We start from the raw sequence: 532,702 nt of genomic DNA, 5'->3' as shown, positions 1-532,702 counted from the left end.
CACTCCATCCCATAGCTCAGCGCTCTCTTCCTCTACACTTGCTTTTCTGTTTTTTCAAAGAACTAACAGTGGTTGGCACAGGGTGGGGAGGGCCTATTATCTTTCCCAGGTTGTTTATTTTTTCAATGCATGTGTTAAAGGCTTCTCCCCTACTTCTTTTTTAAAAAAATACTCAAATGGGATTGCTCACTATGTCTCCCCACATGTCAGCTCTCTACTTTGTTCTGTCTTTGTGCCTTGACCATGGATTACCATCTTCAGATATATTCAATAAAGCAAACCAGGAGATATGAAGTACTTGGATTGGAAGTCTGGAAAGTGGGGTGCTAGACTAGACTCTGACTCTAATTAGCTGTTTATCCTCATCCATAAAACAAGGGGATTAGACTAGATGGCTTCTAAGGTGCCTCCTGCCTCTAATGTTCTATAATTTTGCGTTAATAAACCTTTATTAAATTATCCCCAAACACTTTCCATTCCATTAATGAACATTTCCATCTTTACAAGCATTGTCCTAGGGGAGTTTTCAAATTGACCTGAAGCATATTGTGTTAGTTTCCACATATACAATGAGACTGTCATCCATGAAGAATATAAATAGGACTAGGAGACAGAGTTGATAGTTTAATGCAAAAAAAAAATGCAGTAAGAATGAAGGGAATACCCTATCCATATAAACAGAAGAGAAATGTTTTAAACCACTCGGGTCAGGTCAATTCAAAATTAAACTCTAGGGACAGCTAGGTGGCGCAGTAGATAAAAGCACCGGCCCTGGATTCTGGAGGACCAGAGTTCAAATTTGACTTCAGACACTTGACACTTACTGGCTGTGTGACCCTCGGCAAGTCACTTAACCCTCATTGCCCCACAAAAAAAAAAATCAACCTCTAATCATCTACCTTTGGTTTTGCTAACAAATTTCTAGCTCTCATTTGGCACTGTGGTATAATGTACAAAGAGTCTGCCTCACATCTAGGGAAACCTGTGTTCAATTTCTGCCTTTGACACAAAGGGTCTGTATGACCCAAGAAAAATCACTTAAACTCTCAGTGTCCTTGACAACTCAGGCTATAAATTGCAAAGGTGCGACTCTACATTGGAATAGGGTTCCCTAGAGAGGCCACCAGGTGGTGCTATAGTGCACAGAGTGTTGGGTCTGGGCTTAGCAAAGGGCCTGTTGCATAACTAGCATTATTATTATTATAGAAGGTGGGTGATAATTACATTTACCTCCCAGGGTTGTTGGGAGGCTCAAATGACAAATTTGTAAAGTGCTTGGTACATAGTAGGTACTAAATAAATCCTTCCCTGGCCAACAAAATCACAGGTCCCTTCCCCATTTAGCTTTCACATTTGACAGCATTTAACTCTTCTAAAATATTGATTCTGACATTCAGCAAGCTCACCTACTTAATTACATCTCGGTTGGCATCTCAGCTCCCTCTTATTTGCTTTGTATACAGAAAAGCCATAGAAATCCAAACAGGTAATGACACTTCCTGTTCCAAGAAAGGTCTAAGAGAGGGCAAAACTGAAATCAACTAGAGATTGACTACACAACTGTCCCAACTCCCAACATTGTTCTGTGGTGTTTTAAGACTAACAAAACAGGGCAGCTAGGTGGCACGGTGGATAGAGCTCTGGCCCTAGATTCAGGAGGACCTGAGTTCAAATCCGACCTCAGACACCTAACAATTATTAGCTGTGTGACCCTGGGCAAGTCACTTAACCTCATTGCTCTGAAATTTTTTTTTTTTTTAAAGATGATTGAAATTTCCCAAACATCAGAAATGCCCATGTTTATACTGAAGTTCTCTGATGGGAGGCACATTCCAAATAAGAGATATTGTGGTACGGCACTGAATTTGTAATCAGAACAACTATTTGAATCCTGGTCTTCCATTTATTTAACCTGTGTGCCTCTGTTGTTTTTGTTTGGTATTGTAATCATGTCTGACTCTTTGTGACCCCATTTGGGGTTTTCTTGGCAAAGGTACTCCAGTATCTTTTTGTTTGCAATTTCCTTTCACAGCTCATTTTGCAGATAAGCAAACTGAGGCAAAAGGGTTAAGTGATTTGTCCATGATGACACACAGCTAGTAAGTTTCTGAGGCTGGATTTGAACTCAGGAAGATGAGTCTTCTTCACTCCAAGCCTGGCAGTCTATCCGCTGCATCACCTGGCAGTCCCTTGTGTGACTTTAGACAAGTCCTTTTTCCTCTCTGTTTCTCTCTGTTTCTGTCTCTCTCTCTCTCTCTCTGTCTCTTTCTACTCTCTGTCTCTGTCTCTCTGTCTCTGTCTCTCTCTCTTTATTATTTCAGGAGGAAAAGGTAAGGAGACAGTATGAGGGAGCAAGTCCTGGTCATGAGACCCTAGTGGCCTTTGGCCATCCCAGGCAAGGAGAGCTACCTCATTCTAGCTGTTTTGCCCTTCATGTCATGAATCCCAGTGGAAGGGGCCAAGGACATCAGAAGCCTAGATCCAGTTCCCCCACAAGGCGAAATCTCAGGATGGGACTTAAATTCTGATTGAGCTCAACCTAATCTCATTATTTTAAGGATAGGAATGTTACTGATATGCTGACATTGCTAGGGTCATTTAGGGAGTGGCAGGTAACATTACATTCGGTATTAATAAGTACTGTCTTCATATTGTGGTAAAAAGTTTTAACAGTCGGTTAGATAACGGAGAGACGCCAGGTTTTTTTTAGGACCATCCTTTTGGGGAGGAGACCAACAGCATGAGCTATGCACACCAGTCCGCCTGCGACGCAGGCCAGATTGCCTGCTGAGCACTCAACTTCTGGGGTTCGAGCTTAAAAGGCAAGGAGAGAACGGAAGTGGGGCCTTTTTCCTGCTTCGCTGGTCTCCTGGCTGCGCTGCACAGACAGACGCGGACTGGAGTTTGACTCGGCCCGGCTCTCGGTTAACAGCACGCACTTGACTTGGTCTCTCACCCCAAAGGTGGCCTTCCGCTTTTGGTGAGTTTTATACAGAATATAGACTAAGCCTAGACTTAAGACGATTTGTATTGTATTTCTACTTTCCTATCCTTCTAATCAACATCACCTTGTGACTACCATACAATAAAAGCTCTATCTAGAAAACCAGAAGCTTCTTCCATTTACTAGTCTGGGAGATAAATTAAGGGAAAGGTTAAAGAGGAGAGATTTATGATCTAATATCCAATTTTAATCTCACAATATTAACAATTATATTAACAATTTTGTCCTTATATTAATGATTTCTGTCCTTTTAACAATTATATGAACAAGTTTCTGTCAGGGGATTATCCTCTTGGAGGTGAGATTTGCAGCCAAGGAAGTGGGTGAGATTGCTTAAGGAGAAAGTATAGATTGAAAAGACAGCTACAGACAAAACTATGGAGGCAGATACTGACATTTAAGTCATACATGGAGTTGTAAAAAGAGGAAGAAGGGAGGCCACAAAGGGAGGAGAAGTAGGAGGATACAGTAGCTTCCGTGGCCAAGAGGGGACAGAAGACCAAGAAGTTAGGGATGGCCAACAACGTCAGATGTTGAAGAGGGGCCAAGGAATGGTCAAATGGGAAGCATTGCCACCCATCTCTTCTAAAGAACATTCTAGGGGAGAAATCTAGTGAGGACCCCAAGGACCAAAGAATAATTTTAGAGGTGGAAGGGACCCATCAAGTCCACCCCTTCGTTTTATAAACAAGGAACCCCAGAGCTGAAGTGATTTTGCCTAAGGTCACACAGCTTGTCAATAAGCAGAACTGGGATTTGAACCCAGGACCCCTGGCTCTTTATCGATGAATCAAGGCTTTATTCATCTCCTGTTTAGGGCCAGGCACTGTCCTAGGCACTGGAGATAAAGGCAAAAACCAAGCACAGTGAGCCACAGAGATGAGCAGCCTCTATACCACAAAGCAGAGGGGAAACTACTATTGACCACACTTTCCCCTGTCCCCTAGACTCACCTTGTCCAACCCCCATCCTTTACTCAGGACCTGCTTACCCAGACTTCTCTCCTGTCTGACTCCTGGCTCTCAGCCTTGTGACTTGGGCCGTTGCCCTGTTCTAACAGTTTCATTCCGACCCCTCCCCCACACACGATACACTTCTCAGGAACGAACAGGGCCGGACTCTTGCAGATGCTTCTCTGCCTGCCCACACCTGCAGCAACACCTGGCAGTCTCTGCTCCTCTCCCAGGAAGGTGCTACATGAAGACTGAATTTACCGATGGGGGACCTGGCGGCTACTCACTTCAGCCTCCACCTGGCCCCTTTTCTATGAACCCTCCCCTCCCCCACCAACGCCTGACAAACTTTTTCATCTTGGGCTCAATTTGGGGGAATGGGACTATGGGGGTTTGGGGGGCATAACAGAGCTACAGGCTGTGAATGTAGGCTACTCTTCTTAAAGGATTATTGGATTTAGAGATGGAAGAAAGATTCTCAGGCTCGGCCCCCTCATTTTACAAGGAATAACAAGCATTTCTATAGCTCTGAGGCTAGCAAAACACTTTACAAATAGGATCTCATTTGATTCTCATAACTACCCTAGGAGGTGAGTGCTCTTATCGTTCCCATTCTACAAATGGGGAAACTGAGGCAGAGGCAAAGCAACTTGCCTAGGGTCACACAATGTCTGAGGTTAGATTTGAATTGAGGTCTTCCTGACACCAGGTCCAGAGCTCTATTCAATCAATCAATCAGCATCATCATTTTATAGATTAGGAAACAAAGACCCAAAGTTAAGTGCTTTATCCAAGGTCACACAGTGAATAAATTAGTAAGTCTGGATGCAGGTCTAATGATTCCAAACCCAGCACTCTTTTTTACAGGTTCAACAAGTATGGGAGTTAAAAAGAGGAGAGCGATAAAGTGGGGATTAATTTTATAGGCTATGAGTATACTTTCCAGGGATGTACCCATAGATGATGACTTTTTGTTTGCAGATGATAGTGCACTCAATGAAGCCTCTGAGGCTGAGATGCAACAGAGTACGAATCAGTTCTCCGCTGCTGGTGCTAATTTTAGCCGAACAAGTAACACTAAGAAAACAGAGGTTCTCCACCAGCCAGCACCACATCATCCACACATGGAACCATCAGTTACAGCAAATGGAGAATATTTTATTCCTGCAGATAAGTTCACTTACCTTGGCAGTATACTTTGCAGGGATGTACACAGTGATAATGAGGTTGTTGCACACATTGCCAAAGCTAGCTCAGTGTTTGGGAGGCTCAGAAGGAAAGTGTGGGAGAGGAGAGGTATTAGACTAACCACCAGACTGAAGGTCTACAGAGCCATTGTGCTGACCATTGTGTTGCTGTCTGTCTGTGAAACCATGCCAGGAAACCGAATGAGTTTCATTTGCATTGTTTTAGGAAGATTCTGAAGATCACCTGGTAAGATAAGGTACCAGACATTGAGGTCCTTCCTCTCTAAAGCTAAGCCACCAAGCTTTCAAACTACTGCAGAGAGCACAGCTCTGATGGGCTGGCCATGTTGTTCAAATGCCAAATGTACACTTTCCTAAAAGACTATTTTATGGGGGGCAGCTAGGTAGCGCAGTGGATAGAACACTGGCCCTGGATTCAGGAGGACCTGAGTTCAAATCTGGCCTCAGACACTTAACACTTACTAGCTGTGTAACCCTGGGCAAGTCACTTAACCCCAATTGCCTCGCCAAAAAAAGAAGAAAGAAAGAAAAAGAAAAGACTATTTTATGGAGAATTCACAGAAGGCAAGTGCTCACATGGTGGTCAGAAAAAGTGATATAAGGACACTCTCAAGGTCTCTCTTAAGAACTTTGGAATTGATTGGGAGACACTGGCCGAGGACCACCCAGCATGGTATGCCCTCATCAGAGAAGGTGCTGTGCTCTATGAGCAAAGTAGAATTGAAGTAGCTCAAAAGAAACGCAATATGCACAAATTTAGAAAATCCAACCCAAATGTTCACAGGGATTATTTATACCCAATCCGTGGTAGAGCATTCCGGGCTGTATTCGTCTGATCAGCCATAGTCAGACACACTGTAACTTGACCCCAACATAGTGATGTCATTTTGGTCCTCTTTGAAAACAAAGGACAATAATCAAATCCAATCAGTTGCTAATTTGAGGTGTTTTTTTTCCTGTTTTTTATATTATTTCCACATTATTTCTTGCCTCCCTCTCCTTTTCTATTCACACAGCCACCATCCTAGTTCGGGCTCTTTATCCCCTCTCTCCTGCATTATCACAATAGCCATACAAGTGCAACAAAACAACACACACACAGAGAAATTGAACTATATACATGTTAGGACCAGATCATCTTGAAAGTATTCTTTTCAGTAGGAACTCTTTAATTCTTGGTATATTTGGAATTTAATATTTGCCACAATTCCTTTTTTTTTTTTTTTTTTTGGTGAGGCAATTGGGGTTAAGTGACTTGCCCAGGGTCACACAGCTAGTAAGTGTTAAGTGTCTGAGGCTGGATCTGAACTCAGGTTCTCCTGAATCCAGGGCCGGTGCTCTATCCACTGTGCCACCTAGCTACCTCCCACAATTCCTTTAAAAATTCTTTTGAGTTCTTGCAGCTATTAAAACATTTTTCAATGAAGTTTATGTTTCCATCCTGTTCAAAGTACCAATATCATTTCTAAAAGGAAATTATTCTAGATCTTCCTGGAGCAGGATTATAGTTCTTTTCCTTTTTTTTTTTTCCTTTTTTTCCTCGGGGCAATGGGGGTTAAGTGACTTGCCCAAGGTCACACAGCTAGTAAGTGTCAAGTGTCTGAGGCCAGATTTGAACTCAGGAACTCCTGAATCCAGGGCCGGTGCTTTATCCACTGCACCAGCTAGCCACCCCACTTTTCCTTTTTTTTAATCTCCCTACTTCTAGTCTCTCCACACTCCAATTCACTCTGCACACCACCAACAAAGAGATTTTCTTCCCCTCTAGAGTATAGGTGTGACCACTTTGTCCCTGTCATCAAAAAAATCAAATGTTTAGCATTCAAAGCTCTTACTGACCTGACTGTTCTGATGATTTTATACATTACTCTCCACCATGTGCTGTTACCCATCCATAGTGCTCTATTTGCTACTCTGCACAAATCTCACACCATCTCCTACCTCCATACATTTATACCCGCTGTCCTCTACCTCTTCAAATCCCTGGCTTACTTCCTCCTCCACTTTAGATTATAAAATCCTTGAGGGCAGGGATTGTCTTTTACCTCTTCTTGTATCTCTAGAACTTTAGCACAATACCTGGCACAAAGTAGGCGCTTAAATTTATTAATTGATTTATTGATTCAGTCAACTTAGCTTAAATACCACCTTCTATATAAAGCCTTTCCTGATGCTCACAGCTGCTAGTGAATCCCTTCTCAAAACTATCTGGTATTCATTTTCACTATGTGTATAAAATAGTAATGATAGTATTATATAATGCTTTAAGGTTACAAAACACTTTCTATGTCTTTTATTTAAGAATTGCTCGTTCATTGTGATATCATCTATGTAGGTCTACCTGTATCTATTATCTCCCCCGATAGAATGTAAGCTCTTTGAGGAGAGGGACATTTTATTTTCGGTTTTGTGTCTCCAGCACTTAGCATAGTGCCCAGCACAGAGCAGGTGCTTAATACAAGTTTTTGATTGATTCAAAATATTTCATTTATGGAAAATTTATTCATATACAACAGTTTAGAACAGTTAATTTCATTAACTGAGTCAACCAGGGGTTTGAGCGAGGTAGTATGTGATAGTGGGAAGAACACCAAATCTTAAGTCAGGGTATCTGTGTTAGAATCCTGCCTCTCACCAACATTTCATTTCTCCAGGCCTCAGTTTCTTCATCTGTAAAATGAAACTGTTCAATTTGTTGGTCTCTAATGACTCATCTAACTATAAATTCATTGTGCTAAACTTCACACAGGAAACATATATTTAAATTGGTTGACTGGGCTGCATGGGCCAAGCTCTGAATTTTAGAATTGGAAGGCACCTCTCATTTGCTCATTTTCCCTAACCTACACCCTAGAACATCCCTGTCCCCCACCCCAGTTCAAAGGATCTATATGATCAGATTTGTACTGGTGGGCTTCCCTATTAAGATGTTAACTCTTATAAGTGCCAACCCAAGGCCAAAGAGTGACTCGAGTTCTCAACCAGAGGATGCCAATCCTTCACATATCATCTTTAGGTACCAGGGAGGATCCAGACCATCTGAGTCTCCTAGAATTGTAGTTAATAGATTTGAACTTCATAGGGTAGCTCTGGAACTGACCAAAAGTCCAGGGAGTCAGACACATGTAAGGAAATGCATACAAGAGTTGTTCAGTTGTGAACTATTTATGCCCTTTATCTCGCTGCATTACTTCTTTTTTTTTTTTTTAAGTGAGGCAATTGGGGTTAAGTGACTTGCCCAGGGTCACACAGCTAGTAAGTGTTAAGCGTCTGAGGCCGGATTTGAACTCAGGTACTCCTGATTCCAGGGCCGGTGCTCTATCCACTGCGCCACCTAGCTGCCCCCCTGCATTACTTCTTACATGCTCCTGATTCTACCTCTCATCATGGCATGGAAGTGACCCTTGGTTCCTGCTCATACAATGACAGCAGCAAAGCAATAGAAAAGGGGGGTGGCAGCTATTTAGCACCATGCAGTTTTTATGTGGTCTAAAAATCCTCATACTTTAAAAATGGGATCCTAATCCAGTGTCAATCAGTGGGCATACCACTAGAGAAACTGAATCACAGCAATTTGACAGTATCCCTATAAATGAAATCAAGCAAGGGGAAAAAATGCAGTTAAATTGAAGAATGGTAAACATGTCCCCAGTGGAGAGAAAAATAAAAGAGTTGGCAAAGTTGATTTTATTATTTATACTAAGGCAAAGAGGAACATCATTTCATGACATATGAGTCACCTCATAATGTTGTGCTCGCCATAAACAGAAAAGTGACAGTACTGAAATCAGGAGGACCTGAATTAAAATCTGGCCTCAGACCTTACTGACTAAATGACCTTGGGCAAGTCATTGCATTTCTATTTGCCTCAGTTTCCCCATCTACAAAATGAGTATAATAAAAGTACCACCTTCCCAGGGTTGGTGTGAGGATCAAATGAGAATCACTTAGCACAGTGCCAGGCACATAGTAAGCCTTATATAAATGCTAGCTACCATTAAACATTTACCAATAACAATATACATTTATCATAAAAATAGATTATATTTATAAAATGTATTATATAAATATAATATATTTCTCTGTGGCAGAGAAACAAAACTGGATAGTATGAAGAACCTGATTCAATTAACATTTTTGAACACCTACTAGGTATGTATCAATAAGAATATAAAGATGAAAAATTAACATGTAGGCAAATGAGTAAATATAAAATCTATTTATTCAAATATTTTCCATCTTGTATTTTGGTACTTAGTCAATTCAGTGCAAACATGGGCATGGAGAAAAAAATTATGAAAAAGATGTTAGAAATTTCATTTAAGAATAAAAAACAGGGGGCAGCTAGGTGGCGCAGTGGATAAAGCACTGGCCTTGGATTCAGGAGGACCTGAGTTTAAATCCAGCCTCAGACACTTGACACTTAACTAGCTGTGTGACCCTGGGCAAGTCACTTAACTCTTATTGCCCTGCAAAAAAAAAAAAAAAAAGAATAAGAAACAAAAGAGGCCAAAAGCTTGAAGTTATAAAGAAACCTCACACCTGTATATCATGTATATATTAATCACCTACAATGAGACCAAAGGAGACTAGGAAACATTTTAACACTTTATCTCCTTGCCAAATAAAGTTTATATGTGTATGTATTTATGTGTATATGTGTGTAAATACATATATATATATATATATATATATATATATATATATATACACATACATATATATATATATATATATATGGTATAAAGGTTACCAGTGGTTTAAAATATAAACATCTTTGTAAAAACTTACAAAGGAAGATGATAAAAGATATGAAAAATACCATCAAGAAAGAAGAGAGTCTGGAGAGACCTCATGGCTGAGATAATATAAAGGTCAGCATGACCTCTGGTCAAATCCCACTTCGGGCAAATAGATAGATGCATATGCTCTATGTGACATTAAATCTGTGAATTAAAATGGCTCTATGAGCTATTAAATCACTTAACCTCTCAATGCTCCCAAACAACTCTGTAAACTGAGGAACAACTAGCTCCTTGCATTAGAAAAGGGAGTTTGAAGACATTGATTGGGATGGCAAGCACCAAATCATACAAATCACACACAAAAATGTAAATTGACTTATGAACAGGAAATGATTAGTTACCAATGTGGGAATTCCTTCTTAATGAACCACCAGAATTTTTAGAGTAGAGAAAATCAAAAGTAATGGCAAGTTAGAAGTAAGAATAAAAACAGGTAAGTATGTCATTCATTTATGATATCTTCAACCTGCCTAATTTCAATGGATAAAAGAACATACAACAGCTCAAACTGTTGTCATTTCTTGAAGAAATCTAACAAATACAAATTAATCACTACAATGAGATCAAAAGAGACTAGAAACCATTTTAGCATTTTGTCTTCTTGCCAAGTAAAGTTATATGAGATGGGGGGGCAATATTGGCATAGAATATAAATTTATTTATTTCTTTTGAAAAGTAGTTTATTATTTTCCAGTTACATATAAGGATAGTTTTTAATGCTTGTTTTCACAGGATTTTTAGTTCCAAAATTTTTTTTCTCCCACCCTCCCTTCCCTCCCTCCTCCCCAAGATGGAAAGCGGTCTGATATGTGTTATATATGTACTAAAATATAAATTTACTTGTAAAAATTTACAGAGGGAAATAACAAGTGAAAATATGCATAGGATAGTCTTACATTATGTGTATTGGTATACACATATATATATACATATATACACATATCTATCATCTATCTATCTACCTACCTATCTGAGTGCACAGCAGAGAACAAAAGAAAACCTATAAGGAAGCAAAGAAAAGCTGGGTAGCTTTGAAAACAATGTGTAGTATTTATTGTATAGATTTTCTTGAAATGGAAATTTACTGTATTATATTGAATCCTCTCATGTTCTGTTGTGTACATGAAACGTTCTTTTTTTCCCCTTTTCTTGTATTTAAGTTTAAAATGAATTTTAAAATTACCAAAAAAAATTAACCATATCATCAAGGCACTGTGATAGATGATAGCTGTCTAAAAATATGTAATTATATTTAAATTATAAATAAATGAATAGATGAATAGATAGATAAATAAATATATCGATCGATAGATTGATAGATAAGAAAGAAGTTGTTGATTAAATGATTCTGAAAAAGAGAAACTTAGAGGTGTGAACAGTTGCTTCTCTCCAAGATTTACTCATTGGGCACTCTACAGCTGAGGAAGCATACAAAAGGGTCTCCAGTATCCATGTTAAAGTTAAAAGGCAACAGGTTTAGGATCAGTTGAATATAACTTCATTATACATCTAAGATTTTGTTTTTTATTTATTTTGGAAGCAAACATTAATGCAAGTACTGAGGGGTTAGAAATGACAATATCCCTAAGAGACCTTTAACAAGTTAAAACATCTGTCAAATTATTATTTTCTAAATTTAAATAGACAATGAGCAGAATAAGTAAGGCTGTTGCTTTTAGTGTTACCTCTTTAATGTTTGGGTTCTTTCTCTGCAGAAGAAATATTATCCTGGCAGTTGGCAAACCTAGCTTCACTATGTAATTATTTCTAAAAATCATCAGGTTTTTGTTTTGTTTTTTGTTTTTAGTTAGAATTGTAACTAGGATAGGGCAACCATGATTTTGATCCAAGGCACCAAAATTTAGAGGGCACAATTTTTCCCCTTACAAAATCCATTTAACAATTAGTTATCTTTATTATGGTAGAATTTTGCCAGGAATTGAAAGAGAAATCTTATTAGCTCATAGTTTGTAAACTCCATTCCCTTACTTCCTGCCTGTCTTTTATTTTTTATGAAAATTAAGCCACCATTTCCCCTTCTTCAGTCCTGTTGTATTGCTCTCATTCTCCATGGTTTCCCTAGAAAAGACTTGGTATTAACACCTACCATTTCATTCAGGACCCTAGGATATATATAGTTCATCTGAACTTGGGGGATGCTGAACTGCAACAAGATGCTTTCTTGCTTCATTTCTATTTCTCTTGGATTCCAACTCTTTCTATTGGACGTTTTTGTTCTCTCCTTTCAAATTCCATTCTCATTCTCCTTGGCAGACAAAAATAAAATAAGAGTTGAATAGTTATACTGTCATCTCTTATTGTCATTCCATATACCTTGAGCACTAGCCCTTTGGGGAGACTTCTTCCTTTTCCAAACAGAGCTTTTAAAAATAAAATAAAAGCTATAAAAACTTAGCACATGTATTCCTTCAGCAGTGCAGAAAAACTGAGCTCAGCACCTAGTTAGCAAGAATAATTGGTTGAAGTAGGAAGCTACCATTTCCTGAATATTATTAAAATCCATTCTGTGAACCACTTTACCAGGGGTTCTAAACTTGGGGCCCATGATCTATCAGGGGGTCTATGGATATACTTCAAAGGGTCTAAGTTTAGATAGAAAATATTATATCTTTATTTCAATATAATTTCTTTGTAATCTTATGTATTTTATTTTATGCATTAAAAATATTATTCTGAGAAAAGGTCTACAGTCTTCACCAGACTTTCAAAAAAGATTAAAACCCTGTACTGTGGTAAGGAATTCTCTTCCTGCTCAACTGAATTTACTTTAATTAATATTTCCTTTGGTTTCACATAACTAATTACAAAGTTAATTTGAGGCCATAGTATGTGCTGCTTGCCCTGGCTGTCAAAATGACTACTTAACAGTTCTTCTTGTAGTGCCTGTACATTTAGCTAAGAGGCTCCTCCTGGATGCTTCATCAATCAATCAATTGATTGATTAATCAATACACATTTGTTAAGAGATTATTATGTGGGGTGGCTAGGTGGTGCAGTGGATAGAGCACCAGCCTTGGAGTCAGTACCTGAGTTCAAATCCGGACTCAGACACTTAATACTTACTAGCTGTGTGACCCTGGGCAAGTCACTTAACCCCAATTGCCTCACTTTAAAAAAGAGAGAGAGAGAGATTATTATGTTCCAGGCGCTATACTAAAAGGAGGAGGCACAAGGAAAGGCAAAATCAGTCTTTGCCTTCAAGGAACTTAGTCTAGTGGGGTGAAAGAAGACTGTGTGTGTGGTGGGGGAAGGGGGAAGGGTGGAGAGAACAATTTATAAATAATTAGATACAGATAAAGTAAATGGAAGGTAACCTTGGAAAGGTTCTAACAGTTTCTATTGGTTATTTTTAAATGAAATCAGTCAAAATCAAGAAGAATTTATTTTATTCTGCTATAAGCAAGGACAAATAAGTTCTAAATAAGTCACCTGCTCTTAATATGTATGTTGATTCATTAGGGCCTGGAAATTCTTGATGAGATACAGGTTGAATTTACATGACCCAGATCTGAGGTTCCTTCCAACTTTGAGATTCTGTGAGAATACTAAATTAATGAGAATGTGGGTTTTTTTAAATCATATCTGGCTCTTATCAGAAAGAGAAAAGATGATCCCAAAACAGATGATGATTAGAGATTTATTCAAAAAAACTTTGAAAGTATATACTAAAGACAGTAATGTATAATGATTACAAGTGTTCCCATTGATGATCCCAGTTTACTGCAAGAACTTCAATCATCAAATAAATCTTCTATTACATTCATTGCATTGTATGTAACGAGGACAGAAAAAAAAACATTTTAGAAAGCTTTTCATAAATAAGAACTGAAATAAAACTTTTCAAAAGACTTTGTTTACTCCACCAGTTAGCCAGAAGATATAATTAATCACTGCATCCCATTCTGTAAATTGAAAGAATGGATCGAAGTTTTCCTATAATGAATTGCCTTATAGAGGCCTGTAGGTATAACTGTAGGAAAGCTAGATTAGGTAGTGTTAAGGGCTAAAATTCTAGCTAAACTGTCTAAAATATCTAATGAGTGGTCGCCAATAAATTATAAGCTTTAGCAAGAGTTAGACTTTTAAGCATTTATTAAGGAGAATAAGAATTTGGTAAAGAGAGAGAAAGGCCTAGATTCCTATCTATTAAAGGGAGAGCACATTTCTAGCTCCGCTCTCCACCAGAGTCCAAAGGCCAGAACCTGAGACTGAGCGAGCGCCAGTCTCTTCCTTCCTCCTCCCACTAGTCCGCGTCACTTCCTGATGCCAAAGAAAAGACTCCTGGTCTTGCCCTCAAAGACCTTCGCTTCATGGGCAGAACTCTTCTACAGTAAGTCTCCAGCAGGTGGCGTTATTCCAATCGTTACAGTAGCTAGAGTGAAGCTGTTATCTTTTTTTTTCAGGTACCTTTATGCTTTATAGATTTTTATCTATTGATATAAAAGGAATTTTTCAAGTGGCTCTGGAAGACACAGTTGGTAGATAGCATAATGACACGATCGACCCAAGCACTTTCGAATACACAGACGGCAGAGTTGGGCAAGTGAAGAAGGACCTAAAGGAGGAGGGGGAAAAAACCAGTGAGGATGGAAATACATACGAAGCAGAAGAAAAGTCAGAGAGCATTAACAAGGGGAAGAGTTAGTATGGCTTTAAGTTACTCTTTTCAAAAGGGTCTTTTGTGCTGGAGAACACATAATGGAACATTGCTCCCTTCTCAGCACAGAGAGGTGGGGAACTGCTGGGACAGACTGTTATAAACACCATCAGATGTGGTTGACATATTGGATGCTTTTGCTTAATTGTTTTTCTTCGACAAGGGAAAGACTTGGTCTGATGGGGGGAAGAGTTGAAATAACTAGAATGTAAAAATAAAAAGGTATCAAGAAAATGTTTAAAAAGAAAAAAGGGGGGCAGCTAGGTGGCACAGTGGATAAAGCACATGGCATGGATTCAGGAGGACCTGAGTTCAAATCCAGCCTCAGACACTTGACACTTATTACCTGTGGGCAAGTCACTTAACCCTCATTGCCCTGAGGGGGGAACAAAAAGAAAAAGAAAAAGAAAAAAAAAGCTCTTTTCAGAATAAGAATTGTAGAATAGCATAGAAAAAAAAAAACATAAATGGGAAGGATAGCCCGTGTTTATTCTTTTGGAAAGGAAGTATTTGTTTTAATGGATTTTTAAAATAACCAGAGCATGGCCAGGGATGAGGTTTACCAGAGGCAAGTTAGAAATGTAGATATATGCTATTAACACAGTGTAGGTAAAAACACCTTATTGTCAAAGGGATTTAAGATGTCCTATTCTCTCTATTTTTTTTTTTAATTTTCGGTGAGACAATTGGGGTTAAGTGACTTGCCCAAGGTCACACAGCCAGTAAGTGTTAAGTGTCTGAGGCCGGACCTGAACTCAGGTACTCCTGAATCCAGGGCCGGCGCTCTATCCACTGCACCATCTAGCTGCCCCGTCCTATTCTCTCTAATTGAGATTGTTCCTATAAGACATTCTTGTATCACATGTGAACAATAAAGCCTATCCTAGGAGTAAAAGTTTGTGAGTAGGAAAGTGTATGTGAAATTATTTGTCCCGTGGAGATCTGAAAAAAGAGTTATGCAACTGGAAAACAGCTGTGCATAGGAGTTTAGCAAGAAATACTACCCATCCTGACACAGAGAATTGGGAGATGGAGGTAGCCCTGTATCTACAGGAACATTGAACTTGGAATTGATGGAGAGATCTCTTGTGATTTAAATCTTTTTAGCTGACCATTAGGTGGTATTGGTTGAATCCCAAGTAATAACCAGAGGAATCATTGAGTCTTCCAACAAGGAAGATGGATGGTATATGCTACAGTCAAGATACTTCATAGAGGAAGCCTGGACCTGGAAGCTTTTTTGTTTTTGTTTTTGTTTTTGTTTTTGTTTTTGTTTTTGTTTTTGTTTTTGGTGAGGCAATTGGGGTTAAGTCACTTGCCCAGGGTCACACAGCTAGTAAGTGTCAAGTGTCTGAGGCCGGATTTGAACTCAGGTACTCCTGAATCCAGGGCCAGTGCTCTATCCACTGCGCCACCTAGCTGCCCCCCCTGGAAGCTTTTTTGATGGAAGCAAGAAATATAAGAACACTGACAACAGAAAAAGTTATTATGATATCGAGCTGTCCTTTAAAAAAAGAAAAAGAAAAAGGCTCTTTTGTTCTGGAGAACATATCTTCATCCTTACCAAACAAAGGTGGAAGACTACAAGGAGAGAATATTGTGCATATTTTCTGATGCTATTGCTAAGAGGACTAAGCAGGAAATATGTGGGAAGAACTTCAAATTCTCCCCCTTTCCAATATATTCTACCCCACTGTCATGTCTCCCTGTGTGGTCATCTTGTCTGAGGATTCATGAACCAGGAAGCTGCTTCTCCATGGAAGTCTCCCAGAATAATAAGCAAGGAGGACTCAGAAATACAGGGAAATCAAGAGAGGATGAGCTGTAGATGGAACTCAGAAGTGCAGAGGGTGGCAATTTTTATACTCTTTCACTTCTTAATATAACTATCTTGTATGTTTCCTATGCTTAGCTATAGAATTTGTCAACTATGAGAAATTTCTCTTAGAAGAGAAGACTATTGGGGACAGCTTGGTGGAGCAGTGGATAGAGTACCAGCCCTGGAGTCAGAAGGACCTGAGTTCGAATCCGGCCTCAGACACTTGACACTTACTAGCTATGTGACCCTGGGCAGGTCACTTAACCCCAATTGCCTCACCAAAAAAAAAAGGAAGAAGAAGAAGAGAAGCCTATTGTATAAGCTAAAATCCCTTTAGAAATCTTGGGAAGCCATGGACATGTTCAAAATAGTCAAGGAAGGTTTAGGTTGCTGTGGCCCACAAGAACTCCATGTGATTGGGAACTTACCTTGAGAACTTATCAATTGATTTTATTTAAAATCTTGAGGCCCAAGACAAGGGAGCCTTCTTGAGCAGTTGTTAAAATTAAACTTCTTTGGGAGATGGTAATACAGACAGATATTCCAGGTTGCCTAGAAAATTTCAGACACTATGAGTGAACTCTGATATACCTAGTGTTCTTCCTTCTACAACAAACTGTGACATTTAAAGAAGAGATAGAGGAGAGAATAATTTGTTTATAAGAGATTCCTATTCAGGCAAAGGTTACACTAGATGACCTTTTCTGACTCTGAAATCCTATAATCCTAATATGAAAAATTCTGGACCTAGGAGCATTTTTGATAGAACTAAGCAAGAAATGTGTCTTCTCCTAATACTCAGTCAATATGGTGTAGTGAGAAAAGCATGCTGGATTTAGGAGTAGAATCTTAGCTATGCTGGGGTTGGGAAGGATAGCCTTGGTTAGGCCACTTCAATTTTCTGGGGTTCAATTTCTTCATCTGTCCAATGAGAGGAATGGCCAAAATGATCTCCAAGGTTCCTCCCACCTCTAATCAATGATCCTATTATTTTATGATTCTAGTTCTTTGAAAGATACTTAGTGATTCTAAACTGAGATGTAGTGAAGATGATCAAAATTCTTTCTGTGGAGACTCATAGAAAATAATTACTTAAGTCATTAGAGAATATCTAGTTCAGTAGTTGTTTAAATTATAGGAATGACAGATTCCTAGCCAGAGATGGCATACACTTAATAAAGCCTGTTAAGAATACATTTGTCTGGGGGCAGCTAGGTGGCGCAATAGATAAAGCACCAGCTCTGGATTTAGGAGGACCTGAGTTCAAATCTGGCCTCAGATACTTGATACTTATTAGCTGTGTGACCCTGGGCAAGTCACTTAACCCTAATTTCCCTGCAAAAAAAAAGAAAGAAAGAAAGAAAGAAAGAAAGAAAGAAAGAAAGAAAGAAAGAAAGAAAGAAAGAAAGAAAGAAAAGGAAAGAAAAGAGAAGAAAAGAAAAGAAAAGAAAAGAAAAGAAAAGAAAAGAAAAGAAAAGAAAAGAAAAGAAAAGAAAAGAAAAGAAAAGAAAAGAAAAGAAAAGAAAAGAAGGACCTGAGTTCAAATTCAGCCTCAGCTCAGACACTTTACACCTACTAGCTGTGTGTCCCTGGGCAAGTCACTTAACCCCAATTGCCTCACCCCCCCCCAAAAAAAATACATTTGTCTGGTGTCTGTAAAATCAAATCAAAGGGGCTTTAAATTGAAAAGGAATAGATGTAAAATAATCCTAAAGTGGAGGAAAAAGGGGTGCTATAGATGTACAGAGAACTAACTAACCAACTTGGATTTTTAAAATATATGTACAGAAGATGGAATAAAGGACAGGTAATAGAGGATAAATACACAGAATTGTCATAATTCTGTTACAATAATGTCAGGAGTATAAAAGCTTAGAATTAATTGAGCCCAGTGAGGAAAGTCAACAACAAAACAAATATTTTTAGTGCATTATTGGGAGAAGGAAGAATCTCAAAGAAATTCCATGACTGCTACTGGGGGTTGATGGGACAATGATGAATGCCTAACGATTTTTATTTGCTTCTCTTTTCTTGGCCAAGGAGAATGATATTGGGAGTACAAAGAATAAAACAAAAATTGCTTATAGGAGATGCTGTTCAAGGAGGTAGGAAGGGATCACCTCTGTATCCTGGATGAATTTGAGTCATTTGGTGCAGATGAATATCCTCATATACTGAAAGAACTGGACACTGGAATTACAGAGCCATCAGTCAGTGATATTTTAATGACTATGGAAAATAAGAGAAGTACTATAGGAGTAGCGATGGGTGTGTGTTTTCCTAGTTTTCAAAGAAGGCAAGCAAAGTGGATCTGTAACCTGTATGTCAATGGCTCAACTTCATTTCCTGGCAATATTAAAGAGATGGTTATTGAAGTTCTTAAAAAGGATGTGGCAATCACTAAGTCATCATAGCTTCAGCAAGGATAGGTCATAACTAAATAAACTTGTTCCCTTTTTTGATAAGGTTACGAAACTAGGACACCAGGGGAATGGTGTATATAAAATCTGCCTAAAACTTTTCAAAGTGCTTGAGAAAATATCTCAATCTATTCTATTAGAAAATGATGGTACAGCGAGATGTAGACACAACTATCTGAATGGCTGGACTCAAAGAGCAGTCATTAATGGCTCAATGTCAGTTTCCAGTGGAGTCACCCAGAAATTTGTATTTAGCCCTATGCTATTTACTGAATATTTTCATCAATGACTTGGATAAAGGTATAGTCATTTTTTTTTCAAACTCAGATGACAAAAAACTGGCAAGGATAGCTAATACACTGGATGTCAGGTTTCCAAAAGATCATGATGAGATCATTGCTCCAAAGCTAATAAATAAGACATGTAATAGGGATAAATGTAAAGTCTTCCATTTGAGTTCAAAAATTTAATTTCAAAAGTATCAAACAGGGGGTGGAGCCAAGATGGCGGAGGAAAGGCAGTAACCACTCAGACTTCCTGATACAAGTACCCCCCCAAAACCTCCAAACACAGCCAGAAAACAACTCCTGGAGCAGCAGAACCCACAAAAAGATAGCTGAGATTATTTTCCAGCTAAGGACACCTTGGAAGTTTGGCAGAAGGGGGAGCCAGGCTGAAAGTGGAGTCCAGCCCCACAATTGCACTAACACAAATATAGCCCCAGGGAGGCTGCACCAGAGAAACTTACCCCTGAACCTCCAAATCAGCTGCAAGTGCCAGCATCTTCTGGAACTAAGCTCACGGTCTGATGAAAGGGCTGAACAGCTAGCTGGGGGGGAGTCTACGGGGGTGTATGCAGGATTTGGATGTCCTACTGCAACAGGGAACCAGGAAGAAACCTTGAGCATTGGCAGCCCTGGTGGGGGAGAGGGGTGCAGGCTCATCGGAGCTAGCAACCACTGCACATAAAGTTTTGCTGTCTGGTTGATTGGCAAGTTGGTCTGGGGTTATCTACAGACCAGAGAAAGGACCAGGTGAGTGAAGCAACTACCCCTCATTAAATCATAACACCTGGGACTCCCTGAAGCTTGGGACCGTATATCCTGGAAGCAGAACCCCACACTAAGAAGGAGTTAAAAGTCAAGTGAAAGATGGGCTGGATGAGCAGGCAGAGAAAATTTCAAACTGTAGAAAGCTTCTTTAGTGATAAGGAAGATTGAGATGCACCCTCAGAAGAGGATAGCAACATCAGGGCCCCTACATCTAAAGCTTCCAAGAAAAATATGAATTGGTCTCAGGCCATGGAGGCACTCAAAAAGGACTTTGAAGATAAAGACAGAGAGGTAGAGGAAAAATGGAAAGCGAAATGCAGGAAAGACATGAGAAAAAAGTCAACAGCTTGAAAAGCCAAATGGAAAAGCTCTCTGATGAAAATAATTGCCTAAGAATTAGGATTGAACAAATGGAAGCCAGTGACTTTATGAGAAACCAAGACACAATAAAGCAAATCCAAATGAATAAAAAAAATAGAGGGCAATGTGAAATATCTTCTTCAAAAAACTGCCGACCTGGAAAATAGATCCAGGAAAGATAATCTGGAAATTATTGTACTATCTGAAAACCACGATCAAGGAAAGAACTTAGATATCATCTTCCAGGAAATTATCAAGGAAAATTGCCCTGATATTCTAGAAGCAAAAGTTAAAATAGAAATTGAAAGAATCCACTGATCACTTCTTGAAAGAGATCCCAAAAGGAAAACTCCCAGGAATATTATAGCCAAATTCCAGAGCTCCCAGGTCAAAAAGCTGCCAAAAAAGAAAGAATTCAAGTACTGTGGAGCCACAATCAGGATAGCACAAGATCCAGCAGCTTCTACATGAAAGGATCAGAGGGAATGGAATATGATATTCCAGAAGTCAAAGGAATTGGGATTACAACCAAAAATCACCTATCCAGCAAAACTGAGTATAATCTTTCAGAGGAAAAATAGGACTTTGATGAAAAAGAGGACTTTCAAATATTTGTGATGAAAAGACCTGAAATGAATGGAAAATTTGACTTTCAAATAGAAGACCCTAGAGAACCGTAAAAAGGTAAATAGGAAAAAGAAATTAAGAGGGATGTTAAAAGGTTAAACTTCTTATGTTCCTACATGGGAAGATGATATGTCTAACTCATAAAACCTTTCTCAGTATTAGGGCAGATGATAGAAATAAATTTAGGCAGAGGGTACAGGTGAGAATTGATTATGAAGGGATGATATCAGCAAAGTATTTATTTTTTGTTTATCTCTTTTTGTGGGGTGGTTGGAGTTGGGTGACATGCCTGGGGTCATGCAGTAGGTGAGTGCCTTGGGTCTGAGGATGGATTTGGGCTTGGGTCCTCTGGGGTCTACGGTGAGTGCTTTGTCCACTGTGTCACCTAGCTGCCTCATGATGACATCTTTAGGATAAAATTGAGGGGTGAGAGGAATGTACTGGGGAAGGAGGAAAGGGAGGAAAGAGCTTATGGAGTAGGGGGAGAGATAGGGAGGAGCAGGGCAGTAAATGCACTTTACACTCATCAGAATAGGCTCAAAGACCTTAATCTCATCAGAATTGGCTCAAGGAGGGAATAACATACATACTCAAGTGGGTGGAATAATCTATCTAACCCTTCAGGAAAATATGAGGGGAAGGAGATAAGGAGGGAGGGACAAAAGAAGGGAGGGCAGATTGGGGGATGGGGCAGTCAGAAGCAAATCCCTTTTGAAGAGGGATAGGGTAAAAGAAGATATATAATAGAGTAAATATCATGGGTAAGGGAATAGGATAGAAGGAAACAGTTAACAATAGGAATTGTGAAAAAGAGAAAAGGGAAAAAAGTGCCAAATAAATCTTTTAAAAATCTCATGGTTTCAGTAAACTGCAAGCTCAATATGAGTCAATAATATGAAATGGCAACTAATGATGACATCTTAAGGAGCATTAAAAGAGGTAGTGTGTTGGATCAGAAATGTAACAATGCTTTTGTATTCTTCTTTGTTCTGAACATATGTAGAATATTGTGTTGAGTTCTGAGTGTCAAAGTATATGATAGGTCCATGGGAGGACAATTTGGATAATAAAGAGCCTTGAGTTCATATAAGGATAAGTTATAAATAAATAAACTGAGTTTGTTTAGCCTGGAAGATGAAAGACAGAAATCTGAAGAAAGATATTGGAACATCATTAAAAACAAAAAAGTCCATGAACTGACACTTTTTGACCCTGAGTTCACTTGACACCCTTCTGGCAATAAGACTGTACTAACAGACCCAAGAACACAACAGAAGCTTAAAACAAGATCCACATACTTTTCCCTGGTCCCTTATCTCCCTTTCCAGTGCCATCCAGACCCCAACTTCAAGCTGTGGAAATTTGCTCTGGATGGGACAGACAGTTGGGTGACCACAGCCCATTAGGAACAAAAGCCTACTGGGGGGCCACAGCACATAGAATCAACATTGCAAAGCTCTGAACTGCCAGTACTAGGGCAAAAAAACCTAATGCATAATTTGGGGGCTATGCAACATTCTACCAAGCCTGAGAGAAAGAACATAGCATCTAGCTGGGGCCAGTTCTGACCATCCAAAAGTCCATTGGGGCAGAAACCTAAGTAGGTGAACCATTGTGAGAGAAGGCTAAGGTGCTTTGAGACACAGTCCCCAAGGAAACCACAATTAAAGGGGAGGGAGTCAGAAAGTGAGTGATAGGGAAAATAAGAGTGGAAAAAAAGACCAAAATTACCAGGATTTCAGGAAGAAGAAAACTCAAAGATCTTGAACATAAACAGAAAAATCAACAAGAAAAACAGTAACAACAGAAGGAAATGTGGCATTTAGGTATCTATAAATATTTACTGTAAAACAAAGAAAAATGATTCAACACTTGATAAGACAGAGGACCCTGTGGTGTTTGAGGAGAATATGGAACAATACAATGTTCATGAGTGATTCAAAAGAGAAATGATAAATAGCAGAACAGAATTGATGGTCTAAAAGCAAAAATAATGGGCAGAATGGCAGACTAGAAAAACTGGAATCTGCAATAGCAAGCCTCACCAAAAAGAGAATAATAGATTAGGTATGAAAGTACACAGAAGTGAAAGACAATCTAGAAGAATAAAGCAAAACTCAATACTATTAAAAGAAATTAGGGGGCAGCTCGGTGGCACAGTGGATAAAGCACCAGTCCTGGATTCAGGAGGACCTGAGTTCAAATCTGGCCTCAGACACTTGACACTTACTAGTTGTGTGATCCTGGACAAGTCACTTAACCTTCATTGCCCCACCCCCCCCAAAAAAATATATATGCTCATTATGCAAGCAAAACATACTAATCTTGAAAACAGGTTGCATAGAGACAGCCAAAGGATCATAGCTCTCCCAGAAGAACACAACAGGACAAAAAAACCTTAACACCATAATGAAGGAAATGATAGAAGAGAAATAACCAGATCTTCTGAACAGAAAATGAAATTTCAATTGAAAGAATCCACAGAGCACCTTGAGGGGGAAAAAATACCACAACCTAAGGCTGTAAACACATAGTGGTTAAGTTTAATAATTTAAATCAGAAACAAGAAGTTCTTCAAGTGATCAGGAGAAAGACTTTCAAGTACAAAGGACATTTGAATAATGCAAAACTATTCTGTACCCATTAGAAAATGTAGGAGTGAATGGCATAATGTATTTCAAAGAGCAGTGGAAATCAGGATGTAGCCCAGGGTGACCTACCCTGCAAATCAAAATTTAACTATACAGGAAGAAAGATGGGGGTTCAGTAATAAGGCAGAATTGGAACTATTTTTAGAATTCATTTAGTGGATTAAAATTTTTTCTTTTTCTGTCTAGGAAATTATATTTGCTTCTTCAAGCAAATAGTGAAAATGTGAGTGAAACAATTGGGAATAAAATACCATCAATTAGTTCCTGATCTGGATAAAAGGTCATCACCGCAACTGGCACATTGTACTCATTGAACATATGCTTGTTGATTGACTGATGAATTGGTCATTCAGAGTTTTCAGAGTAAGTACTTTCTGTTCTCACCATTCCTAGATTAGTTATTTCAAATTTGCCTCTGGATTTCCTCTAAATATAACAGCCATATTTGGTTCAAATTAGGCTTATATCCTGGTCAAGGTAGAGTATTTCTGTACTCTTAGAGTAAGGCCACTTTTTTCCGGTATTATTTTTTCCATGCTAGAGGAAAATAGCAATAGCAGTTCAGCACTATAGATCTAGTCCTTAGTTATTATGTAATAATTATGAGATACCAGAGGATATAAAGGAAGGAAAAAAGCTCAGTGAGTAAGAAAACTCAGTCGTGATAGGATTTTTGTACTTTCCTTCCATCACCAAGACTCCCTGCACCCAGTTCTTAGCTTCTACCACAATGCCAGCCACATAGTAGTCATTTAATAAAATGATTGTTGAATGAACGAATCAATTAGCCCATTAGACAGTCAAAAAGTGTTTATTAAGTATTTACTAGTGCCAGGCACTGTGTTGAGAAAAGAAAAAAAAAGTCCCTACCCTCTAGGAGGATACATTCTAAACATGGAGACAACATGTAAATAATTAGTTATATACAAGACAGACAATAGATAGGAGGTAATCTCAGAGGGGAAGGCACTAGCAACATGGAAGAAAGACAGAGACAAAGCCAGAGGGGAGGGGGGAGCACTTATTACCTTCCCAAAGAAGGAGTGCCTGTTCCACACTGCTCTGGGGAGCTGCCAGATCAAGAGCACACTTCCCTTGGTGGTTTAAACGTCTCAGGCTCGCACCATAGTCTGCTAATAGATTGATGACTTCTGCACTGGATTGCCTGGCCGCTGCATGCAGTGGGGTATCCAACCATTTGCCTTGGTTGACACTGGCTCCTTAAAAAAACAGACATATCACAAGATATTATTGAGTACTTAGAAATATTTCAAAATATATGATAGAGAAGCATGATAAACCTAAAGTCTGGAGTTACATTTAGGAACACTCTAATTGCCAGTAAGGATTGGATGCATTTCTCAGAAAATGGTCAATTTTCCATAGTAGCATTCATTATTAAGTGTTTATAATAGTACAAAGCATTATGATAATCGCTGGGAAACAAATAGAAAAGACAGTCCCAGTCCAAAGGGACTCTCCTTATAATGATGGAAACAATACATATGGTAGGTTTTAGTTAAAGTCAGATGGAAAGATGCTCTGGTCCTTAGGGTACAATAACAAAACACGTTAATGCTTTTTTCTGTAATAACATTTCCACTGTTAAAAATCATACCAGTTTCTGAATGTTGAACTATTTATGGTACGAAGGACTTTGTTGGCAAGAACTCTCTTCGCTGGGTCTTCAGTAGCTGATTCTGTAACATGAGCAGGAATATTTGTCGGGCTCCATCTGAGCAGGGGTTACTTTTGTTAAGGGCTAAAATTCTAGCTAGTCTGTCTAAAATATATAATGAGTGGTCACCAATAAATTATAAGCTTTAGCAAGAGTTAGACTTTTAAGCATTTATTAAGGAGAATAAGAATTTGGTAAAGAGAGAGAAAGGCATAGATTCCTATCTATTAAAGAGAGAGCACATTTCTAGCTCCGCTCTCCACCAGAGTCCAAAGGAAAAGAGAGAGAGTCAGAGCACCCAGCTCTTCCTTCTTCCTCCCACTAGCAAATGTCACTTCCTGACGCCAAAGAAAAGACTCCTGGTCTTGCCCTCAAAGACCTTCACTTCATGGGTGGAACTCTTCTACAGTAAGTCTCCAGCAGGTGGCGTCATTCCAATCGTTACACTTTCTAGGATTGTAGTGGAAGGCATGGAGCTGGAAGCACCGCTATTCCCAAGACTCTTGGCTTCCAAATCTTGGGTCATCCTTCTCAGGGTCTGAGGTGAGATGATGGTCATTGTGGTGGTTGTGGTTTCACTAGCTTGGCACATGCTTCCACTTTACTCTCTTACAGTGACTTGCTGCTTTAAATAGGCTATCTTGCCTGCTGTGTGTGAATGTAAGCTCCTTAACTACATAGCCTGTTTTTTCATTTTGTTTTTATAACCTCGGTATCTAGCATAGAGCCTTGCATAGAGTAGGTGCTTAATTTAATAAATGCTTGTTTTATTACATTATGTTGGATTGGACTCAATGGCTTATTAAGGCTTAGATTATCTGGAAAACTGTCTAGAATAGAGATTATTTCAAAGTATTTTGATGAAAGGATATAAAAAGTTAAAGATTTTTCCCCTTGAATATTGGTTACTTCAAAAAAACTTTTTTGCCTATGAGAAGTGTGTAACAAAAGTATGAGCTTTCAGATTAAGTTCTTTAGAAAAGGTTATAGCTTAATTCCAAAATTCTCAGGATACAATTTACCAAGAGGTTGTTTTTATTTTTTTATAAACATTAAGGCAATAAGGAAATAAGGAAATCTAAAATCTAGTATTTTTTTCTTGAAAATTAAATTTCTCACTTAAACAACCTTTATTTCAATGACCAGACCTTGTGAATTCACAAATTAATGTGCCCACACAAATTTACTTACCTGTTCCTCTTGTCATTGGGTTCTTTTATTAGTATAAAATCACTAAAGTAATGATTAGAAATGATGTGAAGGAGATCTGCTGAGTGTTGCCCTAGAGTCAACGTAATTACCATCAGTTGAACTTGTTAAACCCCAGGGCAAAACAAATCAGTTCCCAGTCTCTGAAAAGCTCTGATTATTAGGTCTCTAGCAGAAAAACAACAGAAAATCTAGCTTAGTCAGAATTGCCTCATGTTAGAAAAAAATAGGTCAGATTATTTCAAGGTTGATCCAAAGATGATGACTTAGTTCAACTTTAGGCCAAGACTGAGCTAGTCATCTAGAGCTTTTGTGAACTGAACTGGGCTCTTAAGTCAGCCTCTACAAGTATGGTAGCCTTCTCTCCATCTTGCAGCTCTCCCTGTATCTAACTTAACATTGGAATAGTTTCAATGCCAATCACAGCGTGAATTGGCTTTTCTGCCTACTTCTGACAGAACACTTAAGAATTTAAACTGGTTCATTGTGTGAAAAGATTAATTCAAGTCTTGTGGCTAACTAAAAACCAAAGTAATGAATTAAAAGAACTTGAGTATCTCTAGAATGAGGGGTATTTGCCTTTGTTGACAGTAGGAAATTTTCTTTTGGTAAGACCATCATCTTAGAAACCATGAAGGGTGATTATTAACCTTGCATTCATGTCATGGACATGAAAAGATTGCTTAAGGTTACCTAGCTCCAGGAGCTTCTTGACACAATCTGTCCGTTGAAAGTTGCAGGCCACATACAGTGGAGTTCCATGCTGGGGAGCTTCTTGGTCAATATTAACATTGTTTGCGAGCAGGATTTCCATACACTCCCTGTGACCTAATTAACAGAGAAGATAACTTCATATAAAAGAAGGAAGCTGTTGAATGTTCAAAGAATCAGAGAATTTTGGAGTTGAAAGGGATGTTCTGGTCATTTAAAACATGCTTTCATTTTGCAGATGAGGAAATTGAAGGACAATGAGGTAAAAGTAAGGCACTTCCCCAACACCACATAACTTGTCAGTGACAAGAATCAGGGTAAAAACCTAGGCCTCTACTCTCAGTCAATTGGACATTCTATTAAATTCCACCTGTTTTATTTTTCACACATCCAGATATGACTGTGTTTCTGAGAAATCTAAACATACTAGTGAAAGTAAAAAACCCACATGTATACATTGTAATAGTATTGTAAGATAAACTATAAAGTCATCTGAAAAGTACTTCAGGTACTATACCTGATTCATGATTTTTTAAAAAAACACACACTATTCATTCTTTTTGGGTTTTTTGTTTTGTTTTGGTTTGGTTTGGTTTAGGTTTTTTGCGGGGCAATGAGGGTTAAGTGATTTGCCCAGGGTCACACAGCTAGTAAATGTCAAGTGTCTGAGGCTGGATTTGAACTCGGGTACTCCTGAATCCAGGGCCAGTGCTTTATCCACTGCACTGCCACCTAGCTGCCCCCCACACTATTCATTCTTAAACTGAACATCTCCTCATCTCAAGCATTTCTTTGTAGATAAGCCAGTCACTTTTAAGAACTCATTTATGAAGTGATTGAAAACAATTTTACAAGTTGGCGTGGCTATGATCATGAAACTGTCTGTGGACTTTTATGTTCCCAAATTCCTTTTGAAATAAGTAAAATAAAGTGTTTTTTTTTATTTTCAAAGGGTGGGTAGGATTCAGGAGAGAAGCACTGAAAGGCAATGACAGTCATATATAGGTCATATTCAGTGTGTGTGTGTATACTTGAGTGTGTATGTAAAACATCAGTTCATAGATTCAGAGCTGGAAGGGACTTTAGAAGCCATCAAATTAGTTGGAAATCTATTAAGAATGGGTTTAGGGGCAGCTAGGTGGTGCAGTGAATGGAGCACTGGCCCTGGAGTCAGGAGTACCTGAGTTCAAATCCGGACTCAGACAAGTAACACTTACTAGCTGTGTGACCCTGGGCAAGTCACTTAACCCCAATTGCCTCACTTTATTAAAAAAAAAAAAAGGAGGAAAAAAAAAAAAAGAATGGGTTTGGGGGCAGCTAAGTGGTACAGTGGATAGAGCACGACCTTGGAGTCAGGAGGACCTGTGTTCAAATCCGGCCTCAGACACTTGACACTTATTAGCTGTGTGACCCTAGGCAAGTCACTTAGCCGCAATTGCCTCACCAAAAAAAAAAAAAAAAGAAAAAGAAAGAAAAACAGAAGAATGGGCTTTGAGTCTAACTTCTAACATAATGACAAATTAGCTTTTATTAATTTCAAGTACATATAATATGTGGAACTAGGCCAACTAAGTATTGATCAGTAAAGGTCCTTAGAATGCTTATCTAATGAAATGACAAAAGTGACTTATAATTATAGTGATTACTTTATGTCAACGAGTGTTTCTGAAGTTCTCAAGGTTTTCTGTAAGCATTTATTGCCTTTGGTAGCTTATTCCCCTTTAAAATCTTGTTTATTTCTTTAATTTATTTAACAACCTCTTTCTTTACAGATAACACAAAGGCAAACTTCTTTCCAGTCCTCTCAGAATTATCACAACTTAAAAATTAATGGAGTGAATTTGTTTGGGTATGTGTGCACAGAGTTATGTCTGCATAGGCATACAAAGTCAGGAATTAGGATTCTACTTGTATTTTCTGAAGGAAAATGGGTTAATTTAAGTAAAACACTACTCCTTGTTTACAAATACTAGTAAAGAAAAGTATTGCCTGAGACTGAGACTCAGTTAGAAATATGAAAATTTAGAAGAATTTCTGAACATAATTGTGAAATTCGAAACATATCCAGTTATTTGTGCATATAAATGGTTTAAATGAAGGCAGAATGTCTCTCTCCAAAAATAATGATTAATTTTGAAAAAAGAACCATGAATAGATTCTAATTAATGAATTTACTAATGGTTCTTTAATTCTGGATAATAAATACTGTTCAGTCTTTAGCTATAATATGTATTTTATACACATATGTATGAGGATAGCCTAGCATATGTTTGCGTTTGTTTTATGGTCCAGGTGTGAGTAGATGGACCCTGCTCAATGTTCAAAGAAACTATTTAGGTCATTCAAGACCAACTCTCATTTGTCAGCCCTTAAAAGAGAAAGAGATATTTCTGGCTAAAGAAAAAAAAAAGACTTTCTAAAGCACTTTATAAGATTACCATCAAAGTATACAACCTCAATATCTGGAGTTCTATCCCAAACTATAGTGTATCTTCAGGCAATCAAATAATCTTTGCTGAATGCCACCAAATGTCTAGTATATCATGAAATGAGAACAGGGAGAAATAAAATGTTTGTGTCTTATAACATCATTCAAAGAGCCTCAATAACTGACCTGTTTGACTGGGACAAATTACTACTTACTCCCTGCCTCAGTTTATTTATCTCTAAAATAAAGCAATATTCATCCTTTAATATATGACCAAAGATTATGTGTTTAAAGTATCTTAGACTTCTTTTATTTATTTGTTTGTTTGTTTGTTTATTTATTTAGCGTGGCAATGGGGGTTAAGTGACTTGCCCAGGGTCACATAGCTAGTAAGTGTCAAGTGTCTGAGGCTGGATTTGAACTCAGGTACTCCTGAATCCAGGGCCGATGCTTTATCCACTGTACCACCTAGCTGCCCCAGACTTCTTTAAAAAAAAAAAAAAAGATGCTTTAAAAAAAAACATTCAAAGTCTTTATGTCTTTAAGATGGACAGAAATACTCTGAATAACTTAGAGGCAACAGTTGCTCTTTGAATATGACCTATGACCAATTGTCCTTTCCCTTCAGTGCTTATCTTACAGAATCATACCCATTCTTTGGAAATAAAATACTTGACTTTATTTTCCTTATTTCAAAAGGAATTGAGAACATAAGGTTCCACGGAAAGTTTCATGATCATAGCCAAGTCAACTTGTGAACTCATTTTCAATCACTTCATAATTGGGTTCTTAAAGTAACTGGCTCATCTACAAAGAAATACTTGAGGTGAATAGTTGTTTTTATTCTAAATCACATCTTGTATCTGAAGTAGTTTTCAGATCATTTTATCATTTATCTTACAATATCAGTACAGTGTGTAATCTTAATGCAGCACTTAGGATGGCTGCAACTTTGCTTTTGTAGACTTGCTAGCAAGCAAACTAGCAAAAAGTCCGCCTAGGGACTGAGCATCATTCTTGTGAACATGCTATAGAAGCAGCCCACAGGAGACAGGAGGGCAGGAGAGGATCTCAGACCCAAGGAGATTGTGAGAAGAGTTGCTTCACCTCTGAAAATTTAAAGTTAAAGTATTCAAATTAATACAATAGTCTATTACCTCCCACACCTCCATCCCCATTCCCCCAGGAACATAAGGTATAGACAGTCAAGAAGTAGAGAGATTAGAATATTTCTTTTAAGGTTAATGCCTAATTAATTTTCTATCTAATGTGTCCCCCCACCTCAATTTTCTCCCAATTCCAGGCCATCTTCCACTCAGCTGCCAAAGTGATTTCCTAAATTTCTGTTTTGACTGCGTTCATCCCTTTTCCCCACCTCAATAAATTCCAATGGCTCCCCATTATCTCTAGGATAGACTAAAAACTTCTCCATCAGGCATTTAAAGCTCATCAGAATGTGATCACTCCCTGACTTTCCACTCTCCTTACACTCTTATATTCCTCTCAACAAGATCCACCTCTGTTGTTCCATGCCCAGTTTGAAAAGCATGGCATAGTGGAAAATAGAGCTGGCTTGGAAGCCGGAAAGACCTAGGTTCAAGTCTTACTTCTGATATGTCCTGGCTGTGGAATCCTGGGCAAGTTATTTCAACTCTTAGTGTTCTCTAGGCCAAAGCTACTTAAACCGTGGGTCACAACCCCATATGGGATTGCATAACTGAATATGAAGGGTCATGAAAAATTTGGCAACAGAAAAAGATCATGTATACCTTATTTTATATATCTATATACCTGGTGTCACATAAAAATTTCTCTGGCAAAAAGGGGTCATGAGTGGAAAAAGTTTAAAAAGCCCTACACTCTAGGCAATTCTCTAGGACTATTAAGTATTCCAAAGAAGGTGCTGACCTGCATTGGTGGAGGGAATTTTCCCACTTGGGAGTCTTCTATGCCAATAAAAACACACATCCAACCCCTATCCCTATGTATACACTTATATATGTGCAGTGGACATAATCTTCCCCATTTGTGGTAAAAAATATGAAAGTTTTTAACAGTCGGTTAGGATAACTGAAAGATGCCAGTTTTTGAAGGACCACCCTTTTGGGGAGGAGACGAACAGTCCGCCTGCTGCGCACGTCAGACTGCCTGCGGCGCACTCGACTTCCGGGGTGGAGAGAACGGAAGTGGGGCTTTTCCTGCTTGGCTGGGCTCCTGATGGCGCAGCACAGACGGTCTCTCTCTAAAGGTGGCCTTTTCGGTTTGGTGAGTTTTTATAAGGAATATAGACTAAGCTTAGATTTAAGACGATTTGTATTGTGTTTCTACTTTCCTATCCTTTTAATCAACATCACCTTGTGACTACCATAACAATAAATAAAAGGTCTATCTAGAAAACCAAAAGCTTCTTCCATTTACTAGTCTGGGAGATAAATTAAGGGAAAGGTTAAGTAGAGGAGATTTATGATCTAATATCCAATTTTAAATCTCACACCATTAGAATGTAACCTTCTTGAAGTCAGGAACTATTCCACTTTCTTCTTAGGCCCATAGTTCCTGGCACAAAGAGCACTTAATAAATGCTTGTCGATTGATTATGTAAAGTCCCTCAAATACACAGTCGAGGGACATTGAAGCCTATGCTGGGGCCTTGGGGTGCCCAGGTTGGAAGCCTGTCTCCTCACCTTACCTCTCTTTACGGCTTCATGGATGGGTGAAGCCAGGTGATCATCCAGTTGTGGCTTGGCCCCAAATGCAAGGAGCAGGTTGACACAGGCAGGACTGCCACTACAACAGGCATTAAAGAGAGGTGTGACTCCATGCACGGTGGTTCCATTTACCTGGTGACAGGAATAACACTTTTTAAAAAATCACATTTTAGAGTTTCCGAAGACTTTTTAAGTATTCTATCCTCACAACTGTGAGCTAAGAAGGGAATCCGTCATGTCTGTTTTATAGAAGAATTTTTCCCCAAAAAAAGAAAATAACATTTGTGCTTATTTTATAAAAGTCTATAAGTTGCCTGACTTCATAGAGTCAATAAGTGGCAGAGGTAGAATCACAACCCAGGTACTTGGCCTCAATTCAGTGTGTTCAATACTACACAATGCCACACTGTGCTACCTCTGATGTTTACCACTGATGTGTCCTTGGGTAAATTGTTTAACTTCTTTGGGCCTCGGTTTCCTTATCTCTAAAGTAAAGGAGTTGGATTAATTGGTCTCTAAGGTCCCCTTCACTTTAGATTTATGGTCTGAGGATCCCATCAACCTAACAGCCTCTCTGCAAAGAACTAGTGAGAGGAAAAGTGAATACCTCTTGAAGATTGTGTTTTTCAAATAATTCTTGCTCAAGATATTAAAGAAAGAGGGAAAAGACCCAAATGCAAAAATATATTTATAGCAAAAATGTTTGTTATAGCAAAGAACTGGAAACAAAGGGAGTGCCCATCAATGGGGCATGACTGAACAAGTTATGATAAATTAATATAATGGAATATTATGAAGTCATAAGATATATAAAAGAGATGGTTCAGAAAAACGGGGAATAGAGTGTAAAACTGAACTCATTATCTTCCCACCTAAAGCCTCCCCTCTTCCTAACTTCCTTATTACTGTCAAGGGTACTAGCATATTCCCAAGTACCCTAACCCACAACCTAGGTTGTTATCCTGGAAATTTGTCACTATCTCTCAATAGCCCCCAACCCTCAGTACCATAGCCAATCTGTTGCCAAAGGCCTGTAGATTTTACTTCAAAACATCTCTCAAATATGCTCCCTTCTCTCCTCTGACATTTCTTCTAACTTGGTGCTAACCCTCATCACCTCATGCCTAGACTAGTGCAAAAACCTTCTGGTTGTCTCCCTGTCAGAAGCCTTTCTCTACTCCATTTTATCTCCCACTCAGCTAAGTGATCTTCCTTAAAATCTGAATCTGACCATGTTACCCCCTACTCAATAAATTCATATGGCTCCCTATGGCCTCCAGGATCAAACATAAAATATTCAGTTTAGTTTTTAAATTTCTTCATAAGTCCTTTCAAAAGTCCCCTTCCCCACCTCCAGTGTTCTTACACTTTGTAGCATACCTCTCTGACATACTCAATGTTTGATCATGAAGGTTATAGGGAGCCACTAGCATTTACTGAGTAGGGGGTAGCATGGTCAGATCCACATTTAAGGAAGATCACTTAGATGAGTGGGGGATGAAATGGAGTTGGGGGTGCTATTCCTTGAACAAGAACGTCTACCTCCCAACTCCAGTCATTTTCACCAGTCAGCTTTCATGCCCAGAATTCCTCTCATCTCTGCTTTCTGGCTTTCTTGGCTTCTGTTAAGTTCCAGGTAAAAATCCATCTTCTATAGGAAGCTTTTCCCAATCTCCATGGGATTCTCTTACACACAACTACCAACAGAAATCAAGAAGAGAAACTGGGCAACACTTTTAAAAATCCCCATGGGAAAAGCTTCCTGTAGAAGATGGAATTTTAGCTGGGACTTAACAGAAGCTAGGCAAGCCTAAAAGAGGAAATGAGAAGCATTCTGTTCATTGTTTCCAATTTTTCCAGTACAGAGTTTTTCACACATAGTTGTTTGCACGATGTTTTGCCAATTAAACTTTAAGTTCCTTGAGATGAGGGGTTTTCTTTTACTAGACACATAGCAGATGCTTAATAAAATATTTATTTATTTATTTACTAACTTATTGACTGATGAGGGAACCTATCTCTTGACAGAAGAGTGATGGACTACTACTACATATACAGAATTAGACATCCAGTTTGGGACATGGCAAATGTATGGATTTGTTTTGTTTAACTCTGCTTATTTGTTATAAGGATCATAGGGTTTGGTTTGATTTTCCTGTTGTTGTTTTACTCTGGAGGAACATCCCAGAGGAAAGAAAGGATAGGATTGGCAGAAGAAAAAGAAGAAGAAGAAGAAGAAGAAGAAGAAGAAGAAGAAGAAGAAGAAGAAGAAGAAGAGACTATTTTTGAAGCATATTTTAATATTCACAGAAGAAACATAAAGGAAGTTCAGAAGGAAATTCAGACAAGAAAGCTGTGAAAGAAACATGTGTTATTTGCTTTTTTCTGTAAAGCAAGCCATATATATCATAGTCTCACATTTAATCCTATTTTTCTTTTCTACTTTCTATATAGAGATGTTCCTTTTTAATTTTTTTTGGTGTTCATCAAATTCAGAATAAAGAATTATTTTCAAAAACTAAATGTTGTAAAATTATAAAAAAATAAGCTTAGCCCCACAAAACAGGTGTAAGAATGTGCATCACTCCCTTCTTTGCAGATGTGTTGGGGCCGAGGGGAGAGGCAGCAGAGTGAGTAATTAGCAAAAATTGTCTATGAGGGTGGAACCCTACATATCATATCCAATTTGATTGATGTGTTGGTTAGTTTTCTGAACTATTAACAGTTTGTTTTCTTTTTCTTCATTCTTTATCATAAAGGATGACTCTCTAGAAGGAGGTGGAATATGTTGGAAAATATACAAATAAAAGATAACAATTTTTTAAAAATTAAGGGAAAAAATTATACCTCCCATGACAGCTGCAAGATACCACGATGTGATGTAGAAGGAAAATTTCAAAAGCTTACCATGTTTTGGAGATTATTTTACACACAAGTACTATCAGAAATCATGAGGCGACACTGGGCAACACTTTTAAAGATGTATTTATCAGAGACTGAGCCAATATGACAGAGAAGAGGAAGCAACCTGGCTGAACTCTCTCAATATTCCTCTCTAAACAACTTTAAAATAACACCTCAAATAAAATTTTGGAGAGTCAGAGCAAACAAATGGCTGGAGTGAGACCACTTGCCAGCCCAAGACAATTTAGGAGGTTGGCTGGAGAAGTCTGTGACATGGGGGTGGTGACTGGCCCAGAGCACAGCACGTACCCCAGCAACAGCAGCAGCAGCATCCTCAGGAGTTCTTAGCCCATGGTTGGTAAGGGGGTAGTACAGCTGGTCAGAAAGAGCTTACAGGAGTCCTCTGCTGGGGCAGGGTTCAGGACCCTGTTGTATTTCCGATTTGTAGTTCTGTGTCACAGTTCCAGGACAAAAAGAGCATAAGCACTTACAGCCACAGGGGTACTAGGGCTCTGGTCACAGTTCCAAGGCAGAGAGGAGCAGAAGCTTTGCTGCCACAGAAGAGGAGAGGCCCAAGTCATGGTTTGGGGGCCAAAAGAGCCATAATACTTGTGGGCACAGGGGACCTGGCCTCTGTTCCAAGGCAGAAAGGAACACTAGGGGCAGCTACGTGGAACAGTGGATAAAGCACCAACCTTGAATTCAGGAATACCTGAGTTCAAATCTGGCTTCAGACACTTGAAAATTACTAGCTGTGTGACCCTGGGCAAGTCACTTAACCCCCATTGCCCTGCAAAAAAAAAGAAAGGAGCACTAGTTCCTATAACTAGTACAAGGGACCTGGTTACAGTTCTAGAGCTGAGTGGAACATTAGCACTTACAGCTTTAGGAGAACAAGGGCCCCTCCTCGGTAAAAACCAGAGCACAGGTCAGGAGAGCAGTGACCACACCTTTCTTTGGATCATATCACCTCAGAAGTACTGAAAACTTAGAGAATCCCAGAACTAGTTTGGAAAACAGAAGCATTAAAAACCTGAAGCTTGGAACAGTGCCCCCCTTCACCTCAGGAGCAGAGCTCAATTTTAACATAAAGTTAAAAATTAAGAAGCAGGCTAGGTCTAAATCTCTAATGATTAGAGAGATGCAAATTAAAACAACTCTGAGGTACCACCTGACACCTATCAGATTGGCTAAGATTACAAAAAAGGAAAATAATAAATGTTGGAGAAGCTGTGGAAAAATTGGAACACTAGTGCATTGTTGGTGGAGGTGTGAACTGATCCAACCATTCTGGAGAGCAATTTGGAATTATGCCCAAAGGGCGATAAAGCTGTGCATACCCTTTGACCCAGCAATACCATTTTTGGGTCTTTTGCCCAAAGAAATCATGGAAAGGGAAAAGGGACCCACATGTACAATAATATTTATAGCTGCTCTTTATGTGGTGGCAAGGAATTGGAAGTTGAGGGGATGCCCATCAATTGGGGAATGGCTGGAAAAGTTGTGGTATATGAATACAATGGAATACTATTGTGCTATAAGAAACAATGAGCAGGAGGAGTTCAGAGAAACCTGGAGGGTCTTGTGTGGGCTGATGATGAGTGAGATGAGCAGAACCAGAACACTGTACACAGTATTATCAACATTGAGTGTTGATCTACTGTGATGGACTATATTCTTCTCACCAATGCAATGGTACAGAAGAGTTCCAGGGAACTCATGATAGAAGAGGATATCCAAATCCAGGGAAAAAAAAAAAGAACTATGGAGTAGATGCTGAATGAACCATACTATTTCTTTTGGTTTTGGTGCTGATGTTTTTCTATTTTGAGGTTTTTCGTCATTGCTCTGATTTTTCTCTTATAACATGACTAATGCAGAAATATGTTTAATATTATCATGTATATATATATATATATAACCTATATCAGATTACCCGCTGTCTAGGGGAGGGGAAAAGGAGGGGAGGGAGAGAGAAAAATCTGAAATTGGAAAGCTTGTATAAACAAAAGTTGAGAACTATCTTTACATGTAATGGGAAAAAAATAAAATACTTTATTAATTTAAAAAAAAAACAGAAAAAAGGAGCAGCCTAGGAAAATGAACAAATAACAAAAGAGCCTGACCATAAAAAGCTAATATGGTGACAGGAAGATCAAGAAACAATCAGAAGACAACAATGTCAAAACAGCTAAAAGTAAAGCCTCAAAGACAAATAGGAATTAGACATAAGTTCAACAAGAATTCCTGGAAGATCTCAAAGAGGATTTAAAAAATCAAATAGGAGAGGTAGAGGAAAAATTGGAAGGGGGGAGGGAATGAAAGTGATGCAAAAAAAAAATTCTGAAAAGAGAGTCACAGCCTGGTAAAAGAAGCATAAAAATACTGAAAAAAATAACACCTTAAAAAGCAGAATTAGTCAAAAGCTCACTTCTTCAGTAATGAATAAATTCCTTAAAATTTATTAATAATAATAAAATAATTCCTTAAAATTTATTTTAATAAAAACATATTTTTATTTTAAAATATAATGAAAAATAATTCCTTAAAAAATAGAATTGGGCAAATGGGAGCTAATGACTCCATGAGACATCAAGAAACAATCAAAGAAAATCAAAGGAAGAAAAAAAATAGAAGAAAATGTGAAATATCTCATTGGAAAAACAACTGACCTGGAAAATAGATCAAGGAGATACAATTTAAGAATTACTGGACTATTTGAAAGCCATCACCAAAAAAAGAGTTTAGACATCATCTTTCAAGAAATTATTAAGGAAAACTGGGTGATATCCCAGAACCAGAGTATAAAATGGAAACTCTTAAGAATATTATAGCCAAATTCCAGAGCTCAGAAATCAAAGAGAAAATATTGCAAGCAGCCAGAAAGTAACAATTCAAATATCATGGAGTCACAAAAAGGATAATGCATGTTTTAGCAACTTTCACATTAAAGAGGAAGAGGGCTTGGAATATGATATTTTGGAAGGCAAATGAGCTAGGAATACAACCAAGAATAACCTACCCAGTAAAACTAAGTGTAAACCTTCAGGGGAAAAAAATAGATATTTAATGAAATAGATGACTTTCAAGGTCTCTTGATGAAAAGACCAGAGCTAAATAGAAAATTTGGCTTTCAAGAACAAAACTTGAGGAGCATAAAAAGGTAAACATGAAAGAGAAATTGTAAAGGACTCAGTAAGGTTAAAATGTTTATATTTCTATAGGGGAAGATTATACTTGTAATTCGTAAGAATTTTACCATTGTTAGGGGAGTTGGAAGGACTATACATAGACAGAGGCTATGGATATGCATTGACTATGATGGGATTTCTAAAAGAAAAAAGGAAGAAGGTGGAGGAGGAGGAGAAGAAGAAGAAGAAGGAGAAGAAGGAGAAGGAGAAGGAGAAGGAGAAGGAGAAGGAGAAGGAGAAGGAGAAGGAGAAGGAGAAGGAGAAGGAGAAGAAGAAGGAGAAGAACAAGAACAAGAAGGATGGATGGATGAGAGAGGCATGCACTGGGAGAAGAAGAACAAGGAAAATTAACTCACATAAAAGAGATAAACGAGGAAGAGCTTTTACAGTGGAGAGATGGCAGGCAATGTTTGAACCTTCTCATTGAAATTGGGCTCAAAATGGGAGTAAAATACACATGGTGGGGTACAGAAATCTATCTCAACCAACAGGGAAGTAGGAGGAGAAGGGGATAAGAGAAGAGAAGACACTGATAGAAGGGGGGGAGAATTAAGGGAGGCAGTGATCAGAAACAAAACTGACTTCTAAGGAGGGACAGAGTAAAAAGAGAGAGGATAAATGGTGTGGGGGGGGGACAGGAAGGGTGGAAATACAGTTATTGGATCTGTAAATGTAAATGGAATGAACTCACCCATCTGGATAGCAGATTGTATTAGAAACCCTAATCCAGCAAGATGTTGTTTACAAGAAACACACTTGAAACACACACACACACACACACACACACACACACACACACACACACATACACAATAAGGGGCTGGAGCAGAATCTAGTATGCTATAGCTGATGGAAAAAAAGGCAGGGGGAACAATCGTGATATCAGACAAAGCAAAAGCAAAAACAGACCTAATTAAAATAAATAAGCAATGAAAATACATTTTGCTAAAAGGTACCATAGAAAATAAAGTGATATCAACACTAATCATATATGCACCAAGTGGTACAGCATCCAAATTCTTAAAGGAAAAGTTAATGAGTTACCAAAGGAAATAGTAAAACTGTACTAGAGGGGCATCTCAACTTTCCCCTCTCTGGACTAGATAAATATAACCATAAAATAAATGAGAAAGAAATTAAGGAGATGAATAGAATTTTAGAAAAGTTAGATGTGATAGAAATTTGGAAAAAACTGAATGGGAATAGAAAGGAATATGCCTTTTTTCTTAGCAGTACATGACACCTTCACAAAAACTGACCATGTTTTAGGGCATAAAAACCTAACAAATAAATGCAGAAAAGCAAAAATATTAAATGCATCCTTTTCAGACCATAATGCGATAAAAAATTATATTCAATAAAGGGGCATGGAAACATGGATAAAAATAATCTAAATCTAAAAAAAATAATAATCTAAGCCTAAAGAATGAATATGGAGAGCTAGGTGATACAGTGGATAGAGTGCTGGAGTAAGGAAAACTCATCTTCCCAAGTTCAAATCTGGCCTCATACTTACTAGCTGTGTGAACCCAGGTAAGTCAATTAACCTTGTTTGCCTCAGTTTCCTTATCTGCAAGATGAGTTGCAGTCCAGTACTTTTGCCAAGAAAACCCCAGTCATAGTCAGACATGACTGAAAACAACTGAACAAAAACAACAAAAGAAGCCCATTATTATATTGGATGTCAGAGGGAAACATTACCTTTCTTAGCCACTATGTGGCACAGTAGATAGAATCCTGGGCCTGGAGCTAAGAAGACTCATCTTCCTGAGTTCAAATGTGGCCTCAGACAATCATTAGCTTTGTAACCCTGGACAAGTCACTTAACCCTTTTTGCCTCAGTTCCTCATCTGTAAAATGATCTAGAGAAGAAAATGGCAAACCACTCCAGTATCTCTGCCAAAAAAAAAACCCCAAAGGGGATTGTGAAGAGTAAGAAATGACTGAAACAACTGAACAACAACAAAAAGAATGAATAGATGAAAGAACAAAACATAGAAACAATAAATCATTTCATCAATGAGAATGACAATAACAAAACAACATGCCAAAATTTATGGGATGTAGCCAAAGAAATACTTAAGGGAAATTTTATATTTCTAAATGCTTATATCAATAAAATAGAGAAAAAGCAGATTGATAAATAGGTCATGCACCTAAAAAAACTAGAAAAACAAATTTAAAATGCCCAAGTAAGCATCAAATTTAAAATCCTGAAAATCAAAGAGAAATTAATAAAATTGAAAATAGGAAAACTATTAAACAAATAAAAACCAGGAGTTGGCTGTATGAAAAAAAAATAAAATAGATAAATCATTGGTTAATTGCAAAATAAAGAAAACTAAATTACCAATATAAAAAATGAAATGGGTGAATGTATAACCAATGAAGAGTAGATTAAAAGCAATTTAGAGCTATTTTGCCCAATCATAAGCCAATAAATTTGAAAATCTAAGTGAGATGGACAAATATTTAGAAAAAATATAAGTTTCCAAGATTAACAGAAGAGGAAATAGAATACTTAAACAACTGTTTTAGAAAAAGAAATTAAGCACATCATCAATGAGCTCCCTAAGAAAAAAATCCCTAGGACCAAATGGATTCACAAGTGAATTCTATCAAACACTTAAAGAACAATTCATTCCAATATTAAATAAACTATTTGGGAAAAATAGACAAAAAAGGAGCCCAACGAAATTCCATTTAGGACACAAATATAGTACTGATATCTAAAACAGGAAAGATGAGTGTTTCTGACTCCAGGCCTGGCATTCTATCCACTGTGCCACCTACTCAACCCTCCATTTAAAATAACTGCAGGCAACATAAAATACTTGGGATTCTACCTGCCAAAACAAAACCAGGAACTATATGAACACAATTACAAAATACTTTTCACACAAATAAAGATAAATGTGAACAATTGGAAAAATATTGTTCATGGATAGACAGAGCCAGTATAATAAAAATGACAATTCTACTTAAATTAATTTACTTATTCAGTGTCATACCAATCAAACTACCAAAAAAAACCTATTTCATAGAGCTAGAAAAAATAATTTAAAAATTCGTCTGGAAGAATAAAGGATCAAGAATATAAAGGGATGTCCATGGCTGAATAAGTTATGGTATATACCTGTGATGGAATAGTATTGTCTTATAAGAAATAATGAACAGGATACTTTAGGAAAATCCTGGGAACTGATATAAAGTGAAATCCGCAGAACCAGGAGAACATTATACACAGTAACAGCAATACTGTATGATGATCAGCTGTGAATGACTTAACTTTTCTGATCAATACAATGATCCAAGACAGTTCTGAAGGACTCATGATGAAAAGTGCTATCTACCTCTAGAGAAAGAACTGATGGGGTTTGAATGCTGGTTGAAGTATAATTTTTTCATTTTATTTTTCTTGCCTTTATTTTTTGCAACATGGCTAATATGGAAATATGTTTTGCATGATTTCACATGTATAACTAATAACACATTTCTTGCCTTTCCAATGTGTTAGGGGGGAGTTGAAAGGAAGGACAAAATTCAGAACTCAATTTTTTTTAAATGAATGTCAAAAATAAATAAATAATAGATCTAAAAAATAAACATATACTTATGATTGCTATAGCAGCTCCCAGGTCCTTAATCATCATTCCCCCAACTCATATAATTTAACATTCTTTCCCCTCCTTTACCCAAAATGCTAATTGTTTCCATTCTTAACCCACATCTTCCTTGCCAGGCATGACTAAAGATAGCATCGTCTAATGATGGTTAAGAAACCAGAAAATGGGGCAGCTAGGTGACGCGGTGGATAGAGCCCTGGAGTCAGGAGGACCTGAGTTCAAATCCAGCCTCAGACACTTAACACTTACTAGCTGTGTGACCCTGGGCAAGTCACTTAACCCCAACTGCCTCACTGAAAAAAAAAAAAGAAAGAAAGAAAGAAACCAGAAAATAATGTTTCCGAATGACCCCAAATATTTCCTCTGAGATCTACTGTCTGATCCTGCTTACTAAGAATCCCCTCCCCACTTAGCATTATTCCCTAAAATTTCACATAGGATTTAGAGCTAGAAGAAAACTTAGAAATCATCTGGTACAAATGCCTCATTTTACAGCTGAGGAAACTGAGGCTCAATTTATTCAAGAAGTGACTTGTTTAAAATCACAAAGATAGTATGAAACTGACTCCAAATCCAGAGCTCTTTTTATTTTTTTATTATTTATTATTATTATTTTTTGCAGTGCAATCAGGATTAAGTGACTTGCCTAGGGTCACACAGATAGTAAGTGTCAAGTGTCTGAGGCTGGATTTGAACTGAGGTCTTCCTTAATCCAGAGTCCATGCTTTATCTGCTGTACCACCTAGCTGCCCCCTCCAGAGCTCTTTTTAATGTACTATTTGGCCTCCCTGCCTTGTCCCCAGAAAGGATCATCATCAAAAAAGGAAGATGTGAAAGAGTCATAGTCATGGAATCTTCACTCGCTTCCAGTACCTTCTTCGGTGAGGTGCAATACTGAGTAAGAACAGTTCTAGAATTTCAGTGATTGATGGAGATCACCAAAATTCTAAGAACATTCTTATGGGGAAGTCATTAGCAGAGGTTACAAATACCAAAAGAAAGAGCCACAACTAGAGAGGGATAAGCTGTGTTTCCCCAGGGCAGTATTGTAAAAGCTGAACTCAGCAAGAGCCATTTGTTAAAATAGGGTTCTAACAAAGGAGATGCTTCCTTTTCCCCTTCTCCCCCATGGTGGTCATGGTGAGCTGTCCCTCTCCAGTCTTGCCCTGCTCTGCCCTCCACTCCCCATGAGGCATCCTTCTCAGCAATCATTTCACCCTTGGTCCCAGTTACATTTTGTGCCCTGTCATGAAGAAATGCCATGCCTTTGGTCTCAATAAAATGCATGGCAGATGGGGCAGCTAGGTGGCGCAGTGAATAGAGCACCAGCCCTAGAGTCAGGAGGACCTGGGTTCAAATACAGCCTCAGACATTTAGCACTTACTAGCTGTGTGACCCTGGGCAGGTCACTTAACCCCAATTGCTTGACAATAAATAAATAAATAAATAATGAGCTAAAAAAAAAAAGAAAGAAAGAAATGCACAGTAGCCAAAGTGAATATAAATTGTTCTGTGCTACTCACGTGAGCACCATGCTCCAGTAAGACTTTTGCACAAGCAACATGTCCCCCAAGACAGGCTTCGTGAAGAGAGGAGACGCGGTTTATTGTCACAAGATTCACATTGATTCCCTGAATTGGAAGAAAAGAGGACTGAATACTGTGTTTGAGAGAATAATGACAATATTTTCCCTCCTTGGTTTTAGATGTTCTAGAAATGGACAAGATCTGTTGATATTAAGTAGGGAGGGAGGAGGGATGCTCAAGAGAGGGCTAGGAGAGAGTGGGCTAGGGAGAGATGGAGGAGAGCAGAACTATGGCTGCTAGAAAGGGAAGATGTGGAACTCATAGGATTAACTAGTGCTCAAAGGATGAAAATGGCTGCCCAGAGCTTTAAATTCCAATCTCCATTCCAACTTACAACTACTCATTGGGGAAAGGCTGTTTTGAAACGATCCAACTTATTCTTCAATTCCACACACATATAATAAAATAAAGAAGAAATACCTTAGGCTACCGGGCTCCTGAGATCTTAAAGGAGAAATAAATTTAAACATCTAAAGGAGGTCAGGGAAAGTCTTAGCTTAGAAAACATTAACTAGAGAGAATAAATAATTCATTAGCTTCGTAGCTCTCTTATAGAGTTGCATTAGATTCTTCCAGGGTCCTAAAAGAATAATGACCAAAAAACTGCAATCACCATTTGGAAATGGACAAATGCTTCAACATTAAATCTTAATCGTTGGTTTTTGAATGACTTGGATCTTTGGTGATAGTGCTGTACTCAATTTATTCATATAACTAGGGTGTAAAAAAGTGGGTTTTGGGGCATCTAGGTGGCGCAGTGGATAGGAGCACTGGCCCTGGAGTCAGGAGGACCTGAGTTCAAGTCAGGCCTCAGACACTTAACACTTACTAGCTGTGTGATCCTGGGCAAGTCACTTAACCCCAATTGCCTCACCAAAAAAAAAAAAAAAAGTGGGTTTTGTTCTTGCTGTTTAAGTTTGGTTTTTACTGTTTATACAGAGGTGGTACAATAAATAATAGCCTACATGATTAGCGGCAACTAGATCCCCAAAACATTAGCATCTGGGGTCAAAATTCTAACTTGTCCAATCAACCTTAGCCCACACTCAAAGTAGACCTTGATTCCCTTAGTGCCAATTCTTCATCCTGTTGAAATTAATTTGCATATATTTTGATTTTACTTATCTGTGTACTCTTCATTAGAATGGAAATGGTAGAATGGTTCAGTTTTATCTTTGCATTCTAGTGCTTAGTGTAGTGCCTGGCATGCATTAGTTGCTATATAAATTCTTGTTGAATTGAATAGAAAGGAATGGAATGGAATAGAACTAAGGAGAAATATGAGGGACCTTAGGCAAGAAGCTCTACTCCAGGCCAGTCCTAGTCCTGGTTGAATTCTTGCCTTATTTCCCTGTTCTAAATTATCTCTTTTTACCCTAGTATGTGGGGCCTTGTCTTATTGTCCTATGCTTTTTTGTCTCTGCCTTAGCTTCCTAACCTTTTCCTTAATTTGTTGATTTGTTTGTTGACCTATTCCCCAAATCCTCTGGTAACAGGGTCCTACCTTGCTTAACCAATCAATCAATGAGTATTTATGCACCACCTACTCTGTTATAGGCTCTGTGCTAGGACAAGTTCAAAGAATGAAACAATCCTTGATTACCATGAGTTTAGTTCATAATAAGGGAAATAGTGAGTGCATATAAAAATATATACAGAAATAAAGAAAAGGATAATAAAGACACATGCATATATATATGTATATATATATATGTTTGTTTTTATGTGTATATATAAAGTAGTGAAATACAAAGAAGTTTGGAAAGAAGGATGCTAGCAGTTGCAAGGATCAGGAGAAGTTTTGAGTAGGAGATGGTGCTTTAGCTGCATCTTAAAATAACAAGAGATAAGGTATAAAGAGAAAGTACATTCCAGGCATGAGGGATGGTCAGAGATAGAGTGCTATAAGAGAAAAAAAGAGAGACCAGTTTGCTTGGAGTGGTTGTGGGGCAGGAGTATTGTCCAATGAGCCTGGAAAGATACGTTGCATAGGGTTTTAAAAATTAAACAGGGTGGAGGCAGCTAGGTAGCACAGTGGATAAAGCACTGGCCCTGGATTCAGGAAGACCTGAGTTCAAATCCTGCCTCAGACACTTGAAACTTACTAGCTGTGTGACCTTGGGCAAGTCACTTAACCCCCATTGCCCTGCAAAAAAAAAAAATTAAACAGAGGAATTAATTTTTCTCCAAGGGGCAGTAAGAAACCACGAGTTGACTGAGGAGAGCCATATGGTCAAATCTATCCTTAAGGAAAATTACTCTGTCAGCGGTGTGGAGGATGGACTCTAAAACATGGGAAATACTTGAGCAAGGAAGATTCATAACCTGTATCAATATTCTGTTGTAATAACCTAGGTGAGAAGTGATGAGGCACTGGACTTAGGTAATAGCCATTTGAGCAGAGATAAGGGGTCAGATGAGAGAGAGAGAGATGTTGTGATGGTATAAACTGGAAGATCTGTAACCAATTGGATATGTGGAGTGAAAGAGAATGAGGAGTCCAGAATAATGCCAAGATTATGGACCTGTGACACTAGAAGGATGGTGGTGCCTTCTACAGAAATAGGGAAGTCTGGAAGGGATGGGGGTTAGTGAGAAAGATAATGAGTTCAGTTTTTGAGATGCTGAGTTTAAGATGTCTCCTAGGCAGCCAGTTTGTTATGTCCAATAGGCAATAGGTGATGTGAGCCTGAAGCTTGGGAGAGAAATTGGAGCTAAATATATAGATGTGGGAATGTCATCTGTGTAGAGATGATAGTTAAACCCATGGGAGCAGTAGCTGGAAGCAGTACAGCAAACTTGCTCACACACACACACACACACACACAATCTCCCCCAAACAGATCTAGAAAAATGTACCAGACTGAATCTTGATAGGGAAATTCAAGAAAAAGTAACAGGAAATCACTTTTCCACCCAGTCAGCAGAAGGTGACAGAGAGGTCTGTGGACACAGGGGATGGGATCTGGCCAGGAACAGCCACAGAGCACTCCAGTGCAGGGAGAGGCTGTACACCAGGGCAAGAGAAGGTCCAGACCCAGACCTGAATGGGTGCTATCTGACAGTTTTATCATATGCTATCTAGTTCCAGGTCACGGATCTAAGGCAGATTGAAGAGAGCATCTGCGTCCATGTCCACTTTCTGGAATAAGGAGGAATAGTCACAAGCCCCAGATAGTCTACCAAGAGAGAATCAAGTCTGGAAGCATGGAGCATTAGTGTGGTTTAGACACTCTACCCACCACCCCTCCCAGGAGCAAAGCTTCTAATTCAATCTAAAACTTTCAGAGGAATAACTAGGGTAGGAATCACAGACCAAAGGGGAATTTGCAGTTCTGTACTTCTGAACCAGGTCTTTCCCAGGTGACTGATAACTGCTAAGTCTAACAGGACTCTACTGTTGATCAGACCCAAACCCAGGTCAGGAACTTCCAGAGGTCAGGCCACTAACTAGGGCAGTGCTCAGAAACTTACTTCCCTGAATCAGACCACACTGGGAACACTGAAGCTTTCAGGCTTCCAGCCATAATTGTCCCTAAGAGACTGGTATTACACAATACTCAAAACCCCAAGAAATTATGAACAGGACCAGCCCAGACCTTCCTCCCAAGTAGTATTCTAGCCTGACCTAGTATCGAGTCCAGATTCAGAGAGTAGACTGAAAGAATAAGCAAATTTTAAAAAAAGAAAAGAATACCACGATAAGAAAAAAGCAAACAGATTATGGTGACAGGGATACAAGACACAAATAGAGAAGAAAAAATTACTCCAAAGCAAGAAAGAAGGAAGAGGGAAGGAAATAATTTATCAAGCACCTTCAGGGCCTGTGGTAAGTGCTTTCCAAATATCTCATTTGCTCCTCACAATAATCCTCTAATGTAGGTGCTGTTATTATTTCCATTTTACAGTTGAAGAAACTGAGGTAGACAGAGATGAAATGACTTTCAAAGTTCACGTAGCTAGTCAGTGTCTGAGGCTAGATTTTAGTCCAGATCTTCTTGACTCCAGGCTCAGCACTCTACCCGCTGTCCCACCTAGGTATCTCCAAGCATAGCTTGGGTACAAATTTAACTAGATTTCCTGAAAATAGATGAAGCAAAGGTTTTTTTTAAAAAGGTTAAAATGCCTTTATAAGGGAAGTGACATCTCTAGAGGAAATACTTGGAAAGGGTCCAGGAACCTTTGGAAACACCACATATAATGGGTATAATGTAGATGAAGATGCAACAAAAATAAACTGAGGGGCAGCAAGGTGGCACAGTGGATAGAGCACAGACCCTGGATTCAGGAGGACCTGAGTTCAAATCTGACCTCAGACACTTGACACTTACTAGCTGTGTGACCCTGGGCAAGTCACTTAACCCCTATTGCCTCACCAAAAAACAATAAATAAATAGATAGATAGACGAATGAATGAATGAATGAATGAATGAACTGAGAAGCAGTGGTCAGACAGGTGTACCAGGAGTGAGGGGTATAATGAAAACCAAGAGAAGAGAGGATATCCTGGAGTAGAAGTTAGAGAGTGATGCCAAATGCAGCAGACAGATTGAGAAGGATAGGACTGAGAAGAGACCATCAGATTTGGTAATTAAGAGAGCACTGGTGCCTGGAGGTTTGAGACACGTAGGGTAGAGGAAAAAGCTTAATGTGAGGAAGACTCAAATCCTGTTTCAGACACTTACTAGCTTTGAGACCATGGTCAAGTCACTGCACCACTAAGCCTCAGTTTCTTCATCTATAAATGGGGATAATAATACAGTATCTACTTCATAAGGTTTGTGGGAGAGCTGTTATCTTTGTTAACTTAAAAATGCTAGGGAAATGTGAGTTGTTATTCCAAATATATCTAAGGCTTCATGGGACAGTAGTTCTACCTTTGCAGCTCAGGGCCCATGAGTTGATACTAAATAATATTTGTGCCATACCTCCTTGCCGGTACCCCTACTTTTTGCTTAATGCTAGACATCTGGATGCCAAATACCTACATATGTAGAGCTCTTCCTACTTCTTGTTGCTGGGCCCCTTAGTCCTTATCTTATCCTGCTTCCATTGGTCTATCTAATCTTCAGATCAACCAAGTTTAGAACAAATTCAAATTAAACATTTTATGTAATTTAGAAAAGCATTTTTACTTTTCTTAGATATGACTTTCCATTTTTTGAAAGCTAAAGGCTCAAAACCCAACCTCATCACTAGGTGGCAGCAGCGCATTATGGAAAATCTTGGAATTGGTGAAGTCTTAGAATCCTGCAATCAGAGAATTTTGAAATTGGAAGAAACCTTAGATTCCATCTGGTCAAATCTCCTCATATATCTTAAGAAACTGAGAACCAGAAAGGATGTGTTTTGTATCATGTCACACAAATATCCCAGGATTCATTGTGACACAAGGCAAAACACAGGCTCTTTAGGCCTTAGTTTCTTCATCTATAAAAGACTAGACTAGTATCTTTCAATTCCAAATATTTGTGATCCCACTCTAGTGCTCTTTCCACAGCATTGTGGCTTCTAAATATTAAATAGGACAAAAATTAATGATGGAAGTTGCTGATAATATATCCAATCTGATCATCTTCTGATTTCATAAGGAGAAAATCAGAAAGGGAAAAGAGGGGAGACTTGGGACAAAGGAAACAATGTTGTGGATACATTGAATTTGACTTTCAGCAGCTTCCCTAGGTCATTTATCAAACGAATAAAGGATTGAGTAAGTGCAATAAGAGGAGAGAATCATTGAAAAAAATATGTATTTAATGAAGGCTTTATTGAAAATATGCTTTATTAATCCCTTTTAGGGACAAAACAGTTCACATATAAGAGGAAGAAATGAAAGCAACATAAACACCAAAAATTTAATACATAGTGTGTAGTACAGTACTTGGCACATGGTAAGTATTTAATAAGTATTTGTTCCTTGTTTTATTGATTAAATTGATGCCACCATTAGTGGGACAGGAGAGATCTAAGATAATAAAAGGGTATATATAATGAATCATCACCTAAGTACATATTTAAATTATAAATCAAGTACAATTTCCTTTGGCTACAATTATTCATGTATCAAACCTTTTGCAAAGAGTAAAGACTACGTAAATGTCAACTTGCCTTTCTATCACAACTGGGCCTTAGGTTGTAAATCTTGAGCTTTCAAGTAGCAAGCAAAATGTAATACTCCACAGTAAATGTTGACAAGGCTCGTGAAAGGTCTTAATTTTGGCAAAATGACATGTTTAATTTTTGTTGTTGAGTATTTCAGTCATGTCTGACTCTTCCTGACCCCATTTGGGGTTTTCTTGGCAAAGATACTAGAGTAGTTTCCCATTTCCTTCTCCAGCTCATTTTACAGAGGAGGAAATGGGGGCAAACAGGCTTAAATGATTTGCCCAGGGTCACACAGCTAGTGATTTGAACTCAGGAAGATGAGTCTTTCTGACTTCAAGGCCAGACCTCTATCCACTGTGCCACCTAGTGGCCATTATGCTTAATTTTACTGTATTATAAATGTCAAAGGGGTAATGAGACAAGGATTGTTTTGTTTAAATGTAGTACTGCATCCTGCTATATATGATGGAAACTGGAGCTATTCAGGGGCAGAAGGTAAGTAAACAGCATTTTCCAGTTTTAAATACCAACATACTCTAGAAAACACTTGGAGCTTACCCAAAGGAAGTTAACCTTCTGTTCATCTTTTCATGCTAAACCAACCTTCATTCTAACCCGACTGGGAAGATTTATTATTTACTACACTGTAAAGATTTATTACATGCTAAACTACATTTGGAAGACAAGTGGTTGAGTGAAGTCAATGAGAATTTATTAAGCACCTACTGTGTACCAGACATAATTATGCTAAGGTTTTTCATTTTTTCAATCCATTTCAATTCAATAGGCATTTATTAATGTTACAGGCAACAGTACCTGCCTTTAAGAAGTCTATATTCTATACATCTTGTTTATTTTTCTTTGTATCACGCACAATGCCTCATGCATAATAGGTACTCAATAAATATTGTTGAAATAAATTGACTTCTTTTTTCTTAGCAGAGCATATTGAAAAGATAGGATGAAATAAGATTTGAAAAATCCCACCTTATAGTTAGTTCCTAGAGAGCAAAGACTTTATTGGGTGTATACATTGTACCATGTTTAGCACATTGTAAATCCTCAGTGAGAATTCAATAGTAATAATGATCTAGTTGCTGTTTCTTTAAAGGTTCCATATTAATTTTTCCTTAATATTTTTTACTTTGCTACCATTTTGGCAAACTAGGATATTTTATTATAATCAGTGCTTGCTAGGTTATGTGAGCAAATGGCTAGATGTTCATCTCTGCTTAGATACCAGATATCTCTGGTTACTAGGAATAAATTTAAATACTTGGATCAAAGTATCTTCTTTCCATAGAAGGGCAGGCATCCAAGGTAGGAAAATGCTGAAGGATGGTGAGAGGAAAGTATATAGTTAATGGATGCCTAAGGCCTCTCCATCATTATTTGCTGGAAAGAATTTTGTAGATAGGATGGAATGTGAAAACAGCAGTAGAGGAAAAGAGAAAAGTTTCATGGTAAAGGATGATCTCAAAAGCCCCCAAAAAGAGAAAGTCAGTTAACCAGAAAACAAGTTGGAGGAACACAGGGAGATCTGAGGAGAGCCATCATGCATTGATCATATTCTAGCTTGGAGACTTAAAAAAAAATTTATAAGTGTGCATATCTATCACCACAGATAGATTATAAACCTATGGAGGGAAGGGATCACATTTGCATGGTCCACCACCAATACACACATGCACATACACATATATACACACACACATATACTTAGCACAGTTCAATGCATGAAATAGGAATATGATAAATTTAAGGTAAGTATCTAATGAAGGAATAGAGGAAGGAAGGAAGGAGGCAGAAAAGGAGGGAAAAGCAGAAGAATTATATAGTATTTTGATATTAGTAGAAGAGAATAAATTATCTAAAGTAGTATTTTCCAATCTAATCTAGTCACAGGTTTGGGTCTTTAAATATAACAATTTAGGTTAATATGGTGTTCTCCAAAAGATTACTCTCACTATAATCCATTCTCATTTTGTGACATGAGAGAGTCTCTCTTATTCTTAAAAAAATCCCTTACTGGGGCAGCTAGGTGGCACAGTGGATAAAGCACCGGCCCTGGAGTCAGGAGTACTTGAGTTCAAATCCGGCCTCAGACACTTGACACTTACTAGCTGTGTGACCCTGGGCAAGTCACTTAACCCCCATTGCCCTGCAAAAAAAAAAAAAAATCCCTTACTGGATCTTAATATTCCCAATACCCATAGCTCTATATCTTTCCTCCCTTTCTCAGTCAAATCCTTGAAAAAGATTGTACTTGTTTCCTCTTTTTTTTTCTCCTCTCCCTCTCTTCCAAATGCTCTATGGTATGGCTTCCAACCTCATAACTCAACTAGAATTCTCTCTCTAAAGTTACCAATGATTTCTTAATTGCCAAATCTAATAGTCTTTTCTCAGTCTTCATCCTTGACTTCTCAGTAGTACTTGATACTGACATCCTTTCTTCCTGGATACTCTCCCTCTCTGATCTTCCCCTCTATAGTGACACTGATGTCTCATTTCTCTTACCCATCTGATTATTCCTTCTAGGTCTCTTTTGCTAATCATCATCCATGTAATTTCCCCTAACTGTATGTATACTCTAATGGTTCTTTCCTTGGCCTTCAACTCTTTTTTTCTCTACCTTCTCTCATTTGGCTGCCTAATAATTAGTTCTTATGGGTTCAGTTATCATCTCTATATCAATGCCTCCGAAGATATAGATAGATAAATAGATAGATAGATATAGATATAGATATAGATATCGATATATAGATTTTGGGGGGATGAGGGGGGTTAAGTGACTTGCCCAGGGTGACACAGCTAGTAAGTATTAAGTGTCTGAGGCTGGATTTGAACTCAGGTCCTTCTGAATCCAGGGCCGGTGCTCTATCCACTGAACCACCTAGCTGCCCCAGATCTATATGTTTAGCTCCAGATTCTCTCCTACATCATCAACTGCTTATTTTACTTTTAACTGGAAGTCCCAGAAATATATCAAATTCATTATTTTCAAAACAAAACTCATAACATTCTTCTCACCCCCTTCTCACCTACCCCTTTTAAAATTCTCTGTTTCTATTGAGGGCACCACCATCACTAATGACACATGTTCTCAATCATGGTGTCATTTTCTATTCCTCATTCTCATGCACTCTATATAGCCAATCAAATACAAAATCTTACTATTTCTATATCCCAATCTCCCACATTTGTCTCCTTCATAGGACCACCGCCCTAGTTCAGGCCCTCGTGATGTCTCACCTGGACAATAGCAATACCACCTAATTTGTCTTACTACTTCAAGATTTTTCCCACTCTGATTTATTGTATCTATCCATCATAGCTAATGAAGTGATTTTCCCTAAGCACAGATCTGACCATATCACCTCCCTACTGAATAAATTCTACTGGCTACATATTGCTTCTAGGATCAAATATAAGTCCCTCTATTGGCATTTAAAACTGTTCACAACCTAAGCCCAACCTATCTTTCCAGTCTTATTACACATTACTTCTTTCCATGCACTCTATGTTCCAACTCTATTTCTTTTCATTTATCACATACAACACTCCATCCCCATCTCTGGGCCTCTACATTGGCTATATTCCATGCCTGGAATGCTCTCCCTGCTCATCTCTACCTATTAGAATCCCTGATTTCCCTCAAGACTCAGCTCAATCACTATCTTCTACATGAGGCCTCTCTGGGTCTCCCCCAACCTCACAGCCAAAGCTGTACTATCTCTCCTTTGTGGATTTTTTGTTTGTTTGTTTGCTTGTTTGTTATACTTACATATGTGCATGTACTCTTGCTAGTTAGAATGTTAGTTCTCTGAGATCAGAAATTACCTCACTTTTGTGATAAAGATTCCCAGCACCTAATTTTGGTATCTGGTACATAGTAGGCCTTTAATAATGATTCATTGTCTAAGTATATTAAAATATACGTGGGATGAAGGGGAGGAAGGTCAGGGAAATTATGTTAGAAAATAGAGGAAATTATGTCTATTTTTATTTTAAAAATCAGTACATGTAATATGTACTTTGTAAATATATAATTTCATATTTAGTATTTAAAGTGGAAAGTAACCATCATTGGCATACATATGTTTACCTGGGAACTTCAGAACATAATTTGGGAAATGCTGGTCTATATGACATTACCAAAGATCACAAAGGGCAAGGTTCCATTTCAATATAAGCACTAAAAATGTTTTTGAGACAATCCTCCAATTACTTACTTGTGCAATTAAAGTTTTGAGAGCAAGGAGACGCCCTTGAGATGCAGCTTCATGAAGTGGGGATTGATCAGCCCAGGATTCTGAAATACAAAATTAAAACCAAATAAAATGGTGCTCATATGAATTATTTGCCCTGCCAATTTGATAGGAGAGGGTATTTGGGAGGACAGAATTCAAAGGCATCCAGCTCATTCAAGGTAGGGAAACTACTGCATAGGGAGTCAGTTGGTCCCTTTCAAAGTTTCAATTTATCATCCTCATCACATTTTGGGGGTAGACTTTGGTGTGGGAAAGGGTAAACTTTGATTATATCATAATTACATGATGTCTAGTACTTGAACACAGCTCCAGATATGGCTTACATAGGGAACAATTCACATCAACAACATATTCTATACTTATCTTTATTGTCCCCACCCCACCCTGCTTTCTTCTACCTATCAAAAAATTCAACCAGCAAACTTATTTTGGTTCCTATTGCCTAATGTAACCATCTGTTTCACTTAAGTTAAAGAGATTTGGCTGGGAGATGTGGGCTCAGTCACTTGGGAGACTATAACCACACTCAAATATAGAAGGGAAATCTTCACTATTTTTACAATGTTTAGGAAGGAAAATAGCTTGAATTGTTTTAATTCAGTCTTTTCCCTATGTGACTTCATTGTACTTAGCTTTACCTAGGTACAAAATGGAGATAAGTAAGATTCCCAGTAGAAATTTTGCAAAAATATACTGTTACCTCTCACACATAGCTCCAATCAGTGAGTAAACAAGTATTTGAGTACCTACCATATCATATAAAGGGGCACGGTAGCTAGAGTACTAGGTGGAAAGTCAAAAAAATCATGGGGCCAAATCATGCCTCAGACATTTACCGATTGTATGACCCTGGACAAGTCCTTGAACATCTTTCAGCCTCATTTCCTTGTATGTGAAATAAGTAAACTGGCATGTAATTTACAGGCCTGTGGTGAGGTTCAAATGAGAACAGTATGTTAAGTGCTTGGCAAATGTTCTATGGTATATACATACATATATATACATGCACACATGCACATATATCAGCTATTATACATACATACCATCTTACTTATTGTCTAACATTTATCATCTGATAAATGTTAGATGATAAGCTAATATTTGCCAAAGCATGATATAGTAGAATGTGTTAGATTTTTGAGTCTACAGAGTCTGGGATTCAAATACCTCCTCAGACACTTGCCAACTATGTTGCATTTAGTAAAATCCAGAACCCGTTTCCTCATTCATTCATTTATTTAATTAATTATTGTGGGGAACTGAGGGTGTCTGAGGCCAGATTTGAACTCAGGTCCTCCTGAATCCAGGGCCAGTGCTTTATCTACTGGGCCACCTAGCTGCCCCCTGTTTCCTCATTTATAAAGGGGCGATAGTAATATAGAAAGTACTTAATTCCACAAAGTTGTTGTAAGGCTCAAATGAGATTGTATACATAAAATTACAGTTATTGTTCTTCAGAAAAAAAGGCACTAGAAAGAACAAATCTGTATACCTATGACAGTGTATTTTCTATATTTCTGAAAGGCAAGAACACTGTAAAATTCACATTAGAAGCATCCTAATCCTCTCTTTAATCTCATTCTAATAAAAGATGTCTCCAACATACAAAGAAACTGCTTGTTCTCATTAATGGTGTCCAGCCTTTGCATTATTTGATCTTTATTTTCCTATTTTCTCTTGGGTCTAATCTTACCAGATTTTAGTAATGTCACTGAGACATAGCAGATGCTTCTGTTACTGTGGAAAGCCAGTGTACCAGCCCTACATGTGTAATTGCTTTAAGAAGCAAGCTCACTGATGTCTGCCTTGCCTAAGTCTCTCTCCGAAAACAAGCTGGCCTGTTTAAATAGACAGATGAGAAGCCAACATCTCTGTTTCACTTAGCAATTAATGAATGCCACACAGGAAAATGTAGTTCAGTTTGTAAAATGATTATTAGGTTCAAATCCCATTTCTACAACTTGCTACTCATGTCATGTTGACAAAGTTATTTAGCTTTTCTGAGACTAAGTTTTGTCACCTGTAAAATGATAGGGTTATACAAAATAATAGGTTCCTTCCATATAAATCCATGATCCAAGGTCTTGATTTTGAAATAAATACTGTTAGAATTTACAGAGGCAGCTCAGTATAGAGAACAGAGAAATGGCCCCGGCTTTGGAAAGACCAAACTTCATATCCTCCCTCCATGTCTTGTGTGACCCTGGGAAAGTCACTTAAAATTCTGAGAGCTCCAATTAAATAATTTAAAACTCAGAGCTGGGGCAGCTAGGTGGCACAATGGATAAAGCACTGGTCCTGGATTCGGGAGGACCTGAGTTCAAATCTGGCCTCAGACACTTGACACTTACTAGCTGTGTGACCCTGGGCAAGTCACTTAAACCTCAGTGACCTAAAAAAAAACTGGAGAAAAAAAAACAACAACTCAGAGAGTCACAGGCAAATCTCTAAGAGTATAAATTGCAGAGAAGATGCCAATCTGCCTTGGTAAGTTAATTCTTCAACTAGAATGTGAGCTCTTTTGAGGAAGGAGTGGGGTTTTTTGTCTTTTTATTGTATCCCCAGAGCTTAGTACTAAGCCTGGCACATAGAGTTTTGTAAATTGTTATTGACAAGTTGACTATTAGAAATTCTTCACTAGAGGTTCTGGACTTCTGTGTCATGTGAACAAGATGAAAAACTAGATATTTTCTCTGGTACTTACAACCTCTAGAATGTCTCAAAAGTAGAAATTATGTACCAATTATAAAGTGATTTCAGCTGTCTTCTTGGTCTAGGACACCAACAACCCAAACAAGGTAAAAACTCAAGGAATTAACACCAGAGAAAGCCAATAATGCCTAACCTCTGTCATACTCACTCAGCACCCCCTTTCTCCACCGTACTCCCAACAGCAGGACTGCACAAGACAACCCACTCTCTTGCAGCAGAACTCTACATCCCAACCCCAACCTCCCCTTCTCTCCCAGTACTTCAGATATCCAAATGGTGGAAATTTGATTAGGTTGTAATAGCAAGAAGTAGTATAACAGCAAGCAGTAGTGCTATGTGTTATCACAGAGTTTAGACAGAGAAGTACAGAGGTAATGGGGACAAGACACACAGGGATGTGAGCCAGTGTAACACTCCACGAAACCTGAGGAAGGAGTTTAGCATCCACTCAGGACCAGGTCTGTTCTCCCAAAATGTAACTTTGAGCAGAGATTTATGCTGGTGAATAGTGAATGGCCCAAAGTAGGAGATAGACAGATTTAAGATCTAGTCCCAAGGGAAACTGCCATCAAAGAGGAGGGAGTCAGAAAGTGAGCAATAGGGTAAAACAAGGGGAAAAAGATGGAAATCACCAAAGATCTCAGAAGGAAGAAAACTGAATTAAAGACTGTGAGTGTAAGCAGATAAACCAACAGGGAATGTACTAATAGCAAAAGAAAATGTGGTCTCCAGATCAGGTACAAGAATATAGACATCTATGTATAAGTACTGCAAGACAAAAGAAAATAAAACAACATCTGATAAAGCAGATGATTCTGAGAATTCTGAAGAGAGTATGGAACCACTGTAGGATGCTTCTTTATGGTTTAACAGAGAAATAAAGATTTTGAAAGCAGAATTAACTGGCAGGATAGAAAAACTAGAATCCAGGGTGATGAATCTCACCAGCAAAACAAAAGAAAGAAAAACTGATTCTGGGTGTAAATATGTGGAAGTGAAGAACAATCTTGAAGAAGGGAAACAAAAAGCAATAATATATATGTTTTAAAAGCATGATCTTGGGGGCAGCTAGGTGGCACAGCAGATAGAGCACTAGCTCTAGGTTCAGAAGGACCTGAGTTCAAATCCAGCCTCAGACACTTGACACTAGTTGTGTGACCCTGGGCAAGTCATTTAACCCCCAACGCCCTAAAAAAAAGAAAGAAAGAAAGAAAAAGAAAAAAAAAAGAGAGAGCTTGGGACCTTATAATGGTTGTTATCGGCAAAACTTTGAGACTCTGCGAGACCACTAAACCTACCTAACAAGTTATCTCCTGGAGATAACTGACATCCCAAAGACTGGGAAAGCATGGACTGAGGAAAGAGATTTCAAGGCAAATGGGAACAGAAACATTAATAAGGGGAGAGCAATGGTCAATAATGAACTGAACAATAGGAGACATAATAAAATTCCTACCATGAGGCAATATCCTATCACCTACAGGAATTGGTATTTCTAAGAATGAGGCATAACTGAAAAAATGTAACCACAAGATTTAAAAGACAAAAGTATAGCAACTATTTAAAAGGAACCCAAAATGGGTATCTTAGAAGCTTTGATTCCACAAGATATACAATGACTAAAGAAAGGTTAAGTAAGTATACGTGTCTTGACTCAAAAAAATAAAATTCTAGCATAAGTAGAAAGATAAATAATGAAGAGAATGAGGGGGGAAGTTCTTTATTTTTCTATAAAAATAAAATTTCTATAAAATAAAATTTAAAAATGAATGAACAAAACAAACTGAAGGGGAGGAGAGGAAAGGTTTTCCTTGATGTGAGGGAAAACAATTCTATTCTCAATAATTCTCAGGAACTCAGCAGCAATGTGACTTTCCTTCTTGTGAGAAGGAGGCACCCTACTGTACAGCTAGTGGGTACAAAGAAAGGGGACTCGAAGGCCCTGTTTTATACCCTAGTCCCTAATGTGAATGGACCCTCCCCTTTTTCATCATTGGTCCAATTACTCAAGGGTTACAATCTATGAACAAAAAGTAGCTAATCAGAACACAGTATTCCAATCTCTCTTCCTTATAAGGGCATAACTCAGGAGTGGACCTTATTGAGAACAGGGCTCCTTGAACCATGTGATTTTGTTAGCCAGAGGGGGAGGAGGAGATCTGAGACCTTTGTCCTAAAAACAGGTCAGGAGGAGTATGATTGACTATTATATCCTCATTGAGAGGAGACAACTACCCATTTTCTCACACTTGACTACTTAACTGAAGGAGAAAATAGAAGGGGAAGAATTAACTAACTAGATAAAAGCAAGCAAAAAAAGGGAACTGATAGCAAAACTCTAAACCTAGGGAAAGGGATAACAAAAGGTAGCAGGGAGGGAGTTGATATTTGAGGGGAAAAGAGTTCTGGTAGGAACAGAGTTGCCTTAAAATAAAATAAGCTAAAATACCTGAAGAGACTTTTTACAAAAAAAAGGGGGGAGGGGGTCCCAATTTAGAAAAAAAAAAAGGAATTGGAGGTCCAATAAAAAAAAGATAAAATTCAATGGAATCTAACTTTTAAAGCAGCTGCTCCTTTTATAAAGCTCTAGATAGTTTTGATCTTGATCACATAAAGAACACATGATTCCTACTGGAAGAAGCCTGGGAATTTAAAAACCACTCAGAGATTAAATTTATATGAAGGGTGAACTTTGTTTTTCCATTAGAAGATAAACAGATATTTGTACTTAGTAGACTCTTTTCCATAGTCAAAATGTGGTATTTTAATGGTCTAGCCTTCTCCATAACTAAAACTCTGCAAGAGCCAAAGATGACACTAAGTAATGACCATTCTATCAAAAATCAGAGAAGTTTAGAGCTAGAAGGAACAGATTCCTCACTAGAAATTAGGAAAGCAAAATCAAATAGGTTTTTAGGCTAGTGATGAAAGTATTCCCAAAGAAAAATGTTAATTCTTGACTTAGATAAGATCACTTTGATCCATAATTTAACAGGGAAAAAAATCCTCTTCTCAATAATTCTCAGGAGCTCAGCAGCGATGTGACAAAGGCTCTTTTATTTCCTTCTCGTGAGGAGGCACCCTAGTGTGCAGCTAGTGGGTGCAAAGAAAGGGGGCTAAGTAACCACAAGGGAAAAACCAAGTGGATAAAGACTGTTATAGACCTGGGATACCTCAGAAGGTTTATGGGGGAAATCAAGGAACCTTCTCCTTGAGAAACTAAACCAAAGGACAGACACACCTAAAGAGATGAGTGGCACTGGATCTGAACTGAGATAACTCCAGGACCACCACCCTTCATTCCAGTCTCCCCCACCCCTCCAGGAGATAAAATTAGGTGTGGCTGCTACCTTTGTGGGGACAGAGATGGCTTGAGAGATCAGAACCACCTCTCACCAAACTTCCCCCAGCTAACCACCAGTGGGGGATGGTCCTCCCCTAATAAGGGAACTTTCCACAGTCATCCTATGATCCTCTATAAAAGGATTCGCCTGGGGGGCAGCTAGATGGCGCAGTGGATAGAGCACCGGCCCTGGATTCAGGAGTACCTGAGTTCAAATCTGGCCTCAGACACTTAAACACTTACTAGCTGTGTGACCCTGGGCAAGTCGCTTAACCCCAATTGCCACACTAAAAAAAAAAAAAAAAAAAAAAAAAAAAAAAAAAAGGATTTGCCTGTCTCCTGATCGAGAAGAAAGGTTTCTCAGAGAGCCACGCTTCTGTGCCATGCCTTCTCCCCATGAGAAGTCCTTGGACTTCTCTCTTGGTTTCCTTTCCCTAGTGCCTAAATAAACTATTATTTTATTCTAATTGGATTTGTATGCAAGAGGGTGTAATTCTTTTTTTTTTAGTGAGGCAATTGGGCTTAAGTGACTTGCCAGGGTCACACAGCTAGTAAGTGTTAAGTGTCTGAGGCTGGATTTAAACTCAGGTACTCCTGACTACAGGGCCCATGCTCTATCCACTGTGCCACCTAGCTGCACTGAGGGTGTAATTCTTTAAAGAGGAATTCCTAAGGACCCCTACCCCAAACTCCCATAAATTTTCCCCATAACAAGGACCATTCGAAGTCGTTGGACTGACAACTGATAGAATTTGTCTACCAATACAAACATCTGGGACAGGCATTGCAAACAGGCAATGAGTTAAAACTGAACAATAGGTGAGTAGAATGACTTGCCATTGGTAAATCACAGTTCTTTAACGACCTCAAGCTTCTCTCTGATACAAAGACCTATCTTTTTAATTCCAATATTATTCAGTGATATCATATGGCTGCAAGTTATAAAATACTACAGTTCAACAGTCTTCAAAGGATTGAAGTTGAGGATCCATTTCCTTTTGAAACAATGGAGAGGTTTATGGTTGGCACAAGCAGGCTCAACCCACATTACAAATAAGAAATTCTACGAGGCAAGAGATGGAAAGAATATCATCAGATAAACATGTTACCAGAGGGGGGGAAAAAACCCAAAAGATGAGCCTGTTAAGACAATGGACAGGTCACATGTTCCATTAGTATTCATGTGATATCAGAAGAATTAAGAGGAAGACCCTAGCACATTGAGTGGGCCTCTTGTGGAATATTTATGAGAGAACATTAACAAGGACAGGTAGACATAGATGGAGTTGTGATCTTCATGGTTGGAAGAAGCACTCACATTGATGAAATGACAGGGCCATTGGCATGTTAGTACATTTGTCTTACCACAGTTCTTCCAGTACTAAGGTGAAGAGATAAAGCTAATAGAATAGTATTTTATTTCTTTCAACAAATGCTAAACAAGTACTCACTAATGGCAAAGAAATCACTATGCAAGTAAGTGGGAGACAAACAAAAAACATAAACATATGGTTCCTGAATATATGTAGGATACAGCCCCTTTGTTTACAATCTAGTTTGTCTGGGGGAATGTGTTTATATAAGTGAATAGGGGGATATAAACCTGGAAAAAGTAGACAGGGGCCAGGTAATTGAAGCTGACCCCTTTTAAGTGCCAATTTTTAAAAATTAAGATTTTTAGTAAATATTTTGAAGTTGTATTACATATGGTTCTGGGTCATATAAGCAAAAGAATAGGAAGCTAGACATTTTCCCCAGGCCTTACTCTCCAAAAGAGGAATTCTATGCAAGAAATACAACAATAAAAGTTGTCTTCTGTGGTAGGTGAAATCTGAAATAACTAAGGAAGTAAAAGTTCAAGCTTCTGAGCATGTAGATTTAATAAGCAATGAATGCCAACTGCATAAAAAATCAGGACCAGGCCTCCTCAGCTTGGCACTAGATCCCAAATACAGGGAAGGACAGATTTTATGGATAAAAAAAAATGAGCAGGATATAAACCAGGATATAAGATTAGATAATCTGATTTCTAATTGGAGTAAAGATTAGTGGCTTTCCAAGCTGGGAGGGGAATGAGCACGTTTGGGAGTTAGGAGGAAGGAGAGAGAGCAGGTAGACTTTGCCGGATGTGAAACAGGATAACACTCAATCCTTACAATTAGCAAGAGGTGGACTTTACAGGAAAATGAAACTTAAGTCTCAAAATGGAATCAATTTTACAAGATGGAGTCATTTTGGTTTATGCAATTCCCACAATTCTTTCACTCCATAGGTCAAAACACCAAGAAGTCTAACAAGGCAATAGCCTCATAAATTAATAGCAGAAAATGTTAGTCCCTAATATTTATTCAGCACCACTCCTCCCACTCTAGCCCCCTTGTTCTGGTAGGCATACAACCTGACCCACCATCTTGTGCTCTTGGATCTACTAAGTAATTTTCCCTACTACTGCTGCCCTCTTTGCCAGCACATCCTGCCTGTGCCCTAATTCTACCATTCTGTAGAGTTATGAAGCAGACCTCAATTCTGCCCGCTGCTTTGCAGAGTAAGAAGACATAAAAGAATGTGGAATCATGCTATGCCTGGGAGAAAGGGTGGCTTCCAGACAAATAAAAAGCAGAAAATAGTTTAGAAGAGTGGAAACTTCAGAAAAGTTAGCTGTACTAGATTTCTAGTGATGACTGAATGGGAATAGAAGAGAATGTACGTGTTTCTCAGCTGCATTTGTCACCTTTACAAAAATTAACCTTGTGCTAAGGCATAAAAACCTCATAAACAAATGAAGAAAAGTAAAATTATTAAACACATCTCTTATGGACTAAAACATAACAAATATTACAACCAATAAAGTGCCTCTGAAAAAAAGTTTAAAAATTAAATGGAGACTAAATAATTTAATCCTAAAGTGGTGGGCCACAAAATAAGTCAATTAAAAAGAAAAGTGTGTTAAAGAAAATAGCAGCAAATGAGACAATATATCAAAAATGTCAATATACAATTAAAGCAGTCCTTAGGAGAAAGTTTATATCTCTAAAAACTTATCACAAAGTGAAAGAATACAATAGATGGCATGCATAACTAAAAAAAACACAAACTAGAAAAATAATTTTAAAAATTAAACACAAAAAGAGAAATCCTGAAAATCAAAGAAGAGACTAAAAATACTAAAAGCAAAAAAGCCAAACTCTGAATTAACAAATAAAAACAGGAATTCTTTTTTAAACCACTTAAATAAATTGAAATTTTTAAAATTACAGACCACAAAGATTTACAAGTGAATTCTGTCAAACATTTAAAGAATTAATTCCAATATTACATAAACTATTTGAAAAAAGAAAAAGAAATTATTCTATCAAAGTCCTTCTATAATACAAATTTTGTCCGGATACCTAAAGCTGGGAGGGGAAAAAGAAATAAAGCTACAAACAAATATTGATAATAAACATGAAATAAAATAATAGCAAGGACACTACAGCAACATAATAAAAAAATTATACATTATGACCAGGTTGGGTTTATACCAGAAATTTTTAAATGGTTCAATCTTAGGAAAACCATAAACAAAATAGACCATATTAATAACAAAAACAATAAAAAGAACATGATTATATCAATAGATGCAGAAAATCCATTTGATAAAATAAAAAAGCTCTCTTTAAAATTTTTTTTTTAAATCATAAGAATAAAGTGACCTTGGGGCAGCTAGGTGGTGCAGTGGGATAAAGCACCAGCCCTGGATTTAGGAGTACCTGAGTTCAAATCTGGCCTCTGACACTTGACACATACTAGCTGCGTGACCCTGAGCAAGTCACTTAACCCCCATTGCCCCACAAAAAATCCCGAAAAAACAAAAAAAAACAACCATTGTTGTTTATATGATTTGCAAAAGACTAGCTATAGCAATAAAATAAAATAAAAAGAAATTGACGGTCAAGAAGAAAGAAAAATTATCACTTTCTGCAGTTGAGGGTCTACTTAGAGAAACATAGAGAATCAACTAAAATTTGATTGAGACAACTTCAATAAAGTAATAATATTAAAAATAAACCCGGACTTGGGGGGAGAGGGCCAAGATGGCAGAGAGAAGCCAGTGAGTTGCTTGAGCTCTCCTTCGGTTCCCTCAAAAAGAACATTAAATGAAGCCTCTGGACAGATTCTGAAACTACAGAACCTGCAAAGAGACAGAGAGACAGTCTTCCAGTCAAAGATAATTTAGAAGACTTCAGGGAAGGTCGGTCTCACTGGGGCAAAAGGGAGGTGCAATGCATGGCAGCACACGGCAGTGCAATGCTAAAGGGATCCAGGCAAGTCAGCAGGAAGCTGTGGGTCATAGCCGAGCAATTGAGGCCCCTGGATCCTGGCTCAACAAGCTGGTGGCACAGCAGGACAGTGGCAAAACCCACCTGCACCAGCTGAGAGGGCAGGTTGCCAGCTGGAGGGCCAACCACAGGACAAGCACAACTAGGTCTACCGATCTCAGCACACAGCCAGCAAGCCCAGGGCAGTGAGAAATCCACAAGCCATAAAGGCCTCAGTGTAGAAAGCCAGTGACACAGCCCCTTTACCCCAGAACAAGAAGCTTGAAACAGGGACCCTGGTGCCCCCAGAGCAGACCTCAACTTAAAAAAAAAAAAAGCTGCTGCAGTATGAGTAAGAAACAAAAAAGAACTCTCACCATTGAGAGCTTCTGTATCAACAGGGAAGAGGCAAACACAAACTCAGATGAGGACAATACTCCCAAATTGTCTACATGTGAAGCCTCAAGAGGGAAGGTGAATTGGTCTTAAGAACAAAAAGCCTTCTTGGAAGAGCTCAAAAAGGATTTTAAAAATCAATTGAGAGAAATGGGGAGAGAATTGAAAACAACTCAAGAAAATTATGAAAAAAAGAATCAGCAGCTTGGAGATTGACTGAAGAAAACACTTCCTTGAAAAATTCATTTGGCCAAATGGAAAAAAAAAGTGCATAATCTCACTGAAGAAAACAATGCCTTAAGAATTAAAATTGGACAGTTCGAAGATAATGACTCAATGAGACACCAGGAATCATTCAAGCAGAATAAAAAGAATGAAAAAATAGAAGAAAATGTGAAATACCTCATTGGAAAGACAACTGACCTGGAAAACAGATCCAGGAGAGACAATTTGAGAATCATTGGACTGCCTGAAAGCCATGATCAGAAAAAGAGTCTAGACACCATATTCCAGGAAATCATTAAGGAGAACTGCCCTGATATTATAGAATCAGAGGACAAAATTGTCATTGAAAGAATCCACTGATCACCTCCTGAAAGAGACCCCAAAAGGAAAACTCCAAGGAATATTGTAGCCAAATTCCAGAATTATCAGGTGAAGGAGAAAATACTCCAAGCAGCCAGAAAGAAGCAATTTAAAAATAAACACAAAGGGGGCAGCTAGGTGGCACAATGGATAAAGCACCAGTCCTGGATTCAGGAGGACCTGAGTTCAAATCTGGCCTCAGACATTTGATATTTACTAGCTGTGCCCCACAAAAATAAAAATAAAAAAATAAATCCAAACAAATCATCCTTCTTGTTTATTACCAGCAAAACTCAACAGGAAAAAATAGAGACATTCCATTCAAAATAACTACAGAATTTCAAAAAATATGTAGAATTCTATGTACCAAGGTACTCACTGGAACTATATGAATACAACTTTAAAGCACCTTTTATACAAATAAAGACACATCTAAATAATTGGAGAGATGTTAATTATTCAAGGTCAACTTGGGCCAATATGATAAAATGATAATACTAAATAAATTTGCTCATTCAGTGACCTACTAACAAAACTTCTGAATTTTTACTTTATAAATCTAGAAAAAAATAATATACTGTATCAAGAGGAACAAAAGATCAAGAATCTCATAGGAAATAATGAAAAAAGGGAGAAAGAAGAGGGTAGTAATACCAGATCTTATAGTATATTCTACAAAGTAGTAATCATCCAACTATTTGGTTCTGTTTAAAAAAAATAATTCATAATTGATCAGTAGAACAAATTAAGAACACAAGATCTGGATGCAGTATAGAATTCCAAATGCAAATATCACTACTACTGTCGCTATTTGGCAAAAACTGCTATGAACAATGGAAAATAGACTAGCAGAAATTAGTTTTATAACAACATTTCATACTATATGCCACAATAATTTCCAAATGGATATAGAAATAAAAGGTAAAATCATATATAAATTAGGGAAGCAGGGCAAGAGATAAATTTCATAGTTATGGAGAGGGATATGGATATGGGTAGTCCATGACTAAATAAGGGGGAAAAGAGGATGACAGGGGATTAAATGGATAGTTTTCATTATATAACAATGTAAAGTTTTTGCACACAATCAATGAAGTTGAAATGCTTGTTTAGTTGATTTGAGTTTACTCCTCAGGTTGGGATTTTGGATTTTACATTTTGAATTCTCTTAATAAATCAAAAGACATCAAAGATGGCAGTTTTATTAAAGAAAAAAAAACAACAATAAGATTTTCACCTCCTTATTCCTGGACAACATATTCTTAATGTAGTCTAAGATTTTTTTTTTTAGTTTTCTTGCCTACCATACCACACTATTATATGTATTGCACTTAGAATCCAAATTAAATGCTTCAAATCTTTTGAAGATGTCCTCTATAGCCATTTTTGTTTTGGTAACCAGATATACTTTACTGCTTTCCTACAAGGAAGGATTCAATATAGGTGTGGGTGAGGGGAGAGAGAAGGAGATATAGAAATAACTGTGGTGTTAAAACGAAAGACATCAATAACCTTTAAAAAAAATTTCCAATTACATGTAAAGACAATTTTTTAACATTGTTTTTAAAAATTTCACATTCCAAATTCTCTCCCTCCCTTCCCTCAACCTTCACTGAGAAGGCAGATAGTCTTTTTAAAGAAAAGAAAGGTATCCATATTTAATTGTCCATGGTATCATGTAGGTACACAGTCTATATTCACTTTCAGAAGAAAGAAAATAAGGAACAAGAACAAAGTTCCAGGGTCAGCTATGGAGTCAGTATGGAGCCGATATAGTATCACACATCTGTTTTATGGTACAGCACAATAATTGATGATCACAATGAAAATCATCAAGGAAAGGAACGAAACATTGTACAGTGGATAGAGGGCTATTCTTGGAGTGAAAAAAAAGTTCAGATCCTGTCGGTTTACAATAATAGTTGTGTAGCCCTGGGTGAGTCACTTAATATGGGCTCCTTCCACATCTAGATCGGTACTCAGGCAACTAAGACTATTAGTTAAAGCTGATGGGCCAATCTGCATTGCTAGAAGGAGCTGCTACAGTAGGAGCCCAATGTGAAACAAAAGCTTCTGTTCACTAAGGTAGGGAAGTTAGATAGTATACCTATTTTAGAAAGATTTCCATCACAGAGGGCTGACATGGTCAAAATATTTAATAGACTGACTTTTAGTTATCCAAAAGGCAATTATTCAGAATACTTCATTCCTTAACAATACCCTATAATTGAATTGTTCTAATAATATTTTTAGAATCCATAAAATTACCATCCTTTTGTGATGAAATAATGGGATTTAGCAGATACTCAAATACCCACCTGGAGATTAATCGAGACTGATTGAATCAAGTGAGAGTGATTGACTACTGATTAAGCCTTCTTCAAGTTAATTGGATTGTAATCACACCTGGCTACCCCTTAAGAAGGTATTGTTCTCAGAAACTAGACTGTGAACTCAACTTGAGAACACCTTCAAAGCCAATGGATTTGGATGACGCCAACCAATCACCTTGAGGCAGTGTGTAAGGACCGCCTCTGTTCCATAACTATAAAAAAGATTCCACAGTCAGCTTGAGAAGGAGTTCCTGATTAAAGTAGGCTTGTGGAGGAGGACTTCAGGAAGAACCCAACCAAGCTGGAAGTCTAGGCTAGGTAGGAGTTCTTTTTCATAACCTTCTGAACTCTTTGTAAATATCTGTATGCTCTAATAAATGTTTAATGCCCAAAGACTGGTACTGAAGCCTTTTAATTTGGGGCGACCAAAATTAAGATTTTAAACATCACACTTTTTATCTCACTGGGACATTTTTACCTAAAAATGCCACTTGATTAAGAATAAATTAAGGGGGGCAGAGCCAAGATGGCAGAGGAAAGACATTAAATGCACAGGGCTCCTGATAAATCACCCCAAAAATAGCAATAAAAGAACCCTTGGGGCAGAAAAACACACAAAAAATTTGGGCTGAGAGTTTTCTACAGCTATAGATAGATTTCAGGGGGCCATGCTGGGCCACGAATAAAACCTAACCCCACAATTGGCCAACACACCAGACACCTGCTGGAGGAATTTGCCCTAGTGCCTCTGAATAGGCTACAGCACCAGAGTCTTCTGGAACCAAGCGCACGTGATCGGGCTGAACAGCTGGCGGGGCGGGGCTACCAGTGGACTGGGGGGAAGGATTCGACTGTCCCACCCCAGCGGGCAACCAGGAACAAATCCTGAGCAACTGAAGGCCCGGGTGGGGGAAGGGAGCAGGCAGGCTCATCGGAAGCTAAGAACCACACAAGAGAAAGCTTTGTAGGTTGGTTGTTTAGTAAGTAGGCCTGAGGTTATCTCCGGACCTGAGAACAGGCCAGGTGAGATTAAAACCTGCCCCGTGCCCCCAAACCAAAACACCTAGGACCCTCTGAAGCTGGGAACAGGAGCGGAGTTGAGACACCCCCCCCCCCAGTGTGTCCTGGAAGCAGCACCACACTTTAAGAAGGAGTTAAAAGCCAAGAAATAATAAGCCAGGATGAATAGGCAGAGAAACAAGAAGACCATCAAAAACTCCTTTGGGGGTAAGAAGAGGATAATAACAGGGTCAAAGCTCCAACATCCGGGGCAGGTGGTACAGTGGATAGAGCACTGGCCCTAGAGTCAGGAGTACCTGACTCCAGCCTCAGACACTTAACACTTACTAGCTGTGTGATCCTGGGCAAGTCACTTAACCCTAATTGCCTCAGTAAAAAAATTTAAAAATTTAAAAAATTAAAATTAAAAAAAAAAGCTCCAACATCCAAAGCTTCCAAGAAAAATATGAACTGGTCTCAGGCCATGGAAGCTCTCAAAAGGGACTTTGAAGAGAAAGTAGGAGAAATAGAAAGAAGATGTAGAGAAAAGGAGGAAAGAATGGAAAGGTAAATGAGAGCGATGCAGGAGAGTCATGAGAAAAAAGTCAACAGTTTGAAAAGCTAAATGGAAAAGGAGATTTAAAAACTGTCTGATGAAAATAACTGCCTAAGAATTAGGATTGAACAAATGGAAGCTAGTGACCTTATGAGAAACCAAGACACAGTAAAGCAAATCCAATAGAATGAAAAAATAGAGGGCAATGTGAAATATCTCCTTGGAAAAACAACTGACCTGGAAAATAAATCTAGGAGAGATAATTTGAAAATCATTGGACTACCTGAAAACCATGACCAAAACAAAAGCTTAGACACCATCCTCCAAGAGATTGTGAGGGAAAATTGCCCTGATATTCTAGAAGCAGAAGCTAAAATAGAAATTGAAAGAATTCACCGATCACCTTCTGAAAGAGATCCCAAAAGGAAAACCTCCAGGAATATTATAGCCAAATTCCATAACTCCTAGGTGAAGAAGAAAATACTGCAAGCAGCTAGAAAAAAGGAATTCAAATACTATGGAGCTCCAATAAGAATAAAGCAAGACCTAGCAGCTTCTACATTAAAGGACTGAAGAGCATGGAATATGATATTTCAGAGGCCAAAGGAACTGGGACTACAGCCAAAAATCACGTACCCAGCAAAACTGAGTATAATCTTTCAAAGGCAAAAATGGGATTTCAATGAGAAAGAGGTCTTTCAAGCATTTGTGATGAAAAGACCTGAACTGAATAGAAAATTTGACTTTCAAATACAAGACCCTGGAGAAGCATGAAAAGGTAAACAGGAAAAAGACTTCATGAGGGATATTAAAAGATCAAACCATTTACATTCCTACATGGGAAGATAATACTTCAAAATCATAAGAACTATCTCAGTAAGAAACTCACAGAAGACACAAGTCTGAACTGAATATGAAGGGATATCTATAAAGCATTTATGTTTTGTTCTTTGTGGGGCAGACAGGGTGGGGTGTCTTATGTCTGGGGCTGTATTTGGGCTTGGGATCTCCTGGGTCCAAGGCTAGTACTTTGTCCACTGTGCCACCTAACTAATTCATGATGACATCATTAAAATAAGGTTGAGGTATAGGAGGAATAAACTGGGGGAGAAAGAAGGGGAGATATGGTCTGGGGAGAGGTAGTTCATATGAAGGAAACAAGAAAAAAGCTTATGGAGGAGAGTAGAAGAGGGGGAAGGAATTGGGGAGTGAGTGAACCTTAATATCATCAGAATTGGCTCAAAGAAGGACTAACATACATACTCAAGTAGGTATAGTAATATATTTTTGCCCTGAGGGAGGGGAGGGGGGAAGAAGGGAAGGAGGAAAGGGCAGATTGGGGGAGAGAGCAGTAAAAAGCAAAACACTTTCAAGGAAAATGAAGACATTCTGCATTACTGCACCAGTATGACATATTGAATTGCTTGATCTTATAGGCAGGGTTGAGGAGGGAGGGAAGAAGAAAAATTTAGAACACAGAACACTCATTGGAGTGGCCTCATGGAGGGAATAGATTTCATATCCAATTAAGAGGAGTAATCTATTTAACCCTGCAGGAAAATAGGAGGGGAAGAGGATAAGGAAGAAAGGGTGAAAAAAAGGGAGTACAGAGCGAGGGAGAGGATAGTCAGAAGTAAAACACCTCTGAAGAGGAATAGGTAAAAAGAAGATAGAGTAAATGTCATGGGAAGGGAGTGGGATGGAGGGAAATAGTTATGATGATTGATTATAATGGCAAAAATGTATGGTACCTACTTTGCTGGGCTTTTATGAAGAAAATTCTGTCAGGCTTAAGGTACTATATACAGGTTATAATGAACAGGATACTATCAGAAAAACCTGGAAACACCTACATGAACTGAAGCAGAGTGAAATGTACTGTATACAAAATAACAGCAATAGTGGGGGATGATCTGCTGGGAAGTATGTGGTTATCATCAGCCAGGCAATGATCCAATATAACCCTGAAGGACTTATGAAGATTGCAGCCCCATCTGCAGAGAAAGAACTGATAGTATTTGAAAACAGATGGAAACACATTTTTTAAAAAAATTTTTTTCTTTTCCTCTTTGACAATTCCTTAATCTGAAGTTTGGGGTTTTTTGACTGTTTTCTCTCACAACTAGTTAATATGGTAATTTTTCCATGACTACTTATATATAACTTATTTTGAATTGCTTGAGTTCTTGTGGGTGGGGGTTGGGAATGGAGGGGGGAAGAGAAATTGGAACACAAAGTTTTAAAAAAATTGATGTTAAAATTTTGTTTTTACATATATTTAAAAAAATAAAACTCTATTCAAGAAATAAAAAAAGAATAAATTAATAGTCTTTACATAAACACAAACTAGAAGTTTTGAAAACAGGAATCTGAAAGTAAACATATTGCTTCCTTTGGGGTAAACTTTCTTAAAATATTAAAGAAAATGATGGAAACATTAAGGAAGCAAGAAGGAATAAAAGCCCTACAACCTCACCAGTAAGCAAAATACTACTTGAAGACAGAGCAAAAAAAAAAAACAAAACAAAACAAAATTTAAAAAAAACCTTCTTAGAGATAATTTAATTCAATTACATCACTGGTCTGAGGAAACATGAAGTTCAAAACACAAGGTACAAACTCAAAACAATCAAACAATCGACAAATATTAATCAAGGGCCTATGGTTATAATGTTTCTTACAGAAGCAAAGAGCAAAATTCTGTCATCCTTTAGCCTTGTATTACTCTGAAAAAGCAAATTAGTAACCAGTACTTAAGATTATAGACTTTTAAAACAAAAGTATTTTCTCAATTTAGGGTTTAGGAATTCTTTAAACTCAAAATCAGATGCCTCTGGAGGTGTTATTAGTCTGTGGATTAATAAGGGTTCACTAGCCAGGGTCTGAATAAATTTAACACTACACAAATATGTTCTATGCTGTCTAATATGCCTAATATTCATTGGATCATATATTTAAATCTAGAAGGAACATTAGAGGTCACCCTGAATTCTACACACAAGGTAACTGAGGCAGAGAAAGATTAAGTTATTTGTCTAGTCACACAAGTAGAAAGTGGCAAAACTGATATGTAAAGCCAGCTCTTTATCTCTTTAAGTATGTATAGCTTGGTGATAGGTAAGCAAGAAAAATTTTGGAAACAGAAATTACTCCCAAACCTCCTAGGAAATAAAGCTACCCACATAAATGAACTTCTCTGACTCACTAAAATTTTTATTCTCCTAGAATGAGCTTACAAGAAAATGTAGCTTTGCTTCTTGAATTTTTTCAGAATGGAGCTATTCCTTCATTTTAGACATGATCACTGGGGTATGTGTATGGTGGTATGAATTCTGATTATACATACTCATATGCACACTCATGTGTACACACACACAAGCTCATAGATACAGAACTGGTAAGGGCCTAAGAGGCTTTTGAATCTAACCCCACATTTTATAAAGGAAGAAACTGAGAATGAGAGCAGCTAAGCAGGATTTGAACTCCAGACTTCCAGACAGTATCCTGTGTGAAAAACAGATTTCCCATTAAAAATAGATGACTCTTGATTATAAGAGCCACTTATATTTGCATCCTGTATCTATTAATTTATCTATATTTATTAATTTGCTTGACTCAGAAACTGATAAAGTTTTTCTCTATGAATGGAACAAAATCAACCAATGAGCATATATTAAATACCATGCTACTGGCTATGGATGCAAAGACAAAAATAAAAGTCTCTCCCTGTCCTCATAAGAAGAAGCTTACATTCCTTTGGGGAAAACAAACATACAAACATAAGTGAATACAAAACATATGCTGTACAAGGGAAAATCAAAGTGATTTAGGAAAGGGGTGCACCAGTAGCAGAAAATATGAAGAAAGGTGACTTGTAGGAGATGAACTCAAAAGTTCTTTGAAGAAAAGTAGGGATTTCAAGAGACAGAAGTAAAAAAGGGGTAAATTAATTCAAGGCAGGGTTAACAGTGCAAAGAAAAAGGCACTGAGATTACAGGTGTAATGAATGGTATGCAAGAGGAACAGCAAGTAGTACGGTTTTTTTAAATCTCCTTGGAAATACAATTCACTTTTGTTTCCAAACTGGCAAAACATGCTTCAGTTATCTTCATATAAAATAATAACCCAACTACTCTCAAGGAAATAAACATTCTTGTATACTATTTTCTAGTTTATGAGAAAATGAAGCTTACAAAAACACTTAGCAGCAATGGTGGATGGCAAAATAGGACAGAGGGTTGTTGTTGTTGTTGTTTTTTAATTTGTTTGTGTTAACCTCTGACTCAACAGAAGGAGAGGGGAGGGGAAGGAAAACCCCTCATCTGTTTTGCTTTGCAATTAAGGAGGAGAATTCATCTATCTTTCTTCCACCTTTCCCTACAAGATCTCAACCCTCTTGACCAGCAGGATTCCCTGCCCCAAACACACACACACATTCACATACACACACAGAGTTAGATCTCGACACTAGCTATGTGATCCTGGGCATGTCACTTAACCCCAATTGCCTTAAACTTGCCATTTCCAGTCATCCTGACATATATCTTGCCAATGGATCCAGATGGTTGTGGAGGAGAGTGAGGTTTGTGACCTTGCACAGCCCTCCCCCATTTAAATCCAATTCAGTGCAAGTCATGACGTCACCTCAATGTCATGGTTCTATTTGAGAATGAAGGACAAACAACCACCACCACCTCTCCTTCAAGAGGCTATTTTATTGGTCCACTCAAGTGTGTAGGAGGGTCTACAGTAGTATCTAGTTCTCTCTAAAGTGTTTTACTAGAGTTGCACCCACCCCTCAACTTCCTCAGCCTAGGCCCTATGAAAGTTGTGACTTTTATGATCTGCAATACCTATTATCAAAACCTGATCTCGGGGCAGCTAGGTAGTGCAGTGGATAGAACACCCACCCTTGATTCAGGAGAACATGAGTTCAAATGCGACTTCAGACACTTAACACTTACTAGCTGTGTGACCCTGGGCAAGTCACTTAACCCCAATTGCCTCACTAAAAAACAACAACAACAACAACAACAACAAACAAACAAACCTAACCTCTCACTTTTGAGAAATTATTCTTTTAAAAACTAAAATTAATTTGTAGATCATTAAGGAAAAATGTATTTTGGCAGTCAATATCTTTTTCCATCTCTCTAAGGCAAAATCTAACTAAATTTTCCAAATTGCAAAATTAATTCTTAAGCAGTAATCACAATTAATTTTCTTCTGGGGTCAATTATTTTTAGGAATTTAGCAGATGGTCTATGTTACAGTTACAAACATATTTCAAAAAGAGAAAGCTTATTCTACAAACATATTTACTTGCTCTTGATGAGGTGTGTAGAAGACGACTCAAAATAATTTGTTTAATTCACACCACATTTTTCTGAGAGTACAATTTATGTCTCCAGTGCTTGGTCAACTAAAATTAAAATTTTGTATGGCAGTTTCTATACCAGTAGATTTATTTCAGTAACACAACTCATTCGGTTGGGATAATATTTATGTTGAAGTTCCAGATATTTAAGAAGTAAAACAGCTGTTGACTATTAATTTGAAAGCCCACCCTAAATAGTTGTTCCAGTGTCCATGAAATATTTCAAAAAATTTTAACGTTTTAATGCTTTTAAATTTTTTTCATATATGTGTGTACATATATATACACATATATACACACAGACATACATATATACATATATACAATACATATACAGAATGACTACACCAATGTAAATAGCAAGAATGACCACCCAACAGCCTAAAATGAATGTTGCCAACAAAAAAAGAACAAGTTTTACACCAAACAAGAAACATAAGATGACAAATCCTCTGCAGGGCTGGGGAACATGGTGGCAGGGGTTTATGGATGTATAAGGTCCTATTTTTTTAATACTGAAGAAATTATTTCTCTTTTTACACTTTTTCAAAAGTAGTATTTATTATAAGGCATGACTCTCTGAGAGGAGCAAGAGGAGGTATACAGGGAACTCCAGGCCAAAGTTTCTTAAACTGTGGGTCACAATCCCATATAGGGGTATGCAACTGAATGTGGGGGGTATGAAAAATGTGGCAACAATAAAAGGGTATGTATACCTATTTTATATACCTATATACCCGGAGTAGCGTAAAAATTTCTCAGGCAAAAAGGGGTCATGAGTGGAAAAAGTTTAAGAAGTCCTGCTCCAGGCCATGTAAAAACAAGTCAATCAATGAAATCTATTTTTTAAAGGAAGTCATTGGTAGCCTTGGAGAGGATATTTTCAGATGAATAATGATGTCAGAAAGAAGAAGAAAAAATAAAAGGAAATAAGTATAGCTTTTTCTAGCATTTGTTTATGAAAGAGTAAAGAAATAGAAAAAGAATAGTTTAAAGAAATGAAAGGATCATGAAAAGATTTTTTTTTAAGAAGGTGAATCTGTGCATGTTGGATAAAATTCTATTATAAAGAACCCCACATAATGTCTTGATGACTTTCTTGTTATAGAACTTGTAAAAATAAATAAACTAGTAGAAATCACATTTCCATTCCATAGGAGATGAGTGTAAGCCACAGCTAACATCATATTTTAAGTTACTAAACAATGGATGGCACAGAGGATAGAGTCCTGGCCCCAGAGTCAGGAGGACCTGGGTTCAAATGTGACCTCAGACACTTAGTAGCTGTGTGACCCTAGGCAAGTCACTTAATCCTGTTTGCTTCAGTTTCTCATCTGTAAAATAAACTGGAGAAGAAAATGGCAAACCACTCCAGTATCTTTGCCAAGAAACCCCCAAATGGTATCATGGAAAGTTGGATACAACTGAAACAACTACCACCACACACATCTGTATATGCATGTGTGCATACATGTGTGCATTGGCATATACACCTGTATGCAACTGTATATACCTATATACACATACATGTGTAATATATCTAAACATGTATGCATGCATTTATACATACACATACACACATGCATATCTATACATATATACCTATAAACACCTGAGGTTGGGTTCTGTGCACGTGCAGGATAGCATCCCTTAGGGTAACACAGTTTTGGGAATAGCACCCCCTAAGGCAACACTGTTTAGTGAAGCCCTCCAATCCCTGGAGGCTTCCTGGTTAAGGGGAAATTCCTGAGACCTGAGCATAAGCCCTGCTTACTTAGGGATAGTAACCTTTTCCTATCAGCATGAAATTAATGTCTAATTTGGGTTGTTATCCCCACAACCCCATGGGCAAACTCCATGCATCCTGGGATGGAGCATGCTCAGAGAGGATGTGCTTTAGCTCCACCAAGAGGAGAGGAGATAGGAAGGAGGAAGGATCCAAGTGGGAAGGAGGCAGGACCAGAGGGGCCATAAGAATCAGGACCCTACCCCTGCTTGGGGCTAGGGGCTATTCCATCACCCTGCCCACCTAGTCATTTTTCTTTCCTGGCCACTCTACTGCTCTGGCCCCTGCCATACTTTAATGTACAACTACCTTAATAAAACTTGTGTCTTATTATATGTATACACATGCATATATACATTTACAGATATGTATGTGTGCCTATATTCCATTTGAAAGGGTCTTTTTTACACATTATTTAGAATTTATAACAATTTTATTGTTATAAGAGCTAAATTTGAGTGAAATTTCTCCTATAAAGGATAAGAATTTCCTTATATTCCAGTTTTCAACAACATAGAGAAATAGGCCACATGTGGTCAAAAGGAACTATTATCATAGGATCAATGTTAGCTCTGTTGTACTATCTTCTCCATTCTGTGTGAATGGAAAAAGTTAGAAACCACAAATCAATTCTCTCTGGGAAAAGAAGAAATTACCTTTCAACTCTGATGAAATCCCAATTGGGCTGAGCCTCAGATATCTTCCCTTTCCTACACACTCACTTCATTAGGTCAGTTTGCAGACTTGCTATGCATGGTACTCTACATTCTAGCTAACCTGGTCTACTTATCATGTCCCTAAGTACAACCCAAGCTTTCCTACTTTAACTCTTAGCTGTTAAAAAGCAGAACTGTGAGTCGTGACTGGTAATAGTAAATTAGTTAGAGTATTTACATCCATCCTACACATTACTACAAAATTAATCTTTTTAATCCTTACATGGCTTGTTTTAGAAGTCATGTAGTCCAACATTCTCATTTTGTAGAGAGAAGTAAGGCTCAGAGACATTAACTGGTTTGCTCAAGATCAAATAGCCAATAAGCATCAGAAGGTTAAATACATATATTCTTAGGAGCTTGCAGTATAAAAATGGATACATGAACAGTTTTGAAATGAACTCAAAGATGGTGGAAAGAAGCCAGGAAGTTGTCTGAGCTCTCCCGAGTTTCCCTCAAAAACAATATCAAATCAAGCCTCTAAAAGGAATCTGGAACTACAGAACCTACAAAAAGACAGAGGGACATAATCTTCCAATTTGAGATAATTTACAAGACTTCAGGAAAGACCTGTCTCACTTGGGTGAAAGGGGAGCACAGTGAAGCTCAACGCACTGTGAAGGGTGTCTGGGAAAATCAGCAGGAGGCTCTTGGTCACAGCACAGATCGGCAGGTGAGGCCCCTTGGGCCTGGCTCAACAAGCTGGTGGTGCAGCAGACCAGTTGTGAGACCTGACAGCCCTGGCTGAAAAGACAAACTGCCAGCTATAGGACCACCCACAGGAGAGGTGTGACTAGGCCAAGTCATCCTAGCTCACAGAGCAAGCCTGGGATTGTGAGGAATCCACAAGCCACAAAGGCTTCAGAGGAGAAAGCCAGTGACAAGGCCCCTATTCCCCAACCCAAGAAGTTGCAACAGTGGCCCCTGTGTTCCAGGGGTAGACCTCAACTTTTAAAGTAAAACAATAGGCTACAATATGAATAAGAAACAGAAAAGGGCCCATACCATTGAGAGCTTCTATGGTGACAGGAAAAACCAAAACAAAAACTCAGATAAGGACAAAACTGTCAAAATGCCTACATGTGAAGCCTCAAGGGTGAAGATTAATTGGTCTCAAGACCAAAAAGCCTTCTTGGAAGAACTCAAAAAGGATTTAAAAAATCAAATAAGAGAGGGAGAAGAAAAAATGGGAAACAAAATGAGAGTTACACAAAAAAATTATGAAAAAAGAATCAACAACTTGGAAAATGAAGAACAAAAATTGACTGAAGAAAACAATTCCTTAAAAAATACAATTGGCCAAATTGGTGGGGGACGGAATGGCCAAATGGAAAAGGAGGTACAAAAGCTTACTGAAGAAAATAATGCTTTAAAAATCAGAATTGGGCAGATGGAAGCTAATGACTCTGTGAGACACCAAGAATCAGTTAAACAGAATCAAAAGAATGAAAAAATAAAAGAAAATGTGAAATACCTCATCAGAAAAACAACTGACCTGGAAAATAGATCCAGGAGAGATAATTTAAGAATTATTGGACTACTTGAAAGCCATGATCAAAAAAAGAGTCTAGACACCATATTCCAGGAAATTATCAAGGAGAACTGCCCTGATATTGTTAAATCAGAGGATAAAATCATCATTGAAAAAGAATCCACCGATCACCTCCTAAAAGAGATCCCAAAAGGAAAACTCCAAGGAATATTGTAGCCAAATTTCAGAATTATCAGGTGAAGGAGAAAATACTGCAAGCAGCCAGAAAGAAACAATTTAAATATTATGGAGCCACAGTCAGGATTGCACAGGACCTGGCAGTTTCAACATTAAAGGATCGGGAGGCTTGGAATATGATATTCTAGAAGGCAAAGGAGCTTGGATTGAAACCAAGAATCATCTACCCAGAAAAACTGAGCATTATCTTTCAGGGGAAGAGATGGACATTCAATGAAATAAGGGACTTTCAAGGTTTCCTGATGAAAAGACAAAAACTGAACAGAAAATCTGATCTTCAAATACAAGACTCAAGAGAAATATAAAAAGGTAAACAGGAAAAAAAATATTTGATTAGGTTAAACTGTTTACATCCCTACAGAGGAAGATAATACTTATAACTGTTAAGGACTGTATCTCTTTTTTGGGCAGATAGAAGGAGTATACAAAGAGGGTATAGGTATAAATTGACTTTGATGTGATGATATAAAGAAAATTAAGGGGTGAAAAAGGAGTATATGGGAAGAAGAAAGGGGAGGTGGAATGGGGTTAATTACATCATATGAAGAGGAGCAAAAAAACCTCTTACAATAGAGGGAAAGAAGGGAGGGGTGAGCATCATTCAACCTTACTCTTGTCAAATTTGGTTCAAAGAGGGAATAACATATATACCCATTTGGAAAAGAAATTTAGCTTACCCTTTATGGAAGAAAAAGAGTAAGGGTAAAAGAGGGAGCACTGATTTTAGAAGGGAGGGCAAAAGCAGGAGAGGAAAGGGAAAGGGAGGGGAATGATAAAAGGGAGGCCAGATTGAGGGAGGTGGTGGTCAGAAGCAAAAGGCTAGTGAGGAAGAATAAGGTGAAAGAAGAAAAAAAGTACAAACGAAGAGGGAAATAGGATGGAGGAAAATAGACATTTAGTAATCATAACTAGGAATGTGAATGGGATGAACTCTCCAGTAAAATGGAAACAAACAGCAGAGTGGATTAAAAACCAGAATCCTACAATATGCTGTTTACAAGAAACACATTTGAAGCAGAGATACACACAGAATAAAGGTAAAAATTGGAGTAGGATATATTATGCTTTAGCTGAAGTCAAAAAAGCAGGGGTAGCAATCTTTATCTCAGACAAAGCAAAGGCAAAAATAGAACTAATTAAAAGAGATAAAGAAGGAAACAACATCTTGCTAAAAGGTAACATAGACAATGAAGTAATAGCGATACGAAACATATATGCACCAAGTGGTACAGCATCAAAGAAATGAGCTCCACAGATGCATCATTCGCATTAAGGTTATAAACTTAAGTTCTAAAAATAGTAATGCTTACATAATTCATGTCCATGATAAGCATCTATTAAAATAAGTTAACTTCATTTGGAAATCAGATTAATAGTAATGAATATACATAAAAATATTGCTAGTTCTGAATTTTTGATAAACTATTTAAGTATGAATGTGACCTATATATCTAGCAGTTTTTATATTGTTGTTATCTACACATAACTTAAACAACAATGATGCTACAAAGAAAACCCAGAATTAGATATACTGCCTACCCAGCAGATTTAAAGTGAACAATAGGCTTGACCAGCTTGACTTGAAAGTAAATAGTGACCATGAACAATAGGCTTGACCAGCATGACTTGAAAACCAAAAAAGCACAAATGTCTAAGCTGGCCAAAGTAACATACCTCCCTGAAAGGTATGGCAGATATAATCCCCAAAGGAAATCACCTTCCACATTCTAGGTACTGCTTCTGGAACTCTGTGTTTCTATTTAATTTCTTCAGTTAATTTAAGCATTTCTACAGCTGCATCCTTAGATGTTTTATATCTTTGTATGGGACCAATATAGTCTCTAGTGTTTGTCCAGTGCATTGCCAACTATGGATCACATGCTTGTTTTGAAAGAGTATCCTAGTTGCACATTTGAAAATGGATACTGGCAGATAAAATATGATGTAATATTGGAACCTCTGCAAGAATTGAAATAAAAGTGTCTAGAGGATCATTAATGGAATGTTGAACTCTTTAATTGCCAGATGTTTTTTGCAAGTCAAAACCAAAAGGAAGAATGTCTAATTGAAGAGCTATTTTGTAGCTTCCCACAAGTAAGAAACTGAAGTGAATAATTAACCAAAAGAAATAAGAAGCACTCTGTTTTCAATTTTAAAATATTTTGCTCAAGTTTCAGCCTTCCATTTTATGTACATTATTATAATTTTGCACAATGCCTAACACAATGTCATATACTTATGGGGTGGCCTTCATGACAGCTTTTGCTGACACTGATGACATGACAATTAATCTATTTTAAATCCAAATCAGTAGCACTCAAATAGATGTAATGTACTCTGGGGAAAAAACAGAAAAAAAAAAAAACCCAAGGAAGATAAATGGCTTTGATCAAGTTCTGATGCCAAGTCTTTTTTGAATCACATAACACATTGCCATAACTTATCACATAAATAATGGAAAATCCCCACAGAATTTGTTCTTTGGGTCTGTAAAAACAGGGTTTCCTAAAGCTGTGGGGCCTAATTGCTCCCATTTGCATAGAGTATGGCTGAGAAGGCTTCACACAACCAATTTGATCATCAATACCATTTTGCTAAATTAAATGTTACATGTTCTTTAAATACCACAGAATTCCAAGGCCAAATTATAACTAAAAATCTAAATTCTAGAGGAACTGAAACTCATACAGTGTAAGTGGTTTTTTTTTTTTTTTTTGGCAGGGCAATGGGGGTTAAGTGACTTGCCCAGAGTCACACAGCTAGTAAGTGTTAAGTGTCTGAGGCCGGATTTGAACTCGGGTACTCCTGACTCCAGGGCCAGCGTTTTAACCACTGCGCCATCTAGCTGCCCCCGGTTTTTTTTTTTTTTTAATAATAGATGGATAATGGGGCAGCTAGGTGGCGCAGTGGATAAAGCACCGGCCCTGGATTCAGGAGTACCTGAGTTCAAATCCGGCCTCAGACACTTGACACTTACTAGCTGTGTGACCCTGGGCAAGTCACTTAACCCCCATTGCCCCACAAAAAAACAAAAACAAAAACAAAAACAAAAAACAAAAAACAATAATAGATGGATAAATTTTACCTGACACTCCTCCATAGATTTCTTCTGATATCCTAGCAGCCTCTTTTCTGTTCCCTTTGACGATATAGAAATGGGTTAAGAGAGCCAAAAAGACTTTGATTAAGAGCTTAAAGAAAAAAAAGAGAGCAAAAATAGTAACATAAATGTTTTTAAAACCATAGAACATTGAACTCTCCTCCATTTTGGCTCACACTTGGTACAACTTCCTAGGTCTGTAACATTTCACTGGGTTATTATTGGTATTGTATGACATCTATTTTAAACCTTTTAGCTGCTAGTGCTCCAATTACCAAGAGCTCATTTCATCAGTCTGACAGTGATGCAGCTACTAAATGACAATGCAGGTGATTAAAAAGCCTTCTATGTTCAATGTTACAGATACCAAAGAACCTTTTAACAAGTTAACAACCCCATCCAAGAACACCTTGAAAAACAAACCACCAAGAAATTCCTACATAAAACCCATTTTAATTAACTTTCTAATAATCTATTAGATACTGATAGTTATTTGAATCTAAAGAGAAAATTTTAGGGGGCCACAAAGTGGTGCAGCAGATAAAGCACTGGCCCTGGATTCAGGAGGACCTGAGTTCAAATCTGGCCTCATACACTTGACACTTACTTAGCTGTGTGACCCTGGGCAAGTCACTTAACCCTCATTGCCCCCCCCACACACAAAAAGAGAACATTTTTCATGAGCTCTGACATAGTTTGCCCTTCTCATTCCTCCCCCATTATTTTTGTTTTTTGTTTTTTTTGGTAAGGCAATTGGGGTTAAGTGACTTGCCCAGGGTCACACAGCTAGTAAGTGTTAAGTGTCTGAGGCCGGATTTCAACTCAGGCACTCCTGAATCCAGGGCCGGTGCTTTATCCACTGCGCCACCTAGCTGCCCCCATTATTTTTTTTTTAATGGTGATCACAGGATGAAGAGAACTCTTACATTCTCTCAATGAAACTATGGAATTGCTTAAAGTTGAAAATACCATTATCTTTTTTGCTTTGTTTTGTTTTTTTTACTTTGCCATCAAAGTGTTACATAAGGACCTTTCATGCCATTTTTTGGTCTAGAATGGTATTTTCTAAATGAATGCATAATAAGTTCAGTACATATTCACACATAAAACCTGGCTTTCTGGTTTCCTGGGATAGGAGATAAAGAACCATCTTTGGAAGCAGGAAGGCCTAGGTTGAAGTATTACCTCTGACTCAAGGTTTTATAAGACTCGTAAATTGTAAACAATGGCAGATTGGTGTTACTTGGACCTTCCTCATCCAAGCTTCCCCTATCCCCCAGTGAAGTAATAGCTCTCTTCAAAACTAAAAATAGCTTACAGGAGATGAAGAATAACAGGGTGATTGTGGCTTGCTCTACCCCTGACACAAACCAGCTAAATCACTCAGTGCCTCTGGTAACTCTCCAAGATAAACTGATCTGTACTGATGAAGTTTTCAAATTGGGAGTTCCCTAGGCCAAAGAAATCATCAGTCCAGAACCACCCTAACCCTTCCCAGTACCTAACAAGAGTAGTTCTCACAGAAAAGTGGTTCGGAATCTAGATATTTAAGTTTTACTCTGCCAATGAAATTATCATTTAATACCTAGGTCCAATACAAATTACAAAAGCAGTTTTTGAAGCTATTCACCTGGAGGCTTTCAAAAATAAGTACCCAAAAAGGCAGGTTTGACTAGAATGTCAACTTGGGCCCATATTCACATGAAATCAAAGCAAGTCACGCAACTGCATGCCAAAAAAGGGTGAAGATGTTTGAGTATACACGCCCCTTACATACTAACGCAAAGTATTGTAACCAGGGCTTGTCTGGGCAAGCTGACGTAGGATGATCGTGAGTCGTCCCAAAAGAATTACAAGACTCAGTGACTCAGTTTCCCAAGTTTTATTGCAATACTGTAAGTGACCACAGGGAAAGCATCATGAAGTGTCTCTCGAATAGTCAAAGAAAAGATAGTTATATTTATAGGATGGATAAATTGATTATCAATCTCATTATAATAATCTCTACCATAGGGAGGTACAGGGGAGGGCCTATCCTAATTTGGAGTTCCTGGGGTCCTAAGCCAACCCCCAAGGAGCTACCTTTTACCATGGAGGTGTGTTTTGGGGGTTTACATGTCATAAGGTGAATCTGGGGACAAATTTGGCCTTTTCTGCATGTCACGTTTTAGTTTCAAAATATCTTCATTTATCAGTAGAATTTCTATACCCTGTTAGTGTATCATTGTTATAGTTAACGTCTCTATGACCTGCCTCTATATGTTCTTGTTATGGGTGCTGATTAATGTGGGGTTAGCAAGAACCTAGGCCTTGACTTGTATTAATGAAGACTCAAGTCTTAAATTATCCATTAACTAGGGTCTGAATTCCTTTCAGAACTGGGGCCTGTAAATTATAGCCCCTCTTGGAGCTCAAATATAAATTAGAGCTTGGGTCTTTGATTTTCCTGTTAATCCTTTTTTTGCCTCCTACATCAAAGCCAAGTTTTCCTAATATGGAGGTGACCTGAGGAGCCTATGGAGCAAGTCCAGATCACTAAGGCCTCTGTGTCCCCTACAACATGGGTGGGGATAGCATCCTTTGATTGGCTGTCAATCTTTAAAACAGGCAAGACCCAGCTGGCCACTCTTTCTGTTGTGTTTTTTTTTCAGCCACTCACTGTTGAATTCACTCATAGCACAGACACCATGAACTGGACTGGTGAAAGGAGAAAGACTTTCCTTCTGCTCCCTCTCTCATACTTCAGTTCTGAGAAATGGGGCCTGGAGATGTTTATTTCTATTTCACGTTGTTTGTCCTTCTCAGTTTCAGGGCCCAGACATGACCCTTGGGGGAACAAGAGAGTCCTAGCCAGGATTATAGGTGGGGTGGTGCAGCCAGCTAGCTTAGTGTGGAAACCCTGAGAAACCAGGGTACCTAGGACTCAAGCCTGAGTGGGAGGCTGTACTTGGAACAGGGAGTGTGCTCTAGGGGAACCCTTCTCCCCCGAGACCAGAATGGTGCAGTGGAATGTGTGTTGGGAGAAGAGTTCAGAGAGGGGCAGAAAGGGGAGGATTATGCCTTTCAAATTCTGGGAGAATATGTTTGTATATTTGTGATTTTTATCTTGAAGTAAATATTTCAGTGTAAAAGCTAATCTGACAGTGACTAATAGAACTGGGCTGCAGGGGACCACCCCCTACATGAAGGGAACAACATTGACCGTGGCTAAAGCCATAGGCAGAGAAGCTAGACCTCCCCTTCCAAGTATCCTAGAGTACCCTGGGCTTCAGGCAGTGGAAACAAGGGTGTAGTCTGTTACGATTTATTATGCAATATTTAAATTTATAATCATTCTAACAGGTTTAATGAATATAAAGCAGATATCTTCAGTGCAACATTAAACTAAAAACAAAGTCATTTGTGATTTAAGTAAGCAAAGGACTTTACTGTATTTTCAGCTTTAATAGGAAACTACAACCTTGAGAAAGGTGACAGTGAGGTTCATGGGCATTTCCTTTAAGCTTCCTTATGTTGGTCCATCTTTCTAGCTTTTTCTTAAGTGATTGTTTATTTTAATTTAGAACTCTACAGATGACATCAGAAAACAGGAAGTAAAACACCCTCACTCAACTTGCTTAAGGCAAAATTCCATTATCTAGGTGTGGTTTAATCCCATCAGACCACTGAGCTAGACAAAAGCATTTATCTCTATTTCTTTTGTTCCCTTGGGTTTGTCCCAGATAAAGGAGAACAGGACTTTCTGGAGTGGTGGGGAGAAAGGACTGAGAAACTTATCTCTCGGTCCCCCAAATAAATCCGTTATTAATAATTATTTTCTCACACTGTATAAGCTAGTCAAATACTTTCTATAAAACCGGGATAATAGCACCTACATTCCAGGGTCATTGTGGGGATCAAAATAAGATAACATTTATAAAGTGCTTTACAAACCTTAAAATGCTAGCTATTATTATTAGCTCAATATCACCTATAACTTTTAATATCTTTTTTTTTTTTACAAAGAGATATTTACTGAGAACTTTTTTTTTACACAAACTTTTGAAACTGCTCTGCCACTGTGGTCCTTGTGATGTAGGCGGCAAAAAAGGGTTAATGGAAAAATCCAAGACCCAAGCTTTAATTCAGATATGAAACTGAGTCAATGAGTCTTGTAATTCTTTTGGGACAACTCACAATCAATTTGACCCCAAATTCTAGCCCACATCACTTGGAAGTGTGGTTCAAATTTAAAGTGCTTACAATAAACACTCCTTCCAGCAGTACAGGTGATGGACAGGTCACTCTACTTGTTTATAGGACATGGTGTCTTGGCTGCTGTGTCAGCTGACTGATGAGCCAGGTCACTCTTCAGGGATAGCTCCTTACCAGGCTTGGCCAAAGCAACAGATTCTGCCACAGATTCTAGGTGCTAGACTTCTCGTGGTTCTACTGACCTTTGGAGTACCCAAGGCCACGACCTGACACTTTCTATAGTCAATACTCATTCACCCAAGATCAGAAAAGAACAAACACAGACAAAAGAAACAGCAGCACTTGGGTGTTCATGACCACATGGTGACGCAGGTAGGAGAAGAGGGAGCAGCTAAAGCTGCCATCCTTCCCCAGATACAGAGACTTAAAGAAATTCTTCCTCACTCAAAAGCCTCTGGGGAATAATAGACCATGTGCTTTTTGTATGAACACTCAGTTCTGGACTAGCAGTCTACTAAAAAGTTTTATGCCCCCACTTAGTGAGTTCAGAGAAAACAAGTCATTATCCCCACATGATTTGAATCAAGGAGCCTCCCCAAAAAGCAGAGAATCCTGCAAATGTTTCAAAGGCTGAAGTCCATTAGCCAGACTATCCCCATTAAATAACATAGAACACCTCCTCTTTCATATAGTTGTCACCTCTGTGGGAATTTTGATTAGTCAGAAAAGTTTGGAGGTTCCATACTAATGCATTGAAAAAAAAATCTTTAAGTATCATGATCCTCTATATAGATATCAAATAGGCACAAATGATCCTGTATCTAAGTTTAAATGCATTAATATGTATCCTCTGGGGCACAGGCTTTTTAGATGAATTTCATTTTAAAATGTTTTATTTATACTCAAGGAGGCTTTTTTTTTACATCATTAGAAGGTAACAAACGTGGTACAGTGGAAAACATGCTGGATTTTAAATTGGAGAACCAAATTCTAATTTCCAGCTCTTTTGCTTTACTACTTGTGTCACTTGGACTGTACATTAGAGGCTTTCTCTTCATTTATAAAACGAGGGCCTGGACTAGATATTAGGTAGCATTTGAATAGTGCTTTAAAGTTTACAAAGCACTTTACAAATATTATCTCATTTTAACCTCACAACAGCCTCCACTGTCTCCATTCTATAGATAAGGAAATTGAGGTAGACAGAGGTTAAATGACTTGACAGTCACACCTCTGGTGTCTGAGACAGGATTTGATCTCAAGTACTTGTGATTCCAGGTTCAGTGCTGTCTACTGTACCACCTAGCTGCCTAAATGACGTCTAAGGCTAGTTCCAGGTCTAAACCTATGATTCTATGAACATTTCCCAACATCATCACAAATGCATGCAAAAGTCCCTCTAGGGACCAACCTTAACAACAAAGTGTCAATATAGTCACTCGGAAAAGGAAAACTGCTGTTTTCTGGATGATATACTAGCAGCATATGAAACTTCTCCAAATGAATATGGAAGGGAAATGAGGAACTCAACTCCTGACTGGGAAGAAAAAATAGTGGGCATTAGGTCTTATTCTTTCACTTCTAGCCTGTCAGCAGACAGGAAGCTGAAGAATTTTAAAATACAAATTGGTAGCCCTTTTAAAATCGTATGTCATTTGACCAATGTCATTTTGTAAAGCTGAATGAAGGAAAAGAAAAATAAAGATTGTTCAGACAGTGATGAAGAGTGGGATTTGTCTAGGAAGAAGAAACTGTGTGGTAATTACTAACTGGGGCTTTAATTTAAATGTTATAGAATGAGGTACAACTAGTATTGTAGGAGTAGGAAGAAAACAGCAATATGGCAGGATTCCATGATAGACCCTGCCTTTTGCTCTAAGTGAATGCCATTTTTTTTCTTGGTCTTTAGGCTTATGGGACATATATATTTTTTTCTATCACAGGTATTAGATTATTCCTTGAAAGACCTGAAACTTTTCTGTAAGATCTATGACCTCTGGCTTTAAGGTCTTCCAATTCCTTCTCAAACAGTAGATACTTAAGGCATAACTGCCCTATGGACAGCTATACTTGGTGTCTGGGGTGGTGACAGATTGCTACCCTGAAAGTACTGCATCTGGGGTTTAGTGTACTCTGACCTTTAACTTGACACATGAGTAGTTCCCAAGATCATAGATTTAGGGCTAGAAGTGGCTCTTAGCATGTAGTCAGGCCCCTTCTTTTTATAGACAAGGAAATCAACTAAAGAAGTGACTAAATCACAGGATTGCGTCTAGATCTCAGAGGCTGTCTAGTCCACAGCTTTCATTTTCATGCGAAAAATGAAAATGACTTGACAAAGTCACACAGGAAGCAAGTGGCCAGCCAGGATTTGGTTCGTGGTTTTCTGATTCCAAATTCAGTGTTTTCCACTGTGCTGTGCTACCTCTTCAAATTCTGCACACTTGTCATTATACTTAATTATACTCTGGGGGAGGGAGGGAACAACCTGTATACCTGCCCACTGAGTCATTGTTCATATTGGCTTTCCCTCCTAGACTACATCTAGCCTTCCAGCCACTAGGTTCCCTTTAGCATTGATGAAAATTTCTGTTTTCACCCAACTTAAGGAGTAGGCAAACTCTAGTAAATTGGCTAAATATATTCACTGAATAAAGTTAACTTTTTGCTCAAGTTGGAGTCTTTGCTACTGGGCTGATAAGCAACTCCTTGGGCAGTATTATTAGATATATTCTAAAGATAGAATCAAAACCAATTTGATTCATGGTAGAAAGGCCGATACCTGTGAATATTTACCACAATGCATTAAATAACATACTAAATATTTAAAAATTGATTTTACTAGTAAATGCTGAAATATTTACAAGTAATAACAATAGCAATTTACTATATGTCTTTAGTTCATAAGTCACTTTCCTCATAATTCTATGAGGTTTCAAAAGTATCCAATTTCGTTGATGAAGCCTGGACCACATAATTGGAATCCAAACTACCAATTACCAACTAAAACTAAATTTGTGGAAAAGCATAGGACTATATGAACATTGTTATAATTTTTCTTTTCATGTACACCTTACCTTTCTTAAAATCTTTTAAAAATATTGCTGTGCAGTTGACAATGCAATTCATGGTCAGAAAACTAAAATCTTTCATGTTAAAAATGAACGACAGTTTTGCTTTTTGTTTTTATCCTTATGTGCATTAAAACATGGTCATAACTTTCTACGTTTCACATACCAAGAAAGTGGTACAAAGAGTTCATGATCTTGTCCTTTTATAAGGTTGAAAGGATGAAATATCTGGGATTAAAGAGTCCCTGGCTCCCTATAATAATACTTGAAAGGGATTTTCTTATAATGGAATGACTGCAGTTTAAAAAGTACGCCATCTTTGCAGGAAAGTATCACATAATCTATGACCATAATGAAAATAGGTAATATAGTATAAAGTAAATGAATGCTAAAATAAATAAAATGCTTAAAACATAGAAAGACTGAAGAAAAATAAACACCAACACATTCTTTATAAAAACTTTAATGTTCATAATTTCATTTGAAAACCCTAGTCACAATATAGTTTAATATTAACACATCTAAATTTTCTTGAGAACGGATAAAGAAATAAATGAATACTGAGGAGGCTTTTTAAAAATACTTCATAAAAGTACAGATCTGTACAATGGCAAACAAATGTTTTGGTGGAAATAAGAGTGCATACATGTGTATGGTATGGTGTTTTCATGACTAAACTGGCTCTGTTATTTTTTTTTTTTAATTTTAATCTTTGCTCCAAAGCATCCTTTCTGTGTTTAGAAAAATTTTACAAATCTAAATCTAATTCATTTGTAACAAGTCAGGTTCTCACTCAGTTTTATCTATAGCATCTTCAGGGGAAAAAAAAAAGTATAAAAAAGCTCAACTTATGTTAACAGCCTAAATATAAATTCCTCTTAAAATCTCTCACATGGTACAGCAACAATATAGTTCAAAAACACAAATAAAATATCTTTCATCCTGCGAAATAAATTTGTTACAAAGGAAAATTAGAACTTGTTTGAGGCAGGGAATGCAGGCACAAGTTAGAACCTGCTACTCCACATCACTAGAAGAAAAAATGTGCTGCATAACTAATTTAAGGGGCTTTCTTAACCAACCACCAAATGATCATCTGACAATGCTAAAAAAGATATTTCTCATCTTGAACTACTACTTTTTTGGCTAAAAAAGCAATTGTTTTTAATTATTAGACTTAAATATAGTATATTTTTTCATTGAGCAAATTTTAGGTTAACTTCTCCAAAATGCAAATTAGCACTGGATTTCTTCTAAATCCTTTACCAAAGTAAATTCATTTTTTACAATGCTAGAGTAAATAGAGGAACAATATGGTATGTTTCTAGATGCTGAGCAGTGCAACTGTAATACAGTTTAAAGTTCAAGATATATGGTTTCAACAAGAGAAGGCAAGTTTCACTTCTTTCATGATTCTTTAAAAGAAGAAACTCAAGAAGAAATTATTTTAATGTCCAATGTTTAACATACTAATGAATTGTGAATTGAAGTTTTTCCTACATTAATTTAAGGCATGAATGTTTAACAATTTTAAAGAGTGATTCAAAAGGAATGTTAAATGTTAGGTATAGATAGTAGTATGCTTTTTAAAAAATTGATTAATGGCATCAATAAAACCAAAACTCAGTATTTTCTCAACAATTTTGTACCCGATATACTGATACGTTTTATATTCATGTCAAGCAGCATTGATTAATAAAAGGAATTTTCAATGTCAAGATTTTTAGATAATTTTGGGGGTTTTTTTGGTGGGGCAATGAAGGTTAAGTGACTTGCCCAGGGTCACACAGCTAGTAAGTGTCAAGTGTCTGAGGCTGGATTTGAACTCAGGTCCTCCTGAATCCAGGGTCGGTGCTTTGTCCACTGAGCTACCTAGCTTCCCCCTAGATAGTTTTTTTAATACCAATAATCAATACTTTTCTTCAACAAAAGAAAAAAACTAATTTTAAGATTTTATAGTGTTCTTTTCATCAAACCCATTTCAGTAAAAACAAGATGCATTGTTCTTTTTATATCACAATGGAATAAAAGTTAAAATATTCACAATATAGAATACTTATACAAAAACTATCTGACCTTCTGAGTTTTGTCATTAAAAAAAGTTCTGAAAAAATCTGGTACAGATAGCCAGAATGCTGAAGTCTGCACAAGTCATCGTCTTTCTAATGTCAAACAGTGCTTTATGAGAAAAATTTCCCAAATTTTCAAAGGAATGTTCACTAAATTAAAGATATAGATTATAAGGATAGTTTGGGGTTAGGAAACCCATGGCTCTGAGGCAAAAACTATTATAATGGGCCACATCCATCAACACAGTGACTATCTCCTGATAATTTTCAGTTTGTATTTGTTGAGAACCCAAAATTTCTGAGGAAAAAACTATTGAACTACTGTCATTCAAAGTATTTATTCAAATGTAAACAAGATCACAAAGGAAGAGAAGTATAAATGACTACAATTAAATGTATAGCACTGCAGATGGTCATAATTATCACCATCTTTGGAAACCCACTACTTTCTGCTGAAGACAGCCTAAAATTGAGTCATCTGCAGAAAAAGGACTAAGTTATGTATGAAAGCTAGTGGAGTGTGCCTCTGCCCTATGCTAAACAGTGATATCGGTCCCTAATAAATATTTATTTAATATTTGCTGTCAAATATTAAATAAATATTTTAAATATTTAAAAATATTTAAAAGCAAAGGATATCTTACTCTTAATTTTTAAATTAGCATTTCCATAAGGACAAAAATCCATGAGCTTTTCAAATGTCATTTGAAACCCACGGCCAACTTTAAATAAAATGTATAAAAACACAAAAACAAAAGACATAGGCACTGCCTAGATGAGTATCTCCAACAGTACAAAGCCAGCCCTTGCCAGAAATTTACTGAGATTAAGATGGTTATTTTGGGACACATTCAAAACATCTGGCAGCATGCTATTTTTCATTAATAAATTGCTACTACACTATTAAGTGGTCCCAGTATTCTATAGGAAGCATCTAATACAGTGCTCAGCACACAACAGGTCCTCAACAAATATTGCTTCACTGGTCAAGGTGCCTATCTTACTCGATGGTTGAAGAGTTAACACTTACTGAATATACCCAGCACATATGCTACAAGTACTATACTTAAAATACATCAAGCATATCCTATAAATGCTTTATGAATTTCAAATTCATATTAAAAAGAACAATACTAAATATTGGCAAAGAAACTCCAGACAATAATGAACTTGGCCCATCAGTGCCCACAAGCCCCCAAAGTATAATCTTAAAACACCACTGTTACAGTGAATTCAGTAGTCTTGAAAGTTTTACACCTGAGTAGCTCAAAATTTTCCCTTCTGAATTTTAAACAAGTGCAAAGAGTGTTTCGTCCCAGGAAATTGCATAAGTTCAGGATCTTGACTCAAAAATCAAACATAGTATGAACTGGAGGTAGCATAAATTTCTAAACTAATATAAAAAAGTAAAGTTATTTCAAACTATTTTGGAAGAATTATTGAATATTTAAAATCTTGAAAAGTAGGCTTCTTTCTACCGTGATTCTGAAATCTCTTTATTTTCTTTCCCCTTTTCACTAAAAGAATACTGCTGGGTCCAGGCCCCCTTTGGTCCTGTGGCATCAACTGCAATATCAATGATAGAATCAGGAGTCAGCCACCTCAGGAAAACAAGGAAGAGGAAGTTCAACACAGCCAACAAAGCAAAGGTGCAACCAGTCACTGGGCCACAGTGAGAGATCAGCCTGTTCAGTCGCTTGTCCATAGGTAACACAGCTTCCCTAGACACTCTGTCATACACCTAGAAAGAGTAAAAAGAGCAAATCATGGTCCGGAAGCCTCCAAGTTAGCAGCTGCTTATCTTCCCATGAACTCTCTGTACATGGAGATTCAAAGATGCTTAATGTTTGTTTGATTTGATGGGACCTATTGCTCTGACTTAAGGAGACTGGGTCACTAGCTGCAGTGTTCTCAGGTGCTAGCAGCTAGTGACCTATCTCCTCAAGTTTGCTGCCAAACTGATAATTCTAAGAGAGATGTAACTATGTCACAACTTATCCCACCCCAAAAATCCAACATTCAATTTTACTTCTAGGCTAAAATACAAAATGTTCAGCCTGACATTTAAAATTGTCCACAATCCGCTTCCCATCTACATTTCTAGTCTTATTTCATATAATTTTTCTTCATAAAACTCTCCACTCCAGTCAAAGGGGCCTGCCATTTGTTCCCCATAAGCCATCTTCAGCCACAGAACTTTGTCCAGATGGTTCTCCACACCTGGAAGACTCTCTGTCTTAACCTCTCTCTCATAAGATGTCCTAGGGGCAGCTAGATGATGCAGTGGATAAAGCACCAGCCCTGGATTCAGGAGGACCTGAGTTCAAATCCGACCTCAGACACTTTGACACTCACTAGCTGTGTGACCCTGGGCAAGTCACATAATGCAAAAAAAAAAAAAATGTGTGTGTGGGTGTGTAATATAAGACTTCCTAGCTTCTTTCAAGGCACAGCTGGCGCCAAGGCGGCCACATACTACTACAAGAAGCCTTTCCTAATACTCCCAATTGTTATCATTTTTTCCCCATTTAAAATTATTTTATAAGCACTTCATATTTACTTATATATATTTATATTCTATCTCTACTCTCTCCACAAGCTCAGGAGAATGGAAACTCCATGAAAGCAGGGACTACTGTGTTTTTTTTAATCTCTAGTATTACATCAGCCACTCCCCAACTGATGGGCATCTCTCCAATTTCCAATTCTTTGCCACCACTAAAAGAGCCACCATAAACATTTTTGTACATAAAAAGTTCTTTTGCTTTTTCTTTGAGCTCTATGGGATACAGACCTAGTAGTGATATTGCTGGATGAAAGGGTATGCATAGTTTGACTGCTCTTTAGGTATAGTTACAAACTGCTCTCCAGAGTTGGATCAGTTCACAACTCCAAAACAGTGCATTGGTGTCCTAATTTTCCCACATACCCTCCAACATTTGTCATTTTCCTTTTCTCTCATATTAGCCAATCTGATAGGTATGACATGGTGGTACCTCAGAGTTATTTTGATTTGCATTTCTCTAATCAATACTGATTTAGAGCACTTTTTCCATATGATCACAGATACTTTTAATTTCTTCTTCTGAAAACTGCCTGTTCATATGCTTTGTTTTTGATTTTGGGGGTTTTTTTGGTGAGGCAATTGGGGTTACCTGACTTGCCTAGGGTCACACAACTAGTAAGTGTTAAGTGTCTGAATCCTAATTTGAACTCAGGACCTCCTGACACCAGGGCCGGTGCTCTATCCACTGCGCCATCTAGCAGCCCCTGTTCATATGCTTTGATCATTTATCAACTGGAGAATTCTTGTAAATTTGACTCAAGTCCCTCTATATTTGAAAAATGAGGCCTTTTTGGGAAAAACTTGCTGGAAAAATTTTCCCCCCATTTCACACTTTCCTTCTAGTTGTGACTCCACTGGTTTTGTTTATGCAACCCTTTTTAATTTAGTTTAGTCAAAATATCCATTTTACATCCTATAATGCTCTCTATCTCTTGTTTGGTCACTAATCCTTCCCTTATCCACAGATCTGATGGGTAAAATTTTCCATACTCCCCTAATTTGCCTATGATATTACCTTTTATATCTAAAGCATGTGCCAGTTTGACCTTATTTTGGTATACTGTAGAAGATGTTTGTCTATGCTTAATTTCTGCCAAATTGCCTTCTAGTTTTCTCAGCAATTTTTGCCAAATGTTGAGTTCTTACCCCAAAAGTTTGTATCTTTGGGTTTCTCAAATACTGGATTACTATGGTCATTTGCTACTATGTATTATTGTGTACCTATTGATCTACCACTCTATATCTTAGCCAGTACCACACTGTTTTGATGATAACTGCTTTGTAATACAGTTTGAGATCTGGTACTGCTAGGCCAACCTTCACATATTTTTTAAATTTTTCTTGATATTCTTGACTTTTTGTTCTTCCTGATGTATTCTATTATTATTTTTTCTAGCTCTATGAAATAATTTATTGGTAGTTTCATTTGTATGGCATTGAATAAATTAAGTAGAAATGTCATTTTTAAAATTATATTGGCTCAGATTACCCACAAGCAATTAAAATTTCTCTGTTTAGATCTGACTGAATTTGTGTGAAAAGTGTTTTGTAATTGTTTTCAAATACTTGTCTTAGCAAGTCGACAACCAAGTATTTTACACAGTTTGCAGTTATTAAAAATGGAATTTCTCTTTCAGTCTCTTTCTTCTGGACTTTCTTGGTTATATGATGAAATGCTAATGATTTATATGCACTTATTTTATATCCTGCAAATATGCTGAAGTTGTTAATTATTTCAACTTCCTTTTCAGTTGATTCTCTAAGTAAATCATCATATCATCTATAAAGAGTGATAGTTTTGTTTCTTTATTGTCCAATTACTTCAATTTCTTTTTCTTCTTTTATTGCTATAGCTAGCATTTCTAGTACAATATTGAATAATAGGGGTGACAATGGGCATCCTTGCTTCACGCCTGACCTTTTTTGGGATGGCTTCTGGCATATCCCCATTACAAATAATGCTTGCTGATTATTTTAGACAGATACTATATATCGCTTTCCAGTGTTTTTAATCAGAATGGGTGTTGTATTCTGCCAAAAGCCTTTTCTCTATTAGATAATCATATGTTTTTTTGCTTTTTTGTTATTGATATAGTCAATTATGCTGATAATTTTCCTCATATTTAGCCAGACCTGCATTCCTGGTATAAATCACCTGGTCATAACATATGATTTTTGTGAGATATTGGTATAAAGCTAGTATTGTACTAAAAATGTTTTGCATCTATGTTCATTAGGGAAATTGGTCAACAGATTCCTTTCTCTGTTTTCTCACTTCCTGACTTAGGTATCAGCACCATATTTGTCTTGTAAAAAGAATTTGCTAGGATTCCTTATTTGCCTATTTTTCTAACCAGTTTATATAGTACTAGAGTTAATTGTTTCTTAAATTAATTAATTAATTGTTTTTTAAATGTTTGATAGGATTCATCTGTGAATTCTTCTGGTCCTAGAGATTTCTCTTGAGGGAGTTCATTTATGGCTTGTTCAATTTCTTTTTCTAAGATAGGATTTTTAAGTATTCTGTCTCTTCTATTAATCTGGACAATTCATATTCATGTAAATATTAATCCTTTTCACTTAAACTGTCATATTTATTGACATATAAATGGGCAATATAGCCTCTAATAACTGCTTTTAATTTCCTAAGTGATAAATTCACTCTTTCCATTTTTTCTTTTTAAATCAAACTAACCAATGGATTATCTATTTTACTGATTTTTTTCATAAAAGCAGTTCCTAGTTTTATTTAATGTTCAATGGTTTTCTTACTTTCAATGTTATTAATTTCTCTTTGATTTTTCAGGATTTTATATTTGGTACTTAATTGGGCATTTTTAATTTGTTCTTTTTCTAGTTTTTTCTTTCCAACTACATGCCCAATCTTTCTCTATTTTTGATGTAAGTATTTAGAGTTTTCCCCCCAAATTATTTCCAAATTTCCCCCCAAATATTGTTCTGGTTCTATCTCATAGGTTTTGGCATGCTATCTCATTGTTGTCATTCTCTTTAAAGAAATTTTTTTTTATTGTTTCTTTGATTTGCTTTTTGACCCACTAATTCTTTAGGATTAGTTTCTAATGATTTTTAAATTTATGCTTCCACAGCCCTTTACTGAAGTAAATTTTATTGCTTTATGTTCTGAAAAGGATGCATTTAATATTTCTCTCTTATGCCTTTGGTTGTAAGGACTCAATTTCACCTTAGCAGCATCTCTTCAATATGCCCCCTTCTCTCCTGACACTGTTACCACTCTAGTGCCCTCATCACCTCATGCCTGGATTATTGCAACAACCTGATGATGGATCTGCCTGCCTCAAGTCTCTCCCCACGCCAATCCATTCTCATTCAGCCAGTAAATTGATTCTACTAAAGTAGAGGTGTGATCATGTCACCATCCCCTGCACCATCCACACACTCCAGTGGCTCCCTATGCCTCCAAAAGCAATACAAAATGCTGTGACATTCAGAGCCCTTCATAATCTAGCCCCCTCCTGTCTCCCCAGTCTTCTTATACCTTACTCCCCTCCACCTACGCTTTGATCCAGTGACATGGGCCATCTGACTGTTTCAGCAACAAAACACTCCATCTCTCAGTTCTTGGCGAGTTTTCTGGCTGTTCCTCATGCCTGGAATGTTCTCCCTCCTCCACTCTGACTACTGTATTCCTGGCTTCCTTTAAGTACCAACAAAACCCCATCTTTTACTGGAAGTCTTCCCCGACCCTTCTTAATTTTAGTGCTTTCCCTCCATTATTTCCTGTTTATCCTGTATATAGCTTGCTTTCTATACATTTGTTTGCATGTCCTATCCCCCATTTGATCATAAGCTCCTTAAGGGCAGGGATTGTCTTTTGTCTCTTTTTGTACACCCAGCACTTAGTGCAGAGCTGGGTACAAAGTGGGAAGTGACTGGTTTATTCCTAAGGCACAGGTAAGAATATGAATACTCTCTTGCTCAAAATCCATCAATAGACCCTTATTTCCTTTAGGACAAAATGTCTAGCTTTTAAGAGAATCTACAACCTGGTTCCAGCCTTATTTCATATATATCCTTCACACATTCTATATTCCAACCAAACCAGAATTTCTCACCAAAGTTGAGATTCCTTCTCTTGCCTCCATAAATGTATACATTTCTCATGTCTGAAATATATTTCCTTCTTATCCCTTTCAGAATCCTTATTTTCCCTCAAAGTTCACACCTCCTCTGCAGTCTTTCCTTATCCCCAGTGCTGTCCTCTACCTTAAATTATATTGTAGTATATTTTTTGTACATTCCAAGCAGAATATCAACTTTTTAAGGAGAGCTATTTGCTTTTGTCTTTGTAACCATAGTGCCTAGCTTAAAAATGTGCAGTTTTTTACTTACGTTACATAAATGCAAGATATTTTCTACACGGAAAAAACAAATTATAATACCAGATTAAATTGCATCATAAATCTGTTGACAGATATAAGCATAACATTATGCCTATTTGGGGGAGGGGCAGGACAGGGCAATGAGGGTTACATGACTTGCCCAGGGTCACAGAGCTAATAAGTGTCAAGTATCTGAGGCTGGATTTGAACTCAGGTTGTCCTAAATCCAGGGCTGGTGCTTTATCCACTGTGCTACTTAGCTGCTCCCACATTATGCCTATTTGAATGAGATTTTAAAATATGGCATTCGAGTAATAGTAATCAGTGGAAAAGTCAGTCTGGGTCTCCTCAATTCATTAGTAGGAGTACCAGACTTGGATTCTAGAGACATGGGGACATATGCTGACTCCAACAGTTACTAGCTCTATGACCACAGCAAAGTCACTAGTCAGCCTCTGAGACTCAGTATTCTCATCTGTAAAATGAGAATAATTACATTTATACTACCTACCTCACAAGGTTTCTGTGAAGAGTATTTTGTAATCTTTAACTTACATTTAAAATACAGCATTTTATTGTGCTCTTGATGGCCAGATGATCTCTACAATCTTCCAATTCTAAAATTCTGTTATTGACCTGCAAGTTTTTCTCAATAAATAGTCCAATAACCTAAGAGGTCTTTATTTCATATGGATTACATTTTATGAAATATGGAACAACCATTACTAGAAGTCACATAAGCAGCTAGAGATTTTAAATGTCTGTGCTACGTTAGAGCAAGTGAAGACCCATTACAACCCAAGTTTATCATTCAATGATGTCTCAGACAATGCTTAGGCATTTTAGGCATTGTACATACCTTTTCAGTTCTCTCTGCAACATTCCTCCAGGTATAGAATGTCTTTACTCTGTTATGGATTTTCTCTGGATCTGGCAATGTTCCTGACTTCAGCTGAGAAATAGCTTTTTCTAAGCCATTACACAAAGATTTTACTGATGGTTCACATAAAATGATAAGACTATCTGGCAATACCTCAGGAATTCCACCAACCCTGGTACTCACAACCTTTGAAAGGCAAGAAAACGACATGAGTTACTATAATACAACATCTACTAGAAAGAGATACATGGTTGGAAAAGAAAGCACTGAACACAGCAAATTCTTACAAAAAAGGGTAAAACAAAATACAAAAAAGGGTAAAACAAAACAAGTTGTCCAAACTTTTTTTTTTTTACCTGTAGACCACAACTTGCTGCTTCCACAATTGCCATGCAGAAAGCCTCAGTAAGAGAAGTATTTAGGAAGATGTGACCCTGAACCAAGACATCTCTAACATCCTGGTGTTCCAAGGCTCCCAAAAGACGTACCCTAAATTTAAAGAAAAGTGTAGGAAAGATAACAATTTGCAATAATAAGGAGTATAACTTATAACTTTTAAAGATGTCCACAAGTTATACTTAAATTCTTACTCATTTTGATTTTTTAATATTGAAAAATTACAAAAATCTTGCCTAAAAGAAACATCTTTGCAAAACTTACCCTGCTTATTATGCTAACAATACATTTTCTATCCTTGAAAAATAAAAGGGAAAATACAAATAATGTTTTTAACTGCTAAGTTCCTTAACCTTGTTTTTTTTTTCCTAATTAAAATATTATGGCTAGCTTGGCAATGAGATTCTAAAATGTAAATGCAAACTATTCTAATCAATTATTGTATTCCTACTATTCCCCAAATTAAAAATTATATTGGAAGGAGGAAAAGAAACGATTCAAGTGGTAATCCTTTAAACATTTTTTTCTTATAGATTAATTCACGATAAATGCAATTCCAAGGATGTCTTAAAACTACCAGTGGAAAAGGCAGTAAAACTAATCTATTGCTCTCTAGCTAAAACTCTCTCTATAAAACTCTAGTACTCTTACACAAGAGAATAAAGAATTACTCAATACCTGTCATGTAGTTGGTATCTTTCCCGCACTTCTTCCAAAATGATTCTCTTTGGTCCCTCTCCTCCAACTATGAAATTTAAATCTGGATATTTCTGACAGAGTTCAGGTATTATCCCACTAAGCAAATCAATCCCTAAGAATGTGAGATTAAAAAAAAGTTAGAAAGATTCATTTTAGGACAGGAAAACTCTTTTATGCACCTTATACAAAATGAGTATTCAATCCTTCACACACAGAGTGCTGTCCTCTGGGAGTAAAAGAAAAAACACACTTCTTCTCCACCTCCTAGAAAGGCAACACTGCTCAGCAGTTACCAAATGATAATAAGTCTTTTAATTTTGAAAACTATTTATAAAGATGCTTGAATATGTTGGTATTGTTAGAAGGTAGCATAGTGAAGCAGATAAAAAGCTATTCAGAACCAGAAAGACCTCTGATACATACCTGTTGTTACTTACTGGTCACTTACTGGTAGTCTTAGTGCTCTAGGCAAGAGGTGTCAAACAGTGTGGAATGAAACAGAATAAAATGTAATTGGGAAACATTTAACAAAATAAATTAAAAAACAAAATCAAAATAATTTTAGTATATGGGTTTCTAAGTCAACACGTGACCAAGCAGGGTTCTTTTGCATAGCTCAGTGGCCCCCATTTCTACTGGAGTTTGACACCACAGATCTAGGCAACTGTCAAAGATTCTAAGTTGTAGAGAATATGCCAACCTTCAGCACTGGTGGAAGGAATTTCTTCTTTAAGAGCTCTCTGCACCAATGAAATCACCAATGAATTCTACCCTATCCTTATCCTATTGTTTATTTATCTTTGCAAGCCCAAATGAACTTTCTCCTGCTACATGTGAAGTTACTACTAAGGGCCTAAAATTCTAGCTAGTCTGTCTAAACTATCTAATGAGTGGTCACCAATAAATTATAAGCTTTAGCAAGAGTTAGACTTTTAAGCATTTATTAAGGAGAATAAGAATTTGGTGAAGAAAAAGAGAAAGAGGCCTAGATTCAGCTATCTATCTCGGGGAGCTACAGTTCTGCTCTGCTCTCCATGAGAGTCCTGGCGAAAGACAGCGAGAGAACCAGCCTCTCCCCTTCCTCCCACCAGCAAATGTCACTTCCTGACGCCAAAGAAAAGCCACATGTCTTGCCCTCAGGCACCTTCTACTCATGGCAGAGCTTTCCTACAGTGTGTCCAGCAGATGGCGTCATTCCAATCATTACACTACTCACTTGGTCAGATTTTTCCTCAAGCATAAGGTTATACTCCATCAAATGAATATACTGACATGTCATGAGAAAAAGCAATGCAACCAAAAATAATTCTGGTTGCTACTACTTAAGAATAGACATATGGTGGTTTGGAACATAAAGTAATTTAAGCACATCCTATAAAGCAGCCCTGATCAAGTTCATTTAACAGTAAGATTAAAACATTATTTAAGGGGAAAAAAAAGATTAAAGCATTATAACCAAGTCCCCACTCTAAATTCAGGATTACTATAATGCCCTTCAGGAAACTGTGGACTAGCCCAAATCAGTCTTGGTTCCCTTTCTGAGTCTTTGCTCTTCACTTAGATTTAGAGCATATAATAATAATTCTATTTGTTTTAAACCTAACAGCAAAAGTTTGTTTATTGAAGTAAAACATAGGTTGAGATTAAACTAACCTTAACCTCTGTCATTTTTTGCCTTAATGTAGCATTTTTTATTTCTATTTCCAACATAAATGTTATGAGAAGCTATTTTAAAGCAAACATTCATAGCCAAAGAACAAGAACTAGTATCTGCAAGTTCCCCAAAGGCAAAGATTATTTCATTTTTGCCTTAGTTACCCTCACCCCTAGCACAATGCATGGTACAAAGCAGGCACTTAATAAATGCTTACTGATTTGATAGGACATTATCTATTAAGACTATTATGCTAGAAAAAATTTTCAGGGCAATCAAGTTAGCAGGTGACCCAAATGTCAGGAGAAAAACCACGTGCTGGATTTAAGTAGGTTGTAACATGCTACCAATGACAATCAATGTTGATTTGCCTGCATGAAGCAGAATTCAAAAACCCATGATATAAAAATACGCATGAATAGGAAAGCAGATCAGCCACCCATGTAGCAAGAACGAAGAACTAAAGATGAAGAGCCTAAACACTACACTAGTATTCATGAAATATTCAAAGAAACATATGAAAGTCTCCACCAATTTAGACAAGATTCTCTATACAGAAAAATATGCACAAGAACTGTACAGTATGAAGATTTACATGATTTGTGAGATGTACCAGAGAAGGGAATAAAATAGTCTATCAATGAAAACAGATTTTGTCTTATTCATAAAAACATATTCGGCAATCTGACTAAAGACCAAATACACCTTTTAAAAAATTGGATTTCCTCTAAGTTTACCAGATTTCCAATAGTCAAGTTTATACAAAATGGAAGAAAAATGTAGAGATTCAAATTCATTTTAAAGTTCATGACTCAGTTTTCCCCTTTCAATTCACAAATCTACAACCAGATCAAGTGGATTCCCTACGTAAGTGGATGTGAATCCAAAGATCTGTGGCTTCACACCTGTTAAAAGTGCCATGAGGTTCTGATTAACATGAAGGCAGATTGAAGAGATGTGAAGGTCAGATAATACAGCTTTGACCCGGCCTACCTAGTTTTATAGGCTACAGAAAGTTTGTCTCTCAGGACTGCTCCCTTTGTCATTCGCTGGGGCGATATAATTTTTCCCAAATAGTCAATAGGGAAAAAACGATTGGCCCCACTTACCTTCCCCTTAACTTTCAGATCCAAAGTGTTGTTCCTGGGCCACCATGCCTGTTATCTCCCTCATTAGAATGTACACTCCTAGAGGACAGGGAATATCTTGGCTATTGGTACTACTTTACTACCTACTTAGGGCTAAATTCCATTAAATCCAATAAATCCATTTTCATTCATTCATAACATTGTACAGATAATCTCTGGTGGAGATATGGATATTAATTCTCAGCAGGTTGCTTATATCGAAAAGGACAGTTATTTTAACTGAAGCATGGACTTTCGCCTCCACTCAGCTGTCAGTCTGATGATGGTCCTAAAGCATAGGTCCAGGCATGTCTTGTGTCTCTTCAGTTTAGTGTGGCTTCCTATCACCCCCAGGATCAAATATAAAGTCCTCTGTTTGACATTCAAAGACCTTCATAGACTGTCCCCCTCCTACTTTCCCAATCTTCTTATATCTAATTCCTTTCCACCAACTCTACAATCTTGACACCTGCTGTTTCAGGCAGGAGACATTCCATCTCCAGATAAGGAGCATTTTCACTGGCTGTCCTCCACTTTCTACAAGAAGCCATTCCTAATCTCCATTAATGCTAATGCACCTGTTATCTCCAATTTATCCACTCTATTTTCATTTGTACATAGTTGTCTGCAAGTTGTCTTCCCAGTTAGAATGTGAGCTCCTTGAGAGCCGGGACCAATCTTTTGCCTTTCTTTGTATTCCCAGCATTGGCCCTGTCTAGCATAGAGTAAGCACTAATAAATACCTGCTGACTTGAAAAACTTCACCTCTGGTTAGCTAGCTCACATTTGGTTAAAATACCTTAATGATGATCAGGGCCTGTGAGCTATGACCCACATAGGCCTGTTAGCTATTCTCTGTTCTTTGATCATAAGCTCACTGCAATTCTAATTCTATCTAGTCATCTCACACAAGCATAACATTGTTCCAAAAGAGTACTCCAAAAGAGTATAAATGAATCAGAACAAAGCTAATGCTACTATGGGGGGGAAAACAAGAACTAAAAGCACACCATACACTTAGGGTATGTCAATATTATCAAAATTATGTTAAGAATGAAAAAGCATAAACCTGTGAGATGTTGTCAAGTAGAGAACATCACTCACTGACAATACCCTGATCACCTTACCTGATCTTTTAACCTTGCTGTAAGAGTTTCAAAACCCCAGATCAAACCCAGCTGTTTGTATGTCACTCTTGCTACTTAGCTTCTAAGGGATATTCTAGGGCTCTTGCTTTATTTCAACATATAAAAAAGTTAGATTTTCCAGAGCTTTACTAAATAACTAGGAGAAATAACATTATACAATTGATAAGTTTACAGTATCTAGAAATCTTCATTCCTACTCTTCATCTCATACCTAGTATTTCACATTTGAAAAAAACCTTAAAAAAAAAAAATCTAGTGGAGGAAAAGCCTTTACCACCCAGCCCCAAATATTCCTTGGATTTTCAGATAATCCTGTACTGAACTTGCAGATGTATCCTTTTCTTGATCTCTACAGCTGCTCTCACAGGTCTGTTTTCACCCATGTCCTATTTCTATACCCTTCAATTGTCTTTAATGTTCTACACTACATGCAACTGAACTTCACCTTGTTAGGGTATCAACCAATGTCCATGAAGAGGCCTTGGACCTCAGCAGAAACAAATGGCTTCCTTTTCCTATACCCTGACCCAGTTTTTCTTCTCAAAACGTTGGCAGATTAAAAACTAGAAAGAATCTGAGGCTAAAGAATACTGATGCATTTCCCTACATAGATTCATTTCTTTTTTTTTTTAGTGAGGCAATTGGGGTTAAGTGACTTGCCCAGGGTCACACAGCTAGTAAGTGTTAAGTGTCTGAGGCCAGATTTGAACTCAGGTACTCCTGACTCCAAGGCCGGTGCTCTATCCACACTGCGCCACCTAGCTGCCCCTCATAGATTCATTTCTAATGACTCATATCAAGGTCTCTCAAAATCCAACCTTGCAATTTTACAACATACATAACTTGAACATACAGCAATAATACCAATAATTTTCACTAATGGCAAGGGTTGGTTCTCATATTTTTCATACTTTAACCTCACAAAATACACACTGCGATGACAATGGCATCTTAAATGTTATGCAAATAGTATTGGCACAGTTATAATTATCAAATTCAGAGTTAACTTATGTAAATGGTAGTTTTGCAAAAAATCTTTTCAAAACATGTTTTTAATAAACATTCACCATCAATTTCAAATAAATATGTAACTTTACCTATTGCATTTAATAAATTATTAAGTTCTCCCATTACTATTTAATCAACTACAAGTTCTATGGAGGATTTATGGAGAGATGTGGACAAGAACTGAACAGCACAATAAGACATGGAGGGGTTATGATCTGTCCCAATTAAAAAGATGTTCAATTTATGAGATCATGGATATGCCCAAGTATGAAAATATATAAGCATATTTGAAAGCAATTAAAAAGAAAAATAATAAACTGACATTAAATAGCCTACAACAGAAACTTTTCCATGAATTGCAGTTTTTAGTTTAAGATTTCATGCATTACCTTTTCTGTAAACAAGCCTGCTGATAACAACAATAGTTATTATACTATCATCCCTTTTAAATGGGTCTGGAGTGAAGTCAGTAGGATCTACAGCATTGGGGATGACGGATACTATCTCAGGATTCAATGCTGCTCTTAGAACAGTATTTTCCTTGCTAGTGTAAGAGACACAAATTATATGATTTGTATCACAAAGTGATACAGTTAGAAGTTTGTTTGTAAGCACCGAGCTGACATCAGCAAATCCAAAAAGAGAATGGTCTGTGAAGACTGTCTGTAGGCCCATTGTCTTGGCGTGGAAGAGTGCATCATGGGCCATGGCAGAAAAAGAACTATGTGAATGGATTATGGTGACTCTCTCCCGAACAAATATGTACCTGAGCAGAGGCAGACTGTGAAAGAGGGTTGTTGCTGTAGATTGATTATACATGACTTTTAGCGGTAAGTAATATACTTTGAGGCCACTGGTAAGGTATCGAATACCTTTTCTATTTCCGTAAGCATGGGTGACAATTATAACTTTGTGTCCTCTTTCAATCAGACACTGAGATAGCTGGTATATGTGGCTTTCCACTCCTCCCATATTTGGATAAAAAAAATCAGACACCATGCAGATATTATGCGTTCCAGTTCTATGTAGCTGAAGGATCCCACAGTCATTATGAGGGAGTTTGGATGTGACAGACTGTCCGTGCCCATTTACTCTTCTATATGCCATATTAAGATGAGGTTTAGTCATCAGTCCTCACAGCAGTCGACTGAGACAGATGCCATTTGTTCCCTGGTAGAGGAAATTAAAGAAAAAGATATGTGAGCCAAATGCACTCCAATTGCCACTCCTAGATATATGTATATACCTTAAATGATGCTATATTTATTATTTACCCTTTTCCTAACAATGAAAAAGCATACATACTAAATAAGCCTAAGTGGTTCATACAGCTCAGCATAAAGTCATTAAACATAAAAGTTAAGCGCCTAGAAGTAAAAACCTGAAAAGTTATGAACTGCTAGGATATAGTACAATACAAGCCAATACTCCACAGAGCAGCCAGGTGAAGCAGTGGATTAAGAGTCCCTTGCCGGGGCAGCTAGGTGGCGCAGTGGATAGAGCACCGGCCCTGGAGTCAGGAGTACCTGAGTTCAAATCCAGCCTCAGACACTTAACACTTACTAGCTGTGTGACCCTGGGCAAGTCACTTAACCCCAATTGCCTCACTAAAAAAAAAAAAAAAAAAAAAAGAGTCCCTTGCCTAGAGTTAAGAAAACTCATCTTGGGGGCAGCTAGGTGGCGCTGTGGAGAAAGCACTGGCCCTGGATTCAGGAAGACCTAAATTCAAATACGGAATCAGATTATGCTGCTGTGTGACTTTGGATAAGTCACTTAACCCTCATTGCCTTGCCCCTCCCAAATCATTCAAAAAAGAAAACTCATCTTTCTGAATTCAAATCTGGCCTCAGTTATTTCCTAGCTGTGACCCCGAACAAGTCACTTAGCCCTGTTTGCCTCAGTTTATCATGTGTAAAATGAGCTGGAGAAGGAAATGACAAACTACTCCAGTATCTTTTTGCCAAGAAATATCCAAATGGGGTCACCAAGAGTCAGACATGACTGAACATAGCCAATTCTTGAGAACTCAAGGTTTGTTAGTAGAAATAGTAATTTTAAAAATGCATTTTATTTATATTTTTCCTACATCTCTATACTTAACTTTTAAAAATTTATTTTAATTTATTATCTATTATAATATATAATATAATATATAATAATATAATATATTATCTATCTTTTCTTTTTAAATTTTGAGTTCCAAATTTTCACTCTCCCTCACTCCTTCCCACACCAAGAAAGTAAGCAATATATTAATTAAACATGTGAAATCATGCAAAGCACATTTCCATGAGCCATCTTTCAAAAAAAAACATGAAAACTAAAGTGAGAAAATTATACTTCAATTTGCACTCAATCCGTCAGTTCTCTCTCTGAAGGTGGATAGCATTTTTTCACCACAAGTCCTCTGGAACAGTCTTAAATCACTGTATTGATCACAATAGCCAAGTCCTTCAGAGCTGATCATCATTACGTTACTCTTAAGGTGCACAATTTCCTGATTCTTCTCACTTGACTTTGCATCATTTCAAAAAGTTCTTGCCATGTTTTTCTTAAACTGCCAACCCCCTCCACTGGATCATTTCCCACACTATAATGGTACTCCATCACAATCATATGCCACAATTTGTTCTGCCATTCCCCAATTGATGAGTATCTCCTTGATTTCCAATTCTTTGCAACCACAAAGAGTGGCTATAAATATTTTCATACATATAGTTCCTTTTCTTTTTTCTTTGATCTCTTTGGGATACTGACCTACTATAGTGGTTTTGCTGAATATCCACAAAGGATACACATGGTTTTATAGCTCTTCAGACATAGTTCCAAAACTCCAGAATGGTTGGGCCAGTTCACTAGTCCACCAATAGTTCATTGGTGTACCTATTTTCCCCTCGCCCCTTCCAGCATTTACTATTTCTAATAGGTGTAAGGTGGTACCTCTCCATATCCAACTTTAACTGCCATCCATGGCTTCCTACAAGGGCTTCTTTCTACAGTCACTACACTCAGGCACCTTAACTTGCCTCTGCATGACTATAAACTGTTGCTGTTTGTTCTTTGTTCTCTAAGAGGACCATGACAAATGTCATAACCTGCAATAAATTGGATTTAAGTGAGGAAGGGCTGCACAAAGTCACCAGCTTCACTCTCCTCCAAAGCCATCTGGATTCAGTGGCAAAGTATATTATGAGGACAACTGGAGATGGCCCCAGATGCAATGGAGACCTTGGCCTTTAAAGTTAAGGCCTTTCACAGGTCTCAGTTTGCAACTGGAGCAATGCCAGTTCAGTGATTTAGGCTAAGTAAGAAAAGAGGCAAAAAAAAAAAAGGCCTCTTTTACCTAGTCAAAAAAAAAAAAGAAAAGAAAAGAAAAAGAAAAAAGAAAAAAGATAGATTAAAGGGGAAGGGGGAGAAGACCCTCAGGGTTTCTGACCAAAAGAGATACAATTGATATTTAGGCCCACCCATGTCAACAAGAGGCCAAAGAATAGGAAAATAAGGTCTGGGCCAATCAATGAGAGCCTCTTTAGCCTACGTTATTTAGGTTTAAGGAGTGGTCCTTAGAAAACTTGGAACAAATAAGTCTAGATTATTAGAGGGTTAGAAGGAGAGATCCAGCGACCCACGGATGGAGAATGGAACGAATGTCAGTTCATCAATATCTCATGATCCTTTTTTTCCCTCAAATGTTGTAGCCCATTTATCTGCTATGTGACTCGGAAGAGATAGAAAGTTTTCAAAAGACACGCTTCCTCGTCATCCAATAGCTTCTAATTTTCATAATCACACCACTCCTCTCAGAGTCCCCAGTTTCAGATAACAAGTCTATATAGCACTCTTAATAGTTTGCAAAGCACTTTCCTCTTAGACCTCTAAGGCAGGCACGACCAACATCCTTATTGTCACTGCACAGATGAAGAAACTGAAGATCTTAAGTTAGATAACTTCCTCAGAATTCCCTGGGTCCTACGTGTTTGGAGTAGGCTCTCCTAACTCCAAAGCGCCCCTCCAAGTGGCACATGTAATTATATATTTTCATTCCTCTCTCAGTACACCTTGGTTCCCCCACCCCTCGACCCCGCTTAATAAAGAAACCAAGAACAAAAAAAAAGAACGCCTGAGCCGGGAGGTTCTCCACTATTCTGCAATGAGCAATGCCCCGCCTAACCAATTTCAGCGGAGCAAGAGGGGATCTACCGTGACCTTAAATCCCTTCACAACTTTCTCAAGAGGACCCAGTAGAAGTGCTTTGTAAGCACGGATCGGGGCACGGGGCTGAGAGCAGGGGGAAAGTTACTTCCACCGAGTACGGGGTCAAGCTGAGCCTCTGCTGCTGGGGGTGAGGAAGGGGAAGGAATCGAGAGTCTTCCCACAGGCTCAGAAATCCCCGACCACAGAGTCCCGACTCCAATCTTCCCTTTAAAAGCACCCCAACAGTGCGCGGAAGTGCTGCCGCTAAGCCCCCGTGGCGGCCGCCTGCCCGGGCTCCGAGAAGGCACTCTCGCCCCCGGGGAGAAGCTCGAGACCCTCCCGGCGCCCACTTCCGGGCCGCACGCGGGTGCGGACTGGACGGTCCCCCCGGTGCCGCCCTCTCTCCCTCCCCCCAATTCCCGATTCTGAGGCAAAGGCGAAGCCCGGCCGGAAGCTGCCAAGTACCTCAAGGCAGAGGGGTAGGAGGGAGAGGACGGCGGCCGACAGACACTTACTCTGCGAGTCCCACCGCAGAGAGACGTCCGGCCCTCCCACAGCCACAGCCATGGCTCCGCCCACCTCCTTGAAAGGCGGGTAAGCGGGGCTTCCGAGACTCCAGCGCCGGCGCCCCGCCCCGTCAGAAACCAATCGTCCCGCGGCCTTTGGGTCACGCGCCTCCCGGGCCGCTGCGGGGCACCCACTCGGAGCGCACTACGCGTCCCCGGGAAGGGTAAAGTGCAGGGCGGTGACGTCACGCCGTGCTTCCGCCGCGGCTACTCCTGCTTTTTTGTAACTACCACAGCCACGAGAGGTGAATTAATCCTTCTTATACCATAGCCGCGTTGTCCGTGGCTTGAAAATCTCTCGAGCTTCCGGGCGACCGCCCCTGATTTCTCCTAACACTTATTCTAGGGCTCCTGCCAAGAGCAAGACTACAATCCCAGAGTGCCATGCAGGTACCCTATGTGTCCTCTGGGAACTGTAGTTCAGGAATCCGCCCAGCTCTGCAGCTGCTAGTTTAGGCCGGTAAAAAACTACCACTCCCAGTGTGCCCCGCAGCCAAGTACCTCCCCTCAGGGCGTAACTCATTCTTGGGCCTAAGGCAGCTTCCCTGGAGCGTTGCCTAGTTACAGAGGGTTGGGTTTTTTTTTTGTTGTTTTTTGGTTGTTGAGTTCTAAACGCCCGCCTCTTTTTTTAGGACGAGCTTGGGAAGTTCCAGCTAATAAGAGGCATATAGAAGATGAGTAAACCCAGAGAGTCTTCGAGAATCACAAAATCGCTCCACATCCAACTCTACATAAATGATGCAATAATGACATTTAGCCATTTAGCCACAAAGAATAAGCTGCAATTCCTAGAAGAGAATTCAGGGCTGGGAACTTAGAATCAGGCCCCTAGAAAATGACTTTTTAATGAGTACCAGGGTGATGATGGACCCACGCAGTACAAGTTGTTTCACTCAGTAATAACAGGTTTGGCGTCTTATCTGCATTTCCTATTATTAATGGCCTCCACAATGCCTTCATTAAGAGTGGGTGGTCATGAGGCCAGTGGAATAATTGATGCCATGAGAAACCAATCTGAAGCAACATCCTTGGAACAGCTCCTGTCGGGGGCTCTTTAATTGCCATAAACGTTCCCTCAGTATACAAAACCACTTAGAATATTTATGGAGTAGTAGTGGGTCACTACTGCCTAATACCACAAAGCTCAAAAGAGAATGGTGGGGGGTTTTCCCCCAAATAATTTTTACTTCTTTTGTTACATGCTAAATTTTACTTGACAAACACCAATTAAAAGCATATCTGTATACAAAATAGAAAAAAAGAGGATTCTATTTAAAGCCAATAATTTCTATCATATACACCTTGCTATTTTTTTGTTGATGATAGTCGTATTGTCCCCTAAGGACCGAATTCCAAAAGTTTTGGTATATGATCTCATTATTGTCACTTTCTTTGATGAAATTTTCAATTGTTTCTCTTATTTGTTCTTTGAGCTCTCCTTTCTCCTATTCTTTAGGTTTAAATTATTTAACCTCCAGTTAAGTTTTTTTTGGTTTTTTTAGTGAGGCAATTGGAGTTAAGTGACTTGCCCAGGGTCACACAGCTAGTAAGTGTTAAGAATCTGAGGCTGGGGGGGGGGGGTCAGGGGCGGCTGGATGGCACAGTGGATAGAGCATCGGCCCTGGATTCAGGAGTACCTGAGTTCAAATCTGGCCTTGGACACGACACTTACTAGCTGTGTGACCTTGGACAAGTCACTTAACCCCCATTGCCCCGCAAAAAAAAACAAAAACAAAAAAGAGAATCTGAGGCCGGATTTGAACTCAGGTACTCCTGACTCCAGGGCCGGTGCTCTATCCACTGCACCACCTAGCTGCCCCCTCCAATTAAGTTTTAATCCTTTTTTAAAGAGTTTAATTATAATTTTTATTGCATTGCAGACAGTAAAGGATGTGTCCAATATTTCTACTTCTCTGCACTTGTTTATGTAGTTTCTAGGTCGTACTGTTGGACCGGTAGGTAGTACAGTGAATAGCTTCCAGAACCTAAAGTTAAGAAGACTCATCCTTCTGAGTTCAAATCTGGCCTCAGACTCTTAAAAGCTGTGTAATCCTGTGCAAATCATATAACCTGTTTGTCTCAGTTCTTCATTTGTAAAATGAGCTGGAGAAGGAAATGGCAAACCACTCCAGTACCTTTGCCAAGAAATCCCCAAATGGGATCATGAAGTCAGACTGGACTGAAACAATTGAACAAGTGGCCTAATATATGGTAAATTTTTATAAAGTTGCTAAGTTCAGTTAAGGAAAATGTAAATTTCTTTTTAATCCTAGAGGTCTATTATACTTTATTCTTACAAAACTCTATCAAGTCCTAAATTTTTTTTTAAAACAATTATCTCTTTGCTTGATTTTTTTTTTCTTTTTGGTTCAGGTCTGAAAGTGGTTCATTGCGATCTTCAACTATTATAATTTTACTGTCTTTTTCTCCCTATAATTTATTAACTTTTTGTCATTGGAGAAAAGTTGGGGGTCCTTAATAAAGAATTATATTCTCTCACACAGTCCAGTTAGAACTGAAGTGGTCTTTTATTTGGCCCTAGAGAAAGTGACCAAGGGGTAAGTCAGGGACTTCAGCCCTTAAGAGAAGGTAGCTTAGAAATATCTCCTCCCAGAACAGAAGTAAGGCAAAAGCTTTTATAGAGGAATGATGGAGTATCCACCTGAAAATGGAAAGTTCCTTTTTGGGGAAAATCTAGATGATTGACATATTCCTGAGAGTCCAGGGGGATTTTTTTTTTTTAATGATGGTCCTAACCTTTGGGGTTATCTCTGTCTCCTAGCTCAGGTCAGGTGGTAGCCTTGCCTAATTGACTTTTCTGCCATAGAATTTTATCTCTTCTTACTGCTTAGGTGTGTCTGTCCTGATATCTAATTGGTCAATCTAAACTCCAATTGTCCCTTGATTCCTCAATATATCTGTCCTGTTATATGGTCATCTTTGGTTTTGCTTCTCAGGAGAATTTTTTTTTTTTATTTATCCTAAACTCCATGCCATTTTTCTTTTAAATACTTAGATGCTGTCATTTGGTGTATATATATGATATGGTGGGAAATGGGGTAGGGGTTTGTTAGGGGTTGGGGTTCTTAGGAATTCCTCTTTAAAGAATTATACCCTCTTGCACACAAAAGTAGTTAGAATAAGGTGATAGTTTATTTAGGAGCAAGGGAAGGGAAGGGTTGGGGGAGGGAAACCATGAAAGAAATCCTTGGACTTTTCATGGGGAGACAGGCACAAAGCACATGGCTCAGAGGTACCAAATGTCCTCGAACAGGAGACTGGAAGGTACTTTTATAGAGGACTGATGGGGGTGGACCATCTGCCCGTGAAAAGTTCCTTTAGTGAGAGAGGATCATCCCCCACTGGTGGTAGCTGGGGGAATTGGGTGAGGAGTGGAGGACCATCCCCCACTGGTAGTGACTAGAGGAATTGGGTGAGGGGTGGCTACAGATCCCTCTTCAGAACGAAAAGGCCGAAGCCACACCCAAATTTATCTCCCCAGGGTAAGGGAGACCAGAATGAAGGGTAGGAATCCCAAGCTAGCTCAGTTCAGTCTCTAAAAGATCTATATAGTTTTCATTCATTACTTCTTGGTATCCATGCTCTTGGCAGGGTGGGGTGGGGGGGATTGACTGAACAACAACAGGAGTGAAAGACCATGACTTTTAGGAAGTTTGATTATTCTTAAAATATCTCTGTTTGACCAGTTTTGAACTAAGCTGTTTTGATCTTATTTACCTTTGTATAATTCTCTCCTATCTTTTCAATTGTTAAATTTATTCTAGCACTTCTTGATTTCTCATAGCCATTGATTTCAGCTTGGTTCATTTAAATTTCATGGCGTCTCTTATTTGGTGGATGGGAGAAGTGTCCTGTTCAAGGTGTGTGTGGGTGCCTCCTCTACACATGTAAGCTAGTTTTTCCTTAATACTTACTGAAATCATCTTGAAGGCTTAGTTTAGGGACTAAAGTCCTGGGCTTGGTGTACCTTCCTGGTGGCCTAAGTAAAAAAAAAAAAAAATCAGCAGGATTTGAACTACAGTGCCTCAAGGACAAAAAAGAGGCAAGGAAACTATACATAATTGAATCAGTGCTTTCTATTGGCTGAATAGCATTCTCTGCTTTTTATATCCTCTGCTGCTATAACTAAGTAAACTTCCTTTTATTACCTGTCAGAATTCTACAAAGCTTTCGTTTTGTTCCAGTCTTCATCCTGAGTTGCCAACCTGAAATAAATGAAGCCTGGCCTATTATACTTGGATTGGGTTTACCACCTCCTTTTCTATGCCATTTATTCTCTTGCTATGTCTTTCCTCCAGATAGTTTATTCCTTTTACGATGTAATCTTTTAATGTTTGCTTCATTTCTTCTAGGTACTCCTGTGGACCCTGTGGCCAAGCAATTTTTCCTCCAGAGTCTCTACTTGTAGTTGTAGAGTTTCTTTCTTCTTCTGGAGTAGACATTTGAATATTTCTGGGAAAATAATAGTTCTCTATCATGGTTAATGTTTTCTTCTGTTTAGTCATATCTCTCAGTTTTTGAATGAGGACTCTGTGGCAGGGCCGGGTTCTGTCTTCCCCACTTTTGGATAGAGTGGTTGACCATGTTTAATCCTCATGTCAGTTGCCTGGGCTCCTGCCACTGATTTCCACCTCTGGTTGTTTATGCATTTCTGATGTTTGTGCAATTTGGGTGCTCCAAGATCATATTGGTTTAAGAGGCCTGTATCTTCGGGGAATTTTGGTGTGTCTTAGGTCAGAGTTCTATGGATTTCAAAAGCCCATGGAATGTCCTGTCTGAGAACTTCCATCCCAGTCTGAATGCTGCCAGCTTTTGACCCACATTAATGAGCCAAGGCTTCTGATTTCCTTGTCGTTTCCTCATCCAAACCTTCCAGGCTTCCTCTTTCCAGGTACAGATTGCTGCTGGTTTCAAGGTGTTCCTAGAACATCTCGGACTTCTATCTTTTTTTTTTTTAATCCAAGGGCTTCTTTCCTTTTGTCTATAGGCTTCTCACTATCCTTTTGTACAGTCTTGGGGCGGATGAAGTCACTTATTATAACTTCTCGTATTTCTTGACCATTATTTGGTCTAGTTACATTTTTAGGTATTTGCTGAAATACATGTGTGAAAATTAGTCTTCTCTTAGACTGTTCAGGCAACCATCATAACTAGCAGCCTCCATTTATTTATTTATTTTTAAAGAATAAACATTTTTGTTTAAAGTTTTGAGTTCCAATTTTTATCCCTCCTTCCCTTCCTCCCGTTCCCCCCTCCCTTAGGTGGTAAACAATCAAATATAGGTTATACATGTAAAACATGACCATATTAGTCATTTTGTGTAAGAAAACTTGAATAAAGGAAAAAATGAAAGAAAGTAAAAAATAGAATGCTTCAGTCTTCAATATCAGTTCTTTTTTTGGAGGTAGATAGTATGTTTCATCAATAGTCCTTTGGGATTGTCTTAGATCATTGTATTGCTGAGTATAGCTAAATCATTCACAGTTCTTCATCAAACAATATTGCTTTCTTTGCGCACAAAGTTCTCTTGGTTCTGCTCACTTCACTATACATCAGTTCATACAAGTCTTTCCAGGCCTTTCTGAAATCATCCTGCTTGTCATTTCTCATAGCACAATAATATTCCATCACCATCATGTACCACAAATTGTTTAGCCATTCCCCAATTGATGGGCATTCCTTTGATTTCCAATTCTTATTCACTACAAAAAGAGCTGCTAGAAATATTTTATTCAAATAGGTCTTTTTCACTTTTGGGGGATGTTTTTGGAAGATAAACCTGACAGTGTTGTTGCTAGATCAAAGGGTATGCGCAGTTCTATCGTCCTTTAGGCATAGTTCCAAATTGCTCTGCAGAATGGTTGGGTTTTTTCATAACTCCAACAACAGTAGATTAGCGTCCCAGTTTTCCTACATCCTTCCAACATCCAATATTTTCCTTTTTTGTTATATTTGTCACTCTGATAGGTGTGAGGTGAAACCCCAGAGTTGTTTTAATTTGCATTTCTCTGCTCAATGGTGATCTAGAGCATTTTTTCCATATATAACTTTGATTTCTTTGTCTGAAAACTGCCTGTTCAGATCCTTTGATCATTTATAAATTGGGGAATGAGTTGTAGTTTTATAAACTTGACTTAGTTCTCTACACATGGCCTCCATTTAGTAATAAGATTTAGTACTACAAGCAAACATGATATCAACATATAACTACCAACATTATTGACTGGATTGATGCAAAATAGCTGGGTTGGCACCTTTCTCCTACAACTCAACTGTACAGATTTTAAATACCTGGTAAGGAGACAATGGCACCCAAATATATGGTGCTTTCATATGTCCAAATAACCACTTACACTAACATCAAGGGCAATTTGAGAGATTATGTATTAGAGCATCATAATAGTAGATAAGAAGATCAAAGAGAATGTTAGAACCATCATTGCAGAGAATTTTCTATATGTTGATGTCATCCTTTACTCTATTTAGCCCCAAACAAATTCCCACATTTAAACACAGAAGCAGACTTCTGGAATTAGGGAAATATTTCAATTTATAGACAATGAATCTAAGTATACTCAGATCCAAAATAACAGTTCCATGACTGGCAGGACCTTAAGTAGAAGGATCAAAAGGGGGACAACAAAAGTAGGTACAGTGAAAGATGTTTACCTGTTCTTAGGAAAAAGTTAGGTATCTTAGAATAGACAGAAGTCAAGGTGGCAGATGACATCTTTTGACTTAGAGCTAGAAGTGACCTTAAAGATCTAAGCAAACCCATTTTACAGATGAAGAAACTGAAGCCCAGTGAGGTCATGAAATAAGTTTCCAAAGGCATGTGAAGAGGGCATGATAAGCCTTCAGTTTCCTGGGTGGTGGGGGAATCATCCTCTTGTTAATCTGGCTAGGTAGGAAGCGAGTACACATATCCTGCAATGCATGTTCAGCAGGTTTGGGGGACTTCTCTAACTTTTTTTTTTTTTTAGTGAGGCAATTGGGGTTAAGTGACTTGCCCAGGGTCACACAGCTAGTAAGTGTTAAGTGTTTGAGGCCGGATTTGAACTCAGGTACTCTTGACTCCAGGGCCGGTGCTCTATCCACTGCACCACCTAGCTGCCCCCTCTCTAACTTTTTTTAAGTCCCTAAAGAATAAACAAAGCCATTTACTGGTAGTATCCAATTGCTATCTATACCTAAATTCTATGTAATGAATCCCAACTAGGGATTTCACAAAAGGTAATGTAGTATTGGGTATCAAATTCAAATAGAAACAGACCCCTAAAGTCTAAATATCGACTTAGAATACCTCAAATTAATATTATCTACATGGTGTTGTGTGGCTATAAGTTATGGAACACTAAAGCCACCAAAGATTTTTTAAAATCAGCATCATTTGGAGGGCTGTGTAGTTCTCTACTGTAAATGAGAGCAGGCTGCAACATAGAGCAAGTAAGGGTCTACAAAAAAACAGCGTAAAGGATGTCTTAAGAGAAATGTGTACTTGAAAAAAGAAAATGGGTTGATCATATAGCAAGAACTAGAGATAACAAGTGAATATCTTGAATGCTTCACTGTTATGCTTGTGAAGTCAGGAGGAAGTGAGGAAGGACCCCTGCAAGTTGGGTAAGTCTCTTGTGATGAGCTTGTGGGATAAGATAAACACAAGAATGCTTAGGCATGAATTAGTTGCTTTCTTCATCTTTGCAGGGAACATCCACTTTGATGAGGTCACAGAATATTGAATATTGAGTATTTAAGTTTCTCCCAAGGACATAGTGTAGTAGTGCACACAACAGACACTTAATAAATCTTTATTGAAATGAAATGACCAGTGGTTAAAGCACACAGAAACCATGAAATTCCATCTCCTTCACCATTGTAAGGCAAGAAACCCATTACCAGAAGGGTTCAGGTAATGGTAACTCATTCCTTCTATCTGTATGCTTATTGGTTTCATAGTTAGCAATGCCTGTGTTGTTTTCATCTTTAATGAAAATAGGTGATTAGATAATGGAGGACAGTATTTTGTTTTGTTTGGGGAGGAGGGCAAATGTGTAAAGGATAGACGACAGATGGATAAAGAAAAGTATGAGAGAATTTATCACTCATTCCAAAAGAATATTAAGGAGAATGTTGAATTTATCATATTGTGTTATAAAATCTGCATATTCCCAAGTATTCATGAAATAAGTCAAGCTGAACCCATAAGTAATAAGAAGCTTGCAAATGTTCTTACAGATTCCCTATTGGAGATTTTTTTATTGAATGAATCACTTATTCATAAATAATGAGATAAGTGACATCATAATATAGAGTCCCATCAACCTCATGTGCCTTACACAAAGATTTAATATCTTTTTTTTAATTCTAAAAAGCCTTGAGATGGGTCATTCTCATTATCTCCTCTATTAGGTAATGAAAAAGGTATTTTATTCTTCATCCAATTCTAACCATCATGACTGCCAGATCTGTTTGTATTTCCATCTGTTGAGAGGCTCCTGGCTCAGAGCTTTAGTCATTGTTTTTCCACTTAAAAGATTTATAGTTTGTGCTGTCATATAAATAAAATATCTGGCCTTTTGTTTAGAAAAAACAAAAACATCACGAGTGCTGGCATTTGAGGTGTTAGTATTAAGCTCCAGGGCTTTTCCACAAATTCACTTTTGTAACTCAGAAATTCCTTTCAGCATAGATTTCAGGGCTTTGTTTTTTGGCATATTTTTCTCCTGGAGGGTGACAACAAAGAGAACATTTCTGATTTTCTTAACTTTTGCCCCTGAAGGTTTATCCATTTTTATCTTATTTGGCCTCAAGGGTTAAGATCCAGTCTGGATATGCTAGACTACATTATCTTTGGTCCAAAAACAACCCCCCTGGCTTCTCCCTGGGGTAGGGGTAGATTATTCCCCTTCTGAATGACCTCAGGAACTCATGTTCATTTATAGGCCAAATTATGTTTGACTATTGTAGAGCAGGGCCAGAGTTTTGATATGGACCCCAAAACTACTGGAAATGACCCAGCTTTTGGCTTTATGTCACATTTGTTGTTGTTCAGTCCTTTCTGACTCTTTGTGATCCCATTTTGGGGTTTTGTGACCCCATTTGGGGTTTTCTTGGCAAAGGTACTGGAGTGGTTTGCCATTTTCTTCTCCAGCTCATTTTACAGCTGAGGAAACTGAAGCAGACAAAGGGTCACACAATTAAGTGTCTGAGGCCCCATTTGAACTCAGAAGGATGGAGTCCTCCTGATTCCAGGCCCAGCACTCTATCCACTGTGCCACTTAGCTGTCCTTATGTCACAGACAATCTTCATAATGTACAGTGATGCTGTTAAAGACTTGCCTTCCTGGGTTGCCCAAGGATGGACAGAACCTTCAAAGAGAAGAAGAACCTTTAGCTTAGTTTTTGCTTGTGTTTCAGGGCCAGACATGCCTATTGCTTTCCCACTATTATTTCTCTTTTGTTCTTATAGGCTAGTAATGTTAAATAGAGCCAATCTTAACCAGTGTGTAAGTTTGTTCTCGAGTTATTTTGTTGTTATTTCCTAGTTCATCCTCGAGCCTTTATAGTTTTTTTTCTTTTCCCCAATTCTTTTCATTGCCGCAGTCCTATTTTTATACACTGACTAAAGAAGGACAAGAAAAAAAAATCAAAGAAGTTTTTATGTTTGGGAGTTAAGAAATTTTTAAAAGTTATTTTCTCTCTGAAGTCAGTGGCTATGCCCATAGACCCCAAACTGTGCTGCACTGTATTCCAAGGCACATCACAGGGGTACCATGGGACATTTTAAATTTTCAAGAGAAACACAGTAATACTTGAACATATTAGATAATGCTCTACTAGCTTGAGGTAGTTAACAGTTTAAACTTTAGATCGTGCTTCATTCCTTTTGATAACAATCTCAAATGTTTGAGATAGATTTTTGGTTATTTGTACTCTCAGGTATGCCAGTAACTTTTTGAACTTTCTTATTTTTTTGAAGCTTTTTTTTTGGTGGTTGCTGTGATTAAAAAAAAAAAAAGGCAAACAGAAAATAAGGGTGGTGGTATCCAATCTGATGTCAAGAAGTTGTGCAGTGCCTAAAAAATACACACATCCCATTATAAATTGTGGTTATCAAAAATGAAATAAAATATTATTTTTTCTTTAAATTTATGGGTATTTTTTCAAACAGCTACTAAGATGTTAGTACATGAATACTTATTAAGTTGTTTAGACCTAACAACATAATAAATAGATCTGTTAGGTATTTCTCTTGGCCTATGGGTACTGTAAAAAAAATTACTGAGACACTAAGGGCAACATGAACTAAGAAAGTTTGGGAATTTCCATATTACATTTTACAGTGAAGTCCTTCAGGGCTATATTGCAAAAGGCTAGGAAATATTTCATATGACTGTCTTTCCATTTTGCTTTCTTAGTTTAATACTGTTTCCTGTAAATTAAAAATGTTTCCTGTAACAGAAGTTACATGATCTGTGATTCTGAAAGAGAGATAAATAGGGAAAACTATTAGGAATTAGCTAAGGCTGGATAGTTATTATTAGTCCTTAGTTCTCAAAGAGGACCATGACATCAGGGAGGTGATGTCATGACTTGCAATGAATTGGATTTAAGTGAGGAAGGACAGTGCAAAGTTACCAGCTTCACTTTCTCCTCCAGAGCCATCTGCATCCAGTGTCATGACAACTGAAGATGGTGCCTCTTGAGGCAGGATAGATGGATGGATGGATGGATGGATGGATGGATAGATAGATAGATATGTACATATATTTTGTTTAATTTTTGAGGTAGATATGTACATATATACATATACACAGAGAGTTTTGTTTAATTTTTGACACTGTATTTCCCTATCTTTCCTTCAGTGACCACCAATTCACCTGATCCCAATACTGTTTGGCTTACAAGCTTTATTTAACCTGCCTTTCCCCCCCCCCCCCCTGTGCTGGTTTGCAGCTTTGTGCTTAGGGAGCCTCCACTCCCTCTACTTCCAGGGGCTCACAATATTGGCATCAAACTTAATGCAGCCACTAATCATCTTTAGCCTTACTACAAGTCAGGACTCCTAAATTCAAGTGACCTTGTCAACCTCCCCCAGTAGTCAGGATTACAGATGTGTACCACCATACCCTGCCAGCTGATATGATTTTGAGAAATTCAAACATTAACCTTTATGACTCTATCAATCATACCCTTTATAAATCTCTCTATGTCTTATTTAATGGGATAAATTACCTATATTAACATTTATTGAGTTACCTTTGGTAGAAAGAGGCAGTGTAGGGAGTTAAAAAAAAAGTGGGGGAAAAACTCACAGACTTATCCCTCAAAGAACTATCTCAGAATTACATTAAATTCTATATGTAACCCCATCTCTCTGGTGGAAGAATCAGTATTACCTTTCTCTTACTTGTTGCCCAGGTTTGTCCCAGACTAAGTCTAGCTAGGAAAAGAACCAGCCTATACTTTAGGTCCTGGATATCCTCATGTTGGGTCAATACCCTCTAGGTTGTTAGAAGAGAAACATTTCACAAATCCTCAGATACATACCTTCTTGTGGGATTTCACCACTTTTATCTCTGATTCAATGACTTCACTATTTGATCTATTTCTTCCCTCATCTCACAGTTGGTATAGGAAAGCTTCAAATGCTTGCCACAGCTCAGGGAAGAAGTAGGGGAGCAAAAAATTGTTGTCAGGCCCAGCAGAAAATTAAGTACCAAGACTAAGACTGAATGCTTAGAACAGAATATTTGCTCATCTTTGTAGTCCTTAGAGGTAATCTAATCCAGGAGTTCTTAACCTAGGGTCTGTGAATTTTTTTAAAAAATGTATAACTATTTCAGTATAACTGGTTTCTTTTATAATACTATGTCTACTATTTTATGCATTTACAAACCATTCTGAGAAGGAGTCCATAGGCTTCACCAGATTGCCAAAGGGATCCATGACATGGAAAAGATTAAGAACATAAGATCTAGTTCAGCTGCCTCATTTTAGAACTGGGAAAACTACTGTGATACATGAGAAAACGTAGCTTGAATAACTGAAGCATTTATTTCCTTAAATATATTTAAATATGATACATCAGGCAGTAGTTCAACAAACTCAATAGTCAAAAGCTGAACAGTAGATCAAAAAGTCAGTGCTGAACATATTACAAATCATTCTGTACAAGAGAGACTCAGAGGATTTCACAAGAGCTGCAGTTAGCAAAGGATTAGTCCATTCTCCTTAGTAGATAGTAACCGTCACTCCGTTGCCAATTATCCTTTTGGTTCCTTGTAGAAAAGCTGCATGTAATATGGTCCCTTGTCCAGTCCTTCACCCCTATAAGCATCGTCTGGCAGTGGGCAATGACTGGTTTCCCAGTGAATCCATTCGTGGCAGCTTATTTAATGGAATAAATAAATGGGGGCTAGTCTCATTCTTGCTGAGTGAAGTGGATGTTGACTCATTTTTACTAACACTTGGAAAGTGACAGCAACTTGGCAAAGCAGCACGCTGTTTACAAAAGCCCCGAAAGGTAGGGTTGGCAAAGGGATAAAAATAATATCATGGATTTTCTCTGCTGTGGAGCCCATGGAGGCCCTTTTTGTCCCTCAGAAATCGGCAGTGCCTCGCGCACATTGGTCTTCCATTTATACATGTCCTGGTAGGAAAAGGGCATCTGTCCTCACAGCTGTTAATAAAAAAGAAAATAAGAACCATGATAATTCAGGATCAAAGTCTACATTCAAAGGAATCAAATCCCAACTAGTTGAAGCTTTTTTGCCACATAATTAAAAAAAAAAAATTTGACTGGCTTTTTCTAACTTCCATTTTTCATTATGTGTTTGCCAAGTATTGTCAAAAATGTTAATATCTAAATTCTGAAGTTAGACCTATATACTTCAGAAGCACTACATGCTAGTAACTAATGTAACGATTAGAATAACGCCACCTGCTGGAGACTTACTGTAGAAGAGTTCCACCCATGAAGCGAAGGTCTTTGAGGGCAAGACTAGGAGTCTTTTCTTTGGCGTCAGGAAGTGACGCGGACTAGTGGGAGGAGGAAGGAAGAGACTGGCGCTCACTCTCGCTCTCTTTCCTGAGGACGCTGGTGGAGAGGAGAGCTAGAAGTGTGCTCTCCCTTTAATAGATAGGAATCTAGGCCTTTCTCTCTCTTTATCAAATTCTTATTCTCCTTAATAAATGCTTAAAAGTCTAACTCTTGCTAAAGCTTATAATTTATTGGCGACCACTCATTAGATATTTTAGACAGTTTAGCTAGAATTTTAGCCCTTAACACTAACAATCTGGCCTACTCATTTTTTATCATTTATTGCTTCATAATATGAATTAATTAGTTCTCTTTCCCTTAAAAACATCCTGAAGAGCCAAGGTACTTGGATACCTGGAAAGAAGCCAATTTTTTTTCAAGTTTTACAAACCTAGTCTATGCGGCAGATTCAGAATTAAAAATACACTAGGTAAGCTTCCTTGGTTTCTCCATTCAACGCAATGATATAAGGGCCTGATGCTGAGGGCTAAGACCCTGAGTAATGTATGCAATAAGTGATGCTCTAGTAACCTACACAAATCTCTACATAATGACATAGGGACTGAGAAAAATTTGACTCAATTGGTATGACTCAATCAAAAGATCTGTTACTTAAAAACTATTTTAAAATAGCACATTATATAATGCACCTTCTCTGCAACTAGTAGTTTTAGAGAATTGCCTAATACCCCTCAAGGTCAAATGATTTGCTCAGGGTTGCCAGGATATGAAGCCAATATATGCAGGATTTGAACTTGTGTCTTTCTGGCTCCAAGGCTAGTCTTTTATCCGCTTTGCATTGGCTAATGCTCCGTTACTAAGAAAAAGCTGAGTCAAGAAGTACCATCCAACCAAAAGAACAGTTGCTTTAAAAACTACTTAGTAAAAGCATGGAAAGTACTCACCTGCAGGTTTCTGGATGGAATATTTTTTGCTTCTGACAACAACTCTCCAGACTTTCTCGGCATTCAAAGCAACTGCAGTTCTCTGGGTTCTGAATGAGATCATCAGGACAAGGCATTTTACAGACACATTCACAGTGGTCTGCATCAAACTTCCTATGGGGCCCACAAATAGCCAGTTCTTGAAGATGGGAGTGCTCTAAAAAGGAAGTGAAAGATGTGGATAGAGTATTTGCAGTATGAATTCCTTGTTGTTGTTTTTTTCCCCATGAGCTCTTAAAAAGTAAACACTACCACTTTAGATGAACTAAAAGAAAGAATTCTAGTCTTGAAATCAAAAGAACTGAATTCAAGTTCTTCAACAGATCCTTATTCTTTACTGGTATATATTCTCTACTCCAGTAACCCTCTACTCAGCTGCCAAAGTGATTTTCCAAAAGTGAAGATCTGACTGTGTCATCCTACTACCCAATAATAATATAAACTCTTCTATCTGGTATTAAAAGCAATTCATAATCATATGTCCCTTCCTACCTTTCCAGTTATCTTTTGTGTGTGTGGGGGGGGGGCAATGAGGATTAAGTGACTTGCCTAGGGTCACACAGCTAGTAAATGTCAAGTGTCTGAGACCAAATTTGAACTCAGGTCCACCTGAATCCAGGGCCGTTGCTTTATCCACTGCACGACCTAGCTGCCCCCTCTTCCCAGTTATCTTAATCTTTACTCCCCTTTGAGCACTCTATGAGCCAGTGACACAAGGCTTCTTACTGTTCTTTGCATGTATCATCTCCCATCACTTTGCCTTTGCACGGGTGGAGCATTCCTACAATGCTCCCCCTCCTCCAAGACTCAGCTTAAGTTTTATGCTCTTCAGGAGACCTTTTCTAGTCTCTTTTTTCCCCCAGCCTCTTCAGCTACTAAGATTAGGTTCTATCTGTTCTGTATATATCTTGTATGAACCTAGTGATTTATGTCTTCTCCCCCATTAGAATGTGAATTACTGGAGGACAAGGACTATTTTTACCTTTCTTTATTGTAGTTCTGGGCACATAAGTAATTAACACAATATTAATCATCTGATTATTAGCTATATGTTCAACAAACATGAAAAAAGAACTGGAATATAAAAATCTTTTCTTCTTCATAGTAAGTGAGCTACCACAGTTACATTTGGACTATTCCATCATAGATATGGATGCAGGCCTGGGAACAGGGGAAATAGCCCTGAAAAAAGAAACCTAGCAAAAATGAAAAGATTAGCTGCACTATATGCCTTCCTCCCGCCCCGCCCCTCCCCCCCCCCCCCCCCCCCCCCCCCGCCCCGCAGAAGGAAGAAACTGTTTCATTTGTGGTTTTGTATCTCTAGCACCTTGAATAGTACCGGATCCATGGTGTTTAATACATACATGTTGATTGATCAGACCAACTATAGAGAAAGGGAGGTCTCTGTTAAAGGTGAATCAATTGTGAGGGCATTAAGGAATATTTTCTCCAGAGAGGCGAAAGATTCCAAAGAGAAGATCTCAAAGAAATGAGGAAACCTCAGACATTATTATCTTTTTTTAAAAAAGTGACTGGGAGAATGTAAAAATTACTTAACCCGATTTTCCATCCCTATAATATTATTAAGAGAAGTCTAGGGGCAGCTAGGTGGTGCAGTGGATAGAGCACTGGCTCTGGAGTCAGGAGTACCTGAGTTCAAATCCAGCCTCAGACACTTAACACGTACTAGCTGTGTGACCCTGGGCAAGTCACTTAACCCCAATTGCCTCACTAAAAAAAAAAAAAAAAAAAAAAAAAAAGAGAAGTCTATAGACACATATTAATGGCATCCATCATAGATATCTAAGATGAGAACAAGAAGGCTTTTGCAGAGCACATCCTATAGAAGTCTACATCTTTACAATAACACAGTTGACTGGGAGGTATAGAGAAAATATTAGCTCCCATAGTGTTTGGGGGAGGGTGGTAGTTAAAATCTTTGAGTTGTTTTTAGGATCATATGTAAAACAATGACTATGAGAAAAGATCTAACAAGCATTTATAAAGTATTGCTTTTGTGCAAGGGACTGTGTGGTAGGTACTGAGGATACAGTAATAAACAAAAAACAGTTGATATCCTCAAGGGGCTTACATGTACTGAGGGACTACAACTTGCAACAGATAAATATATGCAGTAGATACATATATACATATATTTACTTATAGATTTGCCTAGGGTCACACAGCTAGTAATTGTTAAGTGTCTGAGGCCGGATTTGAACTCAGGTCCTCCTGAATCCAGGGCCTGTGCTCTATCCACTGCGCCACCTAGCTGCCCCACCTTTTCTATTCTTATGGAAGTTTTTGATACAATACAATGCTCCAATTGTATGATCATTTTTTTCTTCCTTCTAAGACACATCAAGTTTCCATGGTAATTTACACCCCAAACACATGAATTTGGTACTAATTAATCAACAAATATTTATGAAGCACCAACTGTGTATAGAGCACAGTACCAAACCTAAAAGACATGAATTTTACAGCCAAATGTTTTAGGCCAAAAAACCGTAGAATCATGGTTTATGAGCTGTGAGGTTGGCTTATATCATATAATTCCCAATTCCCCTTAATGTAGTATCAATGTTTTACATTTAATTTAAATTTCCACATAATTACTGCCATTTTCTATTGTTTTCGGTTTTTACAAGTTATTGGTAAGTTTCAGCATGATGTAGTTGAGAGAAACCTAGAAGCCAAGAATGCTTTATATGCTTCTTGAGATGGGTATAGCTGTCTCAGTGAACTGTGGCCTATAGTATTTGGTTTTGAAGTGTTCTTCAGAAAATACTTTCCAATATCAGAGATTATTTTTAGGGCCCTCTGTAAGTTGAAGAAACAAAGAGAAAGAAGTTTGTATGGTTACTGATGTCATCATTACCTTCCATCCCATTGAGAGGATTCTCTTCCTGTGTGACACACTTACATTTATTGCTGTCCCATGTCAATTCACTCGGACAAACTTTCTTGCTGTAGGGACAGCTGTGAAAAAACCAACAATGAATGAGTTTTAAATGTTTACAGTAATAATCATTCAAGCAGACAGAAAACATTTTACACATTTAAATAATCTGCCTTTAGCCAATATTTTATCATTAGAGAAAAGGAATCTCTGTTGTACTGTAGGAACTATAGAAAATACACTACTTGAGCATAGGAACTGGTGTGTGTGTGTGTGTGTGTGTGTGTGTGTGTGTGTGTGTGTGTGTGTGTATAACTCCCTTCGTATTCCAACATCTAGTATAGATTCTGGAATTTCATGGGTGCATAATAAAAGCTTATTGAATGAATGAATGAACTGCATACAGTTCACAAATATTTTACATTGGGTCTCCTTATCTCACCTGGGATTGAAGTACAGAGGCCACCTAAGGTCCAATTTCATTGCAGATGAGCATGGAGGCTTTGACATGCTCCATTTTCAGCCAGGGCTGGCTTGCTCCTCCTTAGGCAGACTGTGGCTTTCCCACTACCAGAGGCTTATCATAGTGCCAGACTTGAAGTAAGGCTTTAGCCCTACTGTAGCTCAGAACTCCTGAGCTCAAGCTATCTATTAGCTTCAGCCTCCTCAGCAGAAGGGATTATAGAAATGCACCACCACATTTTACTAAAGAACAATTTTGTATTTAGAAGTGATTCACATAGGAAAAGAGAATAGCCTATACATTAGAGGAATCATTTTTTTAAATTGTAAGTCCAGAAATTGCTACAAGGAATCCCTATCAAGTAGAAGACTATTATGATCTTTGATATTACATAAACAATTTGGAAAAAAAAGTAATTGAGTTTTTTCCATTGTGAATACAAAGAGAAGTCAACAAAACCAATGCATTCCTTTATATTTACCCTTTTTAAAACAAATAATGACACAAATACTATTAGATATTTTAAAGGAAAATATTGAAATATTCTAAATTTTAAAAAAATTACAAATATGCAAAAATAAGTAAAATGGAGATTTTGCTTTTGATTCTGAACTAAAAATGCTCTACTTGTTTTTCCCTTCAGTTGGTCTTCCATTGACGTGTCTACAATTTGTGATCACGGGCACATTTTGATTTGGGTTGTATGTAAAAATGCTGGGTCATATCATCACAAGATTAATTTTAAACAGTGGAATATATTTGGCAAATTTTAGGTATTTGCATTACCACTGTTGTGGGGAAGGTGGTAAAGAAGAGAAATGTTTGTCAAATAGAAATACAAGGAACAAGAGATGTCACAAATTGGTGTCAAAAAAGGTGGCATGTGGGCCCTGAATTACACTGTTAGAGATTAATTTTCTTAAATCTATTGGTTTACATTCTAAATCCATCATCATTACAGTTCTCAATAGAGTTCATATACAGGAAGTAAAATAAAGGAAATGATGACAATGACAATAAAACCCCCTACTATTAATGCTAAATTTGCTTTGCTATGAAGTTTCCCTTTACCAAATGAAAGAAGTGATTTCTACTTTTTTACACCCATATATATTTGGTAAAAATATTAAGTAAGTGGATATATTATAGGAATAAATGTACATGTCCTTATATTTTTAAGTATCTATATGAAGCCAAGAGCAAGCTTATCTGCAATATAAAATGTGAGAATTCTTTCTAGTAAGATGAGGGATAAAGCAAAGATGTCCATTGTCAAGTCTATACTTCTAGAAATACTAGCTATAACCCTAAGATAAGAAAAAACAGTTGAGGAAATAATCCTAGGCAAAGAATGTCCTCTAAAATCCCTTCTAGCTCTAAATCTATGATTATATAATCCTATGACTATAGTAGCATGGTTGTTTTTCATACTTCATTCTCAAAGAAGACCAGTGACATCAGGAAGATGATGTCTTGACTTACAAGTGAATTGGATTTAAGCAAGGCAGAGCTGTGCAAAGTCATCAGCCTCACTGTCTCCTACATTGAAATCCAAGACATGTGCCAAGATGACTGATGATGGCCCCAGATTCAGTGGGAGATATTGACCTTTTTGAGGGGGGGGGGAAATGAGGGTTAAGTGACTTGCCCAGAGTCACACAGCTATTAAGTGTCAAGTGTCTGAGGCTGGATTTGAACTCAGGTCCTCCTGACTCCAGGACTGGTGCTTTATCTACTTTGCTACCTAGCTGCCCCTGACCTTGGCCTTTTTTAAGCTAAAGTCTTTCCCAGGTCTTGGTTTGCGCTCAATAAACCCAAGGATGTCACTATAAGGACTCACTATTCAACAAAAAGTGATGGAAAAATTAATAAACAGTCAAGTAGAAATTAAGCTTAGACCAACATATCTCAGAATATTCTATAATAAGATCCAAATGGCTGCTTGGCCTAGATATAAAAGCTCGTATCATCAACAAATTATAAGAGAATGGAAGAAGAGGCCTATGGTAACTATAAATAGAAGCATTTTTGACCAAACTAAGGATAGAGATTATTACAAGAGATAAAGTTGATAGTTTTGATTACATAAAATTGCAAGTTTTTGCAAAAACAAAATCAATGTAATTATAATCAGAATGGAAACACTTAACTGATAAAATTATTTACTTAAATTTCTCTGATAATGATCTGATAACCAAGTTTATGTGGAACTGATACTGATATACAAGAACTAATCTCCAATGCATAACTGGTCAAATATGTGAAAAGACAGTTCTCAAAGAAAGAAATTCAAGCTATTAACAATCATAAAAGAATATTCCAAATCACTCAGATTAAAGGAAACTGATGTTTCATCTCACACTCATCAGATTGTTTTTTTTTATTTAATATTTTCCTTACAATTACATGTAAAAATGATCTTAACATTATTTTTTCAAATTTTGAATTCCAAATTCTCTCCCCCCTTCCCTCTTCTCTGCCCCATTGATAAGGCAAGCAATTTGACATAAATTATAACATATCATGCAAAACAATTTCCATATATATCATACTGTAAAAGAAAATACAGACATAAAAAACCAAGAAAATAAGGAAAGTAGAAAAAAATATCTTCAATCTGCATTTAGACTCTACCAGTTCTTTCTCTGGAGATGGACAGTACTTCTCATCATAAGTCCTTCAGTCTTGGATCATTGTATTGCTGAAAATAGCTATTCATAGTAGATTATCATACAATATTACTGTTACTGTATGCAATGTTTTCCCACTCATCAGATTGTTGAAGATGACCTGGAAAATGCCAATTTTTGGTTTTTGGTTTTTTTTAGTGAGGCAATTGGGGTTGAGTGACTTGCCCAGGGTCACACTGCTAGTAAGTGTTAAGTGTCCAAGGCTGGATTTGAACTCAGGTACTCCTGACTCCAGGGCTGGTGCTCTATGCACTGCACCACCTAGCTGCCCCCAAAATGCCAATTTTTGAATAAATTGTGGGAAGACATATACATGCATTGCTGGTAAAGCTGTGAATTGTTCTAACCATTCTGAAAAGCATTTTTTTATGTCTAAAAAGTCACTAAACCAGACTATTAATAATACTACTAATGAGGCCAAAGAAATCAAAGACAGAGGGAAATGATACATATGTACAAAAATATTTATAGTAGCACTTTTTCTTTTAGCAAAGATCTAGAAACAAAGAGGATACCCATCCATTGGAAATGGTTGAACAAATTATAATATATGAATGTATTGGGCTATTATTATTGCATTGTAAGAAATAAGAAAAGGAATGGATTTAGAGAAACCTTGGATAACTAGTATGAATTGATGCAGATTAAAGTAAACAACTAGGACAGCTATTTATGAAATGAATACAACCACGAAAAGGAAAAAAAAAACTTTTAAAGAACTCTGATCAATGCAATAATCTATCACAACTCCAGAAGACTGATGAAGAAGCATGCCTCCTACTTCTTGGTGTAGAGCTCATAGACTGTAGATGAAGAATGAGACATACATTTTCAGACATGATCAATACGACATGATTTGCTTTGCTTTACTATACTTCTTACAAGGGAGGGCTTTTATTTGAGGAAAGAGAGGAGGGGAAGCGATAGTGACACAAAAAAAGAAAAGAAAATCATCAATGAATATTTTTAAAATACTCAGAAGAGAATAGAAAGAAGTTCAGAAGGGGACACAGTCAAGAAGGACAATATTATTTCTACCACATACATACATACATACATACATACATACATACATACATACAAACAAGCACATACAAACATATATATCTCTAAATGAATTCACAATTTCATATCCAATTCTCTTTTTCTCTCCTTATGAATCATGCGCATATTTTTATGATTTAGTTCATATTTTTAAGACAGTTCATAATTAGTTCAAAATACTTTTTTTTTCAAGAAAGTCAGACAGTATATGTCAAATCTCCTCCAGAAATTGTTAACCTGTGTCTAAAGATAAGGTATTATGTCTAACAATCGGTATAGTCTTTGGTACACACATACACACACACACACCTACCTACACACCCATACCCACCCCCCACCCCCCAGGCTATATATATATATATCATGTTGTTGTTCAGTCATTTTTCAGTCATATCCAACTCTTCATGATGCTCTTTGGAATTTTCTTGGCAAAGATATTGGAGTGGTTTGCCATTTTCTTCTCCAGATCGTTTTATAGATGACAATGATGGTAAATTATCTACATATAGCCAGACTCCTAGAAAGACTATTCATTCCTTGCTTCTTTTTCCTCACCTAACACTCTCTTCTCTTGCAATCTGGCATCTGATGCCACCACTTGAATGAAACTGCTCTCCAAGACTATAAATCATCTTTTGTTGTTGTTGTTGTTGTTGTTTTTTGCAGGGCAATGAGGGTTAAGTGACTTGCCCAAGGTCACACAGCTAGTAAGTGTTAAGTGTCTGAGGCCAGATTTGAACTCAGGTCCTCCTGAATCCAAGGCCAGTGCTTTATCCACTGTGCTACCTAGCTGCCCCTATAAATCATCTTTTAAAGTTGTTAAAGTTAGAGTTATGGAGGTAGAGCCAAGATGGTGGAATGAAACCAGGAAGCTGCCTGAGCTCTCCCAAATTTCCCTCAGAAAGAATGTTAAATTAAGCCTCTCAACAGATTCTGGAGCTATAAAACATGCACACACACACAAAAAAAACCAGAGCAAAACAATCTTCCAATTTAAGATAACCTCAATCTTCAGGAAAGGTCTGTTTCATCTGGGTAAAAGGGGAGCACAGCTCAGCACAGAGGGTATCTGGACAAGCCAGTAAAAGGCTCTTAGTCACAGCACAGATCAGCAGCTGAGGACCCAAGGTCCTAGCCCAGCAAGCTAATGGCACAGCAGGCCAGTTGTGAGGCCTCCAGCCCTAACGCAGAAGGCAATCTGCCAGTTACCCAACAAGCCCAACTAGGCTGGACCACCCCAGTGCAGTGAGCAAGCTGTAAGGTGCTGATGCTTCAGAGCAGAAAGCTGGTGACTTGGCCCCTGGCCCAAAACAACAGAAGCTCCAAACAGTACATGCTGTACCCCAGGAGCAGAAATCAACCTTAAAAGGCACAAAAGAAGCTAAAATAAAAATAAAAATATGAATAAGAAACAAAAAAGAACCCTCCCAATTGACAATTACTATGGTGACAGGGAGGATCAAAACATAAACTCAGAGGAGGACGATGATGAAAAAACACCTATATGTGAAGCCTTAAAAGGGGAAGAAAAATTGGTCTTGAGACCAAAGTTGCTAAATCCAATGGCCTATTTTTCCTGTCCTCTATTTACCTGACATCTTAGCATTTTTAGACATTACCACCTCCTCCTAGACACTTTCTTCTCCCTTAGCTTTTGTGAAGTAGCTCCCTTTATTCTTCTTTTATGTATCTGTTCCATGCATCGTATAAATAGCTTTTTAGACCCTGAATATAAGACTTTACATATGTCTCTATTGAGTTTCATCTTAATCGATTCATTCTAATGATCTTTCCTGTCAAGATCTTTTGAAATCCTCATTCTCTTGTTTCTTCTCCATCTTCTCTCACTTTAGATGCCTACTAAGTGACACAATGGATAGAGTGCTGGACCTGAAGTCAGGAAGATTCACCTTCCTGAGTTCAAATCTAGCCTCAGACACTTACTAGCTGTGTGACCTGGGGCAAGCCCCTAAACCTTGTTTGCCTCAGTTTCCTCATCAGTAAAATGAGCTGGAGAAGGAAACGTCAAACCACTCCAGTCAGTATTTTTGATAAGAAAATTCCAAATGGGGTCATGAAGAATCAGACACAACTCAAAAATGACTGAACAACAACAGTACGTGTTGGCACATCCCAAAGTTCTGTCCTTATGGGCTCTTTTTTGTGCACTTTTTGCATAGGTGAACTCAATAGCTCCCTCTCATCCACTATCCATTATCCTCAGCTCTATTATCATTTCTGCAGATGACTCCCAAATTTTTGTATCCTATTCTAATCTCTTTTCTGAATTCAAGTCTCGGATATTTGTTAGACAGTTTCACATAGATGTCCATGGTGATGTCAAGCTCTCCATGTCTAAAATGGAGTTCATCTCCCTCTCCTGTTCCCCCTCTCCAATCTGTTCTTTCTCTCAACTTCCCCTATTAAGTCCCACTTCCTACCTCTGCCACCTGTGTGAGCTTGGGCAAAACACTTCAGCTCTTGAGATTTCAGTTTCCTCATCTGTAAAATGAGACAGGAGCTGAATGATCTCTAAAGTCCCTTTTGACTTTCGTTCTATTTGATTATGATTCATCCAGTCGCCCGAATTCTCATTTTGGTCTCTCATTTTTTTGCACTCCCTTTTTTCTCCTTCACATATTCTACAGTCTAATCAATTTTAACTTTAGACCATCTAGTGCATCTGTCCCATTCTTTCCACTCACAAAGCCTCTACCCTAGTTTAGGCGCTCATCACCTCTCTGCTGAACTATTTCAGTAGCCTCAAATCAGTCTTTCTGCTTCCTATTGTTCCCCTCTCCAATACATCCTCCACAAAGCTGCCAAATCGGTATTCTTAAGACCTACATATGATCATAGAAATACCTTGTTCACAGATTTTAGTTGTTATTTGTTATCTCAAGAATAAAATACAAAATCCTCAGCCTGGTATTATATGGCCTGTTAAACTATGCTTGCCATGATCATGACTCGTGGTCTTTATGGCTCTTCTTATTATATGTATATAGATATGTGTGCCTCTAAGAATTATGTAACTGCAAGTGCATTCCTTTTGGGGAACATAAATGAGCTATGGAATCGCGGAATTCAAGAGCCGGAAAGGCCTTCAGTGGCTGTCTAGTCCAGCTAATAACAAGAGGAGTCCCCACTGTAAAACAGATGGTAAGTGGTCATCCAACCTCTGTTTGCAGACCTTTGACGGGGGAAAAACTCCAGCCTCTATAGTCAATCCATTCTGCTTTGGGACAGCTCTCGGTTTTTAGGAAGTTTTTTCTTGACAAAAAAGCCCAGGGGCAGCCAGGTGGCTCAGTGGATAAAGAGCCAGCCCTGGATTCAGAAGGACCTGGGTTTAAATCCTGCTTCAGATACTTGACACTTACTAGCTGTGTGACCTTGGGCAAGTCACTTAACCCTCATTGCTTTGCCAAAAAAAAACGAAAACAAAACAAAAAAGCCTAAATTTGTCTCTTTGCAACTTTCACACATTTCTTTGTGGGTTTTTTTCTGTCAGAAGCCAAGAATAATACCTCCTCTATACGAAATCCCTTCAAATATTTGAGGACAGATTTGTGTTCTCCTTGGGTCTACTCTGGATTAAACATGCCCTTTGACTTGCCCTCATGGGACATTGATTCAATGTCTTTCACTATAATTACTCTTCTCAGGACCCTTTCCAGCTTATCAATGTCCTTCTTAAATCATGGCATCCTGATTGAACTCATATTCCATATGAGGTCTGATGAGGGACAGTACAATGGACTATCGCTTTCCTTTTCCTAGATAGTTAGGTGGTACAGTGGAGAAAGCCCTGGCTTAGAATCAGTAAGACTCACCTTCATGAATTCAAATCCAACCTCACATACTTGCTAGCTGTGTGACCCTGGGCAAGTTACTTAAGCCTGTTTCCCTCAGTTTCCTCATCTGTAAAGTGAGCTGAAGAAATGGCAAACCATTCCAGTATCTTTACCAAGAAAACCTCAAAAAATGGTATGGTGTGTATAGTGAAGAGAGCAGAACCAAGAGAACATCATGCACAGAGACAGCAATATTATTTGATGAAGAACTGTGAAAGATTTCACTGTTCTAAACAATACAATGATCCAAGACAATCCCAAAGGACTATCGATGAAACGTGCTATCCACCTCCAAAGAAAGAACTGATATTGATGGAACACAGACTGAAACATGCTATTTTTCACTTTCTTTCATTTTTTCCTTTTATTAAAGTTTTCTTATACAAAATTACTATTATGGTAACATTTTACATAATTGTATACACATAATCTATATCTGGTTGCTTACCACCTCAGGGAGGGAGAAAGGGAGGGAGGGAGGAAAGGAGGGATAAAAATTGGAACCCCAGAGTAAAAGTGTGTATTACTTTTTAAAAAATGGGATCATGAAGAGTCAGACATGGCTGAAACAACTGAACAACAACATACTTCTTAACGTAATCCAATATTGCATAAGCCTTTTTTTTTCTATCATGTAGCACCCATTGCCCAGGGCTTTCATGAGGATCAAATGAAATCATACTTTGGGGTGGGGGGGCAATGAGGGTTAAGTGACTTGCCCAGGGTCACTCAGCTAGTAAGTGTCAAGTGTTTGAGGCTGGATTTGAACTCAGGTCCTCCTGAATCCAGGGCCAGTGCTGTATCCACTGTGCTACCTAGCTGCCCCAAAATAATACTTTAAAATGCTTAGCACAGTATCTGGCACATAGTAAGTGCTTAATAAATGATTGTTTCCTTCCTTCCTGACTCATATTGGGTATTAGAGTCCACTAAAACTACCAGATCTTTTACAGAGCAACTGTTGTCTAATCACACCTCTCCTCTCTTGTGCTTGTGAAGTTGATTTTTTTTATGTTAATTATAAGACTTTACATTTATTCCTATTGAATTTTTATCTTAGTAGATCCAGCCCAGTGCTCTAGTCTGGTGATGTCAAACTCAATTGGAAATGAGACCTCTAAACCTAAAATAAGCACCCCAGTCAGCCACATAATGACTTAGACAACTACATATTAACATTATCTATATTCTGTTGCATTTTTCTAAGCCAATGTTAATGTTAAGCATTATGGGGGCAGCTAGGTGGCAGGGGCAGCTAGGTGGCACAGTGGATAGAGCACCGGCCCTGGAGTCAGGAGTACCTGAGTTCAAATCCAGCCTCAGACACTTAATACTTATTAGCTGTGTGACCCTGGGCAAGTCACTTAACCCCAATTGCCTCACTTAAAATAAAATGTTAAGCATTATGGCTTAAAATTGCTAACAATGTTAAGCAGCAGCATGTTTAGTGTCTCCCAATTACATTTTAATCTGCTTCTGCCTGTACTGAGGAGTGTTGCACACAGGCATTTGACCTCTGGCTGCATGTTTTGACAGCTCTGATCTAGTTTGTCAAGCTCTTTTTGGATCCTGATTATGTTGTTTAGTGTGTTAGCTTTTCTTCTCGAGATTCTTGTAAGTTGTTTCTTTCTTTCTTTTGCTTTCACTCTTAAAACAAGTTTAGAACCTTGCCTTTACCTCCTTTTATAACTGGGTCTTTACAATCCAATAGTCCCTGGCGTCATAGAAGAGACCCTTCACATCTTCCTTATCAGCTGTCCTTGAGTAAATTGGGAAACATTCCAGCTTCATGCTTTTATTCCTCTTAACCAAATACTCATCTCCAAGATGCCAAAAGAAAGAAAGGAAGCAGAGGGTACAGATGATAACTTGCTCCCCTCCCATTGGTGTCTTAGAACCCACCCTCCAAAAAGAAGGAGTATCTGTAACATGTGTTAGGGACAGGAATTTTCCCATATGAAAAGGAAAATCTCTTAAGTTAATTTTCCATTTGCTCTATTACCAACTCTATCTAAATGTAGATTTGAAGAATCAGCATCTTCCTATTCCTGTCTCCAGCCAACTATAAAAGATATTCTTTGAAAAATCACTTTTGGATCCATGTATTATGTGTGAGTTTCTTCATTTTTCCAACACTTCCCTACCATAGACTTTGGGTTACCACATAACCACTAATTGGGAGAAGAATTTGCTGCCAAGGCAGGAAAATCTAATCGTCTTCTCCATTTTTAAAAATTAAATAAAAGTATTTTATTATTTTCCAGTCACATGTAGAGATAGTTTCAGCATTTGTTTATGTAAGATTTCAAATTTTTCTCCCTCCCTCCCCTCCCTCCCCCCTTCCCCTAGACAGCAGGCAATCCAATATAGGTTATATATATACATACACATATATACATGTATATGTATATATGTTATATATGTATACATAACAACATTAAACATATTTCTGCATCAGTCATGCTATAAGAGAAGAATAAGAGCAATAATGAAAAACCTCAAAATAGAAAAACAACAGAACCAAAAACATAAGAAATAGTATAGTTCAATCAGCATCTGTATTCCACAGTTCTTTTTTGAGGGGGGTGGGATTTAGAGAGCCTTTTCCATCATGAGTCCCCTGGAACTTTCTTGTACCATTGTATTGGTGAGAAGAATCCAGTTTATCACAGTTGATCAACACATAATGTTGATGATAACTGTGTATAATGTTCTTCTGGTTCTGCTCATCTCACTCACCATCAGTTCATGCAAGTCCTTCCAGGTTTCTCTGAACTCCTCTTGCTCATTATTTCTTACAGCACAATAGAATTCCATTACATTCATATATCACAACTTGTTCAGCCATTCCCCAACTGATGGGCAACCCCTCAATTTCCAATTCCTTGCCACCACAAAAAGAGCAGCTATAAATATTTTTGAACACGTGGGTCCTTTTCCCCTTTCTATGATCTCCTTGGGAAAAAAGACCCAAAAGTGGTATTACTGGGTCGAAGGATATGCACAGCTTTATAGCCCTTTGGGCATAATTCCAAACTGCTCTCCAAAATGGTTGGATCAGTTCGCAGCTCCACCAACAATGCATTAGTGTTCCAATTTTCCACAACTTCTCCAACATTTATTATTTCCTTTTTTGTCGTATTAGCCAATATGATAGGTTGAGGTGGTACCTCAGAGGTGTTTTAATTTGCATTTCTCTAATCAATAGTGATTTAGAGCATTTTTTCTTATGGCAATAGATAGCTTTGATTTCTTCATCAGAAAACTGCCTGTTCATATCCTTTGATCATTTCTCAATTGGGGAATGACTTGGATTCTTATAAATTTGATTTAGTTCCCTATATATTTTAGAAATGAGGCCTTTATCAGAAGTACTGGCCATAAAAATTGTTTCCCAGCTTTCTGCATCCCTTCTAATTTTGGATGCATTGCTTCTATTTGTACAAAACCTTTTTAATTTAATGTAATCAAAATCATCCATTTTGCATTTCATAATATTCTCTATCTCTTCTTTGGTCATAAATTGTTCTCCTTTCCAAAGATCGGAAAGGTAGACTATTCCTTTCTCTCATAATTTACCTATGGCATCACCTCTTATGTCTAAATCATGTACCAATTTTGACCTTATTTTAGTATAAGGTGTAAGATGTTGGTCTATGCCTAATTTATTCCATACTATCTTCCAGTTTTCCCAGCAGTTTTTGTCAAATACTGAGTTCCTATCCTAGAAGCTGGAGTCTTCGGGTTTATCAAACACTACATTACTAATGTTATTTACTACTGTGTCTCCTGTGCATCTTCTCCTTTTTTAAAATTCCTCAGACTCAAGATTCCTCATTTCAATTATTCTCTTGAGTGCTACAAATTTACCTGGTATTTAAAACCTTCCACAAAATGGCTCCCACATACCTTTTCAGTCTTATTTCATATTACTGTCTTCTGTGCACTCTCTGTGATCATCAAATCAACTTACTGGGTGTTCCCTTGTACGTAACAGTTCATTTCTCTGCATCTTTGAACAGGTGGTCTTCAATATGTGGAATATTTGTCCATCTTAACTCTTCTGAGAATCGCTAGCTTTCCCCTAAAGCATGAAACTCCCTCCCCACAAAATTTTTAGTGTCCTCTCCTTCTTGAAGCTTCTTTGCATAATTGTATTTACTCATATATGTAAAATATAAACTCCCTGGAAGGAGGGATTTAAAAAAAATTCTTAATCCCTTGTTCAGACATATTATACACAGTATTTAATATTTGTTTAACTAGATTGTTGAATTAGCTAATATTTGGAAAGATATAATTTTTCTGAAATGCTAGTCTATTCCATAGATTAGTGGTAGCAATATCTTCTAATGTTTATAAAATGTTCTATTCCTTCATATTTGCAAAAATTAAACAAAAATGGCACGACTATATTTTAGTGATTTTTAAAGAAACTGTTACATTTCTTTTTTTCCCTTTTTTTAAATTGCAATTTTATTACTTTTTTTTTCTTTTCTTTTTTTCTTTTGCAGGGCAATGAGGGTTAAGTGACTTGCCCAGGTTCACACAGCTAATTTAGTGCCAAGTGTCTGAGGCCAGATTTGAACTCAGAACTCCTGAATCCAGGGCTGGTGCTTTATCCACTGTGCCACCTAGCTGCCCCACATTTCTTTACTTACATTTAGCAAAATTTAAAAATTAATTGGCAAACGACTTAAATGGAATTTTTTGCTTCTCTTTTGTGTGAACTAAGAACTTGGTGTTTAGTTCCAAGACTGCTGGCTTCAGCTCCAGTTGCCCTTCCTTTGGAGTGTCTGTCATCTGTGATCATAGGCATGTTTTAATTTGAATCTCATAAAAACCCTGATTTGTAGCAGGCTGCTCATTTCTTTATAGTTTTATCATTTATAAATAATGTTTTTTTATTTGTGCATTATCTCATTGGATCCCTTTTATCTTCTTTTACCATCTGTAACTAGAACCCAATACTTTCTTCATTCTGTATAGTTTGATTAGAACAGAAGTCATTGGTGTTTGTGTTTAATAGGAATGGCTACATATCAGCTGTGTCTCTTGAGGAAGGATTGTACTATACAAGAAAGAGTAGGGCTCAAGAAATTTGGTTTCTATCCTTGACTTTCTACTGAACCTGTTGTTTGTCTTTATACCAATGACATCAGGAGGAGGATGTCTTGACTTGCAAGTGAATTGAATTTAAGTGAGGCAGAGTTATGCAAAATCACCAGCTTCACTTTCTCCTCCACACTCAAAATCACTGAAGCCAAGGAGGTGGAGTTGCATAGTATGACACAGTGGCTTAGAATCAGTTAACTACTGGGTTCAAATCCTAGCTCCAAGGCCATAAGCAAATTTTTTTTTAAGTGAGGCAATTGGGGTTAAGTGACTTGCCCAGGGTCACACAGCTAGTAAGTGTTAAGTGTCTGAGGCCAGCTTTGAACTCAGGTCCTCCTGACTCCAGGGCTGGTGCTCTATCCACTGCGCCACCTAGCTGCCCCAGCAAATTTTTTAATATCTATGAGTCTCAGTTTTCCAATCTTTAAAATATAGATATTGATACTTATATTGCCTACCTGACCATGTTATTTTGGCAAAACGCTTTGTAAACTGTGTAATGCTACATAAATGTGAGTTCTTCATAACTTCTGTGTCTTAGCTTCCTGGTCTGTAAAATAAATTATCTGACTAAAATGGTCTCTAAGGTCCAAAGCTAGGTTATTCTCTGACTTGTCATTTGATTTAGAAATGGGACCCTATGTGGATCATCTGAAATCAATTTGGAGAGTACTGTAAGCATGAAATCTAAATTGAGAATAGAGAAAGAGGTACAGCATTTTTACTCAGGAGAGAATCTCTTGTTCCTAAAATGCTGGTCAGGATTAGAACCAAGCCATTCTAACCTATAAGAGCATTAGGAAGATATATGGGTAAGTAGGAAGAAACTTGCATATCTAATCATTCTCCTAGGAACATGGCAGCCAACCAATCACTGTCGTATCCCTGCTCAGCAAGAGAAACAGAATAAAACAAAACCAAACCCTTGCCATATGAACTATTCTTACTGCATTTTGTGATCAGAATGTGAATAGTATAACAGGAGAAGATGCTATCTGAAGTCTCCTTTTGAAACCTCCTTTTGATTCAAGAAATTACATGTGGACTCTTCATGCCCCAAAATATTTCGAGCAGAACTTTTTGTGGTAAGAAATAATTGGGAAATTAAGTAAATGTCCATCAATTAAGGAACAGCTAAGTGAATTGTGATATATGAATGTAAGAGAATTTTACTGTGCTGTAAGAAATGATCAACATGATGAATGTAGACAAGTATGAAAAGATGCACATGAACTGATGAAAAGTAAAGTAGGCAGAGCCAAGAAAACAGTATGTGTACAGGCTACATCAATGTAAATGGAAAGAACAACCACCACAAAACAATTGAAAAGGAAGTTGCAAAGTAATAAAGAACAAGGAAGAGTTATGAAAAGACACCTCCCCTCACTACTCAGGCATAGGTGAAGAGGGGAGAGATTCACAGATGTGGAACATTGCAGAGAAAGTCAGATTTTTAAAAATGTATTCATTAGTTTTGCTGTTTTTTTCCTTTCTATTTTCTTTTTGTTTAAAAATCCTTTGTGGTAAGGATTGGCTTTTGGAGAAGGCATTAGGAGAGATATAAGGGGAAATCTAGGAAATGTAGGAATGAAAGATATCAATAAAATATATTTTTTTCTTTTTCTTTTTTCTTTTTGGTGAGGCAATTGGGGTTAAGTGACTTGCCTAGGGTCACACAGCTGGTAAGTGTTAAGTGTCTGAGGCTGGATTTGAACTCAGGTCCTCCTGACTCCAGGGCTGGTGCTCTATCCACTGTGCCACCTAGCTGCCCCAATAAAATATTTTTAAAAAGAAATTACACATGAAAAGCAATGCAAATGAAAAAAATAAAAGCATTCTGACTAAGTCGTATCTTTTGTCTTTCTTAACTGAAATAATCAGAAAATGGACACATATAGTCTTATTTTTTTTCTGGTTCACATATCCACTTGTTGAGGCCCACTCAATTTTTTATCACTAAGTTAAAAAGGGAGAAAGGAGCAACATATTCAAAGCTGATAGATACACTGACTTCTGAACTTGTAGTCAAACTTGCAATGGTGAATAGGCGACAGTGAAAATAGGACATGGATTACCCTAACCAATGTAAGAAATGAGAGACACTAATCAGAAAAATTCAGTCCAAACAACAACTTTCACCCCAAAGTTGTAAGCTATTTGATGAATGAATAAAATTAGAGAAGTAACATGAATAGAATAAATAAATCAAAGTGTTTTCCTCATAATCACTCTGTGAAGTAGGTAGTACAAGTATTATTCACCTCATCATGAGATGAGAAATAAGAAAAGTACCATTATGTCTTAAATTTTGAGGCATCCTGCAACAATAGGCATCCTTTTCTTGGCACTTTTGGACTCCTAAAATACAAAAACTTAGTTTTATTTAATCTATTTATTGTAGGACTCAAGGAATGTTTGCCAAATGGGAGGCTGGTTTGGTGTTTTACAACTCACAAAACTATGCATATACAAAAAGGAATGCTTAGTGTTAGAAGTTAGAAGTCTCTCTTCCTCACAAGGTTTTTGAGACTGGCTGCAGTTTGCATCTAATACCTAATAAAAAAGGAGATAATGAACAGCAACACAGTAAGTTTAAAGAGTACTCAGTGCAAATGGAAATGGGCTAGAAAGTAGGTGATGAAAGAACAATACCAGAGCTTGAAGAGAAAAGGACTATCATCCACGCATGTCTGTTGAGTGTCGACAGAATCATGCTATACACATAAGGCTTTGGAAAAAGAAAAACCTAGCAAAATAAAGTAGAGTAATTGTCTTACCGATCCTCTTCAGGGATTTGGATGGATCTTCTTATGATGGAATATGGGTGGTGTTGAGTAGTTGATAAGCACTTACACCCTGTATGGTTAGCAACCTTAACTGGTACTAATTCGGGTATAGTTGTTAAAGGCACTGTTATCTCAAAAAGCTGTTGGAGAAGAGAGATAATTGGAATGCATGCTTAATTACATATAAATACTCTTAATGACTACCACATTGGGTATTTCCCCTTTCATTCTTTTATTCTCGATGGTAATAACCATAGGAAAATTGCCAACTGTATACAAAACTATAATTGAGGCAAGGTAGACACAAGAATAGGTTGTTGAAAAGAGTATGAAACATGGAGTTCTTTTTCCAGCTCTGTCATGGTGGGAGTTTTGTCAAATTGGTTAGATGCTTAATGCCTGTTTTCCCTGATAAAACTGCATTGAAGGTACCTAATGCTGCTTCACTGAGAGGATCTACAAAAGATAAAATGAGATACTGGATATCATTATGCTTTAAGTCCATTAAGGAAGAAAGTTGAAATATAACTGTCTTTTTTTTTTTTTTTGTGAGGCAATTGGGGTTAAGTGACTTGCCTAGGGTCACACAGTGTCTGAGGCCAGATTTGAACTCAGGTCCTCCTGACTCCAGGGCTGGTGCTCTATCCACTGCGCCACCTAGCTGCCCCAACTGTGATCTTCTTAATGTGGTTTAGAGGAAAAGGCTCAGAATTTTGGCAAATGAGTCTGTCAAAGAATGGGCAGTGAGTACTTCTAGAGCAGGCCTAGGAAATGCACAAAGAAGTTTGAACTTCCATCTTATGTGTTTTTAGTTTATATTTCATATGTTTCTTGGTTTGGAGTATTTACTTCTGACATTACTTGCCATTTGCAACAACCCTTCCCCTCAGGGAGCTTCTGTTTTCTCTTCTCTACAATGAGGTGAATAACACTTGTACTATCTACCTCATAGGATGATTGTGATGAAAGCACTCTGTATTTATGTTACTTCTATAATTTTATTAATTCATCAAATAGTCTACAATTTTAGGGTGAAAGTTGTTGTTTAGACTGAATTAAGACTCAATTATGCATACTATATGGAGCAAAGTTAAAGACTTTGTATACTTGCATTACTTTTAAAAATATTTTATGAGTATGACTTTATTAAGTATCCAGCTATTTACTAAGGAATGGGACAACTGGGCCTGCAGTGAGGAAGACTCATCTTTGTGAATTAAAATCTGGCCTAATACATTTATTAGTTGTATGATTGTGGGCAAGTCACTTAATCCTCTCTGTCTCAGTTTTCTTCATTTGTAAAATGAGCTGGAGAAGGAAATGGAAAACTACTCCAGTATCTTTGCCAAGAAAACCACAAATGGGGTCATGAAGAGTCATATACGACTGAAATGACTGAATAACAACAACACTCACTAAGGAAAATCAGTCCTGGACCAGTGGCTGGGACATATTTATGATTGCTCATAAAACACTTTCTTTTACTTATTTCATTCTGTTTTTAGTTCTAGCCATCTTGTGCAAATTTTCATGTGTGCTACAAAAATATCTATTCTAAGTCACACAAACTAATTACTGTCATGTTATGCAAGCTTTGTTTCTCACTGACAGTTGCTGTTGAGAATACTGAGGGCATTCTTCTAACTCTCGAACAGTAGAGGTCAGAATGTTCACAAATATCTCACATCACAACACTGTCGTAATGTTCCATTGTCATTTAGTTACAGAAATCCCCCCATTCTGACTAAAAAAAAATGATGAGTAATTTGACCCATTAGTATCATATAAAGCCAGAATTCTACTTATTCCATTTTGGCACATGTGCTCAGATAAACAAATATATTTAGTTTATATAGAATTTTATCAGAATATCGGCTTTCACAAAGGAGTTAAGAAAACAGATTAAGAAAAAGGATTCTATAAGAGTTTGACAACAAACATCATCATCATCATAAAAGTTCTAATTTGATTTATGAGCCTTTCAGCATCATGTCTCTTAACTAAACCACAGGGTTGTTAACATTCAAATTATTATTTTTTTTTCTCATCACTCCCATTGGCAACATTTGCCCCATTGGGCAACCTCACAGGGTAGCCTTTGAATGAGCCTTTTTTCTTGGGCTGACAAATATCTTTTATTTATTGATTGGACAATGATGGCCATTGTTTACCATGAATCCTTTCTCTGTCACATTTTTGGGTCATTAGCATCCTTCTCTGATTCGGGGCGCTAATGCTAGCATCTCTTTATCTGGATCATAAAAATCTGACCTACCTGTTTTGAAACATATGATGTGCTTGTGTTTATACAAAGGAGGCTCTCTTCATTGCAGCAGCCTCCACACCGGAATACATTCACACAGGGCGGCTTAAAGAAAGTGTTAGTGCTTTTCCCCAGCTCTTTGGCCACTTCCACACAGGTCTCTCTTGGAGTACATTGAGTTCTCTGCCATTCTTCATCTATGACTGAAGAAGGAAAATTAATTGAAAATGGTAAATTAAGCAACATTTTTGGTATTACAATATGTGAACAGTAGCCATAATAATGATATGGTTTTCATATTTCTAATGTTCATTTCTTTCATTTTCATTTTAATCAGTTTATATGATCAAATGCCAATTCTTTTAAGGGGGAAAGGGAAGACTTTTCTCCCTAGCTCCATCCATGGTGGGGGAGTGGGAGTTGATATAGGTATTGGTAATTATTTTATTTTCCTTTGGTGAAAATTATCCAATTCACTTTATAACCACACAGTGTTTATCTGGAAAATCTGATTGATGAGAAGATAAATAAATGCACATTGAGTTGAATGGTATTTATTAAGAACTTTCTAGGATCCCAGCCAGAGCCATTTGCTTCCATTTGAAGCCACTCATGGAACGTGTTCATATGCCTATGCAGAAATACATTCTAATGATAATATATCACAAAAGGATCATATTTTGGACAATAACAATGAATGGAAAATTGGCTGACTAATTTCTTCATAAATCTGTGTATGCTGCCTCATAATGAAATGTCCTAGAATCACGGTTCTAAATGATGATGAAATTAAGACTACAGACTATGCTAACCAGAATCAAGAGGAAGGGAAAGGAGAAGGAAAAAAAAACTGCTAGGAACAAAAAGGAAATTACTTTCCTGTAAACTAGAAGCCACTTAGCTAGCCTCTGTTAGATTTTTGATACTTCAATATTTAAATACTGTATAAACTTTGCTTTTGGATCTGTATATCTTCTCAGAAAATATTTTATTTTTATGATCAGTTTAGTTTCAGGGTGTTGATTTTTTGAACCTATTCTATTTTAATTTTTATATCTCTGTTAGTTTATATCACTTTATTGCTGGAATATTGTGGTTAGAGTACTGGGCCTTGAGTCAGGAAGACCTGAGTACAAATGCAGCCTCGGCCAACACTTACTTGTTCTGTCTACTAGTTGCTTAACCTTTTTTTGCCTCAGTTTCCTCAATAGTAAAATGGTGATAATAATAGCATCTACCTTGCAGGGTTGTTGTGAAGATCAAATGAGATAATATATCTAAAGTGCTTAGCCATGTGTCAGGGGCATAGTAAGCACTAAATAAATGTTAGTTGTCAGTATTATTAGTATTATTGATGTTATTATAACTATTATCCCCATATGAAAAAAATACATGTTCAACAAACTTTTACTTACTGCCCATGTTCTGGGTGCTAAGATAAGTGATCTCTTCCCTTGGGATTTTATAATCAGAGAACAATTCCAAAAAATCTAAGATTTCTGGTTCAAATATATATAGTTTTGGTAGAGTTCTCTAAAATGACTGACACTAAAATGACTATTTCTAAGCCCTCTTTTTTCAGCTTCTTTTTTTTTTTTCATTATGACCTAATTTCTTCCATTCTGTGCTTCCTCAATCCCCTAAAACAAACTATCAGATATTTGGAAAACTGTTAAATATCAGATATGCTTTAGAGTTTACTTTGCTGTATTTTTTTCAGTTATTGTGGCAAGGAAGTATTTAAATATTTAAGAATTCTACTTACTCAGTTCTTTAAAAGTACATATATTCACTCAAAGAAGTCATTAATGAAGTAATAATTTAATTCTACTTTATTAATCATAAGGTTTTCATGTAAATTGACTACTTAAGTTGACATAGCATTTTTGTAAAAAAATTTTACCTTAATGTTTTATATAATTGTACATGTATAACCCATATCTGATGTCTTACCTCCTCAGGGAGGGCAGAGGGAAGGGAGGGAAGGAGAGATAAAAATTGGAACTCAAAACTATAAATAAAAACGTTTATTGCTTTAAAAAATTACCTTTATGGGGGCAGCTAGGTGGCGCAGTGGATAAAGCACCGGCGCTGGATTCAGGAGTGCCTGAGTTCAAATCTGGCCTCAGACACTTGACACTTACTAGCTGTGTGACCCTGGGCAAGTCACTTAACCCCCATTGTCCCGCAAAAAACAAAAAAACAAACAAAAAAAACCCTTACAATAATTTTCTATTCTATTCATATTCTATTTATTTTTCTATTTTCTATTCTTTTAGAGCTTTATTAGGCCATTTATGTTTATCATTGGGTAATACCTACATTAATTAGATTTTAATGGGAAGCATAATTATGATGAAAGTATGATGATGAAATCTGAGGACTAATATCTATGGATGGAAAGGAAAAGGTCAGGTTGCAACTAGGCTAGAGCTTATCAACCTTTTTTTTTTTTTTAATATCATGTACCCCTTTGACAATTTACTGAAGTCTATGGACCTTTACCTATCAGTACCTATATTCATAATGGAAGGAAATGCTATATTTTAGTCAGAGGTTAGTGAAACTAAAGGTATATTTTTCCCCTATCCAAGTACATAGACCCCCCTGAAATCTATCCATGAACCTATTGGTGGTCTATGGACCTCAAGTTAAGAGACTTGGTCTAGAATAACCTCTTGTATTCATTCATATCCTTTCCTCCTACCAGAAAGAAAAAAAAAGAACCAAAGACTAGTCAGTATAATAATAGTTTTGGAGGCTGATCATTAGTTTAAATCATAAGATAGTGACTCTGACTGTAACAATCAACTACTTATATGATAGAAACTTGCTTAGAAACATTTGGGTATGTCTCCAAAGAATGGAGAAAGTGCTTGACTAGAGCACATAAATTTCCCTAGTAGACAATTCTGTTTTTTTTTGCCAAATTACCAGTGATAATTCTGGTCGAAAGGATTCCTATCTCTTATCATGGAAATACGAAATTATCATTTCTATGGAGGCAGTAATATTAGGAAGAGAGATTCTTCTCTACTATTCACTAGCTGTAAGAGGATGAACCAGTCTCTTACCCTTTCTGAGTAAGAGTTTCTACATAAATGGGAATAATAAATTCTCACAAATTTGGTGTGAATAATTTCAAATGAGATTACATACAGAATGTCCCAAAAGACAGTGCAGTTTTAAACTATTAATACCTAAGATTTTTGGGACACAGTGTATGTGTATATACACACATATGTATTTATTATATATGTGAATAAATAATTTTGCAAAGTATTATATACAACACATATATAGCAAATATATATATATATTTATCTACACATTGTATGTGCTATAAAGTTGAGCTTGATATTCAAATGATTTTACTAGTCTGGAGTTTTTGTTCTTTTGCTGTCATGAGTTCATGTTTGCCATAATTTACCATGAAATAGCAATATCCATTATAATGTTTCTTTCCATATCTCCTTGTTTTTCTCAGTGGATGTCACAGACTGAAGGAAAATCAGAAGACTATATCTAATTGATTGGCTCCCATACAGACATGACATTATAATACTCCTCACTAATAAGCATAGGTATTTCAGTTCTTCTTTTCTACCATTTATTCTTTTTGGCCTTACATTTCCTAGATATCATAGGATTAAAGTATTTTTCTACATTTGGCCATCTTATTCTTTTGTTGTTGAATTATCAAAAGCATTTTTCACATATTCCCATTTGGAATAAATGGGGAATCATGATTCAATACCAATACTCAAGCAAAGAATGACAAAAGACCCCTATTTGAAAAATTATTCTTATACACGTCTGTCTGTTTTACTTAAACATAACAAAACAGTATAGATGATCAGTGCCAAAAATTTGACAATAGAGTTAGAAGCACAACCACATATCTACCTTTAAGTGTTTCAATGTCATAAAATGTTGCCGCGAATCTGGTGGAGCGATGGGATGCTGAACGGGAATCCATAGTAGCTAAGCTTTTGAGTTTCACTCGACATTTCCACAGCTTCCAGTCTTCAGAGTGAGTGATCCTGAGGAGTTCCTCCAGACTGGATGCAGCCCGGATCTGCTGCTCCGAACGCTCTAACAATGACTGAGATGCCTGCTACATTAAGAGTGGATTAAAAAAAAAGTGTTACTCAATTTTCAGTTTTCCTTGATAACTTCAAATACCTGTTATTATTTTAGGAATCAAAGGAATCCTAAAAGTATCCAGGAAAGAACAAATGAGTACCAGAAACCTGTGAAGTTTTATTTCTGGTAATTCTGATGTTAAATATATTTGCTCATCAGTTAGTAACATGATCCTGTACTTTCAACTTTTCATTTGAACTACTTAAAACATTTAAAAGTGTTATCCCTTTCTGCAGAATCCATTGACTTATTTGGCTGATGCAACTTCCGTTATATGTCATCATGAATATTCTATTTCCAAACTTTTCCACAATGGGAAGTTGCATCAGTTGAATAAGCTGTTGAGTCTGCAAATATGTCATGTTGATATTTTTGTTGTTGTTGATCACGTATGACTTCATGAGCCCATTTTGGGATTTCTTGGTAAAGATACTGAAGTGGTTAGCAGCAATATTGCCCAACTGAAACTTGCCAGTTCTACCACAACTCACAGATTGTTGTTCATCCTTTGTTCTCAAAGAGGACCAATTACATCTGGAGGGTGATGTCTTGACTTGCATGTGAATTATATTTAAGTGAGCCAGAACTGTCCAAAGTCCTCAGCCTTACTTTCTTCTCCAGAGTTATCATAGTCCAGTAGCTTTTAATCACTGAATGGGTGTTGCTTCAGACCAACTGAGATTGGGAAAAACCTCAGCTTAAAGAGGCCAGGGTCTCCCACTGCAGCTGGGAACATTGCCAGTCATGCTGACCTATTTCCAATCACTCTGAAGAAGAGCATGAGGCTGATGACTTTGCACAGCCTTACCTCACTTAAATCCAATTCACTTGCAAGTCAAGATATCACCATCCTGACGACATTGGTCCTCTTTGAGAATGAAGGATGAACAACAACAACTAGAGTGGGTTGCCATTTCCCTCTCTGGTTCATTTTATAGATGAAGAAACTGAGACAAAAAGGGTTAAGTGACTTGCCCAGGGTCACATAGCTGGTAAGTGTCTGAGGCCAGATTTGAACTCAGAAAGATGTATTCCTGACTTTAGGCCCAGCACTGCACCTCCTAGCTGCCCTTGACCCTATTTAGCTTTTTGAAAACATTATCTTGTTCTGTTAAAGTCAATTTTCAGGGATTTTATTAATATATACCACACTGTCTAGGAGTCAGTGAATAGAGCACTGGGCTTAAAATCAAGAAGAACTGAGGGGGCAGCTAGGTGGTGCAGTGGATAAAGCACCGGTCCTGAATTCAGGAGTACCTGAGTTCAAATCCAGCCTCAGACACTTGACACTTACTAGCTGTGTGACCCTGGGCAAGTCACTTAACCCCCATTGCCCTGCAAAAAAAAAAAAAAAAGAAGAAGAAGAACTGAGTTCAAATCTAACCTCAGACATTTACCAGCTGTCAACTTTATTTACCCGGGCAAGTCACTTAACCTGTTTGCCTCAGTTTCCTTATCTGTAAAATATGAGAGACCACATAGACCTGGGAATCATAACAGTGACATAAAAACTCTTGGTCAACTCATGCCTTAGGTTCTGGGCAGGGCCAGGCTTCTATTATCAAAAGAAAGATGGGAAGGAAGGAAAGAAAGAAGGAAGGAAGGAAGGAAGGAATGAACAAAGGAAGGAATGAAGGAACAAAGAAAGGAAGGAAAGATCCTTTATATCTTACTGCCACCTTAGGCCATCATTCTATCCTCTCTTCCTCTTTCATGGCCAAACTTCTAGATTGTCTGCCTGTGAGGCCCCTACTACTTCACAACACAATCTTCAGCCCTATGCAATCTGGCTTCCCATCTGAATACTATACTGAAAGAAGTCTCTAAAAGTTACCCCCTAATGTCCAAAATTAATTCCCTTTTCTTAATTTTCATCCTCTTTGACTTTCTGAATCACACAATACTGTTGAGTACTTCTTGGCCATTGGTTTCCATAATAATGCCTTTTTCTGATTTTCTTCTTGTCTCTCTCATTCATCCTTTTCCTTCTTCTCTGGTTCTTCTTCCTCTTCTCCGTACCCTACATGTCAATATCCCTTAAGGATCTGTCCTTAATCCTATTTTCCCTTTATGTTACATTGATAATTTCATTCAAATTTATGGTTTTTAATAATCACTACTTTGGAGATGAATCTCAAATCTATCTTCAGGCCAACCTCTTGACTGAATTCTAGGATTGAATTTCAAGCAATTGGTTAAATGCCTTCACCAAGATGTTCTACCAGCTCCTCAAGCTGTTCAAAGCTGGTCTTATATTTTGTTATGACAAAATTGCAACCAGATGGCATAGAAAATAGAGCTCTGAACTTGGAATGAGGAAGACTTGAGTTCAAATTCTGCTGCAGTACTTCTTTAGCTAAGTGACCCTGGGCAAATCATCTAATCTCTCTCACTATGAGTTTTCCCATCTACAAAACAAACAGATTAGTTCTGATGAACTCTAAAGTCCTTTCCAGCTCTAAATCTATTTCCTATCATCTCTGGTCCTATGGCTCCATAATTTGGAATTATAATCTGCAACCAGAATTTGGTCTAGAATTTGGACCTTTTCATTACTGAAGGGACAAGAAAAAAAAGTCTGTAAAGAGTCAGGGGCGTGGATAAAGCACCGGCCCTGGATTCAGGAGGACCTGAGTTCAAATCCGGATTCAGACACTTAACACTAGCTGTGTGACCCTGGGCAAGTCACTTAACCCCCATTGCCCCCCCCCCCGACACACAAAAAAAGAGTCAGGGGCAAAGGGTGCATGTAAGAAAGAAAAACAATACCAGACTTTCAAAGCTAAGTCTTCGATGAGCCAGAGGCAAATGACTATGATCATATAAGTAAAGGAAGCTTGACAGTGGGCAAGGAGAGGCATCTGAGGTGGAGAGAGAACAATTCTGGATCAATTTCTCAGTCATGGCCCACTATAGAGAGTGCTTAAACCCCATTCCTGAATGGCATTGGCATACAAGTACCCAATAGAAAGGTAGAGATTGATAATGAAAGAGAAAGGGAAGATGACTCCTGGATCAAGGTCCCCATTCAGGTTAAATAGTATCAATTTGTAGTGATCTCCTTTCCTCATTCATCTTTCTCATCCCACATCCTAAATATGGTTCTCCCCACCAAGTCTCTCTATCTTCAGTGTGCTTGATGTCATCTCTCTTTATAGTCATTCCTTGGATAATCTCCTCCATTTCCTTGGCTTTAATTATCACCTCTCTATTCAAGTAATTTCCAAATCTTTATATTCTACTACAATATATTCTACCACAATTGCCTCCTTGAACTTCCATCTAGAAGTTGGTGAACATTGTTGGGTATCTCCAAGGTGCAGCAGATTCAAGGCATTCAGCATGAAATCAGCATACAGAGGATTAGACTTGGAGTCAAGAAATCTGGATTCTAATCTTGTTTGGGTATGGCATGGAATCTCTCAAGGCCTCAGTTTCCTCACTTGAAAGGGTTGGACTTGATGGTCCTTTTGTGATAAAATAATGGGATTTGGCAGATGCCCAAGGGCCCCACCTGAAGATTTATTTAGAATTGATTGAATTGGGTAAGACTGAGAAACTGACTGAGAACCTACTTAAGAATGATTAAATCGAGACCACACTGACCGACCCTGAGTGGGGTGTTGTTCTCAGAGTCTGTGGACTACACTATCAACAGGAGACCACTCTCAACCAATCAACTTGAAGGACCTCCCCTTTTGGGGAGGGAGAAAGGAAGTAGGAAACTGAGGCTGACTCACTGAATCTCCTTCTTTTGGTCCAGGATTTTGGCATGGTGGCGCCAGGGGCAGAACAGGGTAGAAAGATCTACTCCATGTGTTCTCTATAGAAGCGTGGATAGCTAAATAAAGGTGGCTTTCTCAACTTCTCTCTCTTCACTAACTTCTAATATACTTTAATAAATCCTTAGAAGCCTAAACTCTTGCTGAATTTATCAGTAATCTTAGTCAGTTTCCCTACCAAAACTGGGGGGGGGCAAGTTAGGACCCACATTAGATTTTAAACATCACAGTTTCCAACTTAAAATCTATGATCCTCTAAGACAAAATTTATCAGCTTCCCCCCAAAACCTTCCTTTTTTCTCAATTTCTCTGTTTTGGTTGATGGCACCACTGTCTTCACAGAAATCCAGATTAGTCAGTCTGGTTACACAATTTAATGAGCAATAAATTCACTTAAAAAGGAATAGCATAGTGGGGTAGCCAGGTGGCTGTGTGACCCTGAGCAATTCACTTAACCTCTGTCTGTCTCAGTTTTCCCAAGTGTAAAATAGGGGTTATAATAATACCTAGCTTCCAAGGTTATTGGGAGGATCAAATGAGATAGTAATTGTAAAGTGCTTAGCGTGGTACCTGGCATGTGGTTAGGTTTTTTAAAAAAAAGAAGAGAAAAGAAAAAGAAAAAGAACATTAACTCTTAATGTGCAACCTAAAGCCTCCTAGTGGCCCATTGTCTTTTGGAAATAGCTGCTTACTGTGCATTAAATCCTGAATCTGTAAGCACAACATCATAGATATTGGAAGAAAATGCCACAAAGAAAATAAACAGTAGGTAGGTTAGATCAATTTAGGGGACTAGGAAGTTGGCTCTCTCCCCATGTCTTGACAAATGAGTAAGAAAACAAACAACTTAATGAATAAGCAATAAAATCAGGGTTATATGGTGATATTGAACTATATTTAAATGAAAAAAAACAATAAAAGGAAAGCAAGCCACAATGGGAAAAGGAATCAGTAAAAGAAGTGAGCTTGCTTAAGTGTCTCATAGTTATGACTTGCCTTCACCTGAATTACTATGATGGTTCAATGGACTCCTCAGCTTTCATTCCTTACAGATTAAAAAGCATAGGACAAGTACTCTCAAATGGAAGGGGAAAATGTAGTTTAAATCAGTTATTTGAGAGTGTTGTGACATTCTAATGAGGCTTCATACATGTAAGTGATGAAAAACATCTGATGAGTCACTTACACAGAGGATACTGATGCTTTTCAAGGTTCCTGCTTATAGCAGAGTTTTAGGAAAACAGCTGATTTATCGCCAATAATCCTGTCTGTTTTCAAAGCCTTTTGGACACCTCCTTGGAAAAGCGAGAGATCCTGGAATAAACAGTGTCTTCTAGATCATTGGTTTCCACTTTGGCTACCAGAAGGTGAAAGAAAATTCATGTAAAGCAGCCTCACAGATGCTGACCAGCTGTGTGACCCTGGATGAGTTACTACATCTTTCTCAACCTCCTTTTTCTCAGCTATGAAATGAAGATAACAATGGCACAGGGTTGTCGTGAGGATCAAATGAGGAAAAAAATATATAAAGCATCTTGCAAACCTTTTTATTGTTGTTGAGTCATTTCAGTCGTGTCTGACTCTTGTTGACTCCATTTGGGTTTGTGTTTTTTCTGACAAAGATACTGGAGTAGTTTGCCATTTCCTTCTCCAGCTCATTGTAAAAATGAGGAAACCAAGGCAAATAGGATGAATTGACTTGCCCAGGGTCACACAGCTAGTAAGTATCTGAGGGCAGATTTGAACTCAGGTCTTCCTGACTCTGGGTCTACCACTTTATCCACTGTGCCACCTAGCTGCCCAAGGTGCAAACCTTAAAGCATCATAAAAATGCTAGTTGTTATTAGTATCACCATTATCATCTCCAAAGTCTGTATTCATCAGTTTACTCACAAATTTGTTAACCTCCTCCATTAATTTGAAATCAAAGCAGAAGGGACTGACAGATAATAAGCTCTCCACAGCAGACCCAAGTTGTATAGTTCTGAGCACACATTAAAAAAATAAATGCATGCTAGGTATATTGAAGATAAGTTGGCTTTGCGTGGTTTAAGTAATAGCTCGTATTTACATAGTGCTTTCTAGCTAACAAAGCTCTTTCTACCCAACTCAATGAGGTGGGTAATGAAATTATTATTAATTTTCGAATGAGGAAACTGGAGTTCACTGAATAAAGTGGATTTTTTGAGGTCACAAAAAAGTAAGCAGTAAAGCTGGACCTTCAACTCAGATTTTCAGACTCCAAATTTATTGCTCTTTCCAATTTGCCATGTTGTTTAGGATGAAACTCTGAACATTCAGGAAATTATCATTTAGATTCTTTGGGTATTAGGAATCTGCTCTTTCACATTCCAGAAAGATTCAATTTCAGTCTACCTATGTCATCTTTTCTCTGTTCTCATCAAGATTGACCCGTTTATCCATAGTGTCAAAAATGTTGCTTCTTAAATGAAGAGATCCCCTATTCTCCATATCAATATAACAAAACTTCCAAGTGAATTCAGGGACACTGAAAACTGAGGGAAGATACTCCCCCTTATTCCAAAAGAAAAATTCTAAGGCTAAGACCTAAGTTCAGATCCCTTTCCCTAATGCTATGATATGATCTACCTGTAGTCTACAGACCACATAATTAGATAATTAGAGAATAGTTGAGACCCTTCTTATTTCTAATCTGGACTATTATAAAAATTTCTAAGATGGATTTCTCTGACCCACAGAAGATAGGATCAAGTGATAATATATTTGGAGAGGGAGAGGCCTCTGAAGGTCACCTAATCTAATCTGTTCATTTTAAAAATTAGAAAACTAAAGCCTAGTGACGTTCCCAAAGTCACACAAGTCATTAATATCACAGCTGGAATTTAAATCCAGATCCTCTGACTCCAAATCTATATTCCTGATGCTTAAAATATGACTATTTCAGGCATGTATTATATTCCATTCTGTATTATTCATGTCTTATATCCTATTCCCAAAGTAGTTAATAAGCTCTATGGAGCTGCACCCAGACTTGTGATTTTATTGCTGAATATTGCATTGCTAGGAAATTCCTCCTAAGAGTGCTTAACATCAATTGGTCTGCACTATAAAGACTTAGAGAATTGCCTAGGAAACTCTGCTGTTACGTGATTTCTCTAATCCATCCCCTTTGTATATATAACCAGTACATATTAGTCAGAGGGGGCAGCTAAGTGGTATAGTATATAGAGTGCCAGGCCTGGAGTTAGGAAGACCTGAGTTCAAATTCAGTCTGAGACACTTAACAGCTGTGTGGTCCTGGGTAAGTCACGTAACCCTGTTTCCCTCAGTTTCCTCATCTGTAAAATGAGCTGGAGAAGGAAATGGAAAACCACTCCAGGATCTTTGCCAAGGAAATGGGGGCCAGACATGACTTGAAAAATGACTGAACAACATTAGTCAGAGGAGGAACTTGAACCCAGGTCATCCAAACAATATCACTATCCACTAAGTTATAAATAAAATCAACTTTATTTATTTCCCTACATCGCAGGTGTTTAATACATTTTTGTTGAATAAATGAAAAAAAAACTGAAACATACTAGCTCATCATAAATGCTGAGTGATAGTATCCTCATCTTTTTCATCTTCCAATATCTTCTGAATGCCTACAAAATGCATGACATTTTTTTTTTCAGGGCAATGGGAGTCACACAGCTGGTAAGTGTCAAGTGTCTGAGGCCAGATTTGAACTCAGGTACTCCTGAATCCAGGGCCAGCGCTTTATCCACTGTGCTACCTAGCTGCCCCCCCACAATTCCTTCCAATGCATGACATCTTACTGACCACTAAGAGCAATCAGCTGAGCAGAGAGACTGTGTGAAATAAGAAATGTAATCCTTTCATACAGAGGAAAGAGAATGTGAATGTGAAAAGTCTTGAAGAGACCCAGCATTCCCCAAGATCACTCCATTGAGACAGAGAAACAACAGGCCAGAATTCACAAAAGATGGAGGGAATGGAATAGTCATGGAACCATCTAAAATGCAGTGGTTTAGACTGCTTAAAGAGCTGGGCAAGATTTCTGAGGGAGACACCACAAGCTGTGCTAATGAAAACAAGAAGAGCTAAAATGTTGATTTTTCGTTTTACTTTTCTTTTCTTTTCTTTTTTTTTTTTTTGTGAGGCAATTGGGGTTAAGTGACTTGCCCAGGGTCACACAGCTAGTAGGTGTCAAGTGTCTGAGGCCGGATTTCAACTCAGGTCGTCCTAACTCCAGGGCTGGTGCTTTATCCACTGTATCACCTAGCTACCGGGGATATGTTGATTTTTGAAAACTTTCTTCTAAACAACTTAGTGATCCTGTACTTTCCAAGTATGTTCTAGTATAAAATAAATTTCTCCAACTTTCCAGAGCCTCAGTGTTTTTGGTGTGACTGTTCATCCTTCGAGAGCCTATAAAAATAGAGAAAGCTTTTAAGATGGAAAGGTTGTGAAATTGAAAACAAATCTAACAATTAAATTCACAGCTTATACCAAAATCTCCCTCTCCATCTGTGTCTGGGTCTTGTCTCAGTGTACACTGAGTAACTTGGTTTCCGTAATACATTTTCTTTGAAGACATGATTAGAAGGAGAAACTCTTTGTAACAGAAAACAGATTGTGGTAAGACCACCCACCCCTCAACCCCCACCCAGGTGCATGTTAGGACTGCCATGCTTTTAGGAAGGGAGTGTGGGTTTTGTCTGTCATCTGTTGAATCAGGACTAACAGCTGGCAATGTGGTAATGTGGGAAAAGAACCAGATCTGGAGTGAAAAAACCTGGATTTGAATTTTAACTTTGCCACTTACTGGCTATATGCTTCAGGAAGCCATGTAACTGCTCTGTCTTAGCTTCCTTATCTATGAAAGGAGGAGGTTCGGATTGATAACTTCTACGGCTACTTCCGCTTTTATATCTACTAACCTAATGGATAAGCATGATAGACAGCAATGATTTGGGGACCACACAAAATACAAACTATCTCCTCCACAAGTCTGAAGTTCTCACCACTGGAGCTATTATTTTGGAATTAGGGCATTGTCTTCAGAAGGCTCCTTTTAAAGAGCACATGTTACTAAGTGGTGAAGGAAGGGTCTACTGACACCTGTTGATCTACACCATTAACATTCACACAGATTTGTCACACTCCTTGGGTGACATCTTGGAAAGCAGAGAAGGGAGAGGGCATAAGGAAGTTCAGTGTTTGAAATGTAGGAAGAAAAATATTCAGAGGATAGAGAGAGGTTGGGTTAACACACAGAGTTGTGAAGGGAAAGATTGTCAATAGTCAGTCGGCAAATATTTATTAAACACCTACTATGTGCAAAGCACTGGAGAAAGGAAAGAAGAGAAGGAGTTCACTATCTAATGGGGAATACAATGCATAAACAACTATGTACAAGCAAGCTATAGACAGAATAGAAGGGGCAGTTAGGTGGTGGATTGGAGAGAACACCCATGCCTAGATTCAGGAAGACTCATTCTTCCTGAATTTAAATCTGGCCTCAGACACTTACTAGCTGTGTGACTCTGGACTTAACCCTGTTTGCCTCAGTTTCCCCATTTGTAAAATGAGCTGGAGAAGGAAATGGCAAATCACTCCAGTATTTCTGTCAAGAAAACCCCAAATGCAGAAAGACCTGGAAAGACATGTATGAAATGATGTATAGTGAAGTGAGCAGAACCAAGAGAACATTGTGCACAGAGACAGCAATATTATTTGATGGAGAACTGTGAATGACTTGACTATTCTCAATAACACAATGATCCAAGACAATCCCAAAGGACTATTGATGAAACATACTATCCACCTCCAAAGAAAGAACTGATATTGATGGAGCAGACTGAAGCATGCTATTTTTCATTTTTTTCTTTTAATCAAGTTTTCTTGCACAAAATGACAAATATGGTAATGTTTTACATAATCATTCACGTATAACCCATATCTGATTTCTTGCTGCCTCAGGAAGGGTGGAGGGGAAGGAGGGATAAAAATTGGAACCCAAAACTATAAATAAAAATGTTTATTACATTAAAAAAAAAAAAGAAAACCCCAAATGGGGTCACAATGAGTCGGACGTGATGGAAATGACTGAACAACAACAGGATAGATAAGAAATAACTAATCAGATGGAAGGCACCAGAATTGAAGAGGTATTGGAAAAGTCTTTGAGTAGAAGGTAGTTTTTTATCTGGGACTTGAAGGAAGCTCAGTAGACTGAACAGAGGAGGAATAGCATTCCAGGCCTGGGGGACAGTCAATGAAAATGCCCAGAATTGGGAGATAGAGTGTCTTATTCAAAGATTAAGGCAAGAGATAGAATGAGAGCAGTGGGGACCTGAGGAGGAAGTATAAGATGGAAAGAAAGGTAAGGAATGGCTGTTGGAATGTACACCAAATAAAAACTACTCTCATTAAGATTATTGTTGTTGTTGATTATTAATAATTTGGTTTAGAGACACCCCTTATAATTCTCCTGTCTTCCCTTTGTTATTTCCTATTTATCCTAAATATAATCTGATTGTACATACTTGTTTGCATGTTGTCTCCTCTATTAGATGAGGATTACTTGATGACAAAAGTATTCTTTTTGCCTTTTTTTTTAATTCCCCAGCACTTAGCACACAGTACTTGGCATATAGTAGGTCCTTAACAAATGCTTATTGACTGATTGACTGGAATTTCAGGCATCATTGATGGGAAGAAGAGATTGTTAAACAGGAACTTTTCTCTGACCCCACAAATCATAGTTGCTTTGTCTGTCAGAGAGAAAACACACTCTCTGAGTCACTATATGATCCAGTACGAGTCATTTAATTTCTCTTTCCTTCAGCAACTTGTTCCATAAAGTACCTTTCCACATTTAAAAGATTGCTATAAAGATCAATGACTCGTGATCCATGAAGCGTTTTATGTTCCTTAGAAGTAAGGCATGGTGTAAAATCAGGATCATCATATTACTTTGTGATATTTTAAGATTTCTTTCTGAGACTTTGGTCAATGGGCAAATAAGAGTGAAGTGTAAGCTGATAAAAAAAGGTCACACATTAAAATCTTTAATTAATTTGTTTTGATGAAAAGATAGCAATCATTCTGTTTTATGAAAAGGTAACCACCAAAAAGGACATGTTATTTAAGTCATCTTTTAAAGTACTCACAAGAAGGGGGGCGGGGGGATTGGAGGGAAGGTTAGAATAGAGGAATGCAACTCTTCAATCTAATATGTCCCCTCCCCCAAATGTTCTGAGCTCCTGTAGCATCGAGGGAGACCATGAGATAATAGTTCACTCCACAGATATGGAGAGAGAGCAGCTAGGTGGCACAATGGATAGAGCACCAGCCCTGGAGTCAGGAGGACCTGAGTTCAAACTGGGCCTCAGACACTTGACAACTTACTAGCTGTGTGACCCTGGGCAAGTCACTTAACCCCAATTGCCTGATCATCACAAAAATCAGCACAAAAAGACTTTATCTCATTCTGAGACTTTGTGTGAAACAGTCAACTCCCAAAGCCTTTTGCTATTTCTACCACAGTGATACCCAACCTTTTCCAAGCTGACTCTTCCCTTCCCTTCCTCTCTTCTCTCTTCCTCTCCCCTCCCTTTCCCTCCTATCCCCATCCCCCACCCCACAAACATAGACAGAGCTTAGAGCAACACTGTCTCAACCTTCATTTCACACTCCAGGCTTAGCCCTGGTGACTCCTTTGACTTGAACTTATTGTTCTCATTGTCTTTTCAAATTATAGCATAGGTCATGTTTTCATTCCATCAAGGAATGCTCTTTCTCCGCAATGCTTTTAGTTACCCTTGTCAAAACTGAAGTAAGGAAGATCCCAGTTCAAGCCAGGCCTCAGACACTAGCAGTGTCACCCTGGGCAAGTAATTTAACCTTGGTTTGCTTCAGTTTACTCACCTGAAAAATGGAGATAATAATTGTACCTACTTCTCAGCGCTGTTAGGATAAAATTTATAAAGCACAATGCCTGCTATGTAGTAGGCGTTATGTAAATGTTAGCTTTTGTTGTTATTATTATTATTATTATTATCATTATAATAAAAAGGGAGGTCAGACAAGGAACTGCGCATATGCCCTTTAGTAACAGCAGTTGCACTGGGAAATACAATAATCTCAGTATCAGATTGAGAAAAATTCAATTCCTTCCTCACATCCAGTGGAATTTAAACTGCCTGAGGGAAGGAACTTTTTCTTTCATCTGTAGAAGTGAGCAAAGTGCTTTGTATATGATAGACACAATAAATCTTTCTTGCAGTAGATTCCATGTCATCCTTTCATCCCGAGTTATCACAGGGCAATGTGGAATATTGACCCCAGTATTGATTTACCAGAGTACAGGGAATTAATGATTTTTCTATTACCAATAGGTCTTGATTATCCTAACTTTTCCCTGGTGAAGTCTGGCTTTCTCTGCAGACATATGCCTTCAGAAGGTAAGAATAGACCAATTTCTCTCTCTCAGTCTCTCTCTGTCTCTCTCTCTGTGTCTCTCTGTCTCTCTGTCTCTGTTTCTCTCTCTCTCCCTCTCCTTCTCTCTCCCCCTCCCTGTACTCCTCCACCCTCTTTCCATCTCCCTTTCCCCTCCCTCTTCTCTCCCTCCCCCATTTAAAGATTGAAGATATAAACCCCTTAGAATTATGTCCTAAACTACATTTCATTATTTTCAAAAGATCCTAGATTTAGAGCTGGAAGGGATTATAGAAATCTTCAATAGATAATCTACAACCAGTGTGCCTGAGACCTTTTCCTAGGTCAGCTTTTTGTCATGGACAGCTTTGGAGAGCTTTGTGAAGCCTATGAAGACCTTTTCATAATAATGCTTTTATTAATTAATCAATCAATTAACTAACTAACTAATTCACTCACTCATTCTTTCATTCATTTGTTCATTTGTTTATTTGTTCATTCCTTTTTCATTTGTTTATTTATTCATTTATCTATTTAATCTATTCATTCATTTGTTTATTTGTTTATCTATTTGTGGGGCAATGAGGGTGTAAAAAAATTATTCGCTAGCTAATCTAATCTTGAAAAATTATATAATTGGACTTAGGAAAAATTATGATTCTATGAAAAATGATAAGTTTAGAGAAATTATAATTGGGCCATAAATCCATAAGTCCTGCCACGGTCGCCATTCAAATGTAGAAATATTTTAAACTAACTAGCTGGGCCTAATTTGGGGGCTAAACTGACTGGAGGACTAATCTGGGGACTTTTGACTAACTGGCTATCTGACTGCTATTAACTTAATGTGGGCTGTTTATAAAGTTCCACCACACTGCTCCACTCCCAAATTGATAAGCAAAATATTAAGAAGCCTCTTAACTAAATAATCAAAGCAGAGTTTATTTATGAGATACTATTTAAAATTAAGAATACAGGGAAATAAAATGTACAACCTGACTGCATTGCGGTGTGTCTCTTTCCACTGCGTCTCTTTCCCACCTGCTGTGCCTAGAACTTCTAATCTTGTCCACTCAGTCTCTCTATCTTGTCCTTTGGCCTCCAGTCCTCCTGTCTGCCTAGTCCTTTAGCCTTCTCCTTCGTCCTTGCAGCCCCACTGTGTACCAATGGACCTTCTTCTAACTGGAAAGCCCTTTCTCACTTTCTCTAGCATCCTTGTAGCAGCCTCCCTGTCTGTCTTTTCCAACCTTTGCCACCCCTCTAATCTTGTCAGCCGGCCTCCAGAACTCCTGTCAGCCCCTCTCCCCCTGTCTAAGTCCCAGGTTTATATATATTTTCCTTTTCTCCACTCAAATCTCTGAGCTTTTTGCACCAACACACCAAGCTAACCCACCAGTCAGGGCTGCGGCTGGTGGGGGGGGGCGGGGTGTGCTCGAGCCTCATGTGCCTCAGCACAGGCTATGCCAGAGCCCAGCCTGGATAAGCCCAGGATCTCTCAGATACCTCTGCTCAGGGCAGAGGGAGCTGGGGGCTTTTTTTCCCCAGCTGTCTGACCTGGGGTCTTGTACAGCCCAAGGGGCTTTTTGGCTCAGCCGAAGCAGAAGGGGAGGGGCACCAGCACCTCCCACACAGAAGAAACTCTGAGGGCCTAAGGCTTTCTAATCTCAGCCTAAAGGTAGGGTCCCCAAATCAAAATAAATTTCCGCAAGGGTTAAGTGACTTGCCCAGGGTCACAAAGCTAGTAAGTGTCAAGTGTCTGAGGCCAGATTTGAACTCAGGTCCTCCTGAATCCAGGGCCAGTGCTTTATCCACTGTGCCACCCAGCTGCCCCAGTAATAATGCTTTTAAATGTATAAAATAAAATATGTATTACTAAAAAAGACTCTAATTCCATTGAAATAGTTATCAAAATAATAATCAAATTCACAGACCCAGGTTAAGAACTCCTTTTCTACATATTTTAATATTTTATGGATATGAAACACTCTGGCCCTAACTACCATTCACTGATCTTGTTATAGATTTATCGTTTGAAGAAACCTTACTGGTCATCTGATCCAAGCCCTTCACCCAGAGAAGTTAAGTGGCTAGGAACTGGAAAAAAAAATGGGTTCTGACTGCAGATCCTCTGACCTGAAATGAGGGACACTTTCCACTGCATATTACATGAATAATCTATGCTCTTTTCTGGTCATAAATGTCCTTGAGAGCAAAGCCTATTTTATCTTCATGTTTCTTCTTGCTCATATGTTATTCCTGGTGGTCTGTGCAGCCTACTTAAACCACCTATACATTTCTCTATTGCCATTTAAGCCATCTGTCATTTAGATTCCCTTTTAGATCATGGCATTCCATGATTCATGATCATGAACATCAAAATCCTGTAGTCTTCTAGGATTCATCTTTGATAATAAGTCGTCCACAAACAAGAGTACCAAAGAAAGCTGACCGTTTATCTATCTCTCTTCTGGGAAGCTAGGTGGTACTGTGGATAGAGCATCAAGCCTGGAGTCCGGAAGACTCGTCTTCATAAGTTCACATCCAGCTTCAAATACTTACTAGCTGGGTGACCCTCCCTTGGCAAGTCACTTCTCCCTGTTTGCCTCAGTTTCTTCATCTGTGAAATGAACCAGAGAAGGAAATGGCAAAACTACTCCGGTATCTTTGCCAAGAAAACCCCAAATGGGGTCATGAAACGTCTGAAACAAATGAATAACAACAAAACTTCCATTTGGACTTTTTGCAGGATATCTTCCCCTGCCAGGATGTGTCAGAGGCAGGTCTTCCTGACTCCCGCTACCTTTTATCCAGTGTACATAAACATGTGACAATGCAGAACTCAAGAGCCCTTAAGGGTTGTAACTGAATCCTAAAATTCTTATTAAATAAGCTATTCATGGGAATGCAACATAAGCTGTTAGGCAGCATTTTCTCTTTTCTTTCCTCTCTTCCTTCTTTCCTTCTTGTCTTCCTTTCTTCCTTTCCTCCTTCCTCCTTTTTCCCTTTCCTCACTTCCTCTGTTTTTTCCTTCCCTCCCTATTTTCCTTCCTTCCTCCCTTCTTCCCTCCTTTTCCTTCCCTCTTTTCTTCCTTCCCTTCTCTCTCCCTCCTTCCCTCCCTTTCTCCTTCCTTCTTTCTTTCCTTTTTTCCTTCTTTCCCTTCTTCCCTCCCTCCTCCCCTCCTTTCTTTTTTCTTTCTCCTTCCTTCCTGCCTCCCTGTCCTTCCTTCTTTTCTTTCTTACTTTTTAATTAGGAAAGTATTTTCAAAGCTCTACATTGAATTAAATCCTGATTAATGACAATTCATTATAGTACATTTTAAAAAGTGATGTAGAAACTGAACTACTCAAGAAGTCATTTTAAAGCCTACTTTATAACTTATAACTTGGAAACTGGTTTTCAATAGTTTAGACATCACAGACAAAGATTTGTTACTTAGGAGTAGATGTACTTAAAAATTTGAATTTTAATGGAACCTGGGCACGGCACCAGCTTCAACTCCCTCCATGTTCTCCCTATGTCTAGGGAAGGTATGGTTCATTCACCCTACATGCACCCACTCTGTTATGTTTTGATTGTTCCCTGAGGGGTGACAGTGTGACTACAACTTATTTTTATGGTCCTATAAACCTGTCATGTTCTTCCACCAATATACAAATTGTCTATGTGTTTATAATATATTCAAAAGAAATGAGGACTTTGATGATGAAGGAGAGTGGGCACACACAGAATCCTAGCAATGAGGGACACAAGTAGAAAAACCCAAGATTCTGAATTATTGGTCTGGATGTTAGTAGTGGTCTCTTTTAGGGAATGGTTTGCGTTATGTATGATGTAGGTGGCACAGAAAATATAGCCCCTGGCCTGGAGTGAGAAAAAAGATTCATCTTCCTGAGTTCAAATTCAGCCTCAGACATTTAGTAGCTGTGTGACCCTAGGCAAGTCACTTAACCCTGCTTGTCTCAGTTTCCTCATCTGTAAAATGAGCTGGAGAAGGAACTGGCAAACCACCCCAGTATCTTTGCCAAGAAAACCCCAAATGGGGTCACAAAGAATAAAACAAAACTGAAAAATGACTGAAAAACAAACCATATGTACTATGTGTTTCTGCTTCCTTTTTTGTCTTTGCATTCTACTTTATTTATTTATATCTGTCTGTTTATCTATCTATCTATCTATCCATCCATCCATTTATTCATTCATTTATTTACTTATTCATTCATTCATTTCTTCCTTCATTTATTTATTTGTTTATTTTTAAAGCTGCTCCTCAAACTGCTGAAGCAGTATTAAACTCTTTTCATAAGGCAGGATCCCCTTTCATGAAAATAGTAGCCTTGCACTTGGGGTTGGCAGCTTCCTTAGGCAAGATAACAGAAGCAACATATTCTGCTTTTTCAGACAAGCATTTCCCTTCAAATCTATTCTGAGTTCTCAGATGTTCTTTCCTCATCCCCCAGAGAGGACGGTAGAGGGCAACAGAGTCAAAGCCCTGAGGGGTTTCTCTTCTCTCAGGCTGTAGATGATGATAAAGGGCAATCAACCAAATCAACTCTTAATAACTCAGTTGGAAGGTTCTGTTTCCTTCCATGATTTCCCAGCAGCTCTGGTGTCTGCGGGGCTCCCCACAGCTCTCTCAGTGACTCAGTCCTAAACAGCTGCCCCTTTTGTCCTGCAGACCGCACAGAACAGTCTCTCTCCCTCCTCAGCTTTTTTTCTCCAGGTGGCTGCCGGGCTTTGCCATTCTTTTGAGCACTAGCTTCTCAGCTTCCTTCCTTTTCTCTCTTATATCCTCTAACCACTTCACCTCAGGACCCCTCATGACTAGTGCCCCATATCTAACTCAGGTTGAAAGATCCAAAGACTTCCACTCTATCAGGTATAATACAAACAAACAATAGATGATTTTCCCACAGACCCTAAAAATAGTTCTCTTACAATAGTTTCTTGGCAATATCCTTTAAAACTCTGAAAATAGGCATATGTAAATGAAGTAATGGATCACAATGCCTTGCATCTATTCCCATATCCTATCAGTTGTCATTGATATTCAGTTGTGCCCAACACTGCATGACTCTGTATGGGGTTTTCTCTGCAAGGATACTAGAATGGTGTGCCAATTTTTTTCTCCCATGGATTAAGGTTAAGTGACTTGCCCAGGGTCACACAGCTAGTGAATATCTGAGGCTGCATTTGAACTCAGGTCTTCCTGACTTGAAATCCAGCACTCTATCCATTGATCCACCTAGCTGTATCAGTACTTCTACATTTTAGCTGATTTCAAATAAATTTTCTTTTCATATTTATCTGAGGTTCTCAGAACAGTATTAAGCTATTTTTCTTAGAAAAATTTCCTTTCTTTTCTTCTGTCAGCTACTGAAATATTCAGGTGCAAAAGGGGTGGTATCTTAAATAATGAGCAAATAAAGCTGGTTGCGTTTAAATATGATCAAGAAAAGTAACATAGGTGTGCCCGTGTGGCTTTTCAGTAACTGCTGGTTTGCTGCTAGTTTGTTACTAGATGACAATCGTTCATATCCAGTCAGTGAAAGATTGCTTGTACTTATGGAGCCAGCTAGGTGGCACAATGGATAGAGCACTGGGCTTGGAGTCAGGAGGACCTGAGTTCAAATCCATCTTCAGAGGCTTCCTGGCTATATGACCCTAGGCAAGTCATTTAACTCTGTTTGCCTTGGTTCCTCATTTGAAAAATGAGTTAGAGACAAAAATGGCAAACGAGTATCTTTGACAAGAAAACCCCAAATATGGTCACTAAGAGTTGGACACAACTGAAATTACTGAACAATAGGAAATATGAGATAATAATGAATTTATAGAATGCATGGACAGTCCTAGATCCTCATTTTACCCATTAACTGAGGAAATTTCTCCCATGATCCTATTAGCAAAACAGTTAACAAGGAGTTAACTGAATGGATTTGTCTTTCATTTCCTTTACTTTTTCCTTCCTATTTACTAGTGGGGAGATGTTAATAAATATTGAAATTAGTGGGCAGCTAGATGGTGCAGTGGATAGAGCACCGGCCCTGTATTCAGGAGTACCTGAGTTCAAATCCAGCCTCAGACACTTAACACTTACTAGCTGTGTGACCCTGGGCAAGTCACTTAACCCCAATTGCCTTACTATAAATAAATAAATAAATAAATAAATAAATAAATAAATAAATAAATAAACAAACAAATAAATAAACAAATAAATAAATAAATAAATAAATATTGAAATGGCCAAAAGTCAGGCAGCAGAAAGGAGGGAGATAAGGTGGGAGTTAAGCTCCATATAAAAAAATCACGATACTTTCATTAACCCATAGGTTATTTGTTAGGTAGCCCACTCATAAATAACCAATTGCTTTCTGGTGCCTGAGCTCTGAGAAATCTGTCCAAGTTATTGCATATTGTCACAGTATCGTAGAGCTAGAGATGGAAGGAACCTATGAGATCACTGTGCCCAACCCCTTCATTTTATGGATGAGAAAACTGTGTGCAAGAGATTTACAATGACTCGTCCAAGGTCACAAAAAGAGAAATAGTCATTATTTGAACCCAAGTCCTCTGACTCTCAAATTTTTTATACAACCACCTTAACTTTTTGTTGATTGACTTTTAAGTTATTACTTCAATTATTTATTATCTGATATTCCCTTTTCTATAGTAAAGCCATGGTAGCTGTTATTATAGACTGAAATATTCTTTTTCATAAAAGAACATGATTATCTAAGTTGGTCATAACACTCACATCTATAGAAGGGGAAGGCATGGTTAGCTCCAAAGGCAAGAACTAGAGAAACTGGAACCCCTAACAGACTTATGGATAGGTTAACAATTTATGAATACACAAAATAAGAGAGCAAAATTAGGTATAAAATGGATAATTTCAATTATGTTAAATTAAAAAGGGTTTGTACAAATAAAATTAATATATCCAGGATTAGAAGGAAAGCCAAAAATTGGGGAAACGTTTTTATGAATATCTTGTTAGATAAAGGTTTCATATCTAAAATATATAAAGAACATTGGCAAATATATAAGAATACAAGTCATCCCCCAATTGATAAATGATCAAAGGATAGGAACAAGAGGTTTTTCAATGAAGAAATCAAAACAATTTATACTCATATAAGATGTTCTAAATAATTATTAATTAGAGAAATGCAGATTAAAACAACCTTGAGGTATCATTTTATACCTATCAGACTGACTAAAATGTTAGAAGGGGAAAGTGACAAATGGTAGACAGGATGTGGAAAAATTGGTACATTAATTCATTGTTGGTGGAATTATGAAATGATCCAACCATTTTGGAGAGCAATCTGAGAATTATGCCCAAAGAATTATTAATTATATCCTTTGATCCATCAATTCCACTACTTGTTCTATTTATAAAGATGATAAGGGTAAAAGGAAAAGAACCTGTATGTTCTAGAATGTTTATAGCAGCTCTCAAAGAGAGCTGGTGGCAAAGAACTGGAAATTGCAGGGATGCCCATCAATTAGAGAATGGCTAAACAAATTGTGGTATATGATTGTGATGGAATACTACTGTGCTATAAGAAATGATGAGCTCAATGATTTTAGAAAACCAAGGAAAGATTTGTATGAAATAATGAAGAGCAAAATGAGCAGAACCAAGAGAACACTGTATAAAGTAACAGAAATATTGTTTTAAGAATGACTTAGAGAGGGGGCAGCTAAGTAGCAAAGTGGATAAAGCACCAGCCCTGGATTCAGGAGGACCTGAGTTCAAATCCAACCTCAGACGCTTGACACTTACTAGCTGTGTGACCCTGCCCCACCAAAAAAAAAAAGAATGACTTTGAGTAATTAACTTATTTTTATCTATTATAATCCAAATTAAGTATAAAGTTCACATGAAGAAAGAGCCTATGTGCATCCAGAAAAAGAACTGATAAATAGAAGTAAATATAAAATAATTTACATATATATGCATATACATACATATATACACATACATACATACACACACCTATTTGTGTCTAATGGTAGCACTCTCTAGGGTGGGGGTGGGGGTGGGAGGAGGGAAAGAAAAAAAGAAATTTACATGATAATTTTGTTCTATATTTGAAGTATATTTTTTTTTAAGTAGGGCAATGAGGGTTAAGTGACTTGCCCAGGGTCACACAGCTCGTAAGTGTCAAGTGTCTGAAGTCATATTTGAACTCAGGTCCTCCTGAATCCAGGGCCAGTGCTTTATCAACTGCACCACCTAGCTGCCCTGTTCTATATTTGAAAGGAATAGCAAGTTGTGCATAGTAGATTTGCAGTTACGTGTACAATCATCTTTTTATTATACTGTTATAAAAATGATTTTGTTACATAAATTAAAAATAAAATTTTAAAAAGAATGCAAATATGAATACATATCACACTTAGCATGTGTAATTAAGATAATACATAGTCATATGTATTACATAATGCAATATATAATGATCATTAAACTTAATATCTGTTCCCTTTTAAAGGCCCTGATGGTGAACAACAAAAAGTTGAACCTCATCACTCTGCAGTGTTGGGAGAGTGTGACAGTGTCCAGGTAGAAAACAAGGTAACTTTCCATGATAATCATTTTTATTTTTCAAAATATTCCTTTCAGCTACTTTCTTTTTTTTTCTTTTTGGTGGAGCAATTGGGGTTAAGTGACTTGTCCAGGGTCACACAGCTAGTAAGTATTAAGTGTCTGAGGCCAGATTTGAACTCAGGTCCTCCTGAATCCAGGGCCGGTGCTCTATCCACTGCGCCACTTAGCTGCCCCCAGCTACTTTCTTAGACATTGGCCAATGTTCTTAACCGAATCTCTTCAATTTGAGTTTTAAGCTCTTTACTAGAGGAAAAGAAGAGTCCATTACAATCAAATTTATCAATCCTCATTCATTTTTGAAATTTCCGGTGGTTCTTTTCTGCCTCTTATCAGTAAGGACCTTAATTCTCAAGCTTTTTTCCTAAAATAAGTCAATTACTACTCTTTCCCCAGGAAATTTTAAACCATAGCACTACTCTAGTCCCATTTTCCACAATGTAAAATGTTTGTCTTCAATGTACATGGAGTGATGCTTTCATTTTATTATTTTTCTGCTATTACAGTGAGAGCTAAAAGCAGAAAGACTTTTAGAAGAAGACGTTTCCATGCTGTTGTTGTTTATTACTTCTGATTCTCACAGGTAATATTCTAAAGGTACTGTGAATTCAAAATTTGAAGAAGCTATGCAATATAAATAATGTGAGTCTATTTTGTGATTAATGATACTAGGAAAATACATCTTCTAGATCTGCCTCTTCCTGGGGTAGAGTGGGAGAGTTCTCTTCTTGTAGTTCCTTTACCAGGGAGCTAGGTGGCACAGTGGATAGAGTGCTGGGCCTGGAGTGAGGAAGACTCCTCTTCTGAGTTCAAAACTGGCCTCAGGCTCTTACTAGCTGTGCAACCCTGGTCAATTCACTTAAATGCTGTTTGCCTCAGTTTCTTCATTTGAAAAATGAGCTGGAGAAGGAAATGACAAACCATTCTAGTATCTTTGCCTAGAAAACCCCAAAATGGAGTCAAGAAGAGTTGTACAAGACTAAATAACAACAAAAGTTCCTTTCACATGCTTATTTTAAATACATTCTTCCCTTGCATTTTTTTTTTTTAGTGAGGCAATTGGGGTTAAGTGACTTGCCCAGGGTCACACAGCTAGTAAGTGTTAAGTGTCTGAGGCCGGACCTGAACCCAGGTACTCCTGACTCCAGCGCCGGCGCTCCATCCACTGCGCCACCTAGCTGCCCCTTCCCTTGCACTTTTAAGTCATTGCCAATTTAGCTTACTAGGTAGCACTATGAGAAAGTTATGTACTCAAATAAAATGGCTTGCAAGACTAAAATTTCAGATCTCTTGGTAAGATTAATGTAAGGAAAGGATGGCAAAAACCTTATAAGAGATTCTAATAACTTAAACAAACAAACAAAAATCTAAAATCTGTTGCTTAGAATCTTGGAATATAAATCTCAAGCTAAACAGTGGCGGGGGGGGGGGGGGGGGGTTCGTGCTCATTTATCTAAGCCATGATTAATATTTTAGCTATAATAATACCTTAGTGTAGGTCCTAACTTCAGCCATCCAGAATATTGCCACAAGTGTGGAAGTCATTGAAAAAGCCTCTGCATGGCAAAAGAAAATAATTTCCCTAAAGCCCATACACTTTACTCTGTGAGAGAGGTAGGGATGACATTGATCTCAAATTTTATATAAAATGAAGATTAGTGGATGAATGAGCTTGATTAGTTTTTTCTGGAAACTTTCCACTGTTTTCAAGTCTTCCTGACTCCAAATCCAATGTTCTATCCACTGTATAACCAAGACAATAGAGTAGAAGATAGTATGAAGCACATGTTTGGGGCTGCCCATCAAAATTAACTTAACAGTTGATAATCTAAATATGCTATTTCTGTCCAATGACCAAGTAGATATTCTACTAGAGCAATTGTACTACATATATAATATTTTATAACATAGGATAAATAATAATAATAAATACTTTTTCATTATAGTCATATTATATAAGAGTATAAATAAATGTATATTTCACTCTTGAAGTTCTCACTATAAATGAAACTAGAAGTAAAAAGGAAGTTACAGCTAAATGGAAGGGTTGTTCTTGAGGTTTTTGTTTTTTTTTTTCTTAGAGACAAATAATGTAATGGAGTTGGAAGAGGTAGATTTATAATGCATCCAAAGTGGCAAGAAACATTTCACAGGATTCTAAATCATCTTATAATGCTGTTCTCCTGTCAAGTATTTGAAGCAAGATCATAAAAAACAATTTTATTTATTCATCACCATTGATTATTAAGGAAAAAAATCATCGAATAAAATAATAAATCATCAAACTCAACCAAAGAATACTTTAAAACTTAGTGACTTCAGTGCAAATATGGGTATAGGCATAGGGAAGGTCAGAGAGATACATGTTGAGAATGTAATCAAGAAATACAAAATGAGAGGCCAGCATTCATAGAATGTACAGGAATCTCATGCCTTTATTTTTTAAGTAGAGAGTTAGGGAGAAGTTTTACTTCTCCCAGTGCTTGCTTAGCAAGCACCAGATAACAACATGAGTGAGACTGATTAGATTCTGCTGGGAAATGACTGGTTACTCTTGTGGGAGGTCATTTCCAAATCAGCCACTTACTGTTAGGGCAAAATTCAAAATCAATACCAAATTAAAATAATAAAAGGAGAAAATGTGGCATATAGTTAAGGCAACATCAAAATGACCTTCTTAAACAAGTTGTTAACACTAAAAATGGGAAATGGAGAAAACAATGATCATTGACTCATCACTTCACTATTTCTTTTTCTTTTTTTTTAATTTTTGTGGGGCAATGGGGGTTAAGTGACTTGCCCAGGGTCACAAAGCTAGTAAGTGTCAAGTGTCTAAGGCCAGATTTGACTCAGGTCCTCCTGAATCCAGGGTCAGTGCTTTATCCACTGCACCACCTAGCTGCCCCCACTTCACTGTTTCTTAAAGAAATTTAACTGATATACATTAATTATCACAGGAAGGAGACCCCCCCAAAAAAAGCCTAGAAACTTCTTTTTCCAGGAATCTCTCCCTTTGCAAGTGGAGAGATATTGTGGTGGTACTGGTGGTTTTCAGAGGTGTCCAACTCTTCATGACCCTATTTGGGGTTTTCTTAGCAAAGATATTGGATTGGCTTGCCATTTCCTTCTCTGGCTCATTTTACAGATGAGGAAACTGAGGCAAACAGGGTTAAAGTGACTTGCCCAGAGTCACAAAGCTGTCAGTGTCTGAGGTCAAATTTGAATTCAGGAAGATGAGTCTTCCTGACTCCAGGCCTTGTACTCTATCAACTGTGCCACCTAGCTGGCCTGTTGATAAGTATACAAATAAATATACATAAAATAATTTATCTCTTTATTATGGGCCCAGAGCACCCCAGAACTTCTCTGGGGTACATCAAGGAACCTTCTCCTTGAGAAGCTAAACCAAAGGACAGACACACCTAAAGAGATAAGTGGAACCAGATGGGACTGAGCTAGCTTTGGGACCTCCACTCTTCATTCTAGTCTCCCTCAACCCTGGGGAGATAAGATTAGGTGTGGCTGCTGCCTTTGTGTCCTGAGGAGAGAGATGGCTTGAGAGATCTGCAGCCACCCCATACCCAACTCCTCCAGCCATCATCCGTGAGGGATAGTCCTCCCTCACTAAGGGAACTTTACACAGTCAGATGGTCACCCCCATCAGTCCTCTATAAAAGTACCTGCCTGTCTCCTGCTCGAAGAGATTGGTATCTCAGAGCCATGCTCTGTGCCATGCCTTTCTCCCCATGAGAAGTCCAAGGATTTCTTTCATGGTTTCCCTTCCCTTCCCTTCCCCTGCCCTAAATAAATTACTATCTTATTCTAACTGCTTTTGTGTGCAAGAGGGTGTAATTCTTTAAAGAGGAATTCCTAAGGACCCCAAACCCCTACCTCTTTCCCAAACCCCTATCCCCTATCCCTAACCCCCTACCCTATTTTCCCCATGACATCTTCAAGGCATTATTTTCTAAAACTACTATTCAGAAAGGCTCTTTAAAAAAAAAAAGCCTTATCAAAATTTGGACCAGTTTGCCTTATCCCTTTGGGATAGTTCATGATCACAGAAATTTCTCTTTCATCTCCAACCATTTGATATCAGATCATAGAGGGTTCATTATTGCACTTTTTTTTTTTTTTTAAGAGTCGGTCATTTTTATTTAGACTTCATCACTAACACCATTTGATAACATGATAATATGGTGAGCACAAATATGTACCAAGTAGCACAAAAAATCTTTAAATGCATGGTTTTCATATGTAATTTGTCAAGTACAGTATCATTATTTGGTACTAGATTTAAAGATGACACTCATATTCTTCAGTTTTTATGTGTTTTTTAGCACCATAATTTTTGTTTAGTCATGCAATGGTAAGAAATTCAAAAAGCGGTCTCTTTTTCTTCTGTTAATTCCTTTGCAGTGAGAAACCATCTTTTCACAGGAGAAATCATTGATAGGGAGGCCTTCCACAAATTTCTAGGACTTATTCTTGATGACAACAGAGAATGAGTAGAGCAGATCATCAGGGACTCCATAGGAATTACCATCAGAGATGACTCCCATGGAAACGAACTCTCCCTCTGGAGTTCCAAACCAGATATCTCTGACATGGTCGCAGATTGCTTTGGCAGCTGACATTGCACTAGACAACTTTTGAGCCTTAATGACAGCTGCACCACGCTGCTGAAGAGTCGTGATAAAATCCCCCTTGAGCCAGCTGTCATCCTTTACAGCTTCATAAACACCAACTTCTTTCCCTTGTTACTTAACCTTGGCATGGTTAACATCTGGGTACTGAGTTGAGGAGTGGTTTCACCAGATAACGACGTTCTTGACATCATGGGCAGTCAAACCAAGTTGGTTTTTCTTTTTAATTAATAAAGTATTTTATTTTTTTCCTGTTACATGTAAAGATAGTTCTCAACTTTTGTTTATACAAGCTTTACAATTTCAGATTTTTCTCCCTCCCTCCCCTCCCCTTCCCCCTCCCCTAGACAGCAGGTAATCTGATATAGGTTTATATATATATATATATATATATGTGTGTGTATGTGTATGTATATGTATATGTATATGTATATGTATATGTATATGTATATGTATATGTATATATATATATAATAACATTAATCCTATTTCTGCATTAGTCATTTTATAGGAGAAAAATCAGAGCAATGATGAAAAACCTCAAAATAGAAAAAACAGCAGCACCAAAAACAAAAGAAATAGTATGGTTCATTCAGCATCTATACTCCACAGTTCTTTTTTTTTTTCTCTTGGATTTGGAGATCCTCTTCTGTACCATTGCATTGGTGAGAAGAATATAGTCCATCACAGTAGATCAACACTCAGTGTTGATGATACTGTGTACAATGTTCTTCTGGTTCTGCTCATCTCACTCATCCTCAGCCCACACAAGACCCTCCAGGTTTCTCTGAACTCCTCCTGCTCATTGTTTTTTACAGCACAATAGTATTCCATTGTATTCATATACCACAACTTGTCCAGCCATTCCCCAATTGATGGGCATCCCCTCAACTTCCAATTCCTTGCCACCACATAAAGAGCAGCTATAAATATTTTTGTACATGTGGGTCCCTTTCCCCTTTCCATGATTTCTTTGGGGAAAAGACCTAAAAGTAGTATTTCTGGGTCAAAGGGTATGCACAGACTTATCGCCCTTTGGGCATAATTCCAAATTGCTCTCCAGAATGGTTGGATCAGTTCACAGCTCCACCAACAATGCATTAGTGTTCCAATTTTCCGACAGTTTCTCCAGCATTTATCATTTTCCTTTTTTGTCATTTTAGCCAATCTGATAGGTGTCAGGTGGTACCTCAGAGTTGTTTTAATTTGCATCTCTCTAATCATTAGAGATTTAGAGCATTTTTTCATATGGGAATAGATAGCTTTGGTTTCTTCATCAGAAAACTGCCTGTTCATATCCTTTGACCATTTCTCTATTGGGGAATGACTTGGATTCTTATAAATTTGATTTAGTTCCCTATATATTTTAGAGATGAGGCCTTTATCAGAAGTACTGGTCACAAAAATTCAAACCAAGTTTAAGAGCAATCTGAGACTTAGCTCGGTTGTGATCCAGGTGAGTCAAACAGCTGAAATTCTCCTTGGGAATTGATGGAGCCATCTTGGAAGCTGTCAGACAATTGGTATTGGCTGAATTACTAGCAACTACAACCTTAACAGACTTTTTGGAATATTTTTCCAAAGCCTGTCTTTGGGATTTGAAAATCTTCACATTTGCCTTTAGCAAGTCCTTCCTCTCCATACCTTCCTTCCTTGGCATGGAGCCAACCAGAATTGTGACATCCAGGTCCTTGAAGGCAATCTCTTCTTTATCTGTTGCAATGACCTCTTTTAGGAGGGGAAGAGCACAGTCTTGCAGTTCCATTACCACTCCCTCCAGCACACCCATCATAGGGGTGATATCCAACAAGACAAGAACGAGAGCCTGGTCCTTCCCAAAGACATCTCCCTTAGCAATACTGTAAAGAAGAGAATAGGCAATTTGGCCAGCTGCTCCAGTTACTAGGACTCTGACAGGATCACTCATGGTTGAAGCTGGACAACTTCGGCGACCGACAACTAGACTCACCTATGGTCACACAGGAGGGTCACCTCTAACTCTGGTGGGCTAGTTCTTGAAGTCCTCGGATCTTCAATCTTGACTTAGTTCATAAAGTGCAGTTAAGTCTTAAATTGATCATAGTAGCATTCCCCTAAAGTGATAAATTACTTCTGCTTTTATAGGATTTTAGGAGCAGCTAGGTGGTGCATTGGGAGTGTATGATATGATTATGGATTTGAGTCAGATTAAACTCTGACCATGGGGTCTGGAAGGTACCCAGACCTGCCCCAGTATAGTTTGTTAGAAGTTTATTGCTTGTCAAATTCTCACTGTCTCCTTTAAGTTTAATTGCCAATTATTTCTTTGACTTCCCAACATAGCCGAAGATAAATTTTAACCCTGTCATCCTTATCTTTAGAGACAGGGGCCTGGAGAGGGGAGTCAGTGGGAACTGTGAGATTTGAAACATCTGACTCTCACTCCCCTGTTTCCTTTTCCTTTGGTTTGACCTTGTTCCCCCTCCCCTTTTCCCCCTTGCTCCTGGAACACGTATGCATGTCTCCATACATTGATCACGAGCTGAACATGCACCTTGGATGAGACAGGATTGGATGTTAGATTGTGAGCTCATCCACCCTAGGTGTACGTGGGGACAGTCCTTTTCAAGATTACTATAAAAACCTAGAGGATTGGGCATATCTTTGCAAGACTTCAATGTGTAATTGGGTTTTGCCTGTCCTCATGAGGATGTAATAAATCTGTCTCTGCTTGACTTGGTGGTCTCCTCGAGTTATTTGGGTAAACTGAGGCAGTTTGCTCCATACAGATGGGGGCTCGTCCGGGATCTTTTTGGGGATCTTTGGAGACTCCCAGGAGCCTGTCCTTCTGAACAAGGATGTCCCTGCTGAGTTCAGCAGGTTCAGGGGTCTGGCTCTTGGTGAGGCTTCTCAGCATCCATGCCCGGAAAGAGAGAGAGACTTAAAGGCCAACCAGACACAGGGATGCCGGCTAAAGTAATGAAGAGGATCCGGATTGGTTCGGTCACAACGTGTGCACAGACCCAGACTGGTGAGTAACTGGGTGACCATTCAGGGGGATTTCTAGGAAGAAATCGGGGAACCCCTAGTTATCATCCTAAGGTCTGTTGAAGTTTTGCAGGGTTGAACAGGTCACTAGGACTGAATAGACACCCTGATACGAGATACAGAATTAACCTTAGGGTGCCCTCTAGGTCCTATTGAGTTTGCGGGGTTGAAAAGGTCTGGGGACGCCCAACCAACAATAGACACCCCGAACAAAATATAGGAACGCCCCTAGGGGGGGTTTAGTACCTGTTGTTTGCGGGATTGAAAAACCGGCTAGATGGTAGAGACCTTTTAAAGGTGGAGGTCCATGCTGAGCCAGGGTTGAATAGACATCCCGAGCAAAAACAGGAGCCCGGTGAGTTCAGGGTTAAAAAGTCCAGACCAGGCTAGGATCTTGAACAAAATACGGGTAGAACATCTAGAGTAGGGCAAGTTTAAAGAGCCAGAGGAGGCTGGAAAAAAATCCTGGGTTAGATAATTGGGAGGAGACCTTTTCAATTGAAATTAAAAGTAGAGGTCCAGGAGTAAAAATTCCATCAAAATAACTGTATTGACAAAAGAAGAAGAAAGGGAAATTGATCCCTGCAGTCTGGGTTAGAGAAGGGACTGAGAAGGGGATTGTAGAATTGTAAATTACTCAGAATTTGAATTGAGCCATTGGAATGTGATCCATCTGCAACCTTAGGTAAAAGGCTGCTGACCACAAAGGAGAAAGAGTGAGTGTGAAGTTTGTTCTTAGGGAACACCTAAAGTTTGTAATAGGCAGATTAAAGAAGAGAATCCCCTGGGTCTATCTTAAAATAGATAAATGGGGTTATTTGGTGAGATATTGGCTAAGCTGCCACTTTGCTAGTTTCAGATGGTTTAAGTATGTTGAGAAGGTACGAGGAAGTTTGATTAAGTGAGAAGGAGGAATGAATGGTTAGGAAGTTGTTTGCTAGCCTACATGGTCTGCCCTGTCTGCATTGACTGCGACCAAGGGTATGAGAGTGAATAGTTGGGATTTTTGAGAGAGAGAAAGAAGGAAAGTAGAAGGAAGGAAGGAAAAAGAGAGGAAAGTAGAAGGAAAGAGAGAGAGAGAGAAAGAAGAAAGAAAAGAAAGCCACCCCTTCCCCTTTTTCTGCTGTGGAGGAGGAGAGAGCAAAAGTCTGTGCTTGGAATCTAGAAGGAAAAGTTTTGTTTAATTGAAGAAGCTACCCTTAAAAAGAAAAAAAACAACTGGCTAGGTTAAGGAAGTGGGGGAGGAGCAGGGGGAATCTTGCTGCTCTGGCATTGTCTTTCAGACTAATTTGGAGGACTAAATGTGGCATTAAAATATTCCTTTAAACTAGCAAAAGAAAAGTTTGTGTTATTAGGGAATCAAGAAGGGTAATTGAATTTGATTGGGATATCTATTTAAGAAACTTTGGGAATCATACAAACTATATACTGCCACTTTAAATTTTCTTTTGTAATGGAACAATTTAAGGAGAAACAAAAACAGGAAAATAGGAAGTGTTTAGATTAAGTGATTATGGGATGAATTAATACTAATATGAAATTATCAATGAGGTTCTATATGATACCATTCAGAAAACAAATTGAGGTTTAATTGAATTAATTCTGATTTAATTCTAAGTGAAATATATACTGTTCTATTTGTGTAACTTTAAGCTGACTACATCAAGGTGATTCGTAATATGTAAAGGAAAAGTGCCCAATAGTTTAATAGTTTATTGTATTAGAGATATGGTCAGATTCAGATTCTCTAAATTACTTTGGGTTATGAATTTAATTGAATGTGATAATGGTTTTTTGTGAAGTGGGCATAGTAAGAATATTCTTAGCTGTATATTAAGGCTTTAAGATCTAACAGATCCTCAGTAAAGTAGAGTCATTTGCTTTTTTCTAAAAGTTAGAAGCTTGATAGGATCTCTTTGTGAAATGTAATTTGGTATTAGAGGGGGATGGGACTTGAAATCCTTAGTGCAGTCTCTCATCTTGAAGGAAAGAAAGAAATGAAATCTAGAGATAAAGAAAAAAAAACTGGCAAAAGAAACCGCTGGGTTACTTTAAGTTGTATTGTGATCTGGGATACTGTAGTTTGAAACAACAACTACAACTACAACAAGAGATAATGAGAGGATTTAAAAAGGGGCCTAGTAAAATTTGTTATTATAATTGGAATGGGTTATTTGAATATTTCCTTTTTGGTTTGGAAGAAGCTGAAATTCCTCCCCACTGCAAACACTTTAGATGAGAGAGAAGGGGAGCAGAGATAAAGTTAAGCTAATTTGTTGCAATGGCGATTTGATATTGATAACAATCATGTTCAAACCTACTGTGATTTGTGAAATTGTGTTAATTAATGGAAAAAGCTTTTCTGGAATCCTGAATATCTGAATATTTGAGTTTTATTCTTAAGGTTTGGTGTATATTTCTATTATGAGAATGGACAAAGTGGAAGTTTGTTATTGTAACATTGAATTAATTGGTTATTGAATTAATACTAGAACATCTAAATAATTTGTAAACTATGAGAAAGATCTTGCTGTTTTGATCTGGATTTATTGGTGCTAAGTAATAGTTAAATTGGTGCCTGAACTTGTCATGTATGACATGTTAGTGAACAATAAGTAACTTATGAGCTATCTTGTATCATCTTAATAGGGAATCTGAAGTTTACTTATGTTTTTAATTAATTGGAATTAGAACATGTGTGCAGAAACACATGCAAACTAGTTGTCACTTTAAAGATGTTCCCATTGTTTAGGGGAATTCTGAGGACAGTATCTTATGTTTAACATCTAAACCCATTTTACCATGTGCTATTGTGTGGGGCATTTTCTAGTTTGTTCCCAGTATGCAATTTGGGATTGCTTACACTTATTTCAACCATTGCTTGTTATTGAGCATCTCAAAGCAGATTCGTTTGTGTAGTGCTAATCTGGGGATGAAAAACCTATTTAAGCACAAGAATAGTTAATACTTGCTGTCTAGGATATGTGATCCTTGAGAAGTGAATTCACTTTTAGTGCTGATTGTTGGGACTTGCTATTTAAGATGTTATGGGACTATTAATTATTATTGCTCTGAGTTTGACTCCAGTTATTACTATTAAGGAATTGTGAGCCATATGATCCATGATACCAGCAACCCTATAGGGTTTTACATGTGTACACTGCAGGTGGAGTTCTCTTGGGAAAAGATGGGAGACCGACTGTTTGGCAAAGGCTGAGGTAGGTGTCTCCTGACTCGGTTTCCCCAAATATTACATATGGAATGTAAATTCTCCCACCTGGCTGATGTTAAGTCTGGCATATTGCACTGGCTGTCTATAAAACTTCTACTGGGAGTTGGGAAGTACCTTTCCTCGGAGCTTTGTTCTTTTTCTTTTATGGCAAGTTCCTATAATCATGTCACTTGATAAGCATGAACACAATATTGTCTCTTCATCCCTAGATTAATACTGTAATATCTGGGTGAGATGCAGGTTTAAGATTCAAGCTATTTGGCTTAGAAATCCTAGTCCCTTTCAGAATCTGAACAACTAGAATGTATAAGCATTTAGCCTTGTCATCTGTCTGTTATTAGTTATGTATGTTAAAACTGAACCAGAGACATCTCAAGCCTGTTTCAAGAAAACAGAGAAGAGTAAAATATAGAATGTTTTGTTATATAAGTTTATTGTGTAATGAAGAAATAATATCTGTCTATAGAGCATGTTCTGTAATACAAACATGGTTTATTCTGGACAACTTATTTGACATGCACTGTTTTGAAATTAATTGGTTAAATGTCATCCTAAGTCTTTTATTAGAATTGAAGTTAACTTGGTAACTCTTATGTAAGTTCATTTGTGGTCATCTTCTTGCAATGGATATATATGTAATTTGGAAAGATTTAAGGGTTCTGCCTTCAGTGGCATTTTGAAACATTTAGATTGTATGGCTTGCATGGAGCAAGATAGTGGTAACCCTTTGATTTGTTGTTAATAATGTCTGTCAGATACAGAACTAGGTAAAGCTTTGAACAGCATGGGGCATTCATGACACCTTTCACTGGATGAAGGACATTTGTGAACAGCTTTTTGCTCCTGATGCAGGATCTGGGGGTTCCTGGATTCACTCTTTTGGTTTGCCCCTTTTCCCTATTGTTGTCTTTTAAAATTTTTGTCTTTGTCTCTCTAACCTCTTGATAGTCTGTTTTATCTAGGCTCAAGACTTTCAATTTTATGTTAGCAATTCCAGCCTATATACCCCCTTCACCATCTGGACCAGACCTGCAAGGATTTCTGCACCTTCGACTGTCAGCTCTACACACATATTCAGCTGGAAGCAGTTACAGAAGAAGAGATCTTCGCCCTCTTTTCCCTTAGCTATTGGAAGGAGGGGTGGGGAAATGTAGTGGTAGCATGGTGGGCTCGAGTCTAGTTGAGGATACTCAGGCCTAGAAGGGGCCAATTAGAAATTACTCTTTCCTTGGATAAAATTGGGAAAACAGTTGTATTTGCTATTTAAATTTGTTTTGTAAAAGGTTCTAATGGGACATCTGAGATCAAAGATGAAAATTGCTAAGTGAATGGACACTGGGAGCACATCACTGAAATTATAAAGAGGTTTTTAAATCATATTTGTTGTTATAATATTGGTAGTTATTGACATGTATATGGTATATTGGGATAATTAATTAGACCCCAATTTACCTCCTGAAAGATGCCTATGGGACAGGATTAGGTATTCATTTGTAATTTTGGAGTTCTCCTTATATTTGTCCCTGTTTAGTCCCTTGCTTTATAGGTTTGATACAACGTGCAGTTCAACAGATGCAGCTGATGGTGACTCAGCAGTTCACTGAGAAAAGATTAAAGACCCTGATTCTGAAACTTCACGAAGGAGAGACTGGTGATGAGTTGGACTTGGACTGATGGGCTGAAATCCTGCATGGCTGAAGGGCTCAATGACAGTGACTCAAATCCAGAATATGCTCTCTGAGCATAAAAGAAAAACGGAGGATTGTATGATATGATTATGGATTTGAGTCAGATTAAACTCTGAGGATGGGGTCTGGAAGGTACCCAGACCTGCCCCAGTATAGTTTGTTAGAAGTTTATTGCTTGTCAAATTCTCACTGTCTCCTTTAAGTTTAATTGCCAATTATTTCTTTGACTTCCCAACATAGCCGAAGATAAATTTTAACCCTGTCATCCTTATCTTTAGAGACAGGGGCCTGGAGAGGGGAGTCAGTGGGAACTGTGAGATTTGAAACATCTGACTCTCACTCCCCTGTTTCCTTTTCCTTTGGTTTGACCTTGTTCCCCCTCCCCTTTTCCCCCTTGCTCCTGGAACACGTATGCATGTCTCCATACATTGATCACGAGCTGAACATGCACCTTGGATGAGACAGGATTGGATGTTAGATTGTGAGCTCATCCACCCTAGGTGTACGTGGGGACAGTCCTTTTCAAGATTACTATAAAAACCTAGAGGATTGGGCATATCTTTGCAAGACTTCAATGTGTAATTGGGTTTTGCCTGTCCTCATGAGGATGTAATAAATCTGTCTCTGCTTGACTTGGTGGTCTCCTCGAGTTATTTGGGTAAACTGAGGCAGTTTGCTCCATACAGGAGGAACATAAGGTTAAATTTTTTTAGAGCTGAAAAGACTGTCAGGGGCTATCTGATCCAAATTCTTTCTTTTAAATCTGAACCAAGTGAGGGCTAGAGATCAAGTAACTTGACTCACAGCTGTTGTCATTGTTTGTCCTTTGCTTTCAAAGAGGACCAGTGACATCATGAATAATGTCTTGACTTGTGCATGAATTGGACTAAAGTGAAGCAAGGTTGTACAAAGTCATCAGAATCACTTTCTTTTCCAGAGTCATCAAAGTCCAGCGGGCAGGACAAAAGTCAGGACAAATTGGCCATGGTCCAGGATGTGGTGGATGAGCTTGGGGTCTTCAATGAATGGCCAAGCTCCAGGCACTTCATGGTAATTAGAACAAATTGTTCTCTTCCACCCATTCTGACAGGAGAAGTCTTCACATGTTTGGGGTAAATATCTCCCTAACTCACTAACAGGTTCGAGGTCTGTCGATTTCCCTCAACTTGGTCTAAGTCCATCTTTCAAACTGGTTTTACCAGGGTATGGACACTGTGCATGCTAAAACTTCTTGGAGCCAGAGGTCACACTCATAGCAATTACTCATCAGAATCAGGATTTAACAACTAGGATAGCAAAGGACCTGTACCTAAACATTTAGGTATATTCTAATATAGGAGAATCAATTGAAGAAACTGAGTCAGAATGTAGTCTTCTGGCTTGCTGAAAGTGTGACCTTCCTATCTCTCTCTCACAGAGATTCATTATCATACACATACACACACACACACAGAGTGTGTTTATTTGTATATGTATATATGATATGCCTATTGCATATATGCATTGTTTCCTCTTTTTAAAGCTTGACACAGGAAAGAATTTTTAGTATTTATTCATTATTGTACATTGAATTAAAGTTGGGAGGCACTTGAAATGCTATTTAGTCTAATCCCCTCACTTTACATATGAGGAAACTGAGGCCCACAAAACTTTTTTTTTTTAAAGTGAGGCAATTGGGGTTAAGTGACTTGCCCAAGGTCACACAGCTAGTAAGGGTTAAGTGTCTGAGGCCGGATTTGAACTCAGGTACTCCTGATTCCAGGGCCGGTGCTCTATCCACTGCGCCACCTAGCTGCCCCTAGGCCCACAAAACTTAAGTGACCTGGCCCAGATTACACAGGCAAAGCCAGAATTTAAACAGGTCTTTTGACTTCTAACCCAGCATTCTTTAAACTACAGTACCAAGCATCCTCTTCTAATTTTCTATTGAAATAAATTATATTTTCTTATAGAAAAATTTGGTTCTGAGCTAAAAATTCAATAATGTAATCAATTTTTTATTTCAGTCCTTTAATTAAATACTTAGACCTGCCAGTTATCTAATCAATTTATACTATGCTTAGATCCTTGGATCTATCAGTTACCTCATCAATTCCCTTCACCAGTGCAGATCACCAATCCACTCCTTAGCGTGAGTAATTCTTGCACATGCATTTCTATAAATCTTCCCTAGGGAATCCCTGCAATGCAGTGAAGACCTTTTTCTGGTTCTTTTCATATCTCAGCAAAGTGTTTATGAGGTCTAAGACCATTTACCCCTTAATCTTCATTCTTGTAACATGGCCAATTCATCTCCCTTTCTGGTTATACCTTGCCTTGATATCTTTTTCATGACTTGTGTATCCCATCATTGTGATTATATTGCAGCCTACCCTCCAACAAGAATCTTTTCATTAATGATACTAATAATGGACTCATGTACCACCTTATGGTATATAAAGCAGATTGTATAGAGTTTTAAATGTCATCTCAAGTAGTCTATACTTTTCTTAGTTGACTAATGAAGTACTTTCTTGGCTCTTTCTGTCTCATTGTGGTAATTGTTTGCATCAGGTAAACTCCTCTAAGAAATATTGATAACTGGAGTCAATTTCTTTATTTCCTTCCCCTTTTCCCACCATTTTCCAGGACTAATATATACTTCTGTTTAAAGAGGAAACCTTGCTGCATGAGTCATTAATACATAACTTATTAAGATGGTCTATAGTAAAAAGTAATTTATTCTATTAACAGCTACTATATTCAAGGCACAGCATTATCCAAGATCTTTGAGATCCCAGAATTTAGAATTTGGAGAAATGTAAGGAGGGTGGGGGGGCAATGGCTCGTGAGGCATGAGAATTTAAAGGATGATTAAAGGGGGCAGTAATAGTGTCAGGGCATTCTTAGTCTGTGCTCATGCTCAGCTGATTTTCCAAAGCAAAAAGTATAATTACTCATCCCATGGATCTCTCCTTGCAAGTAACAGGCCTGAGCTGAAGAAAGGATCAAAGTGTACATCAACTTTTTGTCCAGGCAGGAAAAGTTAACACATTGACATATTTTGTGGTGTTGGTTTTGAAGATCCATTTCAAGAAGTGCTTGGAAAATTGAGGTTCCTTGATAAACCAACCCAGGCAATTAAAGAAAAGCAAAGACAGTCCTATATTAGCTTAGTATTTTAAGAATCTATCTTCTTGAGGCAGCTAGGTGGTGCAGTGGATACAGCACCAGCCCTGGAGTCAGGAGTACCTGAGTTCAAATCCGACCTCAGACACTTAACACTTACTAGCTGTGTGACCCTGGGCAAGTCACTTAACCCCAATTGCCTCACAAAAAAAAAAAAAAAAAAGAATCTATCTTCTTGGGGCAGCTAGGTGGCGCAGTGGATAGAGCACCAGCCCTGGAGTCAGGACTACCTGAGTTCAAATCTGGCCTCAGACACTTAACACTTACTAGCTCTGTGACCCTGGGCAAGTCACTTAACCCCAATTGCCTCACAAAAAAAAAAAAAAAAAAAAAAAAGAATCTATCTTCTTTCAGAAACATGGACAATACTGGACAACCTCACATGTGATTACATCGTGCCTTCTTTTGTTCCTTAATTAATTCTTGTGTCTACGTCAATTCTTGTGTCTCCTAAGCACAAGATGTTCTGCCCCTTGACTGGAAAATTCTTCACTCTTCCAACCACTTACCAAACCCTACCTATCATTTAGGGCCCAATAAACCGTTATTTTCTCCCTGAATCCTTTTTTTTCAGCCACTTATGCCCACATTCTCCTTCTCTGAATTTCTACATCACCCTTAATTTGACATAATTATATGGCATATTAAACTATTGCTTGTTGGTTCCTGGGTGTTTAATTTATTTTTTCCAAGTAGATTGTAAATTCCTTGAAGGAAAAGACTGTATCTCCTATATCTTTTTATACATAGCACAGTAGCTCAATCATAGGAGGGTTTGTTTGTATTTTTTCGCTTTTGTGTCTGTGTGTAGGTTTTTGGTTTTGTTTTGTTTTGGTTTTTTTGGTAAATTTTTTATTCATTTAAAACAAATAGAAAAAGAGAAAAGAAAAAAAGAACATTTCCATGTACACAGCAGAACATGAGAGGATTTAATATAAAACAATACATTTCCATTTCAAGAAAAACTAGGTAATAAATACCACCCATTGTTTTCAAAGCTTTCCAGCTTGATCTAGAGTTCAAGGGGGCATTAGAGGAAATCTAATCCAACCCCCTCATTTTTCAGATGAAGAAACTGTATCCCAGAGAGGTCAAGTGAGGTCACACAAATAGAAAATAACAGATAGTAGACAGTGTGCTGGACTCTATCAGGTTAGAAAGACCCAATTTCAAATCCATCTTTATAAAGTGATGTGACCCTAGATAAGTCATGTAAACTCACTCAGCCTCAGTTTCCTCATCTGTGAAATGGGGATGATGATAATAGCACCTATCTCACAGAATTATTACAAGGCTCAAATAAAATAACACATGGAAAAATTGTTTGCAAATCTTAAAGTACTACATAAATGTTAATTACTGTTAATGCTTTTGCCACATGCTTCTTCACATGTCATGAATGACAAAGAATAAATATTTGAGTGATTAACTAATGCATGATCATTTAGGTACAGGATTTCAATGGACTTGTGGGTGAGGTTTTTTCCCCCCCCATATTCTTGAAAGAATTCCCTCTTTGGACACTTTTCTCTAATAGCTGTTTACACTGGAACTCCACAGCTCTTCATTGGCAATGAAGAGGCAATGGAAATGTTCTGGGCGAAAAATGATGGAGGGGTTAAAGGCCAAGTTATCTCACCCCTCTGAGAAAATTAGTTTATGTAACCCAACTGTCTAAATATTAAAGGGTGACTTTTCTGTTACGTTTTTCCACCTGGCTAATAAAAACAGGGACATCTGCTAACAAGTTTTCTTCCTTAAACACTTTCCCGGGTGGGAGATATAAGAGGCCTCAGCTAGAGGTATGGGTGTCCTCATGTGGCACCTTTTGTCATCTGAAACCCTTTATTTCCACGGCCCTTTGGAAGATATCATGCAAGGGAGGAATTCACCTTTGGCCTTACACCATTAAAAAAAAAATAAACCTTTCCCTGGTGTACAAAGGGAAAACCAGGGGAGCTGGAATCCTCCCAGGAACTGCTAGAAGATTTATTAAGATTAGAAGCTTCTTATTCAGAGACTGTGTTACTCAATTGTTTGATAACCTGTTAATGCTTTGCATACTAGACCCTTTCTCAAAGATGTGGACAAAACAGAATACTATGGGTAACTTTTTTATCACTTACTTATTAAGATGGGGGGAGGCAGTGGTCGGGGGCGGCGGGGGGGTGGGGTGGGATAATTTATGATAATCCATTGCTGGCCAATTTCTGACTACCTGGATGAGTCATGCCAGTCACATCTCTTTTCCATTTCCCTGGATTTGTGTAAGGGTCTTGCAAAGGTGTCCTGGGGTCATAAGGCTCTTCTTGTGGGTGTTGTTCAGTTGCACAAAAGACAGCCATTTCCTTCTGCAGTGGGCTTGGGGAAATAGACCAAATTTCAATATAAATAGTTTCATCTTCCCTCCAATCCATAGTGTTCTCTGCCAACTTTATCATCATAACATCTTTATTTCACTTTCCTCGTAGGGTTTCTTTCACACTCAGTGGAAAACACCAAGTTTTTCCTGTTTGGGGCAAAAGCCACTTAAGCCTCATTGAAATGCTCCCCGTGACCACCCACAGACAGGGCTGCCTTCAATCTCTCCCAACACTTAGAAAGACAGAATCAATTTGATCTAAATCAAGCTAGGCTCACCAAAGAAGTTCATGTAATTTTGTGATTTGTTCACAACTCCTGATGGAAAACAGAAAAATGAGAGACAATTTGCTTGACTTTGCAAGCCATTCTCAGACTTGTGTAGAATGTTAGTCTTTGAGTGGAAAAGACTGAGTTTAAATCTAACCTTAAATATTATTAGTTATAGGACCCTGGGCAAGTCAGTGTCTTCATCCCAACATATTCATCTGTTAAAAAGGAATAATGATAACAATAATAATAATAGCATCTACGTAATAGGTCTTTTTTTTTGTCTTTTTTGTGGGGCAATGGAGGTTAAGTGACTTGCCCAGGCTCACACAGCTAGTACGTGTTAAGTGTCTGAGACTGGAGTTGAACTCAGGACCTCCTGAATCCAGGGCCGGTGCTCTATCCACTGCGCCATCTAGCTGCCCCAGTGTTCACCTATTCTAACCTATAGCTGGAAAAGAATCTTATCCGAAGCCTATTTGACAAGGGTTAGTCTAGCCTTTGCTTGAAGATTCACAATAAGAGGTCACCCATGCTATGTTGAGGTAGCACATTTTTTTTTTGGTAGTTGAGGAGGCTTTTCCTAATATGGAGCATAAATGTTCAACTTCCACTCGCTGCTCTTAGGTCTGCCTTCTGGAGTCACACAGACAAGTCTCATCCTTCTCATTTCTTCCAGTGAGATGGAAGACCACCGGGTCTTTTGATCTGCCTTGTCACTGCGGCCTAAGGTCTTCCAGGCTTTACCATCTGCCCTGTTTCTGCCCCCTTTAGATCTTAGGTGTTGTCATTTTACCTACCTCTAGGTTCCCTGAGACATGCAAAGAACTTTCTTTTATATGTTACCTCTCCTGATTAGGAAGAAAACTTCTTGAGAGCAGGGAATGTCTCACTTTTTAAATGTGTATTCTTAGTATTGAGCACAGTGCTTGGCACATGGTAAGTGTAATGGAGCTCTGTGCATGCTGAGATCACCTAAGATGGAGGCATTCACCCGGGGCATGGCAGGGACCTGATTCTGATATTTCTTATCCATGGGCAAAATGGGTGGGAGCAGCTTCTTCCCATTGGCTGTGTAGCTGCAGCCATCTTTAAAACTATCAAAAAGGTGTCTGTCTGTCTGTCTCTCTCCTCTTTCTCTCTCTTCCCCACTTTTTTTTCCTCTCTCTCCCTCCTCTTACTGATGGCGTTTTAGGTGAAAGAAAACATCGGCACCATGCACTAAGTGATATGAAAGTGTCTCCTTCCCCTTCCCCTTAGTCCTTGTGGTCCCAAGAAACAGACTTGAGGTTTTGGTCTATTCTGTTTGTCCTTTGCAGTTCTAGATGCATCAAGTGGAGTACTTGGACCTGAGAGCTCAAGCGATGATATCATCAGAGTCAGGATTCTAGGCTGGCTGGTGCTGAATCTCTGAGAAGCTAGGATGCAGGGAAGCAAGCTCAGGCATACTTTAGAACTGATGCTACAGAGAAACTGAGCTAGACTGTAAACCGAATCCCCTTACTCTCCCCAGAGACTGAGGTGGGGGGGGGGGAGGGATTATACCTTCCAGATGTTGGGAGGGAGGGAACATTTGTAGGTTGATTCATACTATGCCTTTAAAGTCAATATTCCTTTGTAAAAGCTAATCTGTTAAGTGGTTAAATGGAATTGAATAAAAGGGACCCTTTTAGAATTAGGGGAACACAACTGGTTGGGGCTTGAGCCAATAAGAGACACTCCAACCTTCTTAAAACTAAAGAATCCTGGGGAAGGGGTGGAATGAGACACATCTCATCTTTAGTTAATGGAGGCCAGTATAGTCACTGTTATATAAATATCAAATGTTTTTCCATCCATCCATCCATCCATCCATCTATCCATCCATCCATCCATTCATCTAACAGTCCTAATACTTGAAGACAGCTACAATTTGCCCTCTAAGCCTTTCCATTTTCAGACTTGACATCACTATGTTTTTCTGTTGTTTTTTCAAGTGATCCTAATATGGAGAGACCTTTCACCAGCCTGGTTCCCCTCGTCTGGATTTTCTCCAGCTTATCACTTCCTTTCCTAAAACATGGTGCTTGTAGCTGAACCTAGTACACCACATGTAATCTAACCAACCATAGTGGGATTGTCACTTCCATTTTCCTAGGCCATATGCCTACTTTAATTCAGCCTAGGATTGCAGTCACTTTCCTGGCTGCTATATCACACCGATGATTCATATTGCCCTTGTAGTTCACCAACACTCCCAGATAGCTTCTCATATGAACTGCTATCTAGCAGTGTCTTTCCCATTTTGTATTTGTCCAGTAGATTTTTTTAAACCTCAGTGCAAGTCTTTACATTTATCTCTCTTGACATCTGTAGTGATCTTTTTGGAGTCTGATTCTATCAACTAGTGAGTTAGCTTTATGTCCTAGCTTTGTGTTCTAACCTGAGTGAGTCAATACAGTTCAAGAAAAAAAATTATTAAAAGTGCCCATTAGGGGTAGCTAGGTGGCACAGTGTATAAAGCACCAGCCCTGGATTCAGGAGTACCTGAGTTCAAATCCAGCCTCAGACACTTAACACTTACTAGCTGTGTGACCCTGGGCAAGTCACTTAACCCCCATTGCCCCACAAAATAAAAAACAAAAAAGTGCCCATTATATGTAAAGTGGTACAAAGACATAAAAATGAATCACATCTTCCATTAAAGAGCTTACCTGCTGCTGTGGATTTTAATGTGGAAGATACAATATGTAGGCCATTAAGAAAATATCAAGTATATACAAAAGTTATGGGAAGTTATTTTCCTTAAGTGCAGTTCTGACCACATCAGTCTCCTGCTCAATAAACTTCACTGGCTCCCTATTGCCTCTAGAGTAAAAAAAAATAAATTCTTCATTTAACTTTTAAAGCCCTTCACAACTGGGCATTAACCTATCTTTCAACCCTCATTCTATATTATTTCCCTTCCTGTACTCTATGATTCAGCCAAAACTATCCTTCATATTTTTCACACATCTTTTGTACTTTTGCAATGGACATACCCCTTGCCTAGAATTCACTCCCTCTTCATTTCTGTCTCATAGAGTCCCTCTCTCTCTCTCTCTCTCTCTGTTTCTCTCTGTCTCTGTCTCTCTGTTTCTCTTTCCCTCCCTCCTTACCTTCCTTCCTTCTTTAATAATATTTTTATTTTTCCCAGTTGCATTTAAAAACAATTTTTAGCCTTCTTTTTAAAAAATTTTGAGTTCCAAATTCCCTTCCTCCCTCCCCTCCCTGAGATGGTAAGCAATTTGATATAGGTTATACATGTACAATCATACAAAATTTATTTCCATATTTATCATATTGTTTGCCTTATTTGTTTTCAGAAGCAGCTGAAGTACCACCTACACAAAGGCTCCACTGATATATCCGTCCCTCTTTCTGGTATTTGTAAACAGACCTTTGATTATGACCAATATATGCCACAGGTAAACACAATGAAATTTTTCATTTTCACTGATTTTATACTCACTTTTCTCACTGACATTGACCTATACCATCTCTAATGATGAACTTTTCTCCAAATGTCTTCTAGTATTAGTCTAAATAAATGAAATGATGGTAAAGTAAAGGGCTCTTCTGGGTTTTTTGTTTTCTTGGTATGTTGCAGTAGAAAGAGTATTGGTCCTGGAGTCAAAGGATTTGTGTTCAAATTCACCTCTAATATTTACTGCTCATGTGACCTTGGGTGAGTCACTTACTTTCCTTGGGCCTCAAATTCCCTTTCTCTAAAATAAGAGGATTAATCTCAGGGACTTATGAAGTTCCTCGAAGTTCTAGGTCTATCTTCCCATGGTGCTATTAGGGATTAATGAGGGAGGTCAGGGAGAATGAGAATTTTATATTCTTATTCTTCTTATAGAAAAATTCACTATTGCCTAACTTCACCACAGGATGGAGCAAGGGCAACAACAAAGCCTTTAAAAGTACACAATGGCCTTTCCCCCCTCCCTCGACAGAAAATCAGAGCTAAACAGTGATTTAAAAAGCAATTTCTGATGTAGAGTTTTCAATGTGATAGTGATTTTTCTCTGAGATGTAATGCAGTTATTAAGGCCCCAATCAGCCAGTGGAGAAAAGAGAATCCTTTCTAAAAGCCCAAATGAGTGCCTAAAGTGTTAGCCATTAAGATAAAAATCATTCTTATAAGCCTAATTGAACTGTTTGGACAATGTCAGAACAACATGAATACCCCCAAAGTCAATTTCCTTTTCTTTATAAAAATAGCATTTCCAATAAAGTGCCATTTTAATGAAATGTTTCTCTTTTACTATTTACTGATGAAAAGGAGTCTAAAGTTTCACATGCTGAACAAATAAATCTGATGTTCTTATCTCCTAAGGCCTACTATTCCAGTTTTCTGAGATGGTCAATAAGGAAGAATGGTTATTTCACTGTGTGACCTTGGGGAAATCATTTAACATCTCTGAGCTCAAGTTTCCTAGTCTGGAAAATAAGGTTATCAGCCTCAAAGGTTGTTGTCAATGTTTTATAAACCTTAAAACCTCACATAAACATGAGCTATTATTATTGTTGGTGTTATTTCAGTTTTCTTTTTTGAAGGGATTCAGATAGAAAGAATTCTGGGAAATGGTTTAGGGACAAGTTGCTACCTTGCTATTATTCCTTTATATTTAGTGTTACTGGTAGCTGATTGCTGTTTTTATAACAAACACTTCAAAAAGCAGGACATGCTTTTGTTGTTGTTTGTCCTTCATTCTCAAAGAGGACCATGACATTGGGGTGATGTCATGACTTGCAGTGGATTGGATTTAAGTGAGGGAGGACTGTGCAAAGTCACCAAATTCACTCTCCTCCAGAGCCATCTGGGTTCAGTAGCAAAATATAAATCAGGATGACTGGAGATTGCTCCGGATGTTTAAGGCAATTGAGGTTGTGACTTGCCCTGGGTCACACAACTAGTTAAGTGTCCAAGTTCAGATTTGAACTTAGGTCTTCCCAACTTCAAGGTCAGTGCACCATCTACCATGCCACCCAGCTGCCCCAACATGCTTTTAAGTTTAATCTGCATTTATAACATTTTTTCTATTCCTTTCCTAAGTCAAGAAAATCAATAAAACAAGTCCTGATTTGTAGTGTTTGCAAATATCCAAGCTATAAATGGCAAATATTCAATGAAAATCTGACAATTAACAAGCCTGTATGAGCTGACTCTAGCAAGCACATCCCTAGAACATATTGCCCATGCTTTAGGGTGTGGTAAAATAATGGAATTTGGCAGATGCCCAGGGGTCAGACTTGATTGATTTAGTAGTGTTTGAATTGGGTATGAATGAGAAACTACTAAGTACCCACTTAAGATGATTAGATTTTGAGCCACACCTGGCCAGCCCTGTTAAACCTAGTTTAACTTGGCCAACCCTGAGGAGTGTCCTCAGAGGCTGTGGACTACATCATCAACAGAGGACCAGTCTCAGCCACACAACTTGAAGGACCTTCCCTTTGGGGGAGAGAGAAAAAAGTAGAAAAAGGGACCCCAACAGGAAGTAGCTTTCTCTGGCCTTAGAGGAGCTTTCAGAGCGGATGGGAGACTGGCTGCTATAGAAATTATGGACCCCTGGTGGTGAGTTAATAAAATCCAGCTCTTTGAATTAGCTGAGCTGAAAGCGAGTTTGGGTTTTGAGACAGCCTTTGTTAGAACCAGTGAGATTATCCATTTTCCTTTTTCTCTATTCCCTTGTCCTTGACTTTATTAATTTCACCTTTGCTGTGTATTTTGTTCCCATCATTAAAACCTGATTTGTTTGTGGAAAAGAGGCTGTTAAGCTCCTTTCTTATTGGCCTGGGAGAAATAACTAAAAAGGGCAGTTTGGAGGGGAGAAAGCTTTGGACCTAGAGGTCCCTCATTATTTTTATTTATTTATTTATTTTTGCGGGGCAATGGGGGTTAAGTGACTTGCCCAGGGTCACACAGCTAGTAAGTGTCAAGTGTCTGAGGCCAAATTTGAACTCAGGTACTCCTGAATCCAGGGCCGGTGCTTTATCCACTGCGCCACCTAGCTGCCCCCCTCATTATTTTTTAAACCCCAATATTACGGCAAACCACCCAATGAACTCTCCTCATATTAAATTTGGCCCCTACAAGGGTAACATAGTGCACTGCATAGTCTCAAAGGCCAGAACTTGGACAGGTAGTGGTTTTGTGAACCCAAGTAAGACATTTATTCTCTAAGATTACATGCTCTGGAGAAGGTAAAACTGCATTGGGCGCAGTAGTTTCCTCATCTGAAGTCCTCCATATGAATGGAACCAGTCCCTATTTGATATTATTGTTATTATTAATAATGATGGTGATAATTTCCATCACATAATTGTTCTAGATGGGGAGACCCTGTTTCCTGATATCTTGTTGTATATATAGCCATTGAGGTGAGAAAGAAGATAGAGGATCAGATCCCCTTCTTTTTTTGTTTTTATTTTTGTTTTTGTTTTTTATCCTTCACATCTCCCAATTCCCCTTCTCAATCCAAGGAGAATAATTTCTTTTCCTATCAATGGGAAATTCCTGATCTATTCTGAAGCGACCAAGAGCATCCTAGCCAGGGTTATTGCTTTGGTACAGTAGTAGTTTTCCTTCTTTGTACCTCTTCCTGAACCAGGGAAGAAGGAGGAAGCCCTTGTATCTTTAAAATTTACATTCATAGGGGGCAGCTAGATGGCACAGTGGTTAAAGCACCGGCCCTGGATTCAGGAGGACCTGAGTTCAAATCCGGCCTCAGACACTTGACACTTACTAGCTGTGTGAACCTGGGTAAGTCACTTAACCCTCATTGCCCTGCAAAAAAAAAAAAAAATTACATTCATGGCCCCAAGGTACTGCCAGTTTTCACTGGAATTTGCTTTGTCTGTCTTCCCAAGATCTTTGTATGGACTGCAAAATTGGGGAATATCTAGATCACAGACTGAGAGTTGGAAGAGGTCATTTAATACTAATACCTCATTTTAAAGATAAGGAAACTGAGGCCCACAGAACTTGACTTGCCCAAGATTACACAGATAGTAAATGGGATAGACAAGATTTGAACACAGTTCCTTTGATGCCAATCCAGCATTTTCTCATCTGTCACATCATACCTCAAAAATGAAGAATACAGCTCCCATTAGATTGTAAGCTTGAGGGCAGGGGCTATTCCGTCTCTTTTTGTGTCCTCAGTGTATAGCACAGTGCCTGGTACATAGTAGGCTCTTAACAAATATTGATTGATTGATTGATTGATTGATTTGTATTGGTTGGAGCCCTACAGAAGAAAATATCTTGAGCATTTTAGAGACTTCTTATATCTTTGCATGTACTTTGTACTTTGTTCCCTTCCTCCCTCAGTGAGTACAATCTGGTACAAAAAGCAACGAGGGGCAGCTAGGTGGCGCAGTGGATAGAGCACCAGCCCTGGAGTCAGGAGTACCTGAGTTCAAATCTGGCCTCAGACACTTAACACTTACTAGCTGTGTGACCCTGGGCAAGTCACTTAACCCCAATTGCCTCACTAAATTAAAAAAAAAAAGCAATAGTTAAATAGGATGGTTGAATTTAGAGCAGGAAGCAACTTTGAAAATCACCTATGGCAACAATACCCCATCCTTCATTTTAAGGATGAGGATTCCAAGGCCCAGAGTGGTAAAATTAAAATTTCTTCATTTCTTAAAAGTCACTGACTCCCATTAAATCACTGTGGGGTGTAGCATATTTTAATTGATGTAAATAAAAGGTTATGATTAACCTTTCCTTTAATGCTTACTTATCTGGGTGACCTTAGGCAAATCACAACCTTGTTTGGCCTCAGTTGTCTCATTTATAAAATGAGGGGGGCTAAGATGGCCAATTACAAATAGAAATATCCATTTCCTAACTCCTTCTGTTGTTGTAAGATTGTCGATCATAGATGCATAGCTTCTAGATCTAGAGGTGATTGAAGAGACCATCTCTTTCAGTGGCTCTTAACCTTTGTTTCTGTTTCAGTCCCTGGGATAGTTAAGCAGATGTAGTTTTAGCTTTGAAGTAGGGGTAAGGAAAGGAGATGCTCAATGCAGAAAACCTATCAGGGGAGGTGCTTGGGGCCACTCTGTTCTCCAAATATATAAGGCTTATTCATAGAATCCCAGAGTTGTATGAGACTTCAGAGATCATCCTACTCCAACCAGTACCTACAAGTGGTCATTTAGACCTCCACTGAGGGGAAAACCGCTACTTCCCAAGGCAACTCATTCTCATTTTGGATATATAATTGTTAGGCAAGTTTTCTTTATATGAAGCTTTGATTTACCTCTTTTCATGGATCCCTCAGGCAGTCTGATAAAATCTACAAATCCCTTCTTGGACTAATTTTTTGAAATCTATAAAATACATAGGATTATGAAGGAAGAAAAATAGATTGAACTGTTTATCAATATGTTTCTTTAAAAAAAACAAAAAGAAAACCAAGCTTATGGCCCTTGCTTGAAAACCCCTGAGTCTGAACTATGGTTTTTCCTTCAATTGAATGGCAGAGTCACTGTCAAGGTCATTTGTGAATAGGGAAAAGTGGTAGCTATGTCTCTGATTTTCATCAGTCAGAGCCATTGCCTGAATGTATACTAACCTCTTTTTTTTTTTTTTTTTTTTGGCAGGGCAATGAAGGTTAAGTGACTTGCCCAAAGTAACACAGCTAGTAAGTGTCAAGTGTTTGAGGCCAGATTTGAACTCAGGTTCTCCTGAATCCAGGGTCCATGCTTTATCCACTGAGCCACCCAGCTGTCCCCCTAACTAACCTCTTTCACAGTCACCTTCCTAGAATTGTGATTTCTCTTGCATAATATTTCCTTTAGCTTGTTCTGAATGCAACATCAGAGGAAAAGTCTCAGCAATCATACTTCAGCTTTAAAATGAATCTTTGAGTCAGATGTGGGTGTTTTTCATTGCTCCCCATCTGCCCCAATGAGAAATGATTTGAAGACGGCAAAGCCTTCCACATCTCAGCTGGCTATACTGCATGCTAAATCCGAAATGGCAAAACATGGTCTTCTTAAGAATACCGTAAGTGGTCATGAATACCCCAATATGGTATGTGGATACAGTTTAATGAACATTTACATCTAGTCAACCATGATGGGGAATTAGGAGACTTAGTTCTGTTCTCCTAACCTGTAATGAAATATCCTCACTATGAGTTTAAGGAAAAACCGGCGGATAAATCATGGAAATATAGCTGAAAACCACTAGGAATAAATCTAGAATGATGCCTATGTGTATTTTGCCTTTATTGCCTCAAACCATCATGACTATTTGATATTTTTTTTACAAGGGTGCAGGGTGAAGTAAGCAGAACCAAGAAAGCAATATACACAGTGGACAACAATGTAAACAGAAAAGACAATCATGACAAAAAAACAAAACAAAACAAAAGTGAATTTGCAAAATTATAAAAAATAGCAACTGCTAGAAAAAAAAGATATATGAGAGATGCTCCCACCATCCATCCATTTTTAAAGGTAGGAACTCCACAAGTGTTGTTTATTAAAAATATTTTCAGACTTTTTCAATGTCTTGATCAGTTATGGCAATTTTTCTCCTTTTTTCTGTTTTTTGTTTCTTTAAAAATACTATTTGGTATATGGAATAACTCTGAGAGAGTTAGGGGAGGGATATTGGGGGATACTTTGGTGATATTAAAAATAGATCAATAAAAGCTTTAAATAAAACAAGAAAAATAATGGAATATTGAACTAGCAACTGTGAAGATAGAACTATCGGCACTGGTCAAATATTTATTCAAACATAAGGCAGTATTTTAGTAGTTAAAATGTATTGGACTGTGAGCTAATATTAAATTATTGTTAAATTAACTTTTGGCTTCTTTTCAAACAAGTGACTGTTGGATGACCTTGGCTGTCCCTCATGTTTGGTGTAAAAGGGCAAACTTGCTTAGATAGCACTTTTGTAATCAGACATTACATTCCTACTAAGATTATGAGGTCCATATGTATAGGATGCCAGTGAGAGGCTCATTCTGCTTTTGTTATAAGAATTCAGTCTAGTGACAGGTGAGGTCATTGAATTTGACTAAGTTTGTCTTTTGACCATTTACTAAAGGATTAAGGACGGGTGCATCATGATCTAAAAAGAACCAAGACATTTTCCAATTTGAAAAATGTCAGCGAGTGTCAAGTGAGATTTAGGAAGCATGGCAGTGTCTTTGTTTTATGATGGTCAATTATTTTGTTAAGTACCCTTAAAGTGGGACTTAAAGAGAAAAAAGAGGCCATGCTGCTAGGAAAGGGAAGACAGGACTGTGAGTTAATTTAGGAGCCAGACCTATGATTTCGCTGGTATAGGGAAATTGTTGTTCAGGTGTGTCTGACTTTGTGACCATGTGAACCATACCATCCATGGGGTTTTCTTGGCAAAGATACTGGAGTGATTTGCCATTTCCTTCTCCAGTGGGTTAAGGCAAACAGAGGTTAAGTGACTGACCCAGGGTCACACAGCTAGTAAGTATCTGAGGCTAGATTTGAATTTAGGTCTTCGTGATTCCAGGTTCAGCACTGTATCCACTGAGTAGTTGTCTGCAACTACCAGGATGGAAACTTCCTCAACCAAAAGAAAATTGTACTTGCTTTCCAAACTAAGGTCCTAATTAGATGGTTGTCTGGGGACACTGAGAGGTAAAAAGACTTGTTCTAGATTATATAGCCAGTATGCGTTAGAAGTAGAACTGGAACCCAGGTCTTCCTGACTTTGAGATCAGCTCTCTACGTGCTACATACTACATACTACATGCTACATACTACACCAGCTGTCTCTCTGTTCATACATATTCCCTAGAAAGTGTTCCAATTCTCCTTACTTATTAGAGTTAGCCCTTTTGAGATCCCCTTCTATTTATTCTCTATATCTTGTATATACCTTGTTAGTTAGGGGCTGCCTTCTCCAAAAGCAGCTGTAGCATAGTGGCTATAGAGATAGTCTTGAAACCAGGAAGACACATTCTGGCCATGTAACCCTATGCAAGGGACTCTTACCTCCATTGGTAAAAGGTAGTTCCTTATAACAATGAAATTACAGGCTCAGTCCCTATTCTTCTCCCTCCATTAGAATATGAGTTCCTTGAAGGCAGGGAATAGCTTAACCTTTTATTTGTATGCCTCGTGATTAGAACCTCACCTGATGCTTAGTTTTGTCATTGTTGTTTGTCCTTAATTCTTTCTTTCTTTTTTTTTTTTGCAGGGCAATGAGGGTTAAGTGACTTGCCCAGGGTCATACAGCTAGTGTCAAGTGTCTGGGGTTGGATTTGAACTCAGGTCCTCCTGAATCCAGGGCCAGTACTTTATCCACTGTGCCACCTAGCTGCCCCGTTTGTTCTTAATTCTTGAAGAGGACCATAATATCAGGGTGATGTCATGACTTGCAGTGAATTGGATTTAAGTGAGGCAGGGCTGACCCAATGTAGTTTATAAATGTTTATTGGCAACTAAACTCAATTTTTCTTTTTAAGTTGTGTAGAACTTTGCTGTTAAGAAGAAAAAGAGGAGAGCTCTGGACATACATTGGTATAACCTACCAATTAGTTGTCTAGTTATTTGTTTGACTACCCTGTCCTCCAGTGGCACATGGGATGCTTTTAGAAAGCATCAAATATCTCTAGCATTATGTCTTTTCAGACTACTCCAAATTTCAGAATTCTTCATCTGTCCCATGTGGCATACCATAACTCCAGTTTCCATGCTAAGAATTGTTTGTTGTTGTTGTTGTCTTGTTTTGTTTGGTACTATCAAGAATTTGAAAAAAGTTAGTGCAAGGTTCTTTCATGTTACCAACCAATGGGGATCTTAATTGATGAAGTACATCAAATAAGGAGGTATATCATTCAATATGCAAGGCATTTTATGAACTGCCCTTTGATATTAGCAATGTAATACCATGCCATGTAACTTATAGATCATCATTTTTTAAATAATCTGAAGACATTAGCAGAAGGAACTGTGTATAGCAATGCAAGACTCAACACACAAAGCTGTAAGGTCAATTACTGAGAAGAAATAAATGGCATAGATATGATCTGTGAATTATTCTGAAAAACTGCCCACTCAATTTTATCTTGGGTGTCTGTCTAATAGGAAGACAAATACATGCTTATATAGTAACTCTAGTGAAACAAAAGCCAACCATATTTTAAAACACGTGCCTTAGAAAGTTTTTTCCTGCTTCCAAGAACCAAATAAGTGCATTTCAGGTTTTTTAATGCACTTTAATGACTGTGTCCAGAATAGGCAAGTGGCATCCAGTTGGAAATTATGTGGTGCTTTCAGGAGAAAGGGTCCTATTTGTTAGGGTTCTGCTAGATCTTGGAATTAGTCCTTCCTCCTCTAGCATCTAAATAATTTAAACTCCCTACAATATTCTATCGCTTTTTCAGAGCACAACCTTAAGCATGAATTCCCTCTTCACTCAACATTTAAGTCTTGCATGGTTGGGTAAAGAGAAAGGAGAGAGAAGGTAACAAAGGAGTCCAAAAGAAGATGGGAGGGAAGAGAAGATAAACTCAGCCAGAAATAGTGGTTGGGGGAATACACAGAATTTGGTGCTAAGGGATCTGGAAATAATGCTCTCCTTCACCCAACTGACTTTATAGCTGTCAGTCATTTTGTAAACCTTCATTAATACTGATAGTGTGCCCAACATTACACCATTCAGAAATTTTGAGGCTAAATACAATACTAATAAAAAGAAGCCAAATATCTGGGTAGTGGTGTTTGGATTACAGTAGTCAAATAAGTTAAAAGGTTAAGTTTGAGAGGCATGTTCTCTATATCTTCATCCAAGCTATTGATAAAAATCTTGAAAGGAACAGAGCTAAGGATGAAGCCTTGGGGCATTCTGCTAGCAAACTACTCTCCAAGCTGACCATAGTCCATTATTTAATATTCTTTTGGGGGCCCAATCAGACAATGAATTCTAAAACCACTTAAATATACTATCATCCAGTCCATTTTACTCCATCTTGTTCATGTTTTTTGGTGATACACACTTTCTTGTCTTTCTAGAAACCACTGTTTCTAGAAAGCCAAGTTTAGCAGCTCCTCTGCTGGAGAAACTTGCATACATGTTCTCCAGTACTATAGGGCCCTAATATCTTCTCTCTTCCTGTGGTACACTCATGTTGCTGCCTTGGTTAGATCTCCCGGGCCTGCTCCTCTCCTTAGGTTATGCTTTCTACATTTTTGCATTTCTACAAAACTCTGCTGCTGATAGGGACTGGGGCAAGAGGATCGCTTTTCCCCTCCCCATCCCCACTTTGTGAACTGATACTTTTTTGGGGAAAAAATCCCAATCTGCTTTACCAAATATCATTTTTAACCCTTTTACATACTTAGAGTTATTGAGGGTTTTTTTTTCCCATTTAAAACACAATGTTTTTCTCTTCTAGGAGCTGGTAGGGATAGCATCTAGGAACAGGACCCAACATTTTGGCCCAGGTTGTCCAGTCTTCATTCCTTCCCAGATCTTTCTGGACTTTGTCACCATGTCTCAGATGCTGTCTCACCCTGGGGCCTGGAGCCTGGAGCCTCCTCACTCTGGAACATCCATCCTTCTCTGTGGCCTTCTCACTGGGAACAATCCTCTGCCCTTTTCTTTCATTGGTGAGTTCCTCCTTGGGCTTCTGTTTGAGGGAGAGTCCTAGGCTGGCAAAACTTCATTTTCTTCCCAGATCTGCTACTGACTATCCAGACTTCAGTGTGGGTGCCCCTCTTGCCTTTTCCCATCCCACACCCACCTTTTCAAATTTTTTTTTTTTTGGTATAATGTCTTCCTCCACTACAGTGTAATCTCTTTAAAAGCAAGGGACCAGATAGGTGGTGCAGTGGATAGACTGCGGGGCCTCCAGTTCAAATCTGACCTCAGATACTTACTAGCTGTGTGTTCCTGGGCAAGACACTTAATTAACACTGTTTGCCTCAGTTTTCTTATTCATAAAATGAGCTGGAGGAAGAAATGATAAATGACTTTACTATCTCTGCCAAGAAAACTCCAAACCTGGTCACAAAGAATCAGACATGATTGAAAAATGACTGAACAACAAAGCACTGTCTTTTTACTGCCTTGCTTGTATTTGTATTCTAGGTAATTGGTCCTTTTCAAGAACGAAGGATCAACAACAACACGAACAATTTAACACAATGCCCTTATTAAATGCTTGTTGCCTTGCCTCATCCTTTGGCATCACTCAACATCAGCCAAGAATTGTTTACTAAGAGCCAATCCACCGTAGCGGGCAGCTAGGGGGCACAGTGGATAAAGCACCGGCCCTGGATTCAGGAGTACCTGAGTTCAAATCCGGCCTCAGACACTTGACACTTACTAGCTGTGTGACCCTGGGCAAGTCATATAAACCCAATTGCCCTGCCAAGAAAAAAAAAAAGAACCTATCCGCCAAGCTTGGTGTTAAACCCCATGGATACAAAGAAAGCAAAAACAATTCCTACTCTCAAGGAACTCACACAACTGTCTAATCCTTGGCAATGAGGCTGGTAATGTTTTGTATGGAAGCATATAAAGTAGCAAGTAAAATTCTTCACAGCTTTGGAAGATGAAGCTGATGAAGGTGACCACCTTAAAAGAAAATGAACTTTGAACCAGATGCCCCATAGATATATATGAAGGGATTTAGAACTGGAAGGGATTGTAGAGGTTAGCTAGTCTAGCCCCTTTCACTTTAGGAATAAGGAAAGCAACCAGGATAAGCCAAAGTCATAGGATTAATCATGGGATTAGAAATAGAAGGAACCAAAGAAGCCACCAGTCTGGCCCCCTCATTTTACAGATAGTAAATAGTAGAGCCAGGATTTGAACCCACATTTTCTGATTCCAAATATAGGCCCCTTTCTACTACGCCACACAGCTAAGGTACTCCCATCATTACCTGTAATAGAATACTACTACTACTGATAGTAAATAGCACTTATGGGCCAGGCACTGTGCTAAGCATTTAACAATCATTATCTCATTTGATCCTCACAACAACTTTGGGAAGTAGGTGCCTTTATTATCCCCATTTTACAGTTAAGGAAACTGAGGCAAAAGGAGTCTTGCTCAGGGTGACACAGCTAGTATCTGAGTCTGAATTTGAACTCAGGTCTTCCCAGCCCAGCACTCTATTCACTAGGTCACCTACCTGATGGAAGAAGACTGAGAGGTTGTTTTTATGAATCTACTATTAATGAGCATTTTAGAAGTTGTTGTTGTATTAAATAATGTTCCACTTTGATTAGCAAAATCAAACCAAAATCACAACGCATAAATCATGCAGACACTATTTCAAATCACTAAATTTTTTTGTGTGCATTTCCATTCCTTAAAGCTTCATTTTTCTTTCAGAAAAACATGAATAAAAATAAGGCATGTTCCTCATATCCCCCCCCCCCAAAAAAGGTGGAGAAATGGAAGTATGTAAGCCCTGTGTTCTTTCAGGAATGTGAGGGATAATTTCTGACTCTATTGAAACAACATTTCATCCATTCATTAAAAAGCATTTATTTAGTGCCTACTGTGTGCCAGATACAATGTTAGGTGCTAGGAACATATTCCATGATAAGACCAGGTTGGATTCAGTTCTTAACTTTACGTCATCGTTTCCTTAATAGTTGAAAGATGTCATTTAAACATTGGACACTTATATTCTATTTTTGGCATAGCCATTCAGTTCCCCTGCCCCCTTCAAAAATTTTACATGCTTTGATGAAATTGAATGCATGCCCTTTGGGTCTGGAACTCCCACTACTTCAAATATTCTTCCCTGAAGTTAAAAAATCTTGCCACCCCACAAACTGACATTCTAAAAAGTGAAGGAAAACAAGGACTGAATTAAGACCCTTTCGGGAATATCCAAGCAATTTCTGGGATTTTATTTCATTGGAGACAAAAGTGATCTATATGGTTTATTCCCCACTCTTTAGAGTCTCTCTAATGTTTCTAATATTCCAAAAGCCTTTATCTAGACTCTGCCCTACACATTACCCAACACTCACATCAGATACTGAAGCTGATAAGGAAGCAATTTGAATGATGACAAAACAATTACAATGGGACTTTTTATTTGTGTATTTGGTATTCAATACACTAACTTCTTTTTTTTTTTTGAAGTGAGGCAATTGGGGTTAAGTGACTTGCCCAGGGTCACACAGCTAGTAAGTGTCAAGTGTCTGAGGCCGGATTTGAACTCAGGTACTCCTGAATCCAGGGCCGGTGCTTTATCCACTGCGCCACCTAGCCGCCCCAATACACTAACTTCTAAACATTTGAGAAAACAGCACATATTTATATCAAATTAGTGGTGTGTTATTGTTATTCAGTCTTGACTCTTTGTGACCCCATTTGGGGTTTTCTTGGCAAAGATACTGGAGTGGTTTGCCATTTCCTTCTCCAACTCATTTTACACATGAGGAAAACTGAGGCAAACAGGGTTAAGTGACTTGCCTAGTGTCACAAGTAAGTGTCTGAAGTTAGATTTGAACTCAGTTCAATTTTTAAAATCAAGAAAAGTCTAATAATGTTACTATGAGATGGTAATGACATCAAATTGCTGCAATAAAAAAGGATATATTCAGAAATGGAGGAGACAAAAGATATGACTACAAATGAAAAAAGAATAAATCATCAAATAACCGGAATGTCACTAGAAGAGCACAGTGGCATGATATAATAGAAAGAGCATTGTCTTTGGAGTCAGAGAATCCATGTTTTAATTTCTGAAGCAAACTATTTTTCGTTTGTAGTCATATCTTTTGTCTCCTCCATTTCTGAATATATCCTTTTTTTCCCCTACTCATTGAACCATCCCTTGTAACAAAGGTTAAAGAAAAAAAAGGAGCAAAAGCATTTCACCAAAACCAACATGTGAACCATGTCTTACAGTGTATTCAGCATTTTACATCCATAGCCCACCCCCACCAACACTGCCACATCTGCAAAGAGTAGGAAGGAAGAGGAGGCAAGTTACATTTTTCTCAGCTCCTCTTTAGCTTGGTCATCATAATTAATAACATATTTCCAAATCCAGGGTCTACTCTTGATTTTTGCTGGATTTGTTTTGTCCCTTATTTCTAACATGAAACAATAAAAGTATCATCAAGAAAAATGTCTGAGAATATGATGCTTCTTTGGCAATTGCTATAACAAAAATAAACATGTTGAGTTTTTAAACCAACATTAACCACATGCTTTTGTTTTAAACAACATAATCTTGAAAAAACAAACAATAATAACAGGAGCAAAGAAGCATTTTTTTTTCTGTTTAGAAAGTACCAGAATATTAAGCCAGTAAAGTTTATGTAGTATAAAAGTAAACAAGTGTTTCATGTAGAACACTCTACTGTCCCCAGAAGTATACTCCACAAATGAATGGAAGCAAATTCCCTGGAGAAGAGTTTTAAAATCTGGTATTTGGTCACAGCACCCCTAGATAAATCTTTTCATAAATTTATTCCCTCTTTTGATTTGAGATTAATATTTTGTTTTTAAGAAAATAACCTCAAACAGGTTGTTTTTTTTTTAATAAAAAAGTAGAAATTGTAATAAACACATACAAGCATTACTCTAAATGTAGGTATTTTGAGTAACAAGTTAACACAAGGTAAATGCTCTGGGTGGGGATGGGGGGAGAGCCATAGGACATAATCCCATTAAAATGAGCCAAGAAAGCACATTTTTCCCCTTGAAAATTATTTTTTCCACTTATCCAATTCACAAATATAGCTCACCTACCTTCACAGGTCCATGCTGATAATTAGATCCCCGCAGGAGATGTAGATAGGAGACCATGAAAATATTCACAATTGTCCACTGTGTGTACATTCTGATTTTTTTAATGTTCACAGATTATTAAGAAGTTGGTGTCTCACAGCCAGTGGAATCTGTTTCAAAATGCATTTCTCTTGCAGAAAGAAAGTTTTCAAAATGCTGTTTTCTCTAGACCCTCAAATTTCCCAATTGCAAAAGCAAACACTCGGTGGTGAGCAAATCCAATATAACTGCCTCAACGTATTTGATGAAGTGATCTTGTGGGGGGGGGGATTGGGAGAAAAAAAATTTTTTTTAATGTTCTAATGCTCTCAAAATGAACTGTGAAGTTCCTGAAGTTAAAAAATCTTCCCACCTGAAAATACAAAGTCCCCCCAATCCATTTCATGTCCAGAAGATTTTAAAATCAGGCATGTCCCATGCTCCACATTATAGCTCCTTCTAAAGAACTTATTCCAACAGCCAATATTTTGACTTGCCGAGTGCAGCGGTCCAACTTGGTGTTAAAACTTTTTTCACAACCTTCATGAAAGCCTGCAGAAGAGGCATGTGTCTTCAATCTGATACAGACTTTGGCAGAAAATGCAGCAAAGTCTTGGCTCTAATCCTATTATACTCCTACCAATAGCGTGGCAGTTTTAAAATTCACTGAAACAATCTGGATGACTCTTATTTTAAAGCAGATAACGTGTAACATGAAACTTCAGCCAAGGCTTGGATGAGTTCCGGAGCAAAATAGTTAACATTGCTCCAAAAGGTACCCAGGACACCCATTTACTGCCTGGAACACAGGATTTACTTAATAGTGCTTCAAAAGAAAGAAACTGAATCCTCTTGTTCCCTGTCATTTACCGCCCCCCTCCTCCTGCCCTCCCTCATTCCCTTCCCTCCAACAGAAGTCAAGGGTTCTTGGGTTAAAATAAGACACTTTTTTTTAAAAATAGAAGCATCATTTATTTGTATATATCAGAAATCTCTTTCCACATGTTTCTATATAAAACTAAGTACATTTATCATACTTCGGTGTGTAATCTTGAAACAGTACTGGTACATACTTGGGTTTTTTAATGTGCTTTGAGAGTGTAACACAAATGGAAACAATCTGGTAAGTAGCTAGACCTACTCTTGTTACTTTTTCACTGGTTTCCTATCTTGGATTTCCAAGTTCTGGCTCTTTCAAATCCATTCTTGCCACTTCTGAAATCAATAATAGCTTGAGAAATCTCTGCTTCTGTATTCATCACAAACGGACCTATAACAAAAATGTCAGGTAGTCATAGAAGGATGACAAAAAACAGCGCTGAGTTCTGTGAACAGTGAGCAGAGCTTCTGTCTTCTTTTTTAAATAACAGAAAAGTAGGTTAGCTCCAACTTAGTGCATTTAAGAGCAACTTAAGTCAAAACATAGGGTACAGGGGACAGCTAGGTAGTGCAGCAGATAAAGCACCGATCCTGGATTCAGGAGGACCTGAGTTCAAATCTGGCCTCAGACACTTGACACTTACTAGCTGTGTGACCCTGGGCAAGTCACTTAACCCCCATTGCCCCACAAAAACAAAACAAAACAAAAAAACCCCCAAGAAACAAAAAAAACCCATAGGGTACAATAATATCAATAATAATAATAATAATTGATATTCATGTAGTGCTTAATATACATTAATAAGAGATTGATATTATTAATAGATTGATTTTTTTTCAGGTTAAACATTTTTATTTATATTTTTCTGTTCCAATCTCTATCCTTCCTTCCCTCCCTCACCTCTCCCTTTCCCGAGGTGGCAAACAAAAATTTTTAAAAATGTTATCATGATTGTGTGCAAATTATTATTAATCTATTATTCTAGTCTATTCTGTTATTATTATTTTAATATTATTAACAAATAGAATGATAGAATAGACTAGAATAATAGATTAATAATAATTTACACACAATCATGATAACATTTAGTTTTTTATTTTATTTTAAAAATTTTTATTATTATTCTTTTTTTGCGGGGCAATGAGGGTTAAGTGACTTGCCCAGGGTCACACAGCTAGTAACTGTCAAGTGTCTGAGGCCCCATTTGAACTCTGGTCTTCCTGAATCTGGGGCTGAAGCTTTATCTACTGTGCCACCCAGCTGCCCCAATGATAACATTTATATGTTTGAGGTTCATATATTTTTGGGATGTTTAAGGTTTACAAATCACTTTTCATGTTATCTAATTTAATCTTTATTTTTTGTTTGTTTTGTTTTGTTTTTGCGGGGCAATGGGGATTAAGTGACTTGCCTAGGGTCACATAGCTAGTAAGTGTCAAGTGTCTGAAGCCGAATTTGAATTCAGGTTCTCCTGAATCCAGGGCTGGTGCTCTATCCACTGTGCCACCTAGCTGCCCTATCTCATTTAATCTTGACAGCAACCCTATGAGGTAGATGGTATTATTATATCATCTGAGGCTAGATTTGAACTCAAGTCTTCCTGACTCCATATAAAGCTCTGTTTAAGCTTTACGGCAATCCTGTGAGATTGATGCTTCAGGTAGAATGGAAAAGAATAAGTAGATATTAAGCACCTACTAAATGCCCTGACACTGTGTTTAGCACTTTACACATATCTTTATTTTATTGCTGAGGAAACAAAGACTCAGAGATGATACATGACTTGCCCATGGTCGCGTAGTTAGTTAAGTTTTAGTTTTTCCTAACTCCAAGTCCAACATTCCATCCGTTCATTACTCATAATGCCAACCAAGCAGAAGAGCTAATCATCTGGTCTTCTTGTCTTAACGTTTCTTGGCTTTAGTTTTGCAAAGAAACATTTTTGTAAATTGGTCAGTATTATGAAAATAACCAGGAAAAAGTCTCAGGTTCCGCATCTACAAAATGGCCACAGTAATACCTGAGCTATTTCTCCCAGGGTTCTTGTAAGGCTTAAATTATACAATGATAGAAAATTTGCTACATTAAAATTGGTTTTCGAGTCACAGTGTTAGCACCTATTAGGTAATAACTCACTCCTTCTCAGTGATAGGTTTTCTTTCTTAGAACAACAATACTTCAATGCATATTTCAAGAAGTTCTAATTAACCTGTGCAAACTAATAGTGTTTCACTGATAATAAATACTTCTGGGATAATCCTTTAAAAAAAGTTTCCACTGGTTTTTTAATTCATGGAAGAAATCAAGTTTATCTGAATCTACAGAAAGAAGTCTTTCATAACTCTTGTAGGGAAATGGGATATTTGTCTCCTTCCCTCCTTCACCACAATCCATTTATTAGTGAAATGCCACTATGAGAGGGGAACCTAGATGGCACAGTGGATAGAACTCCAGGCTTAGAGTTAAAACAACTCATCTTCCTGAGTACAAATCTGGCCTCAGAAACTTCCTAACTGAGTGACCCTGGGCAAGTCACTTAACCCTGTTTGCTTCCATTTCCTCATCAGTAAAATGAGCTGAAGAAGGAAATGGCAAATCATCCCAGTCACTTTGTCAAGAAAACCCAAATTGGGGTCACAAAGAGTAGGAGATGACTTAAACAAGCAGCTTCCAAATAATTGTAAGTTTGTGACTTTCAAGTTAAGTGAAGGATTAAGATAGTTGAAGGAATAACTTTTTTTTTTTAACAGGGCAATGAGGGTTAAGTGACTTGCCCAGGGTCACACAGCTAGTGTCAAGTGTCTGAGGCCGAATTTGAACTCAGGTACTCCTGAATCCAAGGCCAGTGCTTTATCCACTGAGCTACCTAGCTGCCCCAGGAATAACTCTTAAAAGAGAATACTCCACGCCAAAAAAAAAAGGGGGGGCAGCTAGGTGGCTCAGTGGATAAAGCACTGGCCCTGGATTCTGGAGTACCTGAGTTCAAATCCGACCTCAGATACTTGACACTTACTAGCTGTGTGACCCTGGGCAAGTCACTTAACCCCCATTGTCCCGCAAAAAAAAAAAAGAGAGAGAATAATTCTTTGTTTCACTTTTCTGGAAGTTTGAAACAAAATGTCTATCTAATTGTCTCAATATTCTAACTTTATACCCAGAGTTACCATTTTACAACAGAGGTTTTTAATCTAAAGTCTGTGAATTTCATTTAATTGCTAAAAAAAAAAGTAGAATTGTATTTCAATATAATTGGTTTCCTTTGTAAACCTATGTATTTTATTTTATATATTTAAATATTATTCTGAGAATTTGTGCATAGGCTTCACAAGTCTGCTGAAGGGGTAAGTTAAAAAAGAATCCTTTTACAGGCTTCTCTAGGCCAAAAGAATGTGTCACAGAAGGGAGCTCATGACTTTTGGGGGATGCTTGTCACTTAAAACAGTCATTTGTTCATGACTGGAGCAGATGTGATTGATCTACTTGAGAAGTTTTAATTCCAAATGCCTTCCCACTCCCTTTTGGTTATCTCTCCAAAATTATCCTGTCTCTTACTAATGATAATTCTATAGCCCCACACACAAGCCATTCCATATAACGATACTGATATCGGACAACTGAGAATATAAATATAGGATGATAAAAAGCTAAAAATATATGGAAAAAATGAAAAAGATAAAAAACCCGAATTTGGCATTTGTACATGGATTTCTATTTTATTAATCATAATAAAACTTTATCTAAAAGATCAAAGTGCTTCAGTGTTTTTTATTCAGCAAATAGAACTAAGCGGTTCTTGCCTCCAAAGGCAAATGGACAAAATGTTACAGAATAAAAAGTATAGTTAAATGCTCTTCCTCAAGTTAGTTATGGAGTCAGAGGAAGTGGAAGTGACTCTGACTTGGAAACTCTTTAGGAAACATTATCACTCACAACATCGATTTTTCACTGGGAAATGTAATACTCTACAAGGATACTACTAAAATTACTTTTTAAATTTTAAGTTACAAGAAGAAAGAAATGGTATTTAAATATATGCTAGCTTGTAAGCTCCTCATAGGAAACATGTCTTCCTCTTTATATTCTATCACAATGCCCTACACGTAGTAGATAATCAATAAATACTTGCTGAGTGAATAATGAATGAACAGCAGGAGCCAACACATAATCTTTCCTTTCTATGGTAAGCAGTGAAATGAGGTCCTCAGAACTCATGGGGGGGATAGGATGTAATCCTGTCATTCTCTGCAGTAATAACATATGCTCACTATTGTCAAAAGAAAAAAATAAAGAAAACCAATCAAGAAAAAGACCATCACTGTTGGCTTACCATGTTGGACAATTGGTTCCTTAATTGGTTCCCCAGCTATTAAGACAAAGTGGCTTCTTTCAGCATCCTAATGCAATAACAGAAGGATTAAATTATAATCAGGTTTATGTCTGGAATTTTTTGGCTACCAAATAGAGAACAACTAAAATGTGTAATGCTTTGATAAAACTGTTCCAAGTTCATAATTTAATTCTGAAGACCTTTCTACACAACACTGGTGGTGGAAAAAGTCAACCCCTTGCATTATATAGTGGGAAGCAAAGTGCAAAGACTGAGCCAGAACAATGTCTTAGCATTTCCAAATTACAAAAAAAGAAAAAAAATGGAAATTAAGTTAATCTTGGTCAGGAACCCTGTATAAAAACATTGGAAAAATAATATTACACTACCATCATCATTTTCTAAAAGGTTAATCATTTTTGCAAACTTGGTATTGACCACCGCTTGACAATGGTCCAGAGGGAGAGGAATTAATTGAAGTTTAATGAAAACAGGTTAACTTGCATAGCAAGGGCTCAGGCAAATTAACTTACATTTTTATACTATAATTCAAAATGAGTTCTATTTGTCATTGTGCCTTCAAAAACACTGTATCATTTACAAGTGTGGAATTTGTTATTTAGTAAAGGGCATTTCTTATTCATCAATCATTAGATCCCCATTTAATTATCTGAAAACTATTTGTCAAAATATTTTCTTTACCGGGAATATGACAGTTATACTATTCATCTAGAACTAGACAGATAAGCTTATAAAATATGTATTTCTTAAAAAATTAAATATCATCACTAGCTTTTATTACAAATATTGCCTAAATTTCTCTCTATGTTCCTCCCCAACCTCCCTGACAGTCAACCAACATAACAGAATATTTTTAAAAAATAAAATGAAAAAATCAGCAAACTAATCAATACATCAAAAAAGATTGAAAACATATGCAATTTTGTACACCCATGGACCTACACCTTTTCCAAAGGAGTAGGTGGAGATATCTTTTCATATCTGTTCTTTAGGAGCCATAATATTTATTTATAATTTAACATTAAGCTTTTAAATTAAAGTATTTCATAAGAAACAAACATTTTATACAATAACTGTTCTATTTCCATTTAATGAATGCCTGGGTCCATAATGAAGATAACAGATTACAAGTAGATTAGGCAACAGAATGAATTAAGAAAACATCTTTTTGGTTAATCTTCATTCATATGTTTATTTGGGGGCTTCTCTCAGGTTTATATAATTTGGTTTAAATAAAACAATTCCAGACTTTTCATGAGTAAAAACAATAAAAATAAATATATAACATTTATTTTTGCCATGCAATCTATCCTCTACATAGCTATCAAATTGAATTTCCTTTATTACAGGTCTAATCATGGGACTATCTTAATCTACTCCAGTGGTTGACTCTAAGATCAAATGTTATATTGTCTTTATTTTATCCTTTTTTAGCTTCTATTTTTGTGTGAATATTATGATTCATAGAATCAGTAGCACAGTAAATATGTATATATATATATTTTTTTAGTGAGACAATTGGGGTTAAGTGACTTGCCCAGGGTCACACAGCTAGTAAGTGTTAAGTGTCTGAAGCCGGATTTGAACTCAGGTACTCTTGACTCCAGGGCCGGTGCTCTATCCACTGCGCCACCTAGCTGCCCCTATAATTTATTAATAAGTAAGTATGCCTATATATGAGTGTATACTCTTTTATGCTAATGGGGTCCACAGTCAAAAGAGCCTGAAGACCACTGTTATAACCCATGTATTTTGTAGTAACTGGTCAAAAGTTTACATATACAATCGTTGGCTCCTTTCGACATTTGCATGATTTCTTTTTCCTCCCATTTTCATTTCAAACAACATATAACCAAAAAAAAAGTTTAAATTGAGAAATGAGTGAACTGTCTGGAGATCTGTGTTTGGATTTCCATCCTCTTGCACATTTAGCAAATTGACTAAATTTTACATCTTCATAATCTTAACTTTAAATTATCAATCTCTTCATGCAACTAAATTAGTTCGCCCCTTAGATTGAACAAAGAACAAGGCATTGAGCTAGATTCTAGATACTGAAGCAAAACAGAGGCTATGAGGGAGGAGTTTGTATTTTATTAGGCTAAGGCTTCTGGTTTTTTTTTCCTTTCTCCTTAAATCCATCATTTCCTTCTTTAGTTTTCTCTGGTGGAAGTTTAAAATGAGGCCTTAGCTTCATGATCAGCCAGGGTAACGTCTAAAATTCAAGCATCTGGGAACTGAAACTACTTAATCAAACAGTGAAAATGAGTAGGTAGATGGTGTAAAATTGGTTTAAGTCATAAATATTTATCTGGAACTAAACAAACACGTATTTTGTATTTGCTGAAAAGGCGATGAAGGAAGAAGATAAGCTTCATTTATTATTTCATATACTTATAGTGTGTGCTTCATTCCCCTTCCTACAGCTGCATCATGAGCTTCCCGGAGGTAGAATCATTTTATGTGTTTTTCAAAGTACCCAGACACAGTGCTAAGTATCTCCTATAATTGCTGATTGATTAATTCCAAACAACTTAAGATCTCTCTGCTCCACAAGCCCTAAACTCTCTTAAGTATCAGAAACCACCACAATATGATGCTTTAAAATAGGGTGGAAGGACCATAATTCATTTAAAAAGCTCTACTGGCAACACAATTTTCAGTGAAACTTGGGTGTTTTTCTTTCAGTTATTGTTGTTGTTGTTGAGTCATTTTAGTTGTGTCTTACTCTCCACAACCCTACTTGGGGTTTTCTTGGCAAAGATACTGGAGTGGTTTGCCATTTCCTTCTCCAGCTCATTTTATAGATGAGGAAACTGAGGCAAACAGGGTTAAGTGACTTGTCTAGGGTCACTCAGCTAGTGAATGTATAAGGTCGAATTTGAACGTAGGTCCCCCTGACTGCAGACTCAGAACTGTGTACTATCCAAAAAGGATGAAGTAACTAGTTCAAGTTTTGATAACTTTTTAAAGCAAAAGAGCCATTCTGGATAATAATCTTAGAACATATTGTCTTGAAGAGCTAAATTATTTTATGTGTATTCATTTGTATACTTATTGACAGTGCAGGTAAGTGGCACAGTGTCTAAAACACCAGGCCTGGAAGCAAGAAGACTTATCTTCATGAGTTCAAATCTGGCTTCAGATACTGACTAACTCTGTGATTCTAGGCAAGTCACTTAACCCTGTTTGCTTCAGTTTCCTCATTTATAAAATGAGCTGGAGAAGGAAATGGCAAGCCACTTTCTTTGCCAGGAAAGCCCCAAATGGGGGTCACAAAGAGTTGGATACCTCTGAAAATGACATAACACCACCACCACCACCACAATATCTCTCCACTTGCAAAGGGAGTGATATCTGGAAAAAAAGTTTCTAGGCTTTTTTGGGCTCCTTGCTATGGTAATTAATGTATATCAGTTAAATTTCTTTAAGAAATGATGAAGTGATGAGTCAATGATCATTGTTTTCTCCATTTCCCATTTTTTAGTGTTAACAACTTGTTTAAGAAGGTCATTTGATGTTGCCTTAACTACATGCCACATTTTCTCCTTTTATTCTTTCTTTAATTTGGTATCGATTTTGAATTTTGCTCTAATAGTAGGTGGCCTGACAATACACAGATTGCTGATTTGGAAATGACTTCCCACAACAGTAACCAGTCATTTCCTGGCAGAATGTAATCAGTTTCACTTGTGTTGTTATTTGGTGCTTGCTATGTCCAACTTCTTCCTGACTGTCTACTTAAAAAATAAAGGCATGAAACTTCTGTACACTTCATGACTGTTAGCCTCTCATTTTGTATTTCTTGATTACATTCTCAACATCTATCTCTCTGTCCTTCCCTATGCTGGTACCCATATTTGCACTGAAGTCACTAAATGTTCAACAGGACAAGTGCTGACATGGTGGTCAGAAAAAGTGATACAAGAACACTCTCAAGGTCTCTCTTAAGAACTTTGGAACTGATTGCATGACAAAAGAGACACTGGCACAGGTCCATCCACCATGCCCTCAGCAGGGAAGATGCTCTACTCTATGAGCAAATCAGAATTGAAGTAGCTCAAAAGAAATGCAAGATATGCAAATTTAGAGAATTCATCCCAAATATTCACATAATTTGTGCCTGCCCTCTAGTAGAGCATTCTGAGTTCATATTGCTCTGATCAGCCACAATTGGACACACTATAACTTGACCCTAACTTGGTTCTCTGTGAGTACAAAGGACAACCAACCAACCAACCAACCATCCTATATTTGCACTGAAGTCACTGTGTCAAAGTATTCTTTGATTGAATTTGACATCTTAATGATTTATTCATAGAATATTTTTAATAAACAATAGCAATGAATAAACAAAATTATCTTTATGATCATGCTGCAAATATTTGACATTGAGAACAGCATTATGAGACCATCTAGTGTCCTGTGAAATGTTTTTTGCCACTTTGGATGCATTATAAATCTACCTCTTCCAACTCCATCACAATATTTGTCTCTTTAAGAAAAAAACAATTCAAGAGACTTTTATTTATCTGTAACTTCCTTTTTTTTTTTTTTTTTGCAGGCAATGGGGGTTAAGTGACTTGCCCAGGATCACACAGCTAGTAAGCGTCAAGTGTCTGAGGCAGGATTTGAACTCAGGTACTCCTGAATTCAGGGCCGGTGCTTTAACCACTGTACCATCTAGCTGCCCCTCTGTAACTTCCTTTTAACTTTTAATTTCATTTAGAGTGAGAATTTAAGAGTGAGATATATACATATACTTATATAAATATATAATATATGAATAGAATATGTGTAAATATATTATTATATAATATATTCTATGTTATAAATATACACACACATATATATGTAGTGCTATTGCTCTAGTAGAATATCTACTTGGTCACTGAACAGAAATCACATATTTAGATTATCAATAGTTTACTTAATTTTGATGGGCAGCCCAAAACCTGTGCTTCATACTATCTTCTACTCTCTTGTCTTGGTTATATAGTAGATAGAACACTGGACTTGGAGTAAGGAAGACTTGAAAACAATGGAAGGTTTCCAGAAAAACTAGTCAAGCTCATTTATCCATTAATCATAATTTTATATAAAATTTGAGATCAATATTGTCCCTGCCTCTCTCACAGAGTAAAGTATAGGCTTTAGGGAAATCATTTGCATTGCTCTTCAGAGGCTTTTTTGTTAACTTCTAGGCTTGTGGCAATATTCTGGATGGATGAAATTAGAGCCTACACTAAGATATTATCATAGCTCAGATGTTAATCATAGCTTAAATAAATGACCACAAAAAGGCTACTGTTTAGCTTGAGATTTATATTCCAAGATTCTAAGTAACAGATTTAAGCCAGGTCTACTCCTTACTAATTGTCTATTTTTTGTTTAAGTTATAATAATTTGTTCATCCTTTTCTTACAACATTAATCTTACCAAGAGATCTGAAATTTTAGTCTTGCAAGCCATTTTATCCGAGTGGATAACTCTCTCATAGTCAGTGCTACTTAGTTGGCTAGAATGGCAGTAACTTAAAAGTTCAAGGGAAGAATGTATTTAAAACAAGTATCTGAAAGGAACTTTTGTTGTTGTTTAATTGTGTCTAACTTTTCTGGACTCCATTTGCGGTTTTCTTGGCACAGATACTAGAGTGATTTGCTATTTCCTTCTCCAGCTCATTTTAAAGATAAGGAACTGAGGCAAACAGGATTAAGTGGCTTACCCAGGGTCACACAGCTAATAAGTATCCAAGACCAGATTTGCATTCAGGGAGATGAGTCTTCCTGACTTCAGGCCCAGCACTCTATCCATTGTGCCACCTAGCTTCCTGGTAAAGGAACTACAAGAAGAGAATTCCCCTACTCCACCCCAAGAGACAACTCTAGAAGATTTGTCTTTCTACATAGTATCATTAATCAAAAAACAGACTTGTTATATATTGCATACCTCCTTCAATTTTTGAATTCACAGTACCTTCAAAGTATTGTCCATGAGATTCAGAAGTAATAAACAACACCAGCATGGAGATATCTACTTCTAAAAGTCTGCTTTTAGCTCTTAATGCAATAGCAGAAAAATAATAAAATAAAAGCATCATTCCATTTAAGTTAAAGACAAACATTTTACATTGTGGAAAATGGGACTGGAGTAATGCTGTGGTTAGAAATTTCCTGGGGATAGAGTAGTAATTGACTTATTTTAGGAAAAAAAATCCTTGAGAATTAAGGTTCTTACTGATAAGAGGCAGAAGTGAACCACTGAAAATTTCAAAAATGAATGAGATTTGATAAATTTGATAATAATGGATTCTTTTTTTCCTCCAGGATAGAGCTTAAAACTTAGATTGAGAACTCAGTTAAGAACATTGGCCAATTTCTAAGAAAGTAGCTAAAAGGAATATTTCAAAAAACAATAATGATTATTATGGAGAGTTACCTTGTTTTCTACCTGGACACTGTCACCATCCCCCAACACTGCAGAGTGATGAGGTTCAATTTTTTCTTGTTCACCATCAGGGCCTTTAAAAGGGAACAGATATTTAGTTTAATGATCATTATGTATTATATTATGTAGTATATATGACTACATATTATCTTCAATATACATACTAAGTGTGATGTGTATTCATCTTTACTTTCAACATAGAAGAAAGATATTTTCCAATTTATTTACTTGAGCATCTTTGTATAACTTTTAATTTTTGGCTCTCTGATAGCCAAAGCAGTAAAGAACAAATGGTAATGTCATGTATTATATTTGTTTGCATTTTTCCCCCCATGGCTTGGTAATCCCCCCCCCTTTTTTTAAGAAACAGTATAGCTCAATATGCATTCAGAATCCACAGTTCTTTTTTTCTGGATGTGGAGAACATTTTCTATCATGAGTTCTTTGGAACTGTCTTAGATCATTGCACTGCTGAGAAGAGCCAAGTCTATCACAGTTGATCATCAAACAATGTTGCTGTTACTATGTACAATGTTCTCCTGGTGCTGCTCATTTCACTCATCATCAGTCCACTTAACTCTTTCCAGGTTTTTCTGAAATCTCCCTGCTTACCATTTTTTTTTAAGTGAGGCAATTGGGGTTAAGTGACTTGCCCAGGGTCACACAGCTAGTAAGTGTTAAGTGTCTGAGGCTGGATTTGAACTCAGGTCTTTCTGAATCCAGGGCCGGTGCTCTATCCACTGTGCCACCTAGCTACCCCTTGCTTATCATTTCTTATAGCACAATAGTATTCCATTATATTCGTATACCACAACTTGTTCAGGCATTCCCCAATTAATGGGCATTTCTTTGATTTCCAATTCTTTGCCACCACAAAGAGAGCTGCTATAAATATTTTTGTACATGTGGGTCCTTTTCCTTTTTCTATGATCTCTTTGAGATGCAGACCTAGTAGTGGTATTACTGGGTCAAAGGGTATGCACAGTCCCATAGCTCTTTGGGCATAGTTCCAAATTGCTCTCCAGAATGAGTGGATCAGTTCACAACTCCACCAATAATGTATTAGTGTTCAATTTTTCCACAGCTTCTCCAACATTTATTATTTTCCTTTCTTGTGATATTAGCCAATCTGATAGGTGTGAGGTGGTATCTCAGGGTTGTTTTAATTTGCATTTCTCTAATCAACAGTGACTTAGAGCATTTTTTTTCATATGGCGATAGCTTTGATTTCTTCATCTGGAAACTCTCTGTTCATATCCTTTGACCATTTCTCAGTTGGGGGCTAATTCTTATATTTTGGTAATGACTTTTCCTTGAAAAGCCTGTATAAATTCATGTGAATTGTAATGTGTAAAAGCCAAGTACACTTAGGGAAATGCAAAGATATCTTGATAGCCATAGGCAATGGAATTCAACAAGTATTTATCAAGCATTTTACTAGGTGTCTCACATTGGAGAATATACAAAAGAAGTATTAATCAAGTTCCTCCCCTCATGGGATTTAGAGCCTTATTGGGAAGAGAAGCCTTGTATTAAACCAGATAAACTACAGTATCATCTACACTTGTGATCATTTGTTTCTTCCTTGCCTGGGCTTATTACCCAATTTCTTTTCTTTTTCTTTTTCTTTTTTTATTGCTTTAGCTAATCTTCCCAGAACCAAACAAATAATAGTGGTGACATACCTGGGTTATATTTGAATTACCCAGATCTAATTGAAAAGGCCTCTAGAGTCTCTTTACTTCAGATTATGCCAACTCTTACCTTTATATAGATACTTTTAAAAAATCAAATTAAAGAAAGGTCCACTTATTCCTATACATTCTAGGGTTTTGAGTTAAAAAAAAACATCGATATTGTATTTTGTCAGAAGACAGTTTTTCAGGGCAAGTTATTTCTTTTTCCTTTTGAAGAATAACATACCAAGAATTTCTCTTACTTAAAGGCATTGAGGCAGGTAGGTGGCACAGTGATAGAGCACTGTCCCTGGATTCAGGAGGACCTGAGTTCAAATCCAACCTCAGACACTTGACACTTACTAGCTGTGTGACCCTGGGCAAGTCACTTTACCCCAACTGCCTCACCAAAATAAAATAAAATAAAATAAAATAAAATAAAATAAAATAAAATAAAATAAAATAAAATAAAGGCATTGCATCATGGTTTTGAGTGATTCTGACTGTGGTCCCCTGGTATATGACTTTTTTCTTTCTAGCTACTTGGAGAATTTTTCCTGTTACTTGAAAACTATAGATTTTGGCTGTTACAATCATATTTGTTTTTAATTTAAGGTTTCTTTCAAATGGTGAACATTATAATGTTCATACATTCAGTTTGTCCTTTGATTCTACTTGATCTGGGAAGCTTTCATTATGATTTCTTGAAATATAATATTTGGATTTTTTCTATTTATTTATGTTTTTCTGGGATTCTGATGATTCTTAAATTATCCCTCCCTACCCTGTTTATTTGGGTTTTTTTTTTAGTCTATTATCTTACTTAGTAAAAACTTTCAATTTTCTTCTATTTTTTCAATCATTTTACTTAGTTCTAATTTTTTTGGTCTGATGGAATCACTGAGTGCTATTTGTCCCATCCTGTTTTTCAGGGAATCTACTATGTAGGAAAATGAATTGTACTTTCTATTCTAAGCTATTTATTTTTTCCATTTTTTTCCTTCAAAAGCTCGTTTCACTTGCAACTTAACTTTCACTTTTTCCCCTTGCTTCATGGCTTCTAGCAACTCTTGGGGTCCTTTAGCAAGGCATTATTTTTTTCTACTTACTATGGAATGACTTTCTTTTTTGTTTATCTAATAGGCTTCTCTTGAACCTTATGATTTCTTCTTATTTCCTTCTTATTTCTTATTCTTTTATTTAGTATGTTGTTCTATTTCCTCATTTTCCCTGCTTAGTTTTTTAATTGAGATTTTACTTAATTGACTACATCCAGATGCCCTTCCCCTTCACATTCTTGAATGCCTTGAGAAGGCATTGCTTGGTACTCTTCCCACTACAATCTGGATGCTACAGATTCTTCTTCTGGATTAGGTGACTAGGACTAGACTCCACCCTCTGCCAGAATCTTGGGCATCTGAGTTAGTTTCTTGGGGGCCCAACATGGGTTTGGCCTCTTCTTTGCACAAACCCCAACCTGACCCCAACTGAAGCCTTCATCTCCTGGATTGTTCTATTAAGTCACTGGTCCTGGAGCTGCCTGGTTGCTAAACTGGCCCTCTCTTTCCTACTGGCTCTGACAAGAATATGGGTTTCAGGTCTCTTGTAAGGTTCCTTGATGCTTGTGCTACCTGGGGAATAAACTGGCCCTCTTTCCTAATGTGGCTCAGTAATGGGCTTCCTGGGAAGTGTGCTGTCACTCGCTCTTTCTAAGACTTGCCAATGGCTTCCTCAGTGCTGGGGTTCTTAGTGCTAGCTCTGGGCATCTTGATGGGTCTTAGGTACTCTGGCTAACTTGGTGCTGTGGTGGATGCTGTTGTTCTAGCTTGGTCTGCACAGTGTGCTAGCTTTGTCTCCTGTTCTGGTTACTGAGGCACTGGCTTCAGGCATCTCCAAAGTCTCTGGGCCAGTGTACACCAAACAGACTCATCTCCCAGTGGTCCAAGTTATAACAGTTGGCTTGGTCTTCTGTTGTTCTGACAAGGAAGAACCAAGATCCTGCTAGCTTTAGATCCTAGCCTATAGCATTGGCTCCCTTATTTATTATCTTGTGTCCACTCAAAGGTTTCAGGTGGTCTTCCTGGATAAAGGTTTATTACTGAGGGCAGCTAGGTGGCACAGTAGATAAAGCATGGCCCTGAATTCAGGAGAACCTGAGTTCAAATCTGACCTCAGACACTTGACATTTACTAGCTGTGTGACCCTGAGCAAGTCACTTAACCCTCATTGCCCTGCCCCTCCGAAAAGAAATTTATTACTATTTGTCTTCTATTTTCGCTATCATTATCACTTCTTCTTGTGTGTTTTCTTAGAACTTTACTAGAATCTTTTTGGCAGAGCTTGGCTTCTTTTTAATGCTTCTGGTTGCTATTTTAGCCTGAAGTTGACTTAGGTTGAATCTCAAAGACTGGATAGGAACTAGACAGAGGTACAGAAAAGGTGGGAGAAAGTTCCAAGAATGATTAAAAAAAAAGAATAAATGCACAGAGAGAAGACCAAGCACGGAGTGGTGGAGTAAAGATATCTACCTGACTGAGTTAGAATATTTATGTCAAGTGAGGGTGTTGAATTACATGGTGTCTAAAGCCCCTTCCGCCTCTAAATTTTATTACTATATGATGATTTTCTACTATATGTAAGGTATTGTGGATAAACTGTGGAATGGCTTGTGGTCCCTGAATTATTTCTATTGCATGCACGCACACATGTGGGTATGCATATGTACATACATGTACATACATATACACAGTACACTACATAGGTGTACGTGCTTATATACATGTGTATATTATGCATGCCATATTGTATATTTCAATAGATGTAAATATTTTTAATAAATATATTTGTAACAATTCTACATGGGATAAATCTATATATTTATATATTCTATATATAATAATAATAATAATTCGCATTTATGTAGAACTTTTTTTTTTGGTAAGGCAATTGGGTTTAAGTGACTTGCCTAGGGTCCCACAGCTAGTAAGTGTCAAGTTAGATTTGAACTCAGGTCCTTCTGAATCCAGGGCTGGTGCTCTACTACACAACCTACTTTTAAGTTTGCAAAGTACCTTATGTCATCTCATTTGATCCTCACAACAATCTTGTAACATTATTGTCGTCATCATCATCCTCACAATGAGAAGTGTATGTAGTATTTACTATGTGCCAGGCCCTGTGCTAAGTGCTTTACAGTTATTATCTCATTGGAGGTAGATACTATTATTATCTCTCTTTTACAAATGAGGAAACTGAGGCTAAGAAAAATTAAGTGACTTGCTAATGGTCACACAACTAGTTAGTATTTGAGGCAGAATTTGAATTCATGTCCTCCTGATTCCAAGTCAAGCACAGCTATAGACCAGGGCACTTAGTAGATAGACTGAGATCAAACCAGTTCATAAAAAGTTTTTATTACTTTTAGGATGAAGTGACTGCTGAGAGGGCAGGTCTAATAAACAAACAAACAAATAAATAAATAATAAGGCTAAGTGTGAAACCTATGCTTCCAATCAGGCTACCTGGCTTGTTTTTATTGCTTTTAGAGGCATTCAAATTGACCAAATAACTCTAACCTAGAGGCTATATGGAGTAGTTTCTTTCATTTCCCTTCTTTGCTTCATCTGTTAGTAGAAAGGTCATATGAAATGACACACTCATGTAAATCTTTACTTAGAAACTGTGAGAATCCAAGTCATTCTGGCCCCTACCTTACTTTTAAGGATTCTTTTAGTCTCCATATTGTAAAATGAAATGTTTAAGGAAAGTCATACTCTAGCAGCAAGCCTTATAAAAATCTTTGTTCACAGGTCACTTAATTTTTCATCAATCTAGTAATCTAAGTCTAAAATAAGTTAGAAAATAGAATATTTTATTTTTTCTGACAACTTTCATTTACAAACAGAGCCAGATCAGATAATAAATAGTTTCCATTGCTAACCTTTGCCAAAAATGCTCAATTTTACTGTAGAGTTAAGGGGAAAAATCCAACTGAAAACAATTTAATTGCAAATATTTTTGGATTTGACTGTCTAAGCATTTGTAAAAGGGCAAAGCAACCTTAAATCCTGTTTCTAATTGAATACTGTACTTGCGGAGTGTAACTCACTATTGTACATCTCTTTCCCAAAGTTAAATTTCCAATTTCTTTTCTTTCCTTCCTTCCTTCCTCTTTCTTTATTCTTTTTCTTTCTTTGTTTCTTTCCTTTTCTCTCTCTCTCTTTCTTTCCTTCTTTCTTCTTTTCTCCCTTTCCTTTTCTTTCTTTTTCCTTATCTTCTTGGCACTCATTTAGTATTTTACATAACACATTTTAGTACATACGGTCAAATGTTATCAACTTCCTATATGTATATTTTCCTCCCAAAATGGATTGCAAACTTCTAGAAGGTAGAGGCCTCTTTTGCTTCATTCCGTGAAATAGCACTGAACACATAGATGCTCAATATATACTATTTTAAATTGATGAAATATATTTTTGGTACTACTTGGGTACTACAATTAGCTTTTTGTTAAACAATGACTGAAAAGTAGTTGAGATTTTTAAGTATTTCTTTTAATGTTTTCTATGAACCAAACAATAAACTTGATGCTATGAAACTCAAATGAGGAAATCTGGGTTCTTTTGGTGGGTGAATTATAAAGTAGTAAAATTTTTCAGGGTTGCTTAACGTCCCTCTACAATCTGGCCCCAACTTCCCTTATACCAGTATTCTCTTTCATGAACCTCTATATTATCCCAGACAAACTCAAGTATTCTCTCCCCTTCAATATATGCTATACTGTTCTGTCTACGTGCCTTTTCTTATGTTATACCCTTTTCCTGTAACCTGCTTCCTCTCACCCTGGCATCTCTACTTACTGAAATACTACTTATCAGGGTAGAAACCAGCCCAAGTAGGAAACAGAACATGTCCAAAACCCCCTGTTGATCAGAATAGAGCTGGGTCAAGGATACCAGACCTGCATTTCCAGCCCAGACAAGAGAAAGAGACTTGGTCTTTAAAAAAAATTCTAATTGTCCTTTGAGGTACAAATAACTCAAATTTCAATTTCATTTGTTTCACTAACTTCATTTAAGTTTTTTGAATTTTCATTCCTCTTAACAGCCCTGGGAAGCAGGCAATATAAGCTTTAGATTAATACATTAAAGATTCCTGGTTCATTCAGTGTAATAATTTCAACACCAAGTAGGTTTGTTTTTTTGCGGGGCAGTGAGGGTTAAGTGACTTGCCCAGGGTCACATGGCTAGGTTAGTGTCAAGTGTCTGAGGCTGGATTTGAACTCAGGTCCTCCTGATTCCAGGGCCAATGCCTCCCTATGTCACCTAGCTGTTCCCACCAAGTAGGTTTTGATAATTCTCTATGACTTAGTAGATAAGACAAGATGTCCTCAAGTCCATTTAAGCTCTTAATTTATGATTCTATGCTCTTAGACAGTGGAAGTTCAGAGAATTAAGTGAATTGCCCAAAGTTATAAAGCAACTATGTGTCAGAGATGGAATCTGAACACAAGCCTTCTTAACTCCAAAACCTATATTCTCTACAACACATTGATTCATGATACCATTACCTCTATGGAGTTTTCCCTGATCTTCCCTGCCAAAATGATCCTTTCCTTCTCTAAATTCTCTTACTGTTTTCTTCATATTTCTCTTATGACAATTCTTTCATTTTTTAGTGTCATAATTCTTGTCTCTCATTTATCTTGTATATATTTTGTTGTTTCATGTCGTCTCCCCCATTAGACTGTGAGCTCCTTGAGGGCAGGTACTGACTTTTGTCTTTCTTTGCAACACAAATACTGAGCTTAGCACCTGGCATTTTCATTGTTAGGTATATTAGAAAGTTTAGAAGAGAAAGATAATTTTAATAAACATTTTTTTTCTCAACCTCAACTTTGTCAGACAAGAGGGTTGTCTTTGTGCTTCTCATTTCCTCTCCAGTTGTCTGCTTGCCATTTTCCTGCTTGTTGGGCCCTCCAAGAGCAAATGAGCAAACAAAGAGAAAAGAACTAGAATCCTAGCTTTCTTCATTGACTGGGCAGCTCAAGAAGCTACAAAATGGTACTTATGAGGCTGAGCTTGTGAGTTTGATCTCCCAGCTGACTTTGCAGAGAAGAAAGTGATATGACCAATAAGATTATACATATTGGAACAGATAGATTAAAACCTGGGGTAAGGAAATAGTCTGGGCAGAGAAAATGACCAAAACGTGTCAGTTTTTTACACATATATACCCTTGATCATAGCGGAGGGAAGACAAAAGAGTCAGGATGACTCAAGGGAATCCTATATTCCTGGAAAAATAACTCAAAGTACATGTCACTCTTATTTATTGGATAGCATTTTATTGTTATCATTATTGTTATTGTTATTTTTGTTGTTGTTGTTGTTAATATGCTCTTTTTTTTTTAAAGTATGGCAGGAAACAAGGCTGAAACAATTGAGTACAATGAGTTTAGATTTCACTTATTGATTTCACCTTCCATCTCCCTTCACCTTATTAATCCTAAATTGCCTGTATTCTCACTTGCTTTTTTCACATTCTCTATGAGAGTTTGTATCCTTATTACTAAAATTCATGAGTTGTTTTTCTTATTCCCTGCCATTTGAGGAGATTAGTTGTTTCTGTTGAAGTGATGAGTCAGTGGAAACAGCTCCATAAAATGTTTTTTTTTCCCTTTCCCTCTCTAAGAAGTATTTGTTCTGGGGATCAGAAATACTTTGGGGAAATGCTTTTTATTTTCTCTCTCTCATATAGAGGTATCCTACACTTTAGTGTGTGTGCACATGATAATAAAATTACAAAACTTGCCTGTTTTTCAGATTGCTGAAACAAATTAACTTTGTTGCTGATACCTAATAACGAAGTTGTTCCATAAAGCCATTTCCAGTTGCACTCAGAACAAACTCTAAACTCCTGGGTTTCAGCTTGTCTTATTTTCTAAACAAGCAATTTCAGGAAATTGAATCCATCTTTTGAATACAGTAGTTTAGCTGAAACTGAGAACTGAACAAAAACATACTCACCAACATACACATTGCCAGACATTGTGTAAATGAAGGCTGTCCATCCTGGAACCAATAGCAATGAAAGGTTAGTTATATAATTTTGAAGGAAATAAGCTAAGAATGAAGAAAAAAACATTCAGATAAGATGTTTCATTTCCTCTTAGAGATACAGGTCAGAGGGCAACAGATGCTCCAAGTTCAAAATAAATTTTTTTAAAAAACATTAAAAACTTAATTTTGAGCAAAATGAGAAAACAAGCACACAACCTAGTCATGTTACAATTGTTACATGGCCCATATATTTGTATATCAAAATATGAAGTGCAAACGGTAATGACCTTTCTTCTAAAATACAGTAGTTTCATTGTATTGACTGCACTCTCTCATAATAACTTTAGTCTTCCTTTTTAAGCCTTTTGAAACAGTTAATGCTTAGACTCCTAAAGTTAGTGACACCAGAACAAAGAGAAGTATTTTTTCTCTGTGTTAAACTATTTTAAGTTTTCAAGTTTTCATGATGGAATCATGAATTACTTCTCATTCACTCTTTTTAAAAAAATCATAGAGGTATTTTATTATTTTCCAGTTATGTGTAGAGATAGTTTTCAACATTTGTTTTCAAAAGATTTTTACTTCCAAATTTTTCTCCCTCCTTCCCTCCCTTCCATCCCCTCTCCTTAAGACAGAAAGCAATCTGATATAGGTTATATATCTCATTCACTCTTTTTTTTTGTTTTGTTTTGGTTTTTTAGGGCAATGAGGGTTAAGTAACTTGCCCAGGGTCGCACAGCTAGTAAGTGTTAAGTGTCTGAGGCTGGATTTGAACTCAGGTACTCCTGAATCCAGGGCCAGTGCTTTATCTACTACGCCATCTAGCTGCCCCTATCTCATTCACTCTTAAGGTCATCTGCTGCTGCCTTGTACCTCCTTTCCACCCTCCAAGATCTTGTATTTAGATTGTTGATATTTATAAAAGTACTTGTGGTATTTCCAGAGAGTAAGGACCGAGTTGTTTTAGGGGGAGAGTTGTTTGTAGCCTTAGAACCCATATCAATGTCTAGCACATGGTAGGAACTTAGATGTTCATTCATTTTTCAGTCATGTCTGACTCTTTGTGACCTCATTTGGGGTTTCTCCGGCAGAGATACTGGAGTGGTTTGCCATTTCCTTTTCCAGCTCATTTTACAGATGAGGAAAGTGAGGTAAACAGGGTTTAGTGACTTTTCCAGGATCACACAACTATTAAGTGTCTGAAGCCAGATTTGAACTCAGAAAGATGAGTCTTCCTGACTCCAGGCCTGGCATTCTATCCACTGTGCCATCTACCTACCCCAGGCACTTAGATATTTGAATGATTAATTCATAGGATCACAAAGTTAAAGATGGAAAAGGCCTTAGAAGTTACCAAATCCAACTTTCTCATTTTACAAATAAGAAAACTGAGGTATAGACATTAAATAACTTAGAGTTACAAAGCTAGCCCACGTCTGAGACAAGATTTGAACCCAGGTCTTCCTGATTCAAAAATAACACTCTGAATGGGCACACTTATTCTTGTAATAATATGATAGGATGGGAAAGTCAAGTCATGTCAAGTCAAGTCAAGTCAAGTCAAGTCAAATCAGGTCAGGTCAAGTCAGGTCAAGTCAAGTCAAGTCAAGTCAAGTCAAGTCAAGTCAAGTCAAGAAGTATTTACTAAATGCTTACACTGAAGCCACAAAGAAAGTGAAGACCCATATGCCATAGAACCCAATTCTAGAGTATCCCTTGGGTAGTTTTGTTATGTTGTAGTTATTGTTTTCTAAGAGCATATCAAACTCTCCCTATTACTCTGATTTATAACCAAGTTATATGTTGAAATTCCTTTCTTGTCCTTTGTTCAAAATGTGCCTATCTTGTTTTTTAGGCAGCTAGGTGGTGCAGTGCATAAAGCACCAGCCCTGGATTCAGGAGGACTCGAGTTCAAATCCAGCCTCAGACACTTACTAGCTGTGTGATTCTGGCCAAGTCACTTAACCCCAATTGCCTTTAAACATCTGGGGCCATCTCCATTCATCCTGATGTCTATCTTGCCACTGAACCCAGATGGCTCTGGAGGAGATAGTGAAGTTGGTGATCTTGCATACCTCCCTCCCTCACTTAAATCCAGTTCAGTGCAAGTCATGACATCACCCTGATGTCACAGTCCTCTTCAAGAACGAAGGACAGGAGGCAGCTAGGTGACAACTAGGTAGCATAATGGATAAAGCACTGACCCTGGATTCAGGAGTACCTGAGTTCAAATCTGGCCTCAGACACTTAATACTTAACTAGCTGTGTGACTCTGGGCAAGTCACTTAACCCTCATTGACCCACAAAAACAAAACAAAACAAAAAAATGAAGGACAAACAACAGCCTATCTTGTTTGCAATGCACAAAACCCTGTTTTGTAAATCCCCTTCTGTTTTCTCATCTGCTCCTGAATCATACATAGTCTGTCCTTTTACTTCCCTCCTTCCAGGCATATTGTAATAGAGACAGTTCTTGCTTTATTTAAATACATGTTACACACATTTGCCTTTATGTCAAGACTTTGGAAAGAAATCTGCATTCCCCCAAACACCTACATTAACTTTCTCGTAAAGCACCCTGCCTTCTCTCTGCTCCTACCCCTCTGTTTGTTGTTCTAAGGCCTCCCACCGAACCAAAACAAAATAAAAAACAAAACCAAAAACCCTCCAAGTGAAAGCAGAAAACTGACACTTGGAGAGACTTCCCCCCCCCCATCCCCATCTAGGGGCTTGGTTTGCTACCTCCAGGGCAGAAGAGGAGCCCTTTTCCCCACACTGCCCACCTACAGACATGTCCAATTCTCCCTCTCCATTCAGGCCCCAGCCTGCTCTTGCTTCTCCATTTCTGGCCCCCACATGTCCTTGAACTGTATGCCAGCCCCATCCCTCCTTCCCTTCCCCAAGTCTGGCAAATTCACATTAGATAAAAATGGCTTGACATAGAAGTCTGCAGAAGGGTTCACTTACATAAAGAAAGGACTGTCTTTACTTCAAAAGATCATTTAGGGGTGGCTAGGTGGTGCAGTGGATAAAAGCACAGGCCCTGGATTCAGGACTATCTGAGTTCAAATACAGCCTCAGACACCTGACACCTACTAGCTGTGTGACCCTGGGCAAGTCACTTAACCCCCATTGCCCAGCAAAAAAAAAAAATTAAAAAAGATCATTTAGACATATGTGTACTCCTGTCAATAAAGGAAAACAGAGCCCAATCAATCCTTCCCCACTTTGACAGACCAAAACAGCTGGTAGCCAGCCTTCTAGTGATGAACCTCTTCTACTCTGCTAGGGTGGTCCTTACAAAAGCAGATTCATCATCTTTCATTGGCTCCACACTTGGAGTTTTTCTACTTTGGTGGGACAAAGCCCTTGGACAACTCAGGATCACCTCCATCCTATGGTTAAGCATTGCTTCAACAGAGTTCAGCTATTCACTGTTCTGTTCCTTCTGGTCTATTTTGGCCTCCCCACCTCCCTTCTCTGTCTTACAGCTTGCTCCTTATCTCTATAACTTATCTGAACTCTAACCACCATTACTTTCTCTTTCCCTTTTTGATTTTCTATGAAGTACAGATGAAAGATATTGAGGCATAGGGTATAAAAATCCAACTTCAGAGCTAAAAAACGCTGGGTTTATTCCCTGCACCTCATATATTCTGATTATGTGACTTTGGGCAAATTGTTAGTGCTCTAAGCAAGGTGCCAATTATATTGGTAGAGGGAGTTTCTTTATCTGAGAGTTCCCTATAATAATGAAATCACAGGTCCAGCCCCTATGCTGTAGAATGTCATTGTGTTTCCTTCTATGAGCAGTCAAATAACTGCCCAGTGTCTCATTAATGAAAAGTATTAGGCTTAGAATTAGGAGACTTAGGTTTTTGTCCTGGCTGTATTGTTTACTGGGCAAAACAACCTCTCCCGGCTTCAGTTTCTTTATTTGTAAAATGGAGAGTTTGAACGTCTAAGGTTCTTTCAAACTCTGAAATTCTATGATCCTACAGCAAATGGATTATTATTAACTTAAAATTGAAAAAAAATCTACCAAACATAACAAAAAAATAAACATCTCAGACTGGGTATATCCATCTGGCAGCTATACAAGTCAGTAATGCAATTAACACAACCTCTTGGACACAGGTATCAGACTCCAACAGAAACAGATCCCTGTGTGCTACATATTAACTCAGAAAACCACAAATTAACATTATCTATGTTGTATTGTATTTTTCATTTATGTTGTTCAACATTTCCCAATTATGTTTTGTTTTGTTCTTGTTTTTCTTTTGGTGAGGCAATTGGGGTTAAGTGACTTGTCGAGGGTCTCACAGCTAGTAAGTGTCAAGTATCTGAGGCCAGATTTGAACTCAGGTCCTCCTGAATCCAGGGCTGGTGATCTATCCACTGCGCCACCTAGCTGCCCCTCCCAATTATGTTTTAATCTCATTCAGGGAGTATTGGAATTTTGCAGCTGAGTTTTACACTTGTATTGGAAAGAATGGAAAGTTAGCCTTGGAGTCAGAAAGACTTGGGTTCAAGTCCTGACTGACACATATACTGTCTATATGATCTTGGGCCAGTCTCTTAACATCTCAGTGTTAGAGGCCAGTCTCTAAGACTAAGCTGCAAAAGAGTTACTACTTTACATTGGTTGAGGGAAGTTTCTCCCCTGCAGTTCTCAACACTAATGGAATCACTGATCTAGCCAGGAAAAATTTTTAAAAAGTGCGGAGAATGAAAGAGGACAGGCAGAGGGGAGTGATAAGTACATGTTAGGTATACTTGTATAATTGTAGACTTGTGTCTACAATTACTTGCCACTATTAAAAATGGTAAGCTTTTTTTTTTTGATGGGGCAATGAGGGCTAAGAGACTTGCCCAGGGTCACACAGCTAGTAAGTGTCAAGTGTCGCCGCCTAGCTGCCCCCCAAAATGGTAAGCTTTTTAAAGCTACATAAGACCAAAGATTTTTTGCCCCTAATATGCTGTTGTTCAGTTGTTTCAGTCTTGTCTGACTCTTCTTGAGTCCATTTGGGGTTTTCTTGGCAAAGATACTGGAGTGGTTTGTCTTTCTTTCTCCAGCTCATTTTACAGATGAGGAAACTGAGGCGAACAGGGTTAAGTGACTTGCCATGGGTCAAACAGCTAGTAGTCCAGCGTCAGACACTTACTAGCTATGTGACTCTGGGCAAGTCACTTAACCCTTTCTGCTTCAATTTCCTTATCTGTAAAATGAGCTTGAGCAGGAAATGGCAAATCTTTGCCAAGAAAACCTCAAATGAGGTTTTCCCACAAAAAGGGAGTCTCTCTCTGACACCAGGCCAGGTTCTCTATCCACTGCACCACCCTCCATCCTTCATAGGGAAAAAAAGATAATACCCAACAGTGCAGTTGCAAGACAGATGTCAATATTCTGTGCATCTTTAGGACTTTTGAAAGAGATAAACCTATCTCTTAAATGATTCTAACTGGGAGAGTTAACATTTTACAAAATTTGGTCAGACATTGATAATAAAATGGCAAATTAGAATTGTGTAGAATGATTCAGTAAGCACTCAAAGGACTCCCTTTAAAACTAAGTTCTATAGAACAAAAATGCTCAAAGTGAATTCAGTTCATTGAGAAGCTCACATAATATAGTCCATCTATAAACCATGGGCATGCAAGCATAGAATGCTATCTCTAGAATCCATGTTTTAAACAACTACAACAAAAATTTGCAATCTGTGTTAAGTACCATCAACTGTAGTCAGTCTAGGTAATACTAAACTCACATTTCACTAAAGGTTAACAGAAAACCCCTGAAGTATATAAACTGTGGTTCTAACTAACGATGTTAGCTGCTTGGAATGTTGGCTTGTAGAGAGATATTTTACATGACTGTTGTGTTTTGTCCTTTGTTATCAAAGAGGACCATGACACAGGGGTAATGTCATGACTTGCAGTGGATTGGATTTAAGTGAGGAGGGCTGTGCAAAATCACCATCCTCACTCTTTCCTCCTAAAGAGCTATCTGGGTCCAGTGGCAAGACATATATTAGGACTACTGGAGAATGGCCCTGGATGTTTAAGACAATTGGGGTTAAGTGGGGTCAAGTGCCCAGTGCTTGAGGAGCTATTTGAACTTGGATCCTCCCAACTTCAGGGCCAGTGCTCTATCCATTGTGCCATCTAGTTGCCCTTATTACATGATTATGAAAAGGAAGAGGAGGAGAAACAGAAGTCTAGGAAAAAAACATAGGAGAAAGAAGGAATAGATGATTGGAATTAGAAATATTGTATTTTTAGAGACCCTATGGGAAATAAAACATCCTCTTTAAAAACCAACATTGAAGCTTTGTCACTAATCAGATAACTTCATGATATAAACTCCCTGAAAGCAGAAACATTTTCACTTTTGTCTTTGTAGCTCCAGAACATACCATGATGCCTTACCTATAGTGGGCTCTTGGTAAACACTCAACTTATTGAATTCGATCTTTCTGTCATACTGTTTCCTCTCTGGGCTACCTTCTTGACTTTCAAGACTTTCTCTTCCCCCACCCCTTCCTCCCTCCCCCTCCTCGTTTTTTTTCTCCCCTCTCCCACTTCCTCCTTCCCCATCTACTCACTCCCCACCACAACTCTCCCTTCCCAACCCAACCCCTTGCAGCCTTCTCACCCTGGAAGTTCACTTAGCCCCAGAAGCCCCTTCCTTGATTTATCTGTTGCTCCCATAACCTTATCTTCCCGTAGGGCTTAACTCAGGTGAAACCTCCACAAGGTCGCTTTCTGTGATTCCCCCACAAGCTGTTAATGTTCTCCCTTCTTCATGTATTCCTAGAGCACTGATACCTCCCTTGCCTCTTTTCCCTTTCAACCTTGTGTTATTATCTGTAAACAGGTCACATCTGTCAACAGAATGTAAGCTTACAGAGAGCAGTTTCTGTGACTATTATATTTTTGTCTTACCTCATATCTGGGGCAGGGGGAGAGGGGGATGCTTTATACATTATAAGATGTAGCGCATGTCATAGATGTTTCAGCTTAATTGTATTTCTTTGGTACAATCAAGGGTGTGTTAGAACCATCTTGAACTGACTCAAAAACTAATTGTTAAGATTTCAGTGTGAGCATTTAAACCTCAGGAATTACAGATTGGGGCTTGATTTATTTTTTAGTTGATTGTCTAGACTTAAATGGATGGAGAAAAAGTTAATGATACAGATAAAACTTAAAAGTGAGTCTTTCATTTTTAGAGAGCCAGTTGTTAAACATTTATCAGCACATCCCTGAGTCAAAGGAAGTTCAATTTGGAGGGCTTTTGGTTGTACCCCCCCCCCGCCCCCAGAAACAACTGCTTTAAGGATAATAGCAAAAGGCATTGCTAAAACACACTAAACATACAGGTGTATATACACAATACACATACATATACACATACATGTGTTTATACAAATGTATGTATAGGTATGTAATGATTGGAATGACGCCACCTGCTGGAGACTTACTGTAGAAGAGTTCCGCCCATGAAGCGAAGGTCTTTGAGGGCAAGACCAGGAGTCTTTTCTTTGGTGTCAGGAAGTGACGTTGGCTAGTGGGAAGAAGAGGGAAGAGACTAGTGTTCTGTCTCGTGCTTTTTCCTTTGGACTCTGGTGGAGAGTGGAGCTAGAAATGTGCTCTCCTTTTAATAGATAGGAATCTAGGCCTTTTCTCTCTCTCTTTACCAAATTCTTATTCTCCTTAATAAATGCTAAAAAGCCTAACTCTTGCCAAAGCTTATAATTTATTGGCGACCACTCATTAGATATTTAGACAGAATAGCTAGAATTTTAGCCCTTAACAGGTATGTGTATATATGTGTGTATTTGTTTCAACTTGCAACTCTAGTTGATAATAGGGGATATGGTGCAACTGGTGGGATGAAGACTGTGCTTTGTGCTGAACCCCCCCATCCCCCACTATGTGACAGTTCTGATATTGGCAACCCATGTTCTATAAAGATTGGTTTTAAAGGAAATTTTTTGTGATCTTACTGAATAATGCTACATCATCCTAATCTGCCATTTTATTATCAGTGTTTGACCAACCCAGTCAGATTTCTGTATAGCACAACATGCATAGATTTCAAATTCCTGAGCTCCCTATATTCTCTAAGAATTCAGGACCTAAGGTAACCATAAATGAAATATGTTACTGTCTGCATATAAAACTCAAAAGCATAAAGATAATTTTGGCAATGGTATGAAGGGTGAATTGAAGGCAAGAGAGAGTGAAGACAGGAAGATCTATTAGGAGGCTATTGTAATAATCCAAGTAATTGTTTTGGTAATCAGGGCTGGTGTCAAGATGGTAGCAGTAGGAGAGAAGGAAAGGATATTTTTGAGAGATGCAGCAGAGGTGTAATCAACATGAACCTGGTAACTAATTGGATATGAGAAGGAAGGGAATGGAAAATCAGAAATATACATTAATATCCGTATATGTTACATTTTAATATATTTAAAATTTAGAAAATACTGTTTCATTAAACATTTTAACTTTTGAATATTAACTGAAAAAATGTGGTTTAATATGTGACAGATTTTTACCAAATATATCCTCCTTAATTAAAAAAACTCTCTGCTTATTATGAAGATTTAATCTAGGTTTCTGATTCATTAATTTTCTAAATCAGCAAAAGCTTACTTAGGCATTTTAAAAGCCACGTCACCTCTAAACTATTTTCAGTAGTCTTGTGGGCTTTTTGTACTGCAATTAGGGAGTTGGTCTTTATTTTGTTTTTCCTATCAAGCAATAGAATGTGAAATCCCTAAGGTTTAAGTTCAAGTCACAGATGAAATTCATGCGTTCTGATTATGTGCTGTTTGAAAACAATTATGTTCTGGCATGCTAAGGAAAGACTTAATGGTCCTAGCATGAATCCACAGTCTCCAAACTAAAACCAGGAATGTTTATATTTATGATACAGAATTGCTCCCTGGATTATGTCACATCTCAGGTTGGGTCTGGCCACCATTCTGGAGACAAATTGATACATACACACACATGCATACATGCATGCATACATGCACACATATTTAAGTCATTTGACTAAAATTGAAAAATAACTAAATATTAAATCACTAGTCCTTTCTTGAACAGGACACACACACACACACACACACACATAATATTCAAAGTTTTTTAAAATTTTAGTCAAATGAGTTGAATTTGACTTAAAGTTACTAATTAAATACATAAAACTTTGTTCTCCCTCTCTCCCTCCCTTTCTCTCCCCACCACACGTACACACCCTTCCTCATCATCTTGTACAAAACCATTTCACAATTTAGTCTGCAACGCTTGTATTTAAGAATTTTAATTAAAGGTGGAGACTGGAGAATCCCCAAAGAAATACAAGTCACAATTGAAGTGCTCTAGGAGAGCTTTGAGAAAAATTTGTTTATGCATTGTAAACAGCAGACTCATGAAGCGGCTGGTGGCACAGTGGATTAGAGCAGATCTTCTTAAACTTTTCCCACTGACCCTGGGGATATAGGTATATAAAATAGGTATACATAACCTTTTAACTGTTGCCAATTTTTTTGTGATCCCCACATTCAGTTATGTGACCACAGATGGGGTCACAACCCACAGTTCAAGAAGCTAGGGATTAAAGCACGGGGTCTGGAGTCAGGAAGACCTGAGTTCAAATCTAGCCTCAGATACTTACTAGCTGTGTGACCCTGGGCAAGTCACTTAACCCTGTTTGCCTCAGCTTCCTCATCTGTAAATGAGCTACAAAAGGAAATAACAAACCACTCCAGTGTTTGCGAGGTCACGAAGAGTCAGACACAACTGAACAATAACAAAAACGGGTTCGTTCATATTGTCTTCTTATTTTACTAGAGTTGCAAATATTCATATAAATAATCTTTCCCCCCAAACCTCAGAGTTTTTGAGTATTTGTTAAACATGCATACAGAAAAATACAAAGGTGGAATCAATCACCTGAACACATTGCCATCTTTTGTGACTGGCTTATGTTAGAAACCTTTTCCAAAGTCTGAAGAAAATGATGCACCCTCTAAGATTTTTTGGAGAAAATGTAGACAAATATACACAGACAAGCCCATGAGAACATATAAATTGCTAGATCCAGAGAGCTACTGAAGGAAAGCCAGGGCAAGCTGAGGACCAGCCAGTGGTGCAGACAAACTCTGAGCTGGTCACACAGTGGATGAAGTGGTACTTGAGGAGAAGTCTTAGGATTAGAAGGAATGTGTATTTCTAGGAAAAGTCCAATTTGGGAAATGATACTTTGCTAGAAACAGAGATAATTTCCTTCACAATGAATGGTAATTAGCAAATTTATCAGTTCTCAGTAAGGAAAATTAGATTGTTATACAAATAATAAAAAAAATGTCAAAGCTAAAGCCAGCTACAATTTTTTTCCCTTTTTTTTTTTTTTTTTTTTTTTTTTTTTAGCTCACAGCTAACAAATAAAAACTGTGGCAAATGTAAAGGAAACTATCTGGTAATGTCAGAAACGGTACAAATGGGATTCTTCATAAGTGATACACAGTCGGATTCAATGCCTAAAACCTACCGCCTTCCAGAAATCACCATACGAAACATCTGTTTTCTGCAAGATTAGCACAACTGAATACAAATGTATCTCGCCTGAAGGAAATGGGGAGATGGGAAAGACTGATTCTAATACTATTTATAGGAAAGAATTTAGATAAAATTTAAGCTGAATCATGAAGACCATTTCCTGACACAAAAGAGTAAAGAATTTGTAGGAAAATCTCCCAGGGGTCAATGTTTCATCTTTTGGGTTTATAAAAGAATATATTTTCATCAGTGGCACGGAATGGATTGGAAGTATTCTATTCTATTATTTAGATATCTACATAACTCTGCCTCATGTTAAATAAGCTCAACCTCAAGGCTGACATACAAAGTTAGACATAGCTCAGAGATGCATGAACAGGAATATCACCACAAACAAATTTCTTTTTTAACAGAATACTTTCCAAGAGTTAGGGACCACTTGTCCCAAGAATCATTTGAAACAACAGAAATCTTGAAAGAACTAAATCTGCAAAGTCCTTGGTGTCTGTCGTCATGCGATTTGTTTGTTCAAAACCCTTTTCATTGAACATAAGCAAAACTATCCATTTCACTTCCTATAATGCTCTCTATCGTTTTTGTCATAAATCCTTTTCCTTATTCATAATGTAATGGAATTTGATTACTTTTTTTCCTTATTTTTTTTGAATATGTAATAATAGAAAGTCAGAGGGTTGATTCTAGCTTTCAAAACTCCATTTGAACATCTATAAACTGTAATTTTATGAACAAGTTGTGCATGAATTATCTAAAGAAAATCTGGATGCTTGCTTAATGCAGAGGTCTCTTTGTGTCAATGAAAAGGAAACATACAACCTTTGGTTTTGAGCATGTATTGAGTTTACCGAGAGAGATGCAACTGAAAGAAAAGAGGATGTAGACAGTATCTGACATTTGAAATGTGGGTAACATAAGAATCTCAAGAATTGGATAAAAAAGAGAATGACATTTTCCAAATTGCTGTGTCCACATAACAGTTGTTTCCCTACATCTTCCTACCAACTGGTCTTTCCCTATCTCTTAAGACTTTTAGAACAGAGGCTTTGAATCTTTTTTTGTCACAGACCCCTCTGGCAGTCTGGTAGATGGATAAGTCTATCTCACAATAATGCTTTTATGTGCATCAAATAAATTCATAGGATTGCAAAGGAAACCAATTACATTAAAATGTAGTTAAGTACTAAAATAAAAATTTATGGAGTCCAGGTTAAGAATGCCAGCTCAAGAATAAAGCTAAGAATAATTAAATCTTTATTCCAAACCCCTTTGTGGCCTTGACCTTGGGGGTGGTGGGGACACACATCTATCTATCTTTAGGAACCACTTAAGATGATTGCTGCTTCTCATCTGAAAGTGAAGAGACGTCAATCATCCAGGAGTGGAAGTGTCCTTGTGATTTCCTCTGGGCTTTTAAACAACAGCTGCCAAGTGTTTAGCTAAAATCCCACCTTCTACAGGAAACCTTACCCAAGCTCCCTTCTTTCTAGTGCATTTTCTCTATAGATTATTTCCAGTTCATCCTGTATATAGCTCATCTGTAGACAGTCGCTTCCTTGTTGTGTCCCCACATTAGGCCGTGAGATCCTTCACAGCAGGGACTCTCTTCCACCTTTCACTGTATCCCCAGATATTAGCACAGAATCTAGCGCAAGAGTGGGAACATAATAAATGTTTATTTATTGACTGACTGAGAGTATTTTAAAATATACCTAAGTCACCCAGGTAAAAGGAAATAATTTTCCTTAGGTTGACTTCTTCAGATGTCTTATTGCTACTACTTTTTTTTTTTTTTGGTGAGGCAATTGGGGTTAAGTGACTTGCCCAGGGTCACACAGCTAGTAAGTGTCAAGTGTTTGAGACCAGATTTGAACTCAGGTCTTCCTGACTCCAGGACTGGTGCTCTCTCCACTGCACCACCTAGTTGCCCCATGCTACTACTTTTTTTTTCTTTTTTTTTTTTTAGGCAATGGGGGTTAAGTGACTTGCCCATGGTCACACAGCTAGTAAGTGTCAAGTGTCTGAGGCCGGATTTGAACTCAGGTACTCCTGAATCCAGGGCTGGTGCTTTAACCACTGCACCATCTAGCTGCCCCCTTGCTACTACTTTTTAATAACAGTTTTACTTGGTGACAGAGAAACAAAAGAAGGTGAAAGACTCTATTCATTCTTTAGAATCAGAAAACCATATCTTCCCTGAATTCTCTGAATGGGATTTCCAGTCACATGAACAACATTTATGAAGAAGGACAGAGGCTAGTTCCAGAGCAGGCTTACAGATCCCATGATATTTTTTCCCTTAATTTCTAAGGTGTGTTCATACACAGAGAACCAAAATACTTGATGAACTTTTCTAGTCTTGGAACCAGCCAATTTTGGAGGAAAGGTGCAATGGAGAACATGCTGAACTTGGAGTCAAAAGACCTGAGTTCAGATCCTAGTTCTGCCATTTGCTACCTGTGTGACCTTACACAAATTACTTAACCTCTCTGAGTTTTGGGTTCCTCATCTGTAAAATAAGGGGTCTGGACTAGAAAATTGCTGAAGTTCCTTCCATTTTTACACCTATGGTCCTAAGATCTGGTTTTGAAATGACAATGACAGTGCTGCCTACCTTCAGGAACAGGCTGGGAATGCTTGGCTCCTTGGTCCAATTTGAATTCCAAATATAAGGTAGGTGTGCGAGTAAAAATCCTGGACTGGAGAAATGAATAAGAGTCAGAATTTTTCTGATGGTATAGTTCTCATAAAAAAATCAATTAACTAAGAGATACATAAAACTGAATATAGTTGTGATATATTTCAGATAATTTAGACTTTGGTTCTATAGGCAGCTACGTGGCACAATAGATAGAGGGCAGAGCCTGGAGTCAGGAGGACCTGAGTACATAATCCAGCCTCAGACACTTACTAGTTGTGTGACCTTGGTCAAGTCACAATCCTGTTTGCTTCAGTTCCCCATCTATAAAATGAGTTGGAGAAGGAAATAGCAAACCACTTTAGTATCTTTGCCAAGAAAACCTCAAGTGGAGTTATGAAGAGTCAGACATGACTGAAACAACTCAACAACAACAAAGTCTATGAGCAGACATTCTCTACCATCCTAGGAATATTGTCTAAATTCATCAAATTAGTAGCCATAGTAATTCTGTAATATCAGATTTTTAAAATAAGCTAAGAAATCGTTTAATTTCATTGCTTTTCCATCTCATTAAAGCTATTTCATTTTTATTTTTTTTTATATCCTCAGAACTCAGAACAGTGCCTTCAACAGAGTAGGCATTTAATAAATATGTTTTTTAACAGACTTACTACTGTGTTATCTTGGGTGAGTTACTTAGGTAAGTCTCTGGGTCTCTATTTCCACATCTCTAGACTAGATGACCCCCAAAGTACCTTCTGGTTCTAAATTTAGAATCCTACAAATTTCTTGAATTTAATTTATTATAGATAATAAAATATTATTATAAATGATAAAATATGAACTTTTCACCCCCTGAGAGGAGGGAAATATTTAATACTCAGCATTAAATTTATTATTTTAAAAACTGATTACACATTTCAAAAAAACTTTGATTAAAATAATCATGATGCATCCTCTTAAAAATGCAAGTCAACAGAGCAATGCAATAAGAATGTGTGTGGGGGGGAAGGGGTGGGGTGGAGGATGGTGTTAGGTCTACTAAGACTCAAAAAGCTTGAGATATTTGTACAATGTGTTGTTTTTTTTAAATTTCAAAATTTTGAATGAATTCCAATTGCAAAATATTTAAAAACAAAAATCCCAAAGCAGCTCTTCTTAATTACTGCACTTTTTTTTACAAGCTGTCCAGAACAACCCTGTAGATAAAATATGTGTATGTTTTTCTTTTGGCATTTCTCAATTTGTTATCAGGCTCATAGTTTGTGTTTTTTCAAACCTTTTTCAAAGGATGGAATGCATGAATGTATGTATGTATAGATCAAAAACTGACTTTAGGGCAATTACATTTACAGTATATTCTTTGTCTTAAATGATTCTTTTCCTGACTTCATATGCTATGGAAAAGAAATTAAAAAAAAACATTTTCTCAAATATGCTTGAATTTTACAAGTATACATGTTTGTTTGGTGGTTTTGTTTTTGTTTTTGTTTTTTAGTGAGGCAATTGGGGTTAAGTGACTTGCCCAGGGTCACACAGCTAGTAAGCATTAAATGCCTGAGGCCGGATTTGAACTCAGGTACTCCTGACTGAAGGGCCGGTGCTCTATCCATTGCGCCACCTAGCTGCCCCTATAGATGTTGATCAACAGTTTAATACAATGCACCTGTTGTTAAGGTATAGGAACTTAGTTAAACTACCAAAAGAACATTAGTTATAAGACACATCATATCTCAGTAATAATGGACACATCAAAAATCTCAGTTTACAAATTTAATCATTATTCTTCCATTTCAAATATTTGCTTCCTTGGTCTTTATGCCATAAAGAATATTTAATTTCATGAAACATTTATGGCCATACCAATGATAAAATCCATTTTATAATAATGATAATTAGAAAATCATTGTATTTGTGATGGGTTTGATTTTTTCAAAAAATTATAGTTGTTTGTTTGTTTGTTTGTTTTGTGAGGCAATGAGGGTTAAGTGATTTGCCCAGGGTCACACAGCTAGTAAGTGTCAAGTGTCTGAGGCTGGATTTGAACTCAGGTCCTCCTGAATCCAAGGCCAATTCTCTATCTACTGCACCATCTAGCTGTCCCCCCAAAATTATAGTTTTAATGATTTATTTACAACCATGTTTCTATTTCTATACTCCAGATGACTTTCTCTCCAAAACCGTACACATCTCATCGGAAATCTGTATCTCTGTATACATATATTTTAATAGCATATTTAAAACAAAGTTCTTTTTTCTACTCATACTAGGAATCAAAATGTTTATACATAGCAACGGCAATATCCTGCACCCTTTGACATAAATAAATTTCTTCCTTTATTGGAAAATATTGCTCTTTTCATCATTAATTGCTCCTTTTGAAAAGGGTCTTATAAAGAGAGTATGACTTATATTGAAAGCTAGGCACTACTTGGAGTGGGGGTGGGGTATATGTGTGTGTGCCTGTAAGGGGGAGGGGAGGGAGTTAGGTTCACAATAACCTTAATATACAAAACACAAGTATGTGAGGTGAAATTGAATTATGGAATGAGATCTATACATCTCATTTCACTTTACCTTTTCTTTCCAGAAACTTCCCTTTTCTATACTAGGTATTGCTCTATCAGGATGGTAGAGAAGATTCAAATATAGTTCCTACTTTCCAGGAGTTCATAATTTAGTTGGTGAAATATGACAAGTAAACGAAACACAAGGTAAGATACATTAAATACAACAAAAAGACACAAAACAAAGTTATATATAGTTTACCCAAAGAGGAACTAGATAGATCTACCTAAGTATGAATTGAAGACCTAACCACCTATTCATTTTAACATCTTGAAAGTACCTTTTCCTGCCTCTCTGAGTTTGCTGTAGGTTGCCCTCTTACATCCCCATCCTAGGGCTTAGCTTCCCAATAATTATTTTTCTAAATAGTTCATTTAGTAGGAAAGCATAAGGTATACAGAAAGGGTTTTAGCATTAGAAAGCTAATACAAATATACCAAAAGGTCTGCCAGAACTTGTTCGTGTGACTCTATAATATAAACCTATGAAACTTGTGTGTCAATAGATTACTTTGTTTTTGTTTTGTTTTGTTTTGTTTTGTTTTGTTTTGTTTTGTTTTGTTTTGTTTTGTTTTGTTTTGTTTTGCAGGGCAATGAAGGTAAAGTGACTTGCCAGGGTCACACAGCTAGTAAGTGTCAAGTGTCTGAGGTCAGATTTGAACTCAGGTCCTCCTGAATCCAGGGCTGGTGCTTTTTCTACTGTGCCATCTAGCTGCCCCCTCAATGGATTACTTAGAATTCAGAAAACTAGAACTTTGCCTATCTTAGGGTATGTTTTTATATTATTTTCTTTTGAAAACAGTGTCTTAGATTTAGTTAATAATTTCATAAAATTAATTATCTGATATAATGTTATCTAGAATAATGGGTTGCAGATTAAATATGACATTCACTGATCAGATCTTGACTTGTCTCTCATTTTTTTTCCCACCTGGACTTCTCTCTTGGACTTTATGGTCTCCAGAAACTCATCTTCCTGAAAGATCAGATAAACTGTGAAACTCACACCCCCTCAGTACCCCTTGCCTCTGAGCTGCCTAGCTCTCTCTGCATGTTGAGGGTAGAGGGCGGAGATTGGAGAATTCCCCCCAGGTCCTCCATTGAAGGAGGGAACCTAGAACAGGCACCTCATCATTTCCCACCAGCTTTAGTGCTTCATCATGTCCCCACACTGGAGGATGAGGTAGAAGGAGTGGGTGCATCATGAATCTTATTCATATATGAAGAAAGATTAAATACACACACATGCACAAACACACACACAGCTTGGCATAGAAATATATTAAAACCATCAGATAGGGATAGGGAAAGGAGTTTTAATAAAAGAGAAAGGGACAGGGAGGAAACAGATAAAAGAAAAATAAACTTCAACTTTGGCTAGTGAAATCTTAAATACAAATAATAAAAGGAAAGAAAGTAGGTGTAAGCACCAGTGTCTGGAGTCTAGGCTAGGTAAAGAGTATAAGGTCAGTGGAGTGGGAAAGGACCACTTCTATTATAAATTACTAGTGCTAACCAAATTTCTTTTTTTCTTTTTTTTACTACTTTCTTCTCAGTAAATAAATGGGCAAGTGACACAAAGAACAAAAAGCATAAGAGAATAAAAGAGAAATATATAATTAGCAAACACAAACATGAATGTGAATGAGATGAATTCAAATGACAAACAACAAATTTTGTAAACAACTAGGAGATAGACTTTTAAATATAAAAGAAAGGAAATGTAAATAACACAGAACTATTCTATACTCAGCAGAAACCACAGGAGGGAATAAACTAATCTCTTCTGAAGAGCAAAGGAACTCAAGATTCAACTCAAGTGGCATACTCTGAAAATGTGAATCTAACCATCAATGAAAATATATGGACATTGAATAAAAAGAGTTATTAGAAACATCCTTTCAAATCTCAGTAAATTTGGAAAACACAACAGTGGCCACTAGATCTGAAAAGAGCGGTTTACATCCTAATCCTAAAAAGGGCAATGCCAAGGAATGTTCAAATGAACAACTAGGTTCATTTCACACACCAGCAAAGATATGCTTAAGATTCAGCTAGGCTTCAGCAATATGTGAAGCAAGAATTACCAGAAGAACAGGATAGTTTTTGAAGAGGCAGAAGAACCAGAGATCAAATTACCAAAATTTTCTGGACCATGGAGAAAGCAAGGGAGTTCCAGAAAAAACATCCACCTCCACTTCATTGACTACACTAAAACCTTTGACTGTGTGGATCACAATAAAATGTGGCATGTTTTCAAAGATATGGGAGTACCAGACCATCTTACTTGTCTCCTGAGGAATCTGTATGTGGACCAAGAAGCAATAGTTAGAACTGAACATGAAACGACCAATTGGTTTAAGATTGGAAAAAGAATATGACAAGACTGTATATTTTCACTTTATTTAATGTCTACACTGAGTATATCATGGGAAATGACAGGCTGGATGAATCAAAAGCTAGAATAAAGATTATTGGGAGAAGTATCAACAATCTCAGATATGCAGATGATACTCTGATGGCAAAAATGAAGAGGAATTAAGAATCCCTTTGATGAGGGTGAAAGAGCACAGGGTAAAAGCTGGTTTGAAACAACATTAAAAAAAAACTAAGATCTTGACAATTGGTTCCATCATTTCCTATTAAACAGAGGGAGAAGAAATGGAAGCAGTGTCAGATTTTATATTCTTGGGCTCAAAGATCACTACAGACAGTGACTGCAGCCATGAGATTAAAAGACCCTTCCTCCTTGGAAGGAAAACTATGGATACTAAAAAGCAGAGATGTCACATTCTGTCAAAGATCTGTATAGTCCAAGCTATGGTTCTTCCAGTAGCAATGTATAGCTGTGAGGGCTGGACTATAAGAAAAGCTGAGCACCCCAGAATCATCACTTTTAAATTGTGGCACTAGAGAAGACTTTTGAGAATTCCTTGGACAGCAAGGAGATCAAATCAGTCAATAATTAAAGAAATTAATTAAGACTATTCATTGGAAGGTCAAATGCTGAAGCTGAAACTTAAATACTTTGGGCACATAATGAGAAGATGGAACTCATTGGAAAAGACCCTGATGTTGGGAAAAATTGAAGGCAAAAGGAAAAGGGGATGGCAGAGGATAAGATGGATAGAGTGTCATGGAAACAACAAACATGAACTTGAACAGAGTTCGAGAGACAGTAGAGGATAGAAGGGTCTGGTAGGCTATGGCCCATGGGGTCAGGAAGAATCAGACGTGACTGAACAACAACAAAATTCAAAGAAAACCAGACCTAAACAAATTGTTTGCTTTGCAAATACCCCAGACAGAAATACAGGGAACGTAAAGAAATTCAGCAAGGCATACCACAAATACAATGAATGCATAGATAACAAAATAAATTGTGGGGTGAGGGTAACACTAAAATACATCACTAAAAGAAGAAAGGCACCTCTGATGTGAACAAAAAACCCAGGGGCAGCTAGGTGGTGCAGTGGATAGAGCACCGGCCCTGGATTCAGAAGGACCTGAGTTCAAATCCGGCCTCAGACACTTAACACTTACTAGCTGAGTGACCCTGGGCAAGTCACTTAACCCCAATTGCCTCACAAAAAACAAAACAAAACAAAAAAAAACCCCACAACAATGATAATAAACTCATAAGAGAAACCATTAAGAGATTGGAAAGTATACAAGGCTGCAAGGGTAAAGGAGGAAGCCAAATAGAAGTGATATTGGAGAAACAAGCCTGAAGGATCATGGACTAAACCTATAAGTTTTTAATGGGATAAAGCTGTAGAATGGGAGGGCAGAAAGGAAAAGGTGGAGCAAAAAGACAGAGGAGAATAAATGATGTACTCTAATCAAATAAAAGGTTGAAAGTGAAGGGAAAGGGGCAGCTAGGTGGTGCAGTGGATAAAGCACCAACCCTGGATTCAGGAGGACCTGAGTTCAAATCTGGCCTCAGACACTTGACACTTACTAGCTGTGTGACCCTGGGCAAGTCACTTAACCCCAATTGCCTCACCAAAAAAAAAAAAAAAAGCGAAGGGAAAATAACTCCTATGGTCTCTCAGGAAGAAGGGAAATGGTAAGGAAACAAAGAGGGGGGAAAGAAAAGAGGAAATCTTATTTCATTGGTGGGAACATAAACCCCTGAAGAAAGCATTCATGGGGGAAGAGAAATATTTCATAAATGGAGATAAAAACTTTATCATGGGTATAATGGACTTAGAGAGAACACTAATCCTGTCTCAGGAGGAGGGAAATCACAGCTCCTGGAGTTAACTGACACCCCAAAGAGTAGGAAGGCATGGACCCAGAGAGGAGATTTTTATGGTAAATGGGGCGAATGGAACTATGTTTATGTGTTACAAGGCAGGGTTTTATTGGGGAGTGGAGAGAATTAGGAGTGGAGATAAAGGCTAGTCATAGTGATGTTCAAAAAAGGGGAGGTATCAGTGAAACATCTTAAAATTACTCAGAAAAGAAGAGGTGGAGTTCAGTCAAGTAGAGCAGCTTTGGAACTAATGGTCTAAATTTGTTTTATACTTAAAAAACTTCAACAAGCTGTACATAATAGAGATATATGGCTTCATATGCAATCTTCTAGTTCATTTTTTAATAAATGGAAACATTAATATTTAACAATATTTATAAAATTCATAATAATAAAAAAAGAAAAATTTAAAGTGTGCATGTGTATGAGTGTGCCATGAGTTGTGAGAGTTTGGCATAGAGGGTTACAAATAATTCTGTGTTTCAAATAATTTCCTCTTTTCTTTTGGTACTGGATGTGTAGAAGCAATGGGCTTTGAAATTGCCTGTTAGGTGGTTTTTACATAGTTTACAATCAATTCAAGTTCTCTCCATAAACCTTCAAAGAACAGAGAAGAGTATCCTTGTGTGACTTCCTAAATGAAACCAGAAAGCCCACTGATGGCAAATGCATGTGGAGGCTCACATTAGCAATAAATCTGCAGAATTCCAATCACAAATGACCATCGGGGTAGCACACAGGGAAGGCAAGATGTGATTTTATTTAAATGTCTGCCTAAGCTCCTGATGATCCCTAATCACTGGGAACCCAATGACACTGCTGCGGGATCTTCAGAAAATCAAGGGTATTATTTACAACCTGTCGGATACATACTTTGTGTGACAATCCTTTTCTCCCCTGCCAAAAAATGGGACCCTTGAATTTATACATTATGGCTTCCAGAGTGGTGGTGATGGTGACAGTAATTATGATAACCCATCATATTAACAGTATTTTAAACAAGCTATCTTTATAATAATCTTTCTAGGTAGTGAGCAGCAACTATTATTTATCCCTTGGGAAAGGAGTTCTAGTGATGCTTACATCGTAAATGCTGATCACTGCCTTACAGTCTTTTTTTAGCTTAATTTTTAACACGGTGGTATTTAATTCTCACAGTAAAACATGATAGAAAGAATACTGCGATTTAGCAGCATTATAAACCAAAGAGGTGCCCAACTACTGGGAAATAGCTAAATGAAGATATACAAATATATAAATGTAGTAGAAAGTTATTACATTGTAAGAAAAGATGAAATGGATGGTTCCGAAGAAACCAGAGAAGGCCTATATAAGCTGATACAGAGTGAAGTGAGCAGAATCAGAACAATTTCTACAATATCAACAGTTATAAAGAAAAACAACTTTGAAAGATGATCAATGTAATGACCAACTATAATTCCTGAGCACTGATGATGAAACATGCTACTAACATTATATATATATATATATATATATATATATATATATCCCCTAACAGAGAGGTGGTGGACTCAAGATACACAATAAGATACACATTTGTGGACACACCTAATGTAGGAATTTATTTTGCTTGATTTTGCAAACTTGCTACAAGGACTTTGTTTTCTTTTCTTTTTTTTAATTTTCTACTGAGGGGGTTGGTAGTAAGGTAAAAGGGGATAGGAATAGGGATAGGGAAGAATGAAAGAAGTAAGGGAAGGGGAAGAAGAAAAAGGAAGAAAAGGGAAAGTAGGGAAAGGGAAGGGAAGGGAAGGGAAGGGAAGGGGAAGGGGAAGGGAAGGGACTATACAGATTTACATGCACCTAGTACATAGGTCTTACACTTAGGATCATAATTAAGTTCATCTTTCTAATTTCCTTATTTACATAAGAGGGAACTGAGGTCTAGGGAAATTACATTCACAAAGTCATAATAGTAGGCACATAATAAACAGAACACTGGACATGAAGACAAGAAGATATGTTAAAATCCTGTCTCAGATACTTCCTAACTTTTAGTGTGATACTGGGCAAAACTCTCAAGCCTCAGTTTCCTTATCTATAAAATGGTTATAATAGTGGCACATGCCTTATAAGGTTATTATGAGGATCAAATGAGATAACATATATAAAGCATTTTATTAATGTACTGTGCAAATGTTAGGGTTTTTGTTGTTATTGAAGAAGATAACACGGTGGTATTTAATTCTCACAGTAAAACATGATAGAAAGAATACTGCAATTTAGCAGAATTATAAACCAAAGGGGTGCCCATCTACTGGGAAATAGCTAAATGAAGATATCCAAATATATAAATGTAGTAGAAAGTTATTACATTGTACGAAACGATGAAATGGACAGTTCCAAAGAAACCAGAGAAGGTCTATATAAGCTATATAAGAGAAAAGGCATTCTGGGTAGAAGGTCATAAGGTAGCCATTGATTAACTGGAAAGGCTCAAAAGGCAGGCAACCAGGATGGTGAAAGGCCATGAGATTATGCCATGTAAGAATTAACTAAAGGAACTGGAAACGTTTAACCTGGAGAAAAACAGATGCTGGGAAGCATATGATGGCTATTATCAAATATTTGAAAGATTGTTATGGAGAAGAAGGGTGAAATTGATTTTGTTTGACTACAAAGGACAAAACTATGGGTAACAGAAATTGCAGGGACAGATTTAGGAAAAATGCAAGGGACAACTTCCTAAAAATTACATTTATCCAAGAACTGCAATGGGTTACCTTTGGAGGCATATAGGGGATCTAACTAGAAGTCTTCCCTACCCCCCCAAAAAAAGGCTTGATGACCACTAGATGGATATAGTGGGGTATGGATGGTATAAGGGAAAGGATTAAATTAAATGGTCTCTGCAGTCTCTTCCATTTCTGGGACTGTGCTAATATATAAAGAGGGGATTCTTTTATCTTTGGGAAAAGTTAAGTAATGAGCTCAAGTGAGAGCCCTTCCCTGGCCTACAATTTTAAAAATTCCCTTTTGACCTGTTAGACTAGAATTGTACAGAAGCAATGATATATTTGGGATTACAGTAAAGAATACAGCACAGAAACAGTCTCTTGAACTTATCTTCACCTTTATTCCAACCCCATTTCTCCAAGTCTTCTTTCTGCTTCTTTAACACCTCAGTCATCTTTCCTGACCTTCTCATCTCAGTCCCCTTCCTTTCACTTCTGGATTCTCAGGTTTCATAAGATGGGGTCCTTTGGTAGCAGAGCAATGAATTACTTCACAAAAGGGTTAGAGAGGAAATTCTGTCTACCCTTTAGCCAATGGGTGTGCCTCCAGATGGCCAAAAAATAAAACCTTATCACTACTGCTCTACAAACACTTTAAGAATAAAATTATAATGGCTTTCAGGCCCAGTGGTGTTCTATGACAAAATAAAGAGCACATTCAATGGCGGCTGTAAAATGGATTGGTTCAGAACTGAGAATTACATTCACCTTATTTCCTTCAAAAAATTTCCCACTCATCCAGGCTTTCATTTGATACCCTTAACATGCTTGCTTGCTTCCTTCCTCCAGTTTTATTTGTAAATGTGATCTTAATTAGGAACAGAAATCACTACCACATGGAAACCCTGTGACCTCGAGGCTGACCCCAAGGAATGGAATAGGGAGTTTGGGTATAAGGGCAGCAAAGGAAAATTCCTTCCCTTTGCCATTTTATTTCTTCTTCTCTTTCCGTGGATAAGAACTGCATTCTTAACCTTCAGAATGTTTGTGTTTTTATAAGAATAACTACACATCCTGAACATCAAGTGACTTGAAGTCAGCTTCACATGTTAAAATTGTAATAACTATTTTCAACATCAGAATCCACAGGCTTTTAGAAGTCTTTGTGGGGCTGTTTACAAGGTCAATTCTGATTTAGTGCTTTTTAGAGCCCACCCTCACATTCACAAATGCTGTGATCCCTCATTTGGAGTCATGGTAGGTAACTGTGCTATCAGATGCCAGACCTCAAAGTCCTAGGAGATGTTGGAAATTAATGTTTGAAGGAGTTCCTAGATCCTTGGGGAGTTGGGGAGAGGGGGATTAAGGTATTCATTGGGAATACCACAACAAATATGAAGTTAGTTTGTTTGATTCACTGAGATGTTGAGATGACAGGTTTTATTTCTGTGTCGGTCAGCTAAGGTATAATCCAACAGCTAGGCTGAAAAAGATCAGAAAATTATGTTGCATAACTAAACTTCTGGTTCTCTTTATAAGTTAAAAGTTATACACACACACATACATATATACACACACACATATATAATGTATATCACTGGAAATGCTTAATATATATATATTATACATTATATATGTGTGTGTGGTTCCAAAGGTTGTCATGCCGGCGTGGGAGTGGGGATAAGCTCCTACTCTCTATAAAATGCTCCAATGGCGTGTGTCTCAAATAGCCTCTGACAACCGAAGCCCAACTCCTGGCCTTCTTGTGGCAGAACTGTTTCCACTAACAGGAGAAGGGGCGAAGGCGAGTCACTGGCGCCTTAAAACCAGTCTCTTCAGGCAGATGGGGCTCATTAGCCTTGGCAGGCAACTCGCCTAGGGGAAGGAACCCTCATTTTAAACCTCTGCTGCCTTGTGGCTATACCCATATATGGGAAAGGCTTCGGGAGTTAACCCCAAGGAAAAATCAGGAGTCGGAGTCCCTTAGGCAGTTGGATGTTGGACATCACATCCCTCTGGCAACTCCTGCCATGGCACAGATGCCAAACTATACTGGCTCTGCCTCTCCTTTGGATCCACCAATGTCACAGAGAGGGAATATCTGCTGCATGGGCAACAGCTTATTTTCCATATTGATCCACACAGGCCAGCGCCCTGGAGAGGACACTCCAGCACAGCCACACTGTGGCCTATGGCTCTTCAAGGCTCTGATCCGTGGTCGTCCGCAACTGACGGAGGCCTACTATATATGTGTGTGTATATATATATTCACACACAGTATCTTCTCAATACAACTAAATCCCAGTAAAAAGAAATTACACTCAACTTACAGTATGATATACCTTTTAATTTTTGAGTACATTCCTCAAGGTTCTTTCTTAGTCAATAATGAGCATTTATTTGACATGTGCTGTATGCCAGACATTATGCTAAGTGTTGGGATACAATGAAAGGTAAAAGACCATCCTTGCTCTCCAGAAGCTCACAGTACAATGGGGGAGATGATATACAAACAAGATATACACAGAACAAAGTTAAGATTATCAATACAGGGAAGGCATTAACATCACGGGGGACTGGGAAAAGTCTTCTTGGAGATGGTGGGATCTTAAGGAAGCTAAAGAAGCCAAGAGATGGAGATAAAGAAGAGAATTCATGGCATAGGGGACAAGCCAGTGAAAATGCTTGGAGTCAGGACATGGAGAGTCTTGTGGGTAGAACAGCAAGGAGGCTGGTGTCACTAGATTATTGAGAAGCAGTATGGGAGGAGAAGACCAGGGTATTAAGGACTTTGAAAGTCCACACAGGACTTTATTTTTGATCTTAGGCATCACAAAGAGCCATTGGAGTTTCCTGAATAATTTGCCTGAGACCTAGGAAAGACCCTAGCTTAATAAGGCCAAGGCTTCCCACTGCATCCAGAACCATTGCCAGTCATCCTGACCCATGTCTTGCCACTGGACTCTGATGACTCTGGAGGAGAGAGTGAGGCTGATGACTTTGCACAGCTCTGCCTTATTTAAATCCAATTCACTTGCAAGCCAAGACTTCACCCTCCTGATGTCATTGGTCCTCTTCAAGAACAAAGGATGAGGGGCAGCAAGGTGGCACAGTGAATAAAGCACCGGTCCTGGATTCAGGAGGACCTGAGTTCAAATCCGGCCTCAGACACTTGATACTTACTAGCTGTGTGACCCTGGGCAAGTCACTTAACCCCCACTGCCCCACAAAAAAAAAGAACAAAGGATGAACAACAACAGCAGCTTTAGAAACACAAGTTGAGTGGAGAATGACCTGGAATGGGGAGAGACTTGAGTTGGGAGACCCACTATCCAGAAGTCTATAGCAATAATCCAGGCTTGAGGTGATCTCCCTTACACAGACTTATCATCATAGAATCAGCCTGCCCCAAGAACTGTAATTAGTAATTGGGGGGCCTGGGGCCCTCACATTCATGAAAAGAAAACAATATAAGACATAACCAAGACCAATAGAATTACAGAGAAGGGAAAATTAGCTACTAAAAAGATTCTGGCAACTTAACTAATTATTCTTCCTAGTTTTAACATGGGGATACTAAATTTGGTTGTTTCTACACTGCTAAAGGAGTGCATGTGTTCAATTTTTTGACCCCCTAAATATTGGTTCCATGGGGGCATAGCCCATACTCTTGACAATTCTATTTTTATGTCATCTTCTCAGAGTCAACAGAAACAGGAGCAAATTACAAAAAGGGAATGGCTCAGATAAAATATGAACTATTTTATTCCCTGACTCCAATACCCATAACCTGGATGCATGTCTTTGAAACTTATTGCCTGGAAGGCTCCAACATAGTCTATACACAATTATCTTTTTGAAGGCCTCAGTTAATGAAACTGAAGGCTCTGAAGGGCAGAGACCACACCCAAGGATGACTCACTAGCTCTATAAGGTAAGGAGGCATCATTTAAAAACAAATCATTCTAGCCCCTCAGATTAAAGTCCCCCCTCTCAGACCTCCAAAACAATTCTTGATACCCCCTGCATCTGCACCTTTTCCATAGTTTGCTAGAATTTTTATTAGCAGGCAGGAAAGGAGAAAAGAATCATCTCTTATGTCTCCCTGCTTTACTTAAGGACTTTACCATGAGACTCTTGAATTATACCCCACCTACCCTGCCCATTTTAGTGATCACAAGGTTTGGGGGAAATGAAATAAAAGAGTTTGTTGTTGAGTTGTTTCAGTTGTACCCATGTCCATCTTTCCATGACCTCATCTGGGATTTTCTTGGCGAAAAGACTAGAGTGGTTTGCCATTTCCTTCTCCAGATGAGGAATCTAAGGCAAACAGGGTTATTAAGTGACTGGCCTAGGGTCACACAGCTAGTTAAGTGTCTGAGGCAGGATTTGAACTCGGGTCCTCCTGACTCCAGGGCTGATGCTCTATCCTCTGTACCCCCTAGCTGCCCTGAAGTAAAATAGTCCCTTCCCACAAAGATGACTAGACCCCAGCTCTAGATGTTTCCTTAATCTTTTAAAGCAACTTCAAAATTTCTCTAAGTGGTTATTCCAACCACTGTTTATGAAATTCACAAATATCTTTTACCATAGATTGAAACTGTTTTTTTTCCCTTTCTAATGTACCATGAGTCATTGAAAGCTTGACTATTTAGAATAAATATGATAAGGAGGGGAAGAGATTAGTTTTCATCCTTGGTGCTTAAGACACTACGAGGAAGATACATCCTATATTTGAGTTTCAAATATACATAAGATGTTACAAAAAGAGAAGCCAGGCAACTCTTTGACAGAATGATGGTGATTTAATATGTGAGGAAAGCTAGAAATGACAGGAAACCTTCTTAAATTTCTATTAATCCTGAAAAAGCATGTCCAAAAACTGGATACATCAAACCTTTCAAGCCAACCGGGAATTTTGGGATATTCTAGACTATGTTCATTCCATATGTGTGGTATGCATTTTACATATAGCTGTTTTATTATCATTTATTGCCCCTATAATTAAAGTTTCTTTTGGGGAGGAAGAATTGTAGGAAGGGGGAGGGCAAATGAGAGGCAGTATAGACTAAGGGAAAGAATCTGGCTTTGGTGACAAAAGAAAAATGGGTTCAAATATCATCTGTAATTCACATCTTAGAGGCTATGTGACTATTAGGCAGCTAGGTGGTATAGTGGATAGAGAGCTGGGCTTAGAATCTAGAAGACTTGAATTCAAATTCAGCTTCAGACACTTTCTAGGTCGCCTAGGTACCTTTTCTGCCTCAGTTTCCTCAATTGTAAAATTAGGATAATAATAGCACTTACTTCACAGGGGTTGTGAATATCATATGAGACAATATCTGTAAAGTGCTTAGCACACTGCCTAGCATGAAGAAGGTGTTTAATAAATGATTATTTTCTTTCTTCCTTCCATAACTGTCATTTAATCTCTTTGCAACTCAGTCTCCTCTTCTTTAAAATATCAATTATGATAGCTAGTGTCTACCTCATGGGGCAGCAGAAGGTGGTGCAATGGATAGAACACCTGGCCTGGAGCCAGGAAGACTCATCTTCCTGAGTTCAAATCTGACTTCAGACACTTACTAGCTGTGTGATTCTGGGCATGTGATTTAACCCCCCCTTGCCTCAGTTTCCTCATCTGTAAAATGGGCTGGGGAAGAAAATGGCAAATCAGTCCAGTATCTTTCCCAAGAAAACCCCAAATGGGGTCAAGAAGAGTTAGACATGACTGAAACAACTGAACACAACCACCTCATTGAATTTGGGGGGCAGTCAATTGGAGGGGCTGAATGAGAAAATATAAAAAGTACTTTGTAAACTTTAAAGCATTATATGAATGTTTGTCATTGTTATAGAGGGATTAAGAAACTGCTAGGGAATAGAAAACAAGTGAATATGAACTAATATCCCACAAACAGAACCAGAGAAAAGATATTTGTGAAACTAATTTAATTACTTCACTCACTGAGTCAGTGTCCTTGCCTGAAGATGGACTACACATGTTTTTGGGAGTGTTTCTGCCAAAGAAATGGCAAGTGCCCCTCCTCTATACAAAATAACACATCTACAACTACAGAAAAGGCAGCAATATAATAAATAATGAAGCATCCAAAACATGCAAGGAAGCCTTCTTCCTGTCCATTAACTCACAACTACATAATCAGTCCAAGTCTAGATCAGCTAATTTATTATCCCATTGCCTTAAATGTATCTAATTGGCAACTGGATCGTTTCTAATCTCTATTAGCTCCATCTCATCATATTTATTATGATGTTTAAAGAGATTCTAACAAGAAAACAAATGTAGATGTAGTGTGGGAAAGAATTTAGTAAAGATAAGGTCCCATAGGAAAAATGATCAGCACTCTAGTGGTATTTGACTTAGTACAAATATGAACCTTACATTCGTGATAAAATGAAATTTGGTTTGATACAATACTTTTTTAAAAGTTTTCAAAGTCATACTAACAACACATTTTTTAAAAAATCAGCTCAGAAGATGGTGCCTGAGAATTCTATTTGGATTTATGAACTGCAGTTTAAGATAAAGGTAATCATTATGGGAGTATACTACAGACCTCCCTTATAGGAGGAGAAAATAGTCAATGAATCAAGGGAATTAAAGGTATAAATGCTAAGAATAATCCAAAGAACTTTTATAGCTATGTTGGGGGCAAAGAGGGATCATAGCATCCAATGCAATCACGATCCAGATCAAAGGCTATCAAGGTGTAATGGGAGTTTGATGTGTGCCTAGATCACCTAAGATGGGTCATCACCTTTCTTGACCCCTCTATAGCTTCTGACAATGTCAGCCTCTGTCTCCTCCTGGATGGCTTGTACAACACTGCTTTCTTTTAAACCTCCTCTTATGCATCTGACTGTTCCTTCTTATTCTCCTTTGCAGAGCCTTCTCTTGTCCAGAGTGTCTGCTAAGGCTTTATTGTAGGTTCCCTATTCTCTGTGTCTCTGTCTCTGTCTCTATCTCTATGTCTCTGTCTTTCTGTCTGTCTGTCTTTCTCTGTCTCTCTCTGTCTCTGTTTCTCTTTCTCTGTCTCTCTCTGTGTCTGTCTCTTTGACTCTGTCTCTCTGTGTCTTTCTGTCTCTCTCTGCCTCTGTCTGTCTCTCTGTGTCTTTCTGTCTCTGTCTGTCTGTCTGTCTCTCTCTCCAGCTAGGGGGGACAGTAGATAGACTGTCCTGCCTGGAGTCATGAAGACCTAAGTTCAAATCCAGCCTCAGAAACTTACTAGCTGTGTGACCCTGGGGAAGTGACTTAACCCCATTTGCCACACTTTCCTCATCTGTAAAATAAGCTAGAGAAGGAAAAGGCCAACCACTCCAGTATCTTTGCTAAGAAAATCCCAAATGGGTTCATGAAAAGTGGGACACAACTGAGCATTCTCTGTAACCCTCTCCCTTGGTTATCACATCAGCTCCCTCAGGTTTAATTATCATAACTCCTAAAGCTACATAATCCCATCCCCAACTGTCCCAAAATTTATTGACATTAGCAACTGCCTGTTGGACTTCTCCACTTGGATGTACCATAAGCACATATCTAAATTAGCATATGCAAAATGGAACTCATATTTTCCCCCAAACTCAATCCTTCTCCAAATGTCCCTGTTTCTATTTATGGCATCCATGTAGTCATCCATGTTTGGAACTTTAGAGTGGTCCTTTACTCACTGCTAAATAAATAAAGTGATCCTTGACTCTTCTTTGCTAAATTAATTCTACCTCCACAACATTTCTTGCATCTGTGCCTTTTTTTCCATTCTAGTTTATTATACCTCACCTAGATTATTCCAGAGGTGTCCTAATTAGTAGCATTGCTTCAAGGCTGTCCCTTGTCTAGAACATCACTGATACCTAATTGATATTTCTAGAACATAAATGTCACTGTGTCATCACTCTTCTCAAAAATCTTTAATAGCTTTTGCTATTATTGCCTTTACAATAAAATAAAAATCCCTTAGCCTAATTTTGTATTTGAAGTCCTCTACAATGTGGCTCTTGTTTAGATGTACAGTATTGTTTTGGCCAGTCAACAAGCATTTACTATGTGCCAGGCACTGGGCTATGATTTGGGTATACACAGAGAGAAACAAACATCATCCATTTCCCTAAGATGCTTGCATGAAGGACACAACATGAAAACAACTGCTCATATACAAGATACATTCAGTGTAAATTGGAGGCAATCTTGGAGGGCAGGCATTAGCAATGGTTAGGATCGGGAGGGACCTGTTATAGAAGACAAGAGTTGAAGTGGGTATTGAAGGAAGCCAAGGAAACCGGGTGAAGATAATAAAAGTGACCATTGCAGGGATGGGGGACATTCAGTGAAAGGTCAAGAACTAAGGAGATACAGGGTCATTAGAGAAAAAACAAGGAGGCCCATGTTGCTGGACTTTAGAAGATATGGGCGGGGGGGGGGAGTATAGTGTAAGGAAACTGCAAAAGCAGAAAAGAATAAGGTTGTAAAACACTTTAAAAGACAAACATAGGATTTAATAATTGATCCTGGAAATTGTAAGAGATTAGGGTTAGGGTTAGACCAATGCTTTGGAAAGATTCCTTAGAAAATCAAGTGGAGGATATCCTCAATAGAGTAGGAAGAGATTTGAGGCAAGGAGGACAAACAGAAGGCTATTGTAGAAGAACAGGCACTGAGTGATAATGGCCCGCACCAGGGTAGGAGTTGTGTGAATGGAGAGAAGAGGACATATGAAAGTACAAACAAGATTCAGCAAGAGACTGGATATGTGGGGTGAGTGTGACAGAGGAGCTGAGGTTGCTGTTGAGGTTACCAGCCTGGATGACCTCAGACGATTGTGGTATTCTAATAGAAAAACTGTGAAGAGGGAAATGTTTGGGCGGAAAATGGTGGGTTCTGTTTTGGCTGTTTTGAGTTTGATAGGTCTGCAAGATATCTAGGTTGAGATGTCCAAAAGGAGGTTGGTGATGTGAGACTGGAGATCAGGAGAGAGGTCAGGGCTGGATAAATGGCTCTGAGAATCATCTGCATTGAATCTATGGGAATGATGAGATCACCAAGTGAGATAATGTAGAAGGCAGAGATGAGAGCTCATGACAGGGCCTTGGAAGATAACCATAGCTAGCAGTCTCATTCTGGAGGATGGTTCAGCAGAGGATACTGAGGAATAGTGATCAGACAGATAGGAGAACCAGGAGAGAGCAGCAACATGAAAATCTAGGAGAGGGTATCTAGGAGAAAAGGGAGATCAACTATGTCAAAGGCCAGAGAAATGTCAAAAAAGATGAAGATTCAGGAAATGGCCTGAGATCTGGATTAGCCAGAGACTGAAGGTTGTGAGTACCTATCTAGAGGTCACCTAGAACCAATGGATAAAGGTAATACTTTCAAATATCTTAACTTTCTCCAGGTAAGACACGGGAAGAAGCTATACCTATAGATGTCAAGACACTTACCCACAATCAAAGCTTCTCCCCCTCAGTCCATAGAACTGCTCTCTCCCCCAGTGTGAGAATGCCCAAAGCTTTACATCTACTAAAACCTCCCTCCAGTAGATGATTTGATAGAGGCATTCATTCTTCAGTAAAAATGGTCAATAAGATCCATTACTTTTCCTGAAAGGTATTTTTAGTTTAACAGAAGATAAAGCCTTAAGCCCTTAAAAGCATGGAAATGAATCCTAATGGCAACTTAGCTGAGGCTCCCGATCTTTCTTTCCTATACTGAAAGCAGTTCCAAAATCCTTGCACTGTCTCTTTCTTCCTCTAGCTTTTCAGGAAGCAATCAAATTTGAATGATCCTCTCTGGCTGACAGGGAGCAATTATGGGAATTGTAGTTAGTGCCCTGAGTGAAAATTAGGAAGAGAGTGGCTGTACCCCTGACCCCCATGCTAGTCTTGACCCTTAGAGGGGTTGACATTGATGGGAGGGATGTTGCCCAGACACTAACTGGGGGAGAGAGGGAATAAGCATTTATATAGTGCCTACGATGTGTCAGGTAGGGACAGCTAGTTGGCACAGTGGATAGAATCCTGGGCCTGGAATCAGGAAGACCTGAATTCAAATTCAACCTCAGACACTTACTAGCTGTGTGACCCTGGGGGAGTCATTTAAGCCTGTTTACCTCAGTTTTCCTCACCTGTAAAATGAGCTGGAGAAGGAAATGGCAAAACACTCCAGTATCTTTACCAAGAAAACCCCAAATGGGGTCACGTAGAGTCAGTCATGACTAAAAACAACTGAAACAACAACAAATGTGTCATGCACTGTGCAAAGCACTTTTTCTAATATAACCTCATTTGATCCTCACAACAACTTTTCAAGGTAGGTGCTATTACAGGCCCCATTTTCCAGTTGAGGAAACTGAAGCAAACAGGGATTAAGTGATTTGCCCAAGGTCACACAGTCAGTAGATGCCTGATTCCACATTTGAACTTAGTTCTTCCACATTCCAGGCCCTGTTCACTACACCATCAGCTGCCTAGTGGAAGGGGGCAATGCAAAAGGTGAAATGTCACCAAGAACCAGACATGGAACCATCAAGAGAAACCCACTGGCTTGCACAATGAAAGAGGATGGATATAGTTCCTTGGTAAACCTTTTGTGCAGGAGGCCCAGGCTGGGAATTAAAGTAAAAGAAATGGCTCTGGAAATAAGATTAAATAGAGTCTGGAGATTGAGAGCTAGTTCCCCCCCAGTCAAAAGGAACCACCATCATCACCTGGGATCTATGGAGAAGGACAGGCATTATGGGCTTTAGTTAGAATCCAACAAGACTGCTAATGGAATTATGAGCACCGGTAATAACGTCTGAAAGCCGAATTAGGAGCTGCGAGAGAAGCAATCCTGACCCTCAGAAGAAATATGGGGAGCACCAAAGCTACTAATATGTGGTTTTCTAAGTCAATATGCAGTCTACAGGGATCATTATATGTGGTTTAGTAGTCCCATTTCTTCTTCTTCTTTTTTTAATAAAGTATTTTATTTATTTTTTTTCCATTACATGTAAAGATAGTTCTCAACTTTTGTTTATACAAGCTTTCCAATTTCAGATTTTTCTCCCTCCCTCCCCTCCCTCTCCCCTCCCCTAGACAGCAGGTAATCTGATATAGGTTTTATATATATATATATATATATATATATATATATATAATAACATTAAACATATTTCTGTATTAGTCATGTTATAAAAGATAAATCAGAGCAATGAGGAAAAACCTCAAAATAGAAATACAACAGCATCAAAAACAAAAGAAATAGTATGGTTCATTCAGCATCTATACTCCACAGTTCTTTTTTTTTCCTGGATTTGGGGTCCCATTTCTTTTTTGTGTTTTGTTTTGTTTTGTTTTGTTTTGTTTTTTTAGTGAGGCATTTGGGGTTAAGGGACTTGCCCAGCGTCACACAGCTAGTAAGTGTCAAGTGTCTGAGGCTGGATTTGAACTCAGGTCCTCCTGACTCCAGGGCCAGTGCTCTATCCACTGCGCCACCTAGCCACCCAATCCCATTTCTTTTTGAGTTTGACACTACCACTGTAAGTGACTAGGGCTGTACATGCCTCAGGGATCACTCAAAGGTGGTCACTGTTATTTTCTATGAACTCTGATATGGGAATATTTGTTTCTCTTAATCTTTGAAAAAATCCTGTTCATTTTTTGAGTCATATGAAGCTATGGGCTTATAGGGTAAGCTGGGGAGTGTAGGAAAATTATTGGATATAATAGTAAATTCACATTGATAGATAGATAGATGATAGATAGTATCTATCTCTATCTATCATCTATCTATCAAAATGCTTTTAAGTTTGCAAATCACTTTATTTAAACCACTTTGTAAGACTGATAGAGCAAGTATTATTATTCCATTTTCCAGATAGGGAAACTGAGTTTTTGTAAGATTGAGTGAGGTGTCTGAAATAGGATATGAACCTGATTTCTGACTTTAAGCCCAGAACTCTTTGCATTCACTATACCACAGACTGATGTTCCCAGATTATCTGGGTGGACATAACAAACCAAAGTAACAATGTACCTTCATGTTAAGAGTCTTTGATACAAGGGTTATGGAGGAATTTCAGGCTAATTTCAGGCACTATCCAATTGGTTAATAGGCCATGGGGATATTTTCTGGGTGAGAGGTCCCCCACATATAGCTTATATGTCATGTCCCTGTCAGCCAGAGAGGATCATTCAAATTTGATTGCTTCCTGAAAAGCTAGAGGAAGAAAGAGGCAGTGCAAGGCTTTTGGAACTGCTTTCAGTATAGGAAAGAAAGATCGGGAGCCTCAGCTAAGTCGCCATTAGGATTCATTTCCATGTTTTTAAGGGCTTAAGGCTTTATCTTCTGTTAAGCTAAAAATACCTTTCATGAGGGTTAAGTGACTTGCCCAGGTAGTATTAAGTGTCTGAGGTCAAATTTGAACTCAGGTCCTCCTGAATCCAGGGTTGGTGCTTTATCCACTGCGCCGCCTAGCTGCCCCCATGCCATGTCTCTTAAGAGTTAAGTATGTTGACCCAAATGTAAATATACTCACCATAAACTATTAACTTTATGGACTTCTTCAGTTATTGGGGTGGGAGAACCTTATAAGGAGAGGTATCCAAGGGATGCATAACAAAGGATTCTTTTTTAAGGGGGGGGGGGAGAATCCTTTAATAAATTGTGTTGCCAGTCCCAGAATTCAAACTTTTGTCACTATAACGGTAAGAAAGGCAAATGGAGGGTCTTAAAAGATGACACTGTCCTTGGCAACAAGCTTGTCATACTAAATTGTTGCTGTCCCTTTTCTAACAGTTACAGAATCCCCAACCAACACAGGAGACATCAGGAGAAGTATGTACAGTCCAATAAACCACTGGGATTGCCTATTCCTCTTCCAGCAGAAAACAGATGAACGAGGGAAATGTTTCATTATGTTGTGCTAAAATCTTCATCTATTGGTCTAAATTCTGCCCTCTAGGGCCAAGTAAAACAAGTCTAATTCATTTTCCATATACCTTTAAATATTTGAAAACTACTATAGCATTCTTCTTGGGCAGTGAGGTGGCACAGTGGATAGAGCACTGTGCTTGGAATCAGGAAGACTCATCTTCCTGAGGTCAAATCTGGCTTCAGAAACTTACTAGCTGGGTAACCCTGGGCAAGTCACTTAATCCTGTTTGCCTCAGTTTCCTCAAGTCAAGACATTACTCTTGTGATATCATTGGCCCTCTTTGATAATGAAGGATGAACAAAAACAAAAACAATCTGTAAAATGAACTGGAGAAGCACTGCTCAAGTATCTTTGCCAAGGAAACCCTTAAAAATGGAGTCACAAAGAGTCAAAGATGACTGAAACAACTGAACAACCACAAAATCATGTTTCTTTTAATCTTCTCTTTAAGCTAAATCATGACAGTTGCTTTAAATGATCCTGGTATGTCATTGTTTTGAGTTCTGAAGAAATAAATAAAGCCCATGAGCTACCATCCATTGTTTATTTTTAAAAATTATCTAGGATTTCCCCAAAAGGCATTTAGCCTATTTCTGCTTTGGTTCTTCATGAATAAGGAATACTCATGCACATAAAATCATTAACATCCTTCATTCTAACCAAAATCCTAGGGTCTCAGACCTTGGAAAAGAAATAAGCCCAAGATAGCTCTTCACTGTTATGTTGTTCTTGGAAAAGAAGGAATGGGGGCCAAAACCAAGACACAAGGAAAAGAAAAGATGTAAGATAGAGGATATAAAGTGCTAGGGAAAAGGTTAGAACGGCCAAGATAAATAAGACATGGAGTTTGGTTGCAACAGGTCACCATTACAGTGATAAAAGAATCAAAGCAGTTAATCCATTTGTACCACTTAATTATCATTCCATCCCCTAAGACCTTAATCAGTAAATGTTACATGTGTGGTGCTAGAAGGGAATGTGTATGGTGCTAGGAAAGTAACTTAAAACTTTAGTTGATTTTTCTTCATTTTTTTCCTGATTTTTATTCCCTGGAATTTTTTTTCTTTTTTTTTAAATTTTTTAAAGTTTAATTTAAAATTTTTCTCAATTACATGTAAAGATATTTTTTGAGTTCCACATTTTTCTCCCTTCCCTCCTCCCTCCCAAGGCCAGCAAGCAATTTGATACAGGTCATACAGTATTATCATGTTAAACATATTTCCACATTAAGCAGAACAAAAGGAAAAAAATGCAAGAAAGAATAAACAAGAGCAATAGCAAAAAATCAACAACAAAAGTGAAAATAGTATACTTCAGTCTGCATTCAGACTCCATAGTTCTTTTTCTGAATGTGGAAAGCATTTTCCACCATAAATCTTGGATCATTGTATTGCTGAGAAGAGTTAAGTCTATCACAGTTGATCATCACAAAATGTTGATACTGTGTACCATGTTCTCTTGGTTCTGGAATTTTTTTCTAATATCTATTTCTGACTTCACTAGTTTTTAATAGCCAACAACTTGGATATCACAGGGCAGTGCATTTAAAACCCTAAATTTGACTTCCACCCATTTCCTAACCCCTTTCAATTTGACTGTCTTGGCTTTGTCTGTTACCCAGGGTAAACTTTGAATGGTATTCACAAGAAATCCCAATTGAAATATTCTTTTCAGTGACACACGCATGTGTTATGCATGTGTGTGTACACATGCATGTATATGTGTGTTTACACACACATATGTCCATATTAACAGAGCCTCAAATCACTAACTCTGGGAAAATTCATAAGTCAAAGCCAAATAGTTATCTGCAGGCAGTAAAAATATTTCATGGCAGATACAGTGAGAAATGTCTAGTGGGAATGGGGCTGGGGGGTGGTGCAGGGAGGGTATGGGAAGATAAACAAAGACTGGTTTTGTTGCACTGTAATGGCTGAGTGTAGGAAATTTAGACAAATAATATAATAATGAGGATGTTACTGGTAGGAAGCTTCAAATGAAGTTGATAGAGGAGACATAAATCCATTCAGAAGGTTAAAACAAATAGGGGAAATGGTAAGGTCCTAGAATGATAATGAAGAAAGAATTCTTAGACTTAGAGTCATGAGCAAACTGGATTTAAATATCATCTCTTAAATGTGTTAGTGGTACATATCAGTCAGGAATAATCATTAAGCACCTACTATGTGCTGAGCACTAAGTACCGAGGCACAAGACAGTTCCTATTTTCAAGAAGCTCTAATCTAAGTGGACAAGTAGCTTATACTCTTAACTATCCCTTTCTGCACTTATAAACTGAGGATAATAATACCTGTACTTACAGGGTGGATCTGAGACTCAAATGAGATGATCTATATAAAGTCTTTTGCAAATCTAAGCTACTTGAAGATTAGCTGTAATTATTATTGTCACTGTTATTATATATATTTATATAGACATTATATTATGTTATCCTATATATTATATATAGCATAATATATTATTAGTTATTATTAGTGACTTCTTCCAAAGGTACATCCTTCCATCCTTCCTTCCATCTATCTACAAATGTGTATGTTTTATGTATATGTATATGTATATGTATATGTATATGTATATGTGTATGTGTATGTGTATGTGTATGTGTATGTGTATGTGTATGTGTATGTGTATGTGTATGTGTGTGTATACACACACACACTGACAATAGTTATTCTGTCAAAGCTTAGACTGGCTGCCTTGTATGGTGGACTAAGTCCCTAATGGTCCTGAGAGTTCTTTTTCTTCTCCTTTTAGAAAATGAAGCTATCACAGAATCAGAACAGGAAGGAGAGTTTTCCACTCTAGTAGCAGCTTTTATACCTCTCTTAGAGAGCCTCAGAGAGAAAGAGTTGGAAGCAGTAAATGAGTAAGAGAAGAGATTGTTTTCCTGGTGCTTGACTCTTAGCCTTGCTAGAGTTTTGGTCTTTCCCTGATTTGTCACTAGGTTCATTAAGAGGATCCAGCATTGGACCATGGCTACTTGGAGAAGCTGCTGCCCTAGTGGTGATTGATGTCTCTCTCTGTATCACCACTTTGGGTTTTATTGCTGCCTATAAAGAGTCAGCATTGGTTACCACTAAATGTTTCTTTGATCTTTTGCATTTGCTGATCAGTGGTTTGTATTTTAATTATGATTCTATATAAAGATAATTTTATTAGGGTCAAAATTAATGTCTTTGCTGTAAAAACATAACAACAAAGGGGAGAAAGCAGTCATTGCATCCGATTCAGTTAGCTAGGAGAGCATGCTCTTGGCTTGAAAATCCACAGATTACCTGGGGGCCCGGATCTTTATGAATCTTACTTATAATTTGTACTTTCAAATTTTCCAATTTTTCAGAAGACAAAACTACCTGGAACTAGAAACTTTGCCCTTGTCTAAAACTCTAATGAGTGAGCTTTATTACCTCCAGACAGACTAGTGTGCCCTAGGAGCCTTTGGGTTTTCTTCACATTCCACTTCCAGCTGAGAGAAGGAAAGGGGAGATGAGCTGAAGACCTAAAGGGAAGGTCACACCCTGAGAAGCCCCAGTGGACAGATACACGTGTGGTGAGGGAGAATCAATTCTACCCACTCCCCCAGAGAAGTGTGTGGGAGCAAGAGGAAGTGCTAGTCATGCCAAATGGCCTCCACAGCAAAGATCAATGGATAGCACACACGTGTACACACATGCATGCATATGTATGTATGTAAGAAATGTGTGTCTCATTTTGTATGCCTGTGTATGTATGTGTGTATGCAAATGTCTGCATGCATATCATGAGTAGGCGTATTTGGTATATTCTTGTAGAAGATTTTCTTCACTAGGAACTCTCTTAAACCAAATAAATCAGAGGTCTGGTCAACACACACACACATGCATGCACACACATATACATAGGCATACAAAATGAGATACACATTTTTATAGTGTAGGAGACTCAGACTTTATTCCAATTGTCCATGATGTCTTCATAACTGTAACATTTTATATATTATTATAATTATGCTTCCACTCTAAATTTTCTTTCCCAACAGTCACAGAACTAGGGCCAAGAACCTCGGAGTGACACAGAATGTGACTTTTGCCTTATAGGCATACCTATAAGGTGCAGCTGCCTCCACGTAATTCTTATCCTGTTCGTGGGGCTGGAATAGGCTTCCTGGTTGAACAGGTCAGCGGTTACATCTTGAAGGCATAAAAATATCTGACATACTCTTTTTTGTGTGTGTAAGGAGAATGTCATGCCTGAGATGAGTGGGTTGCCTCAGGCAAAATCAACTTTTTGTATAACTGGGTTCCTCAGGTCTTGCATGACTGTTTATTTGAAAATTCCTCCTTCTAAATGAAGTGTCAGCCAGGCATGCCAATAATAGTGTAGCTCTGAAACAGGTTGTTTGAAGTTACCATATTAATTTCCCTTCTGTGCTCCTAGTTAAAATAAACAAGACTGAGAAAGTGAGTCATGTCCACACGGGCACATTTTTTTCCTCACACTTCTAATTAAGACATGTTTTACAAATTCTGGCCTGCAAATTGACAGTGATTACTATCTCACTTTCAGCAGTCCATGTTGGGCAGGATCCAGAGAATCAGCTGCCTTGTATGAGAGATCAAGATAGTTACTAAGGGGCTGGGGAAGGGACCACAGGTCCTGGACCGCATTACACTGCTTTGTAACACCCAACATACCAGGAGGGCTAGCCTGCCTCATTCTAGAACATTTTTTCCTCACCCTAATATATATATATATATATATATATATATATATATATATATATATATATATATATATATATATATATATATATATATATATATATATATACACACACACACATATACATATATATATATATACACATATACATACACATATGTATATATCTCTAGAACTTATTATTGTTGTTTAATCATGTCTGACTTTTTGTGACCCCATTTGGGGTTTTCTTGGCAAAGATACTGGAGTGATTTGCCATTTCCCTCTCCAGCTCATTTTACAGATTTGAAACTGAGGCAGACAGGGTTAAGTGACTTGCCCAGGGTGACAGGGCTACTAAGTGTCTGAGGTCAAATCTGAACTCAGGTCTCCTTGACTCCAAGAGCAGTACTCTATCCACCATGCCACCTAGCTGCCCATATCTAAAAGTAGCCCTTCAAAAATGTCTTAAGGAGGTCCTTTGTTTCCAGTGACCCTCTTTCCTATTTCTTTGTCCCTCTTCTTCCCTTCAGGGTCCAACACCACTAGATGCTCTGTGCTACCAGTCAGATGTCATACATTCAAAATCCTACCCCACTTCACTCTGAACTATAGTACCTATAACCATCTCATCAACAATGCCATTATATTAATCAGAAGACATAAGATTAAATCTTCCCTCCCCTACGTGTTAACAGCATCGCTCTGGCAAGTCACCTCCTTCTCCAAATGATGAGAATCATAACTCTTATACTACCCTTTTCCCAGGGTTGTTTGGAAGCTCAAATAAGATTTAAATCAGGTGCTTTGAAACCTTGGAGTGCTAGATAAATGCACGTTTGTTGTGTGTTTTTGTTTGTTGATTTGTTGTGACTTAGCATGATGCTCTGGGCTAGGCACCAAGTTTAAAAAATGATAAAACATAATCCCTGCCCTCAAGAGTCTATATCAAAGTATAAGTAACATTATAAAGGAGCATTTGCTATGGCAACAAAGAAGTGATAGAGTGAGTGCTATCAGAACTTAGGAGAAGTGTGTGGGAAAAGGGAAGTGGTGGCCAATGGAGACTTAAACTGGACCTTAAAGAATGAATTAGACACAGATAAGATAAAGAGAGTCAAGATATCAAGTATCATGTGCTCTAGCCCAGTGGGGTCAAACTAGAATAGAGACAGGGGCCACTAAGCTATATATAAGGATCCTCAAACCATATATTAACATTTTTGTTCTTGTTAAGTCATTTTTTCAGTCATATCTGATGCTCTGTGACCCCATTTGGGGTTTTCATGGCAAACATACTGCAGTGTTGCCATTTCCTTCTCCAGCTCATTTTACAGATGAGGAAACTGAGGCAAACAGGGTTAAATGATTTGCCCAGGGTCACAGAGCCGGATTTGAACTCACAAAGATGAGACTTCCTGGTTCCAAGCCCAGTGTTCTCTGTACTGCCCCACCTAGCTGCCTGCTATATTAACATCATCTATGTTCTATTCTATTTCTGGCAGCTAAGTGGCAGGGTAGATTGAGTACGGGCCTGGAGTCAGTGGATTTCCACGGATAAAAACTCCTTTGAACCAGGGTAAACATTCTAGGTAGAAGTACCAGGAGGGTATGCCTCTCCTCTTATTCTTCAAAAACACCTTGCAAAAATGCTGTCCACCCTACATCCGGGACCAGTAAAAAAGTGTTAGCTTTATGTGTTAAATAGTTCTTAAGTCTATACAAAAACTAACAGAAGATAGGAAAGAAAAAGATGACTATCAGAAGGAAACAGAAGATGAACAGAGTCAGTAGTTAAAACACCTTAAGTTCCCTGGAGATGAGATTATTTGCAGTCCACAAAGGTGCCTGCTAAAAAGAAAGACACGGTGTGAAACCATATGCTTCAAAGATCCATTTTTGATAAGGACAGTCAGTGACTTCAGAAGCCACAGCTTTTCTCTAAGAAATGACAAAAATAGAGCTGCCAAAGATAAGATACATTTCTGGAAGGCAAGTGTTGTTTCACATTGACATGTCTACAACCACAGCTGGAGTCAGCTGCATGCAGGTTCCCATGTCAGGACTGTACCAACACTCACATTCATTGCTATCAGGAGAATACTTCCCATTCCTGCTCAAGACAAAGTTATGAACTTGCAGATGAAAATCTCAAAGGCAACAAACAGCTGTTCCTGTTGGGTATATGTGCTACCAATACCATTAGGTGCCTTCCTTAGTAGATCTAGAATCAAAAAGACTTGTGTTAAAATCTGGCCTCAGTCCCTTAGCAGTCATGGGACTCTGAACATGTCACTTAACCTCCACTTGCCTCAGTTTCTTCAACTGTAAAATGGGAGTGATAATAGCAACTACTTTACAAGGTTGCTGTGAGGCTCAAATGATATGATTTATAAAGTCCTTACCACAGTGCTTAGAATACAATAGGCATTTAATAAATGCTCATTCCCTTCTTCTGCCCTTCCCCCTTAATTTAAGAAATTATTCTGAGGCAGCTAGGGGGCACAGTGGATAAAGCACTGGCCCTGAATTCAGGTGGACCTGAGTTCAAATTCAGCCTCAGACACTTGACATGAAAGAAAGAAAGAAAGAAAGAAAGAAAGAAAGAAGGAAGGAAGGAAGGAAGGAAGGAAGGAAGGAAGGAAGGAAGGAAGGAAGGAAGGAAGGAAGGAAGGAAGGAAAGAAGGAAAGAAGGAAAGAAGGAAAGAAGGAAAGAAGGAAAGAAGGAAAGAAAGAAAGAAAGAAAGAAAGAAAGAAAGAAAGAAAGAAAGAAAGAGAGAAAGAAAGAGAGAGAGAAAGAAAGAGAGAAAGAAAGAGAGAAAGAAAGAAAGAAAGAAAGAAAGAAAGAAAGAAAGAAAGAAAGAAAGAAAGAAAGAAAGAAAGAAAGAAAGAAAGAAAGAAGGAAAGAAAGAAAGAAAGAAAGAAAGAAAGAAAGAAAGAAAGAAAGAAAGAAAGAAAGAAAGAAAGAAAGAAAGAAAGAAAAGTTATTCTTAACAAGTCCATTGGAAAGGAATGACTTCACTTGTGGAGACTCACACCCTTCCTGAATCTCACAGTCATACAGCAACAAGATTCAGAACTGTCATGAGGAGAGAAGAGAATTGATATTGAATGGATAAAACTCCATGTTATAAAAGTTAAGAATTTCTTACAAAAAGCTCAGGAGTAATTTAGTCCCACTGCATGAGAGAAGTTGTCTTCATGCACAAATAACCCATCAAATTATCAGGACCCAACCATTCCCCAGTCATCCTGTTCTCATTTCCCAAATGTCTGATAGCTATTTCCATATGGGTGTTTTATTGGCTCTTCAAATGCAACGTGTCCCATCTGACATCATTAAAACTTGTCCTTTTATGTCTGTATGTCTGTAGTTTATATCACCAGCCTCTGAGTGATTCTAAAAAGGGTTTTGGGGAAGATTTCTGGCTACCAGGATTATGGTGGGGCCCTAATCCCCTAATTAACTATAAGTATAGGGGGCAGCTAGATAAAACACCAGCCCTGGATTCAGGAGGACCTGAGTTCAAATATGGCCTCAGACCCTGGGCAAGTCACTTAACCCTCACTGCCCTACAAAATAATAATAATAATAATAATAATAATAATAATAATAATAATAATAATAATAATAATAATAATAATAATAATAATAAACTATAAGTATACTTAGATAATCATATGGATCAGCGAGCTCATCAATTTGTGAGTTTCCCAGTGATAGATCACAGCCAATGCCTGCCCGTCCTCTGCAATTTTCATCCCTGTCCTCCCCAAAGTCTGTCCCTGAGAGAAGGACCCAGGTTCATCATCTTAGAGTAATCTTTGACCTGTTCTATTCTCTTTTTCCTTCTCATATGGAATCAGTTTCCAAGCCCCTGTCAATTCTACCTCTACCACAATTCTTTTCTTTCTTTCTGTGTTTCCTTCCTTCCTTTCTTCATTTCTTTCTGTTTCTTTGTTTCTTTCTTCTTGTTTTTTGAGGCAATCAGGGTTAAGTCACTTGCCCAGGGTCACACAGCTAGTAAGTGTCTAAGCCCAGATTTGAACTCAGGTCTTCCTGTGCCACCTAGTTGCCCCTCTACCACACGTCTTGCATTGATCCCACTTTGCATTGTACTTCTGACTTTCCCAGCCTTTTTCAACCTTACTACAGAAATCTCTTCACTCTGGAAGGTCACTCCACCCCTAGACTTTTCACACTGGAAGTATCCTTTGCCCCTGTGGCCTCTTCCTCTGATTCGCTCATTCCTCCCAGAATCTCCTTTGTAAGGAGGACACTCACGCCAGCCATATATTCATTCCTCTCTAGGATGTACTCCTTACTCCCCAGGTCATGCCTACCATGCCATAGAAACCCCTTCACTCTACCCCTAGATTCTGCAGACATTCTCTACCATGCCCCCCATGTGAGTATCTTCCCCCTTTCCTTTCATGTGGTATTTTCTCCCATTAGAATGTAAGCTTTTTGAGGGCAGGGACTGTCTTTCAGCTTGTATTTCTTTCCCTAGTGCTTAGCTCAGTAAGAGCTTAATAAATACTTATTAATTTGACCCCCCCCCTCAACTCCAGGTTAACTACCCTAATTCAGACTCTCTTCACTTTTCACATGGACCTTTTTTGTTTTTGTTTGTGTGTGTGTGTGTGTGTGTGTGTGTGTGTGTGTGTGTGTGTGTGTGCAGGGCAATGAGGGTTAAGTGACTTGCCCAGGGTCACACAGCTAGTAAGTATCAAGTGTCTAAGGCCGAATTTGAACTCAGGTCCTCCTAAATCCAGGGTCGGTGCTTTATCCACTGTGCCACCTAGCTGCCCTCCACACGGACCATTCTAAAAGTCTCCTAACTTGTCTTCCTGTGTCTGGTACACCCTCTTTCCATTCTATGCTTTTCATTTCTTTAGCTGTAATTTTCCTAATGTACTACCCTGTTGTATTACCATTCAGAAATCTTCCCTGACTCTCCATCGCCCATCAAACAAGGTATAAGTTCCTTATTTTGGAATTTAGGGCCTTTTACACTTTGGGTCCAACCTGCCTGTCCAGTCTTATCTCATACTACTCCCATTCACATACTCTGTATGCAGCCAAAGTGGACTACTCTTTTATTCTCTCCCTGCTCTCTTCCATTTCCATTTATGCTTTTTGCTTCTCCCCCTTCCCTAATCTCCCTGTTGAATTTCCTTCAGGATCAACGAAGCCTTCCCCAATTCCCTCCAAGTAAAAATGATATCTCTCAGTTTTCTCATATTTCTGGTGGGGAGCTCTCCTTTGTAATTGCTGTATTATTGTATTACAGTTAACCTTCAAAGGTATTTTCCCTAAAAGAGTCATAAACCTGTAACATTTGTGAGACTGAAGGTATCAAGGATACTGTTAATATCCTGTTCTATGTGATTAACAAAATGTATTTCCCCATATGTTTCCTGGATGGCAAGGAAGCTGGAAAATATAAGCTTAGCCACTTTGTCCAGTGACTGTGAAGGGAAAAGCTAGTAGTAATGTACTCATGGGTAATCCAAAGACTAAATTTACCTTCAGAATGGCAGGCGAGTATCATTTTGGTGATTATAAAATGGCTTCATAAACCTATACATGTTAGTGGATGGTCTTATAAGATAAATCAGAATGCGGGCTTTTCAGGATACAAAGAGATTTGTACTTGAGCCTATGATTTGGAATCTTTGCTAAACTCTTTTGGAGATGAAGGCTGCCTTTTGGAGGAGGAACACCTCCCTCAAAGTTAGGTCAGAAGGTTCTGCAGACATCCTGCTCCAGTGATTCCTGGTGCCATAGGAGTACCCCTGGGCTTCTCCAAGACTATTGTAGTAGAGTGCAAGCTTTGATGGGTCCTGCTAAGCTTCGAACGTTATTAGAAGATCAACTTCACTAGTTCCCCAGGGCTTGTCACCAGACCAGGGATTCTGAACCCTCTCGCAATTTGGTGGTTTAAGTCCCTTTCTAGGATTCATGTTTTTAAGTGCATAAAACAAAATATGTAGCCTTGTGAAGGAAACCAGGCATGTTGAAAATAGATATGTTTAATATAATATTATGTGCCCTGTAATATTATTTTAATATTAAAATATATATTTTTAAAGTTTATGGACCACAGGTTGAAAGACTCAACAATGGAGAGTTGACTACCAGACAACTGACTTTTTCAGTTGGTGGAAATTATGAAGACTAAGGGACAGCAGGGCTGAGATTTGTTTCAGTAGAGAGAGTACATGGACAAGAACAGATCTCAGAAGTAGGCTTCTGACTCCACTGTAAGGGCTATTTATAAATGCAGATTTGGAGACAATGTCAACCATGACTTCTGTAAAAAGAAATCACAGAAGGGGCAGGTAGGTGGCTCAGTGGATCGAGCACCGGCACTGCATTTACTGCAGTTAGGATGACTTGAATCCAAATTTAGTCTCAGACACTACTAGTTGTGTGACTACTCTGTCTCCAAAAAGAAATCCTAGAAGTATAAAATTCCATGGATAAATAAACAGGTTATTTACAGTCCTGGGGGTGACCTCTCTGAATCATATAGATGCCATGGCTTTTTCTGGCTTTGTTATTATTCAGATGTTTCAGTTGTGTGTGACTCTCAGTGACCCCATTTGGGGTTTTCTTGGCAAAGAGACTGAAATGATCTGTTGTTTACTTCTCCAGATCATTTTAGAGATGAGAAACTGACTGGCTGAGTGACTTGCCCAGGGTTATACAGCTAGAAAGTGTCTGAGGCCAGATTTGAATTTAGGAAGAAGAGTCTTCTTAGTTCCTAGCCTACTACTCTAGCCACTGAGGTCGGATTTGAACTCAGGTAGTCCTGAATCCAGGGCCGGTGCTTTATCCACTGCGCCACCTAGCTGCTCCTGGCTAGGATGCAAATGCATTAACTTTAAAATATTTGATCAGTCACCTAAAGCTGAAAAAAAAATGTTTTAGGGGAAGATCTCTGCTCATCAGAATTATGGCCACAAATATTTTCCCCAAGTAAACTCAGTCAAATAGATGCAAGTTCGGGGCAGCTAGGTGGTGCAGTGGATAAAGCACCGGCCCTGGATTCAGAAGAACCTGAGTTCAAGTCCGGCCTCAGACACTTGACACTTACTAGCTGTGTGACCCTGGGCAAGTCACTTAACCCTCATTGCCCTGCAAAAAAAAAAATAGATGCAAGTTCATCAATTCAGGAATTCCCTTCAGGAATACAGATCCCAATCAACCTATCTATGTTTCACCAGCCTATGTAACTCTCATCCATGTCCTACTCAGGATGTCACCTCAACACACTGGAGCCTATCTTATATTCTCCCCAGTACAAACTACCAACAGAACCCTCTGGCTATCCATTCGGCATCCATTACTCTAGCCATTAGATTAGCCCATCTTCTCTTTCTGTCAGGAAATTCCTTGATGACATCCCTTACTCCAGTTATTCTTCAGAGTTCTTCACTGGTTATATGTTGCATCCTGCTGACACCCACCAGATGCCCCAGTGCTGCTTTCCATGGGGTTCTCATATTTATTTTCTTAGTAACAATGGCATTCCAGATCTCACCACCGTCAACATTTTTTATTCTATTTTTTTTTCATTTCCAAATTCTCTCCCTCCCTTTGAGAAGGAAAGAAAAACAAAGCCCATGACAAATATGTAAAGTCAATCAAAACAAATTACTGCGTTAGCCATGTCCAAAGAAAGAAAGAGAGAGAATTAAAGAAAAGAAAATATGCTTTAATCTGTACTTAGTCCATCTGCAGATGCACAGCATGTTTCATCATGTGAAATTGTGGTTGGTCACTGTATTGATCAGAGTCATGAAGTCTTTCAAAGTTCACTACATATAAAATATCATTGTTATAAAAAATTCTCTTTGTTCTGCTCATTTAACTTTTCATCAATTCATACAAGCCTTCTCAGGTTTTTCTGAAATCATCCTTTCATCATATATCACATTCTATCTGTCACATTCATCTATCATAACTTGTTCAGTCATTCTACAATTGAAGGCCATGCCTTCAGTTTCCAGTTTTTTTTTTTTTTTTGCCACCACAAAAAGAACTGCTGCACATATTTTTGTACACGTGGGCTCTTTTCCTCTTCCTTTAGGGTACAGATCTAGTAGCAGTATCACTGGATCATAGGAATACATAGTTTAATAGCTTTGGGGTGAGGAGGATAGTTCAAAATTGCTTTTCAGAAAGGTTAGACTACTTCATAGCTCCATCAACTGTGCAGCAATGTATTTGTTTTCCCACAGCCCCTCCAGCATGTGTGATATTCCTTTATTTGTCAATTGAGCCAATCTGATGGGGGTGAAGTGGTACTTTTTTTCATGTTTATTTTATTTTATTTTTGTGGGGCAATGGGGGTTAAGTGATTTGCCCAAGGTCACACAGCTAGTGTCAAGCGAACTCAGGTTCTTCTGAATCCAGGGCGGGTGCTTTATCCACTGCGCCACCTAGCTGCCCCCCGAGGTGGTACTTTAGAGACGTTGTAATTTGTATTTCTCTAATTATTAGTGATTTAGGGCATTTTTAATAAAGCTATTGGTAGTTTTTATTTCTTCCTCTGAAAACTACCTATTCATAGCCTATGCGCATTTATGAGTTGGAGAATAGCTCTAATTTTTATTAATTTGACTCATTTTCCTATATACCTTACAAATGAGATCTTTATCACAGAAACTTGCTACAAGGTATATCAGATTTGTTTTTGCACTTAGATGAAGTATAATCAATCACTCTAGAGGTGTGCATACTTCTGTGGATCAAAGGTCTCATCAATATAGGTGCTCTCATCACCAGTGGAGATCTCAACCCATCCGTATTGTATATGACTTTTTCCAGGCCTATTCATAAACCCTTTATGAAGATCTCCTCAACAAACTAGCAGCCTTCTTCTCAGTCTTTAAGCATTTTGTGAATACCAGTGCAAGACACATCCTGTCCTTTATTTATTTATTTATTTATTATCGTCTAGTCAGATAGGTCTCTTATGCCACTTCTTATTCAAGTCATCATTGGCCATATTTTGCAACCTACTCATAGCCAACTACTCTTTAACTTTCCAAAGACTTGACTTTTCCACCTGACTCTTCTGAGATCATAGTGTTTCCTAATTCTTAATCATATGTAAGCCCTGGAGAGGCAGAATGACATAGAGGAAGACCTGGATTCAAGTCCTGCCCCTGATATATAGTAGTTGTATTTTCTTGGGAAGTCAGTTAACTTCAGTTCTCTAAGCAACCCTCTAGTGAGACTAGCTTGTCAGTCAGTCAATAAACATTTATTAAGCACCTACTACGTGTCAGGCACTGTGCTGGGCATGTTACAATTATTCATCATTTGATCATCACAACCACCATGGGTGTTAGGTACTATTATTATTCTCATTTTATAGATTAAGGAAAGTTAACTTTCCTTATTCTCATTTTATAGATTAAGGAAAGTTAACTTGCCCAACATCACAAAGCTTATGTCTGATGCCAAAATTGAACTCATGTCTCCCTGACTACAGGCCCATTGCTCTATCCACTGAGCTACCTGAAAATCCATTTTTAAAAAACTAAGTGGTCCATACAAAGTTAAAATATATTTCTGGCTTATAATCCTTGGTTTTGTTTGCAAGACCATACAGCTGTTTTGTATCTATCTGGTCTTAAAAGTCTTCAGAATGTTACCTGTAATTCTGATTGCAAATGGAATAGGCCCAGGTACATATGGGGCACACACAGGGGCACACACACACACACACACACACACACACACACACACACACACACTCCAACTAAAGTTAACTGGAAATCACAAGGAGATATCTCATCACTAGCTCTGCTTACTCATTAAATAGAGTGAGTTTGTACTTTTAATTAATATCTAATTTCACCCTAAATAGCTGTTAACAGTATCATTGTTGTGTATGCTTGGTGCTTCTACTAGGGAGATCTCAAATTGACTTCTCTTTCTTAGAGAGGATGTTGCTAAAAAAGACAATCATCCTAGAATAAAGCAACAGAAATAGATCCCAGGGGCAGCTAGGTGGAACAGTGGATAGAGCACCGGCCCTGGAATCAAGAGGACCTGAGTTCAAATCCAGTCTCGGACACTTGACACTTACTAGCTGTGTGACCCTAGGCAGGTCACTTAACCCCAACTGCCTAAAAAAAAATGAAATAGATCACAGAGACAAACCAAAAAGGGCAAGGTTCCATATGTGTAGGAATGAGTTCTTACCTGAGTTCTGAAGAAGTCATTTAGGCTAGCTCTCAATAAAACCATTTTTCTACAGCATTTTTCTATGAATTAAAGAATGTTTTTGTTCTCTAGGTCATGGTGATTTTGTGGGAAGGGAAGGGGAAAGAGAATATGCATTTATTTTAAAGCACCTATTGTGCTAAGCATTTTACAAATATTATCTCATTTGATTTGTGGTAATTGGTACAATAAGGATTTGTATATCATAGGGTAGGCAAGTTGTATTTTAGATGGAATGTGGAAGAAAAGCAATAAGGGGATGAGGGTATACCAGTCAGTTAAATATTATCAACCAGCAAACTCTGACACCTGAACTGGTCAACAGTAGGGTTGGGGCTACCATCTTGCCACTTCTACTCCCCATCTCTATGGCTCATTGTCATTTTTTTTTTGTGGGGCAATGGGGGTTAAGTGACTTGCCCAGGGTCACACAGCTAGTAAGTGTCAAGTGTCTGAGGCCTGATTTGAACTCAGGTACTCCTGAATCCAGGGCCAGTGCTTTATCCACTTTGCCACCTAGCCGCCCCCGCTCATTGTCATTTCAAGTGACTTTAAATGCTGGTGGGCCATGGAGAGGGTGAAATATTAGTTCTTCTCTCCTATGGTATATGCTCATGATCTCCATGAAGCCAATACTTTCACTTGTTGCTTTATCACAGTAGAGTAGTACAAGGTGAACAAGGTCAGTGCCTCATAGCCAGGCACTGACCTACTCTCACTATCTGCCATAATCCTCCCTACTCCTAATCTTTGCTCTCATAACCTATTGGCACTCCACTTTCCCCATCCTTCTCTCCCAAAGTATGGTGGTAAATTGAGCACAATGGCTCCTCATTCAAGAAAAAAGCAAGGTTGCAGAGTGCTGATAGAACTGCTATAAGAAAAAAATGCTATAGAAAATGTAGGGAAAATGATAAAAAGAAGAAATGTTATAGAAAAAAATTAATTCAAATTGCCAACTCTTGACATCTCTACATCACCAGAAACTTGGACTCAACCCCTGAGGGTCCCAGCACCAGTCTTATCTTTCCAAGGCTCAAGTCCCCAACATATGCCCCAGCATAAATCTCCCTGGGTGCTCTCTTCCTTCTCTCTCTCCCCCATTAGAATGTAACCTCCTTGAGGGCAGACCCTGTCTTGCTTGCTTCTATTTCTAGCCTCAGTTCTTAGCTCTGGCACATCTCAAGCATTTAATATATGCTCTAGTTATCTATTTATCTGTCTATCTATCTGAATGCCTGGCAACAAAGGGCTCAGGTTAATTGGATTTTATGATTCATCAAAGCTCTCTTTCTGTGAAAAATCTTCCCCAAATATATGAGTTCATTTTTCTTCTTTGCAAAGTTGAGCATAATTTAATCTTTCTTTGATAGTTATTATTATTACAATCTATTTTCATTATATATGAAAAGTGGAGGAAGCTGAACTAAATCTATATTGATTCTGTGTCATACTCTGGAAGGCCTTTTTTTAAAAAATTAAATCCTGCCTTTGAACTTGTGGTCTCTGTTTCATAAAAATGAACTGTTGCAATAACAATTCTGTATATTAGAGGGTTCCAATTAACACTTGTTTGTAAAGCCATCTGAATTCTAAGGGTAATATAATGGTAGGAATTAGGTCAGAGGCAGCAAACTCCCCAAAGCAGCTTAACCTGATTAAAATGTAATTAGGAAGTGTTTAACAAAATAAACAAAAATACAATATAACATAGATAATGTGAATTTGTGGTTTTCTAAATTGACCTGCCAGTCTGGTCTGTAGGGATCAGTTTCTATTTGAGTTTGACACCACAGGCTTAAACTAACTCTCATCTGATTAACACATTATAGACAGGCATAGCCTTGAAAGGTCAAAAATTTATAACACACTCCGAAAGCACACTTTACCTTGACTCCCAGGGCTTCTCCTGAGATAACAGCTATTGTCACACCATTCTTACTGGGTTTGGGGATGTCTTTACTTTTCAGTCCTTGATAGTGGGGCTCCACCATCTTTTCTGAACTCCTCAAATTGACCCAGAGTTGTAGACCATGAACGGTTTCCTCAGAGCAAGGCATTTCTGCATGCAGGATCCCACGGCCAGCAGTCATCCACTATAAACAAAATTTCAGAGGAAACAATGAGGGGGAAAATATCAAACCAACATCCAAATGGCCCAAACACCCAGAACAGTGCTTGATCACACAATGAAAAAAATTAAGGATTTTTAATCTAATTTTAAAAAATCAAATCATTTAATTCATTTTAGTGATAAAAACCTCATCTGTAACATTGATAATATCACAAAGAATCAAGGGATATGAGGTGGTAGAATCATTAACTCACAGACTTCTGGACTGAAAGGGCCTTTAGGAGGTCATCTAATCCAGCCCCTCCCCCTCCCCCCCCCCAATGCCAGGGCTCTATCTACACAGTCGGATATTTATCCACCTTCTACTTGAACATTGGTTCTTCCTTCTGAGACAAGACAAAATCAATTTGATTTTTTTGTGTTCCTCCTGATAGTGCTTGAGATATTTGAAGAAAACACTCATGTCCTCCCTAAGCCTTCTCTTCTCCAGCTCCTCAACTATTCTTGATATAATGGGCTCCCCAGTATAGTAGGAAGAGTGTTGAACCTCAGTGTAGGAGAGACCAGAATACAAATACTGTCTTTGCTACTTTCTAACTGTGTAACCTTAGGCAAGTCACTTAATTTGCTCGGACCTCAGTTTCTTCAGCTGTAGAATGGGATGGGTAATGAACTAGATGGCACCTACGGTTTCTTCCAACTCTCAATCTATGAGTCTGTGGTCCTAGAATTATGTTTTACCATCCTGGCCCTTCTTTGGCACATCCTCTGACACGCCTCCATTAAAATGTAGCGGCCCAAACCAAACACAATATTCCAGGAGTGTATTGATCACTGTAGAATGCACTGAATTTATTATATCCCTTGATCCGGCCATTTTCCTTCTATTTATATTGCCTAAAATCATATTTGGTTTCTTGTCCAGCTTTCAGGATAAATACTGTCTCGTTGGGAGAAATGTTAGCATTTCACCATGATGCCTTCTCTTTGGATATGGGACAGGGAATGGTGGTTGAGAGAAAGGCTACTATCTATCACATTCGTCTTTGAAATTTCATGCCTTAAAAAATTACCAAAATATTCATGTCATTTAAGTAAAATATTAAAATAATCCCTGAAAACACTGCATGGAGATAACACTGTATCAACACTTTGTTGGTAACGTTGATACAGTACATCACAGTGGTTGAGATTTTTAGACGTAACTTTTTCCTAAGCAATACCAAGAAAGGTTTTTTTTCTTATTAAGGGTATAGCACTTAAACCTGCAGATAAATTAGTAGTTCACCATCTAGCTGTCAATAATTCCTTCCCCTTTGCCATACCTGCAAATCACCAGGGTCCATTTTACCAGCATGTCCACAGAAATCCTCATGGGCTGTGCTGCCTCCTTCCAACAAATAAGACACCTTTGGGGAAAAAAAGAATTCTAAGAAGCAAGTAGAGCTAGCCAATAATAAAGACTGTGGCTGACAACTAGAGTAGTGCTCTATCCATTACTGATGGTGTTCAAGCATTTTAAATAGGCAGTTTTAAACTTTCCTCTATTAGAGAAGCCAGTCTTTTATGGGAAATGTGACAGAACTGACAATCAAAGCCACAAAAATGGAGTCAATTAACTTTCAGAAAAGACCTAACTGCCATGCTTCAGAATCCTTTGGCTGTCCAGAATATACTGAAACATACAACAGAAACTAATTCAGCAGCATTGTTTTTCCTTCATTCTATGAGATGGTAAAGTCTGAACCAACTGACAGCCTCTGATAACCTCTACCTAAGAGCTTGTTTAGATATCCAAAAAGGGTTCACCACTAATGCTGTAGAAAATCAAGAATAAGGGATCTTTTGTTCTTTATGGTGTGTTTTTTTCCTATTCTCCCCTTCTTGGTACCTTTTCTTCTTCCATACAAAGGATGAACAATAATGATTACAATAACACACTCCCTATTGCATTGCTCCTTTTCCCTGTTTGTTTTTCCCATTTCACTCTCAATTACTCTGTACAGAATAAAAGTACCAAAAGAATGAGAAACTGATGTAAAATGGAAAAGATTTGTAAAAGCAAAATGCAACCATCATTCTTGGTCCCCAACAATACAGTTCTAGGTATGCTTATAGAAAAGATGGAGATGACCCTAAAGATGGGAGAAACAGCTAAACTGGACCAAGTATTGTAGAGAAAGGTCATTCCAGAAGCAATTTAAAATTATGTGACACAGAATGATTCACATACAGTTTAAGGTATTTGAAGGAAAGGAAATATTAATGGCATGAAAAATGTTAGACCTTTTTCACACCAAAGAAAGTGATCAAGAGAGATTAGTAAGTGCTATCCTATATGTCTGCTTTACCATCTCTATAAAACCATCATGAGAGTCATCTTTATGCAAATTGAGGGTATCTGTGATGAGGTTATTAGTAGAAATAAACAGGCTTTCACAAGCAATATTCAGCAATGGACCCCATCTTTACCATCTCAAAATTAACTAAGAGATATGTTATATTTATATTTTAAGATCCCAACAGGGCTTATTATTTGTGCATTATAAAAATAATTTAATTTGGTAGAGAAAAAGCCACCTTTCAAGTTCTTTTAAAGCAAGATGTGTTCCAGAAGATATAGCAACAGAAAAAAAAGACACCTTTTTCAGTGACTCTCTGATCAGAAACATCCAATGAGGCATAAAACATAATGATACACCAAAAAATAAATAAATAAAAACACTGGGCAACTAGGTGGTGCAGTGGATAGAGCACCAGCCCTGGAGTCAGGCAGACCTGAGTTCAAATCCGGCCTCAGACACTTAACACTTACTAGCTGTGTGACCCTGGGCAAGTCACTTAACCCCAATCGACTCACCAAAAAACAAATACATAAATAAATAAACATAATGATATATTCTAGCCATTGGGTATTTGCCAGTATGATGGAAAAAATGCTGTAGATAATCCATGTCAAGGAGGGATTCCCTATAGATGGTAAAGTGGGGGAACATGAATCAGTAAGAGTGACATGGAATGGGTAGGCATAGCTGGATTTTGATATGCATCATCAGGAAGTTTTCATGAATCAATAAACTCACAGATTTGGATATTCTGAAAGAGAATAATCTGTAGAAATGGATGGCATTGTGTTATGTGACTTGAATCAAGCCCCAGAATACCATGGAACCTACTGGAAGAGATCTATAATAGCTCAAAGGAGCTATTCCTTATGGGAAAGACGAAGTGGATGAAGACTGTCGCTTGTTCAGATATCAACATGCATTTAGATGGTCAGCTTATAGAGCTTGTCATACAGTATATAAATCTGAAACTGATAGTACAGTTAGACAGTGAAGTAGGGCCAGAGTTTGGGGAAACAATAGAGCATTCTTACTGACCTCCAAGCTTCCTATCATAACAAAGACCCAGGTTTTTTGTACTAACATTTTATTGGTGTTGCTATATGGCAGGAAGTTGTGGAACATGACTGTCTCTAAAAAATTAAGGATAAGTTCTTTGGGAATACAAAAGGGCAATGAAGAGGCCAGTGGTATGCATGGACAGGCTAAAACATATAACCAGTAAGAAGCACTAAAGAAGAGCAAGAGGAAATGACATTATTAGGAGCTGTACATCAGAAGGAAAAGATGGGCTAGTCATGTGGCAAGAGTGAGGAATGACAGATTGATAAGCTAAGTGCTCCACAGGTACCCTTCTGATGTTGGGAGAAGCCAAAGAAGGTTCCTAACATGTTGGGTGGACCCCTTCTGGAAAACTTGTGGGAAAACATGAATAAGTAAGAGTGACATGGAGGGGCAACTAGGTGGCACATAGCCAGTAAGTGTCAAGTGTTTGAGGTTCGATTTGAACTCAGGTCCTCCTGAATCCAGGGCCGGTGCTTTATCCACTGCACCACCTAGCTGCCCTCAAACACTTGACACTTACTGGCTATGTGATCTTGAGCAAGTCACTTAACTCTCATTACCCCACCTCTGCCCCCCCCCCCGAAAAAGAGTGACATGGAATAGACAGGCATGGCCGGGTTTTGATATGTATCATCAGGCAGGCTTCATGAATCAATAAGCTCACAGATTTGAATATTTTGAAAAAGAATAGAATGTAGAAAGGCCATTGACCTCAATTAAAATAATTTTATACAGAACATTAAACTATGTAAATCAACTGCCATAAAGAAGAGACAAAAGCATCCTAAAAATGGCTTAGTTAGGAAACATTTGACTTACATGGTTAAGTAGAAAGAGATGGAAGCCAAAGGCAAAATTTATTTAAAATATAAATGCATTTGTATGAAATTCCAGAGAGAGAGAGAGAGAGAGAGAGAGAGAGAGAGAGAAGATGAAAGATTATGAACAATATCACCGCAGAGAGCACAGAGAAAGAGTAGCATCTGAAATGAGCTTTAAAATATTTGGCTTGATTGTTTTTTTGCAAAGGAACTATTTTAAACCAGTTTAGGGTTGTCTTAGAGAAAAAAAATAAAGTAACCAAACTAGACCAAGTATACATAAGCAGATAAAGGTGATTAAGGAAACATTAACAACTGACCTATATACCTACTTTTCCATCAATATAAAATTATTATAAAAACCAGCTACTTATGCACTGAGGATATTTTTATGAGAGTATTTGGAAGGAACAGTTAGGCTTTTGAAAGCAATATTCCAAAGTAGACATTTTTTAATAACTCAATTTCCTGAAATATATATAGAATGCAAGATCTTACTGTCTTTATTGTTTGCTGATTATGTGAAAAGCATTTTATTTAGTAGAGCAAATAACACCTGAAAGGCTCTTCTCCAACACAGTGTCTTCCATCCATCCACCACAACCATTTAAGATTACTTGAACTATATTCCAGAAGTTATCCTGTTCATTGACTCTGATTATGGACATTAGGCAAGTTTTGCACAAAACAAGATATGTGCTCACCAAAGGTGTTTGGTATTGTGATTGATGAGATTCAGTGTAGAGTACAAGCTGAAGCATTCCCTGTGTATAGTGAGATACTTCATATATTTGCATTTGCAGATGACATTATACTGATTGCTTCAAGCTTCAGAACACTGCAGAGTCTCCTGGAAGAGATCCATAAGCACTCAAAAGAATTTGGCTAAACTCTCCATGTGGGAAAATAAAGTGGATGAAGAATGTGCACTGCCCAGATGATTGTTATTTGTTCTTTGTTTCCAAAGAGGACCAATGACATTGGTGATGTGCAGGTTGGATGAATAACCTGTAGAGCAATGATGTCAAATCCACATACTAACAGAGTCTATTAAAGCATACATAAGAATTTTGACCACATACTGACTTAGAAAACCACACATTAACATTATCTATGTTCTACTGTATTTTTATTTATCCTGTTAAACATTTCTCAGTTATATTTTAATCTGGTCAGGCCACACTTGGGAATGCTATGGACCACATTTCAAACCTTTGCTGTAGAGTATTCCCATCAGTTTATACATGTTTAAGACAGACAGTACAAACAGATGAGCTGAATCCAGACTTAGGAGGAGGAAGAGAGGGGGATGATTACCTTGAGAACATTGCAAACCTCACTTAACGATCACAAACTTGTCCTAGAAACAAAAATCCATCTTTGTAATGATGTAGAAAATCACACATAGCCTCTGATCTTGTCTATCTCAAACAGACCCTGTCCTTGCTGTGTTCCAAGCTGCAGCTACATCTTGTAATATCTGCTTTCCGACATTGTCTGTCTCAGACAGTCTCTGTCCTTGAGGTACCCCAGCTGCAACACCAAGCCTCCCTTAACCACTGACCTCATCTTCGTTTGATAAACTTACTACTATACCATGTATATAACCAGGTGGGTTATAAGACTTGGCTGCCCATTGATGGAGGATTGAAACTCCCTTTGGGCCCATGCGTAATAAACTCTCTCTCTCTCTCTCCACCTTGAGTACCTGGCTGAGTATTTTCTGTGTCAATGGTGCTGTAACAGTAACACAAATATTCTAGCATTATTATATGGCTATGTCACGGAACACAACAGTCTACAAACAAGTGAAAATGAGCATCACACAGATGTAAATGGAGAAATGCATGTTGGACATAAGAAGATTGTAACACATAATAAATAAGGAGCTACAAAGAGGAACAGAAGAAAAGGAATCCTATTTCTGATTTTTGTAGTTTAGGGGAGTGGGAAAGAGCTAAAAAGAAGGAACTGAGTTGAATAAAAAGGAGAAAGAAATCATATAGTTAACTTGGGGAGATTGGAGTTGAACTATGGAAGTAGGTCAAAGTTGAATATGCCTAAGAAAAATTTGGAAGAAATTGAGAAAAATTTGAAGGAGTCCAATTGCCAGACTCAGATACTGCTTACAATTCAAGAGGAGCAGGATCAAAGATATTTAACAAGAATTAAAAAGGATTAAGGAAAATCTTGAAAACTCTACAAAGATTAGGGGATAGAATCTAAAGCAAGTAGAGGAGAAGGTAGCTGGCAAAACAAGGCAAGAAAGAGAAAGAAATTAGAACAATGAGAAGGAAGGTAGCTGGGGGCAAAGTGGTGAAATATAGTTTAGGGTGGGTGCAACGTTAAAGGGGAGATGAGTGGGGCTGTCGGGATGTAAATTCTGAGGATAGAAACTAATTTTGCTTTTTCTTTGTATCCCTAGCATTTAGCATAACACCTGGCACATAGTATGCATTTAATAAATGCCTAATGATTGGTTAATTGACTGGAGGAAGTTGAGTGGGTTTGCCAAGTTATTGGGAGATGATATTGGCTGTAAAAGTTTTAAACTCAGTTTAGACGCAAGCAACCAGAAGTAATTAAAACCAAAAAGTCTGAAAGCCTCAACCAGCATGGAGAGCAAGAAAGATTGTGCAGAGACTTACATCACATGTGAGATGTTTTGAATTAATTCTTCTGCAACTCAGTGACTTATCTGTGGGCCAAGTACATAGTGATTTTGTTGTTGGAGGAAAAAGATAAAGAAATTTGAAGAATGCCTTTCCACAATTCAGGATGCTAGAAAGAAATAAGTGTCCATCAGGCAAACAGAAACAAGGCTTTTAACGGAGGGATGAAATGGAGGAGGAGAGACTTGGGTCTTGTCAGAATGTTAGACAGAAGAAAGGTCCATAGTAGACAAAAGGTAAGAAAAGAATAACTATACAACTGGAACTTAATTGGAGGCCTTTTCTGAAGAGGAGGTATCTGTATGCTCAAGAAGGAAGAAACTTCTTATCCTTTAAAGAATGATAGAAGAAAACCACAGAAGACATCAGATAAAAGACCATGTAGATTACATGGTCAAAGGAAAAAGAAAAGAGTATTTGTCACTGGTGATTCCCTGCTTAGGGGTATGGAGACAGACATTTGGTAACCTATTTAGTAAGCAGAAGGAACACTAGAAAGTATTGTGAGTGGGGCAGCTAGGTGGTGCAGTGAATAGAGCACCGGCCCTGGAGTCAGGAGTACCTGAGTTCAAATCCGGCCTCAGACACTTAACACTTACTAGCTGTGTGACCTTGGGCAAGTCACTTAACCCCTACTGCCCTGCAAAAAAATAAATAAGTGGAATAGACTGCCCTGAGAAGGTGGCAGCTTCCCTTTCTTGGAGGTAGATGACCATTGATCAGTGTTACCATAGGGATTCCTTTCATGTAAGAGTTGGACTAAATAGCCCTTCTACTCTGTGATTCTGTGGATGTTCTAATTGCAAAAGCAGACTGATTTATGGACAAGGGCAAGGCTGGGTAGCCAGCCACTTGATCCACTGATATCCTTATAATATCAAGAGAAAGTGAGTAAAGCCCTTACACATGGATGGACCCTCATCCCCCATGACAAACTCATGGGAGGACATGGACCCGAGTCTCACAGAATGGACAAGCAAGATTGGGTCACCATCTGCACTGCTGTAGGAACCCTCAAAGCCATGAAATCACAGACTCCTTTGAGTACATTCTCTCCTGTGCTCCCCTTCCTATTTGGATTCTTCGTTTTCAACTGACCTCAGGGATGGTGGTAAAGTATCTGCCCCCACCCCCCTTAAATCTCTGACTTGAAAGTTTAAAACAGTAAAGGTCTGTTTTGTACAACTGTAATGAGGTTGGGCAAATCCACTTTGTTCTTTTTGCGCTAGTTTGCAAAATTCATCTGCAAGGATGCAAAAAAAATATCCATCAGCCTAAGCAGGTTTGAAAGACTGGGCTAAACGACATCTGTTTTAAAACCACAAGCAGCTCCAAGACACAGTCATAATGGAAACTCGTGCTGAAGTTCAGAATGTGGGGTCAGTTTGTCTCACTGTAGCTTTCCCACTATTTTTTTTAAGCCTAATGTTTCAGCCTTGTTTTTCTCAGTTTTCACGCGAAAATTTTGTTTACCCAATCATAGTCCAGCTAGCTAGATACATGGAAGAATTGGTAGGCGCCAAGCAAACATCATTTAAAGCTTTAAAACAAGACCTGTTTTTCAATGAAAGATCAATTCTGCCAAATGTGGAACGATGAAATAAGTAACAAGAATGAATGAGTATCACAATGATCACAGTTAAGACTGTAGTTTGATAGGTCATAGAGGAGACCAGCTCTTCCACATACATGAGAAAAAAACACTTAGTAGCTTAAATTATATTACCATTGATGGGTGTAATAATAATGAATATCTGAAATGGGCTATGTGGAGGGTGGACCAGAGCAAGGACATCCTGGAAACAAATTAGGAGGTTATTGCAAAAGTTCAAGAAAGGGGTAAGGAGGACCTGTACTAGGCTGCGAGAATGGAAAGGAATAGATGTTGGGGACTCCCTAGAATTCATCTTTCAGGTTTTAACAGAATGTGACAGTGTGTATTACTGACTTTACTTGACATTTAAATAAAAACTGTTGTTTATCAGAGGTTCAGTGATGAAAGGTAGCATTTATATAGCACTTACTATATGCCAGACACTATGCTAAGTTCTTTAAAGATATGATCAACAACCCCGCGAGATAAGTACTATTATCATATGTTTTACAATTGAGCAACTTGAGGCAGACAGAGGCTAAGTGACATGAGTTTTAGTCATACAAACTTCTCCATCAAATGGATATCAAAACTCTGAAAACAATTTTAAGTGATATTTCTCAAATTTCTCAAGAACTTTATCAAATCTATAAGAATATAAATCATTCCTCAATCGATAAATAGTTAAAGAATGTGAACAGGCAGTTTTGCAATGAAGAAATCAAAATTATATAGTTATATGAAAAATGCTCTAAATCACTATTGATTAGAGAAATGCAAATAACTTTGAGATATCCTCTTACACTTATCTGATTGTCTAAAATGATAAAAGGGGAAAACAACAAATGTTGGAAGGCATGCAGAAAAATTAGGACACTAATTCGCTGTTGGTGAAACTGTAAACTGATCCAACTATTTTGGAAAGCAATCTGAAATTATGCCCAAAAAGTTATAAAACTGTATGCCCTCTGACCCAGCAATACCACTATTAGCTTTGTTTCTCAAGGTGATTAGGGGAAAAAGGAAAAGAACATAGATGTTCTAAAAATATTTGTAGCAGCTCTCTTTGTGGTGGCAAAGAACTAGAAATTGAGGGTACGCCCATTAATTGGGGAATGGCTAAACAAATTGTAGTGTATGATTATGATGGAATACTACTGTGCTGAGAGAAATGATGAGCTGGTTGATTTTAGAAAAACATGGAAAGACTTACATGAAATAATGAAAAGTGAAATGAGCAGAACCAAGAGAACATTGTACCCAGTAACAGAAACATTGTCATAAGAACAACTTTAAATGACTAATTCATTTTGAGTATCATATATATTCAAATCAGCTACAAAGGACCTATGAAGTTAGATGCTATTTACAGTCAGAAAAAGAACTGATAAAAAGACATATAGTATAGTTTTATACTCACATATACATATATGTGTTACATATGTGTATATATTACATATTTATATGTGTGTATAGACACAAATGTACATGCATAATATATACATCTTTGTGTATATGCATATTATATATTCATGTGCATGTGTATATATGTGTATATACACACATACATATATATACACACATATTTGTGTCTAATGGTAGCCTTTTCTAGGGCAGGGTAGGGAGGGAGGGAGAAAAGAATGTGTACAGCAAAGAACAAAAGAAAACTTAAAAGGAAGCACAAAAAAAGCAGGGTAATTTTGGAAATTATTACTTATTACATAGTTTTTTAAAAAGTAATGAGTATTGGGGGCAGCTAGGTGGCACAGTGGATAAAGCACTGGCCCTGGATTCAGGAGGACCTGAGTTCAAATCCAGCCTTAGACACTTGACACTTACTACGTGTGTGACCCTGGGCAAGTCACTTAACCCTCATTGCCCTGCACCAAAAAAAAAAAAAGTAATGAGTGTGAAATGGAAATTTATATTTTTATATTTAATCCTCTTTTTATGTTGTGTTGTACATATGGAAATGTTCTTTTCTGTGTGCCTTTTTGTATTTGTTTAAAATGAATTTTTTTTAAAAGTAATATTAAAAATCACTACTGAAATGAAGACAAAAATGTCAGTTAAAAATAATACTTAGGCTATTGATACACTTTAAATTTCAGTTGATAAAAAAATGCAACTGTTGATTGCAAATGTTCAACATGATTCTCTCCTTCCCTCTCTGCCACTGTGGAAGTCTTTGTTGGGACAAAACATCTCACAACCCATATTAATTTACTGAGCATATTCTACTTCAGATAGAGACTCTCCAAGGTAAACCCTCAGATTTAGTAAAATGCACTTTAGGAAGTGGGGGAGGGAGAACTAATCTGAGTTCTTCATGGTGTTCAGATTTGACCAAGGGCCAACCTGGATTTCCTAATTCACTTCAAGAGGAACATAGCCTTGGAAATATTGTTCGCTCACCACACATTTTAAATAGAATGATTATGTTATTCAATATTTGAAATGATAGCAGTTCACGAAGACTGTCTAATAAGGCATTGATGGGATGCAATCTATTTAGTGGAAAGAATCCCCAAGTGAAGAAATCATGAATCTTTTTAAGTACTGAAATATGACATTTAATCTTCAAGAGGAAGATTTAAGTGGGCATAGAAAAGAGTTGTTTTTAAAGTTTGATCTTAGTGAAATTTTTTAAATGACCTGATACTACAAAGTCATTTACTTGTTCTCTTATTTAATGACACTAATGACTGACAAATGAAATTAACAAAAAGGAGAATCCAAGGTGGTTTTCTCTCTTCGTTTTTAAAGACACAAGTGGCCAAGTTGGGAGACCATAATGATGGACTTAAATAGTGAACTAAGAACTTTGTTCCCATTAAGCCCTTAAGAAATGTCTAATTGGTAAATTTACAAAGAGGAAAGGAGACCAAAATAATCTGTCATAGCAACAAAAATTCTAGGTAAAATAACCAGGAATAAAAAGAATCACAGAACTAAAAAAAACAAAAAGTCTGTGAAAGGCTCTCAGTCATTAACTAACCATTCTACCCTCTTACTTAAGGCAAGAACCCCCTCTACAAGATTCTGGACAGATGATAATCAATTCTCTTCTTAAAGAGATTTGGGGGGAAGTGGGGAACCATCTGTGAGAAAACATGGGGGAGGAATATTGGGCATAGCGATGGTTCTCAAAGAGGGTGCTCTAGCACACTTCAGCCAATTGTATAGCACACCATTCATGCCTCTCCTACCACATAAGCACTACCTCAAAGATTCATACAAGACTGAAGTCTGTGTCAAATTGAAATTCAGCACTTTCCTTCATATACTTTGTAGTAAAATTTAATTGAAAATCCCAGGGACTCATGTACCATATGTTTGTTTTTAATTCTCAGTAGGAGTCCTTCAAATAGTGCCATCGAGAGAAAGTGGGGCACATTACCTTTCTAAATCCATCAGTGCCCATCCCCTAACAATAGTTTAAACTGCTTTTGTCAAAGGCTTTACAGAATGGTTTATTCATATCATCTTTCCTTCTACCATTTCCTCCCCTATTATATTTTACTTGTAGCATGTGGAAGAGTAGAGTAGGAACCTCAAGTCAAGTCTAACTCTCCAATTTGCTTTCATAGGTTGGTTCCCTCCAGGGTAGACAATTATCCCCAGGTTCAAGGTAAGTCATAGGTCCACACTCCTAAAACTTTGGCCAGCAATTTCCCACTGTTGCCTTCACCTTGAAAGAAATTGTTATTAATAACCAATGATTTGGGGAGATCAAGAGTTCTCCCCTTTTTCTAAAGTCCTGATTTGAAAAAGTTCAGTGTCTTGAGGGACATTGTTTACAATGAGATTGTACTGTCTTTTTTGTTCAGACTCCACCCAAGTGGGATAGCCATTGTGTTCTGCTCTGTCTTTGAATAGATTGTCCAAGGCTGGGGATGGTCTTGGCATAGAGATAGTCTCTCTGTCCAAGGGTGACATGATGTCACTCTGGACCCCTCTTCTCTCATCAATTATTAACCAATCAGAGTGGATTGCCATCCTTCTTCCAAAAGAACATATAAGTCATGAGCTCAACACCATGATCATCTTTGGTCCAGGAGAGATGGAGAAACCATCCTTTTATTAATAAATGTTCTAGCCTTATTAATAAAATTATTATATTACCAGAACTATGTCTCTCAAATCTTTTTAATCGCTACAACCTTTAATTGCCAGGACATGATTAACTCAAAGCAAAGGCATTTACTGAAATAAGCATAGTAAAAAAGAAAGTTATAAACATCTCTCTCTGTTATCCCAAGGCAAACTCTCCCCAAAATATACTTAGTGTCAGTGGGGAGAGAGGGAATGCATATTGAGAATAAAAAGGAGAGAGGAAGACAAACAGGGAATGCAGATGGCCAAGACAACTCACACCTTCCACACTGGTGGGCACCAATTTCTTTACTCTTCTCTTTGTGTCTTTAAAACACTCCCCACAATCCTCCAGATTGATCCGCGGGTTGTTCTGCTGGTTTGTATCTGCACTGCTCACCACAGTTCCTGATACATAGTAGGCACTTAATAAATGTTTATTGATGGAGTGACTATCTTTGTTGTCACTGAAACTCAACTCAACTCCACAGCTAGACTCTAAGGGCATACTCTTTGCTGGTAGCAGTGTCTCCTACTAGGCAATTTATGCCAGCATAAGACTCTGTTGCTAGCAGGGGAGACAAGAGAAATCCCTCCCCACTTTACTGCACCCTGGAAGACATGGAAGGGAAAAGTCAAAGACAAATTTCCTTTCAAGAGTTGAGTTTTTCATAGCTGGCTCTCTTTTCAATTGTCAGAAATAACTAACTTCTTAGGGGATTGGCCAATATACAACAGAACAATCTTTAGCCACTCTATCATTTCATCAAGTTGACAAGGAATTTTTTCACACCTCCTAAAGGATAAAGAAGTATAAGCACCTCATATTTTTCCTTTGCAGTGGCCAATAAAAATCTGAAAGAGGTAAACCCTTACATCTCATCATCTGTTTTCAATCACTTCCATCCTAATAACAAATATTTACAAAAATCTTTTTTTTTTGATAAGCTTGTATTTTGTTTTCATCTAGTGGTGAAGATACCTGTGTTGAATTATGGGTTTAGGAAGCAGAAGATGTATAGAAGTCCTTCCCAAGATCCAGTGTGTCTGTAACAAGTAGGATATCAGCATAATTCTTTTGTTCTACTGAGTGCCGAAGTAATAAAGGGCTTAGCTTAAAGCTGGGACCACTGGATTTATTATGTTTTGGCTCTACAGTGTAGTCACAGGAAAGTCACACAACCTATAAACCTGTTTGTCAAATGAAAACAAAAATGCATATTTTATTTCCCTCACAAGGTCATAAAGAGCAAAATCTTTTCTAAACTGTAATTTGCTATAGGAATTTGAGCTGCTACTCGGGGAAATGTTCCATAATGTAGTCTAGGAAATTCATACTTTCTTCATCTATTTATTGGACACTGGGAGAAGATAGTCCCAAGTCTTTTCCAACAGTCTATAATATCAGCAGTGATGCTGGTCTAATATTACTCCAAGAAGAAAAAAAAATGTAACACACACAGCTTCAGTTCATGTCAGGGAACAAAAAGCACAAAATCAGAAAGCTTCCAAAATAAAGAAAAAAATATCAGCACATGTGTGCACACATACACACACATACACATACACAAACTGCTTAGTGACAGAAAATAAATGGCCGTGAAATGTATAAATCAATTAACTTTCTTTTTCTAACATGGAAAAAGAAGCGTAGGGGGAAAGTGAGCTTTGATATCAGAGGCAAGTTCTTTCCAAATATTTATAAGTACTATTGATAAAAATAATCTTAGAGAAGTAGAAGTAAAGGATTGAAATGATGAAAATTCCCATGACACCATATAAGATCCATCATTTCCTAGAATGTACCTCCCTAAAAGAGATGGATAATGCCATGATCTTACTATGATCATAGCACTGTCATTATTCTGGGTTTTAATTCTCTTGTTCTTTAAGCCTCAGAAAAGGATTCTTAATTATTTTTCTAGTGAAAAAAAGGTTCAGACCAATTTGTCAACCCAGAATTATCAACCACAAACATTTAAAAGGCCCTAAAATAATGACAATGAGCAGCTAGGTGGTGTAGTGGATAGAGCACTGGGCCTGGAGTTTGGAAGAATCATCTTCCTGAATTCAAATCTCTCCTCAGACACTGAGTAGCTGTGTGACCCTGGACAAGTCACTTAACCCTGTTTGCCTTAGTTTCCTCATCTATACAATGAACTGGAGAAGGAAATGGCAAACCACTCCAGTATCTTTGCCAAGAAAACCCCAAATGAGGTCATGAAGAATTGAACAGGACTGAAGATGGCTGAATAAAAATAATAATGACTTTTGTGATACAATGGAAAGGATGTTATATGGAGTCAGAGGCCCTGGGTTCAAATTCTTGCTCTGGCACCCATGACCCGTGTAACCTTGGGCAAATCACTCAACTTCTTTAGACCTCAGTTTTCTTAACTGTAAAATGAAGGGGTTGAATTAGATGATTTTCCGGTTCCTTCCGGTTATAAATCTGTGATCCTAGGAACTTATATCCATAGTGCTTGGTGGTTATAATGTATATCCATATATTATCTTGTAATGGGGCAGGTAGGTGGTACAGTAAATGAATAGAGTGTTGGATTTAGAGTCTTTTAAAAATATTTATTTGTTTGTTTGTTTGTTTGTTTATTTTTGCAGGGCGATGAGGGTTAAGTGACTTGCCCAGGGTCACACAGCTAGTAAGTGCCAAGTGTCTGAGGCCACATTTGAATTCAGGTCCTCCTGAATCCAAGGCTGGTGCTTTAACCACTGCACCATGTAGCTGCCCCCATGGACTTAGACTCTTAGTAATTTGTTGTTGGTGTTGGTGTTGTTTTAAGTTGTTCCAGTCATGTCAGACTCTTTGTGACTCCTTTTGGAGTTTTCTTGGCAAAGATACTGGATTGGTTTGCCATTTCCTTTTCCAGCTCATTTTACAGATGAGGAAACAGATAAATGTGGTTAAGTAACAGTGTCACACAGCTAGGAAGTCTCTGAGGCTGGATTTGAACTTGCAAAAAACAAGTCCTCCTAGCTGCAGGGCCAGCACTCCATCTACTGAGCCACCTGGCTGCCCATGAATAATAACAGTTAGCATTTATATAGCACTGTACAAATACTATCTCATTTTAACTTCACACAACCCTGCTATTATTATCATTCCCATTTTACAGATAAGGAAACTGAGGCAGGCAGAAGTTAAGTATCTTGCAATGGATTATACAGCCAGCACATATCTGAGGCAGGATGTGAACCAGAGAACTTCTTGACTCCAGGTCTAGTGTTAGATTCACTGCACCATGTAGTTACCTCTTAACCCTGAGCTCAGGAAGATCTGAGCTCAAAACTGGTCTCAGACACTTTCTAGACCTTGGACAAGTCACTTAATCTCTCTCAGAGTAAAGCACTTTGCCAATATCAAAGCACTATGTAAATGCCCCCAGGTAGTACTTTTACCCACCACTTGCTCCTCAAAACAGTTCTCTGGGCAGAAGTACCGTGAAATTCAGGAGAGAAAAAAGAAAAAACATGGAAAGCAATGAACAATATTAACTCATGGCTTCAAATATTGACCCATGAGGCCACAAAGTATGGATAATAAGTAAGATGAAATGAGATTCTACCGAAGAAAGACAAATTGCACTTAGGAACAGAATATGAGTCCATATATACACAGGCAGACTTTATTCAAAAGGAACTTTCCAGATGAATGCAACTCAGATGGAGACAGGGAGCAATAGAATATTTAATACAATACATCAATAAATCAGACTCATAGGAGGAAACACAGGAAATTAGGGCGGAAGAGAAATTGGAGTGGGGAGGATGGGAAGTAGGGTAGAAAACATTTGGATAAAGATCAATGGAGGAAGAAATAGAAGCAATATCACCATCAGGGTACATTGTAGTCCACCTGGACAAAAGAGACCTAGAGATGGCAAACATTGAGAGAGAGATCACAAGCCTGGCATGGCAGGACGCTGCAATGTAATGGGAGGTTTCTACCAACCAGACCTCTGGTAGAATTCCCTTTCTTCTCAAAGCAGAGTGGCCGATAATTCCCCGACTTAACTTACGAAAAAATCCGGGGGGTTTAGTGGATGGCAATCAGAAACATGATATTTTATTCAAATATGTTATTGGAATCTTATACTAAATTAAGAGAGACAAAGTAGCTAGGATGAGGAAGGTGAAAGTCCCACTGTATTTTCCAAGCTGACCCAAATATGGAGAACTGTTCTTAATTAACAACAAAACATAGAGGGCAGCTAGGTGGTGCAGTGGAAAAAGCACTGGCCCTGAATTCAGGAGGCCCTGAGTTCAAATCTGACCTCAGACACGGCATTTACTAGCTGTGTGACCCTGGGCAAGTCACTTAACCCTCATTGGCCTGCCAAAAAAACAAACAAAACAAACTTAAAAATAAATAAATAAAACATAGATAGAGGAAAGTGACTAGGATAGTGAAGGGTCTTGAGACCATTCCATAGGGTTTCAAGTAAAGGAATGAAATATGGAATCAAGTGAAGGAATTTGGGATATTTAGCCTCAAGTAAAGAATGCTTAGAAGGAGCTCTCTTCAGATATTTGAAGCAGCTAGCTAGTACAGTGGGTGGAATACCAGACTTGGCAGTCAGAAAAGACCTGAGTTCAAATCCTGCATCAGACACTTAACTAGCTGTGTGAGCATGAACAAATCACTTAACCTCTGCCTGCCTTAGTTTCCTCAACTGTAAAATGAGCTGGAGAAGGAAATGGCAAACTACTCCAGTATGTTTGCTAGGAAAACCCCAAATAGGGTCACAGAGAGTTGGACACAATTGAAACAACTGAACGACAAACCACAAAAAAAAAAGCTAGAAATTCTTATCAATATTATTATTGGAAAGGCAGTCATTTGTCAGAGGAATTGGACTTACTCTCTTTGTCTCTTTTTTATTTTTCTTTACTTTTTTGGGAGGAGGGGCCGCAGGGCAATGAGGGTTAAGTGACTTGCCCAAGGTCACACAACTAGTAAGTGTGTCAAGTATCTAAGGCTGGATTTGAACTCAGGTCCTCCTGAATCCAGGGCTGGTGCTTTATCTACTGTGCCACCTAGCTGCCCCTAACTTGCTTTATCTCTTAAGGGCAAAATGGTTTGAAGTAGCAAAGAGATGATTTCAGTTTCACGTAAGAAATCATTTCCTAACATTTAGAATTATTGAGAACTGGAATGAACTGCCACTGGAGGTAGCAGGTTTTCCCTCACTGGAGAGAAAAATATAAGCAAACACCAGATAACTATGTCTTGGTTAAGCTTGAGAAGGGATTTTCATTCAGATGCACTGGATGGCCTTCCAAGTCCCTTCCCACTCTGAAATCTTGCTGATCATTTTATTTAAAATGAAAAGATGAATCGAGTCAGCAATGGCTAACTTCTTTTGCTCATCAAAATGAACTTCAAGAGAACAATTGCAGACATGACATTAGTGAAAAATAAATATTGTTAATTAATTAATTGATTAATATTAAAATGATAGAGATTATTAGAGTCATGTGAGGCAACAAACAATGAGAGCATTGATTATTCTTCTCCCTTCCCATTATCTTTCTTTCTATTCAAATTCCTTTTTTATTCTAGGAACAAAGCAGATATCTAAGGGCATCATTAATAAGATATAGGTCAAATCCTGTTATTGTAAGGGACAACCCAAATTCTTTTGTTATACTGTAGGTAGCTAAAATTGGCCTCAAATGGAGTTTCCCTGCCCCCCCCCTTCCCTGGGGCAGCTAGGTGGCAGAGTGGATAAAGCACAGGCCCTGGATTCAGGAGGACCTGAGTTCAAATTCGGCCTCAGACACTTAACACTTACTAGCTATGTGACCCTGGGCAAGTCACTCAACCCCAACTGCCTCACCAAAAAAACAAAACAAAACAAAACAAAAACCGGAGCCACACCTCCCCCTCTGTTTCAGCTGCAGGGGCCTTGGGCATGGCACACAGCAGGGGGCATGGCCCCCTAGAGCCCTGGGGGTGGGACACACCAGCTTCCTCTGCCCAGCCTCAGCTCCCAGCAGGAGCTGAGTGGGGCTCTGCTGACCCTGGGGGCACCAACGAAATACGTGTGGTCAGCCAGCATTTCAGGTGAGAAAGAGAGGCCTGTTATACACCAGGAAACTTAGACAGGCAGGGTGGAAGCTACAGGTATGTTACAGAGACAGAGAAAGGAGTGGAGCAGTGAAAGCAAGAGGATGCTACAGAGACTAAGGGGGCTGACAGTGAAAGTGGAGGAGAGCTAGCAAGAAGTTAGAAGAGGGGGTTGCTAAGGTTGCTAAGGGGACATAAAAGAAGACACAGGGAGGACATCTAAAGAGAAAGGAGACACAGGGCGGCTTTCGGCTAAGAGGAGAGCTAGAGTGAAGGAGAAAAAAAGTGAAAGGGAGAGGACTGAGAAAGTTACAGAGGACTGAAGGCAAACCAGTCCAAGTGAGGTGTGGCTACAGCAGGGGCAGAAGCCAGCATATCCTCAGGTGAGAGACAGCTGGCAGGAGAGAAAGTTTAAAATGCAGTCAGGTCGTATTTCTTGCATTGTTCTTATTTTTAAGTTTCTTCTCATAAATAAACCCTTCGCTCATAAATCGTAAGAGACTCCCTAATCTTTTTCTTATCAATTTGGGAGAAGCAGTTGTGGGAATTTATAAATGGCCCAGACTAAATTAAAAGCAGTCAGATAGGCAGCCAGGAGTTCACAGATTAGGGCCCAGTTAAATTAAAATATTTTTACAATACCAAAATGCTATTATACTGAACACTGCTTAAAATAAATGATCCACTAGTTAGGATTATCGTTGGATTATACAGACACTTTTGTTTTGAAAATATTAGTGAGCTATAATGGTATCAGAGGAAGCTAAGTGGTGCAGTGGATAGAGTATTGCACCTGGAGTCAAGAAGATTCATCTTTCTGACTTCAAATCTGTCCTCAGACACTTATTAGCTATGTGACCCTGGAAAAGTCACTTAACTCTGTTAGCCTCAGTTCCTTATCTACAAAAATGAGCTGGAGAAGGAAATACCACTCCAGTATCTTTGCCAAGAAAACCCAAAATGGGGTAGAAAAGTCATACATGCCTGAAAAATGACTTGACAACATCAGATGATGGTGTCTGACCTATAGTTTAACATTAAAATAAGTTGCAACTTACTACTATATAAACTGGGTTACAGTATAAAACTGTCTATTCCTCCCCACCCCATCCAACCACACACACATACAAAATTTTTTTCTATGGTCTTTGCCCATATAGTTTATGGTCTTGCTTTTTTTTTCTTGGTCTTGCATTTTCTTTCTAAAATGTACAAACCATCGAGGTTACTGTGTGATCCTGAACAAAGTAGAGAAGATATAGCATCTTTGTGAAATTTTCATTTTAAACTCCAGCATGTAGATGGGGTAATATATGTCAGAAAGTCAGAGTGTTAAGAGCCCTGGATTTAGGGCAGCTAGGTGGTACAGTGGATAGAGCACCGGCCCTGGAGTCAGGAGGACCTGAGTTCAAATCCGGCCTCAGACACTTAACACTTACTGGCTGTGTGACCCTGGGCAAGTCACTTAACCCCAATTGCCTCACTTAAAAAAAAATTAAAAAAAAAAAAAGAGCCCTGGATTTAGATTTCAAAGACTTGTACTCTAATCCTAAACCTGTTATTTATTACCCATGTGACCTTGAACTGGTCACTTATACACTCCATTCACATAATGAGTGATAGCTGTACTTCTGCATGAATGGTTTCCTTTCTAATCTAGGAGAACCACTGAAAACTTTGAAGTGAGGAAGTAACATAGCAAGAGCTGTGCTTTCATTAAGTTATAGTAGGAAGTCCCTGGGGCAATCAAAGGGAATCCTAGCTCTACCCAGCTGTGTGATCTTGGGAAAGATATTTGACATTTCTAGGCCTTGGTTTCCTTGCCTGTGAAATGAGGCAGCTGGACTACAAAGTGGCTAAGGCCTGTTTTAACTTTTAAAATTCTACAGCACAAGCAGAGTAAATCTTTTTAACTTCTATTTCAAAGGAAATGAATTACTTTTTTTTTTTTTTTAGGCAATGGGGGTTAAGTGACTTGCCCAAGGTCACACAGCTAGTAAGTGTCAAGTGTCTGAGGCCAGATTTGAACTCAGGTACTCCTGAATCCAGGGCCGGTGCTTTAACCACTGCGCCATCTAGCTGCCCCATGAATTACTTTTTTAAAATAAAAAGTGCTTCATATGCTGACTTTGAACCTGGAAGTATAAATAAAAATCTGAAGGTCTGAACAAGTTGTGTAGTTTTTGAAAAAATTGCTTATAAGTACCTCTGAGGCTTGACAAAATCCAGATAATTCTAGAGAATAATGACAAACATTTGGAGAACTGTTGAATGAAATTTAAAGTGGACTGCCATACTTAAACTCAAGAACTACATATATCTCATCAATTAAGGGCTATTGAATGAGAAACAGGCGTTTTTTGAAAGTACTAGATATAGTTTCTGGCAGCTAGGTACCACAGGAGATAGAGTACTGGGCTTGAGGTAAGAAAGATTTCCTGAGTTCAAATCTGACTTCATACACTTCCTAGCTGTGTGACCCTGGGCAAGTCACTTCACCCTGTTTGCTTCGGTTTCCTCATTTGTAAAATGAACTGGAGAAAGCAGCAGCAAACCACTCCAGTATCTTTGCCAAGAAAATCCCAAATGGGATCATGAAGATTCAGACACAACTGAAACCACTCTACAACAACAACAAAATATCACAATCATCCAAAATGTACCATGAGCATACCTCTCTGTCACTCGGTGCCCTGAGGGAAAGTTGAGTTCACAGGTGGGCATGGGGATAATTATTTTACAAGCTTGCTTGAGTATGACTTGGTATTATGATGGAAAGGGAATTGGATCAGGTATCAGAGGAGCTGGTACCCAATCTTCTCTGTCACTTAGCTAGTGACTGTGTGGTTTGGGGAAAGTCACATCTCTCTAGATCTCAATTTCCTTATCTGTAATGCCAGGAATTGTCTTACAAAAAATTTTCTAAAAACCTTATTGAGTCTAACATTGTATGAATGTTGATGGTCCTGGGGAGCCTATTACTGTTAATTACTGTGGATTAAAATTCTGTCCTGAAATATGTACTGCCCACACCTATTCTGTGAAAAGTCCTGTCTATCTACATGAAGCCTTTTCTGACCTCCCTAAGTGCAAGTTGTCTGCTGCCTAAACTATTTTGTATATGTTTGTATTTATTCTCTTTATAGATCTTCTGCAACAACAGCAATTGTTAGCATTCCTAGAGCTCTTTAAGGTTTGTAAAATGCCTTATAAAAGGGTATCTAATTTTATCCTCAAAAGAATTCTCGGACAGAGGTGCTATTATTTTTCTAATTTTACAGATAAGGAAAGGGAGAGGTTTAGTAACTGGTCTAGGGTCACACAGCAGATCTTTCTGATTCCAGGTCTCACACTTTATTCACTGTCACCATATAAATATATACTTATGGGGGCAGCTAGGTGGCACAGTGGATAAAGCACCGGCCCTGGATTCAGGACTCCCTGAGTTCAAATCTGGCCTCAGACACTTGACACTTACCTAGCTGTGGGACCCTGGGCAAGTCACTTAACCTTCATTGCCTTGCAAAAAAAACAAAAACAAACAAATATATATATGTATACTTATATGTATATTTGTTGTCTCCTCCATTAGAATATAAGTTCCTTGCAAATAGAGATTGTTTCATTCTTTGTACCTGAATCCCCACCTAGCACAAGGCCTGACAGATAGTAGGCTCTTAAAAAATATTTGTTGATTAACCAACAGATTTGGGGTTCCTAGAACTTATGTTCTGGTTCTTTCCATAGGTCACTGCTCAGCTCACTCCTGTGATTTAAGTATTTAAGTACATGCCCCGCCCCGTCAACCTCCCTCTCTGTCTCTCTGTCTCTCCATTTCTGTCTCCTCCCTGCCAGCTTTCCTTCTCTCTCTCCCCCTTATGTCAGATGAGGAATAGCTTTTGACTTTTCTTAGGCTCTGAATAATTTATGTGACTCTGTGACTGGGACCCTCTGGAAGCTAATGTGATCAATTGTTTCACCAATACTTGCAAGGTTGTCAGATTTTTAAAATAACAGAAACTTACAGTTAGAGATGTAAATATCATCTGGTCCAAACCCCTCACTTTACAGACAAAGAAACTGAAGCCCAGGGAGGGTTTGCTCATGGTGATATAAGCAGCAAATGACAAGGCCAGAATTTGAAGAGAAATCTCTGATTCCAAATCCATTATCCTGTCTGTGGCACCATGCTACAAGATTCTTCCATCAAAATGTCTGCTCTTCAATACAATGACCCAAGACAACCCCAAAAGACTCATGATAGAAAATGCTCTTCATATCCAGAGAGAGAAAACTGATGGAGTCTGAATGCAGATCGAAGCAGACTATTTTCACTTTATTTTTTTATAATTTTCTTTCCTTTTGTTCTATTTCTTCTTTCACAACATGACTAATATTGAAATATGTTTTACATGATTGCACATTTATGAACAATATCAAATTGCTTACTGTCTTGGGGGTGGGAGGGGAGGAAGAAAATTTGGAACTCAAAATGTTGTTAAAAATGAATATTAAAATTGTCTACATATAATTGGAAAAAATAAACACTATTTAAAAGAAAAAAATGTCTGCTCTTACACTAGGTTTTCAAAACAAGGTGGGGGGGTTGGAACCCTTTTTTAATTGCATCACCAGATTATACTTCTTTTTTTTAATTATTTTTTTATTTTATTTTATTTTATTTTTTGGAAGATTATACTTCTAATGCCTCTTGGACAACATCCAGAATACTCAGGAGAGAGACAGAGACAGAGACACAGAGACAAAGACACAGAGAGAAATAGAGACAGAGACAGAGACAGACAGAGAGACAGAGACAGACACCACACAGAGAGACACAGAGAGACAGAGACAAAGACAGAGAGAGACAGAGATAGACACCACAGAAAGAGACACAGAGACAGAGACAGACAGAGACAGAAAAACAGAGACAGAGAGACAGACAGAGATAGAAAGGGTCAGAGAGACAGAGATCCCTTCTCTAACTTGCCTTGAATTTATTGAGATCACCATCACTCTTCCCTAAAGTTCAATAACCAGTTATCTCACATGTGTCTTGATAACCTTCCAAACTTCCCACAAAAGGTCTTTCCTAAGGGTTTAAACCCTAACTTGGGTGAAGACTACAGTCTCCTCAGTTACTCCTTAGTTTACCCTCTTTGGGCACAGAATGGGTATAATCAAGTTACCTGACAAAGCCAAGGGCCTGAAGGGGCAACCCTAGTTCCAAATACTTTCCCAGGGATGTATGTATGACTTGAAAATCCTGCTCTCTCACTAACTAGAGTTGCATAACTCTTTTCAGAAAATACGGCTAATCTGTTTCCCAATTTCCTAATTCCATTAAAATTAATTTCCACTGGGTGAATCATTATTTTGCGTAAAGGATTCCTGTCATCAAACAAATGGATGAGCAAAAAAAAAGTAAAAGGGCCTGTCATGACATGAGAGCCAGGGGTAATGGATGGGCAGGACCCATGCTCCTGCGGCATCCTTGCAACATCAAGAGAAAGCGAAGAAGGCTCCCACCCAACACATGGAATGCACCCTATTTGTCAAATTTATAGAAGGACATGGATAAGCAAAAGATGCAGGATGGGCAGATATTGCTGGTATCTGTATCACTGGAGTGACTGTTCATACTGATGATATCACAGATTCATTTTCTTATTTTAGAATAAGCTTTAAGAATCACTGTCTCAGAGAGTGCATCTGTATAGGCATCTAGGATGGTACCTTTTACTTAAGATTCAAAAGATGCTCTTATCATATAATAGTGTATTACTAAGGACTTGATTCAATTTAAGGGAGAAGGTGAGATAGGACACGAACCTGATTCCATTTATATTAGTAGACTCTTCCTCCACCAATGGAAAGCCAACACCATTGCTTCAACTTTTCAGTAAATTAGCCCTAGAGGACTAAGGAATTAAGTGACTTGTCCATCGTCACAAATCCAGTATGTATCAGAAACAGGACTTGAACCCAGGTCTTCCTGGCTATGAGGGCAGCTCTCTATCCACTATACCAAGCTGTCTCTTGTTTTTATCATTTTAGCATGAATTTAAAGTATATTCTCTGGGGTAGCTAAGTGGCAGAGTGAGTAGAACACCAGCCTCAGGAGGAACTGAGTTTAAATCTGGCTTCACACACGTACTAGCTCTGTGACCCTGGGCAAGTTACTTAACCCCAACTACTTTTAAAAAAAAAAAGTCTATTCTTTTATATTCTATGACACCCCCCAATTTTTTAAAGATTGACTTCCATTCTTGGCCCAAGTTGATTTCCCTAGATTTTCCTTTTATAAACATCAACAATATAGTCACTCAGATATTAATCATTTCTGTTTATAATCAAGCTTCATTCCCTGGCAGAGACTGAGGGGTAGTCAATTGTTAGGAATTCATTTGCACTACTGCTACTTCCCTTCATTGGCCCCCAAATAAGCAAAGCATCGTTCTCACCATCTGAAATGCTAAAATACATGACTTTCTTTTGTCTATTCTAGTTTACTCAGATCCTTCTTCACTCAACAGGCTGAGAGTCCAGACCTACCAAAACTGACATCATGTTCCGTGTTTCTGTTTATGTCCAGAATAACAGATCATTGGCTCAGCTAACTGAGTTTCTAGCCTTCTGGTCAACTATTCATGCTGTTGCGGACTCCAATCTCCAAATCTGGAAATCCATATGTTGCCTGTCATCCTTGCTGTGTGACCCATCCTGTGTCACTTGCTTTACATGAAGAATGTCCAGCAGTATATCTACCACCCCTGACCTTCTCAGGGTCTCTATTTGTCACTCAGGGCTGCTCAGCACATCATTGTTTCTTGGTGCTTCACAGCCTCTAAACATAAAATCTCTCCAGATACAAATAGTAAGGCTAGCTAAGTGTTCACAGATGGGGTACAAGTACTGATGATCTTGAGAGTATTGGGGACTGGGGAGCTGAAGTCGGATATGCTTGGGTGTGGTTATATATGGAATCTGAACAAGGAATACAAGGCTGTGCTAGAGTCAGTTTGAACGGGAGTAGATTGTTAAATTTTCAGTCTATTTATACCATGGGAAATCAGCAAAGCTAGAAATCAGGATTTGACTTTTGCTTTTCAGGTTGTCTAGACTTAAGAAAGGGACAGAGAAAATTTTAATAATGCAGATTAAACTTGAAAGTGTATCCTGCATACATTTTCCTCAGAGAGCCAGTTGTTAAACATTTATCAGCACAGCACTGCATTTGTACCCCTTCATCAAAGTCTTAAAGTTGTCACCCCTGCATTTGAAATTTGCTTCTCTGGGGGCAGCTAGGTGGTGCAGTGGATATAGCACCAGCCCTTGATTCAGGAGGACTTGAGTTCAAATCTGACCTCGGACACTTGACACCTACTAGCTGTGTGACCCTGAGCAAGTCACTTAACCCTCATTGCCCCACAAAAAAAAAAAGAAAAAGAAAAAGGGGGAAAAAAAGAAATTTGCTCCTCTGTATGTCACTGTCAACCAGATGTTCTGTGTCTTCACTAAAACACAGGTAAGTGGACTTATTATCAAATAAATGATCAGTGGACTTTTCTGGCAGTACAAATGTACACATTTTTTTCTCATTGGTTTTAAACAGTATTTTTTTTCCAATTACGTGTAAAGATAATTTAACATTTATTTATTTATTTTTAGTGAGGCAATTGGGGTTAAGTGACTTCCCCAGGGTCACACAGCTAGTAAGTGTTAAGTGTCTGAGGCCGGATTTGAACTCAGGTACTCCTGACTCCAGGGCCAGTGCGCTATCCACTGTGCCATCTAGCTGCCCCAACATTTATTTTTTAATTAAAATTCTGAGTTCCAAATTTTCCTCCTTGTTCTCTCCCCTTTCCCCTCCTTAAGATGGTAAGCAAAATGATATAGGTTATATAGAACATGCACATGTATTTAAAAAAGAAATATTAGAACGGTCTCTAATTGTGCTCTACTAAATATTGTTCTCTAAATGGCTGGCTACCTTGCCCACTCCTAGTCACAGTTTTCAAGCTGGGCAGCATCCACAAACATTTACAAATGCTGGCACAACAAATTCTTCAAGATGAAAGCAGTTATAGCTGCAGGTGCTAAATGAATATTAGCTACTCAGATTTACCAAGTGGGAGGCCACAGGGAAACAAAGGAAATAGGTCAAGTGCAATTGACTAAAGGAAAAAATGAGGCAATGAATGGAAAGTGTTTTGCAAACCTTAAAGCACTATTTAAAAGTACCAGCCACTCTTATTGTGAAGACCAGCTGCAACAACGGGATAATGGTAGGTCTCATGTGTGGTAGGTAAGGAAGACAAAGGGATTGATTGATAGGAAGGAACAAAAATGGGAAATGAGAAGAATATCTTCTCTAGGCATAAATATGTTAGCGCTTCAGCAAAACCTAATTTAGATCCTTTCATGGGCACCACCATTATCCTGTTGTTGCAGCTGGTCCTAACAATGAGTTGTCCTTTAGCCATTGAGTATGACCTAGTCCCTCTGTCTCCATTATGGAGCTGTAAGAATAACCAGAAACTGGACGTTTCTTTCTGAAGCATCACTGTTAATGTCACTAAAAGGATCATGAAGGCAATGTGGTGAGATAGAGGGCTGGCTCCCAAATCAGGAAGATGCAGGTTCAAACCCCTTTTCTGACACTTACGATCCATGGGAGCCTGAGCAAATCACATAACTTCCCAGTGCCCAAGGCAACTTTTTAAACAATAAGTTGTATAGAAAGTGCCAACCTACTTTGGTAGAAGAAGTAATGTATGAGGAGCTCTTTACACCAAAGAAATCAAGACAAACAGGTCCAGAGAGACAAACCAAAAGAATTACAGGATTTAGAGTTGGAAGAGTCCCTGGAGATCATCTACTCTAACCTTCTCATTTCACAAAAAGATGATTTGTCCAAGGTCACATGGGTAGTAAGTAATACTGGGTTCAAATCCACATTCTCTGATGCAATACTCAGTGTTCTTGCTGCTTTACCACACTACCTCATTCCCATGCTTGAAGTTGTAAATGTCTCTTACTTTTCTCTCCCTTCAAATTAAAATTCTTGACCATAAGCTATAGGGTGTACAATTTAAACGGCTCATTTGTCCAACTGCCCTCACCTCTTTCTTTCCAACTTGTTTCTTCCTCTTAAATTTTACTATTTCTTCTGATGACTATAATAGCAAAGTCCTGGGGGTTCTGATTTCTTCTTCAGCTTCTCTCCCTATGTAGGGTCTTTCCAAGATTCTTCCATCTGAACCCATTCACTTCAAACTCCCCAATAACCACCAGGATTTTTTCCTTCCCAGTTCCCAAATTACTTTAGTATTATGTATCCAAACAATATAAAGTTTTACAAGCAATTAGCTTTAAACTGGTCGTGTTTAGACATATAAACTATAAATTTTAGGATCACAGATCCAGGCCTAAGAAGCCATTTAGTATCCCAGAATTATAACACAGTTGGAATGGACTTAGGGGAGATCTAGTACAGTCACCTTCATTTTTCAGAAGAGTAAACTGAGACCAGGGAAATGAAGTAAACCACCCACGGTCATATACATAATATAAATAATATAACATAACATAACGTAATGTAATATAATATAATGTAGTATAGTATACTATAGTATCATCTTATATTACATATTGTATTATGTAATGTTATATTGTATCATATCATATTATATTGCATTATTTGTTATATTAATAATTATTATATAATTATATTTATCATATCATATATGGTACATCATGTCATATCACATCACATCATATCATCATACCATATATCATATCATATCATATTATTAGATTGATGTGAAATGGTGGATAGCTTGAGGTAAGGCTGGCTCTACTTCTTTCATTCCACAGAACCCTGAATGCAAAACCTCCTTTTTTTGATGAATAAAATGTTGATTGATTGTTCTCTTGAATTTATTCCTGCTTAAGAGTGCCCTCTGCTGACTCAAATGAAATATAACCCAGACGCCTTTGAAAGTATCTTGATAAGTTTTTTTAATAATAAACCCACTGGTAATTGCCTAAGGTTTGATTGTGAGACAGAATCCACCATACTTTAATCACTTTCTCTAGCTCAGGACAGACAAGTCAGAGGCATATGGCCCCACACAAAGTTGTGAAATAATGCTTGCTTTATGTGAGAGCAAGGCTGAGAAACTCCAGGGGTACCTGTCAGTTGGCTTTCCCTTTGAGAGAGCAAGTATTCCATGGAAACTCCATGTCTTGAATAATCTAATATTAAGATCTTAGTTTATGAAGCTGTTGTGTGTTTTCATCCTTGTGTTAATTTATATTTGTGATCTGAGGCAGAAATGTAATTTTTGAAGCTGAAATTTTTAAGAATACTAAAGTATCAGCCAACAGACCACCATTAACTTACTAATGCAACCCTTAAATCAATTTGCAGCAGCCTGAGGAGTCAGGAGGAGTATCTTTGAATTTTCCAAGCAGTAACTAACTCATTTACCCAACAGAACCTGGCTAATATTTTCATTACATTAGCAAGGTGCAGAGGTGTGCAGTGTGTTATTTCACAGAATTTTTAGAGCTTCAAGAAAATGCAGAAATTCTCTAATTCAGAAATTTTTAACCATGTCGGGGGGGCAAGGGAAGGAGAGGGGGAGGGAGACAGAGACAGAGAGAGAGACAGAAAGACACAGAGAGATAGATAAGGAGGGAGAGAGGGAGGGAGAGAGGGAAAGAAAGAGAGAAGCCTATGGACCCCTTCTCAGAATGTTTTTAAATGCATGAAATAAAATAAATAGGATTGCAAAGAAAACTGACTATACTGAAATACAGTTATCGAAATATTTTAAAACAAAAATAATTTCATGGGTCTCAGATTAGGAATGCCTGCTCTGGTCCAGGCTCACAATCCTGTGGGGTAAATGCTATTATTATCCTTATTTTACAAATGAGGAAACTGAGACAGCAGAGGCTAAGTGACTTGTCTGGGGTTATACAAGTAGTGTCTGAAGCCAGATTTGAACTCAGGTTTTCTTGACTCTAGACCCAACACGGTACATTGCGCCATCTTGCCATCAAACATGACACAGGTTAACAACCCCTGCAATCTAGTTCACTTCCCTCATTTTATGGCTAAGGTCATTGAGATCCAGAAATAATGAAATGAGGTATTCAAGGTCACAAAATCATAAATGGCAGATTTTGGACTTGAACCCAATAGATTATAACCCCAAATCAAGTATGTTTGCCATAAAGTCATGTTGCCTTCTCAGTCCTATGGGACTATCTCTTTCTTCATTCAACTTCTTTTATTTAAAATTATTAAAAATTACTGCCTTACCATCTAGCTCACATTAATATGGACTTGTTGGTGTGCTTAGTTGGGATCTAAATAGGTTGGGGGGTAGGAAATGACTATGCCAAGGGCTCTTGATCTATTTTAGTATAATGGACCCCTTTGGCAGGCTGTTGAAACCTATGGAAGGACCCCTTCTTAAAATAAAGTGTTTGTTTTAATTCATAATTGAAGTAAATACTAAATTTCAGAGACTATTAAAAATTAGGATATTGTTTGTTTGTTTTTTTCTCATTCAAGTTCATGGGCCCCCTGAAATCTGTCCACAAACAGAGGTCAGTGGACCTAAGTTTAAAAACCCCTAGTCTAGAGCAATGGATGGGGGTATGGCCCGATACAACAGGCAGCTAAGTGGCTCGGCAGATAGAGTGCTGGCCCTGGAGTCAGGAAGGCTCAATTTCCTGAGTTCAAATCCGGTCTCAGACACTTACTAAATTTGTGACCCTGTACAAGTCACTTAACCCTGTTTGCCTCAGTTTCCTCATCTATAAAAATGAGCTGGAGAAGGAAATGGCAAACTATTCCACTATCTCTGCCAAGAAAACCCCAAATGGGGTCACACCGAGTTGGACATGATTGAAATGACTGAACAACAACAACAATATGGCCCAATATAGTAGGCCCCTGTAGAGAACATTTGGTGTGGGCGCCAGAGAGGTACAGAGGTCTGTCTGGTAACTCAGGTGAAGGGGATGAAGAAGGAAGGAGCCAACCTGAAACTATGTCTACTTCCTAATAATGCTGTAGGGCAGGGTGAGCAGGCTTTGATCCAGAGCACTGATTTCATTTAGCTAAATGTAAACTGAGTTTCACAGCAAATTAGCAAAAATAATTATTTAAAACAGGAAACTATTTTTCTGTGGGAGAAGGAGAAAGGCAGCAAGGCCTATTTGGGGTTTCTCATCCCTTTAACTCAACTGAATTTGTCTTCAAATGCTGCTGTTTGCTAGTTAGGTATGGCTGTGCTAACAGATTAGGAGAGCCCTAATCAGAAATACAAAGGATAGATAGACAAGAGGCATTCAGCTATTTGAGGGCAGGGGATGAGAGAAAGATGCAAGTAACTCTCCAAAGGGACAGAATGGCAAAAGATAACTAATTTTAAGTGCCCTCATTACTTGGATATTAACTATTGGCTTATGTTGTTTAACTCTTAGATTTGAAAAATAGTGTTTGTTCATATCAATTTCTAAAGAATTGCCTGAGAATAGAGGATACACTAGGGAGGAGGCTAAAGCCTGCTTCTCTGAGGAATTAAGCCATTTCCTAACAGAGCAGCCACAGCTGGGGTTCAGGATGTGCATTCAGCATTTCTGATAATTGGTTGAGTGCTACATCTCAGTAGGATTGTTTGCAAGAAGCAGCAGTGGTAAAGGGGGGGGGGGGGAACAAATACATAGGTACCTATTTCTGGTCATGCCCGATATCTGGATTTCTTTAACAAGACAACAAAAGTTTTAGGAACAAAGAAAGATTTGAAAATCTGACAACACCCTTCCTTTTTAGGCCAAACACTAGCAATGGGCCTGGACATTTTGTGGTGAGAGAGGGAAGCATAGGAAAGGAATATTTCCTTAAGTAGCTATACTCCAAGTGCCAGAAATTAATTAATATTGTTTCTTACATTGTGGGGGGAGCATGCATCTGAAAATCACCCTTTAAAATAGTTGGGTTATTCAAGTCAAAATATTATAGGTAAACAACCATGCATGTGTCTTAAATGCATTTTACTACAGACCTTACTCTTTACCTAGTTGTTTAAGCTAAAACAGTGTTTTTCAGCTTCTTTGTATAAGCTTAAACATGTGTTTTGTTTTGTTTTTTTAAGTTTTGTTCAGAACATAGTCTGTTCCCCAGGGTGTGCCTGATAGGGAAACTATGATCATATTTATTTATTTAATCCCAGCAAATTTTGCATGCAATGCAGACTCCAAAGAGGAAGACACACAATACTACCCTTTCAAGTGTTAAACTTTCAGATAGATGTAAATGTCACGGCTCCTACACAGAGTGGGTACTACAATAATAGGTGGATTACATATTTATAAAGCAAAAGAATACAATTAGAAAAACAGGATTAAACCTAATCTTTTCTGTACCCGTATTTTCAGTTCAAATGGCTTCCTACCCCCTACTCTTATTCCTTTCCATATTACAAATGTAACGAATGCACAGACTGGCACTTAAAATGCTTTTTGACTAATAGATTTTTTTTTTTTGGCAGGGCAATGAGGGTTAAGTGTCTTGCCCAGGATCATATAGTTAGTAAGTGTTAAGTGTCTGAACCTGATTTTGAACTTAGGTCCTCCTGAATCCAGGGCTGGTGGTGTTTTATCCACTGTGCCACCTAGCTGCCCCCTAATAGATTTCTTAATCACAGAGTGTTACAAGGCAAATTTGAGTGAGTTGCGCGAAGTGTTATTCATAACAAATACTCCTTTAAAGAATTATATATTTAGGTACATACATATATATGTGTAGGCATATTCACACATATTTCAGATTTGGGATTTCATTTGGATTTTCAATTTGAAGGACAGAGAGGGCTACTAGCATACACATTTTTTAATTGTTAAAAGTGACCCAAACCAGTGTACTAATTATGAATGCATGGATGGATGGATGGATGGATGGATGGATGGATGGATGGATGGATGGATGGATGGATGGATGGATTGATGGATAGCCAAAAAAACTTAAACACTTTTTATGTTTATGATTAACTGTGCTAAGGGCTGAGCATACCAATACAAAAAATAAAGAGTTTTCTGTCCTCAAGGAATTTACATTTAAATGGGGGAGGCAGCATACATAAAGGAGAGGTGGGTAGAGAGGCATTTTATTCTGGAACTTGATAGGGATGGGGAAGGGCATCTGGCAATAGATTGACACACCCCATCCAGGTGCTATGCAGAGCTGATTTGATCTTGGCTCTCCTGGTTGCAGAACAGGAAAGGAGAGGAAGAAGTGTACACTAGACAAAGGATAATCATTTGTTTAGTAGAATAATTCTAAGGAGGTTAAAGTGATTCAGTGGTTTTCCTAATTTAATTCTTATAGTATTATATGTAGGAAGCTTATTATTATCACAGAATAATATTTATCATATGTACAGCTATGCATAGAATGCTTCAGAAGTTTCTCTATCTTAAAGAAAGTTAATTATTGTTTGAAATTTCAAGTCTAGGCCTGCAAAGTTTTCTCTAGTTCTCTCTTGCCCTTGTAGTAATATAGGGAGTAGGTATATATCTCTAAGTAGTATCATAGAGATAATGATTGGATGAACCCTCAAGGCTATGTCTATATCTATACTCCTGTGATCTGGAAAGAAAGAGTGGCATAATAAAAGAGAGACTGCTAGGCTTAAAATCAGTAGACCTGGGTTCTAATTTTGGCTCTGCCATTTGGTAATTATGATCTTGGGTAAGTCAAGTATTATATAGGTATACCTCAGGTAAGTCTTTGGGCTTCAGTTACTTTGTAAAAGGGAAGATTAGACTAGATTATTTCTAAGATTCCTTTTGACTCTAAAATGCTATGATTTGATGACCCGGGGATTAGATAGTCATCTTGCTATTATCTGTGTAGATATTATCTACACCCACAGAAACCTAAGACCTCATTGCCTCTCCCTATGAAGGAAACAGGCCAGAAAAACATCTGAGAAAGAATCTGAGCTTGTATATTTGTATTTGATTTTGCTATACCTCCACTAGTGGAGATGACAGATAGTTAAATTTTCAATTTTTTATGTGTATGAAAATTCTTATTTACAAATTAACTATTTTAGCTTCATCTAAGTTTCCATATAACCATGATGAGGGGAGATGCTGGGGAGCAGGTGAGGAAGTATATGTTAATTTGCATAGTTCCCCTATGGATTTAAAGATGAATATGAGATATAATTTATAAAGCAGTATCAAGTATTAGAAAGAAAAATGACTGTGTCATTGCTCATTTTACAGATTCACAGGATGTCCAAGTCAAGAGTCTTCAGAAGACATCTGAGCCAATCCCTACAAGAGTCTTAAATAGAAGTCCCCTCTAAAATGTCCTTAGAAGACATTAGGCAGCCCCTACTTGAAGACCTCCAGTGAGAAAATTTTAGTGTCCACGGTATTGCACTAGGCCTTATGGAAGATGCAAAGGATGTGAAGTATAGTTCTCATCCTCAAGAAGTTTATAATCTACTTTGAGAAGAAAAACAAGTAAAAAGTTCATTAACAATCTGATGGCTGTGAGATGGAACTTTAGAAGTTCCTTAATTTAAATTCTCTAATTTGAGATTTGGAGCATTTTTTTTATATGGCTATAAATGGGCTGGGTTTCTTCCCTTGAGAATTCCCTGTTTATATCCTTAGACTACTAATCAGTTAGAGAATGACTTTTACTCTTATGAATTTAATTCAGTTCGTTATCTGAGAAACTTGTATTGATTTTTTTTTCAGTTAAATGTTTACCCTTTAATCTTGGCTCTACTGGATTTGTTTGTACAAGGTCTTTTTAATTTTATCTAATTAAAATGATCTGTTTTATCTTCTGTTGTTCTTTCTGTCCCTTGTTTGGTCATGAACTTTTCTTTTATCCATAGATCTGAAAGGCAAATTCTTCCTTTTTCCACTAATTTGTTTATTATGTGACCCTTTACATCTAGTTTTATAACCATTTAGAATTTATCTTGGTATGAGGTATGAGGTACTGGTCTAAATCTGATTTCTTTCCTATTGCTAATTATTCCAGCAGTTCTTACTAAATATTGAGTCCTTATCTCAATAGCTAGGATCTTTGTATTTATTGAACACTAGGATATTAGGTTCATTTGCTTTTATAATTAACAACAAAAAATTATGAAGCCTGGTTTAAAAAATACAAATTATGGCAGGAGATAATACATGACTAATTACAATTTCTATTTTAACTGTGGGTGCTATTGGAGTTCAGAAGAAGAAGGAAAGAAGCATTTACTGAGTGCCTGCTATACACCCATTTTTTCATTTAATTTTTACTGTTCATTGTTGTTTGTCCTTCATTCTCAAAGAGGACCAATGACATCAGAAAGGTGATGTCTTGACTTGAAAGCGAATTGGATTTAAGTGAGGTGAGCTATTATTATTCTCACTTTATGGTTGAGGAAACTGAAAGAGACAGAAGTTTAATGACTTACCCAGGGTCACATAGATGGTAAGTGTTTAAGGCTGGATTTGAATGCAGATCTCCCTGACTCCAGGGCCAATGAACTAGCCATTCTACTACCTAGTTGAATGGTGTCAGGCTTTAGCAATAGGTCTTCTTCCTCTTCAAAGAACTGTACAGTTATAGAGATAAACTGGTGAAATTCCAAAAGGATATCCAAACAGCAGTGACCATCTAAGCAATTACAGCTCTCAGTTGTAGGTGGTGAAAGAGGAAGGCCAGGTACCAGCCACTCTATTAAGTGGATGGAGGATGCTGACCTCCTGTCCCATAGGGAGCTTTGGGTGAGGCTCCTGAAACAGGGTGCTGATAAAGAAGCGCTTGACCACCAGCTTACAGGAGTGCTAGTAAATTTGTACTGTGGATTGCTCTAGTAAGGATATTTTAGATTTACCTAAACTTGTTTTATTTTATTTATTTATTTGTTTGTTTATTTATTTATTTTTGGTGAGGCAGTTGGGGTTAAATGATTTGCCCAGGGTCACACAGCTAGTAAGTGTCAAGTATCTGAGGCCAGATTTGAACTCAGGTACTCCTGAATCCAGGGCTGGTGCTCTATCCACTGCGCCACCTAACTGTCTCGATTTACCTAAACTTAAAGCAATCCATAAAGCCCCATACCCATCTGGAAGTTCTGAGCCACCCAAGTACCAGCATCTAAACTTGAGAGTGTGAGAAGGAATCTTCCTTAGGATAAGGCTGAGGCTCCCCTGAGACTAAATTCATCACAGTAGGATTGTGGATGGCTTAAAGGCCTTAGGCCCAAGTTATCTAGCTGGGGTCACAGTTATGATAGCTAATAAGGGTAGATGCATTGTGAGAATGGACATTATGAACTCTTTTAAGTTGGTACCTGTAAGGTCTCTTTCTGCACCTTCAATATTAGTTATTGTAGGGGCAGCTAGGTGGTGCAGTGGATAGAGCACCGGCCCTGGAGCCAGGAGTACCTGAGTTCAAATCCGGCCTCAGACACTTAACACTTACTAGCTGCGTGACTCTGGGCAAGTCACTTAACCCCAATTGCCTCACTAAAAGAAAAAAAGAATATTAGTTATTGTGGGTAAAAACAAATAGAAATATAATTTATATATACATACATACATATATGTATAATACACACACACACACACACACACACACACACACACATATATATATATATAATTAATACCAAATAGCATCAGGTCATGGGGTGGAGGTGAAAGATCTTTCCTCTTTAGTGATGAAATTAAGAGTATTTCACTACATCAAATTTCCTTACGACCACCCTGTACAGATTATAAAGAAGGTAGATGGCACCTGGAAGTTTACGGTGGACCAAAGGAAGCTGAAAAGTTGTCCCTCCCATTGTTCCATCCAATCCTCGGCTCTTCAGTGTGGTAAACTAAGTAGGTATCCCACTACCCAGGTGTCCTTCAGACTTGGCAGACGTCACAGTGCCATGTGAGTTACCACCATACCTTGTTCACCAAAAACACTTCTATATGGATATGAGGAGGGCTGTGTCTACCTGAACCATTGCTTTATCTTTTGTGTGCTTTGGGTTCCTCTTCTTAAATATCAGTATCTCATTTTATTCAAATATCAAACCTAAATGACCAAACCTACCTGATTCAGCTTCATCTATAATATGTGTCAGTTATACAACACATGCCAAGAGAAGAGTCTTGGGTTATTCTCTCAAGTGAGGATTCAAAGGCAAGCTTTGGAGAGATGCTTATGAGCTTCCTCTCTTGGATTCCACATGTGAAATGTTAACAAACAATAACAATTCACAAATATCCTAGCAGGATCTTGTTACTAGAGCTATGTATCAATGTGCTCCTAGTTGTTTATAAGCAATATTAATTCATTTACATCTCTCTGGCTGAGGAAGGAGAGCCTTTATAGTTATAAAGATTCTAAGAAGCAAAAGATACACAAAATAAGAAGCAGTCACAGAAACTACAGAGACATTATGAAACTACAGTAGACATTATGAAAAGTGTATAGTATTTAAAGATTAGTTGACTCTGTCATATTTACCAATCATTTTTTCTCATTGTCATAATTTTATTTGTAAATTCTTTGTTGAGCAAAACCTCCAAATTCTGTATCTATATTTTAAAAAATTCATCTGGATGATCGCAATATTTTTTCTCCTTTGCCATGCCTACTGCCCATCCTTTCTGAGAAACATAAGGCTGTATTAGATATGATTGTTTTACTTTAAAAAATTCTTTTAAATATAATAATAAATTTAAATAATTACTTAAGTGCTCCCATGTAAAGTGATTTAAATTACATGTCTTATTTTTATTCCTTTAGTTGATTGATTTTATTCTAGTAGGTTATTTTTGTTGTTTTGTTTGGAAGAAGGCAGTTCACATTTTAAATTAAATAGGCAAACATGGATGCTTCCAGCTATACAAATTCAAAAGTATACCCAACAAATGGTAAATATCTACATTTGAATATTATTTACTTCAAATTGACTTAGTATTTTCAAATTCCACAAACACTTGTCTGTAACCAGCAAGGTGATGGTTAATTTTGAGCTTCTTATTTGTTTTTCTTTTTTTAAAAGGCTTGGGTTGTTTTGTTTTTTTTTTACATGGAAGTGATCATTACACTTTATCTGAACATGAAATGTTTTGAGGCATGCACTCCTACTGTAAAACTATTGTACTTACTGTTTCAAAACCTCGGTGTGGGTGATCAGGAAATCCTGCTGGTTTAGCCACTTTAAATTCATCGAATAGCAAAAATGGATCCAGATTTTTTAACTAAAAAAAAAAAAATTAAGTGGTTAGTGATACCTTCAGAAGGTTTCTTTAATCTTGACCAAATACACAAATACAGTATAACAGGGAAAAAAACAACATTAATTACACTCTTGTACTACAGTTAGATATATTACTGAAAAAGAAAAGATCTGCATATTCCCTGTACCTTGCTATCATCAGGTTATCACAGATCATGGCTTATCCTCATTTTATCAGTGACTCAGTCTTGCACTCCAAATTGCATTTACAAAATGCTTCGCAAGAAGAAATAAGAAGAGTAGAGAAGGAATCATTATCCCTTGCCTGTTGGCAGACTATCAAATAGCTTAATTTGAGCAAAGATATCACACTCACCACAATCAGAAGTTTAAAGGTAGTTAAAGTTTATAGGCAGTGGCTAGAATGTTGGGCCTTGATCCTGAGAGCATTGAGTTTAAATTCCATCTCAGACTAGTTGTGTAACTTTGGGCAAGTCACTTAACCTCTGCTTGCCTCAGTTTCCTCAACTGTAAAATGGAGATAATAATAGCACTTACCTCCCAGGGTTCTTGTTTGTTGAGGATCAAATGAAACATTTGTAAAGCCCACTTAGATTCCCTGGCATATGGTAGTTGCCCCATGGATGCTATTATTAATCATTATTATTATTGTTATTATTACTTAGTGAAGCAGAAAAGGCCAGAAACACTTCCTGCCTCACTCACCCCAAGATCATAGCAAATTTGCTATTTTGAAAAGAACAATTAGTCATGCCTCCATTCCTCCCCCACTGACCACAAATTCAACACATCCTTTCTATTGCCCGTGAAGTCTACCACATCTGCACATGCATGGACAGCAGGCAATATCTTCCAAAGGTAGTCACGTGCAGCAAAAACTCAGTAAGAAGCCAAGGCCCTTCTGTAACTGCTGATAAACTGACTCATTATTTCTCTGGCTGTTCAATAAAGGAAGAGGGGGATGCATGTGTGAGGGGACTCCCCATCCCTATGCTATATCCAAGAGTTCTTTATACTACAGTGTCATTTCCATGGCTTTAAAAAAAATAAATATGGGGCAGCTAGGTGGCACAATGGATAAAGCATGGGCCCTGGATTCAGGAGGACCTGAGTTCAAATCCAGCCTCAGACACTTAACACTTACTAGCTGTGTGACCCTGAGCAAGTCACTTAACCCTCACTGCCCACCCAAATAAACAAATAATAAATAAACAAATAGATACATAGTTAAATAAATATTTGAATGAATGAATAGATAGATAAATGAATGAATGAATGAATGAATGAATGGCATGAATGGTAATTTAACAAATGTTATGGGGCACCTAATTAAGGAAGGAAAAAGTTCCCTAATGTGAAACTTCAGAATTTAACATACTCTTAAGTCACTAGCTTCTTTCTCACTCTCTAAGTATCTTCCTTTATAGTCTTCTAAACTTTTCATCTTTTAAAACTTTTGAGCCACGTGAGAATTCTATCTCTATAGAACAGCTCCTCATTCTCTAACTGCCAAACACAAGTATAGATAGCTAGGGCCAAGTGTCAGATTGATTGGTTCACTCTGTATATTGGCATGATGCCTGGTACATAGTAGGCATTTAATAAATGCTTGTTGATTGGCTGCTCTATTTCTGAGGAGGAAGGTAGGGCCCAATTCCTCAGGACACTGACATTCCATAATGAAGAAATGACAGCCTGGCAGTTTGCTAAAATCAGTGAATAGAAAGCCAAATAGAAAGTCAAAGAGAAAGACAAAATCAATGGAAAGTCATCTCAAAAGATCATGTCATGTGCTTTTATGTGTCCTCCCATTATGCCTAAGATGGGTTGTGCACATAGTAGATGCTCAATAAATAATCTTGGAATGGTATATATCCTTAACTTCCCACACCTGGCAAGTAAAAGGCCTCAAAAGTAATGTTTTGGGAAAAAAGAAACTTGTCTTTCAATAAGAGCAATTCAAACCAATCTCAGAAGCTCATTCCCATTTCTTCCTGGATTTCTCCTATTTCTAGAGATAGACATGTCAAAGAAGAAGTAGGTGCCTACAATTTAATTCTAGACCAAGGAAAGGAAGCAAAGAGCTATAAATAAAGAACTTCAGTCTCTTTCCCCCACCACCTGGGGTTCCCAGTACCCCAGACTTTGAATACTTCATATTAATTTGACCTCAAGATGGTTCACCAGAGAATGAAGGAATGGAAAGCAAGAAGAAATCATAGAGCTTTCTAGTCCAAGATAATCATTGTGGAGATCAGAAATCTGAGGCCCAGGGAGCTGAAATGATTTGCCCAGGGCCAAGTGTGTGGTATGTAACAGAGTTGCAATTCCTATCTAGATCTACTTAGACCAAATGCAGTGTTCTCTCCTGGGTATCCCACTACACTAGAAAGTTAAAACCTAAGAGTCATACTCTGGATACATATCCAAATGAGTATCATACCTCTGTCTTCTTGCTGACAAAATATGTCATGAGTAATAATGTCATATCAATGTGTCTACAAAGTCAATAGGCCTTGGTTAATTGCAATTTGATACGTGGTACAAAGGATAGCACACTGCACCTGGAGTAAGGGAGATCCAAGTCCAAATCTGGCCTCAGACATTTACTAGCTGTGTGACCTTGGGCAAGTCACTTACCCCTGTTTGCCTCAGTTTCCTCATCTGTAAAATGAGCTGGAGAAGGAAATGGCAAACAACTCCAGTATCACTGTCAAGAAAACCCCAAAGGAGGTCATGTCTGAACAACAACTTTTTTGTAGGGGAGGCAATTGGGGTTAAGCAACTTGCCCAGAGTTACACAGCTAGTAAGTATCTGAGGTCAAATTTGAACTCAGGTCCTTCTGACTTCAGGACCAGTGTGCTAACTACCCCTTTTTTCATTTTTAATAAACATTTTATGTTCTGAGCACTTATGTGGCCCTAAGCAAGTCATTTAACCTGTTTGACTCAGTTTCCTCATATGTAAAATGGTGATAATAACAGCACCTGCCTCCCAGGGTTGTTGTGAGACTCAAATGAGATAATAAAGTGATTAGCACATAGAAAGCACTATATGCATGTTAGCTATCATCATCATCACCACCACCATCATCATTATAAAATAATAATTGTACCACCTTGGACCCTCTGAAGCTTGGGACAGTGTGCCCTGGAAGCAGTGCCCCACTTTAAGAAGGAGCTAAAAGTCAAGAAATAGACTAGAAAAATGAGCAGACAGAAAAAAAAATGCAGACACTAGAAAGTTTCTTTGGTGAATAAGAAGATCAAAATAGACCCTCAGAAGTAGATAACAAAGTCAAAGCTCCTAAATCCAAAGCTTCCAAGAAAAATATTAATTGTTCTCAGGCCATGGAAGTGTTCAAAAAGGACTTTGAAGATAAGGTAAGAGAGCTAGAGGAAAAAATGGAAAGAGAAATGAGAGTGATACAGGAGGGTCATGTAAAAAAATCAACAGCTTGAAAAGCCAAATGGAAAAGCTCTCTGAAGAAAATATTTGCTTAAGAATTAGAATTGAACAAAACTAATGATTTTATGAGAAATAAAGACACAATAAAGCAAATCCAAATGAATGAAAAAATAGAGGGCAATGTGAAATATCTCCTTGGAAAAACAGCTGACCTGGAAAATAGATCCAGGAGAGATAATTTGAAAATTATTGGACTACCTGAAAGCCATGATAAAAAAAAAAAGACCTTAGACATCATCTTCCAAGAAATTCTCATGAAAAATTGCCCTGATATTCTAGAAGCAGCAGGTAAAATAGAAATTGAAAGAATCCACTGATCACCTCCTGAAAGAGATCCCAAAATGAAAACCTCCAGGAATATTATAGCCAAGTTCCAGAACTCCCAGGTCAAAGAGAAAATATTGCAAGCAGTCATAAAGAAACAATTCAAGTACTGTGGAGCCACAATCAGGATAATACAACATCTAGCAGCTTCTACATTAAAGGATTAGAGGGCTTGGAATATGATATTCCAGAGGGCAAAAGAACTAGGATTATAACCAAGAATCACCTCCCCGGCAAAATTAAGTATAATCTTTCTTTTTTTTTTTAATTTTTATTTTTAGTGAGGCAATTGGGGTTAAGTGACTTGCCTAGGGTCACACAGCTAGTAAGTGTTAAGTGTTTGAGGCTGGATTTGAACTCAGGTCCTCCTGAATCCAGGGCCAGTGCTCTATCCACTGCGCCACCTAGCTGCCCCTAAGTATAATCTTTCAAGGGAAAAATGGGAATTCAATGAAAGAGAGCACTTTCAGGCATTCATGATGAAAAGACCTGAGCTGAATAGAAAATTTGACTTTCAAATACAAGACCCTAGAGAAGCATACAAAGGTAAACAGGAAAAAGAAATCATAAGGGATATTAAAAGGTTAAACTGTTTACATTCCTACATGAGAAGATGATACTTGTAACTCATAAGAACTTTCTCATTATTAGGGCAGGTGGATGGAGGTTATTTAGAAAAAGAACACAGGTGTGAGTTGAATATGAAGGAATGATATCTTTAAAAAAAATAAAATCAATAGGTAGAGAGGAATGCACTGGAAGAAAGGAAAAGGGAGAGGTGGAATGGGGTAAAGTATCTCACATCCAAGAAGCAAGAAAAAGCTTATGGAGTGGAGGGGAAGATGGGGGAGGTGCAGCGGAGTGAATGAGTCTTGCTCTCATCAGAACTGGCTCAAAGAGGGAATAACATACACACTTAATTGGGTAGAGTAATCTATCTAATCCTGAAGAAAAGTAGGAGGGGAAGGGAATAAGGGGGGAGGGGTGAAAGAAGGGAGAGCAGATTGGGTGAGGAGGCAGTAAGAAGCAAAAAACTTGAGGAGGGATAGGGTAAAAGAAGACAGAAAATAGAGTAAATATCATGGGGAGGGAATAGAATGGAGGGAAACAAAGTTAGCAATATTAACTGAAAAAAAATTTTGAAGCAGAGGCAAGAGCAATGTAAGATGATGATGATAATGATTGATGGATTGATGGATTTATGGATGACTGATGAGGAGAGCTGATTGATGAAGATGAGGATTGATTGATGAGGAGGAGGATTGATTAATGTTGATTGATGATGATGATAAAATGCATGGTACTTACCTTGCTGGGCTATTGTGAAGAAAATTCTTTGACAGGCATAAGGTATTATATAAATGTTATCTATTACTATTGTTGCAATAATCAATCTAAAGGGTTTATTGTAAAGAAATCTCTCTTTAAAGTACTATATAAGTGTAGTTTATTATAAGAAAAAAATGATGAGAAGGATGCTATCAGAAAAACCTGGAAAGACCTACATGAGCTGATGCAAAGTGAAATGTACTGGATACAAAATAACAGCAATATTGTAAGATGATCTGCTGTGAATGACTTGGTTATTTTCGGCAATGCAATGATCCAAGACAACTCTGAAGGTCTTATGAAAAATGCAATCCATCTATAGAGAAAGAACTGATGGTATCTAAACACAGACTGAAGCATAATTTTTTTTGTTAGTTCCTTTATCTGAAGTTTGGTTTTTGTCTGTTTTCTTTCACAACCTGGCAAATGTGGAAATGTTTTGCATGACTACTCATGCATAACTTGTATTGAATTATTTGAGTTCTTGGTGGGGGAGGGAGGGAGAAAGAATTTGGAACACAAAGTTTTAAAAAATTTATGTCAAATTTTTTTGTTTTTGTTTTTGTTTTTTGTTTTGGTGTGAGGCAATTGGGGTTAAGTGATTTGCCCAGGGTCACACAGCTAGTAAGTGTTAAGTGCCTGAGGCCAGATTTGAACTCAGGTCTTCCTGAATCCAGGGCCCATGCTCTATCCACTGCGCCACCTAGCTGCCCCTCAAATTTTGTTTTTACATGTAATTTGGGGGAAAAATAAAATTCTAAATACAAAATAAAATTTAAAAATAAAATGAAATAAAATAAAATAATATGGTGGTCATACAGTATGAGGCAGTTTCTCCCTAATTGATTCACTATCCCACTCACCACCATAGTTCTTTGAAACCTTTTCATCTCTCCATAAGACTCCAAAGATACCACCTGATCCCTCTCTTCACTAAAGACTTTGTCTCATATGTCACTGAAAAAACTGTAGCCAAACAAAATTACAAAAACCTTTTTATAGAAATAAAATCAGATGTAAATAATTGGAGAAATATTCATTGTTCCATTTGTTTGAATGTTATCTCCCTCATTAGACTGTTACTTGACAGTAGGGACTGTCTCTTGCCTTTCTCATCTCTAGCTGTGTGACCCTGGGCAAATCACTTAACCCCAATTGCCTTAAACATCCGGGACCATCTCCAGGTGTCCTGATACTGGATATCTTGATACTGGACCCAGATGGCTCTGGAGGAGAGAGTGAGGTTGGTGACTTTGCACAGCCTTCCCTCACTTAAATTCAATTCAGTGCAACTCATGACATCCCTGATGTCATTGGTCCTCTGAGAACAAAGGACAAAAAACAGCTTAGTATGGTGTAGTAGGTTGCTTAATAAATGTTTATTGCCTGACTGACAGATGTATTTCTTTCTTTCTTTCTTTCTTTTTTGGTGAGGCAATTGGAGTTAAGTGACTTCCCCAGGGTCACACAGCTAGTAAGTGTCAAGTGTCTGAGGCCAGATTTGAACTCAGGTCCTCCTGACTCCAGGGCCGGTGCTCTATCCACTACAGATGTATTTCTTAGCACAGACTCTCTGCTTTTCTGGATGTTTTTTTCTCCTCCCCCCAAGTCCCAACCTTTATTCGTAAACATTATTGTAAACCTGTTTCAAATGAGTAGTGGCCCACTCTATGCTTGTCTTTGCCCCAAATCACACAGTGCACAAGGACACAGCAAGTGCCCCCAGCTTCACTTCATTTTCACATCAATCCATCACCAAGAGCCTAAGGATGAGTAGCAATAAGCACAACCCAGCATACCTCAGGTCTGCCAATGCTTCTCCTGACTCGAGCCCCCACACCTTCAGCCTGCTCCTGGCTGAGAACAGTGAGGGTGACTTTCTTGGAGTTTCCCATTGTTAAGTCTGCAGAGAGAATTCTTACTTCAAGGCTTTTCTTCTTTTTCTTGGGGGGGGGGGGAGGGAGGGAGAAAGAAAAGGGGAAACCAAATCACCAAAGAGGGAATATCTATTCACTGCTAAAACAGCCTAAAAGGTCAGAACCAAAGAAAGGTAGGGCTGGGAAGAACTTAGATGTCCAATTCATTTCCTTCTCAGAGATGAAGAAAACCTGAATCCTAGCACACAGCAGGTGAATATAAATGCTATGAAATCAGATAAGGAAATCTAAGAAAACTTGAACTTGCCCTCCCCAGGAAGCTAGAAAGGTAACCGTAAAGACACTGTGCAGGCAGACAACACCCCTAGATTATCTCTGGCCTGTGCTCCAATTCCAAATTCAAGTGAAGGTAACTAGAAGGTCTTTTACAGACATCACCTCCCCTTTCCCAAGGCAAATCCTCGCACCCATTCTCCCCCACGAACCTCTGTAGACACACTACTCTTTTACCGAGGTTTCTTAAATAAACTGGGCAAAGGATGAAACACCTCTTTTGGCTAAGGAGCAGTTAAAGCCAGTCAAGGCCTTTCGGGAAGTTCAGTGATTTCCCCCACCCCCACCCCCCCCACCCCCTGCTGCTGGCTAGGCAGGGACTGTACTTACACTGGCCCTCTGAGACGGATAGTCTGGAGGGGGTCACTGCAGGAATGTGCCTGGAGGCTCCGTGTCAGAGTGTGCTGCAGTTTCCCCTGCACACCTAAGAAAATCTTGCTGCCAGAGAACTGGAGCTGATCTCGGGACTATATAGCAGGGGAACCCTGATTCACTAGCTCACAGTGACTCAGCAGTTAGGTTGGCTTAGGATGCGTGTGGCAGAGGCACAGCAAACAACCAAGGGGTGGGGTCCTTGCAGATGAAGATGGAAAGCGGCATCTTGCCAGGGGCCCCTCGGTTTTGCCCAAGGGCTCGTGGGCAGGGAGGCTGCGTGTTTTTGTTTTGCACTCTATTCCGGTTATTTTTCTTCCTCCTAGCTTAAGGGGCCCACAGAGACTCCAAGCTGCGACTCCACCCCCGGTACCACTTGGAGCCCGTAGGCCACCACGCCCCACCCAGCACTACCTTTTCCGTCCCCAGGAAAGGAGGGAATCAGGGCACGTCTTTGGGGACCTTAAACTGGAGCTGGAGCTTGTGGGTTGGGATGCAGCCAGAAATGGGCGGAGGCTCCGGGTTCTCCCCCGCCCATCACTGAGCCTCTGCCAGAGCAAAGACGACTGGGTTAGGGAAGCAACTGTTTTCCGTGTCTCCCAGAAGATGCTCCCGGAGTCACATAGAGGGGAATTGCAGCTAGGGGCTCCTCATCATTAAAATAAAAGGACTGTGGGGCGGCTAGGTAGCGCAGTGGATAGAGCACCGGCCCTGGAGTCAGGAGGACCTGAGTTCAAATCCGGCCTCAGACACTTAACACTTACTAGCTGTGTGACCCTGGGCAAGTCACTTAACCCCAATTGCCTTACTAAAATAAATAAATAAATAAATAAATAAATAAATAAATAAATAAATAAATAAATAAATAAATAAATAAATAAATGAATGAATGAATAAATGAATAGATAGATAGATAGATAGATGGATGGATGAATGAATGAATGAATGAATAAATGAATGAATGAATGAATGAATAAATGAATAAATGAATAAATGAATGAATGGGCTGGGCTGGATGCTCTCTAGGTTTCCTTCCAGAGCAAAAGCCTATAGGTGATGTTGCTTAACTTCATTGTGGTCCAGAAATCCTATCTACTTTATAGGACTGAGTCAGGAATATGCATAGGTTGTGGGATCTGATCAGCTAGAGGACTCCCCAAATGGGAACTCCCTCCTGCCCAAGCAAATTGTAACCTATGCTGTCATTTCAGTAGTATCCGATTCTTTGTGACCTCATTTGGGGTCTTCTTGGCAGAGATACTGGAGTGTTTTTGCCATTTTCCTTCTCTTATTACAGATGAGGAAACTGAGGCAAACAGGGTTAAGTGATTTGCCCAAGGTCACACAGATAGTAAGTGTCTGAGGCCAGATTTAAACTCAGGAAGATGAATCTTTCTGACTCCAGGCCCAGCATTCTATCCACTACACCACCTAACTTCTCTGTAGGTTATGACCTAACCCTAAATCAATCCTCAAGACTTGCCTGAGGTTCATAGAATTTTTGTCTCAATTAAAAACCAATCTTCTACAGGAAATCACCCCCGCAATGTATCCAGACTTAGAATAAGGGGAAAAAAATCTGTATGTCAAATTTGTTATGGGCCTAGCACCCCAGAAGTTTTCTGGGGTATATCAAAGAACCTTCTCCTTGAGAACCTAAACCAAAGGACAGACACACCTAAAGAGTTAAGTGGCACTGGATCTGGACTGAGCTAGCTCCAGGACCCCCACCAGTCTCCCCCACCCCTGGGAAGATAAGTTTGGGTGTGGCTGCTGCTTTTATGTCCTGAGGAGAGAGATGGCTTGAGAGATCCACAGCCATCCCTCACCCAACTCCCTCAGCTACCACCAGTGGGGGATGGTCCTCCCTCAATAAGGGAACTTTCCACAGTCAGATGATCACCCCCATCAATCCTCTATAAAAGTACCTGCCTGTCTCCTGCTAGAGGAGCTAGGTATCTCAGAGCCACGCCTCTGTACCATACCTTCTCCCCATGAAAAGAAGTCCAAGGATTTCTCTCTTGGTTTCCTTTCTCCCTAAATAAACTATTATCTTATTCTATTGGATTTGTGTGCAAGAGGGTATAATTCTTTAAAGAGGAATTCCCAAGAATCCCTACCCCAAACCCCAAACCCCTACTCCTATCCCAAACCCCCCACCTATTTCCCCATAACAAATTTCTCAGACAAGAATTTGGAATCCCAAATAACTCATTCTCCAATAGGTAAATGGTTAAAAGATATGAATAAATGGTTCTCAAAAGAACTGCAAACTATTAACAACTACATGAAATAATTAACTTAAGTGCCTTCCTTTTTTCATGTATATAACTCGTTTTTTATATATTTGTTTGCATGTTGTCTTCCCATTAGATTGTAAGCTCCTTGAAGGCAAGAAGTATCTTTTGCCCTTTCTTGTATCCCTAGAGCTTAGCACAGTGCCTGACACATAATAGGCACTTAAAAAATTTTTATTGTTGGGGGCAGCTAGGTGGCGCAGTGTATAAAGCACCAGCCCTTGATTCAGGAGGACCTGAGTTCAAATCTGGCCTCAGGCACTTGACACTTACTAGCTGTGTGACCTTGGGCAACTCACTTAACCCTCATTGTCCCACAAAAAAAAATGTTTTTTGCTCAACTCAGTAGGTCATATAGCTAGTAAGCATAAGGTATACCAGCTTAGAACTTAAGACTCCCTAACTTTAGGCCCAGAACAATATCTATAGTACCAAGTAACATAGATGGATATTATGAGAATGAAATGAGATATTAGGTATTAAATTCCTTTAAACTAGTTAAGATTGCTAAGCAACTGCATTGGTGGATTACTCTTACACTATCATTAGTATTGCAGAATGGTCCCGCGAATTTTAAATGAGGTGATGTTGTACAGTGCAATGTCATTGGTATTCGTTCATTGTATTCGTTCACATTTATATGTCATTCTAGCTGCACCACACCTAAATGGGCAAGGACTGGAAAAGGAACTCACAATGATGTAGTTTCTACTGTGTGCCAGGTGCTTTCCATATATTATCTCCTTCGATCTTCAAAACAACCTTCCCTGCAAGGTTGGGGCTTTTATTATCCCCATTTCACAGATGAGGAAACTGAGGCAGACAGGTTTAAGTGATTTGCCCCCAGGTCACACAGCTAGTAAGTAATTTGAGGATGAATCAGCGCTTTCTGCCACAAACAACACAGGCTGACCGACTAGATTGGTCCTCAAACCCCAGTGTTTCTCTGTTCTCATACTTGAAACTTATTTGTGTATTTGAAATTAAATTGCGAGTGTGCAAGGGGGAGTGAGTGGCCATGGCTGGGATTACGTGTATTGGTGGTGGCTGCAGCAGCTAAGAGTCTTCTGGAAGCGAGGGACACCAGGCTTGACCTCAGCCCTTACCCCGCATACGGCCTGGACATGCATCCCACCAGCTAAGATATCAACCTGGATTCTCCTAACAAAGGTCTGCTATCTGATACCATGACAGATGTGCTTGTGCATACAGGGACTGCCAGACCTCCATTCCTGAGGGCCTGACGGAGGTAGAGGAAGAAGAGCTCACTAAGGTGGAAGAAGAGATTGTGATATTACGCCAGGTCCTGGCAGCCAAAGAAAGAGCTGGAAAGGAAGCTGGGCCTAACTCCCTTGGATGGACTGAAGCAGAATCTTTCAAAGAGCTGGCATGATGTTCAGGTCTCCGATGCTTACAAGAAGACTCAGGAAACTCTCTCCCAGGCAGGACAGAAGACTTCACCTACCTTGTCCAATGTGGGCTCTGCTATCAGCAGGAAACTTGGAGATATGAGGAACTCTGCAACCTTCAAGTCTTTTGAAGATTGATTTGAGACCATAAAGTCCAAAGTTGTTGGTGGCCGGGAGAATGGCAGTGACAACCTTCCTTCACCAACAGGAAGCTGTGATAAACCTCTGCAGGATCATGCTCCTTTCTATACCCCTTTGAAGATTATCTCTGCCACAGAATGAGATGAAGAATCCTCTCAACTCATCATGAACAACTCTGCAGAAAAAAACCAATATAATGATCATTCAAACCAGGACATGGAGAGTCCAGTTTTGAGAATTCATATCCATACATATATATAGACACTTCCTGCTGGATTTGAGTAAAATAGAGAACAAAAAAGTTTTGTGCACGAATATTTCATGCTCAAATTTATAGATGAAATGTATCACTGTGCTATTCTTCCGGGGCGGGGGCGGGGGTGGGGGAGGCATTTAAATGGACAGGACTTTCTCATTGGGGATAGAAGCCCAAGCATGAACTCTCATTTGGATAACACTACAGCTTAACCGAATGCCCAAATAGATTTCTGTTTGGGAATGGAAAGAAGTATAATTATGAAACACACTTTTCAAAAATGTTTCTTTTCTCCCTTCCTTCGGTTTCTGAAAGCTCTTATAAGTAATCTAGAAAACGAACTAGTTCAGTTATTTCCCCCCAATAAAAAAATGATTGTCAAGATGTGAAACTGTCCGTTTTTCTGTGCCTTCCAGAAAGGGGACTCTAGTTAGCAGCTGCCTGGTTGTTACACTAATGCTCAAGCTTTCACAAAACAAAACAAAAAAATCTTTATTTTTTAAATGCAGTGGACTTTTCAAAAATCAAAACAAAGCAAAGCAGCTTTAGCCTCATATTAGGGAAATATCTTGGAACTTGGAAGCCGAAATGCCAGCCTTACATCACCTTATGCTTTAGTTGTTTATAATCTTTTTTCTTTTTTTTTTTTTTTTTGGTGAGGCAGTTGGGGTTAAGTGACTTGCCCAGGGTTGTACAGCAAATAAGTGTCAAGTGTCTGAGGTTGGATTTGAACTCAGGTCCTCCTAAATCCAGGGCTGGTGCTCTATACACTGCACCACCTAGCTGCCACTATAATCTTTTTATATAAAGAAATTGAGGGTTCTAAAGCTGGGTTTTGAGCACTGTGTGGTTTTGCATTTAATCCTCATGGCAGCATGCCTGTGCCAGTTTGTGTGTTTATTTAGCTCATTCCCTAACTTCATTTGAGTGTATGAAACTTCCTTCTCTGTTCTCTGTATTGCTGCAGCAGATCCTAGCAGGTTCCTGCCTTTAGCTAATCAGCTCAGAGGTCTATAGACAGCAAGGAATATCATAACAAGATGAGAAATAAACCTCTATCTTAAGCAACTTTTAAGTGACAACAGCTCATCCCTCTGTCTGGCTCTTCTACTTCTGAATAAGCCCAAATGATTGTACATTATTGCTCAGTAAATCTGAACCTGCTATTGTTTACAGGAGATATAAAAGCAGAAAATAGTCAATGAGAAGTAGGACTGGACCCTCCCCGCAAGACAGGCTGGAGATAGATAGAAAGAGTTGATTCATATTAGCAGGTATCTGTCTTGGGATTTTGTTAAGTTCCTAATATCAATATTTTGTAAGAGCTCTGAGACTTTTCCCCCTGTTTTTATAATGATGCCATTTGGCATATTTCTCATGGTAATGTGGGATGGGTTTAGGGTCAAATTGATCATGAGTCGTCCCAAAAAGAATTACAAGACTCAGTGACTCAGTTTCCCAAGTTTTATTGCAATACTATGAGCGACCACATGGGAGTGTCTTTTGAATAGTCAAAGAAAAGATAGTTATATTTATAGTGTGGATAAATTGATTATCAGTCTCATTACAATAATCTCCACCATAGGGAAGGACAGGGGAAAGCTTATCCTAATTTGGAGTTCCTGGGGTCCTAAGCCAACCCCCAGGCTGCTACCTTTTTCCATGGAAGTGTATTTTGGGGGTTTACACGTCATAAGGTGAATCTGGGGACAAATTTGGCCTTTTCTAGGCATGTCACTTTTTGATTCCCATGCTTAGTTTTAAAATGTCTTCATTTATCAGTTGAATTTCTATGCCTTGTCTGTGTATCATTGTTATAGTTAAGGTCTCTATGACCTGCTTCTTTATGTTCTTGTTATGGGTACTGATTTATGTGGGTAATGAGGAACCTAGGCCCTGACTTGTATTAATGAAGACTCAAGTCTTAAGTTATCCATTAAATGGGGTCTGAATCCCTTTTAGAGCTCATATCTAGATTAGAGCTTGGGTCTTAGGTTTTTCTGTTAACCCCTTTTTTGCCTCCTACATCACTGGCAATTTTCCTACCTAGTATGAGGCATGGTTTTAAGACTTTTTTTTTTGGCAAGGCAATTGAGGTTAAGTGACTTGCCCAGGGTCACACAGCTAGTAAGTGTTAAATGTCTGAGGCAGGATTTGAACTCAGGTCCTCCTGACTCCAGGGCCAGTGGTCTATCCACTGTGCCACCTAGCTGCCCTGTGAGACATGATTTTGAGGGTGAGGTTTTGTGCCTTATTGGCTCTCAGCAGTGGGATTAAAATCTGTTTGCTTGTATACATAATCAATAATATCTTGTTGGCTGAAGGAATATTCCTTCCAGCCCAAAGTGACCCCATTTTGTTCAGCCTTAATGTTCTCCCTACTCTAAAGAAGCAAGTTCTACTATACTAGTATCTGTTTATCAGTCCTCCATGCCATGTTAGGAGGCAGATGTAGTAGGAAACATACTGTGTAGTATCCTTTTATCAGGCGTTATTATTTGTGACTGAAATTGTTGGGGAACAGTAAGAAGAAGGAAGATGAAGAAGTGGGAATTGTTCTTTCATCTCCTTAAACTGGATATTGGGTATTTGTCAATAAATTATTCCCTTCAGGGTAAGTTTTTTTAAAAAAAGAAAGAAAGAAATTAAATTGCAAAGAAAAAGTTCAAAAATATTCCTCACAACTCTGTAAAGGTTGGTTGTGTATGATCATCTTTGTTTTTCAAGTGAGGAAACAGGCTCAGATATTTCTGTAGTCAGTCGACATGCATTTAAAGTGCTGAGTTTACAAAGAACTGAGGTTTTCTGACCCCGGGATTCCAGAACTCCATCTCATTACCTATTTCCAAGGAAATGTAAGACTACTACCTCTCTATGGAGAGGAGGCATAATGAGAGGAAATGGACCAAGCCAGGATCCCCAAACCATCCTGGACTCATTCCTCTCAAGCTTTTCACCCTGTCTAGAAATGAACTGGATATTGACTGGGATATGAACAGTTTGGTGTATCCATAATTTTGGCCTCACAATTCCTTCCACCAATGCACGTTGCAATCCCTCCATATTTTCTCCTTCTGTGCATTTCTCACCAACACTCACTAACCAGGCTTTGTCTTGTCAACATCCCTCTGGAAGGATGGATTAAAGAATTGACCAGGCAGGGCAACATTATCTCTTATATTTTGATTAATTCAACCTAGCGTCATATTTATTTGTTTGTTTGTTTGTTTGCAGGGCAGTGGGGGTTAAGTGACTTGCCCAGGGTCACACATCTAGTAAGTGTCAAGTGTCTGAGGCTGGATTTGAACTCAGGTCCTCCTGAATCCAGGGCCAGTGCTTTATCCACTGCGCCACCTAGCTGCCCGATGTCATATTTATTTTATTGGTTGCCAGAGTATCACATTATCTCTTATTGAACTTGCAGTCCACTAAATGCCCCACCCCCCTCACCTGTATTTTTATGGTTAGCATTATCCCCAATTCAAATAGAGGCTCTCAATCTCCACAAAAGTCTGTCCTAAACTGGGCTTGTACATTCCACCATATTACAAATTCAATTCAAAATGGATACATGTTTTTAATTTTCCAGATCATAGCATTTTTAAAAATTGAAGGAAAAACATATCTCTCTCACAGCTCTAGGTAAGAGATGTATTCTTAACCAAACAAGAGATGGAGGCAATTACAAAAGATAAAGTGGATAACTTTGATTACATAAAACTGAAAAGCTTCTACACAAACACAGCGTGTCCAGGATAATAATGGAATAAGGAGAAAAAAAATCCGTGTATCAAATTCTGCAGACAAGTGTTTGGAATCCAAAACAAGTTGTTCTCCAGTAGATAAGTGGTCAAATGATAGGAACAGATCGTTCTCCAAAGAACTGCAAACTATTAACAACTACATGAAATAATGCTCCATATCACTAGTAATGAAAGAAATGAAAAATGAAAAATTTCACTGGACTCTACAAATTAATAGAAATGACAAAAGATGAGAATGCTCAATGTTGGTAAGATTATGGGGAGATAAGCACACCAGATAGCTATGTGGGCATAGTAAGTAGACGGTTGGACCTGGAATCAAGAAGACCTGAATTCAAATCCAGCTTCAGACACTTCCTAGCTATGTGATCCTGGTCAAGTTATTTTACCTCTGTTTGCAGAGTTTTCTCAGCTTAAAATGGGAATACTAATAGCATCCAGCTTTCTGGTTTATTGTGAGAATCAAATAAGAAAATATTTGTTAAATGCTTAGCATAGTGTCTGACCTAATAAATCCTATTGGTGATGGGCTAGAGGTGCAGAATTAAGCATTCGTTTTCAGATAAGCAAAGGAGTTGGTTTGTTTTGATTAAAACAAATTGTTAAAAGGAGTTCTATTTAGAGAGTGGAGGTCTATCTGGAGAAATCGGTAAATAATGATTTTTATGCCAAAAAGAAAAAAGAGAACAAATGAATATATATAAATAACATTTTAAAAATACAAAGAAGAGAATAGAAGGGAAGTCAGAAGGGGACACTGACAAGCAAGATGGTTTTGTTACTATAATGTTAAATTAATGTATTTATATGTGAATATGTATATATGTACATATACATATATGTGTATATGTAAATGTATAAGACAAATGTGCAGTCTTCAATCCTCTTTTCTGTTCTTATTCACTGAAATACTGGCGTTTATTGCATTCATGATAAAAAAAAAAATAAAACTTAACAGAACAGAAAAATTGTTGGCCTTGGAGAACAATTGAGAAAATCTTCCTACCTTCCTTCTTTGCAGAGGTGAGGGACTATGGGTGTGGAACACCGAATATACTATCAGAATTAGTGTGTTGGTCAGTTTTGCGGTTTCTTAAAAGTGTCTTTCTTTTCTTATTCTTTGGGAATAGACATGGTTTTCTGGGTAGGGTGGAAGAAGCAATATATTCTGAAATAAAGGTGGCACAAAAATAACTGGTATCAATAAAAGCATTTAAAAAATAAAGATCAATATAACACAACACGCAGCTAGGTGGATACAGTGGATACAGTGATAAGTCTGAGAGAACATTGAAGTTAGATGACTCATCCAGGGTCACACAGCTAGTAAGTAAAGATCCAGGGTTCTACCACTGACTCCAAATCTGAGGCTCTTGCCACTATACCCAACATAAGCCATGTATATTTTGTAAATATATATTTATAAAATATCATACATGTATATACACATATGTTACACATAGCAGGAAAATATTCTATCTATACACCAAATATTATGTCATATATATTGGAAAAGGCAAAGTTTCTGCTTACTATTTAAAAGGTAAATATGGAATATATGCATGTATATGTAAATATAAATGTATGACAAATACATACATATATGTATAAATGTATATAAGCACAAGCATGTGAATTTTCTGTCTTGTCCCACCACATATATACATTTAGTTGTGTTATGTATGTATGCATGTATATATTTCTACATTCTATATACATACATGTCATATCTGCCCCCTAGATGTTAAGCAGCAACTTTGCCTTTTCTTTTTTTTTTCTTTTTTTTTTTTAGTGAGGCAATTGAGGTTAAGTGACTTGACCAGGGTCACACAGCTAGTAAGTGTTAAGTATCTGAGGTCGGATTTGAACTCAGGTACTCTTGACTCCAGGGCTGGTGCTTTATCCACTGCACCACCTAGCTGCCCAACTTTGCCTTTTCTAAATTTGTTTTCTCCTCCAGCACCAAGCACTATTTAGAACTTGATACATTTTTGTGTAATCTAATTAAATTATCCCAAGTATGGATTAGAATCCAGAGTTGAGTCAACGATGATATTTGGAGCTCTTGCCTCTCAATGTGGTTCTGAAGCTATACTCTAGATTTGTTGGAATGAAAGGAGTTAAGTGACTAGCCACTTAAAATAGTATTGCAACATATACAAAATGAATGATTTCTTTTCTTGGCTGCTCCTCCCGGGTGCCCCAAAGGTGTTTATGAGTGATGTCGGTTTGGGTGTTTTTACTTTGGTCATCAAAACATTAGATGCTAAGAAAACCGTAGGCAGCATGGTGTCACATTGGTGAGTGAGCTGACTTACAACAACCTGGGTTCAAGACCCACTCCTGACACACTGGTTGTGTGATTTTCAGCAAGTCACTTAGAGCCCCAGACAACTAACTCCCTAACATTGTAAATTACAGTGACGGTGCTTGGCAGAGGAAATCCTTACACTGATGAAATCATAGGTACAGTCAACAAACTTGAAAAGAAGCTATAGGATGAGCAAAGAAAACAACTGTAACAGTGGCAGAATTCTGTGATAACCATGCTTCCATGTTTACCCAACCACTCCTGGATACATCCTATAATGTTGGTATATATCGTCAACTGGAGAAAGGAGATGTCCCCAGTTGTGCCACCCAGTGCTCCAAGCTACAGAAATATATACCTCACATGGGCCACTAGGCAGCACCATAGTGCATGGAGTGCTCAGCCTGGAGTCTTCCTGAGTTCAAATGAGACCATAGACAATTCCCAGCTATGTGACCCTGAGCAAGTCACTTATCTCCATTTGCCTCAATTTTTTCATCTGTAAAATGAGCTGGAGAAGGAAATGGCAAAGCATTCCAGTATTTTGCCAAGAAATGACACCCTAAATGGGGTCATAAAGAGTCAAACCCTGGGGGCAGCTAGGTGGTGCAGTGGATAAAGCACTGGCCCTAGATTCAGGAGGACCTGAGTTCAAATCTGACCTCAGACACTTGACACTTACTAGCTGTGTGACCTTGGACAAGTCACTTAACCCTCATTGCCCAGCACACACACAAAAAAAGTCAAACCCACTGAAAATGAATGAACAACAAAAAACAGACTTATCTCTACTGTATTCACAAGTCTAAATTGGTCCAAGTTTTGGGTTAACACTTATTACTTATTCTCTGAGCTCTTTGGTCTTACCAAACTGTTTCCTGACTTGTATGGGAGCAGTCAATGTCAGAAAGGGAGTTTTTGTCTAGATAGTTTCTTGTTCTTTTCATAGAAGTTCTACATAAACAAAGGCAGGGCAGTTGAAATTTATGCAGAGCTCTTCTACTCCTTCCCCAACAGTCTTAGGACTGTTACCTCTCTAAACTGGAATCTTTATAAAATGTGCTTTTACCTCTATTTTCTTTGAGTTCAATCAAATCAGCAAGCATTGGCCAAGTGCTGAGTGTGGTTTCCTGTAGAATTGTGTAAAGTCCTGCAGAACAATATTCACTTGGGGCGACTGAGTAATGTGGTCATTTGGGGCCTCCAGTCAAAGAAACATGAGGAAGCCGGCTGGGGCATGACAAAGATGATTGCTACTTGTTTTCTTTCACCGGTTATCAGCTTATTCTGATTGGAGTGGATTCCAATAAAATGGAGCAGTCAGAAACGGTATGTAGCAGAGGTTGGTGGCAATGAACTGTTCTTTACACAGGAACTTAGTAGGGTTCAAATTCTGCTTCAGGAGAGAAGCCAGCTGATTGATGTTTATACTGGCCTGAAGAAAGAGGCTAGTGACAGTTATGTTTAAGTAAGCATTTACATTCTCTTTTCTGTTTTGTTCTGCTTATTGCCATGGGTTTTTTTTCCCCCAACATATACCTTCTAACAGCTTCTGAAAGAAAGATGTTTTCATTAAATTTCTCCTTATTTTCCCGTGTTTTTTTTTTTACTAGCTTGTAACTTCTACAAATTGGTGGGTATTTTTTATGCTTACTTTCTGTGCATGTGTGTGGTTTATTATTTGATATGTCTGGGAATGGGATTTTTGTGTGTGTGTATGTGTGAGGCAATTGGGGTTAAGTGACTTGCCCAGGGTCACATAGCTAGTAAGTGTCAAATGTCTAAGGCCAAATTGAACTCAGGTACTCCTGACTCCAGGGCTAGTGCTCTATCCACTGTACCACCTAGCTGCCCCGGGAATGGGATTTTAAAAATATATTTGTTTGGTTTTGGCAAGGAGGGAGAAGGGAAAGAGGACAGTGGTTATTAGAGAGAGAACCAGCTACATGGCACTATTCGTAGGAAATAGAATTGACTCTGAAATCAGAAAAACCGGGTCTGAATCATTCTTCGGAATTCTTTCCCCTGCCAGGCCTCTGTTTAAAATGCAGATATTCCTGGGAAGTACAAGGAGTTAAAGCAGGAAGGAGTTCTTCATATGTTTGTGTGTGTGTGTCATGGACCCCTTTGACAGACTGGTGAAATCTATGAAGCCCTTCTCAGAATATTTTTAGTAGCGTAAAATAATATATAGGACTACAAAAAAACCCAATTACATTGAAATCAGTTAGCAAAAGATATATAATATATATACATACATATATATATACACATGCATATATATAATGTGTACGTGTTTGTGCATGTGCATGTGCTCGTACATGTGTGTTTGTGTGTGTGTGTTATTTTTAAACAAGGTCTCAGATGCCAGGTTAAAAAGCTTTGAAATTAAAGGCTTTCATCCTGAGGTGTTAAGTGGTTCTGCATTTTTTTCTTGACAAGGGAAAACCAAAATAAAACCCTTTGATATTGAGGGAGGAAGAAAAGGGAGCAGCAGAGGACAGTGGTATAAAAAGAGGGGATAATCTCAAAAAGGGGAAGTAAAGGTGCCAAACAGGAACCTCAAGTACATATCAATTTTGCCCAGGCCCACTCTAATTTTAATAGCAGAGGAATTGGATTTTGCCTTTTGTGTAATAAAACAGATCTCCAAAGTAGTTGGTTCTCTAATAAAAATAACTAGTATTTATATACTGCTTTAAAGTTTGCAAAACCCACTATCCGATTTTATCTTTATAGCAATCCTGGAAGGATCATCTTCATTTTACAACTAAGGAAACTGAGGCAAACAGAAGTTAAGTGACTTGCCCAGGGTCACACAGCTATTATGTATCTGAGGTTGAATTCAAACTCAGGGCTTCCTAACTCTAAGTTCAATCCTCTTACCCACTAGACCACCTAACTGCCTCAATAAGTTGATAAGCAGAGAGTTACCTTGGGGCCAGTTGTATCAAAGTAACAAGAGGCTGTGCTAAAAAGTTAGGATTGCTGGCAATGTCTTATTTCCCTACTTCCAGTGCCTTTGTGATCTCATCTATATGGGTTCTTCCCATATCAGAGTCCATCCACACCTGTTCGGAGCTCCCATCCCACTCTTGCACTTGGTCTCCTATGGATTCTGCAGAATATATTCTACCACCAAGCTGGAGGACTTGTGCTATCTAGTGTTTCCTGGATACCAGTTGAATGTTCAGGCTGCCCATCTGTTGCCCTTCCCCAATGCTACAAGACTTATCCAATCTTATGTTTCACAAATGATGATCCTTGGATCATTTCTTGTGTATAAGTTATTATAGGAAATCACTCTTTGACTACTTGTGCTTCCTATGCCCCCAACTCTCCCCACAACAGTCTCCATTCTCTTTTGTGTCACATACACTGATGGAGTGAGGGGTGGGGGCAGGGAAGTACTATACAATTTCCTGAATGCTGTCCAGTCATCCTTCTTTCATTTATTCAATTCTGGGACCAATTTGTCGTCCATCTGCAGGACATTACACATGCACTTATGCATATACTGCTTTAGGATGATGCGACCATTAGGTCATTATCATGCCAAGGACAATTGTGACTTTTTCTCTCTAGTACCTGATAATATCACATAATAGGATGCAGTTGGGGGGAAGGGGGGACATTAAGGATGTTTGTGACAGCTTCTTTGTAAAAATAAATGTTTATTTATACAGTGTTTTAAGGTTTGCAAAGTACTTTCTGATGATTATCTTTTCTGATCCTCACAACAACCCTGAGAGGTAGGTACTATTATTATCCCCATTGACAAAAGAAGAAACAGAGGGGCACAGGTCAAGTGACTTGCTCAGGGCCACTCAGCTAGTAAGTATCTAAGGTTGAATTTGAACTTGGGTCTTCTTTCTAGCCAATGTGCTGTCTTCATTGGATGGTCTGAAAGACTAATGGAGTTTAGTGAAAAGAGCTCTGGATTTAAAACTAAAGTTATGGGGACTGCTAGGTGGCACAGTGGATAAAGCACCAGCCCTGGATTCAGGAGGACCTGAGTTCAAATCTGGCCTCAGACACTTGACACTAGCTCTGTGACCTTGGGCAAGTCACTTAACCCAGCCAAAAAAAAAAAAAAGAAAGAAAACTAAAGCTATAGCTAGGGTGAGATAATCAAGGCTTTACTTCAGGGTGATGGGTTTATTTTTGTATTTTTCTCAGCATAATACCATTATTATGATTATTTCTAATAAGTGATTATTAACAATTATAACAGATTATTAATAATAAATTATAAAGCAAACAACACAATAATGAAAATTAATAATTGATTTGTGATAAGATATTGATTATAATAAATTATTATTGATAATAAATTATATTACGCTCCAAAAATACATAAATAAATTCAACACCATGGACATGAAATCTTATTAATAAGAGACAGGTCAGCATTCATGCCAAAGCCCCCCAGGATGTTGAATTTAAAGGGCCCTGACATTACTTTCAACCCTTCAGAAGCTAAAAAACTAAAGTTAGCACCTAGTGACTAAGAATAGTTAAAATAGGAAACTCCCACGTGGTCTGCTTCCTCCCCTAAACCCCAGGCAATATCCACTGTGGCTCAGGCCCTCCCTGCTCTCCCCATTCTGCTTCCAGTGGCATCCCACAGTATCATCCTGACACAAATGAGCTGGTTTCTCTAGGAACCAAAAATGCTACTTATAGCTCCATTTGGAGCCAGAACACTTGAATTCAAATCCTGGTTCTACTCTATGCAAACCTGCGTTCAAGTCCTAACTCAGCTCTTAAGTAAGGGAATTGGACTTCTAAGGTCCCTTCTTGCTCTAATTGTTATGGGCGCAGAGCACCCCAGTTGTTCTCCGGGGCACATCAAAGAACCTTCTCCTTAAGAAACTAATCCAAAGGACAGACACACCTAAAGAGATAAGTGGAACCAGATCAGACTGAGCTAGCTCCAGGACCCCTACCCTTCATTCCAATCTCCCTCACCCCTGGGGAGATAAATTTGGTTGTGGCTGCTGCCTTTGTGTCCTGAGGAGAGAGATGGCTTGAGAGATCTGCAGCCACCCCTCACCCAACTCCTCCAGCCATTACCAGTGGGGGAGGGTCCTCCCTCACTAAGGGAACTTTCCACAGTCATATGGTCACCCCCATCAGTCCTCTATAAAAGTACCTGCCAGTCTCCTGCTCGAGGAAATTGGTATCTCAGAGCCACACTCTGTGCCATGCCTTTCTCCCTATGAGAAGAAGTCCAAGGATTTCTCTCTTGGTTTCCCTTCCCTTCCCCAGCCCCTAAATAAACTACTATTTTATTCTAATTGCTTTTGTATGCAAGAGGGTGTAATTCTTTAAAGAAGAATCCCTAAGGACCCCCAAACCCCTAACCCCTATCTCTACCCAAACCCCCTACCCCATTTTCACCATAACGTAACCATATGATCCTATGCTCTTGTCTTCAATTTCCTCATCTATAAGTCGAGGGAGTTTGAACAATGGTCCCATCCCATTCAAAATCTTGTTTTTTAATTGTTTTTCTGCTTTGTTTTGTTTTGTTGTAGGTGGCACAGTGGATAAAGCACCAGGCCTGGAATCAGGAAGACCTGAGTTCAAGTCTAACCTTACATATTTACTGGCTGTGTGACCCTGGGCAAGTCACTTTACTTCTGTTTGTTTCAAGTACTTACCCCTCCCCACCCAGGTTAGTTTGGAGGATCAAATGAGATAATAATCTTAAAGTGCTTAGCACAATGCCTGGCACATAGTCAGCATTGTATAAATGTTTATTCTCCTCTCTTTCCTTCCCCTTGTTTGGCTTGCATTTTCTATTTATTTTTTACTCAATTTTTTAGTAGTAACATAGTAAGAAGAAATGGCCCTTGACAAAATTCTGAAGGAGGTAGATATTGTGTTATAGTGACCTCAGCTTCCCATTTCAGTGTTCTTTACCCCACTTATAACATCTTCTACCTTTCCTGATCACAACCATGACCAGTGCCCACCTGGGCCTTTTATCCTTTTTACCTCTGCTCTATTAAAGCCTACTCTTAGCTAGAAGTCCATTTTAAATGTGCAGACAGGCAGTTCATAATTTCAAGAGTTACTCCTGTTACGGACTTTTGCATTTTAATAGTTGAACAATCAAGGACTTTTCAGGCAAGAATGGGGGATACCTGCTAGGAGGAAAGCTTTTGTTCTGCAATGGGACACCCCTAGAGATGAGCTATCTGTAGCTTTTTTCTTTCTTTCTTTGAGAATATGCTCTGCTTTGGGAGTAGAATTGTTATTTGCTTTTAAAATCAGTCCTGGAGCCTTTTGTGATGCTGTTTTTAGGAATCCAGATGTAGGTGAGTAGGTTTTTGGGGAAGGGGGGTAATTCCGGTAGGAAGGAAAGGGGGAATAAGTATTTATAAAGCACCTATCATGTGCAAAGCACTTTACAAACATTATCTACTTTGATCCTCACAACACCACTAGGAAGTAGGTGTTATTTTTATTCCCATTTTACAGATGAGGAAACTAAGGCAGACAGAGGGTAAGTGACTTGTTCAGGAATACAGCCCACTAGTAAGTGTCTGAAAATGTATTTGAACTCAGGTCTTCCTAACCTGAGGCACAGAGATCTATCCATTGAGCCACCTACTTAGGAAAATCCCTCCTTGGACAGAGACTATGATGCAGCCAACATGTATTGAGTCGCTCTTTAGGTGGGTTGCATTACAGAAAGGCTTTAGTGTATTTAACTAACAGAGGATTTCCTTTTTGAATATATTCCACTGCCACTGTTAGATTGTCCCATCCTGCAGAGTTGGATTTGCTTCTACATTGACATAAATTCCCTAATATAGTCATCTGTAAAACATCTTTTCAATTCCTCAAACCCTTCCAAGAAAATACAATTCATCTATGTAGCATGTTCACTCCTGCTATTTGCCTCCCAAACTCCTGAGTATCTCATATTTCACTGACTTTTGAAAACAAACAGCCCTAGATATTTGGTAGGCAAATTTGATATGTCTGTCTTACAGAGGTGGTGATGTGGAGTGCTAATTTTCCTGTTGCCATTTTAGAAGGCAATTTGTAGGTCATAGATTTTTGTTTTGTTTGTTTTGTTTGTTTGTTTGTTTTTTCTCATAGGTCATAGATTTGATTGTGGTTTGAGATAGCAAATTTTCCAGCCTGGATTTCAGGAGGTTAGAGGAGAGATACTTTGTCAATCATTCAGCAAGCATTTATGAAGCAAGCATCATGTGAGGAGTCTCTCTGTTTTGAGGTTAGTAGGGAGAGACCTTGGAAACTACTTTCTCATGAACTGATCCATGTTGCCATCACTTTTTTTTTTTGGTTGGGGCAATGAGGGTTAAGTGACTTGCCCAGGGTCACACAGCTAGTAAGTGTCAAGTGTCTGAAGCCAGATTTGAACTCAGGTCCTCCTGACTGCAGGACCAGTACTCTATCCACTGAGCCACCTAGCTTCCCTCTGCCATCACTTTTGATAGAAGATTAGAGTCCACTAAAAACATCCAGAGATTCCATTATTAAATACATACTTCAAGGGGTCCATGATAAGAAGAAAGTTCCCATAAACACTAAAGTAGTTCTTAAAACAATATTGCTGAAGGAGCCAAGATGGTGGAGGAAAGGCAGTGACTTGCCTGAGCTCTCCCCAAGATTCCTCCAAATACCTTCAAATAATGCCATAATACAATGCCTGGAGCAATAGGACCCACAAAAAGACAGGGTGAAATAATTTTCCAGCTAAAGACAACTTAGAAGGTTGGCATGAAAGGTCTGTTGTACCATGCTGAGAGTGGAGCACAGCACAGTGCAGGCTGTGCCAGTGCAGACTCAGCCCCAGGCACAACAAACCAGGAACAGGCCTTGGGAGGCTCTGAATCAGCAGCAGCAAGAGCTGCTTCTGGAACTCAGCCCATAGGTGGTAAGGGGGTTGAACAATTAGCCAGAAGGACATTTCTGGGGTCTCTTTGCTGTCATTTGGGCTAACTCTGTTGTTTTGCCCATACTCAGATCTAAGTCACAGTCTTGGGTGGCTGTCCCAACCCGGGGAGGAGAAAAAGTACACAAGAGCTTGTAACCACAGTAGAGAAGGACTCTGTTCATAGCTCCAGGACAGAAAAGCAAGCCTCTGATTGCTTGCAGACCTGAGCACAGGCCAGGAGAGTTGTAAACATAACCCTCCTTAAATCATACCACCTTGGAAGAACTAAAAACTTACAAATTCCTAGAAGAATTTCTGAAAATAGCTGCACAACCCCCTGAAGCTTGGGACAGTTCACCCTCCACCCTAGAAGCAGTGCCCCACTTTAACAAAGAGTCAAGAAATAGGCTGGGAAAATGAGGAAACAGAAAAAAATGCTGACCATAGACATTTTCTATGGAGACAAGGAAAATCAAAATACACCCTCAGAAGAAGATAACAAAGTCAAAGCTCTATTAATATGAATATATGGATCACCTGGATTTGATGGAGGTACTTTATTATCCAAAAGTATTTTTATTCTGTATCATGCTATTGAAACTGACAATGCCCTGTAATCAGTGGACAAAAAATCCATATATACCCTCAGAAATGGGGAGTCTAGGAGCCTCACTCTTAGGAGGGAAGTCTCCATGTGATCATGTTGCTATATATTTCTTCTTGGGACAATATATTAAATTAATATTGTGTTTTTTCCTATCCATTATCTGATCTGGTTTCTGTGAAGTACCTACTTCTGGTAAGAGAGGCAGAAATAGCCTTCTCTGATCTGGGTGAGCAAATGGTAGGAGATATTATTGATGTCTCTGACCTGCTTATTATCTTGTAGGAGAATGAGTATAAAAACTATATTTAATATTCAACAGCTCCTACATCCAAAGTTTCCAAGAAAAATATGAATTGGTCTCAGGCCATAGAAGGGCTCAAAAAGGACTTTGAAAATAAAGTAAGAGAGGCAGAGGAAAAAATGGAAAGAGAAATGAGAGTGATGCAAGAAAATTATGAAAAAAAAAAGTCATCAGCTTGGTAAAAAAGGCACAAAAAATACTGAAGAAAAAAATACTTAAAAAACCAGAAGTGGCTAAATGATAAAAGAGGTACAAAAAGCCAATGAGAAAAAGAATGTCTTGAAAAACCAAATTGGCCAAATGGAAAAGGAGGTACAAGAGCTCTCTGAAGAAAATAACTCCTTAAAAATTAGGATTAAGGGGCAGCTAGGTGGCACAGTGGATAGAGCACCAGCCCTGGATTCAGGAGGACCTGAATTCAAATCCGGCCTCAGACACTTGATACTTACTAGCTGTGTGACTCTGGGCAAGTCACTTAACCCCAATTGCCTCACCAAAAAAAAAAAAAAATAGGATTAAGCAAATGAAAGCTAAAGACTTTATGAGAAATCAAGAAACAATGAAGCAAAACCAAAAGAATGAAAAAATAGAAGGCAATGTGAAATATCTCATTGGAAAAACAACTAACTTGGAAAATAGATCCAGGAGAGATCATTTGAAAATTATTGGACTACCTGAAAGCCATGATCAAAAAAAGAGCTTAGACATTATCTTCCAAGAAATTGTCAGGAAAATTGCCCTGACATTCTATAACCAGAAGGTAAAATAGGAATTGAAAGAATACACCAATCACCTCTTTAAAGAGATCCTAAAATGAAAACTCCCAGGAATATTCCAGCCAAATTCCAGAGCTCCCAGATCAAGGAGGAAATATTGCAAGCAGCCAGAAAGAAACAATTCAAATATTGTAAAGCCACAGTCAGGATAACACAAAATCTAGCAGCTTTTACATTAAAAGATCAGAGGACTTGGAATATGATATTCCAGAGGACAAAGGAACTGGGATTACAAGAATCACCTACCCAGCAAAACTGATTATAATCCTTCAGGGGGAAAAATGAGAATTCAATGAAAGAGAGGACTTTCAGGCATTCTTGATGAAAAGACATGAAGCTGAATAGAAAATTTGACTTTCAAATACAAAACTCTAGAGAAGCATAAAAAGGTAAACAAGAAAAAGAAATCATAAGGGATATTAAAGGGTTAAACTATTTATATTCCTACATGGGAAGATAATACTTGTAACTCATAAGAACTTTCTTATTATTAGGGCAGATGGATGGAGGTTATTTTTTTTTCAGTGGCACAATGAGGGTTAAGTGACTTGCCCAAGGTCACACAGCTGGTAAGTGTCAAGTGTATGAGGTTGGATTTGAACTCAGGTCCTCCTGAATTCAGAGCTGGTGCTTTTTTCACTGCACCACCTAGCTACTCCCTGGATGGAGGTTATTTAGAAAGAAGGCACAAGTGTGAATTGAATATGAATGAATGATATCTTTAAGAAAATAAAATTAAGGGGTGACAGAGGAATGGAGTGGGAGAAAGGGAAAGGGAGAGATAGAATAGGGTAAAGCATCTCACATTAAAAAAGCAATAAAAATCTTACACAATGGAGGGAAAGAAGGGGAGATGCTGGGGAGTAAGTGAACCTTACTCTCATCAGAATTGGCTCAAAGAGGGAATAACATATATAGTAATCTATCTTATCCTGCAGGAAAGTAGGAGGGGAAGGGGATAAGGTGTGGGAGGGAGATGATAGAAGGGAGGGTAGATTGGGGGAGGGGCAGTCAGAAGCAATACACCTTTGAAGAGGGAAAGGGTGAAAGGAGAAAGAAGATAGAGTAAATGACATGGGGCAGGGAGTAGGATGGAGGGAAATTCAGTTAGCAATAGTAACCACGAAAAAAAATGTAAGCAATTTTGTCTGATAAAGGCCTCATTTCTCAAACATAGAGAACTGAGTCAAAGTTGTTAAAATAAGAGTCATTCCCTAATTGATAAGATATGAACAGTTGTCAGAGGAAATAAACAAAGCTAGCTATAGCAGTATGAAAAAAATGCTCTAATTCACTATTGATTAGAGAGCTGCAAGTCAAAACAATTCTGGGGTACTACCTCATACCTATTGGATTGAATAACAGGACAGCAGAAGAAAATGACAAATGTTGTAAGGGATATGGGAGAAATGAGACATTGATGCACTGTTGGTGAAGTTATATATAAACTGATTCAAACATTCTGTAGAGCAATTTGGAACTATGACCAAAGGGCCATAAATCCATCCAAAAAGAAATAAAAAACAAAAGTTAAAGGATCTATATGTACAAAATTATTTATGGCACCCCTTTTCTGGTGAAAAGAATTCAAAATTGAGGCGATGCCCATCAACTGGGGAATGACTAAACAAATTGTGGGATGAAATTATGATGGAACACTATCGTGCTATGAGAAATGATGGGCAAGATGCTCTCAGAAAAACCTGGAAAGACTTACATGAACTGATTCAAAGTGAGATGTACTATATACATAGTAACAGCAATATTGTAAGATGAGCAGCTGTGAATTACTTGGATATTCTCAACAATGCAATGATCCAAGGCAACTCTGAAGGATGTATGAAAAATGTGATCCATCTCAGAGAAAGAACTGAAGGTGGCTGAATACAGATTGAAGCATTAAAAAAAACAACAACCCAATATTGCTGTTATTGTATACAACATTCTCTTGGTTCTGCTCATTTCACTTTTCATTATTTCATCTGTCTATCCATGTTTTTTCTAAAATCAACAAGTTCATCATTTCTTATAGTGCAGTAATATTCTATCATGATTTTATATACCACAATTTGTTTGGCCATTCTCCAGTTGGTGGGCATCCCTGCAATTTCCAGTTCTTTGCTGCTACAAACATTTTAGAACATAGAGGTTCTTTTCCTTTTTCTCTAATCATCTTTGGAAAAAGACATAGTAATGGCATTGTTGGGTCAAAGGGTATAAGCCATTTAATAAATCTTTGGGCATAATTCCAGATTGCTCTCCCAAATGGTTGTATTAGTGCACGGTTCCACCAACAAGAAGAATGTTATTTATAGTAACAGTAATATTGTTTTAAGAACAACTTTGGTCGATTAAGTCATTTTGACTATTATAAATACCCAAATTGACTTTGTAGTTAAGGACATATGGAGGAAGATACTATCTGCTTCCAGATTGAGAACTGATAAATAGAAGTATGTATAGGATGATTTTACACACATATATGCACACATATACACATACATATTTATGTATAATAGTAGCCCTCTCTAGTATGAGGGGAGGGAAGAAAAAAATTTTACATGATAACTTTATTATATATTTGAAAGGAATAGCAAGTTGTACATAATAGATTTGTAGTTTCATACACAATCATCTTTTTATTCTGTTATGAAATACTTGTTTTGTTTCATAATTTAAAAATAAAAAACACTAAAGTATGCGTAGAAATTTTCTATTTTATAATAGCAATTTTACTTTATGGTAGCAAAGAACGGGGAAGTAGATGCTCATCGCTTGGCTACACAAATGATGGTACATGAATGTAACAGAGTATTACTCTGCTATATGACATGACAAACATAATGGATACTGAGAAGCATGGAAATACTTATATGAACTGATGCAAAGTGTCAATCAGAGTCAAGAAAACACCAAACACAAAAATTACAACAATGTAAATAAAAGAACAAAAACGACCAAACTATTAAAAATGAAAGTTATAAAATTACAGAGAGTAAGCCAAAACCCGAAGAAGAGATAAAAAATGACCTCTTCTGAGTTCTTTGAAGTGGTGCTGGTCCATTGGGATGGGAACATTGAAGAAATTGTTATTTTTATGTATTGATCAATTTTGCTGATGTTTTCTCTTTTTCTTTTAAAAAATATTTGTGATAAAGCAGGGATTCTTTACTGTGTTTCATGTATCCTTTCAGGGGTCCATGGAGAGATTTCAGAGGGATCATGACATTAGATGAGAAAAAACACATCTTTATTTTCATCAGTTTCTAACTGTAATATAACATTTCTTTCAATTATTTAAAAATATTATTCTGAGAAGGGATGAATTGGCTTCACCAGATTGTCGAAGAAATCTATGACACATGAAAAGAAGGTTAAGAACACCTCTGGAGGTTGGCAGAGGAGGGATATAGGGGGGAAATCATAAAACAAAAGAAATTTATTGGTAAAAATATTTTTAAAGAAGGAGGTTCTAGACATGTCTGTGATTTATTATCTAAGGAATGGAGAGTGGGGAGAAGATGGGTTCAAAAGAATATAAGAGTGGCAGCTAGGTGGCGCAGTAGATAAAACACTGGCCCTGAATTCAGGAGGACGGGAGTTCAAATCCAGCTTCAGACACTTGACACTAGTTGTGTGACCCTGGTCAAGTCACTTAACCCTCATTGCCCCCCCCCCCCGCCCAAAAAACAAAAGAAAGAGAAAAAAGCATATAAGAGGGGCAGGTAGGTGGATAAAGCACCAGCCCTGTAGTCAGGAGGATCTGAGTTCTAATCTGGACTCAGAAACTTGACACTTACTAGCTGTGTGACCCTGGGCAAGTCACTTAATCCTCATTGCCCCACCAAAAAAAGAAAAAGCAAAAGCAAAAACAATTCTAATTGTACATTGTCTACAACTAACTATATCTATAGTATCTATAATTATATCTACTACACTATACTTTTTTCATTTTTAGTATTTATATAAAATTTTAAGGTTTCATGGTGTGTTACACTTGATAATCTCAGTACATACAAGATCCAGGTTCATAATTAACTGGCTCATTTTCCTTCCCTCAGAGGAGATTAAAACTGGGCTTATGAAGCAGCCAGGTGGTGCAGTGGACTGAGGGTGCTGGCTTGGAATCAAGAAGATCTGGGTTCGAATATGATCTCAGACACTTATTAGCTGTGTGACCCTGGGCAAGTCACTTCACTTCTGTTTGCCTCAGTTTCCTCATCTGTATACTGGGGATAATAATATTACTTAGCTCCCAGGGTTGCTGTGAGGATTAAATGAGATAATAATTGTAAAATGCTTAGCACAATGCCTGGCATAAAATAAAGGCTATATAAGTGTTAGCTGTTGTTGTTCTTATGGATAATCAAGTCTTTATCCAGTGTAAGGATCTCATTCAGCTAGGTGGCACAATAGAGTGATAGACCTGGAGTCAGAGAGGCCTGAATTAAAATCTGTCCTCAGACACTTTCTAGCTGTGTGACCGTGGATAAGGTGTTTCTCAGATTGATATATGTAGCCCTTAGTTTTCCTTCTGACTCTTCAGTTCCATATCACCAACCATTTACTGGACATTTTGAGATGGATATACTGTAGACAACTCAAAGTATTTTTCCCTAAACTTATTGGTCTTCTGAATTTATTTATTGCTACTGAAGATGCCACTAACCTTCTAGTCACTAGGGTCTCAACTTCAGAATCATTCTCTATTCCTTATTCTCCCTCACCCCTTAATTCGACCTCTATATCATCTCCTGTATCTATTCTTTCCCTTTACTCAAACAGTCACCACCCTAATTATGACCATCATCACAAATTCTTCCCTCACCAATCCATCCTTTAACAATTGCCAAAGTTATCTTTCCAAAGCACAGGTCTGATTATGTCACTCTCTTGCTCAATAAACACCAGTGGCTCCCTATTACTTTTAGGATTAAATATACACTACTATTTTTGTCATTTAAAGACCTTCACAACCTGCCTCCATTTTGCATTTCTACATATTACTTTTTGCCTATTTGCATAAATATTTACATAAATATTACATATTTTCCCTATATAGTCTATGAACTAGCCAAATTGGTCTTCTTCAGCTACCTCCCATCTCTGTGCCTTTGTCTAATTTATTATTTCTTCACTTCTGTCTCATATTCTCTGGATTCCTTCAAAACTCATCTCAAGTGCCTCTTGATGCACGGAGTCTTTGCTGACCTCCCAGCTGCTAGTCCCTCCCTTCCGTCCCCAGACAAACTACTTCGTATTCATTTCATGCAAACATATATTGGATCCCCTGTACCTGGTCTAATGCCCAGCACATAATACATAGTTCAATGCTTGTTGAACAATTTATTTATGACTTGTTATGTGATTGTAAGCAATCCCTCTCTGAGCCTTGGTTCCCTAATCTGTAAAAGGGAGTTGTTAATATCTATATTTATGGTATGATTTATGTTACAGTATTTTGTGAAATTCAAACATGTTCATGGATGCAAAGTGCTTTGCCATTGGGTAAAATCGTGACTATTTTTATTATCAGTGCAGCTAAAGTGGAAAACTCTGCTTACATATTCTTGAACCCCTGGAAGACTGAATTTCTTAGTCCTCCTCTACTGCCCAGCCCAGGTCACTACTTAACTCTGTTTAAACCAGTAATACGTAAGTAAGCCCTCCATATCTGGGACCTAGCCAGTGACCCATTTGCCCCCTCCTGCTCTTAGCCCTGGGTAGAACAATGTGCCTGCTTCCTGATTTGGATGATAAGCAAAATGCAAATTCGTTCCTTCTAATCCATGTTCCTGACCCACTCAGTAGGAAGAAGAATGACAGGTTACTGACCAGCACTCTTTCTTTAAAGCTTGCAAATTAAGGTAAAGGCCATAGCTTCAAGTCTTCTCCCTCCTAAAAATAACCATGAGCAAGGTAAGAGCTTCCATATCTTCAATAGTCTGGAAAGGTCTTTGTTATCATTGCTTAGAGATGACAAAATAATGTGTAGTTAAGGCAAAGGAAAAAAAATCAGAAAGCCTGTGCCTATCATTCATTGCTTAGTCTTGCTACTTTTCATTGTCAAGACGAAAAATTTGGTGTCAGAATTCTTGAAGTTCTCATCTGTCCTAAATCAGTCTTGATTGATGGGATAGTTTGAGTTATTTAACTTTCCAGCTATAAAATTTGGTCAAGCAAAAGAATAGGAAAATTTACTTTACAGCAACACTTGAAAAATTAATGTTTTATACACCAGTTCAAGGATTCTTAACCTGGTGTCTGTGAATTTGGGTTTTTAAAAAAATATTCTGATAACTGTATTTCAACATACATTGTTTCTTTTGAAATCTTGTATATTTTATTTTATGTATTTAAAGCCATTATTCTAAGGAAAGGTCCACAGGCTTCACCAAACTGCTGGAAGGGACGGCACAAAAAGATTGGTCTAGATTCAAATGTGTTGGAGGGCTGGGGCCCTAGTTTGTAAAAACAAGGAATTTTCTTGAGTTATGACAACTTCCTTATTAATCCCTTGCTTTTGTATGACATTTTGTACTTCTCACAGGTCCTTCATGCAAATTATCTAATTTGGTGCTAGTTTATGCTTTAAATTGGATGTATACATGCTTAATGCTCTCAATTCTTTCCAAGGACTCTAGAAATAATGTAAAATGCAACATTTAACATTAAAAAAAAAAGTTTGTTCCTGTAAGTGAAAATGAGGTCATGTCTGTAAAACCTCAGCATTGTGTTAATTTGGTCAAAACATTCAAATAACTGGTGACAGATTAAATTGTTTATATCAATTTCAACTGGATAATTCAGGTTAAATTATTGATCTGGTACCATATAACTGCCAAAGTCACATTATTTACCAATAAGGATTAATAATTCCAGTCACTCCAAAAAAGAATGAGCTGCCTCAACAGTTAATGGTTTCCTCCTCCCTAGAGGTCTTCAATTATAGGCTACGTTTATCATTATCTATTACAAACGAATTGGGGGGGGGGGGATCCTTTGCAAGTTTGGGCTGGACTAAGTGGCTACCAATTTTATGGGATTTAAGATGTTAATATCCATCAATATATTTGGTTTTTGTTGTTGTTGTTGTTGTTTGTTTTGTTTTGTTTTGTTTTTGTGGGGCAATGGGGATTAAGTGACTTGCCCAGGATCACACAGCTAGTAAGTGTCAAGTGTCTGAGGCCGGATTTGAACTCGGGTCCTTCTGAATCCAGGGCCAGTGCTTTATCCACTGTTCCACCTAGCTGCCCCTTCCATCAATATATTTGTATGATTTAAAAAGCAACTACAACATAAATCAGTTGATGCTTCGCTATCCAACACAAAGAATATTAATCTACATGGAAATTATTCAATACTATGTAGGAGGTACTTATATAGAAATTATATTATGAACATTTATTTTACATAGGTATATAATATGTGTGTATGTATGTGTTTTGTTGTGGAGTTGTGTCTGACTCTCTGTGACTCCATTTGGAGTTTTCTTGACAAAGACACTTTGAGTGGTTTTGCCATTTCCTTCTCCAGCTCATTTTACAGATGAGGAAACTGAGGCAAACAGGGTTAGGTGATTTCTCCAGGGTCACACAACTAGTAAGTGTCTTGAGACCGGATTTGAACTCGGGTCTTCCTAATTCCAGGCCAGGTGCTCTATAAACTGTGCCACCTACCAGCCCATGTATGTGTATACACATATGCAAGCGTAGATATGTATACATATGTATATGTTTATTTCTATCTACATATAATATATGTGTGTATATATACGGAGAGAGAGAGAGAGAGAGAGAGAGAGAGAGAGAGAGAGAGAATAAGCAGTGATCTGCATTGATAGAGGAATTTTTTCTTGACTGGGAGCTCCCTAGACCCATGAAATCACAGGCCTAAGTCACAAAGAATAACACATAAGAAAACTAGAAACTATAATAAATATTAACATATTTAAAAATTTAAATGGTTTTCATAAAAGCACCTTCGAATGAGAAACGTGTTTAGGGAGGTAAAAAACACTATAAAGCTTAAAGTTGAACATGGCTGGATTCTAATAAATGCTGTTTTAAATGATTTCATATTTCTTCAGGATGATGAGATGGACAAAAAAAACCATTTTAGAAGAACTTCTCCTAAAGAGGTCTCAACAAAAGAAGAAAATGTCACCAAACAATTACAAAGAAAGACTTTTTGTTCTAACAAAAACAAACCTCTCTTACTATGATTATGATAAAATGGTAAGCCTGGTTTTTTCTTGCTTTTTTTTTTAATGCTTTCACTTTATTTTTGCTAAATATCATCCTTGGATATGATTGTCAAATTTCTTAATCTACACTGCAAAAATGATCTCAAATTTCCTTATTATATTACTTTTTTCAGGATCAAAATTAATTTAATTCAAGTTAATATTTTAAAAATATGATACAGTGGAAAGAATTCTGGCTCTAGTGTCAGAACTGAGTTTAAATTCCACCTCTAGCACGTGTGATACATTGGGAAAGACATGTAACCTCTCTGGGACTCAGCTTTTTCAAATGTAAACTGTAAAATGAGATGCCTTACAATGCTAGATCTAGCATTCTCTGGTCCTAAAATTCTGTTTAATTTCTTCTTATCAGAACTATATTTAATCAGAACATTGGCTATTCTTTCACGATTTAAAAGGATAAAACCACTAAGATATAATGATGCTAACATGAGATGATTGGAATTCTGATATTTTTGGCACTAACTCAATTTTTGCGAGTAGATTAACTACTGGATTCAAATTTTCTAAATGTATTGAGTGCTGTTTACTTTATTGGTAAATTTAGTTAGAGTTTTCTCTCTGTCAATTATTATCACCAACTTAATTGATTAGCCACTTCATGGATGACTTAATTGATGTTGACATCTCCTAATATATTTTTACTGCTTTTCCCACATCAGGGAAGCCTTTTGAAACCCTCTTGAAACTAGACCTAGAAGAAAATGCTTATTTGATTGAATTGAATTGGTTCAAGGAACTCTTAAGAATGGGCAGTTCTGAGGGGTGGGGAGGTTCAGAAGGCTTAATTCCCAGCATAGAGCAGATGCAAAAGGAAAAGGAAAAGGGAAACTAAACAATTTCCCAGCTTCTCATGAGCCCATTCACTATGTATTATTTGATTTAAATGCCATTCCCAGAATGTCACACACACTCACACACACACACACATACACACACTCAAGTGAAAGTCCAAAATATATTCTTCTTCTTTTTTTTTTTTTTTTTGCGGGGCAATGGAGGTTAAGTGACTTGCCCAGGGTCACACAGCTGGTAAGTGTCAAGTGTCTGAGGCCAGATTTGAACTCAGGTACTCCTGAATCCAGGGCCGGTGCTTTATCCACTGCGCCACCTAGCCGCCCCCCAAAATATATTCTAAAGACAAATATAATGCCTATTTGAATTGTCTACCCCTTTGTTTTCTCCATTACTGTTCATAATAGTGTGAACTACAACTTTTTAAAAAATCATTTTTCCTATTGTTGTAAATTACAGTTTTTCTGTCTTGGGGGGGGTGGTTGGGCGATGAGGGTTAAGTGACTTACCCAAGGTCACACAGCTAGTGTCAAGTGTCTGAGGCCGGATCCAAACTCAGGTCCTCCTGACTCCAGGGCTGGTGCTCTATCCACTGCGCCACCAAGCTGCCCCCAAATTACAGTTTTTCTAAAACAATTCAATATCACCTTCATCAAGTCAGTTCAATCATACCTGCCAATAGCCATCCATTTACCTGTTCTCTTTTAGGTTTTAAGCACATTTTGGTATGTCCTCCTTTCAAAAAGAAGCATAGCGGAGGGGGGGCGGGGAAGGAAATCTATTCTTCTTTTAAGTTTGTTACATAGTTTTACTCGCTTGCATTTATCCTTTCTATATGAAATATGTGTCCAAAGCTAGAATGTCTTTTAGATTGGGAAGAATTTTTTGACTTGTTCGGAAAGGGATCTGTTTAATTAGCAAATTGGGATAATAGTAATAATAGCAATGGTAACCACCACTACCACCATCACCATCATCATTTTCATCATCTCCAAACTCTAGAATGAAAAGCTTTAGAAATACGGAGATCTAGCAAAGACCTCAAGCCATGTGGGAACAGGATACGGTCCATATCATCCCTATCATCCTGTCTATTATTGGGGTTGACCCAAAGATGCTTTCAGGGACCTACAGAAGACAAACTTGTCTCAGTACTTATATTCAATTTTTTAAAAAGAAACTTATTTTATCCCCTAGCACAATAGTCCACATATCACTAAATATAAACATATATTAGAAGACTAGTGATTTGTTCTAGGAATACTTTTGCTTGACATTGAAAAACCTGAGAAGAATAAGGTGATAATGATAACAAAAAATACTTGGTCTTATATTCTTTGCACATAATGATAAATCGTACCAAGGTATTATATATTTTTGTTTTGGAATTTAGAAAAAAGGAGGCAAGAAAGGATCGATCGATATTAAGAAAATCCGATGTGTTGAAAGAGTGAATCTTGAGGAACAAACTCCTGTGGAGCGACAATATCCATTTCAGGTAATGTCAGGTCGAGTGTGAAATCTAATGGAGAGATCATTAATCTCTCTCTGCTCTTCTGAAGTCAAGTTTTCTGAAATAAGGAATGGCTTAGCAAGATGCTTATTGAGCATTATGTTCAAATTTGGGCTGAGAAGGCATTTTCCTGGCTGGGAGGAAGGAGGAGGAATGAGAACTGTCAGGGTTTACCTGTGCTTTTCTACTTAACCAGGAATGGAAAAAAGGGAACAAGAGCCAACCACTCATAGAAGTTCTTTCTTTAAGCCCTGCATTTGTGCAAGTTTCCCTTAGCCTACTTTGTGGAGGCTCTCAATCTCCACATCCGTGTTCACATGCAGACTGGTCTGCAACAACAGGACTCTTGTGCAAGGGGGGCCAGGAGAGCTTGAGCCAGCTTGAAGAAGCTCATGAGAGCTGTTGGTTAAGTTTTCAGTGTGAGCGTTTATAACTTAGAAATCATCAAACACTGCAAATCAAGGCTCGATTGATTGTTTTATTGATTGTCTAGATTTAAGAAAGCAATGGAGAAAATGTTAATAATTCAGACTGAACTTAAAAGTGTGTGGCGGGTACATTTTTCTTCCTCCAGAGAGCCAGTTATTAAATATTTATCAACACATCCCTGAGGGAAGCAAACTTAAACAGTGAGGTAAACAAAACATTTGGAGGATCATCTATGGGGAATCAGCCTTTGATCCTATAACCCTAGGATTCTTGACCCCTTGGGCATCATGGATGCTTTTGGCAGTCTGCTGAAAGCTATGGGCCTTTTCTCAGAATAATGCTTAATTGCCTACATTCATAATTGAAAGAAATGCTAAATTTCAATTACAGGTTAGTAAATATAATGATGTGATTTTCCCCCACCTAAGTTCAAAGACTCCCTGAAATTTATTCATGGACCTCTTGGGGGTCTGTGAACTTTAGGTTAAGAACCCCTGCTTCAGGGGGCAGCTAGGTGGCACAGTGGATAGAGCACCGGACCTGGATTCAGAAGGACCTGAGTTCAAATGTGGCCTCAGACACTTGACACTTACTAGCTGTGTAACCCTGGGCAGGTCACTTAACCCCCACTGCCCCCCCACACACAAAAAAGAACCCCTGCTTTTAGAATCTATGGGAGCAGAGTTGTGGCTGTAATTCTGTTTGAAAAATATGTTTTTGATACTACCTAAGGGCATTGTATGGTGCTAGGAGAAGTATATGTAATAGTTGCAAAGGAAAGGTCCAAAGAAAAGTGCAATGAGGCATTTAAAATGGGAGAAATTGCTTTAGCAGAGGAGCGGCAAGGAAAAAATAAGTAAGAGAAATCAGGGTTGACTACATCTAGAGAAGAACCAGCCTTTTTTTCCTATGATATCCTAAGCTTTAGAGCTAGAAGGGAATGTAGTGATTATCTAGTTCAAATCCTTGTTTTAGAAACAAAGAAACTGATACCCAGTAAAATGAGTATGTGAAACTTTTTAAAGTTCACTTTAATAGTGAGGTGTTTCTGTGATGTCATCCTTGTGAGTACTTGTTTCAACTGTGAAGACCTGAACTCATCCGTACCTTCTAGTCATTCGCTACCCTTGTCCATGCTATTTAATTAAAATCCTCTACAGATACCATATGGGCTATCTGTCAACCAAATCTTGCTCATGCTGCTTGATTGGCCCATTTCCTTTGTCCAATTATATCTTTTTCTAGTATCTTTAATGATGTTTCTTCTGCTTGATTCTTTGATAATGAATTGTTAAAACAACAAAATACAAACAGTTGGAATTTTGAAACCTACTCAAACCCACCCTGTTTCTCTGTTATCTTTTGGATAACCTGAAACATTAATTCTCAGAGCTTGTGGCATTACACTATTTGGAGTCATATAACATCATTGGAATGCTACCAGTGTTAGTAAGGGCTTTTATTTCAAGGAAAAGTTTGTATTAATAAAAACACTACTCAGTTTCCCAAATGCAATTCAGTCTATTTTCCTCCTATTAAATTCTAGGTCCAGTTCATTGTTTATCCATGGTGTCAGTCTAAGATGCATAATTGATCCAACTGGATTTATAGTCTGGATGAAAAACATGCTTCATCCACTTGGTTTTTCATGTGTGGTTTTTTTTGGACTAAACTCTTTTGAGCAATTACTGATCTCATTTACCTCTTTTCATTCTGCCGCATAACTTCCATTGTTTCATTATAAATGAATATTTTATTATTTTATTACATGCACAGGAGACAACTTCAAGGTAGCATTTTGCTCTAGTAAATCCAGTGCTTTTTTTAGTCTACAAATAATAAACATAATAGGATATCGTACTCTATACTTTCCAATTATTTGTGCAGCTGCAAATATGTGTTTTACTCTATATTATCTATGCTTTGTTCTCATACATTCTTCAAGCATATCCTCAATGTGTAAATTATCCTCTAAAAGATTTTGAAGAGGTGGGAAAGTAGGAGTAAAGTGTAATCATTAATAATTCCTGATTGTCTTTTTGGAACTAATAAGGTTTGTGAATTTTCCCAAGCATTTGATAATCTTACTTTAAGATTTGTGGAGGGGGGGGGGCAGCTAGGTGGCACAGTGGACAAAGCACTGGCCCTGGATTCAGGAGTACCTGAGTTCAAATCTGGCCTTAGACACTTGACGCTTACTAGCTGTGTGACCCTGGGCAAGTCACTTAACCCCCATTGCCCCCCCCCAAAAAAGATTTGTGTGTGTAAGTGTGTGTGTGTCTCAATTTAGTTTTATTTCATATGGAACAATGACCAAGATGAGAGGTCTGAGTTTTCCCAAACAAGTTTAGCTTTTTCTGAGGCCAATCTTGGGGCAACTGAAATGTTATCAAATACTGTGGCTCCTGCTACAAGTATCTTGTCTTTTCAGTGTTCTGATACTAGATGTGTTTCCACAGAGAGCAAGGCTGTAGTAACCAGAATGATTCTCTGAGAAAGTATTTCCTGACACAAGTGTCTGATACTTCTGAATGTTCTGAGATTGTTGTTATTCATCCTTCATCTCAAAGAGGACCAATGACATCAATGAGGGTGGTGTCTTGACTTGCAAGTGAATTGGATTTGAGGTGAGGCAGAGCTGTGCAAAGTCATCAGCCTCACTCCTCCAGAGTCAATTGAGTCCCATGTCAAGGAATAGAAGACTAGATGTGTTTCCAAGGAGAGCAACGCTGTAGTAACCAGAATGTTCTCAGAGAGTGTCTCCTGACAGGAGTATCTTGTCTTCCGAGTGTCATGAGACTAGATGTTGTTCCACAAGATCAAGCCTTGTAGTAAAATGGAATGTTTTCAGAGGCATTGTCTCCAGTTACAAATATCTTGTCCTCTGAGTGTTATATAGTTGTGCTGACTTTTTTCCCTTTCCCCTTACTGGAAGTGAGAGGGTTTTCCAAATGCTTGATCAGTTGTGCTACCTTTTTTCCACCTCCTCCACAAACTCCCTTGTATGCACCACAGTATCCTTAGGTCAGGCAAGGGGAGGGTGGTAATAATAGAAGAGGGATGGGGTGGGGAGAAAGGAGGAGAAAGGTCAAATGGGGGGGCAAGCAAAAGGAAGAAGATGAGAGGCAGGAGGACTGGGAGCTACCTCCTTGACTCCAGAGAATCAGGAGCTCACCTCTCCTCCTCCAACAAAAGTAGGGAAATAGGGAGAACTGCTTTAAGATTTCTTAAGAATTGGCCCATCCGTGGCTTGTTCTTGCTTTATTTAATTTGATTGGGGGGGGGGCGGCAATGAGGGTTAAGTGACTTGCCCAGGGTCACACAGCTAGTAAGTGTCAAGTGTCTGAGTCCAGATTAGAACTCAGGTCCTCCTGAATCCAGGGCTGGTGCTTTATCCACTGCACCACCTAGCTGCCCCTGTTCTTGCTTTATGAGGTGATTTTGCTCACAATCTACCACCATCCTCTATTTGCAAGTGAGATCACAGTCTGAAGCAGTGTTATTGTTGCCTGCCTATTTGCCAAGGAGATCAAATGTTTGCTGGCTAAGAAGGTTTCTAGGCTCCTTTGGTCTTCCTGTTGTGGTTGAGTGATTTGCATCAGTCCAACTTCCTTAGGAAATGGTGACCTTCCTAGAAAAAGGATTGCTGAAATATCTACCACCCCTTTTGCCATGTTGAAGTCAGACTCCCCACACAGCCTCAAGCAGCTGTGAAAACTCTTCATCAGAGACTTGAACTCAAGATGAGAGATGGGAGTCCAAGGAGGCCTTCTGGGAATAGGGCCCATTTATGGGCTCATGTGGTAATGAGGGGGTCTAAATACCAAGTGTTCCAGGGGTATTTGTTTTGTTATCTGTACCATAGTGGAAGAGGTAGGTGTAGGTATAAATAAATGAACTCATAAGTTTGATGGCAGAGTTGTCAAATCAAAGAGGACTTTCTCTAGAGAGCATTCTCAAGGACTAGGTGCCCATTTAACTGTGAAAAAGATCTCTGCGAGTAGCATTAAGGAAGTCACTGAATAACACCACCTAAGAGACTACTTTGAATAGTGTGGAAGGAATGAAATGATTAAAAACATGATTTACTAAGGCAGTGACAAAAAAAAAATGTGCTTTTGTGGCTTTTGATTATTTGTGCATATGGTTATCATTCAAAAATATCATACTGTGAATAACCCACCAATGTGAAGTGAGAAAAATTGTATCTAAGCAAAAAATGAATAGTGTTTCTTCCATCGAAGAGGTCAAAGGGTTCTGGGAACCTTAATAGTGGCAGCTTTGGTGGGAATGATAACTTGGTGAAACTTTATGAAGGTTTTGGTGACAGTCATGGTGGTGGGTGGGATATGGAAGAAATGAAGAAGGTTGTAACAGATTTGGCAATAATGGCACCAACTTTGGAGAAGGTAAAAACTACAATGATTTTGGCAACTACAAAATTCATCCTTCAAGCTTTCATCCTGAACTCTGGCCCTTATAGTGGGGGCCAATGTTTTGCTGAACTTTATAAGTAAGGTAGCTATGGTGGTTCCAGTGATAGAAGTGGTTATACACCAATTAAAAATGGTTTTAATTATGATTAGGAAAAAACAAAGATTATCAGTCAAGAAGAGCCAGAAAAGCAATAGGGAAGCTACAAGTTGCAAAAGTTTTGTGAACTCAGCCAAACACAATGGCTTCAGGATCTTACTCCTACAAAATGACATGTTTTAAACAATATTTTTCATGCATGGAAAAAAACATTAGAAGAAATTTATTTGTGACAATGTATAACAGTTTTAGTTCCTTTTTTATTGAAAGCATAAAGCATTTGAACACAGAATTTTACATAGATATTTTTGTACCTACCCCATTGATTGCTAAAAATAATAGTCTGATCATGGCATTGAATAAGTGTTTTTAAAAAGAGGAAATGCTAGGGGCAGCTAGATGGCGCAGTGGATAGAGCACCGGCCCTGGAGTCGGGAGTACTTGAGTTCAAATTCGGCCTCAGACACTTAACACTTACTAGCTCTGTGACCCTGGGCAAGTCACTTAACCCCAATTGCCTCACTAAAAAAAAAAGAGGAAATACTTAAAGGCTGAGGGAATGTCTGTTTTTTTTTTTTAATCTTGTATGTATATCGTCCCTATAATCCATTTCCCATGTTTTGGAATTAATAGTTTATTTACATAGGTCAGCTTGGAATGGCCTCAGTTGCACTCTGCATCTTATCATTTTATTCTTTTTTCTAATTGACATTGATTTATTTTTGCTCTAATAATTCTGCATTCTGACTATACACAGACAGAAATGAGACTGACATCAGTAAGTAGTTGCTTTATGCCTGATCAGATATTCACTTTTTAAAATTTTATTTGTCTAACTCCTCTTAAATCATGTTTATATGAGATCCCTGTATGGTTTCAGTAAAAAAAATCTTTAGCATCATTAAAGAGGTCTAGCTTCCAGGAACAGGGAGGGAATCGACCCACTGTACTCTGCCCTCATCTGGAATCATCTGGTATCATCAGATGTTTAGTTCCAGGTGCCATGATTTAAGGAGGACATTGATAAGTTGGAATAGCCACAAGACAGCTAGAATGGTGAATGGCTTTGAGTCCATGTCTTATCAAGATCAGTTAAAGGAACTAAGCTCATTTAACCTGAAGAAAAAAGATACAGAGGTCATATCATAGCTGACTTCAAGTATTTGAAACGCTAGCACTTGGAAGAAGGGATTAGACACATTTCTGTCTGGCAAGTAGCAAGAGTTGGAATGTTCTGAGAGATCAATTTAGGCTTGATATCAGGTCAAACTTCCTAACAATTCCAGATTTTCAAAAGTGGGTGTCTTGGGGCAGCTAGGTGGTGCAGTGGATAGAGCACCGGCCCTGGAGTCAGGAGGACCTGAGTTCAAATCCGGCCTCAGGCACTTAACACTTACCCTAGGCAAGTCACTTAACCCCAATTGCCTCACTAAAAAAAAATTAAATTAAAAAAAAAAGTGGGTGTCTTCTCCTTGGGAGTCTTCACCCAGAGACTAGATGACCATTATTTGGATATGGCGGAGTGGGGCTTTCTTTAGTGTATGGTTTGGACTAGTATGGCCACTGGGGTCCTTTTCAGCCCTCAAATTCTGTGATCCTGTAATTTTTGCTTTTTTCTTTTGGATCAGTCTCTACCTTTGCATTGAACAAAAGGGTTCAGAAATGCCTGAAAATAATAATGAAATATTAAAACATTTTCACTTCATTGGGAGGGGCTTGACAAAGTATTTGTTGGATTTTTCTCCTACCTTGTTTTCTGCAAAAGATGTTAGCTTCAACTATCTTTACAATTATCTTGAGCAATGTTATATGAGAGGATCAATCAAGTATTTTATGAACTGATGTTTCTCCTTGCTTTTGAATGTACAGAAAACTCCAGCCCTGACAATTCCTTAATTTTATTCTTCATGAAAAACTTCACATCCCTCCAATTTCCTTTTGGTTTCATTTATAGTGAGAACTCTAAGGCTAATATGACTCAGTTCTTTTTTTTTAATTCAATTCTTTTAAAGGGGTTCTTAATGTGTGATACATTAACTTGTTTTGGGGGTTTTTTGTTTGTTTTTTGTGTGGCAATGAGGGTTAAATGACTTGACCAAGGTTTACACAGCTAGTAAGTGTCAAGTGTCTGAGGCCAAATTTGAACTCAGGTCCTCCTGAATCCAGGGCTGGTGCTTTATCCACTGTGCCACCTAGCTGCCCCCATTAACTTGTTTTTTAAAAAATATTTTGATAAACATATTTCAATATAATTAGTTTCCTTTGTTATCTTGTGTATTTTATTTTATGTAGTTAAAAAGTTTTCTGAGGAGGGGTCCATGGGCTTCACCATACTTGTCAAAGGGGTCCTGACATACACAAAAAAGACATTAGGCAAGGATGCCAACCATTCATGTCTAAATAGCCTAAAATATGTGATTGTTACCACCTTCAGACCTCTTTTTCTCTACTGGGCCACCACTATCACTATAGACTCAGGAAAGGGAGTCACAGGACTGGTGACCATTTTGTGTTTTTCTTAGTTCGATAAGTTGTGGTGCCAAAAGAAGTTATCACCTGCTGACTAGAGATGAAGCTCTCTTTAGAAAGGTGGATCCTCAGAAAATAGACACTGTTCTGGGACCATACTCAGAGCTTTCCCAACCAATCCGACTATCAGTCAGTGAGCATTTATAAGTCACCTAAAATATACCAGGCATAATGTTAGGCACTGAGGATTCAAAGATGAAAACAAACAAAAAAGCAATCAAAGGGAAAGATAAATAATGAATCCCTGCTCCCAAGAAGCTTAGATTCTACTCCAGAAAGATGGGATCTGTCAGAGCTTTTGGTTCACTGACATAGCCTTAGAGAACTTATAGTCATCTCTACAGCTTAATGAAGCATTGGCATAGGACTCTGTCGAGGTATCTAGGCCATCAAACTAATGAGAACAGAACATTTAAATCCAAATTCTCAGACTCCAATTTCAGTGTTCCCTGCTGTCAATACCATATTTATGCTTGTTTCATTTTTATATGTATGACTAATCATTACCAGTAACGTAGTTTGTATCTGGTTATCATATTACCTTTATAGAATAAAAATGGGGGGGGCAGCTAGGTGGCACAGTGGATGAAGCATCAGCCCTGAATTCAGGAGGACCTGAGTTCAAATCTGCCCTGAAGATACTTGACACTTACTAGATGTGTGACCCTGAGCAAGTCACTTAACCCTCATTGCCCCGCCCCCAAAAAATAGCTGATAAAATTAAAATGTGAAAAGGTCTGGAAGGTTTTTTTAATGATTTTTTTTGAAGTTTCTAGATTTTTTTTTTTAGTAAAACTCCTTCAAAGCTAGTATGTTTTATAGTACCTAGCTTTCTCAGAGAAATCTCATAGCTAACAAATGCACAGAACCCCACAGGGCAAAATACAGTGTGAGCATATTTGTTAGTACAGCTTTCTCTCTCTCTCTTTTCAGATTGTTTATAAAGATGGCCTTCTCTACGTCTATGCATCAAATGAAGAGAGCCGAAGCCAGTGGTTAAAAGCCCTTCAGAAAGGTACCATTACATTTACCTCCTATGGAGCAGGGTTAGCAAAATTGAGATATGGCATTAATGGAATTGATTCAGTACTAAGAGAATCTCCTAATTTTGCTCATTTCCCTCCCAACGTGTATCAGTCTCAGCCTCATTTTGCATTTTCACCAGAACAGAGGAAGGCTTAACTGACCAGATGCCATCTTTTTTTTTTTCTTATCACTGTTCAGAAGAGTAAGGTTAGTTATGCATTCTACCCACATGCCTAGCTCTCTTTGAGAATTCCAGAGCAAATTCTAGTCATGGAGCTGTGTCAAGCCACACAGCAAACCATATGCCCCAGTCCCTGAGCCTCATATCTCCCTCTGTGTCTTTCTCTCTGTCTCTCTTTGTCTTTCTGTTTCTCTTTCTCTCTCTCTGTCTTTCTGTCTCTGTCTCTCTCTGTCTTTCTTTCTCTGTCTCTCTTTGTGTCTCTCTCTGTTTCTCTGTTTCTCTATCTCTGCCTCTCTGTCTCTCTCTGTGTCTCTTTCTCTCTCTCCTTTGCTTTGTATCCATTATTTCACTTGATCCTTACACCTCTGTTTGGTGAGAGAAAAATAAATGCCCTTCCAACAAGTGTCCAGCTACCAAGTGAATGAGGCAGAACTGGAAACAAAAGAAAAAGGTAGCAATTAGCAGGGAGATGGGCAGAGGACATTTCAGGCATAAAGGAGAGTGGTCACAAAGACCAGAGGTGGGAGAGGCCAGACAAGTTTAGGGAACCACAAATGATTCAGTTGGGTTGGATCACACAGAGCTGAAAGGTGAGGGCCTTGACATTTGCCTGTGAAGACAGACTGGAGGTGGTTTCTAGGGATCCTTGCATGTCAAAGCAATGCACTCAAATACAAATCCATAATCACAGGAGAGTCTTTAAGCTTTTTAAGCCAGAAAGTGAGGTCCTCAGGCTTGTGGCTTAGTAAGATTATCTTGGCAGGGGTTGAAGAATAGCTTAGAGAAGTATGAGACTGGGAGCAGGAAGACCAATTAAAAGGCTAAAACAATAACACCAGGCAAGAAGCGATAAGACCCCCCAACAAGGGGAGTATGGGGGGATTGGGAGTGTAAAAAGAGGGAGTAGAAAGGAAAGGATGCATACTAGAGATAAGACAAATGCCTTGTCCAAGCTCTGTAAGAGAAACCTCATTTTTTTCCAGGCCTAGGCAGCTAAACTTGTAGAGCGGCCCAGAGGGGAAACTTGCTATGTAGCTTCAGATACATCACTTCATAATGCAGTGGAAAAAACATTGAATTTGTAGTCAGATAGACCTGGGTTCAAATCCTGATTTTGCCACTTATGATCTGGTCTTTGGTTGGAAACTGTGTCACTACCCTACTCCATAAACTACAATGGCTCCTTATTATCTCCAAGATCAAATAAAAATTCTTCTGTTCAGCTAATTGCATATGGAATGCTTCACAAATGTGCATATCATCTTTACACAGGAGCCGTGTTAATATTCTCCGCAGCATTCCAATTTTAGCACAAGTACTGCCAAAGCAAGCTTTCTGTTTTGCTTTTAAAACTCTTCATACAGTAGTGGCCTCTTTCTTCCTTTTCAGTCTCTCCACATATTCTGAGCTAGCAGACCTGGTCTTCTTGCAGCTGCGCACATACACTAATCTTATTGACTGGCCTCCCTGCCAGGGGTGCGTTCTCTTTCTCTCATTACCTCTCTCTTTCTCTTTGTCTCTGTCAGTCTCTTTCTCTTTCTCTATCTTCCCTTTTCCTAGCTACCCTGGCTTCTTTCATGACTCAGCCCAAATCTTTCTTCTATCGGTTTTTGCTCGTCCCACCCATTGCTGGTACCTTTCTTCTGAGATCATCTTCCATTTTCACTGTATATGTCTTGTATCTACATAGTTATTTGCATATTGTCTCCCCTATCAGAATGTGAGCTCCCAGAGGATCCTCAGCCCTTAGCACAGTGTTTGGGACATATTAAAGACTTAAGGGACCCACAAAAAGTGCTCCTTGGTAGATCAGGGGCAGGGGCTTTGCCAACAGTAGAGTTGATTACATTTTACATGTGGTAAAATATGAGTTCCTGGAGAGCAGGATTTCTTTTGTTTGCGTGTCTATATCTCTTTCTCACACAGTAGGCATTTAATAAATGTTAAATTGAATTGAATTGCTGCATTACCACTTGGGGGCTGCTTATGGTCATATTCAAACATTCCTCAGTTAGACTTTTGTAGTACTGGACAGTCAGGTAGCATGGTCAAGGTAGTCAGCCTAGTGCAGAACTGTTTCTTTCATCTGGGAGGTGATGGAAGGAAGGAGGAAGAAGACAGAGGGGAACTACTCTTCTAGTCCCATGTAATACCATAACAGAAGTCCAGTAAGCAAGATCAGTCCTACATTTAGGTAGAATGGGTGATCACTTACATGGTATGATTTCGGGGATTCTAGGAAGGCTCCTCTACTAAGAAATATCTCTTCCACTGATGGGTTCTAGTAGCAGATGTTTCATAATTAGAGATGAATTATTTTGAGTTAAACCTGTCTTTGCCCCTTGACCTCTTCTGAAGTGTTAACTCTCTTGAAAGTCGTAAGCTATTAAGTCACGCTATAGTGAGAAGTCGACTACCACTCTTTCAATCAGGGCATTAAGGAACAGGGCCACTATAAGGGAAAGAATGCAAAAAGGATTTTAAAAATCATAGAAAGCACTAATTTAGTCTATTAATATGCACTTATTAAGTACCTACTGTGCGTCAGACACTGTGCTAAGCTCTGGAGAGGTAGAGGATTTGTAGTCAAATTCTTTATTATGTAATTTTGATTACACACTTTCCAGTATTAGATTTCTCTGTTTCCTTGCTCTAGGACTGCCATGGGGCATTTGCATGCCAATAGGCAATGTGTGGGACTATAGGCAAGATGTGAAAATTGTTCTTCCTCTACCTTAGGGACAATAGGAATACAATTTTATTCCTTTGAACATTAGTTTATTACCATTTAGAGATAACAGCAGCACAAGAGACCAGAGGTGACTTTTTTTTTGGTCTGGACCTGTTTTGTAGATGGGAACCTGTCCTGTGATGTATAGTTTTAAAGGGTTGCCTGGGGGCATACACTGAATAGACGACTGGGCCAGAGTCACACAACCAACTCTGTGTCAGAGGCAGGACTCTTCCTGACTCTTAGACCAATTCTGTTGCCACTAAAATGCTCTATGGAATTGTTGTTGTTCAGTCATTTTCAGTCCTGTTCAACTCTTCATGACCTCGTTTGGGGGTTTCTTGGCAAAGATACTGGAGTGGTTTGCCATTTCCTCCTCCACCTCATTTTACAGATGAGGAAATTGAGGCAAGAAGGGTTAGGTGACTTGTCCAGGGTCACACAGCTAGGAAGAGTCTGAGGCTGGATTTCTTTTTTTTTTTACAATGATTTTTCTTTTTTAATTTTTTTTTACTTTGATATTCGTGTTTTTGTTTTTTTTTGGCGGGGCAATGGGGGTTAAGTGACTTGCCCAAGGTCACACAGCCAGTAAGTGTCAAGTGTCTGAGGCTGGATTTGAACTCAGGAACTCCTGAATCCAGGGCCAGTGCTTTATCCACTGCGCCACCTAGCCGCCCCAGGATATTCGTTTTTTAAAAAATGAGTTCCAAATTCTCTCCCTCCAGTTCCATCCCCACCCATTGAGAAGGCAAGCAATTTTATATCAACTATACATGTAAAATCAGGCAAAACATGTTTTCATATTAGCCAAGTTGTAAGAAAAATAAAGAAAGTCTGCACTCAGAGTTCATAGTATCCCTCTCTGAGAATGTATAGCATTTTTCATTATGGGTCCTTTAGCATTGTCTTGGATCATTGTCTTGATCAGAGTAGTTAAGTCTTTAACAGTTGATCATTGTTACAATATTGCTGTTACTATGTACAACATTCTCCTGATTCTGCTTCTTTCACTTTGCATCAATTAATATGTCTTCCCAGGTTTTTCTGAAAACATCCCTCTCATCATTTCTTTCTTTTTTTTTTAACATATAAGGTATTTTATTTTTTCTGTTACATGTAAAGATAGTTCTCAACTTTTGTTTATGCAAGCTTTACAATTTCAGATTTTCCTCCCTTCCTCCCTCCCTTCCCTCCCCCCCTCCCCTAGACAGCAGGTAATCTGATATAGGTTATATCTATATATCTATATATATATACATATATATGTACACATAATAACATTAATCCTATTTCTGCATTAGTCCTGTTATAAGAGAAAAAATCAGAGCAATGATGAAAAAGCTCAAAATAGAAAAAAAAACACAACAGCACCAAAAACAAAAGAAATAGTATGGTTCATTCAGCATCTATACTCCACAGTTCTTTTTTTTTTTCTTTGGATTTGGAGATCCTCTTCTATCATGAGTTCCCTGGAACTCTTCTGTACCATTGCATTGGTGAGAAGAATATAGTCCATCACAGTAGATCAACACTCAATGTTGATGATACTGTGTACAATGTTCTTCTGGTTCTGCTCATCTCACTCATCATCAGCTCATGCAAGACCCTCCAGGTTTCTCTGAACTCCTCCTGCTCATCATTTCTTACAGCACAATAGTATCCATTGTATTCATATACCACAACTTGTCCAGCCATTCCCCAATTGATGGGCACCCCCTCAACTTCCAATTCCTTGCTACCACGTAAAGAGCAGCTATAAATATTTTTGTGCATGTGGGTCCCCTTCCCCCTTCCATGATTTCTTTGGGAAAAAGACCTAAAAGTGGTATTGCTGGGTCAAAGGGTATTGAGGCTGGATTTCAAACCTTCATGACTCCAGGCTCGGCACTCTATCTACTGGGCTACTTAGCTGCTTCTCTGTGTACTTAATATTCACTTATATTGTATTTAAGAATGTAAAATACTTTGAGAGTAGTGATTCTTTCTTTTTTCCTCTTTTCATCTCCAAGGCCTAGCATAGTATCAGACGTGAATGGAGGCTTAATATATATGTTTGTTGATTAATACAATTTGCAGATGCCACAGGGAGCTGAGTTTTCAGATTTTTAAAACAGATGCATTTGTGAAAAGCGACAGGAGCAGGTGAGAGGCAGTGTTGTGTAATTATTAGGGAGCTATCTTTGGAGTTGAAAAGACCATGATTCGGTCCTGTCTGATACAAATTGACCATATGACCCTGGGCAGGGCACTTAAGCTCTCTTTCCCTCAATTTCCTCATCTATAAAATGGAAATAATAATAATAATAATAATACCTACCTGTCTTGAGGCTCAAATGTAATAATACAGTTACTGGTACATAGTAAGCTCTAGATGAATATTTTATTATTATTATTGTTACTACTACTACTACTACTAGTATTACTACTACTACTACTACTACTACTACTACTACTACTACTACTACTACTACTACTACTACTATTACTACTACCACCACCATCACCACCACCACCACCACCTCTACCACTGCTGCTGCTGCTACTAGTACTACCATTACATAGCTACCTAGAATTATATACTGGTGTAAGGATATAAGGTAGGTTTACAGACTACATCGGCTAAGGCTACATGATATTATCCTAGTGGGACTTCAATTGTCATCATTCTGTAAAAATAACACTTGTTGGGTGTGTTCCTCATCCTCAGCCATGCTCCTCTAAATCTGCCCTTTCTGTTGGCCCTCCAGAGATAAGGGGGAACCCTCACCTGCTCATCAAATACCACAGCGGATTCTTCACGGATGGCAAGTTCCTTTGTTGTCAGCAGAGTTGCAAGGCAGCACCTGGATGCACCCTCTGGGAGGAATGTAAGGAAGACCCCTCCATTCTATTTGGTTCTGAAGAGATACCATCTGTGGTTAGAGCCTACTAGGTGCCAAAACAGGGAAGAAAAGAAAAGCAACAGTAACATTGTTCAAAGGACTTGGATTTATTCTCTTTGGTCATCACATGGCAAAGAAGTACAAGATTTGGGAGTCAAAAAGCCCCAAGTTCTGTATTCGACACTTACTAGATACAACCCTAGGCAAAATGTGTAGCCTTTCTCAGCCTCAGTTTCCCATTCTGTAGAATGGAGATAATAATAACATCTACCTCCCAGGGTTGTTCTGTGTTTACCATATATGTAAAGCACTTCGCAAATGCTTAAAGCACTAACTTTATAAGTGCTATACAGATTTATCTGGAGTCTTTTTTGTTATGTGACGTATCAGGGGGCAGCTAGGTGGCACAGTGGATAAAGCACCAGCCCTGGATTCAGGAGGACCTGAGTTCAAATCCGGCCTCAGACACTTGACACTAGCTTTGTGACCCTGGGCAAGTCACTTAACCCTCATTGCCCTGTTCCCCACCCCAAAAATGTGACATATCAGTCTAGCTAATTATGTTGTGATCTTTTGAAAAAACAATATCATATTTGGTGGGGGTTGGTGTGGGAAATATAAATAGAGGCTCCATTCTGGAGAGGACAGCATCCTCTCTCGCTGTGGTAGCAAGACCTTTATGGTCACATTGTAGATTTGGGTTTGTAAGACCAGACCTCAGCAGGGTTTATATCCTCCTGTTTTTTACTTTGCCTTTCATTAGGGGTGCTTGTCATTATGGAGATTGTGACTTCTTGGCTATGCTCCACAATGCCTCCCCTAAGAACTAAGTTTCCCATAGATGTAACTCCTGAAGATAAAAAGATTTGCATATTCAAGTCAAATATCCCTTTTGATAATAATTAAAATAGAATTCCATTTTTAATGAATTAGATAAAGATAAATTATGTATTCTAACATTTTCATTTCTAACAAGTTTGCAACTCAGCTTCAAGCATAAATATAAACTAAAACATCTAGTCATGATATCTGTGTGTATATATTGAGAGGGAGAGAAAAATAGAGATAAAAAAGTGTAGGAGAAAAGAGGAAAAAGAGAGGGGAGAGAGGAGGAGAAAGGAGGCAAGGTAATACAGTAGACAGGAGTGCTAGACTTAGGAAGACTGGAAGAGGTGAGTTCAAATCCCGCCTGAAATACTTTACTAGCTGTGTGACCCTGAGTAAGTCACTTGACCTCTATCACCCTCAGTTTATTCATCTGCAAAAATAGGAATAATAGTAATCCCAATCTCATTGGGTTGTTGTGATCAATGAGATAATGTGTGTAAAGAGCTTTTAAACCTTAAACTGCTATAAACATGTATGTATATATATATACATATATATATGTTTATGTCACTCTGCATACATTTGCATGTTATATGTATGCATAAAATTACATGTATAAAGGTATGTATTTATAGCTACTACTTGTATGTGGTTTGTTTTGCAAAACTCTTTATACTTATTTACGTATTTACATACAGAAAGAGAGAATGTGTTAATTTTAGTCATTTTTAGTCATATCTGAATCTTCATGACCCCATTTAGTGTTTTCTTGGCAAAGATACTGAAGTGGTTTGCCATTTCCTTCTCTAGCTCATTTTACAGATAAGGACACTGAGGCAAACACAGTTAAGTGACTTGTCCAGGGTCACACAGCTAGTAAGTGTCTGAGACCAGATTTGAATTCAGGTCTTCATGACTATAGGCCTGACACTCTATCCACTGTACTACATAGCTGACATACACACACATACACACATAATTACATATTATATATGTGGCACATATATACCACACACATATACATATATACATGTATAAATATGTATAATAAATGGTTTCTTTTTAAACCATATACACATTTGTTGAAATGTGGTTGTGCTTGGATGTCAAGATAAGAAAGTTAAGAATCGAGTTCAAATCATTCAACAAGGGGGCAGCTAGGTGGTAAAGTTGATAAAGCACTGGCCCTGGATTCAGGAGGACCTAAATTCAAATCCAGCCTCACGCACTTGACACTTACTAGCTGTGTGACCTTGGGCAAGTCACTTAACCCTCAAATCATTCAACAAGTATTTGTTAAGTACCTACTATGTGCCAAGCACTGTGCTAAGAGCTGGGGACACAAAATGAACAGAGCTATATAGATCAATGAAAATTAGAGATATCAATATTTTAGAAATCTACATAATAATATCACCTTCCCTACTCTTTGAATTATCAGTTGCTGATAAATAAAAGAGTTAAAATTTATCTTAGCATAGTTTTGGTAGCTCATATTAAATAATGGTCAATCACCTCTTACTCAGACTCACTACTAATTGTTTTAAAGAATTTGGCGTCAGAATTCTAACAACTAATAAGCAGTTATTGCATTGAGTACCAGGTCTCAGCTAGAGCATTTCTTTTCCTTTTCATTGAAGATATCTTCCCCATGATCCTGACTTTTCCACAGAGAAGGTAAGATTCCTGGCAATTCAGAGCCTGGTCTGGGCTTTGTCAGGAGAAAGGGCTCTTTGGCGGGGCGTCAGTGCCCTCCTCAGACCTCTTCATGGGGTATTGGCTGAGTATGCTTGCATAGACAATGGGGGCCCGTGGCCATTTTGCCATCTGTCCCTTGAAAAAGGCTCAGCGTGGCTACAGAGATTCTGCCCTCTGGCAGCCATACCACTCAATGACTTAGTACCAGAATGAAAGCCTGTCCAAGAAGAACTGGCTCACTCATTGTTCTCAGAACACAGCCCGTGTTGCCCTATCCGGCACTTTTGTTCATACTGGTCCTTCTACTTGGAATGCCCTCCCTATTCAACTCACCTGTCAAAATCTTAATCCATCCCAAATTTGAGGCCTTCTTTAGCCATCTAAGATGGAGATGTCTGGACAGCGTTTGTGTGCCAAACCAGAGGAGGAAAACACCTTTTCCACAGTTTCCTGATCCCTACAATCAATTGTGCTTTCTACCTCATCCAGCTTCTGCTGGGTTCTCTTAGGATTTTTATTATGGTAGTCATCACATTTGACCTTGAGCTATCAATATTTGTTTCCAAGAACCCTTATATACAGCCAGTAAATGTCTGAGGCCAGATTTGAACTCAGGTCTTCCTGCCTTCAGGACCAGCACTCCATCTGCTGCACCACCTAGTTGAACTTCATGGGAGAGTGTCAAGGGTAAAAAGACTAGAAAAGGGAGAAGAGGCCTCTTTATGAACAGATTTAAATGCCAAGGAGTTTAATTTTTTTATCATAAAAGTATTTTATTATTTTCCAGTTACATGTAAAGATAGTTTTCAACATTTGTTTTCATAGGATTTTTAGTTCCAATTTTTTCTCCCACCCTCCTTTCCCTTCCCCCACCCCAAGATGGAAAGCAATGATATAGGTTATATATGTACAATCACATTAAAAATATTTCTACATTAGTCATATTGTAAAAGAAGAAAGGAGTTTATTTTTGATCCTAGAGGTCATAGAGAGATACCATAGTTGTTGAAGTTTGGAGAAGAGAGGCCACATGTTCTAACCTATCCTTTAGAAAAATTCCTTTAGCAGCTGGGTGAAGGAGGGGAGCAGAATGGGGAGAGGCTTGAGGCAGGGGAAACTGGCTAAGAGACCCTTCCAATAGCCCAGGTGAAAAATAACAGAGTTCTGAACTAGGGTGTTGGTTTATGAGTGCAGAAAACGTGATGTATGCAAGAGATGTTGCTGAGAAAGAAACAACAGGCTTTGGTAACTGGTTGAACATAGTGTGGCGAGTAAAATTATATGTAGTCACCTTATTTCTGTCCCAAGTTTGGGGAAAATTAGCTGGGGTTTCTAATATGTTGCTACTTATAAATTAGAAGCTTTAGCACCAGTTTGAGGACATTAAGCATTTATTAAAGTATATCAGGTATTAGTAAAGATAGAGCACATTGCCCCAAAAGTTAGGAAAGCCTAGCTAAGATCCAGGGAAGAAGAGAGAAAAAGACGCCTTCACCTACAAGTCTTAGGCCAAAAAGGAAGTCTCTTTCCCTGTGTGACCAGAAGCTTACTGCAGGTCCCAACGAGAGGCGGTCCTTACACTTCAAGCTAATTGGCTAGCATCACCCAAATCCATTGGTTCACTGGACTTGAAGGAGGTTCATGAGCAGAATGTACCTGACGTTAGAGGTCAGAGAACATATCCGCTGAGGGCAAGGCTCTCAGGTAGGTGTGGTTTCAATCAAGCCAACTTCAAGTGAGTCAATCCAATCAATCTTAATATAATCCCCTCGGAACAGGGGTTCCAAAACCCATTATTTTCTCACAATAGGATCTTATGATATTATTATTTTTTTGGAAGGCATTTGGGGTTAGGTGACTTGCCCAGGGTCATACATCCAATAAGTGTCTGAGGCCCTATTTGAGCTCGTCTTCCTGACTCTAGGGCTGGTATTCTGTCCACTACACCACTTGGCTTCCCTAGATCTTATGATCTTGTGAACTGAGAGAAATTCATTCCAATTTTATGTGATTCCAGCTTTCATTTCCTCCTAGTCAGAGCTGCCCTTTAACCCGATTTCCAGTAAGGGAAAAATCTTCATAATAATATTGTGAGTATCCATGATCCTTCCTGATTTTGAGACATCCCTGTCCAAGAGGCATGGCTCAGGAAGCAAAAGATATCATCCCTTATGCACATGGAAAGGGAGGAAGGAGACAAGCATTTATTAAGTGTCTACTATGTGCCAGGCACACTGTATTAAGTACTTTATAAATATTCTCTCATTTGATCTTTGCAGCAATCCCAGGGAGGTAGGTGTTATTATTGCTCCCATTTTGCAGTTTAGGAAACCAGAGCAGGTAGAATAAGTGACTTGCCTAGGGTCACATAGTTAATAAGTGTCTGAGGCTGATTTTAACTCAGGTCTTTTTGACTCCAGAACCAGCGCTCTATCCACTGAGACACCAAGCTACTTCTAAACTGGGGAGTGGGCAATGAAAAGCAGGCTTGATAATAAGCAACAACAATATGTAATGCAAAAAAAAGTATCGCTATTTCAAAAAGCCTCTTCTTTTGTGGTGGCAATTTGAATAACTCACAAATAAGTGTGAGAGATGCAAATCATACCCAGAAATCCAGATAACTGTTCCTCATTCCCAAACAGGTAGTACACCTTTAGGACTAAAATTTATCTGTTACCATACATGATAGCCTGAAAATACAGTGGGCCTCGGTTAGACACCCTAGACAAGTGTTCCGAGTTCTATGACTATCACAGAATTTGGATATAAACAAGGAGAGTGACCTTTTTTTCTTTAGAAAATGGTGTTCTTGAATGTGCAAAACTTCTATTGTTGCCCAAAATCAATGTGACAATAAAGAAAATAGAGATAGTTGCTTGGTGGCATGGCCCCTGCCCCTTTTAGGCATTGCAGTATAGAGTTGTGGGGATTCTTTCAGTACTGAGTCTAATGTCCCCAGGTTTGGAGAGAATTATTTGACAAATTCATTCTTTTGCTTCATGATATCTATTGTCATTTCACCTTTTAGATCCAAATCTGCAGGTGGCAAGTGTCCCTGTGAAACCAATACTCCCCATCATCCCCAATAGACTGGTAAGTCACAATCATTTAAAAATTTTAAAAAATATATAGTATTTTATTTTTCTACAATTACATATTAATACAATTTTAAACATTTGGGGTTTTTTAAAGTTTGGAGATCCAAGTTCTATCCCTCCTTCTTTCCCCTCCCCCTCTCCCTAGAAGGTAAAAAAAATCTGATATCAGTTATACAAGTGCAATCATGTAAAACATTTCTATGTTAGTTATTTTGTACATGAAGACTTGAATAAAAAAAGAATGAATCAAAAAAGGAAAATGAAAAATAGCACACTTCAGGCTGTATTCAAACAATATTAGTTCTTTCTCTGGAGGCAGATAGTACGCTTCATCATGAGTCCTTTGAGATTGTCTTGGATCATTGTATTGCTGAGAATAGATAAGTCATTCATGGTTCTTCATTGTACAATATTGTTGTTACTGTGTACAATGTTATCCTGATTCTGTTTATGTCACTTTTTATCAATTCATGGAACTTTTTACAGGTTTTTCTGAAAGCATCCTGCTTGTTATTTCTTATAGCACAATAATATTCCATCATATTCATATACTACAACTTGTTTAGACATTTCCCCAATTGATGGACATCCCCTCAATTTCCAATTCTTTGCCACCACAAAAATAGCTGCTATAAATATTTTTGTACAAGTGGGTCCTTTTCCTTTTTATTATGATCTCTTTAGGATATAGACCTAGAAGTGGTATTCCTGGGTTAAAGGGTAGGACAGTTTGGTTGCCCTTTGGGCATAGTTCCAAATTTTCTCCAGAATGGATGCATCAGTGCATTAGTGTCCCAGTTTTCCCACATCCCTTCCAACATTTATCACTTTTCTTTTTTGTCATATTAACCAATCTGATAGGTATGAGATGGTACCTCAGAGTTGTTTTAATTTGCATTTCTCTAAGCAAGAGTGATTTAGAGCATTTTTTCGTATGACTATTGAAAATTTTGATTTCTTTATCTGAAACACAATCACTTTTTAAAACAAATTGTTCACAGTCATTATATGGTATACCATATAGCAGTTAACATATACTATCAGATCCATGTAATACACCATAAACTATAGACAGACATAAGACAAAGGTTGCTATATTTTAGTCGGAGAAATATGGAATGCCTTCTAACCAGGAATCAAGGAGATTGGGAGATGTTAATAGTAGCCACTAAAAAGTCTAGATACCAGGCTCAACTATGAATTCTGCTGGAGTTCAAAATGAAAGAAGATACTTGAATGAAATCATGGGTATACTTTCCTCCAATTCCATAAATACTTTAGCAGAGGAGAAGGAAAAAATGATAATAATATGGGAGAGGTGTTATGGGAGGGACAATAAAATGGAGGTTGCATTCCCAAGCACTCAACTGACCACTGTCCCTGGGTTTGGAAGCACAACATTTGAATTTAATTAAGGGGTAGGAGACCTGAGAGAGAGAACTAGACACAGGGACCAGAGAAGATCCAGGAGTGTGCAATGTCATAAAAGCCAACCAAGAAGAAGGAAGTGGTCAGAAATGTCAAATGCCACAGGGAAGTCTGAGAGGATGGGGACTGAAATGAAGCTGTGAATTTGGTAATTGAGAGATCACGGTGACCTTGGAGTGGGGTGAGGACAGAAGGCATATTGCAAAGCGTTGAGTAATGAGTGGTTGGTGAGGAAATAGAAGCAGCAAGAGTAGAATATTCTTTCAATAAATTGTCAGTAAAAAGAAGAACTATAGGGATCCAAGGTTGAGTTTTTTGTTTCTTTGTGTTTAGGAGAGGGAAGGCCTCAGAATATTAATTAGGCAGGGGGGAAGGAGTCTGTGAAGAGAGAAAGATTGAAAATTTATAGTACCAGTTAATCTGTATAAGAAGAATGGCTGTTATTTACATAATGCTTTTTTATTGTTATTCAGTCCTGTCTTACTCTTGGTGACCCCATTTGGGACTATCTTGGCAAAGATACTGTAGTGGTTTGCTATTTCCTTGTCCAGCTCATTTTACAGATGAGGAAACTGAGGCAAACAGGGTTAAGTGACTTGCCCAGGGTCACACAACTAGTACGTGTCAGAGATCAGATTTGAATTCTGGAAGATGAGTCTTCCTGACTCCAGGCCCAGCACCACCTAGCTGCCATCACAACCTAATTAGTCTAATAATGCTTTAAGATTTATTTAGGGGCAGCTAGGTAGTGCTGGGGCAGCTAGGTGGCGCAGTGGATAGAGCACCAGCCCTGGATTCAGGAGGACCTGAGTTCAAATCCAGCCTCAGACACTTAACACTTACTAGCTGTGTGACCCCCGGCAAGTCACTTAACCCCAATTGCCTCACTAAAAAAATAAATAAATAATAAAAAAGAGATTTATTTATAAAGTGATTTACTTTCATTTTCTCATTTGATCCTCACAACAACCCTTTAAGGAAAATGATGTTTCCAGAGACTGACTGTGCCTTGCCTAAGTTTACACAGCTAATAAGTATGAGGTGAGAGATTGGAACTCAGGTCTTCCTAATTCCAAGTCACGCCTTCTATCCACTCCATTGTACCACACTGCCTCTTGGGATGAGAAAGTGAGAAGCATGTCTAGGAAGCTCAGCTCCTACTGTAACAACATGGAACCCTGACAAGTTCAATGGCAGAGTAGGGTCTACTATAAGTTGAATGTTATTAAAGTTACCCTGAAAGAGTAGAGAGTTCCTAATACCCTGAGAAAGTCTGTTGGTGCTGGGGCAGGGAGGGATTAAGAGATAGCGCACCCTACCATCTTGATATAAATTAAGTCAATGGAAACAGTAAAAGGAAGTGCTATAGTCCCTTTCATGGACCATATTCTTTCCAAGTTTCTCACCTTTCTACCCCTACCCAGATTTATGACGGTCATTTGCCTTTGACCTCTGTATAAACTACTCTGTGTATGGTACTGGAAGAGAGATGGGTTATGGTCCAAGGGAACGTGGCCCAGGTGGTCTCATCTTCCTATCACGATCCTCACCTTAACACATACTCATACACTCCAAGTAATTGAAGTCAGGGAAAAAAGGTTGTGAGCCAAGCCAAATGGGGGTTTGGGGGAGATGCCATTTATTAAGAAGCTTTGCCCTTTTGTATATGCTCTGATAATGAAGCTCGAAAAGCCTGCTCTTTTCAAAATGCAAAACCAGATAATATTTCACAGTGCAGAATCCTTTGTCTCTAGTTTCCGCTAAGGGATTATTTGGGGCTTGTATTGAAATTTTTCAGTCATGCAAATCAGCAGCCTAGAAGTTTGAATGCTGTGTGAGGCCATTTTAGTTATTTACTATGTGAATGCACCTGGGAGTTGTTTAGAAGATTTTGGAAAACATTTTCTCCCCAAGTGCATTCTAAATGGAAAGGTGTTTTATTAAAGCCAGGAAATAAAAATCAGGTCTCTGACCTTTTCATTTAGATTCTTCCAGTCAGTGAATTTTTACTGCCATTTCTTCAGAGAAAGGGGATTTTAATTTTTGTGTGTATCATGGACCCTTCTAGCAGTCTGCTGAAGCCTATGGTGTCCTTCCCAAAGTCAAGTCCGCAAGGATTTATTAAATGCATATTTTGTGCCATGCATATCAGGTCAGCTAGGTGGAGTAGTGGATAGAGTCCCAGGCCTGGACTCAGGAAGACTTCTTTTCTTTCTTTCTCTTAATAAACATTTTTTATTTAAAGTTTTGAGTTTCAAATTCCATCCCTCCCTCCTCTCCCCCTTCCCTGAAACAATCAGATATATGCCATACATGTGCAACTATGTAAAATAATTCCATATTAGTCATTAGGAAGATTCATCCTTTTGAGTTCAAATTTGACCTCAGAGACTTACTAGCTGTGTGACTCTAGCAAAGTCACTTCACCCTGTTTGCCTCAGTTTCCTCTTCTGTGAAAATGAGCAGGAGAAGGAAATGGGAAACTACTCCACTATCTTTGCCAAGAAATCCCCAAATGGGGTTACAAAGAGTTGGACACAACTGAAACAACTGGAAAAACAACAACAGTGGGCCATGAAATGAGCAAGGCTCTGGGAATATCAAGAAAGGACCTCTAAAGTTTTTGTATGCATAAAATAAAATACGTAGTATTACTAAAGCAATCAGTTACATTGAAATACAGTTTTAGGTTCATATCCCCAAGAACCCTAACATCTGGGCAGTTAGGTGGTATAGGTGGTACAGTGGATAGAGCTCTAGACCTGGAGTCAGGAAGACCTGAGTTCAAATCTGGCCTCAGACACTTACTAGCTATGTGAACCTGGGCAAGTCAGTTAACCTTGTTTACCTCAGTTTCCTCATCTATAAAATGAGCTGGAGAAGGAAATGACAAACTACCTTACTATCTTTGCCAAGAAAACCCCATTTGGGGTCACAATAAGTCAGACTCTATTGAACAACAATAACAATGGTTCTCTAAATAAATAAATAAATACATTCGCACACCATTCCCTCTCCCCCCAATAAGAACCCCTGCTTTGGAGAGTGCTTGCTTCCTTTTTTTTAATAGCGAATAGTTTTATTCCTAGCTAAATTTTGTATGACATAGCATTTGCATAACATAAATTTTGCATAGCATAGATCTGGATGCCTGAATTCTAAATTCAGCAGATCCCTAAAGGATAGAAATAAAATACAATTGAGGTGGATGGGAGGAGGGGACAGGGAATAAATAGGTTCAGAATTGATCTGCTTTTGTCAGTGACTTATAAGCATGTGACTAAAATGTTTATTGTAATAAGTTAATGTCTTCTGTCTACCAAAGCTGAAGATCCCACGAGCAGTTGCTGTTCTTCATGAGTCATCCCCAAAGTGCATGACAACAGAGATTGATTCAGAGCCCAGGAAAAATAACAGTTCTGAAACGGATGCATATACACGGTAAATTTCAAATGAAGTGTCCTGATTGGTGGCAAATAAGGCATCAGAATAAAAACAAATTAAAACCCAGCTCTATACCTCCTAGAATAACAGGTGATGATGTTCACCATACAGAAAAGGTTTTGATAGATCAATAGAAGCAGTAATAATAATTTTATTTATATGGGGATCTATGTATACTATTTCTTTAGCTCTTCAAAACAACTTTGTGAGATAAGTACTATCTCTATATTTTATAGGTTTAACAAAGGTTGCAATGAGGCATTTTCTATAGAGCTGGGGCACTTCTAGGGAGACATATCCTTTGGCTCTTTGCTTAAGCACTTGCCTGAACATAGGTCTCCAGTTGGTCCCTTGATCCATGAGATGGGGGACCAGGATAGGGTGGATGTCATACAGAGATGATTAGTGAATGACCCAAGAAGATCACTCCCCACTTCTTTTAATAGGTTAAAGGTGTGAGAAGAAAAGCTACTTCTTGTTAAGCTTTATAGATCAGAACTAATATTTTAGGTGGTACAGTGGATAGAGCACTGGCTCTGAAGTTGGGAGGACCTGAGTTCAAGTCTACTAGCTGTGTGACCCTGGGCAAGTCACTTAACCCAAATCACCTTATCTCCAGTCATCCTGATGTATATCTTGCCACTGGACCCCAGTTGTTCTGGGGGAGAGAATGAAGTTGGTGACCCTGCACAGCCCTCTCTAACTTAAATCCAGTTTACTGCAAATCATAGTCCTTTTCAAGAACAAAGGACAAACAACAACAATATAAATCAGAGGTCTCTATAAAAGGAGTATAAAATTTGGCCTAATGGGCAAATCATTGGACAACCCATTAATAATAATAATAATATTTATAACTAACACTGACATACCACTTAAAGATTTACAAAATGATTTATATATATAATTTGATCTTCACAATAACCTCTTGACATACATAGATAATGTTATACCCTTTATAGAGATGTGACAATTGAGGCCCAGAATAGTTTAGCATCTTGCTGGTGATCACAAAGCTAGGAAGTGTTACAGGGAGAACTTCAATCTGTGTCATCCTGTCTTCAGGTCCAGTTTTATGGCCACTGTATTATGTTGTCTTTGGCTGTAGACATCCTAAGCTCATAGTGTCTACATAATCCTTGTTCACATGTGGGATTCATTTTTCCAAATGTCTTACTCGTCATAGCATTCTATACCTGTAGCCTTTTTTTTTCTATCTGGAAGTATTTTGTTTGGGTATTTATAATAGTCAAGATGATTTATTCACTCAAAGTCATTCTTTTTGTTTTTGTTTTGGTTTGGTTTTTTGCAGTGCAATGAGGGTTAAGTGACTTGCCCAGGGTCACACAGCTAGTAAGTGTCAAGTGTCTGAGGACAGATTTGAACTCAGGTCCCCCTGAATCCAGGGCTGGTGCTTTATCCATTGCACCACCTAGCTGCCCTCTCAAAGTCATTCTTAAACAATATTGCTGTTACTGTATACCTCTTATCACCTGTATCTGCTGTCTTCCTCTACCTAGACCCCTCAGCATTACCTCTGAGTGCCAGTATTGATCTTCTTCCTGACTGCTCACCAGTTTCTCTCTTGTAAAGATCACCTCTTGGATTTTTATTGTCTTTCTTCTCAGCCTTATAACCCTAATACTCCATTGTCCTTTCTCATCATTGTGGGGAAGGGGTATCCATACCTTTGTTTCATTGGTATGAGGAATTCTCAATAAACATACTCCCTCTACCAAAGTAGAAGGGTATTTGTTCTGCAAATTATAACCTTAGATATTTGCCTAGGGGGCAACTTAAGTGACTAGTCCTACCTCCTGTTGTCTGTATATGTAAGACCTGATCCCAAGTGTTCCTAACTCTAGGACCAGCTCATGATTCACTACTACAAGCTGCCTTCCTTCTTCTGTTTTACATGAAATAAAATCCCCATACCACCAGTGATCAAACTGTAAGAGTACAAGGAAGTTAATCAAAAGTAAATTGATGATGGGGCAGCTAGGTGGCACAGGGGATAGAGCACCAGCCCTGGATTCAGGAGGACCTGAGTTCAAATCTGGCCTCAGACACTTAACACTTACTAGTGTTGTGACCCTGGGCAAGTTACTTAACCCCAATTGCCTCACACACACCCCCCCCCTAAAAAAATAGTAAATTGATGTATATCATGGGCCCATTCCTTCAGAAGCTGAGTCAGAATCAGAGTTGAGTCACCTGAGTCTTGGGTTCCAAACCCATTCATGGGAATGTTAGTTACCTCATTAGAAGCCTTGAGGCCAAAAGGGAAGGAGGTGCTAATGGTGAAATTCCAGATCTTTGGCTGTCCTCAGGCCATAGCTTTTTTTTTTTTTTTTTTTGGTGGGGCAATGAGGGTTAAGTGACTTCCCCAGGGTCACACAGCCAGTAAGTGTCAAGTGTCTGAGGCTGGATTTGAACTCAGGTCCTCCTGAATCCAGGCCGGTGTTTCTTCCATTGCGCCATCTAGCTGCCCCCCATAGCTTCTTTTTAAAAAAATATTTGAATGGGGGTAGCTAAGCGGCACAGTGGATAAAGCACTGGCCCTGGATTCAGGAGGACCTGAGTTCAAATCCAGCCTCAGACACTTGACACTTACTAGCTGTGTGACCCTGGGCAAGTCACTTAACCCCAATTGCCTCACCAAAAACAAAACAAAACAAAACAAAATTATTTTAAGGGGGGCAGCTAGGTGGCATAGTGGATAAAGCACTGGCCCTGGATTCAGGAGGACCTGAGTTCAAATCCGACCTCAGACACTTGACAGACACTAGCTGTGTGACCCTGGGCAAGTCACTTAACTCTCATTGCCCTGCAAAACAAAAAATATTTGAATGTAGATCAAAGGTCATGGCAGAATTTCTTATAACTCAATTAATTAGGCCAGTTTTTTCTATTGATCTTTCAGTCAGAATTGACTGGTGGAAAGGTTTTGATCTGAACCATAAAGAAAATAGAGACTTTGTCACTAAATAAAAACAAACTTACTTTGGACAAAGCCAGGATTACTACAATGATCTACCTCTTTTGAAATCTTAGTGAATCAGTCCTTCATATAAATATTTATTATTTTTATTTTTATTATTATTATGGCTAGCAATTAAATAGTACTTTAAGATTTAACAGGCTGAGAGAGGTTGTACAGGGTCACACAGCTAGTAAGTGTTTATGGCAGGATTTGTACTCAGGTCCATCCTGACTCTAATTCCCTCACTGTATCCACCTATTGCCCCACTTATTAAGGTGGGCAGCACTGAGTTTGTTAGTGGATCATGGAATTTCTAAAAGGTCTGGTGCCAGCTAGAATTTTTAAAATGAAGCCATGATTTTTGAACTTACCTTCAGGTTGGAAGGTAATCTTGCCTCTAGCAGGCTCCTGAGATATAACTGTTCCAGTCCTGACTCTAAGGACATTCCTCATCCTTAGAAGTTCTTAGAGAACAGGGAGGGTTTACTGGGTATAACACCCAGGGGTATAACAACCCCTCTGCAGACCTTTCAGAAAAGCTGATTGATATGATAATGAATCTGACCAGGTTGACACAGGTACTGTAGGGAAAGGAGGCCAAAGCTCTGGGCCTTCTTGATACAGTCTTTGAAAAGGAGTCGGGTAAACTTATTTTTTTTTATTTCAAGGAATACCACATCAAAAAATGGGAAAAAAGATGCTTGTTTTGAATGCCAAAAGGGAATTTGGTCCCATATGCCAGATAAAATTGCCTTTGTGTTAAGCTGCTCCTGAATGATTTGGTTAACCAAGAAAATTAGATGATCAGGTCTGGTTGTAGGGAAATATAGAAAATCTGGCTGGTCATATAGGCAAAGAAACTTTAAAATTAATATTTTAAAAAACATTGTCCATAATTGCAAGAATATATGTCACAATAAAATTCTTAATGCACTATTCAAATAGCAGGAGAATAGTAAAAATCTACTTGAAAGCATTAAAATGATGGAAAAGAATACCTAAATATCCATAGGGAAATTAGGGGATAGTGGCTTGCCACTTGAGATGGTATATTAATCCAGGTCTCCCATTTTAAAAAAGCAGATGAAACAGAAATGAAAACACAAGCAGGTGCTGAGATGGAATCTGGGGAATTGGATTTTGAAAATATAACAGGAAATGAGTCACTTGTTCAATATAATGAAGGTTTAATTCTATTGAGAAAATGTTCTGGGAGAACACAATTGCTATTTGTCAGGTTCTGTGTAAAAAATAATAATAATCAAACAGGTGAGAATGACTCACTAAATGTATTGTCCAAACTGAGTGAAATGCCTGGGTCAAGGTATTATGTAATATTAAAACATGAGACAATTTGGATTTTTTTTTTGGTCGTCTCACAAAGCAAGTGAGAATTGCATAGAAAATGTATTTCTAGAACATGTCCATTTCATTTGCAGAGGTGAAAATGCTGTGTCCGGGATCCAGCTGAAAAAATATGTAAAAACTCAGACTATTCCAATGATTTCATGGTAAGTTAGATAGTGTTTACTTCCATTTTTCATGAGAAACTGATAGAATCTAAAGTAGATGAGAGATACTCACAGCAAATAATAAGGAATATATTCTATCAGAAGGCAGCTAGGGGATGTATGTAGTAGATAGAAGGCTGGACTTGGGTTCAGAAAGACCTGAGTTCAAATCTGCCTTAGTTTCCTCATTTGTAAGGAATGGGGAAAATAATAGCTCTTAACACCCAGGTTTGTTGTGAGGATCAAATAAATAGTATCTGTAAAGTGTTTTGCAAACCTTAAAGCTATTGTTATTTCACTTTGAAAATGTCTAAAATTCAGAAAACTTATCAATCAATTGGTCACTAAGTATTTATTAAGGACCTGGAAAGTGTCAGGAACTGGGGCCCCAAAGACAAAGTTTAAACAGTCGCTATCCTCAGAGAGCATATAGGCCTATGGGGAGAAATGACATGTACAAAATATAAGTATACACAAAATACAATATTTTTTTGTTGAGTCATTTCAGTCATATCTGCCTCTCTGTGACCCTATTTGGGGTTTTCTGGGCAAAGATACTGGAGTGGTTTGCCATTTCCTTCTCCAGCTCATTTTACAGATGAGGAAACTGAGACAAACAGGGTTAAGTGACTTGTCCAGGGTAACACAGCTACTAAGTGTCTGAGACTGGATTTGAACTCAGATCTGCCTAAAAAAATATTTAGGAAAAGGTGGCATTATCAGCTAATGAGGGGGAAAAGCCTCATTTAGGAGATGATGTTTAAGTTGATTGAGTTTTGAAGGGAAGCATTCAAAGAAACAGAGGTGAGGAAGTGGATTCCAAACATGGGGGCAAGTCTATGTTAAGTAGAGATAAGATTTCATGAGTGAGGCGATCAAATAGGCCAGTATGGACAGACTACAGAATGCATGAAGGGAAATCATGCATAATACTTTAAGTCTGGAAAGCTAGGGTGGACCTATATATTGGGAAGGGATTTAAATGCCAAACAGAGGAGTTTGAATTGATCTCAAAGAAGTTAGGAAAAGAAACATGAGAACATGAAAAACTGAGAATCTAAAGTAGATGAGAGATACTCATCAGTTATTTTTCAGCATTTGGGATTTTCTTGCCAAAGATGCTGTTTCTTTCTCCAACCCATTTTACAGAGGAGGAAACAGGCAAACAGGGTGAAGCAACTTGCTTAGGGTCACACAGGTAGTAAGTGTCTGAGGCCAGATTTGAACTGAAGTAGTTGAATCTTCCTGACTCCAGGACCAGCATTATATCCACTGCACCAACTAGTTGCCTAAAACGAAGGAAGACACTGGCATTTATTAAGCAGGGGAATGACATGGTCATATTTGTACTTTAGGGGCAGCGAGGTGGCGCAGTGGACAGAGCACTGACCCTGAAGTTGGGAGGATCTGAGTTCAAATCTCACTTCAGACACTTACTAGCCATGTGACCCTGGGCAAGTCACTTAACCACAATTGCCTTAAACATCTGGGGCCATCTCCAGTTGTCCTGATACATACATTGCCACTCGACCCAGATGACTTTAGAGGAGAGAGGGAGGTTGGTGACTTTGCACAACCCTCTCTCACTTAAATCCAATTCACTGCAAGTCATGACATCACCCATATTTCATGGCCCTCTTAGAGAACAAAGAACAAACAGCAACAACATATTTGTGCTTTAAAAGAATCCCTTTGACCACTGGATGTAGGATGGATTTGAGATGGAGGAACTTAGAAGAGGAAGACAATTAAGAGACTATTAGGGGCAGCTAGGTGGCACAGTGGATAGAGCACCGGCCCTGGAGTCAGGAGTGCCTGAGTTCAAATCTGGCCTCAGACACTTAACACTTACTAGCTGTGTGACCCTGGGCAAGTCACTTAACCCCAATTGCCTCACTAAAAAAAAAAAAAAGAGAGAGAGACTATTGTAATAATCTTGGTGAAAGGTGAAAGGTGGTGACCATGTGAGGAGAGAAGGAGGCCCATTGAGAGAAGCTTTGAAAGTAGAATTGTAAGGCTTTTCAAGCAGCTGGATACATGGTGAAGGGTGAGATGGAGTAAGGAGTCAAAGATGTTTCTGAGATTGAGAACCTGAATGATTGGAAAGGGAAGACTTTCCATTTGAAAATTTCTTCAAATGGAAGACAAGGAACAGTTCCTATCAATCTTCCCACAGTAACCCTGCAACCTGCATATATAGAAGACCAGACTTGAAGATCTGAGTTCAAATCCTTACTATATCACTGTGTGATCCTAGTCAAGTGACTTAATCACTCTGGGTCTCACTTCCTTCATCTGTAAAATGAAGGGATTGGAGTCCATGGCAGATAAAACCATAGTTAGACCTTCCAGGTCTAAATCTATGATTCTCCGACAAATATTGACATTCTTTCCAGTTATCATGAGGAAAAAATATCCCCAAATCGATTTTAAAATGATCTGCAAGAATGACTCTGAACAAAACCAGAGGCTTTGCTCAAGACATACAATGCCTCAGCAAGTGCTTCCTTTGTTCTACCATTTGGAGGTAGCCAGAAAGAACTGGATTGCAGCCAAGTCCTAACTATGTTACTGGCCATTCACTCAAACGGATCTCAACACACACACACACACACACACACACACACACACACACACACAGAACCACTAGCTCATTCCTACCATTGTTTATAACTTCCTCAGTGTGAAAAGGGAAAATGGACCCAAGGATGGGTGAATAATGTGGGGGAGTAAGCTAATGGCCATCTGCATTGCTTCTTTTTGACTTTTTTTTCTGCATGATTTTCTCACCTCTTCCTCAGGGGGGACCCAGGATTAAGTTCTTCTGAAGAAGAGGAAAGCCTGAACAGCTACGAGTAAGTGGGTAGACTTATTTTATTTTACTTTCTTGGAAGGGAGCTAGAGTTTACTCTTTCTTCCTTATGTAAAATAGGGCTGGGGGAGTGGCCAATGAGGCCCCATTCCTGGGAGCATGCCAGGAGTGTTTCATGAGGCTACTTCTGGGAGTCAGTCAGTCAGTTAACTAGTATTGATTAAACATCTACTATGTGCCAGACACTGTGCTTTCTCTTGGAAGTATAAATGATAAAGTGGAATGAAAGGGTTCACAGTTGGTTCTGTGCCTATCTGTTTCATGACTTCTCATTTTCCTTTATTGGCTCATAATTCTATATCTCACCCTCTAACTGTGGGGTGTACTTCAAGGCCCAGCCCTGGGTCTTTTCTTCACTCTGTAGATTCTCTGACTTGGCGACTTCATCAACTCTAATGAGTTTGATTATCATCTCTGTCATGATTCACCAATCTCTATATCCTCTTTCTAATTTCTCATTTCTTTTCGTGAGTCATGACTCACCAATATATGTACCCATTTCATTTCTCTAATTTCTTTCCTAAACTCCAGTCCCATATCAAAAACTACTGGGCACACAGTAGGTGCTATATAAATGCTAATTCTTTTCCCGTGTTAGACATTTTGAACGGAATGTCTTGTAATCCTCTCACAATCATCACATCCAAAACGGAATTTATTACCTTTCCCCAACGCTTCTCCCTTCCAAATGTTATTGTTACTTTTGAGGATATCATCATTCTTACAATTATCCCAAGTTCTCAACCTTGACATTATCAGGGACTTCTCATTTTCCCTCACCAAAGATATCCACTCAGTTGACAAATTTTCTCATTTTCACCTTTACAACATCTCTTAGATCTGTCCTTTTATCTTTATTCATAAAGTGAACACTTCTCTCTTTATTCATAAAGTTCAGAACCTCACTCACCTAAGATATTGAAATAGTCTCTTAAACAGTCTCCCAGCCTCCCATATCTCATCCAATTCATCCTCTACATTAACTGCCAAGGTGATTTTTCTAAAGGGCAGGTCTGACCATTTTACTTCCCTAATCAATAAACTCCAGTGGCTTCCCTGTTGATCCTTCCTACCATTAAAATTTATCTTATCTGTATAAGTTTTTACAACATAATCAATCATTAGTTTAGCAGTATATACATATTGGGTGGGTGGGTACAAAATTTTTTTACCATTGTGGGGCATGATCAAGAAAGTCTACTCATTACTCATTTGGATTACTGATGTAGACATTCCATCTCCTGACCTGATGTCTTTGGGCTGGATGTCTCCTATGCCTAGAATGTTCTCTCTTCTTACCTCTACCTCTTGGCTTCGCTGGTCTCCTTCAACACTTAGATCAAATCCATGGGTAGACCCACATATGTAGAAGGGGTTCAGAAAAATGATTTCCTCTTTTCCCCCCTCTCCAGTATCTTCCTTATAAGATGTCCTTCCAAATGTATATAGATACACGCCATGTGCATACATAGTTATTTAGACATTGTCTCCTTTATTAGAATATTAGCTCCTTGCGTGAAGGTACCTACTTCCTCCAATTTTTGCTATGCTTTATATCCCTAAAAATATCTGGAGTCATCTCCAGTCATCCTGATGTATATCTTGACACTGGTCCCAGATGGCTCTGTATGAGAGAGTGAGGTTGGTGACCTTGCACAGCCCTTCCTCAGTTAAATCCAATTTTAGTGCAAGTCATGACATCACCCTGAGGTCATGGTCCTCTTCAAGATGAAAAGACAAACAACAACAAAAATTCTTTATATCCCTAGAGCTTGGCACAGTGCCTGGCACAGAGTAAGGGCTTAATCAATGATTGTTGACTGGCCTAACAAGGAGAAAGCTCCATAAAATCTTGGTGAGAAATGTCTTGCAGTGTTTTAAGGGAGAAATGCCTTAAAGTCTTCTTAAGGGATATGATAGGGAGGCTTAGTTGTCTGAATTACCCAGATGGCAGACCCTCTCTGTCCCTCTCTGTCTCCCTCTATATCTGCATTTATAAACACATTATATATGTATGTGTATATATTGAGTTCCTCTTATAATTGTTCATCTCTCTCTCTCTCTACCCAGCCCTTTTCTCTCTTCTTTCTTTTTTGTTTCTGTCCCTCTTCTCTTTCTGTATGTCTTCTCTCTCTTCTCTCTCTCCTCCTCCCTCCCTTTCTTCTCTGCTTCTTTCTCTATCTTCTCTCTTTCTTTTCTTCCACTCTCTTTTTTCTGTCTTCTCTCTTTCTATGTCTTCTCTTTCTTTCTCTCCTCTGTCTCTGTCTGTCTCTGCTTGTCTCTGTCTCTGTCTCTCTCTCATTCTCTCTCTTCCTCCCTCCATCCCTCTCTCCCTCCCTTCCTCTCCCCTTTTGTGTCAAACATTATATATATATATATATATATAATGAAGAGATGACCTCACTTTGGCCAGGGTTTCACTGAGCGACAGTGTAGGTATTTTGCATCCAGAATTAGGTGGTAAATAGTGTCCTTCTGTTCCAGTCATTATGTAGCTCTTAACAAAGACCCTCCCAACCCCATAAAAACCAAAAATAATTACACAAAGAGAGATTCCTGGCTTGGGTTGGGAGTTGCATTTGAAGTGATCTTAGGCAAGTCACTTGAATTCTCTAGCACTCAGTTTCCTCACCTATGAAATGAGAGTTTTGGACCTAGCGGCTGCTAAGTTCCCTCGCAACTCAAGTCTATGATCTTGTAATGAGATAGTCTTGAGAGTCCCTTTTAGCTCTAGACTGAAGACTTTATGAGGCTAGAGCCAGCTGCCCTCTGCAATATCTTCCAATGCTGTCTATTTTCCCCTAGTCCTAAATACTAGATAATGAGAATAGCTAGCATTTATACCTATTATTCTTAAGTCACTGTAAAACATATATCTATATATGCTGTCTCCTTTGATCCTCACAACAACCTTTCGAGGTAGGTACTATAATTATTCCCATTTTATAGATGAGAAAACTGAGTCTGAGAGGTTGAATGACTGAGTTAGGGTCACACAGTTGGGGAGTGTCTTGAGGCAGGATTTGAATTTAGGGCTTCCTGACTTTAAGTCCAATGGTCTGTCCCCTTTAACACTTAGACACTTAGCTAAGTCCTTTTCAACTTCATAGTAAGATTCTGTGATAAATTGAATAAAATCTAATTTGTCTGCCTAATTTAACATATTATAGAGAAACCACAAGCTAATGGGGCACATTCTACCCACAGAGACACAAAGACACAACTTATTTAGACCCTAGGAATCACGTAAGCAACAGAGCTTTAATGGGGGGGGGGGGGAATGGTTTTTTGACCTAAGGAAAAATTTTTTTATCTTGGATTCTTTGCTGAGATATCTGTGAATATTTTTGCATAAGTTTTGAGTGTGTTTCCAGCCTCTCTATTAGGTGTCTTGTCAAGGATAGCTCTAGGCAGAATGAGAAAACAGGCCATTTGCCTCTGACCACCCCTCCTTGGATTCTTCACTCTGAGCCCCTTCCACCTCTAGGGTCTAGCATCTGCCCCATATCAAACAAACAAAAACAAAGGAGAAAAATTACCCTGCTCTGAGGAAAGGATCCATTTCTTTCTTACAAAGGTATAAATAATTGAAGAAGCTCCGTATGAGATGGAAAATTACATTAAAGCAGACGGCAAAGACTTTAACCAAAGAAATAAGTCTCTGTACATTTTCAGATATCAGTCCCCCTGGTGGGAAAGTAATTTTACTGACAAGGGACCTTTCCCAGGGCCTCTGAAAAGAGAGGTCAGTGCGTCTTCTGTTGATCCTTTGGAATGGCTCTGTGAACTGAGGCCTGATCACATATGCAGAGTACTATATCCTGGTTATTTACAGGCTAAGCAGGTGGGTAAGAGAAGAAGGTAGACTGGAGGAGGTGAGGCCTATTCTCTAAAGAAATTATATGTGATTTCCACAGCAAATGGAAAATTGGGGATGAGAGAGAAACAGCTGTGGGAGGCTATTCGATCTCAGATTCATGGCTCCTCACGACACGATTTTACCCTGAATAGGAGGAACATTTTATTGGAGCTGATGTTTTGCTGGCATGCCTCCATTAGCAACTCTGCTCCCACCCTCATGGAGATTCATGCGATACAAGGGCACTCACTGGGTGGTTCCTATCTTGAAAAAATTTGTCCCAAGGCAGCTAGGTAGTGCAACATATAGAGCATCAGTCTGAAGTCAGAAGGACCTGAGTTCAAATCAAGTGTCAGGCACTTATTAACTGCGTAATCCTGGGCAGGTCACTTGCCCACCCCCACGCCACCCCCCCACCTTCCACCAAAAAAAAAGAAAAAGCAACCTGTTCCATTGTAAGTTCTTTGTTTCTTTGGGAGTAGACCACTGAAAGGATGTCAAGAATGGTAAAGGTTGGGTCTCTAAAAATTTATGAAGTGTCCTTTCACATACAGCTTCTTCTCACTCCCACCCCAGCAGGACTCCTATCTACCAGGGCTTTTCCTCCTACTCTATATCCTAAAGGCTCCTATCTGAAACCTGCTTATCAGGAGGGTATCAGTAAGGAGGGGATGTCAGAGGTCCTTCATTTTACCAATGAGGAAACTGAAACATATGATATCCACCCCTATCCCACCACCATTTTACCTACTTTAGAAATTGATTGCTTACCACCGCCTCAGGGAGGAGAAGGAGAAAGAGGAATTTGGAACTCAAAATTTTAAATTAAAATATTTTGTTGTTGTTTTTTTTTAAAGAGAGATTTCTCCACAGTCCTGTAGCTAATATGTTGTTGAGATGAGATTAAAATCCACATTTTTCCTGAAAAAAAGAAAAGTTTTGTCCAGTTGCTTAGAGAAAAAAAGAACAACATTTTTTAACAGATATACCACAAAATATGTCTCAATCAGGTTTGGTTTAGTTTGGTTTTGCTACCAGAGGTAGCTATGAGATAGGATGATTTGGGGATCTGGTTTTTTTCTGGTTATAAGACACTCTTAATTTATACATCTTCCTCATGGGCCTTGTAGAATCACAGAATTATCTCCTGTCCCCAAGTATTACATATAAGGAAACTGAGCAATGTATAAATCAAGATAAAAATAATCCCTAATATCAATGCATCATCTTTTCTTCTGCAGCTGGTTTGCAGGTGATATCTCAAGAGCCCAGTCTGAACAGTTACTGAGACAAAAGGTACTATGAAACAGCCTTACTATCTTTTAAAGTATACATAACATCTTTTTCCACTTCCTGAGGACTACAGGATATGTGTTAATTATATTGGTAAGATAATTGATAAATTGATTGACTGTGGTCAATTCATGTTTGTTAATAGGGCCAATTCAATGAAATATGCATGTTTGGAGCACGTATAGTATGTAAGTCAATGTGTTGGACTTAGGGAAAATCGGACAGTGTACAGAGATAAATATGACATCTCTGCCCTCAAAAGGATTAGTCTGTAATTTCAACAAGTGGAGATTGCAGAAATGCACTTTTCAGGTGGAGGTAACTGAATGAGCCAAGACACGGACAGGGTAAGGTAAGGCATGAAGGAACATCTCTACAATGAATAAAGTCTTGTTTGACTAGATATTAGGTTTATGAAGGTAGATGATAAATATATCATCTGGGAACATAACACTGAGGGTCTCGTGTCCCAGAATAAGGAGGCTATAGCCCAGGTTGTAGGGAAAGGAGCATCACTAAAGGTTTCTGAGCTGGGAAATGACATGATCAGAGTTGTACTTTGGGATGGTTATTTTACCAGCAGTGTATACGATGAATTAGAATAGGGAGAAACTAGAGGTTGGAGAAATGACTTAGTTACAAGAATATCGACTAAAATAAGGTGTCCGGAGTGGGAAAGGAAATAAAGGAAAAGACTCAAGAGATTGTGTGAATGATTAGATGTGGAGGTTGTGAGAGAGGTCAGAGTGACTGGGTGATTAGGAAGGATTGAAACCCATTTATAGAAGTAGGGTCACATAGCTAGCCCATGTCATAAGCAGGACCAGGAGACAGGTCTACTTGAATTCAAGGCCAACCTTACCAAGCTGCCCTTTACACCTGTTATGCAAGCTTAAATGGGTTAATCTTTTAGACATAAAACAAACATGACTTTAGAAGGTTTTACAAAACCAGCAGACCAAAGTAAACCTAAATATCTGGGTAGTGGTGGTGATAGTGGTGATGGTGGTGGTGGTAATAGTAGTAGTAGTAGTAGTTGTTGTTTTAAATGTTTTTCATTCTCCTCGGGTTCATAGAGGCAATATGGGGTAATAGATAATGTGCTGGGTTTTGAGTAGGGACAACCTGACTAGGCAGCTACTTATCCCATTGGAGTCCAGAGGTGGCTCTGAGGGTTTGAGGATTATTTTTCTAAGGCTATAGCTCACAAGCCTCCACTAGTGTGTTTCCCTATTATTATTACTTGAAATCAATTATTTGAACTTCTCAAATGACATTTATTAGCTTGTCTGTCCATAGACAAGTTATTTTATTCATCTGAGTATTGCTACTATGAAATTAAGAGGAAATTCAAAATTCTCTGAATGCTTCAAAACTCACCAGGTTCTTCTCCAGAGAAGGGCAGCTGAGGGAAGAAGATCAACACCAAGCCTGAGTCTGGAGATGAGGCTGGGTACAGGATTCTCCTTCCTCTCTCTGCCCCTCCCCCCACCCACCCAGTAATTTTGTTTTAGGAGATTGTATAGAAATTTTCTACTACCAAGCTGCCAGATATTCAAATGCCTGTGTTGTAAATTGCCTTGCTGTTCTATACAAATCCACCAAGTGACCTCAAACAATACAAAAACACTTCCTGCATGGCATTACTCCATTTTATCGGATTGTTTTCAAAGACTTCTAAGTTGGTCAAGTAGTTCTACATCGAAATTGATCAAGTACTTTCTACATGTAAATTGATCAAAGTCTAAAGCCTTTCTTTGATCCATGTAATGAATATGTCTAGAACTTGTTCACACTTTTAATTGATTAATTCAATTGATGATAAAGGTATCAGGGCTAAAGTAATACGTTAGCTACTTTAAGTGGGATGGGGAGAATTTGTTTGATTGCTTCAATCAACTTTCATTTGCGTTTCCACAGGAATCAAACAAACAAATCATGCCTTTAGTAGGTTGTTTTGTTTTTGTTTTTGGTTTTGTTTTTTAATCAAACTAGCAACAGAAAGTAAATTCCTTGAGGGCAGGGATTGTTTTGTTTTTGTCTTTATATGTCCAAGTGCCTAGCATAATGCCTGGTCCATTGTGGTCTCTTGATAAATGCTCATTGGTTGATTCATTGATTGTTGGCATCTGTTACTTCTCAGTGACCCAGGCAAGACAATAAATGATCCATGAGTTGTTGATTCACCTATTTTCCCACAGTGGTTAAAAAAAGTACAAGTCAAATAGGATTAACAACTAAGCAGACTGGAAAAACCAGAGTGTACCCTATAGGTGTACAAAGAGAGCTCTCCAGGACAGGAGTAACTTTGGAAAATCTTCTGTACAAAATATTCTTAGTGTAACTCTTTGAAATATAACCTTTGGGGCCACCAACAGGAACATTTCAATCAATCCCATTTCATAACCTTCTGAACAGCAGCTGAAAAGTAGTTTTTGAAAGTGACAATTTCCCTACATTTCTCTCTATTATCCTTGAGCATTTTCCTTCCTTTTTAGGGAAAAGAAGGAGCATTTATGGTTCGAAATTCCAGCCAAGTAGGACGGTACACAGTATCCTTATTTAGTATGGCCCTAAAGTAAGTATGAGAGGGATTAATCTATTTTTGTGTGCATGTTCTTTACATATATAGCTCCTTCATAATGTTCTCTTATTAATCATCTGTTGCAACAGATAGGACATTTCACAAATTATTTAAGACTTGGGTCAGAGATTATTTCCTTTCACATGCAAAGCTTTCAGTTCTGCTCTCCCTTGGGTGTGGAAGGAAGACAAGCTGCCATCATGCCCTGGGTCTCTTACCCTCTCCCATGGATGTTTTCTTATGTATTCAATAGTAAGCCTATAAAGACGTCAGTCCCTAGGACCTATACTTTCATAGCTCAGGCCCCTCTGATGGAGAAAGTCTTTAGTTACCTTGAATAATAACAACAATAATATTCACATACACTATTTAAGGTTTGGGACAGCTAGGTCATAGAGTAGATAGAGAATTGCACTGGGAATCATCTTCTTGAGTTCAAATCTGGCCTCAGACACTTACTAGTTGTGTGACTCTGGGCATGTCACTCAACTGTGTCTACTTTACTTTCCTCATCTGTTGAATGAGCTGGAGAAGGAAATGGCAAACCACTCTAGTATCTTTCTCGAGAAAACTCCAAATGGGATCACAGTCAGATAAGACTGAATGAAGCAACTCAACAACAACAAAAACAATATTGATTCACTAGGACATCAGGGTGAGAGTTTGGCCAAACAATAATTAAAACTCTTAGAGAAATTGATTTCCAGTTTAAATGATTGATTTTTCTTTGTTTTTGTCATTTACTATCATTTTCTTTGTTTTTCTCAATGCTTCACCTACCTTTATCCCTCACTCCCAACTCCAATGTGTTGTGTGGCATACGCTTATTTTTGGAATGAAAGTTAATTCAAATTAATTATGTTCTGAGAAATGTTTATAGCATCAAAAATCCTCCTTAAGATAATTACAGATGTCACAAATTCAGAGTTAAAAATTATAGCTCTAAAGAACCAGAAATCAGCGGGGCAGCTAGGTGGCGCAGTGGATAAAGCACCGGCCCTGGATTCATGAGTACCTGAGTTCAAGTTCAGCCTCAGACACTTGATACTTACTAGCTGTGTGACCCTGGGCAAATCACTTAATCCCCATTGCCCTGCAAAAAACAAAAAACAAAACAAAACAAAAGAATCGGAAATCAAAGGAATGTCCATTATTGGGGAATGGCTAAACATGTATGGTATATGATGGTGATGGAATATTATTGTTCTATAAGAAATGACAAGCAGGATGATTTCAGAAAGGCCTGGAAAGACTTGTATGAACTGATGCATAGTGAAGTGAGCAGAACCAAGAGAATGTTGTATACTGGGACAACAATATTTTTTGATAAAGAACTGTGAATGACTTAACTATTTTCAACAACACAATGATCCTAGACAATCCCAAAGGACTAATGATGAAGCATTGTATCTACCTCCAAAGAAAGAACTAATATTGATGGAACACAGACTGAAGCATGCTATTTTTCCACTTTCTTTCATTTTTTCCCTTTATTCAATTTTTCTTATACAAAACAACAATTGTGGTAATTTTTTATATAATTGCACATGTATAACCTATATCTGATTGCCTCAGGGAAGGGGAGGGAGAGAGTGGTAAAAAATGGAACCCAAAACTATAAATAAAATATGTTTGTTATTTAAAAAAAGAAATTATAGCTCTAGACTTCCCTTCAAATGGCAGGTAGAAGCTGAGGCCCTTAGTCTATCTATACATTTGTATATTGTAGTACTTGAGTGTTTAACAATTTACACTTGACATGAAAAGAAAAGATTTTTTTTTTAAAGTTAAGAATCAAAAGCTATATGGCAATTTTCCCACTTACAATTTCTCCATAGCTTAGGAGGTAGTGTAGTGCAGTTGAAAGAACACAAAACTGGCTGGGAGTCACAGGACCTGAGTTCTAATCCTTAGTTGACCTAGTTTCTGTGAGCTTCAGTTTCCTCTTCTGTAAAGTGTGTAGGGGGGTTTTGGTTGGGCCAGATGACCTTTAATGTCCTTCTTGGCTCTGGCTCTGGCTCTATGATCCTCTGATGACAACAGTAAATTAGACAAAACTTCTATTCCCAGAGGTCCACCAGCAGGCCTGAAGTCCCTACAAAGTGGGGTCCATAGTCAAGCTTGTCATTACTGCAAAGAAGGACACTTAAAAATTGTCATTACCACTATGCCAAAAAGGCTATCAAACTGTGCATACCCTTTGATCCAGCAATACCACTGCTAGGTTTCTATCCCAAAAAGAGAGAAAAAGACCTATTTGTACAAAAGTATTTATAGCAGATCTTTTTGTGGTGGCTAAGAATTGGAAATCAAAGGAATGCCCATCAATTGGGGAATGGCTAAACAGGTATGTGATGGTAATGGAATATTATTGTGCTATAAGAAATGACAAGCAGGATGATTTCAGAAAGTCCTGGGAAGACTTCTATGAACTGATATAAGTGAAGTGAGGACAACCAGGAGAACATTGTGCACAGTGACAGAAATATTGTTTGGTGAAGAGCTGTGAGTGACAACTATACTCAACAATACAATTGTCCAAGACAATCCCAAAGGCATAAATGATGAAGCATACTAGCCACCTCTAAAGAAAGAACTGAAATTGATTGAACACATTGAAACATGCTATTTTTTACTTTCATTTTTTTCTTTTATTCAAGTTTTCTTATACAAAATGACTAATATGGTAATTTTTACATGATTGGTTATGCCTCAGCGAAGGGGGGAGGGAAAGGAGGGAAGAAGGGATAAAACTTGGAACTCAAAACTTTAAATAAAAATGTTTCTTATTTTAAAAAATTGTCATTACCATAAACTTTAAAGTACATAGCATAAATACTATCAACTCTTTTTTTTTTATTTTTTAAAAAATACTATCAACTCTTAATCAATAAATTGACCAAACCTTTATCAGACAGGAAAACAATACTCTCAGGCTAACTCAAAGGTAACCAAGATAATACATTGGCGGTGGCATTCTACTTAACTGGGATTCTACTCCAGATTCAAAAATTATGCATATGTATTGGAAAGTAAGTAAAGAAGACATCTATATTGTGTGATTCTGCCTAAGTGACTGGTATTAAAAAAGGCATGAAATTTAGAAAACTCAACTCATCTAAATGGGTTCCTTATCTAATTAAATTTTAATTAGTAAACAAATTCTAACACCTTTTGCTTTCTTTTTCAGTGATAAAAAAGGAACTGTCAAACATTATCATGTGCATACAAATGCTGAAAACAAATTGTACTTAGCAGAAAATTATTGTTTTGATTCGATCCCTAAGCTTATTCATTATCATCAACACAATTCAGCAGGTAATTCCCTTAAGTTTCTTTTCTTTTCTTTGTGACTAGATATTTTCTTGGGTTCTGCTCCATAGATTACTATTTATGAAAGTATGGGAGAAGGAAAAGATTCCTTTGAAGCACTGAGATTTGGCTGCAGTCTTGACTATACATTTCTATAGTGGGTTCTCTAATTGCTCAACAGAGAACACAGCTGAGTTAAAGTAGACTCAGTAGTAATGTTCATTTGGCACCTTTTATACAATATGACAGTTTTAGGTTATGGCTGGGTAATGGTCCAGCTCCAATTTAAATTCAGGTAATAGACCAGGGAAATTCTCTTTCCTCTCATGATGTATGAGTCATCACCAAGTACAAAATGAGAATCAAGATTCCTATGTAGAATATTGAAATAAAACATTTCAGTTTATTATATGAATTATAATTTTCATCATCCAATCTCAGCATTACTGAGAAGTATTATAGGTGAATTTCCTCCCTCCCAGAACCCACACTTCATCTAAACTTGAGTTCTGTTGAGGGCACCACCATCTTTCCGGCAACCCAGGTGCACAACATTGGGATCCTCTTTGTCTCATCCCTCTATCTCACTACTTATATTCTTTTAGGTGCCAAATCTTTTTTATTCTACTTCCAGAACATTGTTTGTGTCTTTCACCTTTTTTCTATTCACACTTTGTCTACCTTAGTTCAAGCTTATCACCTCTTGCCTAGACTTTTTTCATTAGTTTCCTAACTGGTCTCCTTGCTTTTTAGTTTTTATCCTCTCCACTCAATCCTCCACAGAACTGCCAAAGTGACATTCCTAAAATGCTAATATGTCCATTTAACCCACCTCTCCTTAATTACCCCCAGGCAGAAAAAAAAAAGTCTTCAATGGTTCCCTATTGCCTCTAGAATAAAAAAACAAAATCTTTAGCTTGACCTTGAAAGTTTCTCCCAATCTGGCTCTCACCTACCTGCATTTCCAGTCTTTTTTTTCACATTACTTCCCTTCACATATTTTCTGTTTTAGTCAACTTAGTCTTCTGAATCCTCCCAGCATGAAACATTTCCTCTCCAGGCTTTTACCTTTGCATAGGTCATTCCCATGTTTTGAATTACACTTCCTCCTCACCTTCCTGGAATCCCTGGTTTCCTTCAAAACACAACTTAGATGCCACCTCCTACATGATACCTTTTCCTGACCCTCTCAGCTATAAGAATTCTCTTCCATTTGGAATGATTTTGTATAACTTTATATTTACACTGTGTTTACTTATTGGTTTTCTTGTTGTATTTCCCCCAGTAGAATAGAAACTCCTTCAGGGCTCATGGTATCTCAACTCAGAGGATCGTAAATTCTAGAAATATTAAATCTAATTCATGCCTAAGATATGGACAAAACATCAATTTCCTCAAATATAGAATCACCACATTCTATTTATTACTTGCCTGAATTGTTTGACTTTTTTTTCCTTTTACTATTTACTAAGAGATTAAAAGCTGATGTATGTATTTTGATTCCGCTCTTGTTATTATTGCAGGCATGATTACGAGGCTTCGACATCCAGTCTCCACCAAACTCAATAAGGTCCCATCCACAGCATCCTTGGGAAGTGGTATGCCATTCACTTTTAATTTCCTAAACTATTTTGTTCACATTTTTGTAATTGCCTTTTTTTTTGGGCCAATGAGGGCTAAGTGACTTTCCCAGGGTCACACAGCTAGTAAGTGCCAAGTGTCTGAGGTTGGATTTGAACTCAGGTCCCACTGAATCCAGGGACAGTGCTCTATCCACTGCACCACCTAGCTGCCCCTGATTTCCTTTCTTTTTAAAGTAGATAAACATGATTATCCTCATGGAAGGGAATGGATAAATAAGAAGTAACCTCTAGATCAGCAGCAGTGAATCTGTAGTGCTAATATATCTATCTTTTCTTTTCCTTTTTAATGCTTCTGTTACCTCAGCCTCTACCCACATTTTTCCATTGTCATTGTCAGTGAAATTAAGTTTTCCCTCTATCAGTTCTACTCTTCTGTTGAAAGTTGGGGGGGGGCAGCTAGGTGGCGCAGTGGATTAAGCACTGGCCCTGGATTCAGGAGGACCTGGGTTCAAATCCTGCCTCAGACACTTACTAGCTGTGTGACCCTGGGCAAGTCACTTAACCCCAATTGCCTCACTAAAAAAAAAGAAAAAAGAAAAGAAAGAAAGTTGAGCACCTTCTTCCCTTTTCTCTCTTTCCTTTCTGTGCACCCCAGCAAATACCAGAAGACCAGTCTTAAAACACATAAGAAACAAGTGAAATTGTTTCATAGGACTGTCCTAGGGGAGAAAATTAATTTTTCTTACTTTACGATGGTTTAAAACTCTCAAGATACCTGAAATATTTTGTCACAAGCTTTCAGAGGACAGCATCAATGTGTAAGATTTCTTGTTAGTAATTATCTAATAGAAACTTGCCATATTGTGTCCATATTACACTGTACTTTCAGTACATTATAAAACTAATTCTAAGGTTATTAGACTCTTAAGTCTTCATATTCTTACCAGATTACTAAAGACACTTGCTTTACTCTTCTAGAAATTTGGGAGCTGAAGCGAGAAGAGATTACCCTTTTGGAAGAATTGGGATGTGGGCAGTTTGGAGTGGTGCATCTGGGAAAATGGAAGGGGAAGTATGATGTTGCCATTAAGATGATTAAGGAAGGTTCTATGTCAGAAGACGAATTCATACAGGAGGCGCAGACTATGATGTAAGTACAATTGTTTTATCTATTTAAGGGACATTCAGAACACACTGGAAAAGGAAACCATATTAATGCCTTATTGGATACTTTTTTTCCTCGAGGAGATTTTTCCTGTTCTCCTCCCCTTTGAATAAATCATTTACTTACTCTCTATACAGACAAAAAATGAGATAAACTAATCTTAGAGCTAGAAGGAGTCTCTGAGTCATCTTGCAGCTAACCAGGAGTTCCCTGGACATCATTCCTGAGGAGCAGTCACTTTTTGAAGGAAACCATTCTACTTGGGGATAGCTCTAGTTGTTAGAAAGCATACTCTTGCACCAAGCAAAAATCTGTCTCTGTGACTTCTATCTTTTTCTTTCTTTCTTTCTTTCTTTCTTTCTTTCTTTCTTTCTTTCTTTCTTTCTTTCTTTCTTTCTTTCTTTCTTTCTTTCTTTCTTTCTTTCTTTCTTTCTTTCTTTCTTTCTTTTTTTTGTAGGGCAATGAGGGTTAAGTGACTTGCCCAGGGTCACAGAGCCAGTAAGTGTCAAGTGTTTGAGGCCGGATTTGAACTCAAGTCCTCTTGCATCCAGAGCTGGTGCTTTATCCACTGTGCCACCTAGCTGCCCCCAACTTCTGTCTTTTTCTCTGAGTTCTCTGGGGCTAGGAATAACAAGTCAAATGTAATCCCTTTTCTATAGAAATCCTTTCAAGTATTTAATTATAATATACCTCCTCCTTCGTCTTCTCTTTTCCCTGCTATATATCACTTGGTCTTCATTCCTCCACTGGCCTGATATTTGCCAATGTCCCACCTAAAATATGGCCCCCTATAGTCCAGATGTGCTCTGACCAGGGAAGAATACATTAGCATGGTTACCTTGCTTGTTCTGAACACTGGCTAAGATTACTTTAGCTTATATGTCAGCTGTGTCCCACTTTTCATTCTTATTGACTTTTGAAAGAAGTAGTTTTGTTTTGTTTTGTCCCCTTCCCCCCAGCCACGCCTTCCCCATCCTGTACTTGGGTGGTCAATTTTATCAACCCAAGTACAGAATTTTATATTAATACCCATTTAATTGTATCTTATCAGATCCAGCCCAACTTCTGAGTCTGTCAGGATCTTTTCAGATCTTGGCATTATTGTCCAATGTGTTAGCTAGCTGTGTGTTCTGGGTCATCTTCAAATATGCTAAGGATGCTATCTAGACCATTGTCCAAGCCAGTAATAAGTGTTAAACAAAAAGGAGAGTCCTGGGACACTACAGTAGAGAACCACCCCTTTGGACTTTTTGTTTTCTTTCTCCCTTTGTATCCTTAATTAGTAAAAATCCATGTGGATATTTGAAGCATTTCAATGATATATTTTTCTCTTAGACTTTTGGAACTTTGTGACAGGCATAGTAGTTTGGAAAAAAAAAATATTATAGCAATTATTTTGCAAATAGCCCTCAGGGTCATAGATTCAGAAAAGTAATATCATGCCAACATAGTATGGTATGAAACTAAATGCTCCTTGCAAGATCAAAACTACCAGATTCACCCATGTAGAAGGACCTAGTAATAACCCAATCTCTAGCAGAAGTGCTATTAGTAGGTGTAAGTGAATGAGATGTCATAAAATTCAGGAAGTAGTGATGTCCTTAGCATTCTACAAATGAGGTAGAAACTGTTTTCAGTCAGAGGGGAGAGGAAGCTGAAGGAGGTGGCATAAATCAAGGTAACATGGCGTGAATTTAGAAGAGATCACAGTAAGACTCAACTTCTATACCCCAGCCTTGAGTCAACTCACTCTAGCCTGGACTGTCCCCAAACTCCATACATTGTTAGTCTAGGAAACTTCTACCCTGGGACCCTACTCTTTTTCACTGGTGATTTTCTCCATGGGGATACTATTTTTGTGTGTGTGTGTGAGGCCATTGGGATTAAGTGACTTGCCCAGGGTCACACAGCTAGTAATTGTTAAGTGTCTGAGGCCGGATTTGAACTCAGGTCCTCCTGAATCCAGGGCTGGTGCTCTATCCACTGCACCACCTAGCTGCCCCGGGGCTACTATTTTAGGAAGGATTCCAGCTATGGTTCACTTTACTCACAGCTTGACTTTCTCTTGCCTTCACCTCCTTTTCATTGCCTGATGTACAGGAAGATTCCCCTTCTCTCCCTCTCATGCCCTTTCCAGTCCTACTATATGTGTTGCCTCCCCTCACTGGACTATAAGATCCTTGAAGGTGGGGACTCACTTGCTTATATTTGTGTCCCCAGAGCTTAGCTCAGTGCCTGGTACATAGTAAGCATTTAGTGAAAGTTCTATGTTATCTAGATAGCTTTACAAAATATAGTTCATCGGGGGCAGCTACGTGGTGCAGTGGATAAAGCATGGGCCCTGGATTCAGAAGGACCTGAGTTTGGGGGCAGCTAGGTGGCGCAGTGGATAAAGCACCGACCCTGGATTCAGGACTCCCTGAGTTCAAATCCGGCCTCAGACACTTGACACTTACTAGCTGTGTGGCCCTGGGCAAGTCACTTAACCCCCATTGCCCTGCAAAAAAAAAAAAAAAAAAAAAGAAGGACCTGAGTTCAAATCCAGCCTCAGACATTTGACAGTGACTAGCTGTATGACCCTGGGCAAGTCACTTAAACCTCATTTCCCCACCAAAAAAAATGCCACCAACAAAATATAGTTCATCAGTCTGATTATGACATCACTCAGCAGGATGCAAAGGAAAGAATACTGGCAAAGGAGTAAGAGTACCAGCATTCAAAGCCCACCTCTAACATTTACCTCTATGACCTTTAGCAAGTCACTTAACTTCAAGACTCATGTCTCTCATCTGCAAAATGAGCAGATGAGACTATATGGTTTCTGAGGTCTCTTCCAGTTAGATCTGTGATTCTGTCTATCTGTCTGTCTATATCTATCTATCTATCATCTCTCTATCCATCTATTCATTCTTTTATTCATTCAGTTATCTATTTATCTATGTATTCATTCAATTATTTATCTATTTATGCATCCATATTTCTATCTACTCATTAATTTATGTAGTTATCTATCCATCCATCAATTCATCTATCTATCCATTCATACATCTATTTATGTATTCATTCATTTAGCTATTTATTTATCTATTCATCTATCTATCCATATTTCTATCTATTCATAAATTTATCTAGTTATCTTTCTATCTAGTCATTAATTCATCTATCCATTCATTTATTTATCTGTCATCTATACATTCATTAATCTAGTTACATTTGTATCTATTTATTTTATAAAAAGTTGAAACTCTATTTATCCCACCTTTGCCACTTCTTAGCTGGTAACCCTGGACAATTCATTTGACCTTTCTAATCCTCCATTTCTTCATGTCTAAGATAACATAAGATAATAATATCTTTTGTGTTTATCTCTCAAGGTGGTATAAAACTCAGAGTAGAGTAAAGTGCTTTATAAAATTTAAATTGCTATATCATTGTTATATCATTTATCATCACTGCTATTTTTTTAGTCAAAGGATAAATATAAAATCCAGTGGTAAACAAAGCCCAAATAAGTGCTTTTTAATAAAAAATCTAGATGATATATGAGAGGACACTTTAACTTAACCTTTGATAGTAAACTATTGCATATCTAGATGTATGAAAATTACGACCCTGAACTTAAAATTGGGAAAAGAAAAAGAAGGAATCAAATTCTTCCATGTATTTTTTTTTTTTTTGGTGAGGCAATTGGGGTTAAATGACTTGCCCAGGGCCACACAGCTAGTAAGTGTCAAATGTCTGAGGCCGGATTTGAACTCAGGTCCTCCTGAATGCAGGGCCGGTGCTCTATCCACTGTACCACCTAGCTGCCCCCATGTAATTTTTTAAAAGTCCATTTATAATGCCTAGAATAGGTATCTATAGACAATTATAATTCAGGCTGGGCAATCCCTATGCCCCACTGGCCATGAATCAGTTTCCTGTTCCCTAGGAGAGATGGCACAGGTCATCCCACTGGTACATGCCCATTTGTCTCTGAGGTGGCTGTAAAAACAAGTCCTGGAGGCAAAAATGCCATTGGAATAATGGGACAAGTTCTGTTTTCTCTCCAATCAACTCCAGATTATAGGAGGGGAAAAAACATGAGCACTTCTAGATATAATTTTGATGATGATAACAACAATAATAACAGCTAGCCATTACTGGCTTTTAAGTGCTTTACAAATATTATCTCATTGGATCCTCACAACAACCCTGGCAGGTAGGTGCTATTATTACCCCCCATTTTACAGAGAAAGAAACTGAGGCAGACACAGCTTAAGTGATTTGCACATGGTCACATAGCTAGTAAAATCTGAGGCTGGATTTAAACTGAGGTTTTTCCTGATACCAGGTCTAGTACTCTAACCACTGAACCACATAGCTGCCTTTTGATAAGCCTTGAAGACATCTGTAATATAGAAGAAAAAAGAAGCTCAAAACTGAATTTTGAACAATTGGTTTGTTTCAGGAAACTCAGCCACCCCAAGCTGGTCAAATTCTATGGTGTGTGCACTGAGAGGTATCCCATCTACATAGTGACGGAATACATCACTAATGGCTGTTTGCTCAGCTATCTGAAATGTCATGGGAAAGAACTCCAGTCCTTCCAGCTTCTGGAAATGTGCTATAATGTTTGTGAAGCAATGGCCTTCTTAGAGAGCCACCAGTTCATACACCGAGACTTGGTAAGCAAACATTTCTAAGAGGAAACAAAGCTAAGAAACTTAGTTTGGCTGTGCTCTGCTATTAAGAAGTCAAGTCAATGAGCCTTTATTAAGTAATTACTCAGTACCAGGCACTGTGTTAAGTGCAAGGAAGGCAAATACAAGTGAAAAAGAAAGACAGCCCCAACCTTCATACCTCTAATGGGGAAGATGACACATAAAAGTGGAGGGAGGTACTTGGGCATAGGTATAGTAAAGAAAGTCTGGAGAGCTGGGAGTGGAGCTTGGAGAGAATGTAGATACACTAGCCTGGGAGTTTTCCTTAAATTGGAGATTGTAGAAGGAACTGGCCATTCAGAAGAAGGAGACTCAGGGGTGGAGAGAGTACTTCCATTGTGAGAAGTCCAGGGGTGAAGTAAACTTCCAGGGTAAAGAGATTTCTGTGGCATGGTTGAGAAAGTCCAGAGACTTTAAGAACAGATTTGGAGGAAAGAATTGTATTTAATTTAGCGAGAAGAAAGAATTTGGTCAAATTGTACCTCAGACATGAGCTCAGCCTCAGTTTCCTCATCTATAAAATGGGAGTAATAATAGCACCTCCCTCCCAGGGTTGTTGTTGGCACTTAATGAGATCATATGTGTAGAAGGCTTTGCAAACCTCATAGTGCTACATAAATGCTATTTATTGTTATAATTAATTATTATTGGGGCAGCTAGGTGGCACAGTGGATAGAGCACCGGCCCTGGAGTCAGGAGTACCTGAATTCAAATCCGGCCTCAGACACTTAACACTTACTAGCTAGCTGTGTGACCCTGGGCAAGTCACTTAATATATATATATATATCAGGAGAGAACAAAGTTTTGGGGACTTTTTCTCTGTTTTTTAATCAAAATCTATCTTTGGAGAATGTCTAAAGCTAAACAGTTCACATACTACTTGAATCACTATGTCATTTAATCTTGAAATGCTCCTGAGGGTCCCAAGGAAGAGTTCCTCCTTGGAGTAACATGGATACACTTTACAAGGCAGGAACATTCATTGGCAGATTTCTACACAGCTCTACTTTCCATGCCTACTGTGCATGAATGCCTTTCAGTGGCTAAAAGCATTGATATAGCTCTCACAGGTGAGCCATTTGGTCTTTCTATCATCAGATCCTGTCATGAAATAATAATAATAGTCATAGATGTACATAAAGCATGGGCCAGGGAGCATTCTCATTGACTGACCCTTCCCTTGAAGGAAGCAATATTCCCACAGAGACCTTTCCTGTGGATAAAGAGGTGTTAAAGGCTAAAATCCTAGCCTGTCTAAAACTGTCTAAAATATCTGAGTGATCGCCAATAAATTATAAGCTTTAACAAGAGTTAGACTTTAAGCATTTATTAAGGAGAATAAGAATTTGGTAAAGAGAGAAGAAAAGGCCTAGATTCCTATCTATTAAAGGGAGAGAGCATTTCTAGCTCCCTTCTCCACCAGCGTCCCCAGGAAAAGAGGGAGAGGCAGAGCACCCGGCTCCCCCTTCCTCCTCCCACCAGCAGATGTCACTTCCTGATGCCAAAGAAAAGACTCCTGGTCTTGCCTTCAAAGACCTTCACTTCATCACAGAACTTTCCTATTGTAAGTCTCCAGTAGGTGGCGTCATTCCAATCGTTACATGCTGCGATATTAATTTTTTAAAATAATTTTTATCTTTGTTTCATCAATTTTTGCATCACCTGCCTAATTATCCTCATGCCATTATGAGAAATTAAAAAATCTAATATAATTGGTAACAGATGTCAAGGCCAAATTCAACACTTATTTATCATGACACCTGAGATAATTATGGGGGTTACCATAAAAGAACAGAGAAATGAGGGGATATGAGCATTCCCACACTTGAGCTATTGCTCAAGCCATGCAGTATGCCAGGCTTAAAATAGGTGGATGGAATATATGTCCATGCCACCGAACATATTGGAGGAAACTGAGTCAGACTTAATCAGATGCATGGGATTCAGATGTCCATGGCATCAGGCATATAGGAGGGGGCATAGAAACCAGGTGAAGAATGAGATGGGTGGGATCAAAACTTCCAGCCATCTGTACAGTATTGTGGGGAAAAAGAAAATAAACAAGAATTAAACCAAGAGAATCCAGCCTCAACATTTGTCAAAAGCCATTCCCTCGGCCATACCTTGACTTCATGCATGTCTCCCCTCATGTGACAGTTCAATGTCTGCTCTTGCATGTATTCCTTTTGTGATTGGATGGCATCTTGGCCAACTGGCATCTGATAACTCAGAATAAAGGCAATTAATGTCTTAAATGATAAATTCCCATAATCCAAGTCTCATATGGATTTAAAAATTGAGGATAATAAATGATCACAAAAAATGTGAATATATCTTGACTCAGAATATAATATACAATTATGCATTCAAATAATACCTTTTTTTTTTACTTAGGATACAATTACTTTTGTGAAAAATCAGAACATATTTAAATACAAGTTAAAACACAAAACAATCCTAAAGAAAACTTTTTTTGAAAAAAGAAAACTTTTACAAATGTTCCCCTCTTTTTTTTTTTTGGAATATGCTTATCAAAAATAATACTTCTAGAATCAATTTACACTTGCCATGGCAACCAATTTGCCAGGGAAAATGCTTTAAAGAGTTTGATCAAATAATCAGGTGAGAGAAAAAAAAATAACAAAAGCAAAACAACTCAGAATATGGGAGCACAATACTCCTAGAATTAACATTGTATTATGAAATCAAAACCATCTTGCATTGTTTCAAAATAGAGATAGATGAATGAATAGAAGAAAATACACATGGAACAATAAAAGACAATAAAATTCAAACTAGGGAAATCTAAATGAATATGAACTTAATATTAATAAGAGTATTATAAAATATAAACTTGATCACATGACAAAAGCTTTTACAAATATTTTTTTAACTAAGTATAAAACACAATCTCAAAAGCATGAAAATCTCTATGAAAATAAACCCATACCATTAATTCCAAAATGTAGATGTAATAGCATAGAAATCCTATGTAACCTCTGAATTGACATTAATAATCTGAGTGAATTTAGAACACTTTTGATTCCGATATCTAAAATCCCCAATATGCATATCAATACCTTGCTGCTTACTTCTACATTTCTGCAAAATATATACCCTTCCATGGCAAAAGAAGCAGTCTTGAACTATGTTGATGACTGTCATTCTTATTCAGCTTAAGTTTTTCTTCTTTAACCCCTCTATATTGTCTGTCAATCTTTTCACCATACAAATGCTTTATAAGGTTACTAATTAAAGACAAAAGCAGATTAGCAAAATTATGAACAAAATGAGCATATCTGGAATTTATAGGGCTTTCTAAAGTTGAGTCAGAAGCACAGCCAGGCCAGGGAAGGGCTGAGCCTGAAGCTGCAAATGTAGTTAGAGAAAGCTGCGAGTCAGATCTCTGGACTTCCAGGGCAGGGGAAGCAATGGGCTTGGCCATGGGAGGGGTAGAAGCTGGGGTCTGGAGAAGAGGGGAGGGATCAGGACAATTTGAATCAGACTTGATTTTGAACTCAGGCCTGGATTTCTCTTCCCCCACTTTGCCTCCAGGCGCTAGGGGATTAAAAGCTTCTAGAAGGTGGGTGTTTCCTCCAGGCATGCAAAATTAAAGCAGCAATTAGTGTTAGAACTTGGAAAAGCTGCAGGAATCTCTTCAGGTTTCTCTGAAAAAGCATGGTTGGGAGAGGGGGAGATATTTCCTTGTGTGAGTTGTTGGCTCTTCTGACAAAAATAAAAAGAAAAATAGAAAATCCACAAAAACAAAGCATTGACATGATCTTATCTCCCATTTTTCTGGTTAAACAGACTAAAATCAAAAATAGGGTAATTAGGGAGTTTAAAAGGTCCATTTGAAAAAATGTAAAGGAAAAACACCCAGCAATTCAGCAGTACTTTGGATTTAAAGGGACAGGGTAGGGGAAATTTCTTACCCAACCAGAAGATCAGAAGAGTGAGGTTTAGCTTTCCTCTTCGTGGTCAGTCATCTGTAAGGGGCTAAAATTCTAGCTAGTCTGTCTAAAATATCTAATGAATTGTCGCCAATAAATTATAAGCTTTAGCAAGAGTTATACTTTAAGCATTTATTAAGGAGAATAAGAATTTGGTAAAGAGAGAAGAAAAGGCCTAGATTCCTATCTATTAAAGGGAGAGAGCATTTCTAGCTCCCTTCTCCACCAGCGTCCCCAGGAAGAGAGAGAGAGGCAGAGCACCCGGCTCCCCCTTCCTCCTCCCACCAGCAGATGTCACTTCCTGACGCCAAAGAAAAGACTCCTGGTCTTGCCCTCAAAGACCTTCACTTCATCACAGAACTTTTGTTAAGGGCTAAAATTCTAGCTAAACTGTCTAAAATATCTAATGAGTGGTCGCCAATAAATTATAAGCTTTAGCAAGAGTTAGGCTTTTAAACATTTCTTAAGGAAAACAAGAATTTGGTAAAGAGAGAGAGAAAGGCCTAGATTCCTATCTATTAAAGGGAGAGCACATTTCTAGCTCCGCTCTCCACCAGAGTCCAAAGGAAAGAGACTGAGACCGAGCGCCAGTCTCTTCCTTCCTCCTCCCACTAGCCAGCGTCACTTCCTGACACCAAAGAAAAGACTCCTGGTCTTGCCCTCAAAGACCTTCACTTCATGGATGGAACTCTTCTACAGTAAGTCTCCAGCAGGTGGCATCATTCCAATCGTTACACTTTCCTATAGTAAGTCTCCAGTAAGTAGGTGGCGTCATTCCAATCGTTACAGAGGAGAACCAATGGGAATATTCCCCAAGAGTATGACATCACCCCCACTCCACCGCCATGCACATCTGTGATGATAATGATAATCATTATAATTGTCATCGTTGTCGTCATCATCATCATCTCCTCATTTCTAGTATTTGTTAGCTGTGTGACTGAGAAAAATCACTTAATTTCCTTGAAGTCCAGTTTCCTCATCCATTAAAAAAATGGACTACTCATATTGGCTCTGTATATTTCGCAACAGAGTTATTGTCAGGACCAAATGTGATGACAGATGTAAAATGACTTTGAAAGCTATAAAGATCTGGACAATGTGGTCTAGTGGCTAGAGCACTAGAACCCACATTTAGAAATTTAACGAACCTCATGTGACCCTCAAAGTTACACACTCAAAAGATATATTTTAAGCACAAAAATAAACATATATGTATGTATATATGCATAACATATATGTATGTATATACATCTATGCATACATATACATGCATACATACATATATACAGAGAAATAGAAAGAACTGCAAATGTTGAAGTGCTCTGTTGCTGTCAGCTATTATTATCTGAGATTTTTCTTCAGTATTAACTATTACGGAGAAGCAAAAACAAATGACTTGATGTTTCTTTGTTCACTTCTGACCATTTGGTAAATTTCCTATTTTTTTTCCCTCCTCTAAAGGCTGCTAGGAATTGCTTGGTTGACAGTGACCTTTCAGTAAAAGTATCTGACTTTGGAATGACCAGGTAAGGCAGATCCTAAATGAATATGGGTAGATAGGATTTGCATTAATGTTTTCCTAAATAATACACAATCATAAACCACATGGTATAGTTCAAAGACCTTTGGACTGGTAGTCAGGAGGCTTTGTCCTGTGTTGTACACTCTTTGTTCTGTTCCTAACTTTGAATAAATTATGACTTCTTTCAGGTCTCAGTTTCCTCATCTGTAAAATGAGAGAAATGGGGGCAGCTAGGTGGTGCAGTGGATAGAGCACTGGTCCTGAAGTCAGGAGGACCTGAGTTCAAATGTGACCTCAGGCACTTGACACTTAGTAGATGTGTGACCAAGTCACTTTAACCCCAATTGCCTCATTTAAAAAATGAGAGCAATAAACAAGATGATCCCAGAGGTCTGTTCCCATCTGTGCTCCAAAATTCTATGAAAATAATAATAGTTTCATAAAAATTAGCTGATCATTTGAAGAAATTTCATTAAGAATTGGAAGTAGAGGGGTAGCTAGGTGGTGCAGTGGACAAAGCACTGGCTCTGGATTCAGGAGGACCTGAGTTCAAATCCAGCCTCAGACACTTGACACTTAACTAGCTGTGTGACCCTGGGCAAGTCACTTAACCCTCATTGCCCTGCCAAAAAAAAAAAAAAAAGAATTGGAAGTAGAGGGATAGCTAGGGGCACCAGCCCTGGATTCAGAAGGACCTGAGTTCAAATCTGGCCTCAGAAACTTGATACTTATCTAGCTGTGTGACCCTGGGTAAGTCACTTAACCCTCATTGCCCTGCCCCCTCAAAAAAAAAGAATTGGAAGTAGTTCAGTACAAAACAGTTACTTCTTGCTTAAAAGAGAAGATCAAAATAATCATGTCCTGCTACTGTAGCAAAAACGGAATTGATCATCTTTTATTTATATTCTTTCCCTGTGTTGTCTCTAGTAATATGATCACTGTGTGTATCTTTGGCTCCAGTTATTTGAATCCAAGAGCATTAGTTTTTTCATGAGGTTGCTATCCCTTGAGCTAATTTTTAATTTGATAATTAAGAGAGTCACCAACCTCTCCAAACCCCCTGCAATCACTGTGTTACTATATGCTATACGTCCCGGTTTGGATCCTTGCATACTACTAGATATTTCATAATTTTGCCAGCTCTGGCTGCTTTGAAATTCTCAACTTAGATGTCCTGCTTAGCGATGGAAATTCTTTCCGAGGCTGTACCTTATAAAATTCAGTATGGTTAATATTTAATCAGAATAGATATATTAATATTTTATTAGTAGTAGTATTTGTTCAAAGTTGTCAATGCCTTTCATTAATCACCTCGTATTTTTTATATATGTTTTCTATTTGTTTATGTGCATATATGTCATTTCCTTTAACAGAATGTTAGCTCCTGGAGCATAGGACCCATTTACTTTTTGCTTTTGCAACTGGAGCAGCTAGCATAATTCCTGGCACTTAGAAGTCTCATGATAAATGATTGCCTGAAAGAGGAAATTAGGACTGACTAAGCTTTTAGTTTTTATTGCTTATACTATATACATATGTTCCTCATTGGTATGGTATGGTTGTTGTCCTTCATTCTCGAAGAGAACCAAAACAGCCTCATTATGTTGGAGTCACGTACAGTGTATCTGCCAGTGGCTTATCAGATCAATACAAGCTGGAAAGGCTCTACCACAGGGGGGCATAAACAGTCCATGTGAATATTAGGAGGGGGATGTCTCTAAATTTGTGCATCCTGTGCTTTTTTTTTTTTTTTTAGCTGCTACAATTCTGCTTTGCCCCTAGAGCCCTGGATGCAGGCACACAATTGAGGCTGGGAGGTCCTATATCTCCCATGTCTCACAATCAATTACAAAATTCTTCAGAGAGACCTTGAGAGTGTCCTTGTATCACTTCTGCTGATTTTCATGTGAGATCTTGCCTTCTGTGAGTTCTCCATAAAATAGTCTTTTAGGTAAATAGAAGGTTGGCATTTGAACAACATGGCCAGCCCATCAGAGTTGTGCTCTCTCCGCAGTAGAGTTTGAATGCTTGGCAGTTCTGCTTGAGAAAGGACTTTAGTGTCCAGTACCTTGTCTTGCTAGGTGATCTTCACAATCTTCCAAGACAGTTCAAATGGAAGTGATTCATTTTCCTGGCATGGTGCTGGTAGACTGTCCAGGTTTCACAGGCATACATCAATGTGGTCAGCAGGGCTCTGTAGACCCTCAGTTTGGTGAACTGTCTAATATCTCTTTCCTCCCACACTTTCCTTGGGAGCCTCCCAAACACTGAGCTAGCTCTGGCAATGCTTGTGACAACCTCAGCATCTATATACACATACATTCCTTATAGGTAAAATGAGGACGATTGTACTAAATCACAAAGAGTATCTTTACCTCTCTTGTGTCACAAACCCCTCTGGCAACCTGGGGCAACCTGTGGACCCCTTCTCAGAATCACTTAATTTCAATTAGAGGTTAGTGAAAATAAAGATGTAATGCTCCCCCCCATCCAACTTCATGGATCCCTTGGAATCTATACATGGGAGCTTAGCTCCAAGACTAAGAACCTCTTCAGTAGAGATCTCTGAGCCCCACCCCCCCCCAAACTCAGCATACATGTTTTCAAAAGAACAGTGGATTTCGTTCTCACCCTAGATAAGATTTGGGGAAATTTCCTTTTCATTCCATAGACATTTTCATAGGGCGTGAATGGTGCCTTACTAAGTAAGATATCATTGTTCAACATTCCTGCTGCCACATCAGGGTTAATGTTGAATGATTTAGAAACAGCTTTCCTGTCTCTTCCCTTTTAAAATAGCAGTAGATATTATGTTGAGAATGTTTTTCCTAGAGCTAGATTTCCTGTGTTGTCGTTCATCACCCTGGTTCCCAGCCCTAGCACACTGTTTAAACTATAGAGCAAATGTTCACATTCATTTTGCACGAAGGGGAGATATGAGTGTCACATCAGGGAGTTAATGTGTAAAAAAACAATGATTAGTGGGTGTGGGGTTTTAATTTCATTCGACTGTAATCTTCCTAAGTTGGACAAAGTACAGTTGGGTTGAATGCCTACTCTTTGCCTTAAAAAAAAAAAAGATGTGGGACAGCTAGGTGGCACAGTGTATAAAGCACCAGCCCTGGATTCAGGAGGACCTGAGTTCAAATCCGGCCTCAGACACTTAACACTTAACTAGCTGTGTGACCCTAGGCAAGTCACTTAACCCCAGTTGCCTCACCAAAAAAAAAAAAAAAAGATGTGATAAAGAAGGAGGAATACGGAGTTCACATTCACTTCAGAAATGATGGACTCCAACTCCCTATCTTCAAAAAGCAGTCTCCTAAAATGTCTCAGGCAAATGTGAATCTATTTTTAAAAAGCCTTTCATTAAATTCAGCATTTGGAGATATTTGCTTAGTGGCATGAGTTACTTTGATTTTAATTATGCAATAATTCCTCTTTGTTCATAACTTTTAATTTGTTACTTAGGAATATGTAAGTCCTCGGTTTGCATTCATAATTAGTATAGCCTACAATCCTTTTGATATAGTAGCAAGAGTGCTAGATTTAAAGTTAGAAGATTTGGGTTCAAATCCTGACTTGCCTGCTACCGGTTTCACTGTAGGCAAGTCACCTAACTTTTCTGGGCTTCGGTTTCCTTATTTTCAAAATGAAGGTGTTATGGGGCAGCTAGGTGGATAAAGCACTGGCCTTGGATTCAGGCGGACCTGAGTTCAAATCCAGCCTCAGACACTGGACAGTTACTAGCTGTGTGACCCTGGGCAAGTCACATAATCCTCATTGCCCCTCCAAAAACAAACAAAAAAATGAAGGTGTTAGACAAGATAATCTCTAGGGTCCCTTTCAAGTCTACATTTCTTGTTTCTGTGAGTCTATGTGCTAAATACCTGCTTTTATTTCTTCTCTTACTCTCTTCTGAGTTACCTGGAGAGCAAAGAACACCTTGTTCATCCTAAGATAGGGAAGTATCTATGTGGGAGAATTACCCCCATTCTACCCCAAAACACCAATGATACCTAATCTCACATTTGAGGCAGCCAGTTATCCTCTCTGATGGTAACCCACACTAGCCTTCTCTGTACACAGGGCCAGAGGAATAACCAGGGCAGAGCAACTCTAACTTGGCTCCATGGTGCCTGACATATAGACTGTAGTCCTCCTGTACCCATACCTAAAAGTCCTCTCTGATTTCACATCATGGCAACCTGCATTCAATGTGACAATCTTTGTTGCCTCACCTAACTCTGGGGCCATGGCCACACCAAGGATTGTCTTGTCTCTGTTCTAGAACACATTCTTGAACCCATCCTTGAGTTGAAGGATATGATGATCATCATCCCTTTTCCTCCTTCTACTCCTTCCCAAAAGATGATGACAGGGGTCCTAGACCCTTCTAGAAAATGACTCTTTCTTCCCTAATGAAACTATACCCCATCACAAAAGCTTTCTTGAAAAAGGCTAGTGCACACTAGTCAAGATGGGATCTGAAAGCCTTCTTAAACTCCGCCAGTGAGGTTTTTCCCAGCACTGCCTTGCCCCTAAAGGGGACTTTTAAGGTTTTTTTTTTAAGGAGTAAAGTCTTTGATTCCTAAAACTTTAAATCTGGGAGTCATTGCAGAGATGATTTCATTTTACAGATGAGGAAATTGAAACAGAGAGATTAAATGACTTGTTCTATCTGGTTCTGACTCTATCACTCACTGAGTGATAGAGTCAAAATTAGAAACCAAATCTTCTGATTTATAGTCCCAAAACTTGAATAACTCTTTCTGCAATTAAACCAAGTAAGTTCAGGACTGTAACCTGAGGAATGGGGGTAAAATTAAAATCACTTGTCTTATTTTTTTCCAATAAGGGAAAATGCCACCTAGAACTTTGGATTTGCAGAGTTTTAAAATATAGACTTCTTTCCCTTAGATTTGGCCAAATCGGTTGCTTCTAATATTTATAATCATTAGAGTAAAATTCTATGACAACTTCCTGATTCTTGTGTTTTCCCTACATTAGACATTAATGATTTCAGATCCCCTAGTGATTTATTTCTCTCTTTAAACCATTATTTTCCTATGGAAGAACATTATTTTAAGCAATCTATTCATACTATTTTAAGTGGGTTTTGTGCATTTTACCTTTTATTTAACTCAAATTATTATTCACTGAAGCCTTCTACCATGTGAGGTCTGTTATTCTTGGGTCTTAACAATAATTGTTATTCTTGGACATTCTATATGCAAAATTAATTGTCTAGCCTTGGAAAACCAAAGACATCAAAATGTACTTTTGTCAAATTTAAAATCCACAAATAGCCTCTAGCTAAGTTTACATGTGGAAATTCTGCAAGAGGTCAGGAAAGAAAGGGCATTGGACAGAATCTCCAGAGAACTCCATAGGTCTGTACCCTAGCTGTAATTTGTATGTTTAGACATGCTGCCAGAAAGTCTTTAGCGCATATTTAGTGGTTTGAGTTCTTTAGCTGAATTTGAATCAAGAGGCACTAACTAAGGTTCTCCTCTTTGGCTGCTGACCCGAGATTCACAATCTCTCTTGTCTCTTCCAGATATGTTCTCGATGATCAATATGTCAGCTCAGTAGGAACAAAATTCCCAATCAAGTGGTCAGCACCAGAGGTCTTTCATTACTCCAAATATAGCAGCAAGTCGGATGTATGGGCCTTTGGTAAGAACGCTGTCATCCAGGGCAACATTGTTAGCCTAGAAGCTGACTTCCCAAAGGGGCAATCACCAGAGTGAGAGCAGCAGCAACAACGAAGCACTGCAACATTTGCAAAATTAAAATAAGTGCCCTAAATAACAAGCAGTAACAAATAAGAGGTTACCATAGATGGGGAGACATTCTTGGTAGTACATTTAATGTCAACAGCATGGGGGGGAGGGTGGATATCCTATTGGTGGTCTCTTCCTACATGAAAGGGATACAGGACACTATTCTAACAAAAGGGTTTAATTAACTTTTTTTGAAAAATAGAATTATGACATTAAGATTATGACTACCTGAAGCCCAAATTTAATTGGCTCATCTGTTTAGAGACAACAGTTAAATACATTTAAGTGATCTCTTCCCCCCTGCATTGAATTGACCAGTTGTTTTGGTATCTCAAAAATAGATAAGAAGTATGTGGGGGCAGCTAGATGGGGCAGCTAGATGGCGCAGTGGATAAAGCACCGGCCCTGGATTCAGGAGGACCTGAGTTCAAATCCGGCCTCAGACACTTGACACGTACTAGCTGTGTGACCCTGAACAAGTCACTTAACCCTCATTGCCCTGCAAAACCCCAAAAAACAAAAAAAGCATGTGAACAAGATCTTGTTTCAGTCCCATCGTTCAATAAAAATTTACAACTTGATTCATCATCCTAAAGAAGCTTTATAGAACCATTATAGATCTTTAGTGAAGAAGATCAGCTCTAAGATGGTTGGTCTTGGGGACTTACTATTCACAATTTTCCTTATTGTTGTTGTTGGGTTTTTTGGTTTTGGTTTTGGTTTTCTTTTTAGTGAGGCAATTGGGGTTAAGTAACTTGCCCAGGGTCACACAGCTAGTAAGTGTTAAGTGTCTGAGGTCGAATTTGAACTCAGGTCCTCCTGACTCCAGGTTCAGTACTCTATCCACTGCGCCACCTAGCTGCCCCTCCTTATTGTTGTTTTAATCTATTCTTGCAGTTTCGTCCATGCGAGGAGCAGCCTAGGTGTATCTTATAATCTTAGAGAATTTCCTGGGGACATGAAATGGCTATGTGCTCCTATAGCCAGTATGTGTTGGAGACAGTACTTGAACCAACCAAGTTTTTCCAACTCTACCATGGCCCTGATTGACTATATCATACTATATTTCTGCGCGTTAGTCATTTTTACTTGTGTCTGACTCTTCATGACCCCATTTGGGGTTTTATTGGTAAAGATACTGAAGTGGTTTGCCATTTCTTTCTCCAGCTCATTTTACAGATGAGGAAACTGGGGCAAATAGGGTGAAATAATTTGCCCAGGGTCACAAAGCTATTATCTGACATCCCATTTGAACTTAGGTCTTCCTGATTCCAGATCTGGTGCTCTATCTACTGTACCGACTTGTTGGCCATGTTATATTTTTAGTGATTTGCAAGCCATTAAAAGGAAGAAAAAAAGAGGGAAGTTGTCACGAATATGTGTGAAGCCTCCCCAATCCATACCTGCATCCATCTCCACCAATGGAGCGAATTCCATACCAATGGGCTTTGGGACTGAAGCTACATTTATAAATAGAATTTAACTGTGCTTGGAGACAATGTAACAGTGCAAAGAGTATTGGATTTGAAATCAGAGGCATGGCTCTATCATATGCTATGTGACTTTGGGAAAGACTTCTGGGTCTCAGTTTCCTTATTTTTAAGGTTTGAGTATTGGATTCGATGACCTCTAAGTTCCCTTCCAGCCCCAAGTATTAGAAAATACTCTTCCTCTAAATCACTCGCCATGGAGGCAATGCCCAGTGGATAGACAGCATTTGAGGGTTTTGCTGTCACTGGGAGAGAGTGATCTACTCTTTCTCTTATTTTTACTGGAAGTTCATTTGACAAATCCTCTGTTCTCTGACATTTTCTGTTGTTGTTTTTTTAACCATATGTTTTCTCTTGATTCTTTGTAGGAATCCTGATGTGGGAGGTGTTCAGTTTGGGAAAACAGCCTTACGAACTCTACGATAATAGAGAGGTGGTGACAAAGGTTTCCCAAGGTTATCGGCTGTATCGGCCACAATTAGCTTCGGACAACATCTACCAAATAATGTTCAGCTGTTGGCATGAGGCAAGCTATACTGATAATACATAGCATTTATGTAGCACTTCAAGGTTGGCAAAGCATTTTACTTTTTCTTATTTGATCTGGTAATCCTGTGCCTTAGGAGCTATTATATCACCGTTTTACGGATGAAGAAGCTAAGCCTGACAGAAATTAAATGACTTTCCCAGAGTCCTACAGCTAAGGAAACTGTGTGAGAAAGGATTTGAACTAAGGTTTTCTGACTCCAAGTCTAGCATTCGATCCTCTGTATACAGTAGACTCACAATATGACTGGTATAGTAAGCTGCTATCATCATGATGTCCAGGAAGCTTGTCTGCTCATCCATTGGTCATCAAGAGAATGTCAAGAAGGCCCTTGCACCATAAAATCAACCCCCTTAGGGTTTTTTGGGGTTTTTTTGCAAGGCAATGGGGGTTAAGTGACTTGCCCAGGGTCACACAGCTAGCAAGTGTCAAGTGTCTGAGGTCGGATTTGAACTCAGGTACTCCTGAATCCAGGGCCAGTGCTTTATCCACTGCGCCACCTAGCTGCCCCCAAAATCAACCCCCTTATGGAAAACTCATGAGAAGAAATGCCAATAGAGCACATACATAGTTGAATTGCAATCTGCAGTACAGAACAGATTGCCCAATTCAATGAGATCACAGATTGGTTTGACAATTTGAGTTGAGAGAGATGGAGGGATAGGGACTAGATCTGTGATTTTATTGGTGTAGGAAACTCCCTCTACCAATTCAGGTTGGCACCTTCCCTGCAATGTATAGTCTTAGGGAGTTGCCTAAATCAGAGTTATCAAACATGGACACTCTGGAGAGTCCCTACTCAGATTAAAATATAATTGGTAGCACAGGTAGGTAGTGCAGTGGATAAAGGACGGGCCCTGGATTCAGGAGGACCTGAGTTCAAAAATCCAGCCTCAGATACTTGACACTTACTAGTTGTGTGACCCTGGGCAAGTCACTTAACCCCAAGTGCCCCACCCAAAAATGTATTTAGGAAATATTTAGCAAAATAAATAAAAATACAATAAAACATAGATAACATTACATTTTAAAACTAAGTCAATATGCATCCCACAGGGGTCCTTAAGTACAGATTAGTTTCCCCATTTCTAGTTGAGTTTTACTCCATTGTACAGGCCTAGATCACTGAAAGCTTAATTTGACTTGGTCACAGCACCAAGAGGTTCAGTGTTTACTTACCCAATTAAACAACCACTATGTGTCAGAAGTGCAATTTGAGCCCACCTAGTCCTTCCTAGCTTCAAAGCCATCTTTCTATTCACATTCCCTCTCAGGAACTCTGTTCTGACTAACAACAACAAAAAGAGTAATGAAGTGACAATGTTTGGACTGTGCCAACCTGCAAGGGAAGGCAGAACATTGTCATGGTATATTCCCACATGGAATTTATGAAGACAAATAGTATTTAGGAAACAATATCCATACTCCCAGCAAATTTTAAAAAACACTTCAAAGTTTCTAATAATTATAGAAACATACAAGATTAACTAATTGTATGCAAATTAGTGCATTTATGAGGTGGTAAGTGCAATGGAGTGGCATATAAGGCTTCCCATTCATTTATTCATTTTTGTTGTTGTTCAGTCATTTCAGTCGTGTATCACTCTTCATAACCCCATTTGGGGTTTTCTTGGCAGAAATACTGGAGTGGTTTGCCATTTCCTTCTTCAACTCCTTTTATAGATGAGAAAACTGAGGCAAACAGGTTATGTGACTTGCCCAGGGTCACACAGCTAGTAAGTATCTGAGGCCAGATTTGAACTCAGGTTTTACTGACTGCAGATCTAGTGCTGTACCTACTGCACCACCAAACTGGATATTCATAGAGTCATTTATTCACAAACTTGCATCATGGATAGACAGAAGTGAATAGGAAGACATTCCAAAAGAGAGGGTAGTGTTAGCAAAAGTTCAAAGGCTAAAATGAACATAGCATATGCAAGAGCTGCAGGCTGAACCAGTGCTGAAGGAGAGGGTTTTTGCTTGGGAATGCGTGAGAGACAAGGTTGGGAAGCAAGTTTGGACAAGTTTTTGGAGAACTTTAAATCACAAGGTGGGGAATTTGGGGCACAAATTGGAGTGACTGCAGGGTTTTGAGAACGCCCCATGATGCAAGATTAATTTGACATCTGAATGTAGGGTGGATCAGAGCATGGGAGAGGAAATATGCAGGGAGAGCATTTAAGAGTCTGTTGCAATAATCCAGGTCTTAAGGTTTGAGGACATATGGTACAGTGGAAAGAAGGCTGGATATGAAATCAGAAAACCGGAGTTTAGATCCTGTCTGGGTCATACACTGCATATGTAATCTGGAACAAGTCACTGAGGCTCACTGTCCCTGGGCCCTCAGTTTTCTCCTTTGTAAAATGATGATGATGGACAAAAATATTGCCTAAATGTCCTTTTCAGCTCTCTCTAAACCTAGAGTCAGTTGGTCTCAATGGAAATCAAAAGAAATGGTTGCTATGGGAAACTTTATGAAGGGAGAATTGAAAGAGCTTTGTGACTAGAACATGTCCCAAAGTCTTAGTGCAACTTTAAACTTTAGATTAGAAATATTTAGCTAAACACACACACATACATAGTATGTGGGTATATACACATACACACACACACATATATATAATATGTATATATGGTATAAATGGTAGGTATATGTGTGTAGGTATATACACACACATATATTTGTGTATGTATATATATATATGTACATGTACATGTATCAATATAGATGGATGGATAGACAGACGGACAGATGGACAGAGACAGACAGACAGACGGATAAATAGATAGATCTAGCATTTCTGTAGCTCTTTAAGGTTTGCAAAGTACTTTTCATTTATTATCTCATTTGATCCTCACAACAACCCTGTGAGGCATGACTGCTTTTCCCCCTATTTTACAGGTAAAGAAATTGAGACTGTGATAGGTTGTGTCTCTCTACCAGGGACACACAGCTAGCAAATGTCCAAGGCAGGATTTAAGCTGAGGCCTCCCTAACTTCAAATACAGTATTCTGTCCCCTCATGTCACCTGGCTGCCATCATATATAGAAATTATAGATGATAGAGAGTTTATACACACATACATACTTCAAAACATGTATGTGTATATATAGATACATATATTGTGTCTATATATACACACATATGTGTGTACATACAAATACACACACACACACACACACACGTGTGTGTGTGAAAACAGCTTGAACAGTGCCAAATGTTAAATTTTTAACGTGAGCATTTACACTGGAAAATTTGGCAAACACGACAAATCAGGGCTTGATTTATTGTTTTGTTGATTGTCTGGACTTAAGAAAATGTTAATGCTGCAACTCAAATGTAAAAATGTGTTATCCTTCCATTTTCCCTCTAGACACTTGGTTGTTAAACATTTCCCACATATTCCTGCTTGCATTTATTTGCATATATACACATGCACACATAACACATGCATGAATACGTGCATGTATCCATATACTTATAGATATAAACATGTCTAGAAAGTGGTGAATGACTCCAAGGATTTGGGTCTGGATGACTAACTAGATGCAAGATGATGTATTGACAGGAGAAGAGAGGTTAGGTGAGCGGGTTTGTTTAGCAGTGACATGATAAGTTTGATTTGGACATATTGATTATGATGTAACAACAGGACACTCAGGGGCTCAAAAATTAGTTGAAAAAGACATGAAGAAAAGACTAAGACTTGAGAAAGACTAAGGAGGGCTCCCAAGTATTTGCTTAAAGATAAAAATGATGTTAGGAGAAGGTTCCTCCCCCCCCCCCCACAACACATTATGGCAGAGCTGCTGAATGCTTAAGAGATGGTCCAAGAACAAATCCCCTACCAGATTGAAAAGAAAAATCTAGAAATGTGGATCTGTGGTGAAGAAGGTCACAGCCAAAGAAGCTGTGAGAACACAAGGCAGTAGTCAGGCTGCCAAATCAAGGACAGGAAGGGAAATATTCCATTCAGACTCATAGAACAGAGCCATAGAGATAGGTGACAAGCATGCGGGAGAGGGCTTGAGGACCTCCTCCACCTGGAAAGCTTTGTGTTATCATAATAATTTACATTCATATAAAATTTTATAGTTTATAAAGTGCTTTCTTCAAAAACAAGATACATTTGCAGGCATGGCCAACATGTTGTTGCATTTGCTTATTTCTGTGTACTTGTTGATGTAAAGGAGGGCTTTTCTTTGGGTTGGGGGAAGGGGTGAGTTGGTGGGTAGTGACAAAAAGAGGAAAAAAGGAGATAAGATTTTTAGCAAATCATTTTTTAAAAAGAATACAAAGAATACAAAAATTCAGAAGAGAAAAAAAACCAACCACTTCATTAAATTTAAAGTACACTTAAAAAAACAACCAACGTGAGGAGCAGCTGGTGGTACAGTGAATAGAGCACCAGTCCTGGAATCAGGAGGATCTGAGATCAAATTGAGTTCCAGACATTTACAAGCTGTGTGACCCTGGGAAAGTCACTTAACCACAATTGACTCCACATAAACAACAATTTGGGAGAGAGAAGTTCAAGGTTTCAAGTGAAATTCCTGTTTATACTATATTTGTGTTCATTGATGATTGTGGAGTTTATGATTTAAAAAAGAAAAAATAATAATTAAATGTTAAGATAGGTGGTGAAATGAAAGTATTATTTTACCCATTTTTATAAATAAGGAATTGAAGTTTAGCTTATGGTTGGCCCAAGGTCATACAGCTAGTAAATGAAGGATCCAAGTCAAATTCAGGTTTTCTGATTTCAGAGCTTTTTACTAACATACTTCACCTTTCAAAGGTATAGATGAGAAGAGAGTAGTAAGGAAATATGGGAGGAATAGAGAGGGGAGCCTTGGAAAAAGAAGGGCCACCTCTTCATCAGAGAATGAAGCAAAGGGGAAGCGGACAAGATGTAGGGGTGTTTTGGTCAATTGATTGGTTAGTTAGTTGGTTGTTCATTCTTTGTTCTCAAAGGGAACTCACAACATCATAAGGGTGATGTCTTGACTTGAACTTGAATTGTATTTAAGGTATGAAAGAAGGGAATTAAGGGAGCTCAGGATAGATAACCTTCAATCTCTTGCAGTAAAAACAGAGGGATGAAGGGAGGGAGGGAGGGTGGGAAGGACAGAGACAGAGAGACAGAAAGAGACAGAGACAGACAGAGACAGAGAAATAGAGGTGGGTAGGGGTAGAGGTTTGTAACTCTTTAGGAATTATGATAGAGGATCAACCAGTGAGTAATAAAATGATTAATGTGTATTAGTGACGGTGGTCAGTCAGCTGACATTTATTAAGTGTCTGCCATGTGCTAGGCACTATACTGGTTTCTGGGGATATAAAGAAAGGCAAAAACCAGTGCCTGCTCTCAAGGAGCTTACAGTCTAATGGAGGAGACAACAGATTAGAGCTACAACATTCAAACAACTATGTACGCGCAAGATAAACACAGGATAAATTGAGTATAATCAACAGAAGGAAGGCAACAGAATTTTTAAAGCTTTTCTATTTACTTAGAATTTTCCCTAAGTTACATGTAAAAAATAAATTTTTTCACATTGATTTTTTTAAAACTTTGCATTCCAAATTTTCTTCCTTCCTCCTTCCCCACCCCTCCCTATTAAATCAAGCAATCCAATATAAGTTATACATCTGCAGACATGCAAAACATCTCCACATTCGTCATGTTGTGAAAGAAAACAGACAAAATACCTTTAGAAAGAGGAACTAACAAAAAATTTTGCTTCAATCTGTATTCAGATACCATCTGTTCTTTCTCTGTAGATGGACTGCATTTTCACAAGTCCTTCTGATAGCATCCTGCTCATCGTGTCTTTCACAGTTACTATTGCTAACTTTATGCTCTCCACCCTATTCCCTCCCCTTGATATTTACTCTATTTTCTATCTTCTTTCACCCTTTCCCTCCTCAAAAGTGTTTTGCTTTTTACAACCCCCTCCTCCAATCTTCCCTCCCTTCCTTCACCTCTCCCCCCTTATCCCCTTCCCCTCCCACTTTCCTGCAGGGCAAGATACCTTACCCACTTGAGTGTTTATGTTATTCCCTCTTTGAGTCAATTTGGATGAGAGTAAGTCTCACTCACTCCCCAGCTACTTCCCATCTTCACCTCCACTCCATAAGCTTTTTCTTGTTTCTTTTATGTAAACTACTTTACCCCATTCCACCTCTCCCTTTCCCTTTCTTCCAGTGCATTCCTCTTACCCCTTAACTTTATTTTTAAAATGTCATCATGGGGCAGCTAGATGACACAGTGGACAAAGCACAAGCCCTGGACTCAGGAGACCCCGAGCCCAAATCCAACCCCAGACATAAGCCACCCCACCCAGCCTGCCCCACAAAAAAAGGATAAACAAAAAATAAATGCTTTACAGATATCATCCCTTCATATGCAATTCACACCTGTGTCCTCTGTCTAATTATATTCCTTTCATCCGCCCTAATACTGAGAAAGTTCTTTTGAGTTAGAAGTATTATGGGAAGGCAGCCGCATTAAGGGGAACCTTAAGGGGCAGCTAGGTGACACAGTGGATAGAGCACCAGCCCTGGAGTCAGGAGTACCTGAGTTCAAATCCGGCCTCAGACACTTAGCACTTACTAGCTGTGTGACCCTGGGCAAGTCACTTAACCCCAATTACCTCACTCAAAAAAAAAAAAGGAGGGAGGAAACCTTAAGGTTTCTCGTGGGAGGCAGGATTTTTAGTGGAGACTTGAAGGAAGCAGGGGAAGCTAATAGGCAAAGATGAGCGGGGAGAGTTCCAGGCATGGAGTATAGATTATTTCTAGGGGACTCCCTTGGCACAGAGATATTACTTCTTCTAGCAGTATTGGGTAACTCAGGCAGGAACCTGAGGGGACCCAGGAGTAAGGATTGGCAGGAAGAACAAGAAGGTAAGATTTAAGAGTAGAAAAGAAAGCATAGTTAAAGTGGTTACCTATGTAATCAGTACTGAGAAAAGCAGAAAAGCAGGGATAAATGAAGGGATGAGGACAAAGAACACATATTGGAAGAGTGGGGCAGAGGGAGCGACATGACCAGAGAGGGGAGCTTCAGAATTCAGAATCAGAGAGACAGAATTGCTTTGAATAATGATAGAGTCTAAGGGATGACCTTCTCTGAATGGCTGAGGTAGAATGAAGATAGTTTTCACAGGCATTGAGGAAGTTGAACAACTGGAATGACAGTGTGTTTAAAGGGGCATCAATCAGAGTAGATATTAGTCACCAAGAATCATGGCAAGGTCCGGGGTAGAGAGGAAGACTGTGAGGCTATTACTGAATTAAGGAAGGAGAGTGACCTGGTAAATGACAGATGACTTGACAGATGACTTCATCAAGGATCCACGCAGGGATATAGATGGATGGATAAGTTGATGAACAAAAGCAGCAGGAGGAGTGTCTTAGAGTGGTGGTGTGGAATGCCCTCCTTCTGGACCTGTGTTTGGGGTGGAATATAAAAGGGGAGAAATTAGCAGTAGAAAGGGTGGCAAGGAAAAAGTTATCTCCGGGAGAAAATATCTTCCCATAAGCATAAGTAGAGGGAAAAAAATGTGAAAAGAAGAGAGTTTGTTCATCAAAGCACAGGTATTCCAAAGGGCAAGGTGAAAGGAGAGAAGAAAAAGAAAGAAAGAAAGAAAGAAAGAAAGAAAGAAAGAAAGAAAGAAAGAAAGAAAGAAAGAAAGAAAGAAAGAAAGGAGAGAAGAGAGGATAGGAATTTCAGATTGCTAGTGCTAAATTGGATAAGGATGAAAGTAGGCAGAGAGGAAGCAGGGAGAATGGCAGAGAAGAGAGGCAAGAGCTAGGCCCATCTCCTCTAAAAGGGAACAGTAGTAGTCACTGGCCATGTCATAAGATAGGAACATGAATGGAGAGCCCCAAAATTGGTAAGCACAAACTTATTTTCATACCAGATCTATTAAAAAGATGACATGTTTCAGTAAAGCCTCCCAAGAGACTTACCTATAAAATGGGTAGATACTTATTTTTGCTGACAATTTGGCAGATTAATCATCCCCCAAAATAACTTTTCTTTTCATTTAGCTTCCAGAAAAACGTCCCACATTTCATCACCTCCTATCTTCTATTGACACACTTCGGGAAGATGACAAGTCTTGAAAAAAGAAAATGGAAGAAATACAGAGAATGGACACAAATTTTAGCAAATATCATCATTCTTTTTAAGAGATGTAGAGAGGACTGAGCTCTCTATAGTTTAGATGCTTCTACTCGGTGTTATCTCATTTATTGTTTGTCCTTTATAACCTGGAGGGGTGAACAAGACAAGGAAGGAAAGTTTGCAGAGATTTTTTTGTCATCTCACTAACAAGAGGATAATACACCCTCGACTAAAGCAGAAGTACAATTTGTGTCTGTTTCTGTTAAAAAGTGGTTACTCTTTACTATTTTAATAAATTAAACAGGACTTAAAGATGATTAATTTATTGAGGTTTATTTTATCAGACTGGATTCTTTTTTCCCCTTAGATTATCACCATTAGATTTAGAATTGAAAAGGAATTTAGAGAGAGATCAATAACCCAGACTTTTCACGAAGTCCAGAGAGGGGAAGTCACCTTTCTAAGGTCATATTAGTAGTAAGTCTCACTTTCAGGATTTGAACACAAGTCTTCTGGCTAGAAATCCAGTGTGTGCCCCCTGTCATCCTAAGATTATGGTAACTTTGACATGCTATCAAATTATAAATTAGGGAGCAGCTAGGTGGTGCAGTGGATAGAACACCGGCCCTGGATTCAGGAGGACCTGAGTTCAAATCTGGTCTCTGACAATTAACACTTACTAGCTGTGTGACTCTGGGGAAGTCATTAATCCCATTTGCCTCACCAAAAAAAATAATAATAAAAAAAATTATAAGTTAGGCTTGTTAATTCAGACTTCAAAAAGTTCTGTTTTATCCCCATAATGTATTTTTTTTTTTTTTGACTGGGCAATGAGGGTTGTGACCTGCCCAGGGTCATGCAGCTAGTGTCAAATATCTGAGGCTGAATTTGAACTCAGGTCCTCCTGAATCCAGGGCTGGTGCTTTATCCATTACACCACCTAGCTGCCCTCCCCCCATCATGTAGTATTTCCGCAACAAGGGTACCATGTTGCACCAGGTAATGGTGGTCTTTCATTACATATTCCATGATCCAAACCAATAGTCATAACATTTGGCTGAGATCCAGATTAGAGCTACAAAATTTTCTACCCATGGTATAAAAATAAAATGCTATGGATATTGTGGAGATTCTCCTGAGCCACTAGTGTTTCTTCCCCATTAATTTATTTTGGTTTCTACATATATAAAAGTTTATGTACATATGATATCCCCCTAAATAGAATGTAAGCTCCTTGAGGGTAGGAACTGATTCACTTCTGTCTTTATATCCCCAGTGTATAGTAAATAGTAAGTGTTTAATAATAATTCTTGCTGATTGATTGAGGCCATCTTATATCATTGTTGGACATGTCCAATAATAAAGAAATCATTTGTATTAAGTCAAAATTCCCCTATCTGTAACTTCCACCCATTGATCCTAGCTCTGTTCTCTGGAACCACATTTAATAAACCTAATTTCTCTTCTATAGGAAATCGTGGTCATTGATGACATTTTGTTAGTTCGATAAGAATCAAATCTCTGAGATGTAGCATTTGAAGTACAATTTGTATGAAATCAATTCGTAGTAGAATGTCTTCTCAGTATAATCTTTGATGACACTATAGAAAGATTGTGATATTTAAGCAACAGACTTAGTTTTACCATATTTTTCCTTATGCATCCATGGGTCAAATGAAAGATCTGACATTGGATGGAAAAAAGCTCTATATATTCATTACATATTATATGACAATTTGCTTTTCCCTTTACTCCCATCTCTTTGAGACATCGCAGAAGTCCATAAAATCACAGAATTTTGGTGCCTGAAGGGAGCTTAGAGATCATCAAGTTGAACTGAAATTCCCGGAATACTCTGCCTAGTCAATTTTGTTGTAGCTACTTCATGAACTATAGGCCTACATGCTCCTTAGCATCACCTCCATTGTATTTTTTGGGGGGAGTTGTTTTTGTTTTGTTTTGTTTTTTGCAGGGCAATGGGGGTTAAGTGACTTGCCCAGGGTCACACAGCTAGTAAGTGTCAAGTTTCTGAGACCGGATTTGAACTCAGGTACTCCTGAATCCAGGGCCGGTGCTTTATCCACTGCGCCACCTAGCCTCCCCTACCTCCATTGTAAAATGGAATTCATTAAGCCACCTGTCTATGCATAGTGACATACCAGGGAGAAACCAAGTTTCTATCAACTTTACAGAATGTCTGATTTTAAAATTTATAGAAAATTTTAACTTAATACTTTTACAGAAAATTTAAAGATGTAGCACAGTGACCAACACATAGTAAGTGCTTAATAAATGTATGTTGACTTGACTTTAGCTTTTTTAACAACTTTTCTAATCAACCAGTCAACAGATATTTAAATACCAGCATTCAAGGAGCTGGCGGGCCAATTGAAGAAACTCAACTAATGTACATGAAATAACATGCAAATGAACAAGACAGTAGAGAATTTGTTGTTCGATTTGCGTAAGATGGTAGGAATCCATGGTATTGTCGAAAATTAGTGCTGGAAATGAGAGGCAATGGCTGGATTCATGAGAAAGGGACTGGTAGAGAAGGCAGACCTTAGCCTAGAGTATAAATATAAAGCAGAAATGTCAAACAGCCCACAGGCCACAACACTTCTGAGTGCAGTGAAACTGGATTAAAATATAATTGGGAGGGGCAGCTAGGTGGCACAGTGGATAAAGCACTGGCCCTGGATTCAAGAGGACCTGAGTTCAAATGTGACCTCAGACACTTGACACTTACTAGCTGTGTGACCCTGGGCAAGTCACTTAACCCCCATTGTCCCACCTATATGTGTGTGTGTGTGTGTGTATAATTGGGAAATATTTATCAAAAAAATACAATAAAGCATAAATCATATTATATTTTTATGTAAGCCTGTATGCAACCTACATGGATGCTCATGTTCAGTTTAGCGGCCTTGTTTCTATTTGAGTTTGATACAACTTGTACAGGATAAGGGCATGAGAGTATAACAAAAACAAATTTTTATCAAAACCATACACTTTTAAAATAGAAAGTCAGAACTGAACTATAGGATATTGACTTTTTAAAGGTTGGAAGTAAATAAATATTCATTCTTTCTTTAATTCACATTGGATACAGAAAAAAAAGCTTAGCACAAAGAAAAGGTTTTGCTCTCTAGCACACAAATGTTAGACACACATACATACATGTATATGTGCATTGCTCTATGTAATATATACATACGTGTATGTAATATACGTGCATGTATGTTTATGTATGTGCATTTATGTGTATGTAATATATGTGCATGTATGTATATATCATGTGCTATATAATATACTGTTTTATATTATATTAATTATATCCTATACTATACTATTATATATGTGGGTATGTTTTCTTCTGTGTGTGTGTGTGTGTGAAAAACAGATTTTTATCACCTGTGCAGGTCCACTTAAGACTCCCATTGACCTTCTCTTGGACTATCATAATAACTTCCAAAATAAGTATACCCACTTCTAGTCTCTCTTTTCTCTAATCCATCTTCCACATGACTTCCAAATTAGTGGGGTTTTGGGGTTTTTTGTTTTGTTTTTTGTTTTTTTTGCAGGGCAATGGGGGTTAAGTGACTTTGCCCAGGGTCACACAGCTAGTAAGTGTCAAGCGTCTGAGGTCAGATTTGAACTCAGGTACTCCCAAATCCAGAGCCAATGCTTTATTTACTGAGCCACCTAGCTACCCCCAAAATAGTGTTTTGTTTTGTTTTGTTTTGTTTGTTTTGTTTTGGTTTGGTTTTTTGGCTGGGCAATGAGGGTTAAGTGACTTACCCAGGGTCACACAGCTAGTGTCAAGTGTCTGAGTCCGGATTTGAACTCAGGTACTCCTGAATCCAGGGCTGGTGCTTTATCCACTGTGCCACCTAGCTGCCCCAATATTCTATTTTTTTTTGTGTGGGGCAATGAGGATTAAGTGACTTGCCCAGGGTCACACAGCTAGTGTCAAGTGTCTGAAGCTGGATTTGAACTCAGGTCCTCCTGAATCCAGGGCCAGTGCTTTATCCACTGCGCCACCTAGCTTCCCCCAAAATAGTGTTTTTTAAAAAGACATAGATCTGGACAGATAGGTGGCGCAGTGGATAAAGTACCAGCCCTGGATTCAGGAGGACCTGAGTTCAAGTCTGGCTTCAGACACTAGCTGTGTGACCCTGGGCAAGTCACTTAACCCTAATTGCCCTACCCCCCCCCCAAAATTTTTTTTTAAACCCAGAAAAAATAAAATAAAAGACATAGGTCTGATCATGTTAATCCCCTTCTAAAGCATATGCAGTAGCTCCCTATTGTTTCTGGGACCAAAGACAAACTCTTTAGCCTGGCATTTAAAGGTCACAACAATCTGACGTCAATCTGGCTGAAATAGTTTCCAAAGCTATGAACTAAAAACATTACTTAGCATCCGAAGATGCTCTGATGGCAACAGAGAGCTGTAGTACCTCAGTAGGTATGGCCACCAGATGGCAACTCAATAGAAATGTTGGTGGGCAGCAGGATGGCAGAGAGAACACTTTAGCAGAGGACTCCAAGCCAGGGGGGAAAAAATATTCACTCGGGGCAGCTAGGTGGCGCAGTGGATAGAGCACCAGCCCTGAGGTCAGGAGGACCTGAGTTCAAATCCCACCTTAGACACTTAACATTTACTAGCTATGTGACCCTAGGCAAGTCACTTAACCCCAATTGCCTCACCAAAAAAAAAAAAAATTCACTCAATGAAGCCAACAGATAACACTGAGAATTTTCTCTCTCTCTCTCCCTCTCTCTTTCTCTTTCCCTCTCTTTCTCCCTTTCTCTTTCTTTCTTTCTCCCTCTCTCTTTTTCTCTCTTTTTCTTTATCTCTCTCTTAACTTTGTTACCAGGATTTTGGCCCACTGGGCAGGGGAGAAGAAAGAGATATTTTCAGATATGAAACTTTATTTTAGAAGTTATCAATAAAACAAACAAAAACAAGTTATCGACAGGAGTCTGTAACGTGAGTGAATAAGTTAGTTCCCCTACTCCACAAGACTCTGAACTGCTTCCAGTGGGCCACATTTGTTCTGGCTCAGTGCTGAAGGGTTTGGATGCTGTAAACCCTGGGTGGTCCTTTAATCTCCACTCTCCTCATTCCCATGGCAACAGAGAAGACTAGCCATTGAGTCGGGAAGAGCTGACATTCAGTGGATCTTAAAAGAAATGGTTGGGGCAGCTAGGTGGCGCAGTGGAAAAAGCTCTGGCTCTGGATTCAGGAGGACCTAAATTCAAATCCAGCCTCAGACACTTGACACTTACTAGCTGTGTGACCCTGGGCAAGTCACTTAATCCTCATTGCCCTGCCCCCCCCCAAAATAAATAAATTATTTTGCCCTCTTGGGCTCTTGGTTACGTGTGACATAGACCTTTCTCTTTCCGGGAATGATGGAGAGAAGGCTACCTTCTTCCTTTCCTAAAAAAAAATGGTCATTGCAAATATGTGCCAGGTAAAGCAGGCGCTCAGCTTTGTAAATTTGAGCCTGGGCCTTAGAGCTCTGACTGTCTCTGCTGTTTTGTTTCACCTGAACAGTGATCTTGAGTCAGATGTTTCAGGCTCAGAGACAATGTTGTGAGTTTGGGAGGTTGAGCAAGAACTCGGATCCATGCCAGCTGCACTTTGGAAAGCGTCCCCTTTAAGTACTATAGCCAGCCCTGCTTGGAGGAGATGAACACCAAAAAGGTCAACCCAGCCTCTGGCCTGGCTTGTCAGGAGACAGGGACCTTAAGGGAGAGGATGCAGAGCCGAGTCAGAGTTGGAAGGCTGATTCAGCATTCCTACAAAATGTTTCATGTTTTGAATATAATAGAGGTTATAAATTGCTGCTTCTTGTTTAAGGTTTTATCAGTGAGTATTTGTGAGACTTGTGTTTTTAGCAATTATCGCCATTGAAGAAAATATCTGTCATATCACTGATCAGCTTTGTATACAATTAGCATCTTTCTACTTCCCTTTTGGAGATTTTAGACATGAGCAAAACATAAGATTTAAGTGATTTTTCTCCAGGAATCTCGGGGTGAAAGGAAACAAGCACCTCCTGTATATCAGACACTTTTTTTGTTGTCATTTTTCAGTCATGTCAGACTTTTTGTGACCCCATTTGGGTTGTCTTGGCAAAGATAATGGACTGATTTGCCATTTCCTTTTTCAGTTCCTTTTACAGATAAGGAAACTAAGGCAAACAAGGTTAAGTGACTTGCCCAGGGCCACACAGCTAGTAATTGTCTGAGGCTGGATTTGAACTCAGGAAGATGAGTCTTCCTGACTCTAGGCCCACCACTCTATCTACTATGTCACCTGGGTACCCTATGCACTATAATAAGTGTTACAAATATGATCTTATTTAATCCTCATAACAACCCTAAGAAGTAGGTGCTCTTATGATCCTCTTTTTACAGTTAAGGAGATCGAGGCAGAGAGAGGTTAAATGACTTGTCTAGGGTTATACAGCTAGCAAGTGTCAAAAGCCATATTTCAACTCAGGTCTTCCTGACTCCAGATCTAGCAGGGAGCCACCTACCGGCTTCAGAGTGAGGGACTAAAGATCCAGGGAGTTCAAAGAAAAGGATCTGACCCCTCTGTGTGGGGGTCAGGCTCCTCAAGGTTGAACGCTGTCTGTTATGCATAGGTCTAGAGCTAAGGGGCCCCTTTAGAGAGAGAAGATGAGTGCCTTGCTCCCTGGGGCCAGCAGCCATTCTGTTGTCATAAATTAAAAAACAGCAGCAATGACAAAAAGTAATTCCTAATCTGTCAAACCATTGAACAGGATTTTCAAATGTACCAAGCCACTGGTGGCTCCTGTGCAAATGTCTGATTGTCCTTAAAGTCAGTTGGAGCCTTCCCATCACTGGGAAGACTGAATTTCAGGGCAGCTGGGTGGTACAGTAGATAAAGCACCGGCCCTGGATTCAGGAGGACCTGAGTTCAAATCTAGACTCAGACATTTGACACTAGCTGTGTGACCCTAGGCAAGTCACTTAACCCTCATTGCCACACCAAAAAAAAAAAAAGAGAGAGAGAGAGAGAGAGAGAGAGAAGACTGAATTTCATCAACTTATCTACACAAACTTTGGATTAAGGCTTTTCATCACTTTTTACCAGTTATTTTTAAAATATTTTTTTTAAAAACCACAATGGCACAATAACAATAACTCATTTTTATTGTGCTTTAACATTTATAAGCTATTTTCTTCCCAGCCTAAGATAGGTAATGCAAAAATTATTCATCCTATTTTACCTGGGGAAAAAAATGAGGCATGAGGAATTCATTTGTTTAATCAGCATCACAAATCTAGAAAGTATCACAGCTCGGATTCCAACTCGGGCTTCCTAATTCCAGTCTGGAATTGTTTTCTGTTCTGTTGCAATATCTCCCCAGAAAAAAAAGGGGACAGTCTTCAAGTTAGAATGAAAATTCAGTGTCAAAACTTGCCTGGACTACAGGATCCCACTGAAAGTGGGATCACACCATTCTTCCTTTTAATAAGTTTCCTTGGAGGTTATCGATAAGAAAAAAAGTCCATACACGCACCAAAACATCTATATCAACTCTTTTTACAGTAGGGAAGAGCTGGAAATAAGGTAAATGCACTTGGAGAATGGCTAAGCAAATAGTGATTGGTACATGAATGGGGTGGAACATTGTGTTATAAGCAATGAAAAATACAATAAATACAGAAAAGCACAGAAAGACTAAGGTGAACAGATGCAAAGTGAAGTAGACCTAAGATTCAAGAAAATATCATACACTCTTTTTCATTCTTTGCCCACCTTTGATTTGTGAGGTTCATTTTGATCACTGATTGTGGGATCACACATGGAAACACACTATTGAAGACAAAAGTCACCTTTTTCTTAGTTTTAGTCATTGTTTTATTATTATTATTCAACAACATAATTGTACATCTCATTTTTATATTGCAAGTCTACACCATCCAACCCCCCCCCCCCCAGGAAAATTCAATAGTAGGCTCATGGCTTGGTCTTTGAGAATGGGAATCCTGTGATTCCTATAATTGTCAGAGAGAGGGTGTCAAGTCAAATCAAGGATGCTCAGTCTTATGCTGGGGAGATTGGGGAGAGGAGGGATAGAAAACATTGTTCTTGTCAATTGGCTTATGGCCTATTTGAGGAGATCAAATTGATACAATAAAAAAATAATAAAGGATACTATAGAATCAATCCTGCTCACAGAGAAGGTCCTAGAAGCCCCTAAGAATATTTATCATAATACCAATGATCAAACTTAGAAAACCAGAAAAGTTTCATGATAGGAAAGTCACTACCCTGGGAAGATTGTAGGATTTCAAGCAATAAGGAACATTAGAAATAATCTCATACGATCCCCTCATTTCAGTCATGAGAAACTGAGACCAAGCCACACAAGATGTAAACAGAATCAGAACTTAAACTCAGATAATCTGACTTTGGATCCACTGGTTTCTCCCTTCTGCCTCTGAGATTCTCTGGCTTTGTTGGAGACTCACGTCAAATCCCACCTTCTGCAAGAGGCCTTTCCTGCTCTTTCTCCCCTCTCCCCCTGCCTCCTGAGTGCCTTCCCTCTGAGAGTACCATCTATATACAAATGCTTATATCCTATATGTACATAATTATTTTGCATGTGTCTCATCCTTTAGAATGTGAGCTCCGTGAGATCAAGGACTAACATGTGGTTCTCCTTGAATCTTCAGTTCTTGGTATAGGGTCTGGCACATGGTAAGCATTAAAAAAATGCTTGTTGATTGATTAGTTGATAATATCAAGCTGTGGGGCGGCTAGGTGGCTCGGTGGATAAAGCACCAGCCCTGGAGTCAGGAGGACCTGAGTTCAAATCCGGCCTCAGATACTTAACACTTACTAGCTGTGTGACCCTGGGCAAGTCACTTAACCCCCATTGTCCCACCAAAAAAAAAAAATGATAATACCAAGCTGCCTCTCACCCTATTAACCCTAATTCTGATTCCTTCAAGCCTTCTCATCTCCATCCTTTTGGGCTGTGCCCCAATACTTGGATGTCTATCTGAGCCAGAGGCTATAATTCTTAGAATGGTCTAAAGATGCTGTCTTTTGTTCTGTTGCTTTCACTTGTTAGTGGACCATCAGCCTGCTGAGGACACAATCATTTCAAGCAATAGATCAATGTCTCACACTCAAAGGTCACCATTCGCTGCCACAAAATCTCTTTTTCCACCTCAAATTATACAGTAACTTGATATACTCAGATTTTTTCTTTGAATACTCTCATTGCCCCAAAGAAGTCATTGTTTCTTTATTTCTTTGTTCTTGGGGAAAATGAAGAGATGCATAGCTCTGACAAAGCAGTAAGTAATAGAAACACAATAGATTTGGTCCTGTAACTTTTTGTTGGAGTGGAAGCAGTTCCTGACTGGAGTTGTATTTTGAGCATTCAAGGTCATTGACAGGATCCTCATCCGTGTTCACTACATGATGTTAATATTTATAGGAAATGAAATGAGTAAGAAAACACAAAGATTTTTCTAAAATGATGTTTGAGCATCCTCAGTGCTTTGGAAACCTGGGTTATGTTGCCCCCCTTTGGGATGCACTTCAGCATAGGGGTTCTCTGCTTGCTTTGCTTCTTCTCCTTTGCTTTTCCTGTCATATAAAAAGAAGATAGTATTAATATCTAGGAACACTACAGACGAGTAGAGGCAGGCACTGAGCCCAAGATTTCACTGAAATAGATCAGTGGTTCCCAAAGTAAAACCACTCTGGCTTCTGGGGGTCCTCATGACCCTTTCAAGGGGGTCTATGACATCAAAACTATTCTTATAGTAATTTTGTCTTAATACTAATACAGAATACCTAGGTAATTAATACCTAATAGTAATACATACTACTTAATGCATACAACTTAAAACTAAGATATCATTTATTTAGTACAGACCTTCTTTTTGCAGATACATATTAGTGTGAGGCAAAATTTTCTTCATATACTTCAATCAAAATAATATACTGCAACAGACTGAATGCAGAGGTAGATATGAAAATCCAACTATCTTTTATTAAGGTGGATTATTAAAGAGATTTACAAAAAATTAGTAAAAACTCACTATTTTAGTCATTTTTCACAAAAAAACATTAGGTTAACATGAGTTTATTATTTTAATGAATTAATAAATATTTTAAATTTTATCAGTTTTCATGTCTAATTTAATCATCAGTAGATATGACCTATGTAAACAAAAGCTCTTTAGAGTTCTCAATAATTTTTAAGAGTGTAAAAAGTTCCTGAGACCAAAAAGTTTGAGAACTGCTGATAATAGAGAATTCCCAGGTGAAGAAATTCCCTCTAACAATACACACCAGCACCTTTTCTGCAATTTCTAGTTTAAGAGAATTGGCTGGATCACTGAGAGATTAGATAACTTGCCCAAAGACAAAGAGCCAGAGGCAAAATTAATAACCAGGTCTTCCTAGCTTTCCCTAGCTAGCTTTCTATCCACTATACCATAGAAGGTCTCCTGTAGCCCACTAATAAAATAGAAGAACAAACATCCATAAGCCTTTAATCTGTGTAAGTTATATCACAATCTTTCATATATTCACTTAAGTATTGAGGATGCAAGAATGAAAAAATAGCACAGTCTCTGTCCACAAGGGTTTACATTCTACTGCATAACCTAGATCAGTTTCTTAACTTGATGTCCACAAACTTTCAAAAATAGTTTGATAAGTATATTTTAACAGCAAGGTGGAGCAGTGGATAGAGTTCTGGCCCTGGAGTCAGGGGGACTTGAGTCAAAAGCTGGCCTCAGGCACTTAAAGACTGTGTGACCCTGGGCAAGTCACTTAACCCTGTTTGCCTCAGTTTACTCATTTTAAGATGAGGTGGAGAAGGAAATGGCAAGCCACTCCAGTATCTTTGCCAAGAATACCCAAATGGGGTCATAAAGAGTTGGATACAACTGAAAAACAATTAAACAACATCTTAAGGAGCCAGTAGGCTTCACTAGACTGGAGTGACCAATGCATAGAGTGCTGGGCCTGGAGTCAGGAAGACCCAAATTCAAATCCAGCTCCATATATTTACTGCATGATATGAGAAAGTCACTTAATCTACCTGACTGAATTTTCTCATCTATAAAATAGGGATAATGCACCTACCTCCCAGGGTTGTTGTGAGGATCAAATGAAGATAGTATTTGTAAAGCACTATGTAAATGCCAGCTATCGTTATGTATTATTAAGTGGCAGAGTCAGAATTTTAATTCTAGTCTTTTGAGTCCAAGGCCTGCTAGGTGGCACAGTGTATAGAGTATTAGGCCTGGAGTCAGGAAGACCTCATGTCAAATATGGTCTCAGATGCTATCCAGCTGTATACTTAACCCTGTTTGCCTCAGTTTCCTCATGTGTAAAATGATTTGGAGAAGAAAATGCCAAACCACTCCAGTATCTTTATTAAGAAAAACACAACTGGGGGGTCACAAGAGTTGGACACATCTGAAATAAGTAAACAACTTCTGAATCCAAATCAAATGTTTTCCCCCCACTTCATCACAGAGTTGATTGCCAAGGATTTTCAAAGACGTTGCCTTAGTCTGTCTTCACAATAACCCTAAGAGGTAGGTAATATGCATTAAGGATACAACGTAGCCAATGCAAAGAACACTGTATCTGAAATCAAGGGAGCTAGGTTCAAATCCTGCCACTCTCATTTATGACTAGTGTGACTTTGGGAAAGTTACTTTAATTCTCTAGAATTCAGATTTCTCATCTGTAAAAGGAGAGGCCCGGACCTCTAAGATCCTTTCCATCTCTCAATCTATGATCCTGTTTTTCATTTTACAGATGGAGGAACTGAGATCAGAAGAGTTATATGGTTTCTACAAGTGGCCACACAACTAATAAATTACTGTTATCCTCATTTTTCAGTAGCCCAAATCTTCTTATCCCTGGTTGATTTTTCTTTCCTTTACACCAGATGTGTCATACTTAATGCAGCAAAACTCTTGATTAGCCCAAGACACATTAAAATGTAATTGGGAAACATTTAACAAAATAAATAAAAATATAATACAACATAAATAATGTTAATTTGTGGTTTTCTAAGTCAATATGATGCCCCAGAGATCCATTTCTATTTGAGTTAATATCAATGTCAAACTCTACACCCTGTTTTCAGTTTCTCATTCGGCCTACAAACCCTAATGTCACCCATATATGCCAAGAATGAGAGGAAGATCCCTAGTAGGTTGGGCAAATCCTCGTTGGGGAGATTTACAGGGAGATACAGTCAAGATGGGTTGTAATCTACATCTTGGAGGGAGTGCCCCCATCAATGAGATTACACACTATGGAGGGTATAGAAGTTCTTATCCTTACTACAATAAAGTATACAAGCCTCTAGCAAAGGCTACTTACTTCTTTCGGTCTCTTATTCCAGTATAGATTAGGAATAAAATTCCAATCACCACAATTCCCATAACCACTCCAAATGCAATCAGCCATACAGTGACAGGTGGTTTAAAAGGAGGTGCCATCGTGGGAGGGATGCCTACAAACTCCAGGCTGTTATCATTCAGGCGGAAGGCATCATTGATGCGGCTCCTAGAGAGCCTGTAATTAAGAGCACAGCTAATTAAAGAAAGAACCTTGAAAATAAATAAATAAAGATGCCATATAAAGAGAAGACAAAACTCATTGGAAAAGATGTTGTAAAAGATTAAAGGCAAAAGGAAATGGGAGTGGCAGAGGATGAAATGAATACATGGTATCATGGGAGCAATGAACGAGTTTGGAGAGACTTAAAGAGAGAGTGGAGGAAAGAAGGGCCTGACATGCTATGGTCCATGGGATCACAAAGCATCGGATAAGACTAAACAACAACAACACACATAGAAATATGTGTTATGTGTGTATCTATATGTATAGATGTTTATATATATATGCATACATATACATAAAGGTACATGCAGATAGATACTATAGATATATACATATACACATACATATGTGCATGCATATATGTCATATGTATACGCACACCCATATACATCTGGAAATAAGGAATGAGGAAAGGGCACCTTTGGATTCTTTTTCATCAGTCGTACCCCAAGTGAAAACTTAGAGCACACATCACAAATTCACAGTAAATGATAAGTGGTTTCAATGCAGCTCTTTCTGTATCAGACAGGAATGGTCTGTTTCTTAGAACAGCTAAATACTCAGCATTCTGGACTGAATTGGCAGTATTTTCCAAGAACACTTACAATGATTTCAGGCATTTCCATGTGGACTCAATACAGAATACTAGCCTCTACCTCCTCTTCTCCAAATTTACAAACAATAAAAATGACCTCTGCCATTTTTTTCCACTGTAGGGGAAGCCAATAAAGAGGTCTGTTAAATGGAAAAGCCTGAGGTTCATAATGCAATCAAAGTCTGAGAGAGAAAAGATCTTTCCTAGCTAAGGTTCCAAGAACAGATCTTTTCTGATATTTCAGGCCAGTCTATATAGTGTGTCACAAAGGAGAAAGAGACCAAATTTGGAATAGCCCCATTGGTCTTCAAGCCTTTCACAGCCAGGAAACCTGGAAACAGTGGTGTGCTGCTAAATATTTAACAACTGCCTCTCCAAACAAACAAAAATCCTACATAACATGCTTTTAGGTTTAATCTTCATTATTAATATTTTCTCCATTACTTTGAAAAGTCTAGATAATCAATAACACAATAAGTCAAGCCGATCTCTAGCATTTGCCAGTTTCTGATCTATAAATGCTCACAATGAAAATTTAACAATCAGCTTCCAAAAGCCTGTATGAGTTGGATCCAGCACACCTCTTCCTGGAAATCATTTCAAGGCTATGTGGGAATTTCTTTTAGCTAGTGGATCTGAAGGCAGAGAATGTCTGGAAGCCTCTATGAACCCCTCAGCCCTACTTGGGATAGATCCCAGGTCCAATTTCTCAGGTAAAACTTACTCAGAGGGAACTTTGAATGCAGTTTGACATTGGCATATAATGGACTCTTTAATCACAACTGTTCACAAGCCTTTGAAATGGTAATTGAACCAACTGAGGGTTAAGAAACCTCTGCATATAATTCTTACTTTTGTGCCTTTTTGTGAAAGATATCAGGAGAAGTTTTTGATATGGTATTCTTCATTGATAATGGAGACCCCCTCCTCCAACATACACACACACACACACACACACACACACACACATCACTTAATTAGAAAACAAAATGTCACCTGATGGCTTCTTCTACTTCTTCTCGAAGAACATAGGTGCCATTTTGAGGTATAGTGACGAAGAAATAGAAGGAAATTCTGGGTTTCAGATTATACACGATCACATTTCCATCACTAGGGAGAAACATGATATATTATCCATTATGACATATATGCCTTAAGAAATCACATGAAGGCAAGGAATTGAAAGTTGAGGGGATGCCCATCAATTGGGGAATGGCTGGACAAGTTGTGGTATATGAATACAATGGAATACTATTGTGCCAATTAAGATGAGCAGGAAGAGTTAAGAGAAACCTGGAGGGTCTTGCGTGGGCTGATGATGAGTGAGATGAGCAGAACCAGAAGAACATTGTACACAATATCATCAACATTGAGTGTTGATCTACTGTGATGGACTATATTCTTCTCACCAATGCAATGGTACAGAAGAGCTCCAGGGAACTCATGATAGAAGAGGATCTCCAAATCCAAGGAAAAAAAAAAAAGAACTGCGGAGTATAGATGCTGAATGAACCATACTATTTCTTTTGTTTTTGGTGCTGTTGTTTTTTCTATTTTGAGGTTTTTCATCATTGCTCTGATTTTTCTCTTATAATGCAGAAATAGGATTAATGTTATTATGTGTATATATATAACCTATATCAGATTACCTGTTGTCTAGGGGAGGGGGGAGGGAAGGAGAAAAATCTGAAATTGGAAAGCTTGCATAAACAAAAGTTGAGAATTATCTTTACATGTAACAGAAATTAATTAATTAATTAATTAATTTTTTTAAAAAAAGAAATCACATGAAGTCAAAGGACACTAATTGATCATATGCATCCTTCTATTCTAGAAGGAAGAAAAGAAGGAAAAAATCTTTAGAAGAGAATAGTAATATGTCTGGAGCATAGATCCTCATCAGGCCCTAGGAATCATGGTTGGTCATTGTATAGGTCAGTTATTACATCCTTCAAAATTTTCTTATCTTCACAATATTGTTTTCAATGTGTAAGTTATTCTCTTGGTTCTGCTCACTTTACTCTGCAGCAGTTCAAACAAGTATTCCCAGGTTTCTCTGAAACTTTCTTTTTTTTATCATTTCCTATGACACAATAGTATTTATATTTGTTACAAGGGTTTTTCCCCCTTTTTTTCTAATAAGAAGGGGCAGAAAATGTGGAAGGGAGAGAAAATAAATAATTAGGAATTAAAGAATAAAAATAAATTATTTTTTAAAGGAAGAGAAAGTAATAAGAATATAGAAAAGTGAGGTGACATAAGAGATAGAGGCACAATACAGGATGGAGATGGGTGTGACTTTACATTTCCTTTTCTCCATTTATAGACCTGTTCCAGGCAAAATTATGAAGGTTACTTTTGCTGCCTAGTGTCTTTTCTGGATCTGCTTCCTCATGATCTCATGCTCTTAGGTATTCAGTGCCTCATGCTACTCTGTGGTTTTTCAGAGTCCCCAACTGTGGCCCCCAGGCTAACTTTCAAATCAGGCAAGTCACTTAATGTCTGCCTCAGTTTCCTCATTTGTAAGATAGGAATAATAATAGCACTTACTGGGGAGGGGAGGGGAGGGAAGGGAATAAGCATTTATAGAAGAAGAAGAAAAAGAAGAAAGAAGAAAGAAGAAAGAAGAAGAAGAAGAAGAAGAAGAAGAAGAAGAAGAAGAAGAAGAAGAAGAAGAAGAAGAAGAAGAAGAAGAAGAAGAAGAAGGAAGGAAGGAAGGAAGGAAGGAAGGAAGGAAGGAAGGAAGGAAGGAAGGAAGGAAGGAAGGAAGGAAGGAAGGAAGGAAGGAAGGAAGGAAGGAAGGAAGGAAGGAAGAAAGTGTTGGGGGGAGACCTTTATGGCTTTAAGTTTTACTAGCTTAAAACTGCACTAAGACTTTTGGAACACCCTGTGTGTGTTGAGTTAGAAGGCTCATAGACCTAAGATGAAATAAACCTCATTGACCACCTAGTCCAAGGTGAATTAACTTCCTACAAGGTCACAAAAGTAGTATTAGAGGAGAGATTTGAAGTCAGATTCTCTGCTCTGACTTCACTGTATTATATTATCATGCTACCTTTATTTACTTCCACAATATTCTTCCTACAATTTTCACCCCCTTCACATAAATACACACACACACAACTCTCTCTTTTCAAGTTTCCTCCCAACCTGGCCCAGTATTAGTGATAGCAGATGAGGGAAACTGAGCAATTAGTGATAACAATGAGGGAAACATGGAGAGCAGTAAGTTATAATGGAAACTACCGTGGTCCTGGAGTCAGTGGACCTTGGTTCTTCTCTCATCTCTGACACTTCTTATCTATGTGACTACAGGAAAGTGACTTAAGCTCTCTAGGTCTCAGTTTCTTTATCTATAAAATGTTGTTCAGTCATGTCTGTCTCTTTGTGACCCCATTTGGGGTTTTCTTGGCAAAGATACTGGAGTGGTTCGCCATTTCCTTCTCTCACTCATTTTACAAGAGAGGCAACTGAGGCAAACAGGGTTAAGTGAATTCCCCAGGGTCACATAGCTACTAAGTGTCTGAGGACAGTTTCCAACTCACAAAGAGTCTTTCTGACTCTGACCTGTCACTCTATCTACTATACCATCTGTAAAATGAGGGCACTGGAATAGATGATCTACAAGATCCCTTCTAGTTGTCAGACCTATAAACCTCCTTCCTCATCAGGCTCCAAATATATAATATATGTAATATGTTAGTAGATGGGAACTTCAGCATCTGAGTCCTTAGCATCAACAAACTACCATTTACTAAAACACCCACTATGTACCAGGCACTGGGCTAAATGTTGGCATGGGGAAAGAGGTCAAAAGCTAGCATTGCATCCGTTCACAATTCCACCAACAATGAATTAATGTCCCAGTTTTTCCACACCCCCTCCAACATTTGTAACTTTCCCCTTCAATCATTTTAGCCAGCCTGATACACGTCAGATATCATTATGCATACTCTACTAAGTCCCTCTGCCCACTTAGTTCTCTACTATACTAGTCTCCCTCTGACCCTGATGTTAAAGGGAGGTGTCCAGGATTGGGACAGGAGAGTGATGATGAATAAAGGACAAAGCTTATCAATACAAAATAATTTCATTATAGCTTTAGGCTTCCAGTATTGCTGATAAGCTCCATAAAATAAAATGGTCTCTGGGGCAGCTAGGTGGCGCAGTGGATAGAGCACTGACCCTGGAGTCAGGAGGACCTGAGTTCAAATCTGACCTCAGACACTTAACACTTACTAGCTGTATGACTCTGGGCAAGTCACTTAATCCCAATTGCCTCACCAAAAAAACCCAAAAAAACCCAAAAAACCCAAAATGGTCTCTCTAGAGAGTCTTCAAGGGAAGAGAAGGAAGAGCCTGTTTGATTTGGCCATGGGGGATGCTTCAGGCTCAGAATATGGGAAAGGTGGCCATGTCCAAAAAGGCAAAAGTATAGCAAAGAAGGGAATAAAGAATGGCTGGCCAAAATGGAAAGCCCAGGAGGAATTCACAAATAGGAGAAAACAGGAAATGATTGCAGTCATTCAATCTGCCAGACTGAAAAATATACTATTCCCTTTGTATGTTTTTCTCATCCTGGTTCCCGTGCAGGCTGTTACAACCCAGGTCAACATTTTCTAGACCAAAGCTTCTTAAACTGTGGGTCACTACCCCCATATGGGATCATGTAATTGAATGTGGGGATCATGAGAAATTTGGCAATAGTAAAAGGTTATGTATACCTATTTCATATACTTATATACTCAGGGTTGTGTAAAAATTTCTTGGGCAAAAAGGGGTCACAAGTGGAAAAAAGGTAAGAAGTTCACCTCTAGACCACCAATCCCCACTCAACTAGTCAAGGGACAGGAAGGATTCTCATTGTTCAGGTAACATGAAATAACCCAAGAAGAACAGTCATGCTGCACTTACAAGAGCTCCTGAGAAAGAGACGCAAAGTGCTAAGAAGGGGGACGATGCTATACCATGAAGGGAATGTCTAAATAGCCTATATGAAGCTGGTATGAAGAAACAGCGAGACAGAAAAGGAGGGCTTGTCATAGCCATGCAGAGGACCAAGTGCAACGAGAGAAAAATCTACTGCCATTAATAGCCTTCCATCCCAACAGCCTTCTCAGATGTCAAGCAATATCCAATTCACCCAAACTCTCTGACAACAAATACATTGAACAGGTTCCTTACAATTCACTGGAATGGGAACAGACCTGTGGGTTAAACAGGCCATCACCCTCTCCCCCAAAACCCTAACCCCAACCAAACTAAGAGAATGCTACGGAGCTGACCCAAGAACCCAATGCAGTCACTTACCTAAAAAGGACCGTCTGGTTTTTTTCTTGTAAAAAGTACTGTCTCATGGCAAAAGCAATTGAGGACTGGAACAAATACATTTCATTTTGATTCCAGTCATACTGTGGAGGGAGAAAAGGATAGAGTATAAACACCTTGAGGGCAAAGCACCTGGTACATACTCAGTGACTGATTACATAAGTAGGGTAATTTTACAGACAAAAATGGACAATCAGTAACTGCCTCTTCTGAATCTGAGGCTTCTCAAGTTCACTAATTATTTTGGCCTACAAGTATGGGAAAATAACTACCTATGTTCTTGTTCTGCAAGCTATATATTCCATAGAGAGCTTTTCCCAGTCAAATCCTAATTCTGGTATGTATTCTATAATTTTTTTTTTATTACAGTGTCTCAAAATAATTAGTGCATTAATGGCATAATTAATTAATAATTAATAATAATTAATTAATTAATTAATTAAGCATTAATAGTTTAAATAGCCTAAAACTGCTCCGAGACTTTTGGGACATGCTGTGTATTCCATTATTTTTCATTCTCTAGCCTTGTAGATCACTCTAACCTGATTGGCATGCTAGGTCTTTCCAATTTTGCTATTCTACCTATTCTTTATACAAAAAAAAAAATGAGTCCAACAACAAGAGTAGGGAGCAGCTAGGTGGCACAGTGCATAAAGCACCAGCCCTGGATTCAGGAGCACCTGAGTTCAAATCTGGCCTCAGACACTTGACACTAGCTGGGTGACCCTGGGCAAGTCACAACCCTTATTGTCCCGCAAAACCAAACAAACAATAGTAGATGCTTCACAAAGCCTTTATTTTATTTTATTTTTTTTTGGTGAGGCAATTGGAATTAAGTGACTTGCCCAGGGTCACACAGCTAGTAAGTGTTAAGTGTCTGAGGCTGGATTTGAACTCAGGTACTCCTGAATCCAGGGCCAGTGCTTTAACCACTGCACCATCTAGCTGCCCCAACAAAGCCATTTTAATGTCTACTTCAACTTAATCTCTTCAATAGATTTTAGTCTTGAACAAAAAAATGTGAAAAATGAGTAATTATGGATCTTTCTAAACACAGAAGTGATTTTTTTTAAAAAAGGGGGTTTCATTTTCACCACAGGCTTAGCATTATTGTAGATGGGATAGGCAGCTAGAAGCAGTCAGTAACCGTATCTTCCAGATACTTACAACTCTTAGGAAGGATCATAGGTTAGTACCAGAAAGGACTCTGAGACCACCGAGTCCCAAGCCTCTCATTTTACAGAGGAGGAAACCGAGTTGGTAAATGATACAGTCAGGATTCAAACTCAGTTCCTCCACCTCCAAACCCTTTGTACCAGGCTGCCTCCTGTTCGAAGTTTAACGTTTCTCAGGTTTGATATTATGACCCTCGTCAAAATATACAACTGGCGGGGGGCGGCTAGGTGGTGCAGTGGATAGAGCACTGGCCCTGGATTCAGGAGTATCTGAGTTCAAATCCAGCCCCAGACACTTAACACTTACTAGCTGTGTGACCCTGGGCAAGTCACTTAACCTCCATTGCCCCACAAAAAAAAAAAATATACAACTGGCCCCATCCACAATTCTTTGCACTGCTTTCAAATATCTAATTCCTACAATGAATGAGTGTGTCTGTAGCATAGAGAATGAATGATAAATGCTTACTGGGTGAAGAATTTTCGCTACAGTAATAACCAGCATTTATGTGGTACCTACTATGTGCCAGACATCGTACTGTGTTTTTACAAATATGATCTCCTCTGATCCTCACAACGACCCTGGAAGGTAGGTGTTGCTACTACCCCCATTTTACAGTTGAGGAAAACTGAGTCAAACAGAGGTCAAGTGACTTGGCAAAGGATATATAACTAGCAAGTATCTGAGGTCAGATTTTAACTCAGGAAGATGAGTCTTCCTGATGCCAGGCCCGGCTCTCTAGCCACTGCACCACCTAGTTGCCTCTGTAAGAATATGCTTCAATGGAAAATACAGGGATATCAGAGGAAGGAAAAATTGTGACTCCAGATGGGGAAAAAAATTCTTTTCACAGCCCAACTCTTTTTTTAAAAAAATAATTAAATTAAAATGTTTATTACTGGGGCAGCTTGGTGGCACAGTGGATAGAGCACCAGCCCTGGAGTCAGGAGCACCTGGGTTCAAATCCGGCCTCAGACACTTAACACTTACTAGCTGTGTGACCCTGGGCAAGTCACTTAACCCCAATTGCCTCACTAAAAAAAAAAAAAGAAGAAGAAAAAAAAATATTACTTTAAATTAAAATATTTAAGTTTTGAGTTCCAAATTCTATCCCTCCTTCCCTCTCTCCCCTAGTCCCTCCCTCCCTGAGGCAGCAACCAATCAGATATATAGGTTATAAATGTACGATTATGTAAAACATTTCCATATTAGTCCTTTTGCATAAGAAAACTCAAATAAAAGAAAAGAATGAAAGCGACAAAGGGAAAAATAGCATGCTTCAGTCTGTGTTCAATCAATATAAGTTCTTTCTTTGGAGGTGGATGGAATGCTTCATCATTAGTCCTTTGGGATTGTCTTGCACAGTCCAACTCTTAAGATAGTCATATTTTTGAATTATTAGCATAGACAAACCTATGTAGCTATCAGTCTTTCTATGAAGTCTTTGCTCAGTTTGGCAAGAAGCAATATGTGTCCAGTTCTGTTGATCTCATTTATCTAAGGTTGGGGCTACACTAGAGACTATTCAGGGTCCCTACAATACTCCCTAGTGTAGCTCAAAGCAGATTAAAAAGTAATGGGGGGGAGGGGGGGAGAGATAGGTGGCACAGTGGATAAAGCACTGGCTCTGGATTCAGGAAGACCTGAGTTCAAATCCGACCTCAGACACTTGATACTTACTTGCTGTATGACCCTGGGCAAGTCACTTAACCCTCACTGACCACAAAAAAAAAAAAACACTAAACAAAACAAAACACACACACACACACAATGTAATTGGGAAAACTTTAACAAAGGAAATAAATTAATAAAAAAAATATATAAATATATGTGGTGTTTTAAATCAATATACAGACCAATGGGTTCTTTATATATATATATATATATTTTTTTTTTGGGGGGGGGAGCCTGTTTTCATTTGAGTTTGACACCACTCATTTACACATTGTTGTTGTTTGTCCTTTTTTCTCAAAGAGCACCAATGACATCAGGAGTATGATGTCTTGACTTACAAGTGAATTGTATTTAAGTGAGGAAAGGCTGTGCAGAGTCAGCCTCACTGTCTTTTCTGGGGTCACTGGAGCCCAGTGGCAAGACAAGTCAAGATGACTGGTGATGGCCTCACTAGTCTAAACAATACTCAAACCAAAAGATGGAAAGATACATATTTAGTCAATTATTTGTCTATACAAAGTCAAATGTAGTTTGCCTGATTTTAAAAGACTCAGTTAATTGCACTGATTTGTTGACCTGGATATATGGGAAGAATCACATAGGTTGATTTGTTTTTACTAATACCTCAAGAAAGGTGCCAAGAAGATCACAAGGTTTATTAGGGTCCCTTCACCTAGTCCTAACCCCCTTTATTTTACAGATGAGAAATTGATTTCTATAGAGGTGAAGTGACTTGCTGAAGGTCACACAGAGAGTAAGTTACAAAGCTCTTTACTACCTATTCCAACTCAGGTCCTCTGACTCCAAATCCCATACTCTTGAGCCAGCTTGCAGAGGCTACGCCAGTCCTAGACCCCTCTTTTGATCAGTCCCCCAAAAGACCTATTTTAACCATTCTTTTTTTTTTTTTTTTAGGATTTTTGTTGTTCTTTTGGTGGAGCAATGAGGGTTAAGTGACTTGCCCAGGGTCACACAGCCAGTAAGTGTCAAGTGTCTGAGGCCAGATTTGAACTTAGGTCCTCCTGAATCCAGGGCCAGTGCTTTATCCACTGTGCCACCTAGCTGCCCCTATTTTAATCATTCTTTATTGGATTCTTAGAGCTAGAGCCCAATTTTTACCATGTACCTGTATTTGTATTTTTATTTCAAGGTGATCCCAGGGCAGTGAGGTGGTGCAATCTATATAGTGCCCAGCCTGGCATCAGGAAGACTCATCTTTGTAAGTTCAAATGTGGGCTTAGATACCTGCTAGCTGTGTGACCCTGGACAAGTCACTGGACCCTGTTTGCCTCAGTTTTCTCATCTGTAAAATGAGCTGGAGGAAGGAAATGGAAAACTACTCCAGTATCTTTGCCAAGAAAACCTCAAATGGGGTCACAAAGAGTCAGACATGACTGAAACGATTGAACAAGAAGTTGATCCTTATAAAATGTGCCATAACAAATGTCAATCCTAATGCTAGAAAGATTCCAAACTGAAACTAATCTGATACATTTCTTGCTTCTCTACCTGGAAGAATTATCTCAAATATGTATGTCATTGTAAAGGAAGCTGGCTGACTAAGGAAAGATCCATTCTCTCTTCTAGTAAAATGTTTCAAGCAGCACACAAGCCATTTGAAGGGTAGGTCAACAGCATCTTTCTCTGATATGAATAATAGCATCTTCAAGCTCTTATATACATGATTTTCATAATTTAGCACAGAAATCTCATTAATTACCACAACAACTTCAAGAGATTGTAGCAAATAATAATAACAACAATAATTAAAATAACAACTCATAGATGCTAATGTCATACCACTAAACATTTTAGAAAGCTCTTTGCATATATAACATTTAATTTTAACAACTTTGTGAGAGAGTCAGGGAGAATATTATTTCCCTCCCCCTATTTAGAAGATATGGAAACAGGCTCAGAATGCTTACTTGGTGTGTCCAACAAGTTATGGCAGATCTGAGACTTGAAACCATGTCGACTGACTCTAAGTCCAGGGTCCTTTCCAGTTGTTTAATTGTTTTTAGTCATGTCTGACTCTTTGTGACCCTATTGAGGTTTTCATAGCAAAAATATTGGAATGGTTTGCCATTACTTCTCTAGCTCATTTTACAGATGAGGAAACTGAGGCAAACAGGATTGAGCAACTTACCCAAGGTCACATAGCCAGTAAGTGTGTGAAGCTGGATTGGAACTCAGGAGGATGAGTTTTCCCCTTTCCATACCCAGCATGCTATCCACTGTGCCACCTACCTGCCTTTCCAGTACTCATACCCAAAAAGGCATCATCAGAGAAAATGAGATCCCCAAAGAAAAAAGTCAACAGGGTAAAGTTATTAGGAGAGCAATATGGTTTCTACTCTTCTAGCTATACTGTTGCTTTCTTATCACATTGTCTTTTTTGAACACATAACAGGAAAAATAATGGAAGAGCTATCCAAGTACTTACTGCATTATCTCCGAGTGCTGATTTCAGACTTATCCTCACTTTGATGCTGTATGTATTATCTGATTTAAAAGAAATGGCAAGATTGAAAAGTATGAACACTACCAGGTCTGGTTGTACTTTGATTTTTCTTCACTGCTAGGATTTGAAATGGAGAAGGAGGAAAAGACGAAGGCAAGGAAACAGTTATCAGGTTTCTCTTTTGGCAACTTTAATTTTCCCTCTCCTACTTCTAAGACTGTCCACTTTCCAGAACAGCCTTCCCGTGTTTTCTTCCACTTTCTGTTCTCCTCTTTTCTTTTTCTTTCCATTTTCCCTTCTTTTCTTTTCTCTATCCCTCTTTCCTGAGTATACAAAATGAAAGATGAGTGGAGGCAGTGGTTAAGATGAGGAGAACAATTACGTCTTCCTTCCTCTTCCCTCCCTCAGTTTCATACTCTGGACCTTACAATATATTTAGTGCAATATCGATGATTAGATCAGTCAAAGAATCACAGGATATTGGAAGTGGAAAAAAACTTCAGAGATCATATAATGTGAAATCCCATCATTTCACAGATAAAGAATCAATCAGCAAATGTTTAATGGGCACTTACTGTGTACACGGCATAAAAGAGAGGATGCACACCATCAGAGACAATGCAATATACAGCCATTCATTCCCCAAATATTTATTTAGCACTTACTCTGTGGAAGGTATCGTACTATGTACTGGAATACTGAGAGGAGACAGTAGAAGAGAGAAGAGCTTAAGTGCTGAAATGATTATCTGGTACTTACAAGGACTCCAGGCAGTATTCCAACCCACGTATGCATTTTTGTTTTGTTCTTTCAACCATGTTGATAAGGGCTCAAAGTATGTAAGCAATGGTGTGGCATCCATCTTCTTATTTCCTACAACATTTTCTAATGCTACCGTCCACGGTTCTGATTTCCCCAGCTTCAACATATCACTACATGAAAAGAAAGGTGTTCAGAGTCATCTGGGAGATTCTGGATCGATAGCCAAATGAACAATCCAGATTAAGTTTCCTTCTTACTGCCTCATGTAACTGTGCTACTGACAGTTAAATAAACAGGATCCTTTGATTTGGTGGAGGGTGGGGTCTCCTATTCACATCTACTCATGTCTCTCTGTCTTCCTTCTCTGCACTAGTTAATGGTAGCCATGTAGCTGTGATAGACAGAGAATGTCTTCTTCCAGAGAGATCCAGCCATCCAATATTGTTCACTCCTACCTCATTCAAAACTGAACATCCATAACACAAAGTAATTAGAGAAAGAACCCTGAGATAAGGATCTTTTTCCTTTCCTTTTTCAGAAAGGTAATAAAATGAAAATCTGGACATCAAAGTGAGCCATACTAGAGGACAGCAGAATGGGAAAAAGGGAATGCCTTCTTACTACAACTTCGTCCCAGCTGCAGTGGAATTGGTGATGTCGCACTTATGAAGAGCAGCTGAGGGCTGAGCAATCCTACAAAGCGCTTCATGGAACTGGAACTGGTAAATAGTCCTTGTATAATATCTATTTTAAAAAAAAACCAACAATCTGGATGTTAATTTCTTGAGGATGATCATAACTGCACATGTAAGCTTAAATTGCACCTTATATCCCTCCTCCCCACACTACCTACTCTGAAATCCAGTCTTCTTGCTGTTACTCATACAACATACTCCACCTCCTGACTCTGGGAATTTTCACTGACTGCCTGGGATGCTCTCCCTCCGGACCTCTGCTCTTGGCCTTCCTTCAAGGCCCAACTAAAATCCCACCTTCTGTCCCCCGTAATTCTAGTGCCTTCCCTCTGTTCCCCCATTTTTCCTATACAGGCTTGTCAGTACCTAGCTGATTGCATGTTGTCTCTCCCAATAGACTGTAAGTTCTTTGAGAGCAGGAGCTCCCTTTTGACTTTCTTTGTATCCCCAGCACTTAACACAGTGTGTCATACAGTAGGCACTTAATAAATGCTTATTGACTGGCTGATTGACTGAAAGTCTGAAAAGCCCTAGCAAAGGGTGCCCTTTCCAAACCTCAGCTCCTAGAAAATCCTCATTGTGTTTCCTACTGTTATGAACACTCATCCCCAGAAGCATTGAAAGACCTGCTTGGTAACAATCCATCCACGACTTTGGGCCAGTCTCTACAATATCTGACTTCATCAGGAGCTAAGGATTATGACTCATGATTTACTCTCAAGAAGTTGTATGGTCCTGGACAAATCACTTCCCTCTAAGGATCACTTTTCTCCTCTCCAAAATGAGGGGGGCTAAACTAGTTTAGGGGCTCTTAACCTGGAATCCAGTGAACCTGGATGGGAAAAAAATTACATTTTTATTTCAATTTCTTTGTAATGCTATGTATTCTATTGTATACATTTAAAAACCGTCTGAGAAGGGGTCCATCAGTTTCACCTGGACAGCCAAAGGGGGGGTCTACCACACTATAGTCAGTTGTCTACAGAAGTATCACAGACTAAACAATGAGGACAAAGACATTACCTGATGAAGGAATAATCATTAGCAACATGAAACAGAGTAGCAGGGTCACAGTAGGTTTCATCATGGGGCAGGGGCTCCACCACACCAACTATCTCACGCCTTGGGAGAAAAAAAAAAAGAAGAGAATTTTGTAGTGGGAGTAGTTCTTCCCTCAGAAGGCCAAATTAATAGCTATTTTGGACAATGACTATTGCCACATCAACTGATGATGCTGATGTTGGCATACGACAGAGCTTGGCAAACTATAGCCTATGGCTTAAATCCCTTTTTTTACTTCCTGTAAACTAAGAATGTTTTTTACAGTTTTAAATCCAATAAAACTTTATTTTAAAATATAAAAAAAAACATTATCATCTCTTAGGTCATATAACAAACAAGAGGCAGGCTGGATTTGGCTTATTGACCATAAGGGATCAAAGTTTATTGACCATAAGGGATCAAAAAGAGGCAGCAGGACATAGGGGGTAGGAAGCTGGCCTCAAGTGAGGAGAACCTAAGTTCAAGACCTCCTTTTGACACATACTGTCTGTGTCATCTGGGCAAGTCACTTCTCAAAGTCTCAACAATTCTCTCAGATTATAATTTGCCATAGAATTCACAGACATGCATAATATATTTCATTAGACTATGCACTGAGGGGAGGGTGTTCTTTTTATTTGTCTAACTAAACTTTAAAACTTTAAAAAAAAAATTTAACAACTAAAATTTCCTTTAAAAATCCAAACTTTAAAAATGAGACTTAAAACAAGGTTTTGCTTTAGTACCTGGTACTTTGTACATGTACAAAGATTCAATTAATTTTCATGATATTTATCTTTAACCAGATAATGAGCTAATTAACCAAATTGTCTAAAACAGATTAAAGTTCCCTACCTTCATATCCTAGAAGATGAGACACTCACTAGGTGTTCTCGATTTAAATTCCTTGGTCATATCATTTAATTAATTGATAAAGCCAATGGACCAAATCATGAGTAAGTCAAGACACTGTTGGGATATGATCCTGCTTGGCTGGCATTATTTTTACATATGCATTTTGAAAAGACTTTCACATGAACAGTTTGTTACTTTTAAGATTGCAAATGGACTTGTAAAACTCCCAGAAAATAGAAGCCAGAATCCAATCAAGCCAATCCCTGGTGGTTCTCATAGTGTTACCTTTAAGAACACATTCATCATGATCCTGAAGCAAACTTAAGCTTCTGACTTGTCCAATGACACTGAACTTTCATATCATTCCTGCTAATATCTAAGCTCAGTAGTTTTCTCACTGCAACCACAATTTTGCATATTTCTTGTTCAGAATGTGAGTCACTGTCAAGAGTCATTGAGTTTGCTGTTGTTCAGTTGGTTCAGAGGAAACTGAGGCAAACAAAGCTAAGTGATTTGCCCAGGGTCATACAGCTAGTAAGTATCTGAGACCATATTCAAACTCAAATCTTCCTGATTAAGGTTTTTTGGTTGTTGTTTTTTTGTGGGGCAATGAGGGTTAAGTGACTTGCCCAGGGTCACACAGCTAGTAAGTATCTGAGACCATATTCAAACTCAAATCTTCCTGATTAAGGTTTTTTGGTTGTTGTTTTTTTTGTGGGGCAATGAGGGTTAAGTGACTTGCCCAGGGTCACACAGCTAGTAAGTGTCAAGTGTCTGAGGCCAGATTTGAACTCAGGTCCTCCTGAATCCAAGACCGGTGCTTTATTCACTGTGCCACCTAGCTGCCCCATGATTAAGTTTTAATGAAGCAAAACCTATTGATGTGCTGTTGAATGTAGTCAAGGAGCCTTATTTATCTAAATAAGAAGAATGAAAATAGCCCAATACTTTATCCACTGCACTACTCAAAAAAATAGTAGTTGTTGGTACAAGTCTATTATCCCAGCAACCTAAGGAGGCTGAGACTAGTAGATCTCTTGAGTTGAAGAGTTCTGAGCTCAGTGGGCCTATGCCAATTCAGCGTCCCATAAGTCTGGCATCCATAAGGTGAGCTTCCAAGATGTCTAAGGAATGGTAAACCGGCCCAGGTTGGAAAAAGAGTCAGCTAAATCTTCCATGCCAACCAGGAGTGGGATCAGGCCTATCAGTAGCCTCTGAGAGAGATAAGGAAACCCAGTCTTTAAAAAAATAGATTAAAAGGGTAGGATAGGAAGGTTTGAGAAACATCAGCATAGAGATAGTAATTAAATCCATGGCAGCTGATGGCATCACCAAGTGAAATAAATAGTACAGAGGGAGAAGAGGGCCCAAGATAGAACCCCAAAAGACACCTATACTTAGAGGGTCTGATCTGGGTCAGGATCAAGCAAAGGAGACTGAGAAAGAGTAGTCAGATAGGTAAGAGGAAAACCAAGAGAGAGGCATGTACTGAAAACCTAGTGAGAAGAGGGTACCAAGGAGGAGAGAGTGATCAACAATGTCAAAGGCTGGAGAGAGGTCAAGGAGAATGATGATTGAGAAAAGGCATAATTGGTAACAAGTCCATTTAAGAATGGCAAGGATGATATTTAATGATCTAGAGATAGACTGAGCATCAACTGTTTATAGTATCTGAACAAGCAAAATAATCAACTGGACTATGTTTTTCGTTGTCAAAATACGGCCCCAAAGTGGATATCTGATCGCAGTATTTACAGAAATGTCATCATCGATGATTGGGACCTTTTTCTAATTAATCAAGAAACAATTATTTGTTGCACAACATTGAGCAAGACCAAAATTAAATCATTTTAGTGGTGATTACTCAGCATTTTAAGGAGATTGTATACACCTTATCATTATAGAATCATATTTGAGTAAGATGAACAAGATTTAGAAATGAGCCCTTCTCAGAATTGTTAGCTTTTTCACTGTGATCTCTGACTAGATTCTCACCTTAAGCCAAATGGAGCAAAGTCATTAGACTTTGGTTATACTATCATTCTTCTTATTTAGATAAATAAGGCTCCTTGACTATATTCAACAGCCTATGGGGCAGTTAGGTGGCGCAGTGGATAAAGCACCAGCCCTGGATTCAGTAAGACGTGAGTTCAAATCTGGCCTCAGACACTTGACACTTTCTAGCTGTGTGACCCTGGGCAAGTCATTTAATCCTCATTGCCCCACCCAAAATAATAATAATAATAATAATAATAATAGTAACAGCCTATCAATAGGTTTTGCTTCATTAAAACTTAAGCATTAAAATTAACTCAACAGTTTTAGTGGCTTTTTAATAACATTTATTATTCCTCTGCTAGTTTCAGAATCCCTTATCAATACTAGATCAGTGTGATTTTTATTTGGTATGTCATCAGAGGAAAAAAATAGTAGTAAAAATAAAATATTTCATTCTATATCAAAATCACATATATTTTGTTTTTGTTTTGTTTTTTGCGGGGCAATGGGGGTTAAGTGACTTGCCCAGGGTCACACAGCTAGTAAGTGTTAAGTGTCTGAGGCCGGATTTGAACTCAGGTCCTCCTGAATCCAGGGCCGGTGCTCTATCCACTGCACCACCAAACTGCCCCTCTCCCCTCCTCTTGTCAAATTCCTCTATGGGCCAGCTCAAGCCAAATCTCTTCTATGAGGCTTTTTTGGGCTTACATAGTCTACAATGATGTCTGTTTGTCTGTGTTTCTCTTTCTCCTAAATTCCTGTATCATATATTATCTACATCACTCCTGGGCACTACCTTATGTTATTATTATTATCTTGTTATATGTGTATGTCTTACTTTAAGAATGAGATAACAAGGGCTAGCTAGGTGACATAGTGGATAGAGCACCGGCCCTGAATTCAGAAGGACATGAGTTCAAATCCAGCCTCAGACACTTAACACTTACTAGCTGTGTGACCTTGGGCAAGTCACTTAACCCCAATTGCCTCACTAAAAAAAAAAAAAGAGAGAAATAACAGATGGCCAGTAAAAATGGCATATTGATGCCAAAGAGATATGAAAACAACACAACAAACGATTCTCACAAAGTTGGATGGAGACTCTATGCTGGATTTACAGGGAAACATGAACAAGAATGAATGATACTAAACGAGAAGGTCAACTATGCTTTGAGTTCTATCCATGGAGTTAGTACCCATGGATTCACTAAAGAACCAAAAATGTCTACCTCTGCAATTCACAAAAATGTGAACTTTTTGGAAGACATGTGTCTTTTTCTTCTGTTTCCCTAGATGAGTGCCTAGCACAATGTCTGGATCCAAAGCAAATGCTCAATAAACACTTGTTAACTTACTTCATCTCCCACCACTTTTTTATCCATTCCTCTTTGGGAATTTCACCCTTGAAGACCATCCATCTCCACTTCTCTAGCATGTAAGTAAAGGGCATTGTTCCAACAATGGTGAGGGCTTGCTTGAACAGGAAATTTATTTCTGTATCTGAAAGTTAAAATGGCAAAAGATTAGATATTTAGATGAGGGTGTGGGGGCAGCTAGGTGGCGCAGTGGATAAAGCACTGGCCCTGGATTCAAGAGGACCTGAGTTCAAATCCAGCCTCAGACATTTAACACTTACTAGCTGTGTGACCCTGGGCAAGTCACTCAACCCTCATTGCCTTGCAAAAAAAATAAAAGATGAGGGTGCCAACTGATGTCTTGAATGAAAAAGCATGCCTCTTCTTTCACAAATACCAATTATTCCTCAACACATACTTTTGTTTCTATTGGGAGACAATAGGTCATATGCAAAATAATACAATCAATTCTTCATTATCTCTGATGTGGGACTTAGGCCCAGTTTTGTTATGGAATTAATTTTATTTTTTATTAGTTTCTACCTTCTCTCTTACCCCATTTTTCAGCAGAGCTAGTGAATGCTTTCACATTGTGATGCTCAAGAAGACTTTGGAGTGTCCCTTGGACAACAAGGAGGTCAAGTCAGTCAATACTTAAAGAAATGAATTCAGGCTATTCGTTGGAAGGTCAAATACTGAAGCTGAAATTCAAATACTTTGACCACATAATGAGCAGATGGGACTCATTGGAAAAGACCTCAACGTTGGGAAAGATTGAAGGCAAAGGGAAAAGGGGACAGCGGAGGATGAGATGGATGGTGTCACAGAAACAATGAACATGAACTTGGAACCACTGTGTGTCAGGCACTGTGGTAAACATGCTCCAAATATTATCTCATTTGATCCTCATAACACCCCCTGTGAGGTAGCTGCTATTAAGTAACTTGCTGAGAGGCATAGAACTTGTAAGTGTTTAAGCTGGATTTGAATTCAGGTCTTTTTGACTCCAGGTATGGCTCTCTATCCACTGCACCAGATAGATCCTTCTTGTAATAAAATAGTTTAAAAAAAAAATCATAGTCATAGCATTGCCTCATAGGGCTCTTAGAAATCATTTGAATTTTCTTTTTATGTATGAGGAAACACAAGGCCCAGGGAAGAAATAAGAGAGAAGAGAGCAAAAGGCAAGATCTTAGCCTATCTAGATAATTCTGAATGATCAAAGACTGATCTTCATATCTCCTATGCTTCTTTCAGCTAATAGATACAAAGAGCTTTCATCTTTAAATACCTCTGCAAATATAATCCCTATTATCCCTATATTGTCATATGGCTTGCCTAACTCCATGCGACATAGAGCCTCTTCCCTCCCAGGAGAACAATGTGGAGTTTCTGGCTCCCCAATGAATGATTTAGTTACTAGACAATGCTCTCTCCCTATTTTAGTGAACTGTATCATAATCCATAATGTCCTTATCTGCAAGAATGGAAAATTTTAAATATAGTAGAAAAGGGGTAATGTCACATAGGGGAAAATAATCACCTAGAACTAAAGAAAGTCTTTGCTTGAATACTGGATTTTCCTCTCTCCTTTACTAACAGTACACAGTTATAGGGTTTGTACCTGGAAGCAGATTTTGATGCCATCCCAGTCCAACCCCTTTATTTACATTTGAGGAAACTTTCACCATAGAGGTCCATTGTATTGTCTAAAGTCAATCGTTATTATTTGTTCTTCATTCTCGAAGAGGACCATGACATCAGAACAATGTAATGACTTCAACTGAGTAAAGTCAATCAGTAAATCAAAGAAGCAAATTCCCTCTTACTCCAAATCTGATACTTTTTTCATTATTTTATAATGTATGAACAGCACTTGCATACCTTAAAGAGCCAGAAAATGTTAGCTATTATTATTAATAGTAATTATTATTACTACATTATGTGTATTACTACATTATTCTGTTTATTACTAAATCATACATTCTCTTGCTAAACTTTATTTTCCAAATGATCTGAAAAAATAATTATAACAGTATCTCACAGAGCTTCTATGAGGGTCAAATGAGACCATATATGTGAAAATACTTTGTAAGCAAAGAAGCACTATTTAAATGTCAACTAGGATTAAAACAAATTGTTGCATCTGGGGTTGAATCAGATCCTGGAATAACATCAATGAAATGGTAGTAAAAGTAGTTTAAGAGTATGACTACTCTCACTTCCCTTTCTCCACTGACATACTTCATAGAAGAATGTGAAGATGTCACTGCCAGCCCACCACCAAGAGGATATGCGCTCACAATGTTATTGTTCGGTTTGTTTGGTATTTTTTTTTGGGGGGGGTGGAGAAGAGTGAGTTTGTTTTTGTTTTTTTGGTTTTGTTTTTTTGTTTTTGTTTTTGCAGTCACCATGATAGAGTTATCCTGATTAAGCTATTTCTCCATCCCCAGGTGCCCCTTGTGAACTTTCCAAATATTAAGCACTTTTAAAATATTATCTCATTTGATCATCATAACAACCTTGGGAGATAGGTACTATTATTATTATCCCCATTTTAACATTGAGGAGACTAAGACAAAAAGAGACTAAGTGGGACAACTGGCCCAGGTTACAAATGTATTATATGACCCTAGGTGGCATCAAAGGAAAATAATCCATTCCCTACCCCCCAGTGCATGATGCTCACTTCCTTAGTACAACACTCAACAACAGAACTAGAGTTTGTTCCTTTAATAGTTAAAGCCTGGGAGAAAGAGAGGGAAAGAGTTTAGGTAGGGGAAAAGTTTTAGGACGGAAAAGAAGGCTATATCTGTCTGATACAGAGTGGTTTTAATAGCTGTCTTATTCAGTGAAGTACCTTTAAGCTGAATTAGAAGAAGTTGTGATAACTTGATTCAGGAATAAGAGTTTTCTATGTGTTTGGCATATTTCATTAAGAGTGATGAAAGTAGGGCAGCTAGGTGGCTCAGTGGATAAAGCACTTAACTCTCATTGCCCGACCCCCCAAAGAGCAATGAAAGCTTCTTAAATAATAGTAATAACTCCTTAAGAAACCTTTCCTTGTATGTTTTATTGGGGAAAAACAAAACAAAACTAGAATTTCTCCCTGATAACTTTATGTGGCATTTTATCTTGTGATCTTCTAATGTACTTATCATGTATCATAGTTACTTGTATATGTAAATTTTCCCATGATCAATTCATCAATAACTTTAAAAAAAAATTGGGGGGGGGGTGTGAGGCAATTGGGGTTAAGTGACTTGCCCAGGGTCACACAGCTAGTAAGTGCCAAATGTCTGAGGCCAGATTTGAACTCAGGTACTCCTGACTCCAGGACCAGTGCTCTATCCACTGTGCCACCTAGCTGCCCCCATCAGTAACTTTTATTAAGCTTCTATTATGTTCTAGGCCCTAATTAGTCTCTAATATTTTTAAGGAAGTAGTCTGAGTCCTATTTATAATTTTTTTTTATCTCCCCCAGCACTTCTAGTATATTATTTTGCACAAAGCAGCTAGATAGGTAGAGAGAGAGAGAGAGAGAGAGAGAGAGAGAGAGAGAGAGAGAGAGAGAGAGAGAGAGAACATTTATTAAATGGTTACCAGGTGACAGGCCCTGTGCTAAGTGGTCGGTACAAAAATACGAGCAAATAATGTAGTTGCTGCCCTCAAGGAGCTTACAGTCTAATGGGAGGGGGGGACTAGAAAAGAGACAAATGAAGTATATATATATATATATATATAATATATTAATAAATGTTTGTTAAACTGAATTAAGCTTAAAAAGTCTGGCTTCTTGTCCTGATTCTGACATTAAATTATTATGTATTCTGGGGGCAGCTAGGTGGTGCAGTGGATAGAGCACTGGCCCTGGAGTCAGGAGTACCTGAGTTCAAATCTGGCCTCAGACATTTGGCACTTACTAGCTGTGTGACCCTGGGCAAGTCACTTAACCCTCATTTCCCTGCCCCCACCCCAAAATTATTATGTATTCTATAAGACAAATTCACTTAATCATTTGTAAAATGAATGGATCTGGACTTGATGGGCTTTAACTTTCCTTCTAGCTCTAATTTTTTTAGGAAGATACAGAACCATATTATATATAAATTTACAATAAATAATTATATATTTATTATAAACATGTATTTATATTTATACATAATATGTAAGTATATATGTGTGTGTGTGTATATATATATATATATATATATATATATTTATTTATTTGTTTATTCATTTATTTATTTATAACATATATTTAAGTGCCCCAATAGTTTGTGCTGTCTGACAAGGTTTGCAGCTTTAAGATAGAAGGCAAAAAGGAAAAGAAGGAATATCTTTTCCTCCCTCCTCTAGATCCTACCTTTGTAATGTAGTCATGGCCACACTTCCCAAATCACACCTTTCCCTGCACAATTCATAAACCTACTCCCTTATCACTTCCCTCATTCTATTGAGCAAGTCTGAGGAGAAAACTATGTAAAAGACCATTTAATTGACAAGCACTTTTCTCCTCACTAGGTTGCCCAAGCTTTCGGTTCATGGTTTCAGCTTAGGAGAAAATAAAATGGAGCACTCATATCCAAAGAACTTAGTCTTTTCCACTATTAGAAGTTATTAATAAAGAGTTATTAATAAAAAATCAAAACTGAAATCAGACTGAAGCATATTATTTTTTCACTCTCATTCTTTTTTTTGGTCTTCTTGTACAAAATGATTAATATGGAAATGTTTTACATGATTGCACATGTATAACCTATATAAGATTGCTAAGTGTCTCAAGGAGGTGGGGAGGGGAGAAAGGGCGGGAGGAACAGAATTTGGAACTCAAAACTTAAAAAGAAAAACAAATGTTAAAAATTGTTTTAACATGTAATTGGGGAAAAATAAGGTGTTTTTTTTTGTTGTTGTTGTTTTGTGGGGCAATGAGGGTTAAGTGACTTGCTCAGGGTCACACAGCTAATAAGTGTCAAGTGTCTTAGGCAAGATTTGAACTCAGGTACTCCTGAATCCAGGGCCGGTGCTTTATCCACTGCACCACCTAGCTGCCCTAAGGTATTTTTTTAAAAAATCAAAACCCACAAGGATCTTATGGCTCACGCTACTAGCTGAGAAGCCTTTCCTTATTGCCCCAATCATCTGTCACAGAACTTTCTCTTCCTGCCTGCAGTTCAGTATTCTCAAAAGTTGGTTACATTAGCTTAAAAATAATCTGATCTGGGCTCTGCCACTAATTAAATGTATGACCATGGGCAAATCATACTCTCTCTCAAGGTCTAAGTCTCTTCATCTATAAAATGAGGGCTTGGATGAGATGATCTCCAAGGTTGCCTTCCAGGTATAATATTCTTTGACTAGATAATCTCTGAGGTTTCTTGCAGCCATTACATGCTGGGATTCTATCATTTCTTTTGTTATATGGAGACAGGAATGACAATAGCAAGAAAGGAAAGGAAGACATTTTAAAAGCAATGAGCATCTTTCCAAGAAAACTGTCTTTACTCCCATTTTACAACCTCTTTTTTTTTTTAACCCTAGTAGGTCAATGGTTATAGATGTTTTCTATGGCTGTCTTGGATACAAGGCACCTCCCCATTATTGGGGAAAAACAAAAACAAAAACCAATGTGAAAATTTACCAGGATCCTCCTGAAAGGTGGAGGGGAGGAGACCAAGGGCTTGTAAATGTGAAGGGGTAGCTGCTGAGAGGGACATGATCTCTCCAACTGCTTCATGGAACCCTTCATTGGCCCCATTTCTCAGCAGAAAGGGCTGGGAAGCATATGCCATGTCATACTGGATGTGACCCATTTCATGATGGGCAGTCAGAAAATCATCCATCGTCACTTTTGTGCACATCTTAATCCTGTATTTTAATGAAGAATAAAACAAATGATAGTTAGTCACACAATGCCCACACCATCTGGTCCAGAGAGCACACTACTCAGTCATATACTCCAGCAACTTCAAAAACAGTAACTATATACACCAAAATATTTATAGTAGCACTTTTTGTGGTAGCAAAGAAATAGAAACAAAGCAGGTACCTATTTATTGGGGATGGGCTCAATAAATTGGTACATTAATGTAATGGAATATTACTATGTCATAAGATGTCATGAATATGAATACAAAAAAGGGAAGATTTTAAATGGAATAATACAAAGTTAATTAAGCAGAGTCAGGAGAACAATTCAAATGGCTACAACAATGAAAATGGAAAAAAGAAAGAAAGAAAGAAAGAAAGAAAGAAAGAAAGAAAGAAAGAAAGAAGGAAGGAAGGAAGGAAGGAAGGAAGGAAGGAAGGAAGGAAGGAAGGAAGGAAGGAAGGAAGGAAGGAGGGAAGAAAGATAGAAACAAAGAAAGAAACGGGACCCTATCAAATCATAATGACTAGGCTTAGAATCAAAGAAGAGATTGAAAAAACCTTCCCTTCACTGGAAAAATGCTGGACTATGGTGTGGACTACTGAATATATTGTCATACTTAGCTAATGTTTTTGTTCGTTCTGTAGGACTATTTTTTTCCTCTTTTTTCTCTTTCTTTTTTTATTATCTGTTACAAGGGATGGCTCTCTGGTTAGGAGTGTGGAGGATAGGTTTGTAAATGAAGGTGATTTGAAAACAAATGATATAAATAAAAATTAAAATGAGTTACACTTTTTTTTTAATCACAATGCAGTTGCTTGAAGCTTGGGTTTCATGTATGACTATTTTTAAAAAGCCTGACATCAGCCTTTCAAGGTTAGCAAGCCCATAGAAATGCTTGCAAGCCCACCAAACTTTGATCCCATACACATTTACTTACTCTGCCTCCAAACAATGCTACATCTCTCCACCATTCTCTCGACCACTGGGCTGATGGAACTAGGTTCATTCTCCCAACTAAACTGGATTAAACTGAGAAACGTGAACATCAGATACAATACCTGAAATCCCCTTTTCCCAGATCCCAGGCTGTAGGGTGGCAAACCACTTTTCTGCCATCATTAGGCTCTGTGAGCATTGAGTTTGTCCAGAAACCCTCCGTCATGTTAAAGAGGCCAACAGATACAAAAAATTTCTCAGCTTCTTCAAATATCCTTTTTGCATTCCAATTCTGAAAGGTTTAGGAACACTGTTAGTATGTAGAGAGATATTAAACAAGGTTCATAAAGTCAACTGTGGTTTAAAATGGCAATATGGTGGTATTTGGGGCACCAGATCCCATGGCTTGATGAGAAGCTGGACACAACCCAGGTGGCATGTGGGATAACCTCAACTCTGTAACTTTGGGGATGGAATGGAATGGGAGTAAAGGGGGAACCACGGTTGAGCTCTGCCAACCTTTGTAACTCTGCCTATGGATCTGACATCACAATAATGGACTTTGCCTGCTGTAGAGTGATCATCCAACTCTAAGATCCAATTGGATTGATCTGAAGAAACATTCAAGAGTAACTTTTAATCACAAAGAAAAGTTACATCCTCATGGGTTGGTTGTTGTTTTTTCCCCCATTTGCTCTCTCTCTGGGTAAAGATTCTGCTAAGTAAATAACAGCAAAGAGGCACCGTGGAACAGTTGATAGAGAGCTGACCTTAGAGCCACAAAGATCAAGCCCTGCCTCTGATACATATTGGTCGTATGACTTTGGTCAAGTCATTAACCTCTCAGTGCTCTTGGCAACCCTCTGAGACTATATACAAGATGCAGAAGTGCTGACCTCAATTAATAGAGGGAGCTTTCTTTTATCTGGGATTTCCCAATAGAAATGAAATCACAAATCTAGTCACTATTCTTGAATAATGATAGGACCAAAACATGATGACATCTCAAAGGACCTCTGGTCTGACTCTCCTCTTGGATGAACCTACCTCTCCTTGGTTATTGTTGCTTGCTATATAGTGGACCTAAGATGAATGATTGTGTGGATACCTAATGAACACTCACTACGGAAAGGGAGCTATTCACTCTGAGGACAAGTTTCCTGGCTTTAAGTTCATATAAATTAAATATGAATAAGTATCTAAAGCTGTCCAAGTAGTATTCTTGTATTATGAGACAATGATTAACCTCTGGTAATACTGATGTCAAATAATCAATCAAAGCTATCTACTTCTTCGGAAAATATGGGGAAATCTGAAATTGAAGTCACGAAGCAAGGATCAATACTATACCTATTTTTCAAGGACCTCAAGGCCAATGATTCTGAGAACCAAAATATCAATACTATCTCATCCTGAGGGCCAATGATTCTGAGAGCTGAAATATCAATACTTTCTAATTTTCCAAAGGAAAAATGCCACATTGGGGAAAACCTTAAATTGTACTAGAAATCTCTATACATTTTTACAGCTTTGCATATTAATGACTAGAATAAGACAGGCAGGAGAGCATAAAAAATAAGATGAAACTAAAACTCAAATGTAACCCCCCCCCCCAAAAATGTGTTCAAGCTACCTGGTCCTTCATGGTCTGTGTCACATCAATGTTTGGTTTTTCTGAATAGGGCACTGTCAGCGAATAGAGATTTGTCCAAAATCTGCCCCACATGTCACCTGTAATAAAGAAAAGCCCAACAAAGCACATAAGAAAGGCAAGTGAAAAATAATCAGTTTCTAAGTAATGCTTGAAGTGAGAAGGTTTGTGACATTGCAGGCCTCGTTATGACTTTGAAAAAGTCTGTTTTCCTCACTTGCCTACTCACCCCCAAAAGTCCCACCTTTATTACCCCTCGCTCTTCCTTTCTTTATGTTTTCTTCTACCATCCATAAAACCATCAAAGCAAGTAAAATAAAATTTAAAGCATCAAAACTATATGGAAATACTGAAATGAATCTGCTTAGAGGCTTCCAGTAACTATTAGGCCCATCTCAGCCCAATGAAGTCCATGTTGTAGAGAAGAGTGGTTTCTACTCAGAACTTCTACTCTTTATTTTCCACCATCCCTTGTCCAAACAATACTCATTATTTTATTTTTATTTATTTATTTATTTTTTTGCGGGACAGTAAGGATTAAGTGACTTGCCCAGGGTCACACAGCTAGTAAGTGTCAAGTGTCTGGGGCTGAATTTGAACTCAGGTCCTCCTGAATCCAGGGCCGGTGCTTTATCCACTGTGCCACCTAGCTGCCCCCCAAACAATACTCATTAAATGAAGTCCTTTTGAGGAGGGCTGTTTCTTTTCTTTTCTTTTTAACTTTCTATGCAGTGTTTTGCACATAGTAGTGAGGAAATTCTTTTGAACTTTTTTCCTACCTGAAAGGCTGTCTCTGACTTTCCTCTCAGTCTACCTTACCTAGCACCAAATAAAGATCACTTTAATTCTGATTGGATTGTGTTTAAGAGTATAATTCTTTACTGAAGAATACCTAAGAACCACCACAACCCCCACCCACCCACCCAACTCCATGTCAGTAGGCAGTAGTATATAGCCCAGTGATGTGCTGTATGTCTGTTGTTCAAGGACCAGTTCAGCTAAATCCTAAAAAGCTCATGACAAGTTTGACTTCAAGATAATGATTTTTTAAAGCAAAACAAATTTGAATGACCACTTCCCTTGTCACAGAGGGGATGTAATCAGCATCAGTGGAGGGAGATTGATGTACTGAAAAACTATTGATTGATAATTATTAATAATAATATATAATAAGGGGAAGCTAGGTGGCACAGTGGATAAAGCATCAACCCTGGATTCAGGAGGACCTGAGTTCAAATCTTGCCTCAGACACTTGAAACTTACTAGCTGTGTGACCCTGGGCAAGTCACTTAACCCTCATGGACCTGAGTTCAAATCTTGCCTCAGACACTTGAAACTTACTAGCTGTGTGACCCTGGGCAAGTCACTTAACCCTCATGCGCCCCCAAACAAAATAATAATAATAATAATAAATAGATAGATAGATAAATAAAAAATTAATGGATAAATAAATTAATTAATAGATAGATAGATAATAGAGCCCAAGTTTTCATCCAAGCTTGGAGAGAATACTTATAGGATATTGCTTGCTTTTATGAGGGATAGAGTGGGCAAGAGAGTTCTGGAGAGAAGAGGCATTCTTCATTACTTCTTTGAGAGATATACATGGCTTCAGATAGACTTTCTTTACTAGGAAAAGAAAGAGACCTTTGCAGGCATGTAGGGAGAGATAGTGCCTCAATCTGTCACTGATTTCTAGCATGCCTCCCTAGTAAAATCAGGGTCTCTCTCTTAATTAAGCTATCTCATTCCCAGAGGGGAAGTTCATTCACTATGTATATTTTCCATTTTTCTATTATAGTCTAATCTGTGTAACTCCAATTTCTGTTTGCTAGTTTCTTGGATAAATGGATTTATTCACTGTTCACTATTTTAACCGAAGCCTTCCTGGTTTTGAAGTCAACTGTCTACATCCTGCAAACCTCCCTGAGTAGTGGTGGAGGAAGCCAGATTAAAAAGTAATTGGGGTGAGGGTGGGGGGGTCAGCTAGGTGACACAGTGGATAAAGCACTGGCCCTGGATTCAAGAGGAACTGATTTCAAATTTGGCCTCAGACACTTGATATTTGCTAGCTGTGTGACCCTGGGCAAGTCACTGAACCCTCATTGCCCTGCCCCCCCCAAAAAAAAGTAATTGGAAAATGTATAACCAAAAAAAAAAACCAAACAAACAATATGACATAGTTAATGTTATTTTGTAGTTTTCTAAGTCAATATGTGGCCCGCAGGAATCCCTTCCTGAATTTAAAACCACTTCACTACATTTTGCTTAGAGAGTAGTGTGGTTATTATCATCATTTTAAATATAAAGAGATGCTTATAAGGTAAACTGGTTTGTCCATAGTTACAATGTTAGTGTCAGAGCCAAAATTTGAACTCATGTCTCCCGACTCTATGTCCAAAGCTATCTCCACCTCCACTATTCCATGCTCCATTACTCTTTCTGAGATTGCAAACTTCAAGAGGGAAGGGCCAATTCCCTCCCTGCCGAGCACAGGATTACTGAACAAGGAAATTCTCTTGCAGCTCCGAGGTCTGTCGACCTCTGCAAATTCTATCTCCCCACTTCTCCCATGCCTGAAGCCAGTGACAGGAAGGAGGTCAACAGCATCATATGCAGTGAGCTCTGGGACAGAGACTTATCTCCCCTTTGAGCTGATGTAGAACAGTAATGGTCTGTGGGTATTCATGCCTTAGGAACTGCTGGTGAACCACACTTCCTACTCAGGGCAGGGCTAATAACTAGCAGAGAACACTGACAGCCTTAGACATTTTGAATAATTCCCACCCAGGTGCTTAAAATGAGAAAACAGGCAGAACATGTAGTTTCTGGACAAATAAGGAGCATTCTCTTGTCAAAAGCAATAGGATTCTGGTAACCCCACCTGGTAATGAGGACCCTCATGAGACTAACATAAACAGGGGACTATTATGGGTAATATTATAATTGTTCTGAGCAGGGGGATACTGGGAACAAGTTTAATTAAAGAGTTCTCAATGTGGTTGTAACTGCAGCAGACAAGTAGAACTTTTGAAGATTCTAATCTATTCTTTGCATGCAAGAACAGAGAGCTCCTATGGTTATTTGGAGGGTGGGAGGTATGGTGTGGGGATTAGAGGGTTCATCTCTCATTGCAGCTGTATTGAAAGCTAGACAGCACAATCTTTCTGGGAATCTCACTTCAGACACCAACAGAGTTCAATAAGGGGCAGCCAGGTGGCACAGTGGTTAAAGTGCCAGACCTAAGTCAGTTGGACTCATCTTCCTGAATTCAAATCTGGCTTCAAACACTCACTAGCTCTGCGACCCTGGGAAAGTCACTTAATCCTGTTTGCCTCAGTTTCCTCATCTGTAAAATGAGCTGGAAAAGGAAATGGCAAACTACTCCAGTATCTTTGCCAAGAAAATCCCAAATGGGCTCATGCAGAGTCGGACACAACTGAAAAACGACTTAACAAGAATTCAGTAAGCTATCAGAAGAGGGCAGCAGAGAACAATACCTGAAGCCCGAATTGTAAATTAATGGCAGGGAGCCTCCCGCCATTGTTTCAAGCAGATGAATCTTCCCACCTGGGACTTCCATTAAAGAACACAGAGACATCTAGAATCTTTGGAGCACGGCTTCCTAGTTAAGGCTTTTGGGTTTTGTAGCTCTTATGCATTCAATAAAACTTTGTCCTCCAATATAATTAACACTTTCTTTTGCAATGAGTGAACTAAGTGCTTGGTGGTTTTTTGTTTTTTTTTTTTAAGTGAGGCAATTGGGGTTAAGTTACTTGCCCAGGGTCACACAGCTAGTAAGTGTTAAGTGTCTGAGGCCGGATTTGAACTCAGGTACTCCTGACTCCAGGGCCGGTGCTCTATCCACTGTGCCACCTAGCTGCCCCTTGGTGATTTTTTAAGGTGTTTTTTTTTTTTAAGGAGGGGATGGGTGCCAAAAGAAGCAAGAACAATCTCTAGGTTGGCTACCCCCAATGAATATTAGAGTCTTTCTCATTTTGGTATCTCTATTTCCTTGCACAATGCCTGGCATACCATAGGGGCTTAATAAATGCTTGCAAATTGGTTGACTGATGAGAGACTTTGACCCAAGGGTTCCCTCCTCTGAGAAAGGGGCATTTTGTAGCAGATGAATGAATTGTGGCTTTTTTCTGATACTAAATCCTTTTTTGGTCATGGAATTCATCAAAGGTTTTTAATCTGGGCCCTCAGATCTGTAAAACTAGCAACTTTGTGATGTGCCTGAGGCAAGCTTCACAAAACTCAACTTGGGGACAAACCTGCAGAAAGAGTCCTCAAATCAACATTTAAAGGCAAATTAAATGGAGAGAGGAGTTTAATTTGGGAGAAAAGGGGTTAGATGAGACACTGGGAAGTGGGGACGTTGCTCTGGGGGAATGGCTTTCTATTTTAATTAATCATGCCTACTAACTAGATGCTAGTTCAATTATGTCTAGATGCTAGAGGCTTGGGAAATGCAATAAGCCCCTCTAAATTTTAACTCCCTCATTAAGGCTCTGTTTGTCCCTGTGCCCAAAGGCAATGAACACCACATGACCGATTTAAATAAATAGTAGAAAGATGGCAGACTGCTTTTTATTACCAAGCAAATGAGCAGGAAGACCTCCGGTTTCACTGATTAGAGGGCCATAGGTGGCCATCATCCTTCTCCTCACATACGCATGTAGATGTTCATACAGTGGTTTTATCTGAAAAAGAAATCAACAAAATATGAAACCCAGCTAAGGATAAAGTGGTATACAGTGGCTCATCCTCTCCTCCCGTGTCCCCGACTCCAGAGCTTTGTCGTACACTACGTATGTATAAGGAAATTTTTTTCCTCCCACTCTGAAAAATGTGGAGAAACCAGAGATATTTCTTCTATTCCATTTTTTATGGCAATTCATTCTTCCCCAGGCTTAGATTTATGGCTTTATACCCAGAACTCTTCTGAAGAAATACATCATTCTTAGGATGTTGTCTGATTTTATTTTTGATGATCCAACCTGAGCTAGGTAAACTTTAAGCAAGTCAGCAAATGCTTCTGGGGCTCCAATGCGAGCTGCTAGAAGGGGGAAGTTTGGAGGCAAGGTCCAGGAGTCAGTGTAAGGAAAGGAAGCTGTTGCAAATTGTCCATAGGAACTTCCCTGAAGCCTTCTTCAGGCCAAAAAAATAAATAAATAAACGAAGAAGAAAAAGTATAAGGGTTGGAGTTGGGAAGGAAATAAACATTAGAAGAAAAGACCAAAGGACTGTTCCAGTCACTTTCCTATTCCCATTTTTTCAGTCATTGTTTGAAAGCAGAAGAGAAATAGGGAACAGTGAGCAATGGTTGGCATGTCTACACCTTCTCCTCACCTGCAGTAGTTGACAAACTGAGAGGATTAGACTAGATAACCTCAGACCCTCCTAGTGATAAAATGTGATGAGCTTATGAATTGAGGACACCCAGAAAGAACTGGGAAGGATGGAAAGGAAAAAGAATTCCATTGGACATTATTTCTCTGTTCTAATTATTCATTCATCATGTGCATGTGGTCCCTATTTGCAGGTCAGCTGTGAATTAAATGACATCCCTGAACTGTTTGCTACCTGGAGAAAGGTATTTTCCACATCTTCAATAAGTTGAGAACTACTGTAGGCAGATTCACTGGATCCTTCAATTTCATAATCTGCTCTCCAATAATCCCCATAATCTTCATAGCCTTTGAAAACAAAACCAAATATGAATTCAACAAAAACTGAATACAAACCATGTACAAATCGAAAGACAGAGGAATATGGTATTAGAAGACTGATCTTGGAGTAAATTGGACTTCGGTTTAAGTGTTGCTTCGGACACATACTAGTGTATATGACCATGGGCGAATCATATTCACTCAGTGTTCTGGGCAACTTTCTATGACTATAAATTACAGATGAGCTGCGAATTTGTATCACTGGGAGTTTCCACAATGAGAATTCCCTCCAATGATGAAGTTATAAGTCATAAAAAATGTGCCAGCTACTGCACAAGGCACTAGGGCTACAAATAGGAAATGACATAGTCCCTGGTTTTCGGGTATATACAGTTAAATGGAAGGTAATAAGATATTCATTTAATAAGTATGGTCAAGACAGAATGTATTAAGCACAAAGGAGGGTGTAGGCAAAATGCTTTATGATAAGGGAAGATATTTAGCTAGGGAAGCAGAGACATGAGGGAGGTAGTAACCTAATGGAGTAGAAGGAAAAGATTTCAGGGTTAAGGCAAAGACCTTGAGTGAGTACAATAGTAGGAGAGGGGAGGATGAAATCAGAGACCACTTAGAAGTAGTTTGTCATGTAGAATACACGTAAGGGAGTAATAAGAAGGTTGGAACCAGAATGTGGAAGGACTAAAATGCTGGGCTAACTAGTTTGTATTTTATCATATTGGAAATAAAAGAAGCTAAAGGTTTTTAGCAGGGCAATGATATGCTCAGACACATTCATTAGGAAGATCATTTTGGCAAACTGTGAAATATTAATTCTAAAAAGAAAAGACTAGAGGCAGAGAGATCAGTTAAAGGATATTATAACAACTCAGATAAGAGATAATGAGGCCTCAAATTAGGGTGGTTACAGCATTTGTAGAGGAGAAGGGACAGATCCAAGAAATGTCAGAGGGAGATTCCACAAGACTTGGCAAGAGGTTAGATATAGTGAGAAAGGAAGAGAGAAGAGTTAAAAACAGGCAAATTTTGAGCCTGAATATAGAAAAGTTGATGATGATGATGATGACATTTTTTTGCGTGGGGGGCAACGAGGGTTAAATGACTTGCCCAGGGTCACACAGCTAGTAAGTGTCAAATGTTTGAGACCGGATTTGAACTCAGGTCCTCCTGAATTCAGGACCAATGCTTTATCCACTACACCACCTAGGTGCCCCCTGTGATGATGACCTTTATATAGAATTTTAAGCTTGCAAAAAAAAAAAAAGACTTTACAATATTATCTCATTATAGCCTCAAAACAACCATGGGAGGTTGTTGTTATTATCATCCCTATTTTCTATATGAGGAAACTGAGACAAACGGATTAAATAAATAGCCCAGGATCATATGGTTAATTAACTCTGGTCTTCTTGATTTTATGTCCAGCATTCTATCCGCTGATTTACCTCACTGCCTTTAGAAGCTAATGATAACAGGAATAGTGATGTTTGAGGGACAGCTAGGATCTGGGGAAGATGATGAGTTCATTTTTAAGTTGTGTCAGGTTTATCAGTGAGATATGTGGGTAGAGATGTCCAGTAACCATGGGAAAAGTGGGACTGAAACTGAAGGCTAGAGATTAAAGCTCAATATATAGATCTGTGAATAATTAGCATAGAAATGAAAAAATGAAGCCTTGGGAGTAAAAGAATATAAGAGAAGATGAAGATCAAAGACAGAGCTAAGGGAGACTTCTGCACTTTGGAGCAGAAAGAAGGCTGATAAAACAGGGAAGGCTGAAAAGAGAAGAGACAGAAATGCCAAAGAAGGGAGGAGTATTTTTTTTAATCAATGTAAATGTATAAGATTTGTGCACAATTAAAAGAATTGTTGTTTGGTTGTTTTTTGAGTCATGTCCAACTTTTTGTGATCCTTTTTGGGATTTTCTTGGCAAAGATACTGGAGTGGTTTGCAATTTCCTTCTCCAGATCACTTTACATATGAAGAAATTGAGGTAAACAGGATTAAATGACTTGCCCAGGGTCACACTGCTAGAAAGTATCTGAGGCTGGATTTGAACTCAGGTCCTCCTGCTTCCATGGCTAGCACTCTATATACCTCAATAGCTTGTTGTCCCAATTAAGAGAATACAAAAGTTTAAAAACAACCCCATACAAAGCACCTTTTCTGAATTTTCTACCAGTCTTAACCACATCTGCCACATTAACCATGTTGCCAATGTCGGAGAGATGAACCACAGAGGGCAACAGTATACACAGTGTACACCTCTAACCTGGGAGAGGCTTGGAGTCCTGATGTTCATCAGCTACGTTAGGGATCATGCTCCCTCAGAAAAGTCTAGACTGGTTTGTAGCAAGAAAGCTATTATTTAGTCATTGTTTGAAAGCATTTGAAAGCATTATAGCATTTGTGGGCCTTGGCTTCAATTTTTATTTAGAGAGGTAAAGACGAAGGGAAGGTAGATACAAGGATGGCAGAACATACGAAGAGAGTTCTTACAGGAAAATGATGGCTAATTAATTTCCCCATCTCTACCATAGGCAAAAAGAGGTCTAGAGTTCTAAGACTGGAATCAGCAAGACCTGAGTTTAACCTAAGACACTTGCTATCTGTCACCTTGGATAAGTCACTTAACCTCTGTCTGCCTCAGTTTCCTCCACTGTAAAATGATGATAATAGCACCTACTTCCCAATGCTATTGTAAGGCTAAAACAGGATAATATTTGCAAATCTTTTTAGCATAGTGTCTAGCACATATTAGGAACTTAATAAATGCTTGTTTGTTTGTGTCTTTCTTTCTCTTTCCTTCCTTCCCTCCTTTCTCCTTCCTTCCTTCTTTCCTTTTTTCCTTCCTTCCTTCCTTCCATCCTGCCTCCAGAAGTAGACCTTCAGGTCTTTCAAAGGTAAACTACATGACTATTTGTGGGAGTTGTTATAGAAGGGATTTCTGTTTACGTATAGGTTAGACTTAAATGTCCAGAGGACCTGGGTTTGGATCCCAGATTTTCTATTTGCTACTTGTGTAACTGTGAATGAGTCCTTTTCACCTTTCTTGGGTCACAGTTATGGGCATATCTCATTTTATTGCACTTCATATTACTGTGCTTTGCTTTGTTGCAATTGTGTGGATATTGCATCTATTTATTTATTTGCAAATTGAAGATTTGTGGCAACCTTGCATCAAGTCTATGGGCACCATTTTTTCAACAGCACGTGCTCAAATCACTGTCTCTGTGTCACATTTTGGCCATTTTCACAATACTTCAAACTTTTTCATTATCATTATATCTGTCATAGTGATCTCTGATCAGTAATCTTTGATGTTACTATTGTAATTGTTTGTTTTGGGGAGCCATGAACCACCCCCATATAATATGGCAAACTTAACTGATAGATGCTGTCTGTGGTCCATCTTTCTCCCTCTCCTTGGACTTTCCTGTTCCTTGAGACACAGCAATGTTAAAGAACATTACATAAACTTGGTTGATAAAGCAGGAGCAGGGTTTGAGAAAATTGACTCCAGTTTTAGAAGAAGTTCTACTTTAGTGGGTAAAATGCTATCAAACAGTATCACATGTTCTAGCGAAATATATTATGAAAGGAAGAGACAATTGATGCAATAAACTTCATTGTTGTCCTATTTTAAGAAATTGCCACAGCCACCTCAACCTTCCACAACCATCACCCTGATCAGTCAGCTGCCATCAACATTGAGGCAAGAACTTCCACCAGCAAAAAGATTACCACTTGCTGAAAGCTCAGATGGTGGTTAGCATTTTTAGCAATATAGCATTTTTTAATTAAGATATGTACACTGGGTTTTTTTTTAAAGACATAATACTATTACACTCCTAATAGACTACAGTATCATGTAAATATAACTTTTATATGCACTGAGAAACCAAAAAATTCATGTGACTCACTTTATTGCAATATTAGCTTTATTGCAGTAGTCTGGAAATGAAGCTGCAATATCTCTGAGGTATGCCCTATAAGTATCTGTAAAATGAAGGGGTTGTATTAGATAACCTCTAAGATACTTTACAATTTTTATAAACCTATGAATTATGGGATCCCTTCCAACTCTGGGACTCTGTATTCTTTGATCTAGCTGTAGTCTTTGCTCTGATAATAGCTAGCTGGTGGTGAGACCTTAAGCAAATCAGTCAGCTACTCAACAAGAATTTATTAAGCACATACAATATGCCAGGCACTGCGAAAAGTTTCGAGAATACAGACACAAACAAAAAAGAAAGATGGTACTTTACATTCTAATGGGAGTACATAAAAGGAAGTTGAAAAGGGGCTAGGAGATAAGTGTCCAGGTATGAGGACAGGATAGAATCCAGAGTGCAACCTGGTGAGAAATGAAGACATGGCTGGCTTGGGTGTCCCCTTACTTACTTTTTTCAGGGCTGTTTCCTCACCTATAAAATAAGGAGATTAGACTACACCATTGTGTCAAAGTCAAATAGAAAAGGATCCCTAAAGGCTGCAGATTGACTTTGAAAACCACGGATTAACATTATCTATGTTACATTTCATTTATATTTCTTTTGTTAAACATTTCCCAATTGCATTTTAATCTGAGCCAGGGCCAATCATGGAGGTCTGCCAGCCACTGGCCATGAGTTTGATCTCTCTGGAGTAGACTAAGGGGTTTTCCAACTCAAAGAATCTGAACTTCTCTGAGATCCAAATCTATTCCCAATATCTTCTAAGAGTTCTCTTAGGGGCAGCTAGGTGGTGCAGTGGATAGAGCACCAGCCCTGGAGTCAGGAGTACCTGAGTTCAAATCCGGCCTCAGAAACTTAACACTTACTAGCTGTGTGACCCTAGACAAGTCACTTAACCCCGATTGCCTCACTAAAAATTAAAAAAAAAAAAAGAGTTCTCTTGATCTCCAAAGCTACTTAATCAGGTAAGGTCAGGTAAGATGAAAAAAAAATTAACTTCACTTCAGAACTCTTGAAAGGCTGAGAACCCCAAAGATTCAAGAAAGCAAATTTTCTATTATGATGGTCTTTGCCCTATTTAAGATCTTCTTCCCCAAATGTCCTCAGACAGCAGAAAACCCTGAATTCAGTGACCGTCTCGATCCCTGGCTAGGCGTTGGAAATGTCACTGACTTTCATTTATGAGAAACATGGATCCTCTAGAAGATATAGCATAAACTTACCATTTCCTTTTGCAAGTTCGTTTTTGAGTTCCACGTATTCTTCATATAATGGCCTCATTTTTTTGCCAACTTTAGATCTCCAGCCTTCCCAGGCCCATAGCCTTTCATAATAATCTTTGCTCTCTTCCATGATTTTGTCCAAACCTATGACCACAAAACATATGAAAGTGGATATGTATGCATTTCTCAACTTGGTCTAAATGTTAATAACATATTTTAACCATTTAATAGTATTCCTAGGGGCAGCTAGGTGGCACAGTGGATAGAGCACCGGCCCTGGAGTCAGGAGTACCTGAGTTCAAATCCGGCCTCAGACACTTAACACTTACTAGCTGTGTGACCCTAGACAAGTCACTTAACCCTGATTGCCTCACTAAAAAAAAAAAATAGTATTCTTAGGAGTTATTACAGAAGAAATAATATAGAAATGTCAATTATTAAAAAATAAATGAGGGGCAGCTAGGTGGCACAGTGGATAAAGCACTGGCCTTGGATTCAGGAGGAACTGAGTTCAAATTTGACCTCAGACACTTGACACTAGCTGTGTGACTCTGGGCAAGTCACTTAACCCAACAGCCTCACCAAAAGAAAAAAAAGTAAATGAAAATGAATGGGCAAAGAATTTTTACAGAGGCTAACCAAAATGTTTTGAGACTTTAGATATTTAAATTGTCTTAAACATAATCACTAAACAAGTTTAGTTATTTGTACTGATGTTCAATGCTAATTTAATAGAACTTTTAAAGAAACAAATTCTTTTTCTACTAACTGGGTGATTAGACATGGAAAAATCATAAGGTATGTTACTAATCAATCAATTAATATTTATTAAGTACCACTATGTGCCAGAGATTTATGCTGGGCTTTGGAGATGGAAAGACAAAAATTAAATAATCTCTACTCTCAAGAAGCTTGTCTTCTATTAAGGGAAATAACACATTCACATATAAGTATATGCAAAATGAATACAGGGTAATTGGAGGGCATTAACAGTTATGAAGTTGGGGAATTAAGCTTGAAGGGGAACTTGGGGTTCTAAAATGTGGAGATGAGGAGGAAAAGCATTGCAGGTATGGGGGCAATAGCCTGTGAGAAGGCACAGTGGGGAGGCAGGAAGCTGGTTTATCTGGATTGCAGGAAGGGGAGGAAGATGGTGACGGGTTAAATGTGTATCAATCCATAAGACATGCACAAATTTCAAAACCTAAAACCCATTATCACTTGGAAAACCTAGAAAGGAATGGGACATCCCTAGCTTGGAACATAGAGAGTACCTGGCTCAAGCAACAAACACTCCAGAGGATCCTTTGGGTTACAGACCGTTGCAGTGCTGTAGAGAGCACTCATGTTATTCATGATTGTGTTCAGCTATAATCAAAAGATTACATTGTTAGAAAAACCATGACAGAAAATAAATCCAGGATAATTGAGGCTAATGTTCTGGCCCCTGTCCAACAATTGAATGACTACTACATATATTTTATACAGCTAGGGGGAACGGTGTATAGAACTCAAGGACTGGAGTTAGGGACACCTGAATTCAAATCCAGTCTCTGACACTTACTAACTGTGTGGTCCTGGGAAAGTCACTTAACCTCTGTGTGACACAGCTTTCTCATCTGTGAAATGAGGGATAATAATAGCACCTACTTCACAGTGGGGTTGGAAGGATCAAATGTTATAACATCCATAAAGTTCTTTGTACATCTTCAAAGAGTCATATGTGAATGTTAGCTATTATTACTATTATTGTTGTTATTATTTTGATAATAAGGCAGCTTAGTGTAGTAGATAGAACACCATACCTAGAGTAGGTATAGCCTAGTTCAAATCTTGCTTCAATTACTATTTTTTTTTTTTGCAGGGCAATGAGGGTTAAGTGACTTGCCCAGGGTAACACAGCTAGTAAATGTGAAGTGTCTGAGGCCAGATTTGAGCTCAGGTCCTTCTGAATCCAGGACTGGTGCTTTATCCACTGTGCCACTTAGCTGCCCCTCAATTATTTTTCAGTTGTGTGACTCTGATCAAGTCACTTAACCACTTGGAGTCTTAGTTTCCTGGTTTTTAAAATAAAGATAAAGGGGCAGCTAGGTGGTGCAATGGATAAATCACTGGCCCTGGATTCAGGAGGACCTGAGTTTAAATCCAGCCTCAGACACTTGACACCTACTAGCTTTGTGAACCTGGGCAAGTCACTTAACCCACATTGCCTACAAAAACAAAAAAACAAAAACAAATAAAACAACTACTTTACAGGGTTGCTGTGAGGGTCGAATGAGACAATACTGTAATGTCTACAACACTATATTTGCCTCAGTCTACCTCAACTCATTATTATTTGAGCCCATATCAAAGGGAAGGACCATACTGGTCCAGATATAAGTAGCAGGTTTCTGCCCCCCAAATATGCATATTTGTATAATAACTGAGGTAGTTAGAATTAATGTTATTGTATAGTGAGTGCTTTTGTGTATATATATAGATAGATAAATAATATACATTATTATATATTATATATTTAATATATTTATTTTCTCAAAAGGTTTCATTTTAGATATTTGGTCTATATTCCGATCATACAACTAATTTCGGAAAGAAAAATAAGAAAATGTTTCCTGGAGGTGAGGGCTTGAGGTAGAAAGAAAAACTAGAAATGGTTTATTTTCCCTCTCTCTGTCTTTCTTCCAGATTGCCTACCTCATCTGCACTAATTCTTCCTGAGAAGATTTAGTACAAATAATAGGGAACTTTAATTTCTTTCTAAAAAACAATAGAAATATCACTCCTGCTTCTCCAGCTCCACTGCTGGAGGTAATCTAAGATTTGTCTAGACATAATAGTTCTTTGGGGATGCATTCCTCTAAAACCCGCAAGGCTGAAAATGCTACTGTTCTATGGTAGGAAAACACTACAGTCAGCATTGTGTAATAGTAAGATAGTAAGAGAATAAGGAGGGGGCAGCTAGGTGGCACAGTGGATAGAGCACCGGCCCTGGAGTCAGGAGTACCTGAGTTCAAATCCGGCCTCAGACACTTAACACACTTACTAGCTGTGTAACCCTGGGCAAGTCACTTAACCCCCATTGCCCCTCGAAAAACAAACAAAACAAAAAAACAAAATACCAAAAAAGATTGGGGTAAAAATTTGGTATCTTTGAACAAAATGGTAGATAAAAAAATCTCTGTATAGACAAAGGCTAAAGCTAGTTGACACTTTAGGTCCTGGAAGAAACCAAAACAATTACAGGAAAGATCATAGATGAATATCAGGTAAATGATCTGATAGGCATATTGATTTTTTTTTAAATCTTGCTCTTCACTACTGTTAAGTATCCAGGAGTTTTCTTGCATCCTAGAGAATCATACTGTGCACAGCAGAGGTGGAATCGATAAATTCTCTGGATGATGTTCACAGGACTGCCGTGGGTCCCAGAGGAATGGGAAACCCTGTTTTAAACGGTCATATTCAATGTGTTCACTACTTGCAATGCATAATTTGGAATTATGAAATGCAAATGAGAACTACAGAGATCCCAGGCAGGAAGCTAGGCATTGGACTGAGAGAAAAGAAAGACTGTTGGATATGATCTTGAATAAGTCAGTCCATCTTGATAAGCCTTATTTTCCTCATCTATAAAATTAGTGTGATTAGGTAATCCCTAATGTAGTGTATGCTGAGATAATACCTTTCTTGCTCTAAAAAATTTGCTAAAATCATTTTTGATCCAAATCTTTTGATTCTAAATCAATAATCCCTGAAATTTACTAACTAAAGATGCTACCATAACAAAAAAGTACAAGGTAAAAAGACCTTGATCCTAAGGTATTTCTAGAACTAAGGTTCTTTTTTTTTCCCCTTTTGAATTTAAATTTTTTCCCCAATTGCATGTGAAAACAATTTTTTTGGTGGGGTAATGAGGGTTAAGTGCCCAGGGTCACATGGCTAGTAAGTGTCAAGTGTCTGAGGACGGATTTGAACTCAGGTCCTCCTGAATCCAGGGCTGGTGCTTTATCCACTGAGCCACCTAGCTGCCCTCAAAAACAAATTTTAATCTTCATTCTTTACAATATTGAGTTCCAAAATTTCTTCCATCCTCCCTCCTGTAGCCCCTTATTGAGAAGATAAGCAATTTGATATAGGTTATCCATGTGCAGTCATGCAAAACATATTTCCATATTATTCAATTTGTGAAAGAAAACAGACCAAAGAAATCTAGAAAATTAAAAAAAAAAAAACCAGTATGCTTTTATCTGTATTCAGATTCCATCAGTTCATTCTTTAGAGGTAGATAGCAATTTTCATCATAGGTCCTTCAGAACTGCTTTGGATTTTTGTATTGCTGGAAATAGCTAAGTCATTCACATTATCATTGTAAACATTGCTTTTACTTTGTACAATGTTCTCCTCGTTCTGCTCACTTCACTTTGCATTAGTTCATGTAAGCCTTTCTAAGATTTTCTGAAAGCTTCCCATAGAGCTGGGATTCTTGACTTGCCCAGGGTCATTCAGCTACTAAGTGTCAAGTGTCTGAGGTCGAATTTGAACTCAGGTCCTCCTGAATCCAGGGCTGGTGCTTTATCCACTGTGCCACCTAGCTGCCCCGGTGAGTATGTTTTTATGTAGCCAGCTAGATGGTAGTTAGATAGAAGGATAGACAGATAATATATATTTAATATTTTATAATAGTTATTATATTTAACTCTATACAATATATAAACATACATTTTATATCTATTAAATGCAAATATCTAGATATCATTATCTACCCATCATCTATCTCTCTCTGCATGAATCTCAATCTCTATAGATGATTATCACTCACTAACTATGGAAATTGAGATAGATACAGTGATAGGGATGATAGAGATATAGATATCTATCTAAAGAGTTAAAGAAAATAGATATTTATTTAATGATAGGTAACAGTATTTCCATATAATTGGTTTCCTTTGAAATTCATATATTTTATTTTATGCATTTAAAAAAAGATTGGTTTGGGAGCAGCTAGGTGGCTCAGTGGATAAAGCACTGGCCTTGGATTCAGGAGGAACTGAGTTCAAATCCGACCTCAGACACTTGACACGTACCAGTTGTGTGACCTTGGGCAAGTCACTTAACCCTCATTGCCCCACAAAAATTTAAAAAAAAAAAAGATTGGTTTGAATTCATAGTCTTCACCAGACCTTCAAAGTGCTCTATGACACAAAGAACCATTAAGAACCCTTGTGCTGAGAATAAAGAAGACATGTAGTCTGATCATTTCAAAAGAGAGGCAAAACTTTATGGCAAAGAAGGCTAATTAGGGATGCAGTTCCTTTATAGGTCTGTCTGGAGGGCTGGAATCATTCGATACTCTCAAATAACAACAACAATAATAACATATTTGCAAAGCAATTTACATCATTTAAAACACTTTCACATTTTTTTATCTTCTCTGGACATCACAATAACCCAGCTGAGGTTGGCAGAACAAGTATCATGATCCTCATTTAAAAGATGAGAAAATCAGGGGGCAGCTAGGTGGCGCAGTGGATAAAGCACTGATCTTAGATACAGGAGGACCTGAGTTCAAATCCAGCCTCAGACACTTGACACTTACTAGTTGTGTGATCTTGAGCAAGTCACTTAACCCTCATTGCCCCACCAAAAAAAATTACACACATAAAAGATGAGAAAATTGAGGTTAGCTGAGTTGCCTGAGGTCACAGAACAGGGACTAGAACACCTCCCCACCCCCAACTCCTAGCCCAGTGTTCTTTCTGCAGCAGCAGGGCAAGGGGGTTTTCTGTACTAAGCTCATCTTGGGGTATTCTGGACCTTGGAAAGCAAACTAATGAACAAAGCACCCTTGAAAATCAGTAAGATTATATTTGTAGATCAAAAAAAAAAAGTTTTAAAAAGCTGGTTAAGACCATCCCTAGCTTTATATAACCTGCTAACTCCCTTTATTTCCCTCCAAATATTTTAGCTCTAGGACAGCTAGGTGGTGACATGGATAGAGTGCTGGGCCTTGAGTCAGGAAGACTTGAGTTCAAATCTAGCCTTGGACACTTACTAGCTGTGTGACCCTGGGCAAGTCACTTAACTCTGTTTGCCTCAGCTTCCTCATCTGTAAAATGAGCTAGAGAAGGGAATGGCAAACAGCATCAGTATCTTTGCCAAAAAAAACCCATGTAAGGTAATGAAGAATCAGACATGACAGAAAACAACTGAACAACAACATTTTTGCTCTAGTAAACAGCCCATTAGCTTTTTTTTTTTTTTAGTGAGACAATTGGGGTTAAGTGACTTGCCCAGGGTCACATAGCTGGTGAGTGTTAAGTGTCTGAAGCCAGATTTGAACTCAGGTACTCCTGACTCCAGGGCCAGTGCTCTATCCACTGCGCCACCTAGCTGCCCCAGCCCATTAGCTTTTGCCAACTTACCCGTGCATTCTTCTGAGCTGATAACACTGCAGCTCCTTCCTCCTGGAGAGACTTAAGTTGAAGTTTGATTTGGGGATTTGAAATTTCATCTAGTCGATATTGTCTGGAAAGTTTGGATTGGTTATTATAAAATGCAGACCACACAGCTCCTGCTTCATTCTGTAACAAAAAAGAGGATGCCAGAATCACTGAACCGCTTCAATCAATGTGACTCAGGGACGTAGTGCTGCAAGTATCTGGAAGAGAATATTCCTGGAGGAGAATCTCATTTTTCTCCCAAATTGCTTAAGTCTCTCCTTTGTTCAAGATCAGGCCTCAAAGCTGGGGTTTGGCTCTGAACTCTTTGAGAGAAAATGTCCTCATCTTCACCCTTAGTCACTATCCATCCTGCTGCTGCTCCTGCTGCTTTACCCTCCAAACCAGACCATCAGAGACTATACTGAGGAGTTGCTAAGTCACTTAGCTCAGAGCCCCCTGGGACTGTGTGTCCTCATCTTTAGCCCTTCTACCTCTCAGAGAATTATAATAAAATAAAAATCGTTATTGCCTCTGCAAGAGTGAGTCAGTGGACTTGCCCTAATGTTCCATCACCATTCCTAAGACTTTCTAAACTACAATAACCTTCCCTGGCTACCTCTCTCCTATAGAGTAGCCTCCCATCTATTTAAACAAATTCTTTGATGGCTGGCACTGTCTGGCTATTGTACTTGCATTCCCATTGTTTTCTATGATGAATCATATATGGTAAAAATGTGTGAATGAATGAAAAATGCTCTTTCATTCATTCATTTTTCTTTTCATTCTTAAATAGCTTAATTCTCTTGTTTCTTCAGGGTTAGAGTTCAAAGATCAGGGTCAGCAGGTCACATCTGGTTAGTTTACATGTTGGGCCTAAAGACCATACTTTCCTATCAGTCCAGTATTGAGGAGTAAAAGTACCTTCCCTTAGCTACCTTCGACTGCAGAGTCTTAAGAGTTCTTGTCCTTGATAGCTTGACATCATTAAGATGGAAGTTTATCAGTTAAAAGAATAATTGTGTTGGGGGCAGCTAGGTGACACAGTGGATAAAGCACCGGCCATGGATTCAGGAGTACCTGAGTTAAAATCCAGCCTCAGACACTTGACACTTACTAGCTGTGTGACCCTGGGCAAGTCACTTAACCCCCATTGCCCCGCGCAAAACAAAAAAAAGAATAATTGTGAACTATTAACAACCATATGAAAGAATTCTCCAAATCACTAATAATAATTTAAAAATACAAATCGAAACAATCCTGAGGTTTCATTCCACTTTCATCAAATTAGGAATGATGATAAAAATGGGAAGAGTTAATGTTAGAGGAGGTAGGGAAAACACAGGTATGCTCAGGCATTATTGGTGGAGCAGTGAATTAGTGCTTGGAATTGGGCAAATAGAATGTTGAAAATGTCCATATTCTTCGACCCAGAAATCCCAGAATGTTAGCATAAATGCTAAGAAGGCCACTGACAAAAAAAGAAAGGATTCATGTGCTTCCAAAATATTTATGGCTGCATTTTTTTTATGATAGTAAAGGATTAGAACAAAATAGATGTCCATCGATTGGGAAGTGGTTAAACAAATGGTAAGAAATTATGAACATGATGAGTACAGGGAAGCATGGGAAGATTTCCATGAATGATGCAAAGTAAGCAAGGGCAAGAAAACAGGATTATACAAAAATCACATCAATATATATGGAAAGGGAAACCATGACAAAATACTCAAATAGGAATGTTGCAAAATTATGAAGAACAACCTTGACTCCAAAAAAGAGATCACTACGAGAAATCTTCCCGGACCTTTTCGGGGGTGGGAAGTCCATGGTTTAGAATGCCAAACGTAATGTTAGATTTTTAGAAATATATTCATGATTTGATTTTGCTGGTTTGCTCCTTTCTCTTTCTCTTTTCCTTTAAAAAACAATTCTCTGCTGTAAGAGATGACTGAATGGGAAAGGCAAAAGAATTCAAAGGAAAAATCTAAGCCATGTTAAAAATGAAAGATAGGGGGCAACTAGGTGGCGGAGTGAGTGGATAGAGCACCAGCCCTAGAGTCAGGAGTACCTGAGTTCAAATCCAGCCTCAGACACTTAACACTTACTGGCTGTGAGACCCTGGGCAAGTCACTTAACCCCAATTGCCTCACCAAAACAACAACAACAACAAAACCCCAAACAAACAATATTGAAAAAAAAAGTTAAAGATAGCAATAAAAACCCCATTTTTTAAAAAAAATGGTGTTTATGGACACTATTTAAGGGGGAAAGCTTTGGTAAAATGACCAAGTCCTAATACCATTGCCTGAGTAAGATCTCTTCCACAGAAGGAGAGAGTTTACTGCATTATAGAGTCACTTTTAAAAGGCTTTAGGAAGCCTAGGAGCTCTCTAACATAGTAGATTCTCTCCTCCTGTGAAAAGGATCTCACTTAGGCACAGAATAGATTTTAGGGGGAATTCAGTGAGGGAAACCATAAAGGTTCTTTATGAAAAAAATAAAGAGAAAATATATGCAAGGTCATCCAATATGTTTGCCATTTTGGTAAGATTTTTGTAAATCTACCCATGCACTTCCTGGTTTCTCCTTGGAATACTATCAAGCAGGTAGACTTTCTTAATCGTGTAGATTACTCCAAAGCTTAGCAGGTCCAAAACTTGCTCTCATTTCCTATCTTCCTGAGTCAAAAAACCCATTCCCATCAGCTATGGCAACTAAGACTTGCTGTGCCTTAAATCAATTCAGTTCAATTTATCAAAAATTGGATGGATACCCATTTAGGAGCAAAGCTCCTGACCAAGACTGCTAATGGATACAGAAGAAGTACTAGATATAGTACTTGCCATTGAGAAGTTTATGTTGGAGCTGGAAGAAACATTAGATGCCAGGGGCAGCTAGGTAGCATAGTAGATAAAGCACCTGCCCTGGATTCAGGAGGACCTAAGTTCAAATCCAGCCTCAGACACTTGCCACTTACTAGCTGTATGATCCTGGGCAAGTCACTTAACTCTCATTGTTCCAGAAAAGAAAGAAAGAAAGAAGGAAAGAAAGAAAGAAAGAAAGAAAGAAAGAAAGAAAGAAAGAAAGAAAGAAAGAAAGAAAGAAAGAAAGAAAGAAAGAAAGAAAGAAAGAAAGAAAGAAAGAAAGAAGGAAAGAAAGGAAGAAAGAAAGAAAGAAAGAAAGAAAGAAAGAAAGAAAGAAAGAAAGAAAGAAAGAAAGAAAGGAAGGAAGGAAGGAAGGAAGAAAGGTTAGATGTCTTCTAGTCCAACCTTTCATTTTACACATGAGGAAACTGAGGTATAGAAAGGTATATAAGAAAGACAAGACATATACTAAGAAGACTTAAATAACAGTGTATGACTATATCTTGACTAGTTATCCACATAAGTGGTTCATAGCCAACTGATGTTAAAGGAATTCAGAAGGGCATAAGACAAATACAGGATACCATGGTTGGGATAATCTTCATGAAGGTAGTAGCAGGACTTGATCCAAGTCTGGAACAATGGTTAGGATTTGGATAGAAAAAGGTGGGGATGGTAAAGCATTCCAGGTATAGGAAATAATATGAGAAAAGGCAAGGAGATGGGAACTAGCAGAACTATTTTAAAGGATAAGGAAGACCTGGATGAAACAGAATATTGATATTGGGGTGGGAGGAGAAGGAATTAAGATTGCAAGAGTAGACTGAAAAAAGGTTATTGAAGCTTCACCCCTGAAGAGTTTGAACTTTAGTTTCAATAGTGGTTTTTAGCAGAGCTGTAACATGATAAAGACAATGCTTTAGAATGATGGTCTCCAAAGTTGTTGTTGTTTGTCCTTCATTCTTGAAGAGGACCATGACATCAGGGTGATGTTAATTTTAAAAACCTTTGGCCCTTATAAAACTACTCCCTAAGGAGCTGCAATCACCTCTAGTCTTTATTTTCAGAATAGGTGGATTTATATAAGGCTCTTTGCTTCCATTACTTTTAGCCTCAGACCTCTGCACTTTAGAAATAAGTCAGAATTGTAGCTCTCTCTTTTTGTTTTTTGACCTGATGGTTTTTTCATCTCTCCCTTGCTATTCTTTATTTAAAATGTATTAAATTCCCCCAACCTGTTGCTACTCATCCAAAACAAAGTGAAGCCTCACACAGTTCTGCACAATTCAGGAGAAAGCAGATTTATTTTCTTTTTAAATAATCTCTCCCAACCCACAATGCTTGTGTATGAGATGATTATGGATTTGAGTCAGATTAAACTCTGAGAATGGGGTCTGGAAGGTACCCAGCCCTGCCCCAGTATAGTTAGTTTAGAAGTTTATTGCTTGTCAAATTCTCACTGTCTCCTTTAAGTTTTATTGCTAATTAACAGTATTTTTACTTCTGCTCAGTCTCCCCACTTGTCAGCTACATATTAGTTTTGTCTGCAATCCATCATGTGTCAGAACCTCAGTCCCTGTTGAGTGGGTCAGGGAGTTTGCTCACCAATTCAATACTCGGGACTCGAGAAGAAAGGACAGGGCTTGGCACAGGATGCAGCAATTAAGTTGAGACCAGATGTTAAGTGACATGTCTCTTTTTCTCAGAGCAGAATCCCCTTGACCCTAGGGTCCCAACAATGTGTTATTCTTTTATTCTTTATTCTATTTCTTTGACTTCCCAACATAGCCGAAGATAAATTTTAACCCTGTCATCCGTCTAGAATTAACATGACTACAGAACAATGCTGAAGCACCTGAGTGACTCTTCCTGTTATTCAGGTTGAATATCTTTAGAGACAGGGGTCGGAAGAGGGGAGTCAGTGGGAACTGTGAGATCTGAAACATCTGTCACTCCTCTGTTTCCTCTTCCTTTGGTTTGACCTTGTTCCCCCTCCCCTTTTCCCCCTTGTTCCTGGAACACGTATGCATGTCTCCATACATTGATCACGAGCTAAACGCACCCTGGGTGAGACAGGATTGGATGTTAGATTGTGAGTTCGCCCTAGTGTGCGTGGGGACTTCCCCTATAAAAGGTCAAGGCATGTATTAGCTAGCGCGGCTCAGGTATTGAGCTTGCCCATTCCTATGGGAATGTAATAAATCTGTCTCTGCTTGACTTGGTGGTCTCCTCGAGTTATTTGGGTAAACTGAGGCAGTTTGCTCCATACACTTGTCCACACAGCCCCTAACCACTAACATATTAAAGACAGAAGCTTTTTGTCATTCCTTTTGTTTAACAGACTGATTAAGAAAGGTAAAGCTGGGGGCAGCTAGGTGGCACAGTGGATAAAGCACCCATCCTGGATTAAGGAGGACCTGAGTTCAAATCCAACCTCAGACAGACACTTGACATTAGCTGTGTGACATTGGGAAAGTCACTTAACCCTCATTGCCAAAAGAAAGAAAGAAAGAAAGAAAGAAAGAAAGAAAGAAAGAAAGAAAGAAAGGAAGGAAGGAAGGAAGGAAGGAAGGAAGGAAGGAAGGAAGGAAGGAAGGAAGGAAGGAAGGAAGGAAGGAAGGAAGGAAGGAAGGAAGAAAGAAAGGAAGAAAGAAAGAAAGAAAGAAAGAAAGAAAGAAAGAAAGAAAGAAAGAAAGAAAGAAAGAAAGAAAGAGCAGCAGTAGCCAAAATCAAAAGAAATCTTGGCATCTCTGAGTGTTGGTGATTCCGGTGACCTTTATTTATCAAGCATTTGCCCTGTTCTAGAATGAAACTCAGAAGCCTAGTAGGGACTTTCCAACCAAATTCCTAGGCAGCTAGATGGTGCAGTGAATAGAGTGCCAGGGCTGGAGTCAACTGGACTCGTCTTCCTGAGTTCAAATCTGGCTTCTGACACTTACTAGCTATGTGACACTGTTTGCCTCAGTTTCCCCATCTGTAAAATGAGCTGGAGAAGGAAATGACAAACCACTCAAGTATCTTTGCCAAGAAAACCTGAAATGGGTCATGAAGAGATGGACTTGACAGAACAACAAACCAAACTCTTCCATTTTAAAAGTACTGTTTCCTTTCAGAGGCCCTTCTAAGCCACACAGGATGTGGGATAAGCATCACATAGCTAGTGACAGAGATTGGACTCAAACCCAGTTGATCTTTCTAGAGCAGTGAGTACTATACTTTTTTTTTTTTTTTTTTTTTGCGGGGCAATGAGGGTTGAGTGACTTGCTCAGGGTCACACAGCTAGTAAGTGTCAAGTATCTGAGATCAAATTTGAACTCGGGTCCTCCTGAATCCAGGGCTGGTGCTTTATCTACTATGCCACCTAGCTGCCCCGAGTACTATACTCTTATATGACCACATTCTCTTCAACCCACTAGAATGTAAACTCACTGAGGGTAGCTCTTAAAGTCATAGAATCTAGCCAGAGAGGTAGAAGAGACCCTGGAGACTTTCTTATTCAAGCCTCTCAATTTACAAATGAGGAAACTGAGGCCCGGGAGCCCTAAGTAACTTCTCAGTGTCACACTATTAGCTTTTTTAATCTTTTCATCTGAAACACCCCCCCAAAGCCTAGCACAATGTCACAAAAAGGCAATTAAAAGCGTTGTTTTCTAAATTCAGTTAAACTGACCATACTGAAAATAAATAAGAAGGTTTGGGAGGAAGGGAAAGAATCTTCCTGACTCTTGCCTAAGAAAGTGACTGGTAGATATAATATCCTCTCTCCTCAATAAAGCATATTTATTTTGACTCAAATTGTGGCAGCTTAAGGCTGAAAGCTGGTTTGAAAACAGCCCAGAAATAAATTGCATTTTTGCTATAATTAATCATTGCAACATAAGCCTATCCATGGCAATTTTTTTGCCCATTTGTCCTACTTTGGGAAGGTGATTTTTTAAAATAGCATTGTGAGATTTGTTTGTTCTGAGGAACTGTCCCAGAGCCACTTATTTTATCATTGTTTCTTTAAGATTCTAGAACGGGAACAATTTGTTTTCTCCTCTCCTTCTCAACATCTCTTGAGCCAATTTTTACTTTGACTGTGTGATAGCAAAACCTCTCCTATCACAATTGTCCTAAGAAATGAGGTGAGGATGGTCAAGAGGTGGGAATTGTCAAGAGTTGAATGGGAATTTAGAGATTATGTATTCTAGCACTTTCATTTTATAGATCTTAGGTTTAAAGCTAGAAGGTACAAAAAAAAAAAAAGCCAACTTTCCGACTCTCTCATTTTACAGACTGAAGGTAGGGAGGATAAGTGACTTGCCCAAAGCTATCCAGGTATAAAGCAAAGGGCAGCTAGGTGGTGCAATGGATAGAGCCTGGCCTAAAGTCAAGAAGACTCATCTTCCCACATTCAAATCTGGTCTCAGACACTCACTAGCTGTGTGACCCTGGGCAAGTCACTTAACACTGTTTGCCTTAATTTCCTCATCTATAAAATGAGCTAGAGGAGGAAATAGCAAACCACTCAAATATCTTTGCCAAGAAAACCCTAAATGGGCTCACCAAGAATCAGACAGAACTGAAATGACTAAACAACAACAATAGCAAAGTTAGTACACAGAGTAACTCAGGTTCTCTGACTACACACATCCCTCATACTTTTGCTTTTGCTTGCTTATATTGTCTGTCAAAGGTGTGTGGTCCAAAGACCAAAGGGGTGAAGGGACTCCCCCAAAGTTATACAGTTACTCACATGGCAGGAGCAGCCTTCCCAGCTCTCACAATAATAATGGCAGAGTGGAAGAAAAGAGGCTAGAGGGTACTAAGAATCTCAGAGTTCTTAGACAATCTATAAACATTAACTCAAGTATAGGTACTCTAGTGTGAGATCTTTGCCCAAGTGACCTGACATGCTATTAGAGCAATGGAAATATATTGGTTGTTATCATGTTGAGGTAAATAAAGCCAGAAGGCAAATGGAAGTCACAGTTAAATGGAAGGAAAGCAATCAGATTCCTCTTAGAGAATCAAAGAAAGGATATGGCAAGTTGGTCTCATCTTCTACCCCAAGGAAATAAGAAATTTCATTTCAGGCAATGCTGAGTCATCTCAGCTTGCAGCATTCATGATGTGCATAAACCAGCCTTAAAAATAATTGTCAGCTCATGTCCCATCCTCTGTTGCAGGAGATGGAAAAGGTAGAGAAAGGCCACAAAGAACCTTAGAAGATGCTCCCACCCAGCACACGCTTCCTATTTCTGGAGCTTCCTGGTTAAGAAGAGGCACAGAAGGAGAGGAAAATTGTGTTGGAAAATCTGGCTCAGGTATGAGAAATTAAAGAGGCCAAAGGCTCAGAAGACATATGCCGATCTCTTATGAATAATTCCTTCCAGGAGGCGATATCTTAGCAGGAAGGAAATGATTGGTTGTGGGAGTTATATCAGAACCAGCTGTCTGTATGTACAGTCAGATCGATTAATTAGAGTGAAGGTTAAAACTGACATTGGATTAGAAGGAAAGACAGGGGTGAGAAGTTACTATAAAAAATTTCAACAGCTTCTATTTGTTCTATGCAACTAAGACAGAAATGCTTTAAAAAAAACAGTAAATAGGAAAGGATAAATATATTGACCATGATGATAGCCATTTCCTAAAAGAAATGAACTGATATAATGTGGGCTAAGTGGCTCAGCAGACAGAGTTCTGGCCCTGGGGGCAGGAAAACTCATCTTCCTGAGTTCAAATCCATGCTTAGACACTCACTAGCTGTGTGACCCTTGGCAAGTCGCTTAACACTGTTTGCCTCAGTTTTCTCATTTGTAAAATGAGCTGGAGAAGGAAATGGCAAAACTAGTCCAGTATCTTTGTCAAGAAGAGCCCAAATGGGGTCATGAAGACTCAGATACAACTGAAAACTACTGAACAACAATAATGTGGGACCCACAATAAAGAATCATTTAGAGTTCTGAAACTTTCACCAACAAACACCAAGTCAAAAGCAAAACCAAGGTTAGAATACAACCCATTTCTGAAGCATTTCAGAAGATGGGGGGAAATTATTATGCCTCAAAAACAGTGAAAATAGGGGCAGCTAGGTGGTGCAGAGGATAGAGCACCAGCCCTGGATTCAGGAGGACCTGAGTTCAAATCCGACCTCAGACACTTAACACTTACTAGCTGTGTGACCCTGGGCAAGTCACTTAACCCCAATTGCCTCACACACACAAAAAATAAAATAAAAAAAAAACAGTGAAAATAAAAACAAGACTATGGAAAGGTTGGTGTTAGACCTGTTTAAGTCAAGTGAGCATTCAAAGATGCTTATAGGATCATAGATTTAGAGCTAAAAGGGAGACTTTAGAAACCATTGAGTCAGGGAGCAGCTAGGTGGCACAGTGGATAAAAGACCTGCCCTGGATTCAGGAGGACCTGAGTTCAAATCCGGCCTCAGACACTTGGCACTTACTAGCTGTATGATCCTGGGCAAGTCACTTTAACTAAAAAAAAAAAAAAAGAAAGAAAGAAAGAAACCATTGAGTCCAATGCTTTCATTCTACAGTGACACAAAGGCCCAGAGAGCATGTGTCTTGTCTTAGCTGCCTTAAGCAGCTAGGTGACATAGTAGATAGAATGCTGGATGTGAACTGAGGAAGAACTGAGTTCAAATCCCACCTCAGAAACACTATGTGACCCTGGGCAAGTCATTTGACCTCTGTCTAAGTTTCCTCAGCAGTAAGTGGGAATATTAATAACATCTACCTCTCAGGGTTGTTGTAAGGATTAAATGTTATCATATTTGGAAAGTGCTTAGTTCAATGCCTTGCACATAGTAGGCATTTGATAAATGCTTGCTTCCTTTCTTCCTTGCCCAAAGTCACAAAGCTAATAAGTGTCTTAGAGAATTCAAATTCAGGTTTTCTTGAAATGAAGTCTAGACCTCTATCTTCTACAATGCCTAGCTGCTTCAGTGATGATGAAACTGGCAGATTGATAACAAATAGACAGAAAACAGGGGGGGGGGGGGGAATCTGTTATTTCTAGAACAAATGATTTTCAGCATCAGTGACTCTAGAATGATGAAATTTGCATTCCATCACCTCAGCTGTTCATGTTATAAGGAAGTTAAAATAGTACTAAACAGCAACTTGCAAAGATGAAGTTGGGAAGACAGGTTCTATCAGACCAGTATAAACCAAGAAAGTCTTTACACAATCTTGAAAGTATTGGGAGATATTTTTATAAAATAATTTAAGGAAGGTAAAATTCCCCCCAAAATGGAAAAAAGAAATTAAGATAATTTATTCATTGCTCTTGGAATTTTGAACTTGTAAAATCTTTTTGGAAAGGTTTATGACTATGCATTACAAGTTATAAAAATAATCACTCCACTTAGTCCAATGATTCTACTGTTGGAAATATATCCTGAAAGTGGAATTAAAAAGTTATTTTGGTTTTTATTTTTAATATTTTTTATTTTATTATTTTAAAAGCCATATTTTCAGATGTTCATACATCATATAGATATCAATATATATGGATACATATATTTTATATATGTGCATATGCACACATACATATGCAATTGCAGAAACTTAGAAGCAACTTGAATATTTAATGGTAGAATATTAAATTCTATGTCTGATTATAGGATAGTCATATAATAGAATACAAATAAGGCTGAAAAGTATGAATAATACAAATGAACCTGGAAGGAACTTTTAAAAATAATGTAAAGCAAAAACAAACAAATAGAAACGGAGAACTAGAAGAATGAAAACCATGATCATATAAAAAGTGAAGGATAGCTGTGTAACACTGGGCAAGTCACTTAACCCCAATTGCCTTGCCCCCCCCCCCAAAAAATTTTTTTAAAAAATTAAAAGTGAAGGAGAACAAATGCACAAAAAATGGGCAGGACAAACTCCTTACAAGGACATGGAAGTATGACCAAAAAGGGGTTTTGATACTTTATGTCTGAAAATTATTTAATTTTAAATGTTACTTAGCAATTGAGTCAAATAAATTAAAGTTAAGTATTAATTCCATAAAATATTTAATTTGAAAAAATTATAGATATCATTCTCTAAAAAAATTAAAAAGAAATCCATAGAATATCAACAACTACCAACACTGCTTTCTCATGCTTATAAAATCTATATAACATGATCTATACACAGATCTGGGGTATCCTTGATAAAAATATGAGAAGGAAATAAGGCTTTTGTACATAACTCTTTACAGCAAACTATATTTTTTCAGTCATGAAACTAACTGAAAAGGAGTATTTAAAATAATAAGAGTCAGGGGCAGGCAGGAGATGGTGCAGTGGACAAAACACTGGCCCTGGATTCAGGAGGACCTGAGTTCAAATGCAATCTCAGACACTTGACATTTACTAGCTAAGTGACCCTGGGTATATCACTTAACCCTCATTGCCCCTGCAAAAAATTAAATTAAATTAAATTAAAAACAAACAAACAAAAAATCCAAATGCTATGCTGAAATCTGTGTATTATATCTCTGTCTATAATCTACTTGTCTAGTAGCCCTATATAAAAAAATGAAAGTGTAAAATAAGAGTCAGCTAGGTGGCTTAGTGTATGGAATGTTAGGCCTGGAGTCAGGAGGACCTGAGTTCAAATCCAGTCTCAGATACTAGCTGTGTGACCCTGGGCAAGTCATTTAACCTCTGTTTGCCTTAATCCACTGGAGAAGGAAATGGCAAACCACTTCACTGTCTATGCCAAGAAAATTCTATAGAAAGTATAATCCTTGGGGAAGAGTTGTACACCACTGTACAACAATTAATATAGGAGCTTGTTTTGTTTTTTTAATAACCCATTGATTACCGAAAAAGCATTTGATTTGGTAGAGCAAAACACAAACTTAAAATCTTTCTTTCAGCAAGGAGCCTCTCATATATATGTTTAGGTCATAGAAGATCTCTTGAAAAATACAATCACAGAGATAACTTGGTTTAATGACTGCATATTATTATCAAGAGAAGGACATATTCTTGACCAAGTAATAGCATCCAAGTTGTGCTCTGAAAGGTCCAAATGGAAAAAAGGATTCCCTGGGGAAGTTAAGTTCTTCCAGATGCTCTTGTTTGTGGACGATACTGTCCTGATTGAATCAAGTCCTTACGTATTATAAGATGTCCTCTATGAGATCCCTAATTACTCAAAAGGGATTGGCCTAGCCATCCATAGAGGAAAAACTCAATGGCTGGAAAGAGCCTACTATTCAAACAGTGACATGTTATTGCATGGCCAGTCCACTGAGATAGTAGAACAGTATAAATAACTGTAACAGGCACTATAGGTAGACAATTAGTTATGTCCAGAATTAAATGAAATGAAAAGAGCAAGCTGGACTTCATCTGGGAAATGTGAAGTCCTTTTTACAATCCCAAGCTGCTCCATGGTGCATCATTTTTTTTTTAATTCACAAATATTCTCCCAGGGATTGCTATGTGACTACGGACCAGAGTTAAAATTCAGGCAATAGGGCAATAGAGAGATATACATGCTGGGTACAAGCATCTTACTTCCAGTTAAGACCCAAATGCAACAAGTGGCATAAGGGATATCAGTGAGAAAATATAGGAGCAAGAAAAGTAGGTGAGAGAAGATTAACAGATGGTGAATCTCAGTGTTTTTCTGGTTAAAAGAGAAAAAAAGAGACCTACAGAAAGACCTTCAGCCTGTGAGGTGGATCCTGTGTATATTCCTTGAGGGAAAAGACTAACTCACTTTTGTCTTTGTATATCTCAATGCCTGGCACACAGTAGGCACTAAATAAATAAAAATTAAATTTCATTATTTATTAGTGAATAAAAACTGATAGATTCAATGCCTTTTCCCAATGATTCTTTTTTTGGATTGTAACTAATACTTCGGAGTCTATCATTTTGTAAGGAGAGTATTATGATCTTCCCCTAACATTTCCCAATGTAGTACCATTTATGTTGGTACTCCTAAATGTGCTTCATCACATGTATTTTTTTTATTTAAAAAGATAATTTTGAATATTTAAATTTTTTAATATGAATGAATAAATTCCTAATAGTTGCCCTTTGAGATCATTAAGATGACTTCATATCAGGTAGACATCATTGTACCTTTGATCCTCAAAGAGCATCACCCAAATACAAACTGTTGCTTAGTCACTAGGGGCTTTTTACTCTGTTAAAAAACAATGGATGGGGGCAGCTAGGTGGCGCAGTGGATAAAGCACCGGCCCTGGATTCAGGAGTACCTGAGTTGAAATCCGGCCTCAGACACTTAACACTTACTAGCTGTGTGACCCTGGGCAAGTCACTTAACCCCCATTGCCTCACTAAAAAAAAAAAAACAACAATGGAGGGGCAGCTAGGTGGTGCAATGGATAAAGCACCAGCCCTGAATTCAGGAGTACCTGAGTTCAAATCCCACCTCAGACACTTAACACTTACTAGCTGTGTGACCCTGGGCAAGTCACTTAATCCTCATTGCCCTGTAAAAAAACACAAAACAAACAAACAAAAAAACAATGGAGCCTCTGAGTAATGTTTTCCTCTCAGGCTAAGAAAGGAAACTAGATCATTAAACAATAGCCTTCACCCACTTATTTAGCACTATAGTAAGATGGAAGGAATAGTAGATTTGAAGTCAGAAAATGTGGGTTCAAATGCTGGGTCTTCTTGCAGTCAGTGTCATCTTGGATGAGTTCTTTAACAAGCTCTCTGGTCTCCAGTTCCTTCTCTGCAAAATTGCTTGGTGATCTTAGCCAAAATCTACAGTCTTTTTTCTTTTTTTTCTTTCAGAGAATCATTGAGCTTCACTGGATTTTTAGTCTCTGGGGTAAATACGGGTTATGGTGTACCTGATGCTATGTTAACCTGAATGATACAATGATACTCTTTGTTATGAAGACCTAGACACAAGACAAATTCTGATATACCCAGGGGAAATTCTGAGTGTCTTTCAAAGAGTATGCCAAAGAATATGATTGATAAGAAGTCTCCAAGATCGACGCAAATCTATATAAACTCAGAACTTCAGCTCTCAGCCACAGCCCATGTCATGGGTCACATTTGTGGTATGCATTCTCATCTATGGTGAGATAAGAGGCAGAGTCATCCTCATGAGAATTTGTAAGACCCAGTTCTCTTCCCTTCTTTCACCTTAGACAAACAGGGAATGAGAATTTCTCCTTTCCTCCATTGTAGATTTCCTCCCTCAAATATACTTCATAAGGAACAGGCAATAGGGACAAGCCAATGACCATCTTTGGTTGTATTTATCTTCTCATACACACATGTCTTGTGAATATAAGAAAAGTCCTGTACAGAAGTCTGTGCCCTAAAGCACACAGGACTAATTAATTGTCCAACTTTGAATTTTTCATGACTTGTTCACTCCCTATCATATGTCCACTGGGAAGCACCAACAGGGCTTGTGGCCATAAGCAGTGTCTATGAGGAAGAGCTATTTCTCTTTTCACCCTACTCAGAAAACCACACACTGTGGGGATCTAAGTATGTCATAGTTCTATTCATTCTTCCTTGGTAGATTCCAGCTGACTATTCATTTGTCGGGTAACGTAATGGAAAGAGCATGGGGTTTTATGTAGGCAGGAAACCTGGGTTCTTCTACTAGGGGTGATCTTGGACAAGTCACTTAAATACTCTATGCCTCAGTTTCCCCATTTATGAAATAGGGAGAATATTTGCACTCCCTACTCACCAAATGAAAGCACTTTGTAAAATGTATCTTGGGCAGGTACTTTATGTTCTCTGAACTTTGTATCTTCACTAACACGTAGCACTCAGCGCACTGTATCTGCACACAGTTGCACTTAGGTATCTATTGAATGAATTAATTTATGGTTTGGCATTTTTCCTATAACACTGTCAATATATTTCTTCTGCTTAGCTAGGTACAAACTCTTCTAAGTGTTTTATATGTCACCACTTGTTGCTTCTGCTCTAATAGATAAGTGTAGGTAAAGTGATAACAGTATAATAGTTAATGATCCAAGGATTATTTCAGCAAACATTTCCATATTTCATTTTGTAACAAGTGTTAAGTCTGGACGTCCGGACGTCCAGATGCACAGTGCAAATATTCTCCAGGTCTCTTCCTACCTGTTACAGCTGGTCATAATCTATTACCGCCATAACAAATTAATTGAACCAATGATAAAAGAATGGAAATTAATAAAAAAATCATATTATTTCATAACTAGACAGAAAGAAGTAAAATAACCCATAAATAACCATTTTGGAGAAGATGTTTTGCATTAGAAACTAAGAGTTCGGGAGGCAGCTAGGTGGCACAGTGGATAGAGCATCAGCCCAGGATTCAGGAGTACCTGAGTTCAAATCTGGCCTCAGACACTTGACACTTGCTAGCTGTGGTCTGACCCTGGGCAAGTCACTTAACCCCCATTGCCCCTCAAAAAACCCCCCCAAAAAAAAAACAGATTTGGGTATATACTTAATTATGGGGCAGCTAGGTGGCGCAGTGGATAGAGCACTGGCCCTGGAGGCAGGAGTACCTGAGTTCAAATCCGGCCTCAGACACTTAACACTTACTAGCTGTGTGACCCTGGGCAAGTCACTTAACCCCCATTGCCTCACTAAAAAAAAAAAGAAAAAAGAAACTAAGAGTTCATTCATTCATGGTTTTTTTACTAGCCACTTAAGTGCCTACTGTGTATAAAGATACAAAGTTTCATTAAATCATGATCCCTGGACTCATGGAACTTAAATAAGGACAAAATATTACGTGATAAATGCATCTGAAACGTACAAAATAAATCTTTCTGCATGGAAGATTTGACAAAACATAGGATGGTACTAAAAATCCAAAGTTACTGCTTTGTCCAGAATTAAGAAGCTTTGAATAAGATGAAAAACAACAACAAAAACCCATTTATTGTTTTCAACTGAGGCAACAGGTAGTCCAATGAGCAAGTCTTCCCAGTATAATAGTCAGTCAACTGCTTATTGTGTACCAGGTATTTTTCACTGCATTTATTAGAGTCCTATTCTAACAAGACACATGTTTTTTTGTTTGTTTGTTTGTTTTAAAAAGAACTGTGGAATCTAGATGCAGATTGAACCATACTATTTCTATTGTTTTTGTTGTTGTTTTCTTTTTTGAGGTTTTTCCTTTTTGCTCTGATTCTTCTTTCATAGCATGACTGTTACAGAAATATGTTTAATGTGATTGTTCATATATGACCTATATCAGATTGCTTGCTGTCTTGGGAAGGGGGGGTGAAGGGAGAAAAATTTGAAACTAGAAATCTTATAAAAACAAATGTTGAAAACTATCTCTAAATGTAACTGGAAAAAAAATACTTTTATGGAGAAAAAAAAAAGCATCATATCTAGAAAGTGCCACAAACTCCTATTCTCAAACAGTATTATTACCTTATTTTCTGAACACCCATGATTGCCATCTCTGCTAGATCTGGTAGAGACATCTAGCATAGGAGTCTTCAACTGGTCTGAAAGGTAGCTCTTTGGCATCTGTCAGTCAAACTGAATTAATTGGCAGATCATAGACTGCTTCTTTCTGCCTCTGATATCTGGGGACTAGGAGGGAATTTGGCAAACTATGGGGATTGAAATACATGCTTTTATGCTCTGTAGGGGAAATGAGCCAATTGTGATAGGAGATTAAATATGCCCTCTCTTAATTTACAATGAAATGATTGCTTACTTATATATGCCAGGCAGAATATCATGGCTTTCCCAGGACATCTTAGGATCTATGTAAGATGGTTTAAATATAGTTCTGCTTGGAGGCCTCTGGATAGACTGGGTGACCTTTGGAAGTCCCTTAGAGCTCTGTGACAACTAGGATAAGAATTCCCAAGTCCCCACTTATCCTACACATGGTCAGGGCTTAATTACTAGCTAACCCTTTTACTAAGAATAATTTAGGTTTCTCTAAAATTTCCCCTTCACACAAAGTTGCATCCATACTTCTGTTGGCATTAAAGTTCAGGTCATTATGGATTTAATAATGGATCACATTTATATAGAAAAGCAATGAAATTGTAAGTGAGCTGAGAATTACAGATGCCAATTTTGCATGAGGTAGGAACTAGTTTACTGGAAACTGGCCAGAGATTGCTCACAGGTTTATTGATTTAGAGTTGAAGGGGCCTTACAGATTAATGAGTCTAAACCCCTCATTTTACAGATGAAAAAAGAAACCTAAGAGAAGAGAAATGATTTGCCCAACATCACACAAGCAGGAAGTGGCAGAGCTAGGATCTCTGACTCTAGATCTATAATTCTTTCTACCATACCTCATTAGGGGAGTTACATTTAATCATTTTAGGAATCTTGAATAAGAGAGAGGTGAAAGTAAGAGTCCCTCCCCCACTCCATTCAAAATCCAGTTTGACTGTTAATCTCGTTTTCCTTTTCATTTTGGTACTTGTGATCCAGCTCAATCTCATCCCTAAAAAGCAACAAATACTCATACATAGTCATGAGAACTCACCATCTTTTGGACATTCTCTTCAGTAATATTAGTGTTATAATTCCAAGAAGCAAGTGAATTTTGATGATATCTTTCTTCTGCTTCATTGTTAAACTTTTCCAGAAAGTCTTTAGCGCGTTCTTCAGTGGAATTTTGAGCAGCGGTCACAGCCACAAGGCTGAAAAGGAGCCAGAGAGGGTCTAACATCTTTTCCTGTGAGCCAAGATCCCATCCACTGAGCAAATTTCCCTCAAGCAAACCTCTTCATGGGTTTTTCTCTCCCATCAGCCTTTGAACTTGGGTTGGGCGCTGAGAACTTTAAAAAAAAAAAAAAAGGCAGTAAATAATCTGTTGAACTATTATAGCTTCCATCCAGGAAAAGACACACATGTAAACAGCTTTAAGAATGATTACAAAAAAAAAAGAAAGAAATCAGGTAAACAAATGTTAATTATTAACTTGAAAGAACCATAACACTAGTAGCATTTTATGATCTTATCGAAAGCTTTTACTTTTAGTTAATATTTCCCTAGAAAGCTGTCAAAGATACACTCAGGGTCCTATAGTGTGACAGGGTGTTCAAAGAAAGGCAGAATTATGACCTAAAAGGTAGCAGAAGCATTGTAATATTCACTTGCAAACATATAAAGAGCCAATGAAATGACCATTGAATTTATCCACCAGCTTTTAAAATAGATAGGTCCTGGTTGTTCTCACTACCCTGAGAGAGATGACTTCTTAGCCAGTATGGTTTTTGTTTTTGTTTTTGTGGGGAAATGGGATTAAGTGACTTGTCCAGGGTCACACAGCTAATAAGTGTTAAGTGTCTGAGGCTGGATTTGAACTCAGGTCCTCCTGACTCCAGGGTCGGTACTCTATCCACTGCACCACCTAGCTGCCCCAGCCAGTATGGTTTTAATTGTTTAAAAGAAGGAAGATTTTGTAGGGAGAAAATAATAAGATGAATGGTGGATATGGCACTTTATTTTTTGTTTTACAAATATGAAAAGACTTTATTTAATGAGGAAAAAGAAATAATTGTAAGCACTTTATACTATAGGCCATTTCTTCATCATTATCTTATTATAGAGCAAGCAGTTTTTCCTGGTCCACTATCTTTGAATGTCTTTCCATCCAAAGTTAACTTGTATCTGTTCTGTATGCATCATGTACATTGTTGTTGTTCAGTTGTTTCAGTTGTGTCTGACTCTTTGTGACTGGGGTTTTCTCGACACAGATCCTGTAGTGGTTTGCTATGTCCTTCTCCATTCATTTTACAGATGAGAAAACTGAGGCAAACAGGGTAAAGTGCCTTGCCCAGGGTCACACAGCTAGTATGTGTCTGAGAACAAATTTGTACTCAAGTCTTCCTGACTCCAGGGATGGCCCTCTATCCAATGCGCCACCTAGCTGCCCACATGGTATACATACTTGTCTATATACATATATATTGTTTCCCCCATTAGACTGTAATCTCCTTGAGGGTAGGGAACTTGTCTTTTGCCTTTGTACCTTCTTTTGCCTTTATACCAACATATTCATCTCATAAGTGCATTCATTTATTGATTGAATAAATATTCTTTAAGTATTTACTATAGGTGAAAGTGTATTGATTGCTAATATACTTTTTTGGTCTGGATTTATGATTTCATCACTGTAACGAACTCTTTTAAAAATATAACTGCAAATCTGGCCTCAGACACTTGACACTTACTAGCTGTGTGACCCTGGGCAAGTCACTTAACCCCCATTGCCCCGCAAAAAAAACCCCCAAAACAAAAAAAAACCCAAAAAAACCATTTTGGGACAGACAGCTAGGTGGCCTAGTGGATAGAGCACTGGCCCTGGAGTCAGGAGTATCTGAGTTCAAATCCGGTCTCAGACAATTAACACTTACTAGCTGTGTGACCCTGGGCAAGTCACTTAACCCCAATTGCCTCAAAAAAAAAACCAACCCATAACTCTGTAAAAAAACAACAAAAAAGTAACTCTGGGGGCAGCTAGGTGGCACAGTGGATAAAGCACCAGCCCTGGATTCAGGAGAACTGGAGTTCAAATCCAGCATCAGACACTTGACACTTACTAGCTGTGTGACCCTGGGCAAGTAACTTAACCCTTATTGCCCCACCCAAAAAAAAAGAAAAAAAAAGGAACTCTGTCTTACTTGCATATGTACTCCCGGTGCTTAGCACAGTGCCTGGCACTAATAAATGCTTAGTTAATGCTCACCAACTTAATGTACAAATTTGGAGATTTGTCTTGCACACTGAGGAATGAAGTGACTTTCCCACAGTCACACAGGTGGTATCAGCCTAAAAATGTACTTGAATCCATGCTGAAGCATTTCCTTCCTTAAATAAATGCTCTCTGCATTTGTCTTTACTAATTTTGAGTACTTTACAAAGTTTAGATAAAATGGGGTTCTCTGTCCTCAGGAAGCTAAGTCTACCTATTTAATTGTTACAGGGAATGGCTATGGAGAGGGGTGAAAAAAAAAAGGAAAAAAGTATAAATAAAATACATTAAAAGTTCAGAAGAGGGAAACAAAAGGGCAATTTTTTTTTACTACCTTATTGAATTTATTATATTTCTTTAAAAATAAAATGTACATGGCAGAAGCTAAACCATTTGATGCACAATCCTAGGTGGCAGAATGGATAGAGTACTGGGTCTGGATTCAGGAAGACCTTTGTTAAAATCTGGCCTCAGACACTTACAAGCTGTGTGATCCTGGGCAAAGTCACTTCATCCTGTGTGTCTCTGTTTCCTCTTCTGTAAAATGAGCTGGAGAGGAAAATGGCGAACCACTCCAGTATCTCTGCCAAGAAAAACCCCTAATGGGGTCATGAAGAGTGAGACATGATTGATGTTGATAACTGTTAAATTCATAACAAAAAAATTAAGATTTAAGAACTTCAGGGCAGGAGCATTAAAGCATGATATTAAAGACCTATTTGACATCTGAGAGGGAAGATCATAATTGACTGCGAAGAATTTCACTTTCTTTGTTTATGAACAAATTGATTTCCTATCACTGGGGTCAATTGGTACTTGGCCATTTTTCAATTCTAACCCTACTATACACAATATTAGTTATCACTCCTTCTGGAGCCAACTGGAAACTTACTAAGTTTGCTCTCTGGTGCATCATTCTAGGCTTTGTCAAAGGCTGGCCCCTCAGATATCTTCTTCCTCTTCTCATCTATTAAAAACCCACCTAGAATGAGAATCAACTAAAAATGCTGTCATAAACCAAAGAACTTGAAGAGTTCTCGTGTTTGTTCTCAGGGTTCTAATTTCTCAATGGCAGAGGATCCATTTCATAAATGAAAAACCCACAGCAGAGAAGTCTGAGAATACTAGAGAGCAGAAAATGACCTTAAAGGTGGCTTAATCCAACAGCATCGGTTGGTCTAATCCAGCTCATCTGACAGATGAGGAAATTGTATCTTCTCAAGTCAAAATGGCTACTGGAGTGATCACACATTAGTTAGGATTATGAAATCATTTATACATGTATAGGCATACTCTACAATCCAGCCAAACTGGAACATTCCACGTCTCTTGTGGCCAAGTACAGGATGTCCATCAGGCCTGAAATACTCTCAGCCATTGTGGACTCCTTCAAAAGGTCTTTCTTTCTTTTTTTTTTTTTTTTTTTTTTTTGCGGGGCAATGGGGGATAAGTGACTTGCCCAGGGTCACACAGCCAGCAAGTATTAAGTGCCTGAGGCCGGATTTGAACTCAGGTACTCCTGAATCCAGGGCCGGTGCTCTATCCACTGCGCCACCCAGCTGCCCCGCAAAAGGTCTTTCTTGATTCCCCCAGGTTTTATTGCCCCTCCAATTCACTGTGAAATTTTTTTTTGTATATCCTGTATATATCTCAGTAGAATATAAGCTTTTTGAGGGTAGAATGCCTCACTTTTGTGTACCCCTATACACAATACAGTACCTGATATAGTAGGTACTTAATAATGCTTGCTGATTGACTGATTTACTATCTGTTCATAATCTTAGAACTATCACAGACTGGACCGTTCTGTCCCCAGGCAAGAGATCCTTACAGTGGCTGAGTGTTAACATGGAAACTTCCTCTCCTTCCCCTTAATTCATAGGTGGCACAAGCCACTGGTGGATCCAGCACTGGGGATAGAATCAGGAAGACATCTTTCCGAGTTCAAATCCGGCCTCAGAAGTCACTTAACCCAATTTGCCTCAGTTTCCTCATCTGTCAAATGAGCTGGAGAAGGAAATGCAAATCACTCTGGTATCTTTGCCCAGAAAACTCCAAATGGGCTCATGAAGAGTCTAACCCGACTCAACAACACTATTTGTTTTTGAATAAAAATAACTAAATAGCTTAGTAACAGTAGAAAAAGGGATAAGGAGATAAAGTGAGTCCTACCTTCCATGAAGATGCCATGGTTAGCTCAGTTATCATGACTGGATACAAAATCAAAATGCACTGCCCTCTTTCCAAAAGGAAATCAACAAAAGAGACCAAATAACAAGTGAAAATGGAAACAAAACAAAATCACACCTGGTTGGTAATAATCCTCCTATTTTTGCGGAAGCCAAGATGAGACTCTACACCAAGGAAGAAAGAAAGAAGGGAGAAAAAGTGACTGCAGCAATGGGAGAGTCCTCAAAACTACTACTGGGTAGCAACTATTACTTGAAGAAAAGCAAAAATAAAACTGGACCTAGGTAACTTCCTGAAGTTCTAGGTAATGTGAGAGGAACAAAAGAATGGGGTACATTTCCAATTTGGTTCACTGAAGCATAAAATAAGATTAATATATCACATTTCAAGGAAGAGTTGAAGCAAGGTGTGAAATCTTGGGGCCAGATGGATAAAGGATACTGAGTTTATAGAAAAATGAGAAAACACGAGTTCTTGTAGGAGACAAAAGGGGGAATTAAGGCAGCAGAAGTTTTTACAGTAAATTTCCAGGGAAAAAGTAATAATTCATAAGAATGCCTCAAAGAAAAACTTCTAGTACTAAGGAAATTGTCCTTATTGCTCATTATCTACCCAGATTAATGTTGATCCGATATTTATTTGCCTTCAATGCTTCTAAAAAGGCCCTGCTAGACAGAATATATGGATGTGGATGGTATTCACAAGAGCAAAAACTCTTCTGGTACAGTCAAGAGACATGTTTTGATCAATTGCTTTGGAAAGGAATGTCAGTCATGAGAAATGAAAGGAGTCATTGACCCAGAAATGGAAATCAAGTAGAATCATCTAAGAAGGAAAATGGGAACTAAAGAAATAGGAAAATGAAGATATCCTATAAAAAGGATCTCAGTTCCAGACTACCCTTGGATGATCAGGTCCCTGTGGATTAGAAAATATAATACCATGATATTCAGATTAACAAAAAATCCTGCATATAATCTAGTAATTGTTATCTCTAACGTGAAGAATCTCATTTCTGCTGAAGGACAGTCAAACACTGATTAATTGTAGCGACAAGTTAAAAAATATACTTCTCTCCTCAGGACAGAGGTAGAGACTAAGCACTCAGAATGTTAGAATCGTGGTGTTAGTTGATTTTTCTCAATTGTTCCCATGTTGCAAGAGAGGGTTCAAAAGCCGAGAATTGGAGAATATTAGGAAATTACTGTGATGTAAAAACAAAAGGCATCAATAAAACTGAGGAAGGAGGGAGAGAGACAGAGAGAAAAACAGAGACAGAGAAAGAGAAAGAGAAAGAGAAGACCAAAGTTGTTGCTGTCACCCTTCATTCTTGAAAATGACCAATGACATCACAAGGCTGATTTCTTGACTTTCCAAAGAATTGGATTTAAGTGAGGTAGAGCTGCACAGTCACTGGCCTCACTCTCTTCCAGGGTTAACTGAGTCCAGCAGTAAGGCAAAAGTCAAGATTACTGAAGATGGCCAGAGATGAAGCAGATGACCTTGATCTTGACTTTTTAAAATTAAGTTCTTTCCTAGGCAATGCACATTCAATGACTAAGAGACAGGTAAGAATTGAGACAAAGGATGGCCTAATAACCATCACAAAAAAAAATTTCACAGGGAGGGGAAGATCCTCAAATTTTCTGGCCAGAACAGAAAATAATTGCTATTTCCACTCATTCTTTTTTTTTGGGGGGGGGGGGCAGGGCAATGAGGGTTAAGTGACTTGCCTAGAGTCACACAGCTAGTAAGTGTCAAGTGTCTGAGGTCACATCTGAACTCAGGTCCTCCTGAATCCAGGGCTGGTGCTTTATCCACTGCACCAACTAGTTGCTCCAATAGATGCATAGATTGATAGATAGATGAATGCAAATTGCTTTTAAGAGGCACAAGATAGCCAGAAGATAAATAGATTAGAATAGCACTGGAGGGGCAGCTAGGTGGCACAGTGGATAGAGCACCAGCCCTGGAGTCAGGAGTACCTGAGTTCAAATCCAGCCTCAGACACTTAACACTTACTAGCTGTGTGACCCTGGGCAAGTCACTTAACCCCAATTGCCTCACAAAAAAAAAAATTAGCACTGGAGTAGGACTTAGAAGGATTGTCTTTTGCAATGCCTAAAACAGTCATCTTGAGCCTGTTAATGTCTTTGGAGCCTCAGTATCCACATTTGTAAAAAGGAAACAATAATTCTGAACTACCCACCTCCAATGACCAGGAAAAAAAGCTATTTGTGAGTCTAAGACAAGTACTTTTGTATGAGAAGCCTTTGTAACCATAATGCATTCTAATGCATGTGGGTTACTTCAATAGTTATCCATAAACATTTCTATATCTTTTGTACAAAGAGATATACAGAAAACTGCCATTCATCTATCAGTCAGGGAATGAACTGTTCTCGATAACTGAATATTCCTAGTAACCAATGCTCATCTCATTATATGATGAAATTTTATTTTTTAAAAAATTTAGATAAGATGGATCCTGTAAAGGACCATGCCATACAAGATATGTAGATATATTGTATGAGTATGGAAATATTGGCTTCTTCCTGAGTTCAAATCTGTCCCCAGATACTGGACAAGTCACTTAATCCTGTCTGCCTCAGTTTCCACATGTGTGAAATGAGCTGGAGAAGTAAATGGTAAACCACTCCGGTATCTTTCCCTAGAAAACTATAAAAGGGGTCATGAACAGTTGGACAACAACAAAATAGAAATATTTACAAAATTAATTTACAAATCAGTCAATTAATTAATTGATTGATTGATTTACAATTAATTAATTTATAAAATGAAGGCCCTGGGAACTCTACATGTTCAAATAATCTTTCTTCCCAATCTGCCCCTCTTCTATTACTTTCTTTCTTTCTTTCTTTTTTGGTAAGGCAATTGGGGTTAAGTGACTTGCCCAGGGTCACACAGCTAGTGTCAAGTGTCTGAGGCTGGATTTGAATTCAGGTCCTTCTGAATCCAGGGCCAGTGATCTATCCACTGTGCCACCTAGATGCCCCAATTCTCTATTACTTTCAAGGATAATCCCATCATTCCAGCTCTCCTACTGTATAACTTCAGTGTCATCTTCAACTTCTTACTCTCACTGGTCCCACAGATCCCAATCAGTTGCTTCATCCTGTTTCTCTCTCCACAATATCTCTTGCATGCTTCCTTTCCTCACATAGGCATCTCTCTAGTTCTCCTGAACTAGTTTTCCTACTCAACACCTCTTACATGAAGAAATAGCATTGCCTCCTCATCTGGTTTCCTAGCTTAAGCCTCTCCCCACTCCTGCTTAGAAGTCAGTGATTGTCCTAAATGAGAGTTCCAACTATGTCACCTCCCTACTCAATAAACTCTTCAGTCATGTCCAACTCTTCTTAACCCATTAGGGGTTTTCTTGACAGAGATACTGGAGTAATTTGCCATTTCCTTCTCTAACTAATTTTACAGACGAGGAAACTGAGGCAAACAGGGTTCAGTGACTTGCCCAGGATCACACGAGTAAGTGTTTGAGGGTGGATTTGAACTCAGAAAGTGAGTCTTCCTGACTCCAGGCCCAGCCAGGCCTTCTAACCACTGTATCACCTAGCTGCCCCAATAAACTCTAGTGGTTCCTTATTGCTTCTAGTTTGGAATACACATACGCATACACATGCACATGCACATGCACATACACATACACATACACATACACACACACACACATACACATACACATACACATATACATACATGTCAGTTAGCATGAGCAGGAGAAAAGCCCCAGAAGATCCAAGCTGTCTCTCAGAGAGACAGCACATAGTCCCAAGGAGAGTTTAGAAGACCTACCCCGTCATAAGAGGGAGAGCACACCGGTCAAGAAAGAGCCAAAAGAGAGACTTTTTGTGGCCAAGGATTTTATCCTCTTTTGATAGAGGTGGGTCATTATACAATGATCAAAGCTAATTGGTTAGCACCATTCAATTTCATTGGTTGACAAGACTAGAGGGTGGTGTAAATTAAAATGAAGTCTACAAATGACCCTCACTCAAGTTGCCTAAGGCCAAATCTATTATCTAGGTGTGGTCCTTCACTCAGCTAAACAAAAGAGTCTATCTTAATTTCTTTTGTTGCCTTGGGTTTGTCCCAGATCAAGGAGAACAGGACTTTCTGGAATGGGTTGGGGGGGGGGGGTTAGAAAGGACTGAGAAACTGATCTCTGGATCCCTCAAGAAATCCATTATTAATAATTATTTTCTCACATATGTACGTCACTTCTCTCCATAAACCCTAATACACACTTGTATTAGCCTGCCTGTCATTTCACAAGCAACACTCTCCAATCTATAGTTTTGCACTGGCCATTCCCCATACCTGAAATGCACTGTCTCTTCATCTCTGTCTCTTGTAATCCCAAATTTCTTTCAAAACTTAAATTAAGACCTTCCTTCTTACACAAAGCTTCTCCCAATCTATTTCATTATCCATGCCATTCCCACACACCCCGAGATAGTAACTTACTTTCTCCCCAAAACTACCTTGCATTCATTGTATATATTATGTATATACTTACATACGGATATGTTGCTTCACCCATTGGAATGTAAACTCCCTGAAGGCAGGTACTGTTTCAATTTATCCCCAGCACTTAACATAATACATGGCAGAAGTTTAATCCATTTGTGTTGATTTTTATTGATTGCCCATAGAGATGAGCAGCTCAGTTTAGCTCCCCTCAGCTCTATTCTGCTCAGAAAAAGTAAGAGGCTGAGTGTCAGTAACCAGGAGAAAGGTTAGTCAGAATTTTCTGGCAAGAAGAATTAGTGTGCTGTGGGACACCGCCTGGGTTGAGGGTCCGGGTGACTTCCAAGAGAAACATTTTTGACCGGAAGCCAAAAGGGGCTGGACTTGGAACTCAGGCAGGAAAAGACTCTACTTCTTCAGAGACCCCAAGGTTGCTAAAAGAGAGAAAATAAGGTAAAGGCCCAGGGATGGAAGTAAATTAACAAAAAAGAACATTGAAAACAAGATTCCCCAAAGAGGAAGGGAGTGAAGACTAGGTAGGAGAGTTATAAGAGAGACTATTCAGAATCTTGTCAGGGAATCCAGATGCCCAAGGCAAGTCTTGGAAACAAGTAGCAATTATCATGAGGCTAGTTTTGTGTGTGCATGTATAAGTTCTGGTTGGGCCAGAAGTAAACTCATTTCAAGGACTGAAGTTTGGAGATCAGGGCAGGCTGAGAATGTAGAGACCATAATTCTTCTTGCTTGCTCTTTGTACCAGCTACCTCCAAGAAAACGGGCATCACTGAAACTTGCTGAATTTCTCACAGAAATCATGTGCTTCCCCTACTCTTATCTTTGCTAACCCTTTACATGACATCAAACAGAAGATGATTTATCTCTAGGATGACCTGTCTTTATCTCATGGGGGGGCGGGGAGGGGAAAGAGAAGAAAGGGGTCAGGGCATTCAGTCTAGTACAGTAATGGAAGACCACTGGATTCAGTGCTCCAGACGGTGACTGTTTTCAAGACACAGAAAGACACCAGCTGCAAACAGCTGTGTGGTAATGCTATAATTTCCATAGATAAGGAGGGGGGTGTTGCTACTAATCACAGCATGTCAGGCATTTCCAGAGGACCTTTCTTATCAGTGATATAATCCCTCTCCATATAGTTTATCTGTATCCACAAAGGTCATTCCAAAACTTTTTTTCTTTCTCTTTAGTGCCCCAATCCCAACTTCTTATGCTCAGCAGGTGACCAGCTTCCTAACTTTACTCTGAACACACACACACACACACACACACAGGACTCTGACTGCACTTGCATAGAGACAGCTGAGCTTGATACCCAGCTCACAAAATAAATAATTAACATAGGACATTCCATGGGTTTATGCCATACCTCTAGGGTTTCCTCCCCAGCCTGCCCCACCCCCTTAGCCCAGGTGAAAACAAAATTCCTAATTTGCAGCTAAGAAGAGGAAGAGGAAGGTGCAAGTATCCTCCCCATCTCAAAATTCCTCAGTTTCTTCATCTATTCACCCACTAGGCTAATCCAAATCTTCCATTCTAGGGTTTGAGTCATTTTTCTGGAGAAGCAGTATGGTAGAGTGAAAAAGTCTCTGGACTTGGCACCTGGGGTTCCTGTTTAAGCTCCACCCTCTTCCTAACTGGGTTAGGCAAGAAATTTAAGCTTTCTGAGGCTTAGTTTCCTCAGCTGTTGTGTGTGTGTGTGGGGGGGGGAACACGTCGATGAGACTTGTACTGTCTTCCTCATAAAGTGGTTGTAACGGAAATACAAGGCCTTTGTGACCTTGTATTACTATTATTTTCCCTTTTTAATGATGAAGAATGTTTATCCACAAAGGTCTATTTAAAATAGCCTGTCAGTTGCTAGCCTTCTTCCCTCTTGGCCCATGTATGTTATAAATTTGGGCAACAAAGTGGCACAGTGGATAGAGTGCTTGACCTGGAGTCTGGAATACCTGAAATCAAATCTAGCTTTAGACACTTACTAGCTGTGTGACCCTGGGCAAGTCACTTAACCCTGTTTGCCTCATTTTCCTCATCTGGAGAAGGAAATGCCAAACCACTTCCCCAATGGGGGGGTCACAAAGAGTCAGACAAGACTGAAAATGATTGAACAATAGCAAATATGTTTCAAATAAGAATTATTTTGGAGTATGGATTAAACTAAATGGCCTCTAGTCCCTTTTAGTTCTTATAGTATGTGATTCTGTCTCAGAGGGAAAAGTATCCCTTTTGCTTTCTAAAGCCCATCCTCTGAGAACCTACTTTATCACTTACTTTTTTTTTCTTACATCTTCAAACACTTTCCTTACATTGGTTTCTTTTCCCCCTCTCTCATCCACACCAAGCCTGTTTCTTATCCTGTCTTCCTAATCTCTGTTAGTTAATAACATCACTATACTCCCAGCCACCCAGGCTTGAAATCTCAATTATCTTTAATTCTTTCTTCTCCCTTGTCCCAACAATCAAATAAGTTGCCATATCCTTTCAGTTTCTATCTCTGGCATATTTCCTGAGCCTTCCCCATTTCTTTTCCATTCCCTCTTGCTCCTGCCTGGTACTCCAATAGTTTCTCACCTAGTTTTTCTTGCCTTTGGTACGTCTACATCCAAAACATCCCATAAACCACTTCCTAAAGCACAGTTTCTGATCTTAATACTTCCTTGCTCAAAATTCCTTAATAGCTCCTAATTGTCTATATAATAATATTCAAACTCCTTAAAGAACTTCTATTCTCTGACTCCCAACCTGCCTTCCCAACTTCACATTGTTCTCTTTCATATCCTTTGCTTTCCCATCAAAATGAACTTCTTGCCATTCCGTGAATGTCTCTGCATTTTCTTGCCTCTCTTTTGTTTTTTTATCATGTTCCTTCTACCTAAAATTCCCTTCCCCACCACCATTCAGAATGTTACTAATTATTTAAGGCCCAGATGAAATAATAGTTCCCAAATATTAATCTAGTACTTTCAGGTTTGCAAAGAACTTTCTTCACTTCAGGTTGTTAGGTAGATAATAGAAGAGGGTGGGAGGGAACGAGGGAAAAGAACAACCATTTATTAAATGCCTACTTTGTGTCATGCACTGTGTTAAACACTTAACAAATATCTCATATAATCTTCCCAACAACCACCCTGAGAGGTAAGTGCTGTTATTATTCCCATTTTATAATTGAGAAAACTGAGGCAGAGAGCAGTTAAATGACTTGTCAGAGTTACAGAGGTACTAAGTATCTGAGACTGGACTTTAACCACATTGTTTCTGATCGCAGGTCCAGTATTTTAACCACTGTGATATCTAGCAACATTAGTAACTCCATTTTACAGAGGAGAAAAAGGAAATTCAGAGTTAAGTGACTTCCTCAAAGTCCCACAGCTGGTGTCAAAGTCAGAACTTGAACCCAGACCACCTCACTCCATGACCAATGCTCTTATTATTTATCCCTTACTAATTATGACATCTAATGAATTCAAATGGAGTCCCAACTGGAAGCAACATCTCCTTCCTCTGTCACTGTATTTTGTTGTGTATATGTGTTTTGTTTTTGTTTTTGTTTTTGCAGGGCAATGAGGGTTAAGTGACTTGCTCAGGGTCACACAACTAGTAAGTGTCAAGTGTCTGAGGCTGATTTAAACTCAGGTCCTCCTGAATCCAGGGCCAGTGCTTTATCCACTGTGCCACCTAGCTGCCCCCGTCATTGTATTTGGTTTGAACTTCTCATGTGTACCATAGTCATTTCTAGGGATGTCTCATATTCCCAACAAGACTTCAAGCTCTTAGAGGGCAGGGACCATAATTGTAGTCATATTGTCTTGTCTATCATTGTAGCCAAATACTTTCTGCAGGCATCTAACAGAAGGTATTCATATCTAAGTTGCTGTGTTGTTTTTTTTTTAACTGTAAGTCATTTAGTTGTATCTAATTCTTTGTGACCCCATGGACCATACTCATACTGTCTATGGGGTTTTCTTGGTAGAGATACTGGAGTATTTCCTTCTCCAGTAGATTAAGGCAAAAAGAGGTTAAGTGACTTGCCTAGGGTCACACAGCCAGTAAGTGTCTGAGGTCAGATTTGAACTCAGACACTTCCTGATTTCAGGTGTACTCCTCTATCCACAGAGCCATCTAAGTGCCCCTGAAATACTGAATAAATATTTGTGGGATAGACTAGAATGCATTGGGTTTCATTGTAATGAAATCTGCATCCTGTGCCAATATGCAGATATAGTTCACTCCCTCAAAAATCTGGTTAGTTCCAAATCAAATGGTAAAGTCCTTTATCTACCAAGGTTTCTAAGTACTAAAAGATGAAGTCTTGATTAAGTATATAAACATTGTCTAGGAAAATAAACGCCTAAGTACAACATGCTGGATGAGTGCAAACCCTTAACAGAGCATGATGTCCAGTCCTGGGCCCCATGATGTTAGAAGAATTTCCAAAGAGTTCAGGGGGAAAACAAAAACAAAAACAAAGGATGACTTAAAACTAAAAACTTGTTGTTTTTTTTTTAAAAAGCATAAAAGAGATGGGTTTATTTAGCCTAGAAACATGTTTTTTTAAACCAGACCTCTGATTTTATCCACATAGGGAGCTCCCAGTGAGAAAATTCCTTTGCCAATGTAGGTCAAGATGAACTGCAAAATACATAATGTTGAAGAGCTGCCTGGGGCTTTAAGACATTAAGTGACTTGCCCAGGGTCACACAGCCAGCATGCATCAAAGGAGGGAATGGAGTCCAAGTCTTTCTGACTCAGAGGCAAGCTCTTTATCCATTATCACCCACAACCTCTCTCAGAGAAGCATTGAAACATGGAGCCATTATTAACTACAAGTTGGTGTCCATCTCTAAATGAAAGGAATTGGGTTTATACTGAAGCTTGGAGGTTTATGACTATCCAGGGTATCCCAAACGTCTTAGTATCTGAGTCTTGTTCATTTGTTTCCATTGTGTATGATTCTTTGTGACCCCATTTGGGATTTTCTTGGCAAAGATACTGTAGTGATTTGCCATTTTCTTCTCCAGCTCATTTTCCAGATGAGGAACTGAGGCAAACAGGGTTAAGTGACTTGCTCAGGATCATAAACTAGTAAGTTTTCAAGGTTGGATTGGAACTCAGGTCTTCCTGACTCCAGGCCTGGCATTCTATGTACTATGCCACTTAGTTGCCCCTACCCAACTAGTAGTATATTTCTGTTTTGTTTTGTTTTGCGGGGCAATGAGGGTTAAGTGACTTGCCCAGGGTCACACAGCTAGTAAGTGTCAAGTGTCTGAGACTGGATTTGAACTCAGCTCCTCCTGAATCCAAAGACAGTGCTTTATCCACTGCACCACCTAGCTGCCCCGGTAGTACATTTCTAAACTTTAATATTTAATAATTTAATGGACTTTTGGTCCATCCTGTAATTATTGAGGAATTTCTCATTATTCTGGGTTGTAAACATGGGATTAGGTTACTGAGGCAGACTTTTCTTCTTTGAAGATCTTTAATTGAAAAAAGACTCGTGGTTCTTATGAGCTGCGTGACCTTAGACAAATCAGTTGACCTCTCTGAACCTTCATTTCTTCATATATATAAATGGTAATAATTATGATGCTTACCTAATAGGTTTGTTGTAAGGAAAGTGCTTGAAGTGAGATAGAATTGGGAGCTGCTGGTGGAAATGGTAGTAGAAATTGTTGTTGTTGTCCTCATCCTAAAAGGGAGTGTGGATATGATAAGTTCCCCAGGTTCATCACAGCCATATTTGCCTGTAAGAAAAAATTCACTATCCCTTATCTCCACTGCAACTAGCAGAGAGCAAAGAAAGAATTCATGGGTAGATTTTAGGCAGAAGAGCATTGATATCTTGTGTTATAAGTGATTCTGGGAAAGTAAACTCCAAGATTATTGGAACTAATGGTGACTGATGCAAAGTGTTTCTATTTTGTTCTCTTTGTAATGAAATTATAAACTTTGTGCTTGCAGATAGAGTATATCTCAGTATATTGCAAAGGTACAATGTCTCCTGTTTCCCAGGTTTCTCATAGAAGGGTTCTGAGCCAAGAGAAGTGAGAAAATTCCCAAAGCAAAATTAGGTGGCACAAAAGATAGAAAGGTCTGGAGCCAGGAAAACTCATCTGGCTCAGTTCAAATCTGACCTCAGACACGTCCTAGCTGTGTTAATCTGGGTAAGTCCCTTAACTTCTGTTTGCCTCAGTTTCTGCATTTGTAAAATGAGGACTGTAAGAGCACTACCTCCCATAATTGTTGTGAGGATCAAATGAGATAATAATTGTTAAGCAGTGCCTGCCATACAGTAAACACTTCAAAAATGTAGATATTATTATATGGATATATGTTACCAAAAAAATGTAAAATTGTGCTCTAACAAATTAGAGATCACAAAAGGCCATGCAGGTATATTAAAAAGAGGAAATCCTGGGGGTGGCTAGGTGGCACAGTGGATAAAGCGCCGGCCCTGGATTCAGGAGTACCTGAGTTCAAATCCGGCCTCAGACACTTGACACTTATTAGCTGTGTGACCCTGGGCAAGTCACTTAACCCCCATTGCCCCGCCAAAAAAATTTTTAAAAAAAGAGGAAATCCTACCAATCGATCGTACTACTGTCTCCCCAAATGATTCCCGTCTGATTTTTGCAAATATCATTTTACTTAATCTATTGTCTCAGCTTGTTTCAAACCATTGTCTTGAAGGAAATAATCTCAGTACTTCCTGCAATCAAGGCAATACTAAAATGAACTTTGATATTCTTTTTTCTAGACTGGCAGATGATGTGCAAACAACAGTTATTAACCAGATTAAATTAATAATCCTTTGGAATTTAAGTGGGTCCTTAATCATGGGGAATATTGATATGTTGGAATTTAGAGCATTCCTCATATGCTGCTACAGAAAAATTACATCTTTCTAATTTCCCCCAGGATTTTGTATTCTCTTGACTTTCACTGGGGACCATGGATCACTTGGTGGTGTCCTGGAAGGAGACTAGTCTATTTTGCATGTAAATAAGTTACTCCACCCTAAAAGGCTCCTCACTGACAAAGAGGTCACTCTTTTTTTTTTTTTTTTGCGGGGCAATGGGGGTTAAGTGACTTGCCCAGGGTCACACAGCTAGTAAATGTCAAGTGTCCAAGGCTAGATTTGAACTCAGGTCCTCCTGACTCCAGGGCTGGTGCTTTATTCACTGTGCTATCTAGCCACCCCCCAAAGAGGTCATTCTAACTCAATGGATGCATCCTCTCAGAGACCTCTGAGGCCCTGCTTTAATGGACAGCAAAAGAATGAACAAAGTAGCATATGTGACTCACCCCAGGGCCCAGGGTAACTAACCTTAATCCTCTGTATAAAAAGTTTCAAGTACTCTTAGAATTAGTGGGTTTTCATAGAGCTGTTTCAAATGGACTAGTGAGAACCAACCAGTGTGATTTCTGAAAAACAAACCACCCAGAATAGATCAATTATTTGGATGTAACATATGGATTGATTGGTTGAATGAATGTTCAATTCAACCAACATTTATTAAGCACTTATTATGGGCAATATATGGGGCAACCAGTTACAGTGGCTAGAGTGTTAGGCTTGGAATTAGAAGACCAGAGCTCAAATACCATCTCTGACACTTATTAGCTACATGACCCTGGGCAAATCCCTTAACCTCTATGTGTTTTAGGAAACTTTCTATGGCTTATCTAGGATCAGAGATATAGGACTGGAGCGTCCTTAGGGACCATCTGGTATGAACATTCTTCACTTTTTTGTGTTACGGACCTTCTTGTTGATCTGGTGAACCCTCTATATTTTTTAAATATGTAAAATTTTTTAAATATAGAATTTACACAGGAAATCTATTATATTGAAATAAAATTGTCAAAATGTTTTTCAAAAAGTTCATGGATGGACCTCAGATTGAGAACCCCCAATTCTCATTGAATCCCTTCATTTTACAGGTCAGGAAAATAAGGTCTAGGTGAGCTGATTGCATTGCCCAAAGTCACTCAGGTAATAAATTCAGAGGTGGAATTTGAACCCAGTTCTGATTATGGAGCTTGTTCTTTTTCTACCACACAACAAATAAGTCACAGATTACAATCTGGTAACAGAAATTCCTACAACAGGAGTTCCCACCCCATGATGATGAAGTGACTTTTTTTTTCTGAGTTTTGGAATGTGCAATGGAATGGACCGGGGGTATTATACAGAGGCAACCTAATCTTTGCAAGCCATTGTGGACTGCATCTGTCCAGTCTTTCTCAGTTGAAAGGAGTGAACACAATGAATTAATTAGCTTCTATTCTATCAGCACTAAATTAGGCATCGAACATTCAGCAAATCAATGATTCCCTTCTACATCCCAAGCACTGTGCTCTTAATTTAATTCAACAAACATTTGACTGTCTTGTGGTTCCTCACTCATGATATTCTATCTCCCATTTCTTTGCCTTTGGAAAGGCTGTTCCCCATACCTCCTTTAGAGGCATCTTGGTGGTTCAGTGAGTAGATAGAGATCTGTCACTGGAGTCAGAAAAACTGAGGTCAAATCTGGTCTTGGATACTTATTAACTCTGTGACCCTGGGTAAGTCCCTTAACCTCAGTCTGTTTCAGTTTCCTCACCTGTAAAATGGAAATAAAAACAGAACCTACCCCACAGGGCTATTGCAAGGATCTAGATCATGTAGTCCTATCCTCCACCCATAACAAGTAGTCATTCAGCTTTTGCTTAAAGACCCACCATAAGAAAGAAACCCACTGCTTCCTTTAGGCAGTCCATTCTACTTCTGAACTATTGATTTCTAAGCAGTTCTACCTGACATCAAGCTTAAATACGTTTCTTTGTAGCTTCTCCTCGTTACTTCTACACAACTTGTTTGCCTTAATGCCCTGGAGAAGGAAAAGGCAAACCACACCAGTATCTTTGACCAAAGGAACCCAAGTAGAATTGCTCTACTCATTCTAATACTACAAATACTTGAAGGCAGCTAACATGGTCCCCCTGTTTTCTCTTCTTTAGACTAAACCCAATGTCCTTCAACCAAACCTCATAGGATTGACAAGGTGGAAAATCTATTATTATCTTGAGTCCTCATGGCCCCAAAAAAGAGGCCTTTTTTTTTTTTCTGAAACTGAATCAAGTTTATGGCAATTTCATAAACATTACCTACCCTACAAGCTTAGCCTTTAAAAGAGAGGTCAGACACAGGGGTTGAATGGACAGAGAGCTGTCAGGAGTAAAAGTGAAACTCAGGAAACAGTTGTTATTCTGGAGAGAGGCCTGTGCATTCAAGGGGGCAAGGTACCATGTTCATCAAGGCACTGGTGCTAGATGGAGACAAGAAGATTGAAAAAAGGTCTTCTTAAGGGAGAGGACTTGAGAGGGAGAAGAGAGATCCACAGATGCAGAGGCACCAGGTAAAGAGGAACCTGGAGAGAAGCCCACTCATCCATGCAACTTATATAGGGACCCAGATTCCCCCTAGGAGCCGAAGACAAAAATGTGCAAGGAAAGAAGGCTCTATGAGCAGATGAAGATATGAAAGGGAAAAACTATCAGCACAATAGGAAGATACCATGTGGAAGAGCAACCAGGACCAGTTCCTTTGTTAGTACTATGAGTTGTGTGGACTGTATGGGGACCATGGGAAGGCGGGACCTTATCAAGAACGGAAGGTTATCATTTATACTATAACAGCAACACTGTAAAAACAAATCAGTGCAATGACCAGCCATTATTCCAGAGGACCGATGTTGAAACAAGCCACCTACCTCCTGATAGAATGATGCTGGACTCGGTACAAAATGAGACATTATATGTTGAATATGGCCAATGAAGGAGTCTCTTTTGCTTAACTATATGTATTTATTATAAGTATTTAGTTTTTCTTTTTCTTCCAGTAGAAGGGGGAAGGGGTTAAAATAGAACTTGTTAATTGAAAACAATATTTTTTTTAATTAAGGGAAGAGTCCTGGACTCCCTAACATTCCCAATTTTTTTTCCCCACATGGAGGTTAGAGGACTTCATCTCCCCTCCCCCAGCCTCCTTCTTTCTCTCTCATTTCTCTCTCCCTCTCTCTCTCTCTCTTTCTTCTCTCCCTCTTCATATACATACATATTAACATATACTTAACATATATATATATATATATATATATATATATATATATATATGGCAGCTAGGTGGTTCAATGGATAGAGAGCTAGACCTAGTGTCAGGAAAATCTGAGTTCAAATCCAGTGTCAATTACTTACTAGCTGTGTGACCCTAGGCAAATCACTTAACCTCTGTCTTAATCCACTGGAGAAGGAAATGGCAAACCATTCCATTATCTTTACCAACAAAACATTACTATGGTCCATGGGATTATGAAGAGTGGGGACATAAATCAACAACTGAACAAATATACACATATGTGTATACCTACATATATGCATGTACAGTATATATAGCATATATACACATATATTATGTGTACATGTGTATTATGTACACATATGTACATGTGCTTGTATGTATACATGCATATACATGTGCGTATATACACAGGACTTGGAGAGACAAGGATTTTGCTTCATTCTCCACTTACCACGTATTCCTTTTCCTGGGAGGGAGGCTCTACCCAAGGCATATAAGTATGGATGATTGTAAAGGTTCACAAAGAAGTTCCCACATGGGGAGAAAAAAAGTTAACTCCTGATGTAATCAAGGAAAACACCAAGTGGAGAGCATAAGACATACAGTTATATTATTGAGAGTCCTTCAAGACTGACCCCAATCTATATGAAGCTAGAGCCTCAGATTCTGGGCCACAGGTTACATTTCCTTTGCTCGATTATTTGATTTGCCATCCCTAACTCTGAACTCTCACTTGAATGAACTCCATCCTAATTTTTTAATTAGAAAATCAGAGCCTTTTCCTCTGACAGCATCATCAGACAGTCACTCATTGCTTCCCTGAATGCTAGGGAGCCCTCACCTATGAACTAGTTTTCCTGGCATAAGAATTTACCATCTTCTTCAAGTCAGTTTTCTAAACCCAGCCTCCAATGAACAGTCTGCAGAGTCTTGGGGAAGCCTACCTTAAAAGACTGTCCTTGTAGTGATGCTACATTCATACCATCCCTTTAATGAAGTATTTTATAGTCTCTTATTCAACCATTTATTTCTTGTATCCTAGGTGATCCTAGTGGCCACAACTGGCCACTACTATCACCTGAATACAACTATTACCTGAATCTGATGTGGGAGGGAAAAGAGAGCACCATGCCAATGAAACAGGTCAGGTCTCATCTCTCACCCATAGTACATAACCAAGTTTTAACACCTAGTAAGGGAGAGAAAATAAATACTAGTTAAGTGAAAAAAATAGATTCAAAGTTTCATTTAAAAAAAAAAAATTAGCACCTGATACCAAATCTCAGCTGACCCAGTCAAGTATTCCAGGTCAACTTATAGCAGAGACTCAACAGAAAAGTATAGTCTCAGACTGGACCCTTGTCACCCAGCCACATGCTCCACAGAGATTGATTTCCCCCATTGTATAGGTCAGTGAGAGGGTTACTACATCAGGAAGAAAGGCCAATTGTTCTGTAGGACAGGAAGGCAGCTTCTAATGAGAACCACAGCTTCCCTTCCCCCTTGGAGGCTGCCCACAGGCTGATAATAAAAGCAGAGGTAGTCCAAGTTTCTAGACTGTGGCTAGATAAGATATTATTCTGTGACTGTTATCAGACATTTTGGAAACTCATTTTGGAGGCAGTGAGGTGGTCCTGGAATCAAGAAGACCTGGTTCAAATCTGGCCTTAGACACTTACTAGCTGTGTATCCTTGAGCAAGTCACTTAACCTTTGCCTACCTCCGTTTCTTCATCTATAAATTGGGGATAATAACACTTACCTCTCAGGGTTCTTGTAAGGAGATATTTATAAAGCTCTTAGTACAATGCCTGACACACAGTAGGTGCTATAGAAATGTCAGTGATGATAATGATGAAGAGGGAGTAAGAAAACCAAGTGAAATCTCTTTATAGCAGCACAATTTAGTACCAGGGTGAACTTCCTTGTGTGTCTTTCTTTGTTTTTCTTTGTTCTGTGTTTCCTTGGTGAAAGTCTCATCTGTTGCGCTGCCCTGGAAACAAATGTCTTAGACAGAATATATAGCAAAGGGCTGGGCAGAGATGTCTCTGTTTCAAAAGGTTAGCAACAGTTACATATCTGAGAACATTTTTGAGTCCCTCCCTATTCTTTCCAGGATGCCTTACTTGAGCAATAAATCGGCCTATACAAGGCAAGGAAGCACAGATACTCCAGAAGTCAGGATCTGCAGACTCAGACCAGGTACCATGGAGCTGGAGAGATTCAGTCGTCCCCCTTAGAGCCAAGACTAGGAGAAATGCCTCCCGCAATACTTATGCTTTTTCAAAGGGTATGAGGCCATACAAGGCAAGTTGCTCCCATCAATGATACTATACAGATACATTCTGTAGGCACATAGGCACCTGGGGGCTGGCCTATTACTGTAAACATACTTTTGAAATATTGTTCACATCTGGCAACATAAGTAACAGTGGCAATTCATAGGATTCCCCTACATCTGCCCCACTCAGGAGGACCTGAATTCAAATCCAGCCTCAGACATTTGACACTTGCTAGCTATGTGACCCTGGGCAAGTCACTTAACCCTTATTGCCTCGCAAAAAAAATAATTTTTTTTAATTTAAAAAAATTTTTAAAAGAGGGGGCAGTTTGGGTGGATTTAGATAAACATAAAGATGGATAAAGGATAAAGATGGATGGATTTATAGTCATTTGAATACCAATTCATCACTTAAAATCTATGACCTCAAGCAAATCATTTTATCTTTTCTGGCCTCAATCTCCTTACCTACAAAAACCAGACTAGGTAGACTCTCTGGTTCCTTCCTTCCAACCAGTGGCAAATGTATGATCTTATGAAATCAGCTAAGACTTGGCAGTATGGAAATAATACCTTCAAAAAGACCCAGAATTGCCCCCTCAGAGGCAGAAGTTGGCTCTCTTAAAACAGAACCAAGGGTGATTGGCCACACCCAGATATTCCTGCTTCAGCCCAGGAAGGCTTTGTATACCTTCCTGTTGTTCCTACTCTACATGAATCTGGAGGACATGGTCATAGTACAAGTTTAGTGGACTCTGGAATAGGCACCAGTTTTATGGTTGGAGGATTTGTTCAATACCAGCATGAACAATGAAAGGCTATTTCTTTCTTTTTTTTTTAGGGTACACAGTACAATCATGTTAGACATATTTCTACCTTAGTCGTGATGTGAGAGAAGAATCAGGACAAAACGGAAAAACAAGAAAGAAGTAACAAAAACCCAACAACAACAACAAAAAGTGAAAACAGTATGCTTTGATCTGCGTTCAGACTCCGTAGCTCTTTTTTTCTGGATGCGGAGAACATTTTCTATCACGAGTCTTTTCGAATTATCTTAGATCATTATATTGCTGAGAAGAGCTAAGTCTATCACAGTTGATTATCACAGAATGTTGCTGTTACTGGATACAATCTTCTCCTGGTTCTGCTCACTTCACTCAGCATCAGTTTATGGAAGTCTTCCCAGGTTTTTCTGAAATTTTTCTGCTCATTATTTCTTTTTCTTTTCTTTTCTTTTCTTTTCTTTTCTTTTCTTTTCTTTTCTTTTCTTTTCTTTTCTTTTTGTTTGCAGGGCAATGAGGATTAAGTGACTTGCTCAGGGTCACACAGCTAGTAAGAGTCAAGTGTCCGAGGGCAGATTCAAGCTCAGGTCCTCCTGAATCCAGGGTCAGTGCTCCACCCACTGTGCCACCTAGCTGCCCCTCTGCTCATTATTTCTTTTTTTTTATTCTCAATAGAATTTTGTTTTCTAAAATATATGTAAAAGCAAAATTTTAACATCAGTTTTTTTTTTTTGATGAGGCAATTGGGGTTAAGTGACTTACCCACAGTCACACAGCTAGTAAGTGTCAAATGTCTGAAGCTGGATTTGAACTCAGGTCCTCCTGAATTCAGGGCCAGTGCTCTACCCACTGCACCACCTAGCTGTCCCAACATCAATTTTTAAAAGACTTTGTGTTCCAACTTCTCTTCCCCCCTCCATTCCCACCCCCCACCCACAAGAACTCAAGCAATTCAAAATAAGTTATACATGAGAAGTCATGGAAAAATTCCCATATTAGCTAGTTGTGAGAGAAAACAGTCAAAAAACCCCAAACTTCAGATTAAGGAATTGTCAAAGAGGAAATGAAAAAAAAATTTTTAATGTGTTTCCATCTGTTTTCAGATACTATCAGTTCTTTCTCTGCAGATGGGCTGCAATCTTCATAAGTCTTCAATATAACCCTGAAAGGCTACTTCTTAAGGGGGTGAATATATAGCATTAGGAGCTCTCAGAATTTTAGAAGGTGGCTGGAAGATGATAAGGAAAGCAGAAAATTGGGAAAGAATTTTTGAAATGGGTATCTGATAAAGGCCTCATTTCTCAAATATATAGAGAACTGAGTCAAATTTATAAAAATAGAAGTCATTCCCCAATTGATACATGGTCAAAGGATGGCAGGCAGTTTTCTGACAAAGAAATCAAAGCTATCTATAATCATATGAAAAATTGCCCTAGATCACTATTGATCAGAGAAATGTAAATTAAAACAACTCTGAGGTATCACCTCACACGTATCAGAGTGGCAAATATAACAAAAATGAAAATATTGGATGTTAGAGGGGATGTGGGAAAGCTGGGATGCTAATCCACTGTTGGTGGAGTTGGGAAAAGATCCAAACATTCTGGAGAGCAATTTGGAACTATGCTCAAAGGGCTATAGAATTGTGCATGCCCTTTGATCCAGTAATACCACTGCTAGGTTTATATCTCAAAGATATCCCATAAAAGAGAAAACAACCTATTTGCACAAAAATATTTATAGTAGCTCTTTCTGTGGTAACTAAGAATTGGAAATCAAAGGAATATCCATCAATTGGGAAATGGCTAAATAAGCTGGGGTGATGGAATATCATTGTGCTTGCTATAAGAAATGACAAGCAGGATGATTTCAGAAAGGCCTGGAAATACTTATATGAACTGATGTGTGGTGAAGTGAGCAGAACCAAGAGAATGTTGTATACAGTGACAGCAACATTGTTTGATGAAGAACTGTGAATGACTTCACTAAGCTCAGCAATACAATGATCTAACCCAATCCCAAAGACTAATGATGAAGCATGCCATCCACCTCCAAAGAGAGAACTGATATTGATTGAACACAGGCTGAAGCATGCTATTTTTCACTCTCTCATTTTTTTTCTTTTATCAAGTTTTCTTATATAAAATGACTAATATGGTAATGTTTTACATAATTAAAAAACTTTTTCTTTAAAAATATTATTTTTATGTGTTAGATGTTATTTATGAGATGTATTTACATATCCCACATATTACATGCCTACTTGTATGGGATGGTTCTCTGGGAAGAGAGGAAGGAATATTGGGGAAAATGTGAATGATGTAAACCCCCCAAAATATAATAAAAATTATTTTTTTAAAAAGCAAAACTGGGGATAAAGGGAACAGCAAAAAAGGGACACAAATTATACTCTTTTTGATTAACAAATGCATTTCTAGCCTTTTCTGCTCAGATGCCCTAATTATAGAAGGAAAACTTCAATTCTATATAATGTCATAGTTCATATTAATCATAATGGGACCATTTAAACAACTCTTTTCCCATTTCTTTTTTATTATGAAGAGCTTTATTTCTGAAAACTTTAAAACTTTTTATTTAAAGTTTTGAGTTCCAAATTATATCCTTCCCTAATACTCTTCCTTCCCCCTTCCCTAAGATGGTAAGCAATCAAATATAGGTTATACATATGCAATTATGCAAAATATTTCAATATTAGCCATTTTGTAAAAGAAAACTTGAAGGAAAGGAAGGAAGGGAAGAAAGAAAGAAAGAAAGAAAGAAAGAAAGAAAGAAAGAAAGAAAGAAAGAAAGAAAGAAAGAAAGAAAGAAAGAAAGAAAGAAAGAAAGAAAGAAAAATACTGTGCTTCAGCCTGTATTCAATCAATATCAGTTTTTCTCTGGATGGGGAATAGTATGCTTCACCATTAGTCCTTTGGGATGGTCCTGGATCATTGTATTGTTGAGAATAACTAAGTCACTGTCCCATTGTTCTAAGGTAATACTGCTTAATCTTCTAAGTTTATGCCATTCTCTACCTTGATTTTGATATCCAGGCAAAAAGGCCTTCTAGTCTCACTCTCTGGTTGGCTTTTAAATACCATAAGTCAGTGGTCTCCAAACATTTGATTGTGTGCCTTTATCAGCCAAAAATGTGCCCCCATTATGCATATATTAATTTATTTACAGATTATATTCATATTCCACTGTATTAATAATTATAAAACAATTAAAATTTCTGAAAGGGTCAGATAAAGATAATATGTTTATCCTAGAGTTAATATGGATCAACTGGAATTTATTGGGTAGCAGAGTGACACTATTAGACTTGTACTTTAAGAATGTCACTATGGGGGCAGCTAGGTGGCATAGTGGATAGAGCACTGGCCCTGGAGTCAGTAGTACCTGAGTTCAAATCCGGCCTCAGACACTTAACACTTACTAGCTGTATGACCCTGGGCAAGTCACTTAACCCTAATTGCCTCACCAAAAAAAAAAAAAAGAATGTCACTATGACAGGTGTGTGGAGGTTGGGTTAAAGAAGGAAATACTGAGGCATGAAAGCCTGAACCAGGAAGGTAGTTATGTGAGTGGAGAGTAGGGGACAAATGCTAGAGATCTTATGAGGGTAAGAACTGGCAAAATTTGTCAAATGATTGGATTAAGTGGGCTTTGAAAGGGTGATGAGTGGGCAGCTAGATGGCACAGTGGCTAGACCACCAGGCCTGGATTCAGGAGGACCTGAGTTCAAATCCGGCCTCAGATACTTGACACTTACTAGCTGTGTGACCCTGGGCAAGTCACTTAACCCTCATTGCCCTGCAAAAAAAAAAAGGTGATGAGTGAAAGAAGACAATCCAGATGAATGAGAAGAGAACAGCACCCTAGACAGTAATAGGGAAGTTTTGGAGGAGAGATGATGCAGTGAGATTTGTGAAGGTCCCATGTCTGCTCATCTTATTTGACTCTCTCTGTCCCATCTAGAACAAAAAAGAGGTGGTGGAGATTGGTGGGGTTGGAAAGAGGGTCCGAGAAGGCATGGGGGTATCTTACTCACCAGTCATTGCCCTCAGCTCAGAACTCCCTTCTAGGAATACTTGTCCTGTGCGATCACCTGAGATAGGGAGAAAGGGATGGGTTTGCTGGGAGAGTGGTAAAATTTCCCAGTGCCATCTACACAGCTGCTGCTGTGGATGCCCAGGTAAGTGTAACGTTATATTGCCCTGAGGGGCCCATGCCAGCTCTAAAGGAGTGAGGCAGGAGGATTGCCCAGCAGGAAAGAGTGTGTAGAAGTTTAGGGAATAGAGGACAGTATGGTTGTATTGGAGAAAAGCCCCACAACTGACTAGGGAAGGGAAGTTTGATGCCTTGGATTGGTTAATCTTCCCACACTCTCTTAATTTGTTGAGCACACACCCCTTGTTGGTCAAACCATAATCCTCTTGGGGTCAGTTCAAGGCCTCCACCGCGGAGATCTTTGCAATAGATGACTTGCAGCAAGGACATAAACAACCGTCACAATGACGACGATGACCCAAATAAAATAAAACTTCAGTAAAAGGCAACTGAACTCAGATAAAATGCAAGGACTCTATCTTCATTCCTGCAGCCAGAAAAGACAGCATGCCTACCTCCTCTCAGTAGCAACCAGTGGGGTTAGGGGTGGGGCAGATGTAGGGGAATCCTATGAATTGCCACTGTTACTTATGTTGCCAGATGTGAACATGCTGTTCCTATCACTTGGTTTTGCTGAATTATTTTTCTTGGTTAAAAGGGAAAGTTCAAATGGACTGGGAGAAGGTGGAGGATAAGGGCCTAGTGGTAATTATTAGTTAAATTTCAATATTTTTTTTAAAAAAGTTAAAAACTGCCTTCTCCCCTCACTGGTTGGGATTTGAGTCTATGGTTTATATGCATGCTTTATGCAAATAAGGAAGTTTCTATGACACTTAACATTGGTAAAATGATGTTGAATTAAATAGTCTCCGAGGTCCCTTTCAGCTCTAGAACTATGATCCTATGGGAGGAAAAATAGAAACAGAAGAGCTATTCCAATATCAAAGCTATGGCTCCCCTTTGCATCATTCTCAAGAATCTCTTTGGTTCATTTGTTTCAGTCATGTCCAACTCTTCATGATTCCATTTTGGGTTTTCTTGGCGAAGATTCTAGAGTTGTTTTCCATTTCCTTCTCCAACTCATTTTACATATGAGGAAAGTGAGGCAAATAGGGTTAAGTGACAGCTAGTGGCTGAAACCAGATTTAAACTCAAGTAAGATGATTCTTCCTTCCTTATTATCTCATTTGATCTGCTCAACAACCCTAGGAAGTAAATGTTTTTATTATCTCCATTTTACAGGCAAAGAAACTAAGGCAAACAGCTAGTAAGCATCTGAGGCTGAATTTGAACTTATGTCTTCTTGACTCAGCATTCTATCTATTGCACCACGTAGTAGTCCAACTTAAGGTCTTAGAGCTTTTCCTGGTATAAATCAGGGTCTTAACAAAAGCTTATTGAATGATTGATTGGGGGAACCCCTCCCTAGCATTCTGTATATGCCATTTCAGAACCAAAAATCAGACCTCCTTTGTTAGTAGCTAATAGCTGTTAGACCTTAAACAACCTTGGCTGACTGCAACTTTTCATGTTTGCAACTAAAATACAAAATCTTCCTATCTTCAAAGCCAAGCTTATTATACTTGGTATGAAATCTTCCCAGACTGGTCTAGTCCATACTGTCTTTCCCTTCTCTGACTTATTATCAAATTTTAATTCAGGCCCACATAGTATTCAATTATTCTTTCATTGTTCTCTGCCCCAAGTCTTGTCTCCCCAACCAGATGATAAATTCCTTGAGGACAGGAACTGTGTCTCATGTCTCTTTTACATCTCCCCAAAGCCTGCCTTCACCATGGTGTTGGGTACATGGTTATGCCTCAGTGAATTATCATTGATTAAAATCTTCAATGGAACACTGATATTGATTTTCAGAACTTAAATTAATAATCTATTAAGAATTGCCACCTTTCAAAGAATTGGAAATCGAGGAATGCCCATCAATTGGGGAATGGCTAAACAAGTTGTGTTATATGAATGTAATGGAATACTATTGTGCTGGAAGAAATGATGAGCAGGAGGATTTCAGAGAAACCTGGAAGGACTTACATGAGCTGATTCTGAGTGAGAGGGGCAGAACCAGGAGAAATTTGTCCACAGTAACAGCAACATTGTGTGATGATCAACTGTGATAGACTTGGCTCTTCTCAGCAGTGCAATGATCCAAAACAATTTCAAAGATCTCATGATAGAAAATGTTCTCCACATCCAGAAAAAAGAACTGTGGATTCTGAATGCAGATTGAACCATAATATTTCTACTTTGGGGTTTTTTCCTTTTTTCTTCTCATTCTTTTTTGAGGTTTTTCCTTTGTGCTCTTTTTCTTCTTTCACAATATGACTAATGCAGAAATATGTTTAAGGTGATTGTACATATATAACCTATATCAGATTACTTTCCATCTTGGGGAAGGGGAAGGGAAGGGGGTGGAAATTGGGAATTAAAAATCCTATGAAAACAAATGTTAAAAACTATCTTTACATGTAACTGGAAAATAATAAAATACTTTTAAAAAGAAATTTAAAAATAATATACAAATCCATATTAGTAAAGTATATTTCAAGAGAGAAAAAAAAGAATTTCCACCTTATTTGATAAGGAAACATTTATTCAGCACTCATTGTGTACAGGGGGCTTGGTAAAGATAAAAAGTTGATGAAACAAGTCATGGTCCTTTCCTTTATGGACCTAATAATCCAATAATCCAATAATAAGGAAATATGATAAATACACAAATAACTCTAAAAATTTAGGATTTAGAGGTGGGAATTACCTACAACATAATATAATCCAACTCCTTTATTTTGTAGATGAATAGACTGCATTACAGAGAGATAGACACACACAGGTATCTAACAGAGATCAGCAGAACTGAACTTAAAAACCAAATCTTCTGACTGCAAATTTTCACTCTTTCCACTCAACAAAAATGGAACAAGTTATAAATGAGGTATAAAGTGTCCTGTAAGTCTGAAGTAGAAAAAGGTTGTTATGGCCTAATTAATGCACATTTACTGATTCTTACTTTACTTAGGGGATGTGACTTTTCCAGGCAATTGAGAAAGTGCTTAAGCTTAAGGAAAACCATTGAATTCCCAGACTTTGTTTTGCCACAAAGGGTCTAAAAAGACAAAGGCCAAGTGACTCTCAGGCTAAAGGGGCCAGCCTTTGATTCATTTGTGGGAATTTTTCATCTCTAGTGTTAGGGCCAAATTCAGTATGGGGAGAGTTAATTGGGCAGCTTGCCGTAATATTGGAGTTCAGAAAATAATGGGCGACCTCTAGGTCCAGAGTTTTCCCTTGTCCAAACTGCCTCTTTTTCACTTATGTATCCCAGACTAATAAGAAAGGAGAATAACAGCCTCTTTTTCTTTTAATTTTTTTTGGTGAGGCAACTGGGGTTAAGTGACTTGCCTAGGGTCACACAGCTAGTAAGTGTTAAGTGTCTGAGGCCAGATTTGAACTCAGGTACTCCTGACTCCAGGGCCAGTGCTCTATCCACTGTGCCACCTAGCTGCCCCCTAACAGTCTCTTTTTCATAAACAAATCAGGTTTTATTAATGGTAACAAAATTGACAACACAAATGGAGTTAATAAAGCCAGGTACAATGAGAAAGGGGATAGAGAAAGGGAAAAATATGTCCCACTTTCCCAGACAGTTAGAGCAGCTTGGGTCTGGCAAAAACTAACTCAAACCGTAAACTTGTTTCTAGCTTGGCTGGCCTAACAAGTCAACCTTGCTTCAACAACATAAACTCACCGCCACCTGGAATCTGCAGTTCTAAGGAGAATCAGCTTTGCAGTCTCTCCTGGTTAGGTCTGAAGATCAAATACCACCAGCTCCTCTCTCTCTCTCTCTCTCTCTCTCTCTCTCCACCTTCCTTCCCCGTCCCTCTCTGAAGTCCTCTCCCACCCCACACCCCACCCCGCCCCTTCCTGCCTCTCTCACAGGAAGCGTGGTTCTATAGCCAGGCTGAGTCTCCAACTGGTTTAACATACCCCCTGGGCTGTCCCCATTATAATTTAGCTAGGCCCATGTGGGCTTGGGGGAACTCCTAGGTGGGGGTTAGATACTTTAGTTTGATACTTTGACTCAATAAATGTTCTTTGTGTTGTTCGTTCTATAATCTCTTAAAGTACACACCCATCTTCCCTTAGGCTTTTAAAGCTTGCATCTTTTCTGTCTGACTATAATGAAGCAAAGATGGGGTTATAAAAACTTCAAATCACAATTAATTCCTTACACTAGTAATAGTTTTAAAATATATTCTCCAATATCATGGAACCCTTGACATATCAGCTATAGAGAAAAATAATTGAACAGGCTAATGAAGCAGATATGTACTATGATGACCAAAGAATCGTAGAGTTAGAGATGGATGAGACCTTTGAGGTCATCTACATCTTCTACAATATCCCAACCTCATTTTGTAGTTGAAAAAACTGAGGCTCTGAGGGGTTAAACAACTTCCCAAGCGTGACATAAATAAACAAGTATTTATTAAGCACCAACTCTGAGCCAGGTACTAGATTCCAAATCCAGTACTTTCTCTGCTGTTCCAAGATATATTTCCATTTTATTCTTTGGTATCATAGACCTAGAGCTGGAAGTATCCTCTTGTTGTTATTTAGTCATTTTTCAGTTGTGTCTGACTCTTCGTGTCCCCATTTCAAGTTTTCTTGGAAAAGATACTGTAGTGGTTTGCCATTTCCTTCTCCAGCTCGTTTTTAGATGACGAACCAGGCAAACAAGGTTAAGTGACTTGCCTAGGGTCACACAGCTAGTAAGTATCTGAAGCTGGATTTGAACTCAGGTCTTCCTGACTCTAGGCTGGGTACTCTATCTACTATGCGACCTAGCTGCCCCAAGAAGCATCTTCAGGGGCACCTAATCCAACCCCCTAATTTTACAGAAAAGAAACTGAAGCCCAAGGAGTTTAAAGTTATTTACATAAGCTGCCACAGGTAGAAAGTGCTAGCAGTGGGGGTTGAGCACTGGCTCTCTGATGCCAGAGCAGCTGTTCTTTCTCCTATAATCACATAAATAGTAAGCAGGATATGTTATGCTTTAAGTTTAATTTCCATTTTCTCCATTGTGATTCTTAATTCCAGGCAAACAGCAAAACAATAAGTCAAACCACAGTTTGTAGCATTTGCTGACTTCCAATTTAACAGTCTGCTTTCACTAGCAGTCTTAGTTAGCTCAAGCACACCCCTGGTAATAACTGTTATAGGCAAGATTCAAACCCAAATCTTCCCAACTTCAAGTTTAGTACTTTATTTCCTATACTGCCCCTTAAAAAGATCCAAATCCTTGAAAG

The 532,702-nt window shown here is 38.4% G+C and overlaps 6 protein-coding genes, 1 non-coding gene and 2 pseudogenes across 14 annotated transcripts; 2 read left to right on the top strand and 7 right to left on the bottom strand.

Moving 5' to 3' along the window:
• Window positions 1-14,272: 14,272 nt before the first annotated feature.
• On the bottom strand, window positions 14,273-82,154 carry ASB11 (ankyrin repeat and SOCS box containing 11). 4 transcript variants are annotated; one of them, XM_043996079.1, is made up of 7 exons: window positions 81,910-82,152; window positions 53,956-54,035; window positions 43,556-43,663; window positions 32,293-32,443; window positions 27,158-27,292; window positions 24,606-24,797; window positions 14,273-14,546 (listed from the first exon to the last, which is right to left on the bottom strand). In XM_043996079.1, exons 1-7 carry the CDS (start codon window positions 82,088-82,090, stop codon window positions 14,422-14,424), a joined length of 972 nt encoding a protein of 323 aa, XP_043852014.1. In that variant the 5' UTR covers window positions 82,091-82,152; the 3' UTR covers window positions 14,273-14,421. The 4 variants fall into 4 exon arrangements, with proteins under 4 accessions (XP_043852014.1, XP_043852017.1, XP_043852016.1 ...); XM_043996082.1 differs by lacking the exon at window positions 81,910-82,152 and adding an exon at window positions 80,499-80,640; XM_043996080.1 differs by lacking the exon at window positions 14,273-14,546 and adding an exon at window positions 16,936-17,019 and having other exon boundaries at window positions 81,910-82,154.
• Window positions 82,155-89,683: 7,529 nt separating this feature from the next.
• On the bottom strand, window positions 89,684-109,936 carry PIGA (phosphatidylinositol glycan anchor biosynthesis class A). 4 transcript variants are annotated; one of them, XM_043999229.1, is made up of 6 exons: window positions 109,807-109,936; window positions 105,487-106,267; window positions 100,140-100,272; window positions 99,422-99,554; window positions 99,045-99,251; window positions 89,684-92,999 (listed from the first exon to the last, which is right to left on the bottom strand). In XM_043999229.1, the coding sequence occupies exons 2-6, from the start codon at window positions 106,223-106,225 to the stop codon at window positions 92,733-92,735; spliced, it is 1,479 nt and encodes a 492-aa protein (XP_043855164.1). In that variant the 5' UTR covers window positions 106,226-106,267; window positions 109,807-109,936; the 3' UTR covers window positions 89,684-92,732. The 4 variants fall into 4 exon arrangements, with proteins under 4 accessions (XP_043855164.1, XP_043855168.1, XP_043855165.1 ...); XM_043999233.1 differs by having other exon boundaries at window positions 105,970-106,267; XM_043999230.1 differs by having other exon boundaries at window positions 109,757-109,820.
• A 12,010-nt stretch (window positions 109,937-121,946) lies between these two features.
• Window positions 121,947-206,206, bottom strand: VEGFD (vascular endothelial growth factor D). The gene is made up of 7 exons (XM_043990794.1): window positions 206,117-206,206; window positions 148,888-149,098; window positions 144,994-145,184; window positions 142,710-142,858; window positions 126,746-126,846; window positions 123,826-124,021; window positions 121,947-122,560 (listed from the first exon to the last, which is right to left on the bottom strand). Exons 1-7 carry the CDS (start codon window positions 206,204-206,206, stop codon window positions 122,434-122,436), a joined length of 1,065 nt encoding a protein of 354 aa, XP_043846729.1. The 3' UTR covers window positions 121,947-122,433.
• LOC122745471 lies at window positions 174,311-176,563 on the bottom strand (annotated as a pseudogene).
• A 900-nt stretch (window positions 206,207-207,106) lies between the features above and the next one.
• On the bottom strand, window positions 207,107-325,378 carry PIR (pirin). The gene is made up of 10 exons (XM_043995803.1): window positions 324,904-325,378; window positions 324,163-324,306; window positions 317,150-317,242; window positions 280,580-280,663; window positions 279,070-279,276; window positions 239,751-239,835; window positions 226,514-226,558; window positions 217,801-217,883; window positions 211,342-211,408; window positions 207,107-207,404 (listed from the first exon to the last, which is right to left on the bottom strand). Exons 2-10 carry the CDS (start codon window positions 324,256-324,258, stop codon window positions 207,289-207,291), a joined length of 876 nt encoding a protein of 291 aa, XP_043851738.1. The 5' UTR covers window positions 324,259-324,306; window positions 324,904-325,378; the 3' UTR covers window positions 207,107-207,288.
• LOC122747370 lies at window positions 325,104-328,933 on the top strand (annotated as a pseudogene).
• A 7,391-nt stretch (window positions 328,934-336,324) lies between these two features.
• BMX (BMX non-receptor tyrosine kinase) lies at window positions 336,325-428,872 on the top strand. 2 transcript variants are annotated; one of them, XM_043995552.1, is made up of 19 exons: window positions 336,325-336,452; window positions 352,815-352,962; window positions 355,180-355,284; window positions 363,724-363,805; window positions 369,476-369,595; window positions 375,168-375,232; window positions 379,991-380,106; window positions 384,532-384,603; window positions 387,405-387,458; window positions 392,576-392,630; window positions 395,126-395,205; window positions 398,402-398,529; window positions 400,047-400,121; window positions 401,085-401,256; window positions 405,722-405,938; window positions 411,393-411,457; window positions 417,014-417,132; window positions 419,098-419,255; window positions 427,340-428,872. In XM_043995552.1, exons 2-19 carry the CDS (start codon window positions 352,816-352,818, stop codon window positions 427,412-427,414), a joined length of 1,905 nt encoding a protein of 634 aa, XP_043851487.1. In that variant the 5' UTR covers window positions 336,325-336,452; window position 352,815; the 3' UTR covers window positions 427,415-428,872. The 2 variants fall into 2 exon arrangements, with proteins under 2 accessions (XP_043851487.1, XP_043851488.1); XM_043995553.1 differs by lacking the exon at window positions 336,325-336,452 and adding an exon at window positions 342,285-342,375.
• LOC122752321 lies at window positions 365,225-365,327 on the bottom strand. Its single transcript, XR_006356085.1, has one exon. It is a non-coding gene; the product is annotated as a U6 spliceosomal RNA (small nuclear RNA).
• Window positions 428,873-435,405: 6,533 nt separating the features above from the next.
• ACE2 (angiotensin converting enzyme 2) lies at window positions 435,406-509,409 on the bottom strand. The gene is made up of 19 exons (XM_043994672.1): window positions 509,292-509,409; window positions 501,153-501,447; window positions 483,779-483,937; window positions 478,628-478,721; window positions 477,354-477,497; window positions 472,071-472,183; window positions 471,082-471,187; window positions 466,461-466,558; window positions 464,950-465,119; window positions 463,661-463,887; window positions 458,020-458,164; window positions 453,794-453,892; window positions 452,697-452,819; window positions 452,073-452,245; window positions 451,296-451,354; window positions 445,982-446,082; window positions 441,668-441,781; window positions 439,834-440,028; window positions 435,406-437,064 (listed from the first exon to the last, which is right to left on the bottom strand). Exons 2-19 carry the CDS (start codon window positions 501,336-501,338, stop codon window positions 436,947-436,949), a joined length of 2,424 nt encoding a protein of 807 aa, XP_043850607.1. The 5' UTR covers window positions 501,339-501,447; window positions 509,292-509,409; the 3' UTR covers window positions 435,406-436,946.
• Window positions 509,410-532,702: the final 23,293 nt, after the last annotated feature.

The sequence above is a fragment of the Dromiciops gliroides genome, chromosome 3 (assembly GCF_019393635.1).
Source record: "Dromiciops gliroides isolate mDroGli1 chromosome 3, mDroGli1.pri, whole genome shotgun sequence".
NCBI classification, from domain to species: Eukaryota; Metazoa; Chordata; class Mammalia; order Microbiotheria; family Microbiotheriidae; genus Dromiciops; species Dromiciops gliroides.
Note: the sequence above shows the minus strand (reverse complement) of the source record. Positions and strands in the feature narration are given on the sequence as shown.

Coding starts and splice junctions, on each gene's coding strand:
- ASB11 (XM_043996079.1), bottom strand. CDS start 82,090: ATGGAGGAGAGTTCAATGTTCTATGGTTTTAAAAACATTTATGTTACT. Junction 43,664..53,955: donor TCAAAACTTTAATTGCACAA/GTAAGTAATTGG, acceptor CTTCCAATTCAG/GGAATCAATGTGAATCTTGT. Junction 27,293..32,292: donor CCATGAAGCCGTAAAGAGAG/GTAAGGTGAGGA, acceptor TCTGTTAATTAG/GTCACAGGGAGTGTATGGAA.
- PIGA (XM_043999229.1), bottom strand. CDS start 106,225: ATGACTAAACCTCATCTTAATATGGCATATAGAAGAGTAAATGGGCAC. Junction 99,252..99,421: donor CAGCAAGTTGTGGTCTACAG/GTAAAAAAAAAA, acceptor TGCCTTTCAAAG/GTTGTGAGTACCAGGGTTGG. Junction 93,000..99,044: donor TTGCAGAGAGAACTGAAAAG/GTATGTACAATG, acceptor TACTCTTTCTAG/GTGTATGACAGAGTGTCTAG.
- VEGFD (XM_043990794.1), bottom strand. CDS start 206,206: ATGTACACACAGTGGACAATTGTGAATATTTTCATGGTCTCCTATCTA. Junction 145,185..148,887: donor TGACATTGAAACACTTAAAG/GTAGATATGTGG, acceptor TTCCTTCTTCAG/TCATAGATGAAGAATGGCAG. Junction 126,847..142,709: donor CAAATCCCTGAAGAGGATCG/GTAAGACAATTA, acceptor GTTTTTTCACAG/CTGTCCCTACAGCAAGAAAG.
- PIR (XM_043995803.1), bottom strand. CDS start 324,258: ATGGGAAACTCCAAGAAAGTCACCCTCACTGTTCTCAGCCAGGAGCAG. Junction 280,664..317,149: donor CACACCGAGGTTTTGAAACA/GTAAGTACAATA, acceptor TTTTCCCCAAAG/GTGTCTTATTTGTTGGAAGG. Junction 207,405..211,341: donor GGAACCAATTGTCCAACATG/GTAAGCCAACAG, acceptor TTTTTGTTATAG/GTCCGTTTGTGATGAATACA.
- BMX (XM_043995552.1), top strand. CDS start 352,816: ATGATGAGATGGACAAAAAAAACCATTTTAGAAGAACTTCTCCTAAAG. Junction 375,233..379,990: donor CCATCATCCCCAATAGACTG/GTAAGTCACAAT, acceptor TGTCTACCAAAG/CTGAAGATCCCACGAGCAGT. Junction 400,122..401,084: donor CACAGCATCCTTGGGAAGTG/GTATGCCATTCA, acceptor TTACTCTTCTAG/AAATTTGGGAGCTGAAGCGA.
- ACE2 (XM_043994672.1), bottom strand. CDS start 501,338: ATGTTAGACCCTCTCTGGCTCCTTTTCAGCCTTGTGGCTGTGACCGCT. Junction 465,120..466,460: donor CACAGACCATGAAGGACCAG/GTAGCTTGAACA, acceptor TAAACCTTTCAG/AATTGGAATGCAAAAAGGAT. Junction 441,782..445,981: donor AACCAGACGGTCCTTTTTAG/GTAAGTGACTGC, acceptor GTTTCTCCCTAG/TGATGGAAATGTGATCGTGT.